The sequence below is a fragment of the Macrotis lagotis genome, chromosome 1 (assembly GCF_037893015.1).
Source record: "Macrotis lagotis isolate mMagLag1 chromosome 1, bilby.v1.9.chrom.fasta, whole genome shotgun sequence".
Classification (NCBI taxonomy): domain Eukaryota; kingdom Metazoa; phylum Chordata; class Mammalia; order Peramelemorphia; family Peramelidae; genus Macrotis; species Macrotis lagotis.
Genome location: NC_133658.1, coordinates 263744551 through 264236751, shown reverse-complemented (window position 1 = coordinate 264236751; position 492201 = coordinate 263744551). Strand labels below are relative to the sequence as shown.

The 492201-nt window shown below is 36.0% G+C and overlaps 4 protein-coding genes and 2 pseudogenes across 6 annotated transcripts; 2 read left to right on the top strand and 4 right to left on the bottom strand.

Moving 5' to 3' along the window:
- Positions 1-6571: 6571 nt before the first annotated feature.
- LOC141490707 (guanine nucleotide-binding protein G(s) subunit alpha-like) lies at positions 6572-264964 on the bottom strand. Its single transcript, XM_074190929.1, has 5 exons — positions 264433-264964; positions 135223-135295; positions 62783-62837; positions 62579-62698; positions 6572-14033 (listed from the first exon to the last, which is right to left on the bottom strand). Exons 1-5 carry the CDS (start codon positions 264962-264964, stop codon positions 13935-13937), a joined length of 879 nt encoding a protein of 292 aa, XP_074047030.1. The 3' UTR covers positions 6572-13934.
- LOC141504942 (frataxin, mitochondrial-like) lies at positions 22014-36341 on the bottom strand (annotated as a pseudogene).
- On the top strand, positions 85384-86035 carry LOC141504941 (large ribosomal subunit protein eL19-like; annotated as a pseudogene).
- A 63264-nt stretch (positions 264965-328228) lies between the features above and the next one.
- Positions 328229-429237, top strand: LOC141490642 (piezo-type mechanosensitive ion channel component 2-like). The gene is made up of 46 exons (XM_074190810.1): positions 328229-328292; positions 334234-334335; positions 335876-335918; positions 336709-336946; positions 338830-339037; positions 340144-340357; positions 341330-341504; positions 343352-343450; positions 347914-348025; positions 348946-349061; positions 350044-350307; positions 350902-351013; positions 352309-352490; positions 354060-354208; positions 356947-357117; positions 360807-360928; positions 362862-363025; positions 363257-363433; positions 365071-365211; positions 368096-368296; positions 370241-370445; positions 372397-372498; positions 373232-373397; positions 374901-375144; positions 376917-377013; positions 378560-378722; positions 379450-379539; positions 381081-381202; positions 383472-383578; positions 393461-393834; positions 394890-395156; positions 396998-397256; positions 400112-400300; positions 402115-402292; positions 403452-403581; positions 404298-404445; positions 406435-406646; positions 409837-409995; positions 411179-411326; positions 412491-412679; positions 413759-413851; positions 414736-414905; positions 418474-418590; positions 423376-423455; positions 427149-427380; positions 428588-429237. The coding sequence occupies exons 1-46, from the start codon at positions 328229-328231 to the stop codon at positions 428862-428864; spliced, it is 7572 nt and encodes a 2523-aa protein (XP_074046911.1). The 3' UTR covers positions 428865-429237.
- Positions 429238-431179: 1942 nt separating this feature from the next.
- On the bottom strand, positions 431180-451595 carry NPEPL1 (aminopeptidase like 1). The gene is made up of 12 exons (XM_074210356.1): positions 451297-451595; positions 449807-449992; positions 447956-448123; positions 446276-446365; positions 445347-445428; positions 443983-444125; positions 443310-443387; positions 435503-435603; positions 433955-434078; positions 433484-433660; positions 432802-432912; positions 431180-432115 (listed from the first exon to the last, which is right to left on the bottom strand). Exons 1-12 carry the CDS (start codon positions 451444-451446, stop codon positions 431960-431962), a joined length of 1566 nt encoding a protein of 521 aa, XP_074066457.1. The 5' UTR covers positions 451447-451595; the 3' UTR covers positions 431180-431959.
- Positions 451596-460894: 9299 nt separating this feature from the next.
- On the bottom strand, positions 460895-483495 carry STX16 (syntaxin 16). Of its 3 annotated transcripts, none has more exons than XM_074210353.1 (8): positions 482828-483495; positions 475263-475370; positions 473228-473368; positions 472279-472441; positions 470096-470187; positions 469376-469519; positions 468384-468464; positions 460895-465864 (listed from the first exon to the last, which is right to left on the bottom strand). In XM_074210353.1, exons 1-8 carry the CDS (start codon positions 482963-482965, stop codon positions 465760-465762), a joined length of 972 nt encoding a protein of 323 aa, XP_074066454.1. In that variant the 5' UTR covers positions 482966-483495; the 3' UTR covers positions 460895-465759. The 3 variants fall into 3 exon arrangements, with proteins under 3 accessions (XP_074066454.1, XP_074066455.1, XP_074066456.1); XM_074210354.1 differs by having other exon boundaries at positions 482885-483494; XM_074210355.1 differs by lacking the exon at positions 482828-483495 and adding an exon at positions 478392-478747.
- Positions 483496-492201: the final 8706 nt, after the last annotated feature.

Below are 492201 nucleotides of genomic sequence, written 5' to 3'. Positions count from 1 at the left end.
TTTAGAATCTTAATGTCTTCAAAAAGTTTTGAGGAATTTAAGAGGGGACGAATTGACTCACTTTAAATATTTTAAGGTGGGGGAAGGAAGGAACAGGAATATACTAATGTGGAAAGCAGTGGGGGGAGAAGTGTAGAAGTAATTTTGCTATTTTATTAGGAGGCAAAACTTACTTATTTCACAATTAAAGTATATAAGAAGATTATAAAGACAATGAATAAGGGAGTGGGGGTGGGGGAACAGGTTTCAGGTGAGTCTCATTCTTAATAGACAAAGGATGAAAACAAATACATATTAAATACAGTGTTAGAGGTAGAAATAAACCAAATTCAATAAGAAAAACTGATAGAGATAGAAATCAAGGTGGGATTAAGATGGAAGACAATACTAAGAAGGGGAAAGTTGCAGGCTAAACAAACTTCTTTAATCACTAAGGGAAGATTAAAAGGAAAAAAGAAAAATTCTTGAAATAAAGCAAATGCTCATCCATGGCAAATGACTGAAAAAATTGTGGAATATGGATATAATACAATACTGTGTTTTAAGAAATTATGAAATAGATAATTTCAGACGCCCCTTGAAAATAATGCACAGTAGGATAATTGGAAGTTAGTATAGAAGAAACTTAGATTAGACCAGCACCTCACACTCTTTATCAAGATAAGATCCAAATGGTTATAGGACACAGACATAAAACAATACTATAAGCAAATTAGAAGATCAAGGACTAGTCTACCTGTCAGATCTATGGAAAGGGGAGCAGTTTATGACTAAGGAAGAGTTGGAGAACATCACTAAAAACCAATTAGATGATTTCGATTACATTTAATTAAAAAGCTTTTGCACAGATAAAATCAATGTAACCAAGATCAAAAGAAATGTAGCAAACTGGGAAACAATCTTTACAACTAATGATTCTGACAAAGGACTCATTTCTAAAATATACAGAGAACCGAGTCATATTTTTAAAACAAAAAGCCATTCCCCAATTGACAAATGGTCAAAGGATATGCAAAGGCAATTTACAGATGAGATCAAAGCAATCCATAGTCATATGAAAAATTCTTTAAATCATTAATTATTAGAGAAATGCAAATTAAAGCTTCTCTGAGGTATCACCTCACACCTCTCAGATTGGCCAATATGACCAGGAAGGATAATGATCATTGTTGGAAGGGTTGTGGGAAATCTGGGACACTATTACACAGTTGGTGGAATTGTGAACTCATCTAACCCTTCTGGAGAGCTATTTGGAACTATGCCCAAAGGGCAACAAAAATGTGCATACCCTTTGACCCAGCAATACCACTACTGCATATATAACCTGAAGAGATGAGGAAAAAGGGCAAAAACATTACTTGTACAAAAATATTTATAGCAGCCCTGTTTGTGGTGGCAAAGAACTGAAAATCAAGTAAATGTCCTTCAATTGGGGAATGGCTTAGCAAACTATGGAATATGTATGTCATGGAACACTACTGTTCTATTAGAAACCAGGAGGGATGGGATTTCAGGGAAGCCTGGAGGGATTTGCATGAACTGATGCTGAGTGAGATGAGCAGAACCAGAAAAACACTGTACACCCTAACAGCAACATGGGGGTGATGTTCAACTTTGAAGGACTTACTCATTCCATCAGTGCAACAATTGGGAACAATTTTGGGCTGTCTGCAAAGGAGAGTGCCATCTATATCCAGATAAGGAGTTGTGGAGTTTGAACAAAATGCAAGGACTATTCCCTTTAATTTAGAAAAAAACCAGATATCTTATTGTCTGATCTTGTTACCTCTTAGACTTCTCTTCTTTAAGGATATGATTTCTCTCTCATCACACCCAATTTGGATCAAGGTACAACATGGAAACAAAGTAAAGACTGACAGAGTGCTTTCCATGGGGGGGGGGGAGAAGCAAGACTGGGGGGAATTGTAAAACTCAAATAATATCTTTAATAAAAATAAATTTAAAAAAAAGAAAATAATGCACAGTAAAATAAGTGGAATCTGGAGAACAATCCATATAATGACAATAACATTGCAAAGAAAAATCAGTTTGAAAAAGTAAATCTGATCAATGCAGTGATGAAATATGTTTCCAGAGGACCAATGATGCATATTACCTATCTCGTGACTGAAAGAAGGGAGATATAACATTTTTCAAAATGGCTATGTATGGATTTTTTACCTCATTATGCTGTTTTGTTAAAAAGGTTCTTCCTCTCCCTCCCTCTTATGTTTTTATTTGGGGGAAGACAGTGGTTAGAAGGATAATGGCAGTAATGCCAAATAAAAGAAAAAAGATGTCTACTGGAACATTTTAAAAAGTGAACTGAGGAAAACAGAAGAAAATCTGGAAGGAAGCACAGACAAGCAGGACAATTTGGGAAGCAACACAATTTTTACATACTAAAAAAATTAGTGTGGGAGAAATTTAAGTTTTCAAATACAATTTTTTTTGCATTCCATTTTGTATATGGAAAAGTTAATGGGTCAAAGCTGTTTAAATTCAGAATTAAAATATTAAATTAAAAATAAAAAAAGAGAGAGCTCCCAGTACTTTGTAAATCTAGTTTAAATTTGAGTTATTGATATGCACTCAAAAGGATAGTTCTCTATCCCACTGAACAATATTGTAGGATTAACTTTACCCTGGTATCTATATGATTAAATGTATTTTTGGAGAAATAATAACTAAAATTAGGGGTTTCCACAAGATGAACTCTGAAATTCCTTCCAACTCAAGATCCATAATCCTATAATGATTACTTAGAATTGGTAGAGAAAATAAGAACATCTTAACAAAGGGATTGAGGAAAAAGTATTGCATGTTGGCTAGATGATAGACCTTGGAATTGGAAAACTTAGGTTCAGGTTTGCCTCTGATACATACTGATTATGTGACCCTAGACAAGTATCTTAATCCCCCTAAATGAGATCTCTCTCTCTCTCTCTCTCTCTCTCTCTCACACACACACACACACACACACACGCTTATAGCTCTACAAAAATGCTAGTTCTTCCTAGTCCTTGTACAAATATTTGTTCACCTCCTTATCACTATAATCTTGATGATGATGATTATGAGACAATTCTCTAATAATATATATTACAGAGAAGCTGCAGATCTTCATGTATAGAGGGAATATCCTTCCTTGGAATTTCCTCTACTAATAACAGGTCTGGATGAGAAAAATACTATGCAGGGATGATGATGATGATGATATTTGTTCTTCATTCTTGAAGATAATGACATCAGGGAGGTGATGCCATTACAACATGAATTGGATTTGAGTGAGGGGAATGCTGTACTAAGTCTCCAGTCTCCCCTCCAGAGCCATCTGGGTCCAGTGGCCAGATATGAATCGGCATGTCTGGAGATGACCCTGGAGGAGAGGCAATCAGGGTTAAGTGACTTTGCCCAGGGTCACACAGCTAGTGCTTTATCTACTGAGCAGGGACAGCTAGGTGAAGCAGTGGATAGAGCATTGGCCTTAGAGTGAGGAAGATTGGAATTCAAATCCAGTCTTAGACAACCAACACTCACTAGCTTGTCATGGCATTACCCCTGAGATAAATAAGTATCTTTTCACCTAATAAGGTTAGGACAAAATAGGTCCTATATCTATAATTATGTGGTATAGAAACAACTTTTCTATTGTATTTTAACACAAAGGTGCCAAATGAAAACATTTTTATTGTTATATTTATTGGATTTTTTTTGTTGGTTTTTGCAAGGCAGTGAGGTTAAGTGACTTGCCCAAGGTCACACAGTTAGGTAATTATTAAGTGTCTAAGTCAAATCTGAACTCAGATCCTTTTGGCTCCAAGGCCAGTGTTCTATCCACTGCACCACCTAGCTGTTCCTTATTGTTCTTTTAAAGAATTTTTTTTAGTTTTTTTTTGCAAGGCAATGGGGTTAAGTAGCTTGCCCAAGGCCACACAGCTAGGTAATTATGAAGTATCTGAGTCCAGATTTAAACTCAGGTACTACTGACTCCAGGGCCAGTGCTCTATCCACTGTGCCATCTAGCCACCCTAAAGAATTTTTTAATGAGTTTTAATGAATATTAGCTATCCATTTCATTTTAATGAGATTAGTATCATGGGCTGTCATCAAGTAATTGAAAATGAATAGTAGAAGGCAAGTGAGAGGTACATGGTGGACATGAGTAGATTGCAAAATATAACCAATACAGATTTTTTTTTAAAGAAAAATAAAAGATATGATTAGGGAAATGTATGATAAGAAGAGACAGATTCACATGGTGAATATGAGCATAATAGGTGAACAATCTGAATCCCCCACTGCTATCCTCATGATGTCATAAGAAAGGGAGAAAGGCTTTTGATATGTTGTATAGACCTTCTATGGACAACAGAAAACACAGGGAGATTCAAACAAGAATAATATTCTTTTGGGAGGGATGGGTAGTTCGCAACCTGCATTATCAAAGGAAACATCCAATGTATGAAATCAGAGATCAATTTGCCTATCTCTAAACCTAGTAGAGAGCTCATAGTATTATTGCTTTTCTGATGGTTCTTCCCATTTTAAGAGGTAGTGAGATAGAGTGGAAAAGAGTGATGGACTTAAGAGTCAGAATACTTGGGTTCAAATAGTGGTCCAGTCTCAATTGATTGTGACTGAAGAAAAGTCACTTAACCTCTCTAAATCTCTTATTCAGAAAAATAGAGATGATAATAATAAACCATATTATTTACCCATAGGATTGCTGTAAGGAAAGTTCTAAGCACCATAAAGCCCCATTTAAATATAAACTATGATTATAAAACAAGCTAAATTGAATGAAAATTTTCCTATGATGGTTATTTAGAAATACTTTTAATAATGTTTCCATTTTGATCAAGTATTTAATGGATAATACTTTTATTTCAAGATGTTCTTCATATTAGTGATTTCCTAAAGTATTCAAAGTCTTTATGGATTTTGGGAGAGGATACCTACATCTTCTTACAGATGTCACACTGGTTAAGTTTGTTTGATCATTCTACATCTGTTTCTTCATCTTTAAAATAAAGAGATCAGATTTGATAACTTTGGGGGATCCCTTCTTCTACTGTAAATCTTTGATTCTGTAATCAGTATTTTCTAATAAAATAATTCCTAAAATTAAGAAAATAATTATTATCATTTATGCTGTGAGTTTACAGAAAAGGAAAATCACTTTACAAAGCCAGGCTAGAGGAAACTTTACTTTTCTGAAGCTATTTCATTTCCTCATGGACATGGTAATAGAGGTCAGGAAGAGAAGCAAATTATGTATATATCAATGTAAAAAAATGCAACTAGAACACAAATTAACTATTTATTATTATTATTATCTTTTAACCATACCTTTTATAATTAGAGCCTAAAATATTTTAATAAAAAGAATTTCTATATTTTAGTTTTTTTAAACATGGAAGTGAATTTTTTACAGGTTAGCTACTAAAGCTCCAATTTAAGAACCAATTGAAGTGAAAAATATTCTTACATTTAGTATTATTTGAGATTTAAAGAGTACCCTTCTTTAAAGAAATATTCTTAGGCTAATTCTAGGCTGGGACCCCCAAATTTGTGATAAGCAAATTAGAAGAAAACAGTATTTTCCAACTGAAATAAAAAAGTACTGTAAAAAAAATAAATGGAAGCTGATAAATGACAAAATAAATTTTGAGATTTTTACAGTGAGCTGGTCTCATTACAATAAAACCTGGATTTAAGTCTAATGATTAATATATACTCACCCAAGTCATTTAACCTCTCTATGTTTTAGCATTCCCCTAAGACTAAAGTTGTGGGAAAGGTTCTAATCTGCTTTGACAGAAGAAATTTCTTCATCCACAGGTTCTCTGTATAAATTAAATCACAAATCCCTATCCTATGATTAAATTACAACTGCTTTTATTTTTTAGTTGGCTGACATTGCAATAGGAGGATGAAGTACTAAAAGCAAACTGAACTTGCATACTTATCTTAAAGAAAATTTTAAATCTAAAACAAGACACAAAAATGAAAGAATACATCTATGTTAAAATATTAACCTAGCTAAGAATCAGACATATAATTTCTTGGCCTAGAAATAAATATACTGTTAAAAAATGAAAATTACATCAAAACTAGCATGAAAGTTCTAAGCCCCAAATCTTTCAAAGTGAATACTTTAAGTTTGTTAATCTTGTTACCTGTACTTCTGACTATGATCCAGAACACAAAATACAAACAATTCCAGGATTTCCATTTGTTTTGAATTACTATAATTAGTACTTCCAGCTTTTAGTTTAAACTTTGGAGAAAACTAGGAACATTAGCAAAGTATTTGGGGGTTAGAAGAACTATCTGCAGATCACAACTATTTCTTTGGTCTTTAAAAACAGGAAAAAAAAAGATCTTTATTTTTTTGCAGAGGAGGGTCCAGACACATGATTTCAATGCTATAGACAAAGATCTCCTAGTGAGGAAACGGTCCCTTATCAATGATAACGCTACTTAAAACATAAAGTATGTGTATATATATATATATATATATATATATATATATATATATATATATATATAAAGAAACATAGAGAGAGAGACAGCATGGCACAGGAGATAGGACGTTTTGGGTGTTAGAGTCAAGAATATCTAGTTTTAAGTTCTTCTTCTAGCATGCTGTGTGACTCTCAAGACCCCAGGCAACTCTCTTAATTGTACAAATTTCGTTCACAAGTTCAGGAAAGGGGGTGGGTGGGGGGACACAGGACAGCACCAAAGTAGAATTTATTTTATATCTTCACATATCCATCACCTAAAACAGTCTTCATATGTTCTATAGCCTCCACAATTACTTTTGTTTGACAGCTTCTGTACCTCTATCCTGTCTTTGCCTCCTCCAATTCATTTGTAAAAACAATTCCTTCTCCTATTTATGTTTCACCTTTTGATTTTCAAAGCTTACTCCACATTAGTCCCATATGAATAGTCAAAAGATTACTGAACTCAAATTTACAATAACCAAACAAACTTAGGAAAGATTAAATGATTTTTTTTGTTTCACTGTCACATAACTAGGATTTGACATGAAGTCTTCAAAATCCAAACTCAGTGTTCTTTGCACTTCACCATATTGTTCTTTAAACCTTTACAGAAAGGGCATTTTCTCAGAGTTCACTTCAAAACATCATCCAGTATAACTGAGAACCAATGTATAATCTAACCTTCCTTCTAGAATTTTTGTTGGATTAGGCCTGGAATTTATAGTTTGCTATCAAATGTTTAGAATAAATTCTAAAAAAGTTTTTTTTTGGTTACAGTTAGTAAAATGGAACTAAATAGGAATGAAATGGAACCCCCCCCCCCAATAATATTAGAAATAAAAAACAAGTGACAAGAAAATCTATAAACACAGGTGTTTATGCTCAATTTCTAACCTTAATAATATTTTTATAAGAATGAACCATATATGTATCAAGAATATGCTTAATGAAAAATACAGAAGGGAATAGACAAGTTTCCAGAAAATATTCTCTACAAAAAACTGAATCTTTAAGATCACAAGTAACTAAAAATATAGAGAATACAAGATTTCATTACTGTAAATAATTATTTAACTCATAATGTAATCTCTCATGTATATTAAGAACTTAGAAATTTTGTTGATGAATACAACAGCTATAAGAAATAATAGTTAGGGACCTCTGAGGTAAAGGAGGGAAAAAACCAAGTTTTATGCCAGAGTTGCTCAACATTATCATGGAATACATACTATACAAGATCTTAAATATAAGAGATTTTTAAAAAGTGGTGAAGATCCTCCAAATACATCTGATTGGGGATAATAGGTACTAAATGCATCAAGCCCAAGAACATTACAAAATCCCTTCAATGGAAATAATTACTCAAAAGAGGTTGATCAAATATAAAGCTTCATACAATTCTAAGTTTTTATTATTTCCCCCTAAACACCCCATCTGATTGATGTACTTTCTTTCTGTTAAAATGTGCCCTGAAAAAAAATATCACATGAAAAAAATTCATTTCAGATGTTACCAGGAAAGTAACACATTATAGTAGGGAAGATAGAATGTAAATGAAATATGAAAAATGTTTATAATATAAATTTCAAGGCAGTTAATAACATACCTAAAGCAACTTGGAATGTCCAATGCTTGTGAAAGTATATCTCATTCTAATACTTGACATATACAGAGTATTTTTAACATTTAAAGTGATGTTTCACTTTATGCATTTCATATCATGCCATTAGAATTTTTTCTCTGAACACTGAACTTATAAAGGTGACTTTAAAATAGTAAGATTATTCCCATTATTTTATTTACATAAAAATCAGATACATTTTGAGGTCCAACATTTTTTCTTCACTGTGCAAAAATAAATGCAGTAAATAAAGCAACTGTGCCTATCTAAGAGCCTCCCCACCTCCGCTCTGCCCCCTTTTAGGCATATAAAGGACAATTAACATTAAGTAAAACTATTTTTTTTCAGATAAGGCAGTAGGATTAAGTGACCTGCCCAAGACCATACAGCCAGGTAATTAATAAGTATCTGCGGTGGGATTTGAACTCCTGACTTCAGGGCCGGTGCTCTATCCACTGCACCACCTAGCTGCCTGTAGAACTTATTTTTGAAAATAATTAGTACAGACACAGATGAAATCCAATAACAATTGCTTAGAATTACTGGATCCTAAGTTTTAGAGAAAGACTCGTCTTATCAAAAAAATCTTATTTTATAGACTATCTAGATTGTTTGGTATACGTTAGAATTTCTCATAATTTACATGGTAGTCAGAATATATTCTTTTTTTCTTTTGAAGCCTTTTCTTAGAGTTATTGGAGAGTCAGAGTAATTTTCTCTATGGACCTAATAGGATATTTTCTCTGTCAGTCTAACTGAGGCTTGCAATATCAGGATATACAGATTCTGTTTAAAATTTTTTTTTAACCTTAAAAATGATTCAGAGAATGGACCAACAAAAGTCCTTAAAAAATAGGAAAAAAAAATGGGACATGCAAGTAATGTTCTTTAACTGTTACTTATTAGGACAATACTCTGCTCTTTGCTATGTATGTTATCTTTTTTTGGGGAGGCTTTATAAAGCAACTATTGATGACAAGAGATTTCTCTCCATTTACTTTGCAAGTGATCAGGAAGACAATTCCTCTAAACATATAAACTTTCAGTGCATGTGCATGCACAACAGAAGAACTCTGACAACTATCAAGTTTGTTTGAACTAGAGTTCGACAGTTTCCCTCCCATTCTATACTATCTTTTCCTTTCTATAAACTCCAGTATTTAATGTAATATCTCATATTTTCATTAGACTTTGAAGTTTCCAAACCAGAAAAAACTCTATGAGGTAAATGTTTGCCTTAGGGCCAGTGATGTTTATATCATCTCTTTGTTGTATAGCTTAATTTTTCTTTTTGCATTTAGTTTCATCATCTATGAAATGAAGGAAAGTTTAGCATGATTTTTGAGATCCATTATAACTCTTAATCCAGGATCCTATATCTGGGAGGTGAAGAGAAAAGTGTTTTTGAGTCTACTCCAGTTGTGTTCAACTCTTTTGCCATTTCCTCCTCCAGCTTATTTTATAGATGAGGAAACTGAGATAGGGTTGTGTGGCTTGCCCAGGGTCACACAGTTAATAAGTGCCTGAGGCTACCTAGATGCCAAAAGAAGAGTAGGTAGAGTAAAAAAAAAAGGTAAAAATCCAGGACTGAAACAGTATCAAGAATGAAATGGTCAACCACAGTTACAAGGAGGACAAGGAAAATGAAGAATTAGAGAAGATGCTGGACAAGGCAATCAGATAGCTAGATAGGCACCGATCAAACAGCTTTGATGGGGCAGCTAGGTGACGCAGTGGATGGAGCACTGGCCCTGAAGTCAGGAGGATCTGAGTTCAAAACCGAACTCAGACACTTAAAAAAAATTACCTAGCTGTGTGACCATGGGCAAGTCAGTCACTTAACCCTATCGACTTCCAAAACCAACAAAAACATATTGAGAAAACAGCTTTCAGAATATTGATTGTATAAATTATAGTAGAAATATTTGAGGAGTGAGGAGCAGTAAAGAAGGGAAGCATCAAATTTATATCACTTTCAACAATTTGGGTAAAGAAAGAGACAAAGATACAACCAATAACTCATGTAGAGAAAAGGTCAAATGATGGCTTATTCCTTAAATCTTTCAATGATCTGAACATCATTTTAAATTTTCATATAACTTTTATTAAATTTATATGATAATAATTTGATTTAGGGTGGAATAGAACAAATTGTACTTCTGGAGACTGGTTCCCTTCAAAGTTAGCAAACATACCTTAGATATTAAACAATTTATTTTCAACAAATTTATTCAGTATCTATTATATGCAAAGGACTTTACTAAGAAAGACACAAATTTTAGATGATAACAACAATAACTACCTCAAGTCTGTCTTCTTTCCAAAACTGGAAGGAAAGGGAATGGGAGAGAGATAGGAGGATGTTTGTCTTTCATTCTTTTATTTTTTTAAGGGTTTTTTTTTGCAAGGCAATGGAGTTAAGTGATTTGCCTAAGGTCACATAGCTAAGTAATTATTAAGCCTCTGAGGCCTGACTCCAGGGCTGGTGCTCTATTCACTCCACCACTTAGCTGTCCCTTGTCCTTCATTCTTGAAGAAGACCATGACAACAGGGAGGTGATGCCATGACAAGCACATGAATTGGATTTGAGTGAGGGGGAGGGAGGGTGATGTGTTAAGTCACTAGCCTCACTGTCTCCTCCAGAGCCATCAGTGGCCAGATATGAATTAGAATGATTGGAGATTGTCCTATATCAGATAAGAAGCTATCAGGGTTAGGTGACTTGTCTAGGGTTACACAAACTAGTAAGTATCAAGTATCTGAGACTGAATTCAAACTCTGGTCCTCCTGACTTGAAGGTCAGTGCTCTATTCACTGCACAACCTTGCTGACCCTGAGAGATAGGATAGCAGCTAGATAGCAGAAGTTTCGGGGAATTTTTTTCTTTCTTTTAAGAACAGCCAACTGTGAATTTATTGAAACAGAAAGAAGAGGTCAATAGACAGATATTGAAAATGTAGGATGAGGGGCAGTGAGGTAGTGCAGTAGATAGAGCACCAACCCTGGAGTCAGGAGGACCTGAGTTCAAATCCAGCCTCAGACACTTAATAACTGCCTAGCTGTGTGACCCTGGGCAAGTCACTTAATCCCACTGTCTTAAATAAAGAATTAAAAAAAAAAAGAAAATGTAGGATGACAGGGAGCAGATAGAATTTATCTTATGACTACCTTTTCCTCTGAGATAGGAGGGCAGGAGACATGATAGGCCAGGTTAGTTTTCTATCAAAAATGCTTATGCAAAAATCTAATGCTCAAATAACATATACTAAGAAAAGATCACTGGCTCTTCCCAGGAATTCTGAAGAAGCAATTTTCAAAAATCCCTTAATCTCAAATTCAAAACTATGTAACTGCCCTATTCATTAAAGTGCTGTTATTTACAGCTTCAATATGTACTGTAATCCTTTCATTTGAGCTATTATTATAATAGTACAAATTCTTATTATTCCATTGATTATGGCAACCTGGATGCTTTTCATAATTACATGATACATGTCTGTCTTGATTTGAAATTCTAATTATTTTCATAAAATATCTATCATTTAAATCATTTTACTTTCTTCTTCAAAAACATACTGTTGACTTTTATTATTTTCAGTTTAGAGTCCAACCACTTTAGACTAGCTCAGGATTATAGATATAGAGCACTCTATATTTTTACCCCATCCTACCCATGTGAACTTATTTTCACTTAGACTCACTGTATTGGTCATCCTCACTTCTGTTCCTTTGTTTATGTTGTCTTCCCAGTAGGAAATGCCAACCATCTCTAATATTGCTTATCCTTCAAGAAAAATGCCACTATCTCCAAAACACATTGAGTTCTTTCCCCTTCTGAGCACTCCTAATATATTATTTGTACTACTTCCCTGTTATGGTACACAATCATAAACTGCCTGTACTACTTATTACTTAATATTTTCATTGTTTATGCCTCATCTTTTTAGCTGGATTGTAAAATGGAAGATTGCTTCTAATGTTGAGACATTTTGTATGCCTCACAGTGCTTTAAGCAGATAGCAGATGTTAAAAAAATTCACGTAGAACTGAATTGACAAGAACAGATTTCTTTATGATGTCTTTAGACAGTGCTTTACAACATAGAATATATTCTATGTCTGCTTAACCCCCATAACCCCTGAACACCAGAAAATAATTGAGAACTAGAATCAGTCTGTGCATATAAATGGCATCAACTATAACAATAATAAAAAATTTGTTTAATGATCTTTGTAAATGTTGCATTTATGGTAATGTTCATTTTAAAAAACAAAAAACTCACAAGAATGTTTTGCTAACATTCTCCTTTCTTTATCACCTGCCAAGCATCACTTCAGGTCCAAAACAACAATAACAAAGCACCTGCAAACCCTTTGTGATTTTCATTTTAAAAATTATTTTATTTTGACACAAGATGCTTTCCAGCAAACACCCAAAAACCTTACTATACTTTAAAATATATTCCCTGAAAAAAGTTTATTAATAGAAAGGTGGACTATGTCCTTTAACTTCCTGTCAATATTCTCCATTCTGGTAACTTATACACATAAACACTTATATTACATTCTGGTAACTTATACACATAAAGTCTATAAACAAGTTTACTTTTGTAGAAAACTTAACCTGGTATGTGATAGACAATTAAGTATCCAAATCAATATTACATTCTTTAAAGAGATTAATGAAATTAACTTCACTGTTTATTACCCCAAACTAAAATGAAGTATCTGCTTTCAAATAGGTACAAGAATTAATACTAAATAAAGACTCAACTATAAAGTGACTGTCATTTAAGAACTTCTTTCAAATGGAAATGCCATATACAATTCAGGTCCCAAAATTCACACTAATTCTAAGTGATGTTGGAAAAGCTCATGGAAAGATCAACCTTTTATTTTCCTTGATTAATCATATGTTGGTGAACAATTAAAGGTTTAAAATATAGTTTTAAAAACCAATAAAATACAAACATCAATTTTCTCTTTTATTTGTAGTTCCAAACATATCAAGGATTTAAAAAAAAGCTACTGGTCTGCCAAGACTCTTCAAAACTTAGTTAATGTAGAATTTTGCTATATTTCCTTGCTAAAATTAATATTTCACTATAAATCAAGTATGATAATAAATCATCTATTAGAAAGATCTTTACAAAAATTTATATAAAAAAAGTCTGACTAAGCAAAAATTACAGATTTGTTTTTAACACAACTAGGTGATAGTAATCTGATGAAATCAATTAACCTGAAACATTACCATATTCTAGAATACTGTACTCATGGCATATAATGATGGTAGAAAGAAGGCAATAAAAATTACAAGGAGATAATGTGTTTTTTAAAAAAAACCTAGTTTTGTAAAGCGACATTTACTATAATAGGAATAAATGAATGTTATAAATGAGACTCAAAGGTCACTTTTCCTACTTAAATATTTCAAGTTATTAAATTAAATTATTAAAAATGCACTTCAAGGGGCAGCTAGATGGTGCAGTGAATAGAACATCAGCCCTGGAGTCAGGAGGTCCTGAGTTCAAATCCAACCTCAGACACTTACTAATTACCTAGCTGTGACCTTGGGCAAAGCACTTGACCTCATTGCCTTGCAAAAAAAAAACCCTAAAAATATACTTCACTCTTAAGTGGTTAATTTTAAATTTATGCTCTGTGCTTATTTAAAAATACTTTATAACAAAAAAGGGGCTCTGAACACTTTTGTCTTGGTAAAAACAAATATCTATTTTAGCATTAGAAATAGAAAATAAGCACAGAAAAATCTGTCATAAGGGAAAAATTACTTACTACTGAGCACAATCAATCAACTGATATTCATTTGATCTCTCGTAGCAGGCTTTCACACCTTCATCTTGCCAAAGTGTTTTAGTATGTTCATAAAATTCCTAAAAGTAAACATAAGAAAGATATTAAATAAAGATGTGAGATAGAATAAAAATGTCACCATTTTCACAAATCTGTCCCAAATATCAAACTATTTCATTTTTAATTTAGAAGAGCTGTTTTCACTGATTAGTACTTTGATTCAACACATACTCTGTATACCAATGTTCTAGGTATTATGGGAAGAAAAAAGAATTCTGTATTATCACGAGTTTGTAATTTAGAAATAACACATAAAACAAAGTGATACTATAAAATAAATTGTAATACTATTAATAATAAATTTCAAATGAGTTGTATCAATAGTGTTTCCTATATAATTGGTATTTAATAAATACATAATCATGAGTAATTGCCAGTTTTTATTGCAAAGAGCCTGTGACTTATTTTATGTAAATTCCTTACAAATGAAAATATAACCTAGGAGTATCCTCTTTATTTCCAACTGCTATCCTTGGGATTTCATTCTCATAAACTAATAACATTTTAGAGTTAGAAGGAACCATGGCGACTATCTAATCACCTTATTTTTACAGTTGAGGAAACTGAAGATCAGAGAGATGAACCACCTTGGCTAAGGTCAAGTTAAGAGTAGAGTCAAGCAATCAAGCCTCAAATTCAGATGTCTTAATTTCCTATTCAACATTCTTTCCATTATACCAGGTAGCCTCATCTTGCTTCTTTTCTCCCTTTTGATGCTGCAAACCCTAAAACAGCTAAGGACAAATCTCACTTCATTTTCAGTCCTATGTTACATAGGGTGGTATGTAGAATGATAACATAAGAAGTGAATGAATGGCTAGAGAAAGGAAGAGAATAAGAAACTGTAAAGAGGTTAAGGAAATACTCTCCCAATAGTTTCCTTACTGGTAATAGCCTCTATCTCATCTCCTTACCATCCCTTCTGCCCTGCCCTGGGAAGCTCTAGCTTTATCTTTACTACAGAGTGCTAGCCTAACTCCACTGACAAAAATGTCTAGAGGATAACTCAAGTGGGGCAGCTGGGTGGTGCAGTGGATAGAGCACAAGTCCTGGACTCAGGAGGACTTGAGTTCAAATCTGACCTCAGACAAACTGTCTAGCTGTGAGATCTTGGGCAAGTCACTCTTAATCCCATTGCCTTAAATAAAAGTTTTAAAAAAAATTTAAAAAGGCCAAGGATAACCCAAGAAGGAGTTTAGATTTTCCTTTGAAATGTTGAATAGCCTGTCTAATTTGAATATTCAATTTTTACTACAGAGTTTAATAACTAGAGGGATCAGAAAGGAGAAGAAGGGAGAAAGGAGCCTATTAGCAAGGAAGGAAAGTTGGGGTACTAACCTCAGGTTTAAATGTGATACAGAGAGGTTGAATAGGTCTTTCAAGAACAAAGACAAACTTTCACCCAGTGTGATCTCCCTTCTCTTCCAAGCTCTACAATTCCAACAATCTAGCTTCAGTTATTTCTTCCAAAATTGATTTTCTGTATAGACAGCATTTGCCCATTCCCTCCCTCCATTTGTCTTTCCACCTGATATTACTTTCCATTACCTTTTCTGTCTCTATCTCTTCCTCCATTTGTGCAGTCTGTCAACGTGTCTAGAATGTATTCTTTCTTCAACTATACTTGTTAAAATCATTTTCATCTTCATGGATTAGCTCAAATATGATCTCTTTCATAAGAATTTCCCAAAGTTTGCTGTCTTTTGCAATTCAATCTTGAAATGGGCTTATTTGTATATATGCAATATTCCCCACCCCTGCCATTTTCCATCTTTGCATCTTTGTGCATTTGTTAAATGGAATGTTAGTGCAAAGGCAGGGATCAACCTGCCAGTCACATTTTAAAGAATAAATAGCTAGAATTCTTATTAGGAAATTTTTAAGACTTGAAGCTTGCACCTTTTTCATTTATGTTTTGTTTCTTAGAGGTAATTACTAATAACAAATCCCTTAAAATTGTAATAATAGCTGTGTGGTGCTTCAGGGTCAGAGAGACTATAGAAGAAAAAAACTTTGAGACTACATTCTTTTTAGCAGAAGGCCAAGGAGAAATCATGGTTGGAAGTAATAGGTCATGGCAGAGAATGAGAAGCAAACCATAAGAAAGACAAGGAAGGGGATGATTGAGGAGTCACCTGGAACTCAAAAGTCCTAGTGGAGGCATACTATGTAAAAGGACCCTGAGTCCCTATAGTTCTTCACCTTCTGAGTTGTTGGAACAACTACTTTATACTCTAAATGGGAGAGTACTTTATAAAGCCTAAGACACTATATAAATGTTATTATTACCATTAACAATCCTCTCACCCCATTAGAACATGTGCTAGATAAATTCATTTTAATAAAAAATATTTTAAGCAGCTCTTTAATGTATGGGTTATAAGAAACAAAAAAAGAATCATCTTTGCCCTTAGGAAGAATGCATTCTGAGAGAAGAAGAAGTAGGGGGAAGGAGATACAGCAAGGACATAGACAAATTATTGTAAAGCATATACAAATTAAGTTAACAAAATATACAATATTAATAATTGACAACTGAGGAGTTCCTGGAACTGGAGCCAAGACAGCAGGGTAGGAAGTATCAGTCAGGTAAGCTTCCCTCCAAAAGAGAATCTAAAGAGATCTAGAAAATGCAATGGATTGAAGTCACAAATAGATAATTGTCCAGCTCAGCTTAGCATATGGAAACAGAGGTCTTTGATTATTGGTTCCTTTTTTTTTAGTTTTGTTTTTTTGCAAGGCAATGGGGTTAAGTGGCTTGTCCAAGGCCACACAGCTAGGCAATTATGAAGTGTCTGAGGCCAGATTTGAACTCAGGTACTACTGACTCCAGGACCGGTGCTCTATCCACTGCGCCACCTAATTACCCCTATCTTTTATTATTGGGGATCAGGAGCACTGCAGTTCCCTAAAAGAGACTATATACCACTTCAAGGGGAAATCTGAGACCATACTGGGGCACCATGAGAAGGACAGGTACCAAAGTCACAGGTCTAGAGCAAAATAAAAAAATGAAAAGGGAACTTGCTCAGGGAAGTGATTTCTCACATAAGGAAGCATTGGGCTACGTACAGTGAAAGGAGAACTTTTACTGAAATGAAATACATCCAAGTTCTTAATGAAAAGACTAAAGCTTTGGAGAAATTTTGAAGTTCACACACAGGAGTAAAGAGAAACACGAAGTGATAAACATGAACGAATGATAATTGAGAAGACAAGGATAAATTGGTTACATTCTAATATTGGGAGATGATATATCTGTCTCCTCTGAGTCTTAACATTATCAGGGATCATAGAGGGAGTCTAACTAGATAAGGCCTGGAAATAATTCTGTTACATCTTGATGATCTTAAGAAAGCAGTGGAAAGAGAGGACATGCTGGGGGGGGAAGGAGTTGAGAAGGAAAGAATGATTAGGGAAAGTAATTTCATGTAATCAGAGTATACAAGTATATAGCTATATAAACAAGAAAGGGATGGGAAGAGGAGCTGATCCTTGAGTCTTACTCTCTTATGAATTAGAAGGAAAAATATATACACAGAGTTGGGTAGAGAAATAAATTTCATTCAAAGAAAATAGGAGAGAAGGAAGAGAAGGGCAGAGGGAAATTGAAGGGAGGGTAGACTAAGGAAATTAGTTCTAAATAAAACAAACTCTAAGGATTAAAAAACAGCTCTTTCTGATGTAGCAAAGAATGGGAACCTGAGGGGCTACCCACAAACTGCGGAATGGATAAACAAAGCACAGTATATAAACATAATGGAATATTATTGTGCTGAATATTTCTTAACATAATTACCAATCAAGCTATTTACTTCCTAAAAGAGAGGTGACTCGATGCAAAATGGGGACATGAACAATGTGGAAATTTGCTTTAAATGACTATACACACTTGTGATGGTTTTTTAAAATTGTTCTCAATAGGGTTTGGGGTAGGAGGGGAAATGGGTAAATCTTAAATGATTAAAACAAATAAAATGTTTTAAAAAATTGAGGGTTAGGGTCTTGTAGAGGAAGTGGTATCTCAACTGAACCTTGAAGGAAACTAAGGGATTAGTTTGAAAGGATTCTAAGAGGTAGACAACAGGAGGGAATATATTCTAGGCATGAGGACCATTTGGGGAAAGACTTAGGACTGAGTTAGCATTATTTCCTTGAAGATAGGAAAGCTCTTGTTGCCTGAAGGTATATGTGTGAGGATGGGTGCAGAGGTGAAGTGTCTTAAATTGAGAGTCTCAGAGCCTTCTGTTAGGCCATAGGACAATAAACTATATTTATTTGATAAAATGGAACTTTGAAGATATCTCCATACTGCTCCTATAGAAACACTATTATAAATTGTCATAATTTCTGACTATACTTTAAGGCCATATCTATTATAATTATATAGAATTGTAATCATTAATTCCACAGTTCAGATACATTTAAGTTAAATAGGTTCCTGTGCTCAGGTCTGGGAATCTAAACATTCTATATTGTTTCCTAAAGGAAAATGTATTCTAAGTTAGAAAACAGTTCTAACTAGAAAATAAGTCATCAAGAACTTCACCTAAAGGGACAGCTAGGTGGCGTAGTGGATAAAGCACCAGCCCTGGAGTCAGGAGTACCTGGGTTCAAATCCAGTCTCAGACACTTAATTACCTAGCTGTGTGGTCTTGGGCAAGCCACTTAACCCCGTTTGCCTTGCAAAAAAAAAAAAACCAAACAAACTTCACCTAACTTTACCAAAGTGAGAATTATTTAAACAAAGAACCTGTTTTCAATTACTGAAAGTAATTGAAAGTAAAGAGAAGCAAAACTACTACTAGATTCTGCTATCTTAAAGCCATTCGCTTCCACACAGGTCCATTTTAGCAACAAGTAATTTATACCTCAGTTTTTCCAGCTTTATAAGAAATCTAATAATGTTCTTTTACAGAGAATTCAGTGTAATTAATGAACCAATATTAAAGCACTATGACATCTATGTGTAAGACATGCTATAAATGATTATTATGTAAAAAGCTAACTTATAAGCAACTCCTGTTCTCTGAAAGTAATGATTAAAGCATACCCATACTCTTGGTTTCAGCTTTCCACACAACATTATGAAGCTAGCATGCTAAAAATAATTCAGTACCCTTAGGAGAAGTTATAGGTCACATAAATCAAAGGGTGTAGAGTAGAGCTTCAGAAACTTTAATTTCTAGTTTCTTTTCAACTAAAGCAAAGTTAGGCTAAAGAAACCAAATCTCAATGTACACAGCAAGAAGGACAGTCTACAGTCTAGTGAGTTCAAAGAATCTTTAAAAAGGAGTCTGTCTTCATGCCAAAATAATGTAAATGTGAATGATGGCTAAGTACTGGAAGAATCAGTATGCAAAGTTTCCTGAATGATGAGTCAGGAGAATTGATTCATAATCCTAGCTCTACCATTTTGTTACTTTGGGCAGTTCATTTACTTCATCTAGCATTCTGTCTCTGTTATTTGAAGTAGGAAAGTACAGGCAAGAACATTTTAGCTCTGCTTTATAAGATTCACTCCTGCAATTTAAAAAGTGTTGCAATTACACTCCTTTCTTTCCTTCTTCTATTTTAGGTATCACCACTGCATTAAAAATCGGACATGACTGAAAAATTACTGAACATCACCACTTTTCCTTTCTCTTCACTCTCAACCTTATCTCCAGCACCCCCCTCAAAAAACCCCAAAACCAAATTCTTCCTCATTACAAATGCACATAGTTAATCAAAATGAACCTACATAGTAATCTTGTTCCCAAAAGAGGTGATTTGTTAATTAGCCTATTTACACAGGGGAAGTCTTAAAAATGCTATTTTCCCAGTAGAAAGTATAGTTCCTTCTAAATTTGCACCACTCTCAACCAAAACATGCCTACATTTTCTTGTCATGAAAATTTTAATCTCTCTTACTGTTGGGAGACAGCAATAATAATAATAATCCAAACTGACAAAGGGTTTGGGCTATAGAGGATTACATAATCCAAATAATTTATAGCACATCCCTAATTGCTTTAGAATTAAATAATTAAACCATAACAATAATCAACACACACAGTATTTCAATACAGGAATTTTAAGTACAAGAAAAGACCAATAAAATAGCCGAACTAGAAAAGACAAAAATTATCACTAATAATAAGGATCTTCCACAGAAATAAGACTTTGTGTTCTGCCAATTTTACCCTGGAAGCAAAATTTCTGAGAAAGTAGGCTTTTAGAAACAATAACACTAAATTTTGGCCCAGTGAAAACTCTGGCACCACCTCAAGCTCTCAAATATTGCCAAGTAGTAGCACTTTTTATCAAAAACTTTTCAATGTAATTTCTGACTCAAATGCAATGTATTACTAAAGCATAGATAGAATGATTGTACAACAGCTAATCTATTGATACATATTGGTTATTTCCTTAAAACTTCATAAACTTACATGGCTCGTTTTTTATGGTCATGTTTCAGAATTATTTTTTTTATTTTTTTATGTTTTTTTTGCAAGGCAAATGGGGTTAAGTGGCTTGCCCAAATATTTCAGAATTATTAAAAAAAAGCAAAGAAACACAAAACAAAAAAATTTTCAGTGAAAGGGACCAATTCTTCCAAAAGAATTATCCCAATTATACCATCATAAAAATATATTCCTTTTTGAAATCTACCCAACATTAACTCAAATATTTTACATGTACACTTGAGTAAAAGAAAAACTGGAATAGTAATATCTAGAAAGTCACTAATATCGTAGAATAATATTTTTTTCAACCCTTACGTCAGGATTAAATAACCAATACTTCATATTAGAGAATGGGTACTTTTATTGAAGTAATTCCAGTATAATTTCAACTGTGTTTTAAATGATTACGGTCAGGCATAACTAATTCTTTTTGCTTTTAAAAATGAGTTTAATCACTTGTCCAAAAATATTCATAGCAGCCGTGTTTGTGGTGGCAGAGAATTGGAAATCAAGTAAATGTCCTTCAATTGGGGAATGGCTTAGCAAACTGTGGTATATGTATGTCGTGGAACACTACTGTTCTATTAGAAACCAAGAGGGATGGGAATTCAGGGAAGCCTGGAGGGATTTGCATGAACTGATGCTGAGTGAGATGAGGAGAACCAGAAAAACACTGTACACCCTAACAGAAACATGGGGGTGATAATTAACCTTGATGGACTTGTTCGTTCCATCAGTGAAACAATCAGGGACAGTTTTGGGTTGTCTGCAATGGAGAATACCATCCGTATCCAGATAAAGAGCCGTGGAGTTTGAACAAAGTTCAAGGACTATTCCCTTTTAATTTAGGAAAAAAAAAAACAGATATCTTATTGTCTGATCTTGCCATCTCTTATACTTTTTGTTTCTTCCTTAAGGATATGATTTCTCTCTCATCACATTCAATTTGGATCAATGTACAACATGGAAGCAAAGTAAAGACTGACAGATTGCTTTCCGTGGGGGTGGGTGGGGGGAGGAAAGTAAAATTGGGGGAAAATTGTAAAACTCAAAATCTTTAATAAAAGAAAAATTTTTTTAAAAAATGAGTTTAAAAATACCACAGTAAATTAAGTTTTAATTGTTTTAATTATGTCATTTTCAATGACTTCCTATTACAACACAGTGACCAATATCCTTTGAACAGAATTGAAAGTCTTCTGTAATTTGGCTCCAACTTTCCAATTTCATCTTCTTCCCCTGTCAAAAATTATTTGCACTAGACAAATAAGTTTACTCTCTGTTCTCAAAGGGTCCAAGCATAATTTTCTCTTATTGTTTTATTATGCCTTCTATCTTCTTGACAACTTAACTTAAATTCTACTAGCCATTTAATTATCTTTTTGCTCATCCTTTAATTTAACACCTTGAACTCTGTCTTCTATTTTTTTCTAATAAAACTTCCCTGATTTACAGTTAAAACAGAAAACCAGAGGATCGATTTTCTAATTTATATATATATATATATATATATATATATATATATATATATATAATGGAAATATTGCACATAAATTGAAATTAAATGAATTAAATCTCATATCAAAAGAAAAGTTTGTTTCTAGGTGATTTAGACTTCTGTCCAGAATAATCAGTTTATTTATTCAATGTTTATTGAATATTAACTACATATAGCACATTTTACTAGATGTTGTGGGAATAACAAACAAATAAGATATGGTCCTTGTTCCCAAAGAGTTTTCAATCTAATAGGGAAGATAATACCCCTATTACAATGTATGTGGAAAAAAAGAAATATAGTTTCACATTTGTTGGAATTTGCTAGCCAGTGGTAATGATAGCAAATAAGGAATTATATCAGTCACACAGTTATAACTGAGCTCACTACACCTGCTAAAATTGAGAACTCTGGGGGCGGCTAGGTGGCGCAGTGGATAGAGCAGCGGCCTTGGAATCAGGAGCATCTGGGTTCAAATCTGACCTCAGACACTTAATAATTACCTAGCCATGTGGCCTTGGGCAAGCCACTTAACCCCACTGCCTTACTAAAATAAATGAATGAATGAATGAATGAATAAATAAATAAAATTGAGAACTCTGATCTGTGATGACACTTGTGGTTCTATAGATATTATGATTTTTAACCCATCTTTGATACAGGTTTGCCAGTGTTACAAGAATGGGATTTAAATTTTTTAAAAAATATTCCAAAAAATATCACCTCCCCCCAAAGCAAAATTGACAGGAAATGATTACTTATATGGGGAAAAATCAGATATATACTGATAATTTATCTGGGGGGGGGTGTAGCAGATGTACTGATTATTTATATGGGATCTATCATATGGGATTACATCTTTGTATGTGGTCAGGCCACTGACTAGATACAGCAATGGTCAATATCAATACTCAATGAATAAAAAAATGGAAAATTTATTCTGTGTGAAATTACAACAGATCCAAATTTCCCCCAAAGGGGAAAGGCAATGAGGAAAAAGAAGTCCACCTCTACTTTCCTATCAAAAGTTAGGTGGTAAAGCAACTATCACAACAGGAATGCCAAAATGTCCAGGAATACCTCAATAGAAAAACGTGTTTCATAATCAGGGAGTAGTATCCAAAAGGACACTTCTACTTTATAATATAAATTTATTTGCAAAATATTGTGGAGAAAGCTAGAGGAACATTTTAAATGGTATCAACTCAAAAAATAACAAAGAGCAGTGGATATGAAAAATTTGCAGAAAACTTGTCATTCTAGTCAATTATGCCAGCATATCCCCAAAATTTTTACAGATGAAACCAAGAGAACAACAAATAGATGAAAATGTAACAAATCTGTTATTGTTTCTATAACTATTTTCATCACAGCAATGAAGTCACTTTAATTGGATGCTATCATTTGTCCCTAATGTACTGTATTAAAAAAATGGAAATGGCACTAAGAAAATAACATTAGAAAAGTGGTGGAAACTAATAAAATATGCTAGAGGCAATACAATTTTGAAAGAATTTAGGATTCAATTGTCAATACATTAAAAAGAAGAGATGGTGATAGGAGTATTATCAGTAACTATCAGTAAAAAGAACATGTTAATATTATCATCACTATTAACTAATACCTATCAAATCTTTGAGAAGTATAGGAAGTTATCATTAATTGCCTATTATGTGCAAGGCCCTATCATAGGTACTGGAGATACAAATACAAATCGAAAAAGTTGTTACCCTTAAGAAGCTTATATATGGGGAAGAGAAGAGAAATAAAATAATACAGAGACAAGTCAATACAAATTTCTTTTGAGGGCACTGAAAGGGCAAAGAGGGAATCATGAATATTCTTTTGTTGGAGGTAATACTTCAGTTAAGACTAAAAGGAAATTTTGCTAAATATGTGTATGTGTGTGTGTGTGTGTGTGTGTTGTATGTAACAAATTTCTTCTAAAATATATTCAGAAGAAGCTACCTAACCTTGTAGTCTTCCTTAGTTTCTCTCTATTCTAGTTTAATAAGTATAAAATCAAGGAGAAATTTAAAAAAATAAAGAAATGCAATAATAAACTTCTTTATAAAACATGATGGTAATTTCTATAGGAAGAAAAAACATCAGCAGCCTATTAAATCTACAAAAGAACAAATTATCTACTATTGGATTTGGTATTCAAACTTCTTTTGTTCCAACAGGCTTTTTTTTTATCCTTCACCCCCTTCTTATTTATTCTTTTTCATACTATTATGTTGATTTCTCCCAACTTTTCTGTCTCATGTCAATTCACTTCCTTGAAATAAGTAATAGCAAAACAAGAAATGTGAACTTGACAATAGAATCACACAATACCATTAGCAGACAAATATTGAAGTGAGGGAATATAGAAATTAATGTTCCTCTAAGGTTATTAGTTCCTATATATTATAGATACTTCAATAAATGTGCTCATTTACACAATCAGAATAGGAAAAAAATCTTAGTAATCTAGTACCTTTCTTATTTTTTAGATGAGAAAACTAGGGTCAAGGAAATTTATGTGAATTGTCTAAGGTCATATGGTTATTTAACAGTAGTTATCACTAGAATACTTCACTTTCTTTATAAATGAGGAAACAAGAGTGGAGAAGTAACTTGCCCATAATCACATGGATAGTAAGTGACAGAATTTGAACCCAAATCTTTTATCATGATGCAATGATCCAGTCTCTCATCCCTTAAATATCCATCTTAAATAAATGCACTGTAACAAATTTTCAAAATTTAATTTCCATGATTAAAGTTTCTCCAAAGTTTACCAGTAAAAATTTCCATTTGTCTGCTAAATAACAATCCATTCTCCATAGAGATGGCAAAATAATTCTCCTAAAGCACAGTGAAAACTATCTCATTATGTTCCTTTAATAAACTGCAGTGGTTCTCTATCTCTAAGATTAAATATAAGTTCCTATGTTGTTATTTAAAGTCATTGAAGTTGGCTGCATGTCATTTTTTCAGTTTTACTACAAATGATTTCTCTATATCAACACTACCATGAACTCTTCTTACTGTTCCACAATTCATCTTCTTTTGCTGGACCTTGTTTGTCTCCCATACCTGGAATACATTCTTTACTCCCTTGTAAGTCTTAGAACCATGGCTTCTTTCAAATCTCACAAAAATACCAGTGTCAACATGAAGTCTTGTCCTGATTCCCCGTAATATCTTTCCCAATATTCTCATATATAATATATGTGTGTGTGAAAATTTTGCTTAGTTGACTTTGAAAGTTTGTGTTATCTAGCAAAATCATTTGCAAATGTCTATCTGCTAATGTTGATCTGTATGAGATTTTATGTATTTTACCTTTTCACAAAGATAGGCATTGCCAAATACTGATATCAATCTATATGAGCTTAACCAACCAAGTTCTTTACATAGAAGGCTTTTACAGAATTTTTAGATTCGTTTCTCAATATTTGCCTTTTAGCAAATGTCATTGTAGAGTAATCACTTGCAATTGAAGATAAGGTAGGATTCCTGAAATGCACAGTTAAATGAATTCTGGACAATGGAAATATCTTTTGCACTTTCATTAAAGTCCAAAAAATATTGCTAGAACTTTGATCTCTGAAATATATCCACTGTAAATTTGTATAGGAATCGATATCTTCTTGTCTTAATTTTTGACAGCTAGGCATGTATATAAAATGGAATGTGATTTAAACAATATTGGTAATTATACAATTTACTTTACCACAGTAAAGGTTTTCTCTTATGTACTGCTTTGCCTTGTAATTTTAGGTTTAATTCATTAAGAGCACTACCAAGTTGATAGCAAGAGCTAATTTTCAAAGCCATTCAGTATTCAAAAATAGTGATTGAAGGAGGTTCTCTTTTAGAAAAATCTCAGCCTTGAACTTAAAACATCACAATGAAACTTTTTTCCTTCTTTTTTTGTTTTGCGATGATGAGTATGCATTAATTAAAAAAATAAATGCATGGGACTTGAAATATTGTCAAGCTATAATACTGTTCTTGCAATTTGTGGTGTGAACAGTAACGTGAAGTGATGAGAGCACAACATGTATGATCTCTATTGCAACTAACCAAGCAACTCTTGTCATTGTAGCACAAAAGTAGCCATAGGTAGACAATCCATAAATGAATGAATTTGGCTATGTTACAAAACAACTTTATTAATGGCCTTTGAAATTTAAATTTCATATAATTTTCACATCAGAAAATATTCTTTTTTCAATGTTTTTCTTTTTTTTTTTTAGTTTTTTTTTTGCAAGGCAAACGGGGTTAAGTGGCTTGCCCAAGGCCACACAGCTAGGTAATTATTAAGTGTCTGAGACCAGATTTGAACCCAGGTACTCCTGACTCCAGGGCCACTATGCCACCTAGCTTCCCCTAATGTTTTTCAATCATTAAAAATATAAAAACTATGCTTAGCTCATGAGCCATACAAAAATGGTCAGAATAATTTATAAGCCTTTCCTGTATTCTCAGTGCATCGCACATAGAAGGCATTTACTAAATGATTACTGATTGAAGTGCTTGCTGAACCCTCATCCTACCACAATTTTCCAAATTAATGTTTAAACTTTTATTTTATTTCTCAATTAATAAGAATTTATTTGATCTCCTTTCAACTCCCCTCTCCCAACCAAAAGTAAAACATAACCCTTAAAACAAATATGTATAGGCCAGCAAAACAAATTTTCCAATTGGCTATGTCCAAAAACATGTTTCATTCTGCCTCATCAGTCTATCCCTTCTGTCAGGAAATGGGTATTGTGTTTCATCATCAGTCAGTGTTTTAGAATCACATTTAGTCATTGCATTATTTATAGTTAAATTTTTCAAAGTTGGTTGCCTTTACAATATTTGTTAACATTTATTGGGCAAAATAACTTCTGATGATTTATTTCATTTGATGTAAAGACTTCTTTTAAATTTTTATAAAATTTGATTTTCCTATTTTTTGCAAGTGAAACAATTTATTAAATGCCTACTATGTGCCAGACACTGGTCAACACATTGGGTATACAAACAAAGGCAAAAACAGTACCTGACTGCTATCAAAGAAAGCACATTATAATGAAGGATAGAACATGCCAATAACTATTTACAAACAAGATAAACGCAGGATATGATTTTCCTCTCTTAAAAAGCAGATTTTACTTTTTTAATCTATTTAGTCCCTCTCCAGTTTACTTTTATTTACAAACCATTCAATTTCTTTTTATTTGAATTTTCCTTTCTCATTTTGTTAATGAATATTTTATATTTTGTAATTAATTACTTATATTATTTAAGTTGCCAGTTTTATTGACTTACAGTGGGGCAAAATGTTGTTGGTCAGTTGTTTTGTGACCACATTTGAGGTTTTCTTTGCAAAGCTTTTGTATTGGTTTGCCATTTCCTTCTCCAGCTCATTTTGCAAATATAGAAAACTGAGGCAAACAGGGTTAAGTGACTTGCCCAGGTTCATATTTGAACTCAGGAAGAATAATTCTAGGCCTGTAACTCTATCTATTGCATTGCCTAGCTGCCACTGTGAATCAAAATAGTTTCTAATAATTGGTTTTTTCTTTATTTTTTGATGAATTTTTTTTAAAATAATTGATATGAGTAATCTGGTAGCAACTTTTTTCTATTTATTGGTTCCCCCTTCCTCTGAAAAGAGCCCCTAATCTTACTTAAAATTTAATTTTTTGTTTTCAATTTTATTAATCTCTTCTTTGACTTTCTGCACTTGGATGTTTGGGTTTAAAAAAATTTTAAAGAATTTTTTAGTTGAATGCCCAATTGTTTGATTCATTATTTCTCTCTTTTGAGATAAAAATGCTTAAAGATATATTATATCACTTAATGACTGCTGTGGTTAATATGCAATACATATTGTCTCATTGTAATCATTATCCTTCATGAAGTTATCTGTTATTTTTATGATTTTTTATTTGACCCACCAATTCTTCAGGACTAAGTTATTTAGTCTCCAAATAATTTTTAATTCTTTTTTTACTGCACTGTGCTCAATAAAGGATGTTTAATATTTGTACTCTTTTCTATTTATTTACTAGGTTTTTATGTCCTAATATTCAATTTCTGAAAAAAGGTATCTTGCAGTGTTAAGAAATACATTTATACCTTGGTATTTCTATTTAATAACTGTGAGAGAACAATTATAATAATGTTATAATATCTATTTTTTAGATTTCTAATTAGTTCCTTAAATTCATTCTTTTGCATTTTTAAAAATTTTTATTTATTTAAGACAATGAGGTTAAGTGACCTGTCCAAGATCACACAGTTAGGCAATTATCAAGTGTCTAAGACCAAATCTGAACTCAGGCACTCCTGACTCCAGGGCTAGTGCTCTAATCCACTGGGCTACCTAGCTGCCCCTCTTTTGCATTTTTCTTAGTCTAGGTCCTAAGGAAGTATATGGGGGGGCTCCTTTAGTACAAATTTTCTGCATATTTCTCCCTATAACTGTAGTTTTTATTTTAAGCATTTAAGATGTTATTCTATTTGGTGCATGTGTATATTCATATATATATATATATATATGTGTGTGTGTGTGTGTGTGTAAAATGCATACACACATTTATGTATACATTAATTCATTATCCCTAGGACTTTTAGAATAATGCTTTTTCCTATTTATTCTTTTAATCAAGCCTGCTCTTTCTAGTCTAGAGGTCATGATAGCTAGTTTTGCTTTTCTGAGTTCAGCTGAAGTGTAACAGTTTTCTTCATTCTCTTAATTTGACTATAAGTGATTCTCTTTTAAGGGTTTCTTATAAACTGTATATTGTTAGATTTTGTTTTCTAACCCATGCTGCTATTCTCTAAGATTTTCTGGGTGAGTTTATTCTATTTACCTTCATAGTTATGATCCTTTAAAATATTCTTTTATACTTTCGTACTTTTAAATAGGTAATGAAAGAGAACCAGTGTGCTTTGCTAGCACCAGTGCTCTATGCTTGATTAGAATGGCTTCCACTTTCTTGATCCATTTTGCTTCCTCTCACCCAGACCCCAATTATAGTCCTTATATTTTTTCTTGCCTTTTAAACCCCTCTTCCTGATCTATCATGTGAATCAAGTGACACTAGTTCTCTCACTTCTTCCTCTTCGTTTGTAAAGAGTCTTTTTTCTTCTTCATCCTGATTTTGTGAAATGGTACATTCTCACTCTGCAGAACTGAAGTATTACAGTGCCAAAGAGAATCTAGGTACTAATACAAAAGGAGCTCCCAAAGTCAGACTAGCTCGTCCACGGTCCTGTGGTGAGAACTGGTTAAAACCAGCAGATTTACTACTCATTACCTAGTTCTGGATTACATATCTGGGGGAGATTGTGAAGGGGACTTGACCATAGGTCCTAGGCAGAGTACTAAGAAAGGGAGAGGTTCAGAAGAATGCAGGAGTGGCTTGATTCAGACCCCAGAAACAGAGAAGGATCTCATTTCCAGCAAAGAGGCCAGTCTGTAGAGGAAAAACTAGGGCAGGAATCACAGATCAAAGGTGAACTTGCAGTTCTGTACTTTGAACCAGTAGAACTTCCCAGTTGGCTAATAAGATCTGAGATATGCAGTATTATATTGAGGCTTTAAGAAAAACCTTGGTCAGAAACTCGGTCCAGGGAGGCAACAATCAGATTTTTGCTCAAGATCAGATCAGGAGCACTGAAAGCTTGCAGGTTTCCAGCCAATCAATCCTTAGATCCTGGAATAACACAACATTCAATACCCCCAAGAAAGTAGCAACAGATCCAGCTCAGCCCTTTCCTCCAGAAATGTGGCAGAACTCAGTTCTAACATCAAGTTAAACATCAAAAAAAAGTAGGCTGAAAGAATGGTAAACAAAGAACTCCACTGTAATGAGCTATTAGATAACAGAGCAAGAAAATGTTTTCAAAATATCTTCAAGTGATGCTTCAGAGAAAAAGCAAGTTGGGATCAAATCCAACTAGAGTTCCTAGAAAAAAATGAATTGTTTAAATGTTTTGATAAATGGAATGAGAGCACTTGGTGAAAAATTGGGAAAGAAATGATAACTATGGAAGAAAGAATTGGAAAGGGAATTAATGGCTTGGCCACTGAAGTACAAAACTTTGCCCAGGGTTTTGGGAACAAACAGAAGCCAGTAACTTCTTAAAACAACAAGAAATATTAAAAAACAAAATCAAAAGACTGAATAAAGAAGAAAATATAAGATATTTCATAGCTAGAAAATAGATTGAAGAGGAAAAAAGTTGAATAATTAGTGACCTAGACTAAATGCCATTATCATTAAAAAGTATGATCAACATATCTTGAAAAATATTAAAAAAGGCACTGCTCAGATCTCTTAAAATCAAAGGGTAAAGGGGAAATAGAAAGACTCAATCTGTTACTTTCTGTAAGAAATCCTCAAATGAGAACTCCCAGGAACATCACTGTCAAAATCCAGAGTATCAAGGGGTCATAGTCAGTATCACACTATTCATTATCACAACAAACAGCCACTAGACATGCCCATCAACCATGGGTATCCTCCATAGCTCTGTCCTGGGTCCTCTTCTTTTCTCATTCTACACTATCTTGATTGATGGTATTATCAGTTCCCATGCTTTCAAAGGAGATGACCTCCTAGATCACCAAATTTTTTTTTTAAACTTCAAACTCAACATGTCCAAAACAGAATACATTATCTTTTTTCTCCTCTTTATAACTTCTTCACTACTGTCATGGGTACCATAATCCTCTCAGTCACTAAAGCTCATCATTCATATTTATACTTTATATAAAGCTTGTCTATATAATTGATTACATGTTGTTTCCCAATTGGAATGTAAATTCTGTAAAAATTCTGTAAATTCTGTAAATTCATTTCCCCCCCATTCCCCCACTCCTTTCTATTTTCAGTGCTTAATGCTATTAAATAAATACCTGTTATTGACTAGAACCTTCCTTCGCTACCACCTTTTAAATATCTAGGCTACTTCCCTGTGTGGATATAAGATTGGAAAATGACCCACTGTGTTTTCACCTTGAATTTTTCCCATCACTACTCCAATTGGTGCTTTTCCTTGTTATTTTTAAAATAATTGTGGGACAGAGTTTATTTCAATTCTGATAGCTTTGTAGGTTTTGTTTGATTTTTCTGAACTACTTTTAAGTTTTTCTTCAATTCACCTAAGGAATGGCTTGCTTATTTTCAGTTTCATTACTTCATATTTGCTGTTTCTTGATTCAAGATGTATCCATCTCAATCTCCTTTGCCTTTTCCTCTGTCAAAATTCAATTATTCTATTGAGATTTTTTTCTGATGAAAATCTGCAGGGCTGTGACCACTGTTTGTTGAATAGACTTAAAAGTTTATGTACTTATTTCCATGCATGTACTTACATATTCTAATCTAAATTATGCACACCAAATGTATTATTATTTTCATTTTCTTTGTACCCTCTATGAAATTGACAAATTAAAAGAATAAAAAAACACTGTAAAAATAAGCATAAACATACTATAATTATCAGTATTCCCTAGTAGACAAAAGTAAAAATGCTTTCAGGATCCTTTATCATACATAAATATAACAGAAATCAGAGAAAGTTTATATTGTTACCAAGTTACCAAGGTAATTCTCATTTTTCATTGGCACAACCACACCTTTCACTTGCTATATTGGAGAACATTTTCTCCAGAGAAACAACAGAATAATCTCAATGCAACTAACCAAAAGAATTAATATTGTAAAATATCTATAGTAGTGTAATTTATTTTAAGTTATTTTCTATTTATTTCTTCTTAAAAAAAACCTACCCCAGTAACATGGAAAAAACTGCCAAATTATCAGTCATACTATTTTTTAGTGGTATTCAAATTTTCCTGGAAGGAATTAGACAGGCACGGTCCTTGAATGTCTCAAAATTAAATTTCTTGTTTCCATTACACTGATTCATTTATTGGCACAAACTAACACACTAATATAGATTTCTCCTATATAAACTTTTCCTGGAAAAAACCAAAATTACCTATCAATCTAACTTCTATGCCTGAAAAAAGTATTTCAATGATCAAAAAAAGAAATTCTCAAGCATCTACATAGAAAAAACAATATGAGAATCAAAGAAATATTAGAGGGTTTTTGTTAACTCAAAAAATCAGTTTTAAACTAGAAAATTATAAATTTTCTAGTGCATCCTTCTAAGACCATAGCAAGAGAAAAAAATCTTATGAGCTCCACTTGGCTGCAAAATGTTCTTGGTAGTTTCCACTTCCTTCTCTTCATCAACCAAACAAACCCCAACTTCTTTAACTTTCTTTCCAGAACCTATTTAATCCATTAAAAAACCTACTTTAGGGAAGCTACGTGACACAGTGAATAGAGCACTGGCCCTGGAGTCAGGAAGACCTGAGTTCAAATATGACCTCAGACACTTAATAATTTCTTAACTGTGTGACCTTGGGCAAGTCACTTAAGCCCACTGTCAAATAATAAAATTTTTTTTTAAAAAGGAGAAAATCTACTTTATTTGAATTTTATCTAGTTTTTCTTTATCATTTTACTGTAAAGACTAAAACTATAATTGAATCCCCAATAAAGAAGCTAATAAAGCTTAGTGTGATTGAAAGACTGTTTCTATGCTCTTTTCTTTTACATTTTGGTTATAACATTTTAATATTATGAAAGTGACAACTAAGTGAGCTTCATTTGCATCTTGTAGGAATAAACAAAGTACCATAAAATATTAAAAAGAATTTAGATGAGGAGAAAATGGAGCTTATGCAATTTGTTAAGGTATATAAACACAGAAACTTTGAGGACTAAAAAAATTTACCCTGCTTCTATTTAAAGCTTTCTTTTTTAAAAAAAATAATTTAATTTTTATTTACTTTCCAATTACATACAAAGATAGTTTTCAACATTCATTTTTTTTAGGATTTTTTTTGCAAGGCAATGGGGTTAAATGGCTTGTCCAAGGCCACACAGCTAGGTAATTATTAAGTGTCTGGGACCAGATTTGAACTCAGGGACTCCTGACTCCAGGGCTGGTAGTCTATCTACTGCGCCACCTAGCCGCCCCCTCAACATTGATTCTTTTGCAAGCTTTTGAGTGTCACATTTTCTATCACCCTCCCTTCCCTCCCCCTCCCATGGCAGCAAGAAATTTGATATAGGTTGCACATGTACAATTGTTTTTAATATATTTCCATAGTAGCCATGTTGAATTAAAACTAAGGGGGATGGGGGAAATTCTGAAAAGGAAAAAATAACCCATGAAGTTTTAAAAAGTGAACATAGTATGCTTTCTCTGCATTCATAATCCATAGTTTCTTCTCTGGATGTGAATGGCACTTTCCTTAACAGGTCTCTCAGGATTGTCCTTGATTATTGAACTGCTGAAAGAAGTTGCTTCCATTATAGCTGATCATCTCACAATGTTGCTGTTAATGTGTACAATGTTCTCTTGGTTATGCTCATTTCACCCAGCATCAATTCATTAAGTCTTTTTCCAGGTTTTCCTGAAGTCAGGGGACATATGTTTTCTTCTACAACAACAGTACTCAATAACATTCATATACCATAGCTTGCTTAGTCATTCCTAAGTTAATGGGCATTATAAGGAGTATTTCACAAAATTTCATAAATACTTCTATTAGTTAGCTTTAGCTTTACAATATCTTCCTCCTTCCTTATCCCTTTTAATTAGATCTATTTTTGCTTTTGCTTTGTCTGAGATCACGTTTGCTACCCCTGCTTTTTATTAACTTCAGCTGAAGCATAATACATTCTGTTCCAGTCTTCTACTTTTACCTTGTGTGTATCTCTCTGCTTCAAATGTGTTTCCTGTAATCATCATATTACAGGATTCTGGTTTTTAATCCACTCTATTATCCACCTTTGTTTTATGGGAGACTTCATCCAATTCACATTCAGAGTTAAGATGACTAATTTTGTATTTCCCTCCATCCTATCTTCCCCCCTCTTTGTACTCTTCTCTCTTCTTTTCCCCTTTCCCCCCTCTCACTCTGCTTCTAACTGCTGCATCTCTTAATCTGCCCTCCTTTCTATTAACCCTCTTCCCTTTTCTTCTCCTTTTCCCTTTTTACTTTACTTTTTTTACTTTTCTTTTAACTTTAATTTTACTTTTACTTACCCCTTCCCTTTTCTTCTTCTTCTCCTTTCTTTCCCCATCCCCCCTACTTCCCTGTAGGGTAGATAAATTTCTTCATGTATATGTGTGTGTGTATTGAGCTTAAGTGACTTGCTCAAGGTCACACAGCTAGGAAGTATCAAGTGTTTGAGGTCGAATTTGAGCTCAGGTCCTCCTGACTTTAGGGCTGCTGCCTGATCCATTGCATCCCCTGCCCCCGAGGAGGATAAATTTCTAAACCCACCTAAGAATGTCTTATTCTGTTTTTGAGCAAAATCTGTTGAGAGTAATATTTACTCAATGGTCACACTCTCTCTTCTTTCCCTTTACTATAATAATAGGTTTTTTGTGCTTCATCATGTGGTGCTATTTATTCTCTAATGCCTTCTCCCATCTTATTTTTCATTAATTGTTTTATACCTGCCTTGTATCCACACCCTCTGTCAAAGTATACTCTTTTTATCTGTCCTGATACAAGTATAATTCTCAAGGGTCAAATGATGGATTGATTTCGAAGTCTCATCACATTATAATCATTTCATACTGACAGTCTTTGTCCAAGTACCCTCCTCTCAACTGTCCCATTAGAAATACAATTTTCCTCTAATGCCTCCATCTTCTTATCCCAGCATAATCCTTTATATTTTCCCCATGTCCTAATTGTTTTATAGCTGTCTTGTATCTACTTCCTCTTGTATACTTCTTTCTTTCTTTTTTTTAAAGCATTCATAGTTCTTTATTGCAGGTTTATGAAAGTGAGATATACTATAGAAACAGAATTAAATAATTTCAATTAATTCACAGCCAGAGTTGAAGTCAAAAATACATATTCTTTTCAAATAACTACCACATTAAATGAAGCTAAGTTGGGGGGGGGGGAACAAAAACCATATTCAAATGAGGAGAAACTCTTCATCAAGAGCTTTCAGTGTCTTTAAAATTTAATTTTTTTAAAAAAATTAATTTTTGTCAAGTGTTTTTTCCAGAAAAGACCAGGGAAGACATGTCCAATTGAGTTTTCAAGGCTTTAGAAAACTATTTTTCCAGCAATTCATGAAGGGACATTCCATCGTGAGTGTGAACCCAATTCTTCCCTGTCCCGTTGTAGTGCTTGGGACCACTCAATGAAGAAGACAACCAGATCTGTCTGTTGGGGGTCTGTTTCTTGATCACATAGGTTCCCAGATCTTCACCCAGTTGTACTGTTAGAACACCAAATGAAACATCATAATCCTTGGGTGGTAAGGCTTGTCTCTGAGATCTTCAAAAAAATATGCTAAGGAGTCCAAGGTTTCTTCTGCAAGTTTTTCATAAGTGGTTCATTCTAGTAAATTTTTGTCAACCAGTGCTCCTGTTTTCCTCAAATTCACCAGATAAACACTCTGTTTTTTGACTTTTGAAATCTGGCTTCTGAAGCCCTGGAACTGAGAAAGACCAAAGACCAAGAAGCTACAGCTCTCATCCCTGCTCCCAGAGTCAGTGGCCCCACCTGGGCTGGGAGGCTGCAGAGCCCAGTCCTCTTAGGCCCGGGAGCCAGCTGCTGCAGGATACATGCCCTGGCTTGGTCAGGCCTCTGCAGTGCCATCTGCACCACACTCCCAGCCTAGGACTCCACATGCTCCTCATACAAAAAGTATACTTCTTTCATTTGTCCTGACAGAAGTATAATTCTTAAGAGCCATAAGCATCCTTAAATCATAATCAGTTTAAACTCACATACCCTTTTCAAGAACAATCCCTCCAATTGTCCCAAAGTAACTATAACCCTCAAGAGCTAAAAGTTTGATCACATTATAGTCAATTTATACCCATAACCCTGTCTAAATATATTCCATTTTACCCCTTTATGCATCTCTTGAGTCTTGTATTTGAAGATCATATTTTCTCTTTATCAGCTAAGCTTGAAAGTCCTTTATTTAAAATTCAACTTTTCCCCTCTGAAAGAATATGCTGAATTTTGCATGATAGCTGATTCTTGATTGTAATCCAAGCTTCTTTGTCCTCTAGAATAGCATATTCCAGGTCTTTTGATCCTTTAATGTTGAAGCTAAAAAGTCCTGCATAATCCTGAGTGGCTCCCTGGTATTTAAATTTCTTCTTCTTCTTCTTCTTCTTCTTCTTCTTCTTCTTCTTCTTCTTCTTCTTCTTCTTCCTCTTCTTCTTCTTCTTCTTCTTCTTCTTCTTCTTCTTCTTCTTCCTCCTCTTCTTCTTCTTCTTCTTCTTCTTCTTCCTCTTCCTCTTCCTCTTCTTCTTCTTCCTCTTCTTCTTCTTCCTCCTCTTGTTCGTCTTCCTCTTCTTCTTCTTCTTCCACTTCTTCTTCTGCTGCTGCTTCCTCTTCTCTTCTTCTTCCTCTTCCTCTTCCTCTTCTTCTTCTTCCTCTTCCTCTTCTTCCTCTTCTTCCTCTCCCTCTTCCTCTTCTTCTTCTTCTTCTTCTTCTTCTTCTTCTTCTTCTTCTTCTTCTTCTTCTTCTTCTTCTTCGCAAGGCAAGGGAGTTAACTGGCTTGCCAAAGGCCATAAAACTAGGTAATTATTAAATGTCTGAGGCTGGATTTGAACTCAAGCACTCCTGACTCCAGGGCTGGTGCTCTAACCACTGCACCACCTAGCCGCCCCCTAAATTACTTCTTTTTGACTGTTTGCAGTATTTTCTTTAGCTGAGAATTCTTTAATTTTGGGTTCTCTTTCTGGGGATGATCGATGGATTCTTCTAAGGACTATTTTATCTTTTTTATTTCATGATATTAGTGCAGTTTCCATAATAATTTCCTGCATAATACTGTCTAGGTTCTTTTTCTGATTGTGGCTTCCAGGTAGACCATTAATTCATAAATTATCTCTTCTGGATGTATTTTTCCAGTTCAGTCATTTTTCTAAGAAACACATTTTCTATTTTTTCAGCCTTTTGGTTTTGTTTGATGGAATCTTGGTGTTACAGTCATTCATTTTCATTTGTTCAATTCTAGTTTTAAAGGTTTATTTTCTTCAGTTAACTTCTTTGTTTCCTTTTCTGGTTGGTTAATTTTATTTTCCAGCTGGTCATTTTTATTTTTAAAATTGTTTTCTTCAGTTAATTTTTTATAATTGTCCTGCATGACTCTCATTTCTTTTCTCCATTTTTCTTCTTCCTCTCTTCCTTGGTTTTTAAAATCTTTTTTGAACTCTTCCAAGAAGTCTTTTTGGAACTGAGATCAGTTCATCAACCCTTTAGAGGTTTACACGTAAGCATTTTGTCCCTGCTTTTCTCTTCTGAGTTGGTGTTTTTAATAATCATTTATCAGAATAGTAGTTGTCAATGGTTAGTGCTTTTTTGGGATATTGTTTGGTCTTTTTGTCAGTTGTGGTATAAGTATAGCATTCCAAGATTTTTGCCTGAGAACTAGGGTTCAGGTCTCTAAATTTTTGCTCTGGTGTTTCTGGTGTTCCTAGTTTGTTCCCTATGCTGGGGTATCCCAAAACTACACCAATTCCTCATGGCTAGAAATCTTGGTCTCTGAGAGCTGGGATTTGGACCTTCATGGTTGGTGAAGCTGCACTAAGCCCTTAGTTGTGCTGTGGCTAAAAGATTCTTTCTGGTTTACACTACTCTCCTGCCTACACTGGGCTACACCCATGTTACAGACCTTCTCCTGAACTTCCTCTAAGATAGCTTGTGAAAAAGTTGTTTCAATTTTTTTTCTGGGTTCTGTTGCTTTAGGAGCTATTTAGAGGCTTCATTCAAAGTTTCTTGGGAAAAGCTCCCTCTTTAAGGCTTTCTTGATGACAGCTATACACTTACAATCCATCACTAGGTTCATACTCAAAGCTTTTCCTAATTGGTAATACCTAACATAGATTGTGTTTCATGAGCATAGCCTTTGAGAATCCAAATTTACTTTCGTGCTATGATGAGGCATGAAAGGAGGAGTTTTTAAATCTGACCACATAATGAAATAAAAACCAGAGATGCCAATATTTTTTATTTTGGTACATATTCATTCTTATCCTGTAACAAATCTTGCCCATGTACTTATTTCCAAAGGGGCACCAAAAAGTATCCAACTAATGTACTAGTGGCATTCCTCTAAATCTTCATATTTTATGTACATAATGGAGTGCAAATTAACTGGGACTGGAGTGAATAATTACTTAGGAGGCCAACTAGCAGTTTTTTGCAATGGTCAAGGTATGAGGTGACAAAGTCTGCACAGGGTAGTGGCAGAAATGTAGAGTATATGAAGGAGAATAACAAGAAATTAAGTTGGGAAAGATAGGCAGAAGTCAGATTATGGAAGGATTTAAATATCAAGTTGAGAAATTTGCATTTTATTTAAGGAGTTAGTAAAGATTTAAGAATAACACAATTACAATGTCATATCTATGCCCTAGGAGGATTATTTTGCATGAAAAATGTATTAGGGAGAAATGAGAATGAGGTAGGGAGATAATTAAGTCTAATGGTCTAAGAATGAGAGGTGATGCGATGTCTTCCTTCTGAGACTTTTAACTACCTTGAATATATCTTGTATGTCTATGATTATTGGCATGTTATATCCCCTTTTAGAATGTGAATTCCTTCAGTGAATATTTTTGCCTGTCTTTGTATCTTTAGTGCTCACAATAATGCTTGGGACAAGAATAGTGCTTAACAAAAGATTGATCACTAACTTGAATTCACCTGTAGAAGAGATCCAAGATTATTAGTACTTTACAACTGATAGGCATCTAAAACTCTCAACCTGTCAAAAACAGAACTCATTATCTTTCTCCCTAAACTTTCTCCTCTTCTAAACTTTCCTTTTACCATAAAAGACTTCCAGGTCACAATCTAGTAGTCATTCTCAACTCCTTATTCTTATCTCACAGAACCAAAAGATTATCAGGTCCTGATGTTTCTATCTCTCATACACAACACTTCTGTCCACTCAAGGAGGCACAATTCAAGTTCAGGTCTTCATCATCTCTCACCTACTGAAAAAGTTTCCTGTTTAGTCTCCCTTACACAAGTTCCTCCCTACAACCCATCCTTTAAACAGTCACTAAAATGTACATCTGGGACTAATATAACTTTCCCTTTAATGAGTCATCTGCTCATTAAACTCCAATGTCTTTCTATTACCTATATTATCAAATATAAGTCCTTTATTTGGCATTTTAAGTATTTTTTTTATTAACCTTACCTTTCTATGCAATCTACAATCTAATCACACTAGTCTATTTGATGTGCCTTGTGCACATCCTCCTTTACTTCTAACTATATAATTGTGCTGACTAAACCCATGCCTGGGATGCTCTCCTGTCTTTCTTCCACTCATTAGAATAGCTGGTTTCCTTCCAACCTCAGTTCTAGTGCAATCTTATAATGCTCTCTCTCCAAACTATTTTGTATTCATTTCGTATCATCTATATATATTTACATATATATATATATATATATATATATATATATATATATATATATATATATATGATGTGTTTTTTTCCCCATTAGAATACAAGCCCTTTGAGGTCTAGAACATTTTTATCTTCACAGGCCTTATTTGTACATAGTAGGCCCTTAATAAATGTTCTTTGACTGATAATCTCCAAATACGTCCTAAGAATTTAAGACTTAAACTACAAATGAGCCTAGGGGAGTTAAATTTATTAACATTAACATATAAATCTACAATATCAAATTATTTCCTGCTTATATAGACAAACTGGTGAGTGACCAGGACACAAATTGAAAATAAGAAACAGGAATGAGGAGAAGTAATGATATTTTTTTCTGGAAGAAAATTAATAAGTTATAGAGACAAACTCCTATCTACTCTGCATTTTCCCCCTAAAGTTCTCATTTACTATTTATAAAAAATATGAAACAAGCAAAAAACAACTACTTGTAAACTGTGTTGGAATATGCTCTATATGTTCTTCATGGCTGCATATTAGTGTAGCCTGAAGCATTATTAGCTACCATAGTAATCTTTTTTTCAGATAAAATTTTTATCACACATATTCCTCAGTTTAAAAAAAATTCATATGGAATTCTCCTGTAAATCTAAACTCCTCAATCTAGCACTCAGTCTTCTGTTCACTATCCTATCCTCATTAATTAACAGACATCTATAAATATTGCCCATTTTAATAAAAATCTAATTATTACTCATTAATATTACTGATACTAATCTTAATATTCCCAAAATTTTTAGAGATAATAACTTTTTAATTATTGCACAGATAGATAGGGCCATGGATAGAATTCTGGGTCTTGAGTCAGGAACATGAGTTTAAATGAAGCCTCAAACACATCAGCTGCATTAACCTCTGTCTGCCTCAGTTTCTTCAAATGTAAACTGGGTATAATAATAATACTTCCCACAATACCTGCTATACAACAACTTGCTGCTCATATAATCCTCTTTTTTATATATTTGGAAAAGCATTTTCTCATATGTGAAATATACTCTTTATCTTCTTTACTAATATAGGCTGATTACTTCTATCAAAAGACAGATTTCAAAAAGGGGGAAACAAACAAAATAGGGTCAAATAAGCACCTGAGATTCTTCCATTTTAGAGGCCCAACACAAAAGGTACTCTAATTCACCAAATCAAGAACTAAATAGAAAGGGGATATTGCATGGCCCATTAAATATGTTCCTGTTTAGAACACCATCCACAGAAAGATATAAAGTCCTTAAGAAAGGCTCACCACCATGAAGGCTCATCAAATTTATCAAGAAGTTCTCTGATCAATCTCTTGCATAAAGTTAAGGGTATGACAGTTTTAAATTGGGATAAGTAGGGGAAAAGGTTTCAAAAGAAGTGCAAACTATCATGAATTATTTGAAAATTTCTCCAAAACTGAAAATTGCTCCAAATTACTACTAATAAGAAAAACATAAATACAAATTTAAGTTTTTTACTTCCTATACAAGACACTGGAAAAGATGACAAAAGATAGAATACTTAGTGGTAGAGGGGACATAGAAAAAGAGACATACTAACAATACTGTGGGCAAACCTATAAATTCCTCTAACCATTCTAAAAATAATTTGGAATATACAATAAAAGTGACTAAACTATTTAATATACTCTGATTCAGAGAATGCATTACTGGTCAGTCTCTAAAAAAGTCAAAGTTAGAACCAAGCATATATACATATATATGTAGGCATATATATTTATACATTATATATTATATATATAAACCTATACATATATACATATGTAGAATAGCTATGTGGCACAGTGGATAGTGCCAGGACTAGAGTCAGGAAGACTCTTCTTCCTGAGTTCTTATCTGGCCTCAGATAGATACCATATTTCACCCCAAATAAGACTGGATCTTACACTAATTTTTGCTCCAAAAGATCCATTGGAGCTTATTTTCAGGGAATGTCTTATTTTCATGTGCATCTGCATTTATTCATATAAAAAAACTACCTTTATTCAAATACAGTCATGTCCATCATCTTCTGGAACATTGTCATAACTTTCCAAACCCTGAATTCCATCTGAATTTCTTACAACTCTGGCCCCAGTCTCATGTCCAGCAATAGAATCTCTTTAAATGAGCACTTCTTATTGATGCAGCCCACTTCTAGGGCATTAGCAGTACAGCTGTCAGTGATTTTATTCCATAAATTCTTTACCCAAGTCACAACCTCTTGCAGCCTTGGTTTCACAGTTTCCATGCTGATTTTTCTCCACTGTATCTTTAATGTAGTCATTGATTTTCATGCACAAATGGTCCTTGAAATGGCTTGTTTAATGCAATATCAAGAGTCTTGTGACAGCAGTCATTACTGCAGGAATCATTATGTGACCTATTCTTCTCTCTGCAAGAAGTTCTTCATGCCTTCAGTGTGGTGAGTACTGGTTGAATCCCAGACTAGCAGACCTCTGGCCACTTCACAAGCATTAAATCAATTACTTCCGTGTAACTACTTGTGGACACTAGGCTTTTTTCAGTTTCAAGAGCATCTTTCTTGCCCTTAGTGATGATTAGAGGTAGGGCTTTCTTTCCATCTAGATGTTATCAAGAGTGCATGTTGTTATTCATGATTGTATCTATACTCTGATTGATCATATTGCAATAAATTTTGAGTTCATCTGTTTATATAGGCATTGATCTCTACTCCAAAGGCACCCACTTCAGTATTTATAACTACTTAATTTTAATTTATATTATCATTTAGTTTATGTTTTAATGCCAATAATATATTTATATTTAATTATATATTAACTTTATTTTATAATTCAATAGTCTGTCATGTGTTATAATGGACATACTAAATTCATTCATTTCTGGCTGATGATCTTAATTGGGGCTTAATTTGGGGTAGGGTTTATATGATGAACATCTTAGAAAAAAAATCATAACAGCGCTTATTTTCAGGAAATAAGGTACTAGCTGTGTAACCTTGGGCAGGCCACTTAACCCAATTTACCTCTGTTTCTCATCTGTAAAATGAGTTAGAGAAGGAAATGGCAAATCACTCCTGTTAATGCCTAGAAAAACCCCAAGTGGGGTTACAGAGTTGAACATGAAAAATGACTAAACACCACCATATTACATACATACATAGATAAGTATATGTATGTTTATATAGGGAATGGTTGAAAAATAAGATATAGCAATGGAATAGAATAATGTGAACAGTAAAAAATTAAGAATTTGGAATATGAGCCTGGAGGGGATAAAATACTGATCCAATTATTCTGATAAAAGTTTGATGGGTTTCCCAATTTATCTAAGGAGATTACAGGACATGGGACTTTTGTTAGAATCAGCTAAAAGGTACCTACTCATGGAAATGAACATGCATGATAAGAGGAAAGAGAAAATGTCTTTGACTGAGGTTGAATACAAAATGATACATGGTTTGAGGCTCAAAGGAAACTTTTATTGGAAGAGCTACTCTGGGTCTGGGGTCTCTGTGAAACCATATTAAAATCTTTCCATTGCTCTGTTCAGAAGTAATCTACAGACTTCATATTCAGCAAATAGTTACTTAAGGAGTTAAAAAAGAGGGAAAGTCTCATATATATATATATATATATATATAATAAAAAAGTTGCGGTGTTCTTTATAGAACCTAAAAAATGGGAATAGAGGTAGGGAGGGATGTCATATTTTAGGTATACAAATCCTAGCATATTAACTCACTCAATATAATTTTATTATACAGTGAGAAATTATGAATATGAGAAGTTAAGAGAAACATGGGAAGTCACAGAATTAGAGACATATAGAGGGATTCACAGCAAACAAACAGTAGTTAAAAGGACAATATACAAAATGACTTCAACTATGTAAATAAAATAATAATAAAATATTGTAGGACAGAGATTAATTGCAATGAATTATCTTGGTTCCAAAGAATGGAGGACTTTCCCAGGGCACTACCATTCAATCTTGTAGTCATTGATGTTCTCAATTTAGGAATTATCCTTGACTCTTTATCCTCATACCTATCCCCTTTTTACTGTTCCAAGTTTTTCTCTTTAGGTTAGATTCTTATCACCTCTTACCTGGACTATCTGTCCAATTGAACCTCTCTGCTTACAATCATACAATATATGTCATACCCAAAATAACCTAAAATGCTGTTCTTTGTTAAATTTTCCACCTCCATCCTTCTGCATACTCTGTTCTTCATGTCTGGAATGCACTGCCTCTCCAAAATTTTAGAACACCAGATTTTCTTGAAGACTTAGCTCAAATACTTATTGCACTGTTCCCTACCCCCCCCAGTTGAATATTAGTTCCTTGGGCCAGAATTTGAGACCATCTAAGAAAAACTAAGCTATATTAAATGAGTAAGTGCATGCTTTTTATCTACAAAAGAAAAGATAGTAGAAATTTTTTATTTCAAAGTAAAAATGGTAATAGCTGCTTGTAATTATTTGTGTCTAAAGTGTATTTGCACAGATAAGAAAAATTATGAAAAATGTTTGCATCAATTGACATGTCTGATTTTTCTAGAATTAAAAGTAAGGACAAACTCGGTTTTGCTTTTGTAGCACACTAACTTGTACATAGCAGGCATTAAATAAGTGCTTTGGAAATGAATGAATATCTCTTTCTCAAGAGAGAGTGGAAGATACAGGTGTATTTTGTATAAAATACAAGATATAATTGTTTCACCAAATGACTTTCCTTAGCTGTTTTTTATTTTTTTTAAAAGAAAAGATTTAATGGGGTAGAAGGCAGCTTCTACTGGTTCCTGCCAGTGCTTATTAAATATTCAATGTGAACATTTTTGCCTTGGACAATCAGTAAAAACTATAGCTTCAGATTTGATTTATATTTTTGTTGGGCTATTTATATTATGTGATGAAAAATGTTAGTAATAGAGTTAGAAATGCAACATAAAAGTATCATATGTACATTTTTGGAGGAAAGCTAATTGCTAAACCTATACAAGTTCATACTCCTAGGAGGAAGGTTAAGGAATAAAAATGGTATTGGAAAAAAAAGGCATCAATGAGAAAAATTATAATAAAAAAGTAAAAATCATTTTTAAAATGAAGAACTATTCAATATGGGACATTACTGTGAATAATTCATATCTAATAACATGTAGTTATTATGAAAATGTAAATAATGGAGTTAAATCATAAAGCATATAAAGTTACAACTAGAAGAGAATTTATCTAAACTCCTTAATTTCATACATGAATATTCAATTGCTAATTCTAAAGAAATTAAACCAATTAAGATAAGATTTCTCAATGAAAATTATATATTTCTAGGAAATAAGACAGAAGAAAAAAGGTCATTCTGGTTAGAAAAAAATCGTTGCTTAGATCAGCAGCCTATAATATATATGAAAAAAGTTAGCATGCAAGCTGACTACTGCTGCTATGCCTATTGTCAAAGCAATTGGACCATCCTTCCTAGGAGGAACTGGATATTGAGCCAATTCTGATTCCATTGGCCCAGAAGGAAAGGGGTCATAAAGTTAATACATGATATTTAAAAGGTTATCAAGGTCTGATATGACTTTCAAGACTTAAAAAAAAAAGACAAAACCCACCTATAAGAAGAAAACGGGTATTTATTAAATGCTTTGCTATATAGGCCAGGTCAGGTATTTTGCATAGTTCTGGGGATACAAACACAAGCAAAAAGACAGGCCATGCCTGAAAAGAGCTTATTTTATAATCAGGAAGGATAACATACTAAAGGAATCTGAAAAGTGGGGCATTTGGCCTATCAGGGAGAACTTAGTTTTGCAGGGGCTCAGGGGCAGAGTTGGGAAGAGAATGAAGGTTAGTGGGCCTGCACTCACTGGCCTGGGTGGGGTAAATCCATTCTACTCAGGAGACACAGCAGCGAGATCCCATAAAGAACTTGTGAATGAGAAGAGTAGGGGGCAGACCTTGAGAAAGTATATATTCATAGACAGAAGGCTGCAGAATTGGTTGCAAGTTTCAGGATGAGAAGGCCTCTGAGAAAGAGTGAAGTTCCAGATAAGAGAGCCAAAGAGACTTGATTTTAAAGTGAAGAGGCAGAAGCAGGGAGGGAAGTAGAAAGAGAGATGAACCACTTGGTTTGGAAAAGCAGGTAAAATCCTTACTACAGTGAAGGCAACTATTCTAAACATATGAATGTTATATAATAAACGTTGGCATCAGCTTAACCTTGTTTGCTTCAGTTTTCTCATCTGTTAAATAAGTTAGAGAAAAAAAATGGCAAACCATTTCAGTATCTTTGTAAAGAACATCCCAAAAGAGGTCATAAAGATTGGATATGACTGAAATGACTGAAAAAAACAATAGCTTATCTTTATGACACAAGATACTGAAATGATGCTAAGAGACACAGAACTCAAATTTTGGTTATAAATGCTAGAATATAGTTAAGTGACTTAAATGTATCTACTAATTTCCATTGGGTTTTATTATTGTTAGATCAGGCACAATAGGAAGGTGAAGCTGATGCTGAATTACCACAGGTATTTTTGGCAAGGGGGAAGCTAGGTGGCTTGGTGGATAGGGTAGGGGATCTGAAATCAGAAAGACTCCGCTTCTGAGTTCAAATGTGACCACAGACACATAGTAACTATGTGATTCTGCGCAAGTCACTTAATCCTAGTTACTTCAGTTTCCTCATCTGTAAAATGAGCTGGAGAAGGAAATGATAAACCACTCCAGTATTTTTGCCAAAAAAACCCCAAATGGGGTCTTGTAGAGTTGGGCACAATAAAACAACAAAAATTTTGTTCATCTCAACTCAATGAATAGACAGATATTTTATAAATCACCATTTCTCAAAAATACTATGTTTCCGGGAAGTTAATTATTTGGACAAAAATTTTAAAAACTACTTTTGGTGGTGGAAACATGGAAAGGAAGAAGTGAGGTTTGTTCTTCTCAAGATTTTATCAACCATTTCAACATTATAATACTTCACCAGATCTGGTGAAAAGGTTAAAATAAAACCATGCAACAAGAAACTAACCTGTGGACCAAACTGCTGAGATATGTTTTGGAAGGGGGAACAAGGATTTGTAAGTTTCTTATTTGATATGAACATCCAAAACCATTAGTCAAAGATAAGAGAAAAGGACAATCTACAATGGGAGATTAAGGTAGGTAGCTCCTTCTCCAAATCTATGATTCCAAATTCAAAAGTTTACTTAAAACACACACACACACACACACACACACACACACACACACACACACACACACACACACACACACACACAATGTTCACTGGATGTAAAGCATTAGAAGGAATCCCAGACAACTAGGGGAAACCACTCCAGTATCTGTGCCATAAAACCCCAAATGGGGTCTTGTAGAGTTGGGCACATTTGAACAACAAAAATTTTGTTCATTTCAACTCAATGAATAGACACATATTTTATAAATCACCACATTCACTAAATTTGTATTTTACCCACGTCTCTGACCTGGACCCCCTTTTATTTTCTATGTTATCTACTTGGTGATCTCACAACTCCTTTGGTACACTAATCATTTCTATACAGATGATTCCCAGACTTAAACATATCACAATAATCTCTATATAGAGCTACAGTCACAATCACTTCTTGGACATATCAAACTGGATATACAATAACATCTCAAACTCAATATTTTCAGCACAACTCCCTAGCCAGCCTATTCCTAAAGGCAGTTATTTATATTGAAGACACTATCATCCTATCAGTTACTCTGACTTGCAAATTCATTGTCACCCTTGATTCTTCATTGCCTCATCTCACATATTCAATATACTGTTTAATTGTACTTCTCTTTGCATCTAATCTCTCATATGTGTCCTCATGCAACTAAAGCTCTAATTTGGCCTCTGCATCCCACATTTTATATTCCAACTCTACTGGGAGATTCTGCATCCCACATTTTATATTCCAACTCTACTGGGAGATTCGTAGTTCTTGAACACAGTACTCTGTCTCATGTCTTTATGTTTTTGCACAGGTTATATCACAGATCAGGAATGCTCTGGCCCATCAACTCCATTTCTTGCTTCCCTAACTTCCTTCAAGTCCTCCTTAGGTCATCCTCACTGCTTGACTTCCCTATTCTTTCTATCTCCTATTTAACTACTTGTTTACATCTTGTCCCCTTCATTAGGTCCTTGAGGGAAGTGACCTGTTTTGCCTTCGTTTGTAGCCCAGACCTTAGCACATGGTAAGCACTTAATAACAGCTGATTGACTGGCCTCCCTGACAGGGTTGTGTGAGGATCAAATGAGATTATTTCTATCAAGTACTTTGTAAATCCTTAAGTGTTATGCATGTGTAAGCTATTATGACTGTCCTCTTCTTTTCACACAATTCTTTGATGACATATATCCTTTACTCATATTTTTGGAAGTTGCTTGTTATATTGTGCACTATGTTTGTTGTCTGTCCACCTTAGAGAGACAATGCCATGACAAGCACATGAATTAGATTTGAGTAAGGGGGGGATGTGCTGTGCTAAGTCACCAGTCTCACTTTCTCCTATGGAGTCAGCTGAATCTAGTGGACAGATAAAGATCAGGATGACTGGAGATGGCCCAGAATACAGTGACCATTTTAAACTTAAGTTTGATTGAGGCAGTTCACATTTAGTGATTAAGACTAGGTAAGAAAAAAATGAGACATTATCTAGTCTATTGTATATATTTTACATATATATATACACATATATGTATATATTTCATATACTTGTACTGTACATGATACTCAACTTTAATTCTTTGGAGGCAGGGGAATTGCAAATTTCAATACCATTTCTGTTAAATGGTAATATTGGGGAGAAAATGGGCCATTGGTGTTTTAAGTTTTGAGTCAGTAAAAAAGTTCTGTAATTTCCTGAAAGCAATGGTCTACTTTTACTTCATTTCAACTTTAGCCCCAATTCATTTTGTATCTCAACTTTCCCATGTATACATTCTGATGCTTTATAGGGCCTTCTTTTGGATGGATATAGGTTGAAATCTGGGCAATACATATTCTTCATCTATTTTTGTCTTTCTTGTGTGGATGAATGGCTAAACTTTTTTTTAGGTTTTTTGCAAGGCCAATGGGATTAAGTGGCTTGCCCAAAGCCACACAGCTAGGTAATTATAAAGTGTCTGAGGCCGGATTTGAACTCAGATCCTTCTGACTCCAGGGCTGGTACTCATTTGAACTCAGATCCTTCTGACTCCAGGGCTGGTACTCTAATCACTTAGCCACCTAGCCATCCCGACAGCCAAACTTTTAAGGGTGAATATAGATCTCATCCAGGAGGTTCTATAATAATTTGGGGATTAATGTGATCAATATAATGTCATATACAAACAAAAATATTTGTAAAGGTCCTTCCCATCCAGAAGAAATCCCTCCTAGATCTGGATATAGCATGTACCTTCTCTACTACAAGGGTAAATACTTTTGGTGTACATCTTAGTCCCATATTAAATTGGTTGCCAAGTCTTGTTTACTCTGTTTCTAAAACATCACCAACATTCTGTATGCACCTTCCTCTCATATGTCAGCTTGTCAAGAACAAGCTCTCACTATTTCTTCCCTAAAATATTCCTATATTCTTCTAATTGATCTCTCTTTTCCTTAAACTTATCCCTTCCTAATCCATCTTTCATTCAGTTGGTTAAGTGATACTATTAATGCAGAAGTCTGATCACTTAGTGCATCCAGCCCAAGAAATTTAAATGGCTGCCTAATAACACTAGAATATAAACTCCTGTTTGGCATTTAGGCCCAATACAATCTGGTTCCTGCTAATGTTTCCAGGATCATTTCACTTTCTGTACCACATTCATTCAGTGTTTCAGAAAAACAGATCTACTTCTTGTTCCCTGTACATGATGTTCTATGTCTTACCTTGATTTCTTTATATAGGTTGTCCCCTTCAGACCTGGAATTCTCTTCCATTTCCTTTGTCTCTAGAAATTGCTAGGTCACTTCAGATGCCACCTCTTAAATAGGAATCCCATGATTCTTCTAGTTTTTAGTGTTCTACTCTCTCCTACATGGAAATTTTCTACTTAATTCATATTTATTCATTTGAGCTCAGGTTGTAGGTTCTCAAAAGACTGTAAACTCATTGAGGCAAGAACTAGTTCAGTTTCTGTCTCTCTAGATTCAGTGTTCAGTAAGCCTGGCACATAATAGGTCCTCAATAAATTCTTGGTGTTTTGAATTTTTACATCATGGATCACTTCCCAGTATTCCTCCCTCAAAACCCTATTTTGCAACAAAGTAATATTATAAAACAAATGTAGGTCACAATTTTCCCACCTCCTTTCTATTACAATGAGAGAATAGCATTATTTTATCATAGGGTCTTTGTGGTCAAGATTGGTCATTGTATTGATTTGAAAAATGGTGGGTTTTAGTACTATTTTCTCCTCCTATTACTGTGGTCTTTATAAATACTGTTTTGATCACTCCATGTGAATTAAAACAAATTTAAAATCTTTCTGGGTCCCTCCTGATAATTTCTACTGCTCAGTATTATATTATCATTAGAGAAGGGAACACATATTGTAAAGAACTGAGAAGAGTTTGTAACAAATTTGGTTAATAGATTTGATAGGGGGGATGAGAGAAAATGAAGAAAATTTCAAAGAAACAATAACTTAAGTAGTAACATAACTCAGAGAGGATGGAAAAATGCAGAGACAAAAGAATAAAAAATAAATTGTAATTTTTAAATGGAAAAACTGGGACACCAACTTCAGATCTCTCCAAACCAAAGTAACAAAATTCGACAAAAAGCCCACTAAAATAATCTGAGACTTGTTCTCTTTCTAAAAATACAAGGAAACGCTATCCCAGGAAATGATATGGAAAAGTATCTAAGGGTATTAGGAAAAGGAAATAGACTACAAATTAATAAAATCCACAGGGCAAAAAGAGAGAATACAAGTTTAATTCAATAAAAAATGAAGTCAACTAAATTTCAGGGTTCAGAATAAAAAAAACTGAATTCTTACAAGCAGCCAAGAAAAACCCATTTGCAAATAATCAAGCACTAATTAAAAATATTAAAGACTACTCAATGAGGACAAGAAATTAAAGAAGAGGCTGTGACACAATAAACTAAAAAGCACTGGAACTGGGGTCAGCACCCTCCTATTATGTAAAACACACACACCACACACACACACACAGCCTCTTATGAGGCAAGAAAATAGTGCCTAATTGAGAAATCTAGTTTTGCAAAATTACCAATCAACAGAAAAAGTAATAAGGTAACCAAAAGCAAACAGAAGATGAAAAAGATGCCATATTAGTCTGAGAGGAAAAAAGCTTGATCAATCAATAATGTGTAACTATGTTTTGAACACAACCTGTCTGTTTTATCTTGGTTATCATATTTAGGAAATGACCTTAAGAGACACACATAGACACACAAAGACACAGAAAGACACAGACATACACATACACACATACACAGATATATAGACAGAGAGAAACAGAAAGACACCCAGACAAAACACATCCAGACTCCCTCCACCATACACATACCCAGAAGGTAGCATGATGGAATAATAAAGAGAATAGAACAACTTAGAATCAGAAAATCTAGATTTAAATTCTAAACTCTAACACAAGAGCTAAACATATTATCTTTGAGATTATGGAAATGTCACCTTATTCATTAAGCTGTGGCTTTGTTACACGTAAAACTAAGATGATACCTACATTACCCTACCAAGAAGGTTAAGTGCTATTAAAGAGAATTACTTTTAGACATCATGACCAAACAAATATACTTATGACCCATTCCTTGGGCGTTATAGCAGACTTCTCATCCCTGTTTCCAGATTAAGTCAGTAATAAGGAGCAGCAGGTAGGTTGTAAACTCTAGGTCTTATCAAGAGACTGGGCTTCAGGGTCCTTTAATTGACTGTGCAAGAATCATAGGTTCATAAATTTAGCACTTATAAGGGAATTTGGATAATAAATTAGGTTCAATCTATCATTTTAAAATGAGAAAACTGAAGCCCAGTTTGGTTAACTGACTCCCCTGACTTCAAAGTCAGAATACTTTCCACTATATAAAACAATGCCATCAGGTCATACTAATGAAAAATAAAGAAAATTTTCAAATTAATTGTAATAAACTTCAAACTTCAACTGTGCAAAGCATACTTTGCTAGATACTGAGGATACAAAGACAACAAAAACTGTTCTAGTAGTCAAACAATTTACAGACCTAAACAAAATGTGAACAAAAGATATAGATTTAAAGGGAAACTTTAAAAAATGATGTCCTAAATAAAGAATAGGCCCAAAGACCAAATTGTAGAAATGAAACAATTACAAAATATTACTTTAATAAGATAGTATACAAATATTTTTAAGATTAGCTAAGGAACTCCTAATAGAAAATTTTAATCTCTGAATATAATTACTAATAAAAAAAGAACTAAAGAACTGAATAAAAACTTTAAAAAATTAAATTAGGAAAACAATTCTAAAACAAGCAAGAAGGATATGATAAAATAAAAGGAGAGAAAAATCAGAATTAAAAATAAAAATATAAAATGATAAAGTTTTTAAACACTGAAATAATAACTCATAATTTAACCAATTTAACTGAAAAAAGAGAGAATAAAAACCAAACTAAAAAGCAGAAATTGGAAGGGAATTTATAATAAATAGTAACAAAAATAACTTGATAAAATGGATCTGTAAAAATATAAAATGCCAAAAATTTAAAAAATCGAAATTAGATAAATAATTTATAAATTTATAAAGTTTATAAACAATTTGATCTCAGAAAATGAAGTTAGGCAAATCATAAATCATTTCCTATAGAACTTCCCTCACTCACAGCTATCTAAATGATTAGATAAGTAAATTAATAATAATTCTTGTCTTTCATTCTCAAAGAAGACCATGATTCAGGGAAGTGATGTCATGACAAGCACATGAACTGGATTTGGGTGAGGGGGATGCCATACTAAATTGCCAGCCTCACTTTCTCCTCCAGAGCCATCTGGGTCCAGTGGCCAGATATGAATCAGGATGACTGGAGATGGCCCTGGATGCAAGGCCATCAGGGTGAAGTGATTTGTGTAAGGTCACACAGCTAGTAAGTGGCAAGTGTCTGAGGTTGAATTTGAACTTCTGTGTTCCTAACTCTAAGACCAATGCTCTAGCTACTGTACCACCTAGCTCCCTAAGTAAATTACATTAAACAGTGAAAAAATACCTTTTTTAAAAGAAAGTAATAGGGTGGCTAGAGCACCGGCCCTGGAGTCCAAATCCAACCTCAGACACTTAATAATTACCTAGCTTGGTGGCCCTGGGCAAGCCACTTTACCCTATTGCCCTGCAAAAACCTAAAAACAAAAGAAAGAAAACAAAAGAGAGTAATATGTATTATACACCAAATTCATTCTATAAGATTAGCATAGTTCTGGTTTCTAAAAACCAAAAAGATATAGCAGAGAACTATAGATTAATATTAGAAATTAGCACTGATATAAAACACTGACAAACATATTATTTTAATCAATATAACTCAAAAAGGGGGTAGCTTGGTGGCACAGTAGATATGGCACCAGTACTGGAGTCAGGAGGATCTGAGTTCAAATCCAACCTCAGACACTTAATAATTACCTAGTTGTGTTACTTTGGGCAAATCACTTAACCCCATTGCCTTCCAAAAACATAGTATTTATCATTAGCAAGTTAGATTTATACTCGGAATTCAGGTTCAACATTAGGAAATCAATTATGAAAATAGATAACAGTAACAAAAACAACAAAATCTATATGATTATATAGATACAAAAAAAGCATCGGAAAAAAGTAAGCCCTCATTTATGATAGATAAAAACACAAAATTGTAGGAATGCTGTAACTTCTTTAAAAATATGATAAAAAATACACTCAACAATCAAGAAATAATATTTGTAGTAGCAAACAGGTAGATCATAAGCAAAGCCATGAGTCTTGTAAATGCTAACCATAAGAAAAAAGATAAAGAAATTACATACAATGGGAAAGAAATGAGAAAATTATTTCTATTTACCAATATGTGATAATTTACTTATAAAATCATGATGAATCAAACAAAAAATTAAAACCATTTAAAGTGAAATAACAATATAAAATAAATGAAAAATACTTAGTAATTCTATATTTTATCAATAAAACCATTAAGTCAAAATAAGTTATTTTAACAACAAAATGCACTGGGATGTAATCTAGTTAAGACATATAGTGAATTATCAGTACAACTGTGAGACAGTTTTCAGGGAAACAAACCAAACTAAGTCAAACAATTTGCAGTGTTCACAGGTTGATCCAAAAGAATAACAATAACAATATCCCCAAATTAAAATTCATATTTAATGCTGTGGCAAATAAAATTTCCAAGGTGATACTTTATAAGATTAGAAAATAATTTACATGAAGAATAAAATGTTAAAAAATGTCTGGGGAGGGGCAGCTAGGTGGCGCAGGGGATAAAGCACTGGCCCTGGAATCAGGAGGAATTGAGTTCAAATCCAGCCTCAGACACTTAATTACCTGGCTGTGACCTTAGGCAAGGCACTTAACCCCATTGCCTTGCCAAAAACAACAACAACAGCAACAACAAAAACTAACTAAATAAAGTCTGGGGAAAAAATGAAAAAAGTAGCAACTAAGGGAATTTGCTATTATAAGGGCTCAAATCACATTATTAAGTAAATTATCAAAAGTATATACTAATAGATAAACACTGTTTGTAATAGCAAAAAAACTGGGACTGGATTCCTAAATACTAGAAATTGAATGATCAAATTATGGTAATGTAATTAAATATTACTGTTTTTATAAAAGACAAATGTGAAGAATTTTAAAAATGTAAAGACTATCAAGTGATAAAGAGTAAAGAATTCACAACTATGATAATATATACTTATAAATATATATACAACTATGTAAATGAGAGAACATTAAATGGCATTAAAATATTGGTAAAAAATATGTGATAACATTGGTGCTAATTAAGAAAGCATACTCCTCAGTCATTTTTTACGCCACCTTTAGATATGAAGATGATAAGAAGCAGCAGCTATGAAGAAATGGAAAACTACTGAAATGAAAGGATATATTAAGTATTATTTGCAATAACTTCTTTATGTTATTGTTTTTATAGCTATTTTTACTAAACTATTTTAAGTACTGTCCATAGTTGTGATTAAAGTACTTGGGAAATCATTAAATCTTATAAGTAGGAGCCATTATTAGTCTTAAATACTTTTAAGTTACTCAAGGTAGTTGTTTTAGCAACAAAATAAAAAATCTTTTTCTCCTATTTTAACTATCTCAATTCAAATAGTTAATTTTGAGAAAGGAAAAAAAACAAGCCAGAAAGAAATTTTTAAGAGAAAGAAGTAAATTATGCACAGAAAACACATAAGATGAATGAAAATAGTTTCTTATTCTACTAATCATTAAAATAAACCTTTCTTTTACACTAAAATTTACAGGTTCCAAAAATGTTGTGTGGAAAAGAACCTCAGAGTCCATCTAGTCCTACATATACCTAAGTATCCCTATTATAATATTCCCTATTTTCAATATTCAGCCTTTGCATGATACCTTCAATGAGCAAAGAACTCACTACATTTTGAGGTAGCCTTTTCCACTTTGGAATGACTATAAATGTTATGAAGTTTTTCATGACATCAAAACTAAATTTGCTTTTATATCTTCCATCAAATTGCTCCTACCTTCTGAATCCAAGCATATGGAATTCAGTCTTCCCTACCTGACTCCATATGACAGCCCTTCAAAGACCCAAAGACTACTGTTATATTTCTTTTGTCTTTCCTTCAGATTAGATATATTCAATTCTTTCATTATAACTCTCCTTAAACCATGGTGTCCCAAACTGAACACAGTATTTCTGATGTGGTTTAATCAAAGAGTGAATAAAACTTAAGTGGGCTCCTTAAGTGAGAATAATGAACATAATTTTTACAGTTATTTCACATTTAGATATTTCTTCAGTTAATAATATTGAAATAGCTGGGCATTTGGAGGAAAATATGCAAAAGACAGGTGGACACAGTTTTAGAACTCTAGGGTTGAGAAATAGGATAAATTTAGAAGTTGTCTGCTTTGAGGCAATCATTAAAATCAGCGAGTCAATGGACTCATTAAGAAAGAGTTCAAGGAGGGAAGAAGAGAGGATCAGGGATGAGAAGGAGATAAAGCAAAGAAGCATATCAGAGATAATGTCACAGAAATTAAGAAATGATAGAATATCAAAGAAAGTATTTCACTGAGATAGCTGAGATTATCTAGAAAAATTCCCAGTTGACTACTTCAATTCCTTAAAATTTATAAGCATTGTAACTATGCTCCAGCAACCATTACCTCTCTTCCTTGAATTTATAATCTTTCCTTCTCTACTAGTGCCTTACTCTATATATTCACTTTTTTAAAAAGGTTTTTGCAAGGCAATGGGGGTTAAGCGGCTTGCCCAAGGCCACACAGCTAGGTTATTATTGAGTGTCCGAGGCTAGAATTGAACTCAGGTCCTTCTGAATCCAGGGCTGTTGCTCTATACACTGCACCACCTAGCTGCCCCTAATGCCTTACTCTATATCATTAGTTCTCAAAATATGGTCTTTCAGAAGTCTGCAAGTTCAAAACTATTTTCATAATAATACTAAGATTTTAAATTTCTAAAATAGTAAATATCAATAGCTGTAAACTACACAAAAACTCTTTGAGGGGATTCTCAATAATTTCCTTCATTCCTTATAGAATTTTCTGAGATTTAGCTATTCATGAAGAGATAGAAGGGAACTCAGTTTACTTTTTTCCTTAAATTTGTTTTGCAAGGCAATATTGTTAAGTGTCTTGCCCAAGGTCACACTACTAGGTAATGAACTCAGGTCCTCCTGACGCCACGTCCGGAACTCTATCCCCTGCACCACCTAGCTGCCCCTGGAAACACAGTTTAAAAGAAAACAACACTAACAATGAATAGAGAAACTGGGATCTTAACCAAATAGATAGTATCCATAGCCTCATCCCAGTAAACTGCATATTCCTGAATGGAAACCTAGGCTTTCAAAGAATAGATACCAAGCAGATGTAGCTAGGAACTCTGGCACTTGGGCAATGATTTTGGGGGATGGAAGGAGCCTAAGGTTTGATGAAGGTTCATAGAACCATAGATCTAGAGATGGAAGAGATCCCAGAACTTAACCAGTCTAACCCTCATTTTTACAAATGAAGTAAATGGGATGCTAAATGACTTGACTGAGTTATATAGACAATAAGTATCAGAGAGAAAATCTGAAACCAGATACACTGGCATTGCTATTATCCAGTATACTTTTTTGTTTTTTTTACAAGGCAACGAGGTTGAGTGACTTGCCCAAGGTCACACAGCTAGGTAATTATTAAGTGTCTGAGATTGGATTTGAATTCAAGTCTTCTTGACTCCAGGGTGGGTACTCTATCCATTGCACCATCTAGCTGTCCCCCAATATTATTTAGGGGATGTGAAGGTATATCCAGCCTAAGGAGAATGTTAAGAGATGTGATATCTTCAAGAGAAAACTTAAGCTTCTGTAAAAATATAGGGTGGAGGAGTATAACACTAGAGGTGGGTTCCAGAGGACATTGCAAAAAAGGAAGAGTGAAGGAGGGTAAGGAATGGGTATTATTTGTTACAGGTTTTGGAAGTAGGTACAGCATATGTACTGCTTTTCTAATGATCCTTTTAGGTACCTAGGTCAGGCAGTAGCAGAGGAAAAGCCATTCCAATGAGTAGACATGAAGCAGAACAGGGGTGTGTTGGTCATGGGATCCTGGGGGTAGTAGTAACTGCCAGCCAAAACAGTCAAGTAAAAGGGAAAGAGGAAGGGATGGTACTTTTCTATGTATTGGTGCTAAGACATAGGTACTGCTACTTCTGGAAACTGTACTACAGTTTAAGAAAATAAATTAAGTCCTCTTAAGATCAAATGCTTTAATCCACAAAAAGATTAAGGTACCATATTAGAAAACTGAATTCTCTTGATAAACTAAAATTCCAACTTAGTAAAATGAAAGTACATTTTAACTTCATATTTCATTTGAAAAATAGTGACTGATCCATTCTAAGCTCTGAAACTACTTTAGGCTATAAATTAGAAGGAAACTAAATTACTCTGACCTCTTCCCTTGTTTAGAATTAATTCAACATCTGTATCCCAAAATAGATAGCTAAATTTTAAAGAAATAGTTTCTTAAAGGTTTAAATTAAAAGAAATGTTAGCAATTATGCGAATATTAGGGTATATATGGTAAAAATAGGAACTAAAATCAGGACCCTATTTAAAAGCAAGGATTACAAAATGAAATTTACTTGAATGGAATATATTTTAAGAAAAGTTCATGTAACTTAAGAACAGCTTTCTTTAAAGACATTAAAAAAGGTGAAGTCTCAAAACTGTACTGTTAATGAAATGGGCAAAATTCGTATCAGAGTACACAGTATCATTTTTGTGCTATGGCTTTTTAATTCTATCATCACTCAGAATTTTTTAAGCTTCAAAGAATTTCACATCTAGGCTGCAAGCAGTCAGTTAATAATACTATGTTTAGATAGAGAAATATTTTCAATTTATTTATTAATTTATAATTAAGGTGAAAATGTGATAGAAATGAATAACCATGATTCCAGCAAATTGATGATGAAGTTCTCCACTTCTTGATATGTAATAGAGTAATAAAAAGAATGAGACATAATTCATTTTGCTCCACTATGCTTATTTGTCACAAGAGTTTAATTTTTGCTTTTATTTTCAATGTAGGGCAAAGTAAAAGGGAGAAAAAACTAGATGCTTGATAATAGAAAGAATTATAATCTGTACTCAAAAGGGAAAATAAATCAAGTTAATCTAAGTTTCAATCAGCTGTGAAATTAAAAATATTTTCATATTTAAACTGGGTTTTAAACCATATCATATTGTATACGGTATAATGCTCTTTGAATGAAATTCACAAAAATACAAACATGTGTACTCGATTAGGGAAAAGAGTTCTTGTTTGAATTATGTTCTAAAAGGAACCAAGGAAAAATATATCAAAACACTGAAATAGGTCAGAATGTACTTCAGTTCAACTAGTTCTGTTCAGTTCAACTACAGTTCAACTAAACTGAAATAGTTTAGTAAATTGAGACATCCAGACCCCACTTCTCCATTAGAAAGAGAAGGTAGAAATTTAACAGCTAAATAAGGGAAAATCTTTCAAAAAATACATTTTCAGACACAGACTACTTCTCAAGACAAAAATGTTAAAAAGTATACAAAATAATTGTAAATACATTATGGAACTCTAAATGTACAGAATATATCAATATTCTTTTGATATTTTCATATTTACCTCTAACTGGGTATCTCTAATCAAAGTGTTTTGCTTTTTTATTCTATATGGAGCTAGTGATAGACAATTTGTCTATCAGTGGAGGATCAGCCTAGCTAAGTTTGAGGAGGTTTATCACCAGTTTGGCTGTATAGTGGTGAATTATTATGACACAAGAACTCTCAAAAATCTAGAGAAATTATGATCTTGACAGTATTCCTTGACAATACTAACCACCAATTGACACAGAGCCAGTCTAGCTAACAGCACAAAGACTTTATTCCAAGTAAGAAATAAGAGACAGCACTTACCAGGTGAACCAAAACACTATCAAGATTTTGACTATCACTTTCCCTTTAGTACTCCTATCAAGACAGTCTAAGATATTGTACTCAAAAGCCCAAGGAATAGCAATGTTCTCAAGCCACAGATCCTATTTACAGTGGGCCAATATAGTCATTCTCCAGGGGAGCAATCCCTCCTGAGATGAAACCTAACCTGGCAACTTTTTCTACTGGTGGTACAGTTTGAGACTCAGAAACTTTTTGCCACCAAAGTTCTTAGGAGTGTCATTTCTTTTTAAATAAAAGAAAGATTTTATTTATTTTTGAATTTTACAATTTTCCTCCTAATCTTGCTTCCCTTCCCCCCCCACAGAAGGCAAGTATCAATTTTTTAAAAACAATCTATATAATTTTTATCAATTAATACTAAATAAGATGCACTATCATCTGCCCAAATACCATCCTAAGGACCACTGAGTCTTTCCAGCTGTCCTTCATAGCTGAACCCTATGCTCTCTCCTCTATTTAGAATGTAAGCTCTTAAGAGAACAAGGACTGATTTTCCTATCTATAACTCCAGTAGCATGATGATTGGTTTAATAAGTTCTTTAATTCATTCATTAAAATTGTGAACTGTATACAGTAAGGATTCTTTACTATTAATCATTTTATATTTCCTAGACATTGCTATAGGTATAATAGTGGATATTAAACTAAGGCAAACTAACAAAAATCAAGTCATTATGAAACTGCATTATATTTGGCATTTATAGTAAACATCTGGGAAGCAGTCATGTTTGGCTACATATATTACAAACTATATACAAAAAGGAGTGCTAACAATTAAATTATAATTATTATAATTATTTCTTGCTAAAAACAAAAATCACAGGTATGTACATAAATGATTTTGTGGGAAAATATTTTGATAAGGCTTCTTTTTTTCTGTTCCTACTGATTAATAGAATATTGTATAATTTGTGGAATCTAAAAATCCCCTCATACCGAACAGTCAGGTTGTGTGCCCCACCCTAATAAAAGTTTTGACCTGCCATTTCATAGCAACAAGATCCTAAAGGCAAATTCTCCAGTAAATTGAGTTTGTCTCCTAATCTGTTTCTGGTTTGAATCAAAAATTAAACTTTTTAGATAAGAGAAGAATGTATTGCAATCTTTTTTTTTCTCAGGTAATTAATCTGAAATTTTTCTCATGAGCATTTGTCAATTACAGCAAATTTACAATGATGATAATCTTGATGCTGCTACTAAAATTCATGTGACATGAGGCAACTCTGGGATTCTGGCAGCAATGGCAGTGATGAACAAGCACTGAATGTGAGTCTATCTGTGATCTGAGGATTAATCTAGCTATATTCTAAGAGATAGTAGAGCACAGGGTGATTAATTTCTTGACAACCAGTGGTGTACTGATAAATGTTTAGCAAATGCCTCTCAAAAATGAATGCATAATATATTTTAGTTTAATCTGAATTATTATTTTCTATATATGTAAGTTTAGACAACAAAATATAAAATCAAAGTCTGATTTTTAGCATTTTCTTATTTCTGAGGTATAAATGATCACACTAAAATTTAATTGACTGAAAACTGATATAAATTGGCTCCAGCATACTCCTGGCACAACTCTCCAAGATTATTATATTATTAAAGGGTTACAATTTATGTGAATAGAGGCAATGTCCATGCCAATGAAATCATAGGTCCCTGAAGCATTGAACAAGTGATATCTTTGATGAGGAGTCTCATTGTAAAGGCTGGCACAATTTCAATGATTCTATGATTTTAGTGATGCAGATATTTTCTACAATAGAGCAGAACATAACTCGGTTGGACCATTTCATTTCTTGTAACTCTTACTCATATCATCCCATAAATTCTCTAGGGATGTGGTAGGGGAAATGGAGGAAGAGTTCCCAACATTCAGCCTAGATGAAGTTGGTATTTCCAATTTTTATTAAAATTCTTACATTCTGATCCCTTTCTTTTAGGGTCTAATATAAGTTTCAAACTGGTGGGATAATATTAATTTGTTTTGGTTGTTTACAATTCAGAGATAGTAATGGAACCCTATAAATAATTATGTGGCACATAAAGTGCCACTTCCATCTTTCCACCAATGTCACTTGTTGACTGAGATATCAATTAGCATCAATGGTGGGGAACCAAAGGAAAATGAGCGAATTGTTTTCCTTTTATCTCCTTAGCTGATTCAATAGAAAAAGAGGAATCCTTGGCATTGTTTTAAGAATATGAAAGATACATAGCTGCCCCAGAAACATAACAACAATAAACATAACAAAATGAGTGCTTATAACCTTCAAACACTGTGACAAATTGGTTTCTAGCTGAGTCCTGGGCATTCCCATATGAGACAGTGTCCACAATGTGATTATTAGCAGGTAATTTACCTATATTTAAAAATAAATTCCAAGTACTTTCTACATAGTAGAATCTCAATATTTCTTGAATTAAAATCAAAATGCTACTAACTTGAAGCTAGGATTTGGAGGAACTAAATGAATTATACCAGATGATAAAAGGGTGGAAAGAGATCAAGAGCTCTTATGTTTATTATGAGGCTGTTTAAGAGTAAAAATACCCTCTACCAGTGATAAAAATATGGATCACCAGATGTATGTTTATATCATATAAATTATATTCATAATGATAACAACTCAATTGTTTATACATATGATTATTAGAGCATAGGATCTGAAAATTACTCAAATCATAAAAAATCAATGTCATAGAACAGCTTAGTAAGTATTAGAGTTGGAAGAGGCCTTGAAGATCATCTAATCTAATCCCCTCATTTTATAAATGAGGTAAACAAGACCTAAGAAGGATAAATGCCATGCCCAAGGTTACAGAGATATTAAATAACAGAGCTAGAATTCAATCCCAAGATTCCAAATCCAAAGATTTTTTTCAGTGTCTAGCATTAAAATGAACCACTTCTCAGTTAAATCATTATGCAAATTCTAAAACACTAAACAAATTCTCTCTAAAAAATTTTCTCAAGGGGTTCAGATTGCAATAATTTGAGCAGATATGTCATCACAGAGAAATAAGTAACTAGAAGGTTTGTCTTAGAATGGGAAGACCTGGATTCAAACTGAGCCTAGGAGACATACTGACTATGTCACACTGAGCACATCATTTAACAGCTCAGTAAGCCAAGAGACCAGAAGTTTTAGAGAAGGTGCTGATTTGTATGGGCAGAAGTAATTTTCTTTCTTGGAAGTTCACTGTATAAATAAAATAATAGGTCGAGTATTTAACACAATATATTATAAAACTGCACAATAAATTTTTTAAAAAAGTAATATAACCAATGGAAGTTCTGAAATAGATGAAATAAAAGCTTTACTTACTGGTGGGAAGTCAAAGTCTATCTGGTTAGCTAAGTTTAAAATGTAGTCAATTCGAAACTGATTCTCTGGATTGGCTAGCTCAACTGGAGGTGCCAAATTTCCCATTGCTGTCACTATTGTCTGAAAATAGGCAAAACAAACATTTCAGTAGACAATCATTTAATAGCATTGCTTGAAATAAATAAGAATAGTTTGTGTACTTACCTCTATAGCTTCTTTAATATTATTTTTAATATCTTGAATCTTCATTTTTTTCTCCCTATAATAAAAATAATTGCAATACTTTGTTATAGGAGGCTTTCTTTGTGAAGTAGGAAAAGGCACATAATACAAATTATTTCATTTTGTTTTTGCCAATAAATATCTGCATGTTTGACTAAGAACTTAAAGCAAAATTATCTTGACCTATAAGACCAAACCACTCCAATATATATATGGTATTCTTTAATAATGTATGAAATAAAATGATCATATAAAAATTACTCACCTTGAATGAGAAATTTGTAGTAGGGGTAACAGCAAATATTATTATTATTATTATTATTATTATTATTAATTATTAAAAGAGATTTTTGTTTTCTTTGTGTGTAAAAGTCTAATATGTACAGGTTATTTATAAACTCACAAAAAAGTTGAGAGGACAAGAGCATGGATTTTCATGATAGAAAAGACTAAAGGGAAGGGCAATTTTGTGGGGAGAAGTCAAAGATTAATAAGGAAATCACATATTAATAAAGTAAACTAAAAAGAGAAATGAAAACAAAAATAAATGGAGAAGAGTCTATTGTACAACATGAACCCATATATTGTTTCCAATAAAAATGTTTCTAAAATGAGATTTTGATATAATTTTACTATTATTCCTAAGACTGTGAAGAACCAGTACAAATTGCTAAATAGAAAAAAAGATAAAAATCAAGGCTATAACATCACATGTTGGACTTTGTTCCCTTTTTCTGATAAGTGTGACTTTGTTAAAAATTCTATTTTGTATCATAAAAACTTATGCTAGCATTTCTAAACTAATACAGACAACTAGGGTGAAGTTTTTTGGGGGGATTTAAAAAATCCTTTTGAATTTAGCTTTTCAAAACTTGAGAGAAAACAGGTATGCTTCAAAACCAAAGGTTTTATAAATTAGAAGATACAAATAAAATCACATGAAACATTATTCATATAACATCACAAACTGACAATGATTATAGCACAAAATTAAAATTTCATTTTATCTTGTTTAAACCCTCCATGTTTACATACAGTAGTTTTCAACTGTTCTTATGATGAGGGATTGGACTTTAATGAATAAATCTGATAAGTAATTGTTTCCTTTGCCACTAAGAAACAACAATTCTGCATTTTATAAAAAGTTTTTCCTCCATTTGTGGTCTTAATTTAATTTAATTTAATTCAGAAAACATATAATCACAAAACACATAGGGAAGCCTCTAGATGAAAAGAAACAATATATCAATAACAATGATCTTTAAAGTGAAAATCTATGTTTATATAGGAAAAAGAAATGACTTTCTTTCAAGTTATATGTGAATCTCATTAAAACATGGATTCATTTTTTCTACATGAAACCTTTTTCTGGGGCTATGAAAGTATCTCAAAGGTAAACGATACTATTAGAATGACCACTAGACATAACTGCATATAAAATATCCTCTGCCTTATCAATCTTGTTTCACACAAATGAAAATAGATAATAAGCTGGAGATTTTTTGGATCCCATTCTTCCCAAGAAATGAAAAGATAAATATCCCTTTAAGAATTAAAAAATGAATTTGTTCTTAGTCATTCTCAAATTTTTACTTTCATTCATGTCTTCTTTTAACAAATATTTATCGAGCACCTGTCATATGCATAATGCTGTAGGGAATTAATTTAGTCAACAAATAGGCATCTCCTAGTTCCTTGGTCTTTCTATTCAATTAGCCAGTATTAAAGGTAATAAACAAAGATTAATAAGATATGGTTGCTGTTCTTAATGAACAGAAGTCTTAGCTATTAAGCCTAAAAGATCCTCCTACTGGATATAGAATTTTGCAGGGCTAAAAACTCTCAGAGTATATTTAAACTCTACTTAAACTGTTCTCAACTTGAACACTAATAGCTTTCAAGAACTGGTATTTAAAATGCCATTTATTTTAATTCTCTAAAACATTATGGACATTAAAAAATTAATGCAAAGGAATCTTTTAGAAAACACATACAGTTTAATGAAGATAGAGTTCATTTTATAACCAATATGATTGATATTTTAACTTCAAAGTTCAAGATAGAAAAAAGAATTAAAAATATTAATTAAAAACTAGGGAAAAAGGAAAAAAATTGATCATGATATGAATTCATAATATTTCTTCTCTTTTTGGTATTTTCACTCAAGACAGAAAAAAAGAATTCAAGTAATCCTTCAGACTAGTCTACCTTTATCTTTTTCTACTTTTATTAAACTTTGAGATTTTTTTCTCTCATTCACTGAAAAACTGTGACACAGTGTTATAGAGAAATAAGAGATTATAGAATGATCCTGCTTCAGACACTCATTCAGTTGTATGACCCTGTTAAGCACTTAACATCTCAGGTTTGATTTCCCCATCTGTAAAATGGGGATAATAACACTACCTCACAAGTTGTTGGGATGATCAGATGAAATTAATATCCATGAAATACTCTGAAGTGCTGTAAGCATTATATTATTATATTATTAAAGCTATCTAATCCAAATTTCTTTTTTACACTATAAGAAACCTTTAGTTAGAGGAAATTTAAGTATACACGTCACTGCTCTAACAGATATAGGAACAAGAATCTAGTATTCCTGACACCCCAATTTACTACTCTTTCTACTACACTGTGTTTCTTTTCTTTTATTCTAAAAGTTACAAACCTACTAAATGCCAATTTAAGAGAAAGACTAAGAAATCAACATAGAGAGTGTGTTAGTAAAAGTATTAACACCAGAGTGTGAGGAAGATAGAACCATTAACAGGACTGTTATTTACATTTTCCTTCTCTTTAAAAATAGTAGGTTTGAAACTTTGGTAATCCCATTTCATTGCCTTGAAGGTATTTACAGACACAAACACACACACACACACAGACACACACACACAAATCTTGCCAAGTCTATTCATGGACACTCAAGAGTTTACCGAACTAAATGTCCTATATCATCATTGAAAGGCAGATGAAAAGAAGGCAGAAAAAGAGATAAAGGATGAAAGCTTAAACTTAAAAACTTAAATATTCCACCACAGATCCAATGTGGACACCTAGGTATTATGGATAAATAAGAATATATTTACAGTGAGTTCTGATTTATGGATTATGTCGAAAAAGTATATCTGTAAGTCAACATGTTTTTCTTTCAAATTCTGAAGACAGATTTCCACAGGGGGGGAAAAGTTACTAGTTAGATTTTTCAGATTAGCACACAAAAGCATGTTTTCAGATTAGCACACAAAGCTATCATCTATATTAAATGAGAAATAATTAAACAAGGGGAAAACGTTTGTAAAAAATAAGAGAAAAATAATCTAAGCACTACCATTGAAGAAGGCCAGAAAAGCAAGACAAGTAAGCACTCTTTGGCTAGGGTGTTAAATTAAGGAGAAGAAAGGGTTATATGAATCTCTCCTGAGAGATTATCTGAGGTAGATGAACTAAGTTATAAATAGATGCAGAAAACAAAGAATTTCCCATGTAATATGGATTGATAGGCAAGAATAAATCAGACCATGACGACCCAGATCATACCACTAATCCAAGGCATGATTGCTTGTCTGCTGTATTTCCATCAAGAAGAATATCCTTTTCATCTATCTATGTATCTATCTATGAATCTATCTATGTATCTATCTATCCATCCATCCATCCATCCATCCATCCATCCATCCATCCATCCATGGATCTTTCTATCAGAAAGAACAGAGTGTGAAGAATTACAAAGTGGTTTTAGAATAAATGAGAGGAGGTAGGAAAGAGAAACACTGTATAAGCCAGTTTCAAACTTTTTAAAAACTAAACTAATTTGTATATATGGGGAAACTAGCTAGGTGGCACAGTGAAAAGAGTGTTGGCTCTGGAGTCAGAAGATTCATCTTCAAATCTGGACTCAAACACTTGACTAGCTAGCTTTTTGAATCTAGGCAAGTCACTCACCCCTCCTAGTCTCAGTTTCCTCATCTGTAAAATGAGCTGAAGAAGAAAAGACAAAAAAAATTATTCTAGTATCTTTGCCAAGAAAACCCCAATTGGGATCATGAGGAGAAGGACCCAACTGAAAAATTACACACAACACCAAAATAAAATGCATATCTTTCTTAAGACTAAACCCAAAAAGTAAACTTAGGCTATTCTAAATTACCTCAGGCTACCAAATCAGTTCAGCTATAAACAATGATTATTTTAACAATGCTGTATAGTAAAAGTACTACAGATTTTTAGGTGACAAATGAATGTTATATGCTGACATCATATAGAACCCAATTCTATGACAGATTCCTTTGAAAAATGAGAAACCTTTAATTAACAAATCACTTAGCAATTATTTTATAATAAAAATAAACTTGGTCTTTACTGTCTTACTTTAACAATGTTCTCACATGACATAATTTTGTGACTATACCAATACATTTTATAGTCTTTCACAAGAGAAAACTTTATAATAATACTAAAGTACCTAATGGTTTGTTGCTATCTTGACATTCACTTTGCTTTTAAAAATAAGAAAAAAGAAATCATAAGCTTCTTCTTTTTAGCATTCTTCTTCCTAGTCTCAACTTTCTCCTCCTTAATTAGCTTTTCATTTTCCCATGAATCACTCGGAATTACAGAATTTTAGTTTGAATCTCAGTAACCATTGAGCAAACCATATATGAAAAAAAATCACCACTCAGAGTCCAACACAATACTCTATATGTAATTTAATCAGAATAGAGAAAAGTAAAACTATCATCTCTTATTCCTAGAAGCTATGCTTTTCTTCAGGAAAGCCAAAAACACATCAGCTTGTCTGAGACATAACACCAGTGCTAATAATAATAATAATAATAATAATAATAATAATAATAATAACAACAACAACAACAACAACAACAATAACAATAATAACGTTTGTTCTTCATTCTCGAAGAAGACCATGACATCAGGGAAGTGATGCCATGACAAGCATTATGGATTTGAGTGAAGGGGTGCTGTGCTAAGTCACCAGCCTCACTTTCTTCTCCAGAGTCATCTGGGTCTAGTTGGCCAGATATCAATCAGGACTGCTTGGAGATAGCCTTGGATGTGAGGTAATCAGGGTCAAGTGACTTGCCCAGGATCATACAACTAGTAACTGTCAAGTGTCAGATTCAAACTCCTGTCCTACTGACTCCACTATGCCACCTTCCTGCCCTGGATAACACCAATGACTACTGTGAAGAAAGCATGGTGGCACATTTGATAGAGTTCGAGACTTAGAGTAAAGAAATCTTAAGTTTGAAGTCTGCTTCAGACACTAACTATGTGACCCTGGAAAATTCAATTAACCTTTTTTAAATTTCAATTAACCTTGGTTTCTTGATCTACAAAAGAAGTCAATATTAGAAAGAAAAATATGAACATTTTATGTGGCTTAATAGAATTTTATTTAAAAAAATAAATTCCAATAGACTAAAAGATCAAAAAGAATAAAAAATGTTACATGGTACTCAACAAACCTAATGCAAATTTAGGCATTTATAAGTGCCTACTATGTAACAGGGAGTGTGCTAACAAACAGAAGGAAAAGAAATGATCTCTGTTTTCAAGGACCTGATATTCTAATGGGAGAGACAACATGAGCATGTATATACATTTTATATATATATATATAGATATATATATATATATATATACATATACACAGATTATATATATATATATATATATATATATATATTGCACATACAAAATAGATAATAGGTAAACTTGTGAGGAAGAGCAATAAAGCATTCTTAGTTGGGAGACTAAAAAGAAGTCTCATGAATAAGGTCATTTGAGGTGAGTCATGAAAGAAACTAGGTATTCCAAGAAACTGTGAGGAAAGAGAACATTTGACATATGAAGAAAATGGGATGGAAGATGAGAGATGTAGTGTCAAATCAGTGAAATAACAATAGTATAGCTGAAACAGGGTGTGGAGCAGAGATTAATGTGTAAGAAGGCTGGAAAATTAGGATTAATTTTAAATGTCAAATGGAAAAGAGTATATTTGATTTTAAAGGTAAGGAATAGTTAATGGAGTTTATTGACAAAGAGGCGACATAGTCCTGTACTACAGAAAAATCACTGGCAGTTAATCAGCAGATGAATTGAAGTGAGGAGATGCTTGAGCCTGGGAGACCAGCTTAGGAAGTAAGGTGATGTGGATCTGAAGTTAGGTGTGGGCTGTGTTAGTATAAAGGAGAGAAATGTTGTGGAGATATAAATGATTTGGCAATTGAATTACTATGTTAATGGGTTTAGAATGAGCCTACAATGATCAATCTCTTGATCATATTTATTTTGAGATTCCTATGTGATACTCAGTTTGAAATATAAACTGAAGAGGCACAAAGTATTCAGTATTAGGGACCATCTTCTGCTCTGGTCAGACAGAACTATGTTCAGTTCTAGGGACCACTGTATAAGAAAGAAATTGATATATTGAACAGTAATCACAGAAGGGTCACTAGTAAGGTAAAGGAAACAGAGATCATGCCATGGAGATTCAGATAAAGGAACTGAGAACATTTTAGGTTTAAGAAAAGTTGGGAGAGATACAGATGTTTTCAGATATTTGAAAAGCCATCACATGAAAAAAAATGGGTTTACTTGCTTTATTTCATTTAGTAGAACCAGAAGAATGGGTGGAAATAGAAAAGAGAGACATATTTTGCATTAATAGAGAAGAAAATTACTTCCTAACAATTAGAGATATTCATTAGAATTGCATTTAATCAGGGATACAACATGCAAAATTTTGTGCAAACAAGCTATAAACAGAATAGGAAGTAATCAGTGGAGAGAAAGGAAAGGTTTCCTGTAGATAGTGGGATTTTAACTGTTATTTGAATGAAGATATGAAAGCCAAGAGATAAAGATGAGGAGAGAGATCATGTGAGGCATGAGGGGCAACCAGTTAAAATGCCTGGAACACAGAGATTCAATGTCTTTTTTGAATGAATATCAAGGAGTTCTGTATTCCTCCTTGTCAATCACTGAAATAATCAGTTTAATCATCTTCTTCCTAGAATTCTGATAGTAGTTTTCTCTCTTTCCCTTATCCTCTCTCCCTCTTTCTTTCCCCCTCCCTACTTCCATCATCTTCCATCTATATGACAAGGACAAGATCAATGTTCACTCCTCCCTGCTGATAGTAACTTTTTCTGCAACAGTGATCTTCAAACAACATTTGGGTACATTAAAGAGCCTTTCATCATGTACAGCCTCAGAAATTCTGTAAATCTACTTAGATTCACAAAGAAAAAGAATTTCATGTGTGACTGCTTTATAATGTGTAAGATATAGCTTCTTTAATTTAATGACAATCTTATCTTACACAGTTGAGAGCAACTAAACAAAAATATATGAGACACTCATCTCCAGAAAAAAATTATTTAGACATCAATAGTGTATTCAATTAAAACAAATTTGATTTTTTTACTCTCCTTAATTCTGCTGTGGCAAAATATGTGTAATAGAGTCTCTCCATTTAAATGCTTTAAATTTTGAGTCACAGCCAGCAATAAAATTATAACACATACTGTGATTCTTAGAGTTTTTTTTTTACCTACATGTAATAAGAAAGGGAGATCACAGAGGAAACTTTTTCAGTGAAGTGATGAAATAAATCCCTAAACTAATGTTGTCAGTGGTGACAGAAAGGAAGGGAGAGATATAAGAGATATCAAAGAATCACAAGGACTAACTGATGGTCATACTGATGTGGAGAATAAGGGAAAGAAATGATCAAAATTGACTCAGCTTTCAAGGCTAGGCTACCTCATTCTGTTCAAACAGATAGCACAATTATTAGAAATGGAAAGATCATTAAGGAGGGTAAATGATTTGATTTGAAATATACTGAGTTTGAAGCAATAAAAGAACATCCAACTGAAAAGAATGATGATCTAGAGCTGAGGGAGGGGAGTGAAGAGAGACTGCAGAGCTCTGTCCTCTGCCTCTGGAACAGGACTCTGGGGTTCTGACCACATTCAGATCTTGATCGCAGTCTAGGCCCCCCCATAGAACAGCATGGGCCCCCTCCACCTCAGCCCCGTGGCCAAAGGGGGCACTTATGGTCATTCACAGATCAGGAGGGAGGACAGAGCCTCACTGAGACCCTTGTGGGAGTGTCCCAAAAGTTCAGGAAGCACCCCAAAACCAGGCCCAGGCTGGGAAAATGAGCAAGCAGAGAAACAAGAGGAAGACCATTGAGAAATATTTTGCAAATAAGTGCAAGAAGGATCAAAATACTCAGTCTGAAGATGAGGAAGTACAAGCTCCTGCATCTAAAGACTCCAAGAAAAACAGAAATTGGGTTCAGGCTATGATAGAGCTCAAAAAAAGACTTTGAAAATCAAATGAGGGAGTTGGAAGAAAAACTGGGAAAAGAAAGGAGAGAGATGCAGGAAAAACATGAAAATGAAGTCAGCAGCTTAGTCAAGGAAATCCAAAAAAATGCTGAAGAAAATAGCATGCTAAAAACCAGCTTAGGTCAAATGGATAAAACAGTTCAAAAAGTTATTGAGGAGAAGAATGCTTTAAAAAGCAAAATTGGCCAGATGGAAAAAGAGATAAGAAAACTCTCTGAGGAGGACAAATCCTTCAGACAAAGAATAGAATTCAGGGAGAGTGATGAATTTACCAGAAATCAGGAATCAATACTTCAAAACCAAAAAAATGAAAAATTAGAAGAAAATGTGAAATATCTCATTGAAAAAACAACTGATATGGAAAATAGACTTAGGAAAGATAATTTTAAAATTATTGGAGAATACATGAAAGTCATGATCAGGAAAAGAGCCTTGACATCATTTTCAAAGAATTACTACAGGAAAACTGCCCTGATATTCTAGAAGCAGAGGGCAAAATAGAAATGGAGAGAATCCACCGATCCCCCCAAGAAAGAGATCCCAAAAAACCAACTCCTAATATTATAGCCAAATTCCAGAACTCCCAAGTCAAAGAGAAAATATTACAAACAGCTAGGACACAGTTCAAATATCGTGGAGCTGCAGTCAGGATCACACAGGACTTAGCAGCAACTACATTGGAAACTCGTAGGGCTTGGAATACAATATACCGGAAGGCAAAAGAGCTTAGAATGTAGCCAAGAATGAACTACCCAGCAAGGCTGAATGTCCTCTTCCAGGGAAAACGATGGACTTTCAATGAACCAGGGGAATTTCAAATGTTCCTTTTGGAATGGCCAGAGCTGAACAGAAGGTTTGATCTTCAGATACAGGACTCAGGTGAAGCATAGAGATTGGAGGAGAGGGGGAAAATATGAGGGACTTAATGATGATGAACTGCATGTATTCCTGTATAGAAAAATGACACTGATAATACTCATATGAACCTTCTCAGTTAATAGAGCAGGTAAAGGGAGCTTTTATAGTTGAAGCACACGAGAAAGCTGAATTCGAAGATAAAATATGGTGTAAAAATGGAGTCAATAGAAAAAAAGGGAAATGGAATGGGAGAAAGAAAAAGGAGAGGGGGCATAGGCCAAGATATTTCACATAATAAGATTTTTTTTATTACAATGAGCTATTGCAATGATATGGAAGGGGGAGGCAAGGGGGAATGAGGGAACCTTTGCTCTCATCAGAGGTGGCTAGGAGAGGAAACACCATATATACTCAATGGGGTATAGGCATCTGGAATAAGAAGGAGGGGGGGAGCAGGGGGAAGGGGTGAGGATGTGAATAAAGGAGGAGAGGATAGACCATGGGGGGAGAGTGGTCAGATATAACACATTTTCTTTTTTTTTTTTACTACTTGCAAGGGGCTGGGATTGGAAGGCCTGCCCAGGACCACAGGGCCAGGTGGATTCTGGGCCTAAGGGGTGGTATGGGGGCTCAGGGCTTCTTGGCCCCAGGACCAGGGATCTGTCTGCTGTGCCATTCAGCTACCCTACAGCAGGGTCAGAGTGAAAGGAAAGAGAAAATATAGTACATGGTAGTGGAGAAATAAGAAAGGAGGGAGTTGCGATTAGCAATGGCAACTTTGGAAAAATATGGAAGTAACTTTTGCAATGGACTTATCATAAAGAATGTGATCCACCCATGACAGAGTTGTTGGTGTTGGAACAAAGTCTGAAGCACATTTTTCGTTATTATTATTTGGGGGAGGGTGCAGGGCAAATGGGGCTGGGTGGCCTGCCTGGGGCCACATAGCAGGGTGATCTTTAGGTGTCTGAAGCCGGATTTGGACCCGGGTGCTCCTGGCTCAAGGGCCAATGTTCTGTCTGCCACCCAGCCACCCCTACTATTATTACTATTTTATTTTATTTTGGGTCTTTTTTTTCTTCTTTTTGTTTTTTGCAGGGTATTGGGGATCAGGTGGCTTGCATGTCACATGGCTGAGTGATTGTTGGGTTTCCGAGGCTGGATGTTGGCTCCAGTGCTCATGGCTCCAGGGCAGGTGCTTCGTCCATTGCGCCACCTGGCCATACCTACAATTATTACCATTATTTTTTTTAATTTTAATTTTTTTTCTCTCCCCTTTACTTTTTTCACCCAAGCAAGTCTATATTCATGGGGGGAGGGGTATCTTGTTTACTCATGAACAAGAATATTTTATTAATGTAAAAAACATTTGTAGAAAATGAGAATAAAAAGTAAATTAAAAAAAGAATATAAAAAAGAACTATGAGTCTAAATGCAAAAAAAAAGAATGATGATCAATATATAGAGCTTAGTAAAGTCCTAAGAATTTGGGAAATCATCTCCAAAGATGAGAAAGCTCTGGGAATACATAAAATTCTCAAAACACTATCTAAGGAAGGAAGCCTCAATTTGATTTCAAATAAGTAGCAGGAAGAATAAGGGGAATCAGTAAAAGATAGAGTTAGTAAAAAGAGGGATGGGATAATAAGAATAATGCAATTATGTAAGTCAAAGCAGTTTTAAAAATGTTTTATTTTTAATACCAAATAAAATGAGCATTTTCATAGAGGTAATATAATAGAAAAAGAGGATACAACTGCAAAACCTGATTACAACTTCTTCCTTTTCTTTTAAAAAAATATTACAGGGGCAGCTGGGCGGCACAGTGAATAGAGCACTGGCCCTGCAGTCAGGAGGACCTGAGTACAAATTCGACCTCAAAAACTTAATAATTACTTAACTATGTAACCTTGGGCAAATCACTTAACCCAACTGCCTTGCAAAAAACAAAAAGATATATAAAATTTTTTTCTGCTTGACTAAATTTAATTGTGGACTTCTGTTCTTGTCTGTGAATTTTTTAAAATGCTCTAGTTTCCCTCTTTTTCATTCTCCTTTCCTTTCTAATTTCTTGAGGTTTGTTTTGACTACTTTGTCCCTACTTCCTACCTACAAACTTTAAAAAAATAAATGAACAAAATCCTTGCAACAAATATACATATGCAGTCAAAGCAGACTTTCACATTGGCCATATTAATATATATATATATATATATATATATATATATATATATATATATATATGTATATTTTACTCTGCATCTAAATCAGAAAACTTTTAAAATGAGAAATGTAACAATATTTATCAGGAAAAGGCAATTTAAGAAAAGTTGACAGAAATTGGTGGTAATATTTCTCATTCTACTAACCAGCTCATAATTGACCTTTCCCTAAGCAATTTTCATGTTTATAGCATATGATGTTCATGGAAACAATTACCACATTAATTCTAATTCTTTTCATACTATTTCCTGGATAGTTCAAATTGACAGAAATTTGCAAAAGGAAAATAGATTTGACATACATAATAGAACTTAGAGTAAAAGCTGGAAAAGATCTTAGAGGGTCACCTAATCCAACTTTATAAATGAGGAAACTTGAGTTCAGAGAAATTAAGTTACTTGTCCAAAGTTATACAGGAAGTAATAGAGCTGGAATTCAAACTCAAGTCCTGTGGTTCCAGTTTCAAAAATCTTTCCACTATACCAAAAATATTCTTAATATATCTAAAGCAGGATGCACACCAATATATTCACTAAGAACCTAGCCCTAAAAACATAAGCATAAGAGAAAATAAACTCCATCAGAACTCTATCAAATAAACCTGTTGATTCTGTACACTCATTTTAGCTTATCTGTCTCATCCTTAAAAAAAAGGTCCATCATGTCTATAAATGAATTTCAGAATGAACTTTCCAGTGAACTATATACTAAAAGTGAAAGGCATCAAGTCATAGCATATACAGCGCTACTAGCTGTGAGATTCTAGGCAAGTCATATAACATCTCAACACTTAAGCAACTTTCTAATTAGACTGTAAGTTGCACAGAAAGTACATTCAGAGAGGCAGTTTCCTCATCTGTGAGTTTCCAATATCAGTGAAATTACTGAGGTTCCTACCTCTAATTTACACTAAAAGCAATACTCCATTACATTTCCTAGTGGTATGAAACCAATGAAAAAGTAGCATATCCAAAAAAAAGTTTTTTTTTAAGATTAGTAACAACCCAAATCCCTCAAATCTTTTGCTTTCAAAGTTCAGATTTGTTTTTAAAGCTATGGACATTAGAGGAGTACAAAAGTAAAAACAACAACAGATTAAAATTAAATTCAAGTTTAAACTACTTTTATTTTCCTTAGATCAAGCCATGTTTCATCAGGATTATAGAATGCTAAATGAATGAATGTCTTGAAAGCATTATTTTCTCCAACATCAAACAATGAAAGAGCAAATTACAAGAAGATAGGAAAAAATCCTTTAATATATAATACCTCTGACCTAAAACCAATTTTTTTTCCATCTTTTCTTTGACTTCTTTCAGGATTTCAAGTCTCAGTTCTATTATTAAATCTGATACACCCAACTGTATCAAATGATTGGTGGGCAGGGGAAGGGGGGGGAGAGGAGGAAGAGAAAGCAATCTATTGCCACAGTCAAATCTACTCATCTTATAAAATGGAAATTTCAAGATCAAATGTTATTTTGATCACTCTTTCATTATGAGGGCTGATTGTTTTATTATATCAAAACTGAGTGAAGTATAATATTCTCAAATTTAATTAGCACAAACCCTCCTAAATAAGTCTTTATAACAAAACAGAAATCAAGTATTATAAGAATAGTCTAAGTCAAGTATACTGAAATTTTTTATGGATTAAGTTTTTTAAGGATTAAATTTGAAAATAAGTAAGGTCTTTATATGCACTGGAAATTAATAATTTGAAAGTAAGATTTTATAAGAAATAATTATGATAGTCTAGGAACTAGGAATCTAAGACTTAATAGTACCTAAAATATTCTTCTTATGGAACATAAATATACTTAAATTTAATGTGATAGATGTGAAATAATGAAAATAAATATTTATCCTGAGAGCATAAGCTACTGAAGAACTGTCAATTTAATAATAAATTCTAGGGGGGGGCAGCTAGGTGGTGCAGTAGATAGAGTACTAGCCCTGGAGTCAGGAGTACCTGAGTTCAAATCCAGCCTCAGACACTTAATAATTACCTAGCTGTCTGGCCTTGGGCAAGCCACTTAAACCCACTGACTTGCAATAAAAAACTAAATAAAAATAATAAATTCTAGAAAAATTGGAAAGCAGCTAAGCAGAAAATAAGGTGTAATTAATATGTAAAATCACAGAACACAAAGGTTTCAAGTGAATGCCTGATCTACACAACCCACTGCTGAATGGCACAGAAGCTTCAACATGTTCCACTTTTGCCCTGGGCTAATTTACCCCTCCTTAGGAAGCCTGGTAGTCCCCTCAGAGGCTCACCAAACTGAAGCAGGACTTAGTTTGGGCACTTAACTGTCTTAGCCCACTGTAGTTTAGAATTCCATTGACTTGAGTGATTTACCAGCCTCAATCTCTCCTAGTATCACCTCCAGTGAGGAGAATTCTTAATTAAAGGACTGAGTTTATAAAACAGAAATATACTATTTCAACTATGTAAAATTTAAAAGGTTTTTACAAACAAAAATCAATGCAGCTAACTAGGGAAAGCTGTCACTTGAGAAATTAATAGTCTTTTCATAAAATAGCTGATAAAATTTGGACATCCAAGGTATACAGGGAATCAGGAAACAGATTAAAGTTAAGAGTTATTTCCCAAGTGTGAAAACACAGGAATAGCTTTCAAAAGAATTGAAAACTATCAAAATTATATGAAAACATGATACAATATAAATCACTAACAACTGTGTGGCAAGAAGACAAACATACTAATATGGTATTTTTTTTTAGTTTTTGCAAGGCAATGGGGTTAAGTGGCTTGCCCAAGGCCACACAGTCAGGTAATTATTAAGTGTCTGAGGTCGGATTTGAACTGAGGTACTCTTGACTCCAGAGCCAGTTCTCTATCCACTGCACCACCTAGCCACCCATTAATACTAATATAGTATTAAGAGATGTGTGAATTAGTCTGTATTCTGAAAAACAATTTGGAATTACTCAAGAAGAGTCATTAATATATTCATGCCCAATGAATCTAAAGAGCTAAAATTCAAACATCTCAAAAGATAACAAACTGTTCATAGGAACACTTTTTTGTGGTAGCAAAAAACTAAAAACAAAATAGATACACATGTGGTGGAATATTATTGTACCATAAGGATTTAGAGAAACATAGGAATTCTATGAACTGATGCAAAGTGAAGTAAATAGAATCAGGAAAAATATATGTACAACAACAACAAAAAATACAAATTTAAAGAGCTCTAAAACAAAATTGAATGGTTTAAAAGATCAGAAAATTCATTTCATTCCTTTCTTTGGAGAGGATAGGTAACTATGAGCAAGGAATGATGAACATGCTATCAGACAGTTCGTGTCAGATTGCTTCTACTTAATTTTTTTTTAATTTGGGGAAGATAGGGAGAAATTTATCCAGAAATGACTGATGTTAAAACAAAAGATAATTTAAGGGAAAAATATGTTTGAATTTCAGGAGCTTTAACTAAAGAATTATTTAACTTAAAAGGAACTCCCTCAATTCTTAAACTTTTGAAAGCACTAGGACACATCTCTTCTTTCCTTCAAAGAGGAAAAGATGGTCCTTCTTTCTTGCTTAGCCTGACCCTTCCACCTGAACCCTCATTAAAATCCCCCTGCATGTTCTCTTAAAGCTGAACCAAGACTTTCTTACGCATCTTCAGTCTCTCCCTTGATTATGGATCTTTTTTCTAAAAGAAAACTTAGTTGCTCACCCCTATCCTTTAAAACAGGGTTATTCAACCTTACTTTTTAAAGTTTCTATGTAAACAATAGATGATATAGTTTGATTTGCCATTTTTAGTGAGAGCTCTGTGGTAGCTCAGTTTTGTTTACTAAAGCATTTAGTAAACTCACAGGGGGGCTGAATTTTGGACATCCCTGCTTTAAAAGACACTTTCCTATGATCCTGCCATCCCATCATATTAAGTCTTATCACCTTCCTGTGACTATCAAATCTCTAAGAAAAAATAATAACACCAAATTTGTTAAATCTATTTTATTACTATTCAATCATTCCTCAAACTTTGTGTTCTAGTTTCTGTGATCACTAGTTTACTGAAACAACTATTTCTAAGGTTACAGTATATCACTAATTTCACTGCATCATTCTGTTTCTATTCTAATCTTTCATATGACTACTAACATATTTGACACTAGTGATCATATACATACTCGCTCTCTCTCCTTGAGAGCATCAGCTCTCTTACCTTCATGTTACTACAGTCTCATTTACCTCCTATATCTGACATCTCTTTTCATAGTTACTCATCTTATGAATATAGGTTCAAATGATTTAAAACTATAAGAGAGCTTAAGATCATTTCATCTAAATTGCTCATTTTAGAGGAAGAAGCAAAGACCCAGAAAGGTCAAAAGATCTGGCTAAGGTCTCAGAGCTCAAATTCAATCCTCTTTTCACTATGCTCTACTAGCTTTCATGGTGATTGTAAGGTTTTGTACATGAACCACTTTTCTTTCTGCACTCTCTTTTTTGGTGATCTCAACTACTTCCAAGGTTTAAATCATCAGGTCTATATAAATGAATTCCTAGTCTTTTTATTTCCATCTTCTTTCCAGAGCTCTAGGATCATAGCACCAACTACCTATGTATATGTCCACTTGGATGTCTTAGGCACCTCAAACTCATTACGTCCCAAACTGAAATCTTCCCCCTCCACCCTTCCACCTTCAGCTTCTCTATTTCTGATGATTCTCACTATCTTCCCAGTCATCTTCCTTCTCTATTAGCTGCCATCCATATCCAATCATTTGCTATTAAATGAAAAGGTGAAATAGTTCTGTGACTTTAAAACCAGTTCAGTTTTAGACACTGTGATAAAGTGGATAGAGCACTGAATGTGAAGTCAGAAGAAATTTATCTTCTAATCTCAATTCTCAAGTTAGATTTATGGCCACAGAGAAGTCATTTAATTTTTCTCAATTTCTTTATCTGTAAAATGCAGATAATAATATATTTTGCTTTGACAGGTGTTGTCTTCACCACCATTAATTGGGGAAGGTCTTTAAGTAAAGGTACCATGACCACTTGTTAGGTATATTATAAAGGAAATTCCTGTTCATACAGGTTGGCCTTGATGACCTCTGAGGCCCTTTATAACTTTAAAATTTTATGATTCTATGATCATGGCAGTGAAAAAAGAGTATGTGTTTCTCTTCCTCTCAGATGTTATTTTTAGATAGCATATAAAATGGTCAAGTCTAGGTCTCTTGACTGATGTCCTTAAACTGAATCTTATTCTATGGTTATAGAGTTAACTGTACTGGAAAGATGGGATGTAAAACATAAACATGAGATTTCAAAAAGTTGGAGCAATTAATTTCTGGGGGGGTCTATTTATCCGGGAGGTTTCCCCCATGTGTTTGTGTATGTATTTTCCTGTGCTTTGTATCTTTCTAGAAAAAAGTCATACACTGGGCTGGGTGATATCTGAATCTTGGACAGAGCACATAAAGGGGGAATGGAATGTCAACCAAATTACAAAGTCAATAACTGGATTTTCAATACAATTTAATGAGCATATACTGGGACAATTAAGTGTACAATGGCCAGAGTCCTAGCCATAGAACAAGGAAGACTGGAGTTCAAATTCAGCCTCAGATACTTACTAGCCTATGTGACTCTGGACAAGTCAATTAACACTATTTGCTTCAGTTTTCTCATCTGTAAAATGAGTTGTAGAAGGAAATGGCAAACACCCCAGCATCTTTGACAAGAAAATCTCAAATTGGCTCAGAAAGCGTCAGGCACAACTGAAGTGACCAATTGACAAAATCTTCAAGACACTAGTTAGAGAGGCAAACACACAAAAAGTAAAGAATCCTTATCCTTGAGAAGTATAAATCTATTAGGAACAAAAATTATACAGCAGCCCCTTCTTATTCTCTTAAGCAGATCTGTGTTAGGTACTTGGAACAGATTTCTTGCCATCACCATCTACTTATGATTCTTTCTTTCTCTCATACCACAGCCATCACCTTTTCCATGAAATTTTCTCTTCCCCTTGTCAACAAGGGAAGTGATTTCCCCCTTCTCAAGTTTCTCATAGAATTTTGCTATGACCTTTTATCTGAAATCATTACACTCTCCTTTGTATCTGAACAAACACCCATGGACACATTTAACCCTGATTGCCTCTCATCCAAGGCCATCTCCAGTTGTCCTGATTCAAATCTGGTCACTGAACCCAGATGACTCTAGAAGAGAAAATGCTAAATGAATCCTGAAAATATATCTGGAATAACTTAGAAGATCATATTTTTAGAGGGTAATTAGTGGTTCGTAAATGGAAGATAATAAAAAGATTAATAAATGCTTATTGACTGACTGAATAAGAAAAGAATTCCTGTCCATTTGTCAAAATTATCAAAAAGAAATTTAATACAGATTCAAGGACTTTGAAAATTTAGTATGAACTGTCAGTAATGCTATTCAGTAACATATATTTTGATCATGAATACAGTAAAATATCTTTTTATATTCCCTGACTTTATAAAATCTTACAGGACTTTATAAAAAGAAAGTAATATGCTACCTGGGGACTAGACCCAAGTTTTCACTAGTACAGGGAATTCCTAGGTATAAAGAAATTTTCTTTATGAATGTAGATTAACACCTCTAAAATTTATTTTAGTCACCCAGGACACTGAGAGGTTAAATAATTTATTCAGGGTCACAAAGCCAGTATGTGTCAGAACCAGAAATAAACAAAAGCTCAAAAATTTTCAAATCCATAATCTAGTTTGGTTCACTGCAGGTAAAATTCTAGAACAAATCATTAAAGGGATAGTTTTTGAGCACTTAAAAATTCAATTCAGAAAATCTGTAGTAGACCAATTGCTACAGAGTAAAGTGCCAGTAAAACAGCTTACATAAGGGCTGCAACACTGTATGGGGAAACAACTGTGAAGGATTTAAAAACTTTGTTCAGTGCAAAGATAAACTACATCTCCAGAGAATCTATGAAGAAGCAAGTTACTATTTCCTGACAAAAGGTGAAAGATGTGAAGAAAAATAAATTTCTGGACATACAACTACATGAATTTGTTTTATTTAATCAGGTTCATAAGTTAGAAGAATTTTTCTTTTCATTTTCTTTTCTATTTTTTTTAACTGGGGGGAGAGACTAAGACTTGGAAAGGAGAGGAGAAAGCAATGTGGATGCCAAAAAAGAAGGCCAATGAAATATTTTAAAATCAGCACAGAAGACATCAGAAGAAAGTTCAGAAGGAACACAAACACATGACGATTTTGAAAGTCATGTCAATAATTTATCATATAATTTAAAATATAAAAACAAGTAGTATAAAATGAATATTTGAAATTTCATGTGGAATTTTTTTGCATGTATGGAAATGTTCTTTTTGATGATTAAGCTTAGAATAATTTTTTTTCAAAAATAATTGACAAGAGGGGCAGCTAGGTGGTGCAGTGGATAGAGCACTGACCCCGGAGTCAGGAGTACCTGAGTTCAAATCCCGCCTCAGACACTTAATAATTACCTAGCTGTGTGACCTTGAGCAAGCCACATAACCCCATTTGCCTTGGGAAAAAAACTAACTAAAAAAAATTTTAAAAAAATTGACAAGAGATTTCTCTAAAAAGCCACTTTAGAATTAGGATTTTCATTTGCTTCCAATTCTTAATTATCAATATGCTTATAAAATAAAATTAGCAAGTTTCACAGATAGCAAAGCAATAAGTTATAACAGAAAACAAATTAATATTGTAAGAAACCAAGATTAAAAACCACTTTTCTTCTTCCCTAAAACATTTCTTGCACTTTATCATCGCTATTCCTTTGCAGTGCTTCCCAACCTCCAAAAATTCCCCTGGTAACATTCTATCTCCATTATTCATGGCCCAGCTCAAAATCATCCACTTCACAATATCTTTCCCAACTATCTTGCATCTTTCAAGTCTTGCAGCAATTCATACTCCACTTATTCACTTATAGTCTGATATTCACTGTATATATATCTTTGGGAATGCCTTATCCCTGACACATTCTAGTTATGACACCATGACCAAGACAAATACTTTCCATGTATACAGCACTGATTTTGAAGTTAGAGAAGTTGGCTCTATTACTACTTGTATGACCTTGGGAAAAGTCACTTACCATTCCTGGGTCTCAGTTTTCTCATCAGTAAAATTATGAATTTGGGCTAGATCTATGGAAAGGTATTACTTCATGCTGTGCATGAAAACCATTAATTAATCTATTATCTATTATCTATTATCTATCATCTATTAATCTATTATCTATGTTGTGCTGGGTCTGATCAGCTATAAATTTAACAGTTCTGGCCTCTTTTTTTTGAGGGAGAGGAGACAATGAGGGTTAAGTGACTTATCCAGCATCATATTGTTAGTATCTAAGGTGAAATTTGAACTTAGGTCTTTGCAGTTGGGGTTGGGTGCTCTATCCACTATGCCACCTAGTTGCCCCCACACCTCTAGTGTTATTTGTAAAATGATTCAACTCCAGGGAAGGTTTTTACATATCCTTCAATGAATACAAATGCAAAAAAATCATAACTTTATAGGTAGTAAAATCTATATTTCTCTTTCTTCCTTCCTTCCTTCCTTCCTTCCTTCCTTCCTTCCTTCCTTCCTTCCTTCCTTTCTTTCTTTCTCTTTCGTCCTTTCTGTCTTTCTTAGGTTTTTGCAAGGCAAACGGGGTTAAGTGGCTTGGCCAAGCCCACACAGCTAGATAATTATTACGTGTCTGAGATCGGATTTGAACCCAGGTACTATTGACTCCGGGACCGGTGCTTTATCCACTACGCTACCTAGCTCATTCTTAAGTCAAAAAGAGGGGACTCAATGTAAAAATTATGCTGCATTCCAGCATATCAAATCCTCAAGTCTATAAATGGTATGAAAAATTTTTTCTCGAAACTACATGTTTTCCAATTCAGTTTGCTATTTTTAGTCTAAGTAGTATTAGAACATTTGGAAAAATTCCAGTCTAAGTATAGATAATTTGAGCACGTTCCTCATTTATCTTTATATGTGAATAGGTGTGGGACTATAGAACTGCTAAAACAAAACCCACACTCTAATTCAAGAATGTAATACCAAAAATGTGAAAGACTTCTGAAGTAATTACCATGTAAATGTAGATAATCTATTAGGTTAGCAGGTTGTCAGAATTTTTTTATCTTCTTTTTACTATGGTTTGAATAATATAAAGATTAAGTTGTGAAACCAAGAGGAAAATTGCTTGATTCTCTCTGAATTAATTTATAAAACCTCAAAAGTTAAATGCTTTGATTTTGATTTGTATATTGATAAATCAGTGATTTATGTATTTATATAGTAAGTATATTTATATTAATCTCTCCCAAATACTTCATTCCCCTATTATTCTCCTTCAGCATTAGAATTTCCAAACACTTAGTAGATGTTTTAGAAAGACAATTCATTGGTTAAAAGAAAATGAATTAAATTATTTTTCTATAAAAAAATTACACTTTCACTATACTCTGAATTTGATGTTTAAAAAAAGAACCATGGTTTCAAACATTTTTCTAAGTAGCATTAAATGTAATCACACAGAAAATAAACTAAAAACAGCAAAAAGAGCCAACAATTTGACTAACTAATTCTGGTACATTAACTTGATAAAATACTTACACTGTAGTTAAAACCAAAAAGTACTGGGATTACCAAAAAAAATCTAGAAAGATCTTTAAGAAATAATGGAAAGAGAAAAAAAGCAGAATTGGAAGAATTATACATTAACTAGGCAAGAAGAAAAGTGAGTAAGAATAAACAAAGAATAGTATTGAAGATTTTGAAACATTAATTTTAAAAACTGACATGATACTTTGTGTCAACATTAAATTAAGTAAATACTTTGCAAATTTTTAGAAAAAATTCTGTATTCTTATGTTAAGCTTCTAATAAAGCATTTGAAATTCTTTTCCTTACAAGTTCTAATCTGATAATCTATTCCTATCAAATTTTATAATAATTTTCAAATTAGATTAATGTCTATTAAAATATTTTTATAGAGTAGAGAAGCTTATTACATACAGAACTATTAATATGAGAAGTCAATTAAAATATATACTAAAATGTAACCTGGGGACATCTGAGAGTCTCTACCATCCCAGAATATCCTCCCAAAGACTCTATCTTTGCTTCTGTCGTAATGAGAGGTCCATTGGTCTCCTGACTAAAACTAGTATTCGTGATGCTAGGACTACCCTTATTCAAAAGGAAAAAAATAAAAATAGCTTCTGCCCTAGCTCTGGAACTCATCTTAGTTTTCCAGTTTGCTAATGGAAGTCTCTATAGACTCTTTCCTACTTAGGCTCCTCTTGATCTTTTTCCTGCCTAAGCTGATTCTTCTTTAATATCTTTAGAGTCTGCTTAAGTCTCACCAGCTTAGGCAGTCTGAATTTATACTACAAAATGTTAAAAGTATATCATACACTATTATACTTAAGAGATATCACAGAATCAAAATAGATGTTTTCCTAAATAAATACATTACGACTTAATTGAAGCATATATTGAATAGTCGCTTTCAATACTCAAGATATCCATCAGCAAAATTTATATATGCATTGCTTTCTGCCTCTATGAGACAAAGTGAATTCTTTTCACTTAGGGAAACAAGTAGTTGTTAATTAAAAGATTGACAAAATTAAATTCAGCAGAGCACTCTGAGTGGATTTCAATGAAACTCAAGTTAGAAAAGATAAAAATATGTGAAAACTTAATCCAAACATTTTTGAAGTATTATCTCTACTCCAATTTTTTTTACCATATTGAGCTATCTTATACCTTAATTCAAATAAAAACTTTGCTTTAGATATTCAAATTTCAATTTTAGGCTATTCGATAATTAAGAATTTTAGAAGATAAAGATATCTAGCAAAGGAAACTAAGGAATGGTCAGATAGGTAGGAGGAGGAGAACCAAGAGAAAGTAGTGTCTCAAAAAACATTGCATTAATGCCTAATGCATTAGTAACTTCGGAGAGATCTAGTTTCAGTGGAATGAAAAGATCAAAAGTCAGACTTGAAGGCCATTAAGAAATGAATGTGAGGCTCTCTCCTTTCCTTTTCCATGCTGCAGCTGCAAGCCATGAGTATGCTTAGGCTTCAGAAGAGACTTAGTGTCCTTCGATGTGGAAAGAAGAAGGTATGGCTTGACCCCAATGAGACCAATGAAATTGCCAACATCAATTCCCATCAGCAGATCCAGAGGCGAATTAAAGAAGGGCTGTTCATCAGAAAGCCTGTTACTGTGCATTTTCAAGTCAGATTCAAAAAAAATACTCTGGCTCAAAGGAAGGGCAGGCACGTGGGCATTAGTAAGAGAAAGGGTACTGCCAATGCTCATATGCCTGAGAAGGTGACTTGAATGCGGCGAATGAGGATTCTGTGCCATCTACTCTGAAGATACCATGAATCCAAAAAAGATAAACTGCCATATGTACCACAGTTTTTATTTGAAGGTGAATGGAAATGTGTTCAAGAATAAGCAGATCCTCATGGAGCACATTCATAAACTGAAGGCATACAGGGCCTGAAAGAAACTCTTGGCTGACCAGGCTGAAGCTTGCCATTCTAAGACCAAAGAAGCATGGAAGTGTTGGGATAGAGCATTTGCAGGCTAAGAAAGAGGAGATTATCAAGACTTTGTCCAAGGAGGAGGAGACTAAAACATGATTCTCCCCTATCTCCTCTGTACATAGTACCTTTCTATTTGGCTCATAAAATAAAACTTGACAGGCTGTCTTGGATGTCCCATCAAAAAAAAAAAGAAAGAAATGAATGTGAGGAAAAAAACTGGAGGTACCTACTTTAGAATGCCTTTTCAAGAGCAGAAAGTATATAGGACTATAGTTAGGAGAAGAGGAAAGGATAAAGAGGGTTTTTTTCCTCAGGATAGTGAAATATGAATATGTTCATAGACTTTAGGAAATGAGTCAGTAGAGGAGAGAGGTTAAAATTAAGTGAAAAATAGGGAGGACAGAGGGGGGACAATCAACTGAAGGAGACAGTATGGAATGAGATCACTTGAACAGGCAGAGAGATCCCATTCAGTCCCTGAGGTATATAAACACAAAACAAGTTTATTTAGTACAGTATTGTGCTGTAAAGATCTTCCATGGTAGTGACTAAGTTTCAAACCTTTCTACAACCCACAAAAGTTTAGAGACACAAATTCTGCCCAACAACAATTGGAAAAGGGAAAGGAAAAGCAACTGGGAGGGGGAGTTAGGGCCACAGATTTGTCGGAATGTGTTGGAAATGTAGACACCTAAAAAAAGTAGACTTCAAATCCAGTTGTGGTCAGGCCTTTTCATGGAAAAAATTTTTTAAGACAAGGACCTGGTTTAGTTGTGCTCCATATCCTGAGCATGAAGAGGTTGAAGTTCTTCAATAATCTAGCCACGAGGTCAATAGTACACTAGGAAGGGGTTAACTTATGAGGAAGCCTGATATTGGAAATAGAAGAGAAAGGTTGAAAAACTAAAAATTTAAGATGAAAGATGGAAGAAGCAGATAAATCAACAAAAATATTCATAAAAATGGGAAAAAAGGAATACATGAAACTTCAAAAACAACCAGAACATATAAAACAAGTATTATAACAACACAAAATAAAATAAACCAGTATTATTTTGCAAACACCCCAGAAATCAGAGAACAACAAAACTTCAGAATGGTTCAAAAGAGAAATAAACTTTTTAAAAGAAGAAACTTGGAATAAATTTAGATCAGAAATCTGAGCTTTCAATGCATATTAAAACAAAAAAATGATTGGAAAAATATATGATAGAGAATCTCTCCAAAGGACTAAAAGTGAGAGAGAGAGAGAGAGAGAGAGAGAGAGAGAGAGAGAGAGAGAGAGAGAGAGAGAAAGAAATTGGAACACCAAAATACTGATATGGAAGAAAATTAGACAGAAGAGAAGCAAAAAATAACAAGTATTAAAAGAACACCTCCTAAGTGACTGACCCTGAAGACAGAATGTTGCAGGGATTATTCAGTGACCAAACAAAAGCATAACAAATGAAAAACCTGAATATTACAATGCAAGAGGAAAAATAAAATACGACTTTAGACCACTGTATATAGACAATAAAGCACTAATTGAATCAAACTATAGAATCATTGCAAGGGAAAAAAATCTCAAACCTCAGATTCTAAGGCATGTAGCAATTAAATAGAGCAATACAAATTTTGTAAGCAGTCAGTAGAAAGACCTCATAATATGAAGGAAATGTAGTTTAAATACCACAGGATTATTCCACATTCACTAAAAATGATGAGATATGGAATAACACATTCCAAAAAAAGCAAAAAAAACCCCTCAAGCTGCTTCACAAAACAATGTTCTATAAACCTGAGGCTAATCATCAAATTTTAAAAAAGATGAATATTTAACAAAATAAAGATAGTTAAAAGCATTCCAGGAGGAGAGAGAAAAAGAGAAAGATAACTCTAAAGAGATGCAGAGAGTGTTGTAGAAAATCTGACTTGCAAATTTTTCAAACAACAAACACAAATTTGTAAAATAAGTTCAATGATCAAGGAAATACATATCTGGCCACTGGATCCAGATTACTCTGGAAGGGAAAATGAGGCTGGTGACCTAGTACAGTCCTACTCCCTACTCCCCACCCCTGATATAATGGTCTTCTTTGAGAATGAAAGACAAACATTACTAAGGAATGAAATAAATTCTCTTGATTTTTTTTAAGATCTGGTTGGGGGTGGGGAAAGGGAATGGAACAACAAAGATATCATCATAGGAGAAAATGGACCTAAGGAACTACACATCCAAATTTGAAAAAATTGCAGAAGGGAAAGTTGAGTTTAATTAATATTTCATGGACCAAATTCCCTCATCCCCTATATAAAGTGACTTGATCTTTTTTGTGGAGAGAATGACAGAATGGTAGATTAAAAGGGAAGAAAGAAAATAAATTCCACCAAATCCACAGATGAACAGTGAGTGGATATTTTTCATTGGTTTCTCAACAAAGTGGGGGTTTCTGAGGGAGAATAGAACAAAAACAAAGGTGTGAAAGAACTGGAAGAGAAGCAATATAGAACAGTTGTATTCTACGAGTGAAAGGAAAATGTCCCAATAAAGATCATTCCTATGGGAAAGGAGGAATACATATAAAACTATATATAGCTACCATATAATAGGTTTCATTTGGGAGGAGTTTGCACATTAGAAAACCACCTTCTATGAGAAAGAGTTATAACACCTTATACAACCTAGATGATGAAAGTCTAAGTTCCTGAGGGCAGCCAGCATCTGGAATGGTAACAGGGACACAATCAAAAACAGCATAAGACTATCTCAGGAATGCAAACTGATAATAATATAAAGAGCAGTAGGGGGCAGTGGAGGTGGAGGAGAGGGGTACAAACTTTATAATGGAACACTGAGTGGTTCCTGTCATATAACATTGTTTCCATCTAATATGATCCCATGAATTAAAATGCCTAAAATTAAAGCATAGGTGAAAATAGAGAGGATGGTATAAGACATACAAAGACAACAACATTGAAATGGAATAGAAAAGGGTACTAGTTCTTTAGAAGTTTTACCGGGTGGCTAGGTAGCACAGTGGACAGAGCACTGGCCCTGGAGTCAGGAGTACCAGAATTCAAATCCGGCCTCAGACACTTAATAATTACCTAGCTGTGTGGCCTTGGGCGAGCCACTTAACCCCATTTGCCTTGCAAAAAAAAAGTTTTAGCATCATGGAAAAAATAAAGGAGAATGAGAAAGGGTACTGTCCATAAATCAGAAAATAAAATTTATAAAAGAGAAATAATGAGAAAAAGTAAAAGAAACAATGAAAGTGTTACTTAAAATAAATGATTAGACAGAGAGGAGGAATAATTTTGAACCAGTAGAGTCAGAGGTAAATTAAAATGGGGGAAAAATAGAAAAATAGGAAAGAAAGAAAAATAAATTAAGAATTTAAGTAAATTCAAAGAACTTGAATATGATACCAAAAAGAAAGTAAATAACTAGCTGTGTGACCTTAGGCAAGTCACTGGGGTAGTTTCATATACTAACCATAATATAATAACCTTTTTAATTTTTCTTTTTATGTTTCAAGTTATAAGACTTGGATTTAAGAGGTTTTAGCTATGATTTCACCCAGGAAAATAGCCAAGTAACAAAAGACTACTGCACTTAAATGGTGGAAAGATAGGCATTTTAGTACATTGTTAATGGAATTGTGAATAAGTTCAACCATTTTGGAAGCTATTTGGAATTATGAAAATAAAATGGCTCAGATGTTCATGTCCTTTGACTCAAAGATTCAAGTGCTAAACATATACCCTAAGACATCAGTAATAAAAAGAAAGATCCCATAAACACCAAAATATTTATAACTGCACTGCACTTTTTAATGTAACAAAGAACTGGAGACAAACATAATGCCTATTTACTGAAGAATAAGTAAACATAAGAAACATGAAGGTAATGGAATACAACTCTGTTGCAAGAAACTATACATATAAAATTAGAGAAGGGAAAGATTTATATGAACTGATGCAAAATGAAGTAAGCAGAGCTGAGAAAATAATGTAAATGGAAAGAAAGAAAAATCACAGAGCAATGAATGTTGCAAAATTACAAAGAATGAGCACAGACCAAAAGAAAGAAAATGAGAATGCTCTCACACATGCTCCTTTGCAGAAGGGAATGGAACATGGCAGATGCACAATAAACACTTCTCAATTGTATGCTATAAGAGAGTAAAAGGATGAGTTTAGAAATTAATATAAGTAACTGATACTCTATTTTAATAGTTAAAGAAAAAACAAAAAAAAATTAAGGCACATTTTATTAAAGAGAGCCACAACTATAAAAAATATTTTTTTAAAATTAGACATATTTATTGACCCATCTTTATAGGGCTTTGGAAGGGATGAGCAAATTTTGCTGGTCTTTCCCATTTCCTTCTGGTAATAGCCATTGGCAGTATCACATCTCAATCTCTGGCCAAGCTCTCCTCAGCCCCCAATCACAATAAGACTACATTGCTACTATATTTGCGTAGCAGAAAGAAAGAGCGCTTGGGAACATAAAGCTTGGGTTTAAATTGGACCCAAAGCTCATTTATCTATCAAGGAAGGAGCACAGATTCAGAACTAGAAGGGATTTTTTTTTGTTATTGTTTTTTGCAAAGCAATGGGGTTAAGTGACTTTCCCAAGGTCACACAACAAGGCAATTAGCAGCTAGGATCAGGAGTACCTGAGTTCAAATCTGACCTCAGACACTTAATAATGGCCTAGCTGTGTGATCCTGGGCAAGTAACTTAACCCTGTTGCCTTAAATAACAAATAAAAAAAATTTTTAAGTATCTGATGCTGAATTTGAACCCAGGTCCTCATGATTCCAGGGTTGGTGCTCTATCTACTGTACCACCTAGATGCCCCCCCAGAAGGGACTTTAAAAACTAGCAAATCCAATTCCTCAAATTTCTACTGTGCACTCTTTGGTATGACCTTGGGAAAATTATTTCATAGATATTTTAGTTTACTCATTTGTGAAATATAGACAAGAACACTAGAGGAAAAGTTTGTACTGTAAGAGGCCTGTATCAATTTGTAAGTTGTCATGAGCAGAGCTTATTGTTAAGGCTTTAAGGAAATATAAAGTATAACAGTGTATAATATACTTTTAGTACTTATCTAGAAATGTATGCTCAGAAAGCTTAGGTACCTTCAGCAATCTACACTAATTTCTTTGCAGGTTTATTACACTCTCTATTCTGTTGATCTTATGTTCTCATTTAGTTTGTTAAGTCCTCAGTGTTAAAGACTATATAGTATACTATTCTGGGGTAACATACATAGTATCTCACAAGACTATGGGCATGTAAGGGGTGGCTAGGTAGTGTAGTGGATAAAGCACCGGCCTTGGAGTCGGGAGTACCTGGGTTCAAATCCAGTCTCAGACACTTAATAATTACCTAGCTGTGTGGCCTTGGGCAAGCCACTTAACCCCATCTGCCTTGCAAAAAAAACCCCTAAAATAAAAATAAAATAAAAAAAGACTATAGGAATGTAATAGGCATTTAACAAATGCTCACATAATCACAAAATGTCAATTCTTCAATCTGGAACCTTAAGGTCATAGTCAATGACAATCTAATCTATGACTTTGGATAAATCTATTTGATACTCAAATTCAGCAAGTCAAAAAGTCCATGCATTTTTCATCACACATGATGACTAAGAACCTTTGATGCATTTTACTTATTCTGCTTGCTAGAAGTTTAGTTTGAAGATCTCTACCTCTTTTATATCTTTAATTCTTCATTAAGCTGAAATGTTCCACTGTAACAGTTACTTAATTGCCAAATATAAACACCTTTTCTCATCATCGTTCTTGACTTCGCTACAGCATTTGACATTGCTGACAATCATCTCCTCCTGGATATTTCTCCTTCATGGGCTCTCTGTAGAAAAAAATTTTTAAGGATGGTAACAGTGATTTGATTTGGTTCCAAATTCCATGGGAACAAGTTCAAGAGGAGTGAAATATCAGAAATGTCTGTCCTCAGAACCAATATAAAACAAGCTATAGGCTACAGAATTCTTGACTTTTTTTTTTGGCAAGGCAATAGGCTAAGTGGCTTGCCCAAGGTCACATAACTAGGCAATAATTAAGTGTCTGAGTCCACATTTGAACTTGGGTCCTCCCGACTCCAGGGCCAGTGCTCTATCCACTTCACTACCTAGTGACCCCTGGCTACAAGATTCTTAATCAGATTTATGCTTCTAGAAGTCTGCATCATAATGTGTTTGAATCCTTAATTTTAACTTTGAGTTGTTCTAACAGTTCTGTCAGTTTTCACCTTCCTTTCTGACCACTTCCTCAGTTTCCTAGGCTAGATTTTTCATTTATATTCTGGCCCCTATTCCCCAAGACTCTGATGTGTTTTAGATACTTTTTCTCTTTCTATACTTTCTCACTTGATGACTTTATCAGTTCCCATGGTTTTGATTATTATCTAAATGCAGATGACTCACAGATCTCTAAGTCTCTATCTCCATCTTCTCTGAACTTTAGTCCCTCATCACCAAACCAGATATCTCATATGCATATCAAACAATGTATCCAAAACAAGTAATTATTTCACTAGCAAACTTCCTTTACCAGACTTTCCTACCATGGCATTACCATCACTGTTGAAACAACAAGGCACCCTGAGGGAAAAGCAAGAGGCAACTCAGGCCAGACAAGTCATGTCACCTCCACCATCTACTCTATCCTCCTCTAAGATGCTGAACTCAAGAGCTTTGGGAATAAAAGTACTGACAAGAGCATCAATTCTGTTTCTTATGCCTCACAGCTATCACTGAAGGGGAAAATCACTGAAGAAGGGGTCAATTTTCCTTGTTTCAACCAATATCAACTGCTGACCAAATGCCACTAATGGGCAGGTCCAAGAGTGTTGGGAAAAGAAGCAACATCCAGACATCCAACTCTGCTTCTAATCAAGCCCTTGTGGCCATCATTCTAGGATAGAAGCCCATGAAGATGTGGCCTGGCCTGCAGGTGCTGCAACCACAGCAACTGAAAATTCAAAAAACAAAGTTATTGCCATAAAAACTGCTGGTACTGCTAAATGGTTCAGCACCTGAAGAAGATATGATTTTTTTCATTAGAAATGACATGAAAGGTAATATATTACCATCTGCTCTGCCACTGTACTCTAAAGACCATGGGACCTTTCCATTCAACTATTTTTTTAGGTTTTTTTGTTTTGTTTTTGTTTTTGTTCTTTTTTTTTGCAAGGCAATAGGCCACACAGCTAGGTAATTATTAAGTGTCTTAGGCCAGATTTAACTCAGGTACTCCTGACTCCAGGGCCAGTGCTCTATCCACTGTACCACCTAGCTGCCCCTCCATTCAATTTTTAACTAAAATCCTCTATTAAGCATTGTCTTCCATCTTAGAAAGGGAGCTCCTTGAAAGCAGACTGACTTACTTTTCTATTTGTTTCCCCAGTGCTTAGTACAGTGCTATGTGCATAGTAAGTGCTTAATAAATGATCATTAATTCATTCTAGTACCAATGGTTTACAACCTGAATATTAACCTTGGCCCTTCACTATCCCTTATTCTACATATCCAAACATTTGTCAAATACTAATTCTATCTCTACAACATCTCTTCAATCTCTCTGCTTTTATCTATACACATAGCCATTATCTAAGTCAGGGATGTCCAATATAAAGCCCAGACAGCTGCAGCGCAATTTTATGTGCCCTCTGTGGATTTAATAAATGCTTTAGTAAACAAAGCCTAGCTATTGCAGAGCTCTCACTAAAATGGCAAATCAAAATATATTGCCTATTGTTTCAATAAAAACTTTTAAAAGTAAGGCCCTCATGGCCTTTCAGCTCAATTATTACAACAGTCTATTAATAAGCCTCCCTTCTTCAAGTTTCTTCCCTCTGCATAACCAAAGGGATTTTCCTAAAGCACAGGTCTTATGACTTCTTAACTCAGTAAACTTCAGAGGCTCCCTTATTTGCTCTAGGATGAAACAGTACTTCATGGTATTTTCATTCTTTTTAAATTGAAATGAATATGTTTTAAAATATACATAATTATCAATATGGAGAGCTATAATTTATGAATAAGCAAATATTATTAGTAGCTTATACTAAAAATTTATTATTAGGAGTGTGCTATAAAAAAGTTTGGATACCACTGAATTATATCATGCTCCCTAACTACAGGCATATCCAAAGATCAGACCAGACCCCTTTTATCTCCCTCTCTATACTATCTCACTCAGTGACCTCATCAGTTAACTTTTTATGCAAATGATTTACAGATACTATATATTCATCCTGGGCCTTTGCCTGAGCACTGGCCGAACATCTCCAAAGCCTTATTTTGCTATAAATTATTTCATCCTTGAAGTAGCATAGTACAATTAAAGGTGGAAAGGCTCTTCCACAACATCTCTTGCACTTAACATATTCTCACTAATCATTGAGCCATCATCACCTTAATTCAGGCTCTCATCATATCTTATCTTGCAATAGACTCTTAACTAGTGTCTTCCATGACCTAAGACATTCCCAACTCCAATTCATCCTCCATCTAGTTGCTCAAGTCCTCTACCTTGGGGCAGTTCTTTTCTTTTTTTTAAGATTTTATTTATTTTGAGTTTTACAATTGTCCCCCCAATCTTCTTTCCCCCCACCTCCACAGAAGGCAGTCTGTTAGTTTTTACAATGATTTCATGACATACATTGATCTAAGCTGATGAGAGAGAAATCATATCCTTAAGGAAGAAAAATATAGCATAAGAGACAGCAGAATTACATAATAAGATAACGGGTTTTTGCTTTGTGTTTTTTTTTTTCCTAAATTAAAGGTAATAGTTTTTGGTCTTTGTTCAAACTCCACGATTCTTTCTCTGGATACAGACGGTATTCTCTATCGCAGATACCCCCAAATTGTCCCTGATTGTTGCACTGATGGAATGAGCAAGTCCACCAAGGTTGATAATCATTTCAATGTTGCTGTTAAGGTGTAAATACAATGTTTTTCTGGTTCTGCTCATCTCATCAGTTCATGCAAATCCCTCCAGGTTTCCCTGAATTCCCATTCCTCCTGGTTTCTAATAGAACAATAGTGTTCCATAACATACATATACCACAGTTTGTTAAGCCATTCCCCAATTGAAGGACATTTACCAAATTTCCAATTCTTTGCCACCACAAACAGGAGTGCTATGAATATTTTTATACAAGTGAAGTTTTTACCCTTTTTCATAATCTCTTCAAGGTAGAGACCCAGGAGTGGTATTGCTGGGTCAAAGGGTATACATATTTTTGTTGCCCTTTGGGCATAATTCCAAATTTCTCTCCAGAAAGGTTGGATGAGTTCACAGCTCCACCAACAATGTATTAGTGTCCTTGGGGTAGTTCTAACTATTTTATTACTCTGTTTAATAAATCCCTTCAACTCCTAATGATCTCTAGAAGAAAATATAAACTGCACTGGCATTTAAAATTCTTCATAATCAATAATCTGGCATTTGGTGGATAGAGCGCTAGGACTGAAGTCAAGAAAATATGAGTTCAAATCTAGCCTCAGACACTTGACTCTGTGATCCTGAGCAAGTCACTCAAATCTATTGTCTGTCTCAATTTCCACAACTGTAGAATGAAGATCATTACAGCACCTATTTTTCAGAATTATGAGAATTAAATGAGATAATTTTTGTGTCTGGCACTAAGTAGTACTTAATAGGTGCTTCTCCCCTTCACACAGCCAACTGGTCTCTCAGCTGATCTTCACACTCAGTCCTCTCTCATTCCCATCTCTCTGATGTCTAAATGGGAATCTCCTATCATCTCCATTTCAAATCCCTTAATTCCTTCAAGCACTATCATTTTTCTTCATGAAGGCTTTGTTGATCTTCTCCAATGATAATGCCACTCCTCTCCCCAAACATCCTCTATTTATTTTGCATATATTCTAATAAGTTTATAGATATACTTTCTCCCCTTGTAGAATTTAAGACACTAAAGGGTAAAAACTATTCCATTTTTGTCTTTCTATCCCAGTACATGAAACAATGCCTGGTACATAGCAAGTAAGCACTTAAAATTTATTGATCAGCTATTATATTTATGTGACTTTCTTTAGGAGATTCCAAAGGCATTATTGTCCTTCTAATTTGTTCATAGGAAATGTATTCCTCTTTCATCTACTCCCTTACTGACTTTTTGAGTGATATTTATTGTCTTTCTGTGACAGCAAAGTTCAAACAGGAAGTCAAACTTTCACTTGCCTTGGTCTAAATTTGTTGAAAAGATGATAAAGAAGCATTAAACTTGTACTGGTCATCTCCAGATGGGGGAACTAAGAGAAGTAGGAGGAAGTTACAAATAAGTCTATCAAGGCTTAATATAACATCTGGAACTGTATTTAAATTGGAAGTTTGAATATAGTGTCCTTTCTTTCCTCATTGATAATGTTCAAGGAAAGGCTAGATCTTCACATATTTATAGGGTAGCATTTTGCTCAGTGTTGGATTACATTGTGTCTGATGTACTTTTATGATTCCATATGACTTTGTATGAATCAAAGAGCTGCTTCTCATAAAAGCAAGTTGTTTTCCCTATTTGGAAATGATATGGGGTTATCAATTTTTTATATCAATTACCTTATTTTTTGTTCTACTAATTACTCTCTCAATTTTGACCAATACTGATTAAGAACCAAGAATTTTCAAAATATAACATATAGTTTTAAAATTTATATCAGTTCTTTGTCTCAGACTTTTATTTATTCCATCAATCCTTTATCTCAATATTAAACTCTGAGAAGCCAATCTTTAATAATTAAACTGCTCCAGGGCAGCTAAGTGATGCAGCGGATAAAGTACAAGAGGACATGAGTTTAAATTTGGTCTCAGACACTTAATAATTACCTAGCTGAGTGATCTTGGGCAAGTCACTTAACTCCAATGCCTTGCAAAAAAATAGTGAAATTGCTCTTAACTTTGAAATACTTTGTAATTTCTATTGTCAAACCTTAATTTCAGGTAGTTTAATTTTTTTAAAAAAAATTTGAAAGAGGAAAGGAAATTCTTACACAAAAGGGATTATAAGCTTTAAAAAAATCTGCCTCTTGATCCTTAGGAATAAAATAAGAAAAATAGGAAGGACAGAAAAATTGGGAAGATTAAAAGGAGAGGAAAAAAGAGGCAAAACGCAGCAATCTGAGATTGGCCTGGGTGAAAGGAAGTCAGGAGTAGGACTTCTTCAATTATAGACATCTCCAAATACAGATTCATCCCAGTCCCCTTTCTGCTCCTTTAGCTGTGTAAGGATTAGGCTAAATGAAAATTTGAGGAAACATCATAATAGGATATTATGAAAGGAAAAATACAACTAACAATCATCATGAATGTGGCTAAAGTATTACTTGAGAAGGCCATCTACCTCTCATTCTTTTCTTAATTCTCTATAGTCTAGTCATTCAAAAACTGCTCTCTCTAAAATTACTAATGATCTCTTTTTTTTGTTTGTTTTTGTTTGGCAGTGGGGTTGCCCAAGGTCACACAGCTATGTAATTATTAAGTGTCTGAGTCCAGATTTGAACTCAGGTCCTCCTGACTCCAGGATCCGTGCTCTATCCACTGTGCCACCTAGCTACCCCAAATGGTTTCTTAATTGACAAATGTAATAACCTATTCTCAATCTTCATCCTTTTTTTAAAAAAACATTTTGCCATCTTAGACACTGCTGATCACCCACCTTTCTTTGAAATTCTCTTCTCAATTTGCAAGACACTGTATTCTCTAGGTTCTCTTTGTATCTGATCATTTCTTTTCAACCTCTTTTGTTGGATCTTCATACAGGTCATTTCCATTAACACTAAAAGTCTCAGAGGTTTCTGAATTTCACCCCCTTTTTTTCCCTCCATCAATACATCAATAGTACTTAGTGACATTAGCTCCTGTGGATTTAATTTATTATATATAGGCTGTTGAGCCACAAATTTATTGACCTCTAGTCTCTTATCTCCAATTACTTATTAGACACCTTAAAAAGGATATCCTGTAGCCATCTTCAACTCACCAAATTCAAAACTGAAATATCTTCCTCCCTCACTACCAGTTTCTTTCAAACTTCTTTATTTCTGCCAATGGTATTACCATTCTCCAACCTTGGGGTCATTCTCAATTTCTTTCACCTGACTCATATCTAATCTTCAATTCAATTTAATAAACATTTATTAAATATCTACTATAAAGCAAGCACTGGGTAATACAAAAAAGTATCTGCTCTTAAAAAGTTTATGATCTAAAGACAGAAGACAACACACAAAAGGGAGCTGAAAAACTGCAGTGGGGGGTGGAGGTAGACATCAATGATAGTGCAATGGCATCATGTTCCAAGGAGTTCAAATCAAGCAGAGATTCAGATGGCATCCATTGCCAAGGTTTGCCAATTTCACCATCTCTCAAATGCCCCCATTTTTCTACTCTGACACAGATACCATCCTAGTACAGGGCCTTACCTCCTCATATGTAAACTATTCCACGAGACTATTGGTTGGTTTGCCTATTACAAAAGTCTCCCCACTCCAGTATATCCTCTATTTAGCCATTAAAGTGATTTCCCTAAAGCATATATCCAACCAAGTTACTATCCTTTCTCAAAAAACTTCAATAGTTTCCTATCATTTCCAAGATCAAATACAAAATCCTCTGACATTCAAAGTTCTTTTTAACCTATTGCCCTGCCCCACTCCACATCTTTCCAGTACTCTTTTAATTCCCTATCGCCTACTGGATCTAGTGGCAGAGGCCTCCCTGCTATTTTTGAAAATGGCACTCTATCTCTTAGCTCTGGGGTTTTTTCACTGATTGTTTCTCAGGAATGCTCTTCTTCCTCGCTTCCTTGGCTTTCTTCATGGCTCAGTTGAAATTCCACTTTCTTTAAGAAGTTCTTCTCAATCCCTCCTAATTCTAACACCTTCCATTTGTTGATTATTTCCTGATTACATAGCTGTTTGTACACAGCTGCTTACATGTTGTTTCTCTCATTAGACTGTGAACTTCTCAAGGGCAGGGATTGCCTTTTCCCTTTCTTCATAATCCAGCACTTAATACAGTATCTAGCAATGTAATAGGGGCTTGATACTTACTGAATATGAACAAGATGGACTGACTTATAAGCTGGAGAAGGGTAGCAGCATTAGATTAGAAAACAAAATCCAACAATATGCTGTTTATAAGAAATATACCTGAAACATAAAATGTTTCATTCATTTAAGATGTGAGCTTGGAATAGAATCTATGGTTGTTTTGGTGAATCAAAAAAAGCAAGGGTGGCAATCATGATTTCAGATGAGAGTGAAAATAGAAATGAACCTGCATTATAATGAAAGACCAAAAGGAAATTAAGTAGTATCAATATAAAAATTTATAGGAAAAGCTTACTGAAATAAAGGTAGAAATAAACAGCAAAATGATCATTGCTAGTAAAGTCAAATATAATTACTGAATGATAATAAGAGGAAGAACATATATTTCTCAGTCTGAATAGTATATTTACACAAATCAACAGAGCAGCAGCAGAGATGAGGACACTGCTGGATGTAGATACTTGGAAGAGGGCAGAATCCTTCCAGGACAGAAAGGACAGCTGTAGTGTGCAGTCACTGGAGGGATTGCAGGGAATAAGATCATTTGCTGGACAGCAAGATGAGATCTTTAGAAAAGTCTTAGGTTGAGCCATGGGACATGACCTCAGAAAAAATTAGTAAGAAGGACCTGAGGCTTGGGGCATCATTCCCCATACCTTGGACTATAACTTGATTACACTAATAGATGCCCAAAATAAAATAAAATAAAAATGAGTAAGCAAAGGAGAAAACTCAATCACAGACAGCTACTATAACTATAAAGATCTGAGTTCATATTCAGAGGAAGGAAATGGAGAAGTGGAGATAAATGGAGATAAAAAAGCCACTACTTTTTCAAAGAGAAATGTCAAATCATCCCAAGTACAAAAAGAGTTATTAGAAGAACTTCAAAAGAACTTTAATAAAAAAATAAGAGTAATCTAAGAAAATTATGAAAAGAAAGTCAACAACTTGAAATAGAAAATCAAAAACTTAAGAAATAAAATAATTCCTTGAAAATTATAATATAATAAAATGAAGCTGATGATGACAACAAGAAATAACAAAACAAAATCAAAATAATGAAAAAAAGAAGAGAATGATCATCTCAACAGAAAAAATGGATGAAGAAGAAATTGAGGAGAAAAAAATAAGAATAGTCAGATTACTTGAAAATTATGATAATAAAGAACCTTGATAAAATATTATAGGAAATTAACAAGGAAAATCGCTCTGAAATTCTGGAACAAGAAGGCATAGCAGAAATAGAAAAAAAAAATCACCAATCACCTCCTGAAAAAGATACTGGAAGGACTACAGGAATATCATAGCCAAACTCCCAGGTGAAGGAGAAAATATTGGAAGTAACAACAAAAAAACAACTTAAATATCACTGAGCTACAATAAGGATTGCACAAGATCTAGCAGCTACTTTGTTGAAGGATTGTAGGTCTTAGAATACTATACTTTATATAATCAAAGAATTGGGGTTAAAATTAAGGGTAATTTACCCAGCAAAGTTAAATATGATCCCAAATGATTTAAAAAAAGGGTATTTAATGAACCTGAAAGACTTTATGATATTTTGACAAAAAACAGCTGCATTTAAGGGAAAATTCGACATATAACAACCAGGAAAAATATAAGGTAAACATCAAAGACCAATTATAAGAGGCTGGATAAGTTCAAACTCTTTACATTTTATATGAGAAAATATCAGTTATTTAAGACTGAAATTGTTTGGGGGGGGTGGTTTGAAACAAAGGGTTAGGTGAGATATATACGATGGAGTGATTTAAAAAAAATAAAACCGTAGGGAGAAATAAAAAGGAGCAATTATTTCATACAAATGAAGCATAAAAGGAAAAACTGATACAGAAGAAGCTAGAGCGGGGGAAGGTGGGTAGTGATAAAACTTGACTCTTATCAAGAATGGATTAAAGAGGGAACAACATATTTATCCAGAATAGTATAAAAGTCTTTTGAATTCAGAAATAAATAAGAGGGTAAGGGATAGGGTAGGGGTAGAAGTAAAGGGAAGGACCTTAGAAGCATGGTAGGTTAAGGAATAGGAAGTCAAGGTAGCAAGTAAACAAATAAAGTAGAGGAATAAGGAGGGACAGGAACAGGGTGAAAAGGATAGTGAAAAAAGGAAGAAGAAAAAAATACATAACAAGTAATTATGGCTTTGAATGTGAATAGGATGAATTTACATATAAAATATAAACTACAAAGTTTATATATGAAATATAAAAATATATAAATATTAAAATATAACAAATTAAAAATATAAATTCATTTACTTACTGGAAAAGGTATAAAAATGAGAGATACACACAAAGATAAAGATCTGGAGTAGAATTTATGATGAAAAAAGTAGTAGTAAGTAAACAATCTCAGGCAAAATTAAAGATAAAATAGAGTTAATTAAAAAGAAAAAAATGGGAAACTACATTATGTCAGCCATATTATTCAATATTGTTTTAGATCATTTAAAATAACTAGGCAGTATAAAATATCTGAGAATATCTGCCAAAACTATATGAGCATACACATAAAACACTTTTTATATAAAATAAAGTCAGATCTAAAATAACTGAAGTTATAAATATTGTTCATGGGTAGGTAAAGTTAATATAATAAAAAATGACAATTTTATCTATTTATATAATGCCATCCCACTTAAATTGCTAAGAAATACTCTGAGTTAGAAAAAATAATAAATTTAATTTGGAAGAACAAAAGGTCAGGAACATAAAATAAATTAGAGGAAAACAGATATAAAGGAAGCACATTCAGTAATAGTAGACATTAAGCTATATTATAAGGTGAAAACATTGCTGAAGTGTAAAATGGATAATTTTAATTACTTTAAATTAATATTTGCTTGCATAAATAAAACCTATGCAGCCAAAACCAGAAGGAATGCAAAAAAATTTGGGAAAAGACTTTTACACACAATCTCTCAGAATATGATTGAGTTGGAATACTGCTGCAATATCGGAAATGATGAGCTGGTTGATTCAGAAAAAACATGGAAAGACTTGGACTTTAGAAGGAAGATGCTATATAACTTCAAAGAAAGATATGACAAGCAGAAAAAAACATGCTTTTGGATAATATATACATGCTTCATTGTAGCTTTCTTTGGAAGGCAGGAGAAGGAGGAGAAAAAAATAAAGTAAAACGTACACAACAGAAAACAAATAAAACCTGCAAGGAAGCAAAAAAATGTTGGGCATGTTTGAAAACCATGTGTAGAATTTATTCTATACATTTACTTGAAATGGAATTTTATTGTTTTATACTGAGTCTTCTTTTATGTCTACTGAGTATATGGTAATTTTTTCTTTTTTTTTGTATTTAAGTTTAAAATAAATTAAAAAACTTAATTCCCCCAAAAGGAATAATTCAGAACTATAATCAACAGATAACAAACATGATTTTGGAAAACTGATAATTGAGGATATCACCCACTTGTTGCCAGGGAGGTTATGAACTAGAAGTACAAAGTGAGAAATACATTTTTATAGGTCCAATATGTTGAATTATTTTGTCTGATACTTATTTGTTACCAAGGATAGAATCTATTTTTGGCACTTGGGAAAAAAAGAGCTGATGGATAGGAAAGATAGTGATAAGCAAAAAATTTGAAAATACACAAGGAAGAGGGGAAAAAACATTTAGAAGGGAATACAAATTGGATAATTTTGTCACTATCATTTTTATTTCTTTTTAGATTTTTGCAAGGCAAATGGGGTTAAGTAGTTTGCCCAAGGCCACACAGCTAGGTAATTATTAAGTGTCTGAGACTGGATTTGAACCCAGGTACTCCTGACTCCAGGGCCAGTGCTTTATCCACTGTGCCACCTAGCTACCCTTCACTATCATTTTTAAAAAGAAATATACTGAAATAATCATGCTTTCTGATTGTTAAATTCACAAGAAAAAAGAAAATTTTAAAATTAAAAAGAGATGGAAAATGAGATACAACAGCCTAGTGACCTTAGGTTCCTCTGAAGATGAAGGGTATAACCTGGATATTAAGCAGTTTTTCATAATTTGGAAGTAAATATAAAAGTTATAAGAGAGTATCCAAAGGCAATCATGCAACATCAAAGGTTCTCCTATAAGAATTTAAAATAATACTCCCTATAAAATAGTTTATGAGTTGGCTTTTTTTTTGAAAAAGATGAACCATTATTTATATTTTATATTTTGAATTCTGCCAGCAAAGAAATTGATTAGATTGGATGACAAGTAATTTTAAGTCCTTTCTTTCTTCATTTAAAAATAATTTGTCAGTAAAAATAAGCAACTTTTTCAAATGAAAAATTTGAGGAATTTAATAAGATAAAAATGTTTCTATTTGATCTAATCTATGTAAATGTTAAAAGATAGAGCACACAGTTACAAAACTAACTGCAAATCCTGACATAAAAATTTGAAAAATTATAGTTCATAATAAGTACCACTTATAGCAACTGAGAACACAAAAGAAAGTGGAGAAAAGACACAGAAGACGAAGTAGGCTATTGATATCTTTTGACTTTATATCATCTTCATTTCCAAATATATATCTCTCTGCTACCATACTGATAAGACATCTCTTGTATTAAAAGAATTTCAAAAACCAAAAAACTAGGAAATCAATTCAGCAAAATTAACTTAACATATCAACCAAGTCTGACATTAGAGATAATGTTCCACCCCTGTTGATCCCCTGCCTTTGCATGGAATGAAATGTCTTTTTTTTTCATATCTTCCTGGAGCCAATCTCATTATAAGCACATAAATAGTTCTACTATTGACAAATAAAAAAGACTACACCATAGACCAAAAAGATTAACTGAAATCATAGAATTACAACTTTTTTTTTATTTTGGCTCAGTTGCAATAATGCACATTTATATTTTTCAGTTTTTGCTCTAGTGCATTTAGTAAGTTATTTAAAAAATACAAGGAATAAAAATACAAAAACATAAAATAATTGTAAAAAACAAGTTAAATACAAGTTGTTAGGTTTTTAAGGATAATCACTGTTAGAAATGTGAAATGATAGTCTTCCGATTAGGTTTTTAGCACCTGTGTTCCCTGAAAAGCCAAGTTTAAGTCTTTGCAAAAATGATTCAGGATTCTTTACCTGATGCAGAATTCCCTGACAGTTACTAGCTAGCGGTCTTTTAAAGAGACCCTGTGGGAAAAGGGGGAGGAGAAACACTAATATATGACCATCAAAGATGTATATTTTAAAGGCTCCTCAACAGGATTTATCTCCTTGTATTCTAAAGTCTTCCTGTCACTTTTCAAATATCTAATTTCTGACAGTGAAGGATTTCAAAAAATAATTCACTGACAACTGTCTTAATAAGTAAGCAGACAAATGTCATTAAATACTGTTAGCATCAACTTTCTTCCCTCATCTAGAAACTACTTAAACTGGTTTAAGGTGAGAACAGAACATGGGAGATAGGGAAGTAGGGGGTTTAGAGGAGAGAGGGAAGAAAATAAGCTTTGACAAAGCCCCTACGATGTACCAGAAACTGTGCTTAGTGTTTTATAAATATTCTCTCTATCAAAACAAAACATTGCTCAGAATGTACTTACAATTATTGAATAGACTGAGAAATTATTTTGATTTGTTATTTGACACAATACTGAAGCAAATTGACCCCTTTAGTTAAACTGAAGTTCTCACATAAAGTAATAAATAAAAGGGACTGAAGAAATAATCTAGTCATCATAAGGATAAGAAAAACTGAGGGCCCAACAGGGGAAGTGAATTACAGAAAGTCACAGTTAAATGACAAAGTAGGGACTTGCCAAAATGAATTGGGGAGGGAGAAGTGATGTCATTTTTCAATATCAAACACAAAGCAAGGAGATTTTTCCTTCAAAAACTGTGACTCTGAGTCCTAGTATTTCTCTCAATTCTCTTTTTTCTTCAATACCTTTCCTATCTCTTCACCTAGACCACTGCATTTAAATTAATAACAAAAAGTTCAAGTATACAATTAAACTTTGCAACAGGATGAGAGGAAGAAGTCTGGGGTCATGAGAGGAAGCCAGATATAAGCCAGGGCACTATATGATCCTTCTTGGACAATTCCCATAACCATTAATTTTATTCCAAAGGCCCTTAGTTTTACATCTTGACAAATGGTCAAGGGAGAGTCTTTAGGCTAATGCAATCTAACATTACTATTCAATTCTTCACTCCCTTAACTTCACTTACCTTTAGCCTATCTTTATCTTCTGGTGGATTATGGTGCTTTTTATTATCAAGGCCCCAAGAATATGCTGATTGTTTTTTAAGAAGCAATCTCTATCAACTTATCTGATATCCTACAAGCACTGCCTTTAAAGATTATTTTTTTCTTCATCTTTAAACTAGTATACTTAAAGAATTTGGCCTAAAGCTGCTCCCAAGCCTTCTCTCATCTCACTGAATTTATCCTTTCTATTATGTATTTGGATCTTTCTGGACTCTAGGCTTATTCCTATATACTTCTTGACATTTTACTCAAAAATCTCATTACTGTTACATATGCAAAGAACTGTCAGGATTGTCTTCAAACCATTATATTTACCCTGCCCTTTACAATAATCCCATTTTGAGATTACAAAAAAGCACAAATTCTAATGTTTTATTGTGATTTAGAATGCAAGCTTTGGCAGGTCTCACTATGCTAAAGGGCTTTGCATATAGTCTCTGCATTCTAAGGATCACCCTAGCTATACAAAGAAAACTCATTATCAGTAAGATGGCAACTTTATACATTCTATGGCTATTACACCCTATGACATGAAAAAAATTCAAAATTCTCCTAATCCTTTATGGCCCCCTTTCACTTGAATGATGGTGACTGAGTTGTAGAAACACGAGTAGAAAAGAGTAAGAATTACAAAATACATCACCTATAAGTTTAATATGGCTATTGATACTTTAAATATGAGATTTTTGTTCAATGATCAACAAGTAAACATATTATTGGAAGAAATAAATTATATTCATCTTGACATTCTTATCACAAATAAAATCAAAATAAAGAAACAAGTTATAACTAAACCAAAGATTGGCTCACATGTACTCTGGAGAGACAAATGAAGGAATTGTATGAGTTAATATCATCCTCCTGAATGCAACAAGAAACATTATTTCATGGAAAATTTGTTCATCTCCTACTGCAGGGTTCATGATAAGTAGTTACAAAAAAGCCACCACAAAATAATTATAGTTTTCTAACACCTCAGAGAATTCTAGGAAATATATGATAAAATCTTCCAAAAGAAATCAACATAAACTTTGAAACTCAGGGACTTTGACAGTCAAAGGTGAGAGTAGGCAAAGATGGTGAAAAATATTTTGGATAACACGGGTCAGAAATAAGGAATGAGAGAGGGCAAAGATGTTTAGACTGCTAAGAAGCTTCATATTTCTACATCAACAATACTTTTATTTAGAGAAAAGAATTTGTATACACTGGATATAATAAGCATATTCCCCCTTCAAAAAATATCCAAAGAAATTAAATTATTTTTTCTGTCAGGAAACAAACTGTTGCTTGTGTGGGAGTCATTTCTGAATCCACTAACTAGGTAGAGTCACACAATGACTGATTTAGTAAATATCAAAATAAATACAAAAAATAAAACTGAAACAATTCAATCCTGACCTAGACATACAAGTTATTAATAAATGAAAATTGGATGAGTAGAAGAGTACTGATATGATTTTTCAAAAAGAAGTTCAAGTGATATAAATAACTAACTATAAGTATGTAAATAACTGAGGCTATATCTAAAAGACTGAAAGATCCAAAAAAATGCTTTAGTCAGCAAACACTTTGACTTAATTACGAAGCAGAGAAAAACAGCAGCCAAAAGCAACAACTAGCTAAATTTTATACTTTTTTTTAAAATGGATGATGGCAGAATAATAGTAAGATCATCTCATAAAACAGCAAGAAGCAGTGGAAGGTATAACCAAATAAGGTAAACTTGTCAAGAGCTCAAACTAAGTCTTCAAGTTATTTAATGACAAGAATTGGAAGACAGCTTAAATAAGAAAAAAGTGGAAAAAGTCTACTCAGATTTTCATAATTTCTCACTGTGAAGGACAAGGGAAAGAACATATATGTATTTTAATATCACAGTTCTAGGTGCCCATTAAGAGGAAATTATCATGGCATTAAAGTGAACAGAGACAGGAAAAGTAGTAAAATTAGATCAAGTTGAAGAAATCTGTACAAGAGGGAAATTATAAGAGTACTGATTTACAAAGTAATGGAAGGAATGTCAAGACTACAACCATATTCCCAATCATCCAGGGTCCAAACCATTGTTGTCCTTGATTCTTCATATTCAGTCTCATCTTTTCCTACATGAAAGGATGAGGAAAAATTTTAGACCTTATTAACATCAAAATAAGCCCAACATATCATCCAGTAGAGACTTCATATCAATATAAATTTAAATGAAAATCACCTGCACATTCATTGAGGGCATCCTTGATGAGATTAGAAATAGGAAGGCTTCTTCTGCAAGCAATATTCCCCAACAGAAATAACTTTACTACCACAATTGAATGAAGGTTTAGGGACTATGACTGTAATGTCCAAATATAACATCCAAAAAAGCAACTAATTTGATAGAGCAAAATGACATGTTTCTACAAAATATTTCCCAGCTCAAGATCATTCAAGATTCATTGAGAGGCATAATAACAAAGAAAATCTTGTTCAAAGAACCTCTAATCACAAAATTTATGCCAGGAATAAAACATGGAGAGGTAAAGGCGTCAAAGGTATCTATTGCTCTGATGGAGGAGTTCAATAAAGAATCTAAATTAAAAAAAGATTTTCCCTTCTCCTCCAAAGTGAGGTCCTCCAGATGGTGTTATTTTCAAATGATATCACATTGGTTCTATCAAGCCCTGGAATAGATTTGAAACTAATCAAAGGGGTTTGGCCTAAACATCCAGGCATTGAATTAATCAACATTTATTACACAAGTGCTATGTTTCAGGCACTGTGATATGCACTGGGGATACAAAGAAAAGCAAAAACAGTCTCTGCTCTTAAAGATGATTTGGGAGAGGAAGTGGGAAGGGAATGTTGACTTTGAGAAGTCTGTGGAACATACAACTGGATAGGTTCAAAAGGTAGTAACTATAACTTTAGAGAATACAGCTAGTTACATAGATATCAGAATCATCTTTCAAGATAACTAAACCTATTACAAACTGATATTAATATTATGTAAAATTGTGTAGAGGGAGAATAAAATGGATGACAAACTGATAACCTAGAGAGTTTTTCCGTCACCTTATTGTGGGCAGTACAAATAGACAAAAAGTTCGGTCCCAAATTACAGATAAAGAAATTGGGCTAGATCATCATCCAAAAACTGCAAAGCTCCTTTAATGAGACCAAACTTTTCCAGAAACAAAAGTCTAAATTTTAAATACCAATATTATATATATATGTATATATATATATATATATATATGAAATTCTATATTAAATGGTCACGAGACAAGTAGCTCATCATTAAAATCAACAGATTCTTGGTTCCTTGGGATGGGGATGTACTGTAGGACATATTTTCATATTCAGCTCCACTTCTTAAAAAGTTCACATATTTTTTAAAAGTAGAATCCTTTGAAATATGACCATATGTCTTTGCCATAGTATTCAAAGGAGGTCATTGATCCCTTTCTTTCCTCAAAAGGCAGTGAATGAGGAGCCTACCCATGCATATAGCTTTACCCTATATTCATAATACTGTTCTGATTTATATGAGTGTAGTTGAAGGCTTCTGTAAACTATAAGGGTATGTCTTAAGATATGAGCAGCATTTGTCCACCATCCCAGCAATGACATAAGGTCTACTATAAGGATAATCTGGGGAGAAGGGAATAAAAGGGGAATTTTTTTCCCTGAACAAGTAGAATAGTAGTGCTCCTCATTCACCTGAAGTCATGTCTAGAATTTTTAAAGCAAGGGACAGAGATAACCAGTAGGCAGCAATGTTCCAAGTGTATCCTTGCAATGTCAGGAGAAAGTGTGGAATGGGCCCAGCATTCCATTAGCGAATTTGTGGGAACAGGGGCAGTTAGGTGGTGCAATGAGCACCAGCCCTGGAGTCAGGAGGACCTGAATTCAAATCTGATTTCAGACACTTAATAGTCACCTAGTTGTGTGACCTTGGGCAAGTCACTTAATCCCATTGCCTTGCCAAAAAAAATCTGTGGGGAGGACATGAACAAGAATTGCTTAGAATGAAGAGTCACAGGGGGATTAGCTCTCCACATCATTGGAAGGAGCATGGAAATTACTGCAATCATAGATTCATTTAAGTATGTTAAAGACAAATTATCCTATCTTTTTTGGTAAGGTTTTGAATTTTACACTTTTCCCCCAACCCTCCCTTCCCTCCCCCGCTCCTCCCTACAGAAGGCAATCTGATATTCTTTGCATTGTTTCCATGCTACACAATGATCAAATTTGAATGTATTGAAAGAAAAACATAACCCTGGGGGAAAAAAGTAAAATATTAGAGATAGCAAAATTATGTAGTACATAAGACAACTTTAAAAAAATTGAAGGTAATAGTCTTTGGACTTTGTTTAAACTCCACAGTTCTTTCTCTGAATACAGATGGTATTCTCCACCACAGATACCCCAAAATTGTCCCTGATTATTTCACTGATGGAATGAGCAAGTCCATTAAGGTTGATCATCAACCCCAAGTTGCTGTTAGGGTGTTTAATAATGTTCTTCTGGTTTTGCTCATCTTGCTCAGCATCAGTTCATACAAGAAAAACAAATTATCCAAAGAAGAACAGTAGTAGTCAGCTGGGGAAAAATTTCCTTGCCCCAAATATTTTTCATATACACACATATAAAAATTTATATATCCAAAATCTTTGTTTCTTCCCAGGAGGCCATCTTCAGAGAAAGTAAGACTTGTGACTTTGCACAGCCCTCCCTCACTTAAATCCAATTCACTAGCAAGTCATGGCATCACCTCCCTGATATTCCTCTTTGAGAACAAAGGACAAACACAATCCTTCTTTCCAACTGCCTCACTACTGTCAAGACCATAACCAACTTCCCAGGTACCCAGGGTTCAAAACACAATTATCTTCTATTCCTCATACTTATTCTCCTCACATATCCCAATCTATTAAGTCTCATCTTTACTACTTCCACCTCTCATTCACATCCCTTTCCACTAACACAACCACAACTCCAGTTCAGATTTTCATTGTCTTTCACCTGGACTCCTGAAAGAGCCTTCTTGCTGATCTCCCTGATACAAATTTCTTCTTATTCATGTAGAAAACTTGTCACCAAATATTACCAAACTGAAGATTAGTTCATTGTGAGACAGATTAGCTTTTACCCTATTGTCGAAAGATTGTCCCCATAAAATAACAGCACTGATTATTAGACCATCAAGAGACACGTTAGTATTACCATACTGTCATTTATTTGTCACCATAAAAATACCATACTGACACTCTGCCAGGCATTACTATAATGCTGCGATGACTTGATGACATGGGAAAGGTCTACATCAAAGACATCAAGATTTGTCACTGTATTTAGACCAATACCAGAAGTCCTGTTTCCTATAACTATCAGATCACTATGTTAAGATGGTTCTGGAAAGGGTGATTTGTACAACATTGTCCATTCTTTAATCAACCTAATATGCATGGCATGACATCATTCATTTGATGTCATGGTCTTCTTTGATTACAAAGGACAACAATTGATCAAATCAGATTATATCATTATCAGTAAGTTCTACTGGCTTCTTATTACATGAAGAATCAAATATAAACTTTTCTTTTTGGCATTTAAAGTTCTCCATAACATGGCCTTGTCTTAGCTTTCCAGTATAAAAAGTTCAACTACATGAGACTGCTTGTATAGTTCCTTATACAATAGTATTCCATCTTCTATATCTTTTCACTGGTTATAACCATGCCTGGAATGCTCCATCACTTTACCTTCACCTCCTTCAAAAGTTTTTGGCTTCTCCAAGCTATTAGTGCTTTTCCCTCTCAGATTACTTTACACTTATTCTATGTAAATCTTGCATATAGCCAATTATTACATGTTGTCTTCCATGCAGAATGTATGCTCCTTAAGGGCAGGTCCTATTTTGTTGATTGATTAGCTCATATATAAGGAACTAACACAAATATATCAAGACCAAAGCCTTTCCCTAATGGTTAAGTGATGATCTAAGAAGAATAATTTCCAAAAGAAGACAGATTATCAACCAAGAAATTTCCTAATACTACTAATAATAAAGAAAATGGATGTCAGAATAATTCTGAGGTTTCACTTAACTAGTACAATCCCTTTTATTAGATTGCCTTCAGTTATGTAATGTGGAAAGGTCTATATGTTGCATGGGCAATTGTTACAATTAAAGAAATTCTAATATCCACCTAGGGACAGGAAGAAGTCTCTAGCTTGTTTACATCTGGCAAATGGACAAAATCATCGAACAATGAGAATACATATAGTCAGTGTTGGAGGATATGTAGGAAGAAAGGTAAACAAGTACTGTAATGGTGAAGCAACGAATTGGTCCAATACTTTTACAGAACAATTTAGAATCATGCTAAAAAGCGACCAAAATGTCCCTATGTCTCTACCTCCTATTATGCTTTAGCTGAAATATAAAATGCATGGAATAGCAATCATGAACTTAAAGAAAAAAGCAAAAATAGATCTAATCAAAAGGGATGGGCAGAAAAACTATATCTTGCTAAGGAATCATACATAATAAAGTAATATCAACATTATATATATATGTATATATATGTACATACATATGTATGTACATATATATATATATGTACACATACACACCAAAATAGAGAGCATCCAAATTCTTAAAGGAAAAGTTAAATAAGTTATAGGAAGAAAGAAATATACAGCAAAACCATACTAATGGAGGACCTCAAATTTTTCCTCTAAGAGATAGATATATGTAACCATAAAATAAATAAGAAAAAATCAATGAAATGAATAGAATCTTAGAAAATTTTTATGTGATAGGGCTCTGGAGAAAAATTTATGGGAGAAGGAAGGAATGAATATACCTTTTTCTCAGCTTTATATGGTACTTACATGAAAATTGGTCATGTTTTAGAACAGGAAAATCTCACAACCAAATGAAGAAAAGCAGAACTATAAACACACCCTTTTCAGATCACAATGTAATAAAATTACATTTAAGGAAATGTAGTGAAAATATAGATTAAAAGTTAGTTGGAAATTAAATAATCTAATTCTAAAAATGAATGAATCAAAGAACACATTATAGAAATAATAATTTCATTAAAGAGAATTATAACACTGAGACAATATTCCAAAATTTGCTGAATATAGTCAAAGCAATACTTAAAGGACAAATGAAATCTCTTAAGCATATATCAATAAAAGAGAGAAAGAGAAGATCAATAAATTGAATATGCAAATAAAAACCGGAAAAAACAAATTTTAAAATGCCCAATTAAACACCAAAATGGAAATCTTGAAAATCAAAGAGATAAATAAAATTAAAAATTTAAAATATTTAACTAATAAAACCAGAAGCTAGTCTATTGAAAAATATAACAGGAAAAATGTTAGTTAAATGATTTAAAAAGATAGAAGAAAACCAAAGTACTTATATCAAAATTAAAAAAGGATAATATACTACCAATGAAGTTGAAATTAAGAAATATTAGGAGATATTCTACTCAATTATAAGCCAGTAAAACTCTCTTAAGTAAAACAGATGAATTTTTATAAAAATATAAACTACTCAGATTAACAAAGGAGAAAATAGAATACCTAAATTACCCTATCTTAGAAAAAAAATTGAGCAAATTATTAATGAGCTCCTGAAGAAAAACTCTCTGGGACCAGACAGATTCATATGTAAATTCTTATGAACATTTAACAATACCATACAAAGTATTTGAAAAAGTAGGGGAAACTATCCATCTCCAGGGAGAGAACTGATGGATTCTGAAAGGAGATTAAAGCATAGGTTTTTAAACTTTATCTTTCATGGTTTTCCTTTGCAACATACCTTTGCATGACACCCCATGAATAATCAAAATTAAACTGCTTGTCTTTTCAAGGAGGGGGAAAGGCAGGTGAGAGGGAAAATTTGGAACTTAAAATATTTTAAAAAGGAATACTAAAAAATTACATGTAATTGGGAAATATTTAACAAAATTAATAAAGATAGTTTTTTAAAAAAATCAGGTGAAGAGTCCTACCAAATTCCTTTTATGACACAAACATGGTTTAGAGACCTAACAGAGAAAAAAAACTTTCGACTCACCTATGACTAGGTGATATTTACATCAGGAATATGATACTGGTTCAATATTAGGAAAACTATCAGCATAATTGATCATATAATAACTATCAAAAATCATGATTTAAAAAATAAAAAAATACTAAAAAATTAAAAAAGGGGGGGTGGCTAGGTGTCGTAGTGGATAAAGCACCAGCCCTGGAGTCAGGAGTACCTGGGTTCAAATCCGGTCTAAGACATTTAATAATTACTTAGCTGTGTGGCCTTGGGCAAGCCACTTAACCCCATTTGCCTTGTAAAAACCTAAAAAAAACATATGATTATGACAATAGATGCAGAACAAAAGCTATGACAAAATACAACACACTTTCCAATAAAAAAATACTAGGAAGCACAGGAATTAATGGAACCTCTTAAAAGGACAAGCAGCAACCATCTAAAACCAAAGGCGAGCATTATCTGTAATGGGAATAAACCTGACGCCTTTCCAATAAGATCAGGGGTGTCACCAGGATATCCTTTATCACCACTATTTATTAATACTGTCCTAAATGCTAAGTATAGCAATAAGACAAGAAAAAGAAATTGAAGGAATAAAAATAGGGATGAGGAAACAAAACTATTACTATTTGCATATGATGGTATACATAAAGAAGCCTAGAGAATCAAATAAAAAACCTGTCAAAACAATTAACTCCAGCAAAGTGGCAGTATATAAAATAAGCCCACACAAATCATCAACATTTCCACATACTAACAACAAAACCCAGAAGGAGGAGATAAAGAGAAATTCCATTTAAAACAATAAAATGCTTGGGAATTTACCCCAGGATTACATAGACACAGTTACACTTTTCACACATATTCAAATATAAACAAATGAAGAAATATTAATTGCTCATGGTAGTCCAAGTTAATAAAATTAAAATGGCAATTCTACCTAAGTAAATTTACTTGTTCAGTGCCATAACAATCAAATTATCAAGGTCAAATTCTACAGAGCTAGAAAAAATTGTAACAAAATTAAGCAGGAAGAATAAAAGGTCAAGAATATTAAGGGTTTTGATTAAAAAAAATTGTTAACAAAGGCAGCCTAACAGTTCCAGATTACTAACTATATTACAAGTACTAATCATCAAAACAACCAAATATTAGCTAAGAAATAGCTCTGTAGACAGGTGGAATAGATTAGGTGCACAATATACTGTAGTATATTTCCATAGTAATCTATTGTTTGATTAACCAACCCAGAGATCCAAGTTTTGGGAGGTAAAAACTCAACATTCAACAACAATTGCTGGGAAAATAGAAAGCAGTTTGACAGAAACTAAACACAGACCAACATCTTTCACCATTACAAAAATAAGATTAAAATAGATAAATGATTTAGACACAATCGAAGAGCTTGGAAAATGTATCTATCAGATCTATGGTAAAGGGAAGCGTTTGAGACCAAACAAAATAAAGAGAGATTACAGTAGGAATCAAAATAAATAATTTTCAATGCATGAAATGAAGAAGGCTTTTGCACAAGTAAAAATAATGCAGCCAAAATGAGAAGGAAAATGGGAAACAAGGGGGAGGAGATTTTGTAATAAGTTGTTCTAATGAAGGTTAATTTTTAAAATATGTAGGGAACTGAGCCAAATTTATAAAAGTAAGAGCCATTCCCCACTTGATAAATGGTCAAAGGATATGACCAGGCAATTTTGAGAGGAAGAAATCAAAGCTATCAAGAATCACATGAAAAAAATTTCTTACAGTACTACTGATTAGAAAAATGCAAACTAAACAACTCTGAGACCCTATCTCAGAACTATCTCATTGACTAACATGATAGAAAAGGAAAATGAGAAATGCTGGAGGGGATGCTGAAAAACTGAGACACTAAACACTGTTGATGGAATTGTGAACTGAGTCAAAAATTCTGGAGAACAATCTGGAATTATGCCCAAACCTGTGCATACTGGTTGACCCTGCAATAACACTCTTAGTTTGTATCCCAAAGAGAGCAAAGAAAAATGAAAAATAATTTTTATGTACAAAAATACATATAGTTGTTCTTTTTTGTAGTGGTAAAGATTAGAAACTAGAAGGTATGTCCATCAATTGTGGAATGACTTAACAAGCTGAGGAATGATTGTGATGGAATACTATTGTACTATAAGAAATAATGAGCAAGATGATTTTGGAAAAACCTGAGAAGACTTACAGGAACTGTTGCAAAGAGTAATAAGCAGGACCAGAATATTGTACATAGTTGCTAGTAGGTTTTTGTCCTTTATCAAAGACCAAAAATGACATCACTATATTAGCAACAAGTTACAGTGTATCCATTGTGACTGATCACATTAACTCAATCTTGGAATGCTCTACCAACAGGTCAGGGACAAATAGTCCATATGAATATATGGGGAGGATAGTTTCTCTAAGCTTGTGGTTTTCACCTTTACATTAAGCTACATCAATTCTGTCTTGCTCATAAAGCATAGCACAATTTCTAATGAAGGCATGCCATGCTGGGCAGTTCTCTGCCAGTGCTTCCCATGTTGCATAATTAATTCCAAAGTTCATAAGAGAAACCTTGAGAGTGTCCTTGTATTGCTTTTTCTGACAACACCCCCTCCCCCCACCCAGCGAGTGCTTGCCCTATGTGAATTCTCCATAAAAGTCTTTTTCAAGCATATGTTTGGCATTTGAACAGTGGAGGCAAGTCTATTGGAATTGCACTCTCTGTAGTTACATATGAATGCGTGGCAATTTAACTTAAGGAAGAACCTCACTGTCTGTTACCTTATGCTTCCAAATAATCTTCAGAATTTTCCTAATACAATTTAAATGGAAACGATTCAGTTTCCTGGCATGGCTCTGGTAGACTGTACAGGTTTCATAGGCATACAGCAATGAGGTCAGCACAATGGCTTCAGTTTGATAGTCAATCTATTACCTCTTCTATCTAATACTTTATTCCCAAATACTGAGCTAGCTCTGGCAATGCATGTGTCAACCTCTTATCAATGGGTATCTTCCTGGAAAGTACATTGCCCAGCTAAGTAAACATATCAACAAGTATTCAAAACTTCTCCAATGGTTCCTCATATGGATGATGTGGTGTTGGCTGATGGAGCACCTATGTTTTCTTGGTGTTAACTGTTAGGTCAAAATTAGCACAAGAAGCAGGGGAACAGATACATACTTTGCTGTATCTCATGGTACAATCATCTACAAATGGGAAATTATGTGCCAAAATTCCTTCACTTTGCTTTTGACTTGAAGCCTCTTCAAGCTGAAGAATTTACTGGCAGTATGGCAGCTGACCTTGATGCCACACTGATGCTTGGTGAAAGTGTTTGATAACAGTTGAAAACATCAAGCTAAAAAGCATGGGAGTCACTCTATTGGTGACTAGGAAATTGCAAGAGCATTGTCCACTATCCAGAACCTGGGCAAGCATGTTGTCATGGAATTTGACATACAATACTGATGAACTTCTCTGAGTTCCAAATTCTGACATGATTTTCCATAAGTTCATGACTGACGGTATCAAAGGCTTTGGTCAGATCTACAAATGTTGTATACAGAACTTTGTTCTGCTCCTGGAATTTCTCCTGGAGTTGTTGGGCAGAAAACAACAGATTCCTCAACTCTGTCACACTGGTGACACAACTTTCATGTGAAGGATCAGTCTATTAAAGAGGACTCTGGCAAAAATATTGCAAGCAATGACTAAGAGAGAAACACCCCTGTGATCAACACAGAACAATATATCCTCTTTACCTTAATGGAAATGGATAATGGAGATATCCTTGATTTCCTGGAGGATACCTCCTCATGCCATTAAAAACTGGAAAACAACAGCTACATTTTAATGATAATCAACTGTGAAAAACTTAGCTACTTGGATCAAGATAATGGTCCAAGACAATTCCAAAGGATCCATGATGAAAATGCTATTCAACTCCAAATGATGAACTCTGAATACAGATTGAAGCATACATTTTAAACTTTCCATATTTTTTTCTTTTGTTTTGTTTGTGTTTTCTTTTCTAACTTGCCTAATATGGAAACATGTTTGACATGAACTCATGTCAAACCAAAGTAGTTGTCTTTTCAAGAAGGGGAGAGTAGTGGGAGAGAAAGAATTTTGGATGTCGCCAATTTGTAGCCTGAAAACCATATGTTGTGAAACTTAAAAGAATTAAAAATAATTGTTAAACTATTATTACTACTTACTTAATCTAATTAATAAATAATTAAAATTTAAAATCAATAATAAATTATTTAATTAAAATAATTGTATTATTATTTCTTGGTCCATATTCAAAAAAAAGGTGGCAGGGAAGGAAACCTATTTGTACAAAAATATTTAATAGCAGCCCTTTTTGTAGTGGCTAAGATTTAGAAATTGAGGGGATGCCCATCAATTGGGGAATGGCTGAACAAGATTTGATATATGATTGTAATGGAATATTATTGTGCCAATAAGAAATGGAAGACAGGATGATTTCATAAAATCCTAGAAAGAGTTATATGAGGTGAATAGAATCAGGAGAACATGGTATATGGTAATAGCAATACCATATAATAAAAAAATCTTAATATTTGAAAAGGACCATGTTTGTCATACACATGATGCCATGACTTGCACATTATACATTTCTTATAATAGGGTGAGTGTTTTGCAATGAAATCCTTCTCACTGCCTTTTCCAGAACTATTTCACCTCATGACTTGATTTAACAGAAAACAGGACTTCTGGTGAAGGTCTCGATGCTATGGGAATCGTTGGCCTTGTCGATATGGTTTTCCTCCGATGTTAGCCAGTCACCATGGCATCCTAGCAATGCTGGGCAAAGCTTCAGCATGTGGTTTTTCAGGCTACAAATTGGTGACATCCAAATGTGTCACCAATAAGCTGATGATCAGTTTATTCTGTACTACCTCTGAAATGAAAGAATTTGGTTTCCCAGAAGGTGCCTAGTGGGTCATGGGAATAACTCTGTTAGGTGGCTAGTCAGCATCATTCATGGTAGGAACTATGATGGTATCTGATCATCTTCGAACCTCTGACTTTCATTCCTAATTAACGAAAACATCCTTGGCAAATGCTTTTGCTCCAGTCCATCTTGCACCGATTAAGCTGCTTTAGTGGCACAATATGAATGTCCCTGGCCAGGTTTCTTAATCATGACCCCAGTTCTGAAAATCCAACCAAATAGAACCCCAGCTGGGGTATCCTGGTGACTCAGATATGCTTTGAAAACTCTTAATTTTTTTCAAAATAAATGCTTCTGAACCCACAGGACACTCAACTAAGACCATTCAGGGGATGACTAGAGGCAAGGGCTGCCAGCTTGATCCCAAATCCAACTACAAGCTTCTTGCAAAATTCATCTGAAATATAATGAAGTACCAAAGTCAATGAGATCACAAATCCATTTTGCTATTAAAGTATAAATACTTAGGAATGATACTTTAAAGGCTAGGACCTTTGCAGAAACAGTACCAACAATAAGACCACCAATTAACTGTAACAGACTCAGACACATCCAGTGATCCTTGCCTAAGGGTTACATTAGCTTGAATGAATCAAAAATGAGACAAATCTGACAGGGTGATGGGCTGTTTTAAAAATTAATTCACTAATTTCAGGAGACAAATTCAAAGAAGAATCCAGCTCCTACAGGGTGAAGAGAAGACTCATGGCGCAGAAAAAAAGAAAAGGCATGATAATTCAGATGGAGCTGAAGAGCATCTAGCAAGTAGAGGGAGTTGCTGCAGAGGCAAGATCATTATAAGTGAGATTGGTTGAGACAATTAATTGGGCATCAGGAATATTGGGTGGATACTTTGTTGCTAAAAGCCCTGGACTAAAGACCTCAAGGAAGTAAAAGCTCTCTTTTCTACTCAAGGGCTCTCTTACAGAAGACTGAATCTTTTCTTTCTAAGTGCAAGGAAAGTCTATTTACCTCTATTTGTTTTATACAATAGTTTATCTTCATAAACAGTATTAACCTCAGGCTTTTACTAATTTGAGTGAACTTACTGGAAATGAAGTTGAGAGGAGGCAACTCAGGGAGAAACACTCCTCAAAAAAAGATAGACATAGAGATTAAACTAAGGTGTTTTTGCCAAAAGTGCTTTCTTTGGCTTGGGGATTGAGGAGTGAGGGGAAAAAAAGATAAAGAAAATTACAGCTTTTGATACCATCTGGGTGATAAATAGGTAGGATGAGGGGCAAATAGGAGAGGTTGGAAAAACCATGATCTCCACAAACTACTTCACTGCTACACAAATATAAACAAATTTAAGCAAATTACTTAGTATAGTTACACCAGAAAGTGTAGGGAATGTGATAAGAAAAGATCAATGCTTCCATTAATTTCCTTCCACCAATTTACAATCTCCTAAATTAAATAAAATTTTATAGTAGATATAATTTTTTAAACAAAAGAAAAATATTTTTCCATTAAAGTTACAAAAATTTTCTTGTTTTTTAAGATGACAGAAGAATCATTTTTCCTTTTTAAGACTAAAGTTATCGCTCTACCTCATTACTTTCCCTATCATAGTTTTAATATATCACTGGTGGTAGAAGAAATTAAGTAGAAATTTGAGGGGGGGGGTTGCAGAACACAGCAAAAGTTTAGAAACTCAGAAAAACATAAAATATGTGTATAATTTTGTATAATATCAACATATTTCATTTTTATTGCACATAACAATTCAGACTTCTTCAGAATTAAGGGAAGACCAAAAAATTTTACATGGATTTTCCAAACCATGGGATGTCATGCTCCCAACCTCCATGATGTGGAAGGGAAAATTTTTTTTAAATTTAATCCTCCAGAGTCCTAGAATTTCTTAAAAGGAAGAACTGTCTTATTAAAGATTTTGAGTTTTACAATTTTCCCCCCAATCTTACTTCCCTCCCTCCACCCCCCACAGAAAGCAATCTGTCAATCTTTACTTTATTTCCATGTTGTATATTGATCCAACTTCTACATTGATCCAACTAAGAACTGTCAATAAGAAATGTATTTTCAAAAAGATCTACATATTGAAAACTAGGACTACTTATGAGTAACTACAATCAACTAAATTTTAACAGATAAATTTTAATATAAAGAACCAATTCAAAATCAGAACTAATACAAAAAAATTGAAATCACATGTAAAATGTCCCTATTCTCATAATCCTAAAATTGATATTTCCAATCTTGAAATCTAAAATTCATTTTTTCTACAGCTGTAACCAATTACAGATCAAATATAGCCAAAAAAAAAACAAATCACATATTAGACACTTAATTTGCTCTGGAAATCTTCCTAAGAAATTGTTTCTATTTGCATTTTTTAAAAAAGTGCATACTGCTCCTAATCTGCTTTATTGTTTCTGTGAATGGGGTTCTCCAATGACTTTGTCCTTTTAAAAGGCTTTGTCGTCTAAAATTTGATTAATAGCCTTTAAGGGGAAAAAAAGTTATTGCAAAACATCATGATTATTTTCTACCAAATATTTTAAATATCCAGTCTGATCTTGTGACCAATATAATGAAATTCAATATTTTATAATAAAATTAATTTTGTTTTCTTATTCTCACATACATTTAACATTTACTAAACACCTACTTGTATAGGAAGTTATGGAAACACTGAGATAGAAAAATGAAAAAAAAAGTCTAATCTTTATTCTCAAGGAGCTTACATTATTATCAGGCCTAATATGCACTGGTAAGTAGCATATTATGATATGATATGATAAAGTAAAATAATCTAAAGTCTTCTAGGAAAATCTGAGGAAGAGAATACTGCCATGGAGAGAACCTTGAAAGAGAAGGATTTCAATTAGGCAGTCAAATCCATAGAAATTTATTAATTACCTACTATAGACCAGGAACTGTGCTAAGCGCAGTTGATAATAGAGTATAGTAGAGATAGGAAGGAGTGTTCCAGGATTAGGAAAAGGAGCTGTTACATATATGCATAGAGTTGGGAGAAGTCAAGTGAGGTAGGAAAACAAGGAAAGTAGCAGTTTGACTGAAACGTGCAAAAAAGAAGTGATTTAAAATAAAATATATTGAAAGTACAAAAAGTATATATATATATATACATATATGTATGTGTGTATGTATATGTGTGTGTATGTGTATATATATATATATATATATATATATGTATATATATATATATATAGTGCTTCTAAGTGCCTGGCAAAGAAGTTTCATCCTATTTTAGGGGGCAATGCAATAAAATAGAGGAATTTGAATAGAGGAATGACATGATCCAGTCTGCACATTAGTAAGATTATTTTGGCAGCCATGTGGAAGCTACATAGTAGAGAAGAGTGGTAGGGAAGACTAGTTTAGAGTCTATTCCAATCATCAAAGCAGGGTGTGAGGAAGGCTAGAAATAGAGGAATAGTGGTATGTGGAGAGAAAATAGATGGGAATGATACAAGGAGAGAATCATATATAGGATTTTTACAACCAACTAGATATGAAAGAAGAGTCCAACGATGACCAAAAGATTTTTGACTCTGGTTAACTGGGAGAATGATATTGTCCCTAATTGTAATAGAGATGTGAAGAGAAACAGAATGGAAAAATGAGACCAGTTTTGGATGTACTCAGTTTGAAATACTGACAAAACATTAAAAGTACAATATTAGAAGTGTAGTTTACAGATGGAAGACTAGAATTCAATTAATAATAAATTCTAACTTTTATATAGCAGCAAATATGTGCCAGTCCATGAGCTAAGCATTTTACATGTGCTTTGATCCTCATGATCACCTTGGGAGTTAAGTGCTATTATTACCCTCATTAAACAGAAGAAATTGAGGCAAACAAAAGTTAAGTGACTTGCCCAGGGTCACCCAGTTTTAATAAAGCATTTGGGGCCAAATATGAACTAAGATCTTCCTGAATCCAGACGTGGAACTTTATCCACTGAGTTACTTAGCTGTCTTGACACATATATAGATTTGGGAGTCATCCATATAACTAACAGAAAGACAGATAGATATAGACACACACACACACACACACACACACACACACACACACACAGAGAGGGGCGGGGAAGAGAGAGTATGTTCAGAAATAAGGAGAAAGATGAACCAGCAAAGGAAAGGAGCACTACTCAAACAGGAGAAAAATCAGGAGCAAACAGGATTCAAGAAGGATTCTTCAAGCCTAATACTCCACGAAGCCTTCCCAATTACTAATACTGTTTTGGCATTTCCCAGTACTATAGCTATTTCTGTATATGTTGATTTGTTCATTCCTCTCACCACTAAGGAAAACAGAACTTCCTTTGAACAGAATGTATTGTTTTTCTTTGAATTCTGAATGCCTTTACACATAAGTACTTCAACAAATGTATGTTGAATTGATGATACTCCTTTAATAAAAATTTTCAATGACTCCCTGTTGCCTAACAAATAAAGTCAAATCATTCAGGTTTAGCATTCAAGGTCTTCCATAATCTTGCACTACTGTAACTTTCCAACCTAATCTCACAAATAATATTTTCTACATGCACTTTTGTCCCAAAGAGTTTACTTGCTGCCTCTCTGTACTTATTCCATGGCATACTGCCTTTGTATCTTATGTCATGCTTTTCCCTATGGCTGGAATGTACTTTCTTGAATTGAAATCCCATCAAAATTTTACCTATTCTTTAAGCCCAGGGTAATATATCATCGCAATGAAGCCCCCCAATCTGAAACATTTTCTTTGCCCCAGACTTTCCATAGCAGGCATACATCATAGGATTAAAGATTCGGCAATGAAAGGGATATTGAAGATGATTTAGCTCCATATTAATGATGATCTAGCTCCACCCTTTTACTATATGATAGCAAAAAGTGAGGTCCAGAGATACCAAGTGACTTGTCCCAAATCACAGACACCAAGTGAATAGATTAGATTTAAACCCAGTAGTTTAAAAGATACTATGCTTCATCTAAATTAATCTTAGTTAAGTATCTGTGACATCCTCTCCCCTTACAGATATATTTAATTTTTGTATTTTCTAGCAAACCCTCAACAAATTAGTAAACTCCTAATAAATGTTTGATGATGGTGAACTTCCCAATCACAAATCAGAGTGAAATAGGATTTGAATCTAAACACCTTCTCATGTGAAATTCCATATTCAAAAAAGTAATCAGTTCAGTAATAATATTTAATAAATTCTCCTTTTAAAAATATCTTTTAAATGAATTTCGATAGTTAACAGAGTGGCTCTTGCAGTTAGGGAAGTTATTAAGTTCAAGTTTTTTCCACAATAACTCCTTAGCAAACATTAACCAAAATAAATACCCACAGAATAATTAAACTTCCTCTTGCAAATACAAGGATTGCATTACAGCAAATAAAGCACCAACCTCTCAAGATGAATATGAAAACACATAGCATTGTTGAAGGAAATAATCTAAAGTAAAATGAGTAGAATCAAGAAAATGTTTCATGTAGTAACAGTAATCTCATTCGAAGAACAATTGAATGATTGAGTTATTTTGAGTATTATAAATATTCAAATCAACTACAAAAGACCTATGAAGAAAGATGTTATCTACCTCCAAAGAAGTAACTGATATATGGAAGTATGCGTAGTATGGTTTTACATATACATGTCTATGTGCACGTGCATACATAAATATATATAAATATATACATACATAAATATATATGTATGTATATAAAATACACACATGCATACTCATCTGTTTCTAATGGATACTTTTCTAGTATGGAGGAAGAAAAAATTCAAAGCAGAGAAAAAAATTTAGACAGAAGTACAGAAAAGCAGAGTAGCTTTGAAAATGATGTGTAGTTATTTATTACAAAGTTTTTTTTTAAAGAAACAGTGTGAAATGGAGATTCATAGCTTCATACTGAATCTTTTTTATGTCAAACTGTATACATGAAATTCTTCTCTGTCATTTTATATTCAGTTTAAAATGAATTTTAAAAAGGAAAATGAACAGCTGCATTGGTTAAGCATAAGAGGTCAAAAAGAATATTTTAGAAATTATGTAGTATAAATGTATTCATTTCTTCAGTAGAAGTTAAATTTTTAAAGGAAATTCTATTTTTTGCTATGGTAGCTATTATGAATCTCAACTGAATTTATCTATAATGTATAAATAGGTGAAAGTTTTTATCATTTTTACATTAGATAATTCCTTTGGACTCAGTATGGAAAGCAGGAGTGAATAGAAATATGTTAGGGAGAGGGATTTCATAGTTCAGGAAACAAACCTAGAATAGAGCTAATGACTTACTGTCATACAATTCAATTTAAATGTCATATAACTAAATATTAAACAATGTAAGTTTTTTGAACAAACCAAATTTAGTTATCACATTAGACAAATTTTCAGAATTTAAATATATCCATACTGCATTGAACTAAGAAGATATTCATCGATCCCCTTACATTCTCAAAAGAAGTTTACAATAACAAAGTCATAATAAAACTGAGAAGATTATTTTAATACATATATGTTATTTACAGTCATATATACAAGAATGCTACTTTTAGGAGCAAATTTTCAAATATTTCATAACTATTTCCTCCCTAAACTACCCTAATTTACAATGATATAATGAAATTTGTGTCATCTAGTCCTTTGAATGTTGATGATCCTGCCCAATTACATCTTCTTTCAGATTGGCCACTCTTTAGGTTACTTTTAAATACTTCTGAAGATGTATCTATTTTGAAAATTACAATTAAATAAACTTCCCAACTTGAAACATGTTCTAAATATGTCATGCGATTCTTAAGCATGAATTCCTATGTTACAATCTATATTCATAACATATTTGTAAGTTATATATGAATATAAACAAATATGTGCACATATATAATAATATGGATATTAAGGATCTATAATTTCACCAGTATTAGGAGCTCTCACTACACTGCAGCTAAGTGGTTCTTAACCTGGGACATATGAATTTTTAAAAAAAGATTTTGATAATAGTATTTCTTTTTTTTTTTGGCAAAACAATGGGGTTAAGTCTTGCCCAAGGTCACACGGCTAGGTAATTATCAAGTATCAATAGGCCAGATTTGAACCCAGTCCTCCTGACTCCAGGGCCAGTACTCTATCCACTGTGTTGGCATTTCAATATAATTGCTTACCTTCGAAGTTCTATGTATTTTAAAATGTTATTCTGAGAAAACATCTGTAGGATTCAACAAATCACCAAAGATATTCATGTCAAAAAAAGGTTAAGAAATCCTTTTTTGCAAATATAGTTAAACTGAAACCTTGGCTATGACTTAGTAGATAAATACTAAGGAGTTGCCTATAGTATAAAAAGTAAGTATTTTGTTCAGTCACACAATTAAAGTCAATGGCTGTATTTGAGTTGTTTCCTTATTTTTATCCCTTTTATTACATCATCGTTTTTCCAACATAAAACAAATGAGAATAATAAAGTAGATCCATGTTATAATCTGTATATGTATTATTTTACCTCTACATTTAATAAATGGTTAAAAGAAAAAGCTATAATTCACATACCTAAGGGGAAAATCATACAACTAGTTCTAAGGTTACTACTCTATGGCTAAATTGGAATATTTATCGAGATTATCTGTAGTTAGAAGAAAGAATTCCACATTTCTGTCTAAATAATTAGCTCATTGCTCTTGGGAGTCTAGAGAGATACAGCAGGGACAGATAATTGTTTTCTGGGACCTACACTAAATGAACATCAGCAGGTAGATTCTATGGTGATTTATTTCACAGTCCCATTGAGAATATGGTAAAGGAATAGGTGGCTAATCCCATCAGATAACTCTCTTTATAACAAACAAAAGGGAAAACGAAGATGAGTTTTGTCCACAGTTTCCTGGTATAAAAATATTTTCTCCTTTTATGACTATCAGAAAAATACTTGTAACAACATTTTAAAATAAATAAGTTCAATATGATTAGTTTTCTATTTAAAGTATCTGGAGTGAAAGTCAAAAGGTCATAAATAGCTAATGCAAATATTTATATACCTTTTTCACTTTAGAACAATTATAATTTTTTAAAAAAATTTTCTAGTTATTCAACAAACATATCCAAATATAAAAATGTTATTTTAGATTGAGAAAAAAGGAATTATAAATAAAACTCTAAGATTAATATGATTTCAACAAGAAAATAGCAAATATTATGAGGAAAAATGATAAAACATCATTCCTATTTAAATGTTGTCATACTCCAAATGAAGAAAATGATGAAAAAATACTGGTTTAATAGCAACATTTGCACCAAAAATTATTTCTGCCTCCTAAATTACAAACTACTTAAAAGCTCAAAATACTGTATCTTCTATTTCCTTTTTAATTGTGTAATGTGAGATACTACATCTATCTAATGGAGCACAATCCGAGAAGTTTTATAAAGGACAACAATAACATGAGCAGATATTAAGAAATCTCAAGAAAACTAAAACCAAACTTAAAGAGCTATCATTAAAAATGAAAACATTTGAAATCTCAGAAGAATTCAAACTACCTGAATATACTAAAGAAGATAAATAGGCAAATTTTAGGAATATACTGGCCAACCGGCACCATAATAATAATATTTGAAGAGTCACTTTCAGCCTCAAATACCCATGAATTTTATCACCACATACTTCTCTCAAGGAGCATATGTTCATCTCTCCCCTAAAAAAATTAGTATATAAATTCCACCTTATAAGTAGGGTTTGGTATTAGCACTACAAAGGAGATGACAAAGTTGAGTCCCCAAAGCAGGAAAACAGGGAATGTAGCAATTATTCCAGGAGTACAGTGTGCAATAGGAAGTTAGTGCATTTAATCAGAAACTATTGCTGATATATATGTGAGACTGGCCTCATAATTCTGTGAATAGATGCATAGCACTACAATAAGTGTTCCCAAGTTGAACCTTTGCCAGAGGCCCAGCATAGTCAATACTACTTTGGGGTAATCTGTGATGCCCCTCACATGCCTTCAGGTTCAGCAGAAGCTATATATACCTTCTGTTAGAATCCTCCTCTAACACTACTCCTGCAGTTAGGGTGTGCCCAGGAGGGAATAGGAGTGTGACAACTAGAATCTGGCAAACATACCTCTAAAGCTAAAACTATACTCTGTTAATTTTCAGAAAATAAATTTTGAAAAAAAAGTTTGAAAAGGAGCAATTTTAAAAGAATTTGATCACAAAAGAAACTCAAAATAATTCCAAAAATAGATACAATAATTTAATATTTGTGCATGTTTCTTTTCAAGAAAATATGCCACTCTGGTAATTTAATGTAGAACAAAAACTTCAGAATATCATTCTACATCTATTATAACCATAATATTTATGTATACACACACACACACACACACACACACACACACACATATATGGGAGAACAAGAAAAGTAAGAAACAAAGAGGAAAGAGGAAGGAAGGAAGGGAAGAAAGGAGGGAGAGAGGGAAAAATATAGAGTAAGATAGAATCTTAAGAAGCCTATGGGGGGGGGGGGCAGCTAGGTGGTGCAGTGAATAGAGCACCAGCTCTGCAAATCCGGCCTCAGTCATTTAATAACTAGCTGTGTGACCTTGGGCAAGTCACTTAACCCCACTGCCTTGCAAAAATTTTTTTTTAAAAAAGCCTATAGGGTAATGTAACACATATCTGGGATCTTAAAAGTTAAGTACTTTGTTCTATTGTCTAAAACTGCATAGACTTGAAATAATTTTCTATCAAGAGTGTGAAACCACTAGTTGTTGCTGGGGGAAAACTAAGTGCAGTAAAATTCATTCATATATGTTTGGAATGAACATTGATATATCCTCCTCTCCTCAGCAAAAGGAGCAAACTGGTCTTTTCTAGCTTTAGTTTTATATACATATACATATATATTTATATACATGTAATAATAAAAAAAGAAAAAGGGAATAGACTTGTAATTTCCTTGGTTTAAGGAACTCCTGCTCTAAAAGCACATTAACACATTTTCTACCATATTCTGTTAAGATTGTTGCTTAGAGCAGTGGCATCAATATAAAATAGAAAATGAGGACAATAAACCATAAATAAGGACTTATTTCTAACTGAAATAATGTTTTATTGCATATTTATTTTGTTAAATATTTTCTAATTGCCTTCTAATCTTATTCTGCAATCAGAAGAGTTATAGATTGCTTGTGGCTCCCATTTGCATATTTGATATCTCTGGCTTAGAGCACTATGAAGTTAAGTGACTTGTCAAGGTTCATACTTAGAAGTATGTATCAGAGGCAGAATCTGAGACCAGATTATTCTGGTTTTAAGTTGGAACCAATATGCCATTATGTCTTCTGTATGACAAAAGTATAAACTAAAAATAAACTTTTCCATAGTTATATATACATACATATATATATATATATATATATATATATATATATATATATATATACACCACAAATATGGGAAAGAAGATGAGGAAGAAATAACATATGACATATGACAAATAGATGGTGCTTTCAAGTTTTCAAAGCATTTTATGTACATTATATCATTTAAAAGTTAAACTTTACAATAGCTCTGTGGGTTAGGAAAATTATTCACAATTTATAGATCAGGAAACAAGTTCAGAAGGATGAGTGATTGCCTATGGCCACAGTTATTAAGTGCCAAAAACAGTTTATTAACACAAGTTTAATACTCAAATAAAAAAAAAAGAATTGTCCCTAGAGAAACTTAAGATATTAAAAGATATTAACAACTAAATTATGCCTGTTTAAGTTATATATGTAATCATCTTCATTAACTTTAAATTAGTATATTCAACATCTAGAAATTTCAAGAACCCAAGGAAAAAATACATAGAGAGGTACTAGAAACAACTTTTAAATTATGTGAAAATTGACCAGGTATTATTTTTCAGATAGGATGAAAACAGCCTTCTTGTAACTAAACAAGATCTTTATTGGTATTATTCACAGTTTAGTGACAAATCATGAAAGATAAACAAGATAGTAAAATCAAAGGATCAAATGATTTAGAATAGGAAGAGGAAATTTTCTCATTAAACCTCTTCATATTGTTGAAGAGGGGAAGTGATATTCAGAGGTACTAAGTATCTATTCAAAGGCAAAAAAGACAAGAGGTAGAACTAGAATTGGAACATAAGTCTAGAACCTTTGACTCTAAATACAGGTTTCTCTCCACAGGACTACACTACCTTGGGCATATTTACAAAGTAATAATTATCTTAACAAAACTTTATTTAGGAAAAGAAATAATTCCTGTGTTTTTTTAATTATTTTGCTCTTTAGTAATTTAATCAAAGTTAATGTATTTTCCTGCACTCAAAACATAAGAAATAAATCTAGATGTTTAGCTTTCAGGTAAAAACAAACCTCCCCTTTGATGAAAGTTAAAATTTTAACAATATTTTGAAATATGACATTAGATAACCTGTTTACCAGTTTGTTTAGTGTAAACTAATAGTTTCACCTAGCTCCAGAAAACATCCAAATTTACCAACTTAATAAATTATCCCATCTGTCTGTAAACACCCCCAAGAAGGGTATCATTTAGAGTACTGAATTGGGGTTATAAACCTTCAGTTTAAATCCTACTAGCTCTGACACTTACCACATGGGTAACCTTGGGCAAGTAATTCAACTATTCAAAGACTCAACTTTATCATCAGTTAAATGAGTGACCTGAATGATCTCTAAGGTCCCTTGTAGATCTAAGACTGTATGAATATTTCCTCTTGAGTTCAAGAATCATTGTTTCTGATACCACTGTGGTATGGAAAATGAAAAGACTGGAATAGATAAAAATAAAAGACACTATGACCCACATAAAGAATTCCCCTGTATGTCATTCAAAGTCTAAATATAGAAATCTCTGAGATTACCTATGGCTTCTTCCACAAAGGAACTAGTCTGGGGATTTCATTTCCTCTTTTTAAAAATAGAAGAAAAGAGAAGTTGTGGTTTAAATATCTTATCTGTACCACAGATGAGCTCATCTATATTGATTCTCCAAAAATTAAAAATCAATATATTTTCATTAAAAAACTCCAAACAAAATTTTTTAATTCAGTGTACAAAACAAATATATAATTAATAAATAAAATAAATATGTAATTATCTACCAAACTAAGATTAAAAAATTCTAATACACAATCGCTGCATCCTTTAAAAATTCATGCAGTGCCCAGTTTTAAGCATAATATTTACCCAATGGGTACACTGTAGATTATTATTGCCTAACTAACCTTGTAAAAAGACATTGCTCTGTTAAGTGCTGGGGCAAAAGTTAAAATAGAAATGAACTTTCCTTCATGGCTAAAGCATCCAAAGTCCATTTTAGTACTTTTCTCTTTTTATTGCAGATTACTTTAACAGATACTATAAATTATGAAACAAATGAAACTTTCAGAATCTTATGAAAAATAAAATGTCTAAGATTTAAAATATTATTATGAGTATTATTTCTGGGGGAATATGTAGTTTGTCTCAAAAAGTTTATAATTATTGACCTATATTTAAAATTGTCTCAAAAAAAGAAAAGACCCAACTTTACCCAATGACCAGAAAGAACTATTTTCAGTTTTTCTCTGAAGATGGATTCTACAACTTCTATTTCTGGCAGAACAAATCAAAGCAATGCAAAACAAAACAAAACAAAACAAAACAAAACAAAACAAAACAAAACAAAACAAAACCTGACAAGATAGTCTGACAGACCTAGTGTTTGTTAAGATAGTACATTAATTTTCACATTCTGTACAATTCTATCAAGTGTGTCTTTTTTTTATTCCTAAATAATGGGGAAGAAGCAAAAGTGAATAAACTACAGAAATAAAATAATTTTGAAGGTTCATAAACATGTAGAGTCCATTTTAGTTTGGTTAAAATTAGTTTTCTCAATAGTATCCTGGCTAATGTACTTTACAGAACTCAAAAGTAAGCCTTTTTTTAGCTGTCATGTTCACATGATAACTATCCTCTTTTATATTCTAAAGACTAAAGTCCAAAGTATTTTTTTGCAACTTCTAGAAATTGTAATGAAAATGAACCAACTCCAAAGATTAATCCCTCCCATGTAGCAAACCTTGAAACATATGTATAGACCAGAAAAACCAAACTGAAGCAGCATTATTTTAAAATAAGTAACACTCTAAAATGATTTACTTGTTGACTGATAATAACATCTGTAAAATTTTCATAAATGTGTCAAGAGTTAAGTATTTTAGAATCATTTTGTGGCAAATGTAGGTAACATGAACAACATATGTGCAGTTAGTTCATAAACATATGTATGACTCATTCCAAATCATTCATAAAATAGAAAAAGATCAACCAAATCATATAGACTAATCTTCCTGATTTTAAGATTAAATATCCAAACAGGTAAAAGCTAATAAATAACTATGTAAAGGGGGGGGTGAAGACTCTAAACTTGTTGTGATTATATACATATATATTAATAAATTCTAGAATTTCAATAAAAGATTTTGATTTGAGAATGCAGTATTATTTTTAGCCTCTGAAATTTAACAAAATTTGCCAACTTTACAATGAATTGTTAAGTCACACTAAGTACAGACCTTAAAATAACTAAAATGTTGAATCATTTAAAATCACCCAAAAGCAATATACATGAATACTGTTAAATGCAATATCCTTTCAAAGTTCATTACAGTGTATACAGTCTCATGTGTGGTTTTTTGGAAGGAGGGAAAGTTATAATTTGTTTTTTGTTTGTTCAACTCTTTATAAGCACTACTAGAAGTTTCAAGTTCATGTCTTAAGGATGATAGAATATAAAATTTAAATTACTCTGAAGTTGCCATGTAGTTACACAGTTTCATTCTGAGGTTTCATTACTAACTTATAAACCTATTTTCTCACTTTTATGAGTCAAATAATCAAGTTACATCAAAAAGGGAAAGACAAATCTACCATTTTAAACCTAAAAGGGCTTTTTCTATTTTAAAGAATTTAGCAAATGTAATGATAGTTTTGGAAGCACCATAAACAGGCAACTAGATACACTGTGATTTTTTGATACGCATCATAACTTCAAATATGAAGTTAGATGTATTTAGGAAAGTATTAGATGATAAATTTGATCACCTGATTTAATGTTGCTAAAAATATGCACTGCATTTACAAAATCCTGGGTCTTAAATACATAAATGATTAAAATATTAACACTTATATGAACAAATACTAACAACTCACACATGTATAGCATTTTTAGATCTACATTCCCTTTCCTTATAGTAACTCTAGAAGGTAGACAATGAAGTATTATTATTCTTATTTTACATGTGAAGAAATTGAGTTTTATTTGCATATCCATCAAGTGAGATGTCAGAATCATTACACAGACTCAGACCTCCTGATTCCAAATGCAGAACCTCTTACATTACACAACGCTGTCGCCTTACAAAAGACATTTATGAACAAATTAAAGGATGACTTAAAGTTGGAAAGACTTTGAAGATCACCTAATCCAACCAATCCCTTCATTTTACAGATGAAAAAAGCTGAGGACTTTGGATACCTTAAAACTATTTTTAAACAAAACAGCATACAACACGTGGAGTAAGTTCTAACATGAAACTATCACAGATGTGACCTATCAATAAAGGACGTTAAAGTGGTTATCAAGGATACAAAAAATAATTGTGATTTATGTCATGAAAGTAATATCTGACAAACAGAATACCTACATTGAATTTCTTCTATTTCATCAGTAGAAACATTATGATTTCTGTTTATATAAAAGTTCAATGTAGTCATACTTCAGCTATGGAGTGATTCCAGAAGCTGCCAAAACTAACTCAGTTCACCATATACTATTCACATGCTCACCTCACAAAGTCACACAACCACTGCTAATATGTCTGCTTTTTGTTTTTTTAAGCCAGCATTTTTGCATGCATTAATAAAACTATTTTGTTAATTTCTAATATTTAAAGAATCATTAAAACACTAATATAATCATAAATTTTAAACTATGACCAATTAAATATCTTACTTTATTATTCTTACACAGCTTAAAATTCTATGCTTGAAAGTAATTATTTTTAAAGGAGAGATGAATTATGCCTCAGTTTAAAGAAAAAACAGGTAGTTTAATGAGTCAGCAAATTACTTCTTATGCTAACAATGTCACTGATTTTCCTGTATGACTTGGGGAAAGTCATTTAACCTTCAACTGTAAAACCTCTTTTTCGTTTGTAAAATGGTGAGTAACCCTGTTTGTGATAACAGAATTATACATATGAAAATATTTTATATTCATGGGAGAAAGGTATTGTATATATTACATTACTATAATCCACTCTTTTATTTGTTTTGGTAACATGAATAACAAAATCAGATAATACTCTACATATTTTCCTTCATTGCACATGTTATGCTCAATTTATTTCCATTATAGCCAGAGAAAACTAGATAAATTCATATTTATAAAGAATATCTCATTTTAATTATTACAAGTTTTTTGAATATTCTTAGTACTAATTTTAAAAAGAAAATGCTGTCTCTCAAGTAAAAGCCTTAACTTTCCTTACAAACAAAAGTTAAGATGTATTATGCTAGACTTCTGAGAAAATTATGAATTCAATACTTCTTCCAAGGACAGACTACAGTAAATTCATATTTTGAAGAAAAAAAGCTTTTTAACTACAAAGACCTTCAAAACTTTTTGATATAACCATACTACACTAATAAAGTAGTAAATAGCTTCTCAAATATGTTCCAAACAACAAGATCTAAAAAATGGAGATCCTAAACATTATTGCAAGTCAAAGTATAATCACAATTAAATGAGATCCACTAATCATCAAGGGGATGAGGAAGAAGCAACATAAACAAAAGCTTTTGAAAAATGACAATTATTTAAAATTACATTAGCATTTTAATGTTTTTCTCAACACTTCATTAAAATATTTTCAGAAAATTAAGATATTTTATAAAAGACACTACATGCAAACAGTAAAGATTTTTCCCCAGTGTTTTGAAAAATGAAGATTTTATGTAAAGAATTGTTTTCTGATCCAAGTGAAATATTCTAGTCCTTTACTAAACAAATAATAGCAAGGAGAACAAGTAAAGGGCAAGTCACATAATGTAATCATGGTACTATGGAATCTAAAGATTCCACAAACAGATTCGCTGACAGTAAGAATTGATTTTCAGGTTTAATACTCTGCAACTTAACTATCAAAAGATTCAACTGAAAATATTCAACCAAATAACTTCAGCTACAAATGAAAAATTTTTAACAAGCCCTCTCATACCTTAAAAATAGAAAGGCTTTATATAAAAATGATATTGAAACAGTTTCCTTATTAACATTTAAAAACTATATTTTTTATAAATTGAAATCTATAAGACAGCTTGAGGAATCAATGTGCCACAGAAGAAGTAAATTATTGTCAGTTATGTTGTGAAAGAAATTGCAATCAAAACTTTTGTTCAAGTTTATTACATAGAATTTTGAGGTGACTAAGGTTATGATGAGGCCAAATGTTTTTTAGAGTTAATTATCGTCCAACTAAATTATATTTAACTTGAAAATATTTTTTACAAAACCATTTGTAGTTTTGCTTTTGTTTCAGGAAGAAAGGAAGAGAGGGAGGGAGGGAGGAAGGAAAGAAGGAAGGGAAGGAAGGAAGGAAGGAAGGAAAGAAGGAAGGAAGGGAGGGAGGGAGGGAGAGAGGAAGGAAGGAAAGAAGGAATGGAAGAAGAAGAAGAAGAACAAGATGCAGGGGGAAAAGATGACTAATTCTTTTAATGGTAGGCTGGTAAATTTAATTCTATCTTGCTACTCAATCTCATAAACATTTTTGAACATCCTGTAAAAGTACAAAATATATAACTGTTACTAAATATACTATAGGACTAAGAAATAAAGGCACTTACTCAGCATTAAATCCATTGACGTGCAAGATCCTCATCTGTTTTACAATTGTGCTTTTACCAGATTCACCAGCACCTAGAAAATGAAAGTAAATCAGTTTATGAAGGAAGCTCGAAAAGGCACTCAGGACACATAGGGCTGTTTTTTTCCATACACATGATTAAAAAATAATAATGGATATGTAAAAAGTAATCATCCCTGAAACACCAGTTGCAATGTAAATTAAAACAAGTGCATAGTTGAAGTAATTATTAGCTTTGGGTCCTCTTCAAGTATCTCCCCATCAATTTGTCATAGGGTGGGGGGGAACCTCAAGGAAATTTCATTGGCATAAGAAAATAATAGGATGATTCTGTCATTTAGGGAAAACTCAAAGTTAATTACTGAAACTACTTCTTAAGTATATCATTAAATAAAAATTTATAAGTGTGTAAGAAATATATTAATTTATGAAATAACTCACATGCATATGTAGGAAAAAACTATATAATAGTCAAAACACCCAGGAGTTGCTCCTCCAAAAACAAAGTCCAATACCTGCAGTTCTCTTCACACACACACACACACACACACACACACACACACAGACACATGTCAAATGTCACATTTTAACTATTAGTACCTTGAAGCAGTCTTTCACTTTGCTTTTTTCCGTATCTCTGGGCTACAATAGGAACCTTCTTCTAACACCTCAACATCTACCCAATTACCCATGCTTCCACCAGGGTCCCATTAAATTAAACAACTACTGCTTCAGGTTTAGGTCTTTCTGGACAAGAAAACAATTCAGTTTCAGTTAAAAATGAAAGATTTACTTTCTTATTTCCCTCATTCATAGTCTTCCTGCCCAAAGTTCCCTCCTAGTACCTAGTACCAATATATATTCTGCACTTTGATCATAAGAAAGTAAAGTACTTCTGGAAATCATTGCATTTCAAGGATTCTAGACCCTACAGATACCTACTTCCATTTTGAACATCTTTTTCAACTTATAAAAGGCAAATTGTTGAAGAAATATTCTCTACTAACCTAGATGATGGGTTTTTTGTTATTTTTTGCTTTTTGTAAATATATACATGTCAATCAAAGAGTTTCTGCCCTGACAGATCTTTGCACTCCCACACAAACCTGTTCAACTTTTAACTACTCTGACCCCAAGGCCTCTTTCTCTTCTTTCCTTTCTACCAACCCACTAATCAATATTTGTAAGAGTTAAAAACAGTCTCTATGAATAAGTTTTTCAAGCAGACCATGTACCTTAGGGACTTCTGCCAACATATCAAAATATTTTTAAAAATTGATGAAGCAGCACTAGAAAGGAAAAAATACTAGGAATGTTTATGGTCATAAGTTTTAGGAACATTAACATAAATATATCATCTAGATTAAAAAATAAAATGGAGAATGCTATTTATAAAATTTCTAAGTTGTTATGCTAGGACTAAGTGAAGTACTTAGAATAAAGGGCATTTTAGTTTTCTATTTTTTTAGCTATTTGGTAAAACCACATAAAAAATCTATAATTTTAACTAGAATGAATGAAATTTTGAATCATATGCCATGTCAAATCACAATATAGTCATGGAATACACCACCTTCAAAATATTCACCTAAGGGACAACTTACTGCCCATAATGATACAAGATGTTTTTAAGTTTCTAACAAATTAAGGGGGGGTTGGGAGCTTGGGCTTCTCGGAATCATGATTCCATATACAAAGTATCTCTACACTTTAACAAATTACTATTGTTCAGTGGCAGATTCTAGTGTTGTTAAGGTTTATTCTTTTAATAAATGGTGCTAATGTGTATATTAGCTTGAGCTAAAGTCCCAACATTACAGAATGTATTATTGAAAATATGAAATACTGATTTTTTTAAAATTGCACATAAATAATAGTAAAACCTCTTCACCTAAGCTAAGAATTTTTGGTTTTCACAAACAGCTGCACTTAAATAGCAAAACAGGTAGGCCATGAAAATAAGTAAAAAGTTTTTTAAAATGTTATTTCATCAATCTGATTTTTTTCTTTTGAAATGTCAATTACCTGGGGAAGTAGGGAGCAAAAAGGCATTTCAGTTCTCGGTTGAATAAATGTATTTATGAAAAGTTATGCTATTAAATAAGAAACTTCCATCCTAATGCATTCTAGTATAATCCCCCTAATCATGTCTATACTTTATTTTTAGACCTCTTCTCTTCACAAAAGAAATTAAAAAAGTAACAATGATGATATTCTCCTAATAGTTAACAAGAACTAATCACTTTCACCCAAGGGAAATAATCACCAAGATAAACCAGACATTTGAAATATGCTATTTCTTTCTTCTGACTTATAAAGGACCCCAAAAACCTACCGCTTTTAAAGACTTGATTTGCTGGGAGGAAGAGGAGGGGGGCTTCACCTGCTGCTACAACAAATGCTGGCATTTGGTTTTAAATTACTGCACATTTTGAGGCGGGAAAACAGGTTGTAAGTAAAATTGTAATTTTGTCCTATTAGTCTAGAAATAACGATATAACTATGTGTGTACATGCATATATTTTAGTTATATTTACACACGCGTACATATACACACACAACACACATACATACAAGTGCATATCCCCTTCAGGACACATAAGGCACACTACAATAAAATGCACTAAGTTGTTATAAACACCCTTTTTCAGCCCAGAGCAGCCGGCTCACCCCTCAACCAGGAAAAACCAACACCTTTATTACCCCAATCCCTCTCTAGGCCCTTATGTCAGTCTTTCCACCTTTACTCCCTCCCCCCTTCCACTCCCATTCACAAAGTCATTTCCCTTGTCAAATCCTCTTTTTCCTAGTCCCCCTCATTTCCACGGCGCCCCGAAGTGACACCCCCTTCCCTAGCCAATCATCTCTCTCCGATGGCGGGTTCCCCCTCACACCCTCACGCCTTGACACCCCATTTCCTGTTCCCCAAGCCCCGTCGCACTCTCACACATCTCTCCTCTCTTCTTCCCCCCCAACAAAAAAAAAATTGCGGTTTTTAAGAATCATACCTCAAGCTCGCCCTCCCCAGTCGCACCCAGGCCGCTAAAACAATCCAGAAGGTGGGGGCCCTGGAGGGGTGTCCCTTTCCTTCACTCCCTCCGCCTTCCTCTCGTCTTCCCCCCTTCCCCAATTTCGCTTTCCTAGGCCCCTCCTTCAGCCTCAGCCCCTCCCCAAGGTCTTTGCCTCCCCTACCCCCAATAGAATATCGTCCAACTCCCCCCCCCAGGAAATAACAGCCCCCCCCCCCCCCCAGCAGCCCAGGGCCCCGGCCCTTCCCTCGGCGCGAGGGGAGGGGAGACAGAAGCGTCTGCGCCCCGCGCTGGCCCCGCCGGGCCGGGCCGGGCCGGCCGGACGAGGTGCCCCTGCCTCCGCCCTCCTTACCCAGCAGCAGGAGGCGGTGGGTGGCCCGGTAGACCTGCTTGTCCTTCTGCAGCTGCTTCTCGATCTTCTTGTTGGCCTCTCGCTGCGCCTTCTCCTCGTTCCGCTGATCTTCCGTCTTGCTGTTCCCCAGGCACCCCATGGCGGCGGCGGCGGCGGCGGCGGCCCCCCCACCCCACCCCACCCCCACCCCGCGGCCTCGGTCCGTCAGACCCGCCCGGCCCGGTCGCCCCCACCCCAAAGAAAGTGAAAAAAAAATGTCACCGGGGTGGGGGGGGATTAGAAGGAAGGGGAGGGGAGGACGAGGAAACTGGGGGGGCGGGGAGGCAAAAATAAAAATTACCTCACAAAATCAGCCTCCCCTGCCCAAAAATATCAGTGTGAGAGTGTGTGTGTGTGTGAGTGTGAGCGCGCGCCGCTGCGTGTGGGTGAGGGCGCGCGTGTGGATCGTCTCCCGGGCGCGGGGGAGCGGGGGCCGCCGCCTCCCCGCCCCCCGTCTCTGTGGAAGCCCTGTCGAGCCGAGGGGGCCGATGGCGCCGCGGCGGCGGCTGCTCCGCTGCCGCCGGGGCCGCCGCTGCCCGCGCCGCCGCCGCCTCCGCTGCCCGGCTCCGCCGCGGGCCCCGCCGCCGCCCAGAGCGCCCTCGCTGAGCCCTGCTTCCCTCCGCGCCGCGGCAGGGCGAGGGCGAGGGCCAGCGCGATCCCCGGGGCCGCCCGAGGGGGAGTCGCTCTCCCTCCCGTGGCCGCGGCGGCGGCGGCGGCGGCGGCGGCGGCGGCGGCGGCAGAAGCGGAAAAAAGGTGCCCCCCCCCCGGAAAAAAATCCACCGCCCGGGGAGGGTGTCTGCCTGCCCGCTCTCGACGACCCCTCTTCTGGGCAGGACGCGGCCGAAGCCCACCCCCCCCACGCTCGCCCCGGTCCGCGGAGCTTCCCCCCACCCTCCGCGGCTCTTCGCGGGGGTCCGGGTGGGGTTGGGTGGGCGGAAAAAAATGTTTTTAAATCAATCTCCTTTTGCCCCTAGAGTCATCCACACATCCAACTCTGGGCCGCCGCTTCCTCTTCGGTGGCAATTTCTCTTCCTTTCCTTTTTGCTCGGGGCGGGGAGAGGAACAGATTCCCAACCCCCCGGAAAAAATGTCTATGTCTATGTCTACACACATGCATGTATGTGTGTGTGTATGTGTGCACACATGGAAGTGACACCGGGCTTCCAGAAGCAAAATGCAGCTCTCCCCCAGATAACTTCAGCAAATCCACCCGGCTATGGAGCAAACACGGCCACCGGGGGTGGGGTGCGGGTGGGGGGGTGACACAGGCCGGATTGTAGCTGTCCCGTCCTCTCAGTCCCGCACCCCCATCCTGGGCGCGGTGGGGTCCTTCCTCCTCCTCCTCCTCCTCCTCCTCCTCCGTGTTTATGTACGTGTGTGTGTGTGTGTGTGAATTTTTTCCCTTCCCTGTCTCTGGTTTCTTCTTCCTCCTTCTAATGGAGGTTTTTCCAATTCAAGGCCTCTCTCTGTCCGATTCCCCCGCCCCTTCTTTTTTTTTTCCACATCACATTTTTAGGCTCTGGATTCTTCCTAGGGCTTCTGGACACACTCCACATTGAGCCACATTCAGTCCCAGGGAGGGTCTTCCAAAGCAGACCTCTTCCCCTCGCCCCGCCCAACACCCCCCCCCCCCCCAAGCTCCAGCCCCTAGCCCTAAAGCCGACTTCCCCAAGATTGTTTTGATTTTAGGTCAATTTTTGTAACTATTATTTCACTTTCCTCATGCTTGGCTCAATTACCTTCCCGATATATTGTCTGTATATGGTTATGTGTATAGATAGATTATATACATATAATCTATGTATACACATATATTAATGCACTGAGTGGGAGAGACACAGAGAAATGGGTGGGGCAAGAGCACACACTGAACCATGGGAACTGAGTATTCACATGATAGCCAAACGTCAGGACTGCTAGGCGCCCTCTTCAAACCAACCCTGGGGCAGACCTAGGGAGACGCATACTTACACACACGCGCACGTTCACACACACGAGCAGATGGCGCAAAGGAAGAAAGGCACGGTCCTAGGGGCCTGAGCCAAAGCTGGGACATTCCACCTGCCAGGTTTTTTTTAACACTATTGGAGATTCTCAAGTGTCTCAGTCCTAACTAACCATGGTCGCTGACCTGTCAGCCTCTTCTGAGGGAATGGAGCGTTGCAGCCCCTTAGGACGGAAAGGGAAGGGAGAAAAATAGAACCGAAGAGGAAGCTTGCAAAGGAAGTGAGGTTCACCCAGGACTCATATACAGAATATTTTTTTTGCTGGGTTTTTGTAAATCACTTTACAGCCTAGGTAATTTAGCGGGAAGAAGTTGTTGAGAACTAAGAAGTCGGTATTAGTGGGACTCTTCGGTAACGGTATGGACTTCAATTTAAGCCTAAGGCAAGTCGCTCAACCTACTCCAAGCCCTTCCCCCCCCCCCCCCCCACATAATGATAAAGTGATTCTAATTACACTCACTGAGAGGCTGTGAACCTTAATTAATTACTTTACTTGTAAAATGTTTCAGATTTCTGTTGAAAGGTGCTACATGAGTACAATGTATTCCTAAAAGAATGTTGGTAGTAAATTAGGTGGCAAATGTAAAAATTATTGCAAATTCAAAAGTCCTGAGACAATTGACAGATTTCAGTTTGAGTGTTATCCTATTTTAAAAAATCCATATTCCTGTCACACCATAAAAAACTCTCATTAAAAAGAAACAGTTTACACAACTTTAAACAGCAGCTTTCTAAAATTGTCTACAAATTATACCAGGTTGAAATAATTCATATTCATATTAAATCTAACTTTAGATGTACCTTCCAACCTATGAGGGAGTATTGTTTGATCTCTACCAAGCAGTTAACACAGAGTAGACATTATGGTAAGCACATTAATATTTTGCTAACCATGAAAATATTAAGTAATTTTCCATTAATCTGCTTCAATTCACAATTCACTCAATTTTATTTTAAATACTTCAATACTTCAAAAGGTCTGAGGAATCAGCTTTGTATCCTGTCTTTACCCTAGAAGGCAATTTTCCATAAGTTGCTACAACACCAACCTCAAACTTCTAGTTGATTCAGATTGAATTCAGCTGGATTGGCTACAGAGTATAGTCATTTGCTAGGTAGTTCTGGAAATCTTTACAACTTGATGGAGCCTTCACTCCACTGACAGCCTTGAAAATACAAGGTTTCCATCCCAAACACAGGCATTAAAAGGAGAATTTTATAGTTATTTATTCAAAAAAGTTCCCCAAAATGAATTCATACTATTGTACTCAATCCTGCAATAGCAAATTAAATTCCCTGGTTTCTTTCAAGTCTCAGCTAAAGTTTACCTTTTGCAAGAAACCTCTTCTAGGGCTCCTTAACCATAGTGTCTTTCTACTGAGATTACTTCCAATTTATCTGTCTATATCATATTTATACATAGTTATTTGCATATTGTCTCTCCATTAGACTGTGAGTTCCTTGAAAACTGTTTTTTTTTAACCTTTCTTTGAATCCCCTGCCACTGGGCACATAGTATATACATCAACACTATCAGCAGCAGTGCAGCTAACATTTACATAATTCTTTAAGGTTTACAAAGTATTTCACAAATATTTATCTCATTCGAAACTCTCCACAAATTGGAGAGATAAGGGCTTTTATTATTTTCATTTACAGATAAGGAAACTGAGGCCTAAGGTTTAAGGTCTAAGGTCACTACTAGTAAGTGCTTGAACAGAAAGCAAATTCAGGTCTTCCTGACTTCAAGTCTGTCACTTTCTGCACTATGCCACCAAGCCTATTTGCTTAAATGCTAATTGAGTAGCACATCATGCTAGTTGACTGACAAAAGTTTCATAGCATTAATACATCTTTTATTTCTTTTTTTAGGTTTCTGCAAGGCAAATGGGGTTAAGTGGCTTGCCCAAGGCCACACAGCTAGGTAATTATTAAGTGCCTGAAGCTGGATTTGAACTCAGGGACAGCTAGGTCAATGCTCTATCCACTGTGCCACCTAGCCACCCCTTTCATTTCTTATATGAGAAACTTCAACGTAGAAGCAGTTCAGAATCACCAATAATAACTCATTTGTGTAATACTTTAGGCATTGCCAAGTGATTGCTCACAAAAGCTCTATTGACTCAAGTACCATTATCTCCATTTTACAGATGAGAAAACAGATTCTGAGATGGTAATGACTTACCCATAATCACTAGCAAATATCTGAGACACAATTCAAGCTCATTTATCCTAACTCTGTTTATCACTCTATCCTTTAGGCCATGCTGAATCTTACCAAGAAAATTAGTGATTAAAACTTGAAAATAAAAACTAGGATCTGGAGTAAGAAGGGAATAAGCATTTATATAGTTTTATTATAATCCAAGTGCTGTGCTAAGCAGTTTTTACAAATGTTATCCCATTTGACCCTCATAAGCTTTCAGGTAAATGCTATTATTTTATTTATTATAATTAAGTGAAACTAGTAAGTGTCTGAAGCTGAATTCAAATGCTGGTTTTCCAGACTCCAAGTCCCTAGTGCTCTATCTACTGAATCACCAGTTGCCAATAAGATAACTTTATCCTTTTGTTGAGCAAATTCAGATCAACAAATATTAATTGATCATCATGAGGCAAAAATCATCAATCCACAGCTACATCAACTAATATAGCTGAAGATAATGAAACTCTTTCTTTTGCTTTACATAAAATGTAATCATTTCTTTATTATCTTTACTTTCTTCCCCTGGCAGAGAAAAACTTCATAATTTCTGAAGAAATCCTGAAGAGGTACAGGATTGAACTTTCTGTTTAAAGATGGTTGGCTATAAAATAATTATAAAAGGATGGAAAAAGCAAATATCTCCTACTTAAGCATATCTCATTCACAAGCATGAAAACCCAGACACATACACCAGGGCTGTAACCATAGCCCTCCCCCCAAAGTGGATCTGGTGTCTCAAAATTCTCATTAGATAGTAAAATGATCTATAGTTAATCAATCAACCAACAAGCATTTATTTAAATGTCTGCTAAGTTCCATACAAACTGTTCCAACCCTTAAGAGGTCTGCATTCTTTTGGAAAAAAATGTGTGCCCACAAGAACAAAATATGTACAAAGTACTTTGAAAAATGCAAAGTGAAGTAAACTGTAGAACATTATATACATCAAAGGCTAACAATTTTAAAAGGCTTAAGAACTCTGATCAATGAAACAACTGACCAAAATCTAGAGGAGCTGTGTTGAAACATAAAATCTACTTACTAAAAGAGACGGAATATATCTAAGTTGCAAAATGAGACAAAACATTCTGGTTAACATGGAATTTGCTTTGCCTGACTATGAATATTAGTTACAAGGGTTTTCTTTTTTTTCGATTGGAAGATGAGTAGGAAGGAAAGAAAATAATTATTTCCTAATTGAACAAAATAAAACAAAGCAATACAGAGAAGCACTGACAGCTGTAATGACCAAGAAATTCTTCATGTAGATTAGAAGATGGCATGAACTTTTTTAAAGGAAACTAGGTATTTTTTAATGGGTAAATGTGAAAAGTGAATGCATTCTAGGCATGGGAGACAGTCTGCACAAAGAAATGGTGGTAGGAAAGAGCATGTTCTCTACAGGAGAGTTTGGGTAGATAGAAGAATGTTGGTACTCACAAAAGAAATAGGCAAAGATAATCAGTCCTGTTTTGGAAATCTTGAATTTGAGATGATTAGAGGACTTCCTGGGGGAAATCTTCAAAAGTTAGTTGACAATGTGAGATTGGAGCTTATAAGAAAGACCAAATTTATAGAATTAGGAAGCATTCTGTTATAAATGATAATGGAAGCTGTTCAGACTGTTACGATAAAGATACTAGAGAGAAAAGAGGAGTCAGGACAGAGTCTTGGGGTACACCCAATGTTAGAGATGAGATCTAGATGATTATTTTAAAAAGAAGATAGAAAAAGACCAAGAATTAGGAGAGAGTAATATATTAGTCAAACCCAGAAAGGAGAGAATGGTCAATAATGTCAAATGTTGAAAGGAACAAAACATGAAAATTGAGAAAAGACCATTGAATTTGACTGTTAAGAGATCACTGGTAAAATTACATGTAGTAGTTTCAAATGAGTATTGGGATCAGAATACAAGGGACTAAAAAGTGGGTGAGAGTTGAAGAAGTGAAGTCATCCAATGAAGATAAGACTTTTTTTCCCTACTAGGAGTTTGGCTGAGGAATAGAAGATAGGAACTGGAAGATAGATTTGAAATTGCAGCAGGATCAAGTGAAAATGTTTTCATGAAGACCTGAGAAAATTTGTAGGCAGCAGGAGAAATTAAAAATACTCTCACACACCTGAAAAATACATATTACATCTCCTGCTTTTGATTTTTCTAGACTATCTCCAGTTACTTCCACTGATCCTTCAATGGTGTGATCTGAAGGTGACTCCAAGTTATCTCCTCCAATTTGTTGTTCCTTGAATAAGTCACCCTACTTCCCACTGTTCTCATCCTATTGCCTAATTGTAGATATCTTAGCCCTCTTGCTCTTCTCTCTATGGATTCTTTAGTGAATTCACTTGTCTGCTCTCATGGTGTCAAATGTTATGCTTATGCAGCTGACTTCCACTTACATCTATAGAATTGATTCTTGTTGTTATCTGTCCTTTGTTTTTGAAGAAGACCATGACATCAGGGAGATAATGTACACATGAACTGGATTTGAATGAGGGGGTGATATGCTAAGTCACCAGTGTTATTTTCTCTTCAAGAGCCATCTGGGTCCAGTGGCCAAATATGAATCAGGATAACTGGAGATGACCCTGAATGTGAGGCAAATCAGGGTTAAATGACTTACCCAAAGTCACATGACTAGTAAGTACCAAGTGTCTAAGGTTGGATATGAACTCAGGTTCTCCTGCTTGCAAGGTCACCTAGCTGCCCTTACTGATTTCTCACTTATGGATGACTAACTGGTTACTACTCCATTAAAACATTCTCATTAATTTAAAAAGCAAAAATTTTAAATTGCTTCTTCTCTCCTCTTCCCCATCCATGTCTCCCCTTAATAACTACTTCATTCTGTCAATAATACCACCAATTCACCTTTTGCTTACCACCCAAATTAGAAATGTTAAAATTAAATTTCCTTTCTTTCAATTTAATCTACCAATTACGTATTATCTATCTGACACTGCCCTAATCTGGGAATACAAAGCAAAAATAAAGTTCCTTAAGAAGTTTTGACCCTTCTGGAGAGCTATTTGGAACTATGCCCAAAGGGCAACAAAAATGCGCATACCCTTTGACCCAGCAATACCACTACTGGGTATATACCCTGAAGAGATGAGGAAAAAGAGTAAAAACATTACTTGTACAAAAATATTTATAGCAGCCCTGTTTGTGGTGGCAAAGAATTGGAAATCCAGTAAATGTCCTTCAATTGGGGAATGGCTTAGCAAATTGTGGTATATGTATGTCATGGAAGGCTATTGTTCTATTAGAAACCAGGAGGGATGGGATTTCAGGGAAACCTGGAGGGATTTGCATGAACTGATGCTGAGTGAGATGAGCAGAACCAGAAAAACACTGTACACCCTAACAGCAACATGGGAGTGATGTTCAACCTTGAAGGACTTGCTCGTTCCATCAGTACAACAATTGGGAACAATTTTTGGCTGTCTGCAAAGGAGAGTGCCATCTATATCCAGATAAGGAGCTGTGGAGTTTGAACAAAGTACAAGGACTATTCCCTTTAATTTGGAAAAAAAAAACCAGATATCTTATTGTCTGATCTTGTTACCTCTGAGAAGGATATGATTTCTCTCTCATCACACCCAATTTGGATCAAGGTACAACATGGAAACAAAGTAAAGACTGACGGAGTGCTATCTTTGGGGTGGGGTGGGGGGAGGGAAGCAAGATGGGGGAAAATTGTAAAACTCAAATAATATATTTAATAAAAAATAAGAGTGAAAAAAAGGAAAAAAGAAGTTTTGTATTATATTTAGAAAAACATCAAGCACATACATATTAACTATAAATTTTTATAAAATATATGTAATGCAATTTGAGAGGAAGGTCTAATAGCTAGGGGGAGTAGTCATGGAATTAGTTGGTCAATAAACATTTATTAATGTAAAGATAAAGCCAGGCACTGTGCTAAGTATTGGGGATATAGATAGGAAAAAGAGAATCCCTGCCCTTCAGGAGCTTACAATCTAATGAGAGAAGACAACACACAAAAGAAAGCTGAAAAAGGAGTGGAGGAAAGTACCCAGTGCATCAGCATGATGAAATCAAAGATATCTAAAATGAGTAGAGAAGCCACAAGGGAAATAAGGAAATATCTGCAAAGATGAGAGTCCTTTCCCCTTTCTCCCTAACTTGAAGAGTTTATAGCTCCATCCTCCAGAGGGACAGAGGTTACTGACAAGGTATGACTAAAAAGACCGATTGTATCTTGCAAAATGATATTTACCATCTAAATAAATTTACTGGGGGAATGATGGAGAAGTCAAAGTCTAAAATTAATATTTCCAGGGAAATCAAAAAAGTTCAAACTGAGTGCTGCTGTCAGGTGAGAAATAAGGAAATGATGAGGAATCAGGAAACACTGTATATAATAGAAGGAAAGCTTCCAGGATATCTAGGAATTTCAAGATGTGGGTATGGAGAAGTTCATTCCTGGCATGGGAGAAAGCCTGTGCAAGGGAGAGAGTTAGAAGATGGAATGTTATGTATGAGGAACAGTAGCGAGGCTAGTTTGACTAGAATATAAAAGTATACAAAGGGGAATGATATACAAATATTGTAACCCTTCAAAGGTAGGATAAAATTAGGTGGTGAAAGTCTTAAAATAGCAAAGAGGAGCTTGTATCTACAGTTGCTCCTAGAAGTAATGGGGGACTTCGGAGTGTATTGAACACAGATTAACATGGCTGGTTCTGTTCTTTAAGAATGTTACTTTGGTTAGTATGGAAGAAACTTGGAATAGACCAACATCTCACACCCTATACCAAGATAAGATCAAATAACAAGCAATATTATAAACAAACTAGAAGATCAAGGAGTAGTTTACCTGTCAGATCTATGGAAAGGGAAGAAATTTATGACCAAGGAGGAGATGGAGAACATCATTAAAAACAAACTAGATAATTTTGATTACATTAAATTAAAAAGCTTTTGCACAGACAAAACCACTATAACCAAGATCAAAAGAAATGTAGTAAATTGGGAAACAATTTTTACAACTAGTATTTCTGACAAAGGACTCATTTCTAAAATATACAGAGAACTGAGTCAAATTTTCAAAAAACAAGACATTCCCCAATTGACAAATGCTCAAAGGATATGCAAAGGCAATTTACAGATGAGGAGATCAAAGCAATCCATAGTCATATGGAAAAAATTGCTTTAAATCATTATTTATTAGAGAAATGCAAACTAAAGCTCCTCTGAGGTACCACCTCACACCTCTCAGATTGGTCAATATGTTCAGAAAGGACAATGATTAATGTTGGAAAGGATGTGGGAAATCTAGGACACTAATATATTGTTGGTGGAGCTGTGAACTCATCCAACCTTTCTGGAGAGCAATTTGGAATTATGCCCAAAGGGCAACAAAAATGTGCATACCCTTTGATCCAGCAATACCTCTACTGGATCTATACTCTGAAGAGATGATGAAAAAGGGTAAAAACATCACTTGTACAAAAATATTCATAGCAGCCCTATTTGTGGTGGCAAAGTATTAGAAATTAAGTAAATATCCTTCAATTGGGGGATGGCTTAACAAACTATAGTATATGTATGTCATGGAACACTATTGTTCTATTAGAAACCCGGAGGGATGGGAATTCAGGAAGGCCTGGAAAGATTTGCACGAACTTATGCAGAGAGAGAGATGAGCAGAACCAGAAAAACAACCTAACTGCAACATGGGGGTGATGATCAACCTTAATGGACTGGCTCATTCCATCAGTGCAACAATCAGGCACAATTTTCGGATATCTGTGATGGAGAATACCATCTGTATCCAGAGAAAGAATTGTGGAGTTTGAACAAAATCCAAAAACCTTTCATTAAAAAAACTCATTATCTTATTATGTAATTTTGCTATCTCTTATACTTTATTTTTCTTCCTTAAGGATATGATTTCTCTCTCATCGCGTTCAACTTAAATCAATGTATACCATGGTAACAATGTAAAGACTAACAGACTGCCTTCTGTGAGAGGTGGGGGGGGAGGGAAGCAAGATTAGGGGGAAAAATGCAAAACTCAAATTAAATAAAATCTTTCTTAAATGTCAAAAAAAAGAAAATATAAAATGATAAAAACCTTAAAACAAAGAATGTTACTTTGGCAGTTGGGTAGAGGGTATATTGGAAATGTGAAGTCAGGAAGATCCACCAATGGAAGCAGTTGCTCTCAGAAGTTCGGAGAGCTAGAACAGCCCTATTAGACTGACTATGGACAATGCTATCCCCATCCAGAGGAAGAAAAACAAAACAAAACAAAACAAAAATTCTTCAGAATCTGATGAACACTATATTCACTTTTTAAAAATATATCTAATGTATTTCTTTCCCTTAATCCTAATTCTTAATACCAAAAATGACTAATCTGTAAACATGCTTAGATAGACGAACAATGCTAACAATAGGAAACTTTCTTGGATAAACGGTCACTCCCTATGCTTAGATATCATAACTATATTTGTATACAAAAAGAAGGAATAAGAAAATCCAGTCTGTCAAAAAATTGACTTTCATTTCCTATTCCCTCCTAACTGGGCCCACTAGGGATTTTCCTATTTTTTCCTCATCAGTTTTCTTCCCTGCTCTCTCTCTACCAAGAATATTCATCTTTGTAACTTAGTAACATGGGATCTATGATTTTATCCAAATGGACACTAGTTCCTCTGACAACACTGATATCATTCCTCTATGTCCTGGCCTGGTGAATGGTCCTCAAGAATTAGTAAGATTGAATAAAAGTCCCACTAAGCTCAACCTGGGATGTTGAAATTTTCTGACATTGGCTACACTAATCCTCAATTAAAGACATATAATTGATCACTGGATCCATACCTTAAGTTTTCTTGGTAGGGCAGTTAGGGGGCACATTGGATAGAGGACTGGATCTGGAATCAGTAATTCTCATCTTCCTGAGTTCAAATCTGGGCTCTGATACAAGTTGTATGACCTCAGGCAAGTCACTTAACTCTGTCTGCCTCAGTTTCCTCATCTGTAAAATGAACTAGAGAAAGAAATGGCAAACTACTCCAGTACCTTTGCCAAGAAAACCCAATTGGTTCACAAATAGTCAGACATGACTGGAAAAAAGTTGAACAAATTGATATCTAAAGTAGAATATTAAGTGTTTTTCTTTTGGAAATGATTTTTAACTATTTTTCCATCTTTGGAAATTTTTAGGCATTCCTAACTATTTATTTTTAATAAATAAGACTTTTCTATGTTAAAAAAAGGGAAAAAATAAAGACCCACCAGGAGTCTTTCAATAGTCCAGACAAAAAGAAAATAAGGGTCTAGTAATTTGAGTGCAGAAAGTAAATATTTAATGAATATCTATCATGGGAAAGTTACTATTGTTTCATGTTGAGAACATGAAGGTAATATAACACAGATTCTGATATAAAAGGATCTATATTCTAAAAACTTCTTGCAATCCCTATGTACAAACTGACACCAAGTCTCATAATTTCATTTTTCCAGATTTCTCTCAGTTTTTTCCTGTCTCCTCCATTCCCATAGTTGCAACACTAGTTCAGGCCCTTATCACAAAATGCCTCAGTTACTGCTGGAAGAGAATCTGAGGTAGGAAATTCCCTTTCTTGATGTTATTTTTTGTACACTGCAGCCTGACTAATGGTCCAAAAGAACATTGGTTTAATCAGAGCCATAACAAAGATCTTTTCTGCCTAGGGAAGTTTGTTTTTTTTAAACTATACCTTAGAAAGGAGCATTATGTTTGGTTGAGAGGGATGTTAGAAGATTCTCTTCAGTCTATCACTGATAGTTTCTTATTTTCCTTATTATATTTAATTATTAGATACTAAACAACACTACTAGAAAACTACAAGGACTATCAGTGGTCTCTAAATTTAGCAACTTGGGGTAAAGACATGTCTTTACATGGTTATGGCTCAAGAAGCTATAATATTTCCCTATTACCTAAATAAATGTCTAAACTCTTCTGGGAAACTTTGAAGGTTCTCTATTGTCTAATCCCTTTCTAATATATCTAGCTTTTTTCCTCACTGCTCTGTAACACACTTCATATCAGTTAAATCAATTTCCAAGCTATCCTAATTTACATACATGTTTAACTCAGTATTTAATTTTTTTGTGATTCTTTCCCACCAAATGTTTTCTCCCCACCTATTTAGTCTTCCTTCAAGGCTCAATTTTTCTCTGAATCCTTCTTGAACTATCCCAGTCCTGATTGTTCTCTTCTTTTTCTGAATGCTAACTGCCTTCTTTAATTAGTAGCACAATTTAACATTTCATATTCTCAGCAAACTGGAAAGCATATTAGAGATTATCTAGTCCAACCTCTTCAACTGATAAGTGGGAAAACTGAGGCATAGAGAAGACTTTGCCTAGTGAGTCTCACATAGGTAATAACATCAGAAATTGGAAACTGAATCCAAACCCACTGTCCATTTTTTGCTGTTTTCACACTGCTTTTGTATACATTTGGGTTGTAGAAGAAGGTAGAAAGTCCTCAAGATTGATAGTCTCAATCTTCTTACTTAAAATAAGTGAGATCATTTACTTTGAATTTGAAGGTATAGAAAGAAAAAGAGAATTGAGAATAGAGAAAAGTTTTGGATTAGTTAACTGAAAACAAAACAGAATCACTGAGTAGGCTCAAAGGACTGAAAAGCAGCAATGTGATCCCTTCTTACATAATGTAGCCTGATTTTATAGTCACTGAAATAAGATAAATCTTGAGACTTCCTGGTAACTCTCAGCAGCCTTGGAAGTAACGACGCATAGTCAGAAGTTCCCAGGGTTAGGAACTAGCCAGGGAAGTGCAATGTGTCAAGGAGCAGCAAAATTTTAGGCTTTCTTTGGCTGCAGAATCATTGAAATAGATGACCATGAAATTTATTTATACTTTAATTGCTCTGGATGAATTTTGTTTCCTAACTAAACTGTAGGTTTTTGAGTATAGGCACAATACCCTGCATTTCTGAATGCCCTCAAAGCATCCTAGTATAATAGTTAGCACACAGTCTAAGCTCAATAATGACATGGCGGTTGACAGGCATTTGCAAAGACTGATACAAAGAATTCTAAGTTATTATTATAGAGGAGCATATCAGATACTTTGTTTCTATACTTTTCTATTTATCCTCAACTGACCTCTTTTCTGTCTTTGTAGAAGTCAGAAGATACAAATACAATGTATTTAGATCTAAATGACAAATAGTAACTAAAAAAATTATATGTTACATCAGTCCAAAATCCAAGCCAGAATGCAAATACCAATTGTACAGTTCCATATAAGCATTCAATATAAGAGTTACAGATCATCTGAAGGAGATATCTAAGACCATTTAGTTCAACCCCCCCCCCCCAATTTTACAAATGAGGCAAATGAGGTCTTGAGAAATTAATTTGCTTGCCCAAAGACAAAAAGGTAGTGAGTGGCAAAACAGAATCTGAATTTAATTTTTGTGATTCAAGATTCAACACTCTAATCACAAATGGAATTTTCAAAGAATTTGAGAATTTCAGCATTTGATAGTATCTTCAAAAGTCATCTGGTCCAACATGCACCAAAAGAGGAATCCATTCCCAACAAATGTTTATATAGCTGAAACCTCTAGTAATACAGAACCTATGACTCCCAAGGCAGTTTATCCCCCTTTTGGAAAACTCTTTATTGTTAGGGAATTATCCATTTCTCCTCCCCCCATATATAATCCTTTTTATACTCTGTAAAAGATGTTGAGGTATATGCTGGAATTATTTTCATAATGGTCTTTTCGTAAACATATATTTAAAACACTGCAATATGAAAAAACCAAAGGTCCACTGAAATGATGGATAGTATTGTCCTTGGACAACAAAAGCAATTCTGCTAATACTTTTATTCATCTCTCCAAGGAGAACCTGTGAGCCATCCTTGCATTTAGCTGCAACTTTGTTTTGTCTTCTGTTTTCATTTATAGCAAGAATGTAAAAATTGATACAACTGCTTTCCTCAGAACTAAAAGAGTATGAACCAACTCCAATATTCAGTCCTAGATCTTTTTGTCAAGCAGAAGATATATCAGTTAAAGCTAACACCTGTTTAGATTAAACCCTGGTCTAGGATCTCACAGTCAGAGTACCAATAGCTAAATTACTGTTAATACATCATCTAAAAACTGTATCATCATCATCATCATCATCATTATTATTATTATTATTAGTAGTAGTAGTAGTAGTAGTAACACTCTCTGATAATAATCTACCATTCTGCTATTGTTCCTGAAAAAGTGGATTGGAGTTGAAGAGTACTCAAGCTCATTTTGTATTTTTTCTTATTTTATGGGTTTCTATGATAAAAGAATTCCTCACCAAGTCCTTCTGCTAATGTCAATCTTCTCTGCACTCTACTCAGCTTTCTCAGAAAGTGAATATTTCTGTGACTAAAATAATTTTTTGAAACTTTCTCATATGATAGAAAATGTTGGATCTTATACTCTGACAAACATCCCTCTCTGTAGAGATTTTTTTCTTGTAAGAAAATAATCCAGAGATAAAAATAAAATATGGTCAATGTGGTGAGTGCCAAATGATACCATAAAAAAGAAATATTTTATTTTCACACATAGTAAACCACCACCTTGTTGGAGTAAACATGGAAATTAATGCGAAGCTAGGAGAAAAAATTAAAAAGTGAAAAAGGATAGGTTATACATTTAAAACCAAGTTCAACTTAATATATCTAAACAAGTTATTGATGCTGAAATTGAGATATAGATGGAGGAGAAAAATTGACTTTGATTTCATACAGAACTGAATAATTAATGTAAAACAAGGTCCACATTTAAGAAAACCAAGAATTTAATAATCATCCCTGCTAGCATACTTTATCTTCTTACCAAGTGGAAAGATATGTCTGCCAAGAGCAATGACAGTCTAGGTGGTTATTGAGAAGGATCATTAAAGAATATGAGCTCCATTTCCTTCTAAATCAATAAGTAGAACTAGAGTGGAAAACTTTAAAGAAAATGTGATGAAAATCAACTAAGCAAAATTATCTTAAGGATATTCAAGGATGAAATTGAAAAGAGTTGAGACAAAATATTTTTTAACCACTTCTTTTCAACATTAGGGACAGAGGGACCACCATGTATCAAATATAATAGTACAACCTGGTATGTGCTGTTAAAGAAAATGGAAATGATACTGAAGAAAACAAAGGTGGAAAAAGCAGCTGAATCAAACCAAATATACATAGAGGAGAGTATGCTATAAGTTACACAATTTGAAGGCATTAAAAGGTCAATTCTTAAGTTAGAAGAAAGAGGGGAAGATACTTTAAGTGGAGAAAAAAGTCTCCAACTTCACATTAAAGTAATAATCAAAGAACCATCAAGTAAAGTAGATTGTATAGTTATATCTTTGAGGTATTATGCATGATTTTGACACATTTTGATTACAAGTGACACATAAAAGGAGGCATAAACTCACAAAAGTTGTTCATTATTGACATGGTAGAAGCCCAGAAAACAGGTTTCAAGCCTCAGACAGATTCTCTAAATATGTGAGATCCTTTCATTATCCCTGTTTGCAAATAATATTATGCTGATTTCATTAACAATGAATGTGTAGTAATACAGATTCTCAAATGAGATCCATACTATTCTAAAGAATACACTTAAATAACAAAAGTAAATGAAGGAAAAAAGTCTTTTGTTAGGTTATGATAAACCATTGGATAGAGTTTGTCACTCAGACAATGAAAATCACTTGTATCCAGGCTGAACTAACCCTGTATATCTATACATATTTTCATTTTACTGTGAACTTAAAATGCAACAAACAAAAATACTTTAATATAAAAACAATAGAAAAGAGGATTGCATGTTAAATGATGAACTTGTAACATAAAAATTCTTTTAAAATGTATATTAAGTAGCATCATAATAATAAAACATCCTTGCATCTCTATATTCCTTCTGAACTTCCTACTGCTCACTTCCATTTTGGGGTTTTTTTTTAGGTTTTTGCAAGGCAAATGGGGTTAAGTGGCTTGCCCAAGGCCACAGAGCTAGGTAATTATTAAGTGTCTGAGATCAGATTTGAACCCAGGTACTCCTGACTCCAAGGCCAATGCTTTATCCACTACGCTACCTAGCCGCCCCTCACTTCTATTTTTAAATATTCCATTGACTCAATTTTCTTCCATTTTTTTATCATTAAAATTTTGTACTAGCTCCCCATCCCCTTATCCTCAAAGCCTCAGAATTATAGTCAAGAGAACAATTCAACACATCACCCATGGAAGAAAATACACATTTCAATTTGTACCTCTAGTCCATCACTTCTCATCCAAGAGATATGAAGCATATTTGACCATCAGTTTTCTGAAGTTATAATTAGTCACTGCATTGTCAAGAGTTATAAAGGCTTTCAAAACTGATTTCCTCTATATAACTATAGTCATTGAATAAATTGTTCAGGTTCAGTTCACTTCAATCTATATCAGTTCATTTCAAGTCTCCACAGATTTCTCTGAATCCATTATATTCATCATTTGTGGTAGAATAATATTTCATTAATTCATATACCACAATTTTTCCAGTCATTTCCCAATTATTGGTCACTCACTTGGTTTCCAGTTCTTCATAAATTGCTTCTAGTCATAGTGTATTAACAGTTTAATGACATTTGAGGGGTATAGTTCCAAATTGCTTTCTAAAATGGCTAGATCAATTTAAAGCTCCACCAAAAGTACATTAGTGTGCTTACTCTTATAAAGAATCTCAGAGTTGTTTTAATGCTCAATTCTCTATATTATCAGTGATTTTGAGCATTTTTTATGGCTAGATAGCCTGAATGTCTTCATTTGAAAAATATATATTCCTATCCAACTGGCTGATGACTCTTTTTCTTATATATTTGGATCAATTTCCCATGTACCTTGAATATTAGACCTTTATCAGAGAAATTTGAGGTGAATATTTTCCCCAATTAAATTCTTCTTAACTCTAACTATACTGATTTCATTTTTTGCAAAAGCTTTCTAATTTTTCTTGATGAAAATGCATATTAGATCTTCTATGCTCATTTGTCTCTTATTTAAGAATTTTCCCTGAGTCATACTTGTGAAAGTTATCTTCCCTCTCTTTTCCTTGAATTTTTGTATGACGTAATCTTTTATAATAATAATATCATATTTTCATTTGTAGCTTACTGTGGTGCATGCATGTGAGATGTTGTTCTATAATTACTGCTAAATTACTTTCCAAATTTCCTAGCAAATGTTGTTCAATAGGGAGTTCATTCTTACCCCAGTAGCTGGTGTTCTAAAACAACATAGTTCTTTTAATGACCCCCAAGCTTCAACCAGAACTAGAAGTCCATCTTTTTAACACTAGTGTTCTAGTAATGTTGTATATCAATGATTTGTAGAATCCTACACTTTCCAAAGGATTGCTCGCCACCCAAATGATAGTGGGGGGGGGCACATGATATATATGAACTGGTTTTAATATTACAAATGAGGAGTTCTACAGTAGGAATAGGATGAAAAAATATCATTGGACAAATAAATGTCTGCAAATAGTAATAGATCGGAGTAATACTAGAGATAGAGAATACAGAGAGCAAAGGAAAACTGATGGAAAGTCATATGCTCCACTGAATTCTGAATGATGTTATGAGGACTTGAAGAGTGATCTCAAAATTTGGAATATATTCTTGCCACATGAATACCACTTGCCAATAAGCAGTTAAGCTCAGAAGTCTTGGAAATAATAATATCTCCCCTAATCCACCGGTTTTGCTTCCAGCCTGCCTCCAAAGTCATCAGCATCTATGTCACATTGAATTAAGATTTTGACACAAATTTTGTAACGTTTCATCAAGTTAATAAACATTTATTAAGGCCTACTTCGCACTATGTTCTAGGAACACAAAGAAAAACAAAAACAATCCCTGTCCTCAAGGAGTTTATAATCTAACCAAGGAATTGCAAACTGCTATATGTAAATAAGATGCATTTAGAATAAAATAGAGAATCTCTTTGAGGGAAAGCACTAGCATTAAGTGGAACCAGGAAAAGCTTCTTGTAAAAAATGGAGTTTTAACTGAGTCAGGAGAGAAATCAGGGAAACTGTAAGGTGGAGACAAGGAAGTAGAGAAGTCAAGGTAGGGGAGATGACCGGTGAAACTGTGCAGAATTGGACATTGTAGTATCTTGTCTTGTTAGGGACTGCTGGGAAGTCAATGACATTGGAACACAGAGTGAGTGGAGGGGGAAAAGATGCAAAAACACTGGAAAGACAGGAAGGGGCCAGGGTATGAAGTTCTTTAAAAGTCAAACAAAGAATTCTATATTTGATCCTGGATATGATAGGAAACCAATGGAGTTGATTAAAGACAGTAGGATAAGATGGTCAAATCTGTATCTTAGATCAATTGGACAGCTGAATAGAGAATGAATTGGAGTGGAGAGAGGCTTGAGACAGGTAGACCAACCAGGATATCAGAATTGTCCAGATGTGAGGTGATTACAGTGGAGGTAGAGAGGGAGATTTGGAGATGTTGAAAAGGAAATATTCAAAATCAGAGTAGATATGACAGGTGAAAAACAGTGAGGAGTCAAGTATGACAAGGTTGAAAATTTAAAGCTACACTTTTAGCAATTGTCCAAGATCACACAGCTAGGCAATTATTAACTGGCTGAGGTCACATTTGAACTCGGGTCTTCCTAACTCCAGGGCTAATCCTCTATCCACACAACGCCACCTAGCTGCCCTGCATTTTTCCTTCTTTATAGCAATGGTAGTACTTTGTTTTTCTAGTCTTCTGCAGAGGAATCAATCACTACTCCTCAAGGTTCCAGTTCCTTCTCAAAATTTTTGCTTATTTTCTGAAAACTAATTAAGCTTTTTTGAAGAGATATTTTGTTGTTGTTGTTGTTTCATTTTCAAACCCACTTTCCTTTTCACTGCAATGTGACTGTTCTTATTTCATTATGGGCTTGGATGATCCTTGAAATGTTTGACTTCCCCACAGTAACAGTTGCTATGATCCTGCCAACAGGTTCTGAAGTGTGGCTCTTGAAGAGTCAGTCAGTCAACAAGCATTTATTAAGCTCTTACAATGAACGAAACACTACTCTAAGAGTTGGTGATGTAAAGAAGGGTTAAAAACAAGGTCTTTACCCTTAAAAAGTTCACAATTCTAATAGGAGAGATAATATACAAAACACTGTACACATGAGTTATAAACAGTACAAATTAATTTTTACATGTTTCTTTGGAATAATATCCATTTTTAAAACTCACAGAACCAAAAGCACAAGAAAAGAGAGCAATTAAATATATATGTAATGCACAAAAATCCAACACTCAACTGTCAGACCAAAAGGTGGTCACAGGTATGGTTTCATCTAGTCAGGATCAGTTATTCTTAGCCTAATGTCAGTAGAAGAACATATATGTGACAATTACCATCACAAAATGAAACCATATCAAAATTTTGTCTCAAATAATACTCACAGCACTATAAAGTATAAAGAAGATGCTTGGGGCAGCTAGGTGGTTCAATGAATAAAGCACTGGCCCTGGAGTCAGGAGCACCTTAGTTCAAATCTGACCTCAGATACTTAATACTTACTTAGCTGTGTGACCTTGGGCAAGTCACTTAACCTCATTGCCTCACCAAAAAAATCAGGACAACCAAGAGCAATATTGATTTAGAGTATAAAGAAAATGCTTGTCTTGGGAATGTGAACAACAAGGTCAATGCATTAATTATTCCTGCTCCTAAATAAGCAGATCAATTTTGATATAACATTTAAAAGTGTTGATTTCACTAAAATTTTATTATGACTAACCACTGATTAACAAATAAGACATTTACTTTGTAAATACATGACAACAGGTGGAACTGAGAGTTTACTGGTAAGAAAATGATGCCAATACTTCAGAAACACAAGCTGGTTTGTGGTCTGTTTAACTTTCTGTTTTCACCTGACACAAAGTGAAAAATGAGATTTACTTGTTGTAGTAAATGGACACTATCTATGGTTTTAGGCCTAGCATTTGACCTGTATACTTTCTGAAAGCTAAAATTTTTTAAAGTTTCTTTGAGGGGCGGAGGGAGATTTAGCTACCACATGTCTTACATGAAAAAATTAATCTATTTATTTTGATGTAACTTTTTGTAGGAACTGAGAGCATGCAGAAATATGCTTTTGCATAGGCTAGAGCAGCAAACTAATATAATTCTTATAACAGTTCATAGAGAAAACAGTATACAACCCAAGGATGAAGCAAACATTCTGTTTGAGAGGTTGAGATCACAAACTAAACTGAGTAGAATTTTAGCTCCAACTGCAAAATAGAGGAAGAGGAACATTAATCATTTTAAATAGATTCAAAAAATTCCATAATTAACTTCTAACTAAAGCATAAACTTATCTATGACACCCATAACAAATAGTCATCTATTTATTTTGCTGGAAGATCTTCCATGTCACAGAGTTTTAAAAAATTATTTTAAAAGGTTTTGAATAGGACTTCTTAAACTGGTCTATCAATTTATTTTTGAAAAATGACTTTATAACCCAATTTCAATAGGCTTTTTATGTATTTTATTTTATTCTTTTAAAACATCTTTCATATTCATAAGTTTTATCAGATATATACAACACACAAATTAATAATTCCTTTTCTAGAGTAAAAATTGTATATAACAAGAAGCAGAGGAAAATAACAAATAAAATTTGCCTATTTTCAGTATTAATCCCATGAATAATCTTTTTATCATCACACTTCTCTACTATAATTCATGAAAATGATACTTCAGAACAAATTAATATTCCTTATTCCAGGAAAAGTTTTCATTCCAAATTAGAAAATGAAATTCAACTGCCAATAAAAGTCCTCTGTGCACATCTCTAAAAAGAGAACCAATTAAAATATATGCTTTGCTAGTAGCCAACTATAATAAAAATTTTCTGAAAATGCTGGTTCTAGCTATGACCTTAAATGCCCCTTCTATTTTTGACCTTATTGTCGAAGTAGAGCTTACAAAACACAAAATGGAGAATAATATATGATACATGTGCTATCCTACACATATAAAGATCATATAAATAACTCACAACCATTGCTTTATTTTGTCATTTTCCCCAGTAATGCATTTGCAATAGTTGCAAATGCATTACTGGGGAAAATGACTGGTACTAAAATCCATAGAAGACAGCAATGCTAACTGGTATGCCTATCTATGTATTGGTTTGCATATAAGGATTGTCAAAGATCTATATAAAACACTATTCTTTTAGATAATATCAGAATTTTCTTAAGATTAGACTATTTCCACCTTTTGATAGAAGGACCTTAAAGTATATCATTTGAATAAGCAAATTTCAAAAAAATAAGTTGAGCAGGTTGTTCATTCTTTTTCCATTCTTTCATTTTTACCCTAGTCATGCTACAAAGAAACTCACCTTCTAACAGTAAGGAAAAAAATATTGGATATTTGAAAGTAGCAAATCAGTATCTATTAAGCTTTAAATTTTTAAATATCCCTCATCATTATTATTATATTATTATTATAGTAAAGCTAGAGAGACAAAAAATAGCTCAGAAACAAGAAGAAACTCATGTTTCAATGCTGTAATCTGAATTAAAGAAAAATTTCCACATAGATTAGGTAACATTTTTATTTTTTCCTACATATAACTATTGTGTGTATATATGGGGGGGGGGAAGGGGGTGTTGCATTCTTATCCCAGTAAAGTAACTGAGAAAGACTTAAAGAGATAGATAGATGTGCCACAGTCAAAGTTGGCAGTTTTCTTTATCTGAGCCCTTCTTGGATCTAATGACCAAAGGAAATTATTCTGAAATACCTGCTTATAGGACATGTCAGTACAACTGTCACTTTCTTTGACTTCTCAAGACTTACTTGAAGGAGTTAGTATTTTTCATTTCTCATTTGACAAGAATACAGTAGGGAGAAAGGATATTGTCAGTATTTAAATCAAATTAATCCAATGTGAATTCAGTAAAAATATAACCAAAAAACCACACTTAAGAAGTTACACCTAGAATGGTATTGAATGAATTAATGAATTGTGAATAAATGAATTTCTGAAAAGCACTTTTGAAACTTAACTAGAATGAGTCTGTGATCCTAATGAGATGGAAAGACAGATTAATTTAGGAAATTATAATCTGAAATTAACAAACAACAAATCCTAAACCCATTCAAGTTTAGTTTTTTTGTGTGTACTTTTATAGATACTTCTATTTTTGGATATACTCTTGATGTACTGACATAAGTGATTTTTCTTAAAAACCTTCATCAGTGACTCTTTGGGTAGTAATATCTTCTTCAATTACAATAGCTAGACATTAATGGTTTATTAAAATTTATATCTTTGTTCTCTATCTTTGAGTCATAGGATCAAGGATTTATAGTTGAGGGCACTTGAAGGTCATTGAGTCTAACTCCCTCAATTTATAAATGGGAAAACTGTTTAACACAAAGAGTTTAAGTGATTTTCCTATGGTAATATTGACAGTTGGAATCTTTACTTTTTCCTCCCTTCAAGACCAGTGTTCTTTTCACTGTTTTTGGATTCAAAAATAGCTTCACAAAACTTAATATGTGTGTATATGTATAAAAACAATAAGTTGAGAAGTAGAATTTGCCAACATGTCCCACAGAATTCAAGTTAGTTTCTCTAGAATTCTAGTGTTTAAAAGAAAAGTTATCATCACTATAACAACATAAAAAACCACCATAACTATTCTTTTTAGACAAACTGAACAAAAGACCCTTAGATACAAAGCATGGTGAAGGCTAAATTCTCCATTTCAACAGTGACTGTCCTGCTTTAGGAAAAACTTGAGAGTAAGGTGAGCATTTTGACATCTGTTACAAAAGTGGGGCAGAAGGAGAGTGAGGCTGAGTAAAGAATACAATTTCAGAGGAAAGTCAATAGTTTGTTTCCCCAGTTCTAAAAGCCAAAGAAGTCCCTTCCTTTAATCTTACTAAACCTCATCCTATTCTTCTATTCTTATTCTATATTTTACTAAAAGAAGTAGCCTACATTTGGTCAACTATTTGCTCATTACCTACTAAATTCAATATTTGCATCATATTACTGAAAGTTTCTTTTTCTTCAAAATCACCAATGACCCCTTAATGACCAAATCCAGTGGTGTTTCTTTAGCCTGAAAACTACTTGAACTTTCTGCAGCAATCAATGCTATTGATTACCTTTTCCTCCAGCTACTGTCTTTTGGTTTTTGTGGTGAGAAGATTGATGGATTTTAGAATAGAAACCTACCAATTACATATCATATACCTGTTAGTTATTTGATGATGGGCAAGAGTCTTGCTAAATCTTTCAGAATTTCAGAGTTCATATATAGAAAATGAGGATCATAATATATGCACTATCCATTTCACAAGGTTTTGGTTACTTGCACTTTCCACTTTACAAGGTTGTGATGTGCTTTGCAAACCTTAAAGAGCCTGATGTAAACATAAGTTATTATTATTATTAATAGCTTCCTTCTTTGAATCTTTTTTAAAGTTCAGATAGAAATAGTCTTTAGACACACCATTATCCTGCATTATTCTTTTGTTTTAAAAGTTGATAGGATGATATACTACCATTTAATCTTATCATCTAGGTTGGAAAACCCTAGAAACACTTTTTTTCACTTTTCCCTCAATCATCAATTCCCACCAAATATCAGTTGCAAAAGCCAATTGATTCTATCTTGACAGTATTTCCCATTTATCTCTGCTTTTCCATTTCAATTCCTTGTTTAGACTTTGGGTCTATGGTAATCACTTTCTAGCTAGATTCCATTTCTCTAGTTGCTTCTACATTGCTTCACACTGCTGCCCAAGTAATCTTTGGAATGCACAAGTCTGGCCACATCACTCACTCTCTGCTCAAAAATTCTGAGAGGCCACCCATGAACTTCAAAATAACTTGAGAACTTTTTAACCAGGCCATTGAGGTCCTCCACAATCTAGTTACAACCTTTTCATTTTTCTAGTCTTAAATGTTTTATTGATGCCTCTATCTCCTTTATATAACTGTCATTTCCCAGTGACTCCTCTAAAGAACTCTTCATTATAATAAATAAAGTCACTTGAGCAAAATAAAATAGAATATTAGCTATGACTAAACATTTATACTTTATTCTGCACTCATAATACCCTATTCCTCTCCTAATAGGTGGAAGGTAGGCTTTAGAATCAGTTTCTTCATCTGTAAAATGGAGATAACAATAGCACCAACTTTCCAAATTGATCAGAATCCTGAAATCTTTCTATCTAACCTGTCTTTCCTGACTAATTTCATTGTATTTCCTTCACATTCTCCTCCCACAAGCCAAACTGAAGTACTATTTTTTTGCTACCGTTTCTCTGTGTCTTTGCATTTATTACCTCTTATAACTGAAATGGTCTCCACCAATTCTAGCTATTGCTATATTTTGCCTTTAAAGCCTAGCTCATACATTACATTTACTTCCAGAAATTTTTCTCTTCTTTCCATACAAAATAAATCCTTTCCTCCTTGATTTTCTAACAAAATTCTATCTAACCTCTCAAAATCATTTAATCATCTTTTCATTTTTATTCTTGGAACTATGTAAATTTTTATATTTGATTTACACTATCTAGCAAGTTGCATTGCATCTATAAGTTACTTTCCCAAGTTTGTTAAATTAAATTGAATGCTATAATACCCCCTCTAACTTCACATAGCATTATTTCCTTATTTTGACATATAATATTATATAGAATGGTTATCAGTATTTGATATTCTCTTCCTTCTAAACTGCAAGCACCATGAAATGAGGGATTATTTCCTATCTAATTCTCTTATCCCCACCCAGAAACTAACACAGTGCAGTTAACCCAGTTAACCCTTATATAATGCAGTGGAAAGAGCACAAGACTCAGAATCACCAGGCATAGGTTTGAATGGCTGTGGAGGACATGGACAAGTTATTTAACTTCTTTCTCTAAGCCTGAGTTTCTTCATCTCTAAAATACATAGTATTTCTTCATAGGGCTGGTGTGAAGATATCATAAGACAATGTGCATAAAACATTTTACAAATGACAAATGCAGTTATTATTAACAAATATTCATTAGTTAAAATGAATACTTTGCCTCTTGTCCTAGAAACAATTTGGCATAATATTTATTGAGTGTGGACAATATTTTGGTATTGTGAAAGGAAAGCACTGGATATGGAGTCAGAAGGCCTTGGTTTGAATGTCAACTCTGCCAATTACGTGACCTCGAAAAGTCATTTCCCATCTCTAAGCCACAAGGTCCTCATCATTTGTAAAAGAAAGGAACAGAACTAGATAATTTCTAAGATCCCTTAAAATTCTGTTAAGATTTTCCTTTTGGTTTTACTAGAGATTACAGAATTCACCCTTTCCTTTTTTATGGAAGATATTCTAAAATTCTTTCATATTTAAATTCTTAACTTTCTAATCTTATTCTACTAGAAGTTGAATTATTAAAGAAATAATATGGAAAACCAGTGAAATCATTCATTTCTATTTATCAATTTCTATGTTGTTTTTCTGTCTGACAATAGAAGTTTCACCAAAGCATAAAGAAGAGCTATGAAGGCAAAAGCCAATTCTGTTTCAGTTGGTATTACTGTGCCACCCCTTTAATCAATCCAGGGCAAGGATATCAAGAGGATAAAACTGTCCTTTCCCGTAAGTCAATTATACATGTTTAGAAAGCAAAGCTCTCAAAACACTCAAAGTGACATCATGCCTTTGTGGCAAGGGGCCACCTTATTCATCTCACTTATTATATATACATATAGAATGAAAAGAGTGCTGACTCTGGAGTCAGTTCAACTAGGTTGTTAGTCCTGGGCAAGTCACTTAACCTATGTCTTCCTTAGTTACTTCATCTGTAAAATGGAACTAACAATAGCACCAACCTGCCAGCATTGTCAGGAGTATGAAAAGAGATGTTATTTTAAATGTCCTTTTTAAACTTTAACCACCTTTAACCTAAACTGAAACCTTGGGAATTGTTTGCTAAGAAAAAGAGAATTTCAGTAGAGAAAAAAAAGAGCCTAGGCTGGGAGTTCTTAACTTTTTGTGTCATGATGCCCTTTTCCAGTTTGGTGCAACCTATGGACACTTTCTCAGAATTTAAAAATTCATAATTAAAAAATGATACTTTCCAGTTAGAGGCTAAAGAAAAATGAAGAGATAATTTTTTTCATAAAAATTAAATCTCTGAAATCTAGGCATAGACCCTTTATTAGGGAAGAGAGAGAGGAACAACTTTTTGTCCCAGATAATAAATTTCTGATGCTGGCAGTAGAGCCATAACAGGAAAGGAATTTGTACCATTTTAAAATTCAAGAGGAAAAAAGTCCTAAAAAATACTCTGGGATTCTATTGACATTATTTTTGGAAAAGATCCTGCATACCCTCCTGTCCCATTCTATCATTTTAGAGATAAGAAAAGATTTTCAATGACTTACCTGGGTGTTAAGTAAAAAAAGCAAAACTCAAACCATGTTCTTTACTGCAAATCTGGTACTTTTAACATTATGACAAACTATATTTCATAGACAAACATTATTTAATTAACTCTTAATTGTTCATTTACCCTCCTTCAGTGCAAGATAAGTAATCATTTCCACAACATATACTAACTTTTTAGCTAGTTAGCTACTTTGTTCAGCATCCCTAACAATTTAAGAGAGTTTGCAGCAAATCTAGATAATAAACCTGTGGACATTGGACCAAAGGAGAAGTAATAAGCAAGATTGATAATGCCTTTTTTTTTCCAGAAGGCAAGTCTAAAGTACATAATACAAAGGGTAACATTAAAAAATAAGTAAGCTTACTCTGATACTGTGTAAGTACACAAAAGCTAATAATAGTTAACATGGATATAATACTTCGCAAAACATTTTCTCCAAAATTCTTTTAAAGTTAGTAGTACACACACCCTGATCTCCATTTTTGCAGATAAGAAAGTGTTAAATGTCTTTACTAAGGTAAGAGTTCATAAGTTTAAAGCTAAGATTCAAAAGCCTATCTTCTCTCCAAGTCCAGTGAATTAGTCAACCAACTTGAAATTTCCAATGTAAAGCTTTTGTTGTTATTTAGTTATTTTTCAGTTGTGTTATACTCTTCTTGACTCCATTTGGGTTTTCTTGACAAAGATACTGGAATAGTTTGCCATTTCCTCCAATTCATTTTACAGATAATGGAACTGAGGCAGACAAGGTTAAGTAACTTGTCCAGAGTCACAAAGTTAGGAATTGTCTGAGGTCATATTTGAACTCCGGAAGGTGACTCTTCTTGATGCAGGCCAAGCACTCTAACTACTGAAACAACTAGCTGCCCATGATGTAAACCTAACAAAAAGAAATATTTTGCACTTAAGGATTCCATTTAGTTTTTTATCTAGGCTTTAGGGAATTCAATATTAAGACATTTTAAATGATAATTTTGCTAATCACAATTTGTTTCGCTATTCTTCATTATTATATCCTCTTCATTTTTGAAGAGGTTCAATGACATCAGGATGGGTGATGTCTTGATTTTAGCATGAATTGGATTTAAAGTGAGGCAGAGTTGTGCAAAGCTGTCACACTCATTCTGTCTTTCAGAGTCACTGAAGTCCAGTGGTAGGACAAGAGTCTAGATGACTGGAGATAGTCTGCAATGTAGTGGAAAGCCTTGGCATTTTAGAAGTCTGACCAAGCTTAAATGTTCCACAGCGCCTACTTCAGCTGCCTTCATGGCCATTGGAGCAAGATGTTCTACAGATTTTGTGAAAATCAAATATTAAAATGTTAACATATTGAAGCTCTCAGTAGAAGAAAAATTAACTGACCTTATGTAATTATCATATTAAATTCTAATAACAATATAGCTCTGTTAGACTAACAGACTGTTACCTCCTCAAACTGAGAAGAGAAATAGGCAACCATTTTTATTTTCTAAGGTTCATGGTTTAAAATATAAAAGACATTATGATGCAATTTTTAGAAAATTGTCTTTAAGGGGCAGCTAGGTGGCGCAGTGGATAGAGCACTGGCCCTGGAGTCAGGAGTACCTGAGTTCAAATCCGACCTCAGACACTTAATAATTACCTAGCTGTATAGCCTTGGGCGAACCACTTAATCCCGTTTGCCTTGCAAAAGCTAAAAAAAAAAAAAAAAAAAAAAAAACTATCTTTGAAGTCAGAAGGAGCTTGGTCTGACTTCTGCACATAATGATTATGGGAGAGTGGGAAAGTCATATAACTTCTTAGTGGTTCAGGCTGCTTTAAAACTATGTTTCTTAACTTTTTATGTATCATAGACCCCATTGATAGCATGCTAAAGCCTACAGAAACCCTTATCAGAATATTTTTAAGTGACTAAAATAAAATATAGAGGATTACAAAGGAAATTAATTATAAAAAAATATAATTATATATTTTCTTTTAATTTCATGGACTTCAAGTTAAGAACCCCCGTTCTAAGGATAGAATAAAGTATTGTAGAGAAGACTAAAGTTGCAGAGGTAGTTTCTTTACCTCAGGGATGCCTTTTTAAGCTTCTTTTTTCCTTTTAAATTTTAAAATGGTACAGATTTTTTTTTCTATTATGACTTCAATGCTGAGATGATGGGTATTTAATCTGGAACAACAATCCCCCACCCTGCCATTGTCTGTAACTAGATTTTACAAATTCTGTGAATTTGGATTGGAAAAAATTTCATATTTAGTGTCATTAAATTCTAACTGGAATGTAGCATTTCTTTCAATTATGAATTTTTTAAAATTCTGAGAAGGTATACATGGATTTCACCAAACTGCCAAAGGATATATTTAATTAAATCACACAACCAGTCTCAAAAAGTTGCATGTATGCTTAAACTTACATGTCTTTTTAATAGTAAATGAGGAACAAATTAAACTTTTTTCAAATTTAAATTTCATTGATCTTTTTTTGTTTCTGTATTATACTCTTTTCCTAGCAGAACTCCCTATTCTAATTGAACCTTCCTATATAATATAAAATGGGGGGGGGAAGTAATTAAAAAAATCTAAGCAATGTAAGAGATTGTTTGCAACTTTTGTACACATAATCTCTCCTACCTTTTTACAAAGAGGAGTAATGCACATTCCATCATCCATTCTTTAGGGCTGAGAGGCTATTTCAATGATTCAGAATTTGACTTTCAGTCTTGTTTTAATTTACAATATTATAGTCACTATAAATATTATTCTTAAGTTTCTGCTACTATCACTGTGTCAGAACATAGTTCCTCCCAGGAATCTCTGAATTCTTCATATACATTCTTTCTTAAGATTTGATAACATTCCATGCCATTCTTATCTCACAATTGGTCTGGCCAATCTACTTAAGCTTTATTTCAAAGAACCAGTGATATGTTGGGCTCCTTATTCATTGAATCTTTTTTTTTAGGTTTTTGCAAGGCAAACAGGGTTAAGTGGCTTGCCCAAGGCCACACAGCTAGGTAATTATTAAGTGTCTGAGACCGTATTTGAACCCAGGTACTCCAGGGCCGGTGCTTTATCCACTAGTCACCTAGCTGCCCCTATTCATTGAATCTTAACTATCAACAGTGGCATAGTAGTCTGGACTTGAATTCAGGAAGCCTGGATCCAAAAATTTACTTTGTCCAATTAGCTGTTGGACAAGGCATTGTATTGCTTTGGGCAATATTTTTTAAGCTCTACAGATTGAGCTATATGTTTTCTAAAGTTCATTCCAGCTTTAACATTCTGTGATTTTCTGATATTTATTTCAGGATAAGAAGGTCCTGCTTGCTTTTAAGTGGGAAAGCTTAAAAGATACCCAATGCTTGTGAACAAGAACCTTATCCTTTCCCTTTTTAACTGGGATAGCTGCAAATTGTTTTTCTAAAGATAGAAAATCTTTTCTAAAGATATCCAAGAAATTTTCATTTTAATAGTCTAGGAAACAATAAATAAATTTCCACAAAACAAACTCTAGCTGTTGAGACTATAAGAATAACATATGGCTCTTATTAAGTTATGTCTTTGAAGCACTTTCAATAGTTTAACAAAAGAAGAATGACATATTAGTACTGTGGAAAAAAGTTAGTTTAACTTAAAGCTAATTCCACAAAAATGATCACTCAGAAAACTTCAGAATTGGGAGATGCCATTTTCTCCAATTCATAAATGAAAAAGAATCATATCCTTAACAAATCCTTCAACCTTTGTGTGAAGATCTTCAATGAGAAAGAATCCATTATTTCCTGAGAAAGCTAATGCCAATTTGGGGTAGCTGTCATTGTTAGGCAATTAGGAAGTAAATTCAAATTTACTTCTTTGCAACTGCCACCCATTGCTCCTAATTCTGATTTCTGAGGCTAAACAGAACAAATTTAATTGCTTTTCCACATTCCATTGTTTTTTCAAATATTTGGAAAGAGCTAGCATATCTTCCTGAGTCTTTTTACTCTAAGCTAAAAATCAATCCATTTTCTTCCAGAGACAATGAAAGTTGTCTTTACAGATGATTTTCCCCCCTAAACATTAATTAATCCCTGAGAAAAAATGTGAAGTACCAGATCTCAAACTGTATTACAAATCCTAATCATCAAAAACAATCTGGCACTGACTAGGAAATAAGGTGGTGGATCAGAGGGAAGAGATTAGGTACATACAGCAGTAAATGACCACAGTAATCTAGCGTCTGATAAACCCAAAGAACTATTCTTTTGGGATTAGAACTCACTATTTGAAAAAATTGCTGAGAAAATTGTTAAGCAGTATGGAAGGAACTAGTTATGGAATAAATCTTATATCATATATTAAGATAAAGTCAAAAAGAGTAAATGATTTAGACATAAAAGGGTTATCATTAGTAAATTAAGGGAGCACAAAAAATTTTCCTTTTATATCTATGAATAAGGGAACATCTTATGACCAGTCCACAGATAGCATTATAGTTTGAAATGAATCATTTTAATTATATTAAATTTAAAAGCTTTTACACAAAATCAATGCAGCCAAAATTAAAAAGAAAACAGGAAACTGAAAAATATCATAGTGAATTTCTCTGATAAAGGTCTCAAATTTATAAGAATATAAGTTTTTCTTCATTTTATACATGTTGAAAGAATATAAACAGGCAGTTTTCAGAAGAGGAAATCAAAGTTCTCTATAGTCATATAAAAATGCTCTAAATCATATTTAACTAGAGAAATGTAAATTAAAATAATTCTGAGGCACCACCTCGCACCTATCAGATTGGTCAATATAACAGAAAAGGAAAAATGACAATGTTAGGGGGAATGTGGAAAAATTGGGACATTAATATACTGTTGGAGTTGTGAACTGACATTCTGGAGAACAACTGGAATTATGCCCAAAAAGCTATCAAATTGAGTTTATCCTTTGAGCCAATAATGCCACTAGACTAAAGAGATAAAAGAAAAGGAGAAAAAACCTTAAATGTACAAAAATATTTATAGCAGCTCTTTTAATGGTAGCAAAGAATTGGAAATTGAGGGATGGCCATAAATTGGGCAATGGCTGAACAAATGGTAGTATTTGATTTTGACGGAATACTCTTATGCTATAAGAAATGATGAGCAAGATGGGTTTCAAAAAAACCTGGAGAGACTTACATGAATGGATGGAAAGTGAAACAAGAAGAATCAAGAAACCATTGTACACAGTAAAAGTGATATTGTACAAGAATCAACTACAATTGGTTTAGTTATTCTCATTAATACAATGATGTAAGACAATTCTAAGGACTTACAATTAAAAAAAATTATCCATCTCTAGAGAAAAAACTGATGAAGTCTGAATGCAGATCAAAGTATACTTTTTTACTCTATTTTTCTTATTTAAAAAAATTTTAATATGGAACCTTCTTATATATAACCCTCATATGTATAAGTAAAATCAAAGTGTTGTCTTCTCAAGAGGGGGGGAGTGGTGGGAAGAACTCAAATTATCTGAAAAATGAATGAAACTTTTTTTTACTTATAATTGAGAAATATTTAATGAAATAAATAAAGATATGTTGGAGAAATAATTAATCCTTGTTGAAATTTGTGTTTTGCATCTAAATAAATTTTATGGATCCAAAAATAGTTTTCTACCTCTCAAAAGAATCTTTGACAAAGAATATAAAACATACTGCTTTACTAACTGTAAAATTTATATTTTTTCCTTTCAATTTGTCATGGTTTCCTGAATCATTCAGAAATACTCTGATTCTTCTAGGAGGTTGAATTAATGCCAAATACTTGGGCTATTCTACATTATTTAGGCTGTCTAGACTGGTGTGATCATATAATAATCATCTTATCTATATGGACAATCAAAAATTAAAATTTAAGCTCAAATAAATTAGCACACAATCAGAATGTGATGTAGGCAATGAAAAAACTCTAATTCAAAAACTGATGATTATCAATCACCAAATTAAAAAAATTAACTCAGATTCAATGTGCTTTTGTGGCTAGACCTCTGAACTTTGAGTTAGTAAATGAGTTCAAATTCTGCTTCTATTGACTGGCTATGTGACCCTAGGTCACTTAACTTCTCTGAGTCCTCAGGTTAAGATCTGGATATGGGGCAATTCCCACACTAAAAAATTCACAAGTCCTTGACTGAGTAACAATTAACTCATTATTTATTGAATTTATTATAAATATCTGAGGGATGACTTAAAAATCAGTGTGACCAGGAAAGGAGCTGTTCATGTAGTAACAATAACAATAAAGTAACAGTAGTTGCACTATTAAAAGACTTAGGAAATCCAGTGTATTTTCAATCTTTGTGGTTCAGTTGTATTCAGGCATGCCTCATTCATTGTGACCCCATTTGGGATTTTCTTAACAAAGATACTGGTATAATTTGCCATTTCCTTCTCTAGTTCATTTTACAGATGAGAAAACTGAGGTAAACAGAATTAAATGACTTGCCCAGGAACATCCAGTTAGTCAGTGTCTTAGGCCAGATTTGAACTGAGAAAAATTGAGTCTTTCTGACTCCAGATTCAACACTTTATGCACTGTCCCAACCTTAGTATTAACTTTTTAGTTATATTATGCAGAGATTTTTTTAGTTAAAAGTACAATATGAGTAAGGTCACAGGACTATGGTTAATCTTTTAGCATTGTTAACATAATTGATCTATAGGACATAAAGGTGGCAATTGTTCCTCTTAACCTTGAGGTCCTAGGAGACTAGTCATTTGCTACTCAGAGGCTGGCTGGATTTCACTCCTAAAAGCATTAACCCCTCTCCCCACTACTTTTAGACCAATCTTTCCTAAACTAGTCTTCAGACTGCAGAGTTGAGTTTTCTTATAGCAGGGAAGGAAAGAGAGCCAGGCAGATGAGACCTCTTTCTGGAGTCACCTTGCATTGGGTTTGTCCCTAGGGAGAGTCAAATGGGCTATACTATAGGAATTAAGACAGCATAAACTAAAGGCTTGAATTGTGAGGATGCTGTGCCTGTATATTTAGGTGGGGCTGTATCCAAGGTTGTTGAGCCCCTGCAATTAGAGATCACAGGGCTCTGATATGGAAGATTCTTGGTTCAATTCCATAGTCATGGACTATATCCCCCTAATACAACTATTGAACACCAGCTACTCTAAATAAATGCCCTCCAAAGCAAAAGAAGGTGAATGATTGTACCATCTTTCATCATTAGTAAAAAAACAACCCCCCCAACACTCCTAAACTCAAAATCTATATTGGTGAGTATTGCTATCATCATAATTTCTATAAACCTTTTTTTTCTTACCTATGAAATGGTGGGAGGCAGCTGGACTAGATAATTTCTAAGGTGACTTTCCAGGACTAACTCTCTGATCCTACATTTAGAAAATCACACTCAATCTGTTGTTCTTATTAATGCTCTATGTTCTTTCTGTATGTATTCATGTCATTTTCTGAGTTTGTGGCCTATTCTTTTGACTCTCAGTAGTGGCAAATCTTCACTTTTCATATGTGGTACAGTGGATATGATCATTAGACTTGGAGTCAGAAAGACAAGTTCAAATTAAGCTTTAAATACATATTAACAGTTCAGGATACAGAAAACAGATTATCTTTTCCCTCAGTGACAGTTAGAAATGTCAGAAGGTTTTTAAATTCTGTTTAAAATTATTGCATGAAAACTGGTTTATTTCATATCTGTGGTTCACTGAGATCTTAGTGAAGGAATCAAATATTCTCATGAGGAGTCTATGTCTTTGAGATGTTCAAATTTGTTTAAAAATGACTTTTCCAAGTGCTTTCCCCTTTATAATTTTGTCTTCAGGCAAGAAATGCACAGATTATAGGTACTTCTAATTATAATTCTTTCTCCTCATTCTGATTCTTTCCATCAGAAATCATACCAAAATGGGAACAAATAGATACATATCCTAAACCAATATGTAATTAAATACTTCCCTTGCTTTTGGCTGTGGTTTTAAACAAAAATAAATCTCTCATTTGTTCTTGAACATTTCTTATTAACCATACTTGTGCTTGAGTCAGTGGTCAATATAGCCCCCACTTCCCCCCAAAACTCAGTCTTCCAAACAATTTATCTCCTTCTTAGTCCACAGGGACAATTAAACAAAGGATCTTTTTTGTACCTGGTGAATGCTATTTAAAGTCAATAAAAGTACTCTAGTCATAATCCTAGTTCTATGAGAATCATTAGAATCTGTGTGATGTCTGGGACTTTTCCCCCACCTTGTTATATTTATGGTTTTTTTAGTAACTTTGTAATTTAGTAATATTGATTCTAAATTGATCCTTCATTCTCAGAGTTCCTGTGTCTATGTTAGAAACTAAATACCAGCAAACTCCATTTATATTCATTTCCAAACAGATGTTCTTCTGTTTTGAAATAAACTCATTCTTGCCCACATATCCAGTAATCCACTTTGGGAATAGCCCTCACTACCTCCCACCCTCCCTACCCCCACCCCCTACACATTCTTCTGACTCTTAGTAGTGGCAAATCTTCATCCTTTGTGGGTGGACAGAATTCTGGAAACAGTCAAAAGTAATTTGCAGTCAAGTCCGCTGATTAAGGTGAATGAAGTTGGGGAATGTGGTTCATGATAAAAACCAGTCCAAGGAAGCAGTGTGGCATAGTGGAAAAGAGTGCTGAATTGGTTTCAGGAAGGTTTTTGCTCAAATTCCTCTTTTTTATAATAAACTGTCTATATGACCCTGGGCAAGTCATTTGCTCTCTATAGGCCTAACTATCCTCATCTGTGCTGTGGTACCTTACCTCACTGGGTTGTTTGTGGAGCTCAAAGGGGATGAAGTACTTTTCAAATTTGAAAAATCCTGTACAAATACCAATTATTATAAAACATAATGAACATTTCAAGAAGTATTTTTATTTCTTATATGTTATTAAGTATTGAATTTTTAAAATTAAAAGTTCAGTTGCTTTATAATCACAGTTGAAATTCACAGACATTTTCATGAGTTGTTGCAGTCAAAACCAATTATTATTATTAGTACCTTTTGTCAACAGAGCTAGGTCACTGATAACAATCCCATGGTTGGCTAATGGAAGCCCATTCTCAAGGCTTATCTTTGGAGTGTTTCTATACTCTGATCTGAGGACTAGTCAGAGCTTAAATACTTCTGGTTTTGCCTTTGTAAACTCAAGCCACCTTCCTGCCATAAGGAAGCTGTGAAGGAGAATTTAAGTAGAAATTGAAATGCTTAGCCCTATCAGAATTATTTGAAAGAACAAGTGTTGTATCTGGAGCTTTCTGTTATTTGTTTATTAGTTATCCTGGACATAATTTTCTAGTTTATTATTTATGTTAGTTACCCTAATAACATACATTTCAAAATACTTAAAATAACTCCCTTTCTATCTATATAGACTGTCCTTTCACTACTGTGGTACTATTTAGGCAACAGTCTATTTTTCCTGCCTATAAGCTTTCCACAGTCATATACATTATGTATATTATATAACATATATGTACACACACATGATACAGATATATACATATATGCACATGATACAGAAAAATATAAAATACTATGTTGCTGTTTTATTTTCAGGGAGAAATCAAAAAGGCAGTTTCCAAGTAAAAACTCCCTAAAAATCCGTCTAAATTCAAACCTAAAATATTACACTTTTCCAGCCCTGTTTTTGCTAAACTCCAGGCATGTTCAGTAACAATCTATATTCATTCTTCTAGTTGTCAGCATTAGGGATGGTACAGCAAAATCTTTATTAATTAAAATCCAGCTCAAAAGAAATCCACCCTAAGACAGCAAGTACTTTGATTTAGGTTATACTTGCTTATTATTTCTAACCCATACTGTCATTAGAAGAAATAAAACATAAAAAATAAAATTAGCATTTATTTTTTAAAAACATCAATTTCTAATAATGTGCCAAATAAACATATTCATTTCATTCATTTATATCATCATCAAAAGGAATTAATGTTCAGAATATTGAGCCAGAATATTATAAGATTCTGAATTATAGAAATTATAGGATTTTAGAATGGAGTTCAAACTTTTATATGTCACTGGTTAATGACAGAAATGAGACTAGAATCTATGTTTAACAAATGACTCTCAGAACACTTTGCACTATATCACATAGATTGTCATCAAAGGAAAATTCATTTATATTCACTGTGTTCATAGAAAGGACCTCCAAGATCATCTAGTCCAATATACAATAACACTTCCTGCAAACAATCATACAGACTGCTTGGAAAGTAGATTATCTCCTTAAGGCAGCCCAGTCTCATTTTTTAACAGTTCAGTGGGAATTTTGTCTTTATGTGAAGTCTGATTCTGTTCATAGTAGTCAAAAACTGGAAAATAAGGAGATGTCTCACTGTGGTCAATGAATGCAATAAAACATCATTGTACCATAAGAAAATGTTAAGCAGAAAGTATCAGAGAAACCTAGAAAGACTTCTGACTTGATGCAGAGTGAAGTTTACAGAACTAGGAGAACAATTTATAAATTATATCAACATTATAGAGAAATAACAATTTTAGATTTCTGTTCAATGCAATGATAAACCATGAGCCCAAAAGAAAGATGAAATGTGCCACTCACTCTCTCACAGAGAGGTGATAAACTTAAATGACACAAAGAGACATTTTCATATATTGCTATTGGAAGAATTTGTCTTGGTCAGCTCATGTAGATTTGTTTATCAGAGTTGTTTTTAATTTGCTCAATTGCAGAAGTGGCAATGGAAGGAATACTCACTTCTTTTACTGTTAATAATAGCTAACATCAATACAGAATTTTGAAGTTTGCAAGGCACTTTACAAATATTATCTCATTATTTATGTCTACAACTCTGAAAAGTAGATGCTATTAATTTCTCTCTTTTATAGATGAAAAAACTGAGGCTAATAGAGGTTAAGTGATTTGCTCAAAACCATAGAGCTAGTTAAGTGTCTGAGGTCACATTGGAACTCAGACTTTCCTGATTCCAAATTCAGAGCACTATTCTTTGTATCACTGAACAATCAGGAAAAAACCCTAATTTTTCTTCTCTACAGCTTCTACCCACTGAATCTAGTTCTCAAAATCTAATTACAAGCAAAACAAATTGAATTCCTCTTCTACATCATATCAAATATCTACATCCTTCAAATACTTAAAAGTTGTTTGCATCTCTTCCTCCTTATCCCTATTATTTTTCTTAATTTTTCTATTTAAATTGAGGGCACTCCCACTTTTCCAGTCACCCAAGTTCACAACCATGAACTTACAACCAATTCTTTCTTTCCTTCTTTCCTTCTTTCTTTCTTTCTTTCTTTCTTTCTTCCTTCCTTCCTTCCTTCCTTCCTTTCTTCCTTCCTTCCTTCCTTCCTTCCTTCCTTCCTTCCTTTCTTCCTTCCTTCCTTCCTCCCTCTCTTTCTTTCTTTCTTTCTTTCTTTCTTTCTTTCTTAGACCTTTTGGAAGGTAAATGGGGTTAAGTGGCTTGCCCAGAGCCACACAGCTAGGTAATTATTAAGTGTCTGAGGCCAGATTTGAACTCAGGTACTCCTAACTCCAGGGCAGGAGCTCTATCCACTGTGCCACCTAGCCACCCCACCCCACAACCAATTCTTTACTCTCAACTTGATGTAAAATTAATCTCCAGGATAAACATCCACAGGCCTTTTCAGTTGATCCTCACTCTTTCAGCCCTCTAACCATTCTGATTGCCCTTTCCTAGACTTTTTAAATCATCGATTCCTTCTCAAAATGCTGTTTCCAGAAATGAATATTACTAAATATCATCTGACAAAGTCACAGTACAAAAAAAAACCTGTTGCCCCCATAATTTTGAAAATGGCACCTCTTTTGTGATTCAGAATCATCTTGGGGAGCCATGCTGTGCTGTGGACTTCTATTGAGTTTGTAATATACTAAAATCTCTAGATCTTTTTGTAGGAATTGTTATCTAATCCAGCCATTTTCTTTCTTTCTCTTCCCCTCCCTTCACTTACCAATGTAAGAAGGATCAAAGTAAAAAATGTTTTCTAGTTAGTTACCTTCATTACTCAATCATTCTAGGATCATTTGATTAGATTTTAAAAATATTTATTATTGAATAACTGACTATAATTGAATTAATTAAATTCAGCAAACATTTATGAAGTACTTTCCATGTACAATTTAAAATCAAAATAAAGAGCAATCTCTGCCCTGAAGAAGTTTAGATCCCATGCTATGAAAAATTTCCTTGCTCTTCTTTATTCATTTTAACTTGTGAATGAATTAAGTAAATTCGGTAGTCATTTAAAAAGTTTCTACTGCCCACTATGATCTTTTGAGGGCTCAAACATACATACACACACACACACACACACACAGAGGCATGCACACACATCCCTCAATGAGTTTATGTTAGAAGAATGAAATAGTATGTTTACATATAAGAAAATACAAAATAATTTCAAAGGTTGGGAGAAGAGTATTAACAACTGGGGAATCAGGAAAAACTTTGGGTAATAACATGGGAGAACACCTAACTTGCTTTGAAGGAAACTAGATATTCTATGAGGCAGAAAACTGGGAGTAGCTTCTAGAAAGTGTATAGTTTGTTCAAAAATAATGGAGATTATATATAGTAAAGCCTATATGAGGAACAGAAAGTCAGTCAATTTGAGTAAAAGATAAAATTTAGGAAAGGGAATAAGCCTGGAAAGGGAGAGTGAAGTCAAACAATGAATGGTCCTAGGAGTTTATATTTTATCTTGTGCACAAGCAATCACTGAAAATTTTTAAATATTAATATGGTCAGATTTGTGCTTTACGAATATCAAATTGGCAGTTGTGAAGAGAATGGATTAGAGAAGGGAGAGAATGGTGGCAGGGAAACCAATTAGGAAGCTATTGTAATAGTCCATGTTGAAAGATGGAATTCAAGCAGTGGCTATGTGAATGGAGAGGAAAGAAAGAGGTGCAAGGGATGTTGTGCAGAGAGAAACTTGACAGGACTTGGAAAATGACCAAATGTGAGTTGGGAGATGGTGAAGGAGAATGAATAAGAGTTGATGCTGATTTGAAGACTATTGACTTGGGTAGCTGGAAATATGGGAATGACCTCAATATAATTAGAAAAGTGATAAGGAAATGATAATGATTTTCTTTTTTGGACAAGCTGAACTTGAAATGCTTATTTATGGAATATCAAGGTGGATATGCTCAGCAATGGCAGTTGATGATTTTGAGAGTGAGGAAGGCTAGATACATGACTTTGCAAAGTAATATGTTTTGAGACTATAATTTATTTCATGGGAGTTGATAAGATTGTTGAGACAAAAGAAAGTAGTGTTTTGGGATACACTCACATGAAGGGGGAGGATACAGATCCAGCAAACAAAATTGAAAAGGAATAGTCTGGGAGGAAGAGGAACCAGGAGAGAGTAGCTCAATGAAAACACAAGGAGGAAACAGGATTCAAGAGAAGACAGTGGTCAAGGAACAAAAGAGGATGGGGGAAAAAAGGGTCATTGTATTTAGCAACTAAGAGATGGCTGAATAAAAAAATTTCAGAGAAGTATATATTTTGTAAAATTATTTTCTAGGATTTTGCAAAATTATTTTCTAAGAAAATAGTAACAGAATTTTCAAAATGAAATCAGATGACCTGAATTACAAAGATGATGTGTGAATATCACTTCACTAGATTCCTAACAACAAGAAGTGGGGACACATTTATTACATTAAAAAATCTTGATGTTTGAATTTGGGAGCATTTCAAGATTTATGTCCTTTAGAAAACACAATAAATTACTTACCTAGATAAAAGGAAGCCTATGCAAGTAGGTAGTTTCTTGGTGCCAAGTATTTCCATTTATTTACCTATTACCTATCTGAACAAAGTACTGTACCTGAGCAGCAAACTGTAACAGAGAGGCACATCTGGTTCTATTGGCCAATATATTCATGCAAACTTCTTGAGCCAGTAATTCCCCAAACTGCTTGAGTGCATTCTTAAGAATATGGCACACAACATTAATCTCTGACATTTCATCTCGATGGAAGATTTTGGATTATGTAGCCTGTACTCTAAAAGACTTGCTGTTCTTGGATAACAGTTGAAAAAGTTAAATGCATAAAAGGGAAAAGCTCATCTCCAGAGAACAGGCAGAGGCATGAATAGTTAATTACAATAGATTCCAGACAACTAAAAATAAAGTTCAGGTAGAGGTCTGGGTAAGCCCCGTTACTCAGGAGCAGGCTGGCAGTTGGAAGAGATAGGCAAATGGGATCACAAATAGGAGATCTGAATTCAGATTAAATGGGAAAAGAATGTGAACACTCCAGAACAGGATTGTGTGTGTGTGTGTGTGTGTGTGTGTGTGTGTGTGTGTGTGTGTGTGTGTGTGTGTGTGTGTATTTGTAGACTAAGCTCTACTTTAAAGGCTGGGTTGGCATCAAAATGCCATAATTAAGCTAAAAATCCTAAAAGAATTTTTCATCATTTCTTTTTTTTCTTAGGTTTTTTGAAAGTGGCTTTCCCAAGGCCACACAGCTGGGTAATTATTAAGTGTCTGAGACCAGATTTGAACCCAGGTACTCCTGACCCCAGGGCCGTTGCTTTATCCACTGCGCCACCTAGCCACCCCATTTTTCATCATTTGAATGACACTAAAGATTATTCAAAATGAAAAAAAAGATAACTTTTATGAGACATGACTTTGTCTTCATTTGTGGATTTTTTCATTTTGACTTGGATATAATATGGGAAGAAAAGAAAAGACTGGGTTCCTTTGATTCTCTGGACTGTTAAAGAACGTTTTCTTTTGAACTACAAAAGGGTGACACAGTGGATAGAATGCTGAGCCAGGAGCCAGGAGAACCTGAATTCAAATCCAGTTTCAGGAAATTACTTACTAGCTGTGTGATGGTGGGCAAGTCACTTAACTCTGTTTCAGTTTTCTCATCTATAAAATGAGTCAAAGAAGGAAATGGCAAACCACTTCAGATACAACTGAAAAAATGACTGAAAATGCTTTGGCAACTTCATGTGATGAAATGAGAAGTAGATTTAAAATTAAGTTTTAGGGGCAGCTAGGACAAGCCACTTAACCCCATTTGCCTTGCAAAAAAGAAAACTAATAAAATTAAGTTTTAGTACCAGAGAATCTGAGTTTAAAATCTAGCTTTACTGTTTATTTTCCATGTGACCTTATGAAAATCACTTCACCTCCTTGCACCTCAATTTCCTCATTTATAACATGAGTGGTTTGGATGATATTAAAGGTCTGTCCTGTGAAGCTTGTCTTGTCCAGTGTCATGTGAACCCTGAAATTATTTTTTCTAATAGTGAGACTGGGGTTGGGTAAATCTATCCATAAGTCTCATGTGATATTCCTTGTTACCAAATGGTTCAAACCCCAAATATGCCTGATCAAAAATGGTTTAGGACAAGAGAAAAGATTTTAGTCTATAAAGGAGTCATTATCACATCTTTGTTCTCAATAGTACCCTGGTATAAATAGTTGGCCTTAGCTATAAGAATCTAGGAATACACCAAGTTGTGGACCATGTTTGACTCTGACAGGACACAGAACCTGTTGAACAATTTTTTTTCCTTATTTCCCCCAATGTACAGAAGAACTGTTTCCTAGGACGTACTCATACTAACCTCTCATATACAATTTGTTGCTGTCTTGTCATTTCCTCTACAACATCCCTTAATTACATTCCTTTCTCTCCATTCACACAGCTATCATAAATATATGTTTGAATTAAATATTAATTACAGTCTGATGTAGGTCCTTATCAACTCATTCCTGGACCAATGGGGTAGCTTTCTAGTTGGTCTCCCTGCCTCAAGTCTCTCCCACTCTAATCCATCCTCCAATTAGCTGTCAAGGTGATACTCCCAAACCTGGGTATGGCAAGTCCACCCCCCAATTCTGTAAAATCCAAGATCACTCCAAGATCAGACAAAAATTTTGACATTGAAAGCCCTTTATAGCCTTACCCCTCCTACCTTTCCAAGTTTCTAATACTTTACTGCCTTCCATGCACTCCTTGTTATAATATCCTACTTGCTATTCCTTACATTATGATACTCTGCCTCCTGACTCTGTACCATCCCCTATGCTTAGAATGCTCTTTCCTTACCTCTACCTCCCAGTTTCTCTAGATTCTTTTGAGATTCGGACTCAAATCCTACCTTCTGCAGGTCTTTACTGGCCTCTATCCTAACCCTTCTCATCCAGTTCTACTGCCAGTACCTTCCTTCTAAGATTATTTTCCATTTACACTGCAAATATTATGCAACTATATATTTTTTTTGCATTCTGTCCACTTGATTAGAATGTGAGTTCTTTCTAGTTTCTACTTTATACTCCCAGAGTTTTGCATAGTGGCTGACACATATTGATCACGTAACAAAATCTTTTTGACTGGCTGATTATGCAAAAAAACAAGTAGGAGGGCATTATCTAAGAAACATACAACAGATCAGAATGACCAAGGCAACTTATTTCTACTTTGATACAATGCTCTTTTTTATCTAAGCATTTTTGGAGATGATGACCTGTTTTAGAACAAGTCATGTTTTGGTTGGCTATTTTTACAAAACAATAAAAACAAAAAAGTATCCCAAATAAGAGTCAAAGGTATGCAATTTGTCTATGTTTACATATAAAAGAGGCCAAGGAGCGGTATGCTATGGATAGCTTTGACTGCAGAAGGGGTGATTATATTATAATTCATGTTTGAAGTAACCCATCAGTTCATTTACACATACAAAGAGCTGAGATGATATAGGTAATTGAAGCAAAAAGCTGACCCACTTATCTCAATTATTTGGCAAAAGTATAGTCTTAAATTGACGTTTAAATTATCTAGATCATTTCTTTAGCTCTTTGATTAGTTTATGTAGGAGGATAAATCATGCTTACATGGGGAGATTTTTTTCAAAAAAGAAAACTGCATACAATATATATTTGATAAGTATTTCTTTTCTTTTTCTTTTTTTTTTAGTTTTTGCAAGGCAATGGGGTTAAGTGGCTTGCCCAAGGCCACACAGCTAGGTAATTATTAAGTGTCTGAGGCCAGATTTGAACTCAGGTACTCCTGACTCCAGGGCCAGTGCTCTATCCACTGTGCCACCTAGCTGCCCATTGATGAGTATTTCTTAAGGAAAAAAAGAAAAAAGGAGGAAAAAGAAAAAAAGGATAATACTGAATAAAATATTGTGAAAATACAATGTCAGGACATTTAATAAAACTTTCAAACAATAACTCATCCATGTTGATGCATAATTTGAGCTGGGCAAGTAATAAAAAATGATATCTCATTTTACTTCCTCCTGACTCTTGTGGAAAGGGCTGGTTAGAAAAGGCAGAAGGAGTTGGTAAATTTTTGTTCTCATTATAAGACTTTTTAATCATTATCCTTACTATAATTTTATTTAAAGGGCCAAATTCTTCTCCAGTTCCTTCCAATTCTATCCAAGGTCACATATTCTATTCATTTTTCCTTCGACCACCCAAACTGGAAAACGCCCCATCTTAGAACAAAACAGGAGCAGCAAACTGCAACCCAACCAGTTCTAAGACTCTAGAAGATCCAGCCTCACTTAAGTCCTGCCAATTTACATTGTGGGAAAATAGCATTTTGATCAAATGCCTTATTAAACAAACAAACAGAAAAGAGTGAGTTGGCATTACTGTGGGTTATGTGCTGACAGAGGCTTAATAAAATTTCTCTAGCCAGAAGGCCTTTTAGTTTCTAATGTTTAAAAATGGTTTATTTTCTAATTGTTAGTCAATATTTCAAATTTAGCATCTGAAATTAGATTTTCAAGAATAATACTCTTAATCATATCATGAGTTTTCTTTAAACAGTTCTTTGTAGAAGCCAGTGCATAAACACACACACACACACACACATAAACACATATACACACACAAACACACACACACACACACACACACACACACACACACACACACCCCACCCCACAGGACCACCTACCAATACCAATACCAACAACAAGAGCTGTTTTTTGTTTAGGAGTTTGAGATTGATTTGGGAATATAGAAGCACATTGAAGTTATGGACTCAAAATCAGAAGCCCTGAATTTAAATTCCAAATCTGCTTCTTAATAGCTACGTCCTCTTAGGCTATCACTTGCCTTCTCTGGACCTCAGTTGTTTAGCTGTAAAATGAAGTTACTGGAATTAAAAAAAAAAGCTAAGTTCCCTTTAAACTTTAAAATTATGTTCCTATAATAAACTTAAAACAACCTTGAAGGCACATGCCTCCTACTTTGGGACAATTGGGAATTTGTGCCAAGCCAATAGAAAACAATGCTGACTTCTCTTACTTTCCCAGATGTATAAGGGCACTATTGCCCCTCCTTTCTCATTACTGCTTAAGCTGCTGGTAAACCCTGAATTAAGCAATTAATGTGATATAATTAGTCACAAGTTTAATTCATCTAGAAACTCAGGTACATTTTTGAATCTGCCCACACATGTTTAACCTGAAAAAGAGAAATGTATAATTACATTGTAGTTCCATCCATTTCCTTGGGTTTGGATTTTTTTTATTGTTGTTGAGCACTAGCAAACATAAGTTTAAATACCCAGCCCCAAAGTGAGAAATGCTGTTCCTTCTTCCAGGGTCATTCTGCATAACACCTCCCCAATTTCATAGGTACCTCTGAAATCATGTTTTGTTTTGTTCTGTTTTGTTGTCTACTATACACATCCTTTACAAAGTTCTGAGCAAGGTGATCCCTGCTTGTTCGGTCTTGCTTTGGTCAGAATCCAGTATCCACTGGAGAGCTCCCAGGTCTGAGTGGTGAGTGCTCAATTTAGCCTTCTGCAAGACTAAGAGACTCAATCAAGTAAGATATAAGTTGTAAATCATTTAGCACAATGTCTAGCACACAGTAGATGCTGTATAAAATTTATTCCCTTCCTTTTCTCTTCCCTTCCTTTCCACTAGCTAGACTTCCAACTCAACCTAGTAAAAAGGCCAATTGGCCAAATACTTTTCTAAATCTATGAAGACCCCTAAAAGGGGTCCAAAATGTAGTATATCAGATAGTCAAGAATTTTCTTATAACCAGGAAAAGCACCATCTAACCAAAAACCACATTCCAGAGTTTCTTCTGCCAGTGACTTGCTGAATAAGAAGCTATCTTCTCCTACTTTCTCATAAATTTTGGGGTTTCAGTTATTCCAGACTCTACTACCTTCTCAGATTACAATTTCTTTTTTTTGCTAATTACACAGAAAAGAAAATTGAAAGAATGTAGCTGACTAATCAAAGATCCCAAAGCCAACTTACTTAAAAAACCCTAAAAATAGCTTGTTTTGTTCAGAAGGCAGACTATTCTGTCTTGATACTTTTTTCCACAACAGGGATTAATTATAGAGGGTCATTTCATTTATTAAGATTAGGTGGCAGAAATGACTGAGCTACTTGTCTGATAGATTTAAAGTAGTTTATGCTTTCAGAGACCATTAAATGAAATGTGAAAATCTGTATTTTTCAACCTTAGCCCTCACTGTAAACATGATTTGTCAATGATTAGTTACTTTGGCTACCTTGGAGAAAACTGGAAACTGCTGATTTGTTCCATATATGACCTCCAAATACCAACAACTTCTCCTTAAGGGGATATGAAGATTGTATACAAGGGTGCATAGTGTGTGCTTGGAGAAAGGGGAGCTTGGGAGTCCATAAAGGTGCATTTGACCTAAACACTAATCAAGGAAATAACAGATCTTTTCAAAACCTCTAGGGGTAAATAGTTCAAATGGTGGAAGCTTGGGAGAATTGCTTTGTATATAAATGCAAAGGAATACTAAATACTGATTGGCTCATGCTGAAATAAGGTTCCAACTGTGTTACACACCCCAACCTACCCAAGGCCAAATTTTAGCCAACTGCTCTTATAACAGGTGCACCCTGGAGGATGCCTGTGAGCCTACTGGGCCCAAGAGTTTTGTGATTAACTTGAGTCTCTTCCAGATGAACTGACAGTAGGGTTGTGACATTGAACTGAAGTGAAAAGTGGCTTCCTCATGGGCCAAGAGTACTCTTCCAGGGCTTGAAAGACCAAGCCTAAGTCCTGACTATGATACATATTTCCTATTCCCACACCTAGGGGAAGAGGAGGGAGGAGAGATAATGTCATAAAAACTACATGGGACTTTAAAACACCAAATATTGGAACTGAAAGAGACTTCAGAACATGGAAAGTTAAACCTTAGCTTATGGAAGAGAATACCAGAGCTGAAGGATCTTTGAGCCACCAGCTCATAGAATGTTGAGTTGGAAGCCATTATCCTATGACCAATGGAGACAAATTACTTTTTTTCAAGTTTAAACAGTTAGTGGTAGACTAGGACCCAGAATACAGGTACTTTAATTGCCAGTGCTGTGCTCTTTCCCCCTATATCTTCCCAGCATTCCATTGCCTCCCCTTGTTGCCTAAAGAATTCTTTAGGCTCTAGGAAGGAATGTCAAAATGGATTTCACCCTTAAGAAAGAAGAAATGTCACATTGCTTTAGGTTCTCTGCTAGAATCAAGTGGTTTTATATTTTTCCTAAATATATGTCTCCTTTCATACAGACTTTGTTCAAATCTTTTATGAGAAGAAATCTCATGTTGCAGCTCTTCCCTAAAAGAAATAACAGGACTTCTATGAGAACAAAAAATACTGGTCAACAGCAAACCCAACAAGAAGGCATTTGAAGTACTGATCTAGATGAGAAAGTGGAGAAATGAATGATCAAAAACCAAACTGTTATAGGTAGGAAAGCTGTGGCCAGAATAAATCCTTTTGTGTCAGTACAAGAAAATGAAAATAATTTTATTTGGAACCATAAACTCAGCCAAGAAAAAGAAACTAAATAGCTCAAAGTTCTCCCCCTCTTGCTTTCATGATTTTATTATTTCAAATTCTCTAAACTGCTCTGAGAGAGTCTTTAAAATGATCATTGTTGGGGGGGGGAGGTCAGGAAGAGGAAGGTTACAATAAAATCAGGTGTTCTGGGCTGGATCTCCTATCCACTATGAGGATGTACTCAAAGAATAACCATGCAAAAAAAATCTTAGTACGTAAACTATGGAATTTTGGAACAGGAAGGGAATTTAAAGCATAGATCACAAATGGGTCACAAGAAGGAAGGTTAGAATATCAGGACTAGAACCAGCATTAGAGATCATTTAAATCTAATCTTAGTCTATCTTTTTACTTTTATCTCTTTGGGATGCAGACCTAATAGTGGTATTGTTGGATCAAAGAGCACACATAGTTTGATTGCCCTTTGAGCATAAATCCAAATTGCTCCCTAGAATGGTTTGATCTATTCACATCTCTATCAACAGGGCAACTCCATCTTTTCAAAGAAGAGAAAAACTGAGTAGGAAAAAATGTCTTGCTCAAGGTCATAGTCAATATAATTTATCATGTAATTAATAAATACACACTGCAATGTTCCAAGTTCTCTTGGAATATAAAACAGAAGATTTGTCTTATAGGGGCCTTTTTCATATTAAGGTAGGGAAGAAGAAGAATAAGAAGTCATAGTATTATTCTATTCATAAATAATCCTATCTAGAAAGAAGCTTAAAGAATTTCTAATGCTATAATCACAAGAAGAAAGAAGGTGAAAGGGAGAGGAACAAGCCCTATAACATGCCTACCATGTTACAGGAACTTACAAATATCTCATTTGAAAATAGTCCCTCTACCATTTTTTCTATCTATAGGCTATCAAAATACCTTTATGTACTTTGGTTAGAGCATTTATTACCATTATTCTATTCACTGAGGGAAACATCAAAACTATTTGCAAATTCATAAAAATAGAGGAACTAAATCTCAAATTATTCTCAGTGGCACCATTTGTAAGGAATGTTGAACCCATTTGGCAGATATGGGTAACAGATGCAGTGAGAATAAAGGAGTTAGTGCTATCCCATAGGACTCAAAAAGACTACTCATAGTCCTACTCTAGATAATAACCTTATATACTAAAACAAAAACAAACAAAATCCCTACCAAAAACCCCCTTGATTTCTATTCTCATTGTATTCTCAAGGTATTCATTCCCAAGGTCTAGGTACTTAATGGGTGCATATTTGTTGACAATGTATCTCACAGTTCATTCCATAACGTTAATATACCCTCCTCACTGCAACTTTTCAGTTCCTTTTCTTCTTTCAAGTCTGTTACTTTCTCTGAGCAGCCTGCCCAATCCCCCTAAAAGTCACTGTGATCTATTTTCAGTCGTCTTTCCAAGGGTCAGAAGTGGGGGAGGGTAGACTCTGAGCCTGTTTTAACACCCTGAAATAGAAAGGACTAACATTCTAACAGATGAAGTTAGATCTAATACATGAAGGGAAAGATTTGATCGGCGAAGAAATCAGATCCCAGATTCTTCTGGTTTAACCCCTTAACCCCTAGAGAGGGAGTTACAAAGCATGAGAATGTAAAGGGCATGAATGAGTCATTAAATCCCTGGGGTCCAGGCTTAGGGGGTGAAAGGCCCAATGAATTACCCAAGGAAGTAATTGCCTGCCCTCTGAAGGAGAGCTGGATGGAAGCCATAATGTGGGGATGGAAAGATCCAATGATGTTGGGGACTTTATAGTCTCTGGGGTTTTATTGTCATCCAAACTTTCTGGAGTTCATCTGAACTCCCAGGGTCAAAGTTTGCCTATCAGTAACCATAAATACATCACTGTCGACAGGATTCTGCTGGCAATATTCTTGTCTCAGGGCCAGGTGGTTAGAGATTCAAATCCCCATCTAGACTGTGGGCTCAGTCCCAATGCTGATGTAGCAGAGTAAGACTGGGGAGTCAGGCTGGCCAACGGGGGACGGGTTGCTGATCTGTTACACTAATCACTTCTGGCCTTCCTCCTAACTGCTTTTTAAAAATAATCTGGCACCAGGCAGCAGGTTACTTTCACTTTTTCAGCTGCAAGAAGAGGAGCAGACTGGCCCCATAAAGCATTTGCTTTTTCAAGGTTACATGCCCTGGACCCTTTCCCTATAACAGTCTTCTAGAAATATGCATATTATCGAACTAAGGGGTTTGAGTTGAATTGCAGTTTTCAGTTTTGATTCAAATTGAGACAAAGAGAGTTGAGTTTTTATAATTGGGGTTAGAGATTTTTTTTTTTGCCAAACATGCAAATTTATATAACAATTTGATACAACTAGAGAGATATATCAGTGTCAAAGTTTAATATATAAGTATCAAAGGTTAAAATCAATATTACATATATATATATATATATCAGTATCAAAGGTTAATAATATTACAAACTCACATTTTTTTTTGCAAGGTAATGGGGTTAAGTGGATTGCCCAAAGCCACACAGCTAGGTAATTATTAAGTAACTGAGACCAGATTTGAACTCAGGTACTTCTGACTCCAGGGCCAGTGCTCTATCCACTGCACCACCTAGTCAAACTTGCATTTATAAAGCACTTAACAGCTTTCAAATCACTTTCCTCAAAACAACATTGTGGGGGTGGCTAGGGCAGTGGATAGAGCACTAGGTCTGGAGTCAGAAGTACCTGAGTTCAAATGGTCTCAGACACTTAATGATTACCTAGCTGTGTGGCCTTGGGCAAGCCACTTAACTCCATTTGCCTTGCAAAAACCTAAAAACAACAACAACCAACAAGGACAACATTATAAGGTTAAGTAGTAACCTAACTTCATAGAGGATTTGAAAGAGAAGTGAAATGACTTATCCAGAATTACCTGACTTATTAAGTAACCCTTAGGACTAAAGTCTTCTGACTACAAGCCATAAAATTAGATAATTTCTTAATGGGGATAGAAAGGGATATACTTTTTTTCCTGCAGTACATGGCACTTACATAAAAATTTGCCATGTACTAGGGCATAAAATACTAATAACCAGTTGAAGAAAGGCAGAAATAGTAAATACATCTTGCTCAGATCATAATGCAATAAAAATCATATACAATAATGGGCCAAGGAGAAAAAGACCTAAAACTAATTGGAAACTAAATAACCTCATTTTAAAGAATGAGTGGATCAAATAACAAACTATAGGAAGAATTAATGATTTCATCCTAGATAATGACAATAAGGAAACAACATACCAAAACTTAAGGGATACAACCAAGGCAGCTGTCAGGGGATATATTATACCTTTAAATGTTTACATGATAAATTAGAGAAAGAGGAAATCAATGAACTAAACATGCAACTAAAAAATTAGAGAAAGAACAAATTAACCCCCCAATTAAATATCAAATTAGAAATTCTAAAAATTAAAGGAGAAATTAATAAAATCAAAAACAAGAAAATTATTGAACTAATAAATAAAACCAAGAGTTGGTTTTATGGAAAAACCAATAAAATTGATAAACCTCTGGCTAATTTCTGCCTATGACACCAATATCATGCTGATACCTAAACTAAGAAGAGTTAAAACAGAGAGAGAAAATTATAGACCTATCCCTAATGAATATAGATGCACAAATCTTAAATAAAATCTTAGCAAAATGATTACAAGTTATCACTAGGATAATACATAATGACCAAGTAGGATTTATCCCAGGAATGCAGGGGTGGTTCAATATTAGGAAAACTGTTAGTATAATTAATTATATCAATAACAAACCTATCAGAAATCATATGATTATATCAATAATGCTGAAAAAGCTTTTGACAAAATACAGCACCAATTCTCACTGAAAATACGACAAAGCATAGGAACAAATGGATTGTTCCTTACAATAATAAGCAGTATCTATCTGAAACTCTCAACAAGCACTATATGCAATGGGGATAGGTTAGAGGCATTCCCAATAAGATCAGGGGTGAAACAAGGATGCCCATTATCACCACTACTATTCAATATCGTATTAGAAATGTTAGCCTCAGCAATAAGAGAAGAAAAAGAAATTGAAGGAATTAGAATTAGGAAGGAAGAGATAAAACTCTCACTCTTTCCTGATGACATGATGCTCTACCTAGAGAATCCTAAAAAAATCATCTAAAAAACTACTAGAAATAAATAGCAACTTCAGCAAAGTCACAGGATATAAAATAAACCCTCATAAATCCTCAACTTTTCTATATATAACTAGCAAGATACAGTAGAAAGAGCTAGAAAGGGAAATCCCATTCAAAGTAACTTCAGACAATATAAAATACTTGGGAATCTATCTGCCAAGGCAGACTCAGAAACTTTTTGAAAACAATTATAAAACACTCTCACACAAATAAAATCAGATTTAAATAACTGGGCAAATATCAACTGTTCATGGATAGGCCAAGCTAATATAATAAAAATGACAATTCTACCTAGGTTAAACTACTTATTTAGTGCCCTACCAATCAAAATTCCAAAAAATTTCTTCAATGAGTTAGAAAAAATTGTAAGTAAATTCATATAGAGAAATAAAAAGTCAAGAATTTCCAGGGATTTAATAAAAAAGCACAAAAGAAGGTGGATTATTAGCTCTACCAGATCTAAAATTATATTATAAAGCATCAGTCATCAGAACTATCTGGCATTGGCTAAGAAATAGAGTAGTGTATCAGTGAACTATACTAGGTGCAATAACAGGAAATGAAAATAGTAATCTGTTGTTTGATAAATCCAAAGAGTTCAGTTTGGGGGATAAAAATTTGCTCTTTGATAAAAACTGTAGGGAAATTGGAAGTTAGTATGACAGAAACTTGGATTAGACCAACACCTCACACTGTATACCAAGATAAGATCAAAATGGATAGAGAATTTAGACAAAAACAATATTATAAACAAATTAGGAGATCAAGGAATAGTTTACCTGTCAGATCTATGGAAAAGGAAGCAATTTATGACCAAGGAAGAGATGGAGAACATCATTAAAAAACAAACTAGATAATTTTGGTTATATTAAATTAAAAAGCCTTTGCACAGGCAAAACTATTATAACCAAGATCAAAAGAAATGTAGTAAATTGGGAAACAATTTTTACAACTAGTATTTCTGAGAAAGGACTCATTTCTAAAATATATAGAGAACTGAGTCAAATTAAAAAAAAACAAGCCATTTCCCAATTGACAAATGCTCAAAGGATATGCAAAGGCAATTTACAGCCGAGGAAATCAAGGTGATCCATAGTAATATGAAAAATTGCTCTAAATCACTACTTATTAGAGAAATGAAAATTAAAGCATCTCTGAGGTATACCACCTCACACCTCTTAGACTGACCAATATGACTAGAAAGGATAATGATCAATGATGGAAGGGATGTGGGAAATCTGGGACACTAATACATTGTTGGTGGAGCTGTGAACTCATCCAACCTTTCTGGAGAGCAATTTGGAATTACACCCAAAGGGCAATAAAAATGTGCATACCCTTTGATCCAGCAATACCACTACTGGGTTTATACCCTGAAGAGTTTAAGAAAAAAGGTATAAACATCACTTGTACAAAAATATTCATAGCAGCCCTGTTTGTGGTGGCAAAGAACTGAAAATTGAGTGAATGTCCCTCAACTGGGCAATAGCTGAACAAATTGTAGTATATGTCCATTATGGAACACCAGGAGGGGTGGGAATTCAGGGAAGCCTGGAGGGATTTGCATGATCTGATGCTGAACGAGATGAGCAAAACCAGAAAAACGTTGTATACCCTAACAGCAACATGGGGGTGATGATCAACTTTAATGGACTTGCTCATTCCATCAGTGCAACAAATTAGGCACAATTTTGGGGTATCTGAGATGGAGAATACCATCTGTATCCAGAGAAAGAATTGTGGAGTTTGAACAAAGACTAAAGACTATTACCTTTAATTAATTAATTAAATTTTTTTTTTTTTGCAAAGCAATGGGGTTAAGTGGCTTGCCCAAGGCCACACAACTAGGTAATTATTAAGTGTCTGAGGCTGTATTTGAATTCAGGTATTCCTGACTCTAGGGCTGGTGCTCTAATCACTACACCACCTAGCTGCCCTTAATTTATTTTTTTAATTAAAAATTTTATTTATTTTGAGTTTTACAGTTTTCCCCTAATCTTACTTCCCTCCCCCACCCCCCCCACAGAAGGCAATTTGCCAGTCCTTACATTGTTTATTACCTTTAATTTAAAAAAAATCTTATGTAATTTTGCTATCAACGTTTTTTTCCTTAAGGATATGATTTCTCTCTCATCACATTCAACTTAGATCAATGTATACCATGGAAACAATGTAAAGGCTATCAGACTGCCTTCTGTGGGAGGTGGGGGGAGGGAAGCAAGATTGGGGGGGAATTGTAAAATTCAAAATATATAAATAAATAAAATAAAAATAAATAAATCTATAAATAAATAAAAACCTTTTAAAAAATTAGAAAATTTCAGAGTTAGAAAGAACCCAGGAGACCATCTAATTCAACTCACATCTGAAAATGAATCCCCTTTATCAAATTCAGTTTTTGTTTGAAGATTTCTATTAAGAATTATCTACAGAGTCCCATTGTCCTTTGATAGAATCTTCATTTTTATGGAGTTTTTCTTTATATTAAGCATATATTTTTCTCATTGTAAATTTCACCCAAAGCTTCCAGTTTCAACCTGTGGGGCCAAGCAAAACAAGGCTAATTTTTTTTTCCATTTAAAATCTATTCAGATACTTCAAGATAGTTATAGTGTTTTTCCCTGTCTTCTCTCTTCAGAACAAATATACTCAGTTCCCTTCAATCATTTCTTCTATGGAATGAAATCAATGACTTTTACCTTTCTGGCTGTTTTCCTTTGACATACTCTGACATACTCAAGTTTAGTCCTCTTCTTACAAGAGGTTTAAATTTAATTTTGAATTAAATTTCATTCACCTTTACTTTAGCTCTTGAAGTTTAATTTTTTGAATGGTACTTTCATACAAAATAAAGAATTGTGGAGATTCACTGATTTTATAAACAATATTCCTTTTGTCAATTGCTGTGAATATGAAAATGTTCATTTTTTGATGTTAAAAACTAACTAAATTAAAATAAGAAGGATTTTATTTGGTGAAAACCCATACTATCTTTTTTTAATGAGAAAAAAGCACTACATTTACATGGTAACAAGAATAAATGCTCAAGCTACTTAACATGTCTTCACTTGGCTATTTGAACTGTTGTAAACCTTATAAATAACACAAACCAAACTATCCATAGAGTTTGATTTCCTTATGAAAAGCTCAACAGTATATGATTGATTTTTTCATAACTTTGTGATAGGAACAAAATGATTTAAACTAAAACTTTCAGACTAGCCATTCCTTTTATGTACTTGATCTCAAAAGCCTAAGCAAAAATCAAAAGGCATCACTCTCAGGTAGCCCAGTTCTCAATACAAATTACCAAATACTCTGAGCCTAAAAGAAATCAGGCAGAAGCTTAAAATTAAACAATAACTAAAAAAGTTATACATCTAGTCTAAAGAAAAAGAAGAAATGAGATCTCTCAATTCTGTTATTTAAAACTTTCTGATATAAAACTCTTTTCTTTAAAATTAGTTTGGAAAGTCAACATCTTCTTCAAATGTTAAAATTTCCTTTAAGCAACCACAGAATTGCACCATAAAAGAAGTTGAGGTAGATGATATTCGCCATTTTGGAATGTGACAGTGTGTCATTGGGCTGTGAACTGAAACATTTCCAGACATGAAGCTAGTAAAGACAGGGCTCACTAGTATGAGCAACAAGAGGAAACTGGATGGGAAGACAATTTTCTCAGGAATATTTCTTATTTGGAAAGACCAAGATTATACAAACAATCCATTCATGTTTCTGATAATACTCAAGGTAAGGGGTGTCTAACCTTAACTATGATGAGTTTTTAACACATGAAATTATGATGGAAGCAGCATATGATCAAATATTAAATAGTTTTGTATGCAGAGTACAATGTGGGAGAAATGGAAAAGTGAGAGAGATGGAGTCAGAGAAGAGACCTGCTATGGTGCACTGCAAAGAACCCTGTTAGAATGAGAAAACCTAGGTTTAAGTCTTGTATGTAAAACTTTCTTCTTTTTGTTACCCTGGAAAAAGATTTCAGGGTCTGGAGATCCTCATCTGTAAAATGAGACTAAAATATATACATGGGAACCATATGAGAACTTTAAAAAAATCATCTAGTCCAACTCTCTCATTTCAGTTGAGGAAACTGAGACCCCAAGGAGTTAAGGAACTTGTTCAAGATCACATACAACCAAAATCACAGAATTGTATTGAATTTTGTTAACTTCAAAGCCATTAAGAAATAATTTTTTGTAGACAGTGGGTGCTGAACTTAGTAGGAGTGAGAGAGGTCAATATTAACTGGTGAGAAAACTATCAAAATACAGATCAAATGGATTTGGTGAGTGTCAAAATTCTCTCTGGCATATATTTATTGTTTTCTAAAGGGCCATGAGCTTAAAGAAGTGGTCTTTCTGATCAACTGTGAAATAAACTGAGAAAATCTCACTAGCAACATATTCCTAATAAATGTCCCCAAAGGATACTTTTCTTTATGTTGACTAAATTGCCTGGCCCAGATCAGAATGTTGTGCTTTGTTGGAACCACTCTTCCAGTGCATTGAAGTTAAACACACTACTGGGTACAACAGCATATTTTTCTAGTGAGGATGTTGAGAATTAATTCTTATCAGCCTTTTCTCCATAATATTTTTTTGAGTTTAAAAAAGAAAGCCCAAATAGATTTAAGCTCTGAAAGGAGTGATATAGAAATCAGTAAAAGCTAAAGTCACATCTTAGCACCTAGACAAACACCTTGCCTGGATTCCATCCAGATTTGAAGCCCAGTTGGTTTTGTAAAGAGGGATGTCAAACAGAGTGCTTTCTGTGTTGGGGGGGAGCAAGATTGGGGGGAAAATTGTAAAACTCAAATAAAAATAAATTTAAAAAAGAGGGATGTCAAGGTCTCCATTTGACAAAGGGCAGAAAATGATCTGCTAGATCTATTCTATATCTCTGATATCTAGCGCTTTAAGGTAGCACATACATACATACACACACAAACACATATGCACAGGGGGAGTGAAGAAGAGATAGAACTAGAGAGAAAGAGAAGTGAAATAGAGGAGAGAGAGAGAGAGAGAGAGAGAGAGAGAGAGAGAGAGAGAGAGAGAGAAAGGGAGAAAGGAAGGGAGAGGGAAAGAGAGAATATTAGAATTACTATATACAATGAGGAGAATGCAAGGTCCAAAAAATACAGATATTCAATTCAAGAAATACTTACTAGAAGGCTATGTTATGAGCGAAGCTGGGATATAAGTGCTGGAAACAAAATGACCAGAAAAAAATAGTCCCTACAGTTATAGTGCTTATATCCTACTGTGGAAATAAAACCTACAAAAACCTAAGTAAATATAACAAAATTTGAGGAGATATTCAAGAATGGTTTTAGTGGGTGGCATCTGAGGAAGTTTAGGAAAGAGTATATTTCAGGCATGATGGTATGGCTCATGATGAGGATGAGAAATGGAATTATATATTCAGGGAATAAATGGTAGATTAGTTTGGGAGAAACATTTGTTTAAGACTGTTTGGATTAAATATGAAATGTCTGAAAAGATTTTAAAGCCAGATTGTAGAGGGATTTCAATGGCCAGCTAGAAGTTTGTATTCTTTTCAAGAGGCAAAATTAGGAAGTCATAAAAGATTTTTGAGCAATGGATAATATGGTCAGAAATGGCTTAGGAAAATTATTTTGGAAGTTTTGTGCATATTGGTTTGGAGAAAAGAGACCCCAGAATTAGGGCAATCATTTTCAGAGGCTGTTGCAATAGCCTGAGTGAGAGAAATTGAAGACTGGAGAGGGTAGAATAGAACCTGGGCTAGGGCAGTGTTTGTGAGAATGGATTGATGGGGCACATGTGAGAATTGTTGTAGAGGAAGAATTGACAAGATTTGCCAAAATAGCTATGATGGCAAGAGAGAGAAGGGAAGAGGAAGGGAAAGAAAAAAGTACTATTTATAAAATGTACCTACTTTATGCGAGGCACTGGGCTAAGCACTTTACAAATAACTCCTTTTGTGAAAGAGTCAAGGATGATTCTGAGATTGTAGACTGCATCAGTGGTGGAGTACTCAATAGAAATAAGGAAGTTTGGGGATGTTAATAGAGATGTTTAGAGAGGAAGATAATAAATTCTGTTTTGGACATGTTGAGTTTGAGAAGTCAATGACATGCTAAGTGAAGGTATCCAATTGGGAATAAAGGGGATTGAAATTCAGGAAAGGAGTTTAGGCTGAATATTGATAAACACATTGGTAATCATCTGCATGGAGATGATAATTAAACCGATAGGAACAGATGAGGCCATCAAGACAAATAATGTAGAAAGAGAAGGAAGATAACCCAAGATGAAACCTATTGCTAGTAACAATGATAATATTAATATTGATGATTAATATTTAAGCATCTCACCAGTAATTAGAACATAAAAAGTGACTTCTTCATTAACAAATGCAAGTATTATGTCCATTTTACAGATGAGGAAAGTGAGACTGAGTGGTGGTTAATGTCTTGATGATGATGATGATGATGATGTTTGTCCTTCATTCTCGAATAAGACCATGATATCAAGGGTAGTGATGCCATGACAAACACTTGAATTGGATTTGAGTGAGGGGGTGCCCTGCCAAGTTACCAGCCTCACTTTCTCCTCCAGAGCCATCTCCTCCAGTGGCCAGATATGAATTAAGATGACTGGAGATTGCCCTGGATGTCAAGTGTCTGAGGTGGATTTGAATTCCTATACTCTTGACTCCAAGCCCAGTGCTCTATCCACTGTGCCACTTAGTTAATGTCTTATCCAAGGTCACACAGCTAATAAATGTTGGCATTGAACTCAGGTTTACTGATTTCAAGTTAAGGTTTAGTCTTCCTCTCTTGAAACAAAAAGTAATTTTCTAGTATGTGACATTTTCACATGTATTAATTGAAAAGAGTTCCCTTCTTCCTGGTCAATTCCACAATCCATCCTCTCCATTCCAATCCCCTTCACTGCCCAAATCAAGTTCCATTTCCCTCATAAAACTTTTGCTGATTTTCCAGCTCACAATAATCTCCCTTCTCAAATGGGTACCTATTAGAGGTTATTTCATAATTCTGGCATTTGTACTTTCATGATGTTCTCTAATTTCTTTTTTATCTTAAATTTTGTCTCCCCAACAAAGTTATATGTTTCTCTAGCATAAGGAAGCTCATTTCTAATTCTCATGTCTCTGGGAACTCTAGCCTGAGTCCACAGTTAGCACTCCCTCAGTCTTTGGAATGAACTAAATTTGCACACCTGCCATCTTACACATCATAGTGATATCTTCCAGGGTAGTAGAGAGAAACTGGTATGGACTAGGATGCTATCCCATTAGGATCAATACTGGAAAAATCTGTTCTATCTCACAGTAATTCAATCATCCAGTAATAGGACTTTCCAGTCTCAGTGGACTTGAATGTCTGTCTCTGTATTTGTTAAGTAAGCAATATTTGTCTCTTCCCCTCCTGCCTCCATTCTGGGCCAAGAATTTTGTCACTAGAACTTTGTCCTGGCTGGGGATATAACAATAGAAGAAGAAATTATGACAAACTAGTTAAGGAGAAAGAACAGTCAAAGGAAACAAGCCTGTATACAGTTTACTGTTGAAGAATTTTAGTGAGAAGAAAGACCAGAATTCTAGGAAATGTGTCACCAAAATTGGTATTATTAAAAGGAGAGTGTCACCAAGCTAAAAGATTCACTGACTCTGATCTCTAACATACTAATTATCACTATTTTTATCTCAGGGTTACAATGACCTAACACCAAAAGATAAAAACTCAAGGGGAAAAAATCTTGGAGCTGTAAATAAGCCTTCAAGAAGATTCACAAGAGTCCTTCTGATAGACCCAAGGTATCAATTCTGGGCCCCAGTCACATCTGGAATATGTGAAATGGTACTGAAGACACTGGTTTTCAATATGACTTAGTAGCTGGGAGAAAGAATAGCTGGATTTACAAAATAAAATTTAAAAGAATGAAATACTTTTGTTCTCCAAAACCCCAGCCCAAGGTTTTGTAAATGCTTAAAGACTTTTGAGAGGCAAAATGATATGGAAGAAAGAACACTGGACTTTGAGTTAGGGCAGAGCTGGCTTACACTGACAACAATAAATAATAAAATACAATTTCAATACATATGAAATGAAAATATTTGTATATAAATAAAATTAATGTAGTTTGGATACAAAGGGAAACAGATGATAAAGAAAACATTTGTTTCAAAGTATCTCCGAATAAAGTCTTACATCCAAGATATAAAAACCAAGTAACAGAATTATTGTTCAGTCATTTCAGCCTCTTTGTGACCCTATTTGGAGTTTTCTTAGCAAAGATACTGGAGTTGTTTGCCATTTTCTTCTCCATATCACTTTACAAATGAGAAAACTGAGGCAAATAGGATTAAGTGATTTGTCCATGGTCACACCATTAGTAAGAGTCTGAGGTCAGATTTGAACTCAAGGAAGATATCACTGAGATGTGTAAGATGGCAGGTGTGCAAATTTAGTTCATTCCAAAGACTGAGGGAGTGCTAACTGTGGACTCAGGCTAGAGTTCCCAGAGACATGAGAATTAGAAATGAGCTTCCTTCTTGACTCCAGACCTGGTACTGCATGATGTAGCTGCCCTCAGTGATGGAACTGTTTGAGAACAAAAGTCATTCCCCAAAAGCTAAGTGGTCAGAGAATATGAACAATAATTTCTTAAAAGAAGTGGTCAGAGGATATGAACAATAATTTCTTAAAAGAAGAATTGTAAACTAATTCCCATATGAAACAAAGCTCCAAATCACAACAGAAATGCAAATCAAAACAACTCTAAGGTTTCACTTTGCCTGTAAGAAATTTGCAAAGATGACAAATGATTAGACTAGTTAAAATTGAGGGGTTATGGAAAGACAGGCATACTGATATATACTCCTGATGCAGCTGTAGCTTGGTCTAATTCTTCTGGAAAATAATTAGAAATTACATCAAGAAAATGATTAAAAAGTACACAAAGACCCAGAGATAATTTAATCCATGTTGTCAATGATAAAAAGCAAAGTTCCATATATATAAAAACATTTATACCAACAGTTTTTATGATACAAAGAATTGGAAATAAATTATATGCTCACCCATAAAGGAATGGCTAAAAAAAGTGATATGTGAATGCAATGGATTATAATTGTGTATAGATATAAGAAACAAGAAATTTGATATGAAGTAGCATGCACATATTTATGAGCTCACGTAAAGTGAAGTTATGAGAATCAGAAAAACAATATACAAAACAACTATATTATAGTAAAAGGGCTAATGATAACAAAATCAAAACTGAAAGTTGTGAAATAACAATGATCAAACTTAGGCAGAAAGAAGAAGCATAAGAAAAGACTTCCCCTTACTACTTACAATGGAACATTGACAGACTTTTTTTCAATTTATTGGTTAGCTCTGCTAAAATGATTTTTTCAGCTTTAAAAAAATTGATTGTTCTTTGGGGGAGGGAAAAGGGAGAAGGAAGGGATATATTGGGAAAAGTAGGTAATTTATAAACAAAACAAGTAGCAATAATTTATTTTGAAAAAAATTATTCCAACAAATACTGGGAGACCATGGACAAGTTAAAAAAAAATCCAACCCTTTCTGAATGTTTTCTCACCTATAAAATGAGGATAATAATACTTCTAATACTAACTTTAAATGGTTGTTTTTATTTAGAGTGATGTATGTAAAGTACTTTGTAAGTCTTAAAACACTACTGAAAAAAATTTAAGAGTATTGCATACATTACTATTGCTCTTATGTAGAACCCAGAGATTTGGATTCAAATTCCAACTCTGCCCCTTATTACGTGTATGATTGTGGACAAGTTACTTATAATTTCTTACTTATCTGTGATTTAAGAACTCACACAATCAATTATTTTGAGAGATTTTCAACTTTCCCAAGCAATCATTACTACTAATGGGAATCCAAGTTCTTGATTTTGCAAATCAGATAATTGAGGCTCACTGAAGTTAAATGACTTGCCCAGGGTCATAGAAGCTAGTAAATAGGGTGTAAATGTACATGGGTGTAAATCCCAAGGTTCCTGATTCCTAGTTCAGGACTCTTTCCATTAAATCATTGAAAGAGTCAGGGGTTCTGGAGAGAGAGAGAGAGAGAGAGAGAGAGAGAGAGAGAGAGAGAGAGAGAGAGAGACCGAGACCTAGAGAATCTAGCTGTATCACATGATAGGTTTTGACAAATGATCAATGGTTGGGGTTTTTATTTTCAGTTGAGAATTGTGAATTCATAGATGTGGGGAACTTCCAGTATCAAAACTTCTATCATCAATGCAAATTAGCAACTAGTCTATAAATTATGATCTAAAGATTAGCCTGGGGAAGGGAGGTCAATAAAGTGTACTATCAAAAAGTATGTGGTATAACCAACACTAAAAGGAGATGGTTATATCACATAGCTTCCAAGTAGCCTTCTTGTTCCAGATTATGATTTTTCCCAGATCAAACTTTGCCTAGACTTAATGATATGACATTTATACTTATATTAAAGTTCTTATCTGTAGAAATGGAGTTGTCTCCCTTCAACTCCATTTTTAAAATATTAATATTTTCTGTTTAAATTTTTATTAAAATTCAGCATTTTCTATTTTTAAAACATTTTCCATTCAGCAACTTTTATTTCCCTGTGTCAAGAATGTAGTTTTCCAAACTCATAGACTGGTCTAGAGTCTCAATAATCTTAAGTTCAAAAGGTCCTATAGATTTGCACTGTTATAAGAATGGGACCCCATGGGGTAAATAAAAGTGTAAAATGAGGAAGTCAAGATGAAGGAGCCTAAAGTTACTGCTGGCACCAAATAATCTCAAAGAATCTGGACTTCTTGGAGAGTCACATAATGCCTGCTTTTCAACAAGCTCATTACAAAAATAGGTTCCCGTTCTGCTCATGCTAGTGCTTCTGCTGCTTGGCGACTTCGCCAACTTTGCATCAAAGGGCTGTTTTCACTGCAACCCCAAATCAATGGATAAACATGGGGATAGCCACTAACAGCACCACAAGGTACTTGGGAACACTTGTTGGCTTAGAAGTAGCAGAGATGGTTTGCAGGCCAATGACAGCAAACCAAGTGTTTGAAAGTTTAAGAAAAGCAACTACTGTAGGACTTAATTAACTTTATTTTAAAGGTTTAGATTACCAGACCAGACAAACCCTTTGTGTTTTCAGAGAGTTATTATTTTCCCATGGGGGGAGGACTCAGGAAGGTTATAAGACTGCACTGTGCTGGTTTCCTCCATATCTGTCCCAATATACCTTGGGTCAGTCCTATGACTACCCTAGATTGGGTTCATAAACAAAGTGGATCATTTCCCAGTTTATCAGTTCTATCTTTTCTATTCTCTTTGAGGTCTGAATAAGTTTGAAAATGAAAATAACAATAATAGTAACATGAATATTATTATAGCTGATATTTACATATCATATTATGACTTGCAAATACTTTATATACATTATCTCATTTGATCCTCACAATGACCCTGAGTGTTAGGTTGTTATCCTTTAGTCTTTTCAATCATGCCTGACTCTTCATGTCCCCCTAAGAAGTTTTAACAAAAGATATTGGAGTGGCTTACCATTTCCTTCTCCAGTTCATTTTACAGATAAGAAAACTGAGACAAACTAAGTTTAGTGATATGCCCAGGATAACATAGCTTGTAAGTGTCTAGCAGACACTTGAATTTGAACTCAGGTTTTACTGACTTCAGGTCCATTACTCTATCCATTCTGCCACCTACCTGTTCTAAAAGGTAAGTACTACAGGTATAATTAACTCCATTTTACAGATGAAGAAACTAAGGCTCATCTGTATTTGCCTATGATCTCACAGCTCAAGTATCAGATGTAGGACTGGAACCTAGGTCTCTTCTAATTCTGTCTTATTCTAACCATTGTACTGTGATGCCCTGGATACAAACATGAATCAAAAAATGTTCCTCTTTTCTCCCAATTTTAAATTATATAGATTATGAGCATACATCACATTATGATATAATATAATATGCTTTTATGGTCAATGGCAATCATAATAGTCAAATTATTTTTGATATATTTATCTCAACTGTTAAGATGAAAGAATCAATTGACTCAGCCATGCCCAATGGTTTCACAAATTTGTGTCAATATGCTATGTCATAAGACCAATCAGAATTTAGTGTTAAAGTAAAGAGACATTAGTCAAATCTCTCCATTTTACAAAAGAAAGGCTTAGGTAGCTTAAGTGATTTGTCCAAGTAACATAAATGCCAATCAGCATATTTGGAAGGCAAACCCAAGTCCTTTAATTCCAAATTCTACATATGAATATCAGATTGATGAAAAGTAGTCAAGAAAGATTTTCCTTCTTAAGTTCAATGCAGAAGGTTCACCTTTTGAAGCTGGAATTAAGGTCTGGTGAAGTAGCTTCCCATGGAAGAAGATGACTGATTAGAGGGCACTTTGTCATCCTGACAATGAAATACTTATAAAATAATTGTTGGCATTCATCATTCCCACTGGCTTTGCTGCCAATCTTGAAAGGTTAGAGGGGAAAAGACTTTGTGACTTAGAAAACCTGAGAAACCATTCACAAGCAGTGTTGGGATCAGAGGTGAAGTGAAGAATCCCTTCCTTTACACTGCACAAGACAATGGATTCAGAGTTTATAAACATTACCTTTTTAATCTCCAAAAGATATAAATAAAGATCTATGGTTCTATTCTTGTAAGTTCTCTCTCCATTGCCATAGTCCACCATCCTCCTCTTCCTTTGTAAACAATCTCATGAAGTTATAGCTGGAAGAAAAAACCATCACCTACAGGTGCCTCTCCCAATTCAGTGAGACAGGGAAGGCACAGAGTCCACAGCCTGGCCCATAACAAAATCTGCCAGTCCATTACAACCTGCCAGAGCTTGCATTCCATTGTCACATCTTTGGGAAAAAGGTTTGCGATGACTGGAAAAGGAGAATGACCATTAGAGCAGGCAATGACCTGACTTTTGTTCTTAGTAGATGGCAACTAGTTCTGAGTAGAATTTTGCTTTTGTGGTTATAATTGATACCAATGGTAGATTAAAATCTTTTTTTAATTTTCAGATTGCTTCATAAATAATTAATAATTCATTCATCCAGCCCTAAGAGCTATTTAGGACTTTTAGTCCTAATTTGCATTTGCATATGACAGGAAAAAAATTATCTGGACACAGTCCATCACCACCAAGTCCCTTTTTTCTTTCCCAGTCTTTCTATACTTCTTTCATTGATTCTCCAGTCCAACTTACTTTACTGTTCTTTCTACATGTCACCTTATTCTCAACTCTGAGCCCCTTCACCAATTGTCTAGGTCTCCCTCTTCTCCACCTCCTCTTTCCCTTGGCGTCCTTCAAGATTCAACTAAAATTCCAACTGTAAGAGATCCTTAAGTCACTGCTAGTAGCTACTCTCTGACATGACCTCTCACTTGCTCCACCCCCATATGGTTGTTTGTCTCCATTAGAACATGAGTATGGCAAAGATGTGTTTTTGCCTTTCTTTGTATCCTCTGAACTTAGCACAGTATTTAAGACTTGGTAGAAAACTAAATGCTTGTTCAACGAATGATGAGCAAAACTTAAAGAAGCTCTCCAAGACAGAATTTAAACCAAACATCTTTTATGGGTTTCTAGATTTGTGTTCTCTAGATACAAAAATGCAAAAGTCAGAAATTTTTATGCGGGTTTGGGCAGTTTGGGACAATAGGAAGGTCACCATTATCTTTAAAGAAGAGGGGCTTATCCATGATATAGAATGTATCACAAAAAAATTCTAGACCTTTATTCTCCACAGGTAGGCTCTTCAGTTCAGATTTCTGTCCCTTTGGATGCCTGTGCACCCATAAAGATTAAGTTCTTAGAGACCTCCCTTAAATTAACATAGTCATTCTAAGAAGGCAAGAGCCAGTTGTATGAGTCTTTGTCTTTGATTCAAGGGGCATTTATAGTACACAAAGCATTCTTCTTTCCATATCTAGGACCACGTGATAAGGCATTTGAGAGATTAGACACATGGCAGAAATAATACTATTGGCTGAATTCAGTCAGAGACACTGAGAAAGAACCCAGCTTTGCCATGGCTAAGCACCGGCTGGTCTTAGACTAACAGATGGCATATGGGAGATACAGGAGCCCCAAAACACAGTCCTGCTAAAAGGTTTCAGTGAGCCCTACATCCTCTCTGCTACTGCTCCTGAGAACACTCATTCTGAGACTGTCTTGAACAGCATGGTGGTTAGAGGTCTTGCAGAAAAGGACTATGGTGTTCTAGGATTTTTTCCCCTTCTAACTTGGACAGGATAATGTCTACCTTGGAGACACTAGGATATATGGTAACTGGTTCCCCCTGGAGTTGCTTGAAGAGCACAGCTGTTAAAAATAACCCAGAGGAAATCAGCATAAATGCTAACTGGGACCCAAGGGAGCTTAATTCCCAAGTTAAGACTGACATGGAGCTTGTAACTATCTCCCAGAGCCAAAACACTAGTAAAACCTTATTGATTCAAGGTTCATATCATGCTGTTATCTAATATGTGTTTCAAATGGAGTCTCACAGAAGATTAATTTAAGGACATTCATTCAGGCTTAAAAGTGAGCAAGGGAAGGCACAATAGTATAAGTGCAAAGAACTCCATTTCTGGAGGCAAAAGACCTGAGTTTGAATCCTGTGTCCATTATTTACTAATGCTGTGACCTTGGGCAAGGTATCTCTCTCTCAGGATGTTGGTTTATTCATTTTTAAAATCAAAGAGATGATCTCCACGGTCACTTCCAATTCCAAATTTTTGCACTCCATGTCTCACAGCTACGGTGTTTTTTGTGTTTACTTTCAATCACTGATGGTTTTGATTTGAGTCATTCAAAAGTATTTTCCACCCTACTTTTTTGATGGTTGGAGATATTTCTTGAAGAGAACCCTGTATTTTATTTCCCTCTGCTTTAACCCCTCATTCTTGAAATTTTCCACATGTCTATTTCCATATATTTGATATTTTGTATGTATTTCATCTTATGCATTTTAAACCATTCTTCTCATAAGTGATCCATAGATAATACTACACTGACAAAGGGATCTATGATGGAAAACTACATTAAGAACTCCTAATTAAATTATCTGTGGCAACTAAAGAATGGTGTCTTCTTTAAAAAATGGATATGACCTTTCACTGTTGAAAAGTCAAAGATTTTCCTGTTGAAACCATCTCTACAAATAGTTTCCTCCTCAAAGGGATAATCCCCCATTATGGGAGGTTTATCAATACAGAGTGAGTTATCTGGACAAAACATTTTGGAATTTGAAAAAAATACATGATATATGGATTTGCAGTTACTACCATGCTATTTTGAGTAAAAACTCAAAAAATATAATAAAATACCCAACTATTCCCCAAATATAGCTAGTCCTAATTAAATGAAATTTAGTGATTTTCATACTTAAATATTTGGTAAGGGAGTAGATTTCAACCATAAAATGAATATATCTATATTACTTCATTTAATATTTTAAATTCTTGAATCTGTCCAAACTTATTCACTTGAAAATGTTTTTATTTAGTATAATCAGATTTCAACTTAAATAATCAATTAGATTGATATTTGGAAAGGAAGGGGGATCTTTGTAAAATTAAAACACTTTAAAGTTTGTTTTTCTAGGCAATGCAGGTTTATGATAAGAATTTTAGTTTTCATTTTATCTATATTTTTAAAATGGAGTAAGTAGGAGGGACAGATTATAAATACATATAAAGATGAATACATTTTTTTAAAAGTACAGTGTCCCAAATGAAATGGAAACTCCTTACCATTAAAGAAGTCATTTTTAAAAAATGAACATATAATGTAATGCCATTTTTTTGGAATGAGAAAATGCACATATAGATAGATAGATAGATAGATAAGAGAGAAAGAGTAAAGAAATATAACAAGGATGAAAACTTTAAAAAATTGCCACTGAATTCAAGCTGCACTGATCATTTGATGAATTTTCTTAACTAGGTCACACTTGATTTTTAGTCTGAAGTTCTAAGTAGGAATATTTGTGGTGTTAGAGGACTCTAGATAAGAGCTTTAAGAAAATAATTGATTAAAAAAAGGTATCTATAATATTTAACCTAGTGACATATTGCCAAAACAATTATCAGCTCAGCAAATTCAATCAAGTTGATTTTATGTAGATCTTGAGGATCATGACAAGTCTTTTGCCTTGCTAGGTCTCAGGTTCCTCTATTTCAAGAGGAGGGGATTGGGCTACATCGGTGCTGCTAATAGTTTTCAGTGTTTATTTTTTAGGTAAAAAAAAAAACAACAAAAATGTCATGGATCCCTCTGCTAAAACATACACACACACACACACACACACACACACACCAATTCAACTTAAAAATGCTAATGTGCCAGGGATACAAATATAAAAATGAAATACAAATATTATTACTAGTAAGTTGTATCATAAATAGCCACTGATTTGAAAAAAGACTATTATGAGTTCAACAAAAACTTGGAAATTAATTTAATTTTGCTAATCATGAGAGTACTTTTATGTTTCTAAAAATAATAATACCTAGCATTTGTAGAGTATTTTAAGATTTTGGAATGTTTTTACATATGTTATCTCATATAGTACCCCAAGACTGGAAAAATTAAATGACTTACTGGAAAGGGATAAATGACTTATCCAGGGTTATATGGCTAGTAAATATCAGAAGTATGATTTGAACTTAGATTTTACTAAGACTAAAACCAGCCCTCTATTTACAATGTCTCCTAGCCACCTCTAGTCATTCATGTATGTGTTAGGCATGTTATTTTAGTTTGTCTATAAAAAGCACGCTTGTTTAATTTTTATACTAATTCACACAGGGTAATTTGATGAAACTAAAATGATGATTTTGTTTTTGTTCAATTGTGTTCAATTTTTCATTACCCCATGTAAGGTTTTCTTGGCAAACAAACTGGAGTGGTTTGCCATCTCCTTCTCCAGCTCATTTTATAGAGATGAGGAAACTGAGGCAAATAGGGTTAAGTGACTTGCTCAGGGTCACTCAGTGTCTGAGGTCAGATTTCAATTCAGAAAGATGAGTCTTCTCAACTCCAGCCTGGCAGTCTATTCACTAGCTGTTTCTTAAATGACGATGTTCAGCGTTATATGGATACATAATCTTAAAAAAGGAATAATTCTCAACATAGGCTTAAAAACCACTGGAGTAGATGCCATCATAGACCCCCTTCCAACTATAACATTATATGATCTCATTTTTTCATGACTCAACTTTTCACTGAAATTAATAAGTGTTACGGAATTAAAGCTTAAATCTAAAAATTAAAGAAAAAGGGGGAAATTTCAAAGAGGAAAAACTTTTCATGTTAGTCTGCATGGCTCATCTTTACATAGGCAGTGTGAACAGTGGATAAAATATTTAATTTGGTGTCTATGACACTTCCTAGATCTTTGAACCTCAGTTTCTTCATCTGAAAATTGGCATAATACAATTTCTTGTGCCTACCTCACTGGATTGTAGTGAGGCTCATATGAGAGAGGAAATGAAACTGGCTCTGCAAATTTCAAGGCAGTTTTTATATAAATAAAAATTTATATAAATAAAATAAATTTTACATAAATAATGTGACCTGGAGTAAGTCATTTAACCTTTCTGGGCCTCAATTTCCTCATCTGAAAAATGAGGAGGATGGATGAAATGGCCTCTGAGGTCCTTCCAGTATGAGGTCTATGATCTTAAGTTGCTATGTAGCACTTGACCATTTACAAATGGTTTCCCCCATAACAATTACCTAGATCCCTCCACCTTTGACTCAGGCAAGCCCCCCAAAAGAGTGAAGGACCTAAAAAGTGCTACAAAAAATATTTCAGACGATTGTGTGATGTGTTTTTATGACAACTAAGTCCCACTGGCTTTTTCTGTGACTAAGATGTTGGGCACACAAAATTCATCAGGGGAACACACTCACAACACTGAAAGAAATGCATTGGATGGCCACCTGACCTCCGCAGCTGTGCCGCTGTGCTTCTACCTATCCCCTCTTCCCTCCCTTGTCCAAGTTCTATAGCTTCCTGTTCAGGCAGTTAAGATTACTGGCGGCCTTCACACACCAACCGTGAAAACCCTATTCCTCCGAAAGTTTTTGATGCAGTTTTTTATTGTATGAGCAATGCTCCTGATCTTTCCAGAACTTCCTAATGAATGACTGTTCTAAAAACCCTTGGGCAAAGGTCATGCAAGTTTTTCCAATCTTGTTTTACAGATGAGCAAAAAGTTAGAGGGGAATGTTTTGTTTTGTTTTTACCTGCCAAACCCCAATAGGAGACAAATTCAAGGTAATAACTGCTTCATTTTTACCTTTGAATCTTCAGCACTTATAAATCACAGAGGATCTGTCAGTCTATTTCAGTAAAGATTTAACCAAACCAAGAGTCTCCCACAATGGTGAAATCACAAATCCAAGTTAAAAACAGTTTAAATAAACAGTTTAATAAACAATTTAAAAACCCAACACAACATTGGTGCTTAATAAATATTTATTGAATAATATTAATGTCATAAAGCTAATTAATGTGGGATCTATACTCAAAACCAGGTGCCCAAACCTGGCCCAGGTAGTTTCTCCCCTTATCTTCTTCTGCCTCTTTTACCACTCTGATAGAAAGTACTACAATTTTTCTAGTAATGAATGAAAATTACAGTTGTGCAAATGGCTCCAAACTTAACTCAGTAATTCTACAAGAGATGTGGTCTTTTTTTAGTTTATGTTTTTTTTTCCTATTTATTTGGTTTCATTACTGTTCATGAGAGGCTCCGGGCATTCATTTTTAGTACACTTTAAAATGAAAATGGTCTAAATTGGGAAGCAATCTAATCTTGCCCAACATTGTTTCTGGCATGAAAGACGAGAACAGATTTTCAGAAAAGAATATGATCATTACTGGATGACACTGGATGTTCACTTCACTGCTTGTAAGTCTCTCAAGGAACTTAAAATTTTCCATTTCCAAAGTACTGTTTCCCAAGGAAAAAAATACTTTCATTATTTGGACATAAGAAACATGTATCATAAACAAAAAAATGCATGATGTTCTAAATCATTCTCAATTTGGTCAAAACTACTCTGTAATTAGATTTAATTTGTGTTTTGGCCACCCCCCCCCTTCCCAACTGAAATTATTCTGAAATTTAAAAATATCCAAACAATTAGTGTCATAGGTCAGGACTCAATCTCTTCAGTGCCCTCCTGAAAGCCTGAACTGCCTATTTTCTGATTAGAAAAGTAGAAAGAAAAAGAGAAAATGTTTAAAATATATTTCAAACATTCTCCTAATCTATTGTAAATCATCAAAACTACTGTTCTTTATCCATGTAATAGGCAGAATCATTAGTTATAGAGATAAAAATGAAATCACATTCTGACTTGGACCTGAGAAAGGCATTTGTGTTCTATTCTGATGTTTCAAAGTCCATTTCCCTTCTTTAATTTTGTTTCCAAATGTACACAAAGTTAAAATGGCTTTCTTCAGAAAAGTTGTTTCAATCAAAAGATAAATGCAAAAGACTGTAAATTATGTTATATTTTACTTGTTGCTCATTCAAAACTGTGAAACAACAGATCTATCTTTCTTTGGAAATCAAGTGGTTTTATTTGTCAAATCGGCTGAAATTTTTCCTAACATGAAGTTTCATAAAGCCTTCAACTATCACCAGCTTGTTAATGGCAATAACAATAAGTATGAACCCATTTGACTGATATCATTATATAGGGAAAAGGAGAAAACCTGGAAGAGATATTAGGTTTTCTAGGGTGCAATTTGACAGCAATTATGACGAGGCATGAATTTGCACCCTTAAAAATTAGATACTACAACTGTCACCACAGAATATCTAACACAGGGAAATGCCATTGCCAAGTTACACAAACATTACAGGTTTAAATAATCTGATCAAATTCATTCCATTTTGGTTACACTCTGACTGAGCTTGCATTATTACTATGGGCTCTTGATCAGTCCTGTAATGGAACAGATCAGAGAATTAACTGAAACATTAAGGTTGTTCCAATGTTCTCTGATAGTGAAGCTGCACTTTGCACTTAGTCAAGGCAGTCTACAGCATAAGTCCCATGAGACTACCCTGACTACCCACTTTCCCACTTGATCTGATGAAAACTTCAGCTGATATATAAGGTATCATTTTTTGATAACATCTATAAGATGTCTTCAATATGGGAGCACGTTAGCAGGGATGAGGCATATACGCCCATGCCCCCCCCCACACACACACAGATGTCTGCCCTAACTCACAGTGCACCAATACAGAGAAACCTGTCCCATAGTCCAAAGTATACATGTATCACTGAAGCATGTCTCCCAGGCCCCAGGCCATGAATAGGCGCACATTCAGAAACAGCAATGAAACCTGACTGCCTTCTCTGGGCCACCCCTTCCCACCTCCAAAGCATATGCAGATTTTTAGTGAGTTCCCCCTGGGAAAAAAATGAGTATAATGACTCTGCTAAGGCATCTTCTATGATTATATATGAGGTTAGGGTCGGGGGGCAAGAAAAAGAAGAAAAATATGTTGTAATTAGGGAGGAAACATTATCCATTCTTTTTAATGGGTGCTAATGATAAAATCATTTCCTATTCAATTATCAAATATGCAATGAAGTATTTATCTTACTTATAAGCCATATCCATTTCTTAGGTCTGGAATGAATACATCCAAGAATTCACTATTTTTTCTTTTACTTATTCTGCTTTGGAAAAAATCTGAAATACCAAAGCTTGTAATTGCATTGTTGGGGAAAAGGAAGCAAAAATAGGTCAAGGGTGTATGTGTGTGTATGAGGGTTGTACGGGGTGGGGGTGGGGGTGTAAATGCTCCACCCTTGCACAAATGTAAGCATATGTGCATGTGGACTTGTTTATGTATAGAAAGCACAGGGAGACATAATAAGAATCAGGCTTCTCTCATGATAGTCCTGGTATTCTTGATCATCCAAATGGCGTTTTCTAGGTATGCTTGTGGACTGGCAACAGAGATGAGGGAAGGATAGGGGTACAGATGACTTGGCACAAATATTTTCTAGAGTGCTCTCACTTTGGAGAGGAAGGGAAACATTGGTCCCACTTCCTAAGGAATACTGCAAGACTTAAAGAGTATTCAGAATTGAGAGAGATTAGAATAGGACTTAACTGTCCCCATTATTGTGGCCCATCCAATTATCCACCTTTGTCCTTGCTCTCAGGCTTAGTCCAGTACTTTGCAAACTTTAAAGTGTTATACATGTCAATTGTTTTTATTATTATCTTGTCACCTTTTCTTGAAGTTCAAACAGGAATGATTCTATGACAAATTGCTATCTTGTTATTATTTTATGTTTAATATTTTTCAAACAATTGTATAGGAAGATAAATGTCTTGTTTTATAATTTAAGTATGGGGGGGGGTAAGCTCTTCTGTAAGCTGACTGAACTCTTTAGGACATGATGATGTTCTTTCTTTGATCCCTGTCCAGAACAGCTCTGGATCTTTGAATCTGAAGGGGATGTAAAATTAGGAATGATGAACAATAGACATATAGACAAGTAGTGAGGAGAGCAAGGTGGGAGGCACTTCCCTTTCTCTGGCAACCCTCATCTATTGCTACTCCTACACACACACACACACACACACACACACACACACACACACACACACACACACACACACACACACACACACACACACACACACACACAGAGCCTCCTGTGGTTTGAGAAAAGAGTGAGGTTGGACAGCTTGCAATGAAATGGGGGAAGAGGGGAGGAGGGAGTCCTGATGGCCTCTTCTCTGGCTATTTTTAAATCAGTTGCTGCTATTTTTAAAAATGTCACTGGTTTTCATTTGCTCAATTTTATTCTCCAGGCTGCCCCCTCCCACCTGCTTGTATACTCTTTCTTTCTCATAAGCACACACATACACATATACAATCTCTGTCCTTGCATGAAAATGTACATTCTGTTCCATATTCCAGTAATATTCACTGCCTCCACCCTTTTTTCTTCCCATATTCCCTTCCATTAATCTATCTTTTTTCTTCCACCAGTTATGTCCACCACCACTACTCATTTTATATAGAACCCAGCAGCACTGAAAACAAGCTTTCTATTCTAAATTTTTCTTCCTTTAACTCCTCCCAAGATGTCTTCATAAAGATTTTTCCTGGTTGTCTTAAATTCCTTCCTCATGCTTTTCAGAGAAGGGGCCATTCTTTTCCTCTAGTCAGTCCATAACCACAGTCACACATGCTACCCTCCCTATTCCTCCCCAAAAACTGATCCCAAATTTTCTTCGCTCATTCCCAAGGATAGTTTAGGATGGAAACCTTCCAGTAAGGAGGCAATCTTATTCTCACTTCCCCGCTCTTATTTCCCTCTACTCTCTCATTGTTTTGTGCATCCCAAGGAGTAAAAGAGATCTTCAAAACCCTTAAGTCACTTAAAACAATGGTCTGCAGCCATGCTCTCGGTACTCTCCCCTCCCCTCCCTTCTCTGAAACTCCACATTGCAAAGTGCAAAGTGCAAGCCAGTTAGTCCCCTCCTGGGTGAAATCCATCCCTCTCTGAGCACATTCCTACAGAGGGAAAGCAAGAAGGCAAACAAACGCCCCTGTTGCTAAGTTTTGCACTTTATACCCTTTTATATTTACAATCCACCCCGAGCTAAAAATAGCAACAGCAGAGCCATTTATAACTGGCCGGAGGTGCCCTGGAGCTGCTATGGGGCCCTGGTTGCTGGGAGCCTTTGCATACTTTCTACCTGAGCTCATCCTTTACTAAAAGAAACCCCTTCTTCCTTCCCTCCTCTCTCTGCTCCACAGCAGCCCCATCTAACTGTGAATTCCACTTTAGAGGTGCCCACCCAATATACAGAAGAGGAGACAAAATGCACATCCAGCAAAAGCATCTCCCCTTGAAAGGATCTATTCCGTTAAAAGAATTATCCTAAATTTAATCAACACCAAGTAAAGTGAACATTTCCACAAAGTAAAACAGAAAAACACAATTACACATGAAATTGTGAATCTCATTTATGCTGTTATGTAATGTTTGAAAAGATCCATTCTAGATGAGATGTAGGGAGAATTCCGAGAAATCAGTAACGTTATATTCTAAGCCTCAGGTCAAGAGTCAAAGAACCCCAGAACGTTGAAGTCAGAAGGACCCAGTACTTAGAAATCATTGTTACTTTATATTATTGTGGAGGAAACTGATTTAAACAAGTTTAGATCATGACTCTACCACTTCCTACTGGAATGATCTTGTTACTTGATCCTTTCTGTGATTCAGTTCCATTATCTGAAAAATGGGGGGAATCAGATCTTTAAGGACCCGTTCAGGTCCAGAGCTGTGATTCTATGAGATCAAAATAGAGTAATTTGCCCAAGGTCACAGGGTGCATCCATCCAAGCATAAACTTTAACTTGTGCATTAGTTTCTTTCATAGACATGTGCTCATTCACATGCGAGCAAACACCCACATAAGCACATATTATATTTATGTGTCCCCTTTTAAATACATGCTATTTTCAAGATCTCTGAGCACAAAAATCTATGAGGCAAAATTCACCCAGTACTTTGACTAAGGCTAACCAGAAGTTATTTTTGAACCCTTGGAAAAAGTATGTCTCTATCTTGCTTGCCTACAATGTCCTCTTAAACGAATAAAACCTCTCTGACTAGCATTCAGACTCTACAATCAATCAACCTGCCTTTTTAGTCCCTTCTAAACTGCTAGCAAACTGGATTATGCAACAATCCCTGTACATACTTGGATTTGTTTACTCCTATGCCTTTGTTCATGCTGTAACTCAAATCTGCATTCTCAGGAAAACTTCCTTGATCACATGAGTCAGAAAACCATTCCTCATTTATATTTCACATAGCAATTGGTTTGTACTACTCCAAAGCCCTTAGCTTATATTATTTTAGCATTATAGTTATTTGAGCTTAGTGTCATAATGCTCTCTTTTACTGTGAGCTCCATGGCACTATATTTCAAAGGATCCTAGATATCATAGATGAGAGTATTCCTTTGTCTTTGTTCCTGGCAGACAGCAGAGCTTAATAAATCTCATTGATTGATAAGTACAAATAACAACTCACCTGTATCTTATCTGAGTCTTAGATTTTTTCTCAAGCCCAGTACAGTGCTCTGTACGTAGGTACTGAAGAATTGCTCTCAAAGGAAATCAAACCAATGCAAAGTCCGGAGGCCAGAACCTCAAACTTATGCCTTAAAACAAGCACTACTTGTATATGATGAGCACTGGACTAAGTCAACAGACTTGGGTTCTAGTTCTGATTTAACCTCAAAAATGCTATGGAAATCCCTGCCAGATTGGAAATTTTATGATCAAGAATAATAATAGGGGCAGCTAGGTGGCACAGTGGATAAAGAACCGGCCCTGGAGTCAAGAGTACCTGGGTTCAAATACAGTCTCAGACACTTAATAATTACCTAACTTTGTGGCCTTGGGCAAGCCACTTAACCCCATTGCCTTACAAAAACCTAAAATAATAATAATAATAATAATAATAATAATAATAATAATAATAATAATAATAATGATAATATATCAAAAAGCACCACTGTGCTGGGGATTGTGCTAGCAGCTGAAGATGCAAATGTATATAAAAGAAATACTTTCTTTTGCTTTATAAAGTGCTTCACAGGTTTCCAGGTGTTTTTACAACCTTTCTCACACAGTTGAATTTCGGAAATAATTATTTCCAATTCAGAGGTTAAGAGAAATGATACCTGCAGAAATTATCACAGTGATTTACCTGAGATCATATGGCAAGTAAGAGAGTTAGAAACAGTAGAGTATATGGTAGAAAATTTTGCAGGTGAGGTGCTTTAATCATATATATTACTCTTTTCTTTTTATCACATTATCTTTGTAGTTTAGTGTAAAATATATGTCTTATCTTTCTTGAATATGATTGATTCCTCTTGAACATAAGTGGGAATTCTGTCACCTGGGGCAAACTTATTTGGGGTATAAGGTAGGAAAGGGAATAAAGAGATGGGGAAAACTCAAGGACATTCAAAAGTCAGAATTTGTCAAAATTGTCACTCATCCTGGATACCCAATGTAGTAAAGAACCCTAAACCATGTGGTATACGGTCTGCCAGAACAGGGTACAACAGTGTCAGCTTTGTGATGGGTTAGGGAATGGGTAAGGAGCCTTCTTGGCCCAATAAATGATGAAAATCTAGAGAAGGAATAGCCCGAGGTGAGGGCGAGAGAGTGGAAGAAAGTACTTCCCCAGGGTGTACCTGCATCTTTCCTGCTGCCATCTACTTCCCCTTTCCTTGTAATACTCTACTAGCCACAAGCAGTGACAGCCTCAGGGAGAAAGCAAACCTTCTATGTCAGCACCTGGAATAAAGTTCCTGTGGTCCTATGCTCCTTACAATTCTGTCCAGTATATCCCTCACCCCCGCCGCAGAATTAGCCAAAGTAGAAGTAGAAAATGGCTCCCCAACTAATACTAAAAATAAAAACAACAACCAAAAAACCAAATGCAACCCCTCCTCTCTGCCCAAGCCAGGGAAAGCCCCTATTCCCTCTCAATCTCCTCTCCTTTGCCAAGTTAATAACTCTATTTCAGGGTCTTTTTTTTTCTCCCCTAAAGGCTGTCTCAGTAGGTTCATTGTGACCTGATCTCATCCTGCCAGGGGTGGGACCCACAGAGAAATTTGCCCCTAGCTGCCCTGCTTTACAGTCGGCCCAGCCCTGCCATCTCCCTCTTCTCCAACACAGCTGCAGCTCTTGGCTCTGAAGTTCCCTGGATTATTTCTCTTAAATTGAAATGGAGTTAGTTTCCAGGAAGACACCCATTATCACCAGGCTGCTACCCTGTATAGATTATCATAGCATCACATGGTCTTAGAGCTGAAGGGATGTAAAGGGTTATCTACTCCTACCCATACCTGAAAAGGAATTGCTTCTATGAAATTCTCTACAAATGGTCATCTAAACTCTGCTTGAAGACTTCTGGTGATGAGAAACTTATTCTCTTCTGAGTTTTAGGCATTTCTAGGAATTTTTAATTTACATAATATGTAAATAAAAACATATTGTGCCCTTCTGCAAGCACTACACATTGTTCCTAGTCTTGTTTTACCGGGGCCAGGCAGAATGTCTAATCCCTTTTCCACATGACAATCCTTCAAATATTTAAGAAACTAGTCATTTTCAAGCTCCTTGAAATCCTCCCCTTCCCCCCCCCCACCGCCAAGCAAGTCTCCTCTTCTTCAGGATATGCATGTCCAAGTTCTTCAACCAATCCTCAAAGATTTTTTTTTGAGATTTTTTTGGCAAGGCAATGGGATTAAGTGACTTGCCCGAGGTCACACAGCTAGGTGTATGAGGCCTCAAAGATTATTATCTTAAATCCACTTACTATCCTCACTATTTTCCTCTGGACATGCTATAATTTATTAATATCTTTACTAAAACATCCTGAACTGGACATAATATTCTAAATGTGGTCACTTAAAAGAACAGCAGACCTACCACCTACCTTGTTTTCATCAGCATGCTTTGTTATTTAGTTTGCATATCAATTTTTAATTATAACCTATGACTCAGAACCAAAACTATGGTTATAGGAGCTAGCTTTAATTTTGGAAATTTCTTGAAGTTAAAAGGGCCCTCGGCCACTTGTAAGAACCCAGGCTGACAATACATGAAATATAAGACTGGCTTTGTTTACTATCACACACACACACACACACACACACACACACACACACACACACAAAGCAAAGCAAAACAAAAGAACAGACATACTGAAGCTCATAAATATCTTGACAACTTTTTGTCCCACTCAGATGGATGTCTCTCAGGAGCTCCTGAAGAAATTGGGTCTTCTAATTCCTCTTTCCCAAGAAAAAAACACTAATGTTCATTAGGAGTTGATCATTCTGTCACTGGTGAGTCCCATCTTCTCCAGGAACCTATATAATAATCCTCAGACTCAAAAGACTAGCCAGGTAAGCCCTCTTCCTCTCATAGGAAACTCTTGGAATCCTCACTTATTTCCACTGAGCCCTACTTTCCCAAGAGCCTAGACAAACCTCTAACTTTCTGGTAATTCCTACCACTCCCACCCCACCAATCGAAAGGGCACAGTATTTGAGGTGCTAGAAAACTGATCCTTTTCCCCTTAGCCTAATACATATTAACAGTGGAAGGCAAGGTCTAAGTTTGCCCCTCCATACATATTCTTTCTTCCAGTACGCTTCACTTGGTCCAGAAACTTGACAATGTCCAAGAACTCCTGTTCAGTGTTCAGGATACCTGGACCAGGAATTTTTCCACTCATGCAGAAACTCTCCATGTTCCACTGATGATTCTGGTTGATACCAATTCTGGGAACTTAGGGTTCCCTAAAAGGGTCTCCCAAATGTTTAGTCTTCATATAATGTCCCTTTCTCTTCTGCCCTCTGTGCTTTTATTCACTCTACTACCCTCTCTATTTCTGTCCTAAGGATGTGGTGAAACTATAGCTAGCTCTAAGTCAATCATTCACTCTCAAATGTGGTCTTAGTGATAGTTCATACATTATATAAGGAGGCATCTTCAATACCAGAACAAAGCCCTAATTCTTGGATGTCCATGAGGATTTTTATATTGTATATATGGAGACATCTACAACCTTGAATAAAATTCTCATCAGTGGAGGCGTTGAGTACCCAAGATACTTTAGTCCACATCCCATGTAAAACATTGCCTAGTTACTATTTTAGCTTACTAAATAGAATGTAAATTCCCTAAGAGAAAAGAACTATGTATCATTCCTCCCTATAACTCCAAGCTCCTAATACAGATCCAGAACATAATTAGCATTCAATGGATAATTACTGATTGATTAGGAATACTGTGATTACCAGACTGGGAAAGGCAGCTCAAAATGTTCATGCTCAATGCCTGGATATAGAGAATATGATCCGGGATGTGAGACAGCTAGATTCCTTAGAATGGGTTTTGTGGAATAGGAAAGATAAACAGGAGGGACTCATAACATATCCAACTCCTCATCTCTATTCCCTAAGGCTCTGTCCTGGGTTCTCTTTTCTCTCTATGCTCTCTCTCACTTGGTGATCTCATCAACTCCCATGGGTTCAATTATCTCTATGTAGATGACTCCCAGATCTACATATCCAGTCCTAGTTTCCTCCTGCAATGGAATAACTGACATTTATACAGTGCTTCATTGCCAATATAATTTATAATCAAATGTTTCTACATCCATTATCTTGATTTGATCCTCACAACTACTCTGTGAGATAAGTAACATAGTTATTATTATCTCCAGTTTCCAAATGAGGAAACCAAGGTTTAAAACATCAAAATCAATTACTCAAGATCACATGGTCACTCATGACCCATTTTCCCTTCTGCCTGTTCTGGATTATCACTCCTATTGCTCTAATTCCATGGTCTCTGCTTCTCATTGTCTTGTTTTCTCCTCCAAATCTTGGGATTGTTTCTCACTCTCCTTGAGGGAAATGATGTAAGATTGTTAGAATACTCTTATATAGGCAGCAAAACTTTATTCAGAGAGTAGATCTTACACTTTGATGCCCTCTTAGACTTTATTTTTCACCCATATCATGACCACTAATTGTGAGTATTCTGGAAGGCTCTGCCATGGGGCTTCTCTTTTCACTCTGAACATCCTCTCTTGGTAATCTCATTAGCTACCATGGGTTTAATTGTTTGTATGCAGATAATTCCCTGATCTAATATAATCATCCCTAGTATCTCTGCTGAGCTACAGTCACTCATAACCAACCGACTTTTGGATGTTCCATGACATTTTAAACTCCACATATCCAAAACAGTATCTTCTCATCCAAGCCCCCTCTTCCAAATTTCCTGTTCCTGCTGAGGACACTACTATCTATCCAGTTACTCTTGCTCAGAGGCTCTGTGTCATTCTCAATGCCTCATTCCCATCCTCCCCATCCTGCCAATTCTTGTGACTTCTTTCTTTATAGAAATTTTTGTATACATTCCTTTCTCTTCATTCACTCAAAACCATATTTCAAGATCTTATCACCTCTCACCTCATCTCTTTTAATAGTTTTTAAAATGATATCCTTGCCTAAAGTATTTTCCAACTTCACTCAATTGCAAAGGTGATCTTTCTAAAAGTGTAGGTCTGATTATATCATATCCCTTCACAGCTCCTCTGCTTAATAAGTTCCAATAACTCCCATGACCTCTAGGATCAAATTGAATATGCTCACTTTGAGATTTACGACAACCCTTACTACCCTTCAACAACCCTTGCTCCCCTCCAAGCCCAGGATTATAAAGTTATTATTGTGTATTTGAAACAGCAGAGGGCTTAAGTTACAAGCCCTGGCTATATCATTTACTAGCTCTGTAAACCGGTACAAGTCAATTCAACCCTCTGAGGCTCCATTTACTCATCTGTAATATAGAAATAATTCTTGTAGTAACTGATTCATACAGTTGTTCAGAAGATTAGATGGATAATATGCATAAATGTGATTTGAAAACTGCAGAATGTTCTGTAAGTATAAGGTACCATTGTTATTATTTTAAGTATAGAAAAACATCTCTGATTTTCAAGAAAACATGACCTCTTCATCCATATTATCCACAATAAAGGTTGTTATTATCTTGCTGCTAAAATCCTCCTTGATGGACCATTTATGACTGAAGGTGATTCCATGTTCTGAATGATTATATCAGCAAAGCATAAGCTCTGGCCTGTTTCATCAAGGTAGAAAGGTAGTTATTGTTAATAGCTTTAGCAATGAACTATCTATTTTCTGTCCAAGGACCAACTTCTAAGCTGGGCAAGATTGATTCTCAAAATGTTAACTCTTGGGCAATGAATTGTGTCAGCCATAGAAACTTATGAAGACTCTATTAAGACATTTACATATGGAAGGAATAATATAATAATTCTTATTATTACTAAATATAAGATCTTATTTATTAATGAACATTTGAGAAGTACTTGTGATATATAATTTGAAGCATTCAAAGAAAAATATGTCAGATCCTGGCCATGAGGGGTTTGTAACTTAGTTGAAGAGGCAAGACATTCAGTACAATACAAGTGATTTTAAATCCTCAATTGCAAGATTATAATAATAAGCTAATTTTGTTAGGGAAATCTTAGAACAGAAAGATCATTAGAACATGGGGCTAATTCATGGAGGAGGTATACTGAAATGGGTCATGAAAGAAACTGGCATTTGTGCAGGTGTAGAAGAGAGACTGTGGGATATCTCCTTAAACTATTCTGGATAGAGATTTAGAACACCAATTCCTAAATGATTTTATAAGTTAACTGAAACTTCCCGCAAGAATTAAGACTCAAACTGAGCTTAGCACTCAAATGCATTAGTTAATGCAACAATTATTTTTAGAAGGAGGAGGTATATAGTAATGGGCAAACTTTGTTGGAAGCAAAATTTCTATTCCCAGTTCCACAGATTGACTTTCCATTAATAGATTTTTGGAAGTGGGGTAATTGGAAGTTGTTCACTGAAACATCTGGAACATGGGAATGAGGGGAGCATTACCTGTTCTCTCAGCTTAGGAGAAGCTAGGATGGAATAGTATGTGTACCTGTTGTTTCCCTTCTCCCTATTCCATATACATTTTTCTATCCCCCCTAAAAAATTCAGAATTGCATAAAACATCTGTTTCAAACTTCCCCCTCAGTTTGCCTGAAAGTGAAGATATAGTTAATGAAAAATGAGAAATGGGTGATGCTCAAGGCAAAGAAAAAATAAGAAAAGAGAAAATAAACCAAATTTTTCCATAAAGACAATGCTTTTGTCATGAAATTTAATTGCAAGGAAGGAAGCAATACTTATTTTCTTTCTGCTTTGCCTTATGCCCAAGGTTCTCTCCACAATGAAGAATCCCAAATATCTTATATTATCGTCATATGTTGCCAGTAGGAAAATGATGCCAAACTCATTCTGGTAGCAAAAAACTGGGAGTAAAGTGGGTTCTCTTCAATTAATGGAGGGCTAAACATGGTACTTAATTCATACAACAGTGTCCATTGTATTCCTGTATCCACTACAAACTTGTCATCTGATGTCAAGTAAGACACTTACTATAGCAAGGCTATCTTTTCCCTTTTCACCAATGTCCATTCAATTCTCCATGATAGTTATGTCAAACCTTTCCCCCTTCCTCCTCAAACCTCTCACATCCTCCTCCCCACCCCAACCCTTCATCTGCTCAGCAAAGAAATGAAATGCTTCATTCTTTCCTGAGAAAAGAGGTGGTTTTCATCTTTCTTTTTTCTCTCTCAAATCCATTGGCATCATTCCCCACTCTAAATTTTCTCCTCTTTTACTCTAGTCTCTGGCAAAAAGTTGACTTTTTCTCCTCCACAAGGCTTGATCTCCTCTTGTCCTAATTCCTCCATATTGGTCCTTCAAGCATACTTTTTCAAAATAATCGTTTAGGTTTTCCCCTTTCCCTTTCTGCTGGCTCCTTCCCTTAGGTCTACAAACAAGCCCAAATAGACTGTATCCTTAAAACACCTTGGTCTACCTTTTCTTCCCACATCCAAATGCTTAGAACAAGCTGTTTACTCTTGTTGCTGCCTTTCACTCATTTTTATACATTTTATATAGTCTGACCTCAGAACTGCACTAAAACTGTAACATACCCTAATAATTGTCTCTTCTCAGTCTTTATCATTCTTGACCTCCCTGCATCTTTTGTCCTTATTGACCATCCAGTCCTCTAGGATACTTTCTTCTCACTGGGGTTTTGTGACACTGCTAAATCTTGGTTCTACTTTTCAGTCTTTTTAGCTTGGTAATCATCCATATCCTGCCCCCTAAATAAGATTAAATTCTATCTACTCTTCTTTCTATATATTCTCTCTTCTGATGACCTCACCAGCTTCCATGAATTCAATGATCCTCTCTATAGTTCCCAGATCTGTAATTCTAGCCATGGTCTCTCTCTTGAGCTTCAATACTGCATCATCAACTGCCTTTCGTTCATTTCAAATCAAATGTCACATAGGCATCTCAAATCAACATATCCAATTAGAACTTATTCTATTTTTTTCTCCAAAATCCATTACTCTTCCAGACTTTCCTCTTTCAGTTGAAAAAATCACTGTCCTTCCCATTACCCAGATTCACAAACTTGGGGTCATCCTCCATGTCTCACTCTTCATTATCTCTTATATCCACTCTGTTGCTTAGTCTTGCTCATTCTCGTATCTGTCCTTTATATGCATAAAGTTACAACCCTAATTTAAACCCTCATCATCTCCTGCTGGAAATATTGCAAAAGACTCCTAATTGACCTCCAGTGTCTCTTCTAGTTTAGTCTCTAAAATGATATTCCTAAAGCCCTCACTCAGTAAATTCTAGTGACTTCTTTTATTGTATAAGATTACACATAAATTTCTCTGTTTGGCATTTAAAGTCTTTCACAACTTGACTCTAAATTATCTTTCCAGACAGCATTCTACACTATTCTCCTTCACCCGCTTTTTATTCTAACTGAACTGGTCTCACCGTTAGTTCCTCACATACAACATTCCATTTCCATTCTCTGTGCCTTTTACAGACTGCCCCCATAGTCTAGTTTTCTTCAAAGTTCAATTCAAGAAACTACTTCTATATGGTGTTTTTCCTAATACCTCCCAGAAGTTAGCATCTCTCCCCCAATTATAAAGTAGATAGAATTTTGCAATATTTATGTATTTTCTCCCTGCTTATGTAGAATGTAAGCTCCCTGAAGGCAGGGGACATTTCATTTTTGTCTTTCTGTTTCCTTCACAATATATAGTTCCTGTCAGAGTAATGCCTTAATAAATGCTTGTTAATGGATTGATTACTATAAGAATGCAATAGCATCTTATTATGCCATTAGAAATGACAAATATAAGGAGTTCAGAGAAACATGCAGCCACATATGAAATGATGTGAAGTGAAGAAAGCAGGACTAGGAATATAATTACAATAACAATATAAAAGAAAATAACACTTAAATGACTCCATTGATTGCAATGACCAATCCCGGGTCCAGTCAATACATGATGAAAGTTTCCTCCCCTCAGTAGAATGATGAGGGACTATGGATGCAGAATATTGCATATACTGTTGAAGCCACTGCATTATTGGTTTCTTTTGGATTTCTGTTTTCCTTTGTTAAAAAAAAGAAAGTGTTGCTAGGAGAGGCTATATAAGCATATTGATAAAAAAAAGTATCAGAACTTTAAGAAAAATGAAGTTTAAAAATTTTAAAAAACAACATCAAAAGATGCCAACCATCTAAAGTAGGCTCTTCTTTTTTTCCTTTTCATGTCACATTGTACTTCCTGAAATATGCCTGGTATATGAAATTTTAGTCTTTACCAAAAATTTATATTAGAATCTTACAAATAAATCTACTAACTCCAAGATGCTCCTTCATTTCTTTTAAATTTTCTTATTTTTTTCTTAAGTCCCAACAATAGTGTCTCCATGACTTCCACTATGTTTGGGTTAAATCCATGGATTAGTTTCTAGCTAATAGCATAATTATTCATCCCCTGGTTCTAGTTGCCAGAATAAGTAATCAAATAGAGTTTACTGACATTAAGCAAACATATTTGACACCAACCACTATTGACAAGAATAAGTAATCTACTCAGGATGGGGAGGATTCTGGGAAAGTACAGAAAACAATTTAGTCCTGTTTGGAGATGCAATTTCTAAAGATGTATCATTGGGAGAAAAGAGTAAATTTAGAGATGACTTAAAGATTTTTGTTCAGCACTAGATTTATGAAGACAAAATTCAATAGGCTTTTCTACTCAAAGGGGAAGCATAACTTTTACTTTAATGTTTTCAATGAACAGATATTGTTTGTTAGAAACAGAACTATAACTTGTGAATATAATAAAATAGCCTATTCAAAGCAGGTGTCCTAAAGAGCAGTGACTGAAAACTTTGGTGTTTGTCATAGGACCTGCCCAGTCTAAGACTGTTTCTATACTACCAGTTAATAAGCCATAAGTCTTATTTGCTAAACAAAAATCACTAGTTCTTCCTATTAAATGTTATGTATTAAAAAATAACCATATCATCTCTGCAAAAACAAATCAAAATCTCCCAAGAAGGAGACCTGGATTTTCTTTTCCTAAATTCCATGTATTTTGTTAAAGTCCCTTTTATTCAATTTAGTTCATATATGATTTATTAATTTGCCTACTATATACAAGACACTATGACCTTAAAGTTTCAGGCTAACATTAGTGAGGAAGATTGATATGAAGATATAACAATCTCTACATTTCAAGAGAATACCCATCTTTTCTCACTTAAATAATTAACTAATAATTTGTCATGGGTTAGCTCAGGGATAAGGTGTGAAATTGGTCCAAATATAACCATATTTCTAATACTGTAACCATAAGACAATTAGTAGTATGTTTGTATAACATGCCAACACTAGGTAGCTTTTGCTGATATCTACCACTTCTATTTGAATTATCCTAGGAAGACTCAAAAGTTGCCTGAGATCATCTCTCAAAATGAACTATAAAGCATTCAAACTCTATTGCAGATGTAGCAACTCCAAAGGGTCAACATAGTCCAAAGGCCAAATGTACATTTACCTAAAAGACTATCTTATAGAGAACTCACAAAAGGCAAGCATTAACAAGGTGGTCAGAAGGGAGGCAATACAAGGATGTTCTCAAGGTCTCTCTGAAGAACTTTAGTGTTGATTGTGAAACACGGAGACATTGGCATAAGACCATCCAGAATGATATTAAAGGTGCTGAGTTCTATGAGCAAAGCAGAATCACAGTAGTGAAATGTGAGGATAGACAAATATAGAGACATCCCCAGCCCATATATTCAAATGGACTATTTATGCCCATCTTGTGGTAAAGCATTCTGAGCTCTCATATCAGATTGATAAGTCAAGGTCAAACACACTGTACCTTGGTCACAATATTGTGAGATCATTTGGTCCTCTTTATGTATGAAGGACAAACAACAATCCCCCTTTTTCTTTTTTCTTTTTTTTTGAAGCAAATAAAGCAGTCTTTACAGTCCTAAGCCTTTTACACTTCCTGGCTATTCTATGTGCCATAGTGATGTGTGTCACAGAAACATATAGAAATAGCTTATAAGTACTGACCTGAGCAAGAATGAGTCATGTTCCCCAGTATGGTTGTAGTCTGACTCTGCCACTCATATGAAAGTGACCAAATGCCAAGGATTGAGCCCCATTAAGGATCCCAGGTGGAGAGCAGACTGAGTAAAAACAACCTGAGAATTTAGTGTTCTCAAGTTTGGTTGCTGAACAAAAGGAAAATCCAGAGGCGGCTAGGTGGTGTAGTGGATAAAACACCGGCCCGGGAGTCAGGAGTACCTGGGTTCAAATACAGTCTCAGACACTTAATAATTACCTAGCTGTGTGGCCTTGGGCAAGCCACTTAACCCCGTTTGCCTTGCCAAAAAAAAAAAAAAAAAGGAAAATCCATTCAATTGTTTTTGAATAACAGAACTGGAACATTGGAATCCACTGATTGGCTGTGGGGCAACTTCCTATTGTGTGTCATCTGAGATTATAAAAGGTCCTAAATCATCTCTCCCCAACACTATTCCACAACTATAATTAAATATGTTCATTTTTATACTGAAAGTTTTTAAGTTTTCTATAGTTCTTCTATCAACATGCAAAACTCCCTAGAAGGGGGATCTGGGGAGTAACACTTTAAATTCTTACTAACAATGGGACATCCCTTCATAGAAGAAGTACTGGTTTTGGAGAGAGTCTTTTTGAAATAAAAGATCTGCCACTTGACATGTCTATAACTCTATACAACTCACTTAATTTCACACTGTCTTTTCTCATCTTTAAAGAGAAGGGGTTGGATTCATATTCACAATTTATTCAGAATTTTAGAAAGGAGAATTTTAAAAATGTAACAAGAGGATCAACTAAATCAGAAGTCTCCAACTTTTTAGTCTCAGGACCCCTTTACACTTTTTAAAAATTACTGAAGACTCCCTATAGAGCTTTAATTTGAAGTCAAATCATCTTAGTATTATTAAGAAAATAGTTTTGACCTTATGGATCCCCAAATGGTCCTGGAGAACCCTCCTAGAAAACACCCCTTTGGGCTTACTCTGCCAACTTTCATTTCCACTAGCTATTTGTGATCCACTAAGAGCAATGACTATTGCTCTTCCTCAGAATCATAGAGACAAGTGTAAGGGTCACCAGGGTCTCTAGTACTGATGTTCATGAGTCACACTAATGTGCTTTCTTCCCATTAATTACTAGTTCAACTTCATTAGCTTTTAGACAACTAGATGGTAGAGTGGACAGAACCCCAGTTCTGGAGTCAAAAACACTCATCTTCCTGAGTTTAAATCTGACCTTAGACACTTACTAATTGTGAGATCCTGAGTAAATCACTTAACCCTCTCAGTTTCCTCATCAGTAAAACAAACTGGGAGGAGGAAATGATATTCCAGTATCTCTGCCAAGAAAACTCCAAATGAAACCATAAAGAGATGAACAGGACCAAAAAATGCTTAAACAAGAACAACAAATTTATTAAATAGATCTACAAAAACAATCCACACATATCTCTCAATCCCAAAATCTTCCATACATAGTAAGGTACACATGTAGAGAATTCATGTTTAAAAGTTAGTAGCTCATAGTTCCTGCTTAATGAGAGTCCTGTTCTCCTGTGGAAGGGGCCTCACAGAGTTTCCCTTAGCACCTCTAAGAGTTAGTGCCTTTGTAAAGTAAATACTCAGCATTTCTCTTTGCCATGAGGGGTCACAGTCCCAGCTTGATGTGTCTAAATTATTCTTAGTCAATCTCTTGGCTTCCAATGCAGACCTGTCATTAGCCACTGCTGCTCTAGAGACACTGCTCTCTTATAGGAAGGCTGAAACTTCTGACTTTTCAAAGTTCACAATGCATCATTTGTTCCCACACCCATCCCCACAAAGGTAGTTCCCTCTCAGGAGTCCTTCACCTCTGGATTCAACTACCATTCAACCAAGAGGTTCCAAGCTAACTTATTGTTTTTAATCATAGTCCAAAGGTGTGTCTGATTCTTTTGGCCAATCAGAAGATATTTTTGCATAGTGTCATTTGTCTTCATCCAGTGATCAAGGCATTATATTTATCTCAAATTGATTAAGAATTATTTGAACCCAGTATATACTTTTGATTGATTGAATCAAGCTATCTAGGCTTTCTCTGATTAACTGAAATTGGGTATAACTCCTCCCTTATATATAAAAAAGGGAACTGAAGGTCAGAGAAGGGAAGTAACCTGTACAGAGTTACATATAATAAGTCAGAGGTGTAGGCAAGCCTATAATCTTTATTATTATTATTATTATTATTATTATTATTGACTACTAGCCAAAGGCTCTTTCTTCTTTGGTAAGATAAATGGGAATGTGTCAAAAAAAACTTTATTGACTTAATAACTCTGCCTAAGGTTAGCTCCTCCAAAAGTGTGGTAAAGTAAAAAGAAAATGGGACTTAGATTCAAATACCCTGAGTTTGAATTCCAGTTCTGTCACTTACATGCTATGTGAATTTGGGCAAGTCACTTCCCCTCTGTGGGCCTCAGTTTTTCTCTTCTGTAAAACAAAGGGATTGTATTAAATGATTTCTATGGTTCCATCCAGTTCTAAGAATTCTAATTCAGGTGACTTTCTTTTCACTTTTTTTTCCAGTGGTTGTACTCTGCAATTCTTTTTAGACCGAGGAGATAAAGGAGGGAACTTCCAGGTTGTCAGGATTTCCACCAGGAGATATGAAATCTGTTGTGATGAAGCAATCAGTACCACATCTCCACTGTGACAAAGAAGCCAGGAAAGCAGGTTGAAGGAATTTGCAAAGGCAGGAGCTACCTTTTTAAAGCCAATTGGACAATATTCTACTTTTTTCAAGTATTTGAATAAGATATAAAGTTTTCATGAGCTAGGGTTAGTGAATGAGCAAGGGATGATGCTGGGGAAAGACCTAGCCAATGACTGCATGCCAGTGTCCTAGGCTACCCTATTTCCCATTTGATCTATTCAGGTTGGTACAGATGAAAGAACTTTGACAAAAAAAGGGAATGTGAAACATAATATTATTTTTAAAAAGGCAGTGATATAGAGGGAAGAATATTGAATTTCTAACCAAAGAACCTGAAGTAGAATTCTGGCTCTTTTTGAAACCTTGGATAATTATATTCCCTCAGGGAGACTCAGAGAAATAAAAATTGTCTTTATTAGAAGGGGAGGATGAAATGAGGTTGAGAAATTCAGTTTTAGAAATTATAGCAAATCCTAAATATAATCAGAATTCAGGAAATAAGGAAGGATATTATAAAACAAGATGGAGAAGTTTACAATAGATATGAACCTTAACTTTGTTGTATAGTTGCTATTCCTGTCTGTTTTTATCAAGAGGTATTTAATTCTAGTTTTCTTATATGCAAATATTTCTAAGTTCTGTGTGTCAGAACCTCCAGAAACCTGAACTCGATCTATTAGCTATCCAAGCAATTCTAGAATCGTAAGTCCAAGTCTGTAGACATACATGGTTAACAGTTAGCTGGATGACTTTCAGTCATCTAATTTGCAAAAAACAATTTGACTTTATGTTTCACCTCAAAATTTATTCATTCATGCATTCATTAAATATTAACTCTTCCTCCTTGAGTCTCTCACAGAATGTTGTTTGGAATCATAATATTTAATTCCTTTATTGTAGTTATATAATTCAATTTAATTTAGCAAGCACTTATAAACTCCTCATTGTCAGGCACTAAAATTGTCAAGTGCTAAAAATGAAGATGAAAAATACAGTTCCTTCTTATTCCTAAAAGCTCCTTGAAGGCAGGGTCTATGCTTCATTCATTTGTTTACACCCAGTCTCTACTACATTATAAGTGCTTAATAAAGATCGATTAAGTGAATAAATGAATATTTGAGATGTCATCACATGCTAAGTATTTTTATGGAGCTACAAAGGTGAACAAAATATGCCCCTTGACCTCAAGGAGTTTATAATCTAGTAGATCTCAAAATAATGAACAGGTTATATACTAGTACAGCCAAAGGCCCATTCCTCATCCATTAAAGACTGGAAAATTCTGTCTTCAAAATACAGACACTGGTCTTCACCTCAAAAAAGGATAGAGAGAAAGATAGTGTTACATAAGGTCAGAAGTTGTGATGGCTTCTGTAAAATAAAAGCAAACTGCCAGCCATTATAACATCTCACTTTCAAATGTTAACACTTCCCCAATTCCCAGATATCCAACCATAATTTCCAGTTACCTGGGGAATGAAAGTTTTATGGCTTTCTTTGATGAGAGACCCCAATGGAGAGTGACCTTTCTTAAGACACCATGGAAGAGGAACTTTGGTATGCCCAGAAAAAAAAATAAGAGAATCCATTTGGCAAGAAGCAATTATCACCCCCAAAGCACCAACTTAGGGCTTTGGATAACCTTGCTGGGCAGGGCTCCATGTTTAGTTTTCACTGGAAGTGACTAAAGCCCACAACTAATGTCAAAAAGCCTTGTTCAATACTGCAACTGGCAAGATTTCAAGAATGAGGTCTATCCTGTGACTGAAGGAAACTCAATCATTACTTTTCACTGTATACATTTTCAGCCTCAGGCTGGCACTAAAAATTTGCAAGCAGCCAATCTGTTTTGCCAGTCGAATGTCTAGACAATACTGTTTGTTTTGTCCCAGGCAGATACTTCTTGTTTCTCTGCAGTTTAATTATCAGGGTTCACAATAATTTTATGCAAGCATTGATTTAGTTTGCTTCTTTTTCAGCTGATGTGGCAAACTTTAGAATACTGATGAAATTTTTTCCTGTTAGGAAAAAAAGTGCCTTCCATTATTGTGATAACACATTTATATAATGCCTTAAGGGTTGCGGATATTATCTCATTTTATCTTCAGGAAAACCCTGAGAGGCAGGTGCTATTATATTCCCATTTTACAGATGATTAAGCAAAAGCTGAGAGAGGTTAAATGGCTTTCCCAGGTTCACACAGCTGGCAAACATCTATGGTGGATTAGAACTCAGTTCTTCATGATCACAGGTCAAACTCTGTATCCACTAAGTCATTTAACTATTCTCTGTCAAAGTATTGTCTTCCTCTACTAAATGCCAACACTCTACCTGACATTGTTAGTTATAAGTAGTTACAGTCTACAGTTATCAGAAGATAACTCAGAAAAGCTAGTTCAGGTTTTTTTTTTCAAAAATTGGCTCTGTGACACTAGCCAAGTCATTTCCTGTCATCTATGAGAGCAAAAACTTGCCTTTCTGTCATGCTTAATAGCTTATAAAAAATGCTTCCAATGGAATAAAACTAGGCAAAAGTGGGTGACCTAGAGTAAAGAATTTAATCTCTATGAATAGGAGTTTCCTCATGTGTAAAACAGATATAATAATAGGAGCTACCTTCCAATGTTGTTGTGAAGGTCTAACCCTAGAGTACTACATAAACATGAACTATGATTTATTATTGATTGGATTGATTGAGGCCAGGATCAGAACTAGTACTTGAACCCAGGTCTCTCTGACTCCATGTCAAATATTTTTTTCTATGAGATCACACTGACTTTCTAAAAAAAGAATAACTCTCCAACTCTATGAATTTGTTACTCTTTGAGTTTAATGGACCTCCTTTTGCCTTCATACTGTAAAAACCCTTAGTGGGACCCTCAGACCAGAGCTATTTATTTTGGTTCAATTATTTATCAACAAGTACCTAATTACCAATAGAAAAGTTAATACCCATTTATTCTGCAAATGGTCATGACATGATAGGGGCAAATTATTCCTATTTCTGCCACATTTACAAGTGTTAAATTCTCCACAGGTTGTGAATAATGAAATTTCTGGGAGCCAAAAGGTGATGTTGAAAGAGAAAAAAAATCTATTTTCATTCATAACACTGTATTTCCCCTTCAGGTTGACTCAAGGTAGGGAGCTATTACATAAAAGCTTGAAGATTCAAGAAATATCTTGTGGTTGGGGGAAGGAATATTGTGTCTTCTCTACTTGGTTTAGCTCCTTAAAGCTAGGTGATATAGCAAAAAAAAATAGCAGACTTGCAGTTAGGCAGATCAGTTCAAATCCTGCCTCAGACACTATTTGATGTGAGGCAAGTCACTTAATCTCTCCTAGCCTCAGCTTCCTCATTTGTAAAAATGGAGACAATAATATACCACCTGCTTTACAGGATATTTGTGAAGGTCAAATGAGATCATGTATGTAAAGTGACTTGCAAACCTCGAAGTGTTGTAGAAATGCTAGCTGTTAGTATTATTCCTGGGTAATTGCTCAGGTTTCTTTTTCATTTTTGTCCATATGCCCATACAAAAGTAAAGAGAACAAGATTTTAGAATATCATAGAATTTAGAGACAGAGATCTTAAAGATCATGGAATCTAACCCTACTCATAACACAGATAAAGAAACAGAAAGATTGAAAAAGATTGGCAACAGGTTTTTATCTAAATTTTGTGGTCAGGATGAACTGATTACTTTCCTGAATTTGGCATAAAGTCTTATAAGAAAAATCATTTCACTCCCTCCACACTCTAGAATTATTTCTCAGCAACCCAAAACATCTTTCTCCCAAACAAACAAACAAAAAGCCCTTAAATATCACAAAAGGCCCTTCCTACAACCTATTTATGGCAAACGCCTTCTCCTGGCTGTTAGAACAGCAATTATGTTTTCACCGGCCCCTAATTTGTCATTTCACTGAAGCTCAAAGCAATACAAATTTACTTCAAGTCAATTAGCCATATATTTCTAACTCACAGCCCTTTGTAAGAGCAGTAACTTTTGGAGGACAGGCCAAACATGAGATATGAATTAGAACCAGTCTCTTTTTGAAGATACCTCCTTATCATCAGTATAAATTGGTGCTGTGGGGTGTATACCTGAGAATAAAACTAGAATCGACAGAGAAGACATTGGAAAAGGACTTCTTTTTCATTCGGGTAGACGAATAAAGTAAAGTGTCTTTGGGACATAATAGAAAGAAAGGGGAATTGGAATCTCAAAGACCTGGGTTTGAATATTGCTCCAATCTTTGCTAGGTGAATGATTTTGCCCTTCATAGCCATAGTTTCTTATTCTGCAAAACAAGGCAAATACCAGTTACCATTCATGGGGTTGTCATAAAGAAGGAACTTTGCTAACCTGAAAATCCTCCAGAATGTAAGTAGTTATTGTGTCTATTAATTGAGAGAAAACTAGAGGAATGTTGGATCTAATAAAAGTAATCATTCTCTAGGGGCTTTATGTGAGTATAATTTGTAGACAATTTGAAATAGCAAGGAAGTTAATTTCACATTCAGATCAAATCTTTCATACAGCAAAAACTTATTCTATCCCCAGACTCCTGCTCAGTTTATAATCTCCCCAGACACTTTCCCCCAGGACTGAGACTGAACATCAACAACTACTATAATAATCTGAATACTTCCAAAAGCTTGACACTAATACATTCTTGGGAAGGAAAGTTTGTTTTTAAAAATTTTCATAACAGTATGACAAACTTTCAAAGAATCAATTCACAGAGTTCCAAGTAATTCCTAAATAACTGGGACTCAGACCAATTGTATGTATTTTATTTCTCATAAGGACATAGTGTCATAGGTGACAGTGTAGTGGACCCGGAATATGGAGACCTATGCTCAGAAACCTAAACCAGATATAGTTTATAACTACCTCACAGGATTGTTATGGGGCTCAAATGAGTTAATATGTAAAGTACTTTGCAATCCTTAAAGATTATGAGAATCCTCTTCCCCTTTTAGACTGTACACACCTCAAGGACAAGTATTAGATACATCATTTTGCATCTTTGTATTTACAGCATCTAGCATAGCATCTGGCATATAGTAAATGCTTAATAAATGTATATTGAACTTAATTGAAATTTATTTTATCTTTTTGTTGAGACCCAAAGTCTAAATAGTTTGCAAATGAAAAGTCTTGGTTATTTTATTTAAAAAATAAAGAAATTCAATGACATTTTGTTCTACTCTATTCAACAATCATCAGTTACCTCCTGCAGAGAGAGCACTGTGCTAGGTATCAGAAGAGATTTATTGTTCAGTTTCATATGACTCTTCATGAATCCATTTGGGGCATTTTTGGCAAAGAAATCAAGTAGTTTGCCATTTTCTTTTCCAGTTCATTTATAGATGAGGGAAGTGAGGCAAATAGATTTTAAGTGGCTTGCCCAGGGTCACACAGCCAAGTATCTGAGGCTAGATTTAACCCTGGAAGATGAGTCTTCCTGACTCTAGGTATGGCATTCTATCCTCTGTGCCAATCAGAAACCCCATCAGAAGAGATAGAAAGTTTCTTTAAGACACAATTCCCAAACCCTCTGAGCTTTCATTCTAGAGAGGAGAAATGGTATATGCAAATACATATTTTATATTATAGTCATAATATAAAATAATATATAATAAGTTCATAAATGGGGTGTCAGTGAAGTTATTGGGGAAATCACTTCACCTGGACACATGGAGGAGGGTATCAAAGAATGTGTTTAGGAGAGGTGAGATAGATATAAGGAATTCAATAGGCAGGATGGTTCAGACAAGGAGGGGGCATTCATAGGAAGATCATGCGATTCCTTACAAAGGGGACAGCATTTAAAAAAAGGTGTGAAGGTAAAAATTTTGGAACATGTAGGGAGACAATGAGTAATCCAGTTTTGCTGAAGTATAGAGTAGATAGAAAAGAGAATTGTAAAATCAATCTACAAAGGTATGGTAGTATCAGATTATGGTGGGCCTTGAATACTTTCAATAGCAACCTATTAACCAAGGTATAGTAACAATACATTCAAAAATAAATTTGCCAGATCTTTGAAATTTATAAAGTACTGTAAAATATACATGATTATTATTCTTTGATCAAATAAAAAACTACCAGTATAAATATCTACTAGCTAAATCACTTCAGAAGAGAATCCTTCAAAACAGTTTTGAGGTATATAGTCTAAGGGAAAGAATAATGTTGAATCTCTTCTTTATTGAAGATTTTAATTTCTTCTTTTGTAAAATGAGATAATCAGGTTTATCTTTCAGCTCTGACTTTCATTATATTATCCTATATCTATAAGAAATAAATGCATACAAAATTTGAGGTAACAAAGTAAGTGTGTAGTTCACATTATGGAGATCTCCCTCATTGGGTAGTTAACAGAGAGGCCTCTGCATTTTCTCTCTTGGGTGGCTACTCATAGATCCTCTGGGAACCAAGCAGTAGCCCCAGGGATAAAGAGCAATCTAATAAGCAGAAGGTTGTACAATAACTAATTGATGCTTAGAAAGCACGTTGGAAATGCAAAGTGCCACATAAATGAACACAACAATTAGACTGATAACAGGGTTGAACAATTAGAATGAAGAGGAAATGGTTAAGGGAGTTAGTTTTATTCCCAAGTGGGTCTATATGACCCTTAAAAACCACTTAATAAGCTTTTAAGATGAAAAGGAATATAGACTTCCATTCCTTCCTCCTTCAAACAGCCTGAATTTAAATTAAAGGGTTAAAAAAATGAGGCAGGTTCTAAAGAGGAATGAAAGGAATAGGTCAGAGAACACCCCAGGTAAGAGCTCTGTGTTCAAAGAGAGAAGAAATTCAAATACATGTTTTATGGGCAGCTGCAGAAGCAGCCAATTTCCCAGCAAGAAGAGTACAAATTTTTTTAACTCAATGTCTATGGTGAAAGAATAGATAGCAAGCTTATCAAACCTACAGAAGACAAAAAGTGGGGAGATAAGGTAACATATTAGCCAACAGTCAGGATCCAAAAAGATTTGAACAAACTTGAATGATCAGTCAAAATTTAAGATGAAATTTAACTGGGTTTTAAAGTCCTATATTGGGGTTCAAAAATCAACTTTATATGTAGAGGATGAAACAAATGGGGCTAGACATCAATTTATGTGGAAAAAAGATCTGTGGATTTTAGAAGACTAAAAACTCAATATGAGCCAACAGTATAACATGGCAGCCCTAAAAGCTAATGGGATCATAAGAAGCATTAATGGCAAAAGAGTATCTGGAATAAGGAATGTGACAGATAAGTTCCACTGATTTCAAATCACATTTGGAGGACAGCTTTCAGTTTTGGAGTACTGTATTTAGTTCTGGTGGTGCAGGGGCTATAGTGCCAGGCCTAGAGTCAGGAAGACCTGAGCTCAAATAGGCACTTGATCCTGGTTGCCTCAATTTCTGCATCTGTAAAATGAGCTGGAGAAGGAAAGGACAAATCACTCTTGATATCTTTGCCAAGAAAATCTCAAATGGGGTCACAAAGTCTTGGAGATGACTGCAAAACAACCAAAAAAATTAGCTCTGGGGACCATGTTTTAGTAAGATATTATTAACACAATAAAATGTTATGACCAAAATGATGAGAAGATTGAGGGCCAATGTCATATATGGGTCATCTAAAAGTACAAAGAATATTTACTTAAAGAGGAAATTTAAAGGAGACATGACTGTTTTTAAATATTTGATGGATTTCCGATGGATTAGAATTAGACTTGTTCTGCCTAACCCCAGAGATTAGATAACTAGAAGAAACTGGTGGAAGTAGAAGCAAGATTTAGTCTTGATATAAGGGGGGAAATTTCCTAATAATTAGAATTAACTAAATGTGGAATGAGTTTTACAGAAAGCAATAAATTCTTTATCTTTGGTTGGCCTCAAGTGGAAGTAGAATGACTGTTGAGAATGTTAGATGGGGTATTCATGATCAGAAAGGGGTAGGTTTGAATGATCTCTGAGAGTTCATCTAACTCAGATTCAATGATTCTGGCTGGGACTAAGTCTCTAAAAAGAAAAGGATTCAGAAAAACAAAAACAACTCAAAGGGACAAAGAAAAAGACATTGCAAAAAAAAAGTCCCAGAGGGGTCAGAACCAGAGCATGATGGGGGACCCCAAATCTTGTTTTACATTCAGCTTTCCAGTATTTCATCGAGAGAATTCTAATGCATTTTTCCTTGTATGGGGTCTGGCTTTGGTGAGCTATATGCTGCCCTCTCGTGGAGAAGGACCACCACTAGCCTCTGAAAGGTGCTGCCAACTCAGCCTGATGCTGTATTTCATGCCTTTAACATATATCCTGGAAGCAGCAGAGTAAGACAAATTCTGGATTGTTGTGCTGTGTTAATATAGTTTCTGCCAACATTTGGAGCTATAAATAGGAAGATGTGGAGAGAAAAATAGCCAGAGCCTCTGTAAAATCCCCTGAAGTTTACTGGCTGGCAGATTTCTGGCAGAGCAAAGAAAATGGTCAACATCTAAAAAAATACAAAGAGAAGAGATTGTTTCTTCTCAAAGTGAGCACTTTTATGTGCAGTTTACATGATTTCACATTCAATCCCTCAGTTTTTCTAAAAAGAAAAGGCCATGGGGAGGAGGGAACTGTGTGGGATGAATGTGTATTTATTTAAATAGAATTAATCATAAGATTGTTCAAAGCTTGTCTAGCCTTTCCTCAAACACAATCTCTCAAATATCATAGTGGATAGGAAGGAAAACGAGGCACAAAGGAGCCATAGATATACCTAGGGGTGGAGTTCTTTGTCTGAAGACAACTCTCAAGGATTCCTTTCCCTCTCTACTCCCACCCCATCTTATGATATGCTTACCATTTACCAGGCACTATACTAAGTCATATGGGATACAAAAAAAAGCAAAAATAAATCCCGTCCCTCAAGGAGTATGCAGTCTAAGAGGAGACAACCTGCTAACAACTATTATATAGATATAAAAGTGAAAGGGAATCTCTAAGGGAAAGCATTGGCAGTGAAGGAAGCTGAGGGGAACAAAGAAAGGCAGATGATGGAAATTTAACTGAGTCTTGAAGGAGTTTAGGGAAGCCAGAAGGCAGCAGGGAGAATATTTCAGGCATAGAAGACAATCAATAGAAAGTCAGAGAATAGGAACAAAGAGTATTATGGAAGAGTAGCAGCACTTAGACCAAGGTAGTTGTATTGCAGAGTGTGTGAAGGGGAGTAAAGTATCAGAATACCAGAAAGATAAGAAGGAAGCAGGTTAGAAGGGGCTTTAAATGCTAAAAGGATTACTTTATATTGGATCCTCTGGTAAAAGGGAACCCCTGGAGTTTTTTGAGGAGGAGATTGACATTTTAGAACTGGAAGAGAGACCTCAGATTTGTGATCTGGTCCACCCACTTTATTTACAGTTGAGGAAATTGAGGTCCAAAGAGGGAAAGAAACTTATTCAAATCCTACAGAAGATTCAAATATGACTCTTCAGTTTCTAAGACCGGTGTTCTTTCTACTAGTTAACATTGCCTCTCTAAATATATCTTCCTTAAAATCAGAGCTCTCCAAAAGTGGAATGGGATGTTCTAGGAGGTAATGAACTTCTCATCACAAGAGAGTTTCAAGTAGAGGCTGTATGACTACTTGAAGATGTTATAAAAGAGATTTCTAGTCAACTACAAATTATACTAGTTGACCTCTGAGGTTCCTTCCAACTCTTAATTTTGCTTCTGTATTAGTTTTAATAAGGCCCCTTTTCACAGAGCATCAAAGTGATGAGTTAAGGAGGAAGGAAAAGCTACTGGGGAAATTGTTTTTTAAGAAATGCTAAGGTCTTATAAGGCAGCTAGGCAGTGCAGTGGATAGAATGCTGAGCTTGGATTCAACTCCTGAGTTCAAATCTGGCCTCGGACACTTACTGTGTGACCATAGGCATATCACTTAATCCCATTGCCTCAGTTTCCTCATCTGTAAAATGAACTAGAGAAGCAAATTGCAAACCATTCCTATATCTTTGCCAAGAAAATTCCAATGGGGTCATGAAGAATTGGGTATTGCCAAAACAACTGGACAACAACAAAAGGATTTATGAGCCTAATTAAAAAAAAAAACCATCCTTACTGATTTATCCAAATAAACCAGTGACTAAGAATGTTTCCAGCATGCCTTGGCACAGCAAAAACGTAGAATCCTTTCCCCAAACTTTAATCATTTTTATCCCTCAGCTCTGAGTAGTAGGTCTAGAGAAGTGAGCCCTGGACTGACAATTAGGAAACCTGGGTTCCAGTCCCAGTTTAGCCAATCACTCTGCTTGCTGTTTTGTAATGCTATGTCTCAGTTTTCCCATCTGTAAAATAGAGTCATATTTCCTATTCCATAATCATCAGGGACACTCTGAGGATAAATGAGATGTCAAAAAATTACTGAACCACCTGCTGAAGAAACATTATACTCTCAAGACCTAATTATTACTCTGGATAAGGAATATGAAGTTTCCTTTCTGGGTTGCTGACTTCTCTAAAGGATTATTTGGTTTCCTTTGCCAATTCCTGCAGTATAAACTCAAAGAACATCATTTTACAACTGAAAATTCTGGGTTTCTCAATCCCTTTCTGAAGATAGGAGGAAATTCATCATTCTTTCTTTTGACTCTTCTGATAATTAAATGTTATCAGTTTTTGAAGAAAGTAAAGGAATGTTTAGCATTTCAGCCTAGAACAGATGGAATATTAAAAGTCAGAAGAACTGGATTCTAGTCTTGGCTCTGTTGCCAATTAGCTATGCTATCTTGGGTAAGTCATTTAACTTTATCAGAACTCAGCTTCCTTCTCTGAAGAAACAAGATATATATTATATGAAAATCTTTCTCTCTTCTTGGCATTACATAAAATTAGCCTTCCACAGGGCCAAGATTTGAACCCAAGTCTTGTGATTCCAAATCGAGTTCTTTCCAAAATGGCAGACAACCCCAGTTCCATAAGTCTTGGTAAAAACAATCTTACCCCCTCCAAATCTTTGATGTGTTGAATTTAGAGTTAGGGGAGGATGGTCTGAATTCCACCTCTGCCATTTATTAATTGGATTACCAAGGTCCTTCTATCCTCTACTATTTCTCAAAGTCTGTCCCAAGTTCATGTTCATTTTTTCCAAAACACTATCTAGCCATCTCAACCTCTGCTGTCCTCTTTTCTTTTTGCTTTCAATCTTTTCTAACATCAAGGTCTTTTTTAAATGAATACTATTTTCTCATCATGTGACCAAAATATTTAAATTTCAGGTTCATTATTTGACCTTCCAGTGAATAATGTGAATTAATTTATTTTAAAGATTGATTTAATTGCTCTCCTTGCTGATCAAGGGACTCTCAAAAGACTAGCACCACAATTCGAAAGCATCAATTCTGTTGTGCTTTCCTTACAAACCAACTCTCACAGTCACACATCATTAATGGAAAAATCATAGCTTTAACTATATGGATATTTGTTAGCAAGGTTTTGTCTCTCCTTTTTAGTCCAGATTTTTCCATAGCTTTCCTTCTAAAGAGTAAGTGACTTTTAGTTTCATATCTACAGTCACTGTCTACAGTGATTTCTGGGCCTAAGAATATAAAATCTGATACTACTTCCATTTCTTCTCTCTCTGTATTTGCCTGGAATTAATAGAACTAGTTATCTGGATCTTGGGTTTTTTATGTTAAGCTGCAAGCCAGTTTTTACACTCTCCTCTTTCACTCTTATCAAAAGGCTTCTTAATTACTATTCACTATCTGCCATCAGAGTGATATCACATGTATATCTAAGATTGTTGCTGTTTCTCCCAGAAATATTAACTCTAATTTTTGATTTATCCAGCTTGACATTTCACATCACATACTCTGCATTTAAGTTAAATAAATAATGTGACAATATATAGCTGGTACTTCTTTTCCAATCTTAAACCAATCAGATGTTCCATGTAATATTACTATATTGTAATAAATGATATATGTGATGAATACAGAGAAGCATGGAAAGATCTTCATGAACTGATATAGAATGATATAAGCAAACTCAAGAAAACAATATACTTGGTAACTACAACAATGTAAATGGAAAGATCAATATACAAACCCAAAGATCAAGTAGGATTCAAATGAAGAAATATGAAATAGCACCTAGTCTTTATCAATGTATTGTTTGGTATCCTGAGTTGTCCCCTTTTTCCTTTTTATTTTCCCTTTATTTTATTTAAGAACGATGGAAGCAATTTCATTTATTTTTATATCTGAAAAGATCCAAGTTCTATAGAATATATCTAGGTTTCTTCATCTTGAGTGTGGTATTTCACCCAAGATATCTATCTCCAAATTGGGAATTTGTTTCAAAGTAGTAATTTTCTTTTTACTCTCCTTGCTGGGAAAATTCACAATGGAAGATTTAAGATACTCTTTGTATTTGGGGGTTTTATCTCTAATCAAAAGTTATCTTGCCTTTAAAAATGTTATATAAGAAGGCTAGCTAGGTGAGGAAGGGGAAAAGATACTGTAGATAACTATAATGATGCAAAAAGAGAAAACAGAAAAAAGCTTGTTTAAAAAAATCTCTATCTTTTGTAGATTGTATAAACTTTCAATGGGTAGTGGCTATGTGGTTTGTCTTATTGGATGGCACTGTCAGCTAGAGCCTAGAACAGTAGGCATTTAAAATTTTGCTGAATTGACTGACTTGAGCTCAGTTCATCTTCCTCTCATATTCCACAACTGTACCTTTTTTTGCTTATCAAGCATGATGATTCGGATCCCTCTCAAACATTTGAAAGAAAACACTGAGTCAAACTTGCTCAACTTTTCAGAAGGCAAATCCTGATATTCTTGAAAGTCAAGGCCCTGGGGCCAGAGAGAGAACAAACAAACAAAATCGAGAAATAAAAGTCCTTCAACTTATTGGTATAAAAGATTTTGGGGTCACTGGAGGGATTTTTTTGTTGGGTAAAATTGAGTAAAAGTCCAATTATCCTATGTTCACCATTAGTCTTGCCTACTTCTTATTTTGTTTTCCCTAAAGAATGTCAATAAATTTCATAAGGAAAAAGAAAAAAAATCCTCATATTTACATAGCACATAATACAGCACAAAACCCTGTCCTCCTCACAACAGTTAAAGGTGCCAGTTAAAGAACAAATAGATTTGACTTTGGAGTCAGAAATGGTGGACTTAGGTTCTAGTTCTGCTAGTCACTATCTATGCTCCTCTGGACAAGTCTTTGAACTCCTTTAACTTCCATTTAGTCCCTCTTTAAAATCACTACTCCTTCCATGCAGGGACAAGGTACCCCACAATCTGGAAAATCTGGCTAAAATTTTTTGATCCTCCTTCCTATCAGAGAAGAAGCTGAATTATGATAGTATTAAAAGATAAAATATGTTGTGATCCATATATTTCATGCATTTCTGAGTTTCTAAACTTTCTGTATCAACTCCTGGCCTTTGCATCATCTGAGGCTTTTATAAAACTCCCCCAAAATTTCCATTTAACTTCTCATGCAGACCTGTGAAACCACAATGGGGAAAGTCACTATGCTTTAGATCCATACTGGATGATTTCTAAGGTCCCTTTCAGCACTAACAGCCTCTTCTCTGTGTTTTTACAAAGCTCTCCCTCATACATGGAATACTCTTCTGTCTTACCACCTCCCCTTTGGAATCCCTTTGTTCAGTTGTATCTCACTATTCATGACCTCATTTGGGGCTTTATTGGCAAAGATACTGGAGTGGTTTGCCATTACCTTCTCCAGCTCATTTTACAGATGAAGAAACTAAAGTAAACAGGGTTAATAAGTGACTTGCCCAAGATCACTCAACTAATAAGTATCTGAGTCTCTGGTTCCTGACTTGGCTCTCTATCCATCATGCCACCTAGCTCACTTGGAATCTCTATTTACCTAAACACCATCTAATCTTACATGAGGCTTACCTGGTTTCCCCCACCACCACCAGTTGCTAAACCCTCCCCCACCCCTCAAAAATTACCTTGTAGTCATTTTTTATTTACTTATATGAATACTTTTCTCCCTCATTGGACTACAAACTCCTAAAGTTTAGGGAATGTTTTTTGGGGGGTAGGTGTATCCCCCAATGCCTAGCCCAATCTTTATTCTCACAGCAGGCACTTATAAGCGTTCATAGATTGATTATCATTCTATTTTATTTAACTGTTATCTGTGGTTATTATATACATTACAGATAAGGAAACTAAGTCTCAGAGGGGTTGAATGTCTTCTCCATAGCCACATACAACTAATAAGGGTCATATCCAGGACTAATTGCCATATCTTCTGACTCCATGCCCAAGGTTTTCTTTATCTCCAGTCTTTCTGGCTACTTCAGTCTTTCTCTCTCTCACAGATAGCACTTCTAACTCAAAGTTCCCTTTCTGGCTTCAGAAAGATCCTCGACTTTTCCTAATTATTACTCAAGCCCAACATAGCAGGGTCACCAGAGGTCACCAGTGTTTCTGGGACTTTTTTTTTTTGCACTAACATACAAAGTAAGTGCCCTGCATTACTTTGTATTATTATTGGCTTAGACCTAACAATAAAAAAACCATTTCCACAGATGTTTCTGGCTAAGCTTTCAGCAGGGTGGAGTGACCTCAACACAAGTCCAGAAAATTCATGCAATTACAGAATTTTAGAAATTGAAGGGACCTTAGAGAGACTATGTAGTTCAAGATTTCTTAACTATTTTTTTTTGTATACTGGACCCTGTTTGGAATCTGGTGAAACCTCTGGACTCCTTCTCAGAATCAAGTTTTTTAAATAGTTGAAGGAAGTACTTAATTTCAGAAGACAGTGAAAATAAAGAAGTAAATTTTCCCATTCATGTTAAATGCATCCCCGGAAACATATCCATGGGTTGCCACAATTGTCTGTCACTTTTATTATCTTTTATTTTCTGCATATTCAATAGAGCAAAGAACAACATCTGTTGCTAAATTGGGAATAATCTTACTATCAAAGTCTAATCTAATCTGTATTACCCACTTCACAAATGAGGGCACTGAGACACAGAAAAAAAAATAAGTGATTTGCCCAAGTTCACATAGAGCTTACCAGTGGCAGACCCAGGCCTCCTGATTTCTAGTGCCTTTCCCACAATCCATAATTTTAGCGCACTAGGCAAATATCCAAGAGACATAGTTACTGCTTTCCTTCCATTAAAAGTATTTAAAAATGGAAAAAAATCCCACAGATTCTTCTTTTCAAAATTCTGGGCAAATATTCCATTTACCTCTACCATTTCCAAAGAGCTTTAAGGTTTTTCCCCATTGATTTCTTCACATCAATACTGTAAGCTAGATCTTATAAATATTTATGAACCCCATTTTATAAGTAAAAAATCTGATGGTCAGAAGTAAAGTGTCTTTGCCTTGTGTTAGGTGGTCCAGTCAATAAATAACAAGAATGGTAACTGTGCATATGGTCCTCCTCCACCACATGTAGCCATGAAGACAACAAAGAGTTATTGTAGTTCCTGAATACAAAATGATTCAAGGTGAATTTTTCAGAAAGAGAAGTCTGGATATTTAGTGGCAGTTATATGGCACAGTAGATAGTCATGAAGATCTGAGTTCAAATCCTGCCTCAGGCACTAACTAGTTGTGTGAGCTTTGGTCTGCCTCAATTTCCTCAACTGTAAAATGAGTATAATAATAGTATCTACCTCTCAGGGTTGTTGTAAGAATCAAATGGAATAATATTTGTGAAATGCTTAGAACAGGGTCTGGCATACAGTAGGCACTTAATAAATATTCTTTCCCTTTACTCCCTCCCTGGTAGTTTATATTCCCAAGGTCTCTGTTTTTAAAATGAGGCCATTTGCCTGTCTGTCCATCTTAAAACTGACCCTGCCCATTTTGGTTTGCAAAATGAAAATCGCCGACATATTCACTTTTTAGCAGCAGAAAAGAAGTCATAAAACCACATAAATATCATGTAAAGTGATCTTTTTTCCTAAGTGTATGTTTATTGTGCATAAAAAAAGTAGATTTAATTACAAATGGCTGGAAGTTTCCTAACAGTCCAATATTTTTATTTTTTTTTTCAGTTTTTGGGTTGCACTGAGTCTTCTAAGCATTTCCTTGGAAAGATGTTGCACTTGGTCCCAGGCAAAAAGTCAAAATCAACATTCCAAAAACATGGCCTGTATCATTTCCAGGACTCTGCAGCATCGAGGTATACTTAGGGGGAACTCAACAAAACTGACTCCTGAGTTATTTGACTTGCTACATGAAGCTAGTCTTCAGAGGAGGAAGTTTATATTTCAAATGGTGTTTTTAACTACATGTGGTCAAGAGCATAACTTATAAGACTGCCATGCTATTCCCTTCACCTTCACTCCCTGCCATGAATAATCCTAATGGTTTTACACTTAGATACATGTGATTGCCTCTTTTAAAAAAAATTCTTGAAAACAGAATTTTTAAAGAATTAAATTCCTGATGTATCTATGACCTGAAAGAAAAAAAAACAATAGAGGAAGAAAATAAACCACAATTCATTTTGAAAAAATAAATTCTTCCTTTTGGCTTAGACTTCTGGAAGCTTCTCTAGCATTTACTAAAAGTAAGCATATTCTAGAATCCGGTTCCTTAACCTTTAGCTATCCAGGCCCACAGAGTGGTTCATAATATGCATCTTTGCAGCAATATGGAGCTCCTTAAGTTAGAAGCTGGTCTCTTTACACTACCCAAGGAAAACCAGTTAAAGTCAGGGATAAGGGTCTGGACCAAGTGCCAGTAAAGCACAATGCTAGGAATGCATTTGGCCGAAGAGACGATGCAACTGTCCTAAGCAGACATACAAACTCCCACTATCTTTGTGGCATGAGAAAGTTTGGATATGGGGGGGGGGGGGATCTTGGCCATGTTTTCTGGTGCAACTGTCTTTGTTGCAGCTGTCCTATTTCCCAAACGCTTGATTTACTTTTCTGAAGAGCTATGCATAGGCCTTCAGAAGTCTGCCTCAAGTGTGTCTCCCTACATTGAAATACGAATTTCTAAAGGGCACATGGGTTTGTTTTGGGCAACTGCAAGCAACACTAAGGGCAAAATCAATAGGAAATAAAAACCACTTCCAGAATATGCTTGCTTGTGTGTGGATATGTCTTATTTCTTGCTGACATACACAATTAGCAATGCTATTGAAGAATGACTACACACTGCTTCAAGTATTATACAGAACATATGAAAAAATGGGGCAGGGTATTTAAGCAAAGCCCACAAAATATGTGTTTACAGAATTGTTGTTCAGGTCTCCAAGGAGATGAGCTAACATAGAAGACAAAAGGAAAGATGACTAGATAAAATGACCAAGTGGCAATGATTTTAGGAGTAAAATCTAGGTGTAATGTATTCAGAATTTGAACCAAATTCAATCCCACCTATGCCACTATGACTCGTTGGGTCTCATTTGCCTTATCCAGAAAATGTAGAGTTTGACACACTGCAAAAGGAACTGGCTTTGGAATCAGAGGGGGTCTGGTTTCAAATTAGCCTTTGACCTTTACTACCTAGGGAAGGCAATGAATTAATTGATCTGGGTCATTGTCCTCATCCTCTTTATTCTGCTCCCACCTGTACCTTAGACTCTGCTCCTGGAAACACCTTGGGCTCTGATGGATCATCACTTTCATCCTATGTTGCCCTGAACAGTAATGCCACAGTCACTTCTCTGAAATGCTCCAAAATGAGTAAAACAACCATCTCTCTCTCTCTCTCTCTCTCTCTCTCTCTCTCTCTCTCTCTCTCTCTCTCTCTCTCTCTCTCTCGTTTTCCCTAATGCATTATCTTTCTTTCTTTGAGTGGAAGTTCCTTGTTGGTAAGAACTGTCTTGCTCTCTTGTCTTTCAATCCTAAGTACTTAGCACAGTACTGAAGTAACCATAAATCCTTATGTTTACTCATTTGCAAAAAGGGGATTAAAGTCTAGATGAAATCTGAGATTCTTGTTAGCATTAATCTAAGATTTATGTGGATACAGGGAACAGGAGAGATGCGGAAGATCTCTAAGGTCTCTTCTAACTCTAGTAAACCAGGAATTTAAACCCATTTGACTGTGATTTAACTTGATTCATTGATGAGCTACCAGACTGACTTGGTTCTTTTCAGTATAAGATCACGTCATTATTTTTCTTCTCTGAAATAAAAATTACTTTTCAGAGTCACCTTGGGATAGTTCATGCCTTCTGATCTCAATAGAGATTTCTGCAACAAGACTTTTATTGGCAAGTTTACCTTACTTAACTTATTACCTATGAAAAAGGTCTAACTAATCAAATTAATGGTAAGTAAAATAACAAGTAAATTATTTATATGACCAAATTACTTTCAAAGATTTACTTGTATAGCAATAATGGGTTGGTTACAAATGAAACTTGTCTATTCACTAATCCAGTGCCCTAATAATTTGTTGACAGTCAGTTGAAGTTACCCTATGTCACTGTAGAATTTTAAAAAACACATTTCTTTAAAAGAGACAGTCTATATTTCAGATAGGCCTTCTCCTGAATTGGTCTGAATGGATGCTTTTTTCCCCACCATATGTTCAAAACGGTGATAGACTTACAATGTGAGAAAAATTAACTCTTCATCTACTTGCTTACTTTTCCTTTGTTGAATCACTTGGACCAACCTTTTTGAATGTAGATGAATCTCATTATGGAAGCATTGTAAACCTCTAAGGTTTATTGTGCTGCAATCAGCACAATAAAATCTGCAAAAGTTCACCTGGAGAACCTCATCATCCTTGCTAAGTTTTGAGTCCATTCAAATGCTTTACTTAATTTTGGTCCTCAGAAATAGTTATTTCTTCCACATCATAACTTTCCCGTTGCAGTTTTGATAAATCACAGGTTGGCATAAGAAATTAAATAGAAATTTTTGGGAAATTTTGCAGAAGCCTTAGATGATACTCGAAGGGAAACAGACAGTAAAACAACCAAAATTTTGCAATAAGATGCTGCAAATACCCCATAAAAAATTCAGATTTCTCAGGTACAAATGAGAGTCAAAAATTTTTATGTGCATTTTCCTGTTCTTAGGGGCACCACACTCCTAAATTCTTCATTGTGGAGGGGAAACCTGTGTTCAAAGAATCAGACAAAGACCCCTAATGTGACAGTTGGATCTTCCAGGCAAGACTTATGAAAGAACACGGCTAAATTGTGATCTATGATGGTAGAGAGAAGACTCAGACTGATGTGATCAGAGATCCACTTAAATTCAGCATGTCAGATTTAAGGTAGTAAGCCTCTGAGACTTACTAGATACATAACCATGAAGGGTAGTTCCTAAGTTCCTAGGCTCTTGCTATTGCTATTTTTTTCTAAACACCTACGTCTAAGTAAAGCCAAACTATAATAAGAATGGGAACAGTCTTAAAAATTTTGAGTGGATACTCTATGCACTCAAATACTGAAAAGTCAACTTGTGTTGTCAAAAGGAATCTGAAGAGCAGTAAGATAGATGAAATATTCCTCTTTTCATCACGTTTGACAGAACCCAGGTCAAATCTATATTTCTGGGGTTCCTTATGTCACAATAACATATTGTATGCTTTTTAATTACAAACCAAAAGTATCAGCCAAAAAAACACTTGAATTCAATCCCCTCTCCTTCTAAGTTCAACCTACGTATCATTTTATTTCAAAGAATCAGAGACATGCTATTTTGTCTCAGTTGTGGTCTAAATTTGGTAATAAACCATTAACTAGCTGAAGAAGAAACAGGGCTGGAGATGAGCCATCCCCGTTTAAATGAAACTTAAAAGAACAATGGAGACCTGAAGTTGGGAACTTAGATTTTAGTATGGCTAGAAATGTGTGGTTTTAGATTATAAATTCATTAAAGGATATAGTTTATCATCTAAACAAAGCACACATTAGTTTGACAAGATATACCTGATGACTGAGAATAAAGTATGAATCAAACAATGTCCTCCCACAAAATCCAATCACCTCAAATATCACTTCAATTATAAGACAATATGATTTAGAGCTAAAAAAGACCCTGACATAATTATTGATGAATTATTAGAACTGGGAGGAAATTTATATCACCTCTAGATGAAAAACCTGAGGTCTAGAGAGGGGAAGTGTGACTCACCTTTTGTAGGATGGTGAGAGAGAGAGAGAGAGAGAGAGAGAGAGAGAGAGAGAGAGAGAGAGAGAGAGAGAGAGAGAGAGAGAGAATATAAGGAAGAGGGACTGAAGGAAGGAGTGAATGAGAAAGAAAGAGATTTCTGAACTATAATCAAAATAGCATACATTTTAACATTTTTATAATACCTTATGATTACAAAGTATTTTCTTGAGAACAACCTTGTGAGGTCAGCAATATGAACAATATTAAACCCATTTTACAGTTGAGGAATTGAGGCTAAGAGAAATTAAATGAATGACCAAGGTCATGCAGCTGCCAGAGTTAGAATTCAAACTCAAGCCTCTCAAATGAAAAAAATAGTGCTATACTCTCATGAAACACAGTTGGAACACTGAGTGACCAGATATGTTAATGATATTTTTTTTTTGTTTTTTTATTGTTGATAGATGACAGAACTATGGTATACAAAATGTAATAAAAAATAAAGATATGGCTACTAAAAACAAAAAAGATCTTAGAATTTCTGAAAAATGCAAATTTCTTGAAAGTCTAACAAGTGTGATCTACTTGAGTTATTAAGTACAACTTTCAATTGTAGGGACACACACTTATTAAATACCTACTGTGTTCCAAATACTGAGCTAAGTATTGGATATTCAAATACAAAAAAATGAAACAATCTCTGCTCTCAAGGAGCATCAGAGAATATTGGTGACCTTGAATTAAGGCAGAAAAGTACATGCTCTCAAGTCAGAAGGGCTTCAGGTACAATGGAGAGAAATAATGTCTGATAAGGTTTGGAAGGACTGTGATCTATCCTAATGGAGGAATTATCCACATGGATAAAATCACAGATCTCTAAAGTAAGGCCTCAGTGGTGCTAGGATAGAAAGCAATGTTCAATCATTAGCTTATGAATATTAAGTACAGGGGTTATTATTCTTATTATGCCCTGGGTGATATTCTGTGGTTCAAATATCCTACAGTTCAATAGGAAAGGAACCACAGGAAACATTTATATTAGATTTGATGATGAAAAATAATGCATGTACCAGCTAGCTATTTTACTGTTAGGCTCTCATTTTTTAGTATATGCTCTCTTCTTTCCTGGTAGGTTTACACTATCTCCATTTGGATATTTTAATGGTTCTTGATTGTCTGGAATAATGTAGCCTTTCCCTGGCCATCTTCTACACTTCCACTGTTTCAATGTCCCAGGAAGTGTTAAGCCACACAGTTCTGAACTGCCCCCCCCCCCCGCCATGCTTCTTCACACTAGCTATCTTGCTCTAGGAAATATCATTAAATCAATACTATTACTGTTTCTAGAAAGGTTATGATAATTGACTATTCCACTAAACACCCCAGTAACTTCTCAGAACAAAATACATTTTCTTGGTCATCATTCTCCATGGCCACTATGTCTTATCTCCCCCACTAAAATATGAGTTACTTGAATTCAGGGACTGTCTCGATTTTGTATTTGTTTCTCCAGTGTTTAGTATAGTGCCCATCACTGAGGAGGAACCTAAGAACTTTTTTTTTAATTCACTCATTCATCCATTCCTTGTTCATATGTAAAAACCACAGTAAATTCCCAGCCTGGTCATACAGCTTAGCAAAGGTGTGGTGCTGACTTAAAGGATCTCGTGAATGGAAGGTATGGAGGAAGACTAAAGGAATGCAACCCAGGGATGGCATATATGTCTTCAAGACAAAGAAAGAAAGTTTGCATAAATCTCATAATTTCTCTCTAGCAAACTATATACCACAAATGCAGTTCCCTTGGTAGGATCCCTTGCTAACAACTCTTACTCTTCTTGCCCATGAGGATGTCTCTTCTCTAATTGCTCAGGCTATTCTATTGCTCTGGCTAATCTAAGTTAATCAGACATGAAGAGAAATTATTCTTTCAAATGGAATATTATTGCATTGTTAAAAATTGGTAGACATGAACAATACAAAGGAACATAGTAAGACATGTGAAATAATGCAGTTTAAAGAAAGCAGAATCAGGAAATGATAGGTACTATATAAAAAGAGAATAGAAGCAAAATTGAACAAAGGTGCAGTTAAAAAGCATGGACAGAAGATACAGTCACAAGTAAAATAATACTATAATGCTTTCTTTTATTCAACTGTATATAATTTAGAGCTGATAGTTTTATTTGTGATTTTATTTCTTGGAGATTGCTTATTTTTCTTCTGAGTGGGGATGGATCTTAAGTTTATAATAAAAATTGTTCTTAAAAACTGAACCTACAGGTCATAAAACAGGAGCTGGAAAGGAACTCAGAAGCAATACAGTCCAACCCTTTAATTTTGCTAATTTAGAAACTAAGACCCAGGGAGGTTAAACCATGTGTCCAAGGTGACAAAGGTAGTAAGTCTATGAGGTGAGATTTAAATCCTGCTTCCTTGACTTGATAACCTGGGCTTTTCGCACTGTGTTAGGTTTCTTGTTCCCTGTCTCTATTTTAGCATCTTCAATCTCAGATTAAATGGGCTATTTTTTAGAAACTCTTCAAAGGTGACACAAACGTTTAACTTGACAAAACAAAATGAAATCAAATTTACATCAATAAGTTAGAAAAGTAGCTGAGAGACAGATTTTCCTTGTGAGGAGGAGGACTATGTAAATGAGAATATATCCTTTAGAGATCATTATGCTGAAGATATTTCACAAAGCTGTCTACAATGTGTCTCTTTTCAAAGCCTCTGCAAAGTCAGTTTGAGAGACACGGCCCGTGCCTCACAAGAATAAACCAACCCAAAGCTGGCTTAACGCTGAAGGACAGGCTACAGGTGACTGAAAGTGATCAGTCAGAATCCTATTAACACTCTGCATCTAATGCTTCCTAGAATGGCCAGGCCCGAGTAGGAAAGATAAAATGAAATTCTGCTTGTTTCATGCACTGATGGGAACATGTAAATCTCCAGAACCAGTAAGAGCTCTTTTCAATTTTCCAAGTGAGAACTTGTCATAGGAAATGTGCTTTTGAAACTACTTAAGAAAATTATTGAAAAATTACCCCCAGAGGACTCATGTGTAGTGACAAAGAGTGAAGTAATCAGAACCAGAAAAACTACATACCCAAATGACTCCACCAATGTAAATGGAAATAACAAAAATGAAAGTGCTTTGTGATTATAATGCCTGAGCTTAGCCTCAGATGAAATAATGTACCTTGCCTCTTCCTTGGAAATAGGTAGGGAGCCATGGCTGTGAAACACTATGCAAACTGTCAGAGTTGGCTGATATAATCATTTGCTAAGCTGTGCTCCCCCTCCCCTTTTATTTCTAGTTTCCCTGGCTTCATGAAAGGCTCAGCTCAAATTCCACCTTCAGAAAAAGATTTTTCCCAGTCCCTGCAGCAGCTGGTGCCTTTTCTTCTGAGATTATGTTCCATCTACTCTGTATATTTACATGTTCTCTCCTCCATTAGAATGTAAGCTAGAAGGGTAGAGACTATCTTGTTCTTTCTTTATATTCCCAGTGCTTGGCATGGAACCTGCTAGTGTTGTTGTTATTATTGTTGATGTGTCATTTCTCAGTCTTGCCTGACTGGTTGTGGCTCCATATGAGGTTTTCTAGGCAAAGACATTAAATTGGTTTGCCATTTCCTTATCCAGCTCATTTTACAGAAGAGGGAATTGAGGCAGAACTAAGTGACTTGGCCAGAGTCACTTATAAGTCACTTATAAGCTAATAAGTGTCTGAGGTCAGACTGGAATTGAGGAAAAGTAGTTTTCCTGACTCCAGACTTAGCATCATCCACTGTGCCACCCAGCTGTCCCTAGTACACAGTAAACATTTAATAAATGATTGTTGACTGGATGACCAAAAGAAATAGCTTACTGGACAAGAGAGGAGAGATATATTCAGAAATCAGGGAAGTGATGTCATGACAAGTACATGAATTGAATTTGAGTGAGGGAGTGCTGTGCTAAGTCACCAGTCTCACTTTCTCCTCCTGAGCCATCTGGATCCAGTGACTAGATGTGAATCAGTACAAATGGAGATGACCCTGGATGTGAGGCAATCAGGGTTAAGTGATCTGCCCAAGATCACACAGCTAATAAGTATGAGGCTGGATTTGAACTCCTGTCCTTCTGACTCCAAGATCAGTGCTCTATCCTCTGTAACACCTAGCTGCTCAAAAGTAACACTTCCCTCCCCCCCAAAAAAATCAATTTTCTGGAGCCTTGAGGGGAAGATGAAATTGAGTTCAGAATGATGCTCCTTTTGGTTGATCCTTCTAAAATTCCTCAACAAACTTTAAGCTTTTCTCTTGTCAAAGGACTAGCCTCTATATAATTGGCATTTTTAGGTATGTGGCCTCATGCCATTCTTCTTAGATAGCCTTCCAGTCTGACTTACCAATTTTCACAAAAGCTCCACCTCAGTTATTGACCTCTCTGATGGAACCACAAAATAATGAATTCCCTAGGACTGTCAATTACTCTTTTCTATTTTCCTTGGAAAGGAATACAATCATCTATCTGAATAAGACCTGAGATGGAAGAGAATATGATATAGGGTTAGATCTATACAAAATGATTACATTTGTTTAACTCCAAGATACTTATCAATAAAATAATAACTGACATTCATGCTGTGCTTTTGATATACAGTATTTTATTTGAGTGTCACAACAATTATATGATTGATAGGGCAGGAATTACTATCCCTATTTTACCTATGAGAAAACTGAAGTTCAGAGACATAATGAGACATCTTCAAGGTCATAAAGAGATCTTCCTAAATCCAAAGTGAGTTCCTAAGAGTTGGAATGATTAAGATTTCTATTTTCCCTCTGGGACACTAATACATTGTTGGTGGAGCTGTGAACTCATACAACCTTTCTGGAGAGCAATTTGGAATTATGCCCAAAGGGCAACAAAAATGTGCATACCCTTTGAGCCAGCAATACCACTACTGGGTTTATACCCTGAAGAGATTATAAAAAAGGGTAAAAATATCACTTATACAAAAATATTCATGGCAGCCCTATTTGTGATGGCAAAGAACTGGAAATTGAGTGAATGTCCTTCAATTGGGGAATGTCTTAACAAACTATGGGATATGTATGTCATGGAGCACTATTGTTCTATTAGAAACCAGGAGGGATGGGAATTCAGGGAAGGCTGGAAGGATCTGCATGAACTGATGCTGAGTGAGATGAGCAGAACCAAAAACACTGTACACCCTAACAGCAAAATGTGGGTGATGAGCAACCTTGATGGACTTTCTCATTCCTTCAGTGCAACATCAGGGAAAATTTGGGGCTGTCTGCAAAGGAGAATACCATCTGTATCCAGAGAAAGAATTGTGAGTTTGGACAAAGAACAAAGACTATTACCTTCAATTTAGGGAAAAAACCCACTATCTTATTATATAATTTTGCTATCTCTTATACTTTATTTTTCTTCCTTAAGGATGTGATTTCTCTCTCATCACATTCAGCTGAGATCAATGTATACCATGGAAACAATGTAAAGACTAACAGAATGCCTTCTGGGGGGGGGGAAGGGAAGCAAGAATGGGGGGAAAATTATAAAACTCAAAATAAATAAAATCTTTCTAAAAGAAAAGATTGCTATTTTCCTATTGTTCAGGCCACATGGAAAGGATGTGGTAAATAAGATCAACCAAATCATTGCTGTCTGATTTATCCAGTATTCAAATGAACAAAAAATATTTACTAAATACCAATATGTGTTAGACATTGTATGAATCATTTGATATATAACATAAAAATGTAATAGTCCCTGTCCTCTACGATCTTTCTTTCTATCAGAAGGAAACAATCTAAGAATGTAGGAACATAAAAACATAAGTTTAGAGTTGGAAAAGGGCTAAGAGGTTATCTACTACAACACCTTTATTTTATTGGTGAGATATTTAAGAAACCAAGGGAAATTAAGTATTTGTCTAAGGTCACACAGTTAGTAAAAGTCAGAGTGGAGATCTGAACTCAGATCCTGTATGTATGCAGACAGGCATTTAAAAGAAACATATGTACCAATTAACTTCCAAAGAAGAGGGATGTTGTTGCAACTATGAAGATCAGGACAAGCTTCTTAAAGAAGTAATATTTAGGCTACAATTTGAAGAAAATTAAGGATTCTCTCAGGCACAAATGACAGAGTAGTACATTTCAATGATTTAAGAATGACATATTGTTATTCTGTAGAGGATGAATCTATGGAGGCAGGGAGTCCAACAATGAGTTCAGGTGAGAAATGATGAGACTTCACCTAGATCGGTGGCCATGTAAACAGACAGAAGAGAAGGGATTCAGGATATAATGAGGAAATGGAAACAATAAAACTTGGTGACTTTACTAGACAGGGAGGGTGAAGAGTTGAGGATGATCCTGGGATTTCCAATCAAGGTGTCTGAGACAATGGTGGTATCCTCAGTAAAAGTGGAGAAGTTAGGGATATGGGAAGCTTTGGGGGGAAGGATACTAAGTACTGCTCAGAACATGTTTCATTTGAAATGCCTTAATGTTATCTAGTTGTAGATGTCTAATCCGTATTTGATCATATGGGTCTGGAGTTCAGTAAAACACTAGAACTAGACTAGGGAATCATATACATAGAGGTAATGATAACTAAACCCATAGTACCCTTGCCATGGGAATGAAACAAGAATGATAATCCCAAAAAAGGAGACTAGAAAAAGAGCCAGAAGGGTAGGAAGAGAACCAGGAAACAGTAGTGTCATGACAATTTAATAAGAAATAAAAATAGTAATAATCCTTTTGGCTATATCCCATAGCATCTCAGAGACCCCAGTGACCAGCACCAAATAATATATTGTCACTTTCTTGAGGGATATTTCATGCCCTGTTGGAAAAGGACCAGGAGAGGGAGTCCAATACTGGGCCAAGAGTTGTGCTGATATGATCAGTGATGTTGGAATTCAAACAAGGAAAAAAATCAAATGGTATGTTAATTTCATGTTTCATTAGGAACATAGGGAGATAGGAAGTTGAGGAGGGTTATACATAGTGAGGAGAATGCACATGTTTACCAAGGGTAAAAAAGAGAAAGAATGTGGGGTTGTTTGCTTACTATTTTTATGTTTAGGACCATGTGAGAGAGTTCAAGAGACCCTGGAATGGATCTAGGTGACCCCTAGATTTTTAAAGATGAGGAAACTGAGTTCCAAGAGGCGAAGTCATTTACTTGTCAAGGTCACATATCAAGTGATGATATTTGTCCTTTGTTCTTGAAGAAGACCATGATATCAGGGTGGTAAAGCCATGACAAGCAAGTGAATTGGATTTGAGTGATGGGCGCTGTACACCACAGAGCTGCCCATGGTTAGGACTTGAAAACTGAATCCCTGACTTAAGTCCAGTGCTCTTGTCAAAGAAATAATGAAATAGAATATGAAATAATAGAATTTGAAGAATCCAAGTTTGATGAGACCTTAATGCCAGTAACCTGTCTTTTTCATCTCTGCATCCCCTTCACAATATTTACTCATACATAAGCATAAGTTAGAATTGGAAGAGACCTTGTAGGTTGCATACACATAGTACAACATTCTCATTTTATAGATGAGGAAACGAAGACTGAGAAGCTTAAATGACTTGTCCAGGGTCCCACAAGGTGGTAAGTAGCAGAACCAGTATTTGAACAGTCACTCTCTGATTCCAAATCTAGTTTAGTTTCCTCTTCATTGCTTCCCTATAATTGGAACTTAATGTTTATAGGACTGAACTGAGGGCAATGCTTTGAAGGAATACAGAAAAAGCCTGAAATTAACCATTTATCATCTGACCAATTTCTCTTCTCATCTTAAGATCTTTGCTGCTATCTCAATGCTACTCCTTGTGATTAGGATGTGTTTATGCTTTTATGAACATCAGGAGGCAGTAGAGTACTGAGTCAAGAGTTCCCAAATCTTTGACACTTATTAACTCTGTAATCTTGGGTAAATCATTTCATCTCTCTGGGGAAAAAATCCATACATCTGCAAAGTTGGCTCAAACTGACTAGATGAACTGATGTTTACATAGTACTGTATAGTTTACAGTGAACTTTCCTTACAACATCCCTTTGGAATAACCAGGACCCATATTATTTCCCCTTTGCTATAGAAAACGAAACCAAGGCTCAAAGAGTTATGACATATCCAGGGTCAAGCAAGGAGTCATTCAACAAGCATTTATTAAGTTCCTATTATATGCCAGAAACTGCTAAGCTGTGGGGATACAAAGAATGGTTAAGAAAAGAAAAAGTCCCTGCTCCCAAAGTCCCTGGACTATCTTAGTGGGGAATAAGACATGGAAATGATTATGGATAGACAAGAAATATACAAGATAAGCTGCAGTTGATCACTGCCAGGCAAGAAGTGCTCCCAGGATGCCAATCAGATGTTCCTTTTACTACATCTAACTGTATGCAAAGGGAAGACTTTTTACTACCTCTTTCTTGGCAGCAAGAATCTATGAATGATTTTTGTTGTTGTTATTGAAAATTGAGCCTTGAAGGTAAACCATTAATTTTAAATGAAGTAATTTAGTTGTTTCTTCTTTCTCTCTGAAAAAGTAACCACTGATCCAGATCTCGTACTTCCCTTGCAAGTTGTACTGGGGATTTAAAAAATGCCCTCTGATTATGCAGTAGAACTAAAGATATTACTATTTTCATGGGCATACCATATCACTTGATGCTGGCAATGATGGTATTGGCTAATGGAATATGCAAAATGCTCATCAGCTAAATGCAAGTCTTTTTCAACCTCCTTAGTATATTGAGAGGAAGAAAGGTGGTATAGTGGATAGAATTATGGATTTGGAGTGAGGAAATGAATTCCAATCTAGCCTCATATACTGACTACCCAAACAAGTCACTTCAGCTCTATCTGCTTATTTCCTCAGCTTGAAATAGCCCCTACTAATAAGAGAGTTAGGGGAGGTGGATCCAATGAGATAATATTTGTAAATCACTTAGCACATTCCTTAGTACATAACTGTTGTTTAAAATCATTCACTAACCTTCTGTGTGTGTGTGTATAAAATCAGTTAATTATTGGTCTATCCTAATATAATGTATTTTAAATGGAAGAATAACAATTATGTTCTCAGGGGGGGCATTTTAAAAACTACAAATAGTTATTTATGCTTTGTTCTAAAGCTGAGCAAAACTGGTATATAGCATGGTAAACTGGAAAGAATACTGGGTGTGTACATAGAATGTCTGAAGCTGAATTTTGATTCTTCCATTTAATGCCTGTGTGAACTTGGACAAATCCTTTAGTTTCCCTGGGCCATACTTTCCTCTTTTATAAAATGAGATCATATTTAGATGACATCTAAGTTTCCTTCTAGATCCAGTTCTATAGTGCTATCTTTAGATTTGTCGAAGCTTCTCACAAAAACCTTGTGGATAAGTTATATTGAACTGTGTGTTAATACAGTTTTGATTCAGAACTGCTTGAATAACTAGAATTAGAGAATAGTATTTAATGGAAGGAAGAGAAGCTAGAGGACAGTTTCTAGTGAGGAGAATCATGGGGCTGTCTCTTTAACTTTATTTCATTCATTATTTTCTATCAGTGACCTGAATGAAGAGAGATGGGACGATCTTCAAGAATATGAAGGAGTGATATGCATAAGAGGGATTAAGTAATATGCTTAACTAAGGAAGATAACTAATACTTTGCATGATAGAACTAGGATCCATAAATATCAGCAGGATATAGAAAATAGGTTGAATGGAAGGGGAGGGAGGGAGAAAAATAAAACTCAAAACTTTACAAAATGATTGCTGAAAATTATGATTCCATGAAGGCAGAAAAATAAATATAATATTTAAATTTAAAAAAATAAAACAAAAATGTTGGATCCAAAAAAATGTAATTTTAAAGTGATAAATACAAAATCTGTCACTTAGATTAAAAGCATTAACAATTACACAACTAGAGGATCAAGAGATACAGCCAGACCATAAAACAAATGAAAAAGACCTGGAAGTTCTAGTTCTAGTAAACTGCAAGTTCAAAATGGGATGATAATATATCATGACATATGATTCATACTGCACTAACAGAAGCATGGTAATCATCAACAGACAAGTTGATAGCCACACTTCAAGATTTCTGGAAGTCTTCAATGTAAGATGGCAATTTCATTTTCCCAAAAGGAAATAGAAAAAGTAAGGAGTAATTCTATTATTCCAAATCTTTACTTTTTACCCAAATGGCTGGTCAAGATCTAATTACCAAGCCCCAAGTCAGTAATTTAGGAAGAAGATGCAATTGGTATAGTAAAAGCTTATCCAAAGACTATGGTAAGTAAAATAATTTCAACAATGGAACCATGGAAAGGAGAATGAGTTATCATTGGGGTAGGAGAGTTCCCCATCCCTGGTGGTCTTCAGCAAACTGACTAGTAGTTACTTGTTAACAATGTTAGAGATGATTCTTGCTCTGATAGGTATTGAGCTAAAGGAGCTCTGAATGCTCTTCCATCTCTGAGATTTGAAGACTCTATAGACAAAAAAGGTAAATTAAGAAAATTTTCAGAGATAAGAAATCAGCAAGTTGATCACAAAGATGTCCTTAACAGCCAAGACTGTGTGTTAATGAAATAAATATCCACATAGTACAGTACCAAAATCCCAATACAGAAAAAAAAAGTTGTGAAAATAACTATCTCCAATTTATATTGATTTCTGATCTTACCATGTATATCACTATTGCCAATCCTTAAAAACTTAATTCTAGGGCTTGCAAAAATATTTCCAAATAAAATGATAATTTTTAAGAATTTTCTAATCTTTACAAGGAAAATATGGTCAATTTAAACAAGTCCCTAAAAATAATTGCTAAAAAAGGGAAAAGGAAAGTTGTTAAATCTTACAAGCCTAATTAGTCTATCCAGTGTCTTGCACATAACAAATATTTACTGAATGTTTATTAATTGACTACTGGTTGATTGATATTCGCTATTACTCCTTATTATGAAAGTTTTAGCTAAAAATCATATCCTTTTTTAAACTATTAGCTGCAATTCTGCTAGATTAAAAATAAATTTATCTAAAATAGAAAAAAAGCATTTCTACTCATCCTTCATGTTCTCTATGGTCCCACTGAAATGACTTTCTTGTCCTTCACAATACACAAAATTGCACCACTTTCTCCATGTCTTTGCACAGGCTAGAATGGACCCCTTCCTCACCTCAGTCTCCTAGAACTCCTAACTTCTTTCAAAGCTTAATTCATCAAGTCTTTCCTAATCCTTCTAGCTCAGGGGGTTTTCAAATTTAGGTCTACAGAATCTCAAGTATCAAATTACATCTTTATTTTCACTATCTTCTAACTGAAACAGGATTTCTTTCAATTTCAATTTTTTAAAAAAAATTATTCTGATAATAAGATGTTACCAGTCTTCCAAACAAAGTTAGTGATCCCTGCTCTAACTGCTAGTGTCTCTCCTGATCTTTTAAATTACCTGGAATTAAGTGTGTGTGTGTGTGTGTGTGTGTGTGTGTGTAGAGGGGGCATATAAGAGATGCTTTAAAAAATATGCTACCATTTTTCCTTTTTTTTCCCTTCTATCTGGACAAGTAATTTCATAGAAAACTACAAGTGTAGAAATTCATTTCATTGAGGCCAATTAGCAACAGTAAATTATAGTTTTAGAGAGCTGCCTCTTACACTAAGAAGTTAATAATAGCTAGCATTATTTATGCATCACTTTAAGGATGGAAAAGTCCTTTACAAATGTCATTTGATCTCCACAACAGCCTTGGGGTTAGTTGCTATTATTATCACTATTTTACCAGTGAAGAAACTGAGGCAAACAGAGGTTAAGCCCAAGATCACACAATTAGAAAGTGATTGAGGTCAAATGTGAACTCAGGTCTCCTGCATCTAGGTTGAGTTCTAGATCAGCTGTGTCCCCTAAGCCTCTATAATTCAAATGACTTGCCTATGGTCATGAAACTTATTTAGCTGAGAAACAGGCCTTGAACTCAACTCTATCCAAGGCTAGCATTCTATCTATTCCAGTATTACTTTTATAACTGGTTACCTTTAAAAGATTTAACTACAAAGATGTTCCTGAAGGTTTGTCTAAAAGGAAAGAATTACATGGCATATTCTGTCAAAATCTGATCTATTGGTATTGGTTAGGTTCACTGAACTGCTCTTCCTGCCTCATCTTGCTTTTTTATTCTTTGTTACACAGTACAGCTCTCTTGGTAGAGAAGAAAGGGGAGATATATTTAGAAGTAAAAGATGATATAAAAATGAAACATCAATAAAAATTTTGAAAATGAAGCAAAACTTTCCACAGCTACAAAGAGTCTGAGGACACATTAGACTATAACTTTTTCATTTGCCCATATTAATATGAGAACTAGCATCCATTGTCTATGAAAATTCATTTTATTTGTGAAAGGTTTTTATTAGGTTAGGTTAGGTTTATGGGGGGGAGCAATTTCAGAGGGTTTTATCATAGCCTAGTTTTTTATGTCAAACAGTGCTATAAGACTTAAAGGGAAATGGATCCCTGAGGGCTGCATATTGACTTAGAAAACCACAAATTAACATTATCTGTTTTATGTTATAATTTTATTTATTTTGTTAAATATTTCTCAATCTCATTTTAATCAGGTTCAGACTGTATTTCTGAATGTGGTAGGCCACATGTCCTCAGACAAATGTTTAACACCTCTGATGTCAAACTCTGGTTTGGGTAAGTGATATGTCTTTACTTTCCCTAATAGGTTGCAGAATTGTCATAGAACAATTGGAACAATGGAAGGGACTTTGGAACACAGAATGACAGCACTGGAAAATACTTTAAATGACAGAGATCCCAACTAGAAAGAAGCTCAGAGAGTCAATCTAAACCTGTCACTCTCCAGAGTAAGAAAACAAGGCCCAGACAGGTTGTACAATTGGTTAGAAGATTCAGTATTAGAGCTTCTGTTTCTTCTCTCTCAGTCCACAGTGTTCTTCACATCACACCCCTCGGCTGCCTCCCTGAACTCTGCTCTGAATATTGAAATTCCATGCACATGGAAACAGCTGCTGTTTGAAAAATGGTGATTAGGATGGTATCATTTTTCAGGGTCTGTGGCTTAGTACAGTTTCAAATTTACTTCATTCCCATATTAAAATGTATTCCTTAATATGTCACAGTATATTATTATTATTATTGCCCTTCATAGTAAATAATGTTATCACACCTTGATATGTTGTGATCCACAGCCTAGCTAAAATATCATTACAATATATAGCATATTGTTGATAATGCTATTAAGAAGAGCTATAATATAGTGAGAGATAGTATAGTGTAATAACTAGGTAATAGAGTGGATAGACTGCCAAGCCTGGATTCAGAAAGACAAATGTAGTGTCAGACACTAACTGGCTGTGTGATCCTGTTTATCTCAGTTTCCTCAACTGTAAAATGAACTGGAGAAGGAAATGGCAAATCATTCTAATATCTTTGCTAAGAAAACCCCAATTGGGGTCACAATAATACTAAATAACAACAACAGTGTAGTGGAGAGTGAAGTTTGGAATTAGGAAAGCAAACCATTGGGAATTTCTACAGAATAAGGAATATATTACCAAGAACTAAGATGACATTGGTTTATTGGGGGGGAAGAGCAATTTCAGAGAGTTTTATCTTAGCCTAGTTTTTTATGTCAAACTTAAAGAGAAATGGATCCCTGAGGGCTGCATATTGACTCAGAAAACCTCAAATTAACATTATCTGTTTTATGTTATAATTTTATTTATTTTGCTAAATATTTCTCAATCTCATTTTAATTAGGTTCAGACTGATTTGGGGCTGGGAGGGGGGATGTTAGGGGCATCAGAAATTTTCACCTGAGAATTGATTGTATCTGAAGTAAAACCTGTTTATAACAGAGCCATAAATCTGGATGGTTAAGATTTAAAAAACAAAAAAGCAGAAATGAGGGAGACTGAGGAGAAAGAGAGCCCTTCTAGTTTGAGACTTGGATTTTTTGAGGGAATATGTCATTATGAATAATTCCAAAGAGTCTCAGTTCATAATGAATAGGAGGGTAGCCTCTGCTGCTTTACCTTTGCTGTCCTTTGTCCTTTTCCCAATCCCCTTGGAAAATACACCTCATATGTTGTAATTCATGTTTTACATGTCCCACAAATCACATACACTAACTGTCACACTACAGAGATAGACTCCAGGAACAAGATCCAATTTCACATGATTTGATTTAATTACTCCCCCAAATCCCCCTGTCATTACATTTTACTCTAAAAATGAAAAATGTTCCCCTCTCAAGGGGAAAAAAAGCAAACAGAATATCTGACAATATGTACAATTTTTATGAAATGTATGTGGAAAAATACAATCTATCCACTTTCTTTCCTGAGTCACAAGACCATCTATCCTTTAGCTGTATATATACAGCAAACTTAAGAAGCTATCCAGTATTTTAAAAGCCTTAACAGATGTAGGGCCACTCCCACCTATTTAGAATCACAGAATCCCAAGGAATCTGGTTCTGTGGCTCCTACTGAAATGCCATAAGTAGTGGTGGAGTTATTTAGTGCCTGATTATAACAGCCTGGCACAGCAACTTCCTCCTACCCCCCCCCCCAACCCTCCCACTTAAATCAGACTGCAGAGTTGGTAGTCTAGCGAAGCTGCTGCCTTCTGGTCTTTCATCTGACTCAGAACGATGTTAAGAATTTAAACCAAGGAACCAAGCTACCTGGGTATTTGCAAGAAGATGCAGATGATGGTAAAGAAACAAAGGAGAGCAATGGAAGATAGAGGCAAAGGAGTAGGGAAAACTGCCTTCCCTCCACCCATTCACTAACCAGGCCAAAACCAGCTCTCTATGTCAGCCTCGGCATCCAGGATGAGAAGTCCTGACACTTAGTATCCCTTGACTTTAAAGCTTCCAGCTTCGGTGCGCTTGGGATCCAATGCAAAGAATGAGAAGCGGAGTCTGAAAGTTTGTCTGGGATAGAAAAATGATTGAAAGTCTGCTTCTAGTATATGAACACTCAACCTGAACGACTCGAGGTCCCGGTTCCTTAGCTGGGTGATTTAGCTGGTATGTGGGTGGTTCTCCCTGTACCCTCAGCTCCGGGCCCACATCAGTCTGGGACTCCACTGGGTGCAGGAAAGGACTCGCTCGGTAGGTTTTCCACCACCCACTCGATGTCACACAGGCGGCGGGTTTTCATTCACTGATGCTACCCCAAACCTCCACTCTTCCGATGCCGCTCCTCAGGGGCCAACCCAGCAGTTGCCCCTAACATCCCCCCTCCCAGCCCCCAAACATCCACACGCCCTTCTCCAAACCTCCCCCCCTCCTCCTTCCGGGCTCAGCCCATCTCGACCGGCTATTTCCAACACTGGGGCTCATTGTAGCGCTCTGCCCCAGCTGGGGCCGAAAGATCTCCGCCCTATCCCCCGCCCCCACCCATCTCTTTCCACCACCACCATCCCCACCACCCCCCGCCCTACCTCCCCTCCTCGGACACGGCTCCGAGCGCGGGTTGTCTCAAGCCAGTCTCCATGAGGACCCCGCCCCACGGCAGCCCTGGGGATGCGGGTTCCCTCTCGCTCTTACCCCAATCGCCAGACCAGCTAGTGTTCCGCCCCAGCCCCAGCCCCAGCCCCAGCCCCAGCCCCAGCCCCAGCCCCAGCCCCAGCCCCAGCATCCCTGCTCCTCACTCCGCTCCCGGCTGGGCTGCTGACCCAGACACCCCGCGTCTCGGGGCTGTCAGGGGCCTGGAGCGGCACTTGCGGCCCCCAGCACCGGGCACGGCCCCCCGCTCCGCCCCGTCTCCGGCCGCCCCCCGCGCCCCCCGCGCCCCGGGACAGAGCCAGTCGCCTCACCCAGCAGCAGCAGCCGGTGGGTCTGCCTGTACTCGCGCTTCTCCGCCTTCAGGCTCTTGTCGATGCCTTTGCTTCGCTTCCTCTCCGCCTTCAGCCGGGCCAGCTCCAGCTCCCGCAGCCGGCTCCGCGACTGGGGGTCGCCCGAGTCCGGCTGCTGCCCCCCGGGGAGGTCGCCGGTCTCCAGCGCCACCGCGGGGCCCCGGCCGCTGTAGGAGATGGAGGGGTGATGGGCGCCCAGGATGCGGGCGCGGAGGCTGTAGCACATCCCCATGGCTCTGGGCGCGGGGCGCGCGGCTCTCCCGCGGGCCAGCGAGTGGGCGCACACTCCCCGGGAGGACACGCACACGGCGCGCGCACACACACACCACACGCACACCCTCTCCCGGGCCCTTCCGTCCCCCGGCTCCCCGGCACACGCCCGGGCTCGAGGAGCGGGCTGCGGGCTCTGCTCCCCGCCCCTCCCCTTCCCTTCTCGCCCGGCCCCCCGGCCCCCCTCCCGCCCCCTCCGGTCACTCCGGCCAGACGAGTCCATGCGCTCCGCTCCGGGGGCCGCCCGCGCCGCTGGGGCTGCCGAGTCCGGCCCGGTCTGGCTGTGCGCGCGGAGCCGCGGGGCCCGGGCGCGACCCGCCGCTTCCCTGGCGGAGAGCGCCGACTGCAGAGGCGCGGGGGGCCGGGGCGGGGGCGGCCGCCGGAGGGGGCTCTGACGCCTCTCTTTCCGGATTGATCGCCTCTCTCTCGGCCAGCCCCGAGCCAGAAAGCGACAGCCGCTTCACGCCCCACGTGATCGGGACATGTTTACCCTGCTCCTTCCCGACGGGTGGGGAAGTGGCGGCGGCGGCAGCCCAGGCCCGGCCTGAAGCCTGCTACCCCTCCTCCGCTTGGTCCGGCCCGGCCCTGCCCCCCGGGAGGCCGCGGCTCGCAGGCTCCCCCCCCGCCGCTCGGGGCGGCCGCCGCCGCAGGAGCGGCCCGGAGCCGCAGACCCACAGGTGGCCTTGCCCTCCCTCAGGGCCACCAGCCGCCCGGGGACCAGGACCTTTAGCTGTTTGGGATTTCGGAGCATCTCCTAGTATTCACACGCCCGGCTGGTGGTGTCCCTTCCCCACCGCTGGGACCAGAGGACAGACAAAAGAATCAGTGCCCTCGGCGTAGGCCACTGTCTGGCCCTAATGAAATCCGTGCATTTCACTGCAGAGCAAAGGGCCCCTATGCCTCTCAATTTTGTTTGTTTGGGGGTGGGGTTGTTTAAAAGTAACATTTATAGGGCCACATTCAAAGCAATCTTGGCCGGGCCAGAGATCTCTTTCTCCTTGGGGGGAAAAAATTGTCTTGGACGGTCTCTTTTGCATGATCCCCCCCTCCCATAGTGCGGATTTTAACCAATCTTTACTGCATTTCTCCATCGCCCCCCCCCCCCCCCCCAGTCCAGGAGAGAAAAAGACAATTGCTTTTTTTCCAGGTTTTCCTCTTAAGGAAACTGAGTCGTAGAGGCAGTTGAGTAGGTGAAGTCTAAACAGCGAGTATAATGGAGTTGGCACCTAGATCCAAGTTTCTATTCCCTAGAGCACCTGGAGTGTGCTAAGGTCATTATCGGACCTTATTTATTTGTTTGTTTTGGGAGAAACCTTTTGCCACCCCCACCCCCAATGGATTGGATAGGCAAGGTTCTCAAATTCTAAGATTGTACTACAGTCCAATGAATATACAGTGCACTAATGTCTCCAGAGCCTGATATCAAAAAGTTTATAATCTTACATTGATATAAGCATGAAGTAGTATAATTTTTTTAAAATAGGAGGAAGATTCTTTTCTCAATCCATCCAGACACAGCTCACGGTTTTTCTTTAGTCAAGGTGTCCTTTTTACATTCAAGATCCTGCCTAACCTTCGATGGACATCAATATTTATCTCTTTAAAGGATGACTCTCTCAAAGTTTTAAAATATTTTTTCCATGACTTAGACTAATTCAATTCCTCTACATCCCATAGCTAACATTTTTTAAAAAGGAAATTGGTATAAGAAATCAGAGTGGAAAAGCAATGGTTTGAATGGATATTGCTGGAGCTGGAGGAGGAGGAGTGCTGCCTGCCTCCGTAGCACAATCATGGAAGCCTGACTCTTCTAGCAGGAACAATTCTCATCCTCAATAGATTAATGGAACATTAGAGTTGTATAGATCATTTTACTGAGGAAAAAGCAAAAGTTCTAAGTTACACAGTTAGTTAATGAAAAAGTCAGAATTAATTAAATTCAAAAATATTCCTACTTTGTTCATAAAAGAAAGGCAACATGATGTATGAGTAAGAGATCCATCTTCAGTTAGTAAGCCCTGAGTTCAAGTTCTACCTCAGACATATACTGGCTTTGTGACTCTGGATAACTTTCTCTCATTGCACCAGACAACTTTCTAAGATAAGCAGTTTGCACAGGTAGAAGAAATTTTCTTTCTTTATATCAATAAAATTCCAGATATAGTCATTCTTTCCCACAAAAAAATATTGATGGCACTACACTAGGTGCTGGGAATACAAAGAAAATCTAAACAGTCCTTTCCCTCACATTCTAATTGAGGGATATATGTACACAGAGAAGGAGGGAAGATGTAATTTGAGGAATGAAGACAGAACTGGAGAGAGGAAGCAGTGCATTCTAAACTTGGAAGACAGCCTATGTGGAGACATGAAGAAGGGAGATGATAAACTGATGTAACCATAGAGAAACTACTACTGGACTCCCAGTGACTTGGGTACCACTTCCTATTCCTTACCAGGCACATGTTTTGGAGTGGGTTCAGTGCTAGAAAGCCTGGCATCAAATGAAAGCAGGACTAGGCTCCCTGTACTCTCACTCTTTCATTACTTACATTCTCATGAATCCTGGGGATGATTTGATTTCTTCTTATGGCTCATGTCTAACATTTCCCCAGAAAGGGAAAGGGAGAAAAGATAGTCAATGTACCATATGAATCAACAATGTAACAGGCAATTCCTCTTCCCTCTCCCTCCACACATAAAGAAATGCTAAACATTTAAAAGAATGCATTAGCATTAAATAGGATTTAGTAATAACTTTTAACTACTGTTAAAATCTGCTTGGTGGTTGATACTTAAACCTTCATCAAAACATGAAACTTGTTAGAAAACTACTAATTGGACATTTTATATTTCATCTTAGCTCTTAATTTTCCAAATATTTGATGGTACACATCTGGAAAACAGCCAAGTCATCCTCTTATTGGCTGTTGTCTTCTTCAGGAGTACTACAGTGGTTGATAGGGATTCTTCCCCTGCTTTCATTCAGCTCAGACCAGATGGAACCTCTGAATGTCTTGAACTTACTCATCTCAGTAGGAGTACTCATTCACTTAAGATTAGAAAAATACAAATAGAAAAGAGTCAGCCCAATCTCAGACTCAGGCTTTCTTAGGCAGGACATGGTTTTAGATGCTTTATATTCATGTCCAAATGGAGACCAGAGAGAGGAGGAAAGGTCACTTTGGCTCTTCTCCCACTCTCCTCTTAGGAAGCAGTTGGAAATAATTCTTATGGAATTCATAGACAATAGAGAAAGACAGAGATTGTGAGTTACAGGTTGCCCCTTTGTATCAATTCACTGAGTCATCAACTTTTCTAGCTATAGAGCTAAAAAGGGGACTCTGTCATCTCAAAATTTAAGCCCTTCAGTCCCAAATCACACATAATTGGAAAAAGATCCTAAAGTTCCCACATGATGACCAGAACCATGAATGGCAATTCTGAATATGGGATGGCACTCTTAGACCAATTCAGTCTTGCAACATTGACTTGGAGGGAATCCAGATCTCCTAATTCTCCACTTTATAACCAATTCCCACTTTATACTATAGTTATAAAAATAATAGCTTAGTACAGAATAGTATAGTATAATGCTATGTAGTATAATATAGTATTATATGGTATACGGTATAGCATAATAGTATAGTATAATATACAAAGTACAGTATAGTATGTATATACATTATATATTTATAGTGTTGTATTTTGTAGAACAATTTAGTACATAAAGAGAAAATAAATAAATCAAGATAAATATCCTAATTGGTAAATATCCTCATCTGTAAAAAAAAGAGCTAGGAAATGGCAAACTACATCAGTATCTTTACCAAGAAAACCCCAAATAGGGTCATGAAGAATCAGTTAGAATTGAAAACATCTGAGCAACAACAACAAATCACTATAATATAGGGTTCAGGATTTTAGTATAGATTCATAACATCCTAAGCCCTATATAGAGATAGTCATTGTCTGACTCAGTTTATTTATCTGTTGTTTATTTTTGGAGAAACCTTTTGCATACCCTTCTAATTGATTGGATAGGCAAGGTTCTCAAATTCTAAAATTGTACTACAGTCTAATGCATAATTATATATATATATGTATACACACACACACACACACACACATATATAAACTCCTTCAGTCGTTTCAAGGTCTGTGGTTCAAAGGTGGCTTTTAGGAGGAGTTATGTTGTACTGAACAGTGACCCCTAAAAATGGGGGAATCAAGATGAACAGGAAGAGGAAAGCAGAGGAACCAGAAAGAATGGTAAGATTGAACCTTAACTTATCCATACTTTAAAAAAAGTTGAATTGTTATTCTCATTTTATTAAAAAAAAATGAGATAAAGGAACTTGACCATTTGTAGTTAAATTATAATAAAATAGCATGCCCAACAACAACAATAATAATAACATAATAAAGTCAATAAATGACCAAGACCAGATTTAAACTTAGGTCTTCCCACTTTCTAGTCCAGTGCTATTCACTATTCCATGCTGATTGAGCTGTAAAGGAAAAAAGTCATGAGTAAAACTTCCTTTTAGGAACTTTCATATTAAATTAGCAAAAGTCTTAGAGTCATACATAATTCTGGAAAAGGCTTTTGTTTTAAAGTTAAGATTAGAAATTGATATAATTATAGCTTACTTTTTTATAGCACTTATATTAGGCACTTACTAAATGTTTTATAATTAACATGTTTTCATTTGATCCTCAACAACCCTGAGAAGTAGGGATATTATTACTATTCCCATTTTTCCAGATGAGAAAACTGAGGCAAACAGGTTAAGTGATTGCCCAGGATCACCCATCTAGTAAGTATCAAAGGTTAAATTTAAACTCAGATCTTGATTCCAGACCTGATTCTAGCCCACTGTGTCACCTAGCTTCCCTGAAATTGATATTGGTAGCAATTACAGAATCTTAAAATTCTTCAGTTTGGAAGGATTTTAGTGGCCATCTAATCCAACCTATACCCCAAAAGAAATTTTCCATTTTAAAATATCCAGGTAGCTATGAGGCAGATTGAAGTTAGAAATTAGTGAGAAAGTTACTAAATTATATTTAGGTTACTTTATGGATTTTCTTTAATCATGAAAGCAAGCAACAGTATTAAGTTCATGTTATGTACCAGGATCAATGGTGCTGGCTTAATTTATAAGTGTCATAGGAAAGCAAAGGAATATGACCACATGTTACATTTTGAATTACTTTTTTATGTAATATAAGTCATAAAGCTTAGTTACTGAGTTGGCCCTAGTCTTAAATAGATGGATTGATTGACTTTGAAGAATTAAACAATATTTTTTAATTTTTCAAAGATAATTTTTGAAATAATAAAGACATTCTTAAAAATTTCCCAATTACATGTAAAAACAATTTTTAACATCTACTTTCTTTTAAATTTTGACTATATCTCACTCTTCCTCCCTCATTGAGAAGGCAAGCAATTTATATTTGTGCAGTTATGCAAAATATATTTCCATATTAACAATGTAATAAAAGAAAACAGAATAACATCAAAACCCAGAAAAATAAAGTTAAGGAAAAAAGTATGCTTTGATCTTCATTTAGACACCACCCAGATGACTCTGGAGGAGAATATGAGGTTGGTGACTTAGCATAACACATCTTCACTCAAATCTGATTCATGTGCTTGTCATGTCATTTCCCCTGATGTCATGGTCTTCTTCAAAAATGTAAGACAAACATTATTCTGGATGTAGATCACATTTTTCTTTATATTCCTTTGGAATTATCTTAGATCATTATCTTGCTGAGAACAGTGGTCATTCACACTTAATCATTGTACAATATTGCTGTTACTATGTACATTGCTCTCCTGGTTCTGCTCACTTCAATTTAGAAGTCTCCTTATATAAGTTTCTTTTTTTTCTGAGAGCATCCTGCTCATCATTTCATATAATAATACAATAGAATTTCATCACAATTATATACCACAGCTTTTTCAGCCATTCTCTAATTGATGGGTATCACTTCAGTTTCTAATGTGTGTGTGTGTGTGTGTGTGTGTGTGTGTGTGTAGACTTTTCCATTTTAAAAATATCTTTGGAAGGGGCGGCTAGGTGGCATAGTGTATAAAGCACAGGCCTTGGAGTCAGGAGTACCTGGGTTCAAATCTGGTCTCAGACACTTAATAATTACCTAGCTGTGTGGCCTTGGGCAAGCCACTTAACCCCATTTGCCTTGCAAAAAACCTAAAAAAAAATCTTTGGAATATAGACCTCATAATGATATTGCTGGGTCAATGGGTATATATGGTATGAGTATGTGTATGTGTACATATATATATATATATATATATATATATATGTGTGTGTGTGTGTGTATATATATATATATATATATATATATATATATAACTATATCCATAGTTCTTTTTGATTCCAGTTGTTTTTCAGAATGGTTGAATCATTTTACAACTTTATCCACAGCACTTCAGTGTTCCAGTTTTTCCCATATCCTCTCCAACATTTGTCAAATTGCATTTTTCTAATCAATAGTAATTTAGAACATTTTTTCAGTTAGTATATGTAACCTTTGATTATTTCTGAAAACTACTTGTTCATATCCTTTGACCATTTACCAATTGGGGAATTTGACTCAGTTCTCTATATATTTGAGAAATGAGACCTTTATCAGAGAAAATTGCTATAAATTGAGCACTGCCTCCCTTAATCTGCTCTTCCTTCTTTTTTTTACCCTCCCTTATTATGCCTTTTCCCTCCTTCTTTGCTCTGTGGTATGACACATTTCTTTATATTTATTTCCTCTTTGAGTCTATTCTAAAAAGAGTAAGGTACAGGTTGTTGGTCACTCCACCTCTTCCAATCCACTATAAAAGTTCTTTCACCTCTTTTTATATAGAACAGTTTACCCCATTTTATCTCTCCCTTCCTCCTTCTTCTCCCTGGGCATACCTCTTTCTCATCTCTTATTTCTTTTTTGGGGGGGGGAGGGGTTTCAAGGCAAATGGGGTTAAGTGGCTTGCCCAAGGCCACACAGCTAGGTAATTATTAAATGTCTGAGACCAGATTTGAAGCCAGGTACTCCTGACTCCAGGGCTGGTGCTTTATCCACTGGGCAACCTAGCCGCTCCCTCATCTCTTATTTCTTTTTGGATATCATCCCATCATAGTTATTGCTCTTTCTTACTTCTTAATTTTCTTGTTTTCATATTTCATGTCTTCATAGTGAACTCACTTGTATACTCTTTTTCACTGCCCTAATAATGATTAAGTTCTTAGGAATTACAAATATTATCTTCTCATGTAGGATTATAAACAGTTTTTAAGCTTATTGAATCCCTTTCCTGTTTATGTTTTATGCTTCTTTTGAGTCTTGTATTTGAAAGTCAAATTTTCTATTCAGCTCTGGTCTTTTTATCATGAATCCTTGAAAGTTCTCTATTTCATTAAAAAAATCCATTTTTCTTCTGAAGAATTATTTACTCAGTTTTGCTGGGTAGGCAATTCTTAGTTGTAATTCTAATTTATTTATTCTATAGAATATCATATTCTAAGCATTCCAATCCTTAAATATAAAAGCTGCTAAATCTTGTGTTATCCTGACTGTGACTCCATGAGATTTGAATCATTTGTTTTTTAGATTTTTGCAAGGCAGTGGGGTTAAGTGGCTTGCCCAAGGCCACACAGCTAGGTAATTATTAAATGTCTGAGGCCGGATTTGAACCCAGGTACTCCTGACTCCAAGGCCACCTAGCTGCCCTGATTTGAATCATTTTAATCTGCTTGAAACCTTGGGATTTCTCCTTGACCTGGGAACTCTGAAATTTATAGTCCTGAGAGTTTTCATTTGAGATCTCTTTTAGGAGGTAATTGGTTGATTCTTTCAATGTCTATTTTACCGTCTCGTTCAAGGATATCAAAGAATTTGTCCATGATAATTTCTTGAAATATGATGGCTAGACTCTTGTTTTAGATTCATAGCTTTCAGATCATCTAATAATTATTTAAATTATCTCTCCTTGTTCTATTTTTCCAGGTCAGCTATTTTTTCAATGAGTTATCTCAAATTGTCCTCTTTTTTTTCAGTTTTTGTTTGTTTTATCGCTTCTTTATGTCTCATGGAATCATTAGTTTCTACTTGTCCAATTCTAATTTTTGAGGAATTATTTTCTTCAGTAAGTTTTTCTACTTCCTTTTACTTTATCTAGAATTGATGTTTAGTCCCCTGAGAGGTAGGTTTGGATATACCATATTGTTGCCAACAACATGAGACGGGTTAACCTCACTTACCTGGCAAAAGACTATCAATACGAAACTAGCCCATCAAGAGACTGGTTTGGATGTGCTGTGCTATCGACAATTTGCCCCCAGAAACCACATATTGACATTTTTCTTGACATTGCTGGAGCACCTTGATGATATGGGAGGGGAATCATATCCATAAGATCAAGGACTCCTGCAGCATCCAGACCTTCACCAGAAATCCTGTTCCTATTGATCAGGTCATGAAGTGGAAAGGTTCTAGGAAAGGCAAGAAAGAAAGATGTCTTTGCAAAACACCTCCCTCACTATGAAAAACATCAATGTGCAAGTCATGCCTCATGTATATGATGACATGGTCCTTTCTGATTTTGAAGGATGAACATCATCATCATTCATTTAGCCAATTTTTGTATTTAAGGAGTTTTTTTTTCTTCAGTGAATTTTTGTACATGTTTTTCCATTTGACCACTGTTGTTTTTTTAAAGAGTTATCTTCAGTGGATTTTTGTGTCTCTTTTGTCATGTGGTCTGTTCTATTGTTATGATATTCTTTTTTGTTTGTACACAGCTGAGTAAGTATTAAGTGTCTGAGGCTGGTTTTAAACTCAGGTCCTCCTGACTCCAGGGTTGATACTCTATCCACTGTGTAACCCAGCTGCCCCCATGGTATTATTTTCTTCAGTACTTTTTGTACTTCCTTTACAAACTGTTGAATCATTTTTCATGATTTTCTTGTAACACTTTCATTTCTTTTCTGAATTTTCCTTCTAACTCTATTATTTAGTTTTTATAATCACTTTTGAGCTTTTTAGGAATTCTTTTGGGAGGGAGGGGATGAAGACTTTACATTTTTCTTTGAATCTTTGGATGCAGCTGTTTGACTTTGTTGTTTTTTGTTTCTGAGTTTATTTTTTACCTCCCCTGCCACCATAGTCAGGCAGGTTCTTTTTTGTTGTTGTCATTAGCTGATTTTTCCAACCCATTTCTTTGCTTTTAACTTCATGTTAAAGTTGGGCTAGGATCCTGGGATGAAAGAAGTACTGTTCTAAGCTTCAAGGTGCTACTGTTTTCAAAGATGCTTCTAGACATCAATAGATTTTCAGTTCTTCCAATATAGCATGAGCTAAGGAGAGGTGTGGTTACAACTCATTCTGGTCTATAAATGACCACAATCACTCTTCTGCCCTGGAACTGTGACCAGGATTTGTACTTTTACTAATGATTTTCTTTGCCAGTAACTGTGACCCAGAAAAACAAGAAAACAAAGTCCTGCACCAGTGCCAGCAAAAGGTTTCTTGTAATCTCCTATTGATCAATTGTCTGATCCCCTTACCTATCTATGGACTGAGAACTCTAGAAACCATGCTTCTGTGTTTCCCTGGCTTGCCTGCTACTTCCTTCTCATCCCAGTGAAACAGACCTTGTCTGCCAATCTTCTAAGTTGTCTTAGTCTAGAAAATGTTTCACCTTATCCTTTTGTTGGTTCTACCTCTCCACAATTTGTTTTGAGTTATTGTAATAAAGTAGTTTTAAGGTGAATTTGGAAGAGCTTAGGGGATTCCCTGTCTTTACTCTGCCTTCTTGGCTCTACCCCCCCCCTGTTTTTTGTTTTAATTTTTGCACTTAGTTATTTCAACACAAAGTTTTATTTTTGTTTTAAAAATCTTCACAAAGAATATGGGCAATTAAATAGATATATCCTATGTCTGGATTTTTTTTCTTGTCTCTGCCTCCTAGCTTCCCTGGTGTCCTTTAAGTCTAAGCTAAAATTCTACCGCCTAGAAGAAACCTTTTCTGATACACTTTGATGCTAATACCTTTCCTCTAAACTGATCTCCAAGTTATTCTGCATCTCTTGTCTGTGCATAGTGTTTGCCTGTCATCTGAGTTTTTTCCCTTACTTTATTTCCCTAGCACTAAGTGTAGTGTTTGTTGGCAAATAATTGGTGCTTAATAAGTACTGGTTGGCCTGCCTTGAAATCATGCTACTCTTTCCTTTTTGAGAAACTACAAATATTGGGAGTCAAATTAATTGGATCAAGCCCTGTGACCTGAGCAGTGACCACATATGACAAAGACAGATAAAAGAAAATAGGAAATAATCAGCCTCTTGAGTGTTGAACTTACAATCTTCTCTAAAAAGAGAAAGTGACATCACTAAAATGGTTTGGCTCAGATCCTAGGTACAAAGGAGGAGAGGGTAAGGGGTCTTACCTAGATCTCCAAACAATATATTCAAATAAAGTCTGATCATAATAAATTTTCAATGAGATTTATTTTTCCTGAATGGAAATATTAACTCTAATCAATAATTTACCATTTCAGTACATGGTTATTTTTCATTCTTCAGTCAATAGGATTTTAGGTCCTAATCCTAAATTTTTCAAAGTCAGAGAATTCTTTAAGTGGCTCTGCTTCAAGAAAGAAACATTAGGGTAGGATGAGTTTCAAGGCTGAGATTTAGAAAAGAGCAGGAGGAGTTCAATAGAATGTAGCCAGGTGAATTGGAGAGGACCTTTTTTGGCCATAAATCTCTCTATGACCTGTGGCTTCAGGAGGGATTACTAGAACAAGAAGGAGGCTATATTTAGAAGGGGGCCTCTCCTGGAGTTCACAGTGTGCTGTTGGCTGTCACTGTGCTGTGTCCAAGAGGGCAAAAGGGACCTTTCATTACTTGTGAGAAAAAAGGAAAAGGCAGGAAGAAGAGAACAGAGGCCAACATTCAACCCTTTCTCTTCTTGACCTCAAAGTGATACATGTTTTCTGGTAGCATAGCAAGGAGACTTTGAAGCTGTCCTGATAATTATCCTTCATTATAGGCATCTAATCCCTACTCTTCAGAATACTCTCTCTCCCCAATGTTGTTAGCAAGCAGCAGTAGAATTTCTTGATGTAGGGTTGCAGTTCTTTGGAGTTGAAATTCAAATGTCATCCAAATTTTAAAATGTAGTCTAATGACTTTCTTTAAACTTTTCTTAAGTTTAACTTAAGAAAAGTGAAGAACTTGATTTAGTACTTTTCTCACTATTATTGTTGCTTCTGCTATTATTGCTGCTACTATTAATACTGTTGTACTATTACTATGATTACTACCACTACTACTAACCAGTGTTTATGTAGGGGTTTCATGTTTGTTGTCTAATAATTTATGTTATGGTACTCACATCAACTTGGTGAAATACATTTTACATATAAGAGAAAAGAAATTCATAAAAGTAAAATGATTTGTCCAGGTTCCTACAAGTATTAGATCTTCCTGATTCCAAGTCTCCATTTCTCCTCCAAATTGTAAAAGATAAACCAAAATAATTCATTACCTTGTGTTCTGCCTTCTAGTAATGAGTCTCTTTGAATTAAATTAAGTAGTCTCTAGGATAATGGGTAAATAGTATGATTTGAAGACTAGATTCAAAACCTTGCCCACTTAATAATACTTATCAGAGCTTGTGTTCCACTAATATAGAGAGAGATTCAAAGATTGCCTCCACATCATGAAAAATGCAGGGGAGTTTTAGTAAATGTAACAACACCATTAACAGTAATTCCCATTCCCTTATATATGTATACTCCCTTGTAGATTTTTGCTTTAATAATAATAACTTATACCTAGAAAAATGGAGCCCTAGAAGGACAATTCTTGGCCAGTGGATAGCAATCATAATTTGCTCATTGCATATATTGGCTATCCACATTTTGAATATGCTGAGGTCTGTGAAATGTCCTTTCTTCTTGGGAAGAATAAAATTGAGGTATGGATTTTCTCTCCCTGGTGTAGCAAGGCCTCTAAAGTCTTTCCTCTTCTCTTGTAGAATGTAACATTTTATTATATATTTTCACCTTATGTACTATTTTCCCAGAACAGCTTTTTGTCTATTATTAAGCGATAAGTGAATTATTTCTTTTTCTTTTTTTTTTTAGATTTTTTGCAAGGCAATGGGGTTAAGTGGCTTGCCCAAGGCCACACAGCTAGGTAATTATTAAGTGTCTGAGTCTGGATTTGAACTCAGGTACTCCTGACTCCAGGGCTGGTGTTCTATCCACTGCACCTAGCCACCCCAAGTGAATTATTTCTAAGAGAAAAATGACCTGAGTTGCATACAACAAATTTACAAAAGCATATCTCCAAGAAATGTCCCTAAAATCTTTACTATTTCCACTTCTAATTTTGCCCTTTCCATTCTAGTTGGTTTCTATAACTATCCTGAAAATTATAGCTCAGGCAGAGCAAAAACTATGGAGGGGCAATTAGGGCTTTTCCTCATGGTAGAAAATTATCCAAGGGTCAGAAATTTGCTCCACACCTGGGGCAGATCCAAAGATATATGGAAAAATACTGAGAAGCAATTTTCTAGATACTTAGTGGTAGGTATAGATTAAAGTCTGGTTTGGGGAGGGAGGAGTGTAGTTACTGTTGTTCAGTTACAGTAAGAAAATAATGAAATTAAAAGGAGAGAAGGGTCCCATTAACAGAGCACATTGATTATCTTATGGAATTACTTGGGTAGAGGCTGCGGCTGCCTAAATTCTGGCTAAATTCTGGCCCAATCTAGGGGGAAGGAAGGAACTCCTGGAACTATAAAACTATACCCCATCAGTGCCAACAGCAGTGGTTCAAGGGCTGCCTTAAAGCTTTTACCTGGGAAGAAAGAGAGTAGTCTATCTATTAATTCCTCTTCCACACTGTCCCCCAATTTTCTCAAGAGTTGTTAGTGTTGGAAACTTACTCTCATTTAGGTTTGAGATTAGAATGAAATAAGATGCTTAGACTTTATCTAGTTAATATAAGAAGATTTACCCTGTCATTTCAGGGGAAGAATATTTAACAAGGATTCAGTTAAGCATAGCACTAATGTTGGTTATGTTATTGGTTTGCAGGTTAAAAACTTTGAGGAAGAGCTGGACCTCCATATTCTCTAGTCCTTTTATACTTACTTTTTGGACAAAGAAACCATGGGAATGGTTTGTGGCTTTAGTCTATTGAGACAATTAAGGGAAAAAACTTAGCCTAACCCTATGGAAGGTGTGATGGTTACCATTCCAATCTCTCCCCCCCAAACTCCCAGTAACCATATTTCTCACATCAAATGTCAGAACAACTGATCTTATTACCAATTATCAATAATAATTAATTTAAATAGGAAGCTAATAAATGCCTAATTTCTTTTTGGGAAGGAGGGATTCTCTCCAACAATGTTTTCCTGGAGTGTTTCCCTTCATCATGTAGTGTCACAGTATCCATCATGCCCCTCCCACCCACATGTCCCAACTGTTCTTGCCTTTAGTTTGTAGCTCTCATCCTAGTTACAAAAAATTCCTAATTATGCCTCTGAGCTCTATTATGTCTGAGAAATCTTGCCCCCCCTCAACTTCTCTATCATGTTAACTGGAAAAGCAGTCATTATTTTAAAAATGTAAGCTACTTAATGACAGGAAATGTATCCATTTGTATTTGTATTCCTAAGTCTTAAGTGCCTGGTGCATATTAGGCATTTAATTTTTTCTGACTCATTTATTATAAATTTACAAAACCCATCCTTTTCTGCACCTTGTGAGATAGGTAGGTAAAGTACTAGTATCCCCATTTTATAGATGAGGAAATGGATATTCCAAGAGGGAAAGTGAGTTGCATCATAGATCACAGCTGGAAAGGAAATTAGAGAACTTCTAGTCCAAACCTTTCCTTTTATATATAAGGAAATGGAGGCTCAGAGGTCTCAAGTGACTGTCTCAAATGCTTCTAGTAAGGGGAGAGCCCAGATTCAAACTTAGGTCTTCAGTTCTCTTTTCTTTACTCCAAAACAATTCTTCTCTGCTGGAAAATCCTTGTCACCCATCTTGCTGATTGGTGGGTCAATGAGGTCAAAATATTATGTCAGTACTCTAAAACCTTAACTTTCAGGGTTGAGCAACTCATATTTAAAGCTCTCTCATCTGTTACAAGGAGGAAAATATCTTGCCTCAGTGATTCATTTAAAGCTACAGTGGCTATTCAAAATGTGATGATAAAGTTGGAAAATGTAGAAGGACAAAACCATCAACAAATATTATGTATTTGGGTGAATTTATCTCTTTCTAGAAACCACTGAACTCCAGTTAAAGATTCAGATTACATGTCTTGAGAAACATTTGGAAAAGACATTTCACATAGTAAGAAGTTAATGTTGCTTTAGAATTATCAGTTCAACAAACATTTATTAAGCATCTACTTTGCAAAATGTTAAAATGACTGAAAAGTGAAAAGCTTTCCACTACTGACTACAATCACAGACTCTTTGAATCATGGAATTTGAATTAGAAAGATTAGAAATTAGAAAGTATTCATCTAGTCCAACCCATACATGAAAGAAGCCCCTGCTATAATATACCAGACAAGAGCTCATCCAGATCATATTTGAAGATAATGGCATCAGTCCTAACTGAACTCTTTGTAACATCTGTTTTTATATGTAATGAACTCAATTTCCTTTCTTAATCAATGACTTTCTTAAGCCACGGTATCCAGAATGGAACAAAATACTTTGATATAGTTTGACAGGGACAGATTACAATGGAACTCTCACCTTTCTATTTCTGGAAGCTATGCTTCTTTTTTTCAGCCTAAGATTTCATTTGCTTTTTTTGATCCCTATAACACATTGCTGATCTCTTTTTTAGAACAACTTATATCTAACCAAATCTTCCCCATCTTATATCTTTGAAGTTGATTTTGAATACCTGCATAATTTTATATTAATCCTTATCAAATTTCAACTTATTTGATTCAGCTTAATGCTCTAGTTTATCAATATCATTTTGGATTCAGATTCTATCATCGACTGTGTTAGCTATTCCTCATAGCATTGCATCATCTGCAAATTTGATGAGCATGTCATCTATTTCTTCCTCCAAGTCATTGATAAAAATGTTAAACTGATAGGGCCCTGCATAAATACTTGAGGTACTCCACTAGAAAACCCCTGCCTTGTTGAAACTGAAGCATTAACAACTATACTTTTCATCTCTCTAGTGATGAATCCATTGTTGTATTATTGTGGAATGCTTCTTTCCATTTTCTTCATGAAACTAGAGATTCATGAAGATAAAAGAATCATTTTCAAAAGTCTTTTTTATATTCTAGGTAAACTATATCCCCAGCATTCTCATTCATCATCTTGTCATAAAAGGAATTGAAGTTAGGCTGGGATGAGTTTATTCTTAATGAAATCATACTGGCTTTTTGGAATCCCTGCTTCCTTATGTAGATATTTGCTAACCATTTTTTAATAAACCTGTTCTTGAACTTTCCCCAGGATTAAAAAGCAAGCTCACTGACCTACAGTGTGCAGATTCTATCGTATTCTCTTTTTTGAAAATCAGGCATTTTCTCTTCTTCCATCTTCTGGCATTTTTCCCATTTTCCATGATCTTTCAAATATGGTGGTTCAACAATAACATTTGTGAGTACCCAATAATATTTCAGTACCAGTAAGGATGTGGTTCAACTGTACCAGGTGACTTGAATTTACTATCTTACTATCTTTCTATCACCTTTATTATCTTGGGTATTAACTCTATGTTATTCATTTCTATCTCAAAGCAGTTCTTTGCAGAGAAAACAAAAACAAAATAATGAATTGAATAAACCTGCCTTCTCTCTATTTTCAATTATCAGCATTCATTCACCTAAAGCAAGGATCCTGTTCCTTCTCAGAGACTCCTTTTTTTCTTTAATATAGCTTGAAAAACAAATCCTATTGTTGCACTGTATTTCTCTTGCCAGCCTCAGCTTATTTGAACTTAAACATTTCTGCCATTATTGGATTTTGCTTTGATATTCTGTGCATTTAAAAGAAATTGTTGATTGATATTTCCTGCTTCATTCTCATACAAATCTCATTTTTCCTGTTTATTGTAATTATTTTTATTTGTGTCTTTGGAACTGCATTCTTAAGCATCTCAGATTCTTCCTAGTATGACTTCCCCTGCATCATCTTACTCAATGGGATCCTACTATCCTCCAAAACTTGGAAATCTGTTTTTTCCAAATCTAGAGTGCATGCCACATTATGTCCAAATTATCTCTCATCTATCACAAACTCTAGACAAGGATTTTCATAGTTTCTATCATAACAATGATATCTTTATTAATATGAATCAGAGCAAATAGAATTTTCCCTTTGATGGCTCCTCTAAACTTTTGAAGGTTGACATTATCATTACAAGTTAAGAAGCTACTAACTCTTAAGCTTTTGAGAGAGGCAAGTATATAGATGTCTAGATAATTGAAATCTCCCCTCTCTACCACATCTTGCTAGAATGTCAGGCTTATGATCTGTTACCCAAACTCTTCATCTATTGCCTCTTTCTGTCCAATGGCAAAATCATTTTTATTTCATTGTCCTTAGACTTTCTTAGAAATCTACCTCATTGAGTTATCCTTCTTTGGTTTCTGGATTTCCTAATATAAATATTTCCTTTTATTGTAAAATGTTATCCCACCCGTGGTTAAGTTATTTAAGTCTCTTTGCTTTGGTTTCTTCATTTGTAAAATGAGCTGGAGAAGGAAATGACAAACCATTCCAGAATCTTTACTATGAAAACCCCCCAAAAAGGGGTCATGAGATAATCCAATCACTACCACCACCACCTGTAAAGAAACTTGTTTCTTTTGAATAAGATAAAGCCATCCAAAGACATAGACAAGTCATGGGTTTAATTCCAATAAGGCTCAGTGATATCTCTAAGGTCAAATTTGTGCCTTTTTGGGGAAATACTAGTTCCCCTTCCTTATTGTCTAAACATTGTACATTTATGGGCCTTATTACTATCTTTTTTTCTTTCATCTCCAATAAATTTTCAGGTGTCTCAGCTGCTATTCATCTCTCCTTTTTTATAGTTACTTTATTATAGAATCTAATTTGGGCAATATACATAGGCAGTTTTCTTCCTCCTCCATCCCTTTTTAGTTTAGAGCCTTTTTGATTAAAATTACAAAATAGTTGGACAGCCTCTGTTAGGTATATTCCATCTCTAGCCAAGAACTTGTCATCCCTAGTAAGTTCTGGTCCAGAAATCCAAATGAAATTCATAAGCTGCTCTTCACTTCCCAAATTAATTTTCCTCTTCTGAATACCTTACCTCTAATGGACAATATTTAGGAAAACATAAACATGTGCTTTATTGATCTTCAGTTTTTTGCCCTTGACTTCATAATCGTTGGTGATTTTTTAAAAAAATGTTCCTTCTAGAAGTGTTATTTGTGCCCAAGTGAATCACCAGAAGTGGGTAGTTATCTGTTTTGATAAGCCTTGAGAAGTTCTGTATTGTGTCTTGGATATGTGCCCCAAAACACAGCAGACTTCACCATGGACTGTTAACAGATAGTTGCCTCAATACCCCTGAACAGGGAATCAGCAATCACTACTTCCCCTTCCCCCTACTGCATAGTCCTTCACCCAAAAGCTTCTGTGATTCTTTGGTATCACTCCTTGGAGGAGGACAAGTAGCATCTCCCTTCTTAAATTACCAAGCTTCCTCCTATTTAGGAAGAAACTCACATCTGTTTTGAAATTCTAATTGTACAGGCTGTTCTTTTTCTTCCCTTTCCCTGCTGCACTTTACTTTCCATTCATCATTCTGACATTCCCCCTTCTTCATCTTGGATGCCTTGCTTTCTTATTGTAGCTTTGCTTCTGTTTCCTTTAGAATCTGGAAAGTGGAGAGGTACTCTCCAAGTTCCTTGGAGCACACATAACAAGCACTCAACTGTGGGGCAAAGCATACTCAGTGCAAATCCCTACCAAGTTTCTCTGCTCTCCATAATGGTTGAAATTTTCAGCCTTGTTTCTGTGACCTGCTTGTGAATATTATCATAATTATCACCTCTTAATGATTTGATATCCCCCAGACCTCCCAGATAATTCAATATGAAATAATTTGAGTAGGGAGAAAGCACTAGAGATGAAAGAAGAAAGACTTCCTTTAGGAAGTGGTACTTGCTGAGCTTATCCTCTGAAATGAGCTATTATTTATATTGTCTGCATTGCATATATGAATAGTTGTTTGCAAGTTTTCTCCCTCATTAGAATGAGTTCCTTGAGAGTAGGAGTCATGTTTTTGCATTTATCTAGAGTTCAGAGAATGAAAGTAGTTCAGAATAGTTAGTGTATTCCCACATTGTGAAGAATAACATAAAATAAAGTAGATTGAAATCAAGTTGTTTCTTTGAGTAACTGGTTATTTTATCCTAGAATCCCTAGGAATCCACTAAAAATTCTTGAACTGGTGAGTAACCTAGCAAGGTCTGTGCCTTATGAATATCATTTTACAAATTTAAAAGACTATTTGTAGGGGCGGCTAGGTGGCGCAGTGGATAAAGCACCGGCCCTGGAGTCAGGAGTACCTGGGTTCAAATCCGGGCTCAGACACTTAATAGTTACCTAGCTGTGTGGCTTTGGACAAACTACTTAAGCCCCTTTGCCTTGCAAAAAAAACCTAAAAAAAATACTATTTGTATGGAGGATGAGTCAGAGAAGGGGCACTTAAGTTTTGTTATGTGCTATAGACCTGTTCAGCAATCTGATGAAGTCTATGGATCACTTTTCAGGATAATCTTTTTAAATATATAAAATAAAATAAAGCCTAAGATTAGTAAAAATAAAGATGTATTTTTTCCCATTCAAGTTGAATTGAAATCTATCCATAGACTCCTCTTGGTTCAAAAGAGGGAAATATTGGAGGTTAAGACAGAGACTTTTATAGTAGTCTAGGTGAAAGGTGATGAGGGGGGATAGTGGAAAGAGAGAAGGGAAGGAATAAACACATATTAATTTACCTACTATATGTCAATTCCTATGCTATTATCTCATTTGTTACTCACAACCACTCTTTTAAAGGTAGATGCTGTTATTATGCCTGTTTATAGATGAGAAAACCAAGACAGGAGGAGGTTAAGTGACTTACCCAAAGTTACCCAGCTAGTAAATGTCTGAAGTGCATTTGAACTAAGATCTTCCTGATTTCAGGTCAACACTCTTATCTACTACATCACTTAGCTACTTCCAGTCCAGTACCTGATGATGACACTGTAAGATTCTCGACAGCAAGGACTACATATATTATTTTGTCAGTAAGTTAGTCAATAAGCATTCATTAAATGCTAATTATATTCCAGATACTAAACTAAGAGCTAGATTTAGAGATAAAGATAAAACATGGTACCTACTCTTAAGGATGAAAAAAACCCATGTATACAATTATTCACATATAGTCTATATAAATAATTAATTTCAGAGGCAAGTACTGAGTTAGGGAGAGGAATGGGAGAGGGGAAACCTTGTAGAAGGTAGGATTTAAAATGAGATTTGGAAGTCAGAGTAACTAGGAGGTAGAGATGGAACAGCATGGTAGGCATGGTGATCAGTCAGTGAAGAGAAGCAAGCTGAGAGATGTGGTGTTGTATATGGGGAACTGGGAGAAGGTCAGTGTTATTGGACTGTAGAATAGAAAAAATGAATTAAAGTATGAGAAGACTAGAAAAATAGGAATGAGCCAGATTGTGAAGGGATTTAAGAGCTACACAGGGATTTTTATGTTTGATCCTGACATTTTGTTGAGAAAGATCACTTTGGCAGCTAAGTTGAGGATGGTCTAGAGTGAGGTAAGGGTAATGCAGTAAAATAGACTAGAGGGATTAAAAATCTATAGTGGAATGGTAACTATGTGAATGTAAAGAAAGAGACATATATATGTGTATATATACCAAAGAGTGGGAAGGTAGAAATGACAAGTCTTGGCAACATTTTATGTGAAGTGAATTTGAGGGAGGAATTGAGGATCATACCAAAGTTAGAAACCAGGGGGATTTGGAGAATGATGATACCTTCAAAAGTAAAAGGGAAATTTGGAAAAGGGGAAGATTTGGGGAAAAATAAAAGCAATTCTCTTTTGAATGTGCTGAATTTTGGAGATCTCCAGTACTAGTCTAGGTGCACAATAAATGCTCAAAAATAAGAATTGAATTGGGGAAAAAAATCTTGAAATGAGAAAAGTTCCAGAGAATTGCAAAAATTGCTGAGAAACTATAGTTTCAGTTTGTTCTTTCAGTTTCATGACTCTATTTTCCTATATCCAATCACCATTTAACCAAAAGAGTCCTATGACCACTTCTGTATTTATAGTACAGAGCATAGTACATTTACCATGAAATTCTTCTGATTCACTGAAGATCCTTTAATCAAGGAAAAAAAAGGAAAAGTGGTGATATATATCATTACATACACTCACATATATATGTGTGTGTTTATATGCATTTATATATAATATATGTTTATATATAATTTATTCTACATATAACTACACATAAAACAATATATTTATTTATTCATATATACAAAATATATGTATTAACAAGAATCCTGTTCTATTCTCTTTAGAGATATTTTTCATCTTGAAAAACAATCAGTCACCAGGTAGAATTATCAAATTAACAAAACATGTGAGAGGGTTTTTGGGGTTTTTTCCCTTGTCATTTTACAGTCAAAGAGCATTTCTCTTGTCTGATTGTATAGGAAAACTGTAGCATTTGAAGTTTGCCAAATTATCTATAATATTAATACAAATTCCAGGAAGTTCACGGACTCCTGGACAACATGTGACCTGAAAGGAAAAAGAATATTTATGAAGACAGAAAATACTTCCTCTTTCAAGATAAAGTTCTCTTTGTCAAGATAGCTGCAGGCCTAGAAAAGGTTGGAATTTAAAGACATACCTGAATTGCTAGGAGGCACAGTGGATGGAGTGCTAGGTCTAAAGTCAGAAAGACTCAACTTCCTGAGTTCAAATTTGGCAGCAGATGGATACATACTAACTTGGGCAAGTAATGTAACCTCTTTTGCCTCAGTTTCTTCATCTGTAAAAATAGAGAAAAAAATGGCAAATCATTCCAGTATCTTTGCAAAAAAGAAAACTCCACAAAAATTTTTTTAAAAAGAAAGAAGACCCCAAATGAGATCAAGAAGAGCCAGATATGACTGAAAAAAATAATGAACAACAATGACAAAGATTGCCTACATTATTAAAAATTGGCATTACATATTTTTGTGGACTTTATTTTTCACTGGAGAGGACTTGAAGTCAGGAAAGACCTGGGATCACTTTAACATTTATTGGGAATATAGAGATGTCAATACCCATGGTGCTTTCATGTATATATATATATATATATATATATATATATATATATGTATATATAAATAAAGTCACAATCTTACTGAACTTCAATTTTTCCATTTGTCAAATAGGGATAAATATCTATGTCCTGCTTGGATCACAGGGCAATTATGGTAAGGATATTTGAAAAACATTTCTGTTTCTGACACTACCTGTGTGCCCTTGGGCAAGTCGGTCTCTCTGTGAGACTATGTTAATGAAGACCCAGTGAGTGTAAAATGAAGGAGTTGGACCATAGGCAGCTGTGAAAAGAGTCAAAAGACTTGGGTTAGATTCTCAAACTCCAACATTATTTTGAAGTCTAAGATAGGGGCTGGAAAAAAGACAGAGAGTTTAGATAAAACACAGTCTTTTTTCCTCAGGATCTTGTAAGTCCAGTAACTCATGACCAGTTCCTGCATTAGTAATGCCTGAGTCTGGATTAATGGCCAAGAGATTGTCATCACTAAGAGCAGGTCCCTAGAGTATTGATAAGAACATAGATTTGGAGCTAGAAAAGACCTTTGAGATCATCTTGTCCAAACTTCTCATTTTATAGATGAGGAAACTGAGGACCAATGAGGTTGATGTCATTTGTTAATGGTTATACAGGTAACGAGACCAATGGATATGAATTTATCTTGCTATATAAAAGTGTGAACTAGAACTGTTATTAGGAGGATACTTAATTTTTCAACATATATTTTAATTAAAAACACCATAGTTTTGAACCCCAGTGATTATATAGTTGCAACTATTTCCATATACATCTCTTTAAATTGCTGATGTTTTGGTAGCATTTAGATATTACTTTTCTTTTACTTTTATAAAGGGAGTTTATTCAGAAAATGTTCCTGAAAAAAACATTATACAAAGAATTGGACAATACAAGGATGCCTATCAATTAGAAAATGACTGAACAAGTTGTGGAATATGATGATGGAATACTACTGTTCTATAAGAAATTATGACTTTGATGATCTTTGAAAAACATGGAAAGGCTTGCATGAAATAATGAAGAGCAGAACCAAGAGAGCATTTCATACAGTAACAGCAATATTGTTTAAAGAATGACATTGAGCGGGGCGGCGGCTAGGTGACGAAGTGGATAGAACACCAGCCCTGGAATCAGGAGTACCTAGTTCAAATCTGTCCTCAAACACTTACTAATCACCTAGCTGTGTGGCCTTGGGCAAGCCACTTAACCCCACTGCCTTACAAAAAACTTTAAAAAAATGACATTGAGTAAATAAGTCATTTTGGCTATTATAAATATCCAAATCAACTTTAAAGGACATTTGGTATAGTTAAAAAACAGTATCTCCATTCAGAAAAAGAACTGATAAAGAGAAGTTTGTATAGAATAATTTCATACACATATGCATACATATAGATGCTTCTATATTGGGGTAGAGAGGGAAGGGAAAAAAGAAAAATAAAAAAATTTGCATGATACCTTTATTATATATCTATTAATATATTACTATATTTGTTATATATTAAATTTATCAAATATTTAATATTAAAATATTTATTATATAAAAGAAATAGCAAGTTATACATAATATACTTTCTGTTTCATGAACAATCATATTTCTATTATACCATGTTATGAAAAGGTTTGTTCTATTACATAAATTAAAAATAAAATAAATAAATGTGAAAAAACTACCTTATATACATTAACTATAGAAGTTTTAGAAACTGTAACAGTATTTCAAGGTGGTAATGTTTTTTTTAATAGATTGTTGCTTCTTAAAAATGCAGGGGGAGGGCAGCTAGAAGGCTCAGAGCACTGACCCAGTAGTCAGGAGGACCTGAGTTCAAATCCAGCCTCAGATAATGATTACCTAGTTGTATGAACTTAGGCAAGTCACTTAACCCCATAGCCTTGCAAAAGACAAAAAAAAAAATTCAAGGGGGTCTTTGGGGTTTTGTGCTCAAGATTTTACCCTATGGGACACTGCTGGAGGGAAGCTCTAATATAGTTGGACAGAAAAGAATAGTACCACTTACATTACAATATCACCCAATAAGTTTCAATTTGGTTAAACAAGAAAGGAACCAAGTTGTTTGGGGCCAAGGGCTCGGTGGGCATGGAAATCTTCATAGAATCCAAGCACTATAGAATCTCAGAGTTAGAAAGGATTTCAAAAAATAACTAGTCAGAAACTATCTGACTAAAACCCTCTAAAATAATCTCTTGACTTTGGGTGATCAGCACTTCTATTTTGAAGACACTGGAAAGTGAGACGAGAACAAATCGCTGACAAGGAGGAATGTTGGTACTGCAGTTTCAAGATATGGATAAACAGGTGTGATTTGACTGGCCTGGCAATCTTGGTTTCAAGATATGGTTAAACAGGTGGGATTTTATCTGACTGACAGACCCTTTTTTATAAATTTTAAATGAAAACTGTGAGTTGAGAATTGTGTTTATGGGTTCCTGTTAATAATATACTACCATCTTCAAAGAATTTTCTTCACAGGAGTCCTGTGAGGTGGTGGTACAAATACATCCATATTAAGCAGGTACTATTATGACTCCCATTTTACAGATGAGGAAACTGAGGCAGAAAAAGATTAAGTGACTTGTCCAAGGTTAGTTACATAGGTAATAAGTGTCTGAGGGAGAATTTGATTTTAGGTCTTCCTGATTCCAGGTTCAGCTTTCTATCCATTGCATCAGTAGCTACTTGTACAAAGCCTGAGAACAGGTACGATCAACCTTTATAAACTCATAAAGCCTATAGGTGTGCATAGTTAAATTTAAGCTGAAATCCAGGCTTCAATATTTGCTCACCTGGGTCCCTTTACCTTTCTTTACTTCACCTTCTTCATCTCTAGAATAGTAATAATAATACTTATACCCCCTGCCTCACAGAGTTGTTGTGAAATCAGATGAGATAATGAATTATAGAATTTTCTCTGCTATCTGTAAAATACATTATAGAAATAAGTTGTTGTTGAGTCCAATCTTTATTTCTGATCACATTTTATTTGTTAAAGCCCATTTAATTCTTATTTGAGATTTGTGATTTGCATTTTCATGAGAACTATCCACATATTCAGATTTCCCAAGGTGAAAGATATTTGAAGCAAAGGATGTGCTCTATTCTTTCCCACTGAGTTTATGCTCCGGTTGGAATCAAACTCTGAAGTATGCTCTGGGGTCATTCATTGCTAGAGTGTATTTTTAGAGAGAGAGAACATATTTGTCTATTCAACTTTCCCTCTGATGGAGATTGATTCAGTGAGGTAGAGAGAACATTCCATGACTCTCACTGTCTCCCTTCCATCTCTTCTCTCTCTCCAGAGAAGATCCAGTGACATCACTAGGATTTCAGAATAAGGAGTGCCTAGAACTGGATTGTGCAGTGTCATAGACCTAGTTTGTTTCTTTATAGGGACTGTTTGCTTGTTATCCAGTCTTTACTGACATCTATTGGTCCTCCCCAAGAAAAAAAGTAGTGAAAATTAGAAAAGTGATTCTTGGGTTTTTAGAAAGTATCACAGACAGTGAAAAGCAACCAGATGAAGAAAAGTCATCTTTTTACATTAATTTACTTCATCCAGGAGACTGTTAAGTTCATGATACTGAATTTGTGCAATAGTTTGGAGGGTGGGGTAGGATCATAATCAGGGTTCCTGTCTAATGATGGTGCCAAGATATATTCAGGTTGGAAGTTACTTGCCTACCAGAAACTGTCACCTCACTCCCCACTCTAGTTAAGTGATCTCAGACTTGAGGACTGGTTCCTGCCTTACCAGAAAGAATATAAAAGATGCCTGACACAGAAAAAGGAATGGTTTAGACTGAATCGTATTTGTGATGATCAAAAGACCATAGATGTTTAGAATAAAAAGAACTTTTGAAGTCATCTGGTCAAAAGCTCTTATTTTATACATGAAGAAACCAAGTCCAGAAGGATAAATGATTTGCTTGAGATTTCACAGGAAATAAATAGCAAAACCAGAATTAGCTCTGATTACTAATGATGGTGCTATCTGGAATTTCTGAAAGCATTGTGAGGTTTGCAAAATAATTGTAAATATTTGCATATTTAACATTTATACACATATAAGTACATTTATTTACATTTTCATTTATAAGTACATTTATTTACATTTATTCACAATGCATGTATCTATATAAACATATGTACACATACATATAAACATATTGAATACTCACATGTATATATACATTTTATCTATATATATGTTTATATAAAAAACTTGATTGCTTATATTCTTTGTTTGATTTGCCTTTTTCCTGTAGCTCCTGGCTCCTGATTCTTTCCCATAACTTTTGATCATTTCCATTATTCCATCCTCTAATATGTCCTCTTGGTTCCTATCTGTCTGCTTGGTCTCTTACCCACCACTGCTCACCCTGATCCTTACTTTTTGTGTGTAACCCATTAATTTGCTTACATTGTTCTGAATCACATCCTGATCTTGAAGAATTGATCAAGACATATCCTCCGTCTAGACCACTAATCTGAATCTCAACTATGTCTTGAATGGTAAAAGAAGACATTGTATATTAAGTCCCAGGTATAATTGCAATGTAGGATTAATTAAACATTCAATGTTAGCATCATGGCTATTTGTGAATTGCCAATAATTCCTTGCACAAGTGTAATGTGTAGTACAATCCCTTACTAGTGTTGATTAAGTGAATTCATGGGTAGAAATTAGCTCTTACCATGAAGTAGGTGCAATAATCAGTATTGTCAATGAGGAGAGAAAATATAGAACAACTATAAATTAGGTGTGTGAGAAAGAATGATTCTGGGTATGGGAAAAAGAGACACACTTAATAGGTATGTGACTCAAGTTAAGTCACCTCACTTCTCATCTAAATAATGAAAAGATTACATTTGATGGTCCCTAAGTTCCCTTCTCTAGCTCTAAACCTATGATCTCCATGAGAAAGATCTGGGATGTTGAAGCTTTGGTGACTTGGGCACAAATTTTGATTCGAAAAAGCATAGGAAAAATGTATAGTTGATGGAGTTTGGAGATTTGCAGTGCATGCCTATACTTTGAGCCTGAAGAGATAATATGTGGATGCTTGGTCCTAGTACTCTTCCACATACTCTGGGATATGGTGATGAAATTGCTGAATATGATTCTTTATATCTACATATTTTTGAGAACTCTGCCTTCATAAGGGAAAAAAATATACTTGGAATTGAGGCATGCAAGTGGACTGAAGGGTGATGGTGTGAATGAAATCAGGAGCAGTTGTGTGAAGATGAGTGGGTCTGTGATGCCGCTATTCTCTGGGCATGTCCCAGATTGGTACTCTCCAATGGATGTTCTGGGTTTCAAACTATTTAATCCTAAATATTCACTTTGCTTAACTTAGTGCTCTTTTGACCCTGATAACAATAGATAGGTTGTTTTCATTTTATTGAGTCTGTCTACAGTACCCCAACATGAGGCTTATCTGACCAAGATTTTGCTATTATATTGTTATTAAATCACAAATAAACTCCAATCATGAACATCAACTGTAATGCCATTTAATTGATTGTTTATTTATAACATTTATCCCATGGGGAAGGCAACTTGGCTTTACCAAAGGAACACTAGAATGAGAATGCACAGCCCTAAATTCAAGTGCCAGATCTATCTGTAACCTTGAGAATTCTACTTCCCCACTCTGGTTCTCAATCTAAATGAAGGGATGGGATTAGATGATTTCTAAGGTCCCTTGTAGTTCTAACTTAACTGCCCTTCTAAAAATATTTTTGTTTTTTAAGGAATCTATTCACAATATTATGAGTTATACTTGCATCTTCTAAGATAATATTTGGTGGTGCATTGTATTTGGAATCAGAGTATTTGGGCTTAATTCCTGATTCAACTATCTCTGGGGCTTTTGGCAAGTTACCTTCCAAAATCCAAACAAAATGAGATGGTTGAACTAAATAATATTTAAGATCCTTCCTGGTCTCTGTCCCATCTTCACCTGAAACCAGAGGATCCTAAAGCCAAGTCTCATCAAAATTATATATATATATATATATATATATATATATATATATATATGGAGAGAGAGAGAAAGAGAGAGAGACAGACAGACAGACAGACAGACAGACATGTAGAGAGAGACAGAAATAGAGATAGAGAGACAGGGACAGGGACAGAAAGAGACAAACAGAGATAAAGAGAGTTAGGAACACAGGGACAGGCAGAAAGAGACAAAGCAAAAAAAAACAGAGAAAGGGGGAAGTGATAGAGATACAGAGACAGAGAAAGAGACAAAGAAAGAGGAAAAAAACAGAATAAAAGAGAAAGAGCTCTAGAGAGACAGCAAGAGAAAATAGAGACAGATAAAGAGAGACAGACAAAAAGTTCTTGGATTTTTGGAGGGAATTATCAATCTAATGCTGAAAAATCCTGATCTTGTTCTGGGTAAAAGCAGCCTGAAATTTGGATGGTTTCCTTAGGAGGAAAATATTGATTGGGGTTAAGATTCTATGAAAATAGACTAGTCATACTTAATGTGTCTTTTTGACATTGGGCTAGAAAATGCTTCCAAGGACAGTTTATCTGGCAACATTTACACTGCTGGTGTTCAGAGAGTACAAAAAAAGAGAAGAAAAAGGAGTAGAAGGAAGTTAGTTAAAATTCTGAGGCCTTTGGGGGAAATTCCAATCAGATGATCCCTTGTACAGAAATAACTTTTTTGTATGTTTTATTTAAATATCAATTAGTCAACAAGAATTTTTGAAGTGTCTAAAATGTTCTGTGCTAAGAACTCTGTGGATTATATAAGTATAAGACATAATCCCTTCATTTAAGAGTTTGCAGAGTAGTTAGGAGACAAGACAAATATGCATGAAATTGGGGAACAATACAAAACAACACATGACTGAATACTGGTTTTGGTGGTTCAGCTAGTGTCACACCAGCTCAGAGGAGTGAGATCAATGAACACTGGAGGGAGGAAAATCTTCAAGGTAGGCCTTCTGCTGGGCCTTGAAGAACAAATATAATTTAGCTGTAGGAATAGTCTTTGTGCTAAGATGGCAGCCAGGGGATCCAGAAATAAGAGACTTCCAAGCTGTTAGCACGGTGTCTGACACATTTGCCTGACATTTCATAAATCCTTGCTGATTAATTGGTTGCCAGAATCTTGGGTCAGACAGGAATAGGTATTAAGGCACAAGCCAGACTAAAGCAAAATAAGTGAGGGGTCAAAAATGTTAACATGATGAAGTGTAAGACTAGAGTGATAGCCAGCAATTAAAAATTGGAGAATGAGTCAGATATACACAGAGCTCATGAGGATCTGGGGTCTTCAGGGCTATCTGTACTTTCCTTCTGTTGGTAAAGTGGGACTTTCAAGTCCAGTATTGTTAAAGTCAGAGCACTACATTTGAAGTGAGGAGGAGCCTAGGTTTGAATTCTGAAATTCATTAGTTTTGTTATTGGGGCAAGTTGCTTGCCCTCTTTGAATTTCTTCATTTGCAAAATAGGGACAATAATACCTATGTTATCTACCTCACAAGGTCATTTTGAAGATCCAATAAGATAAGGTATATTAAGCACTTTGTAAACCTTGATATGTCAACTATCCTGATCACACCTTGAAAGAGCTAACTTGTTGGAATTTGTTAAGGATTTGGATATCTGACTTCTAATGGAGATGCTTGGTAATGAAGAAAGGTGGATATAACTGAGAGACCATAGTATTTAAAAACTTTTATTAGTATATTTTCTTAGTGGTCAGAGAAAGAGAGAATTGCTTAGCAATATTATTTCCCCCATTGCATCAACAAGGCAGTTATAACCAGCTTATCAAATGACACAGAGAAATATATTGAACTACATATACAGTGATAGCATTGTTGGCCCACCAACATGAAAACATGATAAACTGGTTCATTACTGAAAATAGTTTTGTGCTTCAGTGTCACATTCTCTTTCCATGATGGGAACAGGGATAAAATCTTTGGACAGTCAGATACTACTGTGCATGAAGTCCTATACCTAATGCTAGGGGAAAATCCAGAGATTTAGGTAAGATACATATGCAGATAACTATAACATACAAGACTACAAAAGCATCAGAATTCCCTTGAAAACTCTGGAATCCTGAATTACCTTGGAGTCATCAAAGGATATTTTACACGATTATGATCATCTATATTATGACTCAAGGCTCATTAATACATTTTCTAGTCACTAGACAGAAGCCATGAATCAAATAGCAAAATATTTAGTTAATATAAAACAATAAGATAGTATACATAGAAAAGAAAATGGTTAATAGAATCATCTCATACACTGCCACCACTATTTCCGAACCAAATGGGTATAAATATCTATACTACCAGGGTGGCAGGGAATTCATTTCCTGATGGTGACAAATTAAGCGACTAGTGGTCAAAGTTGGGACTTCATGATCTTTATGGAGATCTCTTCAGCCTTATTAGAGCTGAATTTGTCTCCCTTCCATTTCTGGACTTAGAAATATTTCCATATTGAGTCAATTTTCTGATTTTCTGTTCTTCAGTCTCTAGACATTGAGTGTCATTTCAATACTGGTAAATCCTGTTCTTTAGGCTGAATCTCCTAGCTTCCTCTCTCTCTATCTTTTTCAGATGTTCTCAGAGATTCTGGTCTTGAAAGATCTGAACCTTGGTAGATCTACTCTGGCAATGCCCCCATGATGAGGGAATCTACTTACTCCACATAGGTCCTTAATTTCTCCCTTTCTTCTTTTGCCTCACTAACACAATACTTGAACCCTGGAATGAGTGTTCCAGGAGTCTGAAATTCCTTTGATCAATAAATTTCTTTTAAGGTTAGTTCCCTTGGCTCTCCATTGGTACTGAAAGTGTATAGAAATCTTCCATTTCGGGCAACATTTCATGCCAAAATTACATAAATACACATCAGAAAAGTACAGAACAAAGTGCTGTATGGAATCTAAGAAAAGATCAGGAAATTATTCAACTAGAAGGTAGCCTTTGAGCTGGGCTTCAAAAATGAGTAAAACTAGGTTAGACCAAGAGGGAGAAGGAATTCTAGACAAAGGCACATAGGCAAGTTTGCCCAGATTATTTCTGAGTAGCAGAGAATATTTTGATTTAGCTGAAAAATAAACTGTATGGAGAAGAATGATATAAAATGAGTCTGGTAAGGTAGGGTGGCATCAGATTGTGAAAGTGCTTGATTACTAACCAGTCAATCAATAAATACTTATTAAATACCTATTATGAGTAAGTCAGTATGCTAACCATCCCTGTATAAAAAGAATCATAACAGTGCCAGTCCTCAAAGAGCTTTCAATCTAATGGTGAGATAAAATGTGAAGAAATGTATACAAAGAAAGCATTATATGGTATAAATAGGAATAGTTTAACAGAGGGAAGACACTAGAATTAAGAGGGTTTGGGGAAGCCTTTCTATAGAAAGTAGGATTTTAGTTGGGACTTAAAGGAATCAATAGGCAGAGTTGAGAGAGAACTTTCCAGGTATAGGGGACAATAAGAAAATATCTGAAGAAAAGAAATGGAGTGTTTGTTCATGGAAGAGCCAGGAGGTCAGTGTCACAAGACCAAAGAATTAATAAGCAACACATAATAAGACTGGAAAGGTAAGAGGAGATGACATTATGAAGGGCTTTGAAATGCCCAACAGAATGTTTTACATTTGCTTCTGAAGACAATAAGGAGCTACTAGAGTGAGGGAGTAATATGATTGGATCTGAACTTTAGGAAAATCACTTTAGGCTGAAAATAGAGCAGACAGACCCATCAGCCAGTCTATTATAATAGTTTAGTCATGAGGTGATGAGAGACTGCACTAGTGGTGAGATGGCCATGTTTAAGAGTTTGAATGGAGAGGAAGTTTGAATTTTGATGTTAGGCAGAGGAATAGCATGACCAAAAATTTTCATAAAGAAGATTAGTCTGCCAGTGGTATTTAGAAAATGGGCTTGAACAAAACAAACTAGAAAAAGATTCAATCATGTTCAATGACAAATCCAAAGCTAATTGCCCCATATTTGTAGTTTGAATAATCTTTGAGATAAGTAAAATAATCCAAATGTGACTAAAATGGGGCCTAAAGAGGACTTTATGTCAGGGCATTTAAAAGATACAAAAATTGAACATATTCACACCTTTATTACTAAATGAGCCACTAGAGTAAGTAATTCCCTGCCTTATCATCTTAATTACTTCTTGTGTTATTTTCACATCTTGAAGTACAAAGTTGACTTGAGGGGTGGATTGCATTGTAGCACAGGGCACCAAAATTATTAGTTATGACTCTAAGCCATTGAATGAGCTGCCTGCCTTTGATTGACTAGGATCACAGAACAACTGTTAATTGCAATCACAAACATGTCAGAGTTCATCTGGGAAGGAATGTTAGGAAAGCCTAACAAAAAGATATTAAGAAGGAAACCTTGAGTTTGTTTATTTTTTAAAAGTCTGCTCCACAATAAAATGATCATAATCTTTGACTCAGCAATACCAATACTAGTCTTATATCCAAAAGAAATCACAAAAAATAGAAGTCCCACATATTCAAAAATATTTAGAGCAGCTCTTTTTGTAGTGGCGAAGAATTAGAAATTGAGAGGATGTTCATCAATTGGGGAATGGCTGAACCAGTTATGGTATATGAATGTTAAGGAATATTATTTTTCTATAAGGAATCATGAATGGTCAGACCTTAGAGAAGCATAGAAAGAATAACACAAATTGATCCCAAGTGAAAGGAGCAGAACCAAGAGAACATTAAACACCTGAACAATAACTGTAAGTTGATCAACTATGATGGATGCAGTTCCCCTTAGCTGTTCAGAGATTTAGGACAATCCTAGGAATCCTGTTATGGACAACACCATCCACATCCAGAGGGGAAAAAATATAAAAACCACAGAATCTGAATGGATATTATGATCATTCTTTTAAAACTTATTTTATGTTTTTCCTTGTGTCCCATGGCTTGCTTTCTGTTACCTTGGTCCTAATTTCTCATACACAAAATGACGAATAGATAAACATGTTGAACACAAATGCACACATACGACCTTTACCAGACTGTTTGCCATTGAGGGGAAGGAGGTGAGAAGGGAGGATGGTAGAAAAATGTGTAATATATATATATGCATATATATATTTATATATATATTTATATACAAGTAGATGAATGCTGAAAAACTTTCATAGCATGTCATTTGAAAAATAAAATAAAATATCAAAAAAAATTAAAGCCTGCTCCGTCATAGTCTCTCATCCCACCCAGGTAGAGAGGATTAATAGAGGGGATGAGTTGAAGTATGGTAGCAGCACAATACAGAATATAAAACATTCTCTCAGACAGACCATAGAGATTAGCATGAAAATTCAACTATCCCATCAAATGGTTTCTACATCTTCTTACCTGCTGATGATGACTCCTGCTCTCATTCCTTGGCTCCTATTTCTTAGATTTCTTTCCTGAACGTTAATCACTGGAAAACCTTGAACTTGACCCCTTGTAATCCTCCTTCAGAAAGACCTCTTTTATTTATTTACTTATTTGTCTATTATTTATTTATTCATTTATTTATTTTTTTGTTTATTTATAGATTTTTCAAGGCAACGGGGTTAGGTGGCTTGCCCAAGGCCACACTGCTAGGTAATTATTAGGTATCTGAGGTCAGATTTGAACCCAGGTACTCCTGACTGCAAGGGCAGTGCTCTATTCACTACACCACCTAGCCGCCCAAGACCTCTTTAATTTAACAGCTAATTTGGCATGTTCCAGCCCACCCACTGAACTGTCTGCACACAAAGAAGGCCCTACCTGCACCAATCAGCAACAAGTGACTGGATTTCCTTCTTCCTTTTTTCTACTAATTTTTATTATAAACTCTATATTTTTTAACAAATATCAATAATCAAACACAATGAAGAATAAAGTCCTGAACAAAATCTTTGCATAAAATACAATCTAATATATTAAAATATTAGCAATAATAAAAAGGACTTTTTTTTTGCTCTCTATGCTTTTCTATGATCTCTTTTCTGCTTTTATTCTCATAAATTCTGTTGGAAACAACCTATGTGAGGGAATGAGTCCAAAAACAATGTTATATTAATGCAAGAGAATGTTGCTGTACTTTAAAAATAATAAAAAAGAATCAAAGAACTATTTAAAGAGGATGGCAATAATGCAGAGAGAAGGAAGCACAATAAGAACAATGTATATGTTGTTTGATTACTATATAAAAACAACAGCCCCATAATTATGACAGCATACTATGTTTTTTTAAAAGCATATATGACCTTACACTTCTTTTCTCAGCTATAGGTATTTGAATCCATTTTGTAACTCTTACTATATTTTTCCAAAGTCTGAACTTAATTTCAATTTAAGTCTATTGAGGTGGAAATGACCCTTCCTCCTCCTTCTTCCTCTTCTTTCTCTTCCTCCTCCTCCTCCTCCTTTCCACCTCCTTTTCCTCTACTCCTCTCTTCTTTGTTTTCCTTCTCTTTGTTTTCTTCCTCTTTTTCTTCTTCATTCTTTTCTTCTTCCTCCTTCTCCTCCTTCCTTCCTTCTTCCTCCTTTTCTTCATACAGTTTAAAATGACATAGTTTTAAAATGGAGATCATTTTAGAATTCTTAGTAATTGTTCCCTTACTGGCCAAGTGTTTCCCATCTGCCTAATTCAATCACTTTAAAGCTGGACTTGGCTGTTACACCCCTGGCTAGGACAGCTGCATTTCTGTGCTGCTGAGACACTTACCCTCCTGCTAATCCCAAACCCCAGCAGGGGAAAATGAGAACAGTCCATTGGCATGCATGCCTTTCAGTCTTTCAAATCAACTTTGCAGTCCCCTCCTAGCCCCCACTCTGAGCACATAGGGAGCATAATCTATAAGCCCAGCATCTGGGCACCTTTTATAGAGAATTACCTTGCCATTTCCAAATACTTTAAAAATAGAAGCCTGATTACTTGGTCTGTGATTAGGTTGTTAAAGTTTTACTAATCGAGATTACATCACCAGCCTGTGAGTTTAGAAGGTTAAACTTTGTCCATGAAAAGTGGAATCCCCCAACCTTCTCTTCAATCTGAGGGGAAAGAAGGAGCTGAGGACAAAGACCTAGGAGCCCTGGGTCAGGGAATTATTTCCTTTACAGTTTGGCTGCTTTTCTGGCAGCCAGAATGGGTTTGTACATGATGGGATTTAGACCTGGCAGCAGCTTCTGGACAGCAGAGTCAAAGTCTTTCATTCTGTAGATGAGGAAAGTGAGGTCTATTGAGGTAAAGCTACTTTCTCTAGGTCACTCAGTAAGGAGCAGACTTGGGAATTTGGACCCAGGTTAACTAAATCTAAATGTAGTGTTCTTTCCACCATATTACATTGGTAGACTTGTCTTAGTGATGCCCCCCATCCCATCATAAGTCAATGGAAATGTTTGAAAGATAGTAAAAATAATAACTGATATCTGGAGTTGTAAGGTTTGCAAAATATTTATGTATATTTCTTAAATACCACGCTGTGTTTCATAGATGAGGAAACTGAGGTCGGAAGTAGATAAATATATGAGCTTTAGCAGTAAGTATTGGGGGGGAGTCTAGATTTGAACTCAATTGTCTTGATTCCTAGTCTGGTGTTCTATCTGCCTTATGAGGCAGCTAGGTGATGCAATTGATAGAAGGCTAGATCTAGAGTCAGGAAGACAGACCCAAGTTCAAATTTAATCTTTGATATTTACTACTTGTGTGACTGTGGGCAAGTCACTTAATCTCTATTTGCCTCAGTTTTCTCTATCTGTAAAGTGGGGGCTATAATAGGGTTGCTGTGAGGATAAAAATGGAAAGATTTGGTTATTGACTGGATGTGTAGGGTTAATAAGAGTAAGAGCTATTTGTAAAGTGCCCTGCAAACTTTATTGGTACAATATATTATGCTAGCTATTATGAGGTGCCTCATATTGCTTGACCTTGGGAATGGAGAACAGGGAGAAATGTTTTTCCTCTTTAAAAGAGATTATAGATTTAGAGATGGATGAGACTTTCAAAATCTCTGAGTTTAGCCTCACTCCTTTGGAAACTGAGAAGTAAAAGGACTTGCTCAAGGTCTCATAGGTAGAAAGGGGAAGAAATTTAATGTGAAGCTAGACCTTCTGACTCTAATTGTAATCTTGATTCTACTGTCCTACAATGCCTCCAACCCTAATCTGAGCCACAGACCTCTTTATTACTGAACTAGCACCTTTTACTTCACTGTTGCTCCCAGATTGCTGCTTCCTCCAGGAGAGATTAGCCCCAAGAGAGAAACCCCAGGGTCAAGTCTATCAGGTTTCATTGCAGAGTTGAAGATGAGATTCTCCACTTTTTATACTCCATCCTCCCTTGCCCCACCTCTCCCCCCCCCCCCCCCCCCCCCCCCCCCCCGCCCAACTACACCACCTGCTGATTTTTGCTCTGGGAATAACTTTTACTCTAGTTTCACCACCCCACCTCCCAATAATAGTAGCATAAATATGAAAAATGCTAAAGGGAACAAGACCTTCAGGTGGTTTCACTGGAGGCCAGTAAAAGGGAATGATTGAGGAAGCATTTGTTCTATACTGGCCTACTTTCCAAGATCTAATTCATGAGTGGAGGACCAACTCTCTGCCTGCATATACTGTACCCCATCTACCTTCCTCCCCTTGTGGCTGTGGCCAGCCTTCTAGAGGCAGGACCTCTCTGCCCTTGGCCAGGCCGACCTTAGGTTGACAACAGAAACAAGAAACAATCCACCAGGCGGCTGCCCCCAAAACTTCTGCTGTGTAGTTTTTGCTTCACTAGCTGAGCCTTTTAGAACCCAAGGTCAAAATAAAATCCACCACCCAGGGAGGTCTCTGAGGAGGATTTTATTTCTGGATAGACACTCAAAGAATTCTAGAAATCATTTTGTACCTCAAGAAAAATAAATCAAAGCAAAATAGGGTTTTCTTTCCTTGATTGTAGAAGGAGAGTGTTGAATTTAGAGACTGGGGGCCTGAGTTTTATTCACACTAGTTTGTTGATTACCTATGGATCCCTGAGCAAATCATATACTGTTCTCTTTCTCTCACTGACCTCCTCTGTATAATGAGGGCACTGGACTGGCTGAGGAATCTTCCAGTGTCCTATGACCAGGACAGTTTGAATTGATTAACTATCTGGGTCAAATTTGCCAGAGAATTGAATAATTTTTCCACTATATTGTGCATGTAAGAGATAGGTGATTTTGAGAGAAGAAAAGACCTCTGAGAAGCACAGTGATAGAGTGGAAAGAGTGGAAATCAGGTGATGTCTAGGACCAACTCCTATGTCTGTTTCTTTTGAGATATATATATATATATATATATACATACATATATATATATATATATATATATATACAAGGTTCTTCATTAAGCTTTAGTTTCTTCATCTGTAAAATGAGATAATACCCCTAACACAGAAGTTCATAACTTTATTTTATTTTATTTTTAGGTTTTTGCAAGGCAATGGGGTTAAGTGGCTTGCCCAAGACCACACAGCTAGGTAATTATTAAGTGTCTGAGGCTGGATTTGAACTCAGGTACTCCTGACTCCAGGGCCAGTGCTCTACCCACTGTGCCACCTAACCACCCCCATAACTTTTCCTTAATATCATGACTTCTTAACCTTTGACAGTCTGATGAAGGCTTTCAGAATAATATTTTTAAATAAAGGAAATAGTAAATTTTAATTACAGTTCAGTAAATCCTAAAGAGGAATTTTTTCCCCATCCAAGTTCTAAAAGCCTCTAAATCTGTCCATAGAGCTCTCTACACTCCATTAAGAACGTCTTAGTGTCTTAGTGTTGGTGTCTACCTTCTTGCTATAGAAATGGGATAATAATTCCTCTTAAATCTTCTTCTCTTGATTACTATAAGGTTTAAGTGAGAAAACACATGCAAAGTGCTGCATAAATATCACCTACTATTATCTCCTGAATTTCTGACTGTCTACTATGATTTGTTCATCAATTGCTCTGTTGTTTTATATGTTGTTTATTTTTATATCAATATTTATGTTCTTCTCCCTGAGAAACCCTAGACATTCCATGAAATGTCAGAAACTATGATATTGATAAAGTTCAAGGGGTAGGAGTCCAATCTCCTTCTAAGACCTTCCCCCAAGCTATCTTTCACCATTCTGCCCTCTGTAAAGAATCAGACTCTGAACTTACATATTTCTTGGATTCTAAAAATTAGCCCCAGGGGCATGTACTGATTTCAAATTGGAAAGCAACCCTTTCCTGGCCCCTGGGTCTGAGGCTCAATGCTGGCATGTTATTCATGCTAAAGACAAATAAATGCCAACACTGTGGTAGCCATGTATCAGTATCACTTCAACATACCAAGAGGCCACCACATTCCCCTACGTGGGTAGTTTCAAATGCAGGGTACTCTCTTGTTAGGACAGTATGATATTACAACATTTCTCTTCCTTAACCCTGGAAGAACCAGTGGCTTTCTAGTTTGGGTAAGGGCTAGGAACTGCTTTTTTTTTTAAACCAAAATCCTTATCTTCTCAGGTGAGCAATTTTTTTTTTATCTTCATGACATCCATACAACTTAATAATGTCTTGGTTGGGAATAGTGCTGTGGGTGACCGAGTCAGTCTGTGCCAAGTTTTAGAAGGACTGTAGACATTGATGAATAGTAGTGATTGGGGCTAGCAAATTAATGAAATAATAATTATAAGCCTTTTTTTGACCCTTTCAAGTCAGTAAGCATAACAACTTGAACTAGTTACCCTAAAGGAAATCTATAATGAAAAGGTAAGAACTGTTCATAATTAGTACATTATATGTGTTTAATATGCAAATAGATGCTACAAAATGTGGCTGAAAAGTTACTTCTAAATAGGTTGTCTCCTCTGCAACCTTGATTACCTTATTATGTTGCTAAGCAAGTCCTTTTTTCAAGGATAGTTAGTACAAAGTCTTTCCCTCATGCTTCATCATGGTGTGAAGGTGACCCTGAGATCTTAAAGACTATGCCAACAGATCACAAGCTCTGGCAGAATCAACCAAGCTGGAAAGGTTTCTAGTGGGCTAGGAGATGGAAAACATGCATTTATCCAATCTCTCAACAAACATTTATTGTGTATTTCATGGTAAATGTTATAATCCTAATTATAGCTAACACATAAAGGTTTTAAGTTTGCTAAATTTTATTTATATATATATATATGTATGTGCATATATCTATATATGTATGTCTTTATATGCACACACATTTATAGGTGTGTATATACATACAGATGTATGTTTATAACTATATATATATGTATATATATATATATATATATCTGTATGTATCCTTTCATTCTAGTTCTAGCCTTATCTTACTTACAAGAAGCTCAAAAACCAAAGAGTTGGCCAGTGAGTGGTCTTTTTCAGCCACAAAAATTCATGACAATTGACTATTTATCTACAAGGTGGAGCAAGGGGTGAGCTGAGATTTACTCTGATGGGAAAGGATATGTTCTGATGAAATCATAGATTCTGGAAGTGTATAAAGGCACCTTTCAGACAAGTCCAGATGGTTGCAAGTTCTGAATTAATAGTGTCTGAATTTGAGGTTTGACTTACTGTGTCAGTAGACAGTAGAAAGTTGACCCAGTGAGTAAAAGACATTTCTCAGAGTATGGCCTCTTGTATGACTAAGGGAAGCTGGGATTTTGTGAAAAAGAAGGTCAGAGAAAAGTCAGCTTGGAGAAGAAGCATCTTCACAACACTCTAGTACCCTATAATTAACATTTAGCTAATTTGCTACCTCTTGTCACTGAAACACAGATGGTATTCAAATTACACAGGCATGAGAGCATTAACAAAACAATAATGATTACCCCAAAATGTATCTTCTAGGCATTAACTAGGAATATAATTAATTGATGGAACATAAAAATAAGGACCATGGAGGATGGGGGACACAGGTCCAGATTACATGGGTTCTGGATTTCCAAGGGAAAATTGTCAAATGGGCAATAATTGGCATTATTATTGATATTTAAGACTAAAAAATCCTATTTCTTTTTCCATTCTTTGGTAAAATTTTATTTATGCAATGTTTTAGACTTTTCTTTTTAATATGACTATTTTGCTTAGAAATTTTGAGACATCTTTGATTTTACCAGCATGGTACTAGTTCTATCAATGTAGAATACAACCCTTCCATATTTCATGATTTTCATTTGCTAGAAGTCCTCACCTTACAGATACTTGTCTGTGGATAAGCCATTCTAAATTTACCTAAGCCAAGTTCTCTGACAGCAGACAAAATTGAAAAATCTCAACTCATAGTCATAGTGTCTTTGAATAACTTGTTAGAACAAGCTAGAGTTTATGCTCCATTAACACAGATCAATTTATTTTGTATTTACTTATCTGTGTACATGTGAAATCCACTCTGGATCTACTACTTACTTTCTGTGTGGTCCTGGGCAATTCACTTTACCTTTCTGGGTCTCAGTTTCCCCATCTATATAAAAAGAGCTTAGACTAGTTGGCCTCCAAAATCCCTTCCTGCTCTAAATCTGTGGTCCCCCAGAATAATATAAACCCTTTAAAGCAACAACTGATTTATTTCAGTCATTGTTCCTCATTTGCTAGAGAGGAAATGTGGAATGCTGATTAGAGCATTGATTCTGAAACCAGTACTACCTGAGTGCATAGTCAGACCTTTACATTGTGCTGGCCTTATGACCCTGGGGAAAATATTTAACTTATTAGTACTTTTATGAACTCTTTAAGGCAGTGATATGAAACTCAAATAATTTTGAAACCCATATTGACCCAGAAAACCACAAATTAACTTTATCTGGTGTATTGTATTTTTATTTATTTTATTTTTTTGTCAAACATTTCCCAATTATATTTTAATCTAGTCTGGGCCACACTGGAGTTTTGTGGGCTACAATCAGCTGAATTGCAAATTTGACACCCCTGCTTAACAGATTGTAACTGGAAAAGAAGGTGCTGACCAGGGTTTCCAACCTGAAAATTTCTCATTCCAATGATATAAGAGGTGCATCCAGTCCTTATTCCCAGAACTAGCATATGTACTAAGGAGGTGGATAGGTGAAGAAAAAGAGAGACCTTTGAATTTATAGATTTAGAAAACTCTGTTTTCTAATATAGATTGAGAACTATTCTACAATGTATAATCCTAGACAGTTTCCTGGGTTATTGAGAAGTTCAATGCCTACCCTTACATGACAAAAACAATATATTTCAGAGACTAGACTTGAACCCAGATCTCAATCCCAGGATAATATTCTACTCACTTATCTATTCTGCTTCTCAATAAATGCCTACATTAAATTGAATAAATGCCCTTGCAGACAAGCAGGGTATGTACCTCCAAATTTGAATAGGATTTTTGCTGAGGATTTCAATTATTAAATATTTTTTTATCTTTATGACTGCCTTGTGGAATAGATGTATCCTATTTTACAGGTGAACCTGTAAAATTAAAATGATCTACTCAAGATCATATGGGAATTAATAAATGATCTAGGGTTGAAAAAACTGACTGAAATCACAAAAATTTAAGCATTCACTGAATTTTTCCATTCTAATGAACAGAAGGAGATCGATAGTAATTCCGGTACAAAACAAACTTCTAATAGACACTGATGGTCAAGCCAGACCATCATACCTCATTTTCTCCTCAGGGTCTCAGGTATTTTGAAAAAAAAAAGTAATGGGTTTCTTTAGCCACTAGGTGGCAGAGTTGCAGCAGAATTACAAATAGGAACTCTGAAGCGTCGAGGGAGCAGGAAGGAGACTTTGATGCTGAGCTCTCTGTTCATTTATGAGACATTTACTCCCATGCTATTAGGTATTTCTCTGTATTTCTAAGAAAATGAGGAACATGGGATGAACTAGAAATCCCATTCTTCTCTCTTCCTTTTTCCAGGTTATTTCTTCCCTCATCCCTTAATCTTTCTGTCAGATTTGAAAGGATGATGAGTAACAAGAAGTAATAATAAGAAATCCCAGAGTTTTTGAACCCATATTCAATCTTTTCACTAGAACATCATGCTGCAAATGTCAGTATTTTTTAAAGTATAGCAACAGCCTTATGAAGGATGTGGAAAAGGTATCATCATCATCAGATTTATCTTTACAATCTCACTATGAGTTGAAAGAAATAGAGACTATAAGTTGCTCTAGTGCTTATTATTGTTTAAACAAAACAAAAACTCAATATTTGATTTTACTTTCCTCTAACAAGTTATCTCCCAAATATAGTTTATTTTTTAAAATTTAAATAGAATTTTTCTTATAATTCCCTCCAGTTAATATTTGTTTCTTTTTTAAAAGAATATTATTTATTCTTAACATTCCTTTTAAAAATATTTCCAGTTCTGATTCCTCTCCTTTCTTCTGAACTTCCCAACTTATTGTGAAGGCAAGAAATGTGATATCAATTATATGTGTGAAATCATGCAAAACATCTTTCCATGTTGGCCATGTTGCCAAAAAAAAAGGCAAGAAAAATGAAGAAAGTTTAAAAACTATGTTTCAAATTGCATTGAGACTCCATCAGTTTTTTTCTTTGGATGTAGATAGTAATTTTCATCATAAATCTTTTGGAATTATCTTAGATCATTGTATTGATCAAAATAACTAAATCATTCACAGTTTATCATGATTAGTGCTACTATGTACAATATTCTGGTTCTCTTGTTACTTTGTATATGTCTTCACAGGTGTTTTCTGAAACTATCTTGCTCATCATTTCTTTTTTTAAAGTTTTTTAAATATATTTTCCAATTATATGTAAATACAATTTTAACATTTGTCTTTTATAATTTTGAGTTCAAAATTCTCTTCATTCTTCCTCCCCCCTTCTTGAGAAGGCAAGCAATTTGATATAATTATACATGTACAGTCATATAAAGCATATTTCCATATTAGCCATCTTGCAAAAGAAAACACAGACAAAATAAAGAACTCTATAAAAAAACAAAGTTTTAAAAAATTATTCTTTGAATTGCATTCAGACTCCATCAGTTTTTTCTCTGGAGGATGATAGCATTTTTCATCATAAATTTCTTGGAATTGTTTTGGGGAATTGAATGACAAGTATGGCAAGTTAAGCATCATGCAATATGACTGTTACTATGTATGATGCTCTGGGTTTGTTCGTTTCACTTTGCTTCAGTTCATGTAAGTTTTTAGGTTTTCTGAAATCATTTTGCTCATCATTTCTTATTATAATAACAGTATTCCATCATAATCATTTACCACAATTTGTTCAATTCTTCCCTAGTTGATGGCCATCCCCTCAATTTCAAATTCTTTCCTACCACAAAAAGGAACTGCTATAAAATGTTTGTACAAATCGATCCTTTCTCATTTTCTTTGATTTCAGTAATATTATTGCTTGGATTTTATACACACAGTTTTATAGCTCTTTGGGCATAGGTCCAAATTGCTCTCCAGAATGATTTGGATCAATTCACAACCCCACCAATAATGTATTAGTGTCCCAGTTTTTCTACATCTCTTCCAACATCTATCATTTTCCTTTTCTGTCATATTTATTAAGCTAATAGGTATGAGGTGGGACCTCAGAATTGTTTTACTTTTCATTTTTCTAATCAATAGTTTTTAGAGTATTTTTAGATAACAGAGAACCTTGATCTCTTCTTCTGAAAACTAGGTATTCATATCCTTTTACCATTTATCAATTGGGAAATTTAACTCAATTCTCTCTATATATTTGAGAAATGAGACCTTTATCAAAGAAACTTTCTGTAAAATCCCCCCCCCCCAGTTTTCTGCTTTCCTTCTGATCTTGACTGTTTTGGTTTTGTTTGTGCAAAACCTTTTTAATTTAATGTCATCAAAATTATCTTTTGAATCCTGTGCTGTTCTCTATCTCTTCTTCCCTTATTCATAGATCTGACGGGTAAAAAAAGAGAAATGCCATGATCCTTTAATCTGCTTATGATTTCATACTTTATACCTAAATCATGTAGCCACTTTTATCTTACCTTGTTATATGATGTGAGATGTTGGTTTTTATATCTAGCTTCTGCAAAACTTCTTTCTAGTTTTCGCAGAACTTTTTATCATGTAGTGGGATCTTGTCCTAAAAGTTTAAATCTTTGGGTTTATCAAAAACTAGATTGCTATGGCCCTTTACTACGGTGTACCTACTCTATTCCATTGATCTACCACTCTATTTATTAGGCAGTAGCAGATTGTTTTGATGATGACTTTTTATAACACAGTTTGAGATCTAATACTGCTAAGCCACTTTCCCTCACATTTTTTCTGTTGTTTCCCTTGACATTCTTGACCTTTTGTTCTTTCAAATGAATTTAGTTATTTTTTTCTAGCTCTGTAAAATAGATTTTTGGTAGTTTGATTGGTATGGTACTGAATAAATAAATTCATTTTACTTATGATTGCCATTTTTATTACAGTGGTTCCATCTACCCTAAGCAATTAATGTCTTTCTAGTAGTTTAGAATGGTCTTTATTTGTGTAAAAAGTGTTTTATAATTGTATTCATATAGTTCCTGGGGTTGTCTTGACAGACTCCCCAGGATTTTATATTATCTGTAATTATTTTTAAATGTAATTTATCTTTCTATTTCTCACTGCTAGACTTTGTTGGCAATATATCAAAATAATGATTTATATGAGTTTATTTAAATCCTGCAATTTTGCTGAAGTTGTTTCAACTAGTTTTTTTAGTTGATTCTCTAGAATTTTCTAAGCAGACCATCACATCTGCAAAGAGGGATAGTTTTCTTTCTCATAACCTGTTCTAATTCTTTGAATTTTTTTCTTATTGCTTTAGTATCTAGAACAATACTAAACAATAGTGCTAATAATGGACATCCTTACTTCACCCTTGCTTTTATTGCAAAGACCTCTCTTAATTCCATCACAACTATATTTGCTGATGGCTTAAAATACTGCTTATCATTTTATGAAAAGTTGCATTTATTCCTATGCTTTCTAGTGTTTTTGGTAGGAATGAGTTTTGCATTTTGTCAAAAGTTTGTTCTTTATCTATTGAGATAATCATGATCTTTCTTGTTTTGTTATTGATATGGTCAATTATGTTGACAGTTTTTCTAAACTTGTATCAATCCTACATTTCCTGTCATAAAACCCATCTGGTCACAATGCATGATCTTTATGATATATTGATTATCTCCTTGCTAGTAATTTAAAATTTTTTTTCTACAATATTCATCAAGTAAATTGGTCCATAATTTTCTTTCTGTTTTTGCTCTTCCTATTTAGGTATCAGAATATTTACATCATAAAACAGATTTATCAGAACTCTTTTGCCTGTTTTTTCCCCAAATAATTTATATAGTATTGGAATTAATTATTCTTTAAATATTTGCTAGAATCCCAAGGATTTTTTAAATTAGGAAACTCATTGTTGGCTTCTTCAATTTCTTTTTTCTAAGATAGTATTCTATTTCCTCTTCTCTTAAGCTGGGTAATTTATAGTTTTGTAAATGTCTATCTATTTCACTTAGATTGTCAGATTTATTGTCTATAATTGAGTAAAACCTCCTAATAATTGCTTTTATTTCATCTTCATTGATGTAAATGCACCTCTTTTATTTTTTATATTGGTAATTTGGTTTTCTTCTTTTAAATCAAATTAACTAATGATTTTTCAATGTTATTGTTTTTCATAAAACTAGATCCTGACTTTATTAGTTCAATGACTTTCTTACTTTCAATTTTATTAATTTCTCCTTTGACTTTCAGGATTTTTAATTTGATGTTTAATTGAGGATTTTTAATTCATCTGTTTTTTTTAAATTGCACTCAATTTGTTAATAATCTCTTTTGCTAATTTGTTTATGGAAACATTTAGAGATACATTTTCCCCTAAGTATTGTTTTGACTCCATTCCATAAATTTTGGTATGTTTGTCTCATTGCAATTTTCCTTTATGAATTTTTTATTGTTTCTATAATTTGTTCCTTAGTATTTGATTGCTTACTTTAAAGTAAATTTTTGTTTCCATGACCCTTTAATACAATTTTTACTGTATTATGGTCTGAAAGTGATACATTCAATATTTCAGCTTTTCTGCATTCAGTTATGAGGTTTTTCATGTCCTCATACGAGGTCAATTTTTGTGAAGGTACCATTATAGATGTGAAAAAGGTATATTCTTTATATTTTCATTTAATTTTCTCCATAAGTAAATTCTATTTATCTCCTTAACTTCTTTCTTCTTTATTTTGTGGTAGATTTATCTGTTAGAGGGGGGAAAATTGAAGTCCCCCATTTGAAGTTGCTATTTCCTCCTTCAACTCATTTAACTTTTACTTTATGAATTTGGATACTATGCTATTTAATGCATATATATTTAGTATATTACTTCATTGATTATAGTACCTTTTAGTAAAATGTACCTTCCCCTGTTTATCTCTTTTAATCAGGTCTACATTTGCTTTTGCTTTGAATGAGATTATGATCAGTACCCCTGCTTTTGTTTTAACTTAACCTGCAGGACAATGGATTCTAATCCAGCCCCTTATTTTTACTCTCTCTTTCAAGTCCATTTCTTATAAAAAAATTTTTTTTCTTTGTTTCTCATTCATTCTGCTATCCACTTCTATTTTGTAGGTGAGTTCACCCCCATTCATATTCAGTTATGATTCCTAACTATGTATTTCTGTCCATCCAATTTTTCCCTGTTTATCCTCTTCTCTCTTTTTACTCTGTCTTGCTTCTGACCACTGCTGTCCTTAATCTGCTTTCCTGACTATCAATTGAACCCTTTTCTTTTACTCCCTTTCCTCTCCTATTTCTCTGTAGGGTAAGATATCCAACTGATTTTTGTGCCTCTTTGGCCATTAAACCGATTCTGTTTTTTTTATGATCATTTTCTTCAGTATTTTTTGTGCCTCTTTTTCCAAGCTGTTAATTCTCTTTTTATAATTTTCTTGTATTACTCTCATTTCTTTTTTCAAGTTTTTTCTCTACCACTCTTATTTCTTGGTAAAAAAAAAGAATTTCCCCATATAGGAGTTCCTTAAATTAATGAAGCCATAGGTCCAATTTCTATAAGAAAATAAATGCTTATTGACTGTTGTATATTTACTTCAGAGTAACTACTTAGTTTTTCTCTTCATAATGAATGTTTAGAAATATTCTGCTTCCATAAAGGTTCATTTCCCCCTGTAAGATTATATTCAACTTTTTCTAGGAAAGTTATTTCTGGTTGTAATGCTTATATCTTTTTCCTTTTAGAATACTGTATTTCAAGATCTCCTCTCTTTATAGTGGTAGCTGACAAGTCTTATGTGATTCTGGCTGTACTTTCTTGGTACTTGAATTTCTTTTTTTCTGTCTGCTTGTATTATTTTTTTTAGGTTTTTGAAAGGCAAACAGGGTTAAATGGCTTGCCCAAGGCTACACAGCTAGGTAATTATTAAGTGTCTGAGACCGGATTTGAACCCAGATACTCCTGACTCCAGGGCCGGTGCTTTGTCCACTATGCCACCTAGCCGTCCCATGCTTGCATTATTTTTTTCTTTGAACTGGAAGCTTTGCTATTTGACTCTGATGTTTCTGGGAATTTTCATTTAGGAATTTCTTCAGGAGGTGACTGATAGATTCTAGTTTTACTTTGCCTTCTAGTTATTAGAAATTTAAGTACTTTTTGTTCATGATTTCTTGAAGTAGAAAGTCTAGATTTTTCTTGGAAGTTTTTCTTTTGGGCTCTCTTTCAGGAGGTGATCAGTGAATTCTCTCAATTTCTATTTTACCCTCTGCCTCTAGGATCTCAGGACAATTTTGCTGCATTATTTCTTGAAAAATGAAGTCTAGGCTCTTTTCCTGGTCATGACTTTCAGGTAGCCCAGTAATTTTTAAATTATCTCTTCTGGATCTGTTTTCAAGGTCAGTTGTTTTTCCAATGAGATATTTCACATATTCTCCTAATTTTTTTGGTACAGTTTTATTTCTTCCTGAGTTCTCTCAAAGACATCAGCTTCCTTTAGTTCAATTCTGCATTTGAAGGAGTTATTTCTTTAAATAAAAGAAAGATTTTATTTATTTAGAATTTTATAATTTTCCCCCTAATCTTGCTTCCCTCCCCCCACCCTCCACAGAAGGCAGTCTGTTAGTCTTTACATTGTTTCCATGGTATGCATTGATCTAAGTTGAATGTATTGGGAGTTATTTTCTTCAGAGAGCTTTTTTATCTCCTTTTCCGGCAGGCCAGTGCTGCTTTTTAAGGCATTCTTCTTCTCTTTTGCCTTTTGTATTGCTTTTTCCATTTGGCCTAAACTGGTTTTTAATATATTATTTTCTTCAGTATCTTTTTGTATTTCTTTCACCAAGTTGCTGACCTGGTTTTCATGATTTATCTGCATTGCTCTCATTTCTCCTCCCAATTGTTCCTCTACTTCCCTTAATTGATTTTCAGTCTTTTTTGAGCTTCTCCATAGCCTGAGTCCATTTTCTATTTCTCTTGGAGGCTTTGGCTACAGAAGCTTTTGTCATCATCTGATGTATTTTGATCCTCCATGGGACCTAAGTAGTTTTCTATGGTCTGATTCTTCTTTTTCTGTTGTTTGCTCATTTCCTCAGCCCATGATTGATTTACCGCACTTTCAAGGCTTTAGGGGGATTTTGGGGACAACCCACAGGGATCTTAATTCCTCCAAGGTCTTATGAGAGGCTCTGACTGCTCTCTTGCCTGTGTTCATGCCCTCCCTTCTGCCCTGGAGTTGTGAGGTTGGTCCCTGCTCAGTTATGGTGTTGTGGGAGCCCAAACTGCAACCTGGGTCTGAGTGTGATCAAGTAGCTGAGTCCTGCCCCAGGGAGAGCAGAGAGACCTCTGAAGTCTCCCCCAACCCCCTTACTCTCTCAGCTGAGAGCTCTGGATGTGCTTGGTGGCACTGCCAACTCCCACTGCAGGTTCTCACTGCAGGGCTGTTCTGAGGCCAGTGCTCTGCTCTATACTCACTTGGGTATGGCAGAATTCTCTCACTACCCCTTCCAGCTGTTCCTGATGATTAAACCACCCCCTCTGCCATGACCCCAGGTGCCTGGTGGGCTGTGTTGTGCTGCCACTGCAGCTACCCTGCAGTATATCCCAATCCCTGGCCCAGTGGAACAGACTGTCCTGAGGATCTTCTAAGTTGTCTTGGATTGGGAAATTGTATTACTCAGTTTTTCTGTGGGTTCTGCCCTTCTATATTTTGGCTAGAGGTCATAATTTGACAGCTTTTGGAGTTTTTTGAGAAACAAGTTTCCTGGAATTCCTGCCTTCACGCTGCCATCTTGGCTCCACCCCACTGAGTCTATATTTTTTTTAATGGTTGATATTTTCAGATAGTTTTGTAATTATTTCTATTATCTAGCTCATATGGGTTTTTAGGGGTTTTTTTGCAAGGCAAATGGGGGTAAGTGGCCTGCCCAAGGCCACACAGCTAGGTAATTATTAAGTGTCTGAGACCGGATTTGAACTCAGGTACTCCTGACTCCAGGGCTGGTGCTTTATCCACTATGCCACCTAGCTGCCCCTGATATGTTTTTGATAAAATATATGTATATACTTAACTAAATTACTTTGTATTTACTTATATTTATTCTATTACATAATTATATCTATAAATCTATTGTATTTATCTATTAATGATGTATATATATATATATGTATATGAACCCCGTATTTTCTGGTTTTTTTCAGTCTCTGTTTATTTCATAATATTTCCTGGTTTTTCATGGAGTTATTGATCTTTTTCTGAGTTAGTCTAATTGTCAAGGAGTTCATCAGATTTTTCTGTCTTTTTTACTAACTTATTGTCCTTCTAGTTCTTAGTCTAGAACATTCATTTTCTTTCCCATTCCTTCCTTGAAAGCTTTCATTTTGTCTAAATGATCATTTTAAACTCTAACTTCATTTCTTTTGGAAATTCCAGCAGAACTTTTAGTGAATCTATGAGGTTTTACTTACAGGTAATGTGACATTAGTCTCTTCTGGTCTTGAGCTTGTTTGGTTCCATATTATTTCTTTATTATTGGAATTTTCTTATATTTATTCATTTTTTTTTAGTTTTACTTCCTGAATTAGGACTTTGTAAAGGGGGAAGGCTCTTTGTTCTTCTGCAAAGAATTGTTAGACCTTACTTGGTACTGAACTATATTTTGGGGGCTCTGAATAATGGACACTTTGTTCTTCAAAGATCTCAGAAGTGTCTCCTGCTAGTAAACTGCAAAGGGGTGTTCTTCTCTGGGTGGTACAGAGGCAAGTGGCACAGGGATGTTCTGTTCTGGAGTAATACTAACTGCTCAGATGTTGAATCCCAGGTTGGAATAAGGGAAACACAATTGAAAAAATCAGATATCTTTCCTTGACACCCAGTATGGGCTCCCACATATCTGTAGTATTCTCTTGAGTTTTTATGCTAAAAAAATTATGTGTTTGGGGAGCCTGAGTTAAGTTCTGGAAGGACACCTTCCCTGGTGCTTGAAGAAGGCTATCTGAATTGACTTAGACTAGTAAATACCCTTACTAAAGTTTCAACCTGGATTTCTTGATCATTTGCATTATGACAAGCTAAGCTAGTCATTTTCCTATTAATCTGACATCTTGTGGACAGTCCATAAATAACTTTGCAACACTTTCCAAATTTCCTTCTTCTGTTTATATATCACCATTCTTCCACCACTATTCTAGGTTCTTAACCTCAGTGTCATTCTTGACTCTTTACTCTTACTATTTACACACAACCAGTCAGTAACTAAAGCTTTCCTTTTCTATCTGCATAATACCCCTTGCATCTGATGCTTTCTTTGTATTCACAGCCAGTCACTACTATAGTCACTACTATAGTCCAGGCCTTTATCACAAAGATGATTGCATCAGCTTCCAAATTGATCTTCCTGACTCGTTTCTCTCCATACTCTAGTTTGACTCCCACACAGTCACCAAAGTGATTTTCCTTAAGCATTTCTCTATTGATGTCACTCACCCCTTCCTCCCTATTCCCACCACAAGAACAATTCTATTGATTCCTATTGATTCTAGAATAAAATCCAGACTCCTCTGTATAGTGTTTGAGGCTCTTCACAGGCTGACTCCAACCTATCATTTGGATATTCTGTGATCCAGCCAAACAGGAATCCTCTCTGTATCTCACACATGGTACTTCATCTCCTTTCTGCCTTTGTATTGTCTATTCCTAAAGTATGAAATACATTTCCTATTCAATTCCACCTAACAGCATCCTACTCTTCCTTAAAGTTACCCTTAAGTCCTATCTGTTTGAACCTTTCCTGATCTGTCCAAATGCTAGTGCTCTCCCCTCCAACTATCTAGTAATTAATTACTTTGTATTTACTTACATTTATTCTATTACATAATTATATTATATATACACACAATAAATCTACTGTATGTATATATTAAATGCATTAATAAATAATATATATTGTTGAATAATTAATTAATAAATAAAGTATTTATGTTATTTGTATTGGTATTAATATAGGTATTTAATAAAATTAAGTTTATATTTATTATATGTATTTATGTGATCTATATTTATCTAATATTTTGGTATATCATTTAAGTAATGTATTTAAAATGCTATATTTAAATACACACACACACTCACATATATATGTATATATATATACATATATATATATATATATATATATATATATATACTTTTCCTCTTTTAGGACATGAGTTACTTGTAAATTGGTTTCATTTGTTGAATTTGTATCCTGAGCACCCTAAGTATGGAGGTTGGCACATTGCAGATGATTTATAAATATTTTAATGGATTTGATGGCACTCTATTAATATCAGTTAAGACATAGGGAGATATATGCTTGACTGAAGATACAGCAGAGCAGATGGGTAGTGCAGTGGAGAGAGTCCTGGGTCTGGAGCCAGAAAGACTCATCCTCCTGAGTTTAAAATCTAGCCTCAGACATTAGTTTTGTGAACCTGGATAATTCACTTAACCCTCTTTGCCTCCATTTCCTCAACTGTAAAATGAGCTGGAGAAGGAAATGACAAACCACTGTAGTAAGTATCTTTTCCAAGAAAATTATAAATGGGGTAATGAAGAGTTAGACATGACTGAAACACTGAATAATATAATATAGTACCTTGCCCAAAGGGGGTTACACCATAAAATTTACTTGAAAAGAAATTTCTTTAGCACAGACTAATTCAGAAGATCTCCATTTCCCCTGCCCAAAGAATTAGTGAGAAATTAAATAATAAACTTTTAGAAAGCCAACTTTTGACACTGCTCTTTCTCTTTCAAAGAATACTGACCAGGGAGGAGAAAGACAGAGACTGTGTTTGAGTCTAATGAAATTTCCATCACAGTTTTTTATTTAAAATTAAATTTTACTTTTTAATGAATAAAAATCCATTTCCCTTCTCTCTTGTATCCTCAGAAAAGAAACAAAAACAAAAGCAAAAGCAATGATATCACAACATCACCTCCCTGATATCATGGTCTTCTTTGAGAAGGGCAAATACCACTAGACAGGTTAATAAATGAGTCTGGAAAGTTTCCATATTAGGAGAGCATCCTAAAAAGAATAGAAGAATAGTTTTCCTAATTGTCTTAATGGACATTCATCTGCCTGAAGGCAGAAGGCTGAACTAAATGATCTATGAAAGTACCTTCTAACTCTAGAATTCAACATTTCTGCTTAGGGTCATGTTTCAGTTTCCACTAGTTAACAGAGTTCTATGATATAGTTATAAATTTATATGTATATATGCACACAAATTTATGTACTTGGATTTGCTATTGATTTCATGACAGTGTTATCACTGTCTACTCTATTGGTATATCCTAGATTTAAGACCTCAGGATGTTTCCTGCACAGTCCAATGCACAAAATTATACCCAGGGATACATACACATAGGGAAACACAGTCATTGACACAGATTAAAAAAAACAAACAGACCAACAACTCTAAGGCATTTCTACCCCTTAGAACCTCTTATCTTTGCTACAGCAGGGTCTCATCTGATTCTTTTTCTCTCCTTCCTTCTAACAAGCTAAATACTCCATGAGCAAGGCTTAAAAGTCAAACGGGGTATACTACCCCAGAGGCTTAGGACCCTGAGCTTCATCTATAGCCTTTGGGTAGCTTCCAAGTAATAAAACTAATAATAATTCAAATATTATAAATGTATATAACATAAAACAAAATATTATATAAATACACAAATAATTCAAAGCATGAATTATTAATATCAATAATCCAACTCAGTATGTTTTAATATTTAACAATATTAATTCAAAGTATAAAATTTTAATATTTTCAAAACTTTCCTTCCAGCAATCCTTCAAGAAAATAGAAGCCCAAAGAAATTTAGTTACTTGAACAGACTCACACAGGCAGGAAATAACAGTACCAAGACTTGAATTCAAGTCTTCTGGTCCCAGTATCAGTTGTTTCACTAGATCACGTGTTCTTTTTGGGTAGGAGAGGCATTGTTTCCCAAGGCAGGGCAGAGCAGGGTCGTCGGCTGCTGCCTCCCTGATTGTGGTAACATCCAGAGAGTTAACTGACAGGAGAAATGTGATTTCCATAATTTGGAACAATGAAGTCTCAAGACAACATGGATGATTTGAGGAGATCTTCCCCCAACTTGAAGAGAAGAATTTATATAACCAACCTTACCTTTAATTCAGTAAATCTGGTTTGAGTATCTATTGATTATTCAATACTGTGCTAGATGTGCTGCATGAAAGAAAAACATTCATTCATTCATTTTATGTACTAAGTAACTATTATGGTTTAGATACTGGACTGGTCACTGCAGGGAATTTAAAAATTTGCAAAATATGACTACCTGACTACTACCATCTAGAAGGGGAGATAAGATGTACGCAGATTAAAAAATGGAGGAGATTACAAACCACTGCTGTAACTTTACTAAGAAAATCCTATGGACAGTATATCCATGGGGTCAAAAGAATCAGACATGCATGACTGAACCACTGAACAACAAAATAAAATATGAGTGCCATAAGAGAAGTATGACCAAAGTGCTAAGAGGGGAGAAGAAGAAAGGGAGAGGGAGAGGGAGAGGGAGAGGGAGAGAGAGAGAGAGAGAGAGAGAGAGAGAGAGAGAGAGAGAGAGAGAGAGAGAAAAGAGAGAGACAGACAGACAGATAGAGACAGATGGACAGAGACAGAGACAGCACAAACAGAGACAGAGAGAGATAAAGACAGAGACAGAGACAGAGATAAAGACAAAGAGAGACAAAGACAGAGACAGGGAGAAACAGAGTGAGAAAACAGTTCCTGTTGGGAAATATTCAGGAAGGCTTCAGAGGTAGTGTTTGATCTGTATCATGAAGGTCCAGTGTTAGTCTGGAGTTCTCAAACTCACTAATGGTTTTTACAAAGGAAGCTCAGACAATTGCAGAGAACTATGCAGCCCATGCTAAGAAAAGTCTCATGTTATGGATTTGCCTATACTTAAAGATCAATCCTCAACTACTAAGAAATTACCCCAAGTGACTAACTATAGCACACATAAAATGCCCAAGAGCTCTGGGGATTGAGCACCAATAACAGCCCCCAATTCCCTTGACTGCATGTTCACAGATCAGCCCCCAGGAAACACATAGAGACCAGTCTCCATTGGAGAAGCCTCACTGGAATGCCAGACATGAAGCTGTGCCCTTCCCAAGTCTCTGAAGCATATTTGGGTGGGAATTCTCTGAAACAATCTAATCTGCCAAAGAACTCTGTAACTGAAGCCAGCATTATTAACAACTGGCAGCAGGAACTGCTCTTCCTCCTCAAACCCATCTGCTATAAACCTGCTTAATGCCACTAATAGTGGTGAGAAAGAAAAATAGTGGAGAAAGAAAGATATTTCCAGTAAAGGAAACAGAATGGACACAGGTAAAGCATGTGTTCAGGGAAAAGGTAATAGTTCAATTAAGCTTGAGGAGAGGATATGCAAATTGACAAGTGGTGGGAAGAGCCAGAATAAAGCATTTTTATGCTCTGGGTAGGGTTTAAAAGGTGACCCCCCCAATTATGTGTTATTGTTCATTAGAGGCTTTGAGCTTTCACAGAAACACTCACAACCTATCAGAAGATACCTACATCCTATAGAGAGTAGAATTTTCTTACAGGAAGAGAAGGGAAATAAGCATTTATAAGGTTATATTAAATATACTGTAGTAAATACTTTACAAAGTAAATACTTTACAAATTGATCTTCACAATATGGGGGGGGGGTACGTGCTGTTATTTACCATCCCCATTTTACAGATGAGGAACCTGAGGCAGAGAGAGGGTTAGCAACTTGCCCAAACTCACACAGCTAGTAAGCATCTGAGGCAAGGCTTGAACTGTCATCTTCCTAACTTCAGCCTCACTGCTTTATTCACTGTGCTACCTAATCACATGAAGACAAATACATTTATAAATTCAATATGATAATATCCCTCATTTTGGCCTTCCATTTCTATAATCTAAATGCTTGTCTACCCTATTCATCCCCAGTTCTGGGGAAACTTTCTAGAGCCTGGAATGGGCTAAAAACAGTATGGGAATTCTTGAATTCCATGGTGTCAGCTCCAGAAGAGTTTTCCACCTACCATGATAATGAATATATAACAGCCTCTAGTGATCATGTTCTTGAAGGAGAGAGGCCTATATAAGAGGACACTTTAGATGTTTTTTGGTCTACAGAAAGAGTATGCTGTCATCAAAATTTTCCTATGACCTGTGTTTTGACTGCATTACATAATGCCTGCTAATACATAAGAGGCTATATTTCCCCTGGGCAAAGCCTTTCTCTTGGTTAAGTTTGTTTTAGGGAAGGCTCCTGGTCGAAAATATCCATCTCCTCCATAGCCAACCCTTTTGAAAATTTTCACTTCACCACTTGATTAAGGAACTTTTACCAATCAGAGATACAGAACCACTCTCTTAAAATACACATACTTCTGAGTAGATTAATTCTATTAATTACTGACAGGGAGGCACCATGGTGGATAGGGAATTGGACTTGAAGTCAAGAAAATGTGGGTTCAAATCTTGACTCAGATATTTATCAGGTGGGTGACCCTTAGCAATTCACTTAATCTCTCTGTGACTAGCATATCCATCAGAAAAATGAAGGGATGAGAGTCAGTTACTTCTAACTCTCTTTTTATCCCTAATTCTATGACCTTACAAAATCCTAGTGTGTATTAGCTTATAAGACTGTTTTTCACTTAACATTCAGCTGACATGCTGATATTTTACATATGGGAAGAGAGGGGTTATTTGGGATCCTAGAGAAGTGGCACAGCTATGGATGAGGCATAGGACAATCCAGGGATCCAATTGAAGCAAAGGAAGTGAGGGGGAAAGGTTCCTCCTTCAGGTTTTCCTTTCATCAGCTCTATTTCTGGAACTGGATTAACAGCCATCCAACATTTATAAATATCCTATAAGAGACAATGTGATAAAAGAGAAAGCCCACTGACCTGGACTAGGAGACAAGCGACCTGAGTTCTAGCCATAAAAGCATGGAATTTTAGAACTGAAAGTGGAACTTTAGATGTCATCTGGCCCTCACTTTACAATTGAAGAAACCGAAATCTAGAGAGGTACAATGATGTGCCCAAAAGTTACACAGGTTGTGAGTAACAGAACCAGAATTTGAACCAGGATCTTTTGACTCCAAATTCATGCTCTTTCCATTAAATAACTTTGATATTCCAGTTTTTAGGTTAACTTTCTATTTGACCTTTGATAAGTCATTTCTTCTAAGCCTCAATATTCTTACCTGTAAACTGAGGGATGTTTTCTAATCCCAACTCTCTACCTAGGGGGATGGAGCCCATGATTAATAGGGAACAATTAATAGAAGAAAAGAACATATCAGGGAAAGAGGATCTGTGCCAAACTGTGATCCAAAGATATTCATGGGAAATTCTCCTTTGTTGAGTCAAAGTTCACTGGGTAACCAAATCTGAGGGATAAGTAGGAGATTGGAAAAAAAAATCCATAGCATCATCCTAAAGTCAGATAATTCAGCAAAATCTGAGAAAAATACATTTCAGTGGAGAATAGTAGGCATCAGAAAGGCAATGATTTGTTTCATGAAAAATATCTCTATCCAAGTAAGGTCTCTTCATGGTGGCCAAGAATCATTTACTGTTCCTTCCTTGCTTTATAGTATGAATATTGCTGAATTCTTGGACAGGACTGGACTAAATAATCTCTAAAGTTCTTTCTAACTCTAAAATGCTGTGAAATATAATAAATCTTTGTTCTATGATGATAAAGAAGAATTTAGGTTCTGGAACTGACAATTCATCCTTTCTGATTGGCACCAGATTTATTAACAGAAATATTTAAAGTATAATATTTTCATATTCTGATTAAACATTTAGCAATTTTCAATCAAGACACACATTCAAAGCATCAGAAAATCCTTTCTGCATAAATGACTCACCAGGTTGAATGTTCCTTCTGATTTTCCTGTAAGTGATGCCTCCTGTAATTGCTCCATTAGGCATTGGAGCCTGGATCTCAGAGTGATGCTGGAGCATTACCTATTTGTCATTCATCTCTGCTAAAAGTACTTAGTCTCAGATTCTTCTATGTTCCATCAGTAAGCACTGAATTGACCTGAGTAAGGTTTATTTTAATGAACACATACTTTCTCCTGATTCACAAATTTAAAATAACTGAAGTTTAATGGGGAAGAGGAAGCATAATACTTGGTGTAGAGGACAAAGAAGTAAAAGAAAGTCAAGTCAACAAATATTTATTAAATATTTACTATGTGCTGGGCACTATGTAAAATTCTGGAAATAAAATTCAGAAAAGAAAGTTCCTGCCTTCAGGAACTTATATTCTTTTAAAAAGATATTTCATTTATTTCTTTTTCTAATTACATGCATTGTTAGTTTTCAGCAATCATTTTTTTTGGCAAAGTTTTGAGCTTTACATTTTTCTCTCTCTCCTTTTCCCATCTCCTCCTTGTTACACAAAGCAATACACACATAAGCTATACACATATAACCATACTAAACACATATCCATATTAATCATGTTGAGAAAGAAGAATCAAATCAAAATAAAAAACAATAGGAAAAAACCCATAATACCTAAGACAACTTTTAAAAATTAAAAATAGTAAGCTTTGGTCTGCATTTACACTCCATAGTTCCTTCTCTGTATATGGATGTTATTTTCTATCACAAGCCTTTTAAAATTGCACGATCTTACGACGGAAGACAACATTTAAATGGGTACTGAAGAGGGGAAAAATAAAGGCAGAGATATTATAGAGTAAGACCTGGAGAGTAGTCTAAAGAGGAATGAAGACAGAGTAAGCCTTATCTTTCTCCTTAAAATGAAGGCTCTGAAGTAAAGGCTGCAGGGGCAATGAGTTTTTCCAATGTATGAAGTCCAGGAGAAAACGGGAGCTTTCAGGGTGGTGGGGTTTTGAAGTCATTGGAGAGAGGCAGAAGTGTTGTCGTTTCTCTTTGCTAGAAGTCTTTTTCTCCTGTTTGTAAGTTCTCAAGAAGTTCCCCTCAGGGGCGGCTAGGTGGCGTAGTGGATAAAGCACCAGCCCTGGAGTCAGGAATACCTGGGTTCAAATCCGGTCTCAAACACTTAATGATTACCTAGCTGTGTCCACTTAACCCTGTTTGCCTTGCAAAAACCTTAAAAAAAAAAGTTCCCCTCAGTCATAGTATAATTTCTTTGCTGGGTTCCTTGAAGAGCTGTGGATCTATATTCAGTCTGTTCTAGGCTTCCAATACAGACACTGCCTTCAGATGACCTGAATAAGATACCAATAGGAATATGAAAAGTTCAAAATTGGATGGAATCTTTAAAGCTCACCAAAATTTTTTGATATATATATATATATATATATATATATATATACATATTTATACATATACATATATATTTTATTTATTTTCATATTTCTACCATAGTCTTGTGGTAAAAGTAAGCATAATTATCCTTCCCCAACAAAAAATGGAGAAACCTCAAGAAAAATAAAGTGATAGGGGAAAAAATGTACTTTTGTCCATATTCAGATGCCATCAGCTCTGTCTTTGGATTGCATTCTTTATCATAAGTCCATCAGAAAAGTTACTTCAATATTTTTTCCCCACAGTTGCTATTGTTAACTGTATTTCCCTCCATCCTATTCCTCCTCAATCCCATTTATTCTATTCTCTCTCTCTCCTTTCACTCTGTCCCTCCTCAAAAGTGCATTGCATCTGCCTACCCTCTCTCACAATCTTCCCTGTTTTCTATCACCTACACTCCTTCTCCCCGACTCTTGTTCCCTTTCTTCCATGCCTGCCCTTTCCTTCTTTCCTCTAGGGTAAGATGTATTTCTAGGGGTGGCATAGTGGCGTAGTGGATAAAGCACCAGCCCTGGAGTCAGGAGAACCTGGGTTCAAATCCAGTCTTAGACACTTAATAATTACCTAGCTGTGTGGCCTTGGGCAAGCCACTTAACCTTGTTTGCCTTGCAAAAACCTAAAAAAACCAACATGTATTTCTATACCCTATTGAGTGTGTATATTATTTCAGGGAATAGTTTAAAAAGATGACTATAATAATCAAATTACATGTTGAATTTAATCATGAAGGTAAAAAAAGAATATGCTGTGTAAGAGCTAAAAGGGAAAGTCATTACTGATTGAGAGATTAGGGTTCTCAAAAAGATTAGCAGCATTTGAGTTAGATTTTAAGAGATAGGTGGATATTCAGTAGGTGAGGGACAAAACATTCCATGTTTAAGGAACAATAGAAGCAAAGATAAACTAGTATGTGTGGAGCATGGATGAGATAAAATTAGGAAGGTAGGGTGGCATCAGATTGGGGAGTTCTATAAAAGTTAAATTAAGGAATTTGAACTTTACTCAAAGAGGTGACATGACCAGTTCCATGAAAAACATTATTCTGCTCATGCTATGGAAGATGTATTAGAAAAGGAAGAAAACAGAATTAAGAAAACTAGTTAGCCTATATTGTTGATAATGAAGAGCCATTACTAAGGTGATGACAATGGAAATACAGAAGAGGACATAGATGTGAGGAAACATTAGAGAAATTGAGTCAATAGGACCTAGTTTTAGAAGCCTTAAAGTCTCCTTTAAGTCTCCTTTACTTGGAGACTTTTATCTTGCATATGCTTGCTTCTCAGACAACTTGTGATTACTAGAGTACATTTTGTATATCCTAGAAGAATATATTGTAGCCTTGAGCTTGGATGTCAACTTTTTTTTCCAAATATTGACATATAGAATATACTGTTTCTGAAGCAATCCCTTGAACAAAACCACAAAGCCTTGAACACATGTTTCAAGGCTATGTTTTTTATCTCAAGATTAAAACATTCCAATAAGACATTACACTAATTGTAAGGTGAGTATGGTTATTCTTGTCACTTTCATAGGGGACAATCCAAATTAGAACCAATAATTTTGCTTCAAAATGAAGCAGTTAAAACCACCTTGAGGGATATGATCCTTTTTTACAAAAAAATCTCTTAAAAACTCTAAGTTGATGTAGTGTAAGCAATCAGGTTCTATACTTGCTTTGGATCAGAAACCAATGGGCTCATTAACATTATTTAGATTCATTTAATTCAACAGAATGGTGTGGTAAACAACAAAGAAAATCCTTCCCCACACATATTCATAGTAGTACAGGGTCCCACAGAGTCCCATGCCATGATATGGAGAGAAGAATACATGTAATTTGGACAATTCAAACTCCTGGGACTGGACCCCAACCAGAATACTTCCCTGCTTCCAAAACTGGCAGCATCTTCTGGACTTTTGGTGCAATGAATTGAGAACTTCTGATGTCATCAAGCTGGGTTGTTTTTTCCAAAGGGCTGCCATTTTCTGTTCTACCAAGCTGCTACTGCCATCTTCTGGTTGTTCAATTATTTGCAACCTCCATATAACCTGCGGGCAAGCATTGAACCTAAGAGAAATATTGAGGTTTTGACCTTTTTTTTAGTTTAGTAAGGAGTGAGAGTGAATGTATGTATTTGTATTTAAGTGCATGAGAGAGAGGGGGAAGAGAAAGAAGAGAGAAAGAGAAAGGGAAAGAGAGAGAGAGAGATAGGGAGACAGAGCCAGAGAGATGAACAGAGAGAGACAAAGACAAAGACTGAGGGAAAGAGAATATCTAGCTTATTATTTCAGCGTTGTTTTAGCTCTTTTGTGAGTCAGACCCACAATCCATCCAGTCAACAACAGGAAAAATCCTTTAGAATAAATCTGTATTTTGAAGTATTTTGGTTCTTTTGTGATATCATCTTAACCTTTTATTTGGATTAGGAGCATGCATTCTTTTAAACTCTTGTCAGCCCTTGGGAGATAATACTGTTATTCATGATTTTCACTCAGCAAAACTGGAGTTGATAAGATTAAACTTTTAACTTTCATTCAGCATTTCAGCAACAATATAAATCATTATTCTCTTTACATGTATAAAATTTGCATTTCTCCTTAAACCAAATTATATTTTTAAATTAAGATTGAGTTTAAGAATATTTTTTCATCTTATGAACAGAAAAAAGAAATCCCTCTGAGCTTATATTATAGTATCTTCAATTTAATAAGCACTTATTGAGCATTACTATATACAAGGCCCTATACTAGGCTCTGGAGAACTGTATTAATTGTTCAATATACCTTTTGCTTCTCTAGTCTGCCTATCTCTTTATTCATATCTTATTCATATCTCTCTATATATACTATATACATATATAGGTGAATATACACATACATATGTGTCATATATCATACATACATCACTCATGATTGCTTTGTTGGCTAGATTTGCTTAAATATTTCTCTATTAATAGGGGAAGAATTGATAGTTGAGTCAGGGGCAGCAAGGTAAATTGGCAAGCGATTCTGATGTATATACAATCCAGAAACAATTTCTGAGTCTCCCTGTCTCAATATAGAATGAAGACTCTTATTTTCTCTACCATCTTAAAATATATTTTCCATTTTCCAAAGCTACTAAGGAAGTTTTTTTCCCCTTTTTTTCCTAAGGAAGCATAAAAAAACTTCTATATTTTGCTGAGTGACATTATCCAGATGCTTCAGATAAATGGTTCCAGTTAAGCTATCCCAGAATCATGGTATTTTCCTCAGAGGAGTAGACTTTATAGACTGTTTAACAAGGCCATAGTAATATTTTATATAACTTGATGTAACCTAAAGACATTCCAGTTTAGTCTGTAGGAAGGATTTAATCAGAGGATGTTACACTAGCCTCTCATCATTAAGGCACAGAGAATTTCAGAAAAGTAGGACTGGTTACACAAAATTTATCAGACTGAGTAATTTCTAGAGTCAAGTGTTATTCTTGACTCCTCATTCTCATTCATCCCACATATTCAAAAATTATGGTTTTGCTGGATCCATCATTGTGTGGCATTTCTCACATGGATTCTGTTCACTCTCATTTTTTTCTAATTTATTATGACACAAGACCCACTTTATCTGGGCATCCATCTTTCAGATGACAAATTGATTTTAAACTTCAATCAAAGCAAATTTAACTTTTCCTGCAACTAGAAGGTTGTTTATTTTAATGGTAGAAAATTTCCTATTATCCCTCAAATGACATCATCAAGATTACAAACTTGCTAAGATATCCACAAATAAGGCAAGCCCTGAGAGAATGGAGAATTACTCACTTTGAAAATTGGGGCCATGCTTGCCTATTAGTCAAGAGCTTCCAGTTCTGAAGGCTGATCCTATTCTAATCTTGGTGAAATCATAAGTTAAGGTACAGAGGGAAGCTGGGTAGCTGCCAAGACGCTTTTCCTGGGAGATCATTTTTTATATGGTCTTTGTATCCTCAGGATTTAATAGTTAGTAAGCTCTTAAAATGCTTGTTGTTGAACTAGAAAGGCAACTGTGGTCTATCTGCTAACTATCATCATTCAATCAGCAAATGATCATGCAGTACATACTGTGACCCAGATGCTGTGTTAGGGACCTAGGAGACAAATGCAGAGAATAATACAACCTCTACTGTCAACAAGATTATTTTTTATTGGGATAGGAAAAACACTGAATTTAAGGCAGAGAACCTAAGCTGACTTGTATTGCTTTCCAGTTGACATTAGGAAAATCATTTGACCTCTCTCTTTCTGCTTTCCCATCAGTAAAATGGGGATAATTATTCTCATAAGACCTACTTCAAGGATTCTTGTGAGAAATATCATTAATAATAAATAAATTAACAATGATAATTTAATTTGTATAGGCCATTTAGATTTACTCAAAACAACTTTGTGAGATAGTTTGTATAAGTATCATTATCTCTATTTTACAGATGAAATTCTGAGTTCAGGAATTTCAGATACTAAGAGGTATCTGAAGTGGAATATCCCAAAAAGATAATCCCATAGAACATGTTGAGATCACTAAACACTTTATGAATGTCTGTAATTATCATTCTCTTCCTACTAATGGAAACATTGAATTGTTTTGTTGTTATTTACCTGAAAATGTCCCAGATGATGATTACTAGTAGGATCCATGAAGTTTCCACATTAGTTTCTAATTGGGGAACTATGGCTCCTTCCAGGCTGAAAGGAGGGAGTCAAGACTTTGAAAAAAAAGTGTTGAGAGATCGATGATTTCTAAGAGCAAAGTTGAAGAACACTTATTCAGCAAGAAAGGAAGAGGCTAGATTAAGGGGTAAGGCCAAGGAAGGGATCAATTTTTTCCACTGGCTAAGCACATGAAAATTAGTGTAGAGCCTCTGCTTCTTAGTCTCTCAGAATTCCTTTTTTAAAGTTGATTGTTATACACTTGATTTTTTTTTTTGGACAAGGACAAAGATTTGTGATGAAAGACAAAGAATGCAACTTGAAGAAAAGATGGTAAAGTCTTTCCACATTTCATCAGGGTCTAGCCTGCAGGGCTGAGCCAACATATAGAGCTCCCTTCCTTCTTTGTGAACAGACTGAAGATCATGACCAGTGCTGTCACTTCTGGGTTCACTTTTAGAGTTCTTCTGCCATTTTCCCTGATTGCAGGTAAGATTGATTTCTTCCTTTTGAGAAGAAAATCATAATGCATGGATGAGTTTTATCCTTAAAGAAGTTGAGGTGGAAAACTTTCTGTGTAGTAACTTTCATAGCTGTGTGGAATATGGCAATTTTACTTTATTTCCAGCTAGAGAATCAGCTGCTACCTTGATGTACTGGAAACTTTGTGTCTGGAAATATCAACTAGAAAACTCCTTTTCTGGAATCTGGGACAATTTTAGGAAATTGGAAGCACATTCTATTGCCCTTCTAGTGTTTTTAGGAGTTAGAGTAATAAAGGTAGATTTCAAATTCAATGTTAACCATGTTTTTAAACTCATTCTCTCTTTAGAACATTAATGAGAGATGATTTGTAGATATTGGGGGAGAGGAATGTGTATCTATAGAACATCAACAAATCTAATAGAGACAGTCAAAAATTTAGTCCCATTTAGTTATGTGTTCAAGTCAACAATTTAAAACTGATTTTTTGGCTACATTGCCAGTTGTTATGTAGCTATAACCACAAAAATAAAGGCCTAACTTTGGAGTCAGAAAAGTTCATTTCAGATACTGCTCCTGTTGCTTATCTGTGTGACTTTGAGCAAATCATCTGACATTCATTGGTCTCAGTTTCCTCAGTTGTAAAATAAAGGGATTGGAACAGATGACCTGTAATGTGCTCTCCATCTATGTTGCTATGATCCTGTGAATAGTCATGTCTTTAGACTGTATCTACACATCCAAAGGAAAGATATGAGGTGATTATCCAAAGTATTCATTCTGCAATAGCACAATAGTTGTTATCAGAGTTTGTTTACTTGGATAATTCTTTAATTAATTCACCATCTCCCCAATTATGAACACAGTTCCACCAAGGATGGTAGCAGTGAACATGGGACATCACATAGCTACAAATCTGTTTGTGTGCCAACTTCCCCAAACTGTTGTCCTTGTTCACTAATAATGCTATATTGCATCCAAATTGACTTTGCATTATTAGTCATTGTTAGTAAAATGAGATTTTTTTTTAGTCCTACACTGTAATTGGGCAAATATTTTCAGCTCAATAGAAATTCTGACTTTTTCCAGCCACATTTGGAAGTAATGTTTTGTGTGACTAAGTGGGTGACAGATATGGTCCCTTTGCCAAAGAAGTACTGAAAAAGTAGGAGCCTGGTCAGCTGAAAATTACTGGAATAGTTCATTGCAAATGGAGCAAAGAGCTAAAAAAAACCTATGAGATTTCTTAAATAAAAGTTCAGTGATATTTACTATAAACCTCACAGGTGAAGAAATTCCCCTCTTCCAATTCAGTTTGTCCTCTATAACTTATAGTCTTAGAGAGTTGCCTAGACCAATAGTGAGAAGTTGGATGTCTTATTGAGCCATTTACAATTATAAATATGTATGTGTGTGTGTCTGTATGTATGTGTATAGACATATATCAAAGGTAAGACTCAAATCCAGTTCTTCTAATCATTCTCCTATATTCTTTAAAGCAGAGGTTTTTAATATGGAGTCTTGTGAATTTTATTTTTAATGCCTTGGTAACTGTATTTTATTTTATTTCCTTTATATTCCTATGTATTACGCTTAATGCATTTAAAAACATTCTTCTGAGAAGTGGTTCATAGGCTTTATCAGAAGGAGCCCATGACTCCAAAAACTCTCCCTCAAGAATGAATGTGAATGAAATTCTATTACACCTGTTCCAATTTAATTCAACAAATATCAGTCAACTGCCTACCCAAATTATGGGAGCTGTAAATACAAATATATATATATATATATATACCCTGGTCTAAAGACATTGAAAATGTAATTCATTGAGTTTAACATTTTAACTATGATTCTAAGAAGAGTGGGATAAATACAAAATTCACTCAAAGTACTATGGGAGACAAGAGTGCATTCACCTTAAAGGAAAGGGATAAAGTGAATCATGGAATAACTTTTTTGGGGGAGGAAGCATCTGTAGGGCCTTGAAAAAAGGGAGAGGTTTTAACAATTGGAATGTATTGGGGCATTGGGGGTTTAGGGTGGGCAGAGGATGGGGGAAGGTGTTTGCTCTATTGCCTACTAAGGATCTGATATCTTGATTTTTTTTTCCTATTTCAGCTATATCATTCAGGTACAATGGAATGTCAGTTGTCTACCTTATATTTTTACTTCTCCTTCCTCTCTTTCCCAAACCCTCAGCTATCTCAATGAAAGGTTGGTAAGCACTCTATCGAAAAGCTTTCAATGTAGAATAAAGAGATTGTTTTCTTTTCAACTTACAGATATTATATAGTACCCCCCTGGGGAAAACCAAAACCAAAACAATGAATATTAGCATGCTAATAGGTAAATTCAACTCTGAATTTAGCTTGAAAATACATTAATATAGGCAGAGGGTTCATAAGAGAATAGAAATCCAGTATTATTAGATATCTTAGAGAGTTGGTTGAAGCTGAGAGGTTAAATCATTTGTTTACCATATGGAAATGATTTAACCTCTTAGCCTCAACCAATTCTCTAAGACATCTAATAATACAAACTCATAGGATTGATATGTCAAACAAAATAGATTATAAATGTAAAGTATATTGTGAACTTGAGACATGAATGTCAGACAACTGTTATCTTGGATATAAACCTCAGTGTAAGGTAATTTGGTTTAGTAGATAGAGGATCAGAAATCAAATTCTTCCCCCAACACAAGCTGGTTATGGAGCCATAGGCAAGTTAATTAATTTATTGACTGCTGGCAACTTTCTGAGATGGAGTGGCGGTCTCCAAAGTAGAGTTGACCAACCATTCTGAGGGTTAAAAAAATAGTTCACATTCCACTACTCCCTTGGACAGTCTCCAGTACAACCATACCTAACCTCATCCTTCCTTACCTTCCTTCCTTCAATAGTAGAAGCTCCCAACCTCCTCCATTATGATAGGCATGGCCTTCTCGAGAAGTTCTATCCCAGGGCGGCTGGGTGGGGTAGTGGATTCTATCCCAGGGCAGCTAGGTGGGGTAGTGGATAAAGCACCAACCTTGGAGTCAGGAGTACCTGAGTTCAAATCCGGCCTCAGACATTTAATAATTACCTAGCTGTGTGGCCTTGGGCAAGCCACTTAACCCCATTTGCCTTGCAAAAAACCTTAAAAAAATAAAAAAAAAAGAAACTATCCAATAATTTTCTTCAGCAGCAGCTATATAAGTGTCATTCTAACTTTTCCAGCCCCTGTCCTCCAGGTCACTTTCTGGCTTTTGCAAGGTACCATGGAGGTAGGGATCTGTGCTTAAGAGCAGGGAATAAGAGCCCCCCTTCTCCCACCATTTCTATTTCATTTTGAGTGAGTTTTGCAAGACCAACAGACATGATTGAGTTGTGATCTGCATTGCAAATCCCATTATGGTATTTTTTTCTCTCAAATTCATACCTTTCCCAAACTTATCTGTTTGTGATGAGGATACCACCATTCTTCCAGTCTTTTAAGTTCCTGACCCTAGTTTTATCTTCAAATTTTCCCTCTCCCACACCCCACATCTCTAAGTAGTTGCCAAATATTTCTGTTTCTATCTTCATAACATCTCTCACTTCTATCCCCTTCTTTCTATTCCTACAGTCACAATTCTAGTTCAGGCTCTCTTCACCTCATCACTTGAATTTTTGCAATACCTTTATAATAGTTCTCCATACTTCCCATTTCTCCCTTCTCCCTAGTCCCATCTACACAATTACCAAAATGATTTTCCTAAGGCACAGGCTTATCCATGTCATTCTCCCTCCCCAATCAATAAATTTCAGGGGCTTCTTAGTGATTCTAGGTTACAATATTTTATTTCATCTTTAGTTCATCTGGTTAAATTTCTATATATCTATAATGTGTCTGATATTCATAATTAGCAGAGTAGTACTTGCAGATAATTTATAAATAAGTAAATATGCACATATTTAGATTGCATGTTCATCTTTTTAAAACTGATATGAGGGGTGGCTAGGTGGCGCAGTGGATAAAGCACCGGCCCTGGAGTCAGGAGTACCTGGGTTCAAATCTGGTCTCAAACACTTAATAATTACCTAGCTGTGTGGCCTTGGGCAAGCCACTTAACCCCATTTGCCTTGCAAAAAAAACTAAAAAAAAAAACTGATATGAGCATGACATCAAAAAAACTGAGAAAGGGGTGGCTAGGTGGTGCAGTGGATAGAGCACCGGCCCTGGAGGCAGGAGTACCTAAGTTCAAATCCGACCTCAGACAATTAATAATTACCTAGCTGTGTGACCTTGGGCAAGCCACTTAACCCCATTTGCCTTGCAAAAACCTAAAAAAAAAAAAGCTCAGAGTCCACTGGTCGAAAACTGATGGAGAAGTATGAACTACTGAATGGTATTGGGTAGAGGGAACTTCCACATTAAAAATTTCCAACATGGATGAAATTATAATTCTACCCTATTTCCTACTGAGGATTGGTCATATCGATATTGACTGAACAAAGGTTTGATTGTTGAGCATTTCAGAGAGCTTATTGGTTGTAACAGTAATGAGACACGGAAGATATGATTTAGGGGCTGGCCCTAACTTATTTACTACTGTGTCATCTTCTACAAGGCACTTAATATTTCTAAATCACTATTGTCTATGAGAGGATTATTAATAGTCATACTACCTACTGGTCAAGGCTGTCATGAGGAACATTAAAAAATGCCCTATAAATGTGAACTATTATTATTAATAACCTGTGATCAGTAGTTAATACTTTATTTTATAAATAATAAAAATCCACATCCACATAGACTTTGAGTGTTCTCCCCATAACTTACCTCTTAGGCAAGCAGAGCAAGTCATATTAACCCCATTTTCCATAGAAGAAAACAAAGCGTCAGAGAGAGAGAGAGGTTACTTAGCTCTTTTAAGGTCACAAAGTAAGAATCAGAGCAGGAACTTCAGCCAAGATCTCTGTGCCACCATAGCACATTATTAATGACACAGATCACAAGAGAAACCATCAGTATAGAAAAATCCTGTACACTAAATATTAGAAGAGTTATGTAAAGAAAGTATATTTTCTAAATATGATAAAATCTAATTTGTTTGGATCTCATTCATTTTGTAAAGGGTTAAATGAAAATTTGATTTTGGCATTGTCTGTGATAAAGTGATCAAAGGATCAGAGACAAAGGGCTCTAAAAAGAGAACTTATTCAGTAAATTAATAGTGTGACAAGAAATTCAACTTTAGGAGGAAAGCTTATTCCCTAAGGAGAATAAATCATTTTAAGTACTTTGCAAGCTTTCATTTCCATTTGGCATATAAACCAACTACATCTTATTCTTACATATTCATTAGAGGAAGGCCTAAAAGAGTTCAAATGCCTAGTCTCTCTGTAGATCTGAATCTGCACATAGAAAATGGGAATTTTCTGTAATGACAGCATGAAACTAATTCAGAATGACTTCTTTCATATGAATTAGTAAGGTGATTCAATGAATGTGATTTGGTCTCCCTTCATACCAGAAAAAGAAAGAACCACAAATTTCCCAAGGAATAAGAGAAAGCATTTTGGCCTTGGATTTAGATCTCGGTCCAAATATTGGCTTTGACATTTAGTAGGTATTTATCTCAGTATCTTCATTGCATAATGAGGGTGATGATAAAATCTACATCACTTACCTCATAAGATAATTCTGAGGAAAGTAGTTTGTGCATCTTAAATTTTACTGATACTGGAGATATTAAGCATGGTCAGTTCCCACCCCCACTCCCCTCTAATCCACCTCTAGAAGATACTCCATTCTGTCTATTATGGCTTTGACTTCCCAGGTGAGAGGACAAGATGTTTGTTGCAATTGCATGCACAGTCTGGGGTATGTACTATATATAGAAAAGAGATTAGGTTAACAAGCCCAGGCATTGAAATCTTCCTGAGTTAACATGACCCCTAATTTTCCTCGATTCCTTTTCCAGGAAGCACAAAGCATCTGCTGAGAGCCATCTGTTGCATCAGTGCCCTCTTCTTCCTGATTCAAGTGACTTCTCAGCTGGCTTTTCATTTCATGCCTCCTGATGGTAAGGAATAGTATATTTTGATTTCTTGCTGCATCAGAAAATCCAGGAGTCAAAATAAAAGTGGACCCTGATTTCAGTAATAGAAAGAGTGACATTTATCATGTTCTACTTTCCTTTTCCTAAGTCTTTTTTCTTTTTTTCTTTGCCCTTTCTATCAAAGTAGCAGCCAAAATCACAGAATGAAATATAAGAGAGAAGGGAGAGTGGAGTGATGAGGAGAGCAAGGGATAGAAGTTCCTTTCTGGAATATTTCAGCTGGTAACTCCAGTAAGAGGCAACCCAGTATATCGAAGAAGTTTTGGAACTGCGAGTCAGAAAGATCTGGGTTCAAGTCCTTCAAAAGATGCTTTCTAATTCTTATGACCCTGATCCAATTTATTTTACAACCTTTGTACCTCATTTCCCCATCTATAAAATGAAGAGGGTTGGATTTAATATCCTCTGAGATTCATTTCATTTCTAAATCCATGATCTTAACAACTCCACCTCTTTCAACAACTGAATCCTGGAAATGGGTGAATGTCTATTTGGAGAATCCCATTTATGTTGCCTTCTCCAATCAGGAAGTGAGCTCCTTTAAGGCAGGGACTGTGTCACTTTTCTATTTTTTTTATTCTCAGTTTTGGCACAGAATAAGCACTTAAAAATGCTCTTTCATTCATTCATTTGTGGATTCCCAAGAGGGAATAGAGAAGGGATGATTTTAGACTTCACTGAAAATTCAGCTCCCTTCAGTAAAGATTAATTAAGAATGTATTATATGCCTAGAATATCAACATACCAGTTGTTTTCCTTTTGCACCACTTTCATGCTATCACTAAATTGCAGTAGATAGATTACTCCCTGGAGTCTTGAAGGACCTGGATTTCAAGTCCAGACTCAGAAACTTTAAATGAAAAGCTAGCTGTATGACTGTGGACAAGTCATTTAACCCTGATTGCCTCACATCCAGGGCCATCTCCAGTCGTCTTGATTCATATCTGGCCACTGAATCCACGTGACTTCAGAGAATAAAGTGAGGCTAATGACTTAGCACAGCAACCCCTCTCTCAACTCCAAATCACCTGATGTTATGGTCTTCATCAAGAATGAAGGACAAGAGCTGGCTAGGTGGCACAATGGATAGAGCACTGGCCGTGGAGTCAGGAGTACTTGAGTTTGAATCCGGACTTAATAATTACCTAGCTGTGTGGCCTTGGGCAAGCCACTTTACCCCATGGTCTTGAAAAAAACCTTAAAAATAAAAAAGAATGAAGGACAAGCATAAGCAACATAGGCTAGTAAGAAGAGAGAATCAGGGATGGCTAGGTGGCGCAATGGACAGAGCACCGGCCTTCCAGTCAGGAGTACCTGGGTTCAAATCTGACCTCAGACACTTAATAATTGCCTAGCTGTGTGGCCTTGGGCAAGCCACTTAATCCCATTGCCTTACAAAAAAAAATCTAAAAAAAAAGAATCAGGGTCATTAGAAAGGAGTGAATTTGTTGATCTGAAATCAGCAAGTCCAATTATATGTGATATATATGATCTCTTCTCACAGATGCAGTTTGGGAAGTAGTACTTGGAGATTTGGGTATTCTAAGGTAAGAATGGGTTTGATAAGCAAAAGAATGAAACAGATACTTATTGATCCTAAATGATTCTATATAATTCAAATAGTATTGACTGAGTTTATATTTAGCTCTTTGCTAGGTGATGTTGGGAAATATAAAAGAAGGAGATGATAATCTCTTCCCTGGAAGAAATGATGTCTAGTTGAGAAGCCAGATCACATACATATTTGAAGCAATTAGAAAACAACATTATCTAAAGCTAAATGACATGGTATAGTCAGGGAATGCTACAGGAGAAATGAGGTGGGCAAGAATACTTGAGGAAGAGGGAAGGAGGACTTGAAGTAAATCTTGAAGGATGAGTAGCATTTGGGAAGATGATAAGAAGGATTACAGTGGAGGAGACTTAAACTTGTCAAATTAAGGATTGATCCTAAGGCTAAGGTAAATAGATGAAAGAGAAATCAAGGAATCTATATATTCCACAAGCTAGCAAATTATTTCTTTTAATAATTGTTATCATGGTATGATGCCAAGAGCCCTAGATTGGGAAACTGAGGAGCTAGAATTGAATTTGGACTTGAAATTTAATACCTGTGTAATGTTGGGTGTTTCCCCTCCTCCCACACCATGCCTTGATATCTCCTCATTTATAAAATTGATAGGTAGGCACCATCTCCAAATTTCTTTATAGCTCTGAATTCTGTGGACTCTCATGAAATCCATGAGATGAGAAAAACATAATTTTCTACCTTCCTCTCATGTCCAAAAAAAAAGTTCAGAAAAAACTCTCTACTTGCCTTACATTTTCTCTCCACAGATTCAGTCAGGTGGATGCTGGGAATATTGTGCGCCTATTAGCTCCAGACATTGGGATGCTGGTCATATCTCTTGTCATCATAAAATTGAGCCAAAAGCTGGTGATGATACCCCTTGTTCCCGAGTCATCTTCACCCTCCCATGACAAAAAGATGGAGGAAACAGAAGACGAAAGAGAGGCAGTGAGTGAAATGCCATATTTTAGGCCTGTCAAAGAAGATGGACTTTGGTTGGTAAAAGTAATGGGGTCTAAGTGTTCCTGGATCAGAAAATCCAGAAAAAGGGTTAGCTTTATTTCATTAGAGAAGGGGATTGAAAGAGGGCAGAGAAAGGAGCTGTAGCCTTTATAAAACATTAGACATTTAAGTCAAGGAATCCTGTGACTCTTAAATAGATTCCATTCCTTACTCTATTCAGTACCGAAGAGATCAAAGGGATTGTGTATGTGGTTCAGAGTTCGAGGCGATCTTCTAGTTTCTGTCTATTAATAGACAGCAAGGGGGCAGCTAGGTGGCGTAGTGGATAGTGCACCGGCCCTGGAATCAGAAGGTCTGAGTTCAAATTTGACCTTAGACACTTAATAATTACCTAGCTGTGTGACACTGGGCAAGTCACTTAATCCCATTGCCTTAAATAAAAATTTTTTAAAAATAGACAACAAGCATTTATTGCTATTCCTTGAACAAGATACTCTCTCACCTGCCTACAGACATTTTCATGGGATGGGTTCCCATTCCTGGAATGTTCTTTCTCCTTATCTCTGTCTCTGGACTTTCCTTCAAGTGTGTCCTTCAAGTTTCAGATAAAATCTAACCTTCTCAAGGAAACCTTTACTAATTCCTCTTAATTCTAGTGACTTCCCTCCATTAATTATTTCCTATTTATCCTGTATATAGCTTTTTTGCATGTAGTAGTTATTTGAGTGGTATCTACCCCATTAGAATGAGAGCTATCTTTTACCTTTGTATCATAAACACCTGGCACAGTGCCTACTATATAGTAGGAGCTTAATAAATAATTATTGATTGATAGATTTATGAATTGCTTACTTGTACCAGGCACCATGGTGGGTGCTAGGAATACAAAACTAACTCTTGAGGTCCTCACTCTCAGGGTTTTCATTCTGCTGTAGGAGATAGGCACATACAATACATACAAATAAGGTAGTTACTGGTGAGCTGAAAAACAAATTGCCATCTTGGTCATAACTGCTGCCCCCCCAAATATATGCCTCAATCTGCACTCTATCATCTATCATTTCTAGAGATAGATAGCATGTTCCATCATGAATCCTTTGGAATTGTGACTGATTGTTATTCTGAACAAAATTCCTTAGTCTTCCAAAATTGTTTGACTTCATCATGTTATTATTATTACTATTACTATTATTATTATTATATAAATTGTTCTTCTGGTTCTTCTTATATCACTCTGTATTAGTTCATACAAATTTTCCCATGTTTTTCTTTATCATTTCTTAATATTCCATCACATACAAATATCATAAACCATTTGGCTATCTCCAGATTGATAAGCTCTGTTTCCAATTCTTTGCCACCAAAACAAGTTATATTTTTGTACACATGGGTTCTTTTCCTCTTTATTTGATCTCTTTGGCAAATAGGCTTAGTAATGGAATCCATGGGCCAAAGGGTATACATAGTGTAATAATTTGAGGCAATGGTTTCAAACTGCTTTCCAGAAGGGTAGGACCATTTCATATTTCCTCTAAAGAGTACATTAAAATATCTGTTTTCCTTCAGTTCCTTAAGCATTTATCTTTTTTCCTTTTTGTTACTTTTGCCAATCTAATTGGCATGAAGTTGAAGTGATTTTAATTTGTATTTCTCTTATTATCAGGGATATAGAGCATATTTGTCATATGGTTATTGATAGCTTGGATTTTGAGCTGAGTCTTGAAAGAAGTAAGGAATTCTATGAAACAGAGGGAAGGAAAGAATTCCTGTTAAGCAAGGAGGACTGCAGTACAAAGGTTCAAAAAAGGTAGTGGAGTATCCTGTATAAGGAATGTCAAAAAGGTCAGGTTTGGTTGTTCTATAGAGTATGGGAAAGGATAATAATGTGTAATGAGACTAGAAAATAGGTTGAACTCTTTTCACAGGGAGAGGACATAGATCTGGATATTGATGACAGTAGTTCTGACAGCAGCACATCATCTGAGGAAAGTGTTTCTGAAGCAAGGACCAAGGGGAAGATGACAGAATTCTTGGACAAAATCACTGCCATTACTGTCCACTTGAAAACAATAGTGGACACTCTTGTAACAATAGCTGGGAAGGTCCTGGTGATCCTCCTCCTGGGCTTGTCAGGTAATGTGGGAATCTAGGTGGAAAAGGAAGAACTTGGGTTGCTCAGAACATCATCAATAAAGTTCAATTTAGAGCTTTCTCAGGAAACCCAATCGGTGAAGTGGTACTCTATAGAAGCTGCAGAGGCTCTCTTGGATCTGACTCTCACTCCAAGAACAATTCAAACTAACTAAAACCACCAAGACTTGACACCCTGGTCAATTTACCCACAATTAGCAGACTTTTGAGGCAGCTGGGTGACACCAGGCTTAGAGTCAGGAAGGGCTGAGTTGAAAACCTTCATAAGATATTTCATCAGTCGTGTGACCTTGGGCAAGTCCCTTAATTTCTCTAGGCCTCACTTTCCTTATCTATAAAATGAGGAAGTTGGACTTGATAACTGCTAAATTCCCTTCCAGCACGAAATCTATCATTCTACAATTCTTTGCCCTTACAAAATCATTGACTGCCAGGGATTAAAATGAATTTAGAGAACATATAGTCAAAATACCTTCTGTTCAGGTAAGGAAATGGGGCAGTATGGTAGAGTAGAAAGCTTTAATTTAGTACCAGAGAAACTGAGTTCAAATTCTACCTCTCTCTGACCCTGAACAGGGGTAAGGTAAGGGAATAAATATTATTAGGCACCTAGGGTGTGCCAGCTACTGTTTGTTTTAAGCACTTTATAAATACATCATTTTATCCTCACTATAACCCTGTGAGGTAGATGGTGTTATTATCTCTATTTTATAGTAGAAACTGAGGCAGACAAAAGTAACATGACTTATTCAGAGTTACATATCTAAGAAGTATCTGAGGTTGGATTTGAACTCAAATCTTCCTGACTCTAGGTCCAATTGTCAGAGTTAAGAGTCAAACCCAGGTCATCTGATTCCAGATTAAGTTCTCTTTCCATAGCATTTTACATCCTCTTTTAAATATTTTGGATAATGTCACTCCAAGGAAAGTCCTATATTGTGCCACTCAGTGTCTGCTGACTGTACCAGAGACTACCCAGAAAATTTGTTATTGACTGTGTTGCTAATAGGAAAGGATTAGGATTTAAGAGTGTGAGTAGGATGAGGTTCAAGTTCTTCATTTTAAGCTCAATCTGTTTCTCTCCCTAGGGATCATCTACCCTTCACTGACATCTGCTGTGTACTTTATCACCTTCATGGGCATATGCTCCTGCTGGTCCTGTCACTGTGAAGTGAGCACCCTGACCTTCAGCACCATGTGTGTCTCCATGGCCATCTTCACTGCAGGCCACATTGGGAGCCTCTATCTCTATCAGCTGCCCTACTTTCAAGACTTAGTCCCTCCTAAAGATATTTACGCCAGGTAGAGAGGCCAAGGCTGCAGCCTGAGCTTTAAATGATCTCTCTCAATTAAGGAGTAGTATTCAAAGGCTTGCTGCCTTTGAGACTAGTCAAAATAGGAATCCAATTCAACAAATGTATTTGTGAAAAATTGTAATAATCAAGATCCTATGATTAGTGCTCAGGAAACAAAAATAAGACAAAACTGTCCCTGCCTTCAAGAAGCTTAAATTCTAATGGAAAGGGCAGGGAGGATTTCAGGGTGTGTACTGGAAATTTTTGTTTGAAACCTGGTCTAATGAAGCCAAAGTCTGGAGTTCATTCTCCATGTAGGCCAGTCATTTAATTTTTCCCTTCACTTGATAAGACTCATAACCAGAATCATCATACTACAGCTAGTTCTGGAAATCATAGTTATAAGTGGGGAAGTGAGAATGATTCAATCCAAGGCTCTCTCCTCAGCTGGAAAACACCAGTAAGTATTGTACAGATAGTATTACCAGTGGTATTACCTTGCTATGTGAAAGATAACCCCTCCCGCTCTGAGATCTATCCATGGTCCAGAGCTAGTGCTAGAAAATAGTTCAGATATCATCTAATTCCAACCCTGCATTTTGCTGATGAGGAAAATGAGGACCAGGTTGTTTAAAGGATTGGCTTAAGATCATACAAGAAAGAAGCATTAGAAGTTGGATTTGAACCCAGGTCCTCTGATTTTAGAACCTATGTTATGTGTCTAGTTCGGATTGTATTGGCTACAAAGGCAAATAAAAGATTCTCTTTGCTCAAAAAAACCCCATTTTATGTTCATCTGAAAGAGCTGGGAATTTTGCTGTTTTACCAGTTTGATCTCCCCTTTCTTTGAAAATGTCTGGTAAAATTTGTTTCACAGAGAAAACTTTCACAGGGTAAGCATATCCACACAGCTGGACTGACAGGAAACAAACACTGTTCCTTCAAGCCCTTCACTGTGTTTTGTCTCTATTCTCTACAGGCTACTAGGCATGACTGCTGTCATTAAGACCAATAGGACAGAATCCTGGAAACTTCACATGCACCAGGATCTCAGCTGGCCTGAATTTGCAAATCCTCTCATTTTGTTTCTATCCTATTATGTGCTGATCATATTATTACATCAGTGGAATCCAAATCCAAGGATAAGTGAAAGCGTAAGTGAATGGTTCACTCTATAGATTCAAAGGAGGGGGTAGCTACCCCTAGAGATAACCTTCTTAATCCCTGGTCAGTTTTGATAGAGGAAAATAATCTGATTAATTTATACTAATGTATGAATGGCTGCATATACTATCATGGTTAATTCCTTTTAGGGTTATGAATGAATGGATTAAAACATTTGTTCACCATTTACAATGTGCTGTTTCATACTGGCATGCAGAATGGAATCTACTAGGGGGCAAAAAAATTTCACTTTTTTCTCTATATCTTCAATATCTAGTACAGTGCCTTAGCATTGACTCTGGAGTCAGAGGACCTATGTTCAAATACTACCTCTGATGCTTCCTACTTGTGCAACTTCAAACAAATTCTTTAAACTCCCTAAGCCTCTGTCTCCTCTTCCAAAAAGGAAGGGTTTGGATTATATGATCTCTGAGGTCCCCTCCAATTCTAGATCTAGCATCCTATGTCTGTGGACAGATCTCAAAACCAGAAATATTATTATCACCGACAAAAAGAACAACTGACTTGAAAGAGGTGGGTGTGCTTAGATTGAAGAATGGAAGAATATAAGGCAATAGATTCCTATCTTCAATATTCCCAGGATTAGGCTTGTTTTGTAATAACTCAGAAGGCAGAATCACAATTAATAGGTAGAAATTACAGGTGAGTAAATTTCATTGCATTATGAGGAAGAATTTTCCTATTTTTAAAGCTGTCCAATAATAGGAAATGCCACAGGAGGTAGTGAGGCACCTATCATTGGATATGCTCAAATAGAGGTTGGGTGATCAGCTAGAGAAGAAATTTTTATACAATTAAGTGATCTCTAATGTTTCCTCCAGTTATGAGATTCTGTGAATCTCTAATTCTGACTGAATTTCCCATACCCACCCACCCATTTGGGTGGTTATCTGTCCTATTTCTATAGCTGCCCAGGAAAGGAATCAGAAACCTTGAGTGTCACCAAAGGATAAGGATTGTCCAGGATACCAGTGGGAGGCCCTGGAAGTATTAAGACACAAGCATGAATGATGAGATCAAAGGCAATGTTCATAAAACTTAGAATTAGAAGGGACCTTTGAGATCACCAAGTTTAAACTCCCTCATTTTACAGATGGAGAAATTAAGACCCAAGTGTAGGTGTAACTTATTATACAGTTATACAGACAGAGCCAGGGTTCCAGCTTGTCTTCTGACTCCAAAATTTAATGCTCTTTTTACATTCCTGCCCTGCCTCCCAGCAAATAGTAGCTGGGAGGCTAGATACAGTAAAATAAACTCCATAATCATAACCTCTTATATGGCCACACCCTTAATCCCATTTCTTCCTTCCAATATCCTCAACATCTCCCCAGGGCTAGGCTTTCCCTGTTCATCAAGGTGACAATTAATTAATCTTCTAAACTCGTTATACTAATGCATCCATGCCAGAGGTCTTCTAAGCTCCTCAGAGCCTCCACTCCAGTTTTCTGGTCTTGGAAAGTACTTTAGAACAAAGACTGTTTACCCCTGGACTCCATGATGGTTAAGTCTCCTTTTAACCTTGTAATCCTATTGCTCTATAAAAATCCTCTATTTACAGATTATCATAAAAGTTAAAAGATTTTCTCCAAAGTAATGTAGCAAGTCAGTGAATCAATCAATCAATAAACATAATTAAAAAGAACCAACTATGTGCTACCAATTACTTCGCTAAGCTCTGAGGATGTGAAGGTAAAAGATAGTTCCTGTCTTCAAAGAGCTCAAAAATCTAATGAATGCAAAATGAAACATCAATCATGATCTCCATTTTACCAGCCTCATTGGAGTTATTATTTTAAAATTTTGTTTTTCACAGAAACAAGAATGGCTAGAAGAGTTTACTCCAGACTCTTCAACAAACTATAATGAAGTGGAGTTGAACTGTATCCTGTGGGCCACTGACAATGAGGACAAGGTAAGGGTTTTCACATGTATGCCTGTCACAACTTCTGCAGACCTTGGGGCTCCACCAGGGTATAACACCAAGTACATTTCTGGAGACACTGGTGTCTATATAGCAGGATATTTTTGCAAAATTTTGCATTGAGAGCCCTGAATTTTAAATACAAGTCATTACCCCTGTTCTACCATCTTGACTTAACAAAAAGGAAGTGACTTGAAAAATCAGATGGAACTCATAAAAATGGACAAGGAAATTCCTTTTCCACAGCTGATGAAAGGCTCTAAGGATGACTTTAATTAAACAACAGCAAACATTGATTAATTGCCTACTTAGTTCAATACATTTTCTTGGGAAAAGGTATACAAAAATAAAAGAGACCCAGTCCTTAACCTCAATGAACTTATAGTTGGATTGGAATATGAAGGGGACAAAGGAAAAATCTAAAAATGCTTTAGAAATATCTGAAGAGTTATTTCATCTGGGAGGTTAGGGGAAAGCTGGTTTCATAGATGAGGAAGCAAATGAGCTTAGTTTTGAAGAGAAAGGAGGATTCTAAAAGCTGGAAGGAAAGAAGGAATATATTATTGACAAAGAAGATGACCTCTGAAGATGCATGTAACTAAGGGATAGAGAGGCAAATCTGAGGAATAGTTAATGGTCTTGTATGGCTGCAGCATAGAATGAATGCAGAGGCACATTATAAATTAAGTCTGAAAAAACAGATAAAACAAGAAGTATGGAGAGCCTTAAATGCATGGCTGAGTATTTCACAATTCCTATAAGTAATAGGAAGATATTGAAGATTTGGGGGCAGGTGAGTGACATGATCAAATCTATACTTTAGGAAGGTGACAATTCATTCATTCAATTACAAACATTTAATAAATCCATACAATGTGCCAGGCACTTTGAATAACAAGTATTTCTTTAACACTTTCTATGTACCTAACACTCTCACATATAATTTGCTACCTGCTCTTTCTGCCTTATTAATTCCTTATTCCTCTGTCCTTTCATTTCTATTTCTTGCTCTGAGAATAGTAATCCCATTAATACTATTACTACTAATGTAAGGGCATGATAATTGAATGATCTATGGCTCTACTCACAATTCTTGTGAATTTCAAACAAAAACTCCCTTTCCTGGCTTCCCCTACCCTATATATGTTATAAAATCCTCCTATTTAGAGGTTAGCTCTTTGAGGGTAGGGACTGTTTCACCTTTAGATATTTGTATCTACAATGCCTTACATGTAATAGGTGCTTAATAAATAGTTTAATATTAATCTTGTTACCTGGCCTTACTTCCATTTTCTATTCATTTCCCTTTTAAATCCAAGTTAGTCGATGAGTTCCTTATGCATCTGTATTAGTTTCTTTCTCCAATTCTTAAGAAACAGTGAGATTTCATTGCACTTATGCAACATAACTCATTCATTCAATACATTAATAAACATCTACTATGTGCCAGAAATTATTATAAGTGTTCATGGGTCCCCCTTTTAATTTCCAGGGCTTTGTCACTAAAAAAAAAATTGCTTCTATAAAAGGTTTTATACATATGGGTCCTTCTCTTTCTTTAATCTCTTGTCTTCCATCTTTTTTGTTTCAAGTTTTTTTTTAATTACATTTGCAAGACAAATGCATTCTTACCAGCTAGATTATGCATGCTCTATCTCTAGCCAGGAATCTGTCATCACTACAGTGTTAAGTTCTAGTCCAGAAATCCCAAATATATTACTGTCTTCTTAGCCAGATATTTACTTCCTAAATTAATTTTCTCTTTTGCATTCCTTGTCTTCAGTGAATAAAATGACCTTTGCCCTTTTGGTCTTTTGTTTCTTGCCTTCATAATCATAGATAATCTTTTATAGGTTCTTTCTGGAAATTTTATTTGTGCCCAAGTAAATCACCAGAAGTGGGTAAATCATTATCTGATTGATTTGTCTTGGGAGAGTCTCTGTTGTGTTTTGGAAAAAAATGCCACAGGAAGATAGCAGACCTCCTTACTGTTCTCAGGTTAACAACTGTCTTAGTACACCTGAGCAGGAAATATACAATTTCTACTACTCATATCTTCTTCCTGTGCCTATGAATTCTCACCTGATGAACTTTCTTCTGGGCTCCTATACTTTATCACCAATTAGACATCTCCAACTCCATGTCCCACAGGCATCTCAAACTCAATAATTCAAGCTAGAGCTCATTATCTTTCCTAGTAAGCCCACCTATCCTTCCAATTTCTCAGTTTCTGTTAAAGCTACCACCATCATTCCACTCATCCAAATTGACAACCTTGGATTCAACCTGCATTGCTTCCTCTCACTCTCATCCTCTCTAGCCAATAATTTACTAAATCCTGATGATTCTGCTTTCTTCACATCTCTTGAATTCATCCTATTCTCTCCACTCATCACTATTACTGCTCCTCTGTAGCTCACATCCTTAACACCTCTCACCTTAACTTTTGGAATAGTTTCTTAATTGATCTCCATATTTCAAGTCTCATCTCTTTCCAACCCATTCTCCATTCATCTGCCAAAAATTCAAACTCAAAACTGATCACATCATTCCTTTCTCCTCTCCCTGGCCAAGAAATTGGTTGAAGTTCACCAACAAGTTCAAATTCTCATCCAAAAGGAGCCTGTATGTGGGAAAAAACTGAGCTGTTAGTCTTGCTTAAGGGTATAAGGAGGAGAAGGAAGAGGAGGAAAAGAATGAGGAGGAGGAAGATGGGCTTCTGGGTTTGGATCTTTGAATTCTTATCTGTCTCCCTATGGTATTTTTATAAATTGCAACCTTTTCTACTAGCAAAGGGTAAAGAAACTCATGATATGATAGACAAACACATTGATTTCTATAGAATATTCTTATTATGTAGGTAGAATTAGCCCTTGACTTGTAGTGGAAGGAAAACCAATACTGACCTACAGTAGTAAGTGAGAATAGAAAAGATCTTGTCTTGCAAATAAGTTGACCAGTCAGAGTACTTAGCAGAATGAAGTATTAGATCCTGATTAGGTGCAAAATTCACATAAGATCAGAATGTCTGTTGGCACTGAAAATGACCATTTTATTTGATGGAGTTGGAAGTTCTTTGGCCAGAAAACTACTTTGTTATATTGCTTTTCCCCAGAAATGCCTAACATTTCAGACCTGGCTTATGAGTTGAATTGTTTTGCTAGATTATATTTCTATGTTAAAAGGGAAAGTTTCAATTTATTCTGTGGTAGTTGGGGGACTGGATGTTGAGGGAGAGATTAGTGATAGAGATGAAAAAAATAAAAAAAGGAAGAGCATTGATAGTAAATACATTTTTAAAAGGGTGGGAATGAAGGATTTCAGAGAGAGATTCAGGGGTAGTTTTGTAATGGTTAAATTTAATATTTTTTTGTAAAAAAAATTACTTTGGTTTATGGTTTCCACTTTGTATCTTTAAATGTTTATATTTAAGTACTTAAAAAAAATCTGCAACCGTGGGTTATCATCATCAGTTATCTTGACTTTTGTTTTGCCATTAGACTTAAATGACTGGAAGAGAGAGTTAGGCTGATAATTTTGTAAAATTACCTCACTTCAATCCAATTTATGTTCAAGTCAAGGTATCACCCGATAATATCATTAGTCCTTTTCCAAAATGAAGGATGAACAAAAATAAGAACCTTCAATGATTTCCTATTAACTTTAAAATAAAATGTAACTCCCTCATGGCTTTTAACAACCTGATTCCAGTTTATCTTTCCAGGTTTATTGCAATTACTTTCCCTTCACATCCTTTGCATTCCAGCTAAACTATAAAGAAAATTTCCTAGCTGACTAAAGTTTTTTTTTTCTCTTCCTCAAATTTAACATCATAACCATCAGCACAAAGCTGCTAAGTACCTGTAATAAACAAGTCATTATGTTGGTTATAGGATTTATACAAAATGGATGGAGCCTGGATGTCTGGGTACTTCAGTCCTAGTCTTATTCCAAAAAACTTGGAATGAGTTAATATTATTCAATAAATCAGAAATCTGTGGTTCTACTAGCATTCATAATTCCTTTGCCTACATAGATTACAAATGCTCTATATCTTAGTTGACAATTTTTGAGAGCAGTTGAAAAAGTCATCTCCCAGTAGTCATGCTGGTGATCTTCTTCTCTGAATTCAGTTAGGCTGGTCTTCCCCTGTCAAATATACAATGTATCATCATTTTTCAGAACTCAAGTTCATTGACATGATTTGCAGGAGTCAAATCTACAGAACACTGAAATATCAGAAGAGGAAGAACTTTAATGAAAGATTTGAACATATGTAGAATGACAACTGCAAATTACCAAAAAGAAAATGGAAAGGAGTATTGATGGGAGCAATCAGATGTCAATTTATCATCAAGTACAAATATGACCTAAATCCATCATATTTAAACTTCATTTTTGGCGATTATCAATTCTATAGCCTCATCTGACTTTTATTTTTTTTCCCCCAACAGTTGACTGTTCTCCCAAGTGGGAATTGGCAGGATGTACCACTCCTGAAGTGTGAAAAATACAAACTCCCAAGCTGTGGTGTGGATTCACCTGCCTTTTGTGATTCAGAAGATGGTAACACTCTCTCTTCTTGTGTAGGTGGAATTCAATGGTGGTCTAAGGAAGTGGGTTCAAACCCACCTGGACTTATTGGATAGCTATGTATCAGTAGACAGATCAAGGGTTTTTTATTCAGAAAACCTTGCTTTACTAGTGACTAACTGTGCCCTAGAAGAATAGGAATCTCAGATCAAAGGTGGTGTTCTGGGAGGGACTATAGAAACCCTCTCATTTTATAACTGAGGAAACTTAGTTGTAGAGATTTTATTTGTCTCATAATGTTTAAAATGAAATTCAAACCTTTATTTCCTTTTTCCAAATCCAGAGCACTATTCAATATACCATACTTTCTTTTTTTTTTAGATTATTTTTTCAAGGTAATGGGGTTAAGTGGCTTGCCCAAGGCCACATAGCTAGGTAATTATTGTGTCTGAGGTTGGATTTGAACCCAGGTACTCCTGACTCCAAGGCCGGTGCTCTATCCACTGCACCACCTAGCAACCCTATATAAACCATACTTTCTTGAAATTTTGGAAATTCTAGCAATGAATAAATATGTTAACCAACACATTGACTAAGGTTTGGTATTTCCTTTTAAGGTGTTGAAGTGATCTCAAAGAAGACCAATGATATCATGATGATGTCTTGACTAGTGCATGAATTGGATTTAAGTGAGACATAAGTATCAGCTTCACTCTTAAATTTAGAATTATTGAAATCTGGTGACAAGACAAAACTGAAAATGCTGGTGATGTGGGTTAGGTGGGTAGGAATTTGTGAAGATTCCTTGGAAGGTGAAATTCTTCAGGACATGGGAAAGGGGGTCTTTATACAATGATACAGTATCTTTTCTGAAATTGTTAGGATTGCTAGTTCTATTTGGACCTCTAAGTCTTCCTTCCTAATATCTATAAATCTGTCTATATTTTTTGTAGGAAGTGGCACCTTCCCTGAGGAGTCAGAACCTAAGGACAAAGAGCCCAGTAGTTTTTCTATTCTTGGTAATCTCATTATGAGTCAAAGTTATGTTCCAGCACTGATCATTATGATGGTAAGGTGTAAAACTGGTTATTTATATAGATTGATTGTTATTATATTTACTATTCTATTATTTAGGATAAATAAAATACTATTTTACATAGGAATAGAGATTTTACCTGTAATTCATTGGAATAAGTAATTCCTGAGTGAGGAAACTTCTATCAATTCAGATCATGACCTTCTCTGCATCTGATGATCTTAGACAGTTGGTGAGAGCATTGAGAGGGCCTCACAGATGTCCAGAATCCATTTCAGTTCCATGAAATCTTCTTTACTTCAAAAAATGCAAAAAATATTTGTTTAGTAATTCAATTTAATTCAATTAAGCTGTTATTAAGCACCTTAACTGTCTATGTTGAAGTCTCTCTGCTGGAGTTATAAAAATGAATGCAACACAAAGTCTTCTTTCTAGGATCTTAGAGTCCAATGGAGAAAAGGACATGAATACAAATAGCTGTGATACAAAGAGAATGAGACTGTTGAAATGAGATGCTATCAAAATTCTGAGGAGGGAAAGGTGACTTTCATTTGAGGATTGAAGGTAGTGGTGATCAGAGAAGGTTTTTGGATGATGGGGTTCTGAACTGGGCATTAAAGAAAAGAATGAACTTCAAAAAATGAAGATTGGAGTGTGAGACTATTCCAAGGATGGGAGATGGTGTAAGACTAGGCATGGAGGAAGGAGTAACATGAGAAGGTAGCATGAAGAGGAGTTCAGTTTCATTGGAATGAAGAATACAGAAAAAGGAGTATTATGAGATAATGAAGTGGGAGCTATTTTGTAGATAGTTCTGAACACCAGGGTCAGGGGATTATACCCTCAAATTAGTAGGCACTAAGGAGTCATGAAGTATAGACCAGAAGAATTACATGATCATAAAAATACATCAAGAGGATTATATTCTAGACACTCTAAAATGTATCTATTCTTCCCAAAAGACATTTGCTTAACTTCCACTCAACTGGGCTATTGTGCTGCCATTTTGCTACAGGTCTGGAGTGTTACTCACAACAGCTGGCTGACTTTTGTCCTGTTGATCTGGTCATGCATCATTTGGATGGCTCGTAACAGGAGACGCTTGGCCCTTCTCAGTTCACCCTTCCTTGTCATCTATGCAAACATGCTCATTCTTCTTAACTTCTTTGTGGCTCTCAAAGTTTCCCAGGAAGAATTATTTCCAGGAGTTTCTACTTCAGTCCTCATTGACTTTGATCTAAAGCCTTATCCCCAGCCCTGCTTCCATATTGGTGTCAAGGTAAAAACTCGTCTCTCTTCAGTAATTCTAAATTTGACATTAAATACCATGATACTTTTTGATGGCCATAATGGGAAGGAAAGACTGGAATACTTGGGACCAGTGAAGTCAGAAGGGAAATAGTAAATAAATAATTATAACAATGATGAGAAAAGTCCTCAATATGTTATTCCTAGGGAGATATGTAGTGGAATGGTCCCTAGATTGAGATTTCAGTGTCCTAGGTTTTAGTCATGGCTCTGCTACTAACTTGATGTTTTGCATAAGTTACTTTCCCTTTTGGGACCCAAGTTTCACCCATGTATAATGAAGAGAAGTAGATGATCAGTAAATTTCTCTCCAATTTTATGGGTCTGTAGATTTTTTGGAGGCATGGAGATGGTTAGTATGGACATATATGAATATCACTTGAACCATCCTTAACTTGAACCTGCTTAATCCCCTGTTACCAGTAGGCACAAGTTATATACCAGAGACAAAGTGGTCCTTTCAAAGATATATTTCTGAAAGTCACTGCCATCATAGAGAATACTCTCTGATTCCAGGAAGTCCTTGAATAAGGAAAGAAAGATTTTCATTTGTTTTTGATTGCAGATTTTCTATGGATTTTCATTCTGGCTTCTCTTGAGGCAATATATGACAGAGAGAAAGTCACCAATAAAGGCAAAGGAGGAGGCTCTACAGAAAGTGTCTGGTGATGAATGTGGTGAGGACACAGTTTGGCAAATACAAAAACCACCTAAGCAATCCCTGCATTAGAGAAAACATTTCCCTCTTCTTTGGAGCAATTTGTTTTGATTAACAAAGGTCAAAGGAGTTATTGCTTGTTTTTATATGTAGGTCCAAGAACTCAAAAGAAGCCACTGAGAGATACCTTAAAGAAAGGAACTCAGGGTCACCTTCAGCTTAATGCCTGCTTGAAGTAGGGTTCCATGTTAAGGTATTCTAGAAGTTTAGTTGAAGGAACAAGGGATGACTAGTCTAGATAAGAGAAAATATATATGATGGATTGTCATACTGGAAAGGGATTAGACTGGTTCTCTTGGGCCCCAGTGGGCAAAATCAAGAACAATGAATGGAAGTTACAGAGAAGAACATTTTGACTTGAAATCAGGAAATTTTGTAATAATTACATCTACCCCAAAGTGGAATTGGCTGTCTCAAGAGGTGGGAGGTTTCTCCCATCTTTGCAGGTCATCAGGCAAAGGCTGGATAATATTTATTGGATATATTATAGTGAGGATACCTTTCTGGGATGGGTTTATTAATTGACCTCTAAGGACCCTACTTGCTCTCAAATTTCATGATTCCATGAGGATACAAAGATAAGTAAAACATGAACCCTACCTTCAGGAACTTCCTAGTCTACCATGAGATAAGAGGCATAAATCTATCAGCAAACATTTATTAATTATCTAATAGATAGATAGATAGACACATTCATATAGACATAGATGAAAGATAGATTGATACATAGATAAAAGATATATAAACACATTGAGTGGGGTAAAAATCCTAACGAATTAAGGTGTGAACCATTGCTTTGAGGCCCAGCCTGATAGACAGTTTAATATGCTACATAGGTAAGGGCAGAAGAGTCGAGAAGAAAACAAGCCTTACTTACAGTCGTGTCAATTTTGATGGCATTTATTATCTCAGAAAATTGGCAACACAGAGGCCAGGAATTTGGAAAAGACAATTGGCATTTTGCTAATTGTATGTGGCCTAGTTATTATATCTTGAGGGTGTTAGTGCTTGGTTTTCATCCTCAAAGAAGACCATGACATCAGGGAGGGGATGCCATGACAGGTGATGCCATCACTTAGGAATGGGGACTTAGGGATCAGGAAAGATTGGTTGTTAATTAAGTCCCAGACACTTATTAGTTTTACGACTAGCATCATAACCTTTCTGTATCTCAGTTTCCTCATATGCAAAATGTGGGGGTTGAACTAGATAGCTCTAAATTCATGATCCTATATTTTCTCATTGTCTTTACAGGTCAAGAGAAACAAACAAATGCTTTGCTAGGTCTCTTGGGCTCTTTCATTACTGGAACCCTGGTTAAATACTGGATCTTCATTTGTGGTAGCATGTTTTTTATTGTCAGCTTTGATGGCAAGGTGGTAGTCTACAAAATCCTCTATATCATGCTTTTTCTCACCTGTGTGGCACTGTATCAGGTAAATTCCCTCATCATGGAAAACAGAGATATCCCTTCTCTGCTTTCTCCATATGCTGATGGCTTAATGGATAGAATTCTGACTCTAGAGTCAGGAGGTCTGAGTTCAATGAGTTCAAATTTAACCTCACACACTTGATACTTATCAGCTGGGTGACCCTGGCCAAGTCACTTAATCCTGGTTGGAGTTTTGGGGTTTTTTTTTTTTTAGATTTTTTTTTCAAGGCAATGGGGTTAAGTGGCTTTACCCAAGGCCACATGGCTAGGTAATTATTAAGTGTCTAAGGTCGGATTTGAACCCAGGTACTCCTGACTCTATTCCCTGCGCCACCTAGCCGCCCCAATCCTGGTTGTTTTAACAAAGGAAAAAGGCAAGAGGAAGCAGACTTTCTCATTTGGCCACTTTCAGGTGTAGTTCAGGGCTTAGCACTATGACCTGAGGGTCAAATCTGGCCCTCTGTTTTTTTGTATGAACAGGAAATTTAAAATGGTTTCTACATTTTTAAAAATAAAATAAAACTTTATTTTAAAATGTAAAAACCATTTTTAGGTGATAAGCCATACAAAAACATCAAGCCTACAGGCTATTGTTTGCCTACTCCAGGTACAATAGATCAAGGGCTGGAATTTGAGTCAGGAAAGACCTGAGCTCAAATCCCTCCTCTGATAATTAGCAGCTGGGCAAGTAATTTAAATCCTTTCAGCATCTGTTTCCTAATATAGAAAATAAGCATAACAGAATCTGCCTCAGGGGACTAATGTGAAAATATACTGGAAAGCACTTTTCAAACTTAAAGTTTTATTTAAATATCAGCTGTAATACACCAATGGGATTCAAGGTAAGACTGGACAAACAGGAAGAGGAGGCAAAGAAAGGAAGAAAAAGAATAATCTCAAAGAGTTAAAAGTATGAAGCATAGAGTATGAGCATTAAGGAACATAGATGGTTTGTCAAGATATCCCTGAAAGAAATGGAAAGTCATTAGTTTTTTCAATCTACCCAGGACAGCCAGCATGGAGATTGGAAATAAAATGTGTATAATGAGGAGGAAGGAAGAGACAAAGACAGAGATAGAGAGAGGGAGGGAGAATCAGAAAGAGAAACAGAAACAGAAACAGAGACAAAAACAGACAGAAAAAACAGTCAGAGAAAGACAGAGACAGGGGTGGAGAACATCAGAGACAGAAGCAAAAGAGAGTAACAGGGACAGGGATTTTTTTAATAACCTTCCAACTTTTTCACTTCCATTAAAAATGTGAGGAAACCCATTGTTGTTAAGTTGGAAAGATTCTGTATTATTTGTTGAGCTTTGAATATTTTGCATTTTTAGTCCCTTCCCTCAAAGAAACATCAAAATTCCTTTCTATGCCTTGTGAGACTTTGTCATTTTTCAACAGTACAGGATTCTGCTGCCAATTTGGAAAATGGGCTCTTGCAAACGAAGCTGACTAGTTCTGCCCCAGTAGGCTGGCAGCTTATTGGCATCTCCTGGAGAGCTGCCCCTGGTTGGTCTCTGTTTCTCTAATACATAGCAATCCCCATTAACTCACATCATGTGTCTGATTGCAGATTCATTATGGGTACTGGAGGAGAAACCTGAAGTATTTCTGGATAACCGTGGTCTCTTACTCCATGCTAATTCTTATCGCTATCTATGGCTACCAGTTTAAAACCATTTCTGGCTTTTTAATCCACACACTGGGGCTGTCAGAGGAAGGGTAAGAGTTTTTATCTTTGCACCTTGTTGGCAGATCTGCAACGAAGCATTTGTATCCCCTAGACAAGGTTTGAGAATTATGATTCTCCTCCTGCCCACCACTCCATGTTTCCAACCATGTCTGAGATCTATAAGTCATCCCTGGAACATGTGTGACTTGACTCATCACATGAAAATGGAGAGTGACATTTGTGGTATTAAAATACGATCAATAAGAAAAAATAAAAATAAAATTTTTGAGGCCCACCACTACCACCACAATGCTGCCCTTTGGGGGAACCTAACTCACTACTAGTCCCAGCTATGTTTGTACTCAAAATACCCTTTCAGACTAAGAATCCCAGAATATATATCCTCCATGAATTGTGGGGGTTTGGGAGATGGTGGTTGAAGTTATGTACAAATCAAACTGACATCTACCTCACTCTCCTTATTTTGAAATATTAACTCGAAAGAATAACAAAACAATTGCTTACTGGAACTCTGAAATTTTCATTGTTATAGAAAGTATTGTGCATGCAACTGCAGTTCTGAAAACTACTCAGGTCTTTGGCAAGCTCTGCAAGCTATTGACCCTGACCTGGAGAGTGATTTTATCAGTTATCTCTACTCAACACATAGAAACTCCATTCAGCTTCATCCAGAAAAAATGGTTCATTTAGTCTCTGTTTATCTGAAGACAAAAATCCTCTGGCCCAGAATAAGGATAAATTAATCAATCAATAGGCACTTATTAAGCTTTGGCCTAGGTTCTGTTAGGTGCTAAAGATGCAAATTTAAAATCAAAATAGGATCTACCCATTCTTTAAGGGGAGACAACATAGTAAAATTTAAATATATATATATATGTAAATATATATTTATTTTAATACAGATACATATATTTATAAGCATAAGCACAAGGTAATTTGGGGGAGCAGGAACTAGCAGCTAGAAAATCAGAAAAAGATTAATGAATTTTTAAAGAAACCTGGGATTTTAAGATGCAGTAGTAAGAAAGGTGTGAGACCCAGGTATGAGGGACAGGTTAAGCAAAGGTACAGAAATTAAATGTTATGTGTGAGGTACAGCAAGAAGTCCACTTTGGCCAGACTAACAACCCTTGTCTGCTAGTATTTAATTATTCCTCATATATGGCTAATTCACCTTAGGGGAAGAAGTGACTAATTTTTTGTTAAGTTCTCCTTCAAAGTATGAATGAACACAAGGGTTTCCAAATCATTAACAACAAACACAGACAGACACCCAACCTAAAACCTCAGGGGCACAGGTATTGTTATTCACTGATACCATCCCCAAAGAGAAGGCCCTCAGCACAGTAAACTAGCTCTGCTTCCCTTTAAAAATTATTTTTATTTGATTTTTAATTTCTGGAATAAAACAACCATTTACATAACAATAAAAATGGTACAATAAAAAAAAGATGATTGCACAGGTAACCGCAAATCTGCCATGTACAACTTGCTATTCCTTTCAAATATAATAAGAAAATTATCATGTAAAATTTTTTCTTCCCTCCCTGCCCCCTACCCTAGAGATAACTACAATTAGACACAAATAAGGATGTGTCTATATATGTGTATATATATCCACAAAAGTATATTTACACATGCAAATATATGTATGTAAAATTATTCTAGCCATACTTCCATTTATCAATTCTTTCTCTGGATGCAGACAGCATTTTTCTTCATATGAACTTAATAGTTAATTTGGGTATTTATAATAGTCAAAATAATTTATTTGCTCAAAGTCATTCTTAAAATAATATTGCTTATTACTATGTACAGTGTTTCCTTGTTTCTGCTTATTTTACTTTTCATTATTTCTTGCAAGTCTTTCCATGTTTTTCTAAGATCATTGAGCTCATCATTTCTTAGAGCACAATAGTGTAAGGTTGCAATCATATCTCACAAATTGCTTACCTTAAATGTTTTGGCTGCAGTTGTTCAAGTGGAAGCATCCAAGCCAGAGACAAGCTTTTCCCAAGTGCTCTTGGCAACTAAGGCTCAGGGGAGCCCTCCTACAGTATCCCAGTCTCTCCCTGTACCCTCTCCCACTTGGGTCCCCAGTTTGTTACAGAGACAATTATCTGAATGGAAACAAATATGATATGATATAACATATTATCTATTTTAAATGAAAGATACATATACATATATGTACATATGTATATACATATATATGTATATATATATATATATATATATATTAGAAGGAAAAAATAACAATGGTTTTGAGACTTGGGAGAAGCAGAGTATAGGTTACAATGGATTTTAATGTTGGACAGGGTTACCTTATAAAAGCTGTTTTTAATCACCTCCATTGCTGTAGCACCTCTGATTCTTAGGCCTAAGCCTGAGGCCCTTAGATCCATATACATGAATATATGAGCAAACAGAAAACAAAACTGAATCTTCACATACGAAGCATGCTTAACTTTTTTTTTGAAAAGCCTTCCCCCACAAAGATAGAAGTCTCATTCTCTCCCTTGGTTGACAAGTAAATAAACTCTGGTCTGTGAGGTTGTGTAGCATGAAGCTATTATAGTGAGAATGGAAGTATATTATCAGGGGAGTTGAATTTATTCACCATTAGTAAGAGGAGAAGAATCATCACTAAGGAGTGCTAACAACAGATGCACAAGTCAGATGTCCTTATTTAATGGGGTGAAGCATAAGCATGAGCCTCTAAGTCTGCCCAAATGATCCCTCCTCCTTTTTTCACTTGCCATGTCAGGTTGAGAGACATAGGACTGGAGCAGTTTGATACAGTGGAGCTGTTTGCAAGGATTATGCTTCCTGCCTCTTTTCTCCTCGCTTGCATCTTTCAGCTGCATTACTTTAATGAAGACTTTCTCAAGATCACCAACCTGGATAATACTGCCAGTTTGGAAGGCACACCTGACAGGTATTCTAATCATCAAGACAGCACCGGAGGGTCCATCATAAATGCAAAGAGTCTACACTCAAGAAATTCAATAAAGATTGCCCAATTCCCCCCCCCCACTCCATTCCATTCGATTCATTTTGGCATAACCTGGCACTAAGCCACACATTGGGAATCCAAAGAGAAGGGGCTCGTATTCTACATAAAAAGGAAAGAGAGTACAACTATAGATATATATAGATATAAATAATTAGGAGACGATTTAAGGTAGTAATAACATAGTAATAAAAGAATGGCTATTTATCTTCTGACTTTTTTATAATTTGCTGTAGAAATTATGGCTTCTTTGTCTTTGTTTTGTTTTTTTATTTAGGATTTTGCAAGGTAAATGAGGTTAAGTGGCTTGCCCAAGGCCACACAGCTAGGTAATTATTAAGTGTCTGAGGCCAGATTTGAACTCATGTACTCCTGACTCCAGGACCAATGCTCTATCCACTGCACCACCTAGCCACCCCTAACTTCTTTGTCTTTGTGGAATTATCCAGTATTTTTTTATGCCCCTGTTTTTTTTTTCCTTTTTGACCTGCTTAGTTGACTTTATTAAAGAAATAACTAATTTTATTAAAAGGAAAGGCAGTATGAGCTGTAGACAATAATAATAATAATAATAAGTAGCATTTATACAACTCTTTAAAGCTGTCAGAGTGCTTTATGATCATTACCTCTTTTTATCCTCATAACAGTCTTTGGAAGTAGATGCTATTACTATCTTGACTTTAGTCAGACAGAGACTTGCCCAGGGTCACCCAACCAGCAAGTGTTGGAGGCAGGATTTAACTCAATTCTGTCTGATCCTAGGTCTAGTGCTCTACTCTCAGCAGTACCCAGATGCCTAATTGCACAAGTAATTTAAGAGAACATTGGTATCCTCCCTCCAAACCCCATGCTCTTCATTACACATGATTTTCCAGACTCTATTTCTTTTATTTTCACATTACTACAATAGTCTTGTTGTAAAAATAAACATAATCCCCCCCCACAAAGATAGAGAAACCTCAAGAAAAATAAAGTGAGAGGAAAAAAGGGGTATTTTAGTCCATGTTCAGATACCATCAACTCTGTCTCTTGGATGGATGGCATTCTTTATTATAAGCCCATCAAAGAAGTTGTTTCAATATTTTTTTCCACGGTTGCTATTGCTAACAGTTTTCCCTTCCATTTTTTTTCTTCTCACCCCCCCATTTATTCTATTCTCTTTCTCCCTTCACCCTATCCCTCCTTAAAAAGTTGTTGTATCTGACTACCCTCTCCCACAATCTTCCTTCTCTTCTGTCACCTACACCTCCCCTCCCCTCCCCTCCACTCCCCCTGTCCCCCTTCTCCCATCACTTTCCTCTCCTATTTTCTTCTAGGTTAAGATAGATTTCTATACCCTATTGAGTGATTACACATGATTTTCCAAACTTGGGTTCATCCTTTTATTCAGATAGTGAGCCTGAGTAGCCCAGTAGGAGAGATTCCCAGTAGCTGTCTCCCTCTACAGATGGGGAACCTTTTTTTCTTTCAAGGGTCATCTGGATATTTATAACATCTTTTTTGTGCCATACAAAATTATCAACCTAAAAATTAGCCTGCTATATTTGGGCAAACATTTAATTAATTCACCCTAAAATTTATTGAATTTTGAGTCCTTCCTGTGATTGCCATGGCAGTACTGGACCAAATGATTTTGCAGTTGAACATTCTGGCCCCTGCTCTACAGGGTGAGGGAAGTTCATTGAATAAAAAAACCCAGAGTTCACTTTGAGTGAATTATGTAGACTATGACTCCATATTCATGGGGAATACATTCTGAACTTTCTTATGAATATACAATAAGCTCCTGAAGGTGCAATTTAGTTTTAGGGCACAAGGTTCCCAGCCTGTAGATCTCTCTGCCTGGACTGAAAGAGTGAATATTTCCTCAGTTTGACTCTTGCTTCTTGTTCCATAAAGGGGAGGAAAATAGCTCTGAAATAGGTTGTCATTGTTTTATTGTATCATTTGTTATGGTATCTGTTCCCAACAAAACTGTTCTGTATTTCCTAGCAAGAAGACGATTGAAAATGATGTACATTTCCTGGCAGATGTGTAAGTGGCTTCTTTTCTTTTAACCTTTTCGCAGAAACTTTCTAACCCCTTTATTAACTCTTGCTTTGTTCTAAGTATTGAGAATAAAATAAGTTAAAAGAAAGACAATCCCTGCCCTCAAGGAGCTTACATTCTAATGGGGGTAGATAACTTATTAAATAGAAGCTGAAAGGGGGGGTGGAAGTGAAAAGAAGGTATTGAATCAAATTTATAAGAATAAAATCAATCCCTAAAAAAACAAATGGTCAAAGGGGAGTTGGAGAGGCTGGTATAACTAACCAATTTCTTAGGTATTTTCATTTACCTCTGAATTGCACATCACTCTTTCCATAAGACCTTAACAGAAGCAAAATCAGGGGAGGGGACCTATGATGACTACTACCAAGAATCTCTGACTTAGATCATACAATCAGAAGCCACATTCTTCTATGACCCATGGAGGCAGAAAATATCATAGGTGTTTATAATAAATATATTTCCCCTTGTATTGTCATTTCTTACACAGAGTGAGATTGAGAAATTGGTACCTTGGAGGAGAGAGGGGAAAATTGGCAGTATTTGGAAACAGGAGAAACAAGGGAATTAATCAATAAATTATACATACTTGATAAACTATTCCTTTTCATTTTTTAGGCTCAAAGCAACAATTTGGAAACTTCAAAATAGGTGAGGATTAAATAACTTCTTTGGCTTGTGCTCACTTTGATATATCACTTGCTACATATAGCCCTAATGTGTTAGTTTGCAAATATTCTCATATACATTATTTATTTGGTTCCCATAACCACTTTACAAGGAAGCCAGTATGCACTAATTCTTTTTTTTTTTTTTTTTTTTGCAAGGCAAATGGGGTTAAGTGGCTTTCCCAAGGCCACACAGCTAGGTAATTATTAAGTGTCTGAGGCTGGATTTGAACTCAGGTACTCCTGACTCCAGGGCTGGTGCTCTATCCACCAAGTCACCTAGCTGCCCCCACATGCACTAATTCTTAACCTGAGCCCTGTGAATTTCTCTTGTCAATATTTTGATAAGTCTGTTTCAAAATAATTGGTGTTCTTCATAACTCTATGTGTTTTATTTTATGCACTTAAAAACATTATTTTGAGGAGACAATAAGGTTTTTATAGACTGCCAAAGGGGTTCAGAGCTTATGCAAAAAAGATTAAGAACCCTTGGAATAAATATTGGTTTCCCTATTGTAAAGATGCAGAAATTGAGATATCAAAACATTAAGCAATTTATCTAAGGTCAAAATGGTGATGATTTTTATTTCTTAATTGATTATCCTGACTAGTTATTCAGTTCTTTTGACCCTACCAGGTCACTTTCCTGATTTAGAGTCTTTTTTCCCCTACATGTATGAGGAAAAATGTTGATGTAATTCAGAATAATGCTAATGGAAGCAGGTTATAGTGGTTAAAATTCTAAAGAATAAATAAATCAACTCATTCTTTCCATTACCAATGATGAGGTCCCATTTCATTTGGGATCTTTAAAAACCCAACCCAACAAATAAGGAAGTTGGCAAATGAATCAATGTTTTTTAAGTGGTCTAAGCCCTCTCTTTTTGTATTCTGCAGTCTGATGCCTGGAAAGAAAATTGATAAAACTCAGAACTCCATGAACAATCTAGACACTGTCACAATGGATGAAAAACAGAAGCAGGAGGAAAATGAGCAGCCAGAGCAGAAAGGACTAGCAGGTTAGAGAGCTGATCTTTTTTAGCAATAGGTAATATATGATACTCTTCAAGAATTCTCAACTGTGCCAAATTGACACTCTAGTATACAGGAAATTGATTTCTTTCATTAGGACTTTGGGCTGTATTCAGATTATGGATTTAGAGCTGAAGATAACCTTAGATGTCATAAATTCAAATCCTGTCATTTTTACAAATGAGGAAACTGAGGTCCATAGAGGTTAAGTGGTTTGTCTGAAGTCACACAGTAATCGACAGAGTTGGGATTCACCCTCAAGTTTTCCAGCTCTAAATTCAGTATTCTTTCTTAGTGTTAATTGACTAGATCATTTAGGCATCTAATATTGCATAAATCTAATATTGCATAAAAAACAAGCAACCAGGGGTAGCGATGTGGTTCAGTAGATAGAGCACCGGCCCTGGAGTCAGGAGGACCTGAGTTCAAATTTGACTTCAGACACTTAATCATTACCTAGCCATGTGGCCTTGGGCAAGCCATTTAACCACATTTGCCTTGCAAAAACCTAAAAAAAACCCCAACAAAAATCCAAGTAACCACCAAACCAGCACTTCCCCCCAGCTCTCACCTATTGCCAAATTCTCAATCAGATTTGATCAATTCCTTATTAGGCTAATTCAACACATCATTTTTTCTTTCTTTCAATAAATCAATTTAATTCAATAGAAAATTCCTGGGTGCTCTTTTGTGCAAGTCCCAGAATGAGAGGAGAGGTGGTATGAGGAATATAAAGAAGAGTAAGATAAGAGTAAGACCTTAAGGAATTTACAATCTAATGGCTAGCACATTTTATTAAGGTGTGCAAGGTGCCTTTCCAATATTAACACATTTGTTCCTCACAAGAACTCTGGGAGGTAGATACTACAAGTTTACCCATTTTACAAATGAGAAAACAGAGGCAGAAAGACTTGCCCATGATCAGAAAGACTTGGGTTTCAATCTTATTCTTTGATTCTTATTAGCCGTAGAATCCTGGGCAAGTCACTTACCCTCTCTAAGTCTCAGTTTCATATCTGTAAAATAAGGAAATTGTATTAGATAGACTTGGAGGTTGCTTCTAGCTATATATCTGTAATATTATGAATGGGTAATATTTTGACAGGCAAGGAGAGATGGGATTGAAGGGTATTAATACAATTTTTAAGCTAGAAGACGCTTTAGAGATGACCCAGTCCAACCTCCTTATTTTATATACGAGGAAAGTGAGGTCAAATTTAAATCAGAGAGCAAATTAGGAGGAGAAAACTAAAACTCTTTCCTATCCTGCCTCACTGAATCAATTTAATGTCATATTTCCCTAGCACCTCCTACACTTTTTTTCCCTCCTCTGATACTATTAAGTCCTATTGGTTACATATATAGCAAACCTCATCAAGTCAGACCCTGCTAAATAGGAATATATGACAGTTCTGATAGGGAAAAGACTGAAGTCTATTTTCATGCTATATGTAGAGATAGGCCTTGCAAATTCATCCATTCAGCAAATGATTGCTACTATGAATAGAATAGTATGAGACTGGGAGAAGAATATGAGCATAAACAAATTAGTTTCTTGTTGTTAACTTCTGTAAAGAGCTTCTCAAATAGCAAAAAAATAAGTTTCATCAATATTTGAATCAAATACTTAATTTATTAAAGAGGAAAAAACGTGTTTTAAGAACTTCAAACACACTTATGCACAAACAGTATGCTAATTACAACCCATCTGATCTATTCATTAAAGCAAGTCCAAAAAGACTTCTATTTGGCAATGTTTGATGAGCCTCATTCTAGCTATTATAAATGCATTTCAAAGTATTCAATGATATGTCTTTTAAAACAAGCCAAAATTCAGACTTTTCGCCAATGGTTTCAATTAGTCTTAATAAGGTTTTAGTATAAGAACTTCTAAGCCATGTCTTTTTTCCCCCTTCACAGAGAAAGAAATAAGAGATTGCAACTGGATGATTGACAACCTAACTACTGGTTTTCTAAAACTTCTAGAAATAGTTAATGGAATTCAAGTGTTACTATGGAGACTCCTGGAAATACACATCATTAAGATTGTTTCCACTATGATCATCTGGATTACTCTTCAAGAGGTTAGTGAGCCAAAGGAAACTACCTTTCAGGGGAATTGTAGAGAGGCATTTTTCCCTCTAATGTGTGGAAGTTTAAATTCTGATTTTTAGAACTTTGAGAGCCAGGTAGACCCCAAGATGATAACCAGTTGAGCATATTTAAATGCATACTCTGTCCTTCACATATATCACCACATGCACATGAAAATAGAAAATAGTATCCAATCAATACCCACCAAAATTTTATTCCAGGTTTCCTTCATGAATGGTCTTTTCTTCATCGTCTGGGTATTTGCATTGCCATATTCCAAATTGCGCCCATACGCATCACATATCTGCACAATTTGGGCCTGTGTGATGGTCATCTGCAAAATGATGTATCAGCTGAAGTTCGTCAAACCTCTGACCTACTCTTCAAATTGCACTAAGGTGAGAATCCTGATAAAGAATAAGGTGACTTCCCCTGAGACTTTAGAAATGACCTAACATGGAGCATTAGATAAGGAGGAGATTGTAGAGATCACCCAGTAAGTCTAACCCCCTCATTCTACAGGGATCTATGAGCAAGGCATCTTCCAAGCTAGACACATGTAAATTCTTACTTTATTTGAGAGACAGCATGGAATAGTAGTTAAAATGTTGGCATCTAAGGCAGGAAGAACTGGCTTTGTGACTGAATAAGTTACAACCTGGATGATGATGATGAAGAACAAGTAAATGCTGGTCTCATTAGTGGAGCTCATCACAGGTCCAGAACCAATAAAAAAATTGATTTGAATGCTTATAACTGCCTACTCAATATGGTCTGCACCAGAATAATAACAATCACATTGATTTGGCATGTTAAAGTTTATATAAATATTTTCCTCATGGCAGCCTTGTGAGTTTGGTAAGTACAGGTAAGACAATTAAGTTTGTAAAGAGGCTTGCTCATCGTACAGATAGTCAACTAGTTAAGTGCTGGAGTCATGTGGTGAACTCTGCTCTCCTAACTCCAAACCCAGCATTCTTTCTACCTTAGTGCCCTCTCTCTCTCTTTCCCTTTCTCCCTCCACCTCTCCTTCCCTCTCTCTCTGGAAACCAGTGTTAAGTGACATGCCCAGGGTAACACAGCTAGAAAGTATCAGGACTGGAGCTCTATCAGCTTCACCACTTAGCTGTCCTTCAGTGATTTTCTCTTGAGAATGAATCTCTTCTCATACCAGGAAAAAGAAAGGCAACTTATCTTTCTGCTACCTTACTCCTGGGCAAAGAAGTAGGAAAATAAGGAAAGAGGTTACTTTCTAAGACTGAATTGCTGGAAAGAAATCCCAAGAACTTAAATGGTGGACAGTCTAAATGACAGCAAAAGCAGAATCTGTTAGAAGAGTCCATGGACTTAAAGAATCTTAGAACCTCTACCCCTGATCAGACTAAGATCCATGTATTTATTCAATGAACATTTAAGTTTTCAATAGATAGTGCATTTTAGCACTGGGAGAGCTACCAAAATAAGTTAAACACCAACCCCTGGTGTCAGAGCACTTAGGTAATCTAATATAATGTGTGTGTGTGTGTGTGTGTGTGTGTGTGTGTGTATATATATATATATATATTAAGTATAAAGAGATACCTTCCATCTGGGAAATGAGGGGAGGTTTCACCAAGGCATGAAGAGGTGATAAGAGGTTACATGGAATATTAGGGGCAAAAGTTAACTAGAACCTGGGTGTCTTGAATCTCAGTTCAGTATCCCTTCCACATATTCTTTACTAGTCATCTCTTCTTCCACCTCTGCTGGGGGGAACTAAGATGAGCTAGAGGAAGTAGTGTGGCACAGTATAAAGAGCACCATCTCTGAAGTTAGAAGACCTGGGTTCAGATTCTTTTCTTGATGCTTACTAACCATGTGACCTTGAGAAAATCACTTAATCAACCTCGGGACTCAGTTCCCTTCCCTATAGAATGAAGCAGTTGGTCTATTCACTTCAGATGTTCCTTTGAGTTCTGGAGGCTCAAAGACTTGCTATATTATGTAAAGATGTAAACTAACTATTGTCATTATTTTCCCTGTTTCTTACTAGGAGTTATATCAGAATGGAACTCTTCTACCTGACAACCTGAAGGAGCTTCAGGAGGCTTCTCTCTTATATATCTCCCCAGTTGATCCAGCATATTGGTTTGGGGGACTAAGAAAATGTGACAGCAAAGTGTTACCTTGCCTGAAGGTAGGTGGACTTCCTCTTTCTATTCCTCCTCCTTCTGCTCTTCCTGCTCCTCCTGCTCCTCCTACTCCTCCTATTCCTTTTTCTTTTTCTTCTTCTTTTATCTTCTTTTTCTTCTTCTTCTACTAATTCTTCTTTCTTTTTCTACTAATTCTTCTTTCTTTCTTTTTCTTTCCTTATCTTTTCTTTCTCTTTCTCTCTCTCTCTCTCTCTCTCTCTCTCTCTCTCTCTCTCTCTCTCTCTCTCTCTCTCTCTCCTCCCACTTCCTTTCCTCTCTCTTTTCTCCTCTTTCTCCTCATCTTTCTTGGGTTGGAAATTCAGCAGCTACTCAAGTCAGGCTTGCTTCCATCATTGACCAGACCTGGACACTGACTATTCTACTATTCTTCCTTATGTAGTTTGGTGGTTCTCAATAGCTTTAGCTCAGAGTTCTCAAGCTCAAACAATCCACTAGTCTCTGATATAGAAAGGTTTCCAGGTATATGCCAGTATTCTGGAACCTCTATGGGGCATGCTATATAATCAGAGGGGGGAAAAAAGCTAGGGAGAGCTTCAAACTGACCTTAAAAGTCAGTCAATAGGCCATTCATTAAGTGTCATCCATGTGCTTGCCAGGCACTGATTGTACTGAACACTAGGGATAGGAAGAAAGGCAAAAGCAATCCCTGCCAAGCTTGTGATATAATAAGGAAGACAACATGTATATAATTCAAGATATATCCAAAGCAGACAGAAGGTAATCTCTTCTGTTGTGTTTTAGTCAGGTCTGACACTTTGTGACCCAATTTGTGGTATTCTTTGCAAAGATCCTGGAGTGTTTCATCATTTTTTTCTCCAACTCATTTGACAGATGAGGAAACTGAGGTAAACAGGATTAAGTGACTTACTCAGGATCACACAGCTAATAAGAATCAGAGTTTTGCACTGTGGTGCCAACTAGTTGCTCTACAATCCCATTTACCCTTCTCACTACCAATGAGGAAACAGACCCAGAGAAGCCCAACGTCACACCTGTAGTAAATAGCCATGCTAATATATGATTGCTAGTGCTCTGATTGTAAATTTAGGTCTCTTTTCATCACAACAAAATTCCTTTTATTCCCTGTCTCTGTTTTGCCCTCAGAGGTTTCAGAGGCAGACTGGGAAACTAAGAATAGATTAGGAGTTACCAGACACTAAAGTCAGTTTATTAGCTAAAGCCAGGAAAAATGTAATTTGGCCTGGCTTCTAAGTAAATTTTCTGGTTCCAACAGAGCACTGTTTAATTTCAGGATCTCAGACTCAAAACTTACAAAATGGGCAATCCAAAGATCCCCAAATGCCTGTAAGCAGAGAGAGAGAGAGAGGTCCGGTTTAGTTCTCATCCCCTTGTCTGCAGATGAAAGGGTGCATTTACAAGATTTTTTTAGGGCACTGGAAGGTTAATCTACACAAGGTATATCTATAAGATTTATGGCTGGCAAGGAAGGAGATCTGGGCTGCAGTTCTGCCTTTAATCTGTTTTAGATGATGGGTAACACTTCTGGATGTCTTGAGTCTTGCAAAAAGCATCATTCTTTATCTCAAAGAGCTAGTTCCTTTTTTAAAATTGCTCTGGAATGACTGGCTCATGGGTAGCATCATTAAGGGGAAATAATCTAATAAGAGAAACCCTTTCATGTCCATGTGCTATATCTGTTGGGAAAAATGGAGGATATTTATAACTCACAATTAAACTTGGAGAACATTTGTTTTTCATCATTCACCAGTTGATATCTGGGAGGAAATATCTAGTGCTTCTTTACTACACAACCTTCTCATGTACAGTAATAGTAATATAGTAATTCCTCTTGTATAGAAAAAAAGGAGAAATACTCATGGCTGATTCAAAGTGGTGGCATCTCTTATTGAATATTATTTTTAAATGAATCAGACTATTTTTACAACAAAATTCATTACAGCAAAATAACTGAAATGAGGAATTATTGGAGCAGGGACAAGTTCAGTAAGGGGACAGGTTGAAGGATGAGGCTGGTAGCACAAAAGGATAGTGATATTTCCCTAGATGTGTCAGACCCCAAAGGGAATTGGTGAGGGGAAGGCAGAATCTGAGAGATCAGGAGCAGAAAAGTGTCTCAGGACTGGTCATACCTCTATTAAACGTGTGGTTATTATAGGAGGAGGGGAGGAAGCATATTTTTTAGGAGATGGTGAAATATACTCCTCCATCCAAATTAGTATCTTGAAGCAAAGCCCTCATTGTACTGAACTAGTTATGACTCTGAAAGCTGCTTGCTTGGAACATAAAATTGGGCACCGGTTCTGAAGTGAGATGATGACTTAAGAACTATAAAATATAATCAAGCAAAGTGAGGGAATCAATTATCATTAGTTTAAGAAAAAGTTTGGCTTGTCGGTAGTCATGCTTTTAATAAGCATTTTCCCTCAGATCAATTATAAGATGGATAGATTAATCATTTGAGAATGTTTCCATCTTTGAAAATGTTCATAACTTCTTTGGCTTCCTTTCCCTTGCAAATACTGATCACAAAAAATGATTATTTTTCATAGTATTTTTTTCAATTACATGTAAAGATAAACTTTAATATTCCTTTTAAAACATTTTGAGTTCTCCCTCCCTTGCCTTCCCCATCCCTAAGATGTCAAGCAATTTGATACAGGTTATATGTGTACAATCATATACAACTTTTAAAAAATGAATATTTTCTTTTGAAAACATGTTCTTGAGTTAAAGTGATTTCAGATGAACTGTTTTATTCCCTAAAAAACACTTTGGTAACTGTGGGGGCCAAGGGTGATTTTCAAGTTTTTATTAGTTAAGCAATGGTGAACAAATATAAAGGAACTTTGTTAACACCTGGCTCTCTCCATCACTCTGACCTTACAGGATCATCTCACTATCTTGGCCCTAATGGCCATTGAGGCCACTGTGTACAGGCACCAGAAATTCTACCGACATAATCATCAGCTGAAACAACCCCTTTTGGGAAGCATTTTTGATGGTGTCACAAGAAAACACTTAGATGATGGTTTACTGAATATGGTCAAATATTTTATCAATTATGGTTTCTATAAGTTCGGACTAGAGGTGAGACACCCTCTCCTTATCGCCATTCTTACCTTGAGCATTAATATAGAGCATAAGAACTAGCAGAGACCTTAGAAATCATTTAATCTAGGGATTCAAAAGGTTTTTTTGTAGTCCTCTTTGTTAGTCTGGTGAACTAGATGGATCACTTCACAGAGAAATGTTTTTAAATACAAACATAAAATACAAAGGATTAAAAAGGAACTCAACAAAAAATAATAAAAAATTTAAAAAATTTAAAAAATGAATTCAATTATGTAGAAATAGAATTATCAGGTTTTTTTAAATGCAAAGAGCTCTTGATCTAGCCTCTCATTTTACTGATGGAGATACTGAGACCTAGAGAGTTAAGTGGTATGCCCAGGGCCTCTTAGCTATTAAATAGCAGAATCAGAATTACATTCTAGCTTCATAAGGTCACCTCTCCTTCTGGATCTCTGGAATGAATGACCAGTAACTGTGACAGAATTGGATGCCAGTTTGCCTCCTAAATATATAAATTATGCTTAGAGAAATTTGCTATTTCAGGCAGTATCTAACCCCCTAATTCTTGTCATTTCTTCATTAACCTAAAGAAAGTAAATTCAGTTCTGTTGGTATAGGGTGAGAGGGCACTGAAATTGAAGTTAAAGATCTAAATTCTGCTGAAGACACTTATGAGCTGTGTGAAACGGGGAAATCTCTCCTAACTTTCAGACACACATCTCCATCTGCCTATTAATGATCTCAAATTGAATGTCTCAGACATCTTAAATTCCCTATGTCCAAAAGTGAACTTGTCATTTTTCCAAATCCCTTAATCTCTGCCTAGGTTTTTTCATCTGTAAAAAGAGGATAATAACAACACTTAACTCCCAGAATTGTTGTGAAACTCAAATGAGATATTTTTAAAGTACTTTGCAAGTCTTCCAATGTTATAGAAATATTTATTATTATTATCTCCCTTACAAGATTGAAAGCTTCCCAAGGAGTTCTTGAAACTATAGCTCTTTTTAAATATTTTTCTTTTATTTTTTTCTATAGCTCTTTAAGATCACAAAGTACTTTACTTATAAGAATCCTGAGACAGAAGCAAAGAGAAGCAGGACAGCTTTAAAAGTCACGTTTAATTTATTACATACTTTTTAAAAAAAAACCCAAACTATATTAAGAGATTGCAGTTTCGTATACAATGTTCTTTTCCTGTTCTACTTTATATGTGGAAATGGTCTTCTTAGTACTCATTAAATTCAGAATAAAAATTCTGTGGAACCTATATATGAGAAAACAGCTTCAAAGAAGTTAAGGGATTTATCCATGATCACAAAGTCAGACAAGATGGGAACTGAGACTTAAAATTAAGCCATTTGATCAAAGGACCAGTGGTCTTTTCAGTACATTAAGCTGCAGCTCAGTCAGGGTTCCCCCATTGGCCCCTGACAATGCCTGACATTTTGATATTGTTTAGTCATTCAGTTGGGTTAACTCTTCAAGACTCTGTGGACCGTATATACCATCCTTGAGGCTTTCTTGGCAAAGATACCAGAATGGTTTGCCCTTTCCTTCTCCAGTGGAATAAGACTAATAGAGGCTAAGTGACTCACCAAGGGTCAAACAGTCAGTAAGTGAGAGAGACCCAATTCGTACTCAGATCTTCATGATTTCCAGCTCAATGCTTTGTTCACTGGGCCTCCTAGCTGCCTTCAAGGCAACCAGAAGTTAAATGACTTGCCCAGGGTCACATAATTAATAAGTGTCTGAGGCCAGATCTGAAAACAGCTCTTCCTGACTCCAGACCCAGTGCTCTATCCACTGATACATCCAGTGGCTAAATGTTTATTAAGTGGATTTGAAACAGATGAAATATCCAACAGCATCTAGGTTCTGGCACTGAAATAGTCCGACTCCTATTAGCTCATATGTTTTTTATTCTGATTTTTAATTAAATTTATATTTGCCTTCCAGATGTGCTTTGTTGCTGTTCTCAATGTCATTGGATGGCGCATGGATTTTTATTCCCTGATCCACATATGCTTGTTAATTTATTTGCTATGTCTTCGGAGGAGGAAAGCAATTGCTGAGAGCTGGCCAAGATACTGCGGATTTCTTGCCAGTCTTCTGACCTTTCAGTATTTTCTATGTGTTGGAATCCCTCCAGTTTTTTGCAAAGGTGAGCTCATCTGACGCCTCAGCTCCCATCATAGAAAAAGGACCTTGCTCTCTCCTTGTGTTGGGTAAGGCCCCCTCTTGATTCCCCAGGAAGCAGCTCTTTAATTCTCCCTACTGAAAGACCTCTTCCTCTCTAAAATTTCTCGTAGTTCTTTGTCTGGACCTTCCTTTTAAATAAATAATTTCCATTTAATTTAATTTATATAATAATAATAACAATAATGGCTGACATTTCTATAGGACCTTAAGATTTGCAAACCATTTTATATGGGTTCTTTTACTTGATCCTGAGGCAAAGAGAGACTAAGTGATTAGCCCTGGATCAATCACCTAAGAATGATCTGAGATCGTATTAGAACTCAGGTCTTTATTACTCCAAGCATTCTATCTGCTGTGACACCTAGCACAAGATATGTAAATATGGAATATATCTAAGAAAGCAAATAAGATAGCATTGGGTATGGAGAATCAGAGAGTGTGATTCAATCTGACCCTGCTACTTGTCTCCTATGTAGCCTTGGCTATGTCATCTAACTTCTTTGGGACTTAGTTTCCTCATGTGTAAAATGAGAGGGTCAAACCAAATGACCTCAAAAAGTTCCCTCAATCTCTAGGTCTATGATCCTATGATCCTAAGTTATTGCTAAGCAAGCTTAGTTGTTTTTATAGTCAATATTATTTTATTGAAATTTTTAAAAATTATTATTTATTTTTTAAAAAATATTTTGAGTTCCAATTTCTCTCTTTCTCTCCCATCCCTCCCTCATGGCAAGAAACTTAATATCTAATTATACTTGTGAAATCACGCAAAACATATTTCCATGTTAGCCATGTTACCAAGAAAAGTAAGAAAAAATAATAAAGTGGAAAAAATATGCTTTAATTTGAATTCAGAGTTAAGCATTACTTTAAATAAATCATTTAATAAAAATAAAACTACCTGGATTTTGGTTAGTGCTTTCAATTTTTCTGAGCATGGTTTTCAATCTTGTGCCTCAGCCAAAACAATGACTCTGTGGGGTATCAGGATTAAGTAGGTGACATCAGGTCCATTTAGGTAGGGGAGAACATTAAGACTTAGAGACACAACAACAACAACAAAGACACTGATAGAAAGTTAAATTCAATTCATGTACCTGGCTGCTCTCCTGACTTTCTAGTGTTTTCTCTACTATATTATATTCAGATGATCAAAACCAGAGTAGAGAGTCAAAAATAATACTTTTATAAATATTAATTTCTCAATATTATTTCATACATCCCATTTTAATCACTGCCAGCTAGCTGACCTAGAGCAGAGGTGTCAAATACACAGTCTGTAATGTTCTGACAAGTGGTATCTGTCAGAGCCTGTATTCTGCAAGTAAGTGATTTGACAACCCACATGTCCCTTTAAACCTTAGATCCACAGATGGGGGTCTGAGAACCTGAATGGGAAAAAAATAATCACATCTTTATTTTCTTCATTTTCTTTGTGTGATTTATTTTATGCATTTAAATACATTCTGAGAAAGAGCTCCAGAGATTTTGACAGACCACCAAAGGGGTCCATGACACAATAAAAGATTGAGAAATCCTAGCCTAAGATGATTTACTTCTTGTCCTAGTGGACCTGGGTTCAGATTTTGCTTTTGTTATTTACTGTCTAAATGTCTGTGGACAAGTCCCTTAAATTGGACCGCCTCTGTAAAATGAGATCACCCTCTAAGGACCCTTCTAATTTTAAATCCATGTTACTATTGTGATCTTTTAATCTCTATAGTCTTTACAATTCTAAATGAATCCTTTGATCCTATATCTTGACCCCTTACAATCATCAAAATGAGAGATTGGAGATGGGCTTTTATCTCCAAAAAAATCAATCAATTAATTAATTAATTGATGGAATGCTGACTCAATGTGACTAAAAAAGAAGATAGTAATAATAAGAAAAATTATTCCTTGTTTTACAGATTATCCATGGAGATCCAGGAGACCAGCAATCCACTCAAATCTCATTAAATGGTTGTATCTCCCTGATTTTGCCAAGAAACCAGATGCTTTTTTTTTGCTGTGTGAGTAGCTATTATTTCTATATGCCTCTGTCCAATTAGGCCTTATAAGTGTCTTATAAAGGGCACCATCTTGTGGTAGGGAACCTACTCTACTCCACAAACTTAGTCATTACCAGTTTTTCTGCATCTGAGGCAAGTGTCACAAAACACAAGATGGGCAGGGTGTGGAGATCAGTAGATGTACCATGATACTGTGTGGTTACTTCTAAGAAAACTCTCTAATGGCAGCGTTGATGGGAAGCAAGTAATTTTAGGATTGGGAAGCACTAACTTGGGTTGTTGCAGTCAGTGATGATGGAGAGTGGGGAGCAAATCTTATCAGATAAATTCCTATTATTTAACTTATTTTGCTTAGAACTAAGTGCTAAGTTCATTTGTTTCTAAATTGCTAACTGGACTATCAACACCCTCTAAATTTCTATGTTCTGGGCAATGCTTTTGCTTGCCCTGCCCTAGCTGTGACTCAATATAGATCTTTTGGTGATGTTGCCACTGTCCTAATTAGTGGCTAGTTGAAAATCACAACAGCCTCTTTGTTTTTCTCCCCCATTTCAGAAAAAAGGATATGATAAGGGAATTACTGATTTGGGAGGATGAAGAATTCTACTTAAGGATAAAGTTTTAGGCCCTAAAGGATTTGAACTTCAGAAAAACTGGTTGTATGAACACTTGTTTAAATGTGGAGCAGACCACCCCATATAGAGGCTAATTTCACTCTTACATATCTTCACAGATGATTTTTTGCTTCTGCTCTTTGCCTCTCTCCAGTGGCAAGTTTTTGAAGATGAGAATAAGGCTTCTGTGAGAATGCAGGTAGGAGATAATGTGGAGATCAGCCAGGATTTAATACCAGAAGAACTTGGTCAATTCACTACAGTACCAAACTTTATTTATTACCGGTAAGATTCAAAGTCCAGTGAGGCCACAGAACAGTGGCTTACCCTTTATTACCTTTCTGGTTCATTATGTTCCTAATCTTTTTATAAAATTTCCTGGTAACAGTCAAAGTTACTTTATGAACATTCCGTCTCCTAATCTAGTCCTACAGAGGCAACCAGGTGATGCAGTGGCTAGACCCTGGGCAAATCACTTAACTTCTGCCTCAATTTCCTCAAATACAAGTTTAGGGTATTAATAATAGCTATGCCACAGGGTTGCTGGGAAAATTGTCAACCAGATTGGAACTGGTCTCTAACCTGTGGGTGACCAGAGCTGAAACAGAACAGGTCAAAGACAGAATAAGGACAGAAATAGAAGTTTAATTTCAGAGTGAGGAAAATGATTCCTGGAGGCAGAAATCCCTCTCCTAAGATGGAGAGCTTTATCTACTAAGATTGAGGCCACTTAGATACATATATATACAATACAATAATTCTTAGGACAATGGTAGGCATTTCTTGGGACTATTTCCTGTCTCAGATTTTGGGAGGCATGATTACTCTGTGATGTACAGAACCAGAGTTCTGTGCTAGGAACAAGAGTACTGTACAAGAAATAGGAACTGTGAACATGTGATAGATGGTCCTGGGAAATAGGGAGAATGAACTCCTGGTTCTGGTCCAAAGGATACATTTGCCAGAGAGTGAGATCAAAGTCCAAAGAATTATTATGCCAAACTTAGGGTATAGCCTGCTTGCTGGACCTTAGCTCTGGGAAACAGGTAACTCTAAAATATTTTGATAGTGAAATAACATATAGAGTATTCTGTAAACCTAAAAATAATATATTAAGCTACCTATTACTATTAGCTAATATTACAGTCCCATCTTTTTAGTAATTTACTTTTTGATGCTTCCAGGTTATTTTACTTAACTCCTGAGAATATTTTTGCATTCTTTCATTTTTTGGAGGTCATACTATAATAAGATTTAGACCTGGTAAAAAAAACTTAGAAATTGGGGTGGCTAGGTGGTGTAGTGGATAAAGCACCGGCCTTGGAGTCAGGAGTACCTGGGTTCAAATCCGGTCTCAGACACTTAATAATTACCTAGCTGTGTGGCCTTGGGCAAGCCACTTAACCCCATTTGCCTCGCAAAAACTAAAAAAAAAAAACCAAAACAAAACTTAGAAATTATTTCATTCAACTCCTCATTTTACAGATGAGGAGGATATTAAGGCTTAGATGAGAGAATGTACTTGCCCAGAGTGTTATGTTAGTAAGTAAGAGAGTCAAGATTTGACCCTCCAGGTGCAACTCTCTTATTTTGTAGTGAGTGATTTCTCCATGACATGTTCAAATAAAAGACTGAATATCTATGTGTATAGAGAAGATTTCTCTATTAGGCAAGAAGATCCCTTCTAGCATTGGAAGGGACCTTAGAGATCATTAAGTCTAATAATGACTTACCCAATGGAAGCCCAAATGTCTACTTAAATTTTAACTCACCTATTCTGTCTTCTAGGTCCTACTTGGATATGGCTAAAATCGTTGTGTTCAACTATCACTTCTGGTTTGTACTCTGCCTGGTTTTTCTCACGGGAACAACTCGAATCAACATCCTCTCTGCTGGCTATCTGGTTGCTTTCTTCTACTTCATGCTCCATGGAAGGGCCCTCCTGTTGAGACCTGTGAAGATTATTCTCCATAAGTGGGACTACCTGATTACATACTCTGCTCTAGTGATTGCCATGAAGAACCTTCTAAGTGTATGTTTGTACCTTCACATAACCTCCTGGGGGTTGTTTTCTGTTTGTTTATTTGCTTTAGCTCAGTTCTCTTAAGACATTAAAAAATGAAGCATTACCAAGACAAACTGATCTTAAAAGATCATGCTTTTTATCCATTTATTAACCAAGGTAGAAAATCCCAAGGAGGCAACAATGATATAGTCAATAAAAATTGTCCACAAAACCAGGAAGAACTGTGTTTGGGCCCTGCTTTTGACATGTACTGACAATATGAATCTGGGCAAACCACTTAACTTCTCAATGCACTAATAGTCAACTCTATTAAACTGTAAATCTTAAAGAAGGTATTGATCTGCATTAGTAGAGTCTTACCATTCTAGATGTCCCCAAACCAATGACATCACAAGTACAGGACCTAACTTTTTAACCTAGAAAACTCTAAAGAATAACTAAAATATTTCTATATATAGTTCATGCTTCCGAGAGAAGCTTTTGAAACTAAAGAGCTATGAATTTGACTGATGATTGTTGTCCTTTATTCTCAAAGAGGACTAAAATAACATCGCTTTGTTAGAATCAAGTTACAGTGTGTCTGACTGTGACTGATCAGACCCATATGATCTCAGAATACTCTACCATAGTGTTAGGCACAAAAAGGCCATATGAACATTTAGAGTAATTTCTCTAAATTCTTTAAATTTGAGAGATGGTAGAAGGGACAAAAAATGAAAGAGAGGGAATGAAATATTTTATGAATTAACAAATGAGGACTAGAACCTATAAACCTATTATTAGGAATAATTATTAAGGATTAGATTTGTGATTTCATTAATATAGAAAATTCCCAGATAATAAAAAGCCCCCCCACCTTTCAATACCTTCTCTGCAACATGTAGTCTCTAAAGGACTGAGATGTTGCATGATTTGTCAGTGGTCATACAATCAATATATATCAGAGACAGTACTTGAACCCAGTTTCCATGATTCTGAGTCCAAATCTTTATCCCCTGTGACCATATTGCCTCTCAGAGTCCACTGTTAAAATGCTACAAATGTGTATAACATTTAAAGTTCTCCTTCAAAAAACCTCATCCTGCTTAGGAGTGACCCTAGATCCTGGAAGGCTCCAAGAGTGGGGCACAAACTTTAACAAGTTCTATACTAAATAGAAAGAGCTTTGAGGACGCCCCAGTGAAGGATAGTGTGTCTGTGATCCATCATTGTGGATCATAGTTAATAGTAGAGGTTCATGACCAAAAATTGGCCACAAGGTGGCGATTGTTTTTCTGTAGATGAAAGCAGTGACTAAGCATGGAAGGGCTTATGATCTGCACTAAAGCACCTATATCTGTGAGATCATAGGTCTAACACAGCTGAAGAACAAGGACCCGGAACAGGACCTTGCACCCAGATGCTCCCTAATAAATACTCCTTGACCAGTTGTTAAAACTTCATATTTCTTATTTAACTTGATCCTCACAATGATTTTGCAAAGATCTTTGTGAGGTAGGGCAAATATTGCTGTCTTCATTTTATAGAAGAAAGTAAGGTTCATATAACTTATATTGGTTCCTCAGGTCAGACAGCAAATGATAAGGTCAGGTCTTGAACCCAGATTTTCTTTCCTGGTCAGTATTTTTCTTGTATTCACTCTGTGGTTGCTAAGATGAATGCAGAAATCACATAGAGATGCCTGTCCAGCTTAGTGTTGGAATAAATTATTACTTTTCAGCTCTGAGATCTTATGGTTCTGTATTGAGTATTTCCTTATATTCCTTGTCTGACTGTAGATTGGAGCTTGTGCCTACCTGGAGAGATTACTGAGTTCCCACTGCTGGTTTGTTCACAGTTTTAGCATCTACTGCACAATAGGAGGCTATAGCTTGGGTAAGTCCCCAGTCTGCTCTTCTCATCATTAGTGTAAGCACCTGACCAACTGCTCTCATCTCTGGCATAAGTGTCCATCCTACCACACTCACCTCCTCTTTCCAAAGGGAAAAAGACTAAGCAAGTTGAGCAGAAGCTTTATGCAAGTTTGATTTACTCGTGTTCTAAGCAAGACTATGGAAAGAAACCAAGCTAGAAACTGGTCCCAGATTGTGGATGCATCCATTTTCTCAGAAGAAAAGTCATGAGCTCCTTTAGTAAATGAATATTCACTGTATTCCTGTGCTAAATGGAAGGAAGGTAGGAAAGAAGGAAGGAAAAAATGAAATGAGGAAAGAAGGGAGAAAGAGAAAGGAAAAGGAAGGGAAGGGAAAGGAAGGGAAGGGAAGGAAGAAATAAGAAAGGAAACTATCTTTAAGGATTCCTTCCTAAAGACAAAATCAACTAAACAGATTTTGACACCTTCACTTAATATTTTTTAAAACTTCTTGTGTATTTACAGAAGTATTCAGGAAATGCTTGCAATGTACAAACCATTTATCTACTATTCAACATGAACTATATTTATCACAGCAATATAGTTCATATTAAATGCACCTACAAGTAGGTTTCAGTGGTATGATTGGCATGATTTTTCTCTGAAGTTCCTATTTAACTTCTCCCTAAAGTACTTTCATGCAATTAATAGCATATGCTTTTAAAAAGTCATATACAATTTTAAAAAAGAAAGAAAAAGTTATGTGTTTTCCTAACTTGTTCTGGAGGAATGTTCCAGTTAAGCTGGCTCCCTCAGGTCTAGGATCATGTTAATGTAACCACAGATCTGTCCAGTGACTGACCAGTGCTCTGAGAACTTCCCAGTTATCATCCTTCAAGGGAATATGTTAGTTGCAAGAAGTACAACTAGTTACATAGGACCCTACCCACTTTAGAATGGAAAAATCTAAAATTCTGCATGACAACAGATAAAATTGATTTGATCTTGGAAATGGGGGAGGAAGGAAAGACTATTTCATTCCTGGTTTTATCTGCCTTCTATATCTGCCTTCAAAAGAGTTCAGCACCCTCTTCTCTCATCTGTTATTGTACTATTTCTTCTATTAAGTGAGTGTTCTCATTCTTGTTTTAAAGAAGAGACTAAGACCTAAGTGACAAAATAGTATTTTCGAGCTCACACAGTAATAGATACAAAATATCTCATATAAGTCAATTAGGCCTGGAGCAGGGAAGGACTGGACTATCTTCTTCCAATTCTGATCACTTCCCCCAAACTCTAATTATGTCTCCAAATTCTGACTTCACTTATCTTTATCTTCCCCACCCTCTTTGCCTAAAATTTTGGGCTTTGGTGGAAGAAGGGAAAAAAATGAATGAGTAAAGGAGGGATGAGAGGAGTGTCTAAATTCTATAGCTGTAACCCTAGCTCATAGTCATGGGGGATTAGGGGAGTGGACATAGACAAAAAGAGTAATGCTTTTCTTACCCCTGACTATTCCCACTATGTCTTCACAGAAATGCTTATAAATTAATATTCTTTCTTGTGTAGCCATTTCTGATGATGAAGAATGTGAACTTCCAGAAAAGGATGCTGGGATCCTATGGGATGCTATATGTTTTACCTTCCTGCTAATCCAGAGGAGGATTTTTACAAGTTACTATCATCTTTATATTGTAGCTGATCTAAAAGCCACTGAGATCTTGGCATCCAGGTACATGGGCAACATGCCACTGAGCATAGAGTAGAAATTGCATATCTCAGAATACTGTTATATCTCAGAGCTGGGAGAAATTGAATTCACTGTGCTGGGGATACACAAAAAGGGAAAAGATCACCTCAAAGATTTTACAGTCTAATGGGAAGAAATAACATGCAAACAAATATATACACAACAAACTATATAGAGGATAAAGAGGAAATCATTAAGAAAAGGAAGATACTGGAATTAAGAAGCCTTGAGAAAGACTTCTTGTCAGAGGTGAGATTTTGGTTGGGCTTAAAGGAATTCAGGAATCAGAGCAGAGAAACATTCTATGTATGGAGGACAGTTAGAGAAAATGTCTGGAGCCAAGAGATAGAGTATCTAGTTCGTGGAACAGCCAGGAGACCAGTGTCATTATATTAGAGTATCTGTTGAAAAATAACATGTAAGATGACTAGAAAGGGATCAACTTTGGATGATTTCACTTTCTAGAAAGGGAAACTAAATCTCTGAAATCAAAATCAAAGTGGTTAGACTGAGATTAGAATCTGGGTCTCCTGATACTTGAAAGAGTACCATTTCTGCTACATTAAGTTGTACTTGTTTTACTCAATAAGTCTTCCTTGATGAATGAATTCCTCTAACCCAAGATAAAACAATATGTCTCAGTGAACATAAGGCAAGTTGACTAGATTTCATATAGGAGGATAACATAATCTCTCTTTTGTATACTTAGAGGAGCTGAGATGCTTGACTTGAAGCTAAAAAAGGTTTTGGTGCTTCGAGAAGAAGAAGAGGCAAAGTCAAGACAATCTGTTATGAAACAGTATGTTGATCAAACAATGCTTTATGTTTTGCTCTTACATAGAAAAGATTAACCAATCACATGAGATCATTCTTCTTCATTGTTTCTTCCCTATAGCTATCAGGCGGTACATTTTTCTATTTTATGATTATATATTTAAAGCTGAAAAAAAACCTTAAAGATAGTGGCAGCTAAGTGGCCCAGTAGATAGAGCACCAAACCTGAAGTCAGAAGGACCTGCGTTTAAATCTGATCTCAGACACTTAATGCCTACTTAGCTGCATGACCATGGGCAAGTCACTTAACCCCACTGTCCTGCAAAAAAAAAAAAAAAGAAACTTAGAGGTCACTAAATTGAGGCAAGGAGAGGAAAAATGACTTACCTGAGTTCCCAAAGGTGGTAACAGGAAGAGTCAAGATTTGAACCCAAGACCCTGACACCAAATCTGGCATTCTATTTATTATATAATGCTATTGTTTAGTTGTTTTTAGTCATATCTGACTCTTCATGACCTATTTTGGGTTTTCTTGGCAAAGATATTAGAGTGGATTGCCATTTCCTTCTCCAGCTCTTTTTATAGATGCCCAGAGTCACAGAGCTAGTAGTGTCTGAGGCCAGATTTGAACTTAGGAAAATGAGTCTTCCTGACTCTGAACCTTGAACTTTATCTACTGCATTACTTAGCTTCCCCATTGCACCATATTCCTTTAAGTCACCCCTTTCTTTACATTATTGAACATGACTGACAGGAGAAGCAATCAATGAAGTTGAATAAAATGACCATGTTCTGAGTGCAGATTGTTAAATTTGAGATTTGAAAAGGAGTTGTCCAGTAAATAAGAGGAAGGGGCGGCTAGGTGGCACAGTGGATAAAGCACCGGCCTTGGAGTCAGGAGTACCTGGGTTCAAATCTGAACTCAGACACTTAATAATTACCTAGCTGTGTGGCCTTGGGCAAGCCACTTAACCCCATTTGCCTTGCAAAAACCTTAAAAAAAAAAGCTCCAGGGAGTAGATAAGAGGAAGGCTTCTTGTCAGGGGTGAGATTTTGGTTGGGGCTTAAAGGAATCCAGTAGTCAGAGCAGAGAAAGGAGAACATTCCAGGTATGGAAGACAGTCAGAAAAAAATGTCTGTTTTCAAGAGATAGAGTATCTAGTTTGTGGAACAGCCAAGAGGCTTCCAACCTAGGAATTCATATATGCCATATATTTCCATAATTTGACTCCTCTTACTTTCCATCCTCCTCTTTTCTTCCAATTCTCCCTTCTGCTCCCCACCTTACCCCCAACACCATGATTGCTATTTCACATTCCCACCTTGTGCTATGATAGATTTCCCTATCCTCTTCTCTCTACTGTTCCAAGATCTACTCCTTCCTTAAAGGCTCTATGGAATTTCTTTCCTCCATGTTTAGCTAGAGAGTAGAGAGAATAAATTCTGGAATGAACAAGGAGCACCAAAAAGTTCTGGCAGAAGATGGAGCCAATTTGGTAGAAAGGAGATGGTGGAGGTGGGGGGGTTGAAAAGGATGGGTTCTTGGAACTTATCTTAAATTGTCAGATTGGAGAAAATCAAATTGAAACAGAAGAAAATTGACAGCATGCAGCAAATCAATAAAACCCCTGATGCCTCAATGGATAAAGACAGCCCTTCTCCCAAGCCAGAAACAAGAGAAACAAAAGGTAAGGATGAAATCATCAGGTAACCCTTGAAGAACCTCTAGGATCTGAGACAGCGAAATTAAATCATCTCCCATATAAAAATTCTTCTCTAAGAGTAAGAAAAAGGATAGACATGAACCTCTAGAAATGTCAGACAATGGGTTTACACTGGAGCAACTTCTCCACTGACCTTATATACTTACAAATTTGACTCTGAAATAGTTCTGGAAGTGTAAATTCTAACCCAAGCAAAAAAAAAAATCTGAAAAGGGCTCCTTGTTAGGGCAAAGTTGTAGAATCATATATTTAGAGCTAGAAGGGTAGATACAGATCATCTGATCCAACCCTCTCATTGTATAGAGGAGGAAACTGAAACCCAGAGGGATTAATTTTTTGCCCAAAGTCACACAGATAGTGAATGACAGAATTGGGAATGCAAATTCGGGTCTTCCAAGCACAGATACAGAACAAATTCTACTGTGGCTATGGGCCTCCAGCAGAGGGAAACCCTTCCTTTTGCTGGTAGTAATAGGGCTTCCTGGAAATTCAAAGGCTGCTTTGACAATTACAATCCTGAGATTTCCCAGAATATTTGCTCAAAGAATCAGGTGCTCAAAAGTGGTGGGAGATTTTTGTTTGTCTAAATAAAGAATAGAACATTTTTCTAAAGGTAATTTTTTTTTATCTCATGAATTCTTCTTGAATTGAATCACTTTGGGGATTAAAAAAAAGAATTCATGTCTTTATATGATAATGAGCAGCCACATTTTTTTTTATTAGGCAAAAATTACATCAGGTATGTAATTTGATCTTATCAAATAAAACTAATTAGATTGAACAGTCTATATTAGTGACAAATCTAAATTTAGAGGTTATCCTTTTTTTTAGTTATTTAACAAAAATATAATTTCACTGTTTAAAAGTGTTTAAATATCTCAAAGTCATCTCAAAATAGTATTGTTCAAAAGAGGTACCCAGGGGACCTGCTTTTTAAATAAGCAAGAATGAGTTTTAATTGTCACATGGAATGAATGTAACTAAAAATAATTACATCAAGTTACTTTTTAAAACCTTGTAAATCCATGTTTTTTAAAAATCTTTTCTTAATAGATAATACAATGATAGGCTTTAGTTCTTGGGGAGGAATTATTCCAAGTTTTAAATGACTGATATCTCATCTAGTGAGGCTTTACTATGTTTTCAGATGATGGAAGCATAATGAAAAATAAAGAAGAGAACTGGTGGCAGCCTTGGGTGAAGCATCCTTCTAGTAAGTTGGCTGGGATTCTAATGAGCATAATGGATTATTTCATAGGGCAAATGAGGCAGAAGCTTTGGCAGTTAGAGGAAGCAAAGACTGCTCTGGAGTCAGGAAGACCTGAGTTCAAATTCCACCTCAGATACTTCCTAGCTGTGTGACTCTGGACAAGTCACTTAACCTTTGTCTGCCTTGGTTGCCTCAGCTGTAAAATAGGAATTTAATAGTAATAATCTTTCAAGTTATCAAGGGAATAAAATAAAAGAATATTTGTAAAGTCCTTTGTAAACCTTAAAGTGTTAATATAAATGTTAGTTATCGTTATCATTATCTATTTCCTTGTGGGTCAACTTTGTCAGTTAACTTTTTTCTTGTTGCATGGTCCCATACTAAAGCCATATTCCTAGTCAGCTGTCTTGGAAACACATATTATGCTATCTTATACAAAGGGACTTGGTCTAGAAAGTATAGACGGTAGCACAAATCCCTCACATTTATTAGAGAAGACCCTAAAACCTCACATCCTGGGTTGAAGGGTTGGTAGCATTGGTCTGTCTTTCTCTCTCTCTCTCTCTCTCTCTCTCTCTCTCTCTCAATATATATGTATGTATGTATGTATGTATGTAATGTGTGCATGTATACACACACACACACACACACACACAAATAGCATTTCATTTTTTGCTGGTTGTAGAATATCTGCACTGCAATTGCCCAAAGAAAGGAGTAATGAATGAAGGCTTTTTTAATGTTAGAGATAATGAACTGTGATGATAAATAACAAAGGAAGGCAACCCTTCCACCCCCTAGTCCCTGCCCAGGAACAAATTCAATGCATCAGTATCCTTGTCCCTCAGTCTAGAGAAGAGCTGAGAACTTGTATCAGGAAGGGGTCAAGTCTCATAAAAATGAATTTCCTTGTAACATCACTAGACTAAGACAGAGTTCAGAAAATCCTTGACTTTAGCCTTCTCTGGTTGTGTATGAAGAGACAAAGCTATATGTTCTTTTGTTTGATGGAATTGTTTTCAGTGATTCAGGATGGGAACTATAGCCTTTTCGAGTCTGACAGTGAAGAGGAAGAAGCACATAAAGAAAAAAAGAAAGAAGCACTTCCAAAGCCTAAAACTGCCTTCCAGGTAATTCCCTGAATTATCCAAATGCAATGGCCTCATTATAGTATTGGTTTATTATTTTTGTTAATAATAAAGTTCATAATAAAATAGGTAATGTTAATATTATATCCATCTCCAAAAGGACCTAGCAATTAACTGCCAGTTTTCTACTCATCATCCCTGTTATTTTCCAGATAAAAACTCTCTTTCATTGCCACTATTTCCCAATGGATTTTGTCTCTATTAAAAGAATAAGTTCAGCATTTGCTGAAGTCAGGAGGACCTGACTTCAGATTCAGCCTCAGAAGCTTGCTATTAGCTGAGTGACACTTAATCCGATTGCCTCACAAAAAAGAAAAAAACAAACAAATTAATAAAGAATGAGTTCCTGGAGTATAGGAACTATCTCACCTCTGCATTTGTATCCCCTGAGATTAGTAATATAAGTGCTTAATTAAAGCCTTTTTCTTCCTTCTTCCTTCCTCCTTCCTTTCCTTTCTTCCTTCCCTTTCTTTCCCTTCCTTCCTTTCTTCCCTCCTCTACTCCTTCCTTCTTCCTTTCCTTCCTCCTCCTTCCCTTCCTTCCTCCCTCCCTCCCTTCCTCCCTTCCTTCCTTCCTTCCCTCCCTAATTCCCTTCCTTCCTTTATTCCTTCCTCCCTTCCTCCTTTCCTTAAATTTTATAGATAAGAAAACTAAGATCCAGAGAGAATAAGTGACTCATCTAAGGACATATCTAGAAACTTTGAGAACCTGGATTTGAACCCAGATTCCTTGACTTTAAACCTAGTGCTCTTTCCAGCCTCACTTGTATTAAAAGCACAAAGTCATGGTGAGATTAGAACATCATAGATGTTCAATGGAATAAGCACTGGATTTGGAGTCAGTGGATCTGCTACTTATCACCCCTGCACCGTGGGCAAGTCATTTATCTTAACTGCTTCTCTGTAAAATAAAAGGATGCTGGGGTAGCTAGGTGGCACAGTGGATAGAGCACTGGCCCTGGAGTCAGGAGGACCCGAGTTCAAATATGACCTTGGATACTTAATAATTACCTAGCTATGGGACCTTGGGCAAGTCACTTAACCCCACTGCCTTACAAAAAAAATGAAAGGATGCTACTAGATGTCCTCTAAGGAATGGCTCTAAATCTCAGAGCCATTTTACAGTTGAGAAAACTGAGACCTGGTAAAGTTAAGTGACTTACCCAAGGCTACCCAGGAAAAACAGCAGAAACCAGAACTAGAATTTGAATCCAGGTTTTATCTATCTTAATCCAGTGATCTTTGTACCACACAGTGTCCAGATATCACTCACTGTGTAATGGAAACAGGAGTTAACATATGGTATAACATATTCATTGTGTAAAAGGACTTCATTGTAGACTTTCATTATGTGTTTATTGTGTTAATTTGGGGAAATTTCTAAATATGAAGAGAATTGCTATTTAAGAGATCCACAATTCCAGATCTTTGACTATGTTTATTTGTAATCAGGGCATGAAATTGGAATTATGTCCTTTCAGCCCAAGGCAGCCTTCTAGATATTTAAAAAACATGGTACAATTGGAAAGAAATCCTAGTTTTTCATCAAAAGCAGTCACTAATTCTCAGAATTTGTCGTACAACACAGGAATTGAAGATTACAATGATCTATGCAAAATAAAAGGGAGATTAAGGCACAAAAATGCTCCCGATTTCCCTATATATAAAGGCAGAAAAAAACCAAATTGGTGCCATGACTGAGCTCTAGAGCTGGTATTAGAACTATGTCTTGACAATGTGTGTGAGTCATAGGATCTTGAATGAGACAATACTTTTCCAAGCCATGAGGTTTGATCTATAAAATGTGGATAATAATATCTACTTACATCTCATAGATATGGTAAGAAATGTACTTAATAAACCTTAAGTACCATAAAAATGTGAATTATCCATTAAAAAAACCATCTTATCTCAAACCTCTACTCTTCTTAAATCTTCGTTCTATCTCTCAAATTTTACAAGAGCAGTTCAACCTTGATGCTTCTTCTATCATCTTCTCACTCCTGGACCCCATGTAATTTGGCTTCTATTCTGATTTTGTTTCTATGACTCTTTCTACAGGTACTAAGTGGTCTACCCTTCATTTCTCATATCCACTGATCAATTCTCTGACCTCATGCTTTTCAAATTTTGTTGCATTTTCAAATTGTTAATTTGTACTACTACTAGATATTCTCTTCTCCCTTATCTTCAATGATATCAAAAAACTCTTGGATTGATTGAAAGAACAATGGTTCGTTTAAATTACTCTCTCCTTTAAATTTCAGTGGCAATTATTTATATGCCTCCTTTCAAATTCATAGAACCATAAAGTTCAACACCATCATTTTTTGAAGGAAGGAATTAAGCCTTTGAGAAAAATCCTTAAGTGACTTTTCTAAGATAATAATGAGTAATAATCACTAGGGGACACAGTTGTTTTTTCTTAGCTTCTATAGTTACTATTTCTGGATTTCCTTTGGAACATGTCAGAGACATTTATCTTTAGTTACTATAATGTACAAATATCTGAGTAGAACTTGAAACAGTTTAATATTCAGGACCTGTTCCTTAAGATCACTTCTTTTCTAAGAGGAAATTACTTGGAACAAATATGACAATGATTTTCCATCTCACTTTATTATTTTCAATTTGTCTATTTCAAATTACTTAAGATTTGACAACCAGACCAAATAGTTAGAGAGATTTCTGATTAGATTTTGTGGCTTAAAAGAAAAGGAGGGAATGTAAATGAGACTGATGTGGGCTGAAACTGTCAGAGATAAGAGTATCTCTCTTTGTCTCTCTCCCTTTCTTAAAAAAATGTATTTATTTTCCAGTTAATGCTAAGATCATTTTCAGCATTCATCATGTTACAAGCTTTTGAGCTTTACATTTTTCTGCCACCCTCTCTTCCCTCCCTCTCACCATGACAGAAAACAATCTGATATAGGTTGTACATGGGGCAGCTAGGTGGCACAATGGATAGAGTAATGGTCTTGGAATCAGGAGGACAGGAGTTCAAGTCCAGCCTCAGACACTTGATACTAACTAGCTGTGTGACTTTAGGCAAGTCACTTGCCTCATATCTAGGGCCATTTCCAGTCATCTTGATCCATATCTGGTCACTGGATCCAGATGACTGTGGAGGAGAAAGTGAGGCTGGTGATTTAGCATAGTACCCCCTCACTCAAATCCAATTCAAGTGCTTGTCATGGCATCACATCCCTGATGTCATGGTCTTCTTCAAGAGTGAAGGACAAACATAATTAGTTGTACATTTATAATTGTGCTTAATATGTTTCCATATTAGCCATGTTGTAAAAAAAGAATTAGAACTAAAGAAAAAAGAAAGAAAAATATAAAAGAAATTAAAAGTATGCTTTGCTCTCCATTCAGAACCCATAGCTTTTTCTCTGAGTGTGGATGGCATTTTCCTAAACAGATCTCTCAGGATTGTCCTTGATCACTGAACTACTGCCTCTCTCTCTCTCTCTCTCTCTCTCTCTCTCTCTCTCTCTCTCTCTCTCTCTCACACACACACACACACACACACACACACACACACACACACACACTCACTCACTCACTCTCTCTCTCTCTCTCTCTCTCTCTCTCCAGCTTGCTTATGATGCCTGGGCAAATAATTCTGCATCAGCTATCAGGCTGTGGAAACAAGATGAAATAACATTTTGGAAAGAAAAAAAGAAGAAGGAATGGGAGCCACAGTGTCAAAGAGGTATTCATTCATTCCAAAACAGAGAGTTGTATGATAACTTTGATGGTCTAAGAAGAACAATTGACATTAAACAGTTTGCATATTTGATTCATGACTTAATAATAAATAAATTGAGCTCTAGGAAAGATTACATCAAGATCTTATAGGAATGCTATGGGTTTGTTTTTTTTTAATTAAAAACTGAGGAAGAGGGGCAGCTAGGTGGTACAATGGATAGAATACCTGCCCTGAAGGCAGGAGGACCTGAGTTCAAATCCAGTCTTAAATATTTAACAATTACCTAGCTGTGTGACTTTGGGCAAGTCACTTAATCCCATTGCCTTGCAAAAACCAAAAAAAAAAAAAAAAAGAAGAAGAACTAAGGAAGAGAGATTATCATTATGTCCTGTGCCTATGATAAAGACTTGAATTCTTTTAAAGGATAGTATGTTCATCTGAGGCATTTGCAGTGACATCTGAATTTTGCAAATCTATTTGATACCATAGTTAGAGCTTTGGGTCATAAAAGGAATCAGAGAATTATTGTTCTGAAGGGATGCTAGAAATATTTTTAAATGTTATTGATATATTTTCTATTGCCTTCATTTTATTTTTTTACATTTAAAATGAAAATTTATTCATTTATTTAGTATTTTACTCTCCCCATACATATAAAATCCATTTTAACCTTTTTTATAGTTTATTTTTTAAGGATCTAGATTTATTTTAGATTATTACAATAATTTTGTTATAAGAGTAAACATAACCCCCCCCAAGAAGATGAGAAACCTCAAAAATAGTGAGACAGAGAAAAAAAATGTACTTCAGTCTGTGTTCAGATTCCAATGTCTCTGGAGCGAGTTGCTTTCTTTATCACAAGTCCACCAGAGAAGTTGCTTCAATATTTTTCCCACAGTTGCTATTACTAGTTGTATTTCCCTCTACTTTATTCCTCCCCACTCTCATTAATTCTATTCTCTCTCTCCTTTCATCCTGGCCCTCTTCAAAAGTGTGTTGTATCTGAGTACCCTCTCTCTCAATCTTCCCTCTCTTCTGTCACCTATTCCCCCTTCCCTCCCCCCATTCCCCCTTATCCCATCCCTTTCTTCTCATTTTTCTCTAGGGTAAGATAAATTTCTATACCCTATTAAGTGTATGTTATTTTCTCTCTGAACCATTTCTTATGAGAATGAAGGCTCACTCATCCCCCTTTGCCTTCCCCACATTCCACTCCATTGAAAAGCTTTTTCTTGCCTCTTATGTGAAATTTTTTAGCTTCTCCATTTCCTTTCCCTTCCTCCCAGTACTTTCCTTTATTACACATTGACTCCATCTTTTTACTATATTATACCATTATATTCTGCTACTTCCTGTACCCTGTCTATAAGTGCTCCTTCTAACAGCTCTTATAAATGAGAAAGTTCATATGAGTTATCAATATCTTCTTCCCATGTAGTAATACAAATAGTTCAATATCATTAAGTTCCTCATAGTTAGTCCTTCTCATCCATCCCCTGTATGGTTCACCAGAGTCCTGTACTTGGAGATCAAACTTTCTGTTCAGCTCTGGTTGTTTCAATAGGAAAGTTTGAAAGTTCCCTGTTTCACTGAAAGTCCATCTTTTCCCCTGAAAGATGATGTTCAGTTTTGCTGCGTAGTTGATTCTCACTTGTAAGCCAAGATCTTTTGCTTTCCAAAATATCATATTCCAAGCCCTATGAGCCCTTAATGTAGATGCTGCCAGATCCTGTGTAATCCTGACTGTAGAGCCTCGGTAGTTGAATTGTTTGTTTCTGGAAGCTTTTAGAATTTTCTCTTTGATTTGGGAGTTCTGGAGTTTGGCTATGATATTCCTGGAAATTTTTCTTTTGGGATCTCTTTCAGGAGGTGATTGGTGAATTCCCTCAATTTCTATTTTATCCTCTGCTTCTAGGATCTCAGGGAAATTTTGCTGTATTATTTCTTTCTTTTTTTTTTATTTTTTATTTTTGCAAGGCAAATGGGGTTAAGTGGCTTGCCCAAGGTCACAGCTAGGTAATAATTAAGTGTCTGAGACCGGATTTGAACCCAGGTACTCCTGACTCCAGGGCCGGTACTTTATCCACTGCACCATCTAGCCGCCCCAGGTATTATTTCTTGAAAAATGAAGTATAGGCACTTTTCCTGATCGTGGCTTTCAGATAGCCCAATAATTTTAAACTTGTTTCTTCTGGATTTGTTTTCAAGGTGGATTGTTTTTCCAATGAGATATTTCACATTTTCTTCTAAATTTTGGCTGTTTGGAAGAGTTTTATTTCTTCCTGATTTCTTGCAAAGTCATCAGCTTCCTTTAGTTCCCTTCTGCATTTGAAGGAGTTATTTTCTTCAGAGAACTTTTTTATCTCCTTTTCCAGCTGGCCAATAAACATTCTTCTCCTCATTTGCCTTTTGTTTTGCTTTTTTCCATTAGGCCTAAACTGGTTTTTAACATATTATTTTCCTCAGTATTTTTTTTTTTGTATTTCTTTCACCAAACTGTTGATTTGGTTTTCATGATTTTTCTGAATCACTCTCATTTCTCCTCTCAATTTTCCTCCACCTCTCTTAATTAATTTCAAAGTCTATTTTGAGCTCATCCATAGTCTGAGCCCATTTTCTATTTCTCTTGGAGGTTTTGGATATGGAAGCTTTAATTTTGTTGTCATCTGAGCATGTGTTTTGATCTTCCATAGGACTAAAGTAATTCTCTACAGTCAGATTCTTCTTTTTCTGTTGTTTACTCATTTCCTCAGCCCAAGACTAATTTACAGCACTTTCAGGACTTTGGGGGTTTTTTTTGGGACACCCCACTGGGATCTTTATTCCTCCAAGGTCTTATGTTCTCTTGCATTCCCCTTTGCCCTGGAGCTGTAAGAAAGAACCTGCTTGGCTATCTTAGTATGAAAGCCCAAACTGCCACCTGGAGCTGAGTGTGGGCAAACAGCAGAGTCCTGCCCCCAGGGAGAGTAGAGAAAGTTTTACAGTATCCCCTGACCCCTTTACCATCTGTGGGCTGTGTTCTAGAGGTGCAGGCTGGTTTCCCCTGATTCTCACTGCAGGTTCTGTGGCAATACTCCCTTACTCCACACTCATTCTGGTGTAGCAGAATTCTTTCCCCACCCCTTCAAGCTGTTCCCCCTGCTGTGCCGTAACCTGGGCTTTTTCCATCTCCTGGTCCTTGTGAGACATACCTTTCCTGCAGAACTTCTAAGTTATCTTGGACTAGGAAAATGTATCACTCAGTCTTTCTGTGGGTTCTGCCCTCTAAAGTTTGGCTAGAGTCATAATTTGATGGCTTTTGGAGTTTGGGGGGAAAGGAGTTCCCCAGAAATGCTGCCTTCATGCAGCCATCTTGGCTCTACCCCCTCACCTTCATTTAAAAATACATCTTTCGCTATCCTTATCTGGAAAGGCACTCCTTATAACAGAAAATGAAAAAGAAATAGGAAAACAAAGCAACCCAGCAAAGTTAACCAACACATCAACCATATTTGATAGTATATATGTTCCACTTTTAGCCTCTTCTATGCAAAGGAAGGAGTTGCATGTTCTTATTTCTTGAGGGACGTTAGAAATTATAAAGCATATGGTCTTTAATAAATCAGATCTTTGCCTAAGAAAATATCCATCAAAAATCACTTTAAAAGAAGTGAAAAATTAATGTAAGAATTTGAAGCATTTTACTCCTTACATGGTCTGGAAACAGAATCAGATTACTAGGCTTCATGTCCCTAGTGTAATTCCAAAAAAATTATCATCATCTAAAGTTGAGAATCATTTCCTAGTCACTAAAAACACTCCATGCCCTAACTCTCCAACATATATAAATCCCCACTAATGTAAAATAAGCAAGTTTTTGATAATAGAGAATAAAACAGATGATTCCAAGTGATATCTCTCTTTCTAAAGAGTCAGAAGACAAAAGTCTAGAGAAATGTGAAGATACTGATGCTAATGTCTTTGAGAAAGAAGATAGAAGCTTGCATAAATTTGGTAAGTATACCAGATATCTATGAGGGATTAAGGTATACCATGGAAAGAGACAAAAAGTGCTTTAAGAGGAGGGTAGGAATCAAAGATAAATATCTTTGCTTTCTCATTTTGCCCAAGGTCCACCCTAGATCTGCCTGTTAGCTCTGGGGAAATTTTTATGATTTTGTCTGATGAGAATTTATTCAATTCAGTAACCATTTGTTAAGCACATACTATGTACAGAGCCCTATGCTCAGAATGGGGGGGGGCATGAAATTTTTTCCTATCTCATGAAGCTTACACTGAAAATATAAAATCCTGATACTCTAAGAGGTTTTCTTCTCTAATTAGCTGGGCTTTGTTCAATTTTGTTTTGACTCTCCATACTGAAAGTCTACGAAACACATATAATGGGGTGTTGTTACATAAATATTTGGAAATTTGATTTGTTCTTCCCTCCTGGTTTTCTCTGTCTCAGAAATTCTAATGCAGAGAATAATTGACATGGTCAAATTTTCATGGGTCTTTGGGAAAGTCCTGCTGAGGGACATCACTGAAGCAGTACACTCCCTGTACAAAGAAAGTTGGGAAATATCCACTGTGTTAAGGATGGAGCGGTGCATGCTACTGAGAGGGCTCAGCAAGGTAAGGGCCATGGCACTCCAGAGTAACTATCCTTGAATTATGTTAAGTTCTTTGAGTCATTCACTTTAGACACATCATTCTATAGTCTGGCTAATAATTCATGTCTTCTGTGAGTTCCTCACCAGGGTGATTGTCACTCTTTCACATTCATGGATTTCTACTTATTCAGATCCAAAGTTTAATAAAATTCTTCTCACCAGGTACAACCAACAACCTCAGATAAATCTATGAGAGAAAAGTGAAATGTTTCTTTGGTGTACTTAAAGCATCCTTTTTCTTCAAGGAAGGGAATGCCCCCCCTCCCTAAATCAAATTGTTTGAACATCTTTGATGTCCTTTATGTGTTCCTCTGATTAAAAAACCATTAAATATTTGCTACTAAAAAGGCACAAGTATAGGGCTGCTCGGTGGTGCAGTGGATAAAGCACCGGCCCTGGAGTCAGGAGTACTTGAGTTCAAATCCGGTCTCAGACACTTAATAATTATCTAGCTATGTGGCCTTGGGCAAGCCACTTAACCCCATTTGCCTTGCAAAAAAATCTAAAAAATAAAATAAAATAAAAAAATAAAAGGCACAAGTTTTGCTGCTAGGGACACAAAAACCAAAAAATGAAACATAAAATCATTTATTTAGATCTTAAGGGAATCTTTTATTGGTCATCCACTTCAACCCCCCTCATTTACAGTTGAGGATAATAAGGTCCAGAAGTTTCAGTTACTTGCCTGTGATCATATAAGGAGTAAATAGCAGAGCTAAGTTTAGATCCCAGATCCTTTGACCCCAAATCCAGCACCCTTTCAACCACATCACCCTCTCTTGTCAAATAAGAGTCCTTCCCTCAAACAACTTACAGTCTCCTGGGGTAAGACAATTCAGAAAAGTGTAATGCAAGGTTAAAAGAGAGATCCAGACAAAGAACCCTAAGTTTTGAGTGAAAACGAGAAATCATTTTTGATTAGGAAAATCAGAGATTATATGTGGCAACTGTATACTATAGTAAATAGGGCACCGAACTTGGAATCAAGGAAACTTGATTGCAAATTCTGGCTCAGATATTAGCTGCATGACCCTGGACAAGTCATTTAACCTCCCCATGCCAGTTTCTTCATTTGTAAAACAATGGTAATATAGCACCTACCTCACAGGTTTGTTTGTGAGGATCAAATGAGGTAACATAAATAAAGCATTTTTCAAGCCTTTAAGTATCATTTAAATTTTAACTACTGTTCTTCTCCTTTTCCTCCTTCACTTCCCCTTTCCTCTTCCTCCTCCTCTTCTTCTTTCTTTTCTTTTTCTTCTTTCTTCTTTTTCTTTCCTTTCTTTCCTCTTCTTCTCCTATAGTAGGCAACTAGTGTTAATTATAAAGGAAGAGAAAGATTCTGAAGGGTTGAGATGCAAAGATGGTGTATTCCTGGCATAGGAGATGTCCTTTGGGAATAGACGGATGGAGGAAATGATATATCTAATTCCTGTTAATGGAACCCAAGCACTATGCTTTATTTGTAAAATGAGAATGCAAAATGTCATTGTAGGGGGAAAAGGCCACCAAAGAGAAAATCTTGAGATACTACCATTTAAAGCTTCAGGAGAAACAGAAAATGACACCTGTTGAAAAAAAGAAAAGGAAACCAGGAGAAGAAGATCAGGAGTTATCTGGTGCTGGGTTACCAGAGTACCATAAGGACAATGCACAGTTCCCAGATGAGCCAGAAAAGATGAATCCTCCAGGGGATCAATGTAGAGATGAAGACACCTCAAGTCAGCAATCACTCAGGGAGGAGCTTCAGTTACAGAATGGAGAGGGAAAGGACATTGTCAAAAATGACCTTGAAGACCTGCCATCATCAATGGGGCATCCCTCAATTGGAGAAGACTTAGAATCACTTGAGCCAATTACAATATCCAGGTGAAAAGATCTTGATTAAAGCTTAGAGTCTAATAAGGACAAAATTTTGCTATGCAAAAAAATAGAAGCCAGAATATGTTTTCAAAGCACACTTTTGCTAAGTCATCACATTGAACCCTGAGCCAAAAAAATATTGGTTTAGACAAGCACAAAAATAATTTACCCTAATTTACCCTGCAATTTAGTTTTTTAAAAAAATGATAGCTTATTTTTATATTGCTTTCACTTCTGAATATATCCTTTCCCCTCCTCTTCCCAGAAAACCATTCCATATGATGAAGAATAAAAAAAAGAAGGGGGAAAATTTAACTCAATAAAACTTACCAATACTTCAACCAAGCTACATTTTTTTATTTCCATTTACACTGTAACCTGACACTTAATTTAAGAAAAACAGCCAAAAAGATAATCCAAATTGATTTTGATCTAGTATTTTTTCCAAAAGAATTTAAATAAACCAAATAATCAGAAGTCAATTTTGTTAGTAAGAAAGTTCTAGAAAATGCTTCATAATTTATATGGAATATCAAAATTAGATGAGTTCTTAGAGACTCCAAACCTATCTTTTTTATCAATAAAGGAACTGAGGTCCCAAGGGAATATATGACTTAACCAAGGTCACACAATGTTCTGACTCCTAGTCCATCAATTTTCCTCCTACATTCATCAATCAACAACTGTTCAGTAAATGTTTACCACACACAAAGTACTTTGAGTACATTAGACTAAGGAAGACTACTAGCTCCTTAGAAGACTTGCTTTAAAGAACAAAAAAGAGAGGTTTGTAAAGTCAATTGTTTAAATGAAAATGAATTATTGCAGAGCGCTTATCCTTTGGAATAAGACCCATCCCCTGAATTTTTTCCACTAATAAATTGTTCAACAAACCCTCTCATAGATAAGAACAAATATAAATCTCAGTTCAGCCCCACCCAAATAACTGCAAAACCCTAATGGGGTTTTCTGATGTTTGAAATTTATTTCATGTGAATTTAATGTATTTATTCTCAAAAGTTTTGATGACTTGTTTTTTTTTGTGACTTTTGGGGACCTAGGGATCTCTCAGAGATGGGTGATGACTATACAAGTAATAATGAGGAAAGCTTGGGTGAGGAAGATGAGGATGAGCCAGTCTCAGGACTTGTTTGTCAAGTAGCCAGCCCACCCTACAGCAGCTCAACGAAAGCTCAACAAAGAGGCTCTTTATCAGAATCCAAAGATTTGGTTACTTCCCCCCTGAGAGGGAGGAAGAAAAGAGTCACTAGATCAATAAGAAAAACTTCCTTGCCATTATTGACAGCTGAAGATCTACTCCTTAAAAGGCAAGAAGTATTTCTTTCCTTCTTTCCCTCTCCTCTTCCCTACTCCTTCCTTTTCCCTCTCCTTCCCTTTCCTTTTCACCTCTGTCCTTCCTTCCTTCCTTTCTTGTTTCCCTTCCTTCCTATTTTATTTCCTAAATAAAAAGCACTTATTTTCTTTCCATTTGCTGCCCAAAAAATGAAAAAAATCCTTGTTAGAAATATGCATGGTCAAGCAAAATAAAAGCTCACATTGTCTGTTTCTGAAAATGAATGTCTCATTTTCCATATTGAATCCATCACTACAGTGTTGAGAAGTGGGGAACATATTTCATCTTCAGGACACTACAATTATAGTTGGCTATTGCATTGATCAGAGTTCTTAAGGAAAATGAAAGAACTATCATAATCCATTATGAATGAGGTTATCTGCTCTTATTCTAGTGAGGGCATTCCAAACCACTCTACTTCAGTAAAAGAATAAGTTACATGGCCCAGGAAGCTAGTGGAAAGTGGTCTTTGGAACAAATTGGTTAGTTAGGGACTGGAGCTGTAATTTCATTGTTTCAGAGAACTCCCCAAGGAAGAAACTATGAGAGATTAAGTGATTAGCTCAAAGTCATTTGTGTGAATGTATCAGAGAGAAGAATTGAATTCAGGATCCAGACCTTAAAGCTAATCATCTATATGCTATGCCACTCCTCAAATAATCATTTGTTTGAAAATATGTGCCATAAAAATTTTGAGCGAATAGAGCTTTTATAAATGATATATTTAAAAGCCTAAAGGAATTTCACTATTGAAAGAAATATTTTTATGAAATGGATAATCACCTCCCAGTTATTAGCTTTCTTTTTTAAAAAAGATTTTTAGATTTAAAATTTTCTTAAAGCAGATCGTATTAGAATCTATAGTTACTAGTATAGATTTAAAATTAGAAGTAAATGGAATTTTCATTTTTATCTAGTTGAACATCCTCACTTTATAGATGAAGGGGAATGCCTTGTTCAAAGTCACATATGTAGTAAGTAGAAGAGTTAAGATTTGGGATGGCTAGATGATGCAGTGGATAGAGCACCAGCCCTGGAGTCAGGAATACCCGAGTTCAAATCTGACCTCAGACACTTATTAGTTACCTAGCTGTGTGGCCTTGGGAAAGCCACTTAAACCTGTTTGCCTTGCAAAAAACCTAAAAAAATGTGCTACCTTTACAATTTTAGGAGGAAAGTCACTTTTTAAATATTTGGTATATGGGTATATGTGTAATTTACCCAACATAATAAAGTTATACAAGTTTTAAATGAGTAATTTTTTTAAAATCTAGGATCTAAGAAGGTATCCATGGTGCTTTTTGATTGTGAAAAATCAAATTAAGATACATATGAAATTGAATTTTATTTATTTTTTAATTTTGCAAGGCAATGGGGCTGGTGCTCTATCACACCAAAAGTTCTAGTGCTAAGAAAATCTTATAAGGTTGTTGCAAAAACTTAAAAATTAATAATAATAATAATAATAATAAGAAGAAGAAGAAGAAGAAGAGTTAGGATTTGACCCCAAGATCTTTTGCTCCAAATCCAGACCTCTTTCTTCTACAGGAGCTTATATGGTGCTTCAAGTTTTACAGTGTTCCTTACAACAATGCCATAAGATAAACAGTGGCAGCATTATTATGCTATTTTATAGGTGAGATTTAGAAAAGTAGAGCCACTTGGCCAGAATCCTTCAGTAAGTATCAGAGTCACAATTCAAATCCAGGCCTTGTGACTCCAAATCTAGTACCTTTTCCCTACCTTGTGTCTCTTCTCAAGCAGTGACCTAGGACTGTTCTTAGTCATTCCAATTGGATTGGTTCTTCCTTTCAGGTTATTTTATGACCATGAGCTGGAGGAGGCAGATAAGTTCTACAGGAGCATCCCCCAAATGGTGAAACTTACTTTGGAGCTTTATAATCTAATTGAGTCCAGGTCTGCAATGCTCTGTTACTTCGTGATCATTCTAAACCACATGGTTTCAGCATCTATGCTGACATTGGTGCTTCCCATTCTGTGCTTCCTGTGGGCTATGCTTTCTGTTCCAAGGCCTCCTAAACGTTTCTGGATGGCTGCTATCTTTTATACAGAGGTAGGACAGAAGATAACATTCACATATTGTTGTTGTTGGGTTATTTCAGTTATCTCCAGTTCTTTATGACTCTATTTGGGATTTTCTTAGCAAAGATTCTAGAATGGTTTGACATTTTCCTTCTCCAGTTCATTTTATAGGCAAGGAAACTGAGCCAAAGAGGATTATGTGACTTGACAAGTATTTATTGGAGTGTATGGAGTATTCAGGAGCACTAGCACCTTTGGTGTGAGGTCTTGCCAAACTGTTTTCAAGGCTGTTTATCTACTTTTGGTGCCCACCTGATTCATCCAATTCTCACCTGTGGCTCCAGGAAACTGTAGCATATGCAGTGGCCACACCTGTTATACCTTCTGAGTAGATGGGAAAAAAGAGGTTGAGGATAACTGGATGGACCTCAGACCTATTGGTGAGGAAAGGGGATGTTTTGTAGTGGAGGCTACATTTGAACTCAGGTCCTCTTGACTCTAGAGCTGGTACTTTACCTCAGCTCTCACATACTACCATGGCATATTTTTCTCTTCCTAACCTCCCCTTCAGACCTTACAAACAATGCACTAGCTTTGAAGAGTCAAAATGAAATCACAAATGGGTTTTTCTAAAGAATAGTTACAGAAAAGAGGTGTTGTGGCATAATGGATAGGACTTTCTTGCATTTGGTTAACTTCAGATACTCTGTATATGTCTTGTATTTGTCTTACTACTGTGTTGTTATCCCCACTAGGTGTTTGTTCCTCAAGAGCAGTGACTGCTTATATATGTGTGTGGGTTTCTGTGTATGTAACTGTTTGTCATTCTTTGTATTCCTTGCTCTTAGAACAATCCTGTCATATGATAAACATTCAATTTTTGTTTTTCCTTCATTTTGGAAGAGGACCAGTGACATCATGGAGTGACTTAGGAGTGAAATGAATTTAAGTGAGGCGGTTATACAAGGTTATCACCCTTGATTGGTTCTCTCTTTCTAAATCATCAAAGTCCAGTGGCAAGGTAAAAGTCAGTACAACTGACAATGGCCCTGCATGCAGTGATGACTTTGACCTCTTTGATATCTGACCAAGCTCTAAAGATTCCACAGCACCTGCTTCAACTGCCTTCATGGCCCTTAGAAACAGATTGTTCTCATCTACCCATTCCACTAGAAAAATTCTTCACATGCTGGTAAAAGATATCCCTTTTCCTCATCAACGGGTTTGAGGCCTGACTAGTTACCCTCAACCTGGCTTTTTCAATCTGTTCAGAAGGCATAATAGGTATGACCATTGCACATGCTACAGTTTCCTGGAGCCACAGGTGAGAGTTATATGAATCAGGTGGGTACCAAAACTGGATGAGTAGCCTTGAAAACGGTTTAGCAAGTCCTCATACCAAAGATGCTAGTGCTCCTGAATATTCCATACACCCCAATGAATACTTATTGACTGAAAGATTGATTGGCTAGATATATGACTGAATAGCCTTGGAGTTATAAAGACAAATTGGCACATCTGACTGTATGACTCTAGGCAAGTCATTTAACTTCTTCATGCCCTTGTCAAATTTCTGATACTATAAGTCATTCAAATAGTTTTTAATCTATATCAATAGATATAATTTTCTCACTTAAAGTTCCCTATTAAATTTCTCCCAAAATAAAGTTATAGGATCAGCACAAAGGCTTGTACACAGTAGGCATTTAATAAATGTTTGTTGATTTGAATTAGAGGCACTTAAACATTTCATGGGGTGATTTCATTATATAGGGAACTTCCAGTGAGAAAACATACTCTACCAATGCCATGGGGAGCATTCTGAGGCACTGTGAAATTAAATTTGCCCAAAGTCACACATCAAGTAGATAGCAGAGCCAAGTCTTCCTAGTTTTGAGTCCAACTCTTCACTATCATTTAAACATTACATAGAATTTTAACATCACTTTTGGTGTGACATTCTTTAAGCTGAAAGAAGTGTCTTTGGGGCTATCAAAGTGAGAAAATAGAAGATGAATGATTCAATCTCTGAAAGAGCCCACAGTCTAGTGGGAATGAAAAAATGAGCATAGAAGTAAATAGAAAACAAAACTGAATAGAATAAGTAAGCACCATAGGAAGTTAGAACCCCCAGAGGGACCATTTCTACCTTAAGGAGGATCAGGAAAGACTTTGAGAAGAAAGTGATATTTCAGTTGGATCTTGAAGAATGGGGCAGATTTCAAATTTCACTGGCAGTGAGAAGACAATGACTAGTCCATCAGGCTGTTTGAAAAAGTACGGAGGTGACCAGGGGTAGTGTTTTGGGTGACAAAGCTACTTTAAAAGCATTTTCAGTCAAAAAAGAGAATAGTTCCTTAGCATATATATCTACCTTGAGGAATGGTTTGGTTTGGGGGCAATGGACTGAGAGAACATTGGAATTTGTCTACTATTTGGGAACTGTGCCAAATCAATTACCAGGCAATAAATACTAGAAGAAATTTAGAAACAAAGATTTTTAGAGATTAAGTCACATAGACAAAAAGGAAAAGAATAAATATTTCAGAAAAATTTTTAAAGGTTGAACAAAAGCATAGGATTATAGGTTTAGAGATGGAAGAGTCATTAGAGGTTATCCAACTTAAACATTTTATATTGAGGCCCAGAGAGAGAAAGAAGCATGGCCATGGAAACTTCCCTTCTCTTTGAAGAATTTCAGCAGTATCAGATAGTGATATACAGAAAATTCAGCATGTCAATTATTTTTTTTCTCTCTCTCTCTCCCTTATTTCTACAGATAATACCCTTTAGAGAAATCTCTAGTCTAAGAAAGACTAATTTTAGACTAAATAAGTAGTTTCATCTTGTTTTGCATGTTCTCTCCCTTCCATTCTCTCTCTTTAGGCAACAGTAGTGGTCAAATATTTTTCACAGTTTGGATTCTTTCCCTGGACCACAAAGCTTTATGCAGGCATACATGGAGAAAAGCCATTCACTTTGCCAAATATAGTTGGAACTGAAAAGAAGAGTGGCTACGTCCACTATGACCTTCTGCAACTGTTGGCTTTGTTTTATCATAGGTCAATCTTGAAGGTAAATGGCCCCAGAAGAGGATATGTTCTTTGGAAATGGTTTCAATCACTTTATCATTTCTGGCAGTTATTGCTTTTTAGATCTTTTTTTAATAAAAAAAATTAAGTAGCTGAACTTCACAGCTCCCACAAAGGACAGACTCAAATCAATCTCGGCATAGTCCAAATGAGAAAGTTGAGATATAGAATTGGCTATTTGCCCTTTCCAAAGGTCCCAGAGGCAAAGACTTAAATAGGTTTGAATTTCTGACTGACCTGAAGGCACTGGTGTTTTTCACTTGGTGCATAGGTCTGCATTAAAGGCAATTTTAAATCAGATTTGTTTCTAAACTTTTTAATTTTTATTTTTAATGGCATTCTATAATCCCAATGGGCTTGGTGCCAGGAATCCTTAAGAAATTTTCCCTAAAGTTTGCTCACTTCATTGAGATTTCTTCACAATGATGAGCATGGAGTTTAAAGACAGGAAATAAATAGAAAGAAATTCCTCCCTCTCTGTCCTTAATACTGTTTCTTTGTACATACTTCAGAGCACATATCCTCTTTGTTTCCCAGTATAGGCATAAACTAAGAATTTTTGTACTTGAGAGATGAATGACAAACCTTGCCAAGGCAAGGAAGCCTGATGATGGGTATTACAAGTTGGGGGGGGAAGAAGCAGACTCTCCCAAAGAGGGGGATCCCATGAGGCCACTAATGGGAAGGCTTCCCATCCCCCTAAAACCCTAGAGGATGCAAGTCATTTAGTAATTCCCTTCTTAAACTAATTATTTCTATAATTGAGGTCTTTGGGAATTCAGAAGTTGTCTCCAAACCATGAAGATTTGGGTTCAGGTCCTGAGTCTGACTTATCCTGGCCATGTAACCCTGCACAAATCACTTAACGTCTCAGTACTCTAAGGCATTCAAGGCTACTAGTTGTAGACTAGGTTCCAACCTGTGTCTGCAGTAATTCCCCTTTATCGATGAAATCCCAGGTCTTCTCTATCCCCTTTTAACTTCACCTAGTCTTTATGAGGTAGGTATTGCTTTCATTTTCACAGATGTCCTTCTATATTGAGCCCCAAATTAATTAATCTCAGAGAGATGGTGGGAGTGCAATGAGAATGAAATAGAGATGGGGTGGGGGTGGGGGAGACCAGACTTGTAATTGCTGTGATATAGGGAATGACTCAGAGTTAGTGGTGGAATAGGATCAAGAACCTATTTCTTCTGACTCTCGGTTCAATGGACTTTGCCAGGCTGCTGAAATTTAGCCAGCTTTAAAGGTTTAAGAGAAAAGCTCCAAGAAAATAAACAGTCCTCGCAATAGGGGATACATTAGGGACTTAAAGGAAGGCACAGATAGCCCATTCTGAAAGGCTCTATCAGATGGACTTGGGGAAGCACATTTTCATCCCCTGGAAAATCTGACCCCAGGCTCCCCAAAAACTCAGAGGTTCTCTTCTCTCACAGGTGGGTGGCATCCCACTATGTTTTCAATTTAGTATTCCTGACCAAACTCTGACTTTCACATACTCCCTATAAACCATTTTTAAGTCAAGCAGATTTATGTGGTAAGGGCTGGGGCTGGGGCTGGGGTGTGAGAGGGTATCACAGTTCCCCTTTTGGGATTCATAAGTTGTTTTCTCTGGGGATCCTTCCACCTTTGTGTCCCCAAATCCTCCAGTGTCATCCAGGGCTCTTTACCTTTTATATACAGCTTATTCCTTAGCTCTGAGGTCCATGAGTGCCTATTTGAACTTTGGGGTGGAGGGAGGAAGGGAGATCAGCAAAATATATCCTCAGATACTTTCCTTTTTTCCTCCAATCCAGAGTCTAGGACTATGGGATGAACCATCCTCTGACCAGGCTAACTGCAGAGAAAAGAAAAAGATTAGAAAATCCAAGAATCGAGGACACAGCAAAAGAAAGCTGGGAGACATCCCCCAGGGTTGGCAGGCAGAGCCTTCTCCTCTTCCTCGGCCTGCCCCCTCTCTGTGGGCTTTCTGGAGTAAGAGAAAAACACCTTTGGGTGCAGGTGGACTTTGGGGGGAACAGAGTTATTAAAAAAAAACCAAGATCTATTTCTTCATTCATAATTCCCCAGATCTGATTCCTTGTAAGGGCTTTATTAGCAACCCTAGTCTGATTTCCTCACTACAACTCCTGCTCCTCCTCCTCCTGTTTCTCCTACTTTTCCCCTTGAGTATCTTTGGGAAGTATATAATGGAAATCTATGGGATCCAAGGACCAAGGTTTCATAAGTAAAGATAGAAGGAATCTTAAGAGAGTATAGATTCCAATCCCCTAATTACGTAGATGAGGAGACTAAGGCTAGAAGTTAAACTACTTTTTCAAGTTTCTGAAACAAAATCTGATTTCAGGTTTTCCTGACTCCAAGTTCAATGCCCTATTCATTTTATCCAGTCGAATACCCTCATTTTATAGTTTGAAAACTGACCCTGAAGTGATAATATCTGTGTCTCAGTTCCCCCCTTCTTTTTTTTCCTTTTTTTCCTTCTTTTCCCCAATCAAGAAGTTGAACTAAATCTAAGGTTCTTATCTTTTCTTGTGTTTTTAATGATCCCTCTGGTAGTCAGATAAAGCTTTTTCAAAATAATGTTTTTAAATACATAAAACATATGGGATTACCAAAGAAGCCAATTTTACTGAAATATAGTTATCAAAATAGGTTTAGAACCCCCTGGATTAGATGAGTCTATTTTCTAGCTGATGATCCCTTAATCCTCACTCCCCATCCCAATCCCATCATTTTTTCCCCATCTCCATTCTATAATCACATAATACAATGGGGATATCCCTCATTAAGATTTCTTTGCTCTAGAATTTGACCTTGAAAATTATGCCTAAAGAGGCTCTAGTCGTTTAGTCTCCTCCTGTCCTTACCCTTCCCCTCTCCTCCCTCTCCCACTACTCCCATCCCCACTTCCCTGTTTTTATTATGAAAGACTTCTAGAGCAAGTCTGGGGCTGCAAATATGAGTATCATTATAAAGAATATGGCTCTGTCCCTCAAATGAGACATGTGCATTTCCCTCTGATGGGGAAAAAAGTCAGATTTTTGCACTTATAAGTAGATTAGGTTTTGTAGAGAAGAGGTTCCAAAAGAGATCCTAGAAGAAGATTGCTGCTATCTTGTGTCTTTTTCAGGGGAGTTTCAAGTCAGAAGAGCCAGGAAGATAAGGAGCTGGTTCAGGAAATTTCCAATCAATAGAAAACTGTTCACCACATGGATGCTGAAGAAACAGCTAGTGAAATCCAGAAAGCTGGCAATTAAAACGTAATTGATCTAGTTTTTGTTAGAAGAGGGGCTAGAAAGAAGAATATTAGACCTGTAAGGGGACCTGGGTTCAAGTCCTGATATATCAAATCAAGTAACTCTTGGACAATAGGGATCCCTGAGAAATAGGAAAAGTAGTGTGGACTTGGTGATTGTTAAGATTTATTTCAGTTCTGACATTTTAAGATCTAAGGGTCCTTCCAGCTCTGCCAACTGAATAAATGAATGAATCAACACTCATTAAGCACTTACATTTTACAAAGAATAAAAACTGAAAAGTAGGATAGTCTATGCCCTCCAAGAAATAAGATAAATCAATGTTTTTGGCTGTAAGATAGAAAGATTCCATGGCTCTTATTGTGCAGCAGCAATGCAGCTGGTAATACATCTTCCTTAATGTTATTTCAGTCTATAAAACCCATATTTTTTTTCCTGATGCTGAACCATTTGATAGTGCCACAGATTTTGATAACAAAAACGTTTTGGAATCTTTTCTGAGTCTTTGGAAGCTGCTGCTGCTAAAAATACTGAATTTGAACCCTGTCTCAAAGACTTCCTAGTTTTGTGATCTGTAGGGTAAATGGGGATAATGGTGGTTGTTCTGAATAGAAGACATTGATGAGGTCATGCATGCAGTTTCTTCTTACTCAGGCAGTCTAGGATGAACTGTATTGTTCAGATACAGGTTATTGCTGCATTTATCTTTGACTCTTCAGTGCCCTTCAGATCTATTGGCCCATCAGACAGTTCTTCTACAACATCATTCACCCAGAATTCAGCCCCGTGTGTGACGTCTATGCCTTCATGTTCCTGGTTGAGGTTTTCAACTTTCTCATCATCATCTTAGGCTACTGGGCCTTTGGAGTAAGCATACTCTGTCTTTCCAACCTGCATATTTCAATACTCTGGCTTCTCCTGGGGCTGCTCAGAACTTTGGAGCTCCCATCTACCGAAATACTTTAGGGAGGTTGAACCAGGCACATCACAAATCAAGTCTGGTCTTGGCTTCCTGAATGGCAGCAGAGAAATCTTTTACTTTTTATTTTAAATACCAGTTTCACAGATCCTATTACTGAAATGGCTATTGCTTTTTGTGCTGTGTCCAAGGCTTTTATTAAGTTGTTATGCTGATATTGTTAATTAAAGTGAAAGATGGGAAGCAGGACAAGTGGTGGCCACTGGCCATCTGGGCATTGATGTCCTGGCAGGTAGACTTACTTATCAATTCTTCCTTCCCTATTAGTGTCCTTCCCCCTCAGCTCTATACATCCTCTGTGCTTCCTACTACTTACTGACTCAACAGGGGGATGAATAAAACAATCTCTGTAGGCACCAAGACAAGCGTCTTGGAGTAAGAAAAGGAGAGGGAAATAAGGAAGCAACAGAATCTTTTTGAGTTGGAGCAATCCCCTTTCTTCCAACCCCTGATCCTCTGTGCCCCCTCCCTTAGAGAGCTCTGGGCTCTCTAGTCCTAGGCAGGTTGCCAGCACCTCTGTGCTGATTGTCCAAGGTTCCAGAACTTTAGTTACAGCTCAACCCATCATCATCCGTGACCAGAATATAGTTCTAGGCTCTGTGGGAAACACAAAGAGGACAAGACAGTCCATGTTGTTAAGAATTATAGAATTTAATTGGAGATAATTCAATTCAGCAATTCAACAAACAAATATTAATCACTTTCTGTGATTGAGATACTTTGGCATTAACTCCTAATTGTGCTTCATCTTGCCTGGAATAATTGAAGTGTATTGTTAAGCAATGGGAACAGCAAGATGAAAAAATATAGTTTCTGTCCTTGAGGAATATGTGTGGAAGGCATAAACAAGAGTAAAAGAGAGGAAAGAAAGGAGGAAAGGGAAGAGAAGGGAAGAAAATGAAAGGGAAGGAGGGAAGAAGGAAAGAAGGAAGGAGGAAGGGAGGGAGGAAGAAAGGGAAGATAGAAAGAAGGAAGGAAGGAAGAAGAGAGACAGCAGACTGGGTAGAGCATGGTAGAGCATGAACTGGTCCTTGGAGGAGAGGTAAAATTTCAGTGGGGGAGAGAGGGGAAGAGGGCATTATAGATCAAGGGACTGTTATGGACACAGGAGCAGCAGTGAAAAGTGTCAGATGCAGCCAGGGGAAGCAGAGACATATTTGATATTAGTAGTGGACACAGATCTGAAGAGGAAAAGTTGAGGAATGATTGTGGAAGGGTTTGGGAATCTGGGATTTGATTTTGAGTTTGATCTTGGGTTCAGATCCCAGCTCTGATATTTACAACCTTTGATAAGATCTTTGGTAAGTCATATAACTTCTCTGGATCTCAGTATCTTATTTTGTAAAATGAGATAATTGAACTGAATGACCTCCATGGCCCCCTTTCATGCAAAAAATCCTTCAATCCTGTTGTCTTGCATATGAGGCCAATGAGTTTGATGTGGGCAGCTAGGTGGTGCAGCGAATAGAGTACCAGTCCTGGAATCAGGAGCGCTTGAGTTCGTATCTCAGACATTTGCCACTTACATAGCTGTGTGCAAGTCATTTAACCCTGATTGCCTCACATCCAGGACCATTGCTAGTTATTCTGACCACTAAACCTGGATGACTCCAGAGGAGAAAGTGAGGCTGGTGACAGTTCAGCCCCCTCACTCACATCCATATCATGACATCACCTCCCTGATCTTGACCTTCTTTGAAAACAAAGGACAAACAACAACAATACTAAATAAATAGGAACTAGTCTCTGAGCAGGATTGTGACCTGATCACAGTGGTATCCAGGGAAGATTAATTCAGTTGGGTGGGCTATTTCTGCCAGTCATGTCATGTATCCTGAGGATTGTGCTTTCCTAATCAGTATTTCTCATCTTGTTAGAAATACTCAGCTGCTGACTTTTCTGAGACACTTTCTGAGGACCAGGTGCCAGAAGCTTTTTTGGCAATGATTCTTATACAGTTTGGCAGCATGATTGTGGACCGTGCCATCTATCTGAGAAAAAATATATATGGCAAGTGCGTGTTTCAGGTTGTCCTTGTCATCGGAGTTCATTTCTGGTTATTCTTCATTCTTCCGGGAGTAACCAAGAGGTATTTCTGATGGGGTGCAAAAAAAAAATCAATGTTGGGAAAAATATTTTTTTTTTCATTTCCAAGGAAATGGAAAACCCAAAGTACTCAATCCTCCTATGTGGTTAAGTATAAGTAGTATAGACAGTTCAGTTCAATTTATTCTAAAAACTGTTTCCTAGCATTCTGTGCAAATCACTCTGGGGCTGCAACAAGAAGGAGGAATGCTTATTGAGCCTTACAAACTTTTCAACAAAATGAGAGGCACCATCTTCTTGATTTGCTCAGAGGTCAATGTCATGATTGGCAGATTTCTCCTAGACAGTACCAGGATAGGGGAGATGTCTAAATGTTTTTAGCTTCAAACCTCATTCAATTGACCAATACATATTTATTAAGGGTTTATAGATGCTAAATACTATGCTGAGCTCTGAAAATGCAAAGGAAGTGGGGAGGGAGTCCCAGACCTCAAGAAGCTCACATTCTAATGGAAGAGATAAACATACTGAGTTATATACATACCAGATATATTATGGAGTGAATGGGAGGCAATCTCAGAGGGAAAATGCTAGTCATGGTGGGATGGACAGATCTCTTGCAAAACTGAGTCGGGGAAGGGGCAGCTAGGTGGTGTGGTGGATAGAGCACTGGCCCTGGAGTCAGGAGTACCTGAGTTCAAATCCAGCCTCAGACACTTAATAATTACCTAGCTGTGTGGCCTTGGGCAAGCCACTTAACCCCACTTGCCTTGCAAAAAAAAAAAAAAAAAGAAATGGGTCAGGGAAGCCAAGGGGGAGAGGTACTTTAGGCAAGGTTGGAAAACTGCCTTGAATGGATACTGGAGACTTTCAGCATCTAATACTGGTGGTGGAATAGAACATTGTGACAGAGCCAGGATTGTTACTAATGGCAGTGATAAAGGCAGCTAGAGGCTGGCCATCCTTTGAGTCCCACCATGCCTCTTCTAGGGAAGCCATTGGCAGTATATGGCTTGATGAAATAAATATTCCCCCCCACCCCATTTCTTCTAGGAAGTTAGTAAAGGACTAATTAGATGCCCTTTGGTGATACAGTTAAGTAAGTAAGGGGGATAATAAATAAATAACATTGAAAGTGTTTGTCTGGAAAATTTTTGATGTTACCATCTATTACTTCCCTACCCTGAGAAGCCTTTGTTAGAAATGGAAAAGAGAAGAAAAGAATTAAAAATCTATTATGATAGTTAAAATCAATAAAGAATATATTTATTAATTTAAAGAAATAATTAAAAGTAGAATAGGACTCCCAGTGTTCTAGTCAAAACTCTGACCAAAAGAGCCATTCAAATAATATAGTTTAATAGAAAAATTTCCACACCTCCCTCTCTACCATACAAAGAACAACCATTATCACAATATTGTTTGTACAATGGTTTATATATCTATTTAGTAGAAAAAACACTAGACTTTGATCAGTTTCAGAGGTCTGTGTGTTCAAGAGTCTATTCAATGTATGTATGGTCTTGGGAAAGTCTCAACTCATGAGACTCTGCTTCCATTCCATCCTCTGCAAAATATACTCTAAGGCCTCTTCCAAACCTAAAATTCCTATGCTGTTGCTGTATCTAGACATTAGGATCTGTTGCTGGGATGAAAAAAGACTTGATAGAAGAATTAGATGGGGGCATTTTTTAGTCTAATTCTAAAAGCAGTAGGTTCCTTTATTTGGCACATTTAAGGGAAAACAGTAGTAGGATCCAACTGTAACTGGCCAGTTGGGCAACCCAACTCCCTTCCTTCCTTCCTTCCTTCCTTCCTTCCTTCCTTCCTTCCTCCTTCCCTCCCTCCCTTCTTCCATCCCTCTCTTTCTTTTCCTCCCTTCATTCTTCTCTCCTTCCTTCTTCCCCTTGTTCCTTCCTCCTTCCCTTCCTTCTTTCCTGCCACCCTCCCTCTTCCCTCCCTCCCTCTCTCCCTTTTTCCTTCCTTCTTCCCTTCCTTTCTTTTTTTCCCTTTCCTTTCCTATATTTACTTAGGGTATAATTTCCTTACCAGCATGTACTCTTCCCAAAGGAATGTAAATTGATCATTGAAATCCTAAGATATCTTGGGGTTTCCTGACTAGAGTTCTTACTTAAGGACCATGCCTTAAACTCATTGACTCAGAGTAAATGTATATAACAGTTATTTCTGCTTTGGGCAGAAACCCTAAAGTTCTTCCCTTCCCAGATTAGAGGGAAATTTTTTTTAACTAAATAGAAGAGGCCATTCCCTGTCTCATTTGTTACCTAGCCTTAATCATTGACTGGGCATTGCCTCAGTCAAACTGAGACCTATTAAAAACCTTAGCTTAAAAAAATCCAAGATCTCTCACTACATGCAGAGCCATTCTTCCATCCCCCTCTCTCTTTCTTTTCCTCTCTCCCTTTCCTCCCTCCCTCTCTCCTCCCTCCCTCAGTTCCTTCCTCCCTTCCTTCCTTCTTTCCTGTCACCCTCCAAGTCATCCTGATCTAAATCTTGCCAATGGACCCAGACGGCTCTGGAGGAGAAAGTAAGGTTTGTGACTTTGCATTGCCCTCCCTCACTCAAATCCAATTAATTTGCATGTCATGGCATCACCTCCCTGATGTCATGGTCCTCTTTAAGAAATGACATTTAAAGGAAGGTCCACAAGAGAAGATCATATGACTTAGTCATCCAAGAATAGCACAGAGAAGAAAATCAGGATAACTAAGAAAGGGTATTAGGTCAACCTTTCTAAAACTGAGCTGGAAAAGGGCAGGGAAAGAATACAACCAGAGATGATGTTAAGGCCTTGACCTTATGATCTTCAGGCCATGGCAGAAGTAGTAATCCACAAATGATCGTGGATTTCTCAGTTCTTCATTTTATGCTGCAGGGCAACTTCAAATTGAGGGAAGCTCTGAGATGAGGATTCCTCTGATATTTTATGGGAGAATGGGAAGGGGTGTAGAACTGAGGATGCCACAGGTATGGGAAATGTCAATTAGCTTATGCTTTTCACAAAAGAGGCAGAGCTAAAGAGAAAAGTTTTTGGACAGGATAAGGGGGCATATTTTGGACATAGAGAACTTATTGAATGGAGAAACACTAAGCCAGAAAAAAAAAGTTTTTTCCAGATAACAACAGGGCAGGGGTTATTCTCTCTATGACACAGATGGAAAATTCAGACTTCAGGAACTTAACAATAACATTTTTTTTCTGTTTATTTGCAGGAGGTTCAATGCAAACTATGTGGCTCAGATTTGGTATCTGGGCAAATGTATTTACTTTGGCTTGTCAGCCTATCAGATCAAATGTGGCTACCCAAATCGTATCCTGGGCAACTTTCTGACCAAAAACTTCAATTTTATTAACCTCTTCCTATTTCAAGGGTAAATAACACTTTCCACGTTCCACAAAATTTTGTGCTATCATGGCTATTGACAGGAAAACTTCAGAGATATCTATGTTAGTACTAAGTCTTGAGTCATTCCATAATCTTTCAAAAAGGACATAGAGACTAGACTGAAGTTTCTGGTGTCCAGGTATACAACTGAACAATATCTGTTGTCTTTTATGACTCACAATTTGCTAATGGGGGTAGAGTAGGGTAGATCCTTCCAAGGGAATTGTAGCAAGCCAGGCAATAGTTCAGATATGAACAAGACCTTGGGGTTTCTATGAAGTGCAAACTCAATATGAATCAACATTATGATGTGAAAACCCAAAGTGCAAATGTGAATTTCACTTGCAGGAACAAAAGCATTCCAAACAGAAGCTGGGAATATGGGAGGTGATAACCCTGCTAACTTCTATCCTAATCCAATAGCATCCAATTCTGGATGCTATAATTTTTAGGGCTTTGACATACAGAAAATACCCAGAGGAGGCTACCAAGATAACTTTAAGACTTGTCATCCATACTGAGAGTTTCAACTGAAGCTGAAGCTGAAACTGGGGCTGTTTTGAGTAGAGGACATTGGGTGTGGAGTAAGGAACATGACAATTTTATTTTTAAGTATCTGATGGACTGTTATGAGATATATCAATTAGATGTTCTCTTCTTTAGCCCAGAGAACAGAAAAAAGAGCGGGTAGATGTTAAAGAAGAACAGACTTTGGCTTCCTAGCAATGGAGTTATCCAAAAGTGGAATAGTGACTTTGGTAGGTAGTGAGTTTTCCATAACTGGTAGCTGCTTCAGGATAGGTTGGATAAAGTGACATCTGAGGTCCTTTTCAACTCTGAGATTCTGTGAAATAATTTTAAAAATAATTATATGCCATATGCATTCTCCTTGAATTTTTCATTTTCCATTTCACAAACATTCCCTTAGGTGTTCCACCTGATTTCACCCTCCAAATTTTCTTCCAATTTCATATCTAGATGATTCACCTGCAAACACTTATAGGGAATGGTTTCATAAGAATATAGGAAAAATAACAATGTAAATATGATAAGATGGCTTATAAATATTTGGAAGGGGGTCCAATGTGCTCTCTTCCTGCCTAAGGATGAGAGTTCAGTTTTTGGGAATTTGAGGAGGTGAGATAACAGAATTTTGTCTCCTCTTCCAGTTTTCGAATAGTGCCTTTCCTTTTGGAGCTGAGAGCAGTTATGGACTGGATATGGACTAATACTGCCCTCAGCCTTTCTAGTTGGATCTGCCTGGAGGACCTATATGCTGGTGTTTTCATCATGAAATGCTGGAGGGAAGCCGAGAAGGTGTGTGATCATGTTGTTGAATTATATCTGATTCTTTTTGATCTCATATGGGGTTTTCTTGGCCAAGGTACTTGGCAAAGTGGTTTGCTATTTCCTTTTCCAGTGGATTAAGGAAAACAGTGACTCACCTAGGGTCACATATCTAGTAAGTGTCTGAGGTCACATTTGAACTCAGGTCTTCCTTAATACAGGCCAACTGCTATATCCACTAAGTTACCAAGCTGAATCCTAACTTTTTTCCCCTATTGATTAGTCATGCCTAACTCTCTATGACCCATTTTGAGTTTTCTTGGCAAAGATACTCCTCTTTCCTTCTCATTTTGCAGAATAAGGAAACGAAGGCAAACGGCATTAAGAGACTTGCTCAGTCATACACCTAGTTAGTGTCTGAGGCTGGATTTGATTTCAGGTCCTCCTGACTCAAGGACCAGTACTCTATCCACTTCACCACCTAGCTGCCTCATAGTAATTGCCCTATGTGAGACTGGTTGGCTACTTCTGGGTTTATAGCAGAGTTTGATATAGAATTCTCTGGTCTTGGTGGATGGAGAGGTTATGTAGGAGAGAGGTAAGATTAATGAATTTGGAGTCAGATTATTTCTTTGAAATATATCCCTGTGTGATGTTGAGTAAAGTACATCTTCCCTCCTGCCTTAGTTTCTTTATTTGTAAAATGAATAGAGTTTGAGTTTATTATCTCCAAGGTTCCTTTCAGCTAGAAATTCTGTGATTCCAAATGATACCCTTCCCTTTCCCTCATTCTTTATTCCTCAACCTTGGCATTGAGCCCCTCCCATCCCTGTTACTGAGACCTCTGCTTAACATTCTGTTTAAGGGATTGATAGCCCAGACTATATAATACACTTAACCAAAAGCCATTACTATGCTATCTTTGCTTTCAGCTAGGAACCAGCTACTCCTCAACCCCGGGCATCCTTATTTTTCCTGGGCTCATGGAGCTAGGAAATTATAGGCTCCATGGATCATCCTTCCCTCATTGCATGCCCTTCCTCTCCCTATCAATTTAAACTATTAGCTATTCCTTCTATTTACAATCTGCTTTTGTCCAACCCAAGTAGAACAATCCTTCATCTCCCTAGTTGGTGTAACTTTATTTCTTCCCTTTCCCTGTTTTCCCCTCCCCCACCTTATTCTTTTCTGTAGAAATATCCTCATTCACCAGGGCAACAGAAGAAGAAGATTATAAAATATGGACAAGGAGGTGTTATTACTTTTGCCCTAGTTTTCCTGATGTGGTTCCCACTGGTTTTCATGTCTCTGCTAAAGTCAGTGGGTGGAATAACCAATCAGCCTCTGGATGTCTCCATCAAAATTTCCATCAGTGGTTATGAGGTAAGGATATGAGATAAGAATAAGGAAAATGGTAGGGAGGGAACAGAAAATGGTAGCAGTGAAGAGTTTGATTTAAATTGTCTTTCATGGATCTACATTATTTGTCTCCAGTAAATCTTTCTTAACTCTTTCACTAATTTTTCTGTAAATCAAACCCACTACACCAACCATGTGTATCTTCTCACCTTGCTACTGCATACACTAGATTCACCTAGCCCTGGAGTCTTTGCTTATACCATCCATCTTCTATACTTAGAATTCATTTGTTCCACCTTACTGCCTCTCCTAATTCTTAGGGAATTCCCATTCTTTAGGAGCCATATCCATCTCTGACTACTCCAGCACACACTGATAACCCTCTTCTCTTACCATTTATGGTTTGAACACACAATTTACTATTCACATCCAAAGATATAGAAGAAAACAGCATAGTGTAGTGAAAATGAAAAGAGATTCCACTATTTCATAGCTCTAGAGACTATGGGCAAACCAATCTTCACTTTCCTCATTCAGAAAATGAGGATAGTCATGCTGCCATTAGCTACCTCGCTAGGTTGTTAAGAAGAAACAATGCTATAATAAACTTTAAAGTGCAATAGAAATGGAAGTTATTATTGATCCATCTTTTCCTCTGTGTGTGTGTGTGTGTGTGTGTGTGTGTGTGTGTGTGTGTAGTTTCTTCTGTGAGTCTTCATTCTCCTTGAGGCACTAGCAGGTTCCTTGTGTCTCCACAGTATGCATAGCCCAAAGCTACATACACAATAAGTAGATGGGCAGTGTCCCAAAAGTCTTAGTGTTGTCTTAAACTTTAATAGCTATTAAAATATGCTAATAGATACTAAAGTTTTTCAAAGTTATTAAAGCTTAATATTAAATATCAATATTAAAGCTATTTAGTAGTTATTACAAATTAAAAATACACTTAAATTTTGGGGATACTGTGTAGATACCAGGAATGACCATTGCCAAATAGATGTAATTTCAATGTCATTTTCTTTTCCCCCTTTTCCCCTAGACCCTTTTTACCATGAGTGCTCAGATGTACTTCAATGTTATTTTCTTTCCCCCTTTTTACCTAGTCCCTTTTTACCATGAGTTCTCAGCAACAAAATCTTATTCCGTTTTCTCAAGAAGCATTTGACAACCTGACAACTCAGTATGCTTTTCATCCGGTAAGTGATCCTCAAAGCATCAAGAAATTATCTTCCTATTGCTCTTTTCTTCCTTAGTTTAGTTCACTTAGTGGTGGGAAGGTACAAGGTACAAGCACCAAGAAGGTCCCTCAGATTTTAGATATATTCTCTTGGAGGGCCCTTAAGGATGGTTAAGGAGACCTTGTGCTTTTAGATTAGAAAAGAGCATTTTAGCATTTTGATTTTTTTCCTTTCAATGTTCAGGTGGCATGATGGAAAGATCTCTGGGATAGAACCCAAGGGGATTTGGATTCTAATATCATCCTTGCCATCAGCTTGCTAGGTGACCTTGGGCAAAGTTTATTCTGGTCTTTGGGCCTCAGTTACATCATTATCATCATCACTAACATTGAAAGTTTACAAAGGAATTTGTATTTGTTTCATTACCTTATTTGATCCTCACAACAACATTGTTAGGGAGGAGTAATTATTGTTAACTTCCATTTTCCAAATGAAGAATTAAACCTGAAAAAGAATAAGAGACCTACCCAGGGTCACACAACTAGTTATATTTCTGAGACAGGATTCAAACTCATGTCTTGCTGAGTCCAAGTCCAACAGTATATCCATCATTCTATCTGCCTTTATGTATGAGAGGCTTTCATCATGGACCCTTCTGGCAATCTGGTGAAGTTTTTGGAGACGTTCTCAGAATGTCTTTAAATGTATAAGGTAAAATGGATAGGATTAAAAGAAACCTGATTTTATTGAAATATAGTTATCAAAATATCAAAAATAAAAAATTTATAATCTCATGTTGATGGTCTTTATGGTCCAGGGCTCATGTTTTAGGATTAAACAGTTCATACTATCTGCTTTCCTTTCTCTTTCCTCCCTTCCACCTCTTTGCCCCCTCCCCCCAGGCTGCTATGCAGTTCATATCAAACTATTACCCAGAGGATATCACTGTGGCAAAGATCAAAAGTCATGCCAGCCTGCTCTGGAACATCAGCCCTGCCAACCGGGCAGCCATGATCACTGAGCTCTCCACTGCCACAGCTATTTATGTTACCTTAATATGGACCATTCAGAGGTAATGAGATCGTGCCCATTCAGGACACTTTCTCCATAGACCTTCAGTGGGGCATGCTTCAGGCTCTGGTAGGAGTCTCCCAGAGGTGAATTTGCAGCATCAAGGACTCCTGAGGAAGGTCAAGGCCAGAGTTAAAACACTAGATAGGTGCCTGGTTTGGGTTGGACACTTGCTAGTAAAGGAATCAACCAGAATTAGAAGTTAGGTCTTCTCTCTAAATCCAGTGCTTTTTTCCATTACATTCTCTGAAAAATTACTCTTCATACATGCATATGCAATTAGTATTATATACCCAGTTGGAGGTATACTTTAAGTCATTCCCTCAGCAATGAAGATGGTTGTATATATCCTGGCAATCATCACATACAAAGGGGAAAGGTGGTTCATTGGATCAAAGATTTTGAAGCAGAACTCTCCATTTTGTGGATGATGAAATTGAGATTCTGAGAGACTAAATTACTTATCCAAAATCACTTAACTCATTTCAAAGAAGGGATTTGAAACAGGTCCTCTGGTTTGTGGGGCATCTAGGTGGTGCAGTGGATAGAGTGCTGGACCTGGAGTAAGGAAGATCTGAGTTTGAATCTAGCCTCAGACCTTGGGCAAGTCATTTATCCCTGTTTGTCTCAGTTTCTTCATCTGTAAAATAAACTAGAAAAGGAAATGGCAAACCACTCCACTATCTTTGCCAAGAAAACCCCACATGAGGGTCAACAAAGAGTCAGGACACAGCTGAAAAACAGCAGCGACAACAACTTCTGGTTTGCAAGTTCCCACTACACCATGCTACTTCTTCCTTTTTCTAATGAAATTTGTAGTTCAGGAATATGCATCATAATAATATTAACATTAAGAATACACATATATATATATCTTAAGATTTATAAAGTGCCTAATATAATTATATAATTTGATTCTCACAATTCAATGAAGTTAAGCATTATTAGTATCACATTTTATAGATGGAAACTGAGGCTCAGCAAGATGAAGTGACTTGTTAATAGTCAAACAGCTAGTGTATGAATTAAGATTTGATCCCAGTTAGCAGTACCCAAGTTTATGAACCATAGAATATTAGAGCTAGATAGTCAGAGATCACCTAGTATCATTGACTTATTATTAAAAAGATGAAACTGAGACATGGAGAGGCAAGTCAACTAGGCCAAAGTTACACAAATAGGAAGTGGCAGGACTCAACCCTGGTCTTCTGACTACATAGTCAGTGCTCTTTCCCCCTTCTATCATTCTGCCTCCTAAAATGCATCCATCATACCAGAACTTTCATGATTTAAACAAAGTCATTTCTGAGAACTTGTATAGTCTCTTTGGAACTGTATAGTTGAGAGTTAACATGGCCCCATTACCAGCTTGTCTGTGTGTATACTGTCCCATTCCTGATCACATGCAGAATCTTCTCATGTATACACTGACTGGTTTGTATCTCTGATGAATAAACATAAGGAGAAAGTTAACATCAACCCACCCATAGATAATTATAATCTTCTGATTATTATAATTATATTTATTATTATAATTATTTTATAATTATCATTATACATTTTTCTATTTATATTATATAATTAATATAAATATTTATATTTTATAATTATAATTAGTAATTATAATCTTCTGATATTCCTAGCTAATATTACCCACAAATAAGGTTATGATTCCCTATATAGGCAGTGGGAGAAAGGAAGGCTGGAAGTTCAATTATCCAACTAGAACTGGTCAGTTAGTCCCCAATGGGCAGCTTCCTTTACTAGGATTTAAGATTAAGATCAATGGGGAAAAGTAGCAGAGATGCTGGTTTGAGCCATAATCATGATCCCAAAGTGACCCAATGACTACCATGGGCAAGTCACATCACTTCGATGTTTCCTCATCAGCAAACCTCACAGAATTATTCTAAGGAAAGTACACATGTCTCCCAAATGCTTGCTTTCAATGGTTTGGTACAAACATCCCTACTGTTTAGAAGCTATACTCTGCTGATGGGAGGCCAGGGGACATAGACAGCATCTGTTTTATTTCTAGCCCCAGCTGTGAAGACTGAATTTAGAAGGATGGTTGTGTTATTCCCCCAGTCACAGAAAGAACCCCAAGTTCTTTTTGCCTTCCCCATGCCTAGGCTGACAGCGCTACTGCTCTTATCCCCTTAACATTTACTTGCTCTGTAAAACAAAACAAAAAAATCTTCAAATTTTTGAAAGTTTTTATATCTTGTTTTTTTTCCGATTACATGTAAAAATCATTTTAAACATTCATTTTTTAAAAAAAAGTTTGAGTTCCAAATCTTTCCCTCCTTTTCTCCCTCCCTAAATTGTTAGGAAAGCATAGAAGAGAGGGGTGGCATAGTAACTAGATAGAGCACAGATCCTGGAGTGAAGGGGGGACCTATTTTCAAATCCATCTTGAGACACTTACTTGCTGTGTGACCCTGGGCAAGTCACTTCACTTAATCCTTATTGCCCTGTTTGAGGTTTTCAAAAATGTTTTTTTTAAGGGCAGATTAGTTGAGAAAAACTGTGTGTATAGTTTTTATATTTTAAACTTGAAAGAAGCCTTATGGACTGCCAGATTGTTGATGTAATTACCACACCCTATGGCCCCTCTGGTGCCTTCAGATGGCTCTTTTTAAAACTTTTCTTTCTCTTCTCTGATGTAATACTCTGCTCTTTTTGTCTGTAATCTTGCCCTTGACTGTCTTTGCACCATTCATGGCTGAACAGCTGCAGTCTCTTTGTTGTGACAGTTGTATTCATATCTTAGGACCATAGAATTTAAGGGATGAGAAGAACCTTATAGAGGTCATCTGGTCCAATCCTCTCCCTTTACTGAAGATCATAGAGGAGAAATGACTTGGTCAAGGTCACACAATTATGGCAGAACTAGGATTTGAAACCAGGTCTTATGATTATAAATCCAATAGGGTTTTTTCCCATTATACCACACTGTCTAATTTCTAAAAGTTACTCTTAAGCAACACCTTTAATCAATGTGCCTATTTAATTTGCTCAGAAGCAGTTATCTCCATACTATATAGAATTTCAGGGGTGATGTTAAAGTTCAAATCTCAGTACTATTACTTATCGTTAATAAGACCTTTGGCAAGTCCTTCCCCACTCCCCACCCCTTGACCTCATTTTCTCCATGTGTAAAGTAAGGGAGTAGTAGGTTTGAATATGATGACCCATAATGCCTTTTCCAGCATTAATTCTATCTATGATCAAGTGGGACTGAGGCAAGAAAAGCACAGAATGGAAAAGAGAACAAACTCCCTCCAGTAGTGTCCTTTCTCTCCCGCCACTCCCCAACTTTCTTTGGCTCATATGCGCTGGGGTAGCTTGGGTGGGGTGTCCCCAAGGATGTGCCTGGGCTAGAGCAGCTCATATTTTGAGGCTAGAAGCAATTAAAATTTCATTTCCTTTCAGTTGTCTGGTTGTGGCAGCTGGGGAAGGGAGGCTGGATGCAAAATTTGAGTTAGAGCTTGGGAGGGGGGCAGGAAACAGCTCTTTAGCTGGGCCTAACTCAGCATTCCTCACTGAACTTCATTCTCCCTTTTCAGGAATGTCTCTATAGTCAAGAATGTTGAAGCATCCGGCAAATACACAGTGTGTTACAAAGATAAGGAAATGAGAGATCAAATTGTCCAAATGCTTACCCACATTAGGAATGAGCCCATGTAAGTATTTCCATCCTCTTTTTGTAGCTCCTGTAAACTATGGCCTGTTTTTTTTTTTGTTTGTTTTTTGTGTTGTTTTGTTTTTTTGCTGAGCATAACAAAATAGTTGAAGATGCTGCAGAAAATAAAAGATTTTTTTTTAAATTTTGGTCATATTTCCCATTAATCACATTCTATGTCTTCATAAAGTAAAACTTGAATTTCTCTTTAGAACTTGTTTTTGTTGTTTGTCCTTCAATCTTGAAGAGAACCATGATTTCAGGAAGCATATATCATGACTTGAAAGGGAAATAGAATTTAGTGAGGAAGGGCTGTGTAAAATCATTAGCCTCACTCCTCTGGATCCCTCTGGGTCCAGTGACAAGGTATAGACAGCACAACTGGAGATGGCCCCAGAGGGAGATCCTGACCTTTTGGAACTAAGGTCTTTTTGAGCAAAGATCAGTTTATCTGAGGCAAGTCCATTCAGTGATTATATAAGAAAAATAAAAATAAAATAAAATCAATCTGGGAAGGAAAGACCTTCATGGTTTCTGTCCAAAACTGAAACAAATTGCTATTTATACTAACACTGAACCATTAGAATCTAAACAATGAGTAAGTGAGGCTTGGACTGGAACCTATTAATAAGAGCCAGAGTGATTTGGGTTTAAGGCATAGTCCATAAAAAAGAAATCTAGGGGAGGCTAGGTGGTGCAGTGGATAGAGCACTGGCCCTGGAGTCAGGAGGACCTGAGTTCAAATCAGGCCTCAGGCACTTAATAATTACCTAGCTGTGTGACCTTGGGCAAGTCACTTAACCCCATTGCCTTGCAAAAAAACCTTAAAAAAAAAAAAGAAATCTAACCTGAAAACTCAAAATATCTTACTAGGTTTCAGTGATCAAAATTTATATTCTTTTGGGCAGAACACCCACAGAGCACCCTCTCCAGAGGGAGAGGAGGGAAAGAAGGATTGAAAGAACAAGAAAAGGAAGGAAGGAAGATGAGGGAAGGAAGAAAGGAAGAAAGGAGAGGGAGAAAGGGAAGGAGGAAGAAGGGGAGGAAGGAAGGGAGGGAAGGAAGAAGGGAGAAAGGGAAAACTGAAGGAAGGGAAGGAGTTGTGTCCAGTTGCCCAGGGGGTAGCTACTATTACAAGGATTTGGGATTAGTAGCAATAGGAAAAAGTAGTAAAGATGCAGGTTTGGGCCCTATTAATAATCAAAGCTGTCCCCAAGTGAATTGTCAGTTCCTGGTGACTGGAAGCATCCAAGTGGAAGAGGCTATATATGTTAGGCATGTTGCAGAGGGCATTCATTTAGGTATAGTTTGATCAAGCTGACCTCCTTGGGCCTTTAGAGCTGTGAGACTTGGTGATTCTAATAGATGTGTCTACTACTCTCACTCTCTCTTTTTTTTTAGTTTTTTTTTTTTTAACAAGGCAATGGGGTTAAGTGACTTGCCCAAGGCCATACAGCTAGGTAATTATTAAGTGTCTGAGGCCTGATTTGAACTCAGGTACTCCTGATTCCAGGGCTGGTGCTCTATCCACTGCACCTCCTAGCTGCCCCTGTCTAATAGCTTTTTAGATGAATTAATGACATGTTTAACCAAATATAGCCTGCAAATGATTTTATAAATATCCAGATGGCCCTTCTGACCTCATTCCCTTTAAAACAATGAAGTTCCTTTTTTCCAGAACCTCTTTTGGACCAGAAGACATGGATGGATCTTCCTGATCCTAGGGTTCTTTTTTTTAACCTTCTGAAAACTCTAACCTCTGATAGAGTTTTATTCTACTATTATTTAAAACAATTTTCTTCTATTTTCTCCCCTTTCAATTCCAAAGCACCTTCCAAAGTCAACTTTCATAAATTAATCATAATAATATTTGCACCTCTACTCTCACAGGATTGTTGCAAGGAAAATGCTAATGTCTCAAAAGGGTTCCATGTAAGGGTGAGGATGGTTTGTAGCAAACTCATCCCTGTTGCTTAAGAACTTCCCTCCTCACTTTTCTCTAATAGTTCCCAGGAATCCTACCAATGAAGAGGTCTCTGAGAATACATTACCACCTGCTGCAAGGTTGGACTGTGAGAGAAGGCCTCAAAGGATCTAATCATGAATCTCTCTTAATGTCCTTTCCTTTCACCTTTGATACTTGACTTGGATTCATTCCTCAAAGTTTAGTATACTCCAACCTCTTAGACTTGCTCCTCCCAGTGATGTTTAATCATTAGTTGTTGATGTAACCCTACCCCAACAGGCTGCTTTCTTACAAATTTAACCCAATCCCATAGTGTCCCACTGCAGATCTGCCTGAATTGCATTTTCCATTGTGCCCTCTGGGATACCTGTTCTATAATTCATCTTAAACCAATTCCTTTCTCCTTTTATTTTCTGAAAATGGTTCTGAAAACTGATTCCTCCTAATAATACTTTCACCCTAATTTCAGTACTGGCTAGACTTCCTCATATCTCAGGTCAAAAATGAGAGAATCAGTCTTCTTTCCCCCAGTTCCCATTTCTAAATTCTCCTCTTCATGTTATATAAATATATTATCCATTCCATAACTTACTGGTTGTTAACTTGACTCCTAGGACATTCCCTTCTTTCCTTTAATGAAGTCAATGCCTGGCTCAAAGTCTTTCCTCTATATTCTGTTCTCATTTTACAAATGTCCTAACTTTCTAGTTCCACAGTCAATTCAGTTCCCATGACCTACTCCTTGACTTCACTTCACTTAAATGAAGAGATTCCCTTGTTCTTTACATCACTCATGGGTACGTATTCTCTTCTACATTCATTTACCCCAGTACTCCTTTATCTTATCACAATCTTTTATCATCCTATGTTTGCCTATACCCTCTGACCATTACATCTGATATTCATACTCATTCCCTTTACTCCTTTTCCAGGCCATTACCCTTACACTGGCTACTTTTCCTCATATCTCATCTACCTTTTTTTTTTTTACCTTTCTGGAATGGGAAAGAACTGGAAGAAATCATGAAACCATGCAGAATGAGTTCAACTACACAATTATGTCATCTAATCTCAACTGAGTTCTCCCTAGGCAAAACAATTGTTCCACTCATTCCTAATTAATTTGCTATCTTATTCTCCACAACAGTTGTTCTAAACCTTCTCATCTCTTCTCAGTCTACTACAGCAACCCCACCCCTATCCTGTTTGCTGAAGACGTTGTCTCATATTTCACTGAAAAAGTAAAATGAAAGTCATTCCCCAAGAGACCCCCCTCCTCCATCTCTCATCACTCAAACATCCTCCTCCACTATCTACTTCTTCAATCTAGTCTTGGATCAAGAAGTGGACTTTTTCCTTGCCAAAGACAAATATGAACCTTTGATCCTTTCTTTTCTTATCTTCTCTAACAGATTAACCCCATTTACTTTTATCTTCAGTCTCTATCTATTGATTTTTCCCTGATGCTTACAAACATGATCATATCTTGCCCATCCTTAAAACAAATCCTTCATATGATCTGACCATCCCTGCTAGTTATCATCCTATATCTCTTCTTTCCTCAGTTGAACTCTTTGAGAATGTCATTTATACCAGCTACTTCTGCTTTCTCTACTCTCTCTCCTAAATCCTCTGTAATCTAGTTTCAGATCTATTCAACTGAAACACTCTTTCAAAATTTACCAATGATTTCTTTATTACCAAATCTAATGGTCTTTTCTCAGTCTTTAAACTTCTTGACCTCATTGAAGCACTAACACCATTGATCATCTCCTAGACACTTTCCTCTCTAAGATTTCATAACACTTCTTTTTCCTGGTTTTAATCTGTTCAAATGCTCCATTTTAATCTCCTTGGCTGGTTGTTCATCTATGCCACATCTGCTGTGACTATGGCTCTTCCTTAAGACTTTGCCACAATCTTCTCTTTTCACTCTATACTTTTCACTCATCAGTCTCATGATTCAATTATCAAATCATTTCTAGATCTCTCCTGAGTTAGTCTAACATTACCATCTGCCTTTTGGACATATCAAACTGAATGTTACATGGGCATCCCAAACTTAACACATACAAAATCGAATTCATTCTCTCCCCCCACTCAACTTCCCATCCTATCATTGTTGGGAGGATGACTATCCTCCCAGTCACTCTAGCCTATAACTTTTCTGACCCTCAGTGTCTCACATCTATACTGCTGCACTCACCTTCCACTTGGTTTCTTGACCTCAACACTCTCCCCACTCCAATCTATCTTCTACCCAGTTGCTGAAGTGAGTTTTCTAGAGAGAAGATCTGATGATTTCACTCTCCCCTACTCAATAAATTCCAGTATTTCCATTTTACCTGATGGTCATTTAAAGCTCTTCCTAACCAAACCGTTCCTATTTTCTAGCTGTTTCACAGCTATAGGACTAGAGTCACCCTGTTGATCTAGATGGCTTCTGGCCTTCCCAGCATATCAAAATCCATATATCTTAATTTCACAAACCTCTGTCTCATGACATGGAAAAGAATGAGTCCAGTCACCAAATTCTTAGCTTCTAGATGTTTAAAAGTATGTGAGAGAGGGAAAGCAGAGATTGAGATGTAAGAAGTCTTTAGAAATAATTTCATTTTCTTTTTAGGAAAAACATTACAATAATTTATTAAAACTGTAAGACTAACAAAACCCAAAATTATTATTTCATTTTTAAAAGCAATTTCATTTAAGTAGCTGCTAGCATCACCATCAGTTTATTAGCATATTTTACATTGTGATTATGATGAAGTAAAACAAAATAATGAGTTGAGAAATTTTTTTTTTCTTCTGCCACCAAAGAACTCTTCCTGGTCTGATTCCCAAAGCTCTAAGGACAACAGCTGGAACAGAAGCTAAGATTGCTCATCGGTTGGAAGTTGGTAAGGCATTAAGTCCAATGGTCAGACTCATTTATGGCCCCAAATGCTAAGGAGGGGGGTCTCTTTCCTTTGGACCTTTTAGTATGCTTTTGAACTTTTTGAGCCTTGCCCCTAACTGAACTTGGTCATGTCTGTGATTCCTCCCAATTGAGGAAGACACTTTGCTTAAAGTTATAGGACTAATTAGTTTTGTCAATAAAAAACTGCAGTATTAAAAGGCAGAGAGTGGGAGGAAAGTCATAGAATTGACTGCTAATGTTGTGAGGTCTTCACGAAGGATTGTAAAAAGAAAAAAATCCTGACTCTTACATTTCGTGTAATCTTAGATAAATCACTTTACCACCAATAAATAATAAAATTCTATCTAGAATTGAGTTTAAAATAAAAGACAAACAGAGCAACACTCACATATTTAATGTTTGATAGACCTGTTATATCTTTCATGCATGAAAGAGGAATCCACAAGGGTATGCTCAAAGAGAGCATCTTGAGGATCACTTTTATTTCACTGGTATGGTGAGAAGGCTGGGTTTTCAGTAGGTGGGATCTTTAGTACTTGTCTATCAAAGAATTCCCAGCTGTGTCTTGGGTCAGTATGCTGAGGATTTCCATCAATAATTTCATTAACTTCAGAAATGATCCCTCCTTTCTCCTGACCATGGATTTTATCAGTTATGCTAAAAGATTTTTATAAGCATGGGTATAGGTGTCTTGGGTCAGTATGCTGAGGATTTATATCAATAATTTCATTAACTTCAGAAATGATCCCTTCTTTCTCCTGACCATGGATTTTATCATTTATGCTAAAAGATTTTTATAAGCATGGGTATAGGTCAAAGTAAATGAGGGTAAGGGTGGGGGATGTAGGCCTTATCTTTTGGAATTTAGGAACTCTAAAACAGAATGCACACATTCAATTGTAAATTGATTTAGATACTAAGATTCTTTAGATGGGGGACTGGGGAGAGAGAAATGTAGGGCCTTTTGGCTGTATAAGTCTCTTGAAATCATTTGGTCTGCTATTGCCATGGCAACCACAGGTGGGCCTCAAAATTCAATAAATCTAGGAGCTTTTAGAGGTGAATTAAATGTTTCACTAAATATAGCAGGCTAATTTTTAAGTTTATAATTTTGTATGACCCTTGAATGATGTTATAAATATCCAAATGGTCCTTGGGCAGAAAAAAAGCCTCTGCTCCCGTATTTAAGTGAACAATGACCTTTCCACCCAACTTGTCTTAGAGGTACAAAGAAGTTAAACATATTCTTATAAAGGTACCATTCATGGTTCATATATCATAGGCCTCTGTTTATTCTTTTTTTTTTTTTTAGGTTTTTGCAAGGGAAATGGGGTTAAGTGGCTTGCCCAAGGCCACACAGCTAGGCAATTATTAAGTGTCTGAGACCAGATTTGAACCCAGGTACTCCTGACTCCAGGGCCGGTGCTTTATCCACTGCTGGGCTACATATCTAAATCAGTGATTCTTTGATATTGGTTTTGCTCATATTAGTAATTCTGACACCCTGGGAGGCAGCAGAGCAGACTAACAATAATTACAACCCAAAACAATGTCCTATTTCGGGGGCAGCTAGGTGGCGTAGTGGATAAAGCACCGGCCCTGGAGTCAGGAGTACCTGGGTTCAAATCTGATCTCAGACACTTAATAATTGCCTAGCTGTGTGGCCTTGGGCAAGCCACTTGGCCCCGTTTGCCTTGCAAAAACCTAAAAAAAAAAAAAGTCCTATTTCTCCTGTTGCCTTAATTTATTTTTTTCTTTAAAAAGGTATTTTGAAGCAAACAATTGACTATATATATATATATATATATATATATATATATATATATACTGTAGAGGATTATACAAGAAACTGAATCACTATGTATCTTTTTTCACATATATTATACATTCATATTCAAATTTCAGTTTTCCTTGTCTGCAAATCCTCTCCTCTTCCCATTTTTTGTTTCTTGAGAATTCTATTTTTTTTCCTCTACTCTCCTTTTTATTTCATTCTACTTTAAGTTCATCACCTCAATGTCATTGGTAGCTTTGGACTTTAAAAAAAGAGACTAGAAAGAAACTTGTTTATTTCCTATATGGTTTGTTCACTGGACCTGTGATTTTTTTTTCTTCATGTTAGGAATTCCTGTTGAGGAACTTTCTCTACAAATGTGAAGTAATATTTTTTCAGTTTCTAGTCACAAGGTACTAAGTCTTATAGACTAGGCCACTAGGAAGGGTGAGTTACCCAAGGTCACAGGAAGGATTTAAACTTAGATTTTTCCCAACTCTACAGATATCTATTTATTAGGTCTTATTACCACTTCTACCTTAGAACTTTTAGGGCCTCCACTTTAGTTTCCTCTCTATTAATCTCTCTGCAATCTGACTTTATTTGACTAAAACTCTTTTCTCAAATTTACCAATAATCTCTTAATTTCTAAATCTAATGGTTTGTCTTTCCTCATTCTTTGTGATCTTTAATGCTAATCACCAAGGTTCTCTTCTATGATGCTAATCTCTCCTAATCCTCCTTTTCAGGTTCCTCTGCAGTATCAGTTGGGTTATACCTTGAGTATTCCTCTGGGGTTTTAGAAGGGCTATCTTTCCTTCTATTATTTCCCTTGATGACCTCACTTCCCAAGGATTCATTTTGATGCAGATGATTCTCAGATCTGTTTGTCTAGTGCAGACCTCTCTCTCAACTACTAGTCTAGATTCTCCAATCACCAATTAATTACACATCTCAAAATGCAGGTTAGACATTCTAAACTCCACTGGCCCCAAACTGAACTCCTTATCTTTCCTCTCAAACCTTTCCCTCTTACCAATTTCCTTATAACTGGCAAGTGTACTAGCATCTTTCCTGTCACCCAGGCTCTCAACAACATCCTCACTTCCTCAGTCTCACCCCATCCCAGTCTCTCATCCAATAGGTTAAGTCCTGGTTTCTACCTTCTAACACCTCTATCAATGCCCTCTTTTCTCCTCTAACACTGCCACCACCCTGTAGGAGGTCCTTTTCAGCTCACACCCAGACTGGTGAAATACTTGTTGGTTGATCTCTACTTCAACCTCCCTACCACTGCCTCAAGTTCATTCTTCACTAGGCTGTCAGATTGATCTTTCTAAAGCAACCTGAATATGCCATCGCCTAGGTTGTGATTATGAGTGTGTGTGTGTTATTTCTTCCATTAGACAGTGAATGAAAGCAGAGACATTTTTTGAGGGTGGGGAAATGAGGCTAGGGTGGAATACCTTTGTTTGTATCCCCAGAATTCAGCACACTTCTTGAATATAATAGATGCTTAATGCTTTTTGAAAGCCTTACATTTCACAATGATTTGCCTTTTTTTCACTATTGATCTTAATATTAATTTTTTTAATAATTTGCAATTCTTTTGAGAATTGTTTATAGTCTTAATTAAGAGAATGGCTTTGGTCTCATATCTATTAGCCATTTATGTATCAATAGCCTATCTTTATTGGAGATGTCTGATGAAGATTCTACACCCCCATCACTGCTTTCCTTATTAAAGGTTTATAGTCAAAACTAGAAAAGACCTTAGAGATCAAGTCCAGCCCAGATGAAGAAACTGAGGTGCAGTTAACTTGTCCAGGCCCTTGAAGAATTGAGAAGTTAGTCTACCTTGAAGTAAGTCTTTGGTGGATCTTGTTTGTCTTTCTACAGTACATTCTGAAAAACCCCAGGATATTGACAGGCTGGCTTTCTACCGAAACATCACCATCCATCTGCAGCAGCAGGTGGCCAATGCCTCATCCTCCGGAACCACTGAGTGGTGGGTCATCCAAGAGTGGAGGCCCAGCTGTGCAAAGAACCAAGGCTGCAGTCGGGACCTCGAGATGGTTATCTACAGTGACAAAGTTAGCCCCCAGAGCTTGGGCTTCCTTGCAGGATATGGGTAAGAAATCAAGTCTCTCCTGGGGTGTGCTTTCCTATTTGGAAAGGGCCCAGGTTGTCCTTAGGATGCCACAGAAGGGGTCAGCAGCTTCTGAAGTATTGAATAAGCAAAAAACCAGTGACAGCATTGCAAGAAGTCCATAGGTACTGAATCCAATTTCATCCATTTTATAGATGGGGAAAAGGCCCAGAGAAAGGCAGACTTTTCTAGTTACACAAAAAGCTAGAAAAAAACCAGAAAGAACTCAGAGAATTCAAGTCTCTGAAGCTTGGAACTTTAAGTTAACAAAGTTTAACAGTATTTGAAATTTTATGAAGATTCTATTAGATGTAGAAGCATGCTCCCCATGTGCATTGTCAAAGTGTTTACTGATAGAAGACCTTGCTTCAAAGCCTTCCTCTCATACACTCTGGCTGAGTGTCCCTGGACAGGTCACTTTGTTTCACCACATAGTTGCACTCCAGAACTGGCTGTTCTACTCATCTGCTGGATGCTTTTGGGCAAAACATTACACTTTTCGGGTCCTTGATATATCCAATCCCAATAAAAGAAGTCCAACCCTACCTTCCAAAAATTTCATTAGCAAAAATGAAAGGAGAGATGGGCTTTCTAAAAGGATGGTATTGATTACTGAATCTGAACTCCTATTTAGCTTTAGTGACAAGTATAAAGTTTTTGTTCTTTTTTAGAAATAATTGGATTGCTTGCATTTTGCTTCTTCAAAAATTGAGGTATTCTTAGGTTCAGTCATACAGCTTCACCAGAACATTTTTGGGTTTTGCTTTTAAGTTAGGTTGTTGCACCAGGATAGGTTAGCAATTTCCCAAATGCAATCAATACATTCCCTATTCTATGCAATTTTGGGCCCAATTCATCCCCCTGCAACATACATACATATACACACACACACACACACACACACACACACACACACACTCTCATATACACATACAAACATATACAATTTTGAGAAGAATCATTGTGTAGTAGATAAGAGTTAGATTTGGAGTAAGGGGAAATCTGGGTTCAAATCTTGCTTCAAATTTTGTGAACAAATCCTTTAAAACTGTTAAGGAATGGATGGACTGGGATTAATGTCAACAGAAGTTCTCATTTACCTAAGAATAATAATTGTGGCAAGGGCTAGAATGTTTCCAATCACATAGTAAAGGGCTTTTTTTTTTTGCCCTCCCTTTCTCCCTCACAGTATCGTCGGGTTGTACGTGTCTGTTGTCATGGTTGTTGCTAAGTTTATCCGGGAACACTTCAATGGCATCTCCCGATCCATCATGTATGAGGAGCTCCCCAATGTGGACCGCATCCTCAAGCTCTGTACCGACATCTTCCTGGTCAGGGAAATGGGTGATCATGAGCTAGAGGAGCAACTCTTCTCCAAGCTCATCTTTTTGTATCGTTCCCCAGAGACCATGATCAAGTGGACCCGAGAGGCCCAGTCCCTTCCCCAGCATCCAGTGGATCAGTGATCTGGGTCCTAGCAATCATGCAGGATCACACATGGCTACCCTCCTCAAGTACCCATCTGCATTCCTTCCTAAAATCTAGTTCTCAGAGCACAAAGAACAAATTTCTTACAGTTGATGACCTTATGGTAGGGTAATAATGCACTTGGCCCTTGGCCAAAGCTGAAGCAAGGAAAACACTTCTCAGCTGCTGTTAACTGTTATTAACAGGGAAAGCAAATGAAGGTGACTTAGAGGAATATTTGTCTTATGATTTTTGCTAAGAGGAAGGCCAGTGGATGGCACTGGATAGTCATCTGACAGGCCATACCCCTCCTTCCTTGGAATAGACTTGTATGTCCCCTATTCTTTGGCATGGCAGATAATAAAGGTGTCTTGAAATCTCTTGCATTGTCATTTAATTCTTCAGGTGGCGCTAGCTCAATTAGACTGTAAGCTCTATTAAAGAGCAGGAACTCCCTACATTATAGAATAACCGAGAAATCAGTTGCTCAATAAATGGTGTTGATGAACAAAGGAAGAGTCACTTTTCTCTCTCAAAAAAGGGAAACACCAGGAGCTTCAGAGGGGACATACAATTCTGGACTGCTTTGTGCACAAGTTACAATTTTAAGAAGAGGCCAGCTATTCAAATCTCAGTCTATAAAGAAAAGTCTGGCCTCTCCTCTTCTCTTTCTCAGTGAGCCAGGTCAGATTCAGGTCATATCAGGCTCATCTATCAGAAGAGCTAATGATACAATTCCAAGTCTGCCTCAGCTCCCTGAAGAGAAGGGTTATTTCTGTGGGGCATTTACAACACAGCCAGCCTCCTCATGTGCAAACCCAGTTCTCCTGCTCCAGGACTAGCTGCAAGTTTCACTGAAGAATAGGACCACGGTTTCCAAAAGCAGAGAGAACTCTATTTTCAACTGTAGACTGTGATATCTAAGCCTAAATCAGGTTGAGAAGGCTCCCTTCTTTGCCCCCACCCCCAGGGTCAAGAGAATTAATAGGTTCCACTATTGTAGGACTAGGTTTGCAAAGTATTACAGATAGCTAATGTCTCTACCTACCCTTCATCTGACTCTCACAAGAAATCTGTGTAAGCAGGAGCTATTATGCCCTTCTTACAGATGAGGAAATGAAGACTTAGATTCAGAGCTGGAAGAGCTCTTAGAAGCCATCTAGTCCTTTATTTTACAGAGGAAGAAATTGAGGCTTGGAGATGTTAAATGACTTGAAAGTAGTAAGTGGCAGAAATCGGATTGGAACCCAAGTCTTCTGACTCCAAATCCAAAAGTTCTTTCTACTGCACTACACCCTTTCTTTATGTCCAAGTTCATACCATGAGTAAGCAGGCATGATTCATATCAGGTCTTGCTGACTTTAAGCTCAGCAAAGTCTCTGATGCTATGCTGCCTTTCAAAAATCAGGCAGATTTGGGGCAGAATAAAAAAACCTCAAAAATCAGATTTGAACTAATTTCAGACTGGCAGGATTATTGAATCCTGAGAAGGTTAACTGAGCTGGACCTTTGGGATCCAATGGCTTTTTTTTGTACTGCAATCCTAACTATCTGGTGTCTAAAGGAAGAAGGCCATAAGAACTCAAAATGAGCAAATTATGTCCCATAGTAACCATGAACATACATACTATGTTATAATCTGATCTACAGATTCTCTCTGAACCAGTAACTAGAGCTCTTGTTAGACAGATTAGCTCAGAACAATCATGTTGTGTTTCCTATACTCAGACTGACAAGGAAAAATCAAACAAAGCACTCTACAAGGAGATGAGACCTTGGTTTCAGTCTTGGCTTTGCCACTAGGTAGCTGAGAGAATGCTGTAATGTAATCCATCCTCTGTGCATTTCATGGCCAGGCCCAGGTCTGTGTAATGCAAGTGAAGGGCTAGTTAGTCTCTCTAAGGTTGACATTCCACAGTTTTCAGAAAGGAAAGAGGGGCCTGATAGAAGATAGAAATCAATTCTGAGCACATATGCTACATAGTCAATGATATTATCAGAGAGTTATTTTCCAAAAGGACCTCATTCTTCTAGGATTCTTGAGACTACCATCATATATAACTTCATTCACATAAGTTCTCCATTCAAGCAGAGTATGTTATAACCCATCCACATTTAGTTTGGGTAATAGAGGTATTTTGGACAAAAAATGTTTAGCCCTAATAGGAATGGTCTTTGGATGGCAGATGTACACCAAGCTTTTTCATTTTGGTAGGATCTGCCAGAGTTTATTCAGTGAAGATATACAGCACTGTAGAGCTTAGGTCACCCCCTACACCAATGTTAAGGAAAAAAAGTCCAAAAATCAGTCAGAGAGGATTGATGTATTTGGATTTAATAAAATCTTAAGAAATTATATAAGTAGCCAGAGCAAAAGAATCCTTTCACTCTGTAGACGAAACTGATTCTCAAGTCTGGATCCATCATAGTTAATATTTTCTGTCCTTCCAAAGGGAAGTACTAGCTGAAGATGTGGCCTGGTCTAGGCTCTGTGCACCTTTTCTCTGGGCAGCAGGATAAAAGGACAGGTAGAGCACTTCACAGAAGGTGAGAGACCTGCAGCCAGCAGTGGAGGCTATATGATGTACTGGGCTCTGGGGCTGCTGATGCTAAAGAGATGCAACCAGGGGAGCTCCTTCCTCCTGCCTGCATTTTGAAATGCAGAAGCTGCTGCAAGAACCTGAGTCATGGCAGCTGAGTGAATAATGCTTTCCTAGGCAACTGCTTTGCAGGACTACAGACTCAGAGCACAGATAGGCTGAAGTGACACTGTGAGGTCACAGTGAAGGTCATGCTCTCCTTCTGTTTTTTGGGAGTTAGTGAAGTTTGCAAAAGCCAAGGGGGTCGAATTGTTAGCTAACTGTGTGAACCAGTATCTCACACAAAAATAAGCCCAAATCACCCCTGACCCTCCCTTCCCCCCCAACCCCCAAACCTCTTAAAAAGTAGGAAGGAGCAATTTCATCATCATGACAGTAAAAAAATTCCAATCTCTAATGTGGAATCTTGCAGTTGCTTAAAATTAATCAGTGCAAAGTGAGGTAAGAGACCCTATAGGTGTCTGGGCCCTGGGGGTAGGCTAAGGTAGGGAGGATCACACCAGGCGCCGCCTTTTGCAGTCTCTCTCCATCTCTCCCTGAGAGTCTGGATCTTCACCCAAAGGAGACACCAAGTTCAGGAGTGGATCTTCAGAGGCTCCACCAAAGAGAGACAGTAAGAGGGCCACACCATAACCTGTAGCTCGCTCCCCCTAGAAGCAAACCAGTAACAGGACTGAATCTAGAGCATGAAGATGCACCTTCCTATAAGTATCATGAGGAAAGTAATGATTCTGCTGCTGCTTTTGAGAATTAAGTCACAGTGTAGGCATAAATCAATTTTAAGTTTTCTTTGGACTATCTTCAACTATTTCCTATGGGCATAAAAATCCAGGTGGCTATAATAGATTTATGAACAAATGGCTTCCTTCAAGCACTTTCATCTTCTACTGGGTGAAGGAAGTTGAACTCAGCTGTGTCTGCATCACTTCCCACCCCTAGCTTTCTGCTAGGCTAGGAATATAGCAGGAGGTTAAGGGGCCCAACACACTGTGGAATCCCAAGGTAAGGACATAGGTTGTATGTTGATGGTTCTATTCTAGGGAGACTCAATTCTGGGGCAAGCCACCCATGGTGATATTCTGAGCCACTCTGAATGAGTCTCACACAACATGCTTCTGGTTAACTTGAACCGCAGCAAAAATGGCCAGAAAATATCCCAAGAGTATGGAAGGAAAAAGTCTTGGCTGAAAGGAATTGGAGTTTTATATGAAATGTAAATGTAGGATAATTGAAGAAATATTTTCAATTTCATTATCAATCAAGAGGCAGAAGAGAAAGCAATGCCAAATAAACACATAATGATTAAGAACAGAATATGGAAGTTCCAGTTACTCACTGCATGCACTGGGGAAGCAATATCCAGGTGAACCCATACACCAGGCCAGTCAAAGCCAATGTGGGAGGCAATGAAGAGGCCAGCACAGGAGCTGGGGCTGTTGTCCCGATCCTGGGAAGAGTTTAAAATGTTACACTTTGCAGAGGGGTCTTACTAGTTTGCAGAATGGAGGTGAGAATTTATAAGAAGGCCTCCTTATTGCAAGTGAGACTGCTTTCTAGTGTTACTCTATAGCTCTAGAGCTGAAGTCTGTCTTGCTCACTTCCAGGGAGTATGGAAGTCTTGGGAAATTCATTCCACAGTAACCACAGAATCAAAGGGCAGGATACAAAGTTCCCAAACATCAAAAAAAGTTTTATTCAATTACTTATAATGTGCAAGCATGAGGGGTTGGGGCGGGTGGTAGGGAGGAGAGGAATGGTAAGAGTACGGAGAGGTGGGAATACAAACAATCTTAATACAAAGTCCCTACCTCTGAAGGGTCTAGCTGGAGAGACAAGACATGTATGCAAAGATATACAAATCTTCAATCCAAGATATACCAAATGGTTCAATGCCCTCCCTTTTCTGTGCCCCTGAACTCCCCCTTAGCACACTTAGCTCAGTCACTGGTAGCCTGCCTTCCTTGTATGCGTGTCAGTCAATGCTGCTAATTTGATGAAGATTCTGAACATGAACCTACCGCCACTGAATTCTTCATATCTGCAACAGCAGAGGTAAATTCACTGAAATGAAGTTCTGGGCAGTAGACCAAAGGGTGCACCAAGTCTCCACAGTTCCTCCCAGCTTTCACACATGCTGCTTCCCACTCTTCACTGTTGGTGAGTACAGCGGCGTGGTACTTCCCTGTGGCAATTCCCTAGAATTGAGGGGAGGAGAGAAAAGGAAGATAGCAAGAAGAAAGCAGGGACAAAAATCAAAGAAATACAGAAAGGGACAGGGAGAGATAGAAAGAGAGAAGATGGCCTTACCTGCCTGTTTACCAAACCACAGACATCTTGCCCACCTCAGCCTCAGTCTGTTAAGGTGTGAGATACAGAAGAAATACAGCTTCCCTCCCTGCCACTTTCAAAGGGATGCCCTTTGGGTCATTTGGAGAGTTATAGGATCAACAATCCAAGGATTAGGAATACAGAGTCAGAGCCTCCCATACCTGAGCTCCAGTAAGCGTAGCCATATCTAGAATGATGTCAGCCCCTAGGTCCTTGCAGGCATAGGACACTCCATCAGCAAGCACCAGTCTGCCTTCGGCATCTGTGTTGTTGATTTCCACAGTCCTGGGGATAAAGAGCTCATTCTAATTCTGTAATAAGACTCTAAGTTATTTACAGGCCCCCTGGAAATGGAAGTGTCCAATTGTAATGCCCTTAAGTTACACAAAACTTTACAGTAAGAGTTTACTGATACAATCTCACATGATCTATATAACCATCTAATGAATAGAAACTGTGATACCTATTTTTTTAAAAATTTTATTTAAGGCAATCGAGTTAAGAATAACTTGCCCACACACAGCTAGGCAATTATTAAGTGTTTGAGGCTGGATTTGAATTCAGGTCCCTCTGACTCCAGGGCTGGTGCTCTATCCACTGTGCCACCTAGCTGCCCCCTCCAACTAGTTGCCCCTATGATGCCCATTTAACAAATGAGGAAACTAAGTCTCTGAAAGTTGAGGGGAGGGCTATCCAAGATGAGCAGTGCTGTGTACATGGTATCCTACTGTTTTTATTTAGCTTAACTTCAAAAGACTCAAAGTACTATCTGAGAAGGGTCCTCCTGCCTCAAAAAGCTATCAAGCCAAGAAGTTCTCAGTTAATCGTACTGTTGCCTGTCTCTGGACAAGTTTATCTGCATATGAGTCAGAATTGTTCACAGCCAAAGAGTTCTGTTTGCTGGTAAGACTATGAATGGCAATACTGAAGCAGTATGATCTGGAAGGACTCCTGAATCCGGAGAGCTGGTTTCTAGTTTTGGGTCTGCCAGTGACTTGTTCTGGGACCCTGGGGCAAGCTGCTTTACTGCATCAGGTACCTGTTTCTTCCTAGAATGAAAATATACCACCTGTCCTTACCTACATCCTAGGGGAAAAGTAAGTAGATGAGAAAACACAATGACAATACAAATTCCAGATCAACATTTTCCAAACTGTATTGTACAGAATCACATAGATATTCTGTGTGATGTGCCTATGGGTGCTGTCAGGAAAATGTCAAATCCTAATGGTTATTCCCTTCTAAAATATTAACTGTATAATTATGAATTGATAAAGAAAATGCTTCTTATGTGTTTCAATGTTTCCATAGGCAGGTTTAATTGCCACCATTTCATTCCAAATTTCTTTGCCCACACTTCAGAAGCTTCCATGATTCCAGTTTTGTGACCACTGAATGGTCACTGAAACTTTCTAAGGTTCAACTTCCTCATCTGTAAAATGATGGGATGGGGGTTTCATGATCTCTAAAGTCCCTCTAAGCCCTACGATCCTTCAGTCAACAGACAAAATCCAAAGTATTCTCCTGCCATGAAAGTTTGAAGACATTGTGCCATGGAAATAAAGAAGACTACAATGCTATGGTGCCTCTGACAGAAACTGGTGGTGAAATATGCATTGGATGGAATGGGAGGGAAAATAAAAGGTTGAAGCTGAACACAAAGTTGTATGGAAAAGACACATTCAAGGAAAGGACAGAGACAACCTTACTTTCCTGAGTACAGCAGGTGAATATCATCAGGTCTGGTTGCATTCGGCCCCACAGAGTTCTCAGCCAAGCAAAACACAGCATGAAGGTTGTCTTTGAAGCCCTGAAAGAAGGTAAACGCGATGGCTGGGAGTAAGCCAAGAGGACTCAGTCATGGCCTGCCAGGACTTTAGGAGAACTCTCTCATATCACACTCAAGCCCTATTTTTCTGTTGGTCTCCTCAGTCCTGCAGGGGGACTCCATGGGGCACAAGGCTGCAAGAATGAAAACCAAATAGGGTTTTTAAAGTCTAAACATCTATGTCTAGAGAAAGAACTCACTAGACTTTGTTTTCCCCATTAAGTAAGACAAAGAGACTGAGCTAAGAGCAAGACTGGTCTTTAACCTCACTAAGAAGATTTGCTTAGGGAACCATTTCTCATGTACCTGGACTTGGAAATTTGGCCCATTTCCCTGACAAAAGCAAAAATGCTTTGAAAAAAAAATTTGTGTTAGAACACCCTGAAAAGTCCCACCCAACCACTTTTCATTTCCCTTCCTCATATTGAACCAGGAGCAACCTTCATCCTTCCCAAACTCCAGGATGTCTGCCCCTACCCTAACCAACATTCCTTTTCTCTGTCAGCTTCAAAAGGCTCTATGGTAAATGCTAGTATTAGATTAAATATTCCTCTTTGTACCTTGGGATGGTTGATTGCTCAATTGAGGGTGTGAAATGTAGCTGCTAATCTCACATGAATCCTTTGCTGCCCCAAACCACTGTGAGATGAAGGCAGAACATATCCAGTTTATGGATGGGGAAATTAGGGCTCAGAAGTTAAAATGACTGGCCTAATAATGCCACACAGTTAAATTGCAAAACTGAAACTAGAAGTAAAGTTTTCTACATTGAAATTTAGGGCTTTGGCAATATAGCTTATGGAACCAGCAAAGGCAAAATGCTTTTTAGAAAATGTCCCAGACCTCATCAGATAAGTGATCAAAGAATATGAACAAAGAGTTCTCCAAAAAAAAAAAAAGAATAACAAATTATTAAGTACTATATAAATTACTCCAAATCATTTATGAAAGAATTTCAAATCTAAATAACAGATTTCACCTTATACCCAACAACTGCAAATTATTAAAGATGACAAAAGATGGGAATAGTCTTTTGGTTGTGGAAAGAGGTATACATATCAGTGCTGGTGGAGTTGCAAATCAGTGTAGCCATTCTGAAAAGCAATCTGAAAAAAATTACTAAAATATTCATGCTTTTGATTCCACTATTAGGCAAATGCAGCCTAAGGAGGTCAGACATATAAAGAAATGTTCCATATATATATATACCAAAATACTTATAGCTGTACTTTTTGTAGTATCAAAGAACTGAAGAAAAAATGGCTATCTGTTGATTGGAAAATTCCTAAACAATACTAATGTGATGGAATATTATTGTACTATAAGGAATGAATATGAAGATTATATGGGAAAACTCATGAATTGATAGAGTGAAAAAAGAATTAACAAAACAATAGATATACAACGATGACAACAATGTAAATGGAAACAGCAACAACAAAAGTCAAAACTGAATGCTGAAAAATTATAATGACTAAACTTGGTTCCTGAAGAAGAGGTGTGAAAATGTACCTTCCTCCCTTCTTACTTTTTTTTAGGGTTTTTTTTTTTTTGCAAGGCAAATGGGGTTAAGTGGCTTGCCTAAGGCCACACAGCTAGGTAATTATTAAGTATCTGAGACCGGATTTGAACCCAGGTACTCCTGACTCCAGGGCCAGTGTTTTATCCACTGTGCCACCTAGCCGCCACCCCCCCACTTCTTTATAATGGTAGGGAATTGGAAAGGGCAGGACCCAGCATATACTGGCAGATCTGACAGACAAGTTGATTAGTTTTTTTGAATAGCTTTTCCCTACCTCCTTTGTTCCAAGGGATGGCTCTCCCTGTTGGAGAGTTAGGAGCAATACAATGGGAAATGAAAAACAATGCAAAAACAGAAGACACAATAAAAGTTAAAATTAAAAACTGATTCCAATATATTCCATAAGAAGACCGAGATGATTCCCTCCCTTTTAGGAGGCAGGGAGGGGTCAGCAATTTGGTAAACTTCCAGGATATATGGTTATCCCAGCATGTTCTGATAAGCATCACTACATTGGGCAAAACTAAATGGAATAATTTCCTTTTAAAGATTCAATATATGCCCCAATGGGAGGTTTTGTTCTATGTCCAAGTCTGCCTAATAGTATAAGGCATCTTTGTTATTCATTACAGAGAAGCTTAATCCAAGGCTTTCAGCAGGTTAATTTAATAAACATCAATTGAGTGTCAACTGTATGCAGAACATTCTGCTAGGAGCTTACATAAGATATTACCTCTGCTATTAGGAAGTGAAATCGTGTTTATGTGTGATTGTGTGTGTTTGTGCATGTTGGCACAGAGGCGGAGAGTGCTAAGATCAAACATATACAGGAATGCAGAGTTCTAGGGAAAGCAAAGAAGCTAATCTGGCCATAATGTGGCCAGACTGAGCTGGAATCCTTGGAATGTAGTGGACTAGCACATCAAGATAGTAGATTAAGGACAGACACCTAGCTGACATTCCTCCCAACAATTCTCTCCAAAAACCTTTGGCCAGTTGAAAGGTGAGATATTTTTCTAGTCTAAGACAACTTAAAAAGTCAGCAGGTCTTTCCAGAGTCCACACAAGTGGTGAGAACAGCTGTAGGAGCACTCAGACCAGAGATGTTAAGAGGGTCAGACAACTGATCAGAAAACAGATAATGGGATCCTTTGTTGGCACTGGGTACAGCTGGTATTGATGGGCAACTCTTCTGCTGAACACAGTCCTGGGTCGAAGTTTCAGGGTGGCGAAAAGCACTAAAGGTCAGTCCCAAGGGAGCAGGGACTCTTGATCACAGTTGCAAAGCAAAGAGGAGTGCTAATGCTTGTGACTGGAGGGGATCAGAGGCTCTTCCTGGGTAAAGACCAGGAGAGCAGTACCTTGGAAGCACCAAAAATTTGCAGCTCTGAAAATAATGGCATAAAAAAGCCTGGGGCTTGGAATAGTGCTTCCTCACCTCAGGTGAGAAGGGTCCAACTTGAACATAAAGCACAAAGTCAACAAATAGGCTAAAAAAGAAATAAACAATAAAAAAGAATATGATCATAAAAAAACCACCATGGTGGCAAGGAAGACCAAGATATAAAATAGAAGACAACACTGTGAAAGAAAACAGGTACAGTCTCAAAGGAAAATGCTAAATGCATCTAAACCCAACAAGAAGTTCTGGAAGAGTTAAAGAGATAAGAGTCATAGAGGAAAAACTGGGAAAAGAAATGAGTAATACAAGAAAATTAATGAAAAGAGATTAAACAGCTTGATAAAAAAGGCACACACACAAAAAAATGAAAGAAAATGACACCTTAAAATACTGAGCTAGCCAAATGGTTAAGAACAACAAAAATCCATAGAAGAGAATTCTTTGAAGCAGAATTGGTCAAATGGAAAAAGGGGTACAAAATCTCAATGAAGAAAATAATTCCTTAAAAATTAGAATTAGGCAAATGGGAGCTACGGACATCACAAGAATTCATGAAATAAAAGAAAATCAAAAGGATGAAAAACAGAAGAAAATGTGAGTTATCTTACTGAAAAAACTATTATCCTGGAAAACAGAGACAGGAGAAAGAGCTTCAGAATTGCAGGACTACCTGAAAATCATGATCAAAGAAAGAGCCTAGACATCCTATTTTAAGATATCATCTAGGGAAAACTGCCTTGAATTCTAGAACCAGAGGGTAAAACAGTCTCAGAATCCACCATTAACCTCCTAAAACGATCCCCAAATAAAAACCATCAGGAATATTATAGCCAAATTCCAGAGCTCCCAGGTCAAAAATAGAAACAATTCAAATACCGTGGAGTCAAAAGTCAAGATCACACAAAATTTGCCAGCTTCCACATTAAAGCAGGACTTTTGGATATGATATTTCAGGAGGCAAAGGAGATAGGATCACAATCAAGAATAACTTACCCAGCAAAATTGAGAGTAATCCTTCAGGGAAAAAAAATAGATACTTAAAGAAATAGATGACTATCAAGCATTCCTGATGAAAAAACCCAGTGCTGAATAGAAAAATTTGACATTCAAGGGAAGAACAAAAAGGTAAATATGAAAAGACTAATCATAAGGGACTCAGTAAAGTTAGACTGTTTGCATTCCTATATGGGGAAGTTAAAAGGAGTTCATGTGGAGGGCATGAGTGTGAACTGATTATGCTGGAATGATCTCCAAAAAAAAATTAAGGGTGAGAAAGAGAGATGCACTGGGAGAAGGGAGGTAGAAGTATATAAAAGAGGTGCACAAGAAGAGATTTTACAATGGAGGGGAAAAATGAGAAATGAGAAGTGGGAAGACAATACTTGAACCTCACTCTCATTGGAACTGGCTCAAAGAGGGAAAAATTTCTCTCTCTCTCTCTCTCTCTCTCTCTCTCTCTCTCTCTCTCTCTCTCTCTATATATATATATATATATATATATATATATATATATATATATACACACACACACACATGCACACAGAGAGTGTATATGGAAATGTAATTTACCTAGAAAGAAAAAAAGCAGGGAAGGGAATAAAGAAAAAGGGGAAGGGAAGATAAAAGGGAAGGGAAATTAAGCCAGAAGCAAAACTTTTTAAGATTTTTAAGATGGATAGGATAGACTTTTAAGGATGGATAAGATGAAAGAAGAGAAAAAAAGAAAAACAGAAGGAAATGAGAGGAAGAAAAATGATGTGGCAAAGACATAATAAACCAATCTTGGGAAGTAACTGACTGGCTAAAGAGTCGGGAGACAAAGGGTTGAAGATGATTGTAACAGTGTTAACTAAAGTTACTAAAAGGGTCATGATAATATTGTCATTCATTTCATAATTCCTGTTCATGATTCCTAAGCTTTTTAGATTTTTTTAAAAACTTTAAATAATTTGTTTTGAGGAATATAATTTGAATTATTTTCAAAATAGTTCAACTTGGAAGTAACCATCTAATTTGGTTTTATTATATTATTAACTTAAAAGAGAGAGATAGAACAAAGAGTCACCTGCATTAGGATGATAACTGAATCTATTTACTGATAAGATCATTGAGCAAGGAGAAGGTGGCCCAGAACAGAGACTTGAGAGACACTTTAAATTAGGGGACAGGACATGGATAACGACCCAGCAAATGAGACTGAAATAGCTGGACAGGCAGGAGAAAGGAGTGTCATGAAGAAGGCAGGAAGATAAAGGACTTGGAAAAAGTCACAATGGGGGCATCTAGGTGAGGCAGTGGATGCACCTGGCCCTTGAGCCAGGAGAACCTGAGTTCACATCCAGTCTAGGACACTTGTTAATTACCTAGCTGTGTGACTCTGGGTAAATCAATTAATCCCATTGCCTTGCAACCCCTCCCCCCATCACCAAAAAAAAAAAAAAAGGAAAAGAAAAAGTCACAATGCTTTGCAGCCAAGAGATAACTGGTAACTAAAACTTTCTGACTGTTACTCATATTAGAACTGGAGACTATAAGATTATAGAATTAGAGCCAAAAGGGACCACTGAGGCTGACTAATCTAATCCACGTATTATAGATATGATACTGCAGCCAAAAGAGGTTAAGTGACTTGCTCTGATTGATAATGGTAATAATAGGAGAGTCAGGATTCAAATGCAAGTCTTTGACTCTAGCATCCTTTCTACTCCCATCATGTTGCTTCTCATCACATCAACCCTCTTCCTTGACCCCTGGTTGAGAATTCACTCTTCTCCAATTACTTAGTTGACCTAGTTAACAGAATTTCTCTGGTGTTTTTAAGAATGTTTTTGTAAGTTTCCCTGGGAAAGGACATGTTCAAGTCCACAAAAGTATCAAGGGAAGCACAGCTATCCATGTTCACATTCATTTAAAATGTAGCAGCCTCTTGGTGCATGGAACTCTGCATATGATTTATGAAAATTCTATCACATTAACAACTGAACAAAGATGTTCTCCAGCTCTCTCCAAGCTGGTTTCAGTTGTGGGTCTCCATTAATTCACAAAGTTAACATTTCTCTAACATCAAATGGGACTGCTATGGTTTCAATACAAAGTGAAAAGCATAATTCAGGGTTGAGGAACTGGAATTTGGCATCTCATCATATCCTGTGCAGATCTTCCACATTAATCTAGAAGGATGAAAACTTTGAGCCTCCAATACTTCTTGGAGGAAAATCATTGCTTAATAAAACTAAGTTATCTCTGATTTATAAGGGAGATAAGGATTCCTTTGGCTGCATCTGAATGTTTTCTTTCACAGTGGTTTACAATTGCTATTTCTAGCATCAGAGTTTTGCTGATCTCCTTCCATCTGGCCCAGGGAAGAAACAAATAGTCAACCCATTGCTGAACCACAAACAAAAGTTCCTAACCTATTGGCCGGCCCAGTTTCTCAGACAAAATCATAATCTACTTCTAAAAGCCCCCTTCCCATTTGAATCCAATAGTCTATATGTGATTATTAATTTTGAAGAAGAATGAAATACATTCCAGGATTGAAGGCAGCAGTCTATTTGGGTCCAAAAGGAGAGGGTTCAATCTAAAACCCTCCAGACAAGAGAAGGATCACTTTGAAGAATAAAATTTTAAATCATCTTTTCCCCATTTGATAACTTGGAATCAAGTATCCTGGTGTCCTTCTGACAATGAGAGAAAGCCCTTGTATGACAAACACCATGGGTTCCCAAGGTTCTTGCAACTTCAATTCAGCCACATCCCTCCTGGACCATCAGTAATAAGGCTGGGCAGTGCTAGCTTCTCATGAGTCATTTCCATGCTTAATAAAGGAGTTTTACTGATGAGAAGGGCTGATGGTTGATGAGAGAGGTCAGTGGAAAGCCATGGTGAGTGACAGCTAAGGAATTTAGCTAGACAAAACCCAGGTACCTATATTTGATTTACATTCACAGGCTTGCTCTTTTGTGGAACTATTGTCAAGACACAAGTTAACTTGGGCTTTCAGCTTTGGCATTTTAACCAGAATAACCTCTTCAGGCTTGCAATCCCTCTCATCTGTAGGAATAAACTTGCTTTCTGCTAAGTCAGATACTCACCTATCATGGGATCCATAACCCAATCTCCTACTACTGATGGTGACATAGAATTTAAGTTATTATTGCTATTATCACCTTGATCCAATGCTAGGAGCTACAAACATTCCAGCTCTGACACTTATTTGGTATGAGACTATGGATAAACAAATCACTCCATTTCTATAAAACTGAGCTAATCCTTACACCGTTTCCCTCATAGTGTTTATTAAAAGGTAAGCCCTTTACAACCCTTAAAGATTTTAGTTTGGTTCTGATAAAATAAGAAGAGATGTACAAGGGTTTAAAAAAGAGAAAATTCCTAGGTTTAAGAGATAAATGAAGTATGGAAATCATCTGGTTCAAATGCTTCATCCTGAGACTAAAGGAGAGTGCATTCCAGAAAAGGGAAATGACTTGTCCACTAAGTCACGGATCTGGGGATCTGATGGGGGGACCTGAGCACCATGGCTACCATCCGCATGTGGAGAGACCCCAGCCCGGCCTCATCTGTAAGATAAGAGGACTAAGAAGATGCCTTTCCAAAGTCTCTTTAAAGGCCTGCATTAAGGCCTTTGTCATCACATCCTGCCACTGTTACTGGAAGTCAGGGCTTAGACACCTGGATAGGCTTGAGTAGAGACACCCATGAAGCTTGCGTGCTACAAGTCACAGACCTCTGGAGCTCACTTACTTGTCTGACAGCAGCTCTGAAGGCTCCTAGGACAGCGGCCGCTCCCCCACAGTCACGCTTCATGCCGGGCATGGTGGTCTGTCAGCACCGAGGCAAGAAAAGCAGGTGAAAAAAACAGACACAGTCTGACAGTCCACCCAGTAACTCAAACATATATTCAAAGGTGGGGCCCCAGCCTCCAGGATCCTTCCCACTTCCGCTTGCATGTAATAATCTATGATCTCAAAACCATCCCCAATCACCCAATGACATGATTAGCTATAGCAACCTGTCTGAGATCCCAAGCAAAACTGGTAGAAAGAAGGGAAGAATATTGCTCTAAAATAATTGCTTCATTATCTTGAGCTCATTATTAGTTATACTTCTGCTTGTGCTAGGAGGCCCTTGGCATGCTCCTAGGCTGTGGTGAGGCTAAAGTGGGTATGGCCTAGAAGACCCTTCTTAAGCTATGAGACTGCTGTGCCAGAGACAGAAAACATTACTAAAACCATCAACTCCTCAGAGTGGGCACTGATTTCAATTGCTGATGCCCCTTCTATTCTCTTTCCAATTCAGACATACGTCTAAGACTCCTCAGCTCTAGAAGCAGGGGCATCTAAGAGAAACTTGGCCTAGAGACTCTGGCCCCAGTCACCCCTCAGCATAGGTCTCAAGGGCAGTCGTAGGATCTCACCTTCCCTTTAATGCTGAGCCCCCCAGTGTCATAGACAATGCCTTTACCGACCCAGGCGATGGTCTGGGTGGCACCCTCAGGCATGTGACTGAGAACCGCCAGTGAAGGGGGATGCATAGCAGCTTTGCCAACTCCATAAATACCTATTGGGTAGAAGAGAAATCCTTTGTGAAGCTTCTACCAATCTCCACAGAGACCTAACCATGGTCTTTGGCTCAAATTTATAATATTCTTAGGTATGTACATGTTGCTTCCCCCCAATAGACTGCAAACTCCATGAGGTAAGGAATTGCTTTGTTTCTATCTTTGCAACCCCAGAACCTAACACAGTGCCTGGCTGTTAGTGTTTAATAAATATTTGTTGACTGTTTGATCTGAAGAGGGCATAAAAAAATTTCTTTTAGACCACCTGGGGTGAGAAGCCACCTCTCAGGACACTCGGACTCCATTGTTCAACACCCTCACGGGGGTTCAAAGGATGTAAACTAATTCACTGAATCACAGAGTGAAACTCTGAGACCACCTCTACCTGCTCCAAGTCAGAAGCAAAATACCCCGAAATAGCACTCTACACCAGAGATGTCAATCTCCCAACCTACTCAGAACCAGGTTAAAATGTAAAGGGTAAATGTTTAACAAAATAAATAAATACAATGTAACATAGATAATGTTCATTTGAGATTTTCTAAATCAACAAGTACCTGAAAGAATCCATTTCTATCTGAGTTTAATATCACTGGGCTGGATTTGACTTAAAGACTAAATGAGGTAGAATTCACTACCTCCTAGGGATAATAACCCTTTTGGATAGCTCTAACATAGAGTTACTTGATTCATGTCTAATTCTAATGTCATTTTAAGCAAAGTACTTTCTGGGGCCAAATCTGCTGCAGATAAAAGGAAATTATGTTTTCTTCCAAAGCAAAATGACTTTGGTAAAATGCCCAAAACTTTCTCCCATCAGAAAGTCAATTCCTTACTACTGCCTTCTACATGGGTCTGTCTTAGCTTTTCTATTCTAATCAGTATTGCTAAATTTACTGAATGTTCCCTAAAGAGACAGATTTCTGGAGGGAATAAGTCATATAGTATATTTTTTTTTATTTCTCCTCTGCTACAGGTGAGAACTCAATAAAAAATAACTGAGATGAATAAATTCTCTCCATCTTTTCTATTCCTCCTCCCGAATGACAGGGAGAGTGGAGATTTGAAGACAATTTTAAAGTTCAATGGAACAAACAACCTTTAGAAAGTACAAAGGGTTGAATACTATTGTCTTTGTGATAACCTGACCATGTGGTCAACATACCCAACTAAGCAGGGAGTTGCAGCTAGATGTACTGGGGCCAGTCTTTGGGACCTACCTCCAAATCCTCTCTGCTTCAGTTCCTCATCCCGGATGATGGTTGGAACTATTCCCAGGTCTTTTCCAACTTTTTTAATTTCCTAGAAAAAAATTTTTTTAAGAAAAAAGAAAAAAGACTGAAGATGGATTCAAACTTACTTTTCTAAACACAATGGGCCCTTAAAAGTGTTTTTTGAATGGTTGAAAGTGTCTGCTCTTTCCTGCCTAGACAACAGCTACTGACAGTTGCATCAAATCCATTGGCAGGGAGAGAAAGGTGGCCTCAAAAATAAGGCTCCTCATACCTTTGGGTTAAACCTAGATTAAATATCAGAGGAAAATCATGCTGCTTCTCAATCTACCATGGGATCATGAAGTTAGATAAGAGTGACAATCATCTCTATAGTCTCCATGGCATCCTCAAATCTAAAGTAAAAGCTTTGGTATAAACTATTTACCTAGATGAAATTGCTGATTCTCCCTACCTTCCTAATCCTTTTTGGTCTCTCCCCCCACCAAGAAGAATTTCACCTTGGCTTTAGTATGTTCTTATGTGTTATATACCCCAACTTCCCAACCAGACAATAGGTCTTTCAAGAGAGGGGCTGTGTCTTCTATGTAAATATGGATATTAAAGATGGATAGGACCTCAGATGTCACTTCCTCCTCTTACACACAAGGAAATCAAGGCCTAGGAATGGAAGATGACTTGCCCAAGGACACAGATAATTGTCTTCATATACTCATGGATTTAAGAGCTGGAAGAGACCTTAAGGGTCATCTAATCTGAACCTCTTCACTTTATACATGAGGAAACTAAGGCTTAGAGAGGTTATGTTAGTTATCCAAGGTCACACAGCTAGTAAATGCTAAACTAGGATTTGATTTCAGTTCATCTGACTTCCAATCTTGCCCTGCAGCCTCACATACCAGGAGGGAATAACAAACCTCAAGAAAGTTATCCGTATTCATCTCATTACAAGGTGTGTCTACAATTCGGGCTGCCAGTCTTACACCTTCAGTTGCACTGGTCAAACACTGGAAACACAGAAGGGTCAAAGAGAGAGTCAGCAAGAGGCTAGTGATGCTGAAGGTATGAATAGAGTACTTATTAAACACACACAACATCTGAGGAGCAAACCGCCAACAGAGCAAACATGTTACATTGGAGGCTGTCAGTATAGACTCCCTGAAGATGGAGATGGATGCTCCAAGTCCCCCCTACTCACAACAGATGTCCTTCAATTTAATGACCTGATATTAAGCTGGTTAGAGCAAAATGAATCATTAACTCAACTGAAGCAACCTGATATTAAGCTGGTTAGAGCAAAATGAATCATTAACTCAACTGAAGCAACAGGACAAAGATGGAATTTAGTGGAATAGTATATAAGATATGGCAATGAGGAACAATCATCTTTTCCTGAAAAAAATAGGTAAACAAATTATCTCCCCACTTCACCCCATTCCACCCCCAGCCATACCCTGATTTTTCCATCACTGATGCCAATTTAACTGGATAGGCAATTTTTAGGCAAACAGGGAAATTAATATAGGATTTAAGAACTGTCCATCAGGGAGAAACCTATAGCAAGACACACAGAAACACTGGCTGCTCCAGCTACTTCCTGAACTCCAGAGCTTTCTAAGAGAGAACTTTGCACCTAAACTGACCTCATCAAAGATAAACAAAAATTGTAATGCTGGTTTGACTACTGTTTTGCCCATCCTTTTCTCACCACATTATGTTTGCTCACTGCCTGAGGTGATTTACACAGTTTTCTCTATGCCTCACTGAATTACTTTCAGGGTCTAGAGGACTGAAAATTTAACCTGCTTGTTTAGTTTAATTTTCTATCTTTAAATCTAGATGTAAAAAGGAGGAAAGAATCTGATTTGAAAGAAGTCAATGTGAAAAGGAAAAAGAAAAATGGAATGACTGTGTGTGACTATGTGACAATTAGTGAAGGCTAAGAGGAAAATATAGACATTGGTGAAGTTTCATCGTCTTCTCTGGCTTCATTATGGCAAGCACAGCAGACCAGGGATTTATAAGGCCCAATTCCACGTTTGTTTTCCAATTTACTTTCAAGTTTGATAATAGTATTGGGTTATATGGAGTTAAATTTTTTATTTTTAAAAAAGAGGCTTATTAGCATTTGACAACTTAGATATGAAATATGTCTTTTCAGTCCTGTCAAAATGCACCTATTATCTTTCAATTCAAACCTGTCTGGGAAAATAAGTGAGTTCCCATAGTGCATGGTAGATACTGGAAGCTATCTCCATGCTGAAATCATAGATGTTATTATTGGAATTATCCTGGTTCATTACTCATCTTATCCTGTTGTTCAAGCCCACAGTGCACTCCTCTCAAAGGTAATAAGAAACATTTTCTCTCTGAAGGCTAATGGTTCTAACCCTCCACCTAGAAAAGAGCAGATGTGAGGATTCCTTTTGTATTAGAAAACCAAGGGCCAGGAAGCTGGGCTCCTACAAGAACTTTTTGAGTTCCTTAGCTTTTCCTGGGAAAGCATCACTTCCAAGCCATGAAAAGTACTAATGAGAGCCAGGTTTGTCTGTGCCAGGACTAAGGTCAGAATGAAGCAATATGAATCCAACACCCACTTTTAGAGTAGTCACTTCCACAGGTCCATTGTTCTGTCCAACCAAGAAGAACTCCACAGTGACAGTCTTCTCTGTGCGTCTTGAGGCACTAGATCGGTGTGTGAAAAGAGGAAAAGCTCGGGCCAGGGCACAAGCAGAGGCAAATACTTCTGATCTCTCACAGACCATCTACAACACAAAAATGGGGAAATAAGACAGAAGAAGCCAGAATGTAATTGAACAGTTTCAGGACTGATGATGACTCAAGACTTTTTTTGGTATTGATATTAAAAATTTTTTTAAATTGGTAATAAAAGCCATTGGTATTATCGCTTTTATTTTTAATATCATATTCCTACCTTACCAGTCAACACTCCTTGAGGTCAAGACTGTGTTATTTTTTATATGTAAATAAAGGATTTAGTAAAGGTATAATATGTGTATTATGATGATGATGTTTGTCCTTTGTGCTCAAAGAAAACCATGACATCAGGGAGGTGATGCCATGACAAGCAGGTACACTTGATTTGAGTTGTGCTCCTCTGGAGCAACCTGGGTCCAGTGGTCAGATATAAATCACAACCACTGGCAATAGCCCTGGGTGTGTTTAAGTGAATTGCCCAAGGTCACACAGCTAGCAAGTGTCTGAGGTCAGATTTAAACTTAGGTCCTAGAGTTTTCAAGGCTAGTGCTGTACCCATTGAGCCAACTGGCTGTCCCTACTTTTTTTTGCCCTTATCTCCTTTTGCTACTATGTGCATAACACTATCTTAAGTGCTAGGGATACAAATAGCAAAGTAAGGCAAACTATCTCATTTACTTTTTTATTTTGCTTAGTACTTAGAATAATCAATTGGAACAAAGAAGGGACTTAAAAGATGTTTGCTGAATTAAAAAGGCGAAAATCTTCACTTAAGGTGTGAGAGTGTAGCCCGGACAAAACTTTCGAATATTTTGCTAACTGGGGTGAAGAAAATGTGCCTAGGATCCTAAACCAGATAAAAAAAGAAAATCCAGGACAAAAGAAAATGCAACCTTTCCTACTAAATGTGATCCCTCTTGCCAGTATTCCCTTGTTGAAGAATGAAAAAAGTTTCATTTATTTTTTCCTTTCTGAATAAAAGTGTTATGAAGATTAAATCATAAAATTATAAAATTTTGTACCATGGTAGCCATCTAGTTCATTTGGTTGACCAATAGTATGAAATGATCAGAACCAGGGTGCATGGCACATAAACATTAAGTACTGTCTCATAAACATTAAGTATAATTTAATAATATAGAAGATAAACACAATAATGTAAAGGAAAACAACTCTGAAAGACTACAGAACTCTGATTGATGCTATGACCAATCCTGATTTCAGAAGACTGATGATGAAGTTATGGCTCTTCCCTCTCAACTGAGAGCTGAAAGATGAGATGTAGAATGAGACCTATATATTTAGATGCAGTCAGTCTGCTGATTTATTTTGCTTGACTACTTTGTAACAAGAAAGGGTTTGGGGAGAGGGTAGGATTAATGTGAAATTACATAAAAATAGAAAGGAGAGAATATCAATGAAACATTAAAAAGACACTAAGGAAAAAAATTTTTAAGGTTCAAGAAAGTAACAAATAAGGCAATTTTGTTATTCTCTTGTCAAATTTAATATATATTTTAAAAAACAAACTATATTACATTAGTTCAATTTCATATATAATCTCTTTTTTGTTTTTTAAACATTGGAAATTTTTGTGTTTGATATTGATTGTGACTGATTAAACACATTAATAAAAGGAAAAAAAGATGTAAAACTTCTCAAGGGGAAAAAAAAAAGCAAAAATCTGCCCCCACCTACTTATTCCAGGCAATTTCCCAGGACCCACTTACCAAAATGCATCTGTTGGTTCCCCCTGGAAGGCAATTTCTTACAAGGCGGGTGATGAACTGGGCTGCCGAGGGACTGTTGTGCCGACTCACTCGGGAAGGAAGTGCTGCCACTGTGGCATAGTTCAAGTAGAGAGGACAGCTGTCTGTAGGGTTGGGATTGAGTGTGCCTAATGCAGTCTGCCAAATCTGATAGGAGGGTGGGACAGAGAGAAAGAGAGTACAGGCATGAAAAATCAAAATGCCAGTCGTAAGAGACATTCCTTCATGTGAGCCTGTGCTCTTCTACAAGGCCATGCATTTTCAAGGTTTCTCCATGGCAGTCACTGCTTGCTGGTTAGAAAGAGATGTCACATCTAGGTGGAGTTATGGTTCTTTACCCCCTCGACTCTTCCCCAGATGCCTCTGGTCAAAATTAAAAGGCCAAGCTGGGGCTTGGTTTCTAAATTCTTCTAAATCACAAATGCTTTGAGTCATATTAACTGATGTCCTCAAAAGGACTTCATTCCAAAATTACAAGTAGAAAGTCAGACCCTAAGGATTCCAAGATGCAAAATCGGATAGGAGAAAACTTCAAAGTTGGGCCTGGGTAACAGGAACAGGAAAATCTAACCTCCTTAGACGTGAGTTTCCTAGAGAGACTCAAATCTCTGGCTTTTTTCTCCCTCCTTTTTTCCAAGTGGCATTAAAAGAGGAAGGAGAGGAGGAGCTGGGTCTGGGTGACATCACTCACATCCTCAAAGAACCTCTGGACTCCAGATACCCTGGAGAGCAGCTTATCCAGGCAGAAGGCTAAACCAGAAAAGGAAGGGGGAAGAGTAGCCATGTTCCAGATACAATGTTATCCGGTTCTGAGCACCCGAAGCATGCACTGAGATGTAACAGTGGGTCAGGGCTGAGCTTAAAAGGGGGGGGGGACCCCTTACGTAAAAGGTGAGGGTGGCAGTGGAAAGAGCATGGCAAAGAAGCAGAAAATATGGGTCCCGGGGCCAGATGCGCCTGGCCTCAAGTTTCCCCATCTGTAGGAGGGCTCCAAGCTGTACACAAAGGTAAGAGTTCGGGCGTTCGGGGGCTGCAGATTTCCTCCAGATCACTTCACCCCACGCCCACCCCTGCCCCCTACGGAGTCGGAGCAGAGGGCACTGCCAGGCTCGGACCCCAGGCCCGGAAATCCTGGTGGCCGGGCAGGGCCGGGGTCTGGAGGGGCCGCACCCCCCGGCCCCCTCACGGGGCCCCGCCGTCCCCTTCGGGCCTGGGCCCTCTGCTGCGCCCCCGGCCCCTGGGGTGTGGGTCTTGGCGGGGATCGCCTCGGCCCCGGGCGGTGGGGCGCCGGTCCCTTGGCTACAGTGACAGCCCCCCGGGGGCTCCGCACCGAAGGGGTCCCTGGGCCCCGGGGTGAGCCGCGGGGCGGCCGGGGAGGGCAGAGGGAGGCGGCTGCGTGCAGGGTCCGGGGGCCGCCCGCCGCCCCGCCCGCCCGGCCCGGGCCCGCTCACCTCCTCGGTGACCCGGGGCTGCAGCTTCCCGCGGAGGTGGCTCCAGGGCACACGGTGCAGGTTCTGCAGCTGGCCCAGCAGCAAGACCGGGCGGCTCTGCGGGTCGGCGTCCCCGGCACTCGCCGCGAACTGCAACCCCACGTTCGCCATCTTCGGAGCCCCGGCCCGCCCGGGCCCGCCGGCTGCAGCGCCGCCCCGTCCCTAGGTGCCCGCCGGCCGCGCTCCGCCTCCCCCCCGGCTCCCCCACCGGCCGGGGTTCTCACGCTCGCGAGAACTCGGCCCGGCCGGTGAGGAAGGGGCGGCGGGGGTGGGATCTGCCCGGGGGCGGGGCGAAGGAATGGGGCGGGCTCCGCCTGGAGGGGCGGGGCGGAGGAATGGGCGGGGCGAAGGAATGGGGCGGGCTCCGCCTGGAGGGGCGGGGCGGAGGAATGGGGCGGGGCGGAGGAATGGGGCGGGCTCCGCCTGGAGGGGCGGGCGGAGGAATGGGCGGGGCGAAGGAATGGGGCGGGGCGGAGGAATGGGGCGGGCTCCGCCTGGAGGGGCGGGCGATGGGCGGGCTCCGCCACAGGAAGAGGGAGAATCCTCTGCCAAGGAGAAAGGGAAGCGGGCTCTGGCTTGGCCCAGAGAGGACCCAAGGTGTAAAGTGACCGGGAAGGAGTCTGTCTGGGGAGGTGGGCACGAGGGGTTAGTGGGGGGGGCGTTTTGCTGGGTGTTCTGGTGGCTTTTGCGGCCACCTCCAGGCTGCGGTTTGCTAGGGCACTTGCCGAGGCAGCAGATCCTGTGGGGGGCTGTTGGGGGCGGGGTGTCTGAGGGAGGATACAAAGGTGCCCCCGGCTGACTTGCAGAGGAAGGGAAGTGCATTAACCGGTGCCTCGGTACCTCCAGTTTGTCCCTGTCCTCACTTCCCGTCATCCACAAGGGACCAACTCCAGGAGTCAGAAAGGACAGAGACCGCGAACATAAGCTCCCCACTTTAGTCTACATCCAGATGTGTAATGCCTCCACCGCACCCGTCCCCTCGGAATAACTAAGGCAAACTGTAGCCTGTTTTTTCCAAGGGGAGCCCCGATTTCTGCCTTCCCGAGTTTACTGCCACCTTAATTCACTTTTTGAGGCAGGAATGTGGACAGAATGAAACAGATCCTGATCTAGAGTAAATGAAGGTGGTTAAAAAGAATTCCCCTTCCCCTTCCTCGAACACTACCTTGCCCAACACCATTAGCTATTTTTTTTCTTTGCCTCTAGTTGCTTCCACCTATCACATTCTATAGCCTCACTTTTCAAACCTTTAAAGCACCTGCTTTTCCCCAAATTCAAGTAAACTACATTCTCAGAAGCAGGGGTGGAAGTTAGATGTTTTTACAGGTGAATGCTAGGATTTGAAAAAGGCAATCAGGTAGAATGAATAGGAGATCCCATCCCTGGAGTATGATAAAGCAGACATTTGTCTCTAAAACAGTTATTTACTCCTCTTAACTTTGTGTCCCTAGAGCTCTCATCTATAGACAATCCTTTTCACAATTTGTTTTTCCCTGTTTAGGTTTGTTAATTAACTACTTTGAAGGAAGAATTAAGGGTTTCTTTTCTATTCCCCTAAAGCTATACAGACAGTGGCACCAAATAAACCTTTACAAACTTAAAAATTACAAACTGCTTTAATGTACTTTTGAATCAATATTTACTGAACATTTATGAAGTAAATGACCTTGTCCTGATTATTGGAGTATCTGGCTCTATTTAGTATTTGCTTGATTTTCTGCAAGTTAGTTATTTAATGTCTTTGGATCATAAAATGAAAGGGGTTACATTAGATATTCTAAGGTTCCTGCCAATTTGCAATGAAATGGAACCCCCTTGAAGCTGGGGTATGATTTTGCAATCAAAACTAATCTAGTCAACATTCTTGAATGCCTACCGAAATGAGTGAATGACAGGCTCTTGACAATGAGATTGCCACTTCCAGAAACACTATACCACCATCATCAAGTATTTATGCTCCCACCATGACAAACACTAATGAAGTTAAAGAAAAACTTTATGAAGACCTGGAGCCCCTTATCAATGTATCATAACAGCACAAGCTTATAATTCTGGATGACTAATGCTAAAGTAGGCTCAGATTACCAGACCTGGCAAGGAGTTTTGAGAAGAATGGAGTTGTTATCAGCAACTGCAATGGTCACCTACTGAAGACTTGTGCATCTCATGACCTTCACATCAAAAACAGTATTCCCATTACATAAACCCAATAAAACTTCCTGGATGCACCCTAGTTGCAAACATTGGCATCTATTAGACTGCATATAAGGAGAAGAGAAGGACAACAAAGGCAATGTGTGGTGCAGAGTGCTGGACTGTTTACAGATTCATCCTCTGTATATATATCCTCTGTATCATATTCAATCAAAGCAGCAGCCCCGAGGCAAAATGAATACTCGAAGAATTAATGTTAAGAGATTAGGGTGTCTCTCTGAATGGGAACAGTTTGTTGATAATTTGGAGGGAAAACTTAGCCAACACACAGTTGGCAACAGTGGAGCAGAAAAAAAGTGGGTAGCTTTCAGAGAACTGGTGTGCTGCATTTGCTCATCTGGGCCAGAACACTTGCAAACACACAAGGCTGGTTTGATGAAAATGATGGGGAAATACAGAAGATGCTAAATGAAAATAAACAAGAACTTCACAGGGTTTACCAGCTAGATAATTCATCCATTCTAAAGGTAGCATTTAATTCCATCAAAAGTAAAGTCCAAGTGAAGCTTAGAGAGATGCAAGACTTAGTAAGAAGGCAGATGAAATTCAATTCTATGCAGACAGTAACAAACCAAAATGTTTTTATGATGCCCTAAAGGTTATTTATGGACCAAAGACATTCTCAACTACCCAGTGCTGATGGAGCCACATTGATTATAGGGACATGATCCTAGAGAGATGGACTGAATACTTCCATAGTGTTCTTAACAGTCTATCATCAATCAATGCAGAAGCCATTCACCACTTACCTCAAGTTGAAGTCAATCAATCCCTAGCTGAAGTTCCAACTGAAGAAGAGGTTTTGAATGCAATTAGGCTCCTTTCTACATAGTGGCAAAGCACCTGGTGCCGATTCTATTCCAGCTGAGATCTATAAAAGTGGGGGGTCCATTGCTCATCTAAAAACTGACAGTTTCCAGGTTATATCTCATAAAGAGGTTATCCCCCAAGAATTCAAGGTTGTTTCCATTGTCCATCTCTATAAAATTAAAGGGAATAGATTGTCCTGTGACAATCATGGGGCATTTCTCTTTTAGTCACTGCTGGTAAAATTCTTGCCAGAGTCTTCAATAGGTTTATCCTTCATCTGGAAGATGGTCATCTCTCTGAGAGATGGTGTGGCTTCAGAAAGGTAGGGGAACAGCTGATATGGTGTTTGCTGCCCAACAACTCCAGGAAAAATGCCAGGAGGAACAGAACAGAGTTCTGTATACAATATTTGTAGATCTGATCAAGACCTTTGATACTGTCAGTCATGAGGGTTTACACAAAATTATGTCAAAATTTGGTTGTCCAAGGAGTTCATTGATATTGTACGTCAATTTCATGATGACGTGCATGCCTGGGTTCTGGATAGTGGACAATGCTCTCGAGATTTCTCAGTCACCAATGGAGTAAAACAAGGATGTGTCCTTGCTCCTATACTTTTTAGCATGAGATTTTCAGCCATGTTATCAAATGCCTTTCAATGAGCATGAATATGGGTCTTAAGGTCAGCCACTGCACTGATGGCAAATTCTTCAACTTGAAAAGACTACAAGCCAAGACCAAAGTGGAGAGTTTTGGTGCCTGATTTTCTGTCTGCAGATGACTGCACACTCAATGTAGCCTCTGAAGCTGTGATGCAACAAAGTATGGATTGATTCTCTGTTGTTTCTGCTGATTTTGGTCTAACAATTAACACCAAGAAAATATAGGTGTTCCATCAGTCAGCATTTCATCATACAAAGGTGGAATCATTGGTTACAGCAAATGGAGTTCTGAATATTGTGGATAAGTTCACTTACCATGGCAGTGTCCTTTCTGGGGAGATACACATTGACAATGAGGTTGACACATGCATTGCCAGAGTTAGCTCAGTATTTGGGAGGCTCTGAAAAAACATGTGGGAGAGAAGAGGTATTAGACCGACTCACCCAATTGAAGATCTACAGAGCCGTTGTGCTGGCCTCATTGCTATATGCCTGTGAAACCTGGATAGTCTACCCGTGCCATGTCAAGAAACTGAAACGCTTCCATTTAAATTGTCTTAGGAAGATTCTGAAGATCACCTGGCAGAAGATACCAGACACTGAGGACCTTTCTGGAGCTAAACCGCCTAGTATTCTAATATCAATATAGAGAGTGCCCCTACAATGGGCTAGACATTGTTAGAATACTAGATGTATGCTGGCCAAAAAAAAAAAAAAAAATAATACTTTATGGAGAACTCACACAGGACAAGGGCTCACAAAACTCTCATAGGAGAAGTGATACCAAGATAGCCTGAAGGTCTCATTGAAGAACTTTAGAATTGATTGTACAGTATGGGAGACACTGGCACAGGACCAACCAGCATAGCGTACCCTCATCAATGAGGGTGCTGCACTCTATGAGGAAGGTAGAATTGAAGCAGCTCAAAGGAAACATGATATATGTAAGTTTGGAGTACCCACCCCAGGTGTTCACACGGACTATTTGTGCCCAATCTGTGGTACAGCATTTTGAGCTCATATTGGTCTGATCAATCACTGGACACACTGTAATTTGTCCCAAAAAATGATGTCATTTTGGTCTTCTTTGATAATGAAGGACAAGAACCAACCCAAAATGTTCCCAATTACATTTAAGTCAAAATAGAATGTCCCTAGCTTGGCATTTAAAGCCCACCATTGGGCAGCTGGGTGGTGCAGTGAATAGAGCACTGGCCCTGGAGTCAGGAGTACCTGAGTTCAAATCCGGCCTCAGACACTTAATATTATTACCTAGTTGTGTGGCCTTGGGCAAGCCACTTAACCCCATTGCCTTGCAAACACAAAAAACAAAACAAAAAAAGGCCACCATAATCTAGCTCCACTCTACCTTTCCAGACTTAATTCACATGACCCTCCTTGACTCCTGTTCAAGCCAAAGTAGCTCACTGTCCCTAGACCTCAGCATCCCATCCTTCCATCTCTGTCCTTTCAGAGAGGCAGTCTGTCCACCTTGTCTGGAATATATTCCCTCCCTCTCTAAGACTCACGTAAGTCTTTGGAGACCTCTTCCTATACCAAATTCTTCATCTGTTTTCTCTGTCCTCAAATTACCTTGAATTTACTTAGCTATGAGCCGTCCTACAGTAGAATGGATACTCCATGGGGCCAGCAAGTTTTCCTTTAATCTCTAATATCTCATAGATAACCTTAAGGGAGAAGAGACCCCTTCCATATAATTAATATGGGCAATTTCTGGTATGAAAACTTTCTGCTTGTTTATGCCCACATGCAAAACAACTGTCTTAAATGAATAGTTGCATGAAATAAATATAAACATGATATTAGGATTTTTTTAAATTTTATACTTTTTGTAAAGTATCACCTGCTAATGACTCCCCCATCCTCACAGAATCCTCTTTTGTAACAAGTAGTGAAGCAAAACAAAGCAATACTAATTATGTCTGGAAAATCTATGTTCACTATCAGTAGAAAAAAGACATCTTTGATATATGTGCTTTTGGTCAAATTACTTAGCTTCCTTTGCCTGTAGCTTTCTCATTTCTGAGATAAATTTGGACTAGATAACCTATGTGGCCCTTTCTTATTCTAGAATTCCCTATGACCTTTCTTTCTACCTCTTTGGTGAGGTGCGAAGACTTCCACATCAAGTTCTCTTAGTTTATGACTGGTCCCCAGATTGATCAGAATTCTTAAGCCATTCATTATTATTTTCTTTTACATTAGTGTGATCATTTAATTTATTCTCTTGCTTCTGCTTGCTTCTCTCTAGAAAAGTTCACTTTCCTAAGGTTCTCAAAATTCATTTTTAGAAAAGTTTCTTAAGGGACAATATTCCATTGCTTTCACAAACTACTCTATGCTTGGTCATTTCCCAATTATTGTGACTCTTTCCTTCAAGGCCTTTGCTAACTATAAAAAGTGCTTCGCTCCATGTATGAACTATTTGTGTAAAACATGGGGGCCTTTCTTCATTTTTGATCATCCTAGCAGTATGCCTAGTGGTACAAAGTGTCTATACAATTTGGGATAAGCATATAATCATGGGATTTAGGATTATAAAGGCCCTTTCATGAGGTCAGCTACCTCTTTCATTTTATAGATGAGAAACTGGGGCCCAGAAAAGAGAAGTGATTTGACTAAAACCACATAACAGCAGTTAATGCCAAGATTCATAACTAGGTCCTGTGATTCTAAATCTATCCTTTACATTAGTCCTCTACCCAACTATCCAGTTTCAGCAGAATGAGAAAATAGGCATTTAAAAGCTGTATCTTTGAGCTGTGCAAGACTGAAGGGCACATCCAACATATATTCTCTAAAGTCATTCATACAATAATACTGGCGAAAATGCCAAGTTCTGACCTGAGACTAATATTGAACTTTATTTGGCTTTGAAAGAAAGGTGGTTTAATTGGTACAGTTCGAGAACCTGGCTCCATATCTGAGATTAGCGGCTTACTAGTTGTGGCACCTTAAGTAGGTAACTTAAGTTCCCGGAAAAATGGGTAAAATAGGATCATAAATTGAGCTGGAAGGAATTTTAAAAGTCATTGAGTTCAACTTAATCACTTTACAGATGAAGAAACTGAGGCTCAGAAATGTATTTGACCAGGGTAAAATCTGAGGATCAATTTGAACCCAGTTTTTTATAACTTCAGGGCCATAACTTAGCCCACCATGCTACAACTGCTTTGGGATAACAATATTTGTATTACTTACCTTAATAGGATGGTTGTGAGGGTCATAAACATTAATCAATGTGCTCTGCTTAATGCTGCTAATTAAACACAAAGTTAATAAAAAAAAACCCATCAGAAAATACATTGTAGGGGACAGCTCCCTAACAATGTATAAATGGAAGACTGATCAGATGACATTGAAGTGAACTTTACAATTTAATAATGTAAGCAGGAAGATTTTGTTATGGTTTATTAATGACTCTTCTCTTATGCCTCCTTCTGGGGTAGAGGTGATGCTGAATTCTCAAAAGCTAAGTCAGCAGACTTGCTGCTGGAAGTCAGCTGGAAGAACTTGCTAAGTGATATGAGATCAGTCAGCCATGGAATTTTGGGTAACTTAGAGAAGTATTCACAAACCTAATGCCTACAAAGATTGTGAGCTGCACTGATGATTGGAGGGACTGACTTAATGAAATCATGAATACCCTAAGTACCAAAACATAAACATTAATATTTCTGTGAAAACCTTGGTGAGACTAAATCTATGCAGGGTGTGGTTGTAAAATGCCATGCAATTGTCAATTGTAAATTATTTACAAAAATCACTTGAACTAATGTTAGTATCATGGTTTAATAGAAATATTAAGTTGTTACCAAGACTGTCATTGTTTTACTTAATATCTCTATACTTTTAACAATACACTAGTACTTTCAAAGAAATATAAGCACAGACTATCTAAAACATCTTTTTGGAAACACAGGCTAAACTATTACTTAATCCACAAAAAGAAACTATAACAATATATATATTTTGTTTTTGTTATATATTTAATTATATACTAATCATATATATTATTTCAGAACATCTTATTACAGATTTCTTAAATACAGGTAAAGATATATTATACATCAGGAATCTTCAAATTTAAAAAACTTTTCCCTTTTTTTCAAAGGCTTAGGATTATATAATAGCACTCCCCACTACTGAAAAGGCATGTATATCATTACAGGTCTTAACTTGTAAAAAGAAATGGAGGTGGGGAGTTGGTAAGATGCAAATAAAGCTGTATTTCCCTATTTTTTATGAAAATCCTGACAAAATTCTGGGGACTAGAAGTAGAGGGGTAAAATAGGACAGTAGTGAGTTTGAGACTGTCTAGGAAAGGCTTCAAGATTTTCATTGACTGTTAGAGACCTTCACTGCTCCATAAAACTATGATTTTAACCTTTATTTTATACAGATTTGGGCCTCAGTATTCAATATATATTTATTAAGCACTAGCCAAGTGTAAAGTGCTATACTAAGTACTGGGAAAAACTACAAGGGTAAAAAACAAAATATATCATAAATTGTAGGTCTCAACATGATGAAATAGAATGCTATTTACAAAAGTAAAGCTGGTTACATAGAACGGGTATTTATTACTCACAATCTTAAATTCATGACATCATCAACTGAGGTAATATTCTTTATATATAAGCCTTGTAGACACATGGACACATAATACCTCCACACTGCAAGAGGACCATTTTTTGATGTCTACGTAATTACTTGAAAAATGTAAGTGGGGATGTCATTGTCACTTTTGCTCTATCAGTTCCATTTAATAATCTCATTTTTAAAAATCCTTAATGATGGCTTTACAAATTCATTTGTAGTAAGAAAATTGTCTTGAAAGTTTTTTCCAAGTTACACCTGGTCAATAATCTGTTTGTTTGGGTGGGAGGCCCACATGGAAAGGAAGAGGGATTTAATTTTTAGTGAATTTCAACAATTAAAATGGTATGCCAAAAACAAATGAAATTTATTCTTGGTTACATATTTTGAGGGCAAGGGTATACAGTTAAAGAAATCATTTATTTCTTAAATTATATATCTTGAGACAAAGAATGGTAAATAAATGAAGTTATTACTTTGTAGTAACATTTAGATAATTGACTAGAAACCAAATGTGAAGTACCCAATGAAAAAGAAAGTACTATATAGAGTGACATTTAAAATTAGCCCAATTCAAACCCACATCGCATTAAACATGAAATAGTTCACTTTGGCTCAATTATGTAGCTGGTGGGTTATACTAGCTCACTGCATTATCCAAGTAGCTCAGGGCAGTTTGGAAAGCCAATCTGGTGAATTGGGCAAACTATTTTCTTTGGCTTACATTATCCAGATAACTGCACCACTTCTATATATCTGATCCTGTATTTCCTTTAATATTCTACAGAAATCTAGTTTAAGACCTCTTGGAATGACTTTCCCAATTTTCAAGTTGAGTTAGGAGATTCAGCACATCAATGATTCCCACATTCCAGTTTTTCCTGAGCCTCAAATAACTTATTAATCTACAAAAAAAGTCTTAGCATTCAATTTTTTTTTTTTTTTTTAGGTTTTTGGCAAGGCAAACGGGGTTAAGTGGCTTGCCCAAGGCCACACAGCTAGGTAATTATTAAGTGTCTGAGACCAGATTTGAACCCAGGTACTCCTGACTCCAGGGCCGGTGCTTTATCCACTAGGCCACCTAGCCACCCCATTCAATGCTATTCTGAAACAAATTCCCATATTGTTTCAAAGCTTTCACTATTTCAAGAAAGCCTGCATGGGGTGGCTAGGTGGCACAGTGGATAAAGCACCGGCCCTGGAGTCAGGAGTACCTGGGTTCAAATCTGGTCTCAGACACTTAATAATTACCTAGCTGTGTGGCCTTGGGCAAGCCACTTAACCCCGTTTGCCTTGCCAAAAACCTAAAAACACCTAAAAATGCAAAGTAGCCACTAATGTAGGCATTAAGCAAAAATCTGAACAATGTTAAAATCTTGGAATGCTATATAGAAATCTGCAATATTTGTGATAATTAGCAAAAACAATCAAGAATTTTGAACGGTTTAAGTATACGGATGATCTGTTTCAACAGTCAGTTTAATGAGCAAATACTCTCAAATCACATGTTAAACAGGCCTTTCTCCATATGGCTCCCACATGGGCTATTTGGCAGAGTGAGCAATGATGATCAAAAATCAAAATAATTTTGATGTGGAAAGATACAATTATACTAAATATTGATAAAAATTACAATAAATTAATACTAAGCTAGGTAAGGCATTTTACTTCTTGTTAGCCAAAGTATGACAGACTAGAATACCTTCCAACCGATTAAATGTACAATTCAAAAGTGATAGAATCAGAGTACTCTCACACAATATTTTAACTAATATTTCAGACATGCAACATATACTATATTTAAAATTAGCCTAGATTCATAAAGTTTCTGCAAACCTGTCCATGAAGCCTAGAGACATAAGACACTTGGTCAGTATCCTGTCCTAGTCCAGTTTTGCTGATAGTTCATTATGTGGCTTGTGTCAATTATGGTTTGACTGACCTCATTTGACTCATCAGTGAAATGGGCTATTTTCCCTAACAACTTCATGGAGTTCTGAGAAAAAGATATGTGGCAGCTGCAAATAGTATGTAGACGAAAAAGCATTATGTTGAAAAGTCAGGCAACTTGAGTTCTAATATACCAGCTAGCTACAATGACTTTAGACAAATCACCTGACCTTTCTGAGGCTCAGTTTCTTCATTTACAAAATGGAGCATGGATTATTAGACTATCTTTAAGGTTCCATACACCTCTAGGATTCTATGTAATTTAAATTCTATTGCTTTCAAGCTCAGTGATCTGGACAATCAGACCCGGAGCCAGGTCAGCAGCAGTTTGAACAGGAAAATACATTTCACTTGCAGTTTGTATGAATCAGTTGCTCTATAATCAAGAACATGACATCACTTTCTCTGATTTTTGCAATCTGTTGATGCTTTTGACTTCCAATAATTAATGCAATAGCAGTTTATACTAAGTGGATTTTTTGAATTACGTAATTAGTAGTAAAAAAATTATACTTCATAGTAGTATATGAAATAATGTCATTGTCATTGTAAAGCACAGATAGGCTATGAAACTATATATTTCAACAATGAGCAAGAAGGTTGTACTAGATGTCCTCTTGGGTTTCTTCCAATTTTAAGAGACTCTTATAATCAAGGGAAATTTTACAAGTACATAAAATTGGAGTCTATATTTTATGCTGAACTAATTTAATTAAATTCTGAAAAACTTTCATGTATATACCATTGAACTAAAAGAATATCAAAAGTACTGAGAGACAAAGTATATGATCAGTTATTTATAAAAATAATATCAATACCTATAATATTAAAGAACAGCTCCCTTTAAAGTTGTTTTTCTAAAATGACAAAACATTTATTCTTATAATACTATTGTTCAAAACATTTTCATGAACTCTGAATACTGCTCTCTCAGTGGCACAGTTTTATACTGAGCTTTGCAATTATTTCTTAACCTGATAAAATTCTTTTACATAAAACTTTCTGGTGTAAATGGAATTTCCTCTCTTTTCTACTGCCTTCAAATGGAGGAATTATATTTGAGTGTCATCTTTGGTTAAGTAAATTTACTTTGTAGTATTTGTTTCACTGTTTCTGGAGTCAGATCCTTTACAGAATACTTGATCTTAAGTAGGGTTAGTCACAACATTTTCTAACAAAGAATTAAAAATCCACATTGCCATTCCCTTCCCAACCCCATTAAAATTAATACTAGGATTTCAAAACAATGGTCCATAATCTCTATGATTGCTTTATTGTACAAAATCTCTCTCAAGGAAAGGTAATTTCATAAAAATAGTCAAAAATTTAATCTTGGAAATAAGTGCTTCATTAATTACTTTATTTTAACACAAAGGGGAAAAAGTCATCTCTGACCAATCAAGTTGTAAGGGTTTTATTACCTTTAAGAAATCATTAGCTAGGAAAAAAACATCAAAAGCACTTGTGTCAAGACAAATAAATAAAGACTCTAAATTAGAAGAGAAAGATGTAAGTATGTTAAATTAGAGCAACATACTGCTTTACACTGCATGGTATAACCAGCAACACCACAAAAAAAAGACAGTAGTTTCATTTACAATCATGTAAAGTATCAGCATCAACACTGGATAATAAACAAAACATCATTTGGGTCCTCCCCTCCTCAATTTTTCTTTAACTTTCGGAGGGGTCAATGAAATCAATGAATTGCCCAGCAATGAATTTGGCTTTCACCCTGAAACTGTAAACAGGACAGTCAACAAAATCAACATAACCTTTATGTATCCCAACCAAAAATAACCAATCAATTCTAGGCAATTTTTTGTGGCAGTCAGTTGCGCCCAACTTCAACACAGAAGATAGAAATTAGACTAATTTTAATAAGAAAATGGTATCAAGAGGTAATGAATCACATTTCTGAGGGAAAAAAATCATCTTGATTAATTAATTAGTTCTATTTAACTGCCCAAATTTTAACTAATCTTTCCTGAAGTTCAGATTTAGTAGAATATAAAGTATTCTGATGTCCAGGATATATTGGAAAAAATTTTTTTTCATTTGCCTGTAATGAAATCCAGTTCTTGGGGTCATATTCTCATTTATTCCCTGCCATGTGACTATTTTACCTCTTTCTGAAGCCGGACACAGTCAAAACAGTTGACACTTAAGTTTTTATCATAGTTTTCATAAAGTCTAAAGGAAATTACTTTCCCTCCTTCCTACATCAGGTATATTTTAAAAAATGGGAAATCTTGATTACTTAATGAACAAATATGGAGGGGGGGGGAATTCTACTCTCTGAAAATAAATGGTTTTTATTTCTTAAATGAGCTATTTTCTTTAAAGATTACTATGATTTGTACTTTACAGAAACAAGTTTCACAAGTATTCCCAGAACTGTTCTCATGGTCTATATCTTTTACAATTTTCCAGCAAACTGTCTTCACATCCAAAAGCAGAATTTCCAACTAGGGTCATCTTAAACACTTTACCTAATGATCTGGCATAAAGAATGAAAAGTTATTTGTGAATTGGAAGAAGCCCTAAGTTTTGGAGAAATAGGATCCTTCTTCCCTAAGGTTCTTCCACAGCAAAAAGAACACTCAAGGAAGAATTACGACCACATTTCAAAAAGTGCTGTTTCCTGGAATGTCAGGTACAACATGTGTTCTATTGTCACTTCAGTCAAAAGGAAATCTCATGAGTGGGTGTCTATAGTCATAAAGTCATATAGTCAATTCAGGAGTGAAATGGGAGTGACTAGGGCAAAGGTTTATAATGTTAAGTAAGTCTTGATTGTATGAACCTGAGTTCTGGGAACAACTTCAAAGTCAATTTTATGGAGAACATTTCATGTTAACTAGTCAAAATTAAAAAAATAACTCTATTGGAATTACACTGTTTTTAAACCTTTAAGAAAATCAGTACAGCATAAATAAGGATCATATAAATATTACATTAGGTGAAAAACTTTTAAAATTGTAAAGTCATTTCAGGACCAATCAAAACATGAAGAATTTAATTCTCCAAAGTCATCATCCATCACATTGTTCTATGATTCCAGTAGCATTTGACAGCATCACATCAACAAAAGTAAGTACAATAATGAAGTCCTCCTTTAAAAATCTGCCCCACATAATTATAATAAAATCTTGGTCAAGATTTTACAGTACTTTAAAATGGACCTAGATCTCAGGTAATAAATCAAACCACTAAAAGCATATGCTGTTAATGATCTGTGGTTGACCTGTACTTTGGTTAACTCAACAGGGCTAAACTACTAGTTGATTAAAGAGATCGTGATTTGAAATTCATTCTATACCTGGCATATAAAATAATGGAATGAATAAGCTATGATTTTAAATCATGGCATCAAATTTCCAGCTTGGGTGGTTATAATAAATAATAATACCATATGGTTTACAGTAAAAAAAAATATAGTGCAGAAATTCTAAAATGAAGGACACAAATTCATTTAAATACATAAAGGTGTTTTAACTGAGTGACCAAATGTATTTGTATCAAGGATTATTTCTTAATATCCAAATTTTGTTAATCTAATAATTAGCAGTGATGGAAAACTAAGTTACATTTAAGGGGAATGAATTCTAAATTTTTAAAGGCATTCTCAATTTATTTTAATATGGAAAATCTGTGGGAGAAAAATGAGGATGTTAAATACTTGGAATTCACTGTTTAAGGCATTTGTCCTCTAACCATACCTTTTGGTTCCAAATCACTTTAAAAAAACACAAAAACAAAAAACTCCTCCCACCTCAATTGCAAATGTATTTTCATCATGCAACTCAGACATATGACTGCTTAAAATAGCATAGACATGTATTTTAACAGTTTCTGCATGTGCTTGTAAACTTTTAATTCCTCATATTTTCTATTAAAAATACTGTAAATATCTGGATACAGAACTCAATTTCTATTTGGAGACATCATCATTTGACTTGAAACTTCTCTCTGTTGGGAAAAAACAAACCATTCCTATCACTGAAACATGATTTATGAGAAAGTATCTATGGAATCATTGCACAGACTTGTACCACTGAGGGTTATACATTCAAAGGCAGCTTTCAGAAATAAAGGTCCACTCATTCACGCTGGGAAAATACACACACACACACACACACACACACACACACACACACACAGTTGTCTAATGTGACTTTACACCAACTAGAACAACAATAAGGACAATGACTATTACAAATAAAATTAAAATAACAAGCATCTTCCGATTCTTCTTTTGATACTGCTCTGCCTATAGAATAAGAAAAAACATTCAGTAAGAGACTTTTCAAAAGATTCTGACATCTATATTCTTATGTTCTTAAATTCTAATTAGTGTTTAATATGAACAATCTTGATTTCATGTCACATAGTTATACTCCAAAAATTAATTCAAGTAACATTATAAAAGGACATTTCATTAATTCTACAATCTACTCCATTTAATCTAAATTTCTCAGTGTTTAAATTGAAAGTCATGATGATCCCTTTGGTTTTTATTTTCATTGTATTTATTTATCAATTCACTACTTTAACAAAACCTTTTTACCTTTTGCATAATAGTATAAACTAACTAATTATTTAGATTAATGGCTGAATACTAAAAGATTTCATCTACTTTACAGTAACATGAAATTCTCCACTACCTTACAAACAGGAGAGGTCAGAAAGTGTTTTTCTCTGAAATGGGAGCTAAAGCTAAAAAGAATTCACCCAAAATTGAGATTAGCCACCTGCAGGGAAAAAAAAAACCACCCTAAGAAATGCTTTCTAAACTAATTTTGCTGATGAGTCTAGGGCCTCTCTTATAGCTCATCAGATTTCCTAAATCTCAGAAGGAGATTGCAATTAAAATGTGACAGATGTAAGATAAACGATTATATAATTAATTCTAACTGCCTTTCAGGAGTTGACACTGTATTGAGACTTCGAAAGGTATAGAAAAAAAGGCAGGGAGGGATGGAGAATAATGTACTCTGACACTAGGGACTAGAAATGCTCCAATTCTAGGAGACTGGACCTGATCCAATATAGGAATGGGGATTCACAAAGCACAAAGTTTGATGGAAACATCTTTAAATATCCAACTGCCTCCTCTTTAATTATTTGTCCACTGAGAAATCATCAGAACTGCTACTTGGTCTCCTGACAGATCTACCAATCAAAATCAATAGCAGGTGCCCTCCGGAGTAGAACTAGTTAGATACTATGGCACCATTACTTAGACTTTAGTCTTGTGATTTCTGTTTCTTTTGAATTTAGTTAGGATCCAGTATATACAACAATAATATACTATAAAATGCATGTAGATTCAAATGATAGGAAGAAAAAAATGCAATGCAAGAAAAGTCAATGTTAAAAGAATTCAAAACCAGTCTGATTCATAGTTTAACATACAATACAAAATAATTTATAAGTCTAGTATTTTATTCTACTTGAATTGTATAATTTATTTTGCTGGTCTCATTCAAAATGACCCAAAAGCATTACAAAATTCAGAAGACTCTTTAAATTTAGGTATTAGAAGGAATCAAAAATAATTTTTACTGTTTTCCTGTATAGTGGCTGATGGCCACATTAACCAAAATGCTAACAGAGCTTTGATTATACCCAGGAAGATGTTACCTTCTAGATAAGCAATAAAGGCATATTTTAATTGGCTTCATTCTCCCTAAAAAATTGGTAATAAAAGTTCCGAGTGTGTCGCAAAATTCTCAATATAAACTTTTAACAAAACGAACAAGTTGAGACTATGTGAATAAGATCCCTTTCCATTTTAAAAAATGATTGGCGTCAGAAATTACAACAAAATGGTACCAGAAACCAGAAAAATGATTATTTTAAGGTTGAAAATATTAATAGAGGGTGCAAGAAATGAAAGGAATAAATTTTATTTGTGAAATCACACACACTTTATTTTTAAAATACATTCAACTAAATATGAAATTTACTCAGCAGTTTATGCACATCTGTTTCTCATAACTGATTATATTTAGAAACAGAGCAGCAGTAGATCCTATCCCATCCATAAGAAAAATAAATAAATGCAAAAAAGGCTTCCATACTGCTCTCTTATAAAAAAATAGAGAATAAACAGCATTTCATTTTAATTTTCTTCTCAGGCTAATACAGAGATCTGCTGTGACAATTAAAAGGGAAAAACTAGATTCTGATATTTTGCAGAAGTGTTTTTGTACCAGCAATTCATAAGAAATGTTTCATGACAAGAAAAGGCTGAGTCAGCAATAATGAACAGACAGATTTTCAAAACACTTCAACAAATGTTGAAACAATTTGTTTCAAAAAAATAAGACTTAAAAAGGAATCCACTTTTTAAAGGGGAAGATTTTTATGGTCATGCTCCCAAAAGTGCTCTGTAATTTTAGATCTAAAAGGGAGGTTCACCAAAGTTCAAGGGCAGAAGAAAAGGAGTGACTTAGGGATGGCTGTGGATAAAGTACTTCCTGGATTACAGACTTGTCAGAATTCACTAGACTTACTTTTAAAACAGACACTGAGATAAAACACCTCAAGAATGTGTTGAAAAGGTAAAATTCTCCATTTGGTGACAGCTCTTAAAACCGTGTCAACCAACTAAAAATAACATTGTTACTCTATTTTATTTTTTACATACAAAGATAGTTTTCAACATTCATTTTTTGGTAAGCTTTTGATTTCCACACTTTTCTGCCTCCCCATGACAGCAAGTAATCTGATATAGGTTATACATGTAAAATCAATTAACATTATTTTTACGGTCTCTCCCTTTACCTTTTGAAGCTGTTTCAAACCATCTTCAGTTTTGATACAGGATTGTTCAACATTATAGTCAATTCTATCAAGGACTGTCCCCTGAATAATAAAACAACAGTAATGACTAAAAATTGAATTTCAAAATAAAATTTGTAAAACTCAGGTATTATTAAGGTTAGCTGTACCAAATTCTTATGTTTAAAAGTATAACAAAGTTTGAATTTAATTTGTAGGAAATGTGGATAAATTACTATTATCAACCAGCATAAAGTTTCATGGCTTACCCTTTTAGGTACAATAAAATCATATAATTCATAAGGAATGACAAAAAGATTTTCAAAAATTTCAATCCTAAAGATAGTGAGACCTCCTAAAATTTTATCAAATAAATAGATGGGTAGAGAATTAACTCTGAAAAGTAGTGTTAGTGCTCACAAGTCTTAAACAGATAATACTTCTGAAACCAGGCAAGGTTATTACAATGCCACTAAATTTTTATCACTACAATAAATGCAAATCCCAGATTCCATATATAAGAACTATATATTACAAGCCACAATTCACTAATGTAAAAATGAATAATTTTGCTTCAGAAAGCCTAATTTTCTTTGAAAAAAATAGCCTCAACTGTTGATTAAAGTCAGGAAAAGGAGTAGATGTACTATACATAAGGATAGGGTCTTTAATTGGAACATTTTTTACCAGAAATTTATCAGTTCATTTGAAATTTTAAAAATAATTTTGTACCTGGATTTTTTTTCTTTATAGCTCTAATGCTCTGTTTTGAGCAGTTTGGCTTCATACTGGATAAGGGCCTAAATACTAAGGAAATTTGAATCATCACTTTAATTATATTTGAATGGTAGTGGCTCCTGAAGTCATTATGCAATAACCTGCCCAAATTAGAAAGTGGCAGAAGTAATAGTTGAAAGAAGTCAGAACCAGCCAGTTTTCTTAAGAGGATTTCATATTACAAAAAGAAAAAAAAAAGACAATGAAAATTTACATACTTGTTCCACAATCATTGCTCCTAAGTCCCTAAATATTTCATTTAGGTCTGAAATAGACTGCACAATCTGGCGAATTTCTCGCTCCCGCTCTTCAACCATTAATGTATTTTGTTCTACCAACACTAACTGGTCATCTGTAAAACCCTATTGAAAGAAAGAAAAAAACAGAGACTTCTAAATTAGAATTTTCTTCTTAATAAAAGAGAAATCGTTTCAGGCCTAAATTATGAAAGTGGTGTACATGCTTAAGATATTCTTTTGAACTAGGTACATGGACTTCATTGTACAAATCTTCAATATCTATTTAACAGGCAAAGATTCAAATCCACTAAGCATACTGGCTTCAAATGGATACTGAATCATAACCTGGTTAGTAGAGAAAACTCAACTCACCTTTGTTTGCATCATCCCACATATCACCAACTTTGAAAAAACCCACTAAGAGTAAACTTGTGATTCCTTGCTTGATTCATAAGAAAAAAATTAGTGTAGACTATTTTCCAGAATGCTTTCAGGAAAGCATAAAGTACAGTACCATATCAGACTCTAAAAATAAAGACCTAACCTCCTCTCCTATTTATCTTATACATGTTGTAAAAACTCCTGATGAGTATATAATAACATTAACTGATGTGTTTTTACTGTACAGAAATCAGATATTTTAAAAAAAAAAGAAAAAGTGCTAGTAAACTGCTATGAATTTTGTGGTCCTTAACATACCCGATCGTAAAGAGTATTATCCTCGCCATCATCCATGAGTGGTACTGATGTGTCAAAAAAATGCTGGGATCTTTCCTCTCGATTCTTCATGCCTATTGGAAACATGAAACTATCTTACTAAAATATTTATAATTTTGGAAAGATTATTCTACAAATAAGAAATAGAATAAATCTATTGGGCTAAGTTTGGCGCAGTGGCTTTAACACTAGCCCTGGAGTCAAGAAGATCTGAGTTCAACCTTAGACACTAGACACTTACTAGCCATGTGACCATGGGCATGCTATTTAAACCCTGACTGCCCCTGATAGGGCCATCCCCAATTGTCCTGATTCTGGCCATTGGACCCAGATAGCTCTGGAGGAGAAAGTGAGGCTGGTGACTTAATACAATACTCCCCTATCTCCCACTCAAATTCAATTCACTTGCTTACATGGCGTCACCTCCCTGATGTCATGGTCTTCTTAGAGAATGAAGGAGAAACATCATCATCAGAATAAAGCTAAAATATCAATATGAACTTTTGGAATGATAGTTTTAAAAATTATCTCCAAGAGACAAATCTAATTTTTAGATTACCAAAATAAAGTTCAAATATAAAATAGCACTGTTCAGTGTAAGTTTCTAGCAATAAGATCAATAACCATATTGATTAGTACCCTATCAAGTAGAAATATGCAATATTTTAGAGAAAATGAACTGAGATTTACTTTTGCTGAATAAATGGTAAAAGTAAACAAGATCATAAAGTAGGTATTTAAATTACTGGATGATATATTAATGTTATTTATTCACAAACAAGCTGTCCCTACAAGTGACTATTATCTTTAAAGTTAGTACCAGCTTTCTTTCACTCATCCTTTTAAATTAAAATGGTCCTTCACTACTTGAACTTCATACCTATTTAACTTATCCAATTATGATTTTCTAGCTTGTTTTATGGTTATATTTTATTCATTTATTATATTATAAATTCATTCATTTACTGAATTCATTTATTATTTATTAATTTATGTTTTATTCATCTATTCTTGATTATAAGCTGCAAAAAAGCAGGATAATAATGATTTTTAGAATCTGTGTATGCATGAGCTAAGTGCTTACAAAGTGTTACTGAAATATTATGCACAATTTGGACTTTTTTAAAAAAGAAACACACCAAATTGAAACAAATTTTTCTGACAAAGACTTCATTTCTTAAACATAGAGAACTGAGTCAAATAAAAAATAACAGCCATTTCCCAACTGATAAATGATCAAGAGATATGAATAGTTTTCAGTGCAAACTACTGATGCCCAGTGGTTGGGGAATAGTTGAACAAATTGTGGTATATGACTGAGATTAAAGCTACAGAAATAGATGAACAGGATATTCTCAGTAAAAAAACTTACACAAGCAGATGCAATGGGAAATGTACCTTATACAAAGTAACAACAATCTTGCAGGATGATCAGCTATGAATGACTTACCTTTTCTCAGCAATGCTGTAACCCAAGAGAACTCTGAAGGACTTATGATAAAGAATGCTGTCCATCCCAAAGATAAGAGCTGATGGTGTCTGAATGTAGACTGAAGACTGCTCCCCCCCTTTTGTATTTTATTTTTCTTGAGGTTTCTCTTTTTTTTTGAGGGGATATATTTACTTTTACAACATGACTATTGAAATAATGTTTTTTATGACTATACATTTTTAACCAATACCAAATAACTTGCTTTCTTGATGAGGGTGAGTGGGGTGAAAGGAAGGAAAAGAAATGGAACTCAAGGTTTTGGAAGAAAATGACGAAACTTGTTTTGGTAGCTGGGGGAAGAATTAAAAAAAAAATAAAAGAAATACATCATTGCTTCTCCTGCACTTTTCTCCATTCTATCCCAGCCCTCTCCCCAATTCCATTTTAGATTTAACTTAAATTACATTAATGGGTTTTACCAGCATAATGCTTATATAACTATGTAATCTTTCTTGCTGTCAAAGTGATGTCTTTTTGTTTGATAATTTCCAAGCAAAGAATGGTCAATGCTTCTTTTGACATAGCTTTCATACTCAGTGCTCAAAATCTAATAACATAAACAGAGAAATAATAACTACACTAATTAAGGTATCTTCTTGTAGTCTAAGCCAAGATCATTTTACTGCTAAAAAATAAGCAGAGACCAAATTCCTCAAAATGAAATAATACTTACGTTTGAGATAGCCAGATTGTGCATGTCTAAAATTGGTGGATAATTCCTGAAGAGACTGAGCTAAAGAGGAAACTACATTTCGGAGGACCCGTTCTTCCTGTTCAGTACAGTTTCGTGCTCTGCTCTGTAAGGCCTGCACTGCTCTCTGACATCTATGAAAGAGCTAGAAATATAATATTCATTATCAAGTGGAACACTTTAAATAGGGTTTTCAAAAACTCAAAATTCCAAATGGCAATTACTAATGTGAAATACCAATATGATATGAAATTTCACACTTGAAAGATATACAAAATGTTTCACTTACATTACTTGGTATAAAACAGTGAATTTGAAGAAGATAATCTAAGCCTTAATATAGAGATTAAGTAACCAATTAAATGAATCAATTATACTTTTACAAATGAAAAACAATCATTTTAAATACTGAATGTTAATATTGCAGCCAAATGAAACTTAAGAAATCATGCTGGGGGGGGGGGGGGGCGCCTGCAGCTAGCTAGGTGGTGCAGTGGCCCTGAAGTCAGGAGGACCTGAGTTCAAATCCGACCTTAGACACTTATTACCTAGCTGTGTGACCTTGGGCAAGTCATTAATCCCACTGCCTTGTAAAAAACAAAAAAAAAAATACATAAGAAATCATGCTAGGACACTAGGGATTTCTGGAGTAATCCCCAAACCTTTTGGATCTGTGATATTGTTAGTCTGATTTTCCAAACATGTCTCAAGTGTTGTATTTAATTTTTTTTAAATTAAAATGAACTGAAATTAATTTTATTTGTTAAATTATATGGAAAATTTAATAGCATCCTTTGACAAATCTAGGAGACATTCTGAAGTGCAGAAACCCAGGAGGAATGTCCAACTTTAGGTCACTCCAAAGTGTACCTTTTTTTCTAAAGTTTTAAAAATCAAACATTTCTTCTTCTGTAATCTTTTGATCCCTCACCTGTGTAATTTCTTGTGTAGTTATTTCGATGGCATGTTCTTCTTCACTGCTATCATCCAATGTAGGTCTGTTTAAATGCTTGTCATGAAGACTGGCCAATTCTTTCATCTTCTGTTTAATTCTGCCAATATCGTATTGTATCTAAATGATATGAGTCAAATAACACCACTGAAATAAATCACAAAGTTCCTAAAACCATAAATTTGTAGATTATTAGTTACATAAAAAATGAAAAGTTCAGATATTCTTGCCTAAATCACCTGAAAGCAGTGGCTATGACTTATAAAGATTATCTATAGCATGCCTCTTAACTTAAAGATTTTCCCCTAGGCTCTCTCTTAGGTTCTTTTCCATACTTCTCTACACCTTCTCTCTCAGTGACCTCATCAAATCCTATGGATTTAATTATCATTTCTAAGAAGAAAACTCACAGATGTATATATCCTATCTCTATCTCAGTCTTTCTAATTATAAGAAAGGTGCTGGAGATTTAAATATAATGAACTAATTGATCTCTTCTCACAAGGAGCTTATATTCTACTAAGAGAGACAACAAATATATATATATATATATATATATATGTATAGATATACGTATATACATATTATGTAAATTAAAAACAAGGTGGTATAAGAGGGCACTAGGAGTTGAGGAAATGAGGAAAGGTTTTATGTGGAAGACAATGACAAGGCACAAAGGATTCTCAGATGCACAGGTAAGGAGTGTTTGTAAGCATTCTAGACTTTTAGGGTGGCCAGGGCAACTGCCTATTGGAACGTGACCAAATGGATATCCCAGAGTTATTTCAATTCAACTTGTCTAATCATGTCTTTCACCTCAAACCTACTCTTCTTCCTACTTCTCTCAAAAGGTACCACCATTTTTATAGTCTTCAGTTTCATAATCTTGGCCTCACCCTTTCCCCAGTCCCCTATATCCAATGTGTTGCTATATCTTGGTCATTTTTACCTCTGTACTTGTGAAACCTGACCTCCAGTCTTTACTCATACAGCAAGCACCTCAGATCAAGTCTTCATCACATCTCATGTAGAATTTGTCTCCCTATCTCATTTCTATTTCAGTCTATCCTCCATACAATGCCCAAGTGATTTTCCTTAAGTGCAGATCAGACCTAGTCAACCAAATTCAGAGATTCCCTAACAAATATAAATAGCTGATTTGCTTTTGAAGTCCTTCTCAAACTGTCCCTAAGCTAGCTTTCCAAACTCATTGTATATATTACTCCTTTCCCATGCTCAGACAATTCTGTCTGCTCCTCATAATAATACTGTCCCCCTTTTCTATGTAGTTTTCCACTGTTCCTTGTGCTTACAATACACCTTTTCCTTGCCTATACCTCATAGCTTCCCTCGATTCCTTCAAGATACGGCTCCCTGATATTGACTGCTAATGCCTACCTAATAAAAACCATGTATCAAATAAGTCTGTATTTATTCTCTTTATATTTATTCTCTGTATTCTTATACATATGTACTTGTTTTCCAGTTAGAATATAAGGTCCTTATAGAGACTGTTCCATTCCTGGTGCTGTAGCACCTAGCATGGTGTCTTGAAATGTGGAAGGCACTTAATATTTATTGATAGGTATGAAAAACAAAGAATATTTTAATGAAATAAATGGAAATTTATTTATAAATGGCCATTTATTTATTATTAATTTATTAATTACTAAAAGAAGGGAATAGATTAGCTTAGGTAAAATAGGCACACATGCACGTGTAATGCAGTTGTTGATCACACTAATAATTTCTGGGATGTTACCCTGAATAGTACTTTCTTCTCATTACATACAAAACCTTCTTCATCATGATTCAGGAGTTTACCATTAGTTTTACACATAAGTCCAAATTACCATAAAAAAAAAAGAAACATTCTTAAAGCTTAGAGTGGCTTTAAACATTCTTAGAAACATATTCAACTTTATTCAAATATAATTTTTAAACTGAAATCCAGAAATACAATTTGATACTAGTTTTAAATATGCTAAATGTAATACTTAAAAATTCAACTTACTTCATCTACTCCATCAACCCATTTGGGAGGTAACCGTTTTGTTACCCCAATTGCTGCTTCTGGATCCAGGCTGATGCCTGACACCAGGGCCATACGATCATCAGCAAGCTAAAGAGAGAAAAGGATTATATATATATATATATATATATATATATATATATATATATATATATTCATTTATTTAGGTTTTTGCAAGGCAAATAGGGTTAAGTGGCTTGCCTAAGGCCACACGCTAGGTAATTATTAAGCGTCTGAGACCGGATTTGAACCCAGGTACTCCTGACTCCAGGGCTGGTGCTTTATCCACTGCACCACCTAGCCACCCCCTGGCTGCCCCAAAAAGGATTATTTTAAAACCAAATATATGAAAATTTGTCTCCAGAATGAACTTAAAATTCTTTTTTTAAAATATTGCCTCTAAAAAAGACAGGAGGCTAGGAGAAAATGAAGATATCACTCAAAGAAATGTGTATTTGAATGAACATTGCTACAATTTGGAATGATTTTTCTCTTTCTGTTATGGTTTTACATGTTGTAGGTCTCCTTAGATACATGGGTGAAAATGCATTTAATATCATCTGGATAGGAAAGGATCTCAGTTTCTTTATGAATTAAAAAAATTGATAAAGAGCTTTTCAGAAGCCACACAGCTAGGTAATTATTAAGTGTCTGAGACCGGATTTGAACTCAGGTCCTCCTGACTTCAGAGCCGGTGCCCTATCCACTGCGCCACCCCTCTTTTCCATTTCTTGACAAGCTATTAGAATTATTTCATAGCAGAATGCCTTTACATTGTGCCAAACCATTGGGGAAAAAGTCTGATACAAAAAAAGAACCAGTGGGAATTTTTAAAAAATCGGGCTAATTTAGTTATTTCAATTATAATTCATATAGTTAAAGCTTAACATTGACATGATGGGTCTTTATAGAGATTTTAAAGATTATCTTTGCTATATTCCCCCCCAGCCTATGTCTAGATAAAATAATTTCACCCTTGATTTGATTTTTAACACTTTATCAATAGTCCTTATTGGCACATAAAAAAAGATGCTTCTTAAAAGAACTTTACTGACATGGACAGTCATCAGTCTAAATGAAAGAACTCATACTGATTGTTTATTAATCTATGATTCTATCATACAAGTAAAACTCAAAATAGTCAAAAGAAGGAAAAAAATGTCCCTTACAGGTAGTAGTCGGTAATTTTTAAAATTACAATGGAAAACTTATCAAACAAGGTTGTATAGATTGCTTTTCTGGTAATCAAGAAGTAAAGGGAAAACAAATGGAATACAACCCCTTTTTGATGTGCTATAATAATTAAAAAACCTTTTAATGACAATTCCTAAGTCAAAAAGAATTCACAAAAGTTTTTATTAAAAAATTTTCTAGGGGCGGCTAGGTGGTGCAATGGATAAAGCACTGGCCTTGGAGTCAGGAGTACCTGGGGTTCAAATCCGGTCTCAGACACTTAATAATTACCTAGCTGTGTGGCCTTGGGCAAGCCACTTAACCTCATTTGCCTTGCAAAAAACCTAAAAAAAAATTTCTAGAACTTTTATATCTTTGTGCATATTTTCATTCTGGCAAAATACATCTTTATGTTGCCACTGTATTCATTTGAAAATTTTCACCAATGTCACGCTGAGAATATATAGGGGGAGAGATTGGAAAGATCTCTCTGAGCAATCCATATTTTTGTACTAACCCAGTCAACAAGTATTTATTGAATTTCTATGTGCCAGGCACATAGTTAGGGATACAAAAAAAAGGGCAAAAACAGCCATTATCATCAAGAAAATCACCTCCTAATGTGGAAGATAGCACTGAAAAAAGCTACTTACCTAAAGATAATGTCCATGGGAGATAATATCAGAGGGAAGATACTAGCAATGGGGAGGGGACCAGAAAAGATCTTTACAGAAAGGGAGTTATGAAGTGTTTTTTGAAGGAAGTCTGGGAAGACATGAATTAGAGGCAAAGAGGTAGAGCTGGTGAAAAGGCAAGGAGTCTAAAAATAGTATTATCTCTGAGGAGAAGCAAAATGGCCAGAATCATTGGATTGTAGAGTACATATTGGGAAGAACAGTTTAACTGTGATCAAGTCAAACATGGATGGATTCTATTTTTGATGAAATTCTGATTTAAGAATCATCAGATATTGAGGCAGCTAGGTGGCGCAGTAGATACAGCAATGGCCCTAGAGACAGGAGGACGAGTTCAATAAGTTCAGACACTTATTACCTAGCTGTGTGACCTTGGGCAAGTCACTTAACCCCATTGCCTTGCAAAAACAAAAAAATCAAAACAAAAAACAAAGCAAGAATCATCAGATTTGCTTTCCAATCTCTATTCTGATTACCTAATGTGAAAACATGAGCAAGTTACTAACTTCTCTGAGCATTAGATCCTTCATGTGAAAAAAGAGATAATCTTAATGTGTTATATAAATATATGTATTGCTGTAACAATTCACAAACCACAAATGAGTTGAGTAATCCTTGCTTTAAAAAAAAGGCCTTTAAAAATTTGCCCTACCAAAACTACAAATGTACCCTGAAAATTTTTTTACATCAGATTTGTGTAAAATGTCTGTTTTGAAAATGTTAGGAAAATGTAAAGACAAATCCTCTTATTAGCTTCATAAATACTTCTTAATATTTAAATCCAAATTTTCTACCTATTGAATCAAGATTTCTTAAATCAAGCTAGACTTGCAGATATTTCCAAATGATCAGATTTGAAACATAATAATTAGTCCCATTTATAATAAGAGTATAGCATAAAATTCTTTGGGGTCAACAACTGTTTCACTTCTATCTTTATCCCCAGCATTGGCCCTGTGGCACTTAATAAATGCTTGCTGATTGACTGAGTGATACAACTTGACTTTAACAAAGAAATGCTCCCCAAATTTAATCAAGTATACCACTTCTTCTAACTCTGTTAAAGGGAATCTACAATGTGAACTACAGTATGGAATACAACAAAAAAGACAAAAAAGTTTGAGAATAAATACAGTATAACCAAAGAGAAATGTCAGTTCCGTTGGCACTTTGCAGAGAGTAATAAGGACATTTTTTATAAAATGAAATTAATCACCTTTCAAAAACATTCAAAACACAATACCTCATCCAGCTCCTGAAGTGATTTGTTGTTCCCATCAGTCCCATCCAGTTAAAGAAAGCAAAAGGTAGAAGAAAGAGAAGGATAGAGACAGATAGACAGAGTATGGTCAGTTTTGAAAAAAAAAATAAAACATCTCTATAAATTTAAGTAACTTATTTCACCAAAAACAGAGTTCCAAAAACTAAGGTGTTTTTGTTTTTAAAGTCAGTAAAAAGAAAAATCCTACATTACTGAACTATAATCTAACTATATAAAAGTACATTTTCATTGGAAAATGGTTTTGGTCATTGGAAAAATAGCAACTGTAGCAAACAATTCTAAAGACGAAATATAAAAAGTCTGGAAAACCCACAAACTTATTTTATTAAAATTTATTTGTCATACATATTCATTGATATTTAAATATCATCTAGATAAGGTTACATTGTAAAATTTCCTATAATGAAGTAAAGACAAAATGTGATCTCATAAGAAATAAACAATCTTACATTTTAACATGGAAATAATCCCTAAATAAAAGATGAGCACTCACAAAAATGTTTTAGAATCTGAAAAACAAATACTTATTAAGTGTCTTTGTATGCAAGACACCATACAAATCAAATGAAACAGTCTCATCTATGGAATGAGTCAACCCTTTCTCAAGACATAAATAGGATGGTAAAAGTAATGAAAATTAATTCTATTAAGGTTGGGAGTCCTTGGTCACTAAGGACATACTTAGAAGCAAAAGGAGAGGAAAAAAAAAACCTAACCTTAAAATAATAATAATCTAGAACTATTTAGCTTTTTTTTTTTAGATGAGCATATAGAGTTATCTCTTGGACTGATAACCATCTCAGCAAATTTAAATAGCTTTTTCAAATCATAGAAACTATAACTGGAATACTGAAATAATTGTTGAATTTTTCATACTTAGCTGTTAATTTTGAGAAATTTGGGAAATTCTGTAATTCACTGTTTCATTTCCAAAAGGAAATGGCCAGGAGAAGTCATTAGAAAGGGCATTCACTGAACTTAGAAGAAATTTAAAAGCTTCTATAGAAAAACTAAATAGGATAGAATTATAGAAAGCTAAAGTTCTCCTTTTCCTCTCCAACTTATTCTTAAAAATAAAAGAAATTCAATTAAAATAAAATTATATATATATGTGTGTGTGTGTATATATATATATATATATATATATATATATATATATATATATATATATATATATATATATATATGTGTGTGTATGTATAAAATTTCTCCCGAAGTCCACTTCAATATCATTCCTGTAAAAAATTTAAGCCTAGATTTTGGAGGGTAAGCTCTGACAACCCCCAACAAATTGGAAAAAAATTGGGAAGAGTTTCATGTTCTATGTATCTGTCTTCTTTCTGAGGACAAGCCTAGTTAGAGAAGATCACCACTAAAAAGTTGGCTTTCATGCAAAATTTTTACCCAAAGCAACTCAGAAAGTATATGGGGGTTGAGGATGGGCAGGGAGGGAAGTAAAAAAGGAAGATACTTGTATCTGTGTTGCTGGAGGGAATATCAACAAGAGTTAATATGTATTCTACCCATATTATTAGTTCTACAATATTAGAGACAGCATATAGTGCTACACTGTAATCAGGTCTAATTACTTTTTATATAAAAAAAAGTAATATTTAAGTTTCTACTGATCAGGAAGGAAGCCTTCTTTCTATTTGTGACCAAGACATGTTTAGCCAATAATCATAACTTCATATTTCAATCATCTTCTTGTTCTGGAGTGTCCACTTACTATGTTTGATCTTCAAACAAAGGAATGTAACATACCAAGGTGCAAATCACATGTAGCACTTCAGGTTAGGACTATTAACCCAGCAGATGATATAATACTTTTGATTACCATAAATCCTGAGTTAAAAGAGAAATTAGTATCAAAGAACTTTAAACTTTTAAAGACTTCAGAAATAATTTACCTAATCCCAGATGAGGAAAAAAGCTCAGAAAATGATCAGCCCAAAAGATTCCAAGACCACACAGTTAAGTTAGTGGCAGAGGAAAATCTAGGACTTGGCTTCCTAACTTAAATATGTGAGCTCTTTCTACCCCACCATGCTTCCTCTTTAGTTTGATTTCCAACTTTAGGGAAAAAAAATTAAGAGGAAATTAAGAATTCTGTACATACTACTATTCTCAAAGCTGTTTATCTCTTAGGGCTATATGGCTTGATCTGCAGTACTGTCACATATTTTTTTGAAAAATCTAGTATCCTGGTGGGAAATGGCTGTACTTACAAAGTATAAACAGCTTTATTTTATTAATAGTCCATTATGAAGGCAGAATAACCTTTAAACAGTTTGCTCTGTTAATAAAAGTATAAACAGAGATCGCTAAATTGATATATTATCTCAGTTTCCTGAGTTATTCCAGTCTACTTTCCCTATTCAGGGCTTGAATAATTCTATGTCTATACTATCAAACATCTGTAGACTTTTTCAAGATTGCATTTTTTTGAGTAATTTAGAAGATTTATTTTCTGAGAACCTCATACAATAGTTTGGAGAAGGATATATAATTTCCTCAGATACATAAACTATCACATAAAAGATTCCTCCACTGATGCAAACTGCAAATAAATTTATGATTTATCTATTAAATCCTAAAGTTAATCTGAAGCAATTAAAGATTAAGTGACTTGCTTAGGGTCATAAACCTAAAAAATGGCAACCCCTGGAAGACTAAGGACTATTTGGTACATGGTGCTCTAAGATCTAGGGTTACAATCAGGAAGACTCATCTTCATTTGAGTTCAAATTCAGCCCCTGACACTGTGTGACTGATCAAGTCACTTATCCCTGTTTTCTTGTTTTCTCATTTGTAAAATGAGTTAGAGAAGGAAATGGCAAACCACTCCTTTGACAAGAAAACCCCTAATGAGGTCACTAAAAGTCAGATCTGACTTAACAACAACAATGCTTCTATGGGTCATAGCTTTTCAGTTCCTAACAAAATGAACATATGTAAATACAGCATATTTGCATATTTTGGTACTTAGGCCTATTGGATCTCAAATCAATTCCTCATGAAACAAATCCTATATTTTCGCAGCTCAAAGTTCAGTTCTCTTTTTCTGTGGCTATGAATCAATAGAGAAGAAGTAAAGTGTATACTTATGGAGTTAATTTGTAAATAACCCCTTTATGAAATAAAATTTTCAGAAGAAATGAAAGCAGTTATGAAGGAGAACAAGTTTTCAATAATAATTTCTAATGTGGCATTTCCAAGCCTGTGAAACTATAGTTTCTAAATACTTGTCTTTGTAAATTGAGTCATGCCTTCTAATAACATAACCAATAATACCACTACTAGATTTTAATTTAAACACTCCTTCTACCAATAAACCTAAACTCTTAAGTTAGGATTAATTTTTGAAAATTGTGGAACCAATGGACTGCTGGGCTAATAGTCCAAGTTTTAAAAGAAATGTGCCAGTATTAGATTAATTCTCACATAGACACCATATGAATGGCAGTCAGAATGAAAGGAAAGACTCATTTCCTGAATGGAAAATGAAAAACAGGGAAGTCCACCTCCCACCTCACAGTTTCACAAAACTGTCTTTTCCAGGAAATAGGGAAACAATTATTAATAGCATAAAGCAAGAAGAGACTAGACTGCCACACAGGAATGGAAAATCCTTATGGGGGAAAAATGAGGCTAAAACGACTTCATTCTAGAGAGTCATTTTAAAGAGAAAATCTGTTGGGACAAAATGGGGAGGCATCAGAATGAAAAGACGGGATTTAGGGGACTAGGAAGGAGGAGGTAAGGGTGGAAGTAACAAGCAGAAACATGAAGCAATGAAAGCGTGAAACATAGAGCTTCATGAAGCTTCAAACACAGTGCTTCAAAAGTGATCAGGACCAGGAAGAAGACCCTATCTGACTCTAAAGCCCTTAGGGCAGCCCTGTGATAGTTGAAAGGAAACATCCTGGAGGGCAAGGGAAGGGAAGAGGAGAAAAGGAGGAAGGGAAAGAAGAGGGAGAGATAGGGAGGGAAAAGGTTTCCAAACAAAACCCAAAACCTCCAGTCTGATGCCTCCTTAACAACAAGACAACATTGACATTGACGAGAGAGAGAGAGAGAGAGAGAGAGAGAGAGAGAGAGAGAGAGAGAGAGAGAGAGAGAAGGGAGAGAGAGAGAGAAGGAGAGAGAGAGAAGGAGAGAGAGGGGGAGAGAGGGAGAGAGAGAAGGAGGGAGAAAGAAGGAGAGAGAGAGGAGGAGGGAGAGAGGGAGAGAGGAGGGAGAGAGAAAGAAGGAGAGAGAGAGAAAGGAGGGAGGGGGAGAGAGAGAGAGAAGGAGGGAGAGGGAGAGAGGGGGAGAGAAGGGGAGAGAGCGCGAGAGCGCGCACCGGGGCACAGGCCCCGCGAGGAGCAGGTGGAGGAGGCCGGCAGGAGACTCACCGCAGCAGCGCTACGTGAATGCAGAGGGCTGGAGGTGGAGGAGGTGTAACTACTCACTTGCTCGGCTAACAGCTGCCGGTTTTGGATGGAATTGTTCCGCAACAACAAGAAAGCGTCGGTTAAACGCCGGGTGGCCATGCTTAACCCTGCACGCCTCCCTGTCGGGGACCCCCACACAGAATCCCGGCCTGAACCTCACAACTCGGGGCCTCTCGGGAGCCTGCGGGGCTGCGTCCCCTCGGGCTTCCTCACCTTCCGCTCGAGGGGCAGGGGCGCGGGGGCCCCTCCTTCCCCAAGGCCTAACTCGGATCTCTCTCGGTCTCACTTCCCACTCCACCCCGGGTCTCGGGTCGAGCCCCCACCCCTGTCGCAGCTGTCCCGGGTCCCCCGTCAGGGAGCCCGGGCCGGGCCGGGCCGCTCCAGATCGTTGGGAGCCCGTCCACGGGCCTGTCAGAGCCCAGCCGGGCTCCGGCCCCGACGCCCCGGATCGTCGTCCTCCTCCCTCCAGGAGCCCCAGGCCCGGCGCCTCGCCTCCCCGCCGGCTACAGGGCCTCCCGAGGGGGAAGCGGCGCGATCCTCAGCCTCATCATTCCTCTACTCCGATGCAGCCGCCGCCTCCGGCTCCATCCATCCCCGGATCTGACTGCAGCAGCCCAGCCACTTCCGTGTCGGCGGTCCGTCGGCTCAAATCCCCCCTCGCCGCTTCCGGTCCGTCCTTCCCAAGGGCCCCCAGACGCCGCGAATCCGGCTCATCACGTTCTGGCCGCCCTTGGGCCCCGTCCTCCCGCCGCCGGGCGCGCTGCCCCTGGAAGGAGAAGGAGACGCGGCGGCCGGCGCGTCCTCGGCGGCCCGCCCTTCAGTCCATGAAGGAGCTCTGCAGCCCTTGCAAGCTCCGGATGGGCGGGAGCTGGCGCCGCCAAGCCCAGCCTGAGCCCCGGCGCCCCCCGCCCGCGCCCCCGCACCGTGGCTCCCACATTCTAGCCCTATCGGCCCCCCGGGGGTGGAGAGCTCAGCCTCTCTTTTACTAAGCAGCCCACGGAGGAGCCTCGCAGGGACCGCGCTGCGACCGCAAAATCCAGGTCTGGGCCTCGGCCCTGCAACCGCGCTGATGTGGGGGGAAGGCAGGTCGGGCCTTCTTAGAGCTTTTCCAGGGTCACACAATCATTTCAGGACTACGGACCTTGATGGTGGAGCTTCCTGGGCAGGTCTCTTCCATTTCTTTTCTTTTCTTTTCAAGGCAGGGGGGTTAAGTGGTTTGCCCAAGGCCACACGGCTAGGTAATTATTAAGTGTCTGAGGTCGGATTTGAACTCAGGTCCTCCTGACTTCAGGGCCGGTGCCCTATCCACTGCGCCACCCCGCTTTTCCATTTCTTGACAAGTTCACTGGGTCACCGAATGGTTGCATTCTCCAGTCACAAAATATGTCTCCTGATCCATCTGAAACAAAAAAAAAAAAGCCTTCTCTATCACTAAAACTCGTAAATAACATGGGTGGCACGAGCATTTGTAAGGAATTAGGAAGAGATTCTTTATTCCACAGGACCGAACCAGGTGATTTCTAAAATTTCTTTCAGCTTTAAGAATCAGTGAAACATCTGATAGATGAGCATTTCTAGAACTGTCTTGTCAGTACACATACACACACAACATTGAGGGAACCATGAGGAACAGGGAATCCTGAGTGGGTCCAAGAGATCATCCAAGTGCAAATCCAGATTTTCCACTTCTGAATGTGGACAGGGACATTTCCCAAATTCCCTATTCAAGATAATATAGTTCTTAACCCTTTTGTATCATGGATTCATTTGGCCATCTAGTGAAGCTTATGAATTCCTCAAAATAACGTTAAATATATAAATAAAATGCATAGAATCAGTAAAGAAATCAATTATATTGAATTTATACTCTTTTACACACACACACACACACACACACAGACACACAAATCTAAATTAATGAACCCCAGGTTAAAGATCTCTGCTCTAGGGAAATACAAATTAAGACAGTGCCCCCACCCTTGAAGACCTTTAAAACTGAGAACTTTTAGGAGTCTTAGAGATCACCTATTCAACTTCTGATTTTGCTGATAAAGTATGCATTTCACAGAGGTGAGATAACTTGCCTACCACACAACCTCCTGTAGAAATAACATGTAGCTGCATTATGTCTATAGTATTAATTCACTAGATTCAGAATAGTTTCTCTTAGAATAGTAAGGGATATAGTAGCCTAAAATATCATGTGGTTGGGAAGAGGGACATAAGAGGTAGGAGAGAGAATGCCAATTTCTTGTAGTTATGTAATGTTGCCCTTTTCCCCTCCTCCTCCTCCTCCTTCTATTCTTCCTTTTTATTTCTGACCCTTTCTCCTTTCCTTTAAAGAAGGTTCTATAGAAGGACTGACTTCAACTGAAAAGTGTGAACAAGTCCTGCTCTTAATTGCAACTAAAAAATTTATGGAAATTCCCTGTCCCAACACCAACAAATCACTGGCAGATTACTATTCTCTCTATTTCTATACCTCCCCTTTCCTCCCACTGCATCTCCCTAGCCTATCTTTCCTCCTATCCTCTAAGGTGCTGGCTCAAGATTAGAATCCTACTCCTCTGCGGGCGGCTAGGTGGCGTAGTGGATAAAGCACCGGCCTTGGAGTCAGGAGTACCTGGGTTCAAATCCGATCTCAGACACTTAATGATTACCTAGCCGTGTGGCCTTGGGCAAGCCACTTAACCCCGTTTGCCTTGCAAAAACTAAAAAAAAAAAAAAAAAAAAAAAAAAAAAATCCTACTCCTCTTTCTCCTCAGTCCTACCTTAGTCCTACTATCTGTAGGTGGCACTGCAGGGTTATGCATTGGGAGAGTTCTCTAATACTTTTTCCTCTCATCTAGATTGAAGGTCTTTTTGTCTTCACTCAATATTAGGGACTTTAGTTTTCACACACACAAATTAGAAGCATAAAAAATAAAGTTTCCACCTGAGGAAGTTGGAGATAATAGTGGCAGGCTGTAGGCTGTGTGCTCTTTTAATTTAGGGTTAGGGGAAGCAAGTAGAAGAGAGATAAACTGGTGGGGGTTCTTCCCTTTTTAATAGATTAGGATGGAGGTACCACCCGAAAAAACAGAATTTGGAAATCAAATCCATAGAATGAGTTTGGAAATGAAACCTACACAGATGAATCCCCAGGTGAATCCATGCAAAGCATTTCAGATGATTAGCTGTCCAAATGCAGGCAGCTAGGTAATAAAAATGAAAAATGAGCTCCTAACAAGTTTGCTTCTGAAACAATATCAATAATTTTTACCTCACTTCCTCTATGCATCACCAATACAGAACCAGGTATTTATTTATTTGAAACTATCATCACTGGATTTGTCTCTTTTTCCTTTCTCAGCATTTTCCATAAGCCCTACTATATACCTGAATGCTTTCTCTCATGTCTGAACTGACAAGCTTTTTTTTAGGTAGATTATTGATTTTTTTTAACATTTTAACATTTTATTTGTTTTCCAATTATATACAATAGTAATATGTACCCATTATTTTTTGCAAGGCTCTGAATTCTACAATTTTCCCCCTCCTCCCTTCCCCCTCCCCACAGAAGGCTGTCTGACAGTCTTTACATTTTTCCATGCCATACATTGATGTAAATTGAATGTTATAAGAGTAAACATAAGAATAAACATAACCCCCGCCCCAAAGAAGATGAGAGACCTCAAGAATAGAGAGAGAGAGAGGAAAAAAATTGTACTTCAGTCTGTGTTTAGATTTCAAAGGCTCTGTCTTTGGGGTGAGTTGCTTTCTTTTATCATAAGTCCACCAGAGAAGTTGTTTCAATATTTTTCCCACAGTTGCTATTACTAGTTCCTACACTCTATTTCTCCCTACTCTCATTTATTCTATTCTCACTCTCTTTTCATGCTGGCCCTGTCCAAAATAGTGTTGAATCTGAATACCCTCTCCCTTGATCTTCCCTCACTTCTATCACTTATTCCCCCTCCCCTCCCCTCCCCCATTCCCCCTCATCCCATCCCTTTCCTCCCATCCTTCTCCAGGGCAAGACAGATTTCCTCACTCTATTAAGTGTGTGTGTGTGTCATTTCCTCCGTAAGTCATTTCCAATGAGAATGAAGGTTCACTCATTCCCCCATCCCTTCCCCACCTCCACTCCACTGAAAAAGCTTTTTCTTGACTATTATGTGAAATCTCTCAGCTTCTTCATCTCCTTTTCCTTCCTCCCAGTACTTTCCCCCATCGCCCATTGACTCCATCCCTTCACCACATCATACCATTATATTCTGCTCCTTCCTATGTCCTGTCTATATGTGCTCCTTCTAACAGCTTTTAATGAGAAAGTTCATGAGTTATCAATATCTTCTTCCCATGCAGGAATACAAACAGTTCAATAGCATTAAGTTCCTCATAGTTCGTCCCTCTCCTCCACTCCCTCTATGGTTTACCAGAGTCCTGTACTTGGAGATCAAACTTTTTGTTCAGCTCTGGTTGTCTCGATAGGAAATTCTGAAAGTTCCCTGTTTCATTGAAAGTTCATCTTTTCCCCTGAAAGAGGATGCTCAGTTTTGCTGGGTAGTTGATTCTCACTTGTAAACCAAGATCTTTTGCCTTACAGAATATCATATTCCAATCTCTAGGAGCCCTTAGTGTAGATGCTGCTAGATCCTGTGTAATCCTGACTATGGAGCCTCCATAGTTGAATTGTTTGTTTCTGGCAGCTTTTAGAATTTTCTCTTTGATTTGGGAGTTTTGGAATTTGACTATAATATTCCTTAAAGTTTTTCTTTTGGGATCCCTTTCAGGGGGTGACCAGTGAATTTTCTTGATTTCTATTTTACCTTCAGCTTCTAGGATCTCAGGGCAATTTTGCCGTATTATTTCTTGAAAAATGAAGTTGAGGCACTTCTGGTCATGGCTTTTAGATAGCCCAATAATTTTTAAATTATTTCTTCTGGATCTGTTTTTCAGGTTGTTTTTCCAATGAGATATTTCATATTTCTTCTAATTTTTGGATTTTTTTGGAAGAGTTTTATTTCTTCCTGATTTTTTACAAAGTCGTCAGCTTCCTTTAGTTCCATTTTGCACTTGAAAGAGTTATTTTCTTCAGAAAGCTTTTTTTAATCTCCTTTTCCAGGTGGCCAATGCTGCTTTTTAAGGCATTCTTCTCCTCATTTGCCTTTTGTTTTGCTTTTTCCATTAGGCCTAAACTGGTTTTTAACATATTATTTTCTTCAGTATTTTTCTGTATATCTTTCACCAAGCTTGATTTGGTTTTCATGATTTTTTTGCATTGCTCTCATTTCTCCTCCCAATTTTTCCTCCACCTCCCTTAATTGCTTTTCAAAGTCTTTTTTTGAGCTCATCCATAGTCTGAGCCCATTTTCTATTTCTCTTGGAGGTTTTGGATAAAGAAGCTTCGATTTTGTCATCATCTGAGTATGTGTTTTGATCTTCCATGGGACTGAAGTAATTCTCTATGGTCAGATTCTTCTTTTTCTGTTGTTTACGCATTTCCTCAGCCCAAGACTAATTTATAGCACTTCCAAGACTTTGGGGTTGGTTTTTTTGGAGGGGGACACCCCACTGGGACCTTTATTCCTCCAAGGTCTTATGCTCTCTTGCCTGTGTTTTGATCTGTAGATGACCACAGCACTACCCTCTACCCTGGGGATATAAGGAGGGATCCAGACTTCCCTTCTCTGGGGGGGGGGGGTGCAGGCTGCTTTCTCCAGATTCTTGCTGCAGATTCTGTGGCTGTGCTCCTCACTCCACATTCACTCAGGTGCAGCAGAGTTCTCTCACTGCCCCTTCAAGCTGTTGCTGGTGATTTCTGGGCTGGGCTGAGCAGGGCCTTTTTTCACAACCCCCAGTCCTGGTGAAACATAACTTTCCCAAGGAAGTTCTAAGTTATCTTGGACTGGGAAAATGTATCACTCATTCTTTCTGTGGGTTCTGCCCCTCTAAATTTTGGCTAGTGCCATCCTATGTTTTTTTTTGGGGGGGGGTTGGGGGGTCAGAGCTCAGGAAATGCTGCCTTCATGCCACCATCTTGGCTCTGCCTAGATTATTGCTGTTTAAGTAGCTTCTGGGATTATATGTTTTCTTGTGCCATTCAAAAAAAATATATAACTTTCCCCTACCCCACTCTAAAATAAAACTTTAAAAAATCAGATTTCACAGGGTCTATATGGTGAACTTGCCCAAAGAACACTTGAACTGTAAGACCCTCTGACTCTATTTTCACTGGCTATTCCAATCCTGGAATTCTTACTTCCTAATCTCTGCCTCCTGGCTTCCCTGGTTTCCTTTGGGTCTCAGCTAAACTCTCAATTGTAAGAGGCCTTTCCCAATTCCCTGTCTTGCTGGTGCTTTGTTGATATAGCTAATCGGATAGCTATGGTAGCTCAGAGTTGTTTTGATTTGTATTTCCATTATTATTAGTGATTTGAAGAATTGTTTTCATATAGTCGATAACTTGAATTTCTTTTGAAAACTTTCTTATTATTTGACCATTTTGAGAGGAATGGTTTTTGTTTTTATATTTATGTATATATCTCAAATATTGGATATTACCTTTATTATAGTAATTTGCTGTAACTTATTTTTCCTAATTAATTGATTCCCTTCTAATTTTAAATGCATTGATTTTGTTTATGTAAAACCTTTTCAATTTTTTAAATCCATATTTACCTATTATTTTTATACTCTGATAATCCCCTTCTTCCTATTTGTGCTTTACCTTTTCCTTTGATTTCCTTATGACTTTTTATATTTGTATTTGCAGTTTACTATGGTATAGACTGAGATGTTCATATGGCTAGCTTTTTCAGAAAGTTTGAGAAAGAGGGAGGGATAAGAGCAATAGTTTTTGAGGATGATGGTGAGGTCTTAAAGGATAGAGAAAACGGATATATCTATAGGTAGCAAAGAAGGAAACAGTACATTGGGGTTGAAATTGAAGTTTATAGTGAGAGAGGGGATGATAATGGGTGTACTTTGCTGGAGATAACAGGAGGGAATGCAATCAGGGGAATGGGATCAAGGATATTTAGAGAGGACTTTTGTGAGAAGGTCCATTTCTTTATTAGAGACTGTAGTACAGGAGTAAATAGTGGAGGATCTAAGGAGGGAGGGAGAAGAAACTTTATTGAATAGATTTACTTTCCTCAGAAAAATATGAGGTAAGATCCTCAGCTAAGAGGATGGGAGGAGAGGTTTATAATGTTGCCCTCCCTTGTTTGTTTGCTTTCCACATGTTGCAGTATATTCCTGAATAAGTGGATTTTAGTATTATATTATCTAGTTTTAACAATACTAACCCTCACAGAATAGGTATGTGGCTTGAAAAAAATTCTCACAAAGAAATCATGTTTTGAAATGATACCTGTTTCTGTTCTTTAAAAATATTCTTTGTTATATGGGAAGGAGGAGGGGGATAGAGGAAAAGTGTAGCTACAACATTTTTTTAAAAGAAAATAATGCTAATAATCCAAATAAAAGAGAAGAAAAAGAAAATGGTAGGACTGACGCTTAATTCTACTACAAGTTCTTTGTCACTCATATGATAAGTAAAAGACATTATGATCTGATGGAAAGTCATCCCAAAGAAATCAAAATTACCAAAATAGCTTGAAATATGGATTTACATTCATTATAATTAATGATTAACTTTGCTCTAAGATTTTATTATGCTACAAGATATAACAAGAGTTTCCTATGTCTCAGAGAAACATGGGAATAGCATTTGCTGAATTAAAAATGAGAGTATCTCACAGAGGACTACAATGACATGTATAGAGAATGTGATCAGGCTACCATATTCTCAGTGATGAACAGCAAAGAAGAATAAGAGTCAAACATGCCTCTAAAAATCATATGACACAAAGAGAAGATAAGGTAATATTATGAAAAGAACAAGAGTTGAATGAAAGATTGATAGCCAGCTACTGGTAGCTACTCTCATGTCTAAAGAGAAAATAAGGAAGGTCAATATCCCCAGTAAATTTATCAAAACTTTCATATATGAGCACTTTGAAAACTTGAAGACAGAATTCTACAACTTATTTCAAAATCTTCCAAATGAAAAGTTTCAGTGAATTTTAAACCCAATTGTTAATGGGCTAACTGACTTACATTGTGGAAAGTGGAAATTTGCTAACCAAGTGTCAACACAAATTTTTCATAATTGGTGGAGGGGATTAAAAAATAGTGATTTGATTTAATTGTAATTCTTCCATATAGATCTTCATTATTTTTTTTGCTTTGTTTTCTTTTGTTTTGCAAGGCAATGGGGTTAAATGACTTGCCCAAGGTCACACAGCTAAGTAAATATTAAGTATCTGAGGTCCCTTTTGAATTCAGGTCCTCCTGACTCCAGAGCTGGTACTCTATCCACTGCACCACTTAGTTGTCTCCTACAAATATTATCTCATTTGATTGTTACCACCCTGGGAGGTAGGTGCTGCTATTATCCTCATTTTATACTAGGACAAATTGAGGCAGACAAAAGGTAAGTGCTGACTCCAGGCCCAGTGGTCTCTCCACTGCATTACCTAACTGTCTAGACTAGAGTGTAGTTGGTTCTGGTGTCTTCAGAGTGACTGGTAAATAAGAGTCTCATATTCCCCACATCATTTATTTCATCCTTTATAATCTGGCCCCTATTCATCTTTTTATTCTCATCGGACTAGAATTCTACACTTTATAATTAATTCAAACTTTTCTCTGTTCCTCACACAGGATACCCTTATCTCTCATTCTCTTATCTCTGTGCCATTGTATTGACTGTGCCTCTCCTCTACCTTCTGCCCTCCTCCCCCCATACCTGGAATTCACTCTCTCTCTCTCTCTCTCTCTCTCTCTCTCTCTCTCTCTCTCTCTCTCTCTCTCTCTCTCTGTCTATCAATCTTTCTTACCTTGAAGTACAATTTAAGAATGAACTTCTGGAATTAGAATTGGGAAGGAAGAGACAAAACTCTCACTCTTTGCAGATGATATGATGGTCTACCTAGAGAATCCCAAGAAGTCATCCAAAAAACTACTGAAAACAATTAGCAATTTTGGCAAAGTTGCAGGTTAGAAAATAAACTCTCATAAATCCTCAACATTTCTATATATGTCTAGCAAGATACAGCAGGAAGAGCTAGAATGAGAAATCCCATCAAAGTAACCTCAGATAATATAAAATACCTGGGAGTCTATTTGCCAAGACAGACTCAGAAACTTATGAACACAATTATAAAACACTTCTCACACAAATTAAATCAGATTTAAATAACTGGGTAAATATCAACTGCTCATGGATAGATAGAGCTAATATAATAAAAATGACAATTCTACCAAAACTAAACTACCTGTTTAGT

Coding starts and splice junctions, on each gene's coding strand:
- LOC141490707 (XM_074190929.1), bottom strand. CDS start 264,964: ATGGACTCGTCTGGCCGGAGTGACCGGAGGGGGCGGGAGGGGGGCCGG. Junction 135,296..264,432: donor CCACCGGCTGCTGCTGCTGG/GTGAGGCGACTG, acceptor TTCATTTTCTAG/GTGCTGGTGAATCTGGTAAA. Junction 62,838..135,222: donor GTCAATGGATTTAATGCTGA/GTAAGTGCCTTT, acceptor TTTTTATTATAG/GGAGAAAAAAATGAAGATTC.
- LOC141490642 (XM_074190810.1), top strand. CDS start 328,229: ATGACCAGTGCTGTCACTTCTGGGTTCACTTTTAGAGTTCTTCTGCCA. Junction 351,014..352,308: donor AGTGTCTGGTGATGAATGTG/GTGAGGACACAG, acceptor TTGTCTTTACAG/GTCAAGAGAAACAAACAAAT. Junction 354,209..356,946: donor CTGGGGCTGTCAGAGGAAGG/GTAAGAGTTTTT, acceptor TTGCCATGTCAG/GTTGAGAGACATAGGACTGG.
- NPEPL1 (XM_074210356.1), bottom strand. CDS start 451,446: ATGGCGAACGTGGGGTTGCAGTTCGCGGCGAGTGCCGGGGACGCCGAC. Junction 434,079..435,502: donor CACCTGCTGTACTCAGGAAA/GTAAGGTTGTCT, acceptor CTTTATCCCCAG/GACTGTGGAAATCAACAACA. Junction 432,116..432,801: donor TTGCTTCCCCAGTGCATGCA/GTGAGTAACTGG, acceptor GTTTGCTTCTAG/GGGGAGCGAGCTACAGGTTA.
- STX16 (XM_074210353.1), bottom strand. CDS start 482,965: ATGGCCACCCGGCGTTTAACCGACGCTTTCTTGTTGTTGCGGAACAAT. Junction 475,371..482,827: donor ATTCACGTAGCGCTGCTGCG/GTGAGTCTCCTG, acceptor TTCTCTCTTTAG/CTTGCTGATGATCGTATGGC. Junction 468,465..469,375: donor GAGCAATGATTGTGGAACAA/GTATGTAAATTT, acceptor TTTATTATTCAG/GGGACAGTCCTTGATAGAAT.